Below are 576,716 nucleotides of genomic sequence, written 5' to 3' on the forward strand. Positions count from 1 at the left end.
ATAATCATAGCCACAGGGGTTGGCGCTTCTGTAAACGTATGCTAATGCGACCAAAGCCATTGGGCTTATATATCTATTCCACGCCAAGGAAATGTAAACTCATAAATGCAAGTATTTAAGGGGAGGCTTAAGTTTATACTGTTAAAGTAAAGATGACCAACTGAAAACATTAGACAGTAACTCGTATGATTATTAAGGGATTTAATTGTTATTTGTTAGTTATTCTTATGTCTTTATTTATATACAATTTGAAATGCAAACAAGCTAACAGTTCTAACTGTCTTAACAGATATGAACAGCACGCAATATACTGATTTCTTTTGCGTTGTAATTTCTAACTCGTGGCGATGCTACAGAATAGTTATGTATGAGTACGTCGCGATTCATCTATTAATCCTAATTCCTCCAGATGCAAATCATCATAATATCCATAGAAAAAGACATATGCATTTTATTAACAATGTTCAATACAATAATGTTTTCAGGGTGTTGTTACGGCTGCCACGTTTTTGTAGTGCATCCACAATGTTTGCAGCGGCATGGACAGATGACTTCTATGCCATCAGACGCAAACGGATCGCATCTCTTTTATACCGATTGCGTGGCAGCAGTAACAGCATTCTGTGGGCATTGTGTAATAAACACGATAGCCCGATCCTGTCATTGTGGATCAAAATGATTATAGGGGCCATAAAATTATTTTTGTATTTTTTTTCTACTAACATAATTTAAGTCAATTGTTACTAACAAAAATAGATCTTTGTAATCTATAATAAAGAAATATTATTATTATTAACACAAAAATAAAAATTTTAAAATCAAATTTTACTCTTCCAATAAAAACAATTAATTATGCTAATTAAAAAGCAATCACGTTAAAAAAGCGGTGTGTGTACATCTGGTAAAAAAAAATATCGGCTTTACTCGCGCATGTAACTTTAAAGTTGCCCAGCTAGTTACGAACTCGATGGAAATCCTTATTCATGAGCACGTCTGTTGCCCATGAAAATGAAGTTAAATACTAAAGTCGATATCAATAATTATAATTCAATATAAGAGTAACAATAGACCAACTATCACGTCAAGAATATTAGCCATAGAGTATCCTTTAAATCATGTTATAAGGATCGTTGATACTATTTGTGAATTTGGCTTATAAACTATTAGATTTTACCTGTGACCTCGACTGCTTAACCAATGTCTTTCTTCGTCCCAAATAATAGGTTAATACAACTATAATATACATAAATAAATAATAGGTTACAGCATCAAAAGGTAACAAACTCACTTTCACAGTTATAAGTATTTTATAGTAAAATAACTGAGGATTTAAAATATGTATTATAACGGATTTAAATTTACACTTTCATATGAATATTTAATGTATAATTCAAATAAAATTTTCCATTTGGCAATATTTCATAAAAGTACCTGAGAAGTGAATTTCTGAGGTATTTATGTGTATTGTTATAAAAATAGGCAAAGTTGACTGTGAAACAATCGTAAATCAGTTGGCACGTGGTGCCAACATTTGATGGCAAGGACTTTGCTAAGTATAATAAATATTTTCAAGTTACAAAATTTGTTTTAATTATGTATAGGTAGTTCTTCTACAAGATCAAATATTGAATATTTTATTCCTTCGAGTGATGATCTTGTACAAAAAAGCATAGTATAGAACCCTCTGCTATATCAAATGAAAAGAAAGGAAAATATTTTCTTGAGCAAAAATCTAAAATGAGTATTTTTTATTTATCTGAAAACCTCTTTGAGTATTTCAGTAAATTACTGAAATAAATACAACGTAGAAATTATTAAAAAAAAAATTAAATATAGAATGCTGACTAGTTGTAAAAAAAAACTTTCTAAATAAAGTACAATTCCATTTAAAACTTATACCCCGGCAAACTATTAGACATTCGGGACTCTAAAATATTCAAAGCTCAAGGATTTACATACATATTTACATAGTGAGACGTCCTCCTTCACGTGTTATGTTAGCACCATGAGATATTAAACCCAATAGGTCTACACTTAATCCAGGGACGAATAACTTTGTTAAGCCACACTTGGCTCTTGAACACCAACGTTTAAAGCATGAGTTGTATATATATTTATACTTGTATACATACTCGTAATGTCGATAATATGTATGTTGGTTTTACTGATTACAAACTACTTAAAAAAAAAAGAATTAATCAACTTTTTGTTCAATAACTTATTTTGTTTATTTCTGTTTAATCGATAGAATTACTTTCGTATTAATCCTTTTTTATTGAATATATTTTATTTATTTATGTTTAAATTTTTTCCGTGTAGTCGCCTTTTTCTTTCCTGTGGATGTCGTAAGAAGCGACTAAAGGAGGCGACGGATGGACAGCAGCGTCCCTCTTAAAACATCTCTAAAGCCTAACTGCAGTTGCCAATCCACCTGCCAAGCGTGTGAACTCCCTCCTCCTCCTCCCAAAGTAAAGACGTATGTTTAGCAGTGGACAATTAAAAGCTGATAAGACTTATAAAAAAAGGAATTTCTCATAACACTTTTCATATCTTTAAAATTAAACACAAATTTTCTCTAACTCTTTTGTTCTAACTCGTTGTAAAACTTAGAGTTGTACTAACATAAATATTTATTATAATTCTTTAAAAAATTTCACAGTGATAATATCAGTAGGAAATAAAAAAGAATGTAAAGTAAATAAAAAGAAGCTAGTTAATAATGTGCTTTTGTATTTGTTATACATTACAGATAATAGATAAAGTGGCATCATATTTCAAGGAAGGAAGATGGTGCGGTCGAAACCGTCAATCAACCGTAAAATTAACAGCTTTCAGATAGAGCCAGATTAACAATATAGCTGGAAATTTCAGCGTAATATTAAAGATCCAAGACACGGAACTCTGTATTTTGTTCATTCGAACGACCCAATGTTAGAACGTCCCTCTGATTGTGTGAAATACAGTTTATTAAATTCCTAAGTAAAATGAATGGCCTTTTGCTTGTCACGAATTCTGAACAGACAATGCACTGTAGAATTTCTTTTGCCATTTCATCTTAGCAGTATAAATTCTAATAAAATATAAATTATAAATAAAAAAAAATTAAAAAAGAAATCTATCAAGCCCTGCGTTGCAAAATGTTGTACTGTAGACAAAAATAGAATATATATATATATATATATATATATATATATATATATATATATATATATATATATATATATATATATATAAATGAGGAAAATCAGTTGTGTTTGCATAGCTGTGATTCTTCGAATCTGTGAAAACAATGACAAGTTATAGATTGACGAAACAGTATAAAAAAAAAAAAAAAAAAAATATATAAACAATGCAAAAGTGAATAGATCTTAGTATCAGTGAAAGATCTAGACTAATCAGTTACAATCAAATAAAACAAATTATTCTATGAGAGAGGAGTTAAGAATTGGCGTACATATAATGAAGCAGTTCTAAAAACAGTTCGTCCACTTTCAGAAAAATCTATAAAAGGTTAAAGACCATTGACTCCCGATTCTGTCTGCCTATCCCACATGATACCAGAGTCATGATATATATAGATATATATCTTATCCCTGATTCTGAATTAGATAATTCTAGGTAGTGTCTATTTATATCTGTGTGTCATGTATTTTCAAATTCCAGATTCTCTAATTGTCATTTTAAAACAGCATAGAGAATCTATGTATTAAGTACAAACAACAATTTATTAAACAGTAATCATTACACTTTTTAAATTAAATGAACAATACAGAATAGATGTTATACACGTATAATAGTTAATACGACAACATTACAGATATAAAGAAATAAGATATTGTAAACGATTAAGTCGATACTAAATCGTTTTGTCCTTGAACATTCCATCAATGGTAAGTTTTTCCTTTGTTTGACATAAATTAGTTCAATAAGTATTCTTAATTCTTAAAAACTTAAATTATCAACTTTGAAATCATTAATTAGATCCAAGCTTTACATTCTGTTTACATTGACACAATGTAAAAACAATGCGACCATAAACAACACATCCACAATCCCGTTACTACGTGGGCGTACTTTCACCGGAAAATGTTAAATATGGTTGCTTTAATATTATGCCAACAAAACAACAACCTACGTTTATTTTAGGCGAAGCGTCTCAGGTAATCGTAACTTTAAAAGGGATATTTGGGACACACATTTATTGTATTTTTAATCCAACTGCCAAAGAAAAGAGAATAATGTTTTTTAGGTATATGTATGTATGAATCTCTGCTATTAGCTAATATCGTTACATTCTTTTATTCGTCTTATGCTTTGGAGATAAGTCTGTATATATAGTTATATATGTAAGTTTTTTAATGATACTTAAAATGGCAAACTTAATAACGACTAGCCCGATGGAAAGTGGTAACCGTCATCGTATAATATGATGCAATATAACTGAAAAGAAAACTTAAATATTATTTCATTCATTCCAAATCGACTCATAAGTAGGTAAGTTATATGATTAGAAAACTTTTATATTATATGAAAACTTATCAAATTACATCTATCGGTATTATGTCAAGAACAGAAAGTAAAGACAGAAACTAAACCGCGACGCTGAAATGAGTTTTATTGCTCTCACCGACAGCAAGCTGAAATAAACTTTACCAATTATAAAGAACCATTTGGTACTTTCTTTTTAAATCATACCCTATTTTGACATTGAGAACTATTTTGCGCTTTAATCATCATCATATTTTATCAGATAGCAGATTTGTTACATGCGAATTTTAGTTCTTGCCCAACCGTGAAATATTTTTCTCCGAATCGGTACCATTTCCAGGACTTGTACCCCATCATAAAGTCGTGTAGTTTTTCAGTACGTTTTGCCATTTACCAAAATTAACGACGAAAAAAGGCTTTCCCTGCCTTTCTACTTTTTTCTCGCCTTCTCTTATCCCATCCTCTGTTACCTCTGTACCTTCATTCACAAATTTTACATTTACTATATACCTTTACAAGCATTATCTAAAATTAAAAAATTACCCAAATAGCCCATTTTAATTTTGTCCAAAAATTTCTCCAACAATTTCATTTATATTCTTTTCATTTTCTTTTTTTTATAATTTCGCGAAAAGAACTTTTTTATCCAAAATCAATGTAACAATCGGTCAGTATCATATCTGCGAAACGAATTTAAACTGTAATCAAATTTTGAAAAAATTGCAACTTCTCTGTACTCCAAACACAGAGTAATTTAAACAGAAATTTCTTCTTTTAAAATCAGCTTATTTAATAATATTTTACCTCGGTTGTTAGGATATTTAAGGCATAGAATACTTACAAGTAATCATCTAAAAGCTAATGTCTCCACAAAAACTGATTGTTCAACTCAGATTGTAATTATTGACTCGTTTTTCCATAAATACTGCTGGAAATACCATTTCGATTAGTCATATTTGCTGTAACTTATATATTTTTGGTGGCCAAAAAAAGAGAATAAGTATTTGGATGACCTTTAGCTTCGACAAGATGTCGTAACCATCAAAATCGATCTTTTCAACATTAGGTTTGGTAATCATGTAATAAGCCGTCTTGACGATATCAATTCCTCATCTCGGTTGCGATTTGATGCCACTGAACTTCTTTTTGTACGGTGCCATAAAAAGTCGATGTTATGGGCACTATCCGTATTCTGAAGTTGAATATTGGTCGAACCATTCATCAGATAAAATCCGATATCTTCAATAACATCTTGGAAATTTCAGCTGACAAGATTCACTACTACAAAGTCACCCAATTTAATTTCTGAATACTTTTATTTTAATGGACGACCTTAATGGATGACGGGTATATTACCCAGATCCCGGGTTCGAGGTCAATCTAGAGGACAATCTTTTCTAAATTATCTTAGACATATGTATTTGAAGTATGTAGAGTAGTGACCGCAGATATTAGTTTTTTTTTTTTATATCACTGAGGTGGCAAACAAGCATATGGCCCACCTGATGGTAAGTGATATGTCTGATCTCATATCACTAAGTAATGTAGTTGGAGGACTAAATAATTAGTGAAAGTTTGTATTTTATTTAACTGTCATTCTTTAAATTTATTATTATAAAATACTAGGCTTCGATAAGAGGCTTTCTTGAAATAGATCAGTTCATCAACAGCTGGATCTTAATGTTAATTTTTAATGCCATTTTTTTTTCAATTAGAAATAATATGATTTGGAAATTTCTAACATAATTCATAATAGGTATAAAACCGACCGACCAAATCAAAATATTGTGCAATTTTATGTCAATTTAACTTTGCCGACTAATGCATTTCATGGTCAACTCTATTCCACAAACATTGCAAACCGTGCGTAACAATGCTGTTTATATGTTTTTAATATCAATGACACCTCTTTATTGCAATGAGATAAATAATGAAAGAGATAATAAACCACATATCCGGATTATCAGTAACCATACATAATCGCGTAAAATATTACCTTGTAAATAAGCGCCCAATTTCTATAATGTAACTATTGCATAACATTATACAAACGAAAACAAAAATATAATATTGGCTACAAAATTTTTAAATTGCGTCAAGTTCTGGTCATAGAAATATTATACCCTGGGGGGAAAGGGATTGTTAGTAATGGAGACTGAGAATCCCATTGCTAGCAATATACCCAACCAGATCGACCTCCTCGCGGTTCTCCCTGAAAACTATCATGGTTAATTCTTGATGAATTCATCATGATGGGCTAACTGGCCTGTTTTCATTCTCATCTATCACCCTTCACTGGTGCTCCGCCAGCGTATCCCGTTAGCGCAGGCGGGGTTACCATACCATTTTCACCCATCAAAAAAAAATTATACCCTAAATCTACATAGTATAACTTCTCAAAAATGTATATCACCCTACTACGATACTTTCGCATTCTTGTTTCTATTCTAATGAACAACAAGTTTTGTTTACCTGTTTTGTAATATACTAAAATGCCTATAATCTCGTGACTATACCAACTTAATTTTAATAAAGTTATTAATATAGAATAAAGATATTAATTTTTTCAAATCCATTCTACTGTTTTAACGTCATTTCAACCTGTTATGTTAATTACATTAGTAGAATTTTGCATAGATCTAGAAATTATTATAATATACTTACATCGTAAACAAAGTAAAATCACTGTATCGATTACACACTAGCAAAATGATGCTTGCAAAAATTATACTGAATACGATTCTGACGTAATCAAAGATTCATAGGTCCTCAATCACGAATGCTGAATGAGGGTTGGAGTATGACACATCACGTTCCGAATGATAGATGAAGATGTCTGGACATACCGATTACTCATGTTCGCCGCCGTATCTCGAGATCCGTGTGTAATTCATGGTTATATCCGTAAGTTATGTCCGACTGTAGTACTTCACTATTCTGATAGTTATCGATACGAAATCGAGAAAGTTCTATGACATTTTTTTTTTCCGGTTCTGGTAATATTTTAATAGATAGATAGATAGATAGATAGATAAAAACTTTATTTGAGCCATTTAACACACGTAAATTTGATTATTTACATTTTTCAAATATAAAACAACATATATACATATAAACATATATGTATATATATATATATATATATATATATATATATATATATATATATATATATATATATATAAACATAATATAACATCTATACTAATAATACATTATACACTAATGACTACGAACAAACAACTTTAAAAAACCATTTCTGCATATCAGCCTCTTGTAAAACTTTACACTATTATGATTAATATTTCACAAAATATTATATATGAAATTATTTTTCACATAAAATAGTTATAACTCAATTTTTTTAATTGTGTACATTTTTAGTTGCAAAATTATTTTCACAAATGCTCAAAGAATATATACGACGACTGAAACGATTCAACAAACAAACTTCTCTTTATGGAATTTCTGAAAGTCTATAAGAGTTATAATAACGTTTCGTACGACGCGTTTGCACAAAATGAACAGTAGCAAGAATAATGTGGCAAAATTTCGCTTCTGTACAGACACTGCACCCTAATTGAGTAATCAAACAGGCTAATTAACTCGTATGTGTCCTTTGTAACACAACGTTGTCTTAAAATATACAGAGAATATTTACTTATAAAATATTAAGTTGAAGGAAGTTTGAAAGTAGCTACGCTGACAGAGATATTGCGAGGGAATCGTTTATCACAATAAGGCCAAGTCATACAAAATGAATAGAGTAACGTTTTAAAGAAAGTTATGAATGAAAAAGACGACAGCCATAACAGTCGTAAGAGAAATATTAAGACAAAAGAAAATATAAATAGACTACGTGCAAGATGAATTGTGCAGTAAAAAGCAAATGTAGAAGTAAATAAAGTAGTGAGAAATACATATGGTATAGTGTGAATTGAAATTTAAATATTATGAAGAGCGGGAATAAACGAAAATTCAAAGAAAAGAATAATATTTATTTATTTACAATTTTTACGCCATTAAAAAAAAAATACAGTAAAATTTAATAGATAGAATAGAAGAGATAAAAAGGTGACCTCATCCCTAAGTAATCTCTTTCAGACAACCTTTGGGTAGAGGACATTGAAAAAAAGGAAAAGGGTAAGTAGCGCACTATTATATAGATACTAATATATGTATGTTGTGTAAAAGAGAGAGGAGGACATGTAAAAATGTGGTAAGAAGTGAATACTTATAGTACGATTAAAACATATTACCATCTGTACAATGGGGAATGCTTCAAGGAATTATACAACCTGATTGCCTTCATTATTTATTTACCACCGTACTTCTTGCCATAGAGCTGGAGTTTACCCACATTTTTTGAGTACGTAATATACTACCACTATCCGTACATCTCGTTCATTTCTACCTTGTACATCTGGGTTGTGCAATAAGCTCCCTTTTGCACATTTCCCCTTACCAATATATATGTTTTTTTTTTTCGTTTCAAAGAATTTGCCTACTAACATTTAAATGACCAGCAACACACAAGCAACTCTCCTCATGTTACAAGTATTCATGGGCGATGGTAACCGCACCCTATAAATACCGTTTGCTAGTTTGACTCCCTAACAATAAAATGAAAATTAACCAAAAGTTTTTCAAATAAAATCACTTAATAAAAACTACATGCACATCACTAAATTCGAGAACAAAATTCCAAATAGGTACGTAGTATAGGCATTCATAACCTATCATAGGTTATGAATAATTCAAAATTGGATAATTTGTGTTGTTGTTGAAACCTCGAACGGCGAGTTACTAGTGTTGTGAATCGTCAAAACGATGCAAAGATAACATTGAATTACAATCGACATTCATTCGAATGTTGCTATGTAAATTAGGTATTAGAATAGATTTGTACTAGTGTAAAGTTTGAAATCATCTATTTGTAGGAGCTGATTGCTTCTCAGAATGTTATTCTACTATTATGTAACTCGATTATATTATATTTCATTATTTTAGTTTTACTCATTAATATTCCTCTATTGGGCGTGGGTTTTATTAGCTAGATATTCGATAGAAGATATTAACGCACTAGCGAGATAGCTAGGTATAAAATTAGAATAGCTAGCCGAGGAATCGCCTACTGAAATATATTAAGAATAGATTATTATATATATATATATATAATATATATATATATTGGAAATATTTTCTATTTTTTTTTATTAATAAAATACAGTCTATGTTACTCGCTAATAATGTAACTTGCAATAAATGAAATATTTTTTTTAAATCGGTTAAGTTATATTTAAATTTGTCCAATACAAACAAAAAATCAAATCTTTCCTCTTTATAATATAATCAATTTCAAATCTGAAATTTGGAGAAAAAATATAAAATACTCTGTTTGTACAATTCATTACAATTCTGTCGTGTATTTTCAAGAGGCGAACGTCAATACTTTGTCAGCTGTTAACGCCGAAAATTTCTTAGCGTTCTCAGAGCACTTCTGTTCTTAACCTTCTTCCAAACGAAAGTTAATAAAATTTACAAATCAAAAATCTGATTCGCTCACTCAAAGGGATGAGAATTGTTTCACTCGGGGCGCCGAGATTTGATTTCCAACAGGGTGATTTCAGTGAAGTAGACTAAAATGAAAACGTAATTTATCTTGCTTCAGTCGACGCCTGCTTGACAGGAAACACTTTTGCGGATTTTTATGAATTCCCGCAACTTATACAGTGCCCGTGGCAACGAGGATTTGGTAGTCTTAAATACAGAAATGAATTTTATCGTATAAGTGTGTTACAGATTAGTTTATGTAATTATTCTACTGACAGAACACTCAACAACATCATATAATTTAATTGATACATTTGTAAGGAGAATCTTTGAATAAAAAAGTGAATTTGTTTGTTTGTTACAACTACGTTTCTAAACAGCTCGATCAATGGTCATGGAAATTGATATAAGATGAAAAAGGACAAACTGTTATTTATATCGGTTAAGCAAAATAACCTAATCACACAACGATGTCGCGGGTGAAACTAATAACACATTTTAGGAAATTTGATAAGCTGATACTTCTTTATATACCACTGAGGTGGCATACAAGCATACGGCTCACCTAATAGTTAACGATTACCATAATCCGCTGCTGCATTTCACACGCATTGCCGACCCTGAAGAAACCTCTTTAATCCTTTTTTTAAGAACCTTATTCTGTAGCCTCTTAGAAAAACCTAACTCTAAGATATGGGAGTGAACTTCCTGTTGATGACGAACTGTAAGATGTTAGAAAGTGGTTATTGGCATCATATTGAACAATTCCTTTGAACACAGTCCGTTGTACAACCTGCGGTTGAAGTAGTAAAATAAAATTGACATATCGCGTTCTTTTAAGTATTTCCCAAGATTCTATAAAACAAAGAAACTTCACTCAAGTCCCCGTGACTTACGGTTCACCCAGTTACGGATAAGTTCAGGAATCCTTAAAAAGTTGGTTTCTCTAACGAAATATTTTAAAACTCATGTATATCGGAAAACTTAGCTTGTATTACAGTTATAAATAATAAAAAATGTTCTACTGCGTTTTAGAGAGTTTACATTTCTTTCGTCTTTTTAAATTCCACCCCTTCTATTTTTGTTGGGCAAATATTTTTTACTACACGTAATATCGAAGAAGCTTATGAATCTATAGAGTGTTAGTTGCCAAGGATTACATGCTTCACAACACAGTCGCATTTGGTCATGTAAGTGGTAGGTCATATATACACAATTCGTCACAAACTTCGTCACAAACGCATTTCGTCATAGTCGCAGTTCGTCGCAAACGCAACATATAATAATAATAGTCATAAATATAATATTATCATCTTGAAGATTATAAATGCCTTTAAATAACATGCGAATTATCTGCAAAGTGGTGACCATCACTTATTATTGCTCTACTATTCGTATATCGAGTACATTGCTGAGTTTTGAAGCGTGTTTCAATGAATTAGGAGTTATTTTGCGATAGTTCATATCAATGATTAGTTAATTAAAATAATTTTGTTTTATTTGCAATCAACTGCAAAATTTATGACCGTTATATTGATTGCGATATCTAAACGAGGCAACTTCAAGCTATTAATCTTATTAGTTTTTAAAATATGCATTATTCTTTTCTATTACAGATACGCGATATAATCGTACAATATGACAAATCTGCAATCAACAAAATTATATTAATACTATAGCATATTAATCTTGTGGTTCTTTATTTTTTATTACAAGTGGATTTTTTAAAATAAATTAATACTCTAAGCAAATAAAAGTAATAGAGGTTAAAATCTTATATAATTAAATTAAATTTTAATAATACTTAATGCAATATCAGTGATTTGATTTCTATTCTTACCATTAATTTATTAATTTAAATTAGCAGAAAAAAAAATCATTGAAAGTGAGAACCGTTCGTGTGAATGACACAGATATTACCATCTGACGAGGAGCAAAACTCCGAAGTTTTAGATAAATCCAGATTTATTTATATATAAATCAATTTAAAATACAGTCCGAATTGAATATTCAATAATAACTTGAAGCTATAAGACGAAAACACCGCTCAGAGCCCGAGTCTGCAAATGATAGCTTCGGTGATCGCGAAGTCGAAAGTTTTTAAGGGCAGCTGTACTTACTTATCGTTCGTCGATGAATCGGATTTGTGTTCAATACGCTTCTGTATCAATATATGAGTATATAATGAAGACGAAGAAAAAGACTTCGTATTTTCATAAGCTATTTACCATCTTAATATAAAAAAGACTTAAACTTGTTATAGACAAAACAGTAGACTCTGTTATGTCCATGGTACTGCTCATGTCTATAGGCGACGGTTATCACTTTCCATAAGGTGGGCCGTCAGCTTGTTTGCCATTCTAAGTTGTATAAAAAAAAATTAATAAAAAGACAAGTGTTCAATACATGTTTAGATGTACCACATAAGAGTGTTTATCTTTCAATATTCATTCATAAATTTTATGTTGTTAAAAATAAAAGGTATTTAATACGTTTTATACGACCGGAGTTCAGGGCCCCAGAGAGAGAAACCAGCGTACTATGCGGACAGTGTCCAAGAACGTCGCTTCTTGTATTTTTCCCGATATTATTATATTTATTTTAATATTTATTTTTATTTCTATAGACAAAAATTATGAATAAAAGTTCTTATTTTTATTAAAATTGTACTTAATCCTAAGTGATTAATATAACAAAAACTTTGTTAAACAGTGTTTTAATATTTTTTTATAATTAGACTCTAGAAATGGTATTTTTTAGTGCTATATTGAAGTCTATGTGTGCAATAAAAATAAAATCAATCTCATTATAAAACTATACGAAAATACGAGTATTGTGTTGCATTATATACAAATTATTATTAATTCTGTTTCACTAAATTAACTTCAATATTGTCACATAATATAAATAAAAAAAAAAAAACAAAAAAAAACAAAACTTCCAATTCGTTAGAATTCTTACTTGCACGTTTCTTGAGAAATATTATTTTAACTATAAAATTTACTTTAAAATTTAATTTATAAAATTATACATAAATACAAAATTTACTTCTACAAATAAACCAGAGGGAAACTTTGTACAAAAGTCGTTTGCTTGGGTACCTCTGTCCCATTCGAGTTTCAACCGTGAAGCAGTTGTGTTTGCATGGCTGTGTTTCAGTTTGAAGGGTGGGAATATGACTATGGATGAGAGTTTGTGACGAATATGGCGTGAATTTACTGGGTACAGAGGAATAACACCTGATTCCTCAGGGATGGCAACACATGGGGGGTATCATGGGCGAAACAGTATACTCTGTTATGTCCGTGGTACTGCTCGTCGTCGTCTACGTGTCTATAGACGACGGTTACCACTTTCCATCAGGTGGACCGTCAGCTTGTTTGCCATTCTAAGTTGTATAAAAAAAAATTGTATGTGATTATAGAATGTTTAGACATGAACACTACCCAAAATATACTTTGACATGACGAAATAATGGTCGAATTTACAATGACGCTATCTTTGAAATTGTTTATTAATATTGCCTCCTACAAACAAGGAGAGATAACTTCTCACTTAACATCCCATAATTTGAAGAGCCGTTATGAACTATAAAGTCTGATTTAGATTGTCAAGCTGATATTCACCGCGATTGAAACTAATTTCTCGTTTGTAAATTAACTTACAACAATTGCTAATTAATATTAAACTAATTTTAATAGTTTTTTTTAATGGTTGATAATGGAATGGTAACCCCGTCTGCGCTATCGGGATATGCTGGCGGGGCACCAGTGAGGGATGATAGGTGAGGATGAAAAGGCAGATCAATTAGCCCATCGTAACAAATTGCACTAGAATTAACCACGATAGTTTCCAGAGAGAACCGCGTAAAGGTCCACCTGATAGGATGTATTGCTAGCAATGAGTCTATTAGACCCCATTACTAACAATCCCCTTCCCCCTAATTTTAATATTTCAACATGTGAGAAAAGTGTAAAAAACATAGCTGAAAAAATAAAGTGATTATCATTGCAGGGTGTCGGTGGATGAAGGTGGCTAAGGACCGTTCCTTATGGCTATCTAAGGAAGAGACCTATTCTCAGCAGTGGGCAGATAATGGCTGAGATAATCATGATGATGAATCGGTGGTGATGTTAGTAGAACTAATATTGAATGACTATGAAGATTAATACGGGATATATATATATATATAAATATAGTTTAATTTAAGTGCATTATGAGTTTATTATTACATGTTATTAAATGTCTTTAGGATATTTTTTGTATGGGATTCTTCAAAAAAGTGTATATTAAGGTATCTTCAGGGTTAGCAACGCGCACGTGATACTTCTAGTGTTACAAGCGTCCATAGGCTACAGTGATTGTTTACCATCAGACGGGCTGTATGCTTGTTATCCACCTTTGTGGTATAAAAAAGCTAGTTCTACATATGAAACTGTTGCTTATAATATCGTAACACTAATCTCATGCCAATAACTGCATAATGTACATCGGGCTTTACAAATTGATGACACAAAACCCTTAAGATCGATAGTAATTAGTCAAGCGACCACAAATCGCTAGGGCAATTAGCTGACACTAAGAATTGTTTCCACTAACCCTTGTCACGATTGCATTATACTAAATACTTATTGTTAACCGACTGCCAATATAGACTTATAGTAGAACTATAGAGACATAAATCATATAAACAAATAGGCTCAGATTATATAGATAGAGCATCGAGTCTTAAAAACAAATCAACTTTTTGTCAGCTAATTGTCAAATTAGTTGACTCGTTTTTTTATAAGTGTCCTATATATTTACGCACGTTATGTATCTTGACGTATCTATATTTAATTATTTAATAAATAAAATAAGTTCATATGTATTAAAAAACTGCAAAATTATAAAGTAAATAAAGATGTTATAAAAAACACTGATAACTATTTATCACGCAAAATTGTACGAAAAAGTTGACACGCTTTTCTCGAAGCATTTGTATAGAGACACTATCTATATAATGTAAATACATAGATATAAGAATAAAATAAATAAGTGAACGGGGTACAAAAATAGTTATGCATAAAACACTAACTGTATCCCACGCCTTTGCTTGCATTCTTAATAAAGTATATTCTACACATTATTCAAAGAATGTTGTACATTTATGTACCAACTTTTCCATGATTCCATTATTCAGAAATAAACTCTCTTCGAAAGTCTTCATCTCGAATTTTGTATCATCATCATCTCAGGCGTTATCCGGTCACTAAACATGCTAAACATAGGTCTTCCCCAAAAACCACCATAAAGAACTTACTTCTCAACTACCTGCATCCACCTCCAGCAATGTATTTGAGGTCGTCACGCGATAGTAGGAGGGTAGTCCTACACTATGTTTGCCCATACGGGGTCGTCGATCAAAAACCATTTTTTGTATCACTATTCTAAATTAATTATGATCGACATTAATTGTCCACTGCCGAACATAATCCTACCCCATATATTACCATACCATAATCATCTACTTGATTCCTTGATGTATAAATAATTTAAGATCCTATCTATTAATAACCAATACACATACTTATAAATCAAGTAACGCGCATGCATCCATGGGTTACCGTAACTCAATTTACCATCAGACGGGCCGTATGCTTGTTTGCCACCAAAGTGTTATAAAAGGGAGAGGGAAACTTTGTACAAAAGTCGATTGCTTGAATACCTCTGTCCCATTCGTGTTTCTACAGTGAAGCAGTTGTGTTTGCATGGCTGTGTTTCGGTTTGAAGGGTGGGATATGACGTGAATTTACAGGGTACAGAGGAATAACACCTGAGTCCTCAGGAATGGCAACGCATGGGGGGTATCATGGGCGAAACAGTATACCCTGTTAAATCCACGGTACTGCTCATGTCTATATGCGACAGTTACCACTTTCCATCAGGTGGGCCGTCAGCTTGTTTGCCATTCTAAGTTGTATAAAAAAAAAATATTAACGTATTTAAGCGTTTTGTTCCCGCAATAAAATTTAAGTAAATATTTCTGTATAATGTACATCGGTATAAAGAGTGGGTGTTTCTGATGTACCGGACGCCGGCATAGCGGTGGTAAATCAAAATAATAGCTCCTTTCTCTCTTTGGGGATTAAAACGTGATTGATATAAGATATGAATATTCATGAGATGTAAAATTTGAGGAAGAACTCGTTACAATTTGGTTTAATAACCGAAAATATTGGTTTAATATAAGGGATTGGGTTTTACTCCACGTATCAAAGCTCATCGAGAGATGTATGTACAATAGAAATAGCCTCCGGTGATCGGTTCTCTTTGCTTAAGAGCTTGTTTAGGGAATCTTGTATGAAGACTAGCCATTATGCGCGACTTTACATACATGGTGTCATGTTTGATAAATTGAAATCCTCGAAAATTCTTTCTTTGTGAATACTTAAGTTATAAAATATGTATAATATAATATGTGTAATAGAATGTTTCAATATTCAAGATTCTTTCTAGACTTAGTAGTTTTATCTGTGTCTATCTAATTAATAAACGATATATATATATATATATATATATATATATATATATATATATATATATATATATATATATATATATATATATATATATATATATATATATAAACACAAAAAACTTCAATTTTGATAAAATTTCTATGGTACAAATTTGTAAGTATATTCCTTTTAGATAAAAAAATATTTTCAAACATCACTAAAAGACTAAATGCAGATAAGGCCACACCTTCTATTCCTGCTGAGTGTCATAAGAGGCGACTAAGGCAACTTAATGGTAAAGTGATGGGTAGCAGCATTTTCCTTAAAACATCACTAAAAGACTAAATGCAGTTAAGCTAGCCAAGTATGGCAACTAGTGGTAAAACTCTCCTCATGGGGTAAGCATATGTTCAGCAGGACGGTTAACAGCTAATATAAAAATAAAAAAATACAACCGAATTGAAGATCTCCATCTTTCTGAGGCCAGTTGAAAGTATGTAAGTATTATGTATTTAGTTCTCAATGTACCTTTATACAGTTTAAATTCAAATCACCATCTGAAAGGTGTGTTCTATTTATAAAATACAACTTGTTCCCCAAAGGAATATAAATTGAAAAACAACAAAAAATTCCAAAAAGAACCTCAGTTCGTGGAACTATTATTCGAACTGGTAACAGTGCAACTTGTTACAAAAAGAATAACTTGTTCCCATGTTTTTCTTTACTAGTTTTATCCGCGTGACAGAGGACAAATAGTTTTCTATTATTTATTTATTTAATAAATCACCAACATAAGATACAACGAAGCATTTCAATACTGTACCGTGTAGTCCTGGCATAAAATGGGCCACACTTTCCATTCTCGTGGGTGTTAATAGAGGCTAATGGAACTTGTTAGCCGAGGGATGGACAACAGCGTCTCTCTAGGGGGAAAAGGATTGTTAGCAATGGAGTTTGACAGCTCCATTGCTAGCAATATGCCCTAACAGGTCGACCTCCACGTGGTTCCTCCTGGAAACCATCGTGAACAACTCTTGTTGAATTCGTCACGACGGGCTAACTGACCTACTTTATCCTCACCTATCATCCTTCACTGGTGTCACGCCGGTGTATACCGATAGCGCGGGTAGGGTTACCATTCCATTATCACCCATAAAAAAAAAGCAGCGTCTCTCTTAAAATATCATCCAAGCTTAGCTGCGGTCATCAACCTGCCTGTCAAGTATGGTAACTTCTGGTAAACCCTCCAATAAGGAACCTATGTTTAGCAGTGGACATTTAACGGCTGATATAACAATAATAATTTCAATAAAATATACTGTATTATATATTGGGGCAAACTTGTATTACATTTAGATGCCATCGCACCATGCTTTGTGTTAATGAATTTAATAAATGTAAATGAACATAAAGGAACATTAATGAAACTAACAAACGATAATAATTATAATCGTCATTAAATTATTAAAATTTAAGTAAATTTAATTGAATCAAAATTCTCATAATACGTAAAATATTAACCAGTGTGGTTTAATTTCATCTGTCGTTTTATAAAATATTTCAAAATTGAGAAAATTATACATTTCTCTTCTTAAATGTCTACTCATATTTATTAATATAACGTCAGTGTATTGCATACTAGTCATTGTCATCATATCCACCGTAAACTTTTTTTTTTATACAACTTAGAATGGCAAACAAGCTGACGGCCCACCTGATGGAAAGTGGTGACCGTCGCCTATAGAGATGAGCAGTACCATGGACATAACAGAGTATACTGTTTCGCCCATGATACCCCCCCATGCGTTGCCATTCCTGAGGACTCAGGTGTTATTCCTCTGTACCCAGTAAATTCACGCCATATCCCACCCTTCAAACCGAAACACAGCCATGCAAACACAACTGTCCACTGCTTAACATAGGCATCCCCCATAAGGGGAATTTTGCCAGTAGTTGCCATGCTTGGCAAGCAGATTGGCTACCGCAGTTAGGCTTTGGTGATATATTAGAAAGGATGCTGCTGCCCATCCCTCGACTATTAAAATAAATCCCATAGTAGTGAAACCTTTTAAATATGAATGAAACAAGATTTTTAAATTCGAGACGGCAAAAGAGATTTCAACACATATTACGCTCATGAAAGTTATGTAGATACTGAAATATTTATTTCAAATTTACTCAAAAGGAAATAGGTGCGGAAGGAAAATGATCACGACGTCGTACATTTTAGTGGCGACAGTTCTAGGTGGGTACCAGCTATGTTATAAAGAAGCTACATTATATCTGTACTATTTATTCCATCCTTTGTAAATATAAAGTCTTCAAAAGGATCCAAACCAGATCTCACGTGGAAAAAAGATCAAAGTGTCTGGCCACAGCCTTACGAAGGATGTAAAACTAACATACTAGAAGTATAACTACATGAAGTACATATATAAAATATTATACGTATATCTAACATAAACATTTATATTAGTGATTCTAATAATAATAATTATAATTAGAATAATATAGCTGTTTGTATTAATCTGTATATTTTCCATGTATAATATGTATAACTTATAAAAAAATTAAGTACTTCTATCAGTTGTTTAGTATCCAAAGAATAATGTTTAATTTTGGACTAGATATGACTATACATGTCTAATATGTAATAATATATATCCAATGGTATTTAACTATTTACTACCTTTTACCCGCGACTTCATCCACGTGACCAAGAAAAATTCACTGACAGAGGTAAAAGTCTAGCAGTTCCTTCAAAAAAAGATTAAAATCATTCTATCTTTCCAATTTAATTTAAATATAAAAATGATTAGAAGACTGTCATCATTGTGTTCTCTTGTATCTGATATTTATATGTTGTATTTAACGTGTGTATGTATGTGTGTATATGTATGTGTATATATATATGTGTGTGTATGTATGTATGTATATATATGTATGTATGTGTGTATATATATAATTACTTATAATTTATGTAAATATTTATTAAAATTTCTGTTTTAAAATAATACAGTAGCATTATAAAAATAATAAAGATTAAAATAATCTCTTTTAAAGAGATAAGTTTGCCTTTGCTGACATTGTTATTAACTTATTGTTGTTACTGTATGTTTTAGTGCAATAAAGAATATATCATAATAATAAAAAGTGGCCATTGTCTTTCTTCGTTTCATATAGAATGTTGATTTCATAGTTATAGATTAAAAAAAGTGCTAAGAGTTAACAAAAAAAAAAAAACCACTTATTTTAATTTAAAGAATCAAAACTAAACCGATTTTCATCAAATCCAATGGAACCATTCTGATCCAATGCAAATAAAATGGTGCTAATATTTTCGATGTTACCCTTTATTACATTATAATCTCTCATATCCAAATCAAAAGACATAGATTAAAATAATACAGTAGCATTATAAAAATAATAAAGAATAAAATAAACAGTAAAAACAGTTGTTTCTTACCAGTGGTCCAATGGACACGTTTAGACAATGTAACACGAAATTGTAATCATTATAAGATATCCAAAGACGTTCAACTACTGGCCATTCTATACATTTTGATTTACATTCATAGATTAAAATAATACAATAGCATTATAAATAATAAAAAAATAATAAATATTAAAATAAACAGTATAAAGAACTGTTTCTTACCAGTGGTCCAATGGACACGTTTAGATAATGTAACGCGAAATTGTAATCATTATAAGATATCCAAAGACGATATCCAAAATGTATAGAATGGCCAGTAGACGTTCAACTACTGGCCATTCTATACATTTTGATTTACGATCACAGATTAAAATAATACTGACGGCTAATAATAATTACGCCACACACTACGTCATACTTAAAATAATTATTATATTTTTAATAACATTTATTCAATGACCACTATATCTAAGTACTTACTGTTATTGTATTTTAAAACTACTATTGGTGTTGTTAATAAATTGGCACCATTATTACTGTCTTAAATGCCAAGTTGGCTGCAAATGAGGCGAACTTCTAATCTTCTGATGCGGTGACTGTAAGCGAGGTAAGAGCCTAGAGCTCTTAAATAAATGAGTACGAACTATGTTTAAACTGAAAATTAGGTCGCTGTATACATGAGTATAGTATAATTTTATTCAGTCACTTTGGAAATGCTTGACTCGTATCTAATATTAGATTTAGTATGCTAATCCTATAATTATCCTTATCTTTATTTTTTATAAAGACACTGCTCTGATCTGCTCTTCAATTTGTTTTTACGTAACAAATGTAACACAATGAATATGTATGTATATGAAAAAATCCTAATTCTAACAATTAGCAACAAACGATGTCAAAATCAAGAAGAATTTTAAAGATTCAACTGCATTTTTTTTAAATATGAAAAATATGTCTAAATTAATTATTGAGCTACATATTAACATTCAATATATTTGATTCAAATACATTGGATTAGCGAGGGATGGGTAGCAGCGTCCCTCTTAAAACATCTCGAAAAGCCTATCTGCGGTTGACAACTCGCCTGCCAAGCGTGGCAACTACTGGTAAAAATTCCCTTATGGGGAAGGCTTATGTTCAGCAATGGATAGTTAACGACTGAAATAATAATAAAAATATTTGATTCGGTATTGATATTTCCCAGTACCCATATTTATAGGGGGGAAGAGATTGTTAGTAACGCAGACTATCAGTCCTATTACTAATAATATACCCTGTCTGGTCGACCTACACGTGTTCTCACTGGAAACCATCGTGCTGAAATCCAGAGGTATTCATCACGATGGGCTAATTGACCTGCCTTTTCATCTTCACCTATCATCTCTCACTGGTATCCCATTAGTGTATACCGTTAGCACAGACGGGGTTGCCATTCCATTATCATTAATTAAAAAAATATGTACCCATGTTTATAAAATACGGAAAATCGTGGATCAATTTTTAAACGTTTTCTAGTATTTTGAAGACGAATGAATTATCATTGTTTTTGAAATTTAAATTGTGAAATTAATTTATTAACATTCAAAATACTTGAAAATGTACCAAATATACGTTCTCTTAGCAATTACAAAGGCCAGCGTCTGTTATGATTATCCCACCTCATTTGCATGCGGTCTTCATTCGGTCTCTGCGGACGGGCACCTATATTATTATGCTAACAGGATTAACCGGCATGTCCTTTAATAGTAAGTGCTCAATTATAGGGGAGCATTTATTTAATGTTCTTATCTCTGCTCAATAATAATCAGTCTCGAAACTTTGTGTTCATTTATTTCAAACTAGCTTTTGTTCGCTTCAACGTATCCATGGATTTCAGATGTAGATAAAATAATGAAATGGATTATTTCTTGATGGCGTATCAAAATAAAACATACTAGATTTTAAGTTAGACTCCACATGAACATCACTGCGAAAACTACATTTAATTTCATATAATAGTTTTCCAGATGCCCAAATAAACATACAGACAGATAGATAAACAAACATTTCTAAAAATTATTGTGTTGGCTTCTATTGCTCTTATTAAAACTCTTTACATATTTATTTTTTTATATTTTCCATGTGCACTCTATATTGCCCAGTTTCATTTTTATTATATTAGTAAGATGTCCTTTACATTTTTGTGTCAAATAACGAAAACCTCGAGTACAAACACTATTTTACATTCATCATCATCATATCAGTTTTTAACTGTCCACTACTGAATATAAGCCTCCCCCTAGGGAGTATTTGCCAGTAGTTGCCACGCTTGGCAGGCAGATTGACAACCACAGTTAGATATCGAAGATGTTTAAAGAGGGAAACTGCTGCCCATCCCTCGCTGTCCCGTAGTACTTACAACACCCAGAGGAAAGAAAGGGGTGGTCTATTCTATGCTGTGACCACACGGGACAAGTTTACATTAATTACATTAATAACTAATTCAATTTATTAAAAATTCAATTACACGACAGAACTTAAAACTGAACCTACACCACCTGCATTTGTCAAAACAATATCATCACGAACTCGCTATCACTATCTAATACTCTATAAATAGGATTACATCTGGTTCAGAATAATAATTGCTTCTGGGACTCTGAATACCTAATTGTTAGTATGTTAATGCTAGATTAGTTTGAAAACACTAATATCGTAGTCTAGAGGTAAGCTGGGTTTATGATAGTGATGTGTCAAATCAGGCTGTCTCGAGTACTGACTCTTAACTAGGTTCTCAGATACTCAATATACAGAATTCGAATTATTGGTATTCGAATACAGATTTCGGGTACTTACGATACTCGAATACTACTCATGTGTTTATCGTAAGTTTTACTACTTTTTTTTATAAAATTAATATTTTTTCTTTTATTAATATTTTCCTTAATTATTATACTTAAAATTATCAAATGACTAATTATTTATTATCTTCATTAAACTTTAATTTAGTTTAATGAAGATAATTCTCTTCATTAGTAAGAAATATTACTCGAGTCTGATTAAGTACTCGAATATCCGTATATATATATAACTAAGTATATGTCCAAGTCCTTAAATATAAGTCAAGATTCGATTCTTTTTTTAAGAATTTCAAAATAATTAGATTCTTATTCGGTGCATCACTAGTTTATAGATGTTTCTAGGTGGGTACTTCTATAATTCAAGTAAGAGGATTAGCAATATTGCATTAAATTACAGAACACCAATCTGATAAAGACTCCATTTGCAAATACCAGTACGTTCGAACACTAACTTAGGCACTATGTAAATCAGGACCCGGAACACTAAATAGGATTTCTCAATATAAATTTCTTTTAATTTAATAAAATTAAACTGGTTATGCAAATTGTATATTTATCTTTATACTTTAAACTTTGCCTCTGTCAAGATTCTTAAACTTTAAACCTTAAACTTTTTACCTTTCCTTTAAGTCTTAACGTGTACTATACATATACATACGAGTAAAAGTGACCAAGAAATGCAAATACTAAAAATAGATAGATAGATACTCTTTATTACTTCCTCCATAAGATTACAATAGTAAACTTATTACAAATACAAACAAATAAATACAAACAAGATAGGCAGATATTACAATAAAATAATAATAATAAAGGTTTATTCAAATTTTTATATTAGTACAAACGTACTACCGATTAGCTAATCTCCTTATATTTTTATCTGTCCTAATCCATAACATACCAGACTTTAATAAAAAATCATTAGTCTTTGACTGTTCATTGCTGGATATAAGCCTTGCACTTGAGGGATTTTGCCAATAGTTGCCACGCTTGGCAGGCAGATTGGCATCTGCACTTAGGCTTTAGAGATTTTTAAGCTGCATGCTGCTACCCATCCCTCACCCTCCCTTAGTCACCACTTAGAACTTGTGTGTATATTCTCATTCTATTTCTGTTCTATTTTCTATTTATTACATATATATGTATTTTTCTACTCTCTAATTTTTCTCATTAAATTCAGGTATAAATATTACGTATATTTATACCTTACGCATATTTTTGTCATAATTGCTCGACTACTTTCATAATCATCACGGTCCCTTAATCACGAGTAGTCCACTAATATATTCGTACACGTAAATCAATCTACAAATATCTCCACGTTTTGTAACATTTACCTACTTACCTACATAACTTACATTTAATTGTATCTTACCAATATTATAAAGTGAAAGTTCAACTCATACAGACAAAGCCATGAGTTACAACTAGTTTGTAATAAAAATTAAGTTACTTAGCAATATTTTTTGTATGCACGCTTCGTATTATTGAACCCGACCAAGTATTATATCAGAAAAGTGAATTTTCTTGTTCTACGACCACCGATATGTTTCGTGCTAAAATGTTGAACATTCGAGTGTTACGGTTTTCCTTAATATTATATTTTACTATTATAAGTAATGTTTCTTATTTCAATTTATAAGAAATAAAAGCCAGAGGGAGACTTTGTACAAAAGTCGTTTGCTTGGGCACGTCTATCCCATTCGTGTTTCTACCGTGAAGCAGTTATGTTTGCATGACTGTGTTTCAGTTTGAAGGGTGGGATATGGCAGTAATTTTACAGGGTACAGAGGAATAACACCTAAGTCCTCAGGAATGGCAACGCATGAGGGTTATCATGGACGAAACAATATACTCTGTTATGTCCATGGTACTGCTGATGTCTATAGGCGACGGTTACAACTTTCAATGAGGTGAGCCGTTAGCTTGTTTGCCATTCTATGTTGCATAAAAAAAACTACTTAACCGATTTTAAAGAGCAACCCTTTATAGAAAGTTATTCTATCATTAAGTAATAGAGGCTATATATTATTTTCCAAAATTATAACATTTCACTATACGTACATATATATCCGTGTGAAGTTAGGCCGGATCACCATTATATTATATAATTAGTAAATAAGGACTTCAATTTAACAAATTAATTTTCAATATCTACATACACAAAGTTTAATTATGCAACAAATTTAACACCGAGCTATTAATCCTCAGAAAGCCAAAACTATTCCAATGCATAATATCGGGGAATCATTTAAATTCATTAATTAAAAATGAAATTTTAATGAATACTTCACGAGCAGAAAATAAGCGTTGAATATTTAATAGATTAATAACTGTAACGTTGTCAATCGTCGTATTTTCCAAGTTCATTGACGTTTTTACTGCACTGATGAATTATTGAAATTTTAATATTTAAATAGATTAAAACAAAGTTGCTGACAACGACTATCAGTTTCTCTGTATAAATCATGTAGACAACGTATGTAGCAACGAATTTTGATACGGATTTCACTGTCATCCATTTAGATGTTTTACAGTTATTACGAGTACATTATACTGATCGACTCATATATCAACGCATGACCGAAGTCACTGAATCTAGAATTTTGGAATTTTGCGTAGGAAAACACTGAGAAAGGAATTTTGGAAATCCAACTCCTAAGATATTTTTTTTTAAATCGAATAAGTATTTTTGAGTTTGACCATTACAAACAATAAATTAAATCTTTTTCTTTATAATATTAGTTTAGATAAACAAATAAATATGTTGTTGTTCTTTTTTTTTCTTTTAAAATTTCTTTGAAATTAATTCTAAGAAATCTTTAAAACAACAAATTTATAATAAACATTGAAACTGTATTTCGGGGAATAATTAAAATTTTATTGGTAGAAAATTTTACGAGTTGTAACAAATTCGAAACAATATAGATACCGAGAGGAAACATTTTTAATCAGGGAAATTATAAAGGGAAGTCAGAAACAAGTTTTTATGATTAAACCGCTCTGCGGACCGCCTACAGGTGGACACGATTCCGCGGCTAACCATCAGATTTTGCATATAATTTGACGAAATTCCGTCGAAAAGTTTATTGCCTCCGCAGACTGCTCCCGTTAAACTTGTTCATTTTCGGGATACCGCAAAATAAAGTTTCCGAGGAAATATTGTATTTCGAAGTTACGATCCAGTTCAAAACTTGCCATAAAAGTTGGATGAGGCGAAAATTGTGTACGGATTTTTTGCCCTCTCTAAATGTTGTCACCCACAATTTTTTGTGGCTTTTCAAAATTAAATAATAGGCTGACGGTTCTTCAAAAATTAGACTACTAAAAAGTAAAGCTTTTACGGCGTAAGTAAAGATGGGCAGCAGCGTCCATCTTAAAATATTACTAAAGCCGCAGTTACGATTGCCAACCCACCTGCTAAACGTGGCGAATACTGGCAAAACCCCCCAAGGGTAAGGCATATGTTCAGCAGTGGACAGTTAACGGCTGATGTCAAGTAAAAATTTTCTTTATATTTATTCGTAGCAATTTATTAAATAGATAAATTCACAGGATTTATTAATAATAATATTATAAATTGGAAATAAATATCATAGTTTTGCTAGCAAGGACGTTGTCGTTTCCTAGTTCTATGTGTATTCCCAAAAACTCCTTGTTATTATTTCTGCCACGACTTTTTTTATATACTATTGATATATGATTTTCATGTTTATATCCTTTAATAGAGAGATTCAATGTGACATTCAAGTAGTATAAATAATTTGTTTTCGGCTAGTTCAAATCATCAACTGTATTGTGAGTCGTCCAAGTTTTCTTTTCAATAAAGTATTTTGAACTAAGCTTTTATACATAGTACTATTGCAATACCATAAAAGTGCTCAATCTTCCGTACTAAAAGTATGATTTGGACTATAAATAAAAATAGCTCCAGTATACCAATAGGAATGTAACACTTCTGTAAACTTATAGCACTACTTTATGATCAGGACTAAAGATATAACTGCCCAATGAATCTCAAAACCCTAAGTTTTATCTGCTATATACTATATATCTAATTTAATATTGTACTACATCGAATCTTGCACATAAATATTTCCAGTTATTATAAAGCCTCTTTTACTAAAGAATTTGTCTCCTATGAACGATCACACTTCAGCTTACGTTATATGATGACGTATGAGAACGTCACAACTGTTTGTCAATATTGAAAAAAACAATTGGACATTTTATAATGTTTCTATTGGTATTATAAAAAGTGTTCTGTTTATTTGTTGTTCACTAAAACGTTAATCATAGAATATTTTGTATATAAATCTACCAATAAAAACTCTGCACCTACTTCTACATTCTGAATGCATACAGCTTCAGAATTTTTCATATACAATATTGTTTTGTTTTTTTAAATTTTAATGACAACTTAATAATATTATTGCAGGATTAACATTTTAGGTTGCTAGAAGAAAACTTTTTAAATAATCAATCAGAAAAATTTTAAATTATTAAACTGTTTTTGAAAATTGAGAAATAATTGAGCAATGCCACACTTCGGCAAGCTAAAGTTGTAAACGCTTTTAATGTTAATATTGCCATGCATATTATCATTTCGTCATTATGTCCACTATATCAATAAACAAATTGACAAGTTACAAAACATCTCGTAACAAAACTTCTTACAAAGAAGAATGTTATTAGACCTCCGTTTTGACGTGCCCATGCATAAGATAGTGCTGGCGGAACTCCAACAAATTGGACCACATGTTACATAGAGAAATATGAAATCACAAGACATCTTCCGGGAGCGGAACCTGGAGTAGTTTGAAATATTGAACTGTTTTCATTATCATGACAACAGGTTTTCCCTAAAGACTATATCTTTATTTTCTTGAAATAGGATGTAATAAAGTTTCTTAAATGTCGACAATACGTTAGTAATACTCTTCATTTTGTAGTTGTTCATAGATGACGGTAACAGTTTACCATCAGACGTGCCGTATGTTTATAAGTTAATATAGTAAATTAAACGCCTAATTCATAAAGTTTCAGCCAATTCAACTAATAGGTTATTTTATAGCATTATATATATGATTCTTTAAATTCATATGACTTTTTAATAATGAACCGATTGAAATAAAATAAACACTAAATGTTAAGTGGGGCAAACTGCAACGCAGTAGTGGAAACAGTATTCAAATCTATTAAGCCGTTTCTAAGATTAGCGTGCACAAACGTACAGGCAAACAGACAAAAATACTAAAATTCATTGTTTTGGATCCTATTACGTTCATAAAATTCCCCTATAACAATTTTTCTTATATTTCTTCCATGTACAAACAGTAACCAGTTACAATTTTATTATAAGATTTCATTACTGACACTATGAGAATCCACATTAAAGATAGAGCATCGTACCAGACAGCTAAGCTTCAAATGCTTTTAGTAGTCTTCATACAGCTTCTAAGTTTCATGTCACCCACTTCGTTTTAAATCTAGGTCCTTCTTTCTCTAATCTATTTAAACACATACTTAATTTTTTTCTTTCCTTTCATCGCTGCACTCCTTTTATTTAAAAAGATCTCTTAAAAGTTGTTATTAGTTATAGTTTTTTTAGTATATAGTTTTTATTACACGTACCTCTCAAATTATTTTGACTATGTTTACTTCCGTGTGGGATTTTATCTATTTTTTTTTTATACAACTTAGAATGGCAAACAAGCTGACGGCCCACCTGATGGAAAGTGGTAACCGTCACCTATAGACATGAGCAGTACCGTGGACATAACAGAGTATACTGTTTCGCCCATGATACCCCCTATGCGTTGCCATTCCTGAGGACTCAGGTGTCTATTATTCTATGTCTATCTATTTTCTGATGATTGATACTACCATTTTTTTAGTTTAAAATGAGAACAAAATTTACTTTTTTTTTTTAATTCAATTCGTCTAATACTCACTACACTCACCTTATAATATGTAAATCAATATAATATTATAAAACGACATTTCCGAAGAACATCAAGCTTATCCCCAAGATAATATTATCATAAGAGTTACACACGCTGTACGGTGCGCCGTAACAAAGTTTCAAGATTTTATCTCTTGAAATCGTTGTCGATGTTTCGTCTCCTTGGGACAATACTGTTCCGGTTAACTCACGAGCGAAACTTGGAACGTGTTTATGGTGCAATTGTGTAAACGGGCCACATTCGGAAAATAAACGACTTGTGTATTTTTATAGAAAGCACGGCAAAACATTTTCAACCACTGGCAAAATAAAAGTTGTCTAGTTTAAAGAATGTGTTCCTACATTGGTGGAAAAGTTTATGTTTTCAGTAATGTTTTTAGTGTAAATGCAATGGGATCAATTATGACGGTAAAATTACAAGGTCATTATATCGTCACCATACCAGCTGTTATTTGCATTAAATGTCAAATGTTTGGCTGGAAATTTAACATTCGAGTTTTCTTTATTATCCTTTATCCTTCATATGTGTAACCGGGACATATTGAGAAAGAAGGGATTATTAATAATAAGAATTAGTTCAATTAGTTCCATTCTTATAAATATACCCTGTCGGCTCAACCTTTTTTTTTTATACAACTTAGAATGGCAAACAAGCTGACGGGCCACCTGATGGAAAGTGGTAACCGTCGCCTATAGACATGAGCAGTACCATGGACATAATAGAGTATACTGTTTCGCCCATGATACCCATTCCTGAGGATTCAGGTGTTATTCCTCCGTACCCAGTAAATTCACGCCATATCCCACCCTTCAAACCGAAACACAGCCATGCAAACTCAACTGATTCACGGTTGAAACACGAATGGGACAGAGGTACCCAAGCAATCGACTTTTGTACAAAGTCTCCCTCTGGTAGTCGACCTCTACGTGGTCCCTCAGAATTACTTAATTAATTATTAATATAAATATCTCTTGTTAAAATTATATGTCACTTAGTTACGATTCCTAAAGTTCATCCATTAAAAATCGATTGAGGTAACTCACAATAGGATTCAATGAGTTTTTAATAAATGTCACAACTGTAAAATAATTTCTTTCCGATTCCCATTGAATGGAAAGTAGGTAATTAATAAAAAATGTAAAGTGATGAATAAAATGTCGTCATCAATCATCCAAACGAGAGCTAAATTCCAGCGAACGATGTATCAACCGAATCGTTTTCACAACGCCATCACGGTGAAGTATTGGGTAGAAACAGATTTAATGTCGTTGAAAGGGTAATTTTCAACGGGAATGGAATATCCAATAGTTGTCATCAATCATTATTCGTAAATGTAATGGAACTAAATATTATGCTTAGTTCACGGATCATCTTTGCTAATAGTTTATAAAGTAATTTACTAATTATTTAATAATTTACTAGTTTATAAAGTAGCCATGTGGTCTAGGCATAAAATGGGCCACCCCTTTCTTTCGCATAAATTGTCAGGATAATTGATAAATAGTCAAGAAATGGGCAGGAGCTTCTCTCTTAAAACACCACCAAAGCTTAACTGCGTTTGCCAACCTGCCTGCTAAGCGTGACAAGCAATGGCAAAACCCCCCTAAGGGAAAGGCCTATGTTCAGCTGTAGACAGTCTACGGCTGATATGATGATGATCAATACTATTAATGTGAAAGGGATTTGTACAAAAGTCGATTGCTTGGGTACCTCTGTCCCATTCGTGTTTCAACCGTAAAGCAGTTGTGTTTGCATAGCTGTGTTTCGGTTTGAAGGGTGGGATATGGCGTGAATTTACTGGGTACAGAGGAATAACACCTGAGTCCTCGGGAATGGCAACGCATGGGGGGTACATGGGCGAAACAGTATACTCTGTTATGTCCATTGTACTGCTCATGTCAATAGGCGACGGTTACCACTTTCCATCAGGTGGGCCGTCAGCTTGTTTGCCATTCTAAGTTGTATAAAAAAAAGTGAGTTCGTTTATTCGTTTGTTATTAGGGGCCTTAACGAATCAAGCATTTATCTTAAAAGTTAGTATATACATTACATACTACCTATATGGAATGGAGAACAACATAAGTTAGTTTTTGTCCCGGTCAATTAATATCTCCCAGTCAACCGGTCGCGTTTAAAAACTAATACATAATTATAATAAGTACCATCAATAATATATTTAGGTGTTTAATTAAATGTAACCTATAACGTTTAAGCTTTGTATTGCGACTATAGTGGTGTACTAGTCTAATATACCGCTTCACCTTCCTATGGTAAAGGATTCGATCTCTGTTCATTTGACAAGTCGGAGTATTAGAAAAAAGTATTTGTGACATTTTTTTTACAAAAATCTACTTCTTATAATAATAATAAATTTTGTATACTTTATACTTAGACTTCATATAATGTCATATGATTAAGCAATATGAGAAATATAAAGGACTTTAGAATGTTACTGCATCGAATTTATGACCATATTTCCCAACTCGGATAACCTTTCATACATTTGAATTAAATACACCTAGACCTATATGTATAATTAAATATGTATTGCAATATACTTTATACAAAGATTTTTACACGATTTTTCTGTATAGATAATATAAAATAATAAACTGATTGCTTGGTTGGCTGACCAACTAATCAATATGATTGAAACGGTACTGTCTAGAAATTTGCGCAGTATACACAAGGGTTCCTTATATAATGTAAGTGAGTACTAAGAACGAACTCCCTTGAGAACGAAAGATATCGAGGTCAACACAAAACCGCGGAAGAAATCCGTTTTTATTACGCCTTTTCAACCGACTTCAAAACGAAGTAGACTCTCAATTCGGTTGTATTTTTTTATGTTTGTTACCTCATAACTCCGTCAGTTGTAAACCGATTGAGAAAATTATTTTTTTATCTAAATAAATATACTTACTGATTGTTCCCATAGAAACTTTATCGAAATCAGTTTAATAGTTTAGTTTTTATACCAAAATAACTAGGTTTGTCACAATTGTAGCAGATAATTTTTGTGGAACACAATTTTTTAGATTATAGAACATTTATACTAAATCAATTGTAAAGATTTTTTTATGTTACTTATAATAACAAACAAGCTAACAGTCCAACTGATTAAAAATCGTACCTATTATATACAAACATGAACAGCACCTTGGGCATTACAGAATGACATTTCTTGGGACTATGGTCTTATGCTTTTCACCCTTTAAACCTAATCACAGCGATACAAATACTTTGCAACACAAACACGAGTGGAACAGAAGTAGCCAAGCAGATGACTTTTAGTTAAGTTTAACCTTTTTTGTTGTTGGCACATATTTTAAATACACTATCGGGACTTAACACAATGCAATTACGTCGACAATAATAATTAGGTATGTAGGTAATATTTACTTTCAATTGCATTGCATTTAGTTCCAATTGTGTATCTAATACAAATGACTTTTTTACAAAGTCTTGTTCTAAAAATAAATTCCTGAAAATTATTCAAATTAACTAAAAAAAAAACACAATACAGTTTGTGACGGTTCGCCTATAGTACAATAGGTTTAATACCAAAAGTACATAAAAGAAACAGGGATTCCTATAGGTGACCGCTGCGAAAGCTGAGCTATTTAATATAAACAAACTTTAAAGTCAAGGTTCACAATAGCGTACAGAGAAGACGTTACCATATATGAAATATTGACACAGAAGGGAAACTCCTTTGATGTGTTTCCAAAGTGTAGTGGATGTCACAAGAAAATTAAATAAATTAAACAAAAATATATTATATTTTATATATAACCAAATTATAGTTTACCTTTTTATCATCAGGTGTAAAAAAGATACATACAACACAGTTTAATAAGGTTTATGAGAGTCTTTAAAGTTTTATAAATTCGATAATCAATTTAATATAAAATACCAAAATACGTTAACATATAATTAAATTGAATTTAAAGAAAAGTTCAGTTCGAGTAATGGGCTGGATCTGATTATTGAAATATCTACCCTTCGGTGACATAATCTGTGACGTTATTAGAGAAAGGAGAGAAAAAAAAAAAAAAAAAAGGGACGGCAAATGGCGCGGGAGTCGTGTTTTAGGGATTGCGCAATAAAATAAAAAAATAACTGGGATATAGATGTAGGAGGGACTGGATCGATGAAGGGGTTTGAGATCTTAGTGTATCACTATCGATTAAGTGTGTGAAATTAATCAATAGAAGACTGGAGAATCCGGTGAGCTTGTTCCATTTATTACTACGTAGTTAGATTTTTGACTGTGATCACAGGCAAAGTCTATACTTAATGTTTTTCCCAACAACTATTAAAATACGTATTTAGTCGAGTCCATATACCTTTAGGTAATGCGTACATCGTTAAATGCAATCACATTTGAACAAAGTTTACATCAATATAATTTACGTACTTACGTTATTCTACTCATATACAAAATCCAATTATATGGTTGTTTGATAGAACTTCATCAATTTGATTCAATGTTCTAATTGTCCAGTTTTAGAAAATACTTATTGAATCAACTATTGAACTATTACAATACTAACTAGTTTCATATCTAGTTATTATAAAGTATATATTTATTGAGGATAATAGACTAAAGTGACTACGGTCTGGTCTCATTGCTGGGGAAACAACCATTGATGAGAGAGAGGGGTTATTGGGTGACGACTCTGTGAATGCAAGTGCGGTGTGGGCTACCTCCATTGTTTGGAGTGACTGTTTTATGTGTATTGTGGGGCCGTTCCTTGTGTCAGTCGGTAGAAATTGCCTGTGTTCAGTCGTGGGTTGGTGATGGTTGAGACGATGATGATGATGAAATATTTGTATTTATTACACTACTACAGTGTTGGTTTAGAATATCTATTCATACTTAACGCTTCATGGGGAAGTGTTTTCATACCATTACTCGGTCGACCAGACTAATGATTCTTAGTCTATATTTGATTATCCATGACTACATGTGGGGATTTGTTTTACACCAGATGTACAAAGAGACAGCTTAACTGTTGTAAGTGATTTTATGTGGATGTAATACTTTTAATACATTATTGTGTTAGTAGATAAATTCATGTGACTGTGGGGTGTTTATGGTAAACAAGCCTGTATTGTGTAAATAGATAATTTGTCTTGATTTATTATAAACTTTAATATTGATTTTATTGTAGTGAGCAAGCTGACAATAACAACTCTTTGTATATTACTGCTTTTAATAATATTTAATTATATTGATATTATAGGTGTGGATTTATTTCCTAATGGTAATAAAAGTACTAAAAGATTCTCTGACTATAGTTACTCTTAACTAGGTATGAGGTTCAGTATAAAATTGGTACTGTATGACACTTGTGAAGCTATGTATTTTACTCATATTTAGAAAGGAAGTTGTCCTGGCGATAAGGTTTGTATGTGTGTTGTTTGTTCATGTTATATTGACTAGACAAGTTCGGACAGGGTTAATATTAGTGAATATTTACTGGATTTATATTTAATATACATGTTTTGAATATTTTATGGGAATAGTATGGAGATATACAAGTAGTAAAATATAATATTAGTATTTTATAAATTTAATTATTGAGTTATATGTTTATGTCGGACTGTATCCAAGGAGATATTATCCTATTAATATCAAGTTAGGACAATTACTTTAAATATTAATAAAGCAAACACTAACACTGATTATTCACTTCTTTAATAAATTTACATTAGAGGTTAGAAATCAAATAGATAGCATATTGGGAAAATCTTCACCACACATATATTTGAGGAATGTTCTTGATAATTAGTACTGTATGTATATATTATTGCAAGTACAATTGCAATAAGAATGTTAAACTTCTAATCTTCTGTTCATTCTTGAATTTGAGAGTAAGCTTGGCTACTGATATGAATATAAAACTGCAGCTTTACTGGATACTATTAATTATTACTGGTGTAAACCTTGATTATTTATATCACTGATAATTTAGTTATATATTACGGTTGATATATGATGATTTTATATTTAATTATATTAAACAAATACAAATAAACAAACTTGCTAGTATTTGTTACGTTGACAGTTGTGATAGATAATCAAATTTTCAATTCAATACATCAATACGTCATTCAATACGTCATTAATGTGACAGATGTCAAACAAAAGGAAATTATACACGTTATGATTCTATATCTAAGTCTATAGAAAATTTATATAATTTTCTGTTATTTTATAATAACTGTAGGGGAAATATTGGAATTATTTATATGAGAAATTACACTTAAATGATATGATAATTATTTAAAGACCTAATTTCTTAGGGATTTAATCATGATGATTTAAACACTAAAACACTTGTTTATCTGAGAAATCCTCTTAGTAAATAGGTTTACTAAGACACTAAAAGGAAGTAGATATAGTATAACTATAGTACAGCTACAATAATTGTATGGGACTTACTGTCCTTTCTATACAAATATATATTTAATCTATATCTTTCACATTATAATTATGCAATATATTGCCTCTACTACTACAACATACACAAATAGGACTTATTGTCCTTCCTATATACCTATATATAATAATTGACCTGGCACTTTAATGTGTAATTTATCAGCACTTATGACAACAACCAATTATGACTTATAGTCCTCTCTATAAAGCTACATAATTATTTAATCTGATTATTTCACAATGTGATTAATCAAACCTCTACAAATATTACAAAAGATCTCTATTACTCTCAACACAATAATAGCTTGTTGGACTTAGTGTCCTTAAACTTATAGAAAACCCAACTGGTTATTTCACGAGACGTTGTTAACTTGTGATTAATCAGTGTCTTTTAAAGGACTTATAGTTCCTTTAGATATATCTCTCTGAATAAATAATTGGTTAATTCACAATGTGGTTAATCAACAATAATATTATATATAATTGACTGGACTTATAGTTCATTCAATAGCACTCATTACTTTTAGTAGCTCTCGACCTATGGGTTGGACTACTCGATCTTAGGCTCCGGCCTAATCAACAGATTTAACTTGAACCTTGAGTATTCTTGGCATTAAGTAAATAATATTAAATTGACAATGCTATGTTATGATATAGCAATTATCAACATTATATGGCTTGGCCAATTCCAGGGTGTGGAAGGTATCCCCTATCACACAAATCTTCATCTCTATCGGACTGTCTTCACAGGTGATCTCTAATGTCACATCATAGGGCCGAAGGGTTATGTCCCAACAAAGTAAGTTCTGGTGTCTGGGTGATCTCGCTTCTTGGTCTGATCTCTTGTGGAGCCGAAGGGAAACCCCCATTGAGTAAGCTCGTAACAGGGTGACGCTGGGAAACAGTTTCGTACTGTTAGTGGGTGATCTCTATGTCGCCATATAGGACTGAAAGGGTCATCGTCCATGAGTAAGCTCTCGTGTCGGAGTGATCCTGGGATTTCAGTTCCGATCCGTTTGCCTCTGGCAAACACTAATTTATACTGGAAGCATCGTGGGGCTGGTGGAGCCACTGTAATGTTGAAGTAAATGTACTTATGTTTGGTTTGGAACTGAGAATACTCATTCCCTTATTACCATCGAGAGTGCATTAATAAATACCCTTCCCTACCTTTTAGGAGGAAGAGTTATAGATAGTTGGAAAGTCTTCCACTGGTCCGGGCGTGTGAGGGGCCCGACCGCTCCCCCATTTTTTTTTTATTATTACAGTTATTCTGTAATTTACTATTAAATTAACATAACTTCCTAGTTACATGAATTATGAGTATAATTCATTAATTATTCTTAATCCTTAAAGATTTATCAATCATCTTCATTATTTAACTCCTATCATATACCAATTAAAGAACCTTTTGGTTATTACACACACAACGGGTCCTACATTACTAGACGATCACACATTTATTTATTTGGCCAGATGATCAAGTGTTCTACTATAAGATCTGTTCAATATTAAGTGTTTATTGTAAGGGTTTATATGATTCATAGGATGTTTGGGGTGTATAAGGCAATATAGGTATGGGGTTATATTGAGGGTGTTAGGCCATTCTTTAGGGTAAGTTTTCATTAGATTTTCATAGATTTCATTAGGTAAAGCCTTCGTAGGCTTTTCTTAGGCTTTGTAGGTTTTCCATGTGTAGGTTAGTTTAGAGGGTAGTTATTATAAGGGGTGCACAAAGGGGGGGGACCATCACAAGTTCATCAATAAAAAAGAATAGAACTAGTCTGGAATTAAAAAGTGGTAATAGCTGCAACTTACTCTCAGATTTCTTCCAGCAACATATTTATTCTCATTCTTCGAAAGAAAGTATTTTGACAAACAGGAATGTTTGTGCCAATTCGAACTTACCAGAAGGAATTCCTCATAAAACAGATCAACGTTAATATGGAATCGAATTCCAATATGCCAAGTTCTCAACTTACGTATATCTCTTTACAAAATCTGTTTCACATCTGCTGAGATATTCAAATGCTTCCTTGGATGCGGAAAGTGTACTTTTGAAGTCGTAACGTTATTGAAAATATGGCGTTATACTTATATGTACATATAAGTAATATATGCATATGGCAATACTGCAGAAGACAGAAATTATGAATAGATCAAATTACGGCCCGGTTATATCTCTTGGTTTATACTAGTTTCATAAGTTTCTATAGAATTTTATTATCACAGAAACACTAGCGAAAATTAGTAACAAATTGAAACATTCGATCTATTAATTGAATTATTTGTTACAAATTACAACTATTGAACGCTGTATGGTCACGGTATAGAATAGTCCACTCCGTACTGTCGTAAGAGGTGACTAAGGGACTGTAATAGTAGAGAAATGGGCAGCAGCATCTCTTTTAAAACAGCACCAAAGCCTTACTACGGTTGCCAACCCGTTTGCCAAGAGAGGCAATTATTGGCAATATCCCAAGGGGAATTTAGGGGGCCCATAAGGATGGGGGAGGCCTATCTCTAGCAGTTAACAGTCAAACGCTAATATAATACTATTAAAAATCAGTATACTTGTTATTTGGTTAAAACTACTTTGTTTAACTCCGCCACCGCCAGCACGTATATAATAACCGTAAGAGATAGTAATTAATGGTTGATAATGCAATGGTAATCGGCCTGCGCTAGCGGTATTCGCTGGAGACTCCCACCAGCATGAATATGAACGATAAAGAACAGTTGGACCATCATGATTCATTCATCAAGATTTTAAGAGAGAACCTCGTGGAGATCAACCTGACATGGTATATTACTAAAAATGAGTCTGCCAGACTTCATTATTAACAATCCCTTTCCCCCAGTGAGAAGTGATAAATATAGATGAAATCTTAAATGCCTGGTAACAGAATGGTAACGCAGTCTATGTTATCGATGTATGCAGATAATATGAAAGCAGATCTGTTGGCTCATTGTGATTTATTTATTGTAAATTAACCACAGGGGAACACCGCAAGGAGGTCGACTGAACAGTTTGTTGCTAAGCCATAACCAAATAAACCACAAATTCTCTTGTGACATTTAACTATTTTCTTTTTTGATCTAATGTAATCATTGATTAAATTTTACTTTATAAGATTTTAAATTGCTTAATATTAAAGTGTTAAAAGAATAATCCGGTGTGGTCCCGGCATAGAATAGGCCACCCCTTCCTTACCTGTGGGTATCGTAAGAGGCGATTAAGAGAGAGCGAGGGATGAGCAGCAGCGACCTTTTTAAAACATCTCCAAAGCCTAACTGCAGTTGCCAATCCGTGTGCTAAACGTGGCAACTACTTGCAAAAAAGATTTAACAATATTCTTTTTTGATCTAATATAATCATTGATTAAATTTTACTTTATAAGATTTTAAATTGCTTAATGTTAACGTGTTAAATGAATAATCTCGTGCAGTCCCAGCATAGAATAGGCCACCCCTTCCTTTCCCATAGGTGTCGTAAGAGGCGATTAAAAGAAGTCGAGGGATGAGCAGCAGCGAACTTTTTAAAACATCTCCAAAGACTAACTGCAGTTGCCAATCCGTGTGCCAAGCATTACAACTACTTGCAACAAGAGGGAAACTTATGTTCAGCAGTGGACAAATAACGGCTGATATGATGATGATGATGATAATGGATTATATATATCACTAGCTTTTCATCCGCTAATTCATGCATTTGTATTTCAGAAGTAAAGAAGTCAATGAATTATACCACTTCTAGATAGTGTATCAAGAAAAAATATATTTATAAAAAAATTAATTAAACCTTCAGGAATACAACTGTGAAAACCGTATTTAATTTGATGTAATAGTTTTTGCGTGATGCTAAAACAAACATACAAACAGACAAAAAATCCTAAAAATTATTGTTTTGACTTTATTACTCTTATTAAGAATCGTATATTATATTTAAAAAATATGTTTATCTTTTATTCGATGTCTATATATACATAAATAGTGGGTAATTAAAAACTCACTATGTTTTTGTCGTTTCCAACAAATGTTTCGACTTCATGCGTAAGTCTTCTTCGGGGTGCGTTAGGCTCTTTGCGTCACAGCATCTCGACTTGCACTCAATGCGACGTTATGACACAAAATGTATATAAACATCTCTTATATCAGTGTTTCCCAACCTTTTTTGTGCCATGTCCCAGAACATTTTTAAAATTTTTATACAAATTTTTTCCGAGAAAGTTTACTTGACGATTAGAGTCTAATCGCCATTTTGGTAACGTCAAACAAAATTATACCTACTAAATATTTACAGCATTTTCTTTTAATTTACTTTTTTTTGTTAAATTTGGCACCGATATCTACTCGTAGCATTTAAATGGCTCGGAGCAAGAAGATTAAAATCGCTTCGAGTCCATTTTTTAATGTCCCCCCCCCCCTTAACTATCAAATTGCCCCCCTCTGGGGCATAAGCCCCACATTGGAACACACCGCCTTATATACATTTTTCTCATATATTTTCCTTATACAGATATCGTATAGTTACAGTTTTATTATATTGGTAAGATGAATAATTTTTGGTCGGCAATAAATGTGCAAATATAAAATGGCATCTAACCTCCATCTACATATCAGATAGGCGACAAACAAGCGCGCTATTCACCATTTTGGTGCAGGCCAGGCAAGCGATTCTTAATGGCCCGATAAAATCTTTTATTTATGTCCGAGCCCGTAACGTTTGGACCACAGAAACAAAATATTATCTGGAATGGCCGTTCTTAACCCTTCTTTGCATAATTGTTTTTTATTGATGAAATAATTCAAAGTGATAAAATTCATGTTCAAAATTGAAGGAAAAATGGTTAAAAAATATGACAGCTATATTTTTTTTCTGTATTGGCCATTAAAAAGGTATCCAGACATGGTCAATTGAAAGTGAACTTGTTCTTTTATATAATTTTTTGGTATTCAATGTTATGATGGAGATTTCCACCATTATGCAAAGAAGGGTTAATAATTATACTAGCTTTATCTCGAAACTTTACCCGAGTAAACCTTATTCATACTTCTTTACTGTAACTTTATCATTAAATTGGTTCATAATTGGCAATAATGCGTATATTTCACACACAAAAAATCCAGGGGGGAGAAGGGATTATTAGTAATGGGCCCCATTGCTAGCAATAGATCCTGTCAAGTTGACTTCCACGTGGTTCCCCCTGGAAACCATCGTTATTGATTTATTGTTAGATTCGTCACGGTAGGCTGACTTGCTTCACCCTCACCTATCATCACTTACTGGTGTCCCGCCAGCATATGCCGATAGCGCAAGTAGGGTAATCATTCCATTATCATCCATTATATAAAAACACAAAAAAATCCATGGCTCAATAATGAACACGTCACTTTACGTAAATGAAGTCCCCAATTCGGTTTCCGACCGAGCTATTTTTAGAAAACGTTTACCCCCAGATGTTCATGGCCTGACTCCTCATAACATAAAGTATACTAGCTGAATTTGATGTGACTGTGACAATTGCCGTATGGTCCTTGAATAGAATATTCCACCCCTTCCTTTCCCGTGTGTACCGTATGAATCGACTAGGGAAACTCAATGGTCGAGGAATGGGCAGCAGTGTCCCTCTTAAAACATCACTAATGCCTCGAGTTGCTAATACGCTTACCAAGCGTAGTAACTACTTGCAAATCCCTACAAGAGGAAGGCCTAAGTTCAGCAGGTGAACAGTTAACGGCTATATCATATCATCATCATTCTTCAGAAAAGACAGTAAATAATATATAGTTATAAATTATTTGTATGTCTATTCTATTTATGTTAGTTCTGTGGTTTAAAAACCTACATCAGCAGTTTAGCTACAATACGCGACGGTGCCGCAATATTTTTCTTGAATCTAGTAGAAACTTAATGTTCAATAACTTTGCAAAAGCCTAGGCTGATGGGTAAACAATTAGTTTGTTTGTTTAGGACGTTGTGTCTTTATTGTTTCACATCCTAATTTGGGGTCGGAACTATGTGTTTACTTAAAAGAGTATCATATCCATACATAGAACAAATAAGATTTAGAGTCGTCAATTTATATAAATAAACATCAAATAATTGTTTATGATTACAATAAAGGTTTGAACATTTGTTACTTCATAACGATCGTCATAAAATTTTGCATATACGTTTTATTTGTGATAGAGGTATCTACTCAATAGGCTTATTTTTATCTTAGATAATGAGTTATGCGCGAATAGTTCACGCGAATGAAGTCGCAGGCATAATTAATAGTTACCAAACTATATAATAGCTGTAACATCAATGATTTCATACTAATTATCCGTCACCTTTCCCTAATATGTTTTAGCGTCCATATCCATTTTAAATTATCCATTTTTCCCCTAACATTATTATATATACCTATCACTTGTACTTAAAACCTAAACTTGAAAGAAAAACAAATTCAGATAACTCTGTATGTATACGGGTATATGGCCGCCCATAAGCACCTGTAACATCAAAGAAATTGCAAGTATGTTTCCGGCCTTTTAACAAGAAATATGCTCTTTTCTTGAAGGTTTCATTGTCTTTTCGGAAATATTGCGATTTGCTTCGACACTTTGGTTGTACGTGGAAGAAAATGACTACAGAAACGCACAGTGAAGGACCATCACTCGTCCAAATGTATGGGATAAAACTTTAGCAAGTTGTACGGTGATGAAATTCAGCAATTGATGTTGATCTGAATAATTCCTCTGAATTTTGCATTTAGTTCTACACATTCTTAAGTGAATGTTTTATTGGTCGTATGCACGAACTGTTGTGCTTCCCAATTGATCCCTTGATGCCTATACAAACAATGCTATTGTGGCCAAACTGTTTGACTCAAACAATTGAATATTGTTACAAATTTATAGGTTTAACCAAAATAATACAAACACATAATTACACTTACGCGGAATTTGTATAATAACAAAGGCAAGCATGTAACGTGAGTGACAGATGAGTAAAAAAATTTAAAAATAAATAAAAGTATAATTTATTTGCATTACTTACAGCACACAAATAATAACAGATGTAGATACATACGCAAAAAGTAAATAAAAGAGTACACATTAAAAAAAAAAAAAAGAAAATACATAAAAGAAGTAACATAATTTTTCATTTCGTGAGTGTGCTACAGTAACACAAAATGATCACAACTCGGTTTATTGCGTTGGCCTCAAAAGAGCAAAACACTGATATTCCATCGTGGCCAAAAGCTTTTAAAGATTTTTAACGAGGATGATTGCAAAAATAAAATGGAATTTTATACAAAGCACGAGTGTCGAATAAATTAATTAGTAATATAATTAACAATTAGCTAGCTTATCTAATCCTCAAATTACAAACTAATTTTATAGAAAGTTAGTCGAATCATTATATGCCTAAAAGAATTTGGTTTCAGTTTGAATCTAACAATTACAGGGTATGATAGCTCATATAATCACTCCTAACTAATATTATAAATATACTTAATTTATTTTTAATAACTTAATATTTTTTAATAAAATTTATAAGACAGACGATATCCTTAATTAACACTCGGAATAAATTTTACATTAATTCAACATACAAAACCGTGGGATATCAATAGTATTTTTTTAATACAATACACAAGTACAACGGTAAATTTTCTTAAAAGTTAGATACAGCTGTTATACATAAATAATAAAACCTGAAGGAAACCACTTATTGGTTTAATACAATAAAGTAAACAGTAAAAATAAACTCGTAATTTCATACAACGCTCTCACGTCAAAAATATCAGACATTCAATATCAGCTAATATATTCTTCGAAATTTATTTCTCGGTGCTCTAAGATAATAACGGAATTTTGTTTATTTGTTTAAAGTTCTTTATTGTACACTAAGTAAAAGAAATACTCAACAGCTCAACTAATAAATATGAAATGTATATACACATGAAGTACATAGGTCACTAGTTACCCCAGTTAATTAACATATCCTGGTCACGCGAAAGACGTTCCGGGTAAAATGTCGTACATAAATAAATGTAAATAGTTGAAATATAGAAACAGTGGAGGGAAAAGGATAGTTAATAATGAGGTCTAATGAACCCATTGCTAGCAATATACCCTATCAGGTCGACCTCCATGCGGTTCCACCTGGAAACCATCGTAGTTAATTCTAGTGAAATTCGTCACGATGGGCTAACTGACCTGCTTTCATCGTCGCCTATCATCACTCACTGGTGCCCCGTCAGTGTATACCGATAGCGCAGGCGGGGTTACCATTTCATTATCACCCATTAAAAAAAAATATAGAAACAATAGGTATACAATACATAGTTATTAAATAAAAACAGTATACAAATAAAAAATAAATAAATTTGTTATAATAAATTATCTATAAATATTTTTAGCGCAATACTGGCAACACATTCTCATTAAATAGTTTTAAACTAGAAATAAATACGATTATCCTTCCAGTTCCTATTTCTATACGAAGCAAACAAACCACGTAAAACAAAATACGGGCCGTTTACTAAAAACTGCTATATTAAATTACTTGTTGGCTGGAGTACACAGTGCCGTTTATCTCAGCAACAATATTAACGGTGTACTAAAACATAGTGAACGATTTTAACAACAAAAAGCTATACACAGCCGTCTAGAATTTTCGAACGGGGCGCTTTGTGAAAATTTAAAAGTTTTATAACTTTTTAACCGCATGATTGCTTCGCCACAACGAGTTTTTTAAATAAAGTAACTACCTAATATCCGTGAACTTTTCTCGGGTTTAAAAAACGCCTAAAGTTTTTTATGATGACACGCCCAATGACGGCAAGCAATCTTAGCATAAATTTATAATAGGATTTCCTTGTTGTTACATATTTCTCTTTAGTTTAATTTTCTTACTAGAAGCAAGCAAAATTACAGCCAAAATACAATTATCTCATATTAATTTATGTATTTTTATTGCAATGTAAACATTATTAAATAGACACCTACCAATATTTAAAAATTAATTACATCAGCCTATACCTAGTACTCGCCGTGTCGGCCCTGGCATAGAATAGGCCACCCTTTGACGTGGGTGTCATATGAATCAACTAAAGGAGCTTATGGTGGTGGGATGGGCAGTAGCGTCCCTCTTAAAAGATCTGTAAAAGCCTAACTGCAGTTGCCAACCCGCCTAGCCAAGCTTGGTAACTACTGGCAAAACTCCCCTTATGGGGAAGACTTATGTTCAACAGTGAACAATTAACGGCTGAAATAATAATAATACCTAGTAATATTTAATTTTTTTTCTAAAACCGTTAAATACGTGTGTAGTATTATTTATAATTATGTGATTTTAATACGTGCCTTTAAGAATATAGAGAAACTTTTATAGAAAGTGTATTCTGATTTATGGCTTTAATCTCCTCTTAATACAAATATTTCAATTATTATTTCAGGTTTCTTTTATATATATAAATATGTTCTATCAATTCTTTAGTATTCATTTATTTAAATAAATAATTAATAATATAATAGATAACTGGCAGTATTTATTTATTTAAATTAATATTAAGGCGAAATAACACGTAACATAATTATACTGGAGATAATAATTCCTGTTTGCATTTAATTTGTTAAGCCTTGAATATATAAAACATTTAGAACAATATATTCAAATATATCTTCGTATAGTCCAAGTATACGACATATTTATACTTCACTTAAACTTTAATAGGACATCTCGATGAAATAAATTTGAAATGGTTGGCAATAACACTTACGCTACCGAGTTCAACACGGGTATTATGAAATAGAACCTTATATATAATTAAAACGAATTTCAAAAGAATGAGGTTCTCAATTATTCTGTTTGTATTATATTACCTGTTACCCGTAACATCCACGTGATCGGCATATGTTGATTCCTCGGAGTAAAAAGTAGCCTATGTCCTTTTAGTTCACGGTCCAATTATTGGATAAGCCGTAAGAACGCCAAAAGATAGCAAATAATGTCACTTTCGCATTTATAATTTTAGTAAAAATTTTATCATAACTATATTATCCTTATGATATAATATAAACTCTAGACATATATACTGATATAATATAATTTCAATGTCATATACAACATCATAACCTTCAAGAAAAGAGCATATTTCATTTTAAAAGACCGGGTGATCATAGGCGGCGGTGATCACTTACCATCAGATGAGCCGCATGCTTGTTTGCCCCCTGTGTTATAAAAAATAATAATTTTGTGAAAAGTAGCAGTTTTACCAGAGGGAGACTTTGTATAAAAGTCGAGTGCTTGGGTACCTCTGTCCCATTCGTGTTTCTACCGTGAAGCAGTTGTGTTTACATGGCTGTGTTTCGGTTTAGAGGATGGTATATGGCGTAAATTTCCAAAGTACAGAGGAATAACACCTGAGTCCTCAGGAATGGCAACGCATGGGGGGTATCATGGGCGAAACAGTATACTATGTTATGTCCATGGTACTGCTCATGTCTATAGGAGACGGTTACCACTTTCCATCAGGTGGGTTGTTTGCCATTCTAAGTTGTATAAAAAAAAAGTTTTTCACCGAGTAAAGAAAAACCACAGCCCTAATCTGCACAGTTTACTTAAAAATACGCGTTTCCAAAAGTCTTTATCAATCATTAGTTTTATTACAATTAAAATCACTGCATAAATAATAACAATAAAAAAATATAATATTTTTTTATTCAAATAAACTCAATTTTAAACATTTTTTTAATCCTTTCGGCTAAGTAATATAAGCGGGAACTCAGCTGTGTCTCTTTTCAAATAAAAGTTGATTTTTACAAATTATAAATTTCTATAAAAACAAACTACCAAAAAGTACGTGCAATAATTTCGGTGCCCACATATTACAACGTTTTTTCTCAGAACTAATAAATATACTTGCTCACTTTCAGGTTTATCTTGAAAGCCACTACAAAAGTGGTTTACACGAAGAAGCTTTAAAAACAAAATGAGATTTAATGCTCTGACGAACACAAACTCCCATTCTGTGATGGTACCCTATTTATTACACCAAAAAGAAATTTGTAATAGTCAGATAAACATGTCTGGCTATTACAGACTATTTTTATATGATCTCAGTGATCGAGTTTTTAAAGGCATTGTAGAAATAAAAAAAATCTTGCACTTAGAAATAATTAGTTTATTTGGAAATTTAATGATTTACATATGTAGCCATTACAACATGAAAAATGGAAGAAATCGACAAGGTATTGCAATAGCACAAATACAAAAATGGATTTTTTTAGTATTGCCATTAAAAAAATTATATAAAGTGCCAAACAATAATTTTATTTATTACTTAATGTTTAATAAATATTCAGTTACAACTAATATTAGTACCATACATAATTCATCAGTACCAAATATGTTTCATTTTCTATAATACTAAGTATTATGACTAACAATTTGACTATCCATCTGATGGAAAGTGATAACTGATGCCTATGGACATTAACTCATAAACACCATAATTCTATGGTGTATTGACACTGTGATACTCATGGTACCACACATGCTTCGCTATTCCTGAGGACTATGGTGTTATGCTTCTGTACATTGCAAATTCACTGCCATCCCAAACTAATGCATAGCCATGCAAACAGGTGCTTCATGACAGAAACACGTGTGAGACAGAGGTACTCTTGCAAACAACGTTTATATAAAATCTCTCCATAGTATGTATTTTATATTTCTATGACAAAGTAAGAGTAAAATGTATCTTAACCTTCAGGGTGTCGTTAAAGTTAACTAGGAGAACATAACAATGCAAGTTATTGTATGCATGTAATGCATGTTAATGCATTTTGTAAAATTTCTTAAACGGTTTTTACGCTTGCATTGTATAATAATGAAATTTTAACATTGTCATTTACCTTAGTCACATAACTCCTCTATATAATTCAACTTTGTGGGGTCATATATTCAAATTTATGCAAAAAGCCCAATTCCAAAGGAAATATTCCATTTACGAGCACACTTAGGACGAAAGCCATGTTTACCGGTTGTTGTTTACAGTTTTCAGTTACAGTAATTCATGCCACCTATTTAGTGTTTCTAGATATTGATTTACTAATAATTATGTATTTAAAATCTATTTATATTATTTGTTTTTAACACATAAACAATCATTATCATAACAGCCTTTAACTGTCTACTATTGAGCATAAGCTTCCCCCTTGGAGAATTTGCCAGTAGTTGCCACGCTTGGCAGTTGGCAACATTAGTTAGACTTTGGAGATGTTTTAAGAGGAACGCTGCAGCCTATATCTCGCCTTTAGTCATCTCTTACGATACCCATAGGAAAGAAAAAGGTGGCCTATTCTATACTGAAATCACACGACAAATACGTAAACAGTGTATTACATAAACTACGATAAAATAATAATAAGAATAAATATAATTGCAAAAGAAGCAAAACTATATTCACCCCAGTAGCTATTATATGATAATAGCAGACTATATTCTCCACTAGAAGGTGAGATTAGTCATTGAATTAAGGTAAGGTAAAAGAAATTGCTCAATTTGACTCAGATATCGTAATCGAACATTTGAAAACTTCAACAGGAATGGAACATATAAATTTACACAGATGCACTGCTGTAAATAGCTACTTAAATATTAACTAACAGTCATTACAGTATATTATTTATTGTCAGAGAAGTCAAGGCATTATCTAATTGTTTTCTGTCAGGTAGGTCGTGAGCCTGTTCCTATTTTAAATCATATAAAGAAACAAAAAAAAAATTGTTTCTATGAATAGTGCTCTCACAAATCACATTTATCAACTGTAATTGGATTCTGTAAGACCTACACTACAATAAATTATCATGAACACCTAATCAAAATTCTTCATTTGAATAGCACAATATCCAAGATTTATAACATCCCTTCGCCGCCCAACGTAGGCTCTCACCAAGGCATATTTCAGTGCTAAATAACAAAATTTCTTCAGGAAATCTTCTTACGAAATTCCTTTTCGGGGAGATTCAATCAAGGTGCCTTACAAAGGGTGGTATCTTTTATCCTTGTACTTGTCTAATATCCGATTACTTAAGTAAAAGGATATTTTAAGCGCCAGATTGCTTAGGTTCGGTAAATTTAGTTAGTCTGTCAATGTATAATTATATAATATCAGTAATTATTTATTCAGTTAAATAAATAAATAATTACTGAAATTTCTTAAAAAATATTGAAATAAGTATTTTAAAATTACTGTTGTTATTGCATAACATAGTAATATAATATACTATTTTTATTCCTTCAAAGTATAAAATAGGCTACCCCTTCTTTTTCCCGTGAGTGTCATAAGAGGCGACTAACTTAATGTAACTTAATGGTCAAGGGTTGAGTTACCAAACGTGGCAACTACTGGCAATTCTCCTTATTAGGGAAGTCTGTATTTAGCAGTTTATTAATGACCGATATGATGCTGATGATAGAGTAAAAAGAAACCGTTATGATGTTACGTTATTCAGTCGGTCATAAGTCTGAAGCTATACTATATTTCAGCAATTACTATCGATTAAAAACTAGGATAATTAATATATATGTTATCTGTACTGGGTTATTATAGTATTTTGTTATACTCTAGTAGATCTTAGACACTGCTAAGTCAACTTTATTGAGAGAAAAAATATATTAAAATATATTCATTTAGAACTGTTCATTTAGAATATATATATATATATATATATATATATATATATTCTATTTTTTATAGCTTAAGATAATTAAGATACATTATAGCTACTACTCACAATAATTATTCTAACTAGAATCTATATTCATCAATTTTAATAAACAACACACTTACTCATCAATCAAAATGCATTAATAAAATAATTATTCTAATAGCTTGATTATCGATGTCGATAATCGATCAATATCTGACATTTAATTCTTCGCCTTGCTACTCTGGTGGGTAAACTAAACAACGTGACGTCAGATGCGAACACGTGAGCATAAAATTATAGTAATAGATACATGATCACGACTATAGCCCGAAGGGTTAGTCAGAGATATCTATGAATCATATCTATCGAGTTTTTCTCAAACAACAACATAACAGAATTAATAGATACAAATTATAACAGATTAAAAAGACACAAGATTAGATTTAGCAACAATTGATGTAAAAACTGTAGTACTGAAGGTGTTCTTTATGAACTAAAGGACTTGTTTACCATAACATTAACCGCTTGATTACCACTCTCCGAAGAATCTGGACATATCACAAAGCGCCATCTAGTTTCATGCGCTTGTACTATGATTTTATAAATTCTTACAAAATATATAGAAAACAAACCAATTCAAATATTCAATTCAATTTAATATACTGATATTAAATGGTACATAACTTAGATTATATATTTACGAATTAATTAATGTTTATGTAGTTTAAAAACAATGTACTTAATTTTAATTACATATTATTTTTATCTTTAACTGTACTATTTTGACCCTCTAGCAATCTATAGTTCTTGACTGTAAAAAATATCTCTATGAAATGTCCATCATTGTATATTAAACCTTTTTAATATGTCCAATGTAAAATATATACAGTAAAGATTTTACAATATAATACAATACCATCTCAGTGTGGTGGCGAAGCAAAAATAGAACGTGATGTTACTTCCCTATTCCTACTATATCGGGAAAGACGAATAAAATACAATACATAAATACAAGTAATACAAATTTCAAAACTTACATGACTGTGTTTCGGTTTGAAGAGTGAATTATAACAGTAAAATTACAGTGGACGAAGGGACAATATTTTAGTCCTCGGTCACGATTGTGTGATGGGATGGTGACAATGGGCAACACAGTGTATACTACAATGACCACAGAGCACCACGAGTTGTAAGTAGCTAATGTTTATAGACAATGGTTACCACTTCCCATCAGGTGATCCGTGAGTTTGTTTACCATTCCAAGTATCATAAAAAGAATAAATCTAACTCACCTGGCTAACATGGTATAATAGTTGGCTACAATCTTTCCCTAATAGGAGAGAGCCGCCCAGCGGCACGTTTAATGGCTTGTTAAAGTCAAAGTAATTTATAAACACCCGCTTTTCGCCCTCATTTTCCATAATTATATCTTCAGCCCATTTACCCATATTTTATGCCCCTACAAAGCTTATCTACTCGACAATAGTTCATAGTTTTATATCTCACTTTGTATTTTACGTTTGAATAAATAAATACACTACAGCCTATAAATATTAAGTAGCTTCAAAAGGGATCTCGAGATATACCTAAAGTTTATTTAAACAGCACTACGGAAGGCTCCTTTATTAGTGAAACAGATTATAGTCTCCGCTATTGTGTCGACGCTATTAACCGTGGGTAACTTTGCATTGTCTTTAGTTGAACAATCTTATCTTTATTTACATACCTACAACATATGAAGTCCTTTGAAAACTCAAGAAATATAAACCTGAATATCTGATGAACGAAGTGGTGTTACTTGTTTGTCACACGCATGTTCTTGAAAGGGAGTTCTCAGAGGCGATATAAGACGAGCAAATGACGTTTTACGATTCCACGCAAGACCTCACATTTTACGCAAGCTTATGTTTGCACATGAGTAAGTTTGTTTTAATTAGACTTTCCCTTTGATAGATTTAAGACGTTGAAATTTCACGTTGTTTATTTTTAGCGGTATCATTGAGAACACTATGTACTTACATCTTCTAATTACGTAATTAGTATTTTATCCATACACCAGTAAATTTCTTTGTATTTGATTCACTTTGATAGATTTAAGAGGTGGAAATCTTACTGTACTTATTTTCATAGCGACTTCATTAAGGTCATTAAGCTACGCTACTAATAAATTTAATAATTAATTTGACCTGTCTCTAATTTTAATCACCTGTCTCGTATAATGTATTTAAGTTTAATTTTGGCACTAAAATATATTTTGTTCTTTTACTTTGCTACGAAAATTAAATTAAATATCGAAATATGTATAATAAGTATGACAATGTTGAGCTCTCTCAAGGTTTCAACGTTCTTGAATCAAAATATACTCAACACCAAAAATATTTTATGTGTCATCTAGTAAGTAAATAAATATCACACTGGCTACTAATGCTAATCAACAGCTATGCACAAATAACTGTTTCAACATATATAAAATAATAGTTACTAGGTATGATATAATAATATCTATGTATTTTAGTTACAATATCTACACGTATATACTGGTCCAATAATTAATATGTTAAAAATCTGTTATTCAGGAAATAGATTTTTTTTTATACAACTTAGAATGGCAAACAAGCTGACGGCCCACCTGATGGAAAGTGGTAACCGTCGCCTATAGACATGAGCAGTACCATGGACATAACAGAGTATACAGTTTTGCCCATGATATCCCCATGCGTTGCCATTCCTGAGGGTTAGGGTGTTATTCCTCTGTACCCCGTAAAATCACGCCATATCCCACCCTTCAAACCGAAACATAGCCATGCAAACACAAGTGGTTCACGGTTGAAATACAAATGGGACAGAGGTACCCAAGCAATCGACTTTTGTACAAAGTCTCCCTCTGGTTTTGGATTGGATTGGACTGGATTGGATAACAGACTGTTATCATATTCGAAAATAGATATACAACCGATATGGGTGACATCGAAATAGGTGATGACCTTTTTTCCGTCATCAATATCCAAAGAAACCCAATATCGATATGCGCATTACCCTTGAGTAATATTATAGTTACGTCTCCACGTAGAACCACTTTTAATTATATTGAAATTTCAACAGCAAAAGAAGTGATACAATTATAGTGTTATAATTAATTATTATCCTTTCTAATATTTTAAATGTGAAAGTGAGACTTAACCAATCACTATAAAATTTGGTATATACATACTATATTAGATGGAGAAGGCCACATTTTATTCTGGTCAATAAACACATTCCCTTCACGCGTACAAAGTCGCAGGTAAAAGCTAGTTGCTGGCGACAGAACTCCTTTTATATGTTTACCTTTTAAATTTTGTATTTTTTATAGGAATATGTTTTTTTGTTACTTCATTTATTTTATTGACATTTGTATACCTTTGAAAAAAAAACTGGTAAATCTGCAACTATATTTATTAAATGCCGCCGCCCTTCCCTTCTACCAGCGCATACTTAATACTAGTATTTTATATAAAAGTAAAATAAGGACTATATAAATTCTATATTTGTATTATTTTATACTATGATTATTTTTACCAGATGGAGCAAAAGTCCTTTGCTTGAGCACCTTTCTTGTTCCCATTCATGCTTCTACCGTAAAGTGGTTGTGTTTGCATGGCTGTGTTTCGGTTTGAAGGGTGGGATATGGCGTGAATTTACAGGGTACAGAGGAATAACACCTGAGTCCTCAGGAATTGCAATACTTGGGAGGTATCATGGGCGAAACAGTATAATCTGTTATGTCCCTGGTACTGCTCATGTCTATAGGCGATGGTTACCACTTTCCATCAGGTGGTCCGTCAACTTGTTTGTCATTCTAAGTTGCATAAAAAAATTGATTTTTTTTTGTACGAGGACTCTTTTCAATTATTACTATAAAAATATCTTTACCGAGTGAAGCTCAGACAACATTAACTCGTTTCTCTTCCATTTTTATTACAACAAAGCAAAATTACTGTATATTTTTGCTGTAGTGCTAGTATTTATCTTTTTCTTTATAGTTTGTGTATGTACTTTGTACCCAACGCAATTGTATTATTGTCAGTTGAGTAATATTGGTTGAAACACTCCGCTTAACAAGGAACAATGGCATCGATCGTCTAACCTCCCTATTTGCCAACCAACACAATTGTACCAAACGGCCCGCCAAAATCCCAAAATCAAGAACATCTTCCGATCCAATTTCGGCAAATGCGTAGCCTCTTTATAAGTGCGAGGGTACGTAATTGAGACATCGCAACCAACGCCAGATGTCGTTGCCGCGTAAACAAAGCATTTTATTGGCCCGGCGTTCAACGGGTTGAAACTATTGCCTCTTATTATTGAAGCTAATCCGATATTGTTTTCAGCGCTAACTAGTTAAAGTCGAGTTCATTGAGCGGAACAACAGGAAGGGTAATTAATAAAACGTGTAAAAGTATAATAAAAATAATGTAATTAAAACTTAAAATTAAGATAGTGTCACAAAATAAACCGACTTCAATTGAATGACAAAACCAGTTATTTTGAATTATAAACTAAACTACGGACCCAATTTTGATAAAATTTTGACGAGACTAATCTGTAAGTATATGCTTTTAGATAAAAAAGAATTTTCCAAATCGGTTTAAAACTGACTATAACAAACATAAAAAAAAATACAATCAAAGTGAGAACCTCCTTTCTATTGAAGTCTGTTGAAAAGAAAGCTATATTTAACATATTTGGAAAATATGAAATATTTATATATAAGTAGATTTTAAATTTAAGCTATTTGCTTAAATTAAAAATCTACTGAAATACATACAAATAATTGGAGGGTAATGCACCCAACTCAATCCCAACCCAATCAAGTTCCTATATGAACTTTTCCTACCTGTCTGTCTCTATATTTGTTTTTCTTTTATACAACTTAGAATGGCAAATAAGATGACGGCCCACCTGATGGAAAGTGGTAACCGTTGCCTATAGGCATGAGCAGTACCATGGACATAACAGAGTATACTGTTTCGCCCATGATACCTCCCATGCGGTGCCATTCTGGTATTATGCAAAAACTACTACACAAAATTGGACGCAGTTCCGACAGTTGTATTCCTAAGGGTTTAACTTAAAATCTAGTACATATTTTATCATGAGATGTCATAAATCTCGCAGTGATATATTTTATTAGTTTTCCTATTTCTAACATCTACAAGTACGAAATAGTGGACAAAAACTAGTATTCGATATAAAAATAAATCACAAATATCAACTACCAGAGGGAGACTTTGTACAAAAGTCGATTGATTGGGTACCTCTGTCCCATTCGTGTTTCAACCGTGAAGCAGTTGTGTTTGCATGACTGTGTTTCGGTTTGAAGGGTGGGATATGGCGTAAATTTACTGGATACAGAGGAATAACATCTGAGTCCTCAGGAATGGCAACGCATGGGGGGTATCATGGGCGTAACAGTATACTCTGTTATGCTCATGGTACTGCTCATGTCTATAGGCGACGGTTACCACTTTCCATCAGGTGGGCCATCAGCTTGTTTGTCATTCTAAGTTGTATAAAAAAAAAACTTAATTTACCTGGCAACTTGTGAAAGATTTACCACAACAATACCTAATAATATAAGAATACTCTGTGTCATCAACATTGTTAGCTAGCACAATCATCATCATTTCAGCCATTAACTGTCCACTGCTGAACATAAGTCTACCCTATAAAGGGAATTTTGCCAATAGTTGCCACACTTTGCAAAGATAATTTAAGAGTCGCTGCTTCCCATCTCTCTACCGTTATGTTCCATTAGTCGCCTCTTACGACACACACAGGAAAAGAAGGGGTGGCTTATTCTATGCCGGAACCAAGCGAGCACAACACTGGATTTGAAGTATTTTTAGATATTGTCTTTTTAATAGACTAAATATTGCAATTTATTGTTTATCACTATTACGTACAATATATTATTAATTTATGTTGTTACTAATTAGTATCCATTTTACTACGAAATGTTTCTAACGAAATTGTTTATTTAATACTTAATTACTTTACCATTACTTAACGTCTTGACCAGATACAATTTTAGTTATTCCTCTTCATGCTAAGGTTTCCTGGAAGAAATCGCTATTTAGCTATAAAGCCGCCCATTGTTGTCTCTTTATCTAGCTTTTATGTAATTAAGTATTAATTTTATTTCTGCTTATATTGTTAATCTTTATAGTTCTTTGAAGGGAACAATAAAGAGTTTTCATTCATTCATATTTAAGCTAAAATGAATTACATAAATCCCACTTATATATGCCTCTCAAAAGTACCAAATATTATTTCAAAATGACACTTAAAAAAGAAAAAATAAAGCTTAAAATACCCGTATATAATAAAAACCTCGGCGATATTTATAAACATATTTGCGTAGAGTTTTAGGTTGTATATTTAGATAAAGGAAGTCACGTTTGGCAGGCGGGTTGGTAACAGCAGTGAGGCTTTGGTGATTTTATGAAACAATGAAAGAGAAACGCTGCTACCCATCTCTCGACCATGAAATTTCCTTAATCATTTCTTACGCCATCGAAAATCGGCTCCTTTGTCAAAATTATTAGCGTATATCGCAGTATCGTTTATATGATTACTAACTTTTACCCGCGACTTCGTCCGCGTCACTAGGATATGTTTAGTAACCAGGATAAAAAAGTAGCCTATATCCTTATTTGTTCCATTTAGTACGTATGTACCAAATTTCATAGTGATTTTTTAGTCATTAAGACGCTTTAAAGTAATAAACAAACTCACTTTCACAAAGAATATTAGTGTAATATATATTTTTTAAATATTTATTTTATTTAATAATTAACTTTTATTAGACTTTAGAGTTTGGGCCCGTGGGACCTCGAAACACTAAGTCTTTTTAAAGAGATATCACGTCAGCTGGTAAAAACCTCTTGTGACCAGAAGGCTTTACTTTGGTCATCATATCTCCAAGACCTTTCAGCGTGGAAACGCAGGAAGTCTCCTAGGTACCCTACCAGTTAGCAGTAACCTCAAAGAAACTTTTAACTTTAATTTTTTTTTTTACAACTTAGAATGGCAAACAAGCTGACGGTCCACCTGATGGAAAGTGGTAACCGTCGCCTATAGACATGAGCAGTAGCATGGACATAACAGAGTATACTGTTTCGCCCATGATATCCCCCATGCGTTGCCATTCCTGAGGACTCAGGTGTTATTCCTCTGTACCCAGTAAATTCACGCCATATCCCATCCTTCAAACCGAAACACAGCCATGCAAACACAACTGCTTCACGGTGGAAACACGAATGGGACAGAAGTACCCAAGCAATCGACTTTTGTACAAAGTCTCCCTCTGGTAAATTAATTAATGTTTTAAGATCTTGCTACCTAATTATATTTTACTGATCAACTTTTAATTTATTTTTCTGTTATTTAGAAGAAAATTGCTCTATATTAGAATGCACATTGTACCTTTACAAATATTATGTTCACAGTCACATCAGCAGATCTGATTATGTACTGCGGGTAAATGCCTTTAAGAGGATAAAGTTGAACGCGCCGAAAACTTTTCAGATTCCCAAAGCGACTTAGTATGTTTCTTTCAATTTCCCCACGGCAATAGAATGTCCCCTCGAAAAAAATTCTCGGTTCTAGACAATATGACAGTGAGGACAAATCACAAACTTTTCTTTTTAAACCACTTCCAAAAGAAGAAGGTTTTTATACAATGCGTCTGATTCTTTTTTTAAAAATGTTACGCCGCCGTTTCTTTTTTTATGATTCTACGAATGGCCAACGAGCTGACAGCTCACCTGATGGCAAGTAGTAATCATCGCTATAGATACAGTAGTCTACATAGAGATGTATAGACATCACATAGAATATAATAGAAAATATTATGATTCCCATGGCACCCATCATAAGTTGCCATTCTTAAGGAAAATGGTGTGACTTATATTGAACTGTGTTACTCTGAACCGGTTTTCACAATTCTTTTTACTGTTAATAGAGTTTTATATAGCTAAAAATTATTTGTTTTGCGACGCAAAATCTATATGTAAATACACAATATTTACAATACAGGATATCTATAAAACATCTTGTTAATTATCTTTACGATTAAAATTGCTTTTTGCAATGCAATATTTAAGAAAAAAATAATAGAAAAGAGAAGGTAAGAAATAAAAATGTCTTTTTATTAAAATTAAATTAAAGCATTTTGAATTTTTTCATGATTCTATCGCCCATTCGAAACATAATTTCAGCCAAAAAGAATGGGCGACAAACTCAGCTGTTGATTATTACAAAAAGTTGAAAAGATATACTCGTACTTGTTGAAAAGATTTTCACAGTTAAGAATACGTAATTATTATCGATTCAAATTACATTTGCATAGAATGACAAAACGTGCAATAAATTCATAAAAAAATACGATTTAAAAGTCCATGTAAAAAAGTCTATTTGAATAAAAATAATTTTGAATTTGAAAGTAATGAAGTTGGCCTCGCGTCTTCACCCATGGTCGTATCATAAGGTTTAATATTTTTAAATTTTACTGTTTCAACTAACAAGCGATTATTTCCGCATTATTATATTAATATAGAGACTACTCTCCGTATTTGTGTTTGCATGGCTGTTTTTCGGTTTGAAGGGTGGGATATGGCGTGAATTTACTGGATACAGAGAAATAACACCTAAGTCCTCAGGAATGGTAACACATGGGGGGTATCATGTTCATGTTCGCTGTTATGTCCATGGTACTGCTCATGTCCATAGGCGACGGTTACCACTTTCCAACAGATGGGCCGTCAGCTTGTTTGCCATTTTAAGTTGTATAAAAAAAAAAAACTCGTATTTATAAACGAAAATCGGGATAAATAATGTTAATAATAATAAAAATAACTATAATTAATAAGAAGTAAGAATTTATTTTTTTCTTACAAATATAGAATTTTATATTATTACATCTTCATAAAAATATAAGTTCTTCTGATAAGAAGAAATACTTCAGATAAGAAGAGTCCTTAGGGTTATTCAACCTTTAAAGTAACATCAGAAAAAAAATTATTATAGTCAATTTTTCACTCACTTCTCACTCAATTGTTTATTTTATTTAGTTTACTTATTTTTTACCTATGCATATATCAACATCATCAGCTCAGCCATTATCTGGCCACTGCTGAACATAAGCCTCCCCCATAGACTGCCATAAGGAACGGTCCTGAGCCATCTGCATCTGCTGCTGAATCTATTTGTGATCATCACTCCATCTAGTGGAGAGTTGTCCTACACTGCGTTTGCCTGTACGAGGTCGCCACTCGAGAACCTTTCTTTCCCATTGGTTGTCACATAGCAATTGTCGTATAATACTAATAAATAATAATAAAAAGGGTAGATCTGAATTTCGTTTAAAAAAAATCAGAAGTGACGCTGATCAGTAAATCTAATATTATTTATCGTTTTTTATTTATTTTTATTTATTTATTGTAATAAGACAGGCAAAGAAGTTTCATATTGCTTTTCCAAATTGAGCTTGCTAATCCGTTTTCTACATAATATTATAACAATGCATGAGACGCTAAAATATTGGTAGTCTGATATTTAGTGATAAAGGCACGACATAGGTAAATAGCAGCAAATCCGACGACAGTTGCATTGGGCACGAGCCAGATGCCTTCATATACAAAACGTTTTATTGGTAGTACGACTCCCAAAGCATTCAGCACTGGAAATAATATACTCGTACATTTGTTTATTGTAACTCAAACAAGAAATTGTACTACATTTTTATTTCGTTTTTTTTTTTTTGTTGTGGTTAGGGAGGCAAACAAGCAGACAGTCCATCCGATAAAAAGCGTCTACCGTCACCCATGAACACCTACAATACGAAAGGAGTTACTTGTAGATAAGTAAATATTTTTACTTTTATGAAGTAGTCTTGTCAAATAACACCACCAATATTCGTAGGAAAAATATCAAAGACTGCAACTGGTCTTATTGTGATTAGCCAATTTTTTATTTATACTCGTATGTCTACATAGTACTCAGTCACCTATATATTTTTTTTATAATCCATCCTTTATTTACACTATCTTTTTATCTGCTGTTTCGTATGCGTACACGTGGATTTAAGATAAAATAAAACAAATGAAATACCACTTCACGATCCAAACCACTTCTAGATAGCGAATCGACATAAATTATATATTTTACTTTCACGTTATACTTAATTTTAAGTTAATTTTTTGTTAAATAGAAACACAAAATTTCTTCCCCATCGTATGCCCTACCCCTCATATCCTACAGCCTAAATGGTTGAGTATAACGCGGTTTCAGAGATGTTTTCTCCCTCGAACACTCAGGTTATGGAATGATCTCCTTGCCGAGGTTTTCTCAACAAACTACAGCATGGGGATTTGAAGAACAAGTAAAGAGGTTTCTTCAGGGTCGGCAACGCGTAATACCCCTGGTATTGCAGGCATTCATAGGCTTTGGTAACCACTTGCCATCAGGTCGACCGTATGCTCGATTGCCACCTCAGTAGTATAAAAAAAATCCAATTTAATGCAGTAGTTTTTGGATTATGTCCGAATAAATATAAAGACAAACAAAATTTCCAAGTTAATATTTGGGCTTCTATTGCTTATATTAAAACCCCTCGCATCAATTCTACAATCATTATTTAATTACAATTTTACCTATATTTAGATTTAGACTAGAACTTGAATAAGGTATCTCGTGAACACTTCAAAATTTTCAAACATTTTCATGTCAACCAGGGATGCCATTAATTTCTAACGTCCCTCATATTTTTTAAACGTTTTATTTGACTTGGTAATAAACTTTAATTAAAACTTCAAATTTTTCATGTCTTCATAAATCACTTTAATTTTTTATTACACAGAAACTGATTTACTACCACGTAGGATACTGGATGTACCTCGTGGCTTTGTCTGCGTGAATTTATACTATTATATGATTAGCCACGATTTATACATTTATTATATTAATATGTATAATGCACCACCATTTACATTCTCAGCTTAGCGTAACGGTTGACTGGTAGAGACATTAACATATGCAAAAATATAAATAAATAAATAAAATTATAATAAAAAATATACAATGTTATAATATCAGTTTGGACATGTTCCATCTGTACACCAAATTCAATCTATTGAAATCTATTCATCTGCTTAAGCGTGATAACGCAATTGAACAATAAAAATCTATATTTCCAAAAATATTTTTTTACATTTACCTATTTATTCTGTATTGACTACATTTATGATATTAATAAAATATAATATTTTCTGTTGTCTGTACGCATTTGTCCGAGACGTGTCTACGCAGACTATTTTATATTATTTTATGTAAATTTCCAACCTCTCGGACCCAGGGGAAATCTATACGAACGCCATAGATACCTACATTCGACGGTGTAAACAATAAAATCAGATATAATAACATATTGACTAATGAAATATTAATAAATATATTTTAGCATTCTCCAACGATTTTTAGAATTAATTATTTAATTATTTATTTTAAACCGATTTCGAAATGAAGGTGGTTCCCGATTTGGTTATATTTTTTTATAATTGTAACCTCATAACTCTGTCAGTTATACATCGGTTTGATTTTTTTTATCTAGAAGAACATATTTACAGATTGTTCAGTAGTTTAGTTTATTAATAAAATTTTTAACTAATTTTGGCCACAGTTAAAGTTTTTTTTTTCTGTGGTAGTCAATCTTAAATTGTTATGATATTTAGAATGACTAACAAGCTAATAATTCACCTGACAGAAAGCAGTAACAGTCGCCTATAGACATGAACGTCACAGAACACACTGTGATTCCCATGGTACTTCCTTATGCGATTCCGTTTCAGATAAGTCGTATTAACTCATTTTTTTAATCAACTCTAGATCCTTTACAAAATATATTTGTTCTGATAGATCCGGTTACAGTTTTAAAATTAGTAGCAATTTATAAAACTTCGATTAATGTGTAAGTATTATTCTTATTGTAAATTGGGTCCTTCAAAAAAGGCATAAAGAGGTTTCTTCAGGGTCCGCAACGTACATGTAATTCTCTTGGTATTGCAGGCGTTATCGTAGGAGCATAGGCTACGGTAACAGCTTACCATCAGCTGGGATATCATGGGCGCAACAGTGTACTCTGTTATGTCCATGGTACTGCTCATGTCTCTATGCGACGGTTACCACTTTCCATCAGGTGGGCCATCAGCATGTTTGCCATTCTAAGTAGTATAAAAAAATAAAGGTAGACCGTATGTTTGTTTGTCCCTTAGGGGTTAAAAAAAACAACATATAGTTAATCGCAATTTTTTTTCCTTTATCGTTATCATAATATTAATTATAAGTAATGTTTATAAATATCTACAACAAAATTATCTTATTAATACCTAATTAACTAAAATGAAATGAAGAAAAAATAACGTATTATCTAAAAATCTTGTTATATAACTCTCCACCAAAACCGACGATATTTCAAAATGAATTAACAACGTCTGTAATAAGTATTTCAACTCGCAATTTCAGTGAAATTACTCAGTTGTGGTAAAATAGCTACGCCGCTCGGCGGTTCTCGCCCCTGGGTAATTTTAATTCCATCTCCTGACTCTAATTAAAATATAACAATCAAACGCCCCTTTGTCTACACTCAAGTCTTTTGATACTCACAACAATTCGTGATTGTTTCGTAGGTATCTACTCGCTTTGACATCTTTAAAAAATCAATTATTCTAAATTTAAACTTATCATCGTCGTTTCAACATTTTAATTTTAAACTAAATTATATCGAAAAATAATAAAACATTATTAAATTAATATTTGAAATTGAGTATTTAAAAAATAAGTTTAATAATCGGGATTTAATTTTTTTTTTTTTTTTGCAGATAAATATGTCACGATACATAACTGCTATTTTATTAAAAAAATGTGTGAAAACCGACGTTTCGACATGGATCAATGTTCTATCACATTTCTATGGTATTTCTGCCGTAGATTTTCTTTAGCAGTTGATTATTTGATATGTAATATTTTATTTATTTATTTTATTATATATATTTGAAGGGTAAGATCTGGCAGTGAATTTACAGGGTACATTTTTAGGGTACAGAGAAACAACAGCTTAGTCCTCAGAAATGGCCACGCATAAAGGATAACATAAGCGAAACAGTAGTATATTATATCCATACTGCTCATGTCTATAGGCGATTCCATCAGGTGGGCCGTCAGCTTGTTTGCTGTTCTATGTTACATAACAAAAAAAATACAAACGTACAATTAAAACATATTTCATTTTATTCAACGCAAGCTGTTACCCACAGCTTCACAACCATAATTAGATATTCCGTTATTATAATTTCAAAATACAGCAAATGTTCAACATTTGATATAATTTTATTATTTTATCGACTTCAAAAAAGGCGGTAGGTATTCGGAGCACATGTCTTATACGACTTTGAATGATAAACATGCTTTTTAAACTGTGCTATACAAATATATATATGCATATCTCTTTATCTATATTCTGCATCAGTTTTGCCCAAATTTCTGGACTGATTTATATAATTATTTCTTCATTTAAAAGATCTTATGTATTACCATGGCATAATTTGATTATTCTAATAAAATAAAATAGTATATAATACTCAATTAATAGAACCAGCATGCAGCCAGCTTTAATAAAAATAGATTGTCTACGTACATTCATAGTACAGGCACAGATAAAGAATAATAACCTTTACCTCAATCTACACGAATATGTAACGTCTCAAAAACATTTAAGTATAACCACGTGTATCCCAAGGCTTCATTCTCATTAATCAGTAAATACAATATCGTGTGTACTAAGTTAGGATATAATCTACTCGTGTACCAAATTTCATTCAAAACCGTTTAATAGTTTTTGCGTGAAAGAATAACAAACATTTATCTATCCATCCATTGTTACGAACTTAAGCATTTATTGGTAGGATTTGATCAACGGAAATCACTTCCGGATGAAGTGGAAACAGTTGTCGGAAATAGCAAATATAGTAAGTTCATTATATTCCCGCTATTCGGTTAAATATATATGCCTCCGGAAATATTATTACTGCAATACACCTAGTAATTATACCTAATTAATTATTATTATTTGCCTACAACCAGTCCCTTATATCAACGCCTGCTTGAAGCAATCTTGTGTGTTTGCTATTACCATAACACAGGCGTTACCTATGTAAATTACGTACAAACATTGCTAAATTAACATACAAATATCACGTCATTAATAACCGAAATACGAGAGGCAATAGTCTCTGAAATTCGTTACACCGATTTCAAAAGGATATTGGCAATAAATAATGTACATATCGTACGTAATAAAACAAAGGCAAATTTCTTTTTTACTGGTCATTAAAATTAATTGGTATACATTTTATTATTATTTATGTCAACTTTAGTCACGTTTTGAATTTGGAGATACCAGATTAATTTTAAACTCAGTAGGTTATTCATAAGAGTCGTTTACGTCTGTATCGCGAATAGTTATAATTCATATCTAATTAGAGCTTTTCAGTCTATATTCGTATTTATTTACACTTTTGGACACATTAAAATATATCTACAAGGACCTGTCACTTCTTATTATACCATTTATTTCTTTATTCTTAAAGGAAATCTAAAAGTAAAGAGCATCTCAATTTGCCTCTTCTTTAATATATTTAATATCTTTGCTAATTCTGAAACCATATTGATAATACTTTTTTGAATTCTATAGCTTTACTTCTACGCTGATTACATATCAATTTAGTCGGATTTTATTTCATAAAATAATAGAGACTCCATTCCTATTTTTTATAAAAGATACTCGTAAATTCGACTATGGAATAGTCTATCAACTTCTATACAAACTGTACAGTACCTACCAAGTTTTAAAAGGAAAATTAAGGACTTATATGTGAACAAGTTGTCATATTTGTAATTTATGTTTGACTTAAATTCCTTTTATTTTTATAACTACATATGTATTTATGTATTTGTATAAATATATAAATTTCTATGTACATGTATCTATATATTTATATGTATATATGGATTTAAATAATTATTAGTAACGTAAATATACATTTATATTATTGTACGTATGCATATCTCTACACGTATTTAAAAAACGAACAGAATTTCGTGCTTTCAATCAAACTATTTATAATTACTCTTCTCAATCCAAAGATTGCCTGGAAGAGAACGCTCTTAGCGATAAGGCCGCCCATTGTTTTCTTAGTGTAATATTTTCTTGTAATTGTTTGTATTTATAATAAATTTACTATTGTAATCTTATGGAGGAAACAATAAATAGTATCTATCTATCTAAATTATTCCAAGCTTAAAAACATTCAGTTGCTGCAAATCCAAAACTGAACTTTAAAGGTCATTCAAGAATATGCCTGAGGTTTTGTAATTAACTATTTCAAAGCTGTATTTAAGCTGTATCAATCTATCAAACGTACGAAGTTAAAAAAATATTAATATTGATGGAACGTATGAAGTTAAAAAAAATATTAATATTGCACAAAAATAAATATAAATTCTACTAAAAACGAAGCCAAATGGCGTAGCTAGCTATATACAATTCCATAATTGTTCCCACATTATTACATGGCAGCAAGACTTGGATATGTAGGTAAAGAGATTGAAATTAGAATAAATGCGGTCGAAATGCAAGCTTTGCGCAAAATTTGCGGAGTAAGGCTAACAGACCGCGTTTGTAATACAGTAGTGCAAGGGACTCGAGGTAAAAAATAGATTCATAATAGTATTATGTGAAAGTATATTATACTACTAATACTTGGATAGTAATACTTGGATGTCATGCTTAAACAACAAAACGAATTTCAATTAAATTGGTTATAAAAACAAACTATATGCTCGATTAACACATAGAATATTGTTTATCCTTATTTACGGAAGGAAACGAGAGAGACACAGCTAGTCTGTAATAAACGTAGGTAGCATCTTAAAAGACGATTAAGGCTACATTTACACTGTAATGCCGGTTTCAGTTCATTCTCGATCCTATCTCAATTTGGTAAAGTAAAAACACTTCGAAATTTTTCGTAAGTATCGTAACTCACCATGTGGTCCTGCCATAAAATGGGCCACCCATTCCTTTCCCGTGGGGGTTGTAAGAGATCTCTAAGGGAACTTATTGGTCAATGGATGGGTACCACCGACCCTCTTAAAATATCACCAAGACTTAACTACGGTTTCTGCAAGCCTGCCAAGCGTGGCAACTACTGGCAAAATCTCTCTCTCTCTCTTTTATGGGGGAGGCCTATGTTTAGCAGTGGACAGTTAATGGCTGATATGATGATGATAATGATAACAGAACTGAACTAGACTGTAGTATAAATACACATACATACATAAATATTCCTTACGTGATAATATTTTTCCAAAGCAAGATTGGATCGAAAAAAAAACTGTAAAGGGGATAATATAACTCTGGCTTTAGGCTTCCATAAACGTAAAATTCCTATATAGACTCTCATTAGTGAAACCGAACGCAAAGAACATATTGTTATTATAGAAAACATTCAGCTCTCAAAAGTCCTTATGAGCAGTCTTTTCGCCTCAAATATTTACATACGCAGAAACAAAGCTAAAACGGCACGGGTCCGACGTAAAGATAATAAAATATGTCGGAATATCACCCAACTCTAGTGATACACGTATATTTCCCACGAGATAGTACCCACATGTAATTTACATAAAGTGCCTAATGCTATATTGTCCATAACGTAAAACTGGGGGTTTACGACTCAAACTCAGATTGCAAATATACAATGATGTACACTTTTTATATTTAAATACGTCATCGGTTTCACAAATATAAGGGGTGAAAAAGTACTTAAAAATGGGACAACGGATTAAGGGGTATCATGGGAGTGACAGTTTGCTCTGTAATATTCGAAGTGCTGTTCCTGTCTATATCTATGTATGTCGTTACTGTCAACATTTTTTTTGCCATTCCAAATTTAATTAAAAAAAAACATATACTCATGAATTTCTTATATGGGATAACTAGAAGTATTTATAGATACATTATGATAGTATATACATTTATAGAATACGTAGATAATTATGTAGATACATTTATAGAACAATAAATAAATAGCTCATTAATTTTTGTTACGATTTTAAAAGCACGATATTTAAAATACTAATATTTATTGTTGTCAAATTACGTATACGGAGACTCTGTCTTAATTTGACTAGATTACTAATTTATTATTAGATAAAATCTGTATTAAATTTAATTTAAATGTATTAAGCAATTTTCATTAAAGAGCATCCACAAATCTTTATAAACGTTCAGATTTATAATATTATTATGATAATATTTTGGAATATTTATAATATACATAAATAATCTGGAAATGAAATATAAGACATCATTTTTCTTGCCCGATATTAAAAGGTTTCATTTCATTTAAACAAAAGTTGAGTTTAATCCAGACATTTACTTTTATTAAAGTCTATAGACCACGCAGCTAAATGAGTAAAGTGGCTTTATTCTATTTTTTGTTAATGTCGTACACGACGCAAAGTAAACACGCTAACTGTTCATACGTTCTCCAACCAACCCAGAAACATAGAGCTCAGAAAACAATGCGCACTTTATATAAATAAGATTCACATACATACACACAAAGAATCGACATCAATTGTGTCAAAACCAGTTATTTTGATTTAAGAACTAAACTACAGAACCGATTTGACAAAATGTTTATGAAACTAATCTGTAAGTAACTGCGCAGAGATGTTGCATCTCTGTGCATCTTTTACCGAATTTATCATGGGGAGTGTTCTGAGGAATTGTTCGGATTGATACCTGCTGCTGATTTTCATCACCGTACAACCCGCCACAAACTAAAGTTTCATCCCAATCATCTGGTCGAGTGGCGGTCTTCCACCGTGCGTTTTTCAAGGCACTTTCTTTCACGCACAACCATTTTTTGGAATCAACTTCCAGCAGCAGTATTTCCGAACCGATACGACAACATAACCTTCAAGAAAAGAGTATATTCCTTTTTAAAAACCGGCAGCACACCTGCAATGCCACTGGTGTTGTGGGTGATTATGGGCGGCGGTAGTCACTTACCATCAGGTGAGCCGCATGCTCGTTTGCCCCCTGTGTTGTAAAAAAAGAAATACTTTTAGATAAAATATAATTTCCAAAACCGGTTTATAACTTTCAGAGTTATAAGGTAACAAACATAAAAAAAAGACAACGAAAATATTATTTGAAACGAAATAAAAATAAAACAAAAGAATTGTAACAAAAAACCAAAGACATACATGGTGCATAACGTAAATGTAATTTTCATTGATGTTTCTTGGGACAATAAGTGTCATATATAGATTATTTGTACATGTAGTAACTGTGGTTGCAATAAATATGAAATACAATAACAATAATAGAACGGAATATCATTACAACTGACCACTGAAGTGTGATCAGGGTTTAAAATATTTTTCATCTTATTCTGCGTAAGTACGTCCTTATATATATATATATATATATATATATATATATATATATATATATATATATATATATATATATATATATATATATATATATATATATATATATATATATATATATGTGTGTGTGTGTGTGTGTGTGTGTGTGTGTGTGTGTGTGTGTGTGTGTGTGTGTGTGTGTACACACTACAAAAATATAAAAAATAAATTAAAAATAAGTTTTGGTTATTTATTATTAAACTAAAAAACTTGTAATAGTTTTTAAACAATTTAAAATAGCAAAAAAGACATATCATATTGATTGTCATATACCTGTAATGTCTATTTTTACCTGTAGATATCTCTTTAAAAATAGATTTATAAGATCTTTTAGGATCATCCTTACTAATGCTGTAAATGTAAAAGTGAGCTTGTTATATTGTTACCTCTTGTTGGCTTAACGGCTTAACCAATCACCATGAAGTTTGCTGTAGTTCACGTGCTATTTGGGAAAGAGGTAACAGCTACTTTTTATACCCTTCAATAAACATATTATACGAACGAAGCCGTGAGTAAAAACTAATTGTGGCATCCTTACTAATATTATACGTGAAAGTAAGTCTGTCTGTTTTCTTCTTACGCCTTCACGGTTGAACCAATCACTATGAATTTCAGTATACACATACTATATGGAATGAAGAAAACTATAGGCTACTTTTCAGTAAACATACCGATCACGCAAACAAAGCTGCGGGTAAAAGCTAGTAAATATATAAAAAAATAAGATCATACAGCTGCTCTACTTAATCCGACCATGTGCGCGTTCACAGTTAACTGAAACTTAATTAAGCAACGTAAATAACGTCTCTCGAGTATGAAAATAATTTAACACCTCCAAGTTTTAACGTAGACATGCGAATTTTATAGTGACTCTTTAAATTAATTATGAAAACGTAAAATTTGGGGCCCCATGACCGTTTATTGCTTCCGACGCAAGCTAATATTATTTTACAGACGGTGCGAATCTTTAACAATAAGTACATGATATAATTAATTTTAATAAATTTAGAAATTATTAATTAAAATAATGTATATGGCAATAGTAATTAAATGGTGCCTTGCGCTCAAATACATTGTGTACATTTAGTCTTTTTTTTATACAACTTACAATGGCAAAGAGTATACTGTTTCGCCTATGATACCCCCCTACGCACTGCAATTCCTGAGGACTCCGGTGTTATTCCTCTGTACCCTGTCAATTCACTGCCATATCCTACCCTCCAAACCGAAACACAGCTATACAAACACAACTGCTTCACGATTAAAACACGAATGCTACAGAGGTACCCAAGCAAACGACTTTTGTACAAAGTCTCCCTCTTGTTTATCTCAAAAGAAGCGATTTAAATCAAGTTTTATCCATGAGTTCTAAATGTTATTACAATATAATACTATAATAATATTTAGAAATCAATCAATAGGTCATGCTTCATCAGCCAAAAAGTGTATACGCACTTCCTAGCTGATGTTTCTCTTTATACATAAGATTTGACTTATTTTATTTTAATTTAACAAATTTAATAAAATTTATAATTCAATTTAATATTATGATAGTTTATTCAGCTATATTTTTCCTTCTAATATTATAAAATGCTAATAAAATAAAGCATAGTGAAACTAATGTCGTATAATTTTATATTAACTTATAATACATAACAAAGATTTTATTTAATTTGATCGTAAACACACTTGGATGAAAGACGGGATGTTTCGTAAACATTGAGAACAAACAAACAAAAGTTTAGAATGCGGAACCAGTATATTTTGCTTTGCAACACGCAACTTTTTATTCCGCAAAGAAAAACGGTGACTTCGATTCTTAGAAAATTGAGCCAATACGGTAGTAAACTCTATTAAATATTGTAAAAATTTTGAAAATTTTAATTCAGTAATGGCAACATACGTGATTAAACTTTTAACTTAACTACAAAGAAAGTAATATGGCCACAAAAAAATATAAACGAACTACATGTTTGTAGAATTTCCAAAGTAGCTTAAAATACCGATCGAGCAAATTTCCCCTTGCCATGATCGACGAAATATGGGCATATCAACTAAAGCCTCTGCCTACCTGATCTGCGATTATACATGTGAACATATTTTTTATATTAGTTGTCATTGAAATACAACTGTTCTCCAAAAACGTTTAATTTTTTTAGTAATAGTGTCCCCAGCTCCCATTGGCAACTTCTACACGGTTCTCTCTGGAAACCATCGCAATTAATTATTGATTAATGCGTTAAGATGGAACAGCTGACCTGCTTTCATACACACCTATCAACTTATTCCCCACCAACATATACCAGTAATACAGACAGTGTAACTACTCCATTATTATCTATTCAAAAACAATTTTTAAATTTATACATATACATATTCATCTACTAACTACTGAGTGAGCAATGCAATCGAATCTAATTCAATTTATTGTCATATCATGCAGCTACTTAAATAATTATACTTGGAAAACGTTGTGTGCCCATGACTCTTTCTTGTCAAAGGTTTAACGAATACGTACCAATCTTTATTTACTGTTTATGTAATGACTTCCCCAAAGACACGACTGATAATCAAAAATTCTCAAACGTTACCTTGTATTCGTATTCGAGTCGTCTTACGAATTTTCTTTTATTAATTTACCTGTGGTTCGAAGAAAGCTTAATTTCCCTAAAGATTTATTTTTAGGTAAGCCTTTAAACCTCAACGAGATACAAAATCAAAATGTAGGTAATTGGTTTATTCAATACTATACAAAAGCGTAATTTAAACGTAACTCAGTAAAAATAAAATCATTATTAAACATTTATTTATTTATTATAACTGTAATTGGACACTTAGCAACTTATTTATATAATAATCATATTTCAATACAACTAAATTATTATTGAATAATAATAGTTTATTGGAATATCATTTTTGTAATTTGATAATTCTTTTAATTCTAACAAAAAAAAAGAATTAAATGAGTCATAATTATCTAATATAAATATTTTTTATTAATTTGTTACATTATCATTATCAGTTATAAATAATTGATTCTTTCTCGCAGTCAAATGTTACCTTGAATAACATTAGTACAGTACATTTTAGTAATAAATTTTCTATGATCTTATGACCAGTAACTCGGAGTGTGTATTTTCTAGAAGTAGTTACACATCCGGTGTACCTCGGTTGATACAATTATACATACATATATAAAAAATAAATGTTTTTTTATCATAAAAACGCACAGTAACAAAGCGAGTTACACTACGTTAATGGATACAATGTTTAATCATATTGTATGCATCGTACTTAATGCATTTATAATTCTAATGTGTGCCCGCTACTTTGTCATTCATAAAATAATACTAATATTCTGTGAAAGTGGGATTGCTTATTTGTTACCTATTGACATCTCAACGGCTCAAATTTAACACGTATTATTGGGTATAGAGAAAGAAATAGACTTACAAATAATTTCATTTATTTTTAATTCCAAAATGTTTTTGATCCACGTTTTTATAAAAATATTTTGAAAATTCAATTTTTCTGATAGGACACTCTCATAAAAGGATAATTTCGATTACAATCCTAAACTGTATAAATATACAAATATATAAAAAAATACATAATATATAAACACAAGTTTTAGTGATGTCCATGGCATTGTTTATGGGTATAGGTCAATTACTTTCCATCAGTTGGGCAGCTTGTTTTCCATAACCGGTCGTAAAATAACTCGACTGATAGTCAAATTATACACTAAAATGATGTAAATACACATATGCCACTATATATCATACAGGTTTACCTTGATGACGCGGAAACATGAAATAAACATAAACAATTTTTAATCCCAATATAGTAACTTAATGTATTAAAATATATATAGCTATGAGTTTTATGTACAATAAAGTATATCTACAAATATTATAAAACAGAGTCTCTGTCCGTATTTATCTATTTCTCCTCTTATTTCTACTTTCAATAAAGTTCTTCTACTTGTACTTCATTGTTATTAAGATATTTTTTATGCAATATTTCTTTGTACAATTCAAACCCGTACGAATTCCGAATGAATTGCAAAAAAATTTAATGAGAATTTAAAAATATTTTATTCGGCAATATATAGACATATATTATTAATATGATAAAAATGAAAAATGTGATTGTTACAAGAAATTGTTACTACGCAACTAGATTTAATATTTTTAAATAATAATATTTGAACAACCTATAAATATAATTAATTAATAAAAAAAAACTCATAACATTGTCACAAATTAAAATTATATTGGTCTTTGGATGAGTGTACTCATATATACGAGTATAATCCGCTTATGTTTTAAATGTAATCTATTCCAATTTTTATATCCCCACCGTATAAACCGGTAAATTTAATACATGAATCGAATTACGTTAATACTTTTCAGTATATTTCCAAAATTTAATAAAGGATTTCTACTCACTGTGGCTCTTTGGCGGCAGTGGGAAAAAGGTATTTATTCCATCAACTCTTGTATAAAGTCCCTTTATGTAGTAAGTATATTGATTGTCCAACATTAAAAAAAAAACCTATTACCTTCTTTACTAAAATTTATCCATCAATCTTGTATATAAAACTTATTAATAAGTATAGATTTAAACTGTTATTAGGTCTTAAAATGTGTATATAAAATAAATCACATTTGAATGTGATCTCGTTTGTTACCTTCTAGCACTTCAACGGCTTCTCCGATCGCTATTAAATTTGGTATACACGTACTTATTGTATGAGCCGGAGAAGGATATAGGCTATTTTATATCCCGGTCATACGGACGAAGTCGTGGACAGAAGTTTGTATTGGTATAAATGTAAAAACCAGCTTTGCTTGCAACTTCATCTGAGTAAAAAGAGCCCAATATAATCTGTATACCAAAAGTCGATTGCTTGAGTACCTCTGTCCCATTCATGTTTCAACCGTGAAGCAGTTGAGTTTGCATGGCTGTGTTTCGGTTTGAAGGGTGGGATATGGCGTGAACTTACTGGGTACGGAGGAATAACACCTGAGTCCTCAGGAATGGCAACGCATGGGGGGTATTATGGGCGAAACAGTATACTGTTTTATCCATGGTACTGCTTATGTCTATAGGCGACGATTATCACTTTCCATTAGGTGGGCCGTCAGCTTGTTTGCCATTCTAAGTTGTATAAAAAAAAATTTTTTCATTCAAATCCATCCAACCGCTTAAGCGTGATTGAGGTTGCCTGTAGACGATTCCTTTTAGCGATATCTTTTTCGAAGCTGGATGGATCTTTTAAAATGTTCTCTTTTTATTATTTTTAGTATGCAATAAAGAGTTTTATTTATTATAACTAATTATTTCCTCGGCTTCGCATGATTAGGATGATAATTAAATTATGTTCCACAAGAAAACTGACTTCAATTGTGGCAAAATCAGTTATTTTAATTTAAAAACTAAACTACTGAACCGATTTTGATAAAATTCATATGAAACCAATCTGTAAGTATACCCTTTCAGATAAAAATTGAATTTTTCAAATCCTTTAACAACGGACGGAGTATTGAGGTAAAAAACATATTAAAAACCCAGAAGAAGTTTCTCACTTCTATTTGAAGTCTATTGAAAATGGCCTATGTCCTTTATCTTCATCCTCAATGCGTCTTGTATACCAAATCTCATAATGACTGAGCTGTTACATCACAATAGATATACTTGTTAAATGACCAAAACAAGAATTCGAAAAATTCCGAAATTCAGACCGGATTTTAGTCCTGTGACCGCCGAACTACTGCCTTTAATTAAATAAACGTTATTCAACTAACCTGATAAATAAATAGTCATAATTTATCTAAAGAAACTGCCGAATATATGTAATTGCATCACTTCATCACTGCACCAATTCGGCTAATTATTTGTGTAAAATTATCAGGATAAGATTAAATTTAACATAAAAAAAGAAAAATCGCACTAGCCTTATTACAATCTCTTTTTCTTAAGCAGCTGCTTCTTAAGCTACGTATGCTTAAAACTGTAAAAGCAATCTGCTTGCTAAACGTGGCAACTACCGATAAAAATTCCTAAGGGGAATTTTAAGTTCAGCAGTGGACAGTTAAAAGCTGATATAATGATGATAATGATGCTATTTAGATACCATACCATGCCATATCAGCCGTTAACTGTCCACTGCCGAACACAGACCTCCCTCATAAAGGGGTATTGCCAGTAGTTGCCATGCTGAGTACACGGGTTGGCAACCATATTTAGGCTTTGATAATGTTTAGAAGGACACTGCTGCTTACCCATGCAAAGCCGATACGGACAATTACAAACAATTATTTTGATAAAAACCATAAATTACAACTCGAATGATGACACATTCATAAATTAGTATCAAATAGCTCTCTTATCAATATTAAACGAGTATGTATTTCCTAGAGAATCGAACCAATTTAACGACATAAAATCCAACCGTATAAGGGGTTCCTGCTATAATTTCACTTATAAAATATATTCCATATAATCTTATATGAAAGTAACATCTTCCTGTATTCATTAAATTTCATTTACGATAATAATAAAAGCAGTGAAAATCATCATTTTTATAGGGTTCCCTATTAAAATCACTCTTTTGTAATTTGTATTTTTATATTTTTATATTATTCCTTTATATTGTATATTTTTTTTATTAAAATATCAATACAACTTTCAATACGAACGGTGTTTCATTTTTACTAACATATTACAATACTTACAAAAGAGTTTTTCAATTTAAGTAAATATTTTTATGTGATGCGTTATATTTTTAATTTTACACTGGTTTCAATTATTAATTATAAAGGTTTTCCTCCCATGTTGGCCCCCTATATATATTGTCGTCTTTTAATTCAATTATTTATTGTAGAATAAAATCTAAAATTAGTTTAAATATGTTTATAAAATAATTATTGTTTTACCTAAAAATTTTAATGAACGAAGCTGTTAGTTAATCGATTCGGTAATTTGTAGGCATAGATTACATATCATTTGTATATGAGTTTAGATAAAGGTGTCCACGAACGAACGGTACACGATAGCAAACGAGTATGCGGCTAACCTAACGGTTTTTTTTTCTCTCTAACTACACTGGGTTGGCTGAAAGAGATCTCTTTCAGAGATAAGCTCTTCCTTGCTAACAAGTTGTTAATTAAACTAATCGCTATATGTGTATGTATTGTTCAAGTGCAATAAAGAATATATATGTGATTACTGGTCTTTCAAAAAGATGTTATAATATAATAATAATGTTATAATTATAATCAAATAGACCGTGTTCTGTCTGACAGAGGAGTCGACAGTCTCCTAAACCGGCGTGCATGTCTAATACGAATTATGGAAGTGCAGAAAGTAAAAGAGAATTGTAAAGATAGCGGTCTTTGGCGCTCGGTTCTTTCTACCTACACCGCAAGTTCTATTGTCATAGATAAATAGATATAGGTCTAAAAGAAAGATAAAGCCTAAATTTTTATGCAATGGCTAATAAACCGACGGCATACTTAAAGAAAAGTAGTAACTATAATGTACAGACATGAACAGCATCGTGAAAATCACTGAATACTCTCAAATTGCTATGATACCCCTAATGTATTGCCAATACAAGATCTAACACCGAATTTTGAATGAATCTAAATATTCAAATATAACTGCTAAATTAATATATACTTTCTCATAGTAATTGAACAAAAAATATACGAAATCAAAAAAAAAATTTAATCAGTAAGGAACCCATATATATTGCGAGATCACAATCGACCATTTTTTGTTTACCACTTCCTATTACAGTAGTTGTTTAAAACAAGGAAATTACATACCTTTGTACTTCTTCGTTCGTGACACCAAGTAGGTACCTAAATGCTATATTTGTACATGAGACATGTTTATTTTCCTGATTGCTACATCCCATTATTTCGCATCGTTACAAAGGAATATAGTTTATAGCAGGTATCAAATTTATATAGATATAAAAAGACTGCTATATAGATATGATGGCCGTGTGGTCCTAACATAAAATAGGCTACCCCTTCCATTCCCGTGGTCGTCAAAAGAGGCGACTAACGGAAGACCAGGGATGGGCAGTAGCGTCCCTCTTAAAATTTCTCTAAAGCCTAACAGCAGTTGTCAATGCGCCTGCCAAGCATAACGACTAATGGAAAACCCCCCAAGGGGAGGCTTTTGTTCAGCAGTGGACAGTTAAAAAAAGATATGGCAATAATAATAATATAATAATGATATACATTATCGTCATATCATCCTTTAACTATTTTATTTTTTAATAATTAACGGTGAAGTTTTTTAAATTTTATAGTTTCGAAATAACCGCAATTTATTATTCTTTTTGTTCATTCATTTCTTGTATTTAAGAATTTATGTAGTTTTTTGTCATGAATATCGTCAGAAAAATTATTTTTATAATTAATGATAAAAAAAAATGCATAAATAAGAGTATTATATGCGGCGAGCGAATAATTATATACCATATGTATGGCAAGAACATGGAATGCTATGTGGTTTTATTTAGTAAGAAGAGTCCATATGTACCCACTCACTTTGCGAACCAAATAGATTACAATTCACACAGGTGAAGCTAAGGGATACAGCTAATATAAAACACTGATATCAAGTTCCATTAAAAGCTGGGCAGACTAGGGGCATTTTAACTTCGAACAAAGTTTCTCCTTTATGTCTACCTCATCTTCCCAGGCTTTTAAGCTCTACATGAAACAATTATTCATAAATTTTAGCCCGGTTATAATCAAAACTCATCAAAATTGCAGATATGAAATTTTGTCGGCCAAAGAAATATCCGTCATCTGCACAGCCGTTTATCCTGATTTACTTAAAAAAATCTTTAATTAATCATTGCTAATAAAGATAACGTTACAAGTCATCCGTGAATGACTTAATAGTTTGAGAGCGACTTATCTGTGTTTAATTAATTAAAAATAACATGTGCTGTGACCTTTTGACATTAAAGAAATGATAATTAACCTTGTCGAAGTCAATTACATCAATATACGTAAGAGATGTGTCCGACAAAACAAAAAGACTATAACAATCTGTATGTAGTACCAGTACTACATACATACTGAAATTCATGGGGCTCTACCATGAAACGTAATTCTGGAGTTACGGACTCGAATACTGCGCATACAACAAAATACGTTCATTTAGATACCGGGCTCGTACAGATAGAATGATACTTTATTTCTCATAAATCCTATCATAATCAATTTCCATTGTTTATACATTTTACCCAACCAATCGGGTTATTCCCGTTTTGATAGCATTTCTTTTGTCATTTAAAAATTAAGTATCATTACATTCGACTCCGAAATTTCGGAAACAAATCATAGGAAGTCGATTGATCATCGCATGACGAGAGGTAGTAAACAAACATTCTTGGTTTGTAGAAAAAGCTTATCTGAGTTTGACATTTGTGTAAAATAAAACATTTCCTTAGATATTACAGGTCAATAGGCAGTATCGAGTCCCTTAATTTAAAGCGAGAGTTTGCTTCTCTTTGCACCTTTTGCTATCTGTGTAATGAATTTTGTACTAAAGAACTTTTTGACATGATACCTACAACCACCATTTACTGTCGTACATTGTTTACTGTAGTATTTTGTTCATAGCAGTAGAATTCACAAAAATCCGAGAAAAAGATGACTGCGTAAAATAGACAGAACGAAACACTGTTTTGTGCAAAATATCGAATACATAGGCCCAAAGACTTGATTCTCAAAGTTTCGTGACTATTCTATAAATCGCACTGCGCTTTTATATATGACTATATTTTTTAGATAGAACACTCACTATTTTCTCAATCTAAGTGACAAAGCTTTGCTCTATTTATTTCGCACGGCAACGTAAAGCGATTTCGAGGAATAAACCAGTGAGACACTACGAGACTTGATTTAGTATCCAAACAGAAGGCAAACATCGTAAATTGTCAAATCAAAGGGAGAAAAATATAGGTTTTTTTTTCCGAACGCTTGTTTTTTTACTCGTTTATCAAGAAATATGGTAAATAAGAAATAAAATAATAAATAGTATTCCTGTCTTTGATGGATTTTGTGTTACAGAATAATTTTAAATATTCTAGTTTTATGGTAGTGGCAATTATTTTTTTTATATTATTACTCTTATTTTATGTAATAAATTTATAAATGAAAACCTTTTATACTATTTTCACAGGCTTTGTAAACTTAAATGACCTCACTGGTTTCTATATAAAAAGGTATCTACTACTACTACTTTATATTATTCTCAATTTCGTGTATAATATAGTATATATCATATATGTGTAAGTATATTTGTTATTCATATATATTTATTCGTTTATATATGTAATTTTAGTATGTAGGTATATCAATAATTACTAGTACCGCATTCGACTATTCTGACACGTCCCTATGGTTGACTGGGAGAGAATGCTTTTAGCATTAAGTCCGCCATGTACACATATTTGTACTAATGAATAAATAAATAAATATATAAATAAATAAATATATACATTCACTTATAGTATAGATATTAGATTATAGCAAAAATGTACACCGGCGGACATATCCCTTAAGGGTATTACTTCCAGTCAACGTTGAGAACCCGAAAGGAGAAAGTATCTATAGGGTTTATATATAAAGCATAACATATATGGTGCAAAAAACTTACGATAAATAATAAATTATTAGTAGCTATATAATTAATAACAGAGTATAGATAAATAAAATTATAAATATATATTTTTTTTATACCACTGAGGTGGCAAACAAACATACGGCCCACCTGATGGTAAGTGGTTACCGTAGCCTATGAACACCTGCAATACCAGAGGTATTACGCGTGCGTTGCCAACCCTGAAAAAACCTCTTTACTACCCTTTTGAAGAACCCCATGCTGTAGTCTATTGGGAAAACCTCGGCAGGGAGCTCATTCCACAACCTGAGTGTTCGTGGGAGGAAACATCTCTGAAACCGCGCAACCGACCATTGAGGCTGTAGAACATGAGGATGAACTCCCTGTCGATGGCGAGCCGTACGATGATAGAAAGTGGCTGTGGGCATATATATAACAAAACTGTCAATTGCAATGTGAAATCTTTTTGTTTAAGTTATTTTATATATTTGAACGTATTTTGACTATTTTATAATATATTTAATAATATAAGAAATACTCTCTTAATTATTTTGGTAACAAATCTAAATATGCAATCAATTTTATATTTATACTATTATCTATTGGACATCAGTAGTTTTCAGGTCGGGTCAGTTATTCTTTTGTTTGCATTTCCATTAGTTTCTATTGAAACGAGACGAACATGCGCGGACAAAATATCCCTGACCTACGCACGTAATAATAAAACTTATTTTGCAAGTGATTAAAACCGGTTTCCTCCACAATCATACATCAAGTTACTCATACAATATCCTTACCATAGCAACAAACAAAGGTTATGTTACATCTAGCTGTACGCATGATTTATTCCGCCTAATAATCGAAATTAATTTAATTCTTAGAAACTTAATTTAATATTGACTAGATGGTACTCCACATAGCTCCATCTAGGGAATTTTTTTCATAAACCTGACCGTCCAATTGAAGATAACTACATTTTACGTGACCACATACATTAAAGTTAAATTGTAGAGGCATCCAGATAGTCTCGACCAATTCTGATAAAATATATACATTTTTAATTGGTCTAATAGATATATATATATATATATATATATATATATATATATATATATATATATATATATATATATATATATATATATATATATATATATATATATTTCCGAACCGATACGACAACATCTCTCCATATTCCTTTTTCTCACACCTGCAATTATTTTTTGGGTGACCATGGGCGACGTAAAAAGCACACAAGCCGCATGCTCGTTTAATGTGTTGTAAAAAAAAAAAAAAAAAAACTTTAATTATAAAAATTACAGGTTTGGTTTCTGATACTTCTTTCTAGTCTCTTTTGTTTTTACCAAATTATTATAAAGATTTTTTATTTATTTTTTTATCATAGTTATTTATATCTTTTTTAAACAGTAAATCCACGATATTTATTGTTCGACCTTTTTATTATTAGGGTTTTATTAAAATAGGTTAGTAAATATAAATATCCACAGATGTTAATTTATTCTTAATAATCTGTATTTATATGCTAGTTCAAATTTTAATTAAATTTAATATCCACATACGTGAATCATAGAGCATAATATAGAGACGGGAGTTAACACGATTATTTAGTAAACTTATATACGTAAACTATGATAATTTACCTAGGTTATCTCGACTCGAACGATAACATTGATTCTCGTCTCTTCTAAATCATAAACCATGCAACGCGAAAGCCTAAATGTTAACACAGTATAGAGACACGGACGAAGAAAAATCCGATCACATAAATATCACACGAGAGTAGACAAGTTTGAATCTCCGTAGTTTAGTAGTACAAGTTTTATGATCTTGACCCTGAGCAAAGCACTTTTCCATCCTCGGTCACGGATCAAGGGGACATCACAAGGTTACCCTTATAACAAATACAGACGATTTATTAACTCTTTTTATTTTATTTGGATACTTTCCAGTAAATCACTATACGAATATTTATTAAGTCACTACCTGTATCTTCTTAATGGGAACGAGTAGCCCTGTTGCTAGCAATATACTCTGTCAGGTCGACCTCCGCGAGGTACTCTTGTGGTGGTTAATTCCCAGTTAAATTGGTTACGACTTCACTGTAACCCCGTCAGCGTAAACACATAACGCAGGTGAAATTATCATTACACTTTCATTCATTAGTAAAAATTTATTATTGAGAAAAATTTTTCTATTTACATTTCTACACTAATATTATAAAGAGGAAAGATTTGTATTTTTGTATGTATGTATGTTTGTAATGAATAAACTCAAAAACTAATTTGCCGATTTCAAAAATTCTTTCACCATTAGAAAGCTACATTAACCCTGAGTAACATAGACTACATTTAATGCTAGAAAAGGTTAGGGATCCCTACTAAAACTTTAGTAACGTAACCTAAGGTGTAAAAAATGTTATTAAATATCTTTCGTCTCGTGCGCTGCGGAAACTATTGGTGATAGAACAAAAGTATGTTATGTATGAATAAAATATCAATAACTACAAAAAACTCCGCGATACTATATGTCCAACTATTATCGTTATGTCACAATAACCACTTTTTAAAATGTTGTAAAAATGTCCACCCGTGCGAAGCCGAGACTGGCCGCTAGTATATTTATATATCATTATAAAGTGACTTAGTAAATATTTTTCCTATTATATGAGTTATTTCCAACAATGCCACCCTCTATCAACTTATACTTTCTATACTTTTTGATTCGTTAGAAAATCCGATTTCTCCGAAATATATGGTAGTAGAAAGTATTTTGTAAAACTCTTTCTGAAGTCATCAACTATTTTGGTGACTCGAAACCTAAAAAAGAACTCTGAAATTAGACAAAAAATGCACCTGTTGAAATTCACCCATTTACATACATACAAGTATGTCTGTCACGTCTGTATCTCATTTATTATACACAAAATCAAATAAAACATTACCTAGTGATAAGATTAACCTTCAAATATAAATTCTTCATATTGTTGCAACACCCAACTATTTACATTATAATGAACAGATGATGTTAACCAAATACAGAACTAATAAGGCCCTTTATTATCAATTAACACATTTAATGTATACGTATTTACATGTTTACTTCCTTGTACGGTAAACGAAACATGTTTTTTATAAGAAATACAAAAAAAAAATGTTACTTTTTGTGTAGTTTTAGGTACATAATTCATATGTAACCTCTACTCATATACTACCACAGTACTCTACTAATATAATTACAATAATTTTAATAATAAAATAATGGTTATTTAAAAAAAAGCCGGTCAAGTACGAGCTGAACTCGCACAACGAGGTTTCAGACTTTGTACAAAAGTCGATTGATTGGGTACCTCTGCCCCATTCGTGTTTCAACCGTGAAGCAGTTGTGTTTGCATGGCTGTGTTTCGGTTTGAAGGGTGGGATATGGCGTGAATTTACTGGGTACAGAGGAATAACACCTGAATCCTCAGGAATAGCAATGCATGGAGGTATCATGGGCGAAACAGTATACTCTGTTATTTCCATGGTACTGCTCATGTCTATAGGCGACGGTTACCACTTTCCATCAGGTGGGCCATCAGCTTGTTTGCCATTCTAAGTTGTATAAAAAAAAAAGTAAAAATCATAAAGTTCAATTTTTTTTTTGTGGAACAACTATAAATTTACGGTTTTCGGATTTGAATCGATTTAGAAACATGACATTTTTACTGCTTTAAACGATTGAAGACCTGAAAATATGATATTATATTCAACTTAATACTTTCACGTATTCCTAAGAAAAAATGTCTTGAGAGACGGACGGACGGACAACGAAGTGATCCTATAAGGGTACTATTTTTTCCTTTGGAAGTACAGAACCCTAAAAAAATATTGTAAACAAGTCATCTGTAGTAGTAACATTCCATTTTCATAAATTAAAAAGACTCGAATAATAATACCAAAATAATTTGATATTATTTACATTTTATTTTGGTATTGGTTGCCATGTGGTCCCGGCATAGAATAGGTCACATTTTCCTTTCCCGTGGGTGTCGTAAGAGGCGACTAAAGGGCTCTCCTTTTTATTATGCGTGATTCCTTTATAACTTCTATATTTATTTTGTCTTGTAATTCATTCTTGTTATATTTTTAATGCATAAACACTCATTTTATTTTTGTTATTCCTGCATATTTTTAATGCGTAAACACTCATTTTATTTATTAAATAATACGTCGAGATACATTTTATGCGTAAGTTAATTAGTAATTTTATACAATATTGATGCTCTCCTTTTTATTATGCGTGTTTCCTTTATAACTTCTATGTTTATTTTGTCTTGTAATTCATTCTTGTTATATTTTTAATGCATAAACACTCATTTTATTTTTGTTATTCCTGCATATTTTTAATGCGTAAACACTCATTTTATTTATTAAATAATACGTCGAGATACATTTTATGCGTAAGTTAATTAGTAATTTTATACAATATTGATAATAAAAACGAGTCAGCTAATTTGACAATAAGCTAAAGGAAATCAATGGTCAAGGGATGGGCAGCAGCGTCCCTCTTAAAACATCTCTAAAAGCCTAACTGCGGTTGCCAACCTGCCTGTCAAACGTGGCAACTACTTGCAAAACTCTCTTTATGGGGAAGTTAATGGCTGTAATAATAATAATGATAAGAAATGTGATGACAAACCGGCAAATTAGCCGAGAATGAAGTACAATAAAAATAACTTTTATTATTAAGTGAACAATTTATTATACCATAATCAGCTATTTACATACATTAACAGATGTCCCTTAACTCTTTTATGTAAGAATTATTGTGTCCTGAGCCGACGTAGGGCATTTCTACGCAAACAAAAATTTTCTTATAAGTACTTTTAACTCATGTTCATAATTTTTAGTCCGATAATTCTTAGTGTAATTTTTAGTTAAAATCTAATTAAAATAAACCTAAAATTGTAAGTCACAGGAACCACACATATTGTATACAAATAAAAAATATTGTCCACAAACAAAATGTTCATCGTCTGCGTAGGTCTTTAGAAAGAATTATATGTTGCAAATATCATAGACCATATAATTATAATAATCATAATTCTAGAATAAATTTATAATAGAAGTAATTAACAGAAAAAAGAAAGATATGATATTACTAAAATTGATTGATGATTGAATGATTAATTGAAGAGCCCAAGTATGATATTATAACTGAATAGGAAATACTAAGACAATACTATTAAGTATGGAAATTGAGACCCACTCACCTCAGGAGATGATTATGTACAAGCAGATTCCTCAGACCCCTATAGACTTGTTTTGTAGGAACACCATGAGGAAATCAAGTCTATAAGATAGTCCCGAAGCCAAAAACGCATTATCGTATTTCAACACGATCGTCTTAAATCCTCTTAAACTATACATTTGACATAGACTTTATACCATAGAGTCATACAAAAATCCTATAAATTTTTTTACTAAAAGTTTTCATACATATTTTGAACCTCACAATTCCAAGTAATAAAAAAATACCCAAACTCTTTACTGCCAATTACAGGCCTATAAAAGAAAAGACATTCGTTATGAATGCAGTTATTGCGTACTATAAATGCATTATGCAAGGTAGCTCAACTGATTATATAACAATAACTCGTTTCGCAAATTACCTAATTTATTTCATACAATTCACTTAAAATCCAGACTATCTGTAACAAATATGAGTACATACGCGAGTGTAAATTATAGGGTTGCCAACTTTTTTAAACATATTCATTTAATTTTAAATAGTTAATTTTAATTTAATCCTGTCGTGACCACGACGTGCAATCCACGTCGAAATGTCGGCAATAAAGAAGCTGTTATGTAGGTACTATTTACCTGTACAGACTTTTACATCGCATTAAATCCCGCATATGTATTTAAAATATGTTCGTTTAAGTTTTTAAGTAATGAATGGTGTCTAAAGAAAAAATATAATAATTTATTGTAACTAACAACACATAAATATCATATACAAATTATATTCCCGAAACTACTTGAAGATTTCTCATGAATAGTCAAGGATCTTCTTTTGGTTATATATATTGCTATATTTTACCAGATTTATGCTTTTACCAGAGGAAGACTTTGTACAAAAGTCATTTGCTTGGGCACCTCTTTCCTATTCATATTTCTACCGTGAAACAATTGTGTTTGCATGGCTATGTTTCGATTTGAAGAGTAGGATATGGCAGTGAATTTACAGGGTACAGAGGAATAACACCTGAGTTCTCAGGAATGGCAACGCATGGGGGGTATCATAGGCGAAACAGTATACTCTGTTATGTCCATGGTACTGCTCATGATTAATACATGTTGGCGACGGTTACCACTTTCCATCATGTGGGCCGTCAGCTTGTTTGCCATTATAAGTTGCATAAAAAAATTGCATAACATACAAATAATTAAATTACACTTTTTGGAAGTCGATAAAAGTAACAAGATACACGTATAGCATAACCTTATACATATCACATATTTATTTAAATATAAATAGATACAAACATGTATACAAATATGCACTTGACCATTATAAGGATGATTGTATGCACTTGCATATAATTTTCATAAGAATTCATATTAATTTATGAATCATAGTCATAAGCCATGAGTATGAATCATTTTGACTGATTAGTATAGGAATATCTAAGTTATGATCAAATGACATCAAAACTCATGGACCCGTGAACACTATCTTCAACCTCGTTAAGTTCTAAATCCTTTAATAGGTATTATATTAAAATATTATATATTTAGTTGTATTAATAAAATTAATCGTTTTATAGAAATAAGAGACTGCAAAACTTCTTATGCGTCGTTATACATCTACATAGTAAAAAAATACTATATATGATAAATAATATCTTTGCTTATTAACTTATTTGCTTATTAATTTATTATTGGGGTAACTATATAAAATTACGTAAACGTAACCCACGTACCCCAGAATAAAAATATATATACTGTACTCTACTGTACTATATCAATAGAAAGAAAAATATTCTATGAGTATCAAATATAGCATTTATATACATAGTAGTACGATTGGCAATCCTATGACAGATTACTGGCATGTCCTAGAATAAAATTACCATATATTGTATTATATCAGTACCGATTTTTTTTTTATTGTTAGGGAAGCAAACGAAGAGACTTTTCACCTGATGGAACGCGGCCACCATCACCCATAAACACTTGCAACACGAGAAGAGTGGCTTGTGCAATTGTGCTTGCGCCTTTTAAATATTTGTAAGCACGTTTTTTTTAAATGTCCCATATTATATTGTAAAAAGCAATCTGAAGACGGGAGCTCATTCCACAACCTAGATGTACAAGGTAGAAATAACAATATATCTAGACAATGGTACTGTCCCATGCACCCAATAAATAAATGTGTAAGAGCTAGAGCTACGGTGGCAAGAAGTACGGTAGTAAAAGGGTAATGAAGGCATCAGATCATATAATTACTTAGAACATTCCCCATTGTAAAGACGATAAAAAATGGATAATGAAGCAGCATCCCATCTCACACTTTTTGGACTTTATATAACAGAAGTCTATACTGAAAAGTGAAATACTCTTTCGCTTTGATCAGGACCCTAAATTTCTTAGAAGCCAGTTTAGCTTTTTCTTCCAAATGACCTCTGAATTGAATGTCGCTCAAAATATCAAATCCAAAGACCCCAATGCTTTTAGAGTCTCTAATGAAGTACCCAGGAACTTCAACAAATTAGGTGCCTAAACAAACGGGGACTTCTCAGGATACCACTGAAGTTCAATGTCCATATTCGCCTTAAATATGAAGCTACTGTTGGTATCAAACAGCATTTATGCCGTGGTCCTGGGTGTTGTAAGAGGCGACTAAGGAACTTAACAGTCGAGGAATGGTCTGCAGAGTGCTTCTTCAAATATTAACACATGCCAACCTGCAGTTTTCAAACCGCCTGCCAAACATAGTAACTACTAGCAAAATCCTCCCAATGATAAACTGCCATAAATAATGGTCCTGTTCCTTATAACAGTCTATAGGGGAGGCCTACGTTCAGCAGTGGATAGATAACGGCTTTTTTTACAACACAGGGGACAAACGAACATGTGGCTCGCCTGATGGTAAGTGACTACCGCCGTCCATAATCACCCACAACACCAGCGTCATTGCAGGTGTGCTGCTGGCCATTTAAAAAGGAATATACTCTTTTCTTGAAGGTTATGTACGACAACATAATCGGTTCGGAAATACTGTTGCTGGAAGTTGATTCCAAAGAGTGGTTGTGCGTGGGAGAAAGTGCCTTGAAAAACGCACGGTGGAGGACCGTCACTCGTCCAGATGGTTGGAATAACGGCTAATATGATGATGATAATGATGAAAGTATTTATATACGTAGTATTACAATTGGCAACCCTACAACGTGGACTACAATCTTCCTGATACCGGTTGAAGACAAACTCTATCCGCGTTGCAACCGTCCGTCGCCTTGCCCTGTCAAGATTTTACAATAAATTGATCGAACTGAATGGATAATAAAAAAAATACTTCTTAATGTTTTGCCATTGCCAACAAGGTATTTACTACTGAAAAATATCGACATAATATTACATATAGACATATATAATGAAAAAAAAATTCCCGAGTGTGCTGTTTGCTTCAATTTGAGATATTTTATATTTTTTTATAGCATTGAGGTGGCAAACAAGCAAACTGCCTACCTGTTGATAAGCGGTTACCATAGCCTATGAACGCCTGCAATACCAGAAATATGACATATTTTTATATTTTATTTTATTTTTTATTATTGATACAAAATAGTTGTTCAACCAAATTTAAAAAGGAAGTAGGTTTTATTTCACTTGTATCTTTTTTTATTTATTATCTCATAAACCCGTAATTTAAACTAATGAGGAAAATTCTTTTTTTTTTTGGAACCATAGATATTTTATCAAATCCAATTAAATACTTTTTTTTTGTGGAACACCATATTACATCATATACCAATAAATAACTGTCGACCTAATAGATGACAGCAGGAGTGAAAAAAAAAACGTTTTTCAGGCCAAGTAAGTATTATATATTTATATTTTAGAATTTATTGGATACAGAGGAATAACATCTGAGTCCTCAGGAATGGCAACGCATGGGGGTATCATGGGCGAAACAGTATACTCTGTTATGTCCATGGTACTGCTCATGTCTATAGGCGACGGTTACCACTTTCCATTAGGTGGCCTATCAGCTTGTTTGCCATTCTAAGTTGAATAAAAAAAATTCTACTATCAGGTGCCAGGCATATCGAGTACCAAGCATCTTACTATTCAGATTGAAAAGCAAACATTAAACATACAAATAAATAATTAGGCAATTTTAAAAAACCATTAACATTGTTTTCAACATTCAAAAAATATATAAACAGTAACATTGTGTAGTACTAGACTATTTTCCTTTATAAGAAAAATCTCTTGCCAATTAAGACGGTAATGGGATGTTAATAGTTGCTTAATGAACAGAATTTTCCCTTATTGAAAATATTTAACCACTGTCTAACTTTATCAACTAATCTTTTAAATTAATTCTATGCACTACTGGACTAATTAAAACTTTAATTACAGAACAACGCTGAACATAATATGGCATGAATGGCTCGACTAGTTTCATTGCGCCTTTGATACCAACTGCACGCATGCGCGGCTTCACTGTAAACTCACGTGCAGTGTAACCGATTCGTGTATAAACATAAACATCGAACGTAACAAATTTAAATTTGTAATAATAAACAATTGTTATTTTATCTTTAAATAAAAATTAATTCTTTTTCTATAATTATTTTAATCTTTAATCTGTTTTTATATAAAATAAAATAAATTTAAAAAAAGAGAACTTACTTTATTCTTAATTTGAAATACATTTTGTGATGTGATAAAAATGTCGAGCATCCCATTAGTACGTCGTGCGATTGCTGGTGCTTCCCTTGCACACACCTCATCCTCTCTAGCAGAACAGAACAACCCTCTAGTGGTCAATCAGCATGAGAATCAATGGACACCAGCTGCTTTGGAGCGAGCTGGTTCTACCCTAAAGGCTCTCAACCGTATGGCCAAACGTCCACCTGTTCACATTTTATTTGAAGATGTGGGCTACACTGTCAGCTCACATAAAGGTATGTGTGTACTGTAATTTGTACTATTATAATATTACTCTAAAATTTAGCAATAAATCAAGCCTACGGCCCGTCTGAATAATAGTTATCGCAGCATTACACTTATAACGCTGTTATACTGTGTACCTGGAAAAACCTTTAAAAGGCTTTTGTGAAAACTTCTACTATATTTGTAATCGTTAGGGAAAACCTTACAAAAAAAGTTAATTTGCAACCTGAATGTTCGCAGAAGTATATACATTCGACAACTATCTGTGACTATAAAATTTTTTGACTTTGTAGGTTAGTGACAGCTGCAATTAAATATTGTAACTTTCTAATTAAACAACTGAAATAAATAAATATATAAAAATGTGTTTCACAAAAAAAAAACAACTTCAATTCTGTCGAAACAATTATTTTGATTACAAAACTAAACTATTAAACCGACTTTAATAATTTTTTTATGGGACCAATCTGTAAATAGAGCCTTTCAGATAAAATAAATCTAAAGCGGTTTATAAATAAGGGAGTTACGAGGTAACAATCATAAAAAAAACTTATATAAAACTAAGTAACTCTGTTCCTATATTTTTTTTTATTTGAATTATTATAAATCTATATTTTATTATTAATATTCAACACTTAATAACAAATTACAAATTATAGTTACTTTTTTTACTAATCATTATCAGTTAAATACTATATTTGTTATTTACTCTTTCACGTCACATCATACCTCATTTTTCTCACGCAGATCTGTGGGTTTTAAAATGCTCGCAAAAAATATTATCAACCTGTTACTGTTTTACTTACGTATTTTTATATTAATCTTAATAACAAAGATGATAACATAATAAAAATAACTGTTTATGTATTCTTGTCAGCAAAATTGAATATAAATATTACATAACTTATTGCCTGCAACTTTGTACGCATAGATTTCAAAAGAAGGAAAACTAATGAATTAGACTACTTCTAGTTGGCGTATCAAGACAAAACATGCCAGACTTTAAGTTAGATCTTCAGGAATATAACTGTGGAAATATCAACTAATTTAGTATTGTAGATTTCACCTGATGACGTAACAAACACACAGTGAGACAAAATTTCTAATAATTATTATAAAATCAATTTAATTTTAAAATTGAATTATTATAAAAATGCATCTATTGGTTTAGTTTGGTTAAGACCCCTCATTTTTATTTTTTTAAATACTTTCCATATACAAACATTGTCCAGTTACAATTTTATTATATTGGTAAAATGTGACAATGATTTGATAATTTTTCAATCATCATGGAATTGGTCGTACTTATTGTATTTGGCATGAAGAAAAACAAACTATTTTATCCCAAACAATCAGAATCATCATCATCAACATATGAACTAAATTCGATTCCCCTCCATAACTTTTCATGGAGGGACGCTGCTGCTCATCCCTCAACCATTAAGTTCCCGGAAATTAATGGAGCATGGCAACTACTAGTAAAATTCAATGGTAAACGACCTCTATTTTTCAAAGACAATCAAAATATAATTGTGGAATAAATTGAAATTGGACTCTTTTTTTTTTTATTAAATATTTTTTTTCTAAGTATTTTTCATCTCTAAAAATATTTTGAAGCTTTTACTTATATATATATATATATATATATATATATATATATATATATATATATATATATAAGCATTAAAAAAAATAAAGTTAGTTATATATCAATTTTATTTCACGATTATTTTATATCTAAGAGTACATTACGTTTATCTCATTTGTATTAATTGAAAAATGCATTTAAATTAAGATTAATTCGTGTACTGAACTGATTTTTCTGACCATTAAAACTGTGACGTCATCATTGAAATATGTTGATGACCGTCATTACAATCAAATTAAGCGACACATCACTAATCACTTACCAGATGACCCTGATTAGTATTTAACATTGACCCATGTCTCTACATGGCTACAATTTTATAAAAAAAAAACTTTATCGGTTTAATATTTCATGTTTTTAACATAAATAATTGGAAAAAGAAATAAAAAAAATTATAAAAAAAATATTTTCCTTTTTTTTTTCAAAAATATGTGTAATAAAATTCTAAAATAATACTAATCCTTATTAATGTAGGTATGTTGTATTATAAAAGTGAAAGTAAGTTTGTTTGTTCGTTTGTTACCTTATAGTGCCTTAACGATTTAACCAATCACTATTAAATATATTAATACGTGCATACTATATAGGATGGAGAGGAATAAAGGGTACTTTGATCATGGTCAGTAAACAAACTAGTAATTAATAATTACAACCATAGTAGTTTTAAATTACTCTCCCTGTAAATTATTGATGCCCAACCATAGTAGTTTTAAATTACTCTTCGAATTACAGAACTATAAATTATCTTCAAACTCGTTCATTTAAGTGAATGTGTTATCTTCTAGTGTCGAAAATTACTAAATCACTAAGATTTGTTGTATACGAAAACCTCTGCGTTGCTTACTGAATGACTGCTTTACGTGCTTTTTAAAGCACGTAACATTGTTAATTGAATTCAGTCGATTGAAGTCGGTGTTACCCAAAAAAAAACGACTTTAGTTGTTATTTGATTAAATTTTTTTTTATTCCACTAATATTATTATGTGTATTACTGCCAACACTCAAAAACTGACCACCACTATTACCATCAGAAGTTCCACAACCCTTAATATTAATTGTCAATCTTCGACTGCCATTTCGTCCAAGCACGCTTTTCGACACGTGTTTCACTTCTAAACGAGGCATCTTCAAGTATATTACTCATAATAGATCGCTGCTCAGTAGTAACCTAGTATTCAGCATCCAAACTGCGAATATATAATATGAACTTCCACAAAATAATACCCAGTTCGTTAAAATATTTTCTGAATAAAGTTACCTGATTTACGAGGTAGTAGTAGACTATATTCTTTTTTTTTTTAAAGACCTGTGTCGTTAATGAATCTCATGACATTATAAAAAGTTAATTGAATTTCTATGTCCCTAATAAAGCGTTATTCTATCCCATGTCGTACTCGAAACTTGTAGGACTAAAACAGATCGTGACCCTGAAAACGAACTTTTGACTTTTAGTAGGCAAGTACTTCACATATAACTAATGAATAAAGTTCCACAACGAACCTTCACGTATTGTTTGAGTTTCACTTTCTAAGCGTTGTGGTCACTGTAACACGTCTCGCGTTATTAATGTACGGCTGAATTGGGTGTTTTAATGAAAATAAACATTTTGCAGTTTCACAATTCATTATTTCATCCGTTAATTGTCCACTGACGAAGATAAGCCAATTTATGGAAATTTATATTGTTCACATTGACTTCGATTGTATGCAGTTATCTATTGTTGCCATTTAAATTTCGAATAGTCTTTTCTTGGATCTATAATTTTTTTTTTTATTTTGCTCTTTATTGAAACTAATATCGGCGATTCTGAAGTGTAATTTCTTAAACTTTTTTAATTTAATATTTTCATTTGATAGATGCTAACTAAATTTATAATAATTTGAACTTAAATTTAATTTATTTTGTTTATTTTTTTATGCAACGTAGAATATAAACAAACTGACGGTCCACCTGATGGAAAGTGGTAACCGTCACCTATAAACATGAGCAGTACCATGAACATAACAGAGTGTGTGTACTGTGGCGCCAATGATACTTCCCATGCGTTGCAATTCCTGAAAGCGAAGGTGTTATTCTTCTGTACTCTGTAAATTCAATGCCATATTCCATCCGTCAAGCTGCAATAAAGTCATGCAAACACGGTTTTATGATTGAAACACGAATGGGACAAAGATACCCAAGCAAACAACTCTTGTACAAAGTCTCCCTCTGGTGAATTCCCTCTGATGAGTTCACATTAGTTCTTAAAGATTTCGCTGTAATATCAAATTAAAATTTATAAATAAGTTTAAAGATAACGGTGCTTTAGAATCAACCTCAGTGGGGTTCATTATCATAAAGTAACCTATACGTAAACTGTATTTATTAAGCAGAGAGGTAAATACAGTTTTTTTTACCTCAACTTGTGTCAGAAATGGCACTGGTTACCTTACTCTCGAAACCGAAATATAAACAACGCATAATTATTACTATTTCATAATAATAAAAAAAAAAAAAACAAGTTAATGTTATTTACCTCAAGTTACACAAAAGTCCAACAGTGAAGAGTTAAGAAATGGAATTTACACTGCATTATAATTTTTAAGTCTTGATCATTAGGGTGCTCATTGGCTTTGGGTATGACATAGATTAAGATCGAAGTTTTTTTCTTGTATTTGTCAACAAACCTTTATAAATTTTTATTGGTGTTACACAATCTGGCCTTACCCTTCAAATTGAAGTACATACTAACGCATTTATAATGCTTTTTCATAACAGAAAGATAACATAATTATACTTATATACAAATTATACAAAATTCTAATACCAAAAGACAATTGGAAAGAGAGATAAGGATTATTATTCAGTAGAGAAATAACAATTTTCTTTAATCTATTTAATTATTATTACGAACTTCCTTTACTTGCATACCTACTTGTTCAACAATTAAGTCTGTCACCTTAAGATTATCATGAAAAGATTGCTTTCAACAATAAGACCGCCTTATTGTGCTAATACAAGTATACCTATATATATTTATTGCTTATTTTATTCCGTATATTGTACAATGTACAAAAGTATATTCAAACATTTATTAAACAACTTAAAAATCTATGATAATTAGATTAAATTTATAATTCTTTTAAGACTATTTTTTACAAAACTATAAGCCAGGTGCCGAATTGCATGTAGGTACTTGCAATGGCCATTCACATGGACTTTTTGGTCATATTCTCAGATGCATCTGGTTGTGAATTGTCGGTAAATAGTTTTGTCAAAACTTTTACCCCTTATATAAAATTACACTATTTTCAGTCTTTTTCATATGAGTTTGTAATAATTTTTTTACAATTCTTTTCATAAAATTAAAAGTAAACAATATATCTTAAATCATAATTGCTTTATCTAGTTCATCTGATAAGCCTCCTACATAAAATAATTAATAAAATTTAATTAAGAATAAGTTTTTAACAGCGAACATAATTTCTTAAATAATCAAATTTAATTTTCCATATTTTGTGATTTTTTTACTTTTTGTTTGTTATGAAATTTATATATAGATAGTATATATTTATATACTTTATATTTTACTAATTAAATAGATAATCAAAACCATTTTTATATACACTATAAATATTTTTTAGAAAAATATACTTCAGCTAATATAAAATATTAGTTGATATGGTTTACGGGTATATATACGATATATATATATATGATATACGCATCCTCAATTGACGGGAGCTGGTTCCGGCACGTATTTTATCGTAAATCCGTTGTAAATCACCGGTCCAGTAAACCGACATAACGCTTTGTCTAGATTATCGATTTTTTAATATGCTAATTATTTTAATTTTAGTATATTTTTTTATTTGACTATTTACATATAGGTCAGTAAAATATCACGCCTTTTATTTTCACTGATTTAAAAAAAAATATATGTTTTGTAAATATTTTTTAGAAATAAATCTATAAAAAAAACTTAACGAAAAATACCTGTCTAAAGAAAAGCGTAAATATGGAAAATCCAATATTTCTACAATTAATTTAAAACACAGGTGGTGCACGGTGGATTGCGGGCGCCCGCATTCGCATCCTCAATTGACGGGAGCCGGTTCCGGCACGTAATTCATCGTAAATCTATTGTAAATCACCGGTCCGGTAAACCGACATAACGCTTTGTCTAGATTTTCCTCCATTATCGCAAACCTTTCGTATTGATTTCCCACTATTGCTTGTTTATTCATATATTTTCAGCTATTATTTACTACGGTTGTAAACACAAACATATAAACATTCTTTACTGTTCTGTCTTCAGAATCTATATCATTATTGTTAATATACACCCATATTCTTTACCCATGTTCCAATAATAATATGTCAGGCAAACAATACTTATAGACTGACATTTGATTTTTCTTTAACAAAACAAGGTGCTTTGTTTTCTCGGTATTGAAAGTATTTCGATTCGTTATTTTCCAAATCAGATATTTTTTAGGAGTACTATCCTTAATTTTGATATTTGCCAATACGATTTGATAATCACTTTTTCTTAATATTAATAAATAAATGTCATAGTTGTTTTATCTCTCTAGTTATAATTACAACTAATAAAAGAAATAGCTATACATCATCAAGCAAGCTGAGTTGACTTCCCATCAAGTGGGCCGTCAGCTTGTTTGCTATTTTAAATTGCAAAAATAAAATATTAACAGAATTAATCTATAAAATATTACATAATAACTTACAAATAAAAATTTCGTAACAGCAAACAGAATATAGATATTATTATATTAAAACCTGGTGCACATCGAATACACGGACGCTTGCATTCACGGCGTCCATCCGAGCGGACGTTTTCCGGCGTTTACGTGATTCGGTCCATTGTGGCACAGCGCGCCCACATTGGTATGCATGTTTCTTTGTCAAAATTCCTTGCAAAACATTTTGCAAATACATACAAAATTTATTAGGATAAAAGCACTGGGAATAAAGAAGAAGCTTGGCCAACGTGGTTATTGTATTATAATATAAATCCCTTCACAGGTAAAAACTACATATTAGCAAGTAACATAGGCTGTACTTAATTTAAAAATAATTTAAGTTTGTGTTCCACAAAGAACCGAGTTCAATCAAATTGCGAAACCAGTTATTTTGATTTAAAAACTAAATTACTAAAGCGATTTTGACAAAATTTCTATCAACAACAAAAACAACAAAGTCTCTCTCTCCCTTCTTTTTGAAATCGGTTGAAAAAGTCGTGCTAAGCGGGACAGATCGCTTGTAATTTATAATACTTATATACGGTTTGCAAAAATAAATAGGATTAGATTAAAAAAAATGCATCAGATCTCTCTGTGGAACGAAAATACGTGATAGTAAGACAATATGTGAAGCTAATAAAATATTATCGCTTCCTAGTTTATATATTTATGAAATATGTGTATTTGTTCATAATAACATAAATGTCTTTAGCAAAAACTTGATAAAGTAACTAATAATGACTAATATGTTAAAAGTAATGTTAATGTTAGTAGTAAAGTATTGTTATGTTATGTTGTAAAAGTATATAATGTTACTAAAAGTAAAAGAAACACAAATATACACAAAATACAAAAATTCAAAACAAAACTTAAGTGTTTATGCCAATAATGCATATTGCATGGTGATCTTTATTTATAATAAATTGCAAAATGCTTTTAAAAGTCTCAATAAAGGACACTTCAAGAAACGTCTATTTTCATGGATTATAAAAAAATCTTATTCTGTTAATGAATTTCTAAATGATAAAAGTAGGCTACCATTCCATTTTAATACCACATATGATTGTGACCTAATTCTATTAAATTTTATTTATAACAATATAAATACTGGCATTTATTAAAATGTTAACTAATTTTAGAGTCATATAATTGAAAATTGGAAATGACTGAAAAATTATGATGTGCCCGTGCTGATTGTAATAATTTATATACTTTTAAATATTTGTACGCTGGAAACAGTAGAATATGATAGGAATTTACTTACTACTATCATCTTGTTGTACCATATCCAAATTTATTTATTATTATTATTTGGTAATAATAATAATTAATAAATTTATTATTATTACCAAAATTAGTACAGAATTGGTAACGTAAACGCGTAATGTAATAAAACAAAACTAGAGAAACCATTTCTTTCTGTCAGTTACGCCCATCAAGTTACAAATGATCCTTCTTCATAGCCATCTCTGTGGTTGTCTACGAACTGCACAATTACCTACGCGCGACGCATTGTTGTAACTTCCCCCCATTAACCAAAACTCTCTGTTCCTAACATTCAGTACGAGTTAATGCAAGTTATCCAATGAATTAAGAAATTTCAAATTAAAATAACAGTTAACTAAACTCACATTTGCTAAATTGAATGGTTTTAAAACTTGAAAAAGAAAATATTTTTATGATAAAAGTCATCAAAGCTGCATGGTTTACATTAAGCGAAGATATAACTTTAAGAGCCCAAAAAAAAAACAAAAAAAAATAATTTTAAAACAACTTAAAAATTGTATGTTTTATAAAATACAAGAATTAATGCATATATGCAATAAATTTATTTAGGTAAATTCTGATAATTTACCTGAATTATCTCGATGTTTCAACCTGGTTAAACCAGCCATAGTCACGAATAGACTGAGATAGTACTGTCATGTTTCCGCTTCATAAACAGAAATATTTTCTTCTACCCACTCATTGTCCCACATCACACTATTTATATCACTTTACTAGTGATCGAGTTATTTCCCATCTCATACGAGTATAAATCATATAATATGCAACGCAAAAATTTCAAGTAAACAAAAAAATTTTCGAAATCAGATAAAATAAGAAAATATCTTCATACAACTAATACGATATCCACAGTCTTACTTCCAAGCAATAAATAAGAACGTTTGTAAAGATATTTCCATCAATCGATCATAATTAAACTGTTAATTAGATCTGAATGGAATTTGGTACATAAATGAAATATTCCTGGACAAACGGGAATCATTCTACCAGAAAATCTGAACATTTTCACAAAGTAACGCGGGTTGAAAACAGAAAAAAAACTGTCTCCTATATTAACACGGCGCATCTAGCTGTTGTACAACTTCACAGATATACGTATGCGTGACAAGAAATTTGTTGTCGTTTTTTAAATTTTTGATTCACGAAATTTCTTTCCTAATATATAAGTAATTTTTTAGTTTTATTTTCACACCGTGTAGTTTACTTTCATTCTAATTCACATGGATAATGCCTCGGGTAAGAACTTATTGTGCATAAATCTCCAATGTATGAACGTATGAACAACGTATGAACTCAGTATGAATTGGGGAAGAAAATTTGTATAGGGCTGAATAATTGATAATGTAATCCAATACGAATTTCCATTTGTCCTCCAATTTGTAGTGTGTAAAATATTATTTAAATAAAAAAGATGAAAAATCGCCAACGTCACCAGCGATGCACCTCGTTAGATATGAAAAATTAATAAAATCCAAACTGCAACTTGCCGCCGGATGCACCAAACGAAACCCAACATACACAGATGTAAAGTGTACATAGAACAAAAAAACAAATATGCAAACAATTGCAAATTATGAATCTATTAGAATTTAATAAATTTCTTTTTTAAAGCCTTTATTATAGCAAGTACCTATCATATTAAATTGTTGTTTATTATTATTTTATTGTTTTATAAAATCAAGATAATTTTTAGCTATATTTAGAAAAAATGGTTCTAGACAATTTTGTCAATTGTGCCTAAGAAATATTATAACCACTATATAGTACTATTATAACTACTACCTAACTAACTCTTGGGGGGGAAAGAGATTGTTAGTAATGGAGACTGAGAATTCCATTGCTAGCAATATACCCAACCAGGTCGACCTCCTAGCGGTTCTCCCTGGAAACTATCATGGTTAATTCCTGATGAATTCATCATGATGGGCTAACTGACCTGTTTTCATTCTCATCTGTCACCCTTCACTAGTACTCCGCCAGCGTATCCCGTTAGCGCAGACGGGGTTACCATACCATTTTCACCCATCAAAAAAAAAACTAATTGACTTGTTGTACAATCTCAATTCGCAAGTTTATTTTTAAAATGTCAAATGACTACTTCATACATTTAAATAGTAAAGTACCTACCATTACTATAAAAATATGTAACTATATTTCTTGGTATGAATCATGACCTTGTTTTGTAACAGCATTATTTTATAACAAAACCTCATCTGTCACAATTTGTCTCATAACTCTTAGCAGTACATTTACCGCTAAATATAATTTACACTATACTCTTTAAAATAAAATACAGAGATTCTCTGTTTAAAAATCTATTTAATACGTACATGTTATTTTTAAAAGCAATATTCTTTTTTATATACCTAGAGAATAGTTTTATTATCGAATATGATAAACAAACAGTAAGTTACCGTTAGATGATTATATAGAAACATACAGCAAACAACTTAAATTTTTTAAAGAAAATATCATAGGAGAGGAATCTTGTTTTCTATCGAAAAACTGCAAGATGCTCGATATTATTTATAAAAACTAAAATGTCCTACAAAACTATTTTAACTATTATAGTATTTTGTCACTGCCTTTCGAATTGAGAAATTAGCGTAAAATAAAAGATCAAAACACTTCAACAGTTAAAACAGGAAGAGTTTATAAGAGTTTTGACGTTTTTGGGAATAAGGAGTAATACAATATCATTGTATAAGTACTATTCATCATCATCATCATCATCATATCAACCGTTAACTGCTGAACATACGCCTCCCCCATAGGGGGGGTTTGTCAGTAGTTGCCACGTTTGGCAGGCAGGTTGGTAACCGCAGATAGATATTGGTAATGTTTTAAAAGAGACGCTGCTGCCTATCCCTCAACCATTTAAGTTCCCTTAGTTGCCTTTTACGACACCCATAGGAAAGTAAGGGGTAGTCCATTCTATGCTGCGACCACACGGAAATCTAGATAGATAGATAGATAGATAATTTATTTGCATTACTTACAGCACACAAATTACAACATACATATACAAAAAAAAGCGAGATAACATAAATGATAAATAAAAATACATAAAGCTAAATACAATTTTCGTTTGTGACTGTGTCATAGCAATACAAAATATAATATGATTTAAATAAGAATCAATTCAGTAAACAATTATATAAATTATACTAACATGTCATCGATATATAACAATGTGAAATTGTTTTTGTAATTTACATAAACCATTTCATGGTCAATCAGCACCATTTGATTTTACATGAGTGTTCACTGTAAATAATATTAAAAGTTTTCGCTTCCCAAAACTTCAAAAGGATATTTGACTTCAATTTGCCGTCATTAGCATATTTGCATGACTGTATTTCGGTTTAAAGGGTGGGATATGGCGTGAATTTACTGGGTACAGAGGAATAACACCTGAGTCCTCAGGAATGGCAACGCATGGGGGGTATCATGGACGAAACAGTATACTCTGTTATGTCCATGGTACTGCTCATATCTATAGGCGACGGTTACCACTTTCTATCAGATGGGCCGTCAGCTTGTTTGCCATTCTAAGTTGTATAAAAAAAAAAGTAAAAAATATTAAATTCGGTTCTTTCTCTGACCTGTATTCAATTTAGTTGTTATTTTTTTTAATAATATACATACTAATTAAATTACAAATTTAGATTATTTTTAGGTTAACATTGAATCAATCACTCGGCAATTCGATAACGAAATTTCAAATTGGGATCATATTAAAATTACATCGAGTTGACGTCAAATATAATCTAAGGTATTCTAAACAGCAATTAAAATTAAAATCATCGTAGTTCGTGGTTCAAAATTAGTTTCACCACAATAATTACGCTTCCAAATAATGTTAAGTTTCTCAGATAGTACATAGTTTAAGTGATCATGATAGGTTAGTCTTGGCCTACGCGGATGTTTGCATCCTTCGACTTACGCATTTCCATTGTCCCTATACGTATTTCATCTTTTAATCAGCTCAATCCAATGACCTGTACCATAAAAGGGTAAAGGAACTCTTAGTTGGTTGATCTCCAATATGGAGATCCATGTGGAGGTGAAATCATCCACCATGGTGATTAATTCTTGGTAAATATATATGTAACTATGGACTAAGTGGTTTGCTTTCATCCTCAATTGATTCCCAACTAATGTATATCCATAGCGCAGGCGGGGATACTATCTCTTCTATTTTCACCCATTAATATATAAAACTATTTGATTCATGTTCATTTCCCTTCCATTTACTCTATGATCGGGTTAAAGCCCGTATCCATATCGATATGCAATTTGGCAGTTTCGTTATAGTGCAGACGAAAATGCGATATTCCAACGTCGAGAGAGGTAGAATCGTACGCGTCCAATATATTCTGAGAACGTGAGGCAAGTTTCTGTTCCTACAATTTTTCACGTTTATTTTCCATATCATCATACCCCTTTATTCCCTGTTGAAATAAAACTTCTAGCCAATCCGGTATATAGGAATGGAATATGGTATTGATTGCTGTGATGCTGGTCACAAAACTTGAATCTTAATTAGTATTTTATGGGTATATTTAAATTAAATACTTAGTCAATTTTCATATGGCGAGAGAGTTTTTTTTATGGGTTATATTAGAATGGTAACCCCACCCACACCATCGGTATACACCGGCGGGGCACTAGTGAAAGATGATAGGTGAGGATGAAGCTGATCAGTTAGCCCATCGTGACGAATTCAACAAGAATTGTTCACGATGGTTGCCAGGGGGAACCACGTGGAGGTCGACATATTGCTAGTAATGGAGCTGTCAAACTCCATTGCTAACAATCCCTTTCCCCCCTGGCAAGAGAGTTACATTAAGACGTTCCCGATTTAAAAAAAAAAGCCCCTAAAGAGGTTAAATCATTATATTATTTTTTTCAAAGCCACATTTGGTTATACGAATTCGCGAATTATATATATATATATATATATATATATATATATAATATGTTCGTAAAAATTACTGCTTCTTAATTAGATATTATTATAATTTCCACAATTGTATTCATTAAAATCGAAATTAAAATTACAAAATTACATGCAAAAGCTTTATGTATGTATCAACTTATTTATATGTACAATTTAATCTAATGTAAACAATGACAAATAATTTCATTAGTAAAGAACCATAATTGCTATAAAATATTAAAGAAATTCTTAACACAGATTCAAATGTATTTATATAATTTGACGAAACAAACTGTTTTTACGAATATAAAAAATATAATGTTAACCTTGGTCGAAAATTTTTCTTAAGAGTTTTTGTTTTCCACAAAAACAAGATAATTATTAAGTAAGATAGAAATAAAGATAAAGTTTTATTACTTAATACTATGTGTTTTTTTATGCCAACAAGTATTTGCAAGGGACATATGAAATCTTGTTTCCGTCAAGGTTACTCTGATTTTGGGGATCAAACGAAAAAATCATTAGTACTGTACAAACAAAGTTACATTATGATAAAAAAATATATATAAATAAATAAATATTAAAAAAAACGTTTTACAAAATATCGCAGTGCTGATTCGTTAATAAAATTATGCGATCTTTTCGTAGTAAAGTAGTGATTGATTCGATCGGTATATATGTAAAGGTACTTAAAAACTAAAGTCTTATTGTTTTAATTTACAAAGTTCTCAATTCGACAGTTTTTTTTTTTTTTTTTTTTTTTGTATAAGTATTACAATACAATGTATTATATCCACACGATACCTTTCCCAATTCTGTGTCGATTTTGATAAATGTTTTTTCCCCAATCAATTTCTATACAAATTTTATCCCAATTAATCCGTAAATTAAACTGCACTTGTTTGCCTATCAAACTACTGAATCTATTTCCCATAGTTTAAAAAATATATTGTGCATATATGCAAAAACATTACGTTGTCTAATTAATAGTTAGGTAAAAACATTTACCACATAATTAAACCCTGTACATGTGTCATTATATGTACATATACACGGGTAACATGTGTGTAAATCTGTTTTAATAACATGTTCTGCTAACAGCAATTAGTTTCCATTATCCGTGCTAACCGGTGGTCATCAAATGATAGTCAATTACTAGATAAGGTCATTCCAGTCATGGTATACAGTAAAAGAATTAATAAAATAATTTCTAGTAATATTATAAACGTGACAATGATTACGGCTCAACGCATCGTTATGACATTAAACATATTTGAAATATAGAATTATGGAATGTAGAAAAATGGAGAATAAATTACTTTTTATCTTGTTCAATCAACACTTTCCGGTCACGCAGACGGAACCACAAGTAAAAACTAGTAAATAGAAGCTACCGAAAGTGTAATGGACATTTGTCACAATGGCATTTAGTCTTAAACTAAGTAGAGCTTGCAAGCTCTACTTTGTCTTTACACAATATATATCACTTAGTATGTACATATGAGTCGGTGCTCACAGTACACTGAGACACTTTCAACCGTGTGCATCAAGACTTATTAACTGTTAAATCAATTGTCAACGGTTAAGTTAGTGGTTAAGATCAAAATTTTAAATTTTCAACATTTCACTTTTACAGTAAACATTTTATTTAACAGATAACTATAAATTTTACTATAATAACATTATCTGTTAAATTAACCTCAAACATAAACATAAATCTATTATTTGCGATTTTTAAAAGAGTTTTTAAAAAAAATATTAACTGTAATTATTATTATGAGTAATAATTAATTTTTCGTCGAGTTTACATTATTATATCTGAATATTTTTTAATAAATTTTTATGCAACTTAGAATAGCAAACAAACGGCCCACCTGATAGAAAGTGATAACCGTCGCTTAGACATGAGCAGTACCATAGACATAACAGAGTATACTGTTTCGCCCATGATAGCCCCCATACATTGCCATTCATGAGGACTAAGGTGTTAGCCATCCCACCTTTCAAATCGAAACACAGCAATGCAAACGTAATGTTTCACGATAGAAACACGAAGAAACAGAAGTGCCCAAGCAAACGACTTTTGTACAAAGTCTCTCTCTGGTAAATAATTGTTACAAAGTTTGGTTCCTCTATGTTAAAATTATTGGATATGAATCTGTAACAAAAAAAATTGTGATTATTATTATTATACATAATTATTTAAGAAATTTTAAGAAATTATATTTAAGCCACCGTAACATAACATGATACGAGTGCTTACTTTATCTACCTCAACAACATTTTGATATAATACCATGACTATTTTGTTTATTATTATTATAAATACAATTATAAACCAGTATCGTAAGAATAAATTATTCTTATGCTAGTATGTACTATAAAATAACGCGGAAATACAATTTTTTTTTTCAATTTGTTGTCAGTGTTACCGTAATAAAATTATATTTCATGCACTAAATAATTTGCTTGTACGTCCTTCATCCTGCCTAAAACTTTAACTTTTCGATGATGCACTTAAAAAAGGTCATAATTATTATAGATTAGACACACTCAGCTGTTTGAATACCGACTCATATGTCATATAAAAACAGCAGTTTTTTTTTTTTTTATATATATAATACAGAGGGCAAACGAACATGCGGTTGCTTGATGGTATGTAACTACCACTGCTAAATGTGTAAATAGACATATCGAATGAAAACATATTTACATTTGAAGAAGTTTCGGAACCGGTCACATGTATTAATAATAAAAATATTATGAATAATACTCGTATTGTATAATCGATAAAAAATATTTCTCTATTCTCCTATATATCCTCTCATTTCCTATATTATAACATAGAACGGTAAATTAAAAGAGTTCTACAACATACTATAAATGTCATTTAAAAGGTATTAATATTTAACCGTCGGCCATAGTCATTTCAATCAGGTGTCCCTGAAAAGTACACGCTGTAGGCAGCTGTAACCTTGAAAAAGTGACGCAGTCCTGATTTAGACGGCTGATTTAAATCATCTATGCGTGACGATGTAATGAAGGTAGATACCTACGTGGTGAGATGATATCAATGAATTGTAACCAAATTGCGTTGTGGCTCCAACTAAATATAGTTATATATTTATAACAGAAATAACCGAATTGAAATTATATCAATTTCATAATCAACTTAAATAAATTAAATTTACTACTACGAATTCTTAAATAATAGATAAAATATAGCATATATAACTTTCACTTTGAATTTCATAAATCATAAGTTACGAGTGCAAACTGCATTGGTATAAATAACCAATAGAATCAAAAGTATTACATTATGTAGCTTTTCAAACAAATTCTATTTAAATCGATTCATATATTTAAACATGATTGAAAAACCAAACATCTTTTGAAACTTTATACTACATATTAAAATAAAAATGTAAAAGTAAAAACTAACTTAACCTAACAAATGTAAATAATAAACATAGATGCAAGTTATAAATATAAAATAAATGCTACTAACAAATATATTTTTATTTCCCGATATACGAGTATATTGTTCCTATAGTAATACAGCCGTGTAAGTCCACAGCTGTATAGGTCTCGGCATAAAATAGGCCAACCCTTCTATTCGCGTGGGGATCGTAAGAGGCGACTAAGAAGGACGTGAGATGGGCAGTAGCATCACTCTTAAAATATCATCAAAAGCCAAATTGCGTTTGCCAACCTGCCAAACGTAGCAAATACTGGCAAAACCCCCTTTATGGAGGAGGCAGTTCAACAGTGGACAGTTAACGGTTGGTACAATACAATAATAATAATACATTTTTTTCAAGATCGAAATATTCGTTTAAAATAATAAAACTTTATAATATCATTTTAATGAAATTCAATCTTGTCTATAAAAAGTTAAATTTGATCTGAAATTAAAAGAAAAAATAGTTTATGAGAATAAAAGATAATTACAACGAAGACTAGTTATTTATAAATAATATTAAAATATTATAAAATAAAAATAATTTACTTAATAGAACTTAGAACTTCTTCACATATACTTTTATATAAGATAATATTATAATTTCGGTAAAATACCCATATAATATTTTAATTTTAAAAGAGTTTATAAAATTGCACCTTAGAACCGAGCCCGACATATTATACTCTTTTATTATAATACAAAATATTTATTATGTCATCTACTAATACTATAAATGTAAAAGTTAATTTATTTTATTACGAACGAAGTCGCGAGCAAAAGCTAGTCTTTAATATACTATTATAAAGAGGAAAAATTTGATTGTTTGTAATGAATAAACTCAAAAGCTACTCAACCGATTTTACACATTCTTTCACCTATAAAAATACGTTATCGGCGAGTAATATATACTATAATATATATTATTTAGGAAAATTCTAAAAGATTTTTAAAAGACGGCGCCAGAAAATATTAACCCTTATACTTAATCTATATTTAATTATCATTTCAGAGAACCGAGTTACACGCAATTCAAATTAGTATCAATTATAAAGTTATTAGAGAAGTATATAACAGTTCTACAGGAAAATGTATTAATTAATTTAAAATTATAAATTACATTTAAATAGTGTCAATAAATTTCGGTCGCTTAACATGATAAACAATTAGACCACTAATAACTGTTTGTGATACCAGGAACACAGAAACAATATAGAAGTAGGTTGATAAATATAAAGCAATAAAATACGAATTAAAATACTCTGTATCCTTAGCTTGGTCTAATAAAGACACGAAACAATTTTGTTTATTCGTTCAAACAGTTCCTTTGTTGAATGATGAACGCAAATGAAACGGATGAATGAAAAATTATAGGAAAGTAATGAATGAATGAATTCGTTCCTGATGTAAATACAAAAGAAACCAATTGAGATACTCTCTACTTAGTAGAGACGATAAAAGATAGATAGAATGTACAAATCAATCATTTATTCAATAATAAAAAATAAGTACTTATAACAATACCTTTTGTAGAATATGACAAATGTTTTTTTTCTAATTATATTAATAATTAATAGCTTTAAATATATTACACTACACAGCATGATTTTTCTCTACAAAGACAGGTTCAGTCATTGCAAAATGAACTCTGTCAATTACAAGAATAATTATAAAAGCCTGTACCAAATTGGCGATGTAATCGCGTAATATGGTCATAAAAAAATACAGACTGATTGAGAATTTCCTCCTTTATTTAAATCGCTAAATAAATAGCTAAAACGATAGTGATTTAAGTAAACTGCATAGAGCGTAATAAACTTTATAAGCTAAGCCAGCGATACTGATGATGGGTCATACATATCACGCGAAGGTTGAAATACCAACGCGAGTACTATGTAGAAAATTGATACCTTGACCTGGTAATAAGATTATACGGCGACCATTTTAGATAAATACAATAACAACAAGATAACATAATATGTTTTATGATTTACCTAAACTGGAAGGTTTATAAAGCGACAGTTGGTTTATAAAATAAATAAATAGATTTACGATTGCAGTGTCTAATTCAGTAGAATCCTTTTCCATTTATTTTTAAATTGTATTGACTTTTGAATCAGTGAGTAAATTAGTCTGCAGAATTTATTTTATATATTTATAGATATCAAACCAAAAAATTCGATTCGAGTTACCAACTTTTCGGTATTTTGCAAGCTCACTTCTTACACAATCAAATTGGGATCAAATCAAAAATACATCAAATAAACGCCAAAATAAAGTGGACGTTGCCCATAGTATATATATTTTCCATTAGAACCTAATTCGATATCAAATTTCAGCGCATAAATGTCGAAAAAAATTTAAACTAAGGACAAAGTGTCCTGACAGAGTTATAAATTTGTCCTTAAAATTTCACATTAATAACTCTATAAACATTATTATAAATAATAGACAGTACATAAAATTAATGCCGTAAAAACTCTTCGAATAAAAATAATTTGTTATGAGAAATCCCGAAAATTCGTTTCACTATCGCTTTTTCTATTGTTCTAGACGTTTCTGTTTTATAGTTAGGATCATGTACAGAACAAGGGTTAACATATCTGGCCGTCTCGGAGCTATTGTTCTAATTTAAAAACATTCATATTGTCCGCTAACCTTTACCAGCTTTTCCTCTGGAAATATAAAACATACCTAATTAAAAGCAAATAGTTGCTACTCAATTTATCTTAATCTTGTTCATATGCACAAAATGACAGGGGTTCAATATCACCAGGGGGAATTTGGAGTTACACTGACCATACCTGAATATATTTATTCATAAGTACAGTTAAGTGATATTTCAATATTTAATAAGATTTACAATTGACATCTAAACGAGTAGATTATATTCCGCTAAAAATTACTTCAATGATACTTTATAAATATATTAACTTTTACCGGCAACTTGTCTGCGTAATCGGGATGTTTACTGACCAAGATAAAAAAATAGCTATATATATATATATATATATATATATATATATATATATATATATATATATATATATATATATATATAAGTAAATAAATATATTTCAAATTCAACCTTATATTTACATATTATATTTTACAATAATAACACCACAGCTTTTTTAATTTAAAATATAAATAAATCATAAATTCAATTCATTATTTGTTTTTATAAATTATCGCAATCAAATAGTAATAGAGTTACCAAATATCTGAGAAATGTTGAATACTGCTGGAATTTTCTCTCTGATCCCGTGTACAGTAATTAAACTTCATCGTATCGAATTTTTCAAATACCTACTAGTCTAAAAAGAAAATCATCCACATTTCTCTCTTTCCTGTACATTTCTTTTATAAACAAAATAAAAATATTGGATATTAACTGTACACGGCACTTTAATTTATAATGTAGGTAGTATTTATTTTTAAGTGAAACAGTTGAATTTAATTAACATGAATACATTAACAGGAATTATTCATGAAAACAACAAACTTGTTATGTAATAATGAGTAGAGATCTTTCGCTTAATAAGTTCTCAGCGCAATATATATAATAACTCTGTACTTAATTTTAAATAAAATTTATTCACTACATTTTACATTTCATCTAGATCTTGATTAACTGTAATTTATCTAGCGGAAATGTGGTAACAACCTAGGACGTGTTTAATTAAAATTTTCCTATTATACCGAATACCAGAGAGAGACTTTGTACAAAAGTCGTTTGCTTGGATACCTCTGTCTCACTCGTGTTTCTATCATGAAGCAGTTACGTTTGCGTGGCTGTGTTTCGATTTGAAGGGTGGGAAATGGCAGTGAATTTACAGAGTACAGAGAAATGGCAGGAATGGCAACGCATGGAGGGTATCATGGGCGAAAGAGTATACTCTGTTATGTGCATGGTACTGCTTATGTCTATAGGCGGCGGTTACCATATTTCATCAGGTGAGCCGTCAGTTTGTTTGCCATTCTAAGTCGCATAAAAATATACTCTTTTGAATTTAAAATACAATTAGAAGTAGGAATTCGTACTGTTACGTATTACTTACGCATTACTTAAGATTGAATAAATACTATTAAGTAGGAAGCATGAAATTCAATACCGTTAATGCATAATTTAAAAACGGCTAATAATGGCTAACATTGATAGTATAGAAAAGAAATGTAATTTAAAAAAAAATAACGTTACAAAAAATACGAGACAGAAAATCTGGCAACTAGTTCATTCGGTAATTAAAATTTATATAGGTATCTATAGATTCATTTACTACTTGCTTAGAAGATAAATCTTACACTATTGATACTAAACAACTGATATAAATACATACTTTTTCATACTACTGTTATGTTTGTATTGTACGGATATCGAACCCGTAACGTCGAAAAATGTGCCATTTAAACCGCTACACCCACAAAGTCGTCGTAAACCCATCGAAATAAAGTCCATTTTCAATTACTTACTCAAGTTTTTTTGCTTCTCTTCGACAGGAAGTAATTGAAATTGGAAATCACTTCGATGTCACCTTCCGAGTGATCTTTGAATGGCGCAGCTAAGCCAATTTAGAAAAGTTTGTTTCGTAGCCTCCACTCGATTTTACTCAAAGGATCGTCATTCGAAAACTCTCATTTTTTATTTATTTACCTACTTTCTTATGCAACTTATAATAGCAAACAAGCTAACGATCTACCTGAATGGAAGAGGTAACAGCACTATAAACATCACAGAATGTAATGCCACCCTTCATGAGTCGCCATTCCTGAGGATCTGGTTTATTTCTGCATACTCAGTTATTTTACTGTCATAGCCTATTCTTCACGAATACACCACTATCTGAACAGGAACCGTTGTCATTGTATGGCAGAAAGACGAGTGATTTTGTGAGAAAAAGTACGCGAAGACATCTGATTTTACTTTGCGTCTTTTACTTAACTTCTTTTGTTCAAATTAGTTTACCTGATATATATATATATATATATATATATATATATATATATATATATATATATATATATATATATATATATATATATATATATTGCTAATAATAGAACTATTAGACTTCATTATTAACAATCCCTTTCCTATCTCAAAGTATAAGTAGATCCCAAGCAGGCTAGCAACTATTGAACAAAATCTTCCTTTGATAAAATTACTCTTCTAATGCGATAGAATTCTGGAAACAAGAAACCATTTCCTATAAATGCTCATTTCTAAAAATAGCTAATTACTACCTTGTCTCCTTTCCCTTGTTACATATAAAATATGTGAGTATAACTGTTACAAAGAACGGATATGTTATCGCGAAGGGTGAGCATGTGTCTTCGGCAGACACGACCGGTAATGTCCGTCGTATATCTCTCAGATCGCATCGACTATTGCACAGAATATGCCAAGGAATTAGATTTTATAGAAATTTTGGCAGATTTTTCTATTTTGGGAGAATTCCAAATTTTGCAGTTTCACAAATCGTGTGTTGCCAGGTCTGAATCTATTTAGATAATTATTTGTTAATTAATGAACATAAAAAAAATTTTCTTCAGCACACTTTAAAACATTTTCAATCGACTTCAAAAAAAGGAGGTTCCCAATTCGGTTGTATCTTTTTCTTTGTTTGTTACCTCATAACTCTCCGTCAGTTAATAACCAATTTGGAAAAATCTTTTTTATTTGAAAAAATATACTTATAGATTAGTTCCATAGAAATTTTCCATAAATGGTGTTTGCATAATTGAAATAGTATTTTTTTTTATAATCAATATTAATATTTATGATAATGATTTCCAGTCTCAGTTTAATAATTCTACGACAATAAAAAACCGTCTTTTTCTTTGCGGAGCAAAAAACTGCTTGTTGTTCATCATAATCTATATATAAACATGCAATATTCATAACATAATGAATCTTAAAGGGAAAAGGATTATTAGTAATGTAGACTACCAGTCCCATTGATAGCGATATGCCCTATCAGGTCGACCTTCACGTGGTTCCCATTGGAAACCACCGTGCTGAATTCCAAGTCTATTCATTACGATAGGCTAACTGACCTGCCTTTTCATTCTCACTTATCATCCTTTATTGGTGCTCCGCCAGCGTATACCATAAGCGTAGGGAGGGCTACCATTCCATTATCATCTATTAAAAAAAATACATAAAGAATCTATAAAACAATGAAATTTGTAAGATTTACATCTGGTTGTTCATTGCTGCTATAAAGACAGAGGTAAATGTATTGTCTTATTATTTATTCACTAACACAAACGACGTTGCTACCTTTAACTTTTCAACAAAAATGAAATCAAACAAATCTTAAATACTTTTAAAATAATTTCACCTTTTGAAATAAGACTTCATATTTCCTTTACAATTACTAAAGTCTAAAATAGTTAAGAATACTAAAATAAGTAGAATTTAGCTTAACGCTTTAGCAAAGGCGTAGGAACTTTAGTCATTTTGATGTATTTGTTCCTTATGTTTTAGATTTTATAAAAGACATATATTTTTTCTCATCTCTTATAAAACATAAAATATGTAGAGCAAAAGAAAAAGTGTTTGTTTCTACCAAAGATGACATCGACTCAAGTTTAAATATCTTAAATCTATCGAAATTTTTCATTACTGAATCAAGTTTTAACGGTTAAACTAATTTAAAATTTAGTACACAAGTGGCCCACGTACTAGACTAACTCCTATGCTATTTTCTATCCAAATTCAGGTAGGCAACGCCGCCAGAATATATAAAAATAAATGTAAAAATATTTGTATGATTAAATATTACATATTATAGAATTAATCTTATTTATTAACAATAGTAACGCATGAACGCCACAATGCAGTATATGATATGCATAGTGCTGTTCATGTCTATAAAGAACGGTTACCACTTTCTATCAGATGAGCCGTCAGCTTGTTTGCTATTCTTTGTTACATAAAAAAGTCTTAAATCTTAAATATGCCATTTTTATAGGTACCCAATTTCTTTTAAATCTGTCGAGCTCTTTAAGTATTATCATTCATAATATCTAATACATCGTTGTAACATTTCATATTTATAATACTATAGAAGAATATTCATTCATGAGCTAGAACCTCAAAATACCTAGTTTAGATGTAGATTGCCTGCTAGGATAAAATCTAGGAATACTTTAGAATAGGTATTCTACCTCCATATTATATCCCAGAATACATAACAGTACAAGATATTACGCCCGATATTCTTTACATAATGTGATGAGTTTCCAGATAATAAATGCTTTACAAGTGGTTGAATTTTACAGTCTAGGCTATTCTTAACGTGTACAAGATAAAACTTATAAAATCAAAAGTGCTTTAATAGTTTCAAAGTATGAAATTAATCTTAGTTTAATCCTATATATCCTATAGATTAAAAATACAAAGTGTAAATACGTAATAGAAAGATACTCTTTATTCTCTTCTCCAAAAGATAACAATAGTAAATTTATTCTATATACAAACGATTACAAAAAATGATCATAGAGAGAAAACAATGAGCAACCTTATCGCTAATAGCACAGATAATATAATACTATTAGCGATCTCTTCCAAGGAACCCTTGGATGGAATGGAGTAATTATAAATTTTACTAATACTTTTACCTATAAAATAAAATTAAAAGTGCCTAATTAACTTCAAACTAATTTCACTGTGAGCCTATATATCCCACATTATCCTTAGGAACAATCTAATAAATGACACAGTATATTAAATGATATTCACGTCGTTGTTTACCTCTATATGCGGCGGTTATTTCCATTTGATGTGCCGTCAACTTGTTTGTCACTCACAGTAATAAATAGCCATCAACTTGTTATAGTAATAAATAAGAAAAACGAAGAAACAAAAAATATAAAATCTTTGCGTGTATTATTCATTAATCTGTGGTACTTCTTGTTAATTTAGTTCCACTCTACAAACCGTCACTACGTTTAAAGCATTCATCACACAAAACGGTGCGACGCGATGCGAATAACCTTATAACCTATTCATTCTCGTAGGGTCGTCAGATTTTTATCGTTGAAGAATATTCACCGGTTTTGAAAGGGCAGGCGTTATAGTCTTTCTGCTACGTTGAATCGAGAAATGTTTCACTGAACAAGGTGTTATCTTGCGGAAGACCATGTCACTAGTTATTTGATAGAATTATTTTATTTAATTCCACTATTATTAGTATGTATGTGACAGCCAACGCTCAAAATTTGACCACCCCTATTACAACCAATAATAATAATAATATAATAAGTAATGGTGGCGGTCAATCTCCATACTGTTGGCCGTCACATACATACTAATAATAGCGGAATTAAATAAAATAATTCTAATCAAAGCATCTGTGAAATCTAAAAGTGTACACGAATATGCTGACAAATTATGCTTTACGAATATGTCGGTATATCACATACCTAATGGAACTAGATGACTCCGTTACATAATAGTTTTTATGACTAGGTAGTAAAATAAAAATGAATCTCCTATAAACTTAATGAAACGGGGAAACTCTTGAATTCTTTAATGCCTGAAGGATTAAGTAAATTGACGTGTGATTTGATTTTGCATTAAATGAAAAAAGATAGCAACATCCGACATCTTGTTCTTTCTCATTTTTACGCTGACAAAAACATATCTATCGATTGAAATAGATCGAACGAACGAGATTAAAATATTAATTTACAATAATTTCTGTCTACATCACCTTTCATTTTAAAGCACGTCTAATTATTATTAGAAACATAGTCTTAAGTGTAGTTATTACCTTATTACGTTTCGGGAACTAATAGAACATAGAACTTAGCACTAAATAAAAGTCGAAGTAGAATAAGGTGCTAAACTTTTAAATACAACGGCGCCACGTCGGTTCGTAAAGACTAAAGGTAACATATATTACACCGTTGGTTTTACTTGAGAAAAATATTTTAAAAGTTCACCCTCTCGCTTAGACAGTTGCGAAATTGAAAAGATAATGTCGGCTGAGTAGGTACTCAACTATACAACTTCACCTTTTAAAATACGAATTTAGAATAAGTTTAAATATTTTTATGATGATATAAGTACTTTAAAAGTGCAGTATCTAATGAAAACATACGATGAACTAATGTATCTTAAAGTTCTTGAAACATATTATCTGTTTACCACATAGTAAAGCATAGAACACTTTAAATACAGTTTGTATAAAATATACGATATATTTAATTAAACAAATATTGTTGAATAATAACTATCATGAGTCATACTGAATTAAGCATATCATTGTCAATGGAGTATTTAATTAATTGAAACAACAATTCCGAAGTACGTAAATAAAGCAAATGCAAATAATTATAATACGTACGTATGTACGTAATAAATATATTTAATCACTTTCATAGTATTTGTACCAGGGATTCTACCACTTTTATCAACTTTACCCCATCTAGAGGTTAAATGTCTTTAATAGACAATTATATTAGATATATAGATAAGGCAAATATGTATATTAAAGTCCAACGTTTTTGAAATATTTATATAAATTATTTAAAACCTTATTTTACTTTTTAGAGAACAACTTAACTAATTAAAGTTAAATATTCTTATATACATGTAATATAAATCAATATATACATATATAAAAATAATATCTTACTAATCGTATCTCACTGATATGGTAAATTTGTAATATTAGACAATGTCTGTACATAAGAGATATTAAATAAATAATTTACTTGATCTCAATTGTTAATAAGAACAATAGAAACCAAAACAAGTTAAAGTTATTTTAATAATTTTTGCCTATCTATCTGTTACAAGAACTAATGTACTAAATTGAATACGGTTTACACAAGAAGGTACATATTTTCAAAATCCATCCGCACAAAGTTGCGGGCAACAACTAGTTATTTAATATATCTTTTATATCCATACATATAACATTTGAAAGAGTTTCTTTTTCAATGAACTTGAAAAGATTGTACAGTCAACGCCCCCCAAATGAGAATAATTTATTTCCTAAGCTAAGAAAGGATACATTACGAAAATACCATCACAACACTATATTGCTTTTATTTTGTACTAGGAAAACATATTTTTCTAAGAGTTAATATTTTTTTAGGACTAACAAATTCATATGTACCGAACTCTTATGCCTTATGAGAGATTTTACCTGACTCGTCGTATTCTACCATTAATATAATGGATTGTTTTCAAATTAATTGTTTAAAATTATGCTCATGACCACTTTCTGTGGACATACTGCTCGCCACCGACAGGAAGTTCAGAAATTCTTCCTCGGCGCGGTTTCAGAAATGCTTCCTCTTACGAACACTCAAGTTATGGAATAAGCTCCATTTTGAGGTTTCCCCAATAAACTATAGCATAGAAGTCTTCAAAAAAGGGTTAAAGGGGATTCTTCAGGATCAGGTAACGCATCAGTTGCAAGGGTGCATAGGCTACTAATAATTAACCACGATATTTTCCAGGTGGGACTGCGTGAAAGTCAACCTAATAGGTAATGAACTGTCGTTGCTTATTTATCTCTCTAATATTATTACTTTTTTTTATTCAACTTAGAATGGCAAACAAGCTGACGGCCCACCTGATGGAAAGTGGTAACCGTCGCCTATAGACATGAGCAGTACCATAGACATAACAGAGTATACTGTTTCGCCCATGATACCCCCCATGCGTTTCCATTCCTGAGAACTCAGGTGTTATTCCTCTGTACCCAGTAAATTCACGCCATATCCCACCCTTCAAACCGAAACACAGCCATGCAAACACTACTGCTTCACGGTTAAAACACGAATGGGACAGAGGTACCCAAGCAATCGACTTTTGTACAAATTTGTACACTGAATTTCGGCGTAGTGTATCCACTTATACTCGCATGGTTTGAATGCGGATATAAAAAAAAATGCAAACACTCCACAATTGCGGATGCAGTCAAACAGCTACATCATCACCGTTTAATAATAGTACTTATCAATATTTATATTATATCAAATGTAAATAAAATTAAATGTTAATTGTATGACCAAAAAAAACATTTCAATAAATACGTACGATACTTCTCAGAAGGATTGACAGTTCTATTACGAAACAGTGAATTTTAAAATTAGTGGAAAATCGTTAACAAATTCTAATTAATATGCACATAACGTATAATGATAAATACGTTATATATCATTATATACGTATTAATTAGAATTTGTTTGTATTTATTATGTAAATTCTATTATAGCCGTGATTTTATTTCTTTTAGTGATGACTAACACTTTCCATCAGGTATATTTATTATGTATGTATATATATATGTGTGTGTATGTATATATGTGTGTGTATGTGTGTGTATATGTGTGTGTGTATATATATATGTGTGTGTGTATATATGTATATATATTGTTATAGTAAGTAGTTTAATAAATTATATATATTTGATATTTTTGTGCATTACATGTTTTTGTATTTTATGCACGAAAATTATTAATTCACTCTTGCGCCACTTGCCCTTTTCTATCTGTTCTCCTTTAACTAAAGGTTATCTGTAAGAGATTTCCCTAGCGATAAGACCGCCTTTTGTACCTTTATGTGTATATTTCAATCTGTATTTATTTTACTGTATTTCATTTGAATTATTCACTTGTCATTGTATATTTTTATTTATGGTGCAATAAAGAGTTAAATAAATAAATAAATATTCTAATTCATATAGACATTTTTTTTTCCTTGTTTCCACGTATATCTCAATTCGATATGGTACAACAAACAACAATGGTTAGATTTTTAGAGTAACAAATAGTAAACAAGGGCTGGAATAGCCCTTGTGAATTCTGTCAGAGAACATATAAAGAGATCAGTACCTTTATTCGAAATTTTATTTAACAAAATAAGTGCTTTAATGAAAGGTGCGTCATGGAGCAAGTAAAATAACACGAGTATATTTGTCTAACACAAAAAAGTTTATGTCTGCCCAAATGACAGAATTTTCAATATTCCCCTTAAAACTTTAAAGACGTATATGACGATCATTAAGTCCCTCCTCGCCTCCAGTGTATTGTATCAATCTACTAGATGTAATAAGTAGTCAATTAAAATAATAATAAAGCGGTTAAAACAATTGTTCTTTGACGTGTAGTTAGCTTATACATCTAGTCTATTAAGCCCTAATAAGCCTTTACATTCTGTGTTTATTTCACAAGAACATGTACAGAAAATAAATGACAGAATGCCAACGTTTTAGCTGTCACGATTACAACAGAAGCACTACGGAAGACAATGTTAGGAACTAAATACACCTTATTATGTAATCTGTCACTCAAAGTTAAGACAAAAGTAGCATGCACCTTAAGGTTTCGTGCCTATAAAGTAAAACGGCTATTATTCTATTCTACCTACATCCATTTATGTGCATTTATTTATTAATTTAGCTCTTTATTACACCAAAAACATAAAAATATACAATAACAATTGAAGAATTTAAGTGAAATACAGTGACATAAATTACAGATTAAAATATATACATAAAGGTACAAAAGGCGGTCTTATCACTAGGGCAATCTCTTACAGACATCCTTTGGTTAAAGAAAAACAGATAGAAATGGGTAGATGATGCACAGTTGAATTAATAATTTTTACGTGCATAAAATACATAAACCTATATTGTACAAAAATATCAAAGTCTCATGTTTCATCATAAATTACAATCTTGTACTATTTGACTCTAACGACTTCCTGCGAACCTTTGAAGACAGTCGATCCATTGTCGCCCAACTCTACCTTTTCCTGCTTACTTTCTTCTTCATTGATTATCAGTCGCTGCTATTTTTACTACTAGTTTTTCAGATTTTTCGGACTATATAGTACACTTTAATACACATATTATAGTACCCTCGAATTGTCATACGAATATCTACTTTCCGAATTCTATAACGAAATGAAACTTCGAGCATGGTTCTCTCCATAGCTCGCTGAGTAACTGTACGTATATAAGCTACATATGTGATCACATTTTAATTCCGGTACCCCGACATAATGTAGTGTCTTTATTGGATTTGTCACTACTGAGTCTAGAGCTTTCTGCAAGGAATTAATATAGCTGCTTATCATTATACAAGTCAGGTAACTAGAACTACATTTTTCATGCTAGCCTTGATTTCCACTGGTGTGTTACCTTATATTGTTTTAAATCTGATATCAGAATTTACAAGTAGTTTCTTCTTCTACTTGTTATTTTCTAAGTTTTAAATATAATCTGCAATGGAACACGATTTCCTATAATAAAATAAGTACTAGCTACTTATAAAAACGAACAATGGGTTGTTTTAGAACATTTATTTGAATATCCTCTCCTAAATTCTCAAAGGAAATCACTGAGAATCAAGAGCATTCAAAGGGTTTAGATGAAGAACATGGGGCAGATATAATGAACTGGAAATTTTAGTAATTTGTGCAAACACACCACCAATTATAAGTATTTACTGGCACAACTGTGCGCATTTGGAATGAATTGTTCTTTTAAAACAAGTACCGTCTTATAACTGTGGACTTTGTTACAAAGTTTCTCGTCTTCAATTAATATAAATTATGAATAAACCCGAATGTTCCGCCGCAGACCCGAACTTCTGTATCAATAAATTGTCCCTTACAAAGCGAGTTGTCTTTTGTAGAATCATTTACACGCGAATTATTTAATGTATACGCAAAATGACGCGCGTAGAATTAACATTAACTGTATAAATACAATCGAGTTTCCTCTAATTGTTTAGCTTTATTCGCTATTTTCCAATACAAATAAATCGCTTTTCATCATATACTTATTCAATTTTTATTTCTTACATCTGGTGAATGCGTAATAAATATTTAATATCGAATTTCTTATCAAATGCCTATATTATGAAAATCTTTAGGCGGTAATACACAAAATTACAAACAATGCTTTCTCAATAATATATTGATACTATGATGATGATGATGATTGCGTCATCACCATCATCATATCAGCCGGTATCTGTCCACTGCTGAACATAGGCCTTCCCTTGCTCTATTGGATACATAGAGTATATATATTTCGGAATAGAATGCAAGCTTAGGGGACATAAAGATCGACGCCCTAAGACTGCTACTAAAATAGACTCTCATAAGAAATGATCTTAAACCACCTGACTTCCTGCAATGCATTTGAGGTCGTTCTAGACTGCGTTTGTCCGTACAGGGGCGCCACTTAAGAATCTTTCTTTCCCATCGATTGGTAGTTCTTCGAATTTATATAATAATACCAATGTTATATCAAAAAGATGCCAACGTTTTCAATTTCTTCCTGTTGTCTTTTTTATTATTAACGGTACATTAAACAGAGTTCCAATATACCAATGCAACAGTAACTGTGACATTTTTGAATTAACAAGGGTCATCGGAATGTAGGCAATCAATAAAGGGCCCTCTTTTTGCCGCGCAATCATTCCTACTCTCCTTGGGCACCGTTCGACTGATATATTCAATCTAATTTAATGTAACCCTTAACCTTATTGCTTTGCATTCTATCCCTCAAAGTTGACAGTTGTTAAGTAATTGAATATTATATATTTTATTTATTTATTTATATACTTTTGTGCATTCACTTTTTATATATAATAAAAATTTATACAGGCGGACTTATCCCTTAATGGGATTTACATTATTATCAAAATATTTTTCACAATACAAATAATGTTAAGAGTAAATATGAATGAACTTTTTAAGCCTTTATCCTGTCCCAATGCTGGACAAAGACCTTTCCATATTCAGAACCCGATAGATATAATAAGATAATTACATGCGTCTATATGTATACATATTTGTATATTGTACATATAAAAGAAATTGTAGTTAAACGATGTCTGTACTGATATTAATATTTATTCCATAATATTATTTAATATTTAAGAAAAAATATATTAAAGGTTAAAAAGAACGATAGAAGCCAAAATTGTAATTTTGAAAATTTTCTCTGTCTGTCTGTTTGTTTGTTCCAACGTGATGCAAAAACTACAGCACTAAATTCAGTTTTTTCAGTCGCGCTCCTAATGCATGTTTTATCTTATATGCTGTCTAAAAGTGGTCTATTTAATTGATATTCCTATAAATTCTTCCGTACGAATTAGCAGGTAAAAGATATAAAAATAATATCTAAAGGAATCATAGATAAAATTGTATTCTACAAAAAAAAAACTACTACAAAAAACTTTTGACAAAACCAATAATTTTGGTTTTAAAACTAACCTACTGAACCGATTTTAATAAAAATTCTATAAAAGAAAAAAAAAGTTCTACAAATCAATTTATAACTAGCTGAGTTATGGAGTAACAAACATAAAAAAAAAAACAAATTGAGAGCCTTCTCCTTTTAAAAATTGGTTGAAAATCAATAGTCTCTATCTGTGATGATAAGTACAAGTATAGAATAGTCCGATTTCTTTAATTATTACTACAGTTTTCTTTTTTTTCTCTAATAGAAAATTACGCGTTTAACACAATTCGTGCAATAGGAATTGATGGTAAGGCTGGTGATGTATGAACAATCCTTAGACTATATAGATAGAGTGTCTCCATAGAAATGCTTTCAGAAAAACGGGTCAACTTTTTCATACAATTTTGCATGATAAATAGTTATGAGTGATTCCTTTACAACTTTTATAGTAATCTTGTCTTATAATTTCTACATCCTTTTAATGCGTAAACACTAATTTTAATTACTAAATAATACGTCAAGATACGTTTTATGCATAAGTATATATAGAACAATAATAAAAAAAAACGAGTCAGCTAATTTGACAATTAGCTAACAAAAAGTTTTGACTTGTTTTTGAGTCTCGATACTCTATCTATAAAATCTAAGGAGCAATCATATAAACCTTAAAATATTACTACTTTCATTACTAAATTTCTAGAATTGTTTCACTGGCACAGATAGCTCTTCTGCCAATATGCCGTTGCTTAGTTTTTTTTTTGTTTTTTATCGTACTTTATTCTAACGAACAACATAGGAAATTGCTTTCGAAGCTTTTACTCGGTACGCGAACAAATAAATACAACTGTAACTTTGCTTGCTCAATTTTCACTACTATTAGACAGCAAATCGATTGATAAATTGTATTTGCATAGTGCATGTGCCAATAAACGTACAATTCAACGCTGCTTTACCTTCTGATGGTGGCAGGTTCGATCCCCACGAAATACAAACTTGTGTATACATGCGTACGATTGCTTGTATAGGTCTGGATGTTTTCTATATATAACAGGTATTTATTTAAAAAATATTTAAGTATGTCTATTGTTTAGGCCGTTTGGTCCCGGTATATAATAGGCCACCCCTTCCTTTCCCGTGGGTGTCATAAGAGGCGACTAAGTGAGGACAAGGGATAGGCAGCAGCGTCCCTCTTAAAAATATCTAAAGCCTAACTGCGGTTTTTTTATGGGTGAAAATGGTATGGTAACCCCGCCTGCGCTAACGGGATACGCTGGCGGAGCACCAGTGAAGGGTGATAGATGAGAATGAAAACAGGCCAGTTAGCCCATCATGATGAATTCATCAGGAATTAACCATGATAGTTTCCAGGGAGAACCGCGAGGAGGTCGACCTGGTTGGGTATATTGCTAGCAATAGGATTCTCAGGCTCCATTACTAACAATCCCTTTCCCCCCGCCTAGCTGCGGTTGTTAATCCGCCTGCCAAGTGTGGCAACTACTGGCAAAATTCCCCTTATGAGGAAGACTTATGTTCAGCAGTGGACGGTTAAAGGCTGATATGATGATGATGATGTCTATTGTTTAGTATCCATAGTATCTCTATGCTGATTTAGTTTAGAGCTAAATACGCTGTGCGATATATCTAGCTGTATTTATTTTAATTAACCTTTTTTCGCTACTTCGTATGGATTTTCTAAGTAGTAAAACGAATGAAATAAACTACTTTTGGATGGCATCTCAAGATAAAACATAATACCAAATTTTAAGTTAGACCTTGAAAAACACAACTGTGAAAACCGCGTTCAATTTGATGCAGTATACGTAAAACGTAATTCTGGAACAAACATACAGACAACAAGGCAAATTTCTAAAAATTATTGTTTTAGCTTCCATTGTTTTTATTAAGATACCTCATATGTTTTTTTCCTTAATATCTTTCATGTATAGATATCATCTAATCCTTACTAATATTATAAATGTGAAAGTGAGTTTGTTTGTTTGTAACCTTATAGTGCCTTAACAGCTTAACCGATCATTATGAAATTTGGTATACACGTACTATATGCGATAGAGAAGGCTACATTTGACAGATACAGATACAGGCTACTTTTGACCCAATCAGTGTACATATCCCGATAACGCGGACAAAGCCACGGGTAAAAACTAGTATTATTATATTAGTAAGATTTAGTTCAAGACAACCAAGTGACGTGGGTATTACACTAGCTATTCACGCTTCAGGGAGCGAGCTAAACGGCTATGTCCGCCCGCTAGTTAATATTTGATGACATAAACAAGAACATTTCGCATTAGCATTCTGGCGGAACGCAAAGTTCACATTATTTTATTTTGCTGTTTTAAAAAGGTAAGGTTTACCATGAAATGAAATTCCGAATTTTCGGACTCAATTTCGCGTTTTTGTTCATATCGAAATCGGCCCAGTAAATGGAGCTTAACATTTCATTCGTCATAAATTCTAGCATAAAAATCCAAAGGAACAATATTTTAGATAGATAGATAATTTATTTACATTACTTACAGCACACAAATTATAATATATACAAACATACACATAATACACAGCAAAAGAGATAAAAGTATGAAAATAAAAAAGCAACAAATAAAAAACAATTTTAACATTTTTAAACGGTATGTGTTATGCAATTTTAATAACAAATTTGTGTTTCGTTCGGCCCCGAAATTTCGAAAAACATTTCATGGTAGGCCCTCGGGTTATCAGTTTGATGATATCTCCTTTTTTATACATACACTAGTCTTTACCTGCGACGTCGTCCGCGTAACCGGAATGTGTTCACTGATCGGGACAAAAAAGCAGAAAAGTTTTACTCCGCCGCCGTTTTTCGTAGAGTTTTTGAAGAGAACCTTTTCTTTTTATATAATAAAAGGATTTACTTTCAAGGTGATCTATTACGGTTAAAATTTAAGCCGGTCCTTTATTAAATTATCCATTCTTAAATTGCCTCTCTCGTTATGAAAAGCGTTTGTACATTTTAAGTCGTCAAGCTTAAAGATTTAGGCTATACTTTAAAATGTTATAGATTGAGCTCCCTCTTAAAGTTTTTCCAAAAGACAGGTACAGCATAAGGTTGTTCAAAAAAAGGGATAAAAAGGTTTCTTCAGGGTCGGCAACGTGTACGTTGTTACATGTTAATAGGCTATGGTAATCCCTTACCATCAGGTGAGCCGTGTGTTTAGTGGTATAATCTTATATATAAAATTCTCGTGTCACGGTGTTTGTACCAAACTCCTTCGAAACGGCTTTGCCGATTTTTATGAAATTTTGTGTGCATATTGGGTAGGTCTGAGAATCGGCCAATATCTATTTTTCATACCCGTCAATGATAAGGGTGACCCACCCCAAAATATTTATTTTTTTATTTTTTTGTCAATTTTTTTTATTTTTATTTCATTATAATTTAGCATTAAAAAATACATACAACTTTAAATTTTCATCGTTTTACGATCAACCCCTGTATTTTAATCGCGATTTTTATATTTCGCAATAAGTGGTAAAACAACGTTTATGAGGTCAGCTAGTTTTTTTATAAAATTGTAACTAGACAATGTCTGTACATAGAAGATATTTAAGAAAGATTAATATTAAAGGGACTTAATATATTTTTTTGTACAGAAACCATAATAATAATTTTTAGAATTTTTGTCACTCTGTTTCTCTGTTCGTTTGTTACGCGAACACGTAAAAAATACTGCACCAATTTGAATGCGGTTTTCACAGTTGTGTCCCTAACAGTTTTACTTACTATCGGGTGTAAATATTATCGTGATACGTTTTCTAGAAATGGTTTCCTAATTTATAAATCCACGCGTACGAAATTGCGGGCCAAAGCTAGTATGTAATATAAGTATTATAAGTACAGATTAAAAAATATTACGCCGAAGGAAAAGTGCAGCAAAATAAGCCTGGTGCAATGGCGAAACTCGAAAGCTAATTATAGTGCATTATATTACGTAAGTTAGCAAGCTTTCTATTACAAGTTACGAACCAGTTCTAGTACTTAAGAAATGAGGATAAGGTGAAGTACAAGATCAAAATAAATTAAACAAATATGTGTTTAAATTAAATTCAAAAAGAATTTTCGACTGCAGTATTTTTTGTTTATTGTATTCATTTATTTATATCTCATTGCATTGCGGTAATATTTTTTACATATGTTACCCAATATCTAAGCCAATTCTAAACCACAGATAATATAATCTATAGTAGTATATATATGTAGTTTTTTTTTTTAATGGGTGAAGATGGAATGGTAACCCCACCTGCGCTATCAAGCGGTTAGCCCATCGTGCCCAGTCAGCCCATCGTGATGGATACGCCTGGCATTCAGCACGATGGTTTCCAGGGAGGACCACGGGGAGGTCGACCCGAGATGGTATATTACTAGCAATGGGACTGGTAGTCCCCACTACTAACAATCCCCCCTCTGTTTATGTAGTTTATCAATAGATGGCTCTGTATAATACGCTAGTAGTTTTATTATTTACTGTACTAGTCTGAACAGAAATTACATTATTTTTTTTTTAAAAAAACATATCCACTTCAGCCATATCAACAGATAGAAGTACCTAAGTTCACCTCAGACTGTAACCTCATTCGCAGTGCCACATACTAGTCGCCTTACCAGATTGCGTTTACAACATGGTCCTTAAACACCAAACCTAGCTTTCCACTGTAAATACAAAGATCAATATTACGGACGGGCACGATAAAAGATTAATTTCCGCCATCTTTGTCTATTTGACAGCGACAAATTTATGCGAGTCTCATATGTATACATAATTATAATACAATATATATGTACGTCTAATAAAATAATGTAATGAGGCTATAATTTGAAGATTATTTAGTCATTTTAGTGTAGGATTCAGGAAGAAATAGTTGCAGGAACAATTATACCATTTTTTGCGTGAAGAAATCAGTTTTGGAACGCTACTCCGTTCAGGAAAAAGTAAATAAGTACTGTTGGACTCCTATTGAATAAAACAGCACTACATTCTGCCTGTTCATCGTAGTTTTGGCAAAAGAATAAATCCTTATTCTTATAGTTCCGGGACACGAATTTACATTTTATCGCAACTTCGGCCCATTTAAATTGATTCTTCTTCCACAGCCAGAGAGAGACTTCCTCCTCTGCCTCCTTGACTCAATAGAACAACTAATATTTTTTGTATTGCAATATTTAAATACCTACCTACATATCGTTGTTGATTGCACCGCGTCGTGGTCACGGCAGAGTGAGTAGGTAGAATTTACGTGAAACAGTGTCATGTACTCGCGAAAATCCTTACTAAGATTATAAATGTGAAAGTATGATTGTTTATTTCTTTACCTCCATAAGAACTCAACCATTCACAATGAAATTTGGTTTATATGCACTACTTGATAAGATAGTAAATTTATATATTTGTAAAAACGTAGAAGATTAAAATTAATTATATCTTAGTAAATATATATATATATATATATATATATATATATATATATATATATATATATATATATATATATATATATATATATACACATATATATTAAAGTGTATTTACAAAGGCATGTACCTAAATATTTTACTAATAATAATAAAAATATTGTACATATTATATCATATTCAAGTACTAAGGATTCAACAGTTCTAATGTTCATTTTGACATCTTCCACTATACTTGCCATGAAAACTATCAACTCCAAGCGAGCAGTCTTTGTTAGAAACTCGTGTCGCTACCGCCTTCACTTTACGTACAATATTATTTCTCTTTACCTAGGAAAATATTGCAAAGTGGTTTCTCCCACATGCCGCGAGCCTAAACAGGCATTCTTATTTCCCCGGATTTAGTCAGGATGAAATCCAATATACCTATTATGTCCATTGTCATGATCATTATAGGATCAGTATAAATAAGACAGCATTCACTTAATTGACGACCTCCTTAGCAATAGGCACTGTGTTTTGCATAAATAAAGTACTGGGTTCGTTGATTCGTTAAACCAATTTGGAAAAATAACTTTTTTAAAACTAAGTATTCTGAATTGTACACCTGTATCCTGCCATAGTAACAATTTATGTACCTACGTCTAAGTATGAATTAACCAGTCACAATTATATCACCATCTGATTATGAATATAATAAACTTTTTAAATTTTTAAGCAAGTTTAGTCGGACTTTACTCGATTACGTATTCAATTCTCAACCGATTATCCTAATTCTTTTTGAAATTGATAGGATTTACCTACATGTTAGTCTCATATTTATTTTTTAATGACTAAAGCGGCCATTATTCTTTGCGAAGTTATGAAATCTTACATTCTAATCCTAATACGTACTTATTATAAACGTGAATCTAAAGATAAATGAATAGATGTTTATTACATTTTCATTTTCACCCAAAAACTTCTAAACAAATTTGAATCAAATTAGGTACACACGGGCGAAACTGCAAGATACTAGTTTAATATATGTTTAATGTTATATATCTACAAAATATCTTTTCGTTCATCGGTGTTATTTGTGTGTGTTTGTATATATGTGTGCGTGCACGCTTGCGAGTGATTGAGTAGTGCGTGTGTATGTACGTGTTTTGTAAGCGTATGTGTGTGTGTGTGTGTGTGTGCTTGTGCGTATGCGTGTGCGTGTGCGTGTGTTATATTTAATAAGTATACCTATAAATGTAGCGTTTATCTTTTACAGAAATCCTATTGGAATACTAAACGACAATACTTAATGTCCTCTTTTGTTATAAAACTTTTATGCTAAGGTCGTACCAAAATACAATAGGACCGCTTTGAGGAGACTTAGGCATATTTTTGTCTAACAGTGCTCCAGCAATTTATCTCAAAAGTTACTATAAATAACGACGTGAAATTCGCCAAAAGATACGATAATATCTGTTCAGTAAATTGAATAGAGTAACTATGCATTGATAATATATTGAACTTTCCAATATACATTGTGCCTCCCTTATACTCTTCAACGCCGGTGCCATTTCTGTGGGCATGTGTTATTTATGTCTCCTATATTAATACTTTTACTAGCAAATCACCGTATTTTTACGACTTCAGTACTAAATCCTTTTAGAAAAGTGCTAAAAATATAAAATAAAAATTATACAGTATAGAATGGTAATCAAGCTGACAGCTCACCTGATGGAAAGTGGTAACCGCCGTAATAGACATGAAAAAATACGATGAACATAACAATAATAGTAATAATTAAAAGCGCGAACGGTATAAAGTTGATCCGAGAAATTACATATAGCAGCTAGTCATTCAATCTTAAATATTCACTAATATATCAGATAAATACTAGTCATATATTGGTCATACGTTTATTCGATAATTTAAATTTCCGATTTATCCTCCGAGCATAGAAAACATCATTCACACATCAAAATAATCCGCGTAAAGGTGGTAAGCTCGCTCCTCGAATACAAATATGCTCGGTATGTCGAGTGTTACAACGACAATAAGCATATATTTCGTTAGAAATTACATTCATGTGCATATTTTTAATAATAAACTTATATTTATTATAAAAAAATATTATTTCATTCACGTTTCACATAAACAATAATTATAAATATAATGATGTCATCGAGTTATTAAAATCGTGAATGTGTCAAATGGTGTCTCATTATATACAATTCCACATGTTATTTAGCTACTACTGGAGGTGGAAAATCACGTTTATTATTCGAGTTGATATAGCAATTCATTACGCGGTGGCCATCAGTAAATTGCCTTTAATTTATTTCTTAGTTATTGAATAGCAGTTTACACCTTTGTCACATACCTTTGATTATGTTATTGTGTTTCCTACAAGTTGTGTCTGCTACTTATCCGTGTGATAATGGAAATTAATTTTATTTGTAAAAACATAGAATGTAATTATTACATATTAATGGGGCAGATTCTGAAACGCTATTTCTATTGATCCCAATATCTACTATTTTAAGTGGTTCTCTCAAAACATAACTATTTATGTTTATAGTAAATAATCCCTGAAATAAAAATATTTATAATAAAATTTCTATCCAATTAACAAAGGTCTCTGACTGCAACCACGCGACATACAGTAAAAGGTCAAGCTGTATCTGACAACTCCACTAAGCTCCACTTTTTTGAGATTATAACTACTTCATTTTCGTGGTTTTCTATGATTATATAATAACCAAAAATACAGATGATATCAATTTTATTGTTAAAAATCGTTCGTAAGTACATATTATATTTTAATGTAATAACTACCAATTTAATTTACGTGTAATTTGGTCGAGAGAGCTCTACTAGTTTCGAGACCATTTGAGACCCTTAATCTTAAGCAACTGTGACACGAGCGCAAGGTTAACTACGCGCCTTGGCCCGCTGAGCACGAGCTGTAGGCGTATTATTTTAATATATGCCCTTAAAGTTAACCCTACGTTCGGATACAATTCTAAAATTACTCTTTTGGGTTCCTGAGGTTGATTTTTACAAAAAAAAAATGTACAGACTCTAGCTTGAGGGCCTGGTGATTTCGTGGCACTTATAATATACTACTCTTTTTGCAATTTGAACATAGTGTGCGCTATGCCTGCGACTTCGTTCGTATAACAGAGACAAAAGTAACCTATTTCCTTCTCCGTGTTATATGTAATAAAAAAAATCATGACGATTGCATAAGGCTTAGAGGTAACAAACAAACAAGTTTATTTTCATATTTATTATATTAATAAGAATCTATAAACTAGCTATGCGTCCTTTATCCACGTAAACTTACCCTGCAAACAAGGTGCGTTGCTCGACATAATAAATGACCGTGTGTTGTCATCGCCTTACGATACCCGACCTGCTTTTCCATCTGTGTAATCAGATCCAGCGTGTCCGTGTAATTTTACATAATCCAAAGGTTCTACGTTTGCTTAAACTCGTTTATTAGCTTAGAATCTAATCAAGGTATCTGCCATATTGCAATATTTTTTTCTAACAAATTACGACTTTTTTCGTGTCAATTTCGTATTGTATCAATTTGCTGAAAAAAAATATTGGAAATTTGGATAGAAATTAAAAATCTCATTTAAGAACTATTGTGTACATAATAGACTTCAAAAATATAATAAAAAATTACCAGAAATCGACGAAATTATCTAACCCCTGTATAAGTAATCAGAACAGTATTGTATAACTCTTCAAATTTGGTGATTGTGTCGCCTGGATTTTGGAGAATTATAAAAGTAATGAAATTAAAGGAATAAAAGTGTATAACAAAAACATATTATATTGAAAAAATAGCTTGGAAAAATTACTTCGAACATAATATTGGAGGAACCAACGACTCCAACAAAATGTGGTCACATAAATAAAAAAATTTTAGGTCTGTGACGCAATGATAAACAAAAATGTAACCCCGGGTTCGATTCTCAATAGACCTCAGTGACAGCTTAAATAGTCCTAGTTATCCCTTTGGATATGAAAGAACAAATTGTTTCACCAAAAAAAAACTGACTTCACTTGTGACAAAACTACTTATTTTGATCTAAAAACTAAACTACTAAACTGTTTTTGATAAAATTTCTATTACCGATCGTATACCGTATATTTTTTTTATCTAAAAAATATCTGAATTATAAAATAATAATAGTAAGTATTTTTCGAATAAAAAAAACTAACGAAGTTTATAACAAACATAAAAAAGGCAACCGAATTCAGAGCCTACTTCTTTTTGAATTCGGTTGAAAATCGTAAAGATCGCTTTACAGGTACCTAACGATAATTTTATAAAAAAAATACCTTACTGCTAAATTCATTTTTTGCTTTATCAAAAGAATAATTCAATAATTGAATAAATATATACAAAACCTATCATAAATGATAAATTTTATGATAAATTGCTTATATAACGAGCTGTGACGATAATGAACCACGTGTATAATGAGTTCCAATTATGATAAACTGTGTATGTGATAAGCTGAAACTGTTTAATTCTCGCTATTGTTACTAACTAAATGCATCTCTATCTTGAAGTATATAATCCAAAACATCCTATGAGTGACATTATAAACAACACACATGGTTTTCCGTATAGATATTAATTAAAAAAAAATTGCATGCACGACCGCATATGCAACAAATAAAAAAAAACAAATAAACAAAATAATCAAAATCTGACAATAAGTTTGTGAGATTTGACGTTTGAGATTTGTTTTAGTTATTAAAGTGTTTTGTCTTTTTTCTTTTGCGCTAATTATTCGATTTGAAAGACAGAGACAAAATACTGTTATTATTTTTTATGAATAAAGGGAATAAATATATAAAAATCCCGCGTGACGATGACGTTCGTGGTAGTCTCTGAAATAATTCAAACTAATTTAATGATTTTTTATAAATGCGTATTGTTGCTCCCACTTGAAATAATAGATGTTTATTACCCCGATAAGGAAAATACAAACCAATATTTGGCGGTAGGGAACAAAACAATGTTTCTTTTTTATGGGTGAGAATGGAGTGATATTCCCGCCTACGCTGGCGGGGCACAAGTTAGCCATGATAAGTGGGGATGAAAGCAAGTCCCTACCATGATGAGTTTAATAAGAATTAGCCACGATGATTTCCAGAGGGAACCGCCTGGAAGTCGATTTCATAGAGTATTAATTGCTAGCTTTTATATCCCCGTTACTAAAAATCCCTTTCCCGCCACAACAGTATTTACAAGATCAGCTATTATTTCATTTAATTACCGTGATACAATACTTAGTAGTTAAATCAGTATAATGGTCGGGTTAATAATTTAATTGAATAATTAACGTTATCTATATTAACTGATGTAAGCGTGTATGAATGATATAATTATACTCTACAATTACCTAGCATGCAACAAAGCTATATTTTATATAAAGCTACTTTTTCTATATTGAGATGAAACTTCATAAACGCGTATATTAAAAAAACCGGTCAAGTGCGAGTTGAACTCACACACCGAGGGTTCCGTACATTAATATATAAATATGACATAAATTTGCCTTTATTGCATTTCTCATACAAAATAAAGGCCTAATAGTTATTATTATTGATTTTATAATTCGTATTTTTATTTTAGTCCATAATTGAAGTTAAAAACTGCACCGCATAACAAAGTTTGTTTTTGGAGGTTTTTTGATAATTTCTCAAAAATGGTGCTATCTTTTCAGATATACCTTTACTTTATAAAATGTAATTATTTCAGATTTTCCTCTTCAGAATCTTTGCTGATAAAGGGAGAATATTTTTTTGTCACACTTTTGATCATAAGTAAAAAAAATAACGCAGCATGGTACTGCTCATGTCTGTAAGCGACGGTTACCACTTACCATCAGGTGGGCCGTCAGCTTGTTTACCATTCCAAGTTGCATAAAAAAATATATAACGCTGTAACAAATACACGGACGGACGAATAAAGTCGCACTATAAGGGATAAGATCTTTTGTACCTTTTTAATATGGAACCCTAAAAAAGCAGCAGAATATGAATACACAAATTTTATGTATGTAACATTACAACTTCCTCGTACTATTGACAATTTTCGCGGCACAATGGTAAGCAATTGTTTTGTAGAAATCTCGATTTCGATTCTCAATCGGTTCAATGTAAAATATAATTCAGGCCAAATTCAGCTGACTATATACAATTCCTTAGTTACTTTACATTAATATATTCGTATGGTAACGAAAGTTGGATATGTAAGAAATATTATACAAGTACAATAAATAAAAAGACTCAAATGAAGATGGGCAGGGCACATTATCAGAGGAGATGACAAATAGAGTAAGAAAGTGACAAGATGGTATCCCAGGGAAGGCAAAAGGAAAAGAGGCAGACCCTGCGTAAGATGGGATGATGACATCAGGGAAGTGACTGGAAAAATGTGGGACAGAGTGGCTCAGGACAGACGAAAGTAGAAACGGATGGAGGAGGCCTTTGCCAAATGGCAAACAAATCTTCAAAAAATAAGCAAGAAACAATTATTAGAATAAGTTATTTTGTTTTAAGTTTTTTAAATTTTATGTTTATTTTAATGTCAGTACTATAGTAGTAGTTAATCTGAATAAAGGCTATATTATTATTATTATTATTATTATACAATAAATGCGTTTATATAATATTTAAAACAAAACAAAAAAGTTCAGTTGTTGGACACAATTTCATCTATTAAGTGAACCCATATGTATGTGTCAAAGAGAAAACACCTAAAAATATCTTAAAGATAAACAATTTTCTTTAAAAAAATATTTAGAAGAATACCCTATAGTGGGGTCTAAAAACGATAAAACCAATTAACGACTTAATTGTTAATTAATGTGCATTGTTTGAACTACAAAGTAGAGCTGTAAACATGCACCATGTAGCAAAGTGGTTTCCCTTTTTTTAGCTAATACCTAATACAATTACTAAGCTTCTAGATCTCGTACCTTAAGTTGGAGTGTCTTAATATAAACGCTTTGCCAAAAACGAAGTAACTTTATTTTTAACAAAGCGTTTGTATTGAGACTATACATATGTACGTAAAAAAGTTACTAAAATCCACAGTTATTATTCAGGTATAAAGGAAGAACTTTATTTATTTATACTTGTTTTCATGTGTACATATTGTATTTGTATCTACCTACTACGCCTCACAACTTTTGAGTTTACCATTGTATGAATTGCTATAAATTATTTCATGCCAGGGATCCCGATGACTTGTGATACGGGTTCTTCGAATATCCAGTTCAGACACCAGTTCTCCACAACTTTGTAGTATTTACGGTATTATTTTAAGTGTTCCATTGTACTCAGAAAGTTGTGAGATAAATTAATTAATTAATAAAAATAAATTTAACACTTTATAATAATTATAATACAGTTAATAAAAATAAAACATAATTTTACATATACATATATTTGAAAGAATGGGATAAATAATAGAAAATAATGTTTCATAATCATACTTATCGTCATATATTACGTTGATTAATATATGAGTATAGATTATAAGTACTTTATTGTTATTGAATAATTGGAAACTTGATTAATCCATTTAACATATAATTAAAATTATATTACATGAAAAAAATTGTTTCCAATTCAAACTTAAGTTTCAATATATATTCGAAATACAAATAATTAATATTCTTTATCTTGTTTAATTAAAATATAACTCTGATTCTGTGAAGTAACGTTTGGCTGACTAAATTTAGACTCAGTTTTGACATTCAATGCTCTGTCTAAGCTAAGCTTTGTCGAGGCGAATTGACAGTAAGAAAGCACCTCGCTAACGCTCACGTAACTGTTTGCGGATGATTATCTATCCACAAATGAACGTGCCTTTATCCCAGACAGTGTCCTGCAAATGCTAAGTCTGTTTAAAGCCTTTCCAACTAAAGAGAAGGATCCATTCTATTTTCATCCATTAAAAAACACTACGTTTAATTACAAACCCTGTTTAAAATGGATTTTTAAACGTCAGATGTTTTCAATTTGACTATACGAGTATTAGAAGAATATATATGTTTGTGTAGATATATATGAATTAATTTTAAACCATGTTTTCTTTTTTAAAGAAAAAAGGATTTTACTCTTGTATTGCGTATGTCTTTTGCCAGAAAAATATTAGTTTTGTCAGAAAAATATTAAATTATGGAAACAGCGTTTATAAAAAGTTCACATACAGCATGTTGTATTTCCTCATCCAATTTTTTTAACACATTTATCATGATTCCTACAAAAGTTAATTCTGCTTTTTTACTAATACGGCCTTTTCTCATGTATATGTGTAAGGAATCGTCAAAAGCATTCTTTGGACTATTCTCTATTATGGTGTATAAAAAACTTATGCGAAGAATATTGTTAATTCTATGTCAGAATGACATGATAAATGACTAAGCAGTTTTTGTCATTATTTCCTTATAATACAGTCTGACTCTAGAAAATGAATATCTACTTATGTAAGACGTACACACGTTGAAACTGTCACGTGTATGTATAAATATAAATACGTAAAACAGTATAAAGGTCTTGTATTCATAAAATACATTAACGAAGATACATCAAGTGACCATTAAAATGCATGATTCTCTTTTTTTTTTAATTTAAATTCCATCTAGTCTACCTACACCTGGTGACAAATGCTGATGAGCTAATTCAAACTAATATTTTTTTTTTCAATTTGTATTTGTAAATAATTTTTTCAAGAAACTAATCTTAAATAAAGTACGATATTAAAAATTTTGAACACTAAATCAGAGATTACAATTTTAGCAAAATAAATATAAGATTAATACAAGAATTTAGGTACATTTTAATTGGAAAAAGACTCATTAAACTGTCTAAGATATCGCATACAATAATAACAACAACAAGCAATTAAAGAGTTTGTTCAGGAATAAAAACTAATCAGTGATTTATGTCACTTGTTCTTTAAATTCAAATCACAAACTCTATTACACTGATCCTGTGATAAAACTTATGGTGGATGTAATTTTTTTTATATACTACTTATAGGATTATGTTATTATCCATTACGTTAACTTTAGATAAAGTGAAAATTCAGGTGAAATGAAAGTGAAAATAAAGTAAATTGCGATTAGGAAATGAAATACGAAATTTTAGGATTAGCGAAGAAAGTGACAAAATAGTGTAATAGTTAAAATAAATTTGTAGAAGATGTTAGTTTTTATGAAAAATATAATTAGTTTTTATAATAATTCTGTAAAGTCAAACTCGAGTTTCACTAGCGGATTCGCGAGTGAATTTTCCATTACGTTAACATTAAATAAAATGAAAATGCAGATGAAATGAAAGTAAAAATAAAGTGTATTGCTATTACGAAATGAAATACGAAATTTTAGGATTAGCTTTGCTAATTATTTAGCTTTGTTTTTGTCATTGACATTTTTCGTCACAATTATACTGGACAATTGAACTTGTTAACGTTTCTCCTGAATAGCAACAGTTAAGAGTTATATATAAAGACTATTGCGTCATTATTACCGTAACCTATAATTTCAGGCACGCAATTATATTATTAATGATGATGGGTACAATCAGTGTAAAGAATACAATGTTTCATTATGATAATTTAATGAAATAATCTGTTTTATGAAATGTACTTACTCGATACCTACTCTATTTTATCCTTTGAAAATAGAATATCAATACTAGCTGTGCGGGAGGAAAGGGATTGTTAATAATGGAGACTGAGAATCCCATTGCTAGCAATATACCCAACCAGGTCGACCTCCTCGCGGTTCTCCCTGGAAACTATCATGATTAATTCCTGATGAATTCATCATGATGGGCTAACTGGCCTGTTTTCATTCTCATCGATCACCCTTCACTGGCGCCCCGCCAGCGTATCCCGTTAGCGCAGGCGGGGTTACCGTACCATTTTCACCCATCAAAAAAAAATACTAGCTGTGCAGAAGGAAAAAATTGTTAATAATAAGGAGGTTAATTCTTATTGCTATCAATATACCCTGTCAGGTCGACCTCGCGGTCCCCTCTGGATATCATCATGATTAATTTATCGTTTAATTCGTCATGTTAGGCTAATTGACCTGCCTTTTCATCCTCACTAATTATCCGCCACTGGTGCCCTGCCAACGTATATCGATAGCGCAGGCGGGTTACCATTCCATTATTATCCATTAAAAAAAAACTAGCTGTGCGGACAATTTTGTTTGCGTTATTATACAATGCGGGAGCATATTGATTAGTCAGGAAAAAGTTTCTTTAATATTTTTTTTTGTTCCAAACATAGTGTATGCCAAATTTCATATCGACTATTGAGACGTCAAATCGTAATTAAACATATTCACTTCTATAATATGAAAATAGACAAGATTTATAATATCAATAAGGATTAATCCGTTATGTCTCCGTACCTTATAATTTTACTGCCATAAACCACCCTTCGAAACGAAAACACACCAATGCAAAAACAGACGGTTTGGCAGCTTTAATAAGTGGGACAAAGCTACACAAGCAGATTACACTCGTGTTAATTCCATATAAATTTTATGACGATTGAAGTTGCTATGCTTTTGTAGAGTAATACCTTAAGTTATATTCTATCCTAAAGTAATTTTTAACAGCGAATACGCAAAACGAGCGTGTTACTGTTACGAGAAAACGTTTTGAACTAAAAAGATATTTAGGTTAATTAAGAAAGAACAACTAAATTACCCTCTATAATTTATATTATTCTCTATCTTTATTAGTCAAAAACAGACTCATTTAACTTTTAAACTTTCACGTTGCACGATTTATGGTTTATAAAAGAAAAGAATTAACACGATCATTTATGTAAACTATAATAATTTCCCGTCGTAGTTACCGTGTCTTTAAATGCATCGAATAAAGACACAGTCAGTGTTTTTTTTTTTAACGGATGATAATGAAATAGTAACCCAACCCCACCTGCGCTAACAGTATACGCTGGTGGGGCACCAGTGAGGAGTAATAAGTAAGGATGAAACAGCAGATCAGATAATGATAACACCTGATGAGTTGAATACACCTGGAATTCAGCACAATAGCAGACCACTTGGAGGTCGACCTGACAGGATACATTGCTGGCAATAGGACTGGCAGTTCGCATTACTAACAATCCCTTCTCCCCCCACACAGTCAGTGTTATATGCAGAAACTCTCAACGAGTACGTTAAAGAAAAACTTCTGCCTCGGAAACAACTAGACTGACGTAAGCATGACAGCGCTACGTCAGTCCGGTAACCATAGTCGGTATAATCTGGTCGAAATGTAGAGATAACTTGAGTAAATTATTATCATAATTTACCTTTGGATTTAATATATTTTTAGCATCTATGTTAAACTTCAAATGTTCTGTTCAAACTTCTGTTTGAAATTCTTCCGAAATTCCATGTAATTTCTCATAAATAAGATCACCGTGCAGTCGTTTTGTAATACTTATTTAATAAACTTCCATTAATAATTAATACACGATTAATAGAGTATTTATGCGAACATTCAAGTCAAGGTATCCTAGGTTAAGCTAATAGGCGATATACATAACATTATAATAAATATGACATATTAAATATCTTTAAATCTATATAATACATTACATTTAGTTCTTTTAATTACGCGTCCAGCTGTCAAGTTACCTATTATGGATGTTGCTAGATTTTTATCATTTTTCGATTTGTATTTCTTTAGAAAAATGCTCACTTGTAGGACACTGTCTTAAATGGGTACTAATAATTTCGATTTTTCTATGGAGAATATTATTTATGTATTTAAACTTTATTAACCAATACATTATCCTAACGAGTATAATATACAATTTAATTCTAGCTCATATGTATCTAGATAGAGTGTCGAGAGTTATAAAACTTACCAAAACATGTTTAAAGAATTAATGTTGAGGTTGACGCGTTATTTTTTCCTATTATACCAAAACATAAAAATATTTATAACATAATAAATATAAATGATCGCCATGTTGTCCCAGCATAGAATGGGTCACCCCTTCCTTTTCCGTGGATATCGTAAGAGGCGACTAAGAGAAATTAAAGATCGAGGTATGGGCAGCAGCGTCCCTCTCAAAACATCACCAAAGCATAACTACAGATGGCAGCCCGCTTGTCAAGCGTGGCAAATATTGGCAAACCCCTCCAATTTATGGTGACGACTATACATATTCAGCAATGAACAGATAATGGCCAATATGATAATGATGATGATATAATGTTAGTTGATGAAATAAAAATAAAATATATTAATTATTAAGTAATTATATAATATTAAGTATCTCCATAGATTTTTTTCTACTTAATTTAACCTACCCTTCAAAAATAAGCATAATATTGTCTGATATACAAATTGGGACTCTGTAATTAGCTAATATATGGTGTAAATATAATATTTTTCATTGTTCTAGATATGAGCTGTTGATTCCAGATGTATTATTAAAATAAAAATATATCATGTAATCTAAGATTAATTTATTAAATTCTCTTTTTTACAGGAGAACAAAGGATTCTTCACAATGTGTCCGGAGAGTTCCGTTCTGGGGAACTTACCTGCATATTGGGACCTTCAGGGGCCGGCAAATCCACATTACTCAACATACTGGCAGGATACACGTAAGTTATAATATACACTAATATTAATGACCTAAAAAAAATAGGTTCTCAATTCAAATATATTGCGTAATGCGTTGTACTATTATGTATGTATTTGTCAATTACAAATCTATTTTATTTTTCCAACCGATAGGATTTTCTCCCGTGTTAGTCCCACATTAATTTAATCATTATTAAAGGCTTTATTGACTAACAACACCTTCAATTGTTTTAATGAACCAATATATAACCGTTATAGCTTCAAATATTGGCCACCTGTAGCAATATATAACCCGAAGGACAGACAATGGACGGGAATAAAGCTTCTCGAGTAGCTATCCCTTACGGGCTAATGTAGTGCAAAGCGATCTCCGCCCACTAGATGGAATGATGATAGTATCCGATAGATGTGACCGTGCAATTCTTTTGGAAGATATAATATTCCGCTATTGACAAAGAATGACTGATATCATAATGATAATGAATATAACTTCTATTATATTTTTTTATATATTCTTTATTGCACTTAAACAATACATTCGACGATTAGTTTAACACTTGTTAGTAAGTGAGGACTTATCTCTGAAAGAGATCTCTTCCAGCCAACCCAATGTAGTTAGAGAGAAAATAATTTAATTTGGGTAATCGAGTGCAGGAAAGGTACCGGTGAAAATAATGTAAATATAACAAACACAAATTGTGAATTAATATATAAATAAATAGATAAATAAATAAATAAGTAAATAGATAAATATATATACATATGTATAAGTGCATAGAATTATCATGTATAATTGGTTAAAAGATGTGATTTCAAAAAATATTGATATTAAAAATGCAGAGACTTTATAGAAATACTATATAATAAAAATATATTTCATCATATCATATTAGCTCTTAACTGACTACTGCTGAACATAAACCTTCCCTATAAGGGGAGTTTTGCCAGTAGTTGCCACGCTTGACAGGCAGGATGGCAACCGCAGTTAGGATTTTGATGTTATTTTGAGAGAGACGTCCATCCCTCGGCCATTAAGTTCATTTAGTCGCCTCTTACGACAGCCACGGGAAAGGATGGGGTAGCCTATTCTATGCCGGGACCATATGGTGAAAAATATGTTTGATAGCAACACATTATAAGAATTGATAATAAGTTACTATTAAACATATTTTCATTTAAATCAAACCTTTTTAATTTTCGTAATAAAATAAAAATACGATAAGGAATCTAAAATTATAACATACCCTGTTCTTTGCCTTTACGCATCAAATACTGTAAATCATTAAAGTCTACTTATAAAAGACTTAGACAAAAATTTAAAAATAGTAAAATATCTTTTCTTTGATCCTGGTATTAGCTAATCAATATTATATTAAGTAAAAGTACATATACAATATATCGACAACTGTAACTATTCATTTCTTTGCAGATCAAACGGCGTTAATGGCCGCATCACCGTGAACGGTCATACGCGTGATATGAGAGTGTTTAAGAAACTCAGTAGCTACATAATGCAGGATGACCTGTTGCAGCCGAGGTTGACCGTCCAGGAGTCTATGAGAATAGCAGCCGACTTAAAACTCGGCAAAGAACTCGGCAAAGCAGAGAAGGAACTTATTGTGAGTACATGTTTTTTCCGTTAAATGTTCTGACTCTTAATCTTACACGAGTTTCTGTCGCCAAGTAGCTGACGCAGCTGTGCTTGTACAATAGTGCAAAAAGTAATTAAGTTGTAAAAACTAAAAAAACGCGACAGAATGTTCCCACTGACAAAAAACACGACCAGATGTAATATATATCGTTGGAAACACAGATGTAAATTCAAATAGATATAGTAACTGCGTGTTTGTATTTTATGTATATTTTTTTAACCTAAACAGATTTAAAAGACACTTGGACTGCAGCAAAATATTGATTCGAAATAAAAAAAAAATAGAAAATTAACAACAACTGGCATAAATTATATTCTGAAAGATTTTGGTATATAAGCAGATTTGCTACTAACGTAGCTCTTGTAATGCAAGTAATATTCCATATAAGTAATGGAGCATCTAATCTTCATATACATTGTTGCGTCATCTGTCTTTATCTATGTCGGTCGGAAAGATTTTTTAAGACTTCAGTTATAACGGTTAGTCTTTTCTAACAATCCTCCCCCCCCTCCTATGACTTATAATTGGGCCATTAAGGTGCCAAGTAACTTAACAGACGAACACACTTTCACATTTATAATATTAAGATTTCTACCATTCCTGGAGCTCATTATATTCCTATCTATATATATCCAATGTCTGTAGTTTTACAAGATCAACAGCAACAACCTACATAAAGTTGAGCATTGGAAATACTAAGAAGTTCGCTGCGGTCTTTGAATATTAATTTACAAGAAAGACACAGGTTCCCTGAAAGACAATTGGGTCACAAGATACACCGGAGAAACTATTATTTAATTTTGATCATGAATCGTTAGCGATATGTAAAACTAAATATTTATCCATACTATAAAATTTATTAAGACAAAAATTTCATGAATCAAATATTTAAAGACTACTCTACAGATTAGTACGGGAGACTTATATTTTTTGTCATTTTTCGACTTATTTTTGTTTAGTGGGAATGTTCAGTTCGCTGGTAGAACACTCCTTCCAAAAGATACTAACGATTTCACATATATAAGTCGCCGTGTGATCCCGAGAAAGAATAGGTCACCCCTTCCTATCCCGTGGGTATCGTAAGAGCCGACTAAAGGAGCGCGAGGGATGGACAGCAGCGTCCCTCTTAAAACATCTCTAAAGCCTGACTGCGGTTGCCAGTCCGCCTGCCAATCGCGGCAACTACTGACAAAACCCCCCAAGGGGGAGGCCTATGTTCAGCAGTGAACAATTAACGGCTGATGTGACGATGATAATATAAAATACAAATTTTAAATAACATAGATAATTTAATACTATGTTCATAATAATCAATAAGTAGTTTATAAATATTTTTTTATACGAGTTTAATTTTCATTTATAAGGAAAATGTGAACATATAAGTACATGATCGTATATATTTATGCATATGTTCCTTGACGCTAATCTGCAAAACCGCTCAACCGATTTTAATCATATTTTGTAAGTATGTATTATTTGTTCCGACTTAAGACATAAGATGTTTTCATGTCGATAAAGGCCCAGTAGGTAGCGGAAGGGGGCAAACTATGTTTACCGAGTCTCAGTAATATCTTTATATAAAAAAGCGTGGAGCTACAGACAAACTACAAAGCAGTTTTGCGGCACTATGAATATGTATAACCTATATATCTGCTTAGTTAAAATAAAAAAATGTACACAATATATCTTATACAAGCCGAGAATAAATTAGCATAATTGTATCCATTCTTACTATACCCAACTACCTTTATTATATTTTTCGCATTACTAATTTACATGATTGCATAATGTCACTGTCATTGACATACTAAAATGACATAGTTCTATTATTAACTTGTTAACCTGAAAACAAGAATAACCGTTGTAGAATTGACAAATGCTTCTAACTAGCTAGTTGCTTAGTATTATTTTGTTTAATTCCGCTACCATTAGTATGCAATTCAACAATTGGTGATTAATCTTCCGCGCCAAATCTTTGTTGTCGAAAGAATACTAAAAAAAAAATATGCTCACGACTAATGAGGTAGTCATAGGCAATTTGTCAACAGTTGTCGCTGTGATGAATGGAACACACGCCATGATAATATTTCGCCGAACATATTAAATGCAGTGTAGCACTGTGCATACTAAATACTAACAACAACGGAATTAAACAAAATAATACTAAAAAATTAACCAGTGATATGGAAGTCCTTAAAATAACATTACTTTTAATAAAATATTTAAAATTTAAGGCTTTTAAACATTAAGAACAAATTATAATATGCTTATTTTCCTTATTATATTAAATTAAATTTTGGATATTGTAAATATTAAATATTGTAGGAAAATAATGAAATAATTAAATACATACTATATCACTGACCAGCAATCCAACCCAGTTTCGCATGGGTTGCTATAATTTTCAAAAATAGTGTATAACCTATCTTACTCGCTGATAATGTAGCTTTTTCTAAGTGAAAGTATTTTTAGAATCGGTTGAGTAGTTTTGAGTTTATCCATTAAAAACAAACAATCAATTTTTTAAATTAGATAAGATCGTAAAGTAAATCCTAAGGTTGTCTTGAAAAGATTACTTTCAATGTTATGATCGCCTTATTATACTTCTACGATTATATTATTACATTTATTAGTTGTCTTGCTTTATTATCTATATTATATAATATAATATACACTCATTCATTCATTTTTCACTTTATATTTTTAACACAGATTGTATAGATATAGGCTTCATAAAATTTGAATAAATGTTTTCCCAATAGTTCTGTTATAGTTTTTGTTTATCTTTCATCAAAATACCTCTTTTAAGTCAAAGTAGACATCAACGTTATTTCTAAGCGACTGTGTGTATATTACAGGAAATATACGTTAATTAATTAAATGTAGAACCTTTTTATTATTTTATTTGATTCGAAGATTTTAAATTTTGTTATACTTTTTAATCGACTTTTTATATCGAATAAATTGAAAAAATCTCACAGGAACGAAAGACAACGGATTTTCGTGGTTCTAGACACAGGAAATAATTAGTAAACAGAATTAATTCTAATATTATTTACTATTGATTTTTATTAAAGATTGCCTGGTAAAGATCGTATCGAACGGTAAAGCCACCCATTGTTTGTGATTATTATTATTTTTAAATAATAATGAAAACAAAGAACAAACACACCTTTGACGACAGTTATATCCTGTTACAATGGATCATACGAATAATTGACAATGTGCCAATTGGTGTGTGAATGACCTTCTGCTACTTACTATCCTTCATTACGCACATTTTAAAGCACTGCCAAATTGGAAAATATTTTACATAGGAATTAATTTGTTTTTTTATTTCTTACACATAGAAACTATTTTCTCACGACCTAGTGAAATAAAAAAAATTATATAGAGATAACAGACTTTCAAGATTCAAGATTTTTTATTTGTGAATCATGAGTATAAACAAATAAACAATACAATTTTGTTCAACATATTTAGCCTATACGGTATACAAAAATATGTAGTTATACAGACAGTTTAAAATTACATATACAAGTCAATTTCATATAATTATTATATTCAAACTTGTTTAAAATGATATCTTCCTAATTATTATTTTATTGTACTAAATGTGTCTATTCTAATAGACACACTTTATAGAAGTTCTAAAACTACAAGCTCTTTTAAAATCATCTATTTTTTTATTAATGTCCCCTCAGTTGAAAATAGTAAATATAATGGTGAAACTTTATGCATTTAAACATTCTGACACTTCCTTAAGGTTGACTGGGAGAATGCTCTCCCTCCTTTTAACATTAAGTCCGCCTTGTAATAAAGAATAAATTATACATTTTTTGAATTGTAACAAGCTACAAAACGTGTGCTATGTCAATATGTAGAAGTAGGAACATTATATATCTCGACAAATTATTTATACACGTATCGTAAGTGACAAAAACACTAAAAGCAATGCCTAATATTAGCACGTCGAAACCCAAAGCTTATATCAGATAAATCTGTGATGTTCTTTTGTTAAAACCTTTGAATGTAATAAGTACTTGCATAGAAATCAACTTTCTGAAAATAAATTAAACCTTATTTTATATCTTATATATCTATATAACTTATAGATTTATAAATAAGTGCCTAATTAGGAATTATGCCACTGTTTTGGGTTAATTGTCTTGATCTCTTTTTTAGAGATAAGTTCATTTTTGCCCATATTATTTTTAATGATTATTTAAAAATAGTAATTTAATGAGTCCAATAGAGAATATATAGTATTAATACACATAACTGTGTCACTTTACAGCTGTTGTTGTAAATTACATTCTATACAGTGTAACGGGTTTTGTCTGCAAAATAGCTTTATGACTATGTGAGGATTTTTTATATAACATAACAATAATTCACATCAATTAAAAAAAATAAATTATGTTGTTTTAATTCGTTTATTTTGATACTTAGTTATATACACGGAAGTATTTATCCAAGTTGTGACGTCCTACGATGTCCAATCATGGCCGATCACGTTTCGTATCTTGTAACTCGTAGGTAAAAAATAGCAAAATTGTTTTACCTTTAAAACATTTTGAATTTATCACAAAAAAAATTGTATACTAATGATTTAGATTGACTTCTTACGATTGGATAGAACATTTGAAAAAAATATGTGTATAACTAATAACGTAGCTTTCTCTGAGTGAAAGAATTTTTAAAATCGTTTAAGTAGTTTTTGAGTTTATTCATTACAAATAAACAGTCAAATAATATTCATATTTTATTATTATATATAATTAATATTTTATTGTTAACAATTGTCAATACAGTCGTAACGAAATCGGATTTTTTATATATATTATAAAAATCGGATTTTTTCAAACTCTGTAGCAAATAACTGTCTTTTACGAAACAATATGTATTACATTTAAATCTCTATCAAATTCAAATCATCTTTATTCAAATAAACTTGGTTACATACATTTTAGATTTGCCATTTTTTTTAAACCTAATCTGCAGGGTTCGTAAAGTTGTTATCTGCTGAGAAGTGTCCCCAAGAAATACGAGTATGACGTTAGTTTTTTGTCTGAAGTTACATGGCTATTAAAAAGCCTATGCATGATCGACTAACACTATACACGTTTGTAATCCAAATAATCGTTATTTTGTAATATATTTTGTTCAATAAGTGTATCGTTTACTATTACAATTACTTTTTAAAACATTTTAATTTATGTATTAAGTAGACGTTGCAATCAAAGTGTATTTCATTGTTAAAAGTTTCGTAAGTACACTTTATATTTTAATTAGACATATAATTACGTATTCTGAATAAACATACAAATGAGTTAATCCCGTTACTTCCATAATTGAAACATATTCTGTCTATCAACATGAATGCACAATTGAGGTATTTTTTTATCTTAATAAATATCCTTACTTTTACAGATAGAAACGTTCCACATATACATGTAGAGACTTCATTTTTTTTTTACTGTTTCACTCTAATTGGACTCAATTAAGTCTTACTACCGCGTACTTTATCTGCAACGACCCTTTCAGATACAGCTACTCAAATAGATTGCAAGATAACGTCCCTTTTAAATCTGATTAGCTCACGTAACGTGTTTTGCCTTCCTACGTGTGTATTTCAGATTTAAGAGAAATAAAAACGTACAATTATCTTAATTGCGACTATCAATTCGCAATCCAAGACCCTCAATATAATAATTTTAGATAGATATATGAATGTAACGTAGTCATCCAGTAAAGGCTTGAGATAATAATGGACATAATGTCCTCGAACAAAGTTTTTTTTTTTTGTGTAAACCATGAATCCAATACCAAGTCGCGTGTACATTGTAATACAGTATCAAAAATAACCGGTACTTTAACTCAGGCATTTCCCAAATAATTATATGACAATTCTGAACCCACTATATATATATACTATAGATGTATGTATATAGCATGTAATCTTAGAGGTTTTATTATGACCTAATTAAGGTTTGCGCTGAGAATTGTCGTTAGAGGTAATAGCTTCTGTGGAACAAGCAAATATAAAGGGAAATTTTATCAACGGACAATGTCCTTCCCCTGTGTAGGATATAAATAAATCTGTATACTTGGGAAACGTATATGAAAATTACATGGAGAATGAATAGGGAAGTCACTCACTTGCACAGGCAAGTGTACGAAAAATAAAATAGTACCCCCACTTACGCTGTTGGTAAATACAGGCGGACAGAGAGGAATGATAGGTAAGAATGAAGTCAGGTCAATTGAATCATCTTAACCAATATTAAGAGGGGAAAGTGATTAGTAATGGGGACTAGTGGCCCCATTGCCAGCAATCTGCTCAATCAGGTCGCAGTCTCCATCGAAACCATCGTGTTAAATTTATAACCTGAACCTGGCTTCCTCATCGCCTATCATTCACAGCGTATACCAATATCTTAGTCAAGGTTACCATTCCTTTTTCATCCATCAAAAACTAGTATGCAGAATTCATCTCAGTGTATTAGGTATTCACAAATCACCAGCCGAACCACATGTCGATTGAACTATCGAAATTCAATAAACGTCGATGCATTTGAATCACAATAACATTGTTATTGATGAGTCATTACATTAATAAATCAGCACCCATACATACATACAGAGTACAAAACGTAAATTTGTCATACAATTATATACCCAAATGTTTTTGTTAACTTTTAATTGCGTATTAATCGATAGAATACGAGTATAAATTAAAACGATTACACAAATAATAATATTTAGAGGGTGTCACAGAGTATTCTGTGAGACATCACATATGTCATAGATATATGATGCTGTTCATGTCTATTCGTGAAACTTACTTATTTAGGTGAGCCGTCCATTGTGTATTTAATACTAGCTACATCCCGCAGCTTTATCCGCGTTAATCACTATATAAATTATTCATATGCTAATTTAAAATATACTACTCATATACTATTGCTACTCATGTACAGAATTCCATTCGAATCCGTTTAGTAATTTTTGTATGAAAGAGTAACAAAAATCCATCCATCCATTCATACAAATATTCGCACTCATATTATTATTATTTTTATTTATCAGTCGTTAACTGTTAACTGCTGAACATAACCCTTCACCATAAGAGGGATTTTGTCAGAAGTTGCCTCGTTTGGCAAGCAGATTGGATCTCTAGTACTTATTTCACCTTTACTACTTATTACCTATAAAGAAAAATTAGTAAAACTAATTATCTGGCACTATTTCATATATGTTAATGAACTTCCCAGTAAAATACAAATGTAATTAAATTTTTCCCAACGTATTTCTCGTAGTGTTTGATAGTAGGATTTATTTTGAATTAACATCCATATTAGAAAATTAATTTTAACCCTAATGTGTTAAAGCTGATTATAGATATATTTTATACAAAAAGATAATTCTATGCCTTCATATTCTTTAATTTCCGTAGTCACAAGAATTCTCATGTGATTTTAGTATCTAGAAAGACTTATATTGCAGTAGATGACGCAAATGCTTATTGTGATTACTCAATATATATTTTTTCATATACTTGTACATTACATAATGTATTCAACCTACTCGTATATTAAATATAAATATAAATATGTCACTATTAACTAAGTATCGTATTATTTATTTACAACAATCCTTGTTACGCAAATTTTTTATTTATTTTTTATCCTCTTACAATTTTTGACATAATTTTATGTAAAACACCAAATACATAGAATGTTATCCATATTGGAAGTGGGCTCATTTGAGATAAGAGAGAAAAACTGGCACGCTAAGTGCTCGTAATTACGACGTCTATAAAATCCATGTGTGAGGACAAAATAAAATAGTTATTATCTCATCATCTTCTACTTAATTAATTTTAAGACTTGGAAATGATATTTCCAAATTAGTATAATAGTCATAAAATTTTTACAATATTAAAATAAATAATTAAATAATAAATGTAATATAAAATATAATATACAAACATTAAAAACAATTTATTTAACTTAATGTTAGAGTTAATGAAATTTATAACGTTACTAGCCATATAATCGATAAAATTTCCCATCGGCAGTCTCCATATTAGAAACTTTCATTCCATGATATAGATAAGATCGTAATATCTTAAATCGCCGTGTGGTCCCGTCATAGAAAAGGCCAACCCGTCTTTTTTTGTAGCTGTCGTAAAAAGCGACTGAGGGAACTTAATAGTCGAGGGATAGGCAACAACATCTATCTTAAAACATCGACTATTCCTAACTGCGGTCGCCAACCAGCTCACCAAACATAACAACTACTGGAAAACCCTTGTTTGTTACCTGTTAGTACCTCAACGATTAACCGAACGAAAAACCGCTCCTTATGGTAGTTTCCATAGACATCCTCCCTCTTGGGAGGCCTAGGTTTATTTTATGCAACTTTGAATGACAAACATGCTGACGGCCCACCTGATAGAAAGTGGTAACCGTCGCCTATAGACATAAGTAGTACCATGGACATAACAGAGTATATTGTTTTGGTCATGATACTCCCCATACGTTGCCATTCAGGTCAAGACTCAGATGTTACTCCTCTGTACCCTGTAAATTCACTGTCATGTCCTACCCTTCAAACTGAAACACAGCCATGCAAACACAACTGATTCACGGTAGAAACACGAATGTGCCAATAATATCCGAGCTAAAGACTTTTGTACAAAATCTTCCTCTGGTAAAAGTGGGCAATGGTTCAACAGTGGGCAATTAACGGCTAATATAATAACAATAAAATCTTAAACCCCCATATACAATGTAACGTCAGTAGTATTATCTAATAGAGACAGATGCTGACATAACGACAGTTCAAGGGGAATGCATACGCGATACTTAGCCGTAAACGCAACAACTAATCTAAAATTTAAATTACATCCTTCAATAATAACTAATTGCACTACTGAGATAACTATCACGTCAATGTTGCTCTGTATTTATTAGCAATTATCACAAATAATAACAAACTCTTATATAACAATATATGAACTGTTTTTCTTTTAATTAATACAATGTTACAGTTGTTTATCACATTTTATTGATATAACTCTCATTTATTATACTTTTATTAAAAATCTATTAAATTTCAGTGTAAAAACATATCAAAGTGTGATAAAATCATAGTTCGATTTTTAATAATAATTGAATAATTTGTAATATTTCTAAATGATTATTTGAAAACTGATATTGTACATTTACTTCGTTAGTCATAGAATAAGATCCACTTGAACCTATCACAAAAAATTTTACACATATCTACTTCATATTTTGCTTCGGAAATTTTCTAAAATAACTTTACTATCAACATTTATTTTTTCAGTGACAGCTTTATGAAAATCCTATTAGATAATTAACATTTGTGTACGCTAACAGAGCTATTTTTGAATAATCGATCAAAAATATTAAAAACTCTAAAATTATGTATATTCAAAAACTGTCAAATAATTCCTACGTTGCCATTCTTCCATAAACGTTTGTATGAATGCTCCTAAAAATTTAGTACAATTATCAGAGATGACAAAATACCTTCAATAAACTAACTACATTTCACAGATAGTAATAAAATTTATAAGGATATGACTACGAAAATTAGGTAACGTACAATGAAAGCAATGTATACCACGCGCTGAATATCGACTAAAATGTGACTTATCCCATACTAAATTATAGTCGTAAAGATATTTAATTCATTTTATATATGTTTATTTTACAGATTATAGAGATTCTTCAGACCCTCGGCTTATGGGATCACAGGCATACAAGATCAGAATGCCTGTCTGGGGGACAGTCGAAACGCCTATCAGTTGCATTGGAGCTTGTCAACAATCCACCTATCATATTTCTTGATGAACCAACTACGTAAGTATTTTTGTATATATATAAATAATATTAGTAAGACGAAATCATATGAAATACTGTTTTCATCTGAGCGTACAGAGTCAAATTAAATCAACTAAACTCAACATGTATTCCAGAAAATTAAAGGTCAAAAACGTCAACCCTTCAGAAGACATTTCAAAAGAGATTCCCCCGTAAACGCTCAAAGTATGGAATGAACTCCCTGCCGTAGTTTTTCCTAAAATGTGACATTCTTCAAAAAGGGCATATTAAGGTTTCTTCAAAGTTGCAATCTAACACGTGAGACTCATGGTGTTACAGACATCCACAGACTACGGTAACCGTTTACTATCAAACAGACTGTATACTTGTTTATCATCTTCTTGATATAAAATACTAATGCTTATCATTAACTAAATACCTACGCAAATGCTCAAAATTAAAATAACAAATCGATGGATATTTCTTGAAATCGTAATATGATTCTATCTATATATATATTGATGCTTTTCAAAAATTTTTTATTTACATTATGTTTATAATTAAGCTTAGTGTTGGTAGCTAAATATGAAGCTTTATTTTTTTACATTTTTCCTTCACCTTGTTTACGAAACTAACTGGGCAAGCTAGTTTGACAACATTTTTAATTGATCAGGCAACATAAGGTATCCCGCACTCTATCCAGAGTTTAAAAACTCTGATATACCAAAATGGAAAAAAAAATGTATACTAGTTATTAAATGAAGACTACGGCTGTATAGATAAGTACCTAAGCCTTTCCTATTGATAGGAAAAACAGAACCAAAAAAAATTATAATACTTTTTTTTATATAAAAGAGATGCGAGTATCTTTTTTGAAACAGCCATATTTGAACTACAAAGAGAGAATGAAAACAGCTCGAAACGGTCAAAGTTTGACCTATTACTTACACTGTGCTAACTACTTATACACAATGGACTTATTTTTTTATAAGACTTACAGTGGCAGACAAATGAAAGTTCACCTTATGTCTAGTAGTAACTATTCCCTATAGTCATTGACCTCATAATGCCCATGAGCATCACAGAATATACTGCGATAACTATGGTTTATGTTATACCTCCGCACCCTGTAATTTCCTAATGAGAGTCGGGTTTAATTTTCAATCCAGATAATTCAATGTTAGAAAATTATTATCGCTATTTATTTACCACCTGAGTGTATAATTATCCCCAGAAAACCAAGCTTATATTAATATATCATTACAGTACACGTAAATAAAAAGATCGTATTACCAAAACTAGGTAGTAATATAATCTAAGAGTAAAAAAAAACAATTAGTGACGGACGCAATAACTGCGATAATCCCAGTTATCTACAAAAGAAAAACCATGGTTCAACATGAGTAATTGCTATAATTTATTTCGTCCTTCTTAGCTCTCTAATATAAATAGACGTCTCTTAAGTAAGAAAAAACGAAAAACCAAGAATACTTTTATCAGCTGATAATACAAATTACGACGACTTTTTTTAATGAATATAAATAGAATAGTGGACCTGTTTGTACTATCGATATACGCTGACGGGGCACCAGTGTGGGATGAATGGGGAGGACGAAAACAAATCAGTTGATCCATCGTTACGAATTCAACGATAATAACCACGATGATTTCCATGGGGAACCGTGTGGAGATCTATAACCAGCAATATGGCATATATTGGTAATGGAGCCGTTAGATCCCATTACTAACGATCCCGTTCCAACCTTTCCTCCCAGAATAGATGTGTTATAATGTTGATGAACAATTTAGATCCAAATATCTTTACTAAATTTATAATATTACTTAATAATATTAATAGATTAGGACAAAAAAAAATAAGATGATGCCATAAATCCAGAATGAAACGTAATATCTCGTCCTTTATGCATATCCTCATACCCTGCCAGCCTTCACTATAAACGACCTTTATCTCAAGTAACATATAGTATCATCGTCCTTTATTATGGTTTCTGTTGAAATACTAGGATATATAGGGTGCCTAAGATAAGATCAAAGGGCCTTTAATATCAAGACGACTGTCTGTTTCCAGAATGTGTCTTTGAGATGTTCTCAAAGTCACACCGAAATTTGGCAACGTTTACATTATTTGTGAATTTTCAAAAGCAATTTTCAATATTTCTTTATGGTATATGCGTCTCTAGAACCGATGTGTAAGCATTAAACGCCGTATGAAAGTTAATGAAATAACGTATATACGTAATGGCTTGTACAGACGAGAGACATTTTGTCCCTAGACAACATTTTTCCTTTATGTTCACCTCTATAGCCCCGCCTTTTAAATCTGATGAGAAACTTCTCTCAACACACATTTTAGTCCGGTGATGATTAATTTAATAATACACATACGTGCTTACACTAAGAGAAAGATTATCTTAAAGATAGTAAAATTTTAAACTTCACTCTGCTGATCCTGTAAAGACCTGGAGTACTCGTAAACATAAATACATAAGTATTTTTGTCAATTTTGACATATACTCACAACTCCCCAATGAAGTTGTCAAAGGAATTTGTCGCCTGTTACAGTTGTGTTAAACATAACACTCGACATGCCCATATTTCGTCGAACATACCATAATCCAACGTAGCTCTTGGCGAACCTACCACTGCTATTCGCACTAGTATTTATTTTTGACGCTATTAAATAAAAACTAGTACATATCAGACTACAGATCATAAAAGTTTGAAATATTACACATAGTTTTCATATATAATGTAGATACCCAGTAAGAAAGGGATTTCGGAATGCCCACGGGAATGGCAGATAACAATGGATGTAACGGGTTACGCTGGGAAGCCTCAGGGCTTTCTTATAGCATAAAATATCTCATCAAACACATAAATGTAAAAAGGGCCAAATCTTATGTAGATAACACAGATAATATAATACTGTATAGGCAGTAAATAAACCTACATTGAAATAAATCGCATATCTACGAAAATATAACGTTAGAAGTACCTACAAGGAACAGCAGTTCCATCATACAATATTAGTACTAACAGTAGGGACTTTTAAGCAATTTCTTAAAAAACTTTACAAGTTCGTCTGTATTTATCAAATCATGGCTGTGCATTACTATGTTGTAATTATATTTACATTATACATGCATTGTATTTTAAGCGCTTTTTCAGGAAAAACCGCCTAAAAGTACTACATGTATTTTAGTATTGCAAAAGTAAAAAATTGTCGATGTAACTTAACAGGCGTTTACTAATTGGATCGACGAGTAAGTTGTTTGAATAGAAATTATCAAAGAAAAGCACAGTAGCACAGTATATGTGTAGTATGACTCACGAGTTAAATACTAGAATTTAAAGCTAGATTTACATTTTAAAATATCTTAATGTAATATTAGACTAAATATTAAAAATATTGAAATACTCGTATGAATTTGTGGGTAGAAAAACATAAAAAGTCATGACCTGTATATTCCTGATACTCAAATGAACTGGGATTGCCAATGCCGAGCAACTATTTCGACTAATTAATCAAAAAGGAGAAACATCTGAAAAAAAAGATAAACAGAAAAAATATATAATAATTGTGTTGGGAAGTTTTTATATTTCAACATTTTTTTTAATTGACTATGACCAGATTTCAGTTTGTAACCAGTCCCTACACTGGTTACAAACTGAAATCTAGTAAGGCCAAATACGTACTATTGAAATGGTCACGCACTGCACGTTGCATGTTATCGCACTGCACGTTGGATGTTCTAAATATTCCTTCAGGCGTAGATATACCTGAGGTCCAGTGAAATAAGTTCAAGAAAATTACATCTATACAATGGGAAGTAATTGACTTAATCACGCCCGTCGTAACATTTTATTGATCGTAAAGCTGGGCCGTGTTTAGAAAATTGAAACATGCCTCGACCTCAGGCCGGAATCGGAGTCGCAAACCGAAAATCCAATTGCAATAAAAACGCTAGAGAGTCGACTCGTAGCTGACTGGTTGATCCTTCGGGGAGTTCTGCAGCACGTACGAGTATGTAACCTAAAGCTTACGGACTTGATAAAACTACGTAGTACTGCACAGACTTTCAATAGATGTGTCATTATCTATCATAACGCCTCAAATCAGACCTCTTACACAGGGCCGGGCTTAGCCTACCTGGTACCCCTGGCCAAGATTTAAACGCCCGGAATTAACACGATCATTTGGATAAACTATAATAATTTACTTAAGTTATCTCAACGTTTCGACCAAATTACACACTCGTATAATTTGTTATTATACGTTGTTGTCGAAATGTTGTTACACGGCTGTAGTCACGAATAGCCTGATATAATACAAGTTACAAGTTAAGTCCCTATATTGAAGATTTCTACACAGAAAACTAACCATATCATATGTCTCAAAGGTAAATTATCACACTTTACCCAAACGATTGCGTTAATTCCCATATGTTATAAACTATAAAGCATGCAATACAAAAGTCTTAAAGAGGTGCTCCGGAGAAAACTTTTGTCAACGCATGCCGCCTTCCCAGATGACGAAAAACTTAAGAGGAGAGATTTTTCGTAGTCAGGCAAGACGCCCTTTTCGATCTCGGCATCCCTGAGCCCGCCCTAACAGGCCTCTAAAGCCAATACTACATTTACGGGAGAGATATGAAAAATGCTATGCTCGGAATGTACCAAAGAGTTCGAACCGATAATCAATTCGAAAAAAGATTCATGAGTGGTCCACCTATAAGTTAAGGTAGATAAATATATGACGATTACTGATGAAATAAGGTGATAACCTTAAAACAACGCAGAAGAAACCAAAGTAACGATGACTAGAATACAGTATTGTAAAAAATAGCCATTTTCCATTTTAACATCTGTCTCATTTTCTACTTATTCCTTCAAGCAGTATTCTCAGAAATGTTTCTTGAGAATAATCTCGACGATGCATTTTTAATAAAACCACAATTCCTTTCTACATTAAGAGTCAAAGTAAAATTGAAATAAGTACTTAGGTACGTACGACAAGAATTATATATTCTATACTTAATTTATAAAATTTATATTTTATGGATATTTGTTAAAAATCTATCTGAACTAGCTTTCACCATATAACCGGGATATGTTCACTAACAAGGATTAAAAGAAGCTTATATTCTTCTCCAGTGTTTATAATACGTGTATACTAAATTCAAAAGTATCATTAAGCCATTAAGACTCCAAAAGGTAACAAACAAACTTACTTTAACGTTTATCATATTAGTAAGGATGCAATATAAAATGCAGACATATCTCTATACTGTTAACACTGCGTAAGTAATAATACTAAAGTTAATAGTATTAATAAGAAAGTTTATAGGTTGGCAGTATAATTTAATTATTCGCCATCAACCCTTACAGATGTTAATAATAATAGTAACAATAAAATAAATATATACCTAATCACATAAACAAATATATAGCGTCAGATTACTATCTGCTATCAAATTTTAATGGAGCCTTTGACCAATCCGCGTAACATCACAACTGCTTTCACCAGAATCAATGGGGATTATTTCGACTGATTGAAACTAAAGTTGCCTTCCCTGTTATTAACCAAATATCAACCTTATCTCGTTCAAAATACAGAAGTGACAACTGAAAGTTTTGTTGGAAACATTTTTGATTTATTAGTTCTGTGTAGCACGAAAGTAAAGAGAATAGGATCATTTTAATATCGATTGACAATAATTTCATGTTCCTCGAATTATCAAATAACTTAGCAGTTATCTCTTAGAAGGCCATTCCGATATTGGACATTTGCACCCTATAGAATCCCTCCATAATGGAGGGATTATATAGGGTGAAAATGGAAGCTCCATTAAAAACAATTACATAACTTTGACAAATCGTATGCTTGAGTACATTTGTACTAATCGTATTTTGCTGCTAAGCAAGCTCTCATGGTGCGATTTGATTGAAAAATATGATAGTTAAATTACAAGATTCGGAGACAACACATAACATCATAGTCCCTACGAATGAAAATCATCTAAAAATATAAGGTATTCTGTAATATTTATGGATGGGTGGGTGTTCATATTCTTAGGACGTTTATAACTTCCAGAAGAATTGTTCTAGAAGCTTCTCAAAACTTCTTCTAAAAACGCATTTTCAAATAGAAGTGTTCTCTCGAGTTATAAAGATTTGGTGAATAAACGAACTTCTATCTACACGACTCGGCAATTATTTAGCCCATACGTAACAATATAGCGAGACGATGACAACTTTTGATTTTGTTAATAAAATTTTATACTTTCCATAATTGCATAAAAAAATTAATATAATTAAAAATCTACTTATTTAACAACCTATAATATCCATTAAGTATACTTATTTTAAAATATAATGTACAAGTTTTTTTATATATATATATATATATATATAATCTCTTCTAGAATTATATCAAACCATTTCTTCTTTTTTAATGGATGATAATAAAATGGTAAACCCGTCCGCGATAACGGTATACGCTGGCGGAACACCAGCAAGGGATGATAGATGAGGATGAAAAGGCAGGTGAGTTAGGCCATCGTAATGAATACATTTGAAATTCAGCACGATGGTTTCCAGAAGGGACCACGGGGAGGTAGACTTGATAGGGTATATTGTTAGCAATAGAAGTGGTAGTAGTTATTAACAAAACCTATCAAACTGTTTAGGTAGCTATAAGAGTGAAGGCATAATTCATTTCATTTAAAACAATAAAACTCTCGTCGTAATAACTTATCCCGATAAGACAAAAAAGAAGACTAATAAAAATATAGAACGTTGGAAACATCGCAGAACCAAACTTAACAACGTTTGGCAACAATAATAAAACCTAACAACGCACGTTCGCACTTCGAAAAATAATCAAATATATTCCGAATTGAACGTTCTAGTATATTAGGCAGTGTAGATACGAGCTAACTCTATACGTGACGGTTGGATTGAGGGTAAATGACACAAATTCCCTTAACTCCACTTCGAAAATGGAGAAAACCAATATTTACTTAAGTATTTCTGTTTCGGTACGTATGTGGTGGATATATTACTGAAGGTCGTGAACTTAAAATGCCAGGTCATTTATTATTTTTAAGCGAATTTGAAAATATAGATTTTACATTTTTATATATAATTATATTAAGTGAAATCTTTACCAATTTTAAATTACTTTTTATACAATCAATAGAGCTTCTTCTATATCTATCTTGTATAAATTTTGTCAATCGATTTCAAAAAAGGATGAATTTCTCAATTGTATTTTATTAATGTTTTTTGTTATCTCATAAAAAAATTCTATCTATCTATCTATTTAAGAGCTGCGCTCTTGTCGGTAGAGCTCTTGCCACTCACTACGATTTTCAGCGAGTCTCTTCGCCTCTTGATACGACACGACACCAACTCCTTCCTTGATCTTTTAAAAAATTTAAAAGACAAAAATATAAACCGAACCTCCGTCGTTTATAAAACGATTAAGATTTTTTATCTAAAAGAATATACTTCATATTGGTCGAATGGAAATTTAGCAAAATCAATTCAGCAATTTAGTTAATTCAAAATGACTGGTTTTGCCATAAAGTTCATGTTTTATAAAACACACTCTTTAATTATAATATTTGAAGTACGCACGCATTTTACGCACTTACTTCATTATACTAATAAAACTCACATATTTATGTAAATTTATAGTTCTGTCTCTGTAAATAGTCTTTCTAAATAATAGCTAATATAAATAAAACAAAGTCGCTGTCCACACCTGTCCGTTTCTCCGCTATTTAACAGATTTTAAAACGATTTTTTTCTGTCATTTAACGGAAAATTCGCAGATACAATATAACCAAACTTATAAGCGCGCAAAGCTGTTATATAAAAATAAAATTGTAACCTTTCTTTCTACTTAAAAAAACTGTTGTTTTTGTCCTTTGGTAATCTTTTTTTATATTTTTATAAGTGACACGCATTTTATTGAGAGATTACTTTTAACTTTTATTTAAAATTAATAATAATAACAAAAGTGGAACGGAGCTCTAGTTAATAATAATTTAATTTTTATTGTTTCAAAATGCCTCGATAATAACAAAACCTGCCTCCGGCTTTTCTATTTACTCATGTGGTTGTGGGTACAACTGCAGTAACGAATTCTAAATGTACACACCGTGGATACAACTACACAGGTACGTTCGTGGTAATTGCGGTTTGCATCTCTTCGTAAGCAAATTCAATTATTCAGGACATTATTTCATGAAGAATACGATATTTTAATGCTGTATTGTATAAAATAAAATTACAAAACCAACATAATAAACCAACTGTGTAAATAATAAACCGCCGTTGGTTTCGGCATAGAATAGACTTCCCCTTCCTCACTCATGGGAGTCATAAGAGGCGACTAAAGAATCTTAATAGTTGAGGGATGGGCAGCAGCGTCCCTCTTAAAACTTCACCAGAAGCTTAAGTATGATTTATATACTTATGGAGGATAATGGAATGATAGTGACGGATGATAGATGAAGATGAAAATGCAGGTCAGTTAGGCCATCGTGATGAATACACTTGGAATTCAGCGCGATGGTTTCCAGGGAGAACCACGTGGAGGTCGACCTGACTAAGTGCATTGCGAGCAATGCGACTGGTAGTTTGCATTACTAACAATCTCTCCCCCTCCCGCTTAACTACGGTTATCAATCTGCCTGCCAAGCGTGACAACTACTGGGAAACCCCCCCCCCCCATATGGGGGAGGCCTATGTTCAGCAGTGGACAGTTAAGGGCTGATATGGTGAGGGTGAGGATGATGATGATGATGATGAGTAAACTAAAGTACACATCCCGGAGTTTCTTTCTCACGTAATGTAATAAATTAATCATATGTGTAAATCTGCGAAATTGTCTATCCTTGTACCAAATTTCAGTTAAATTTGTAAATATTTCAGCGTGCCTAATTGAGTTGTTATACAATTAATACAACTATGAAAACCGCATCCAATTTGGTGCAGTAGTTTTTGCGTGATACCGAAACATACACACAAATATACAGATACGAGTATAGACAACATTTGCAATAATTATTATTTTGACTATTACTCTTATCACCTTAGAGTCTAAGGCTTAGACCCCTTCTATCATATTTTCTTAAATGTCTTCCATGTACAGACATTGTCTAGTTACAATATTATTATATTAATAAGGTTATGTATTGTACGACAATTATAAGAAAAAATATTACAATATTCTGTGATATCAGAGGGAGACTTTGTACAAAAGTCGATTGCTTGGGTACCTCTGTCCCATTCGTGTTTCTACCGTGAAGCAGTTGTGTTTGCATGGCTGTGTTTTGGTTTGAAGAGTGGGATATGGCTTGAATTTACAGGGTACAGAGGAATAACATCTGAGTCCTCAGGAATGGCAACGCATGGGGGGTATCATGGGCGAAACAGTATACTCTGTTATCTCCATGGTACTGCTCATGTCTATAGGCGACGATTACCACTATCCATCAGATGAGCCGTCAGCTTGTTTGCCATTCTAAGTTGTATAAAAAAAATACACTTCATCTTTCAGTGACTTCAAATCACGCCCATCCTAACAAAATGCTAATGTTGTTTGTAGAGGACCCAGAATAGGTAATATAAGACGGTCTGTACTTTTTCCTATATCAAAAGGAAAATTTAATAAAAATGAAGCATTTCTTGTGAAAATATATAACCAAACTCCCATTCTAATTCTGTTTTCACGTAACTAAATAATATGAAATATTTAATAAAGTTTATTTTGAAACTTAATAATACATAATCTAGTTATTATTTATTAATATGATATTTAGGAGTGATACGCCCACTCAAAAACTATAATAATAACACACCCAAAGAAATCCTACGTTTATTTTGGATGTTTAGGCAGGATTTGACTAAAAATAGAGTACAATCCACAGAATACATAAATTAAATCGTGGATCATGCCACAATTTAGGGATACAATTTGTTTTGTATAATACACATGTAGCTTAGGTCCTGATTGGTTTATTCCTAGTTCTAACACTAATATTTTCTTTAGCCTTTTAAAATAACATAAATATTTCAATACTAAAAACTATATTTTGTTTAATACCGTTATAATTCTATGAAATTAAATTATTTTAGTAATACATTTGTATTACCGCAAAATAACATTTCTGTGAAATATTTTATAATATAATATTGTTTTTTTAGTTTACGTTCATTTTATTATACAAATCCAAATATCCAAATATAAAGAAAGGAGGTTATGAAACGAGTTTTTTTAATACGTGCTTTGTTTTTTTAATTAAATTTTTAATGATAATATTGTTAATATAAATAAATATAACGACAATTGGTGTTAGTCACTAATTACACAGATTATTTATTAATTGTTTAGATTTGTACAATTTTAATATCCCGTCATTTTCGAAAATCTATCTCGAATCTAAATATTATTGATCTAAGCTGAATTAAAAAAACATTGTTATATAATATATTATGTTCACTCCTAAAAGAACAATCCTAAATCTTCGAGCTTTGATTTAAAAAAAAGAGTTGTTAGTCAAATATCGCCATCTGTCACTGAGATGTTTTGCAACTTTCCAGACTTGCAGGAGCAAGTCTGTTAATAAAATATGAACTGTTTTCAACCGACATCAAATAATTCCAATTGTAAACCGTATAAATATGATATAAATTTGATGGATTTTGTAAAAGTTAAATACCGTATAGATTTCGTTTTGACTAAATATTGTTTTAGTTTAAAAAAAATTCTGGATACACAGAGGCATTTAACATTAATCGTCAAGAATGGCAAAGCATAAGGGGTCTATGAGCATCACAATGTATTGTGTAATTTCTGTGGTACTGTTCATATCTATAGAAGATGCTTACCATTTTCCATCAGAAATTATACTAAATAAAAGCAATATCTCGCGTTTTTTTTTTTTTTTATTTATTTTATATTCTATGAAATCCCCAAAATACCTGAATTATAATTTCGTGCTAGATCTGTCAAAGATTATTTCGCGGTCTAGATTAAATTAACCCAGTAAGATATTAATTAATTATTAAATAGGAGAAGTACATAAAATAATATGATCACGATTATGATTTAATGGGGGGAAATGTTTGACATCTGTCAACTGTCACCGTTATAGTGAATTTAACACTATATGTTAGTGAACATATTATATCTGCCAATGTATGATTTAATAATAATAACTTTTTTTTAATAATTTACAGAGGTTTAGACATCGTATCCATTCGCCAGTTGGTGGTCCTTCTAAGACTTCTCTCGCGACAAGGGCGCACCATCGTTTGCACTATACATCAACCGTCCGCCTCGCTGTTTTCACTTTTCGACCGAGTTTACATACTCGCAAGAGGCCTCTGTTGTTATCAGGTATATAAAACTTTATAAATTTATTTTTAAAATTACCTATTTTCAGGAACACAGGGAGATTTTGTACAACAGTACATCTTCTTGACTATCTCTGTTCCACTTATTTTTCTGCAGTGGATTAATTGTTATTCGGCTGAGACTTGGTTTGAAAGGTGGGATATGGCAGTGAAATTACAGAGTACGGAATCGTAAGACAAAATCTTCAGGAATGGAGCTCAGGAATCCGCATGAAGGGTACCACTGTAACATTCTTTTATAAACTAGCTAACAGCCCACCTAATGGTAAATGGTAACCGTCGCCTATAGACAATAACTACAGCATAGACATTACAAAATATACTGTAGTACTTATTGTACCCGTGATGAGTTTGTTTGCCTTCCTGAAGATTATAGTGTTATACGTCCATATCCTGTAATTTCAATTAAATATTTAAACCAATTTACGACTTTTGAATACTGCATAATTACTGTAAATACGCTTTATGTTTATATTAATAGCAAAAAAGTAACCTATGTCCTTTCCCATTCCACATACCAAATTCCAAAGTGATTGTTAAACTGTTGAGGCGCTAAGAGGTAACAAACAAACTCATTTTCTTATTTATAAAATTAGACTGTGTTTCGGTTTGAAGGGTGGGATATGGCGTGAATTTACAGGGTACAGAGGAATAACACCTGAGTCCTCAAGAATGGCAACGCATGGGGGGTATCATGGGCGAAACAGTATACTCTGATATGTCCATGGTACTGCTCATGTCTATAGGTGACGGTTACCACTTTCCATCATGTGGACCATCAGCTTGTTTTCCATTCTAAGTTGTATCAAAAAAATAGTCAAAATACAAACAGTAAGGATGCAAACGTTTTTAATGATATCATTAATAATTATAACAATGTAATGTAGATAGTTGCCGCATAGAATGTAGTGGTCCTGACATAGAATAAGCCATCTTTTTACCCATGGGTGTTATAGAGACGATTAAGGGAACTTAATATCGTCTAATCGAGAGATGGGCAGTAGCGTCCCTCTTAAAACATCGGCATAAATCAAACTGCAGTTACCAATACGCCTGCCAAGCACGGCAATTACTGGCAAAATGCTCCCAAAGGTAAACTGTCAAAGGGAACTCTCTCATTCCTTATAGCAGTCTATGGGGAGGCCTATATTCAGCAACGAAGAGACAACGGCTGAAATCATGAACGCAGATAATAAGTACCCACATTTATATCCATTGGAGAAAGATGGATGGCAATTGAGTGGCAAAAATATTGATCAGAAATAACATTATGTACCGATATTCACATCGCCTAATGATCTCGATACTCTAAAGGGGTAGAGAAACAAAAACCCGTAAAAAGTAATTTGTGCCTCGTAGTTATGGTGGTCTTTATCGCAAATATCATCAGTATATCGAATAATTCATCGGAATCATAACAACGTGCCTACGTCGGAATATCGGAGTGGAATGTGGCGGAAATTCCGCTACGTGCCGGTGGCGATAAAATCCAAATATTACCGAATACGGACCGCGGAATACGATGTTTTTTTTTTTTCAATTAAACTTAAATGTGTTTCACTGAAATGACCTCGGATCACGAACATTATTATTTTATCTGTACGCTACGTACACAAAATATCGATATTTCCCTTTTATTGTCACTCGTATTTTGTGTGGACGCGGCACACAATTCGAATTTATGAGCACTTTCATACGTACCGTGATAAAATTCAATGATCGTGTTACCTAAATAAATAGAATAAAAAAGCAAACATTAATACAAACATAATGTAATAATAATTAAAATTTATGTAATCTAGATTAAATGATAAGGTTTATGACATACTAGCTTTTACCTACGACTTCGTCCACGTGACCGATGTAAAAGGTAGCCTATATTCTTGTCTATCCCATATAGTATAACTAGTAACGCTTTGAGATAACAAACAAACGAACTAAGTCACTTTCACATTTATAATATTAGTAAGGATTAGTAATTATTGCATTTTCATTATTATAGTATTATATGATAATTGAATATTTGTAATAATATCATGTCTCTTTTACTGTTTGTCTGTGTGTATGTTTGCTCCGGCATAACGCAAAAACTACTAAACCAAATTGAATGCGACACTTACAGTTGTTGTTGTACAAATTGCACGCGCAAACGAAGTAGCAAATAAACAGCTAGACCACAACATACGACGTATGAAAAAGTTGCATAAAGACATGAGAGGTGGTCAGAATCGTTCTTTGTAGGAAACTGTAATGCTCACCCCCAGGTTATAATAATATTATATAAATATCTTTACTAATATTATAAATGTAAAAATGTCTTTGTTTGTTGCCTTATAGTACCTTGACAGCTTAACTATTCACTTTAAAATTTGATATACACATACTACTCGTATATGGAATGGAGAAGGATAGAGGCTACCATTTATCCCGATCAATAAACATATCTTGGCCACGCGGACATGTACAAGTTAGTCTAAAATAAATCGGTATTCCTATAAAAAATTTTAGTCCTCCGGAATTGCAATGTATGGGACATCACAATTTTTCTTAATTGTACTCTTCATGCTCTATAGGCAATAATTACCACTTTCCACCAGGTAGGCCGTCAGCCTATTTACCATTATAAATTGATTAAAAAAGTGTAAATTTATATTATATTTATATAAAGATAAGTATATTGTATTGAATAATACAATTGGATATTGTATTGGATAATACTCCTGTCTAATCATTTATAAAATCAATTTAAAAAAATCCTTATTCCCCTAATCGCTATTATGTTTAGTAATAATATTTATTTAATCAAACAACATAAGGCCCATTTTGTTAGTTATAATTGACTTAACCTATGTTATAAGCGGTCATGACGCTCTTGCATTGATAACATTCTAGGATAGGACAGTCCATTTTACCAGCAATTGTCTTTAGAACACTGTTTGTTTATAAAGTAATTAGATTTCAATTGAATTGGGTTTAAGTACCTATTCTAAAAAAATAATTATAACATCAAAAAAATTTACCTACGTATCTATACAATATTTTCTTTCTCTTAAACTGTATACAACTATTAAAACATTCTACCTGGAAAGTACCTATGCCAGTTTGAGTGCATTCAACTATCATTTTATTAGTGCATACATTTCATAACAATTGCAAATTTTAATTAAAAATCCAGCTCTCTCCGTCCATCTAAATTCATACTAACTAATATTTGCAATTTGAATACAGTTAGGTTTTAGTCTGAAAGCAATGACCACAATTATACTTCAGTATTGCACACAGACTGCATATAACCAGCTGAAACTAAGTAGTTCAGTACTTTTTAATTAAATTATTTTAATACGCATTAACATTTACTATATAAATTTAGAGACTCATTCATTTTTAGGTTCTAATAAAATATTTAAACATACCTTTTACCTCCTTTACTTAATTAAATATGTTAATATTTACTTAAGTTATCGAGTTAAACATTTAAACAATACTACTTCCAAACTTAATAATATTAAGAATAAATACGTACTAAATTCCATGATGCAAGTTTCTCACTAACAAATTAAAAGTACTGACAAATCGAACTCTTAGATTCTGCGCATATGTCAAAACAAAGTTCGAAAACTGTTAACTTCGCGCATAAAACAAAAAGTTAGGTAACATGACTTTTCGTTTTTTTATACAACTTTGAATAGCAAACTGGTAGCGCATTTCATGGAAAATAGTGACGGTGGAATAGACATTATATGGATGGACATCATAAAATAAACTAACGCCTACCAAGGTTTAAAGGATAATAATGTTATGGTATAGGCACCAGTAAGAGATATTTGGTGAGAATGAAAAGGCAGGTCAGTTAGCCCATCGTGACGAATTCAACGATAAATTAATCAAGATGGTTTCCAGGAGAAACCGCGTGGATGTCGACCTGATAAAGTATATCGATGAGAATGGGGACTAGCATTCCCATTATTAACTATCCCTTCCCCCCAGACCAAGGTGTTACGACTTTATACCCTGTAATTTCACCGCTATATCCCCCCTTCCTTACTTGTAAGTGTTATGAGAAATGACTAAAGTGAGAAAGGTTAAGAAGAAGTAAGATGTGGAAACTTAAATATCAAGGGTTAACCTCTTAAAACACTACCAAAAGTCTAACTGCAATTGTCAAGCGTCGCAACTACTGGAATACAGCTATGCAAGTACAACTACATGACTACAAAAACATGTGTGTGACAGACATACTCATGCAGACGTCTTTTATACAGTCTTCTATACTTTCATTTACATATTTCACGCAATATGTAACGATGCACGAAATTTTAATGATATCAACTATACCGTCACTAAAGTAAATGTGTTGTAAAAGTTTACGCAAATACAAAGTGCATTCAACTCCAAGCTACCTATAATTTTAAGGTAATTTACAGAGTAGCGGTTATTCACTCCATCCACGACCGCTGAATAACCTGACACTCGCATAAATATAATTTATTCTTACTTAATACAGTGCAACTTTTGCCGGTTTTCGAGTCTGTAGGTACACACGTAATATGTACCTAAGTGCTTACTAGCTTGAACTCAACTGCTTTATTTTACACGTTCTTTATTCCTCTGCAAAGTACACAGCAAGAGTTTAGATGCTTTATATTTACTTTTTGAACTGTTTTAATTTTTCTTCTCTATATAAACGCTGAATTCAAGGTATTATGTAGTTTATTAACTACTAGTGATCCAGCCCGACTTCGCATGGAAAATAGGATTGTCGAAAATATTGTATAGTCCGTATTACTTACTGATAATGTAACTTTTTATTGGTGAAAGAATTTTTAAAACCGGTTAAGTAGTTTTTGAGTTTATCCATTACAAACAAATAACCTAACACTTTTCTCTTTATAAATTTTTTATACATATTAAGTAATAACTTTCCAGTTAATTTTTTTTTATACTTATAAAATATCGATCATTTTAAGAAATATCGAAGATACTAGTTATATCCCGCGACTTCGCCAATGGTCGAATCGTAATAACTTTCCTCAAGAAATGAGCTATCAAAAAGAATATTTCAAATTCGACTGGCGCTTCCAAAGATTAACGCGTTCATACAAACACACTCCTCCGCTTTATATAGTAGTATAGAAAGCGCTGGCGGAGCACCAGTGAAAGGTGATAGATAAGAATGAAAACAGGTCAGTTAGCCCATCATGATAAATTCATCAGAAATTAACCATGATAGTTTCCAGGGGGACCCGCGAGGAGGTCGACCTGGTTGAGTATATTACTAGCAATGAGATTCTCAGTCTCCATTACTAACAAACCCTTTTATTTCCCCCATTTATCGACTGTTGTCGTTGTAGTGAACGCAATATTCAAAATACCCACATTTCACCGACCATATAAAAATTCAACGCAAGAGATGAGCTTACCACCATCACTCGGATTAATTTGGTTTAACGGCTTAATTATATGTATATAATTTTGAGGTAAAATTAAATATTTCCTGAAACAATTTTTTAATAAAATTATAGGTAGCATAGCTTTAATCTGTAATTTTGCTTCCATGAATTATGCAAAATAAAACTGTTCTTTATTTTAATCGGGGATGATACTAAATTTCGTTTAATACCGTTTAATCGTTTGGACGTGATTGAGTCGAAAATCCATTACAAACTTGCACATTTATAATATTAAGCACCCGTCCAGAGATCCCGAGGTCGAATCCCAGCGTAAACCTATAAATTTTCAATTACATCATTTAAAAATGATCTTGTTTCATGGTTCGGAGGGCACGTAAAGCCTTTGTCCGGTAAGCTACGTCAGAGATATTCTTGTGTAAATTCCAATTCAAATCATCTTTATTCAAATAAACTTGTTGTTAAGCACTTTTAAATCCTCATTTTTTTATGAATCCAGTTTTCGAAAAGTTGTTATCTGTTGAGAAGAGCCCGTAAGAAACGCAACAGTTACTCTTATACTGTTAACATTATGTGTATTTATTTAAATGTACAATTTGTGCGAATAATAATGTAATATAAATGCGAAACAGTATACTATTATGTCCATGGTACTGCTCATGTCTATAGGCGACGATTACCACTTTCCATCCGGTGGGCCGTCAGCTTGTTTGCCATTCTAAGTTGCATAAAAAAAATTCAAAAAATACATGGACGTTATAAATACCGTGCACATTTGTCATTCAAGTAATTGTGTAGTGTGTAATAGGCTTTGTTCAATAAGTGTACTTTAAAACAGTTTTAAACTTATTGTAGACCCTTCGGTATCTTACTATAACGATAGCAGTCTAGAATCTTTTGACATAAGGATGTGTCTCGCACATGATTAGTTATTAATTGTAGTGTAGGATAATCCACTGCTGTTAGAATAGAATAGAAACATTTATTGCCATACAATTACAATATAAAATACAAATAATATATACAAAAAGTGTCCCACACCCGGCAAAAGGAGCCGGCTCAGGGGATGCTGTGAGTGTCCCAGCGCAATGTGAACAGCTGCACAGCGCTGGTTTTCAGCCCATCCCTCTCTTAACAAAACAACCAAAATGCAGGGTACCACTGTAAATTACTTCTTGCAAGAATTATTTCTCAATAATAAATAAAAAAATACTAATTAGTGTTAGTATTTTTTTTAATGGGTGATGATAGAATGGTCTCATCTATCATTTATCATCACCCAGTAAATGAAATGAGGATGAAAGCATATCTGTCTGACTAATCGTGATCAATTCATAAAGACATTTATGAATTCATGTTATGTCCATGGTACTGCTCATGTCTGTAGGCGACGGTTATCACTTTCTATCAGGTGGGCCGTCAGCTTGTTTGCCAGACTAAGTTGTATAAAAAAAAATTTAACCACGATGGTTTCCATGGTGCACGACGTGGAGGTCAGTCACTCAGTGGGATCGCTAAACGGTTGCTAACAATATCATCCCTCGATCCTAGATATTTGATAGAGCAATGCTAACTAACCAACTAACAAAATCGGTTTCGAATTCAGAAATGCGAGTATAGCCCCGCGTTTAACTGCGTCATTGAGCTCATCAGACATAAAACTTTTGTGGCGACTATTTTGACGAGACAGAAACTCAAATGAGACCGTCTTTGATCCTTCCATTAATTGTACAGATTATAAGCAAAGTTGAAATTTAGATATTTACATTACAACACGTCGGCATTTTGCGAGATAATGAGTGTTTGTTTGGATGCGGGCTAATTTTAAACAACAAAGTTTAATTCCGTCATGTCTTAAACTCGAGAAATTCCACTGTTAACATGAAAATATTCTCTGCTTTTTCTCTTTATAAATATTTGCCGTTACCAGTCTTTCCACGACAATTCTTTTAGTTCATAGTGATAATAAAAATAGTCTCGCTTTGTATCTCGCTAAAAAAGCACTTAAATAAAATCATAATCCCACATTCTCTGTTTCATTAAAACCTCCGACGGTTCTTGTTTTTGAATACCCAGGTAAAAAACATAATAGAACAGCTGAGAACCCACTTGATGGAAAGCGATAACCGCCACCAATAAACATGAATGAGTAGCCCATAGTGCGCCCCATGCGTTGCAATTCCTAAGAATTATATTGTTACGCCTTATTACTTGTAATTTCTTGGTCATATCCTACCCTTCAAAAATGTAAGGAGAGCTCTATTAAAAAATGACAATAAAAATGTAAAATTATTAAAGATCAAACCTAAGCCACGAAATACAAGACACACAGAGAAATATGCAAAAAAAGACGGTAGCCGCTATTCATCAGGTGGACTGTCTGCACGTTGCCTCCCTAACAATAAAAAAAAAATTAACACAACTTGCCTTTTCTATCATTTGGCTTCGAAATTTCCAATTTATAATTTTGACTTCAATTGTGACAAAACCAATTATTTTGATTACAAAACTAAACTATACTGAAACTAAACTGATTTTAATAAAATTTCCATGGAAAAAATCTAAGTATATCTTTTCAGATAAAATAGAATTTTTCGAAACGGTTACTAACTACTAACGAAGTTGAGAATGAATTAACATGAAGAATGAGTTAACAAACGCAGAAAAACACAAACGAAATGAGAACCTCCATCTTTTGAAGTTGGTAGAAAAAAAAACTAATATTCTGTATTAAACAATAAATGTAACTGTTAATAATTTCTCGACACAAATTTCAACTAAACCGCGGGTAAACCGAGTTATGTAGTGACTGAAGTAAAAGTTTTCCGTTTCATCCTCTCTAAATATCTCGAGAGCTCGTAGTGCTTCTTAGTGCGATCGTCTTTCAAACTTCACCTCTAAAACTTTTCTAACTATTTACATATTTCTTCGGAGGATTTTTTTCTTATTTACAACTTGTTACTATAAATGTAACATACCAAACTTTTACTACATTTTAAGCTCAAATTGAAGAGAAAATGTTTTTAAGTCTTATTATTTATGTATATATTTACGTGCTGTGATGGTCCCCCCCTTTGTGCACCCCTTATAATAATAACCCTCTAAACTAACCTACACATGGAAACCTACAAAGCCTAAGAAAAGCCTACGAAGGCTTTACCTAATGAAATCCCATGAAAATCTAATGAAAACCTACCCTAAAGAATGACCTAACATCCTCAATATAATCCCATACCTATATTGCCTTATACACCCCAAACATCCTATGAATCATATAAACCCTTACAATAAACACTTAATATTGAACAGATCTTATAGTAGAACACTTGATCATCTGGCCAGATAAATAAATGTGTGATCGTCTAGTAATGTAGGACCCGTTGTGTGTGTAATAACCAAAAGGTTCTTTAATTGGTATATGATAGGAGTTAAATAATAAAGATGATTGATAAATCTTTAAGGATTAAGAATAATTAATGAATTATACTCATAATTCATGTAACTAGGAAGTTATGTTAATTTAATAGTAAATTACAGAATAACTGTAATAATAAAAAAATGGGGGAGCGGTCGGGCCCCTCACACGCCCGGACCAGTGGAAGACTTTCCAACTATCTATAACTCTTCCTCCAAAAAGGTAGGGAAGGGTATTACTATTTATTAATGCACTCTGATGGTAATAAGGGAATGAGTATTCTCAGTTCCAAACCAAACATAAGTACATTTACTTCAACATTACAGTGGCTCCACCAGCCCCACGATGCTTCCAGTATAAATTAGTGCTTGCCAGAGGCAAACGGATCGGAACTGAAATCCCAGGATCACTCCGACACGAGAGCTTACTCATGGGCGATGACCCTTTCAGTCCTATATGGCGACATAGAGATCACCCACTAACAGTACGAAACTGTTTCCCAGCGTCACCCTGTTACGAGCTTACTCAATGGGGGTTTCCCTTCGGCTCCACAAGAGATCAGACCAAGAAGCGAGATCACCCAGACACCAGAACTTACTTTGTTGGGACATAACCCTTCGGCCCTATAATGTGACATTAGAGATCACCTGTGAAGACAGTCCGATAGAGATGAAGATTTGTGTGATAGGGGATACCTTCCACACCCTGGAATTGGCCAAGCCATATAATGTTGATAATTGCTATATCATAACATAGCATTGTCAATTTAATATTATTTACTTAATACCAAGAATACTCAAGGTTCAAGTTAAATCTGTTGATTAGGCCGGAGCCTAAGAACGAGTAGTCCAACACATAGGTCGAGAGCTACTAAAAGTAATGAGTGCTATTGAATGAACTATAAGTCCAGTTAATTATATATAATATTATTGTTGATTAACCACATTGTGAATTAACCAATTATTTATTCAGAGAGATATATCTAAAGGAACTATAAGTCCTTTAAAAGACACTGATTAATCACAAGTTAACAACGTCTCGTGAAATAACCAGTTGGGTTTTCTATAAGTTTGAGGACACTAAGTCCAACAAGCTATTATTGTGTTGAGAGTAATAGAGATTTTTTTGTAATATTTGTAGAGGTTTGATTAATCACATTGTGAAATAATCAGATTAAATAATTATGTAGCTTTATAGAGAGGACTATAAGTCCTAATTGGTTGTTGTCATAAATACTGATAAATTACACATTAAAGTGCCAGGTCAATTATTATATATAGGTATATAGGAAGGACAATAAGTCCTATTTGTGTATGTTGTAGTAGTAGAGGCAATATATTGCATAATTATAATGTGAAAGATATAGATTAAATATATATTTGTATAGAAAGGACAGTAAGTCCCATACAATTATTGTAGCTGTACTATAGTTATACTATATCTACTTCCATTTAGTGTCTTAGTAAACCTATTTACTAAGAGGATTTCTCAGATAAACAAGTGTTTTAGTGTTTAAATCATCATGATTAAATCCCTAAGAAATTAGGTCTTTAAATAATTATCATATCATTTTAAGTGAAATTTCTCATATAAATAATTCCAATATTTCCCCTACAGGTATTATAAAATAACAGAAAATTATATAAATTTTCTATAGACTTAGATATAGAATCATAACGTGTATAATCTCCTTTTGTTTGACATCTGTCACATTAATGACGTATTGAATGACGTATTGATGTATTGAATTGAATTTTGATTATCTATCACAACTGTCAACGTAACAAATACTAGCAAGTTTGTTTATTTGTATTTGTTTAATATAACTAAATATAAAATCATCATATATCAACCGTAATATACAACTAAATTATCAGTGACATAAATAATCATGGTTTACACCAGAAATAATTAATAGTATCCAGTAATGCTACAGTTTTATATTCATATCAGTAGCCAAGCTTACTTTCAAATTCAAGAATGAACAGAAGATTAGAAGTTTAACATTCTTATTGCAATTGTACTTGCAATAATATATACATACAGTACTAATTATCAAGAACATTCCTCAAATACATGTGTGGTGAAGATTTTCCCAATATGCTATCTATTTGATTCCTAACCTCTAATGTAAATTTATTAAAGAAGTGAATAATCAGTGTTAGTGTTTGCTTTATTAATATTTAAAGTAATTGTCCTAACTTGATATCAATAGGATAATATCTCCTTGGATACAGTCCGACATAAACATATAACTCAATAATTAAATTTATAAAATACTAATATTATATTTTACTACTTGTATATCTCCATACTATTCCCATAAAATATTCCAAACATGTATATTAAATATAAATCCAGTAAATATTCACTAATATTAACCCTGTCTGAACTTGTCTAGTCTATATAACATGAACAAACAACACACATACAAACCTTATCGCCGGGACAACTTCCTTTCTAAATATAAGTAAAATACATAGCTTCACAAGTATCATACAGTACCAATTTTATACTGAACCTCATACCTAGTTAAGAGTAACTATAGTCAGAGAATCTTTTAGTACTTTTATTACCATTAGGAAATAAATCCACACCTATAATATCAGCATAATTAAATATTATTAGTAATCAGTAATACACACAGAATTGTTATTATCAGCTTGTTTACTACAACAAAATCAATATTAAAGTTTATAATAAATCAAGACAAAATATCTATTTAAACAATACAGGCTTGTTTACCATAAACATCCCACCGTTACATGAATTTATCTACTAACACATTAATGTATTAAAAGTAATACATTCACATAAAATCACCTGCAACAGCTAAGCTGTTTCTCTGTACATCTGGTGTAAAACAAATTCCCACATGTAATCATGGGTAATTAAAAGTATACAAAAGAATCATTAGTACAGTTGACCGAGCAATGGTATGAAAACACTTTACCATGAGACGTTAAGCATGAGCAGGTGTTCCAAATCAACACTGTAATAGTGTAATAAATACAACTATTCCATCATCATCATCGTCTCAACCATCACCAATCCACGACTGAACACAGGCAATTCCCCATAGACTGCCAATAGGAACGGCCCCAAACTCCTGCACCCACCGAGTCCCCATAATACACATAAAACAGTCACTCCAACCAATGGAGGCAGCCCTCACCACACTTGCATATACAGAGTCGCCACTCAATAACCCCTCTGTCTCATCAATGGTTGTTTCCCCAGCAATGAGACCAGACCACAGCCACCTCAGTCTATTTATCCTCAATAAATAAATAATTTATAGTAACTAGATATGAATTTAGTTAGTATTATAATAGTTTTATAGTTGATTCAATAAGTATTTGCCAAAACTGGACAATTAGAATATTGAGTCAAATCGATGAATTTCTATCAAACAGCCATATAATTGAATTTTGTATATGAGTAGAATAACGTAAGTATGTATTATTATTACGTAAATTATATTGATGTAGATCTTTGTTCAAATGTGATTGCATTTAACTATATACGCATTACCTAAAGGTATATGGACTCGATTAAATACGTATTTTAATAGTTGTTGGGAAAAATATTAAGTATAAACTTTGCCTGTGATCACAGTCAAAAATCTAACTACGTAGTAATAAATGGAACAAGCTCACCGGATTCTCCAGTCTTCCATTGACTCTTTTCACACACTTAATCGATAGTGATACACTAAGATCTTAAACCCCTTCATAGATCCAGTCACTCCTAGCTCTATATCCCAGTTATCTTTTTTATTTTATTGCGCAGTTCCTAAAACACGACTCCCCGCCATTTTTTTTTCTTTTTTTTTTTTCTTTTTTTTATTGCGCAATTCCTAAAAAGCGACTCCCGCGCGCCCGCCGATCTGCCGTCCCTTTCTTTTTTTTTTTTTCTTTTCTTTCTCTTCATCTAGTAACGTCATAGATTATCTCACCGAAGGGTAGATATTTCAATAATCAGATTTAGCCCATTATTCGAACTGAACTTTTCTTCAAATTCAATTTAATTATATGTTAATGTATTTTGGTATTTTCTATTAAATTGATTATCGAATTTATAAAACTTTAAAGACTCTCATAAACCTTATTAAACTGTGATGTATGCATCCTTTTTACACCTGATGATAAAAGGTAAACTATAATTTGGTTATATATAAGATATAATATATTTTTGTTTAATTTATTTAATTTTCTTGGGACATCCACTACACTTTGAAAACACATCAAAGGAGTTTCCCTTCTGTGTCAATATTTCATATATGGTAACGTCTTCTCTGTACGCTATTGTGAACCTTGACTTTAAAGTTTGTTTATATTAAATAGCTCAGCTTTCGCAGCGGTCACCCATAGGAACCCCTGTTTCTTTTCTATGTACTTATGGTATTAAACCTATTGTACTATAGGCGAACCGTCACATCCGGCCCCCTAATTATCAAGGAGTTTACCGGATTGATAATTACAACAAGATAAGTTTATTGTTACAATTTTTTTTTCCACCCCTAAAAATGTACTTCACATATGTGTATATAATTTAACTTTACAGAGCTTAAGATCATCATTTAAATTTTTCATTGATTCATCGATACTAGCATAACACTCTGACATTCTTAAGACTCAAAACAATAAAAGTATCAAAAGGATCTTTAAACCCGAAGTTATGTGTTGTTGAATGTTATGTGTATGAATAGCCTTAAAATTTCTACTCAATATATTAATAATTAAGCATAATATTTATTTATGAATAGATTTGTAAATAATTATTTATAATTAATTTGCATACGCTGTAATGATAGAGTGAATCCATTAAATTTTATAATTAAAATTTTTATACTCGTTTATTTATATGTATTAAATTCAATGCATGTAATTACAATATCATAAACAGCATAAATGAATACAATCCTAAATGTGTGTAAAGGAATCTATAAAACCTAAATATATGAAAAGCCTAAGTATGTGAGGAGTCTAAATGTATAAAACCTAAATATGTGAAGAGCTTCAAGTAAAGAACCTAATAGATACGTTATTTGTATCAGTAAATTTAGATAAAGTATCTATTTAAAAGATACGAGTTAAAACATCTAAATGGAAGTTCATAATTAAAAGCCTAAATGTATGAGTGTAATGTATCAACAAAGCGAAAGAGCCTAAATAGAAAACCTAAAGCGAAATGAAGTGAAAAAATCTAAGCATTAAAATGTAAAAAAATTTAAAAAAAGGAATCCTAAAATAATTGTCTAAGTGTAAACAAATGATTAGATAAAATCCCAAGTTAATTAAATATTAAAATGAAGATGTTCAAATAAATTTGTTAAAATAAATTTAAACAATACGAATAAAACTTTATGAAGCGTCTAAGTAACCACAAATACATATTTCATCTAAGAAATAACCTAGTGTTCATTGAATAAAAAAAATACTAGTCCGTAACAAAATTCAAATAAATTTAATTTTTATTTATTAATCATAGAAGTAAAGCTTATATAAATAATAAATTAATCACCACCGGCCCCCCTGTCTGACAAATTTTGCACGGCCCCCCAATTTTAAGACTCCTATAAATATGTTGCATAAAATAATACAAACGGCCCCCATAGTTTAAAACTCTTATTATAAGAAATTCCTTTAATATACTTAAATTACCAATGACTATTTCTTAATACTCTCAGAAATAACATGATCAATAAGTTTTATAATAAAATATTATGTAACCACATTAGATAGGTAGATAGACACCCCCCATTGCCTCCTCCAAAAGATCACAACAGCAAACCCAACATAAATACAACCAACTATATTAGATACATCAATTAATTTATTTTGTACAATAAATTATTATTTCAAAAGATACAGATGTCTTGTGTTATGTGCAACTACAAAGAACTAAATAACTAAGTGTGCGCAAAATCTAAGTATGTAAAATACTTAGGCATGTAAAGAGTGTACTTGAATAAATAACCTACAAAATCTCCCTCTGATATAAGTATAAGGGGTTTTTTTTTTTATATAATAAAGTGTCTAAGTCAAAATAAGTAAATAATCAAATAAAATCTGAACTATAATTGTAAAGTGAAATAAAGAAATTATGTGAAGAAAACTAAATAAAATATTTATAATAGCATCCTAATAAATTGTTGGAATTAAATTTAACAATATGAAAATACCTAATTAAATTTTCAAATTTAGGTAATCAAATAAAGTAACTAAAGGCCCTAACTAACCTTAATGATCTTTTATGAAACGTCTAACTTTCAATTTGAAACCCCTATAAAACATTGTATAAGCTATTTAAACATCCTAAATTAAAATCAAATCATAATTATATAATATTTGATTTTTTTTTATATATATATAAAATCAATGTCACTGCATCATAAAAGTTTATGAAATAAAAATCAATTGGATATTTCCTCAGAAATAAATAATGTCATTAATTCATCTTAATTTATTTCTTTAATAATAAAATGAGATTAATAAATTTTATGTATAAGTCATTATAGCATAATTATTGTTTATAAAATTAATATAATGTTAAATTAATAGTTCAGTAACAATTGAGAATTAATGAAGCAAAAGAATAATAAATGTGTCCTATAGCATAAAATTAGATCAGTGTGAACTGAGTATAACGTAGCAAGCTATCTTTGCTGCTATTGTTATGTACCTATTAGTGTAGTTCTTAATATAATTTATTCAACTGATATAGAGTAAATGAGAAAAAAAAAACCAAATTATGTAATTTGTTGTACAATTGACTTCAATAGGTAACGATTGAATGAATTTGATAAATTAAATCCTAATAACATAAAATAACAGTAAAATAGGCTATTTACCTATAGACATAGAGATAATGAAATTAGGTCCAAATCCTAGATCTATGACGGTATAATTATTTAGTCATAATCATCAAAGTTGGTTTTGAGTTATACTATTAGCAGATATTACTGTTTAACTTTATACTCCTTCATTTTTTAATAACCAATCCCTGAAGTCACAAGCTCCAATTGTGACCAAGTGCTCTTATTGATCTGATATGTGTAAATAGCCATGAACCAATTAAATCCTGGTCACGGCACCAATTGTGATGGTCCCCCCCTTTGTGCACTCCTTATAATAATAACCCTCTAAACTAACCTACACATGGAAACCTACAAAGCCTAAGAAAAGCCTACGAAGGCTTTACCTAATGAAATCCCATGAAAATCTAATGAAAACCTACCCTAAAGAATGACCTAACATCCTCAATATAATCCCATACCTATATTGCCTTATACACCCCAAACATCCTATGAATCATATAAACCCTTACAATAAACACTTAATATTGAACAGATCTTATAGTAGAACACTTGATCATCTGGCCAGATAAATAAATGTGTGATCGTCTAGTAATGTAGGACCCGTTGTGTGTGTAATAACCAAAAGGTTCTTTAATTGGTATATGATAGGAGTTAAATAATAAAGATGATTGATAAATCTTTAAGGATTAAGAATAATTAATGAATTATACTCATAATTCATGTAACTAGGAAGTTATGTTAATTTAATAGTAAATTACAGAATAACTGTAATAATAAAAAAATGGGGGAGCGGTCGGGCCCCTCACACGCCCGGACCAGTGGAAGACTTTCCAACTATCTATAACTCTTCCTCCAAAAAGGTAGGGAAGGGTATTACTATTTATTAATGCACTCTGATGGTAATAAGGGAATGAGTATTCTCAGTTCCAAACCAAACATAAGTACATTTACTTCAACATTACAGTGGCTCCACCAGCCCCACGATGCTTCCAGTATAAATTAGTGCTTGCCAGAGGCAAACGGATCGGAACTGAAATCCCAGGATCACTCCGACACGAGAGCTTACTCATGGGCGATGACCCTTTCAGTCCTATATGGCGACATAGAGATCACCCACTAACAGTACGAAACTGTTTCCCAGCGTCACCCTGTTACGAGCTTACTCAATGGGGTTTCCCTTCGGCTCCACAAGAGATCAGACCAAGAAGCGAGATCACCCAGACACCAGAACTTACTTTGTTGGGACATAACCCTTCGGCCCTATAATGTGACATTAGAGATCACCTGTGAAGACAGTCCGATAGAGATGAAGATTTGTGTGATAGGGGATACCTTCCACACCCTGGAATTGGCCAAGCCATATAATGTTGATAATTGCTATATCATAACATAGCATTGTCAATTTAATATTATTTACTTAATACCAAGAATACTCAAGGTTCAAGTTAAATCTGTTGATTAGGCCGGAGCCTAAGAACGAGTAGTCCAACACATAGGTCGAGAGCTACTAAAAGTAATGAGTGCTATTGAATGAACTATAAGTCCAGTTAATTATATATAATATTATTGTTGATTAACCACATTGTGAATTAACCAATTATTTATTCAGAGAGATATATCTAAAGGAACTATAAGTCCTTTAAAAGACACTGATTAATCACAAGTTAACAACGTCTCGTGAAATAACCAGTTGGGTTTTCTATAAGTTTGAGGACACTAAGTCCAACAAGCTATTATTGTGTTGAGAGTAATAGAGATTTTTTTGTAATATTTGTAGAGGTTTGATTAATCACATTGTGAAATAATCAGATTAAATAATTATGTAGCTTTATAGAGAGGACTATAAGTCCTAATTGGTTGTTGTCATAAATACTGATAAATTACACATTAAAGTGCCAGGTCAATTATTATATATAGGTATATAGGAAGGACAATAAGTCCTATTTGTGTATGTTGTAGTAGTAGAGGCAATATATTGCATAATTATAATGTGAAAGATATAGATTAAATATATATTTGTATAGAAAGGACAGTAAGTCCCATACAATTATTGTAGCTGTACTATAGTTATACTATATCTACTTCCATTTAGTGTCTTAGTAAACCTATTTACTAAGAGGATTTCTCAGATAAACAAGTGTTTTAGTGTTTAAATCATCATGATTAAATCCCTAAGAAATTAGGTCTTTAAATAATTATCATATCATTTTAAGTGAAATTTCTCATATAAATAATTCCAATATTTCCCCTACAGGTATTATAAAATAACAGAAAATTATATAAATTTTCTATAGACTTAGATATAGAATCATAACGTGTATAATCTCCTTTTGTTTGACATCTGTCACATTAATGACGTATTGAATGACGTATTGATGTATTGAATTGAATTTTGATTATCTATCACAACTGTCAACGTAACAAATACTAGCAAGTTTGTTTATTTGTATTTGTTTAATATAACTAAATATAAAATCATCATATATCAACCGTAATATACAACTAAATTATCAGTGACATAAATAATCATGGTTTACACCAGAAATAATTAATAGTATCCAGTAATGCTACAGTTTTATATTCATATCAGTAGCCAAGCTTACTTTCAAATTCAAGAATGAACAGAAGATTAGAAGTTTAACATTCTTATTGCAATTGTACTTGCAATAATATATACATACAGTACTAATTATCAAGAACATTCCTCAAATACATGTGTGGTGAAGATTTTCCCAATATGCTATCTATTTGATTCCTAACCTCTAATGTAAATTTATTAAAGAAGTGAATAATCAGTGTTAGTGTTTGCTTTATTAATATTTAAAGTAATTGTCCTAACTTGATATCAATAGGATAATATCTCCTTGGATACAGTCCGACATAAACATATAACTCAATAATTAAATTTATAAAATACTAATATTATATTTTACTACTTGTATATCTCCATACTATTCCCATAAAATATTCCAAACATGTATATTAAATATAAATCCAGTAAATATTCACTAATATTAACCCTGTCTGAACTTGTCTAGTCTATATAACATGAACAAACAACACACATACAAACCTTATCGCCGGGACAACTTCCTTTCTAAATATAAGTAAAATACATAGCTTCACAAGTATCATACAGTACCAATTTTATACTGAACCTCATACCTAGTTAAGAGTAACTATAGTCAGAGAATCTTTTAGTACTTTTATTACCATTAGGAAATAAATCCACACCTATAATATCAGCATAATTAAATATTATTAGTAATCAGTAATACACACAGAATTGTTATTATCAGCTTGTTTACTACAACAAAATCAATATTAAAGTTTATAATAAATCAAGACAAAATATCTATTTAAACAATACAGGCTTGTTTACCATAAACATCCCACCGTTACATGAATTTATCTACTAACACATTAATGTATTAAAAGTAATACATTCACATAAAATCACCTGCAACAGCTAAGCTGTTTCTCTGTACATCTGGTGTAAAACAAATTCCCACATGTAATCATGGGTAATTAAAAGTATACAAAAGAATCATTAGTACAGTTGACCGAGCAATGGTATGAAAACACTTTACCATGAGACGTTAAGCATGAGCAGGTGTTCCAAATCAACACTGTAATAGTGTAATAAATACAACTATTCCATCATCATCATCGTCTCAACCATCACCAATCCACGACTGAACACAGGCAATTCCCCATAGACTGCCAATAGGAACGGCCCCAAACTCCTGCACCCACCGAGTCCCCATAATACACATAAAACAGTCACTCCAACCAATGGAGGCAGCCCTCACCACACTTGCATATACAGAGTCGCCACTCAATAACCCCTCTGTCTCATCAATGGTTGTTTCCCCAGCAATGAGACCAGACCACAGCCACCTCAGTCTATTTATCCTCAATAAATAAATAATTTATAGTAACTAGATATGAATTTAGTTAGTATTATAATAGTTTTATAGTTGATTCAATAAGTATTTGCCAAAACTGGACAATTAGAATATTGAGTCAAATCGATGAATTTCTATCAAACAGCCATATAATTGAATTTTGTATATGAGTAGAATAACGTAAGTATGTATTATTATTACGTAAATTATATTGATGTAGATCTTTGTTCAAATGTGATTGCATTTAACTATATACGCATTACCTAAAGGTATATGGACTCGATTAAATACGTATTTTAATAGTTGTTGGGAAAAATATTAAGTATAAACTTTGCCTGTGATCACAGTCAAAAATCTAACTACGTAGTAATAAATGGAACAAGCTCACCGGATTCTTTTTTTTTTTTCTTTTTTTTTTTTTTTTTTTTTTTTTGCGCAATTCCTAAAAAGCGACTCCCGCGCGCCCGCCGATCTGCCGTCCCTTTCTTTTTTTTTTTTTGTTTTCTTTCTCTTCATCTAGTAACGTCATAGATTATCTCACCGAAGGGTAGATATTTCAATAATCAGATTTAGCCCATTATTCGAACTGAACTTTTCTTCAAATTCAATTTAATTATATGTTAATGTATTTTGGTATTTTCTATTAAATTGATTATCGAATTTATAAAACTTTAAAGACTCTCATAAACCTTATTAAACTGTGATGTATGCATCCTTTTTACACCTGATGATAAAAGGTAAACTATAATTTGGTTATATATAAGATATAATATATTTTTGTTTAATTTATTTAATTTTCTTGGGACATCCACTACACTTTGAAAACACATCAAAGGAGTTTCCCTTCTGTGTCAATATTTCATATATGGTAACGTCTTCTCTGTACGCTATTGTGAACCTTGACTTTAAAGTTTGTTTATATTAAATAGCTCAGCTTTCGCAGCGGTCACCCATAGGAACCCCTGTTTCTTTTCTATGTACTTATGGTATTAAACCTATTGTACTATAGGCGAACCGTCACAGTGCGTCCAGTGTAGTGGTACTACGACTGGTTAGATCACTAGCTTCAGCATGGCGTAGAAGGTATGAGTTCAACCATCATTTTAAAATTTTTAATTACTTAATATTTATTTATTTCTTATTGCATTCCATAATATAATTAGTAGATAACTTTTCAATTATGGACCTTGTTGGGCTCAGCAAGTAGGAGGACAACACTTTTTTCACTTTGGAAATAGTCTAAGGATCTGTTACAATATTATCCAGTCATTGAAATTGTATCACGATAGGTACGTATTTTCTTATTATTATTATTCATTATTTAAGTATTGGTGTGTATCTATTCATATCGTAATTGTTATTAGTATTATATAGTTATTTAATATATTCTGTAGTTTATAATTATCCCCCCAATGGTAAACCGTTATAAGGAATGGTACCGTTCCTTATAACAGTCTATGGAGGAGACCTATGTTCAGCAGTGAACAGCTAACAGCTGATATAATGATGATGATCATGATAATAGTTATTGAAATATAATTTTTCTATATTGGCCGTGTGGTCCCGGCATAGAACAGACCACCCTTCCTTTCCCGTGGGTATCGTAAGAATCAACTAAGGGAGGGCGAGGGATGGGCAGCAGCGTCCCTCTTAAAACATCTCTAAAGCCTAACTGCGGTTGCCAATCCGCCTGCCAAGCGTGGCGACTACTGGCAAAATCCCCCAAAGGGGAGGCTTATGTTCAGCATCGGACGGTTAAGGGCTGATATGATGCATAATATATCTTTATGTATTAACCTAAATTAAACCAAATATAAATAAGTATACATATAACACCATTATCATATGTATATATAAAGGTATTTTTTTGCATTACCTAACTCTATTAATACCACGCATATGATATAATTTTGTAATTCTTGATTGAACCCTTAAGGCATCAAAACATAACAAACGCACTTTCACATATATAAGGAGTTGATATATAAGTAATATAAAATTTAAACAAATATGAAACTATTAAATAGCTAATATTATATATACAATAAACGTATTAAATCATACTGCATAAACCCTTATAATTGGTTTTAAATAAATAATATACCTAATAACCTTTTATGTCGTGCCTGTCGTTATTCTGGGTGGGATTAGAATGATTATCCTTGAAGTTATGACAGCCTATTATTGAGCCATCATTTCACGGTGAAACGGTTAATATTAACGGCTCTGTTAGCAGCTATTAAACGTTGATACCTCATCCTATAGACAGTTTAATAAGTTTATAATATTATTTACTTCATTTCCAGACTATTTTCCTTTTTATACATAAGATAGTATTATATATAAGATAGTACTTTTTATACATAAGTTTATTTATAGTATAGACTTAATTAACAAGACTAGTTGTTGTCGTAAGGCATTCAAATAATTGAATATAGGAAAAATTACTTTTTTAATTATTAGATTTCATATGGTTCTAGCACAAAATAGGCCACCCACTCTCGTGGGTGTCGTAAGAAGCGACTAAGGGAGAGCGAGGGATGGGCAGCAGCGTCTCTCTTAAACATCTCTCAAGCCTAACTGCGGTTGCCAACCCCCCGTCAAACGTAGTAACTACTGGCAAAACCCCCCAAGGGGAAGGCTTATGTTCAGCAGTGGACAGTTAAAGGTTGAGATGACGATGATGATTAGCTCTAGAAAGATAACTTACCTCGTCCGCGTACACGTATTTGTTCAAATTTATAATAAAAAAAACTTATCAATCACAATCAATATTTAAGAGATTATATACACATTTTAGTACTTACGAATATAACTACAAAGTTTTTTGATCGCGGTTGACAATATAAATAATCCCGAATCCGTATAAAGTCCAGATAATCGAGTCTCCACGTAATAAAATTCTTGTTAAATGTTTTTTTAAAAGGATGTAAATAAAAATGCTGGGTTTGGTAAATGGTATAAAACGATAAGGCAACAGTGGAAGACGAAACGATGAGGATGTAGTTACGTCAGTACTCGTGGTGAATGTAAAAGGAAATATTCCGGATGGTTTCCAACAAGAACCGGGTGAAGGTCGACCTGACAACATGCAATCCTATGTTCCTACTTATTTATTTTATCCATACCACTAGTACACGTGTACGAGTGTCACAAAATTCTAGATCACTGTCCGTTTATATATGAAAGCCTCTGAGTAGGCTTACCAAAACATTAGGTTTTTCTTTAAATAACTGATAATGGAATGGTAATCTCGCCTACGCTGATGGGGAACCAGTAAAAGATGATAGGTGAGGATGAAAGCAAGTCAATTAGCCCATCCTGACGAACTGCACAAGAATTAGCCATAATGGTGTCCAGGAGGAACTGTATAGAGATCGACCTGATAAGACATGTTGTCCCAAATTATTGGTTTACTTGTTTACCAAACTATGAATCAATTAACAATAATTTTAAAATGAAACATTAATTTGAAAGTTCAAAGGTCAGCCTAAATCCCTAAATGTTTGGCTTCGATCTTGATATCTTCGAACTAATCTATCTATACCATTACGTATTTAGACAAGTCAAAGGTTTTCGAGAGACTTAAAATCACTTGCTAACTTTATACACGGAGGCCCAAGTGGAATTTAAAATTCTCAGTTTATTTCGAATCCTCCGACTGCCGGGACTAGTGTAATAGCATAGTGGATCTTAATACTGCGACTACTCAGTATTACCTACTCTAGGGAATAGAAATCTAAATAACCTGTTTTATTATACTTGGCTTATTTAATAAAGTGTCCTTTTTTCAAAATTCGTTATCCTGCTAATAAAAACTGCAATAAATATGACTATACTCGTAATCTAATAGTGTAAACACAGGCAGTTGATAAACTACCCGAGTCTCATCGAGCATGTTAAAATCTACTTGCACGGACGAGTCTACCGCTATCTTTCAAGTTAATGTTCCTAATAATATAAATATATTGTATATATTGGCCATTAACAGATATATATAATATCGAAAAGGAGAAACCACTCGCAATGAATATAAATATCCGACTGATATAGGCGATACAGTAGTCGTCAATGTCCAAAAGAACTTAATATGTAGATATCTGATATCAGCTAGTTGTAGTTGTCTCTAGTTGTAACTTCTATTCTTTATATACTATATGAAAACGCTTAAATGGCTGAATAGATTTAAATGATAAAGTTTGCATATAGATTGATTTATCAATTTATTATGATATCCTACTTATTAATTCCGGTCTGTTAACTGCGTTTCCCGATACCAAAGTAATAATTGGAAATATAAATTAGTACAAAGTTTTTAGTATTAATCAGATTATAACTTAAGATATATATGTATACCTAAATAATATTTCATTGCTAAAGATATCCTCTACTGATTACTCAATAATTTTTCTATAGGGCGCCGCTCCACTTCTGGTACCCTACCTGGCAGAAACAGGCCACATTTGTCCCACTACTCATAATCCGGCTGACTACGTACTGGAGACACTGCTTGGAGAAGACGAGGCACCAGCCCAGCTGTCAGAACTGTGCCAGAACGGGAAACTATGTCGGAAACAAGATCGAATGACAACTCGCGGTGGAAAGTGAGTATACCTTATTTCATGACACTTAGAATGACAAGCAAGCTGGCGGCCCATCTGATGTAAAGTGGTACCCATCGCCTATAGATATGTACAACAACAAAATCGACATGGAAAAATAAAAATATAATAGCATGATAATGTATGCTTAAAGTACCACTCATGCGTTGCTATTCCTGTGAACTAAGATGTTATTCTCTCTCTGTGCCCTGTAATTTCACTGGCATATTCACCTATAGACCCTCCCTTCAAATTAATACAGTCAGCTCGCAATATCACCTGTTAGGTCGATTACCTCTTAATACCCCCTGGAAATCATCATGTTGAGGGGAATGGGATTGTTAATAATGAGATCTAACTGACCCATTGCTAGCAATACTCCCTATCAGGTCGCCTTCCACGCGGTTCCACCTGGAAACCATCGTGGTTAATTCTAATGGAATTCGTGACGATGGGTTAACTGACCTGCTTTCATCGTCACTTATCAACCCTCACTGATGCCCTACCACTGTATACCAATAGCGCGGGCGGGGATACCATTCCATTATCACCTATTAAAAAACTATCGTGTTGAATTCCAGATATATTCATCACGACGAACTGACCTGCATTTACATTTTCACTTGTCATCCTTTACTGGTGGCCAGCGTATACCGTTAGCACAAGCAAGATTACCAGTCCATTATCATCTCTTAAAATACCTTAGTCCGAAAGGTTCATGGCTACTATATGGGACAGTGCTGGTAGAAAGCCGGTCTAATTCCTTGCTATCAAGTATATTGAAGCCTAAATCAATCATACTCGTATATGGTAAAAAAACACCTTAGTCCTCAGAAATAACGACGCATGATGAGCTGATACAAATCTTTTACATTATGATTAATATAAACAATCTATGCTGCGGTTCACATAATTTATATAGCCTGTGCACCATTCCAAGCATCATAAAATAAAATTCTCACACTAAAAATATTACATAATAAATGCACACACTTTACAAAATTATGCAGTGAAAATAAATGTTATAAGAATTAAAATTCGCTCAGGTTTTAGCTGAGCAAACTTTTAGCTGCCCAGAGTTACTTGCTTTAAATTTTCACTTAATGTTCCAGGAAGCCCGTATTACACTCCGACGAGTCCATACAAAGGATATTCGTTGAACACGTTGCTAAAGAGCAGATGCAAAAAATGGAATTTCCCACTACCTTCCTTAATCAGTTTCTTATTTTAACTAAAAGAATGTTCATACAAACGAAGAGGAATTCGGTGAGTTATATATTTATTATGTTTTTGTTTCTCAATACAACATAAAGGCAAACAAAGATAGCTAAACCACACAGCTAATTCTTCGATATTATAATTCAAAATGTTATTGTAAATAAGGCTTTCAAACTTATTATATATACTAACTAACCAGGACCGCAGATACTGTGCTTAATCTATGAAGCTGACCCAACAAATATCGTTTTGTCAAAAGCTATTTGATGTGTTCAGCATCATTACTTGATTGGAATGTTTGAATTGGATACTAGAAACAGTTTGTAGGGAAAAAAGTAAAATTATTTCGTTTTTCGAAGAATTTTTCTCTACACAAAAACCTTCCTCGAACTTCAGCGTATACGAAAAAGAAGTTTAGGGTATTTCTCTGATTTGGTGCAAATTTAACGAAATCAAGAGAAAAAAATAAATAGTTTCTTTTCGATATTCATATGAAAATACATAAAAAGTATACTCTATTCATACAATCCGTATGAAATTATACCCTATATTTATGAAGATATCGATCGATGAAGTTTTTACTGTGGTAGGTAATGAGAACATGGTTTCATCACAAATCAAAAGTCGGTGTTTTTATGGGATACAATTTTTAATTATGGATTACATGTCTTTCGGGATCATTTTTAAATCTCTCATGTTTTTTTTTCTTTTATGTAGTCTCTCTTGAGCTAGTTTTTCTTTAGGTGGCATTTTAGTTTTCGTTATAGCCATATTGGCACCTGAATTAGAAACAGGTTCGTTACTATTTATTATAACCCTGTATATTATTAACACAATTTGAATGAAAAACAAATATAACCACTTGGTTTAAAGTAACTATTTTATCCTAAAAATGGTTCTATTGCTACTGTGTAACTGAAGGAAATCGATGGTAATGAAACTGAGAGTAATTAATTATTTTAACTCTTTTTTAAATTATTCATCCTACAGTCACGAATTAAATATACATTAAATTAGAAGATACAAATTACGCTTACGTCACTATTTAAACAAATTTAAAACAATGGAAATTACATACATCAACCATCCACTGAATGTAATGAAAACATATCGGACCACAATGAATTTATTATATTGTAAATAATTTATAGATATTTGACGACAGATTTGTCTACTGCTGCTTCAACTACTTAGTTTGAGACATGATGATGTTGTTATTATTATTTATAATACTGTATATCCCTAGAATTGGTTGAGAAAAAATATTAAATCTACCTTTAGCGTCATACATACATATATACCTATACTATAAATTGTTAATAGATATTAAATACCTAAACAAATAACCAAAATACGGAATTTCATTAATTCTTATTCTTCGAAATCGACTAATATCTTTACCTATTACACTATAATACTAAAATAAAATTAGTATACCTATACGTGAGAAATAATTTAGATAACAAAAAATATTACGATATAAGTAAATAGGTACTAATACTATGTAATTGCTATTTTTTATTTATAAATGTATGAGTATAATACATAATATGTATACTGTATTAACGAAATCTATTCTTTAGTGTTAGTATTTCTTAGTAGGGCCTCGAATAAAATATTTTTTCTTGGGTAAAATTTTTATATTACCAAAGACGCGGGATAAAGCTAGTCACCTACAAGAATAAAAGTATTTACGTACATTGCAGCGAAAACTACCTACCTATAAGTTTTTAAAAATATTTATAGGAATAAATGAATAGTATCTATGTATTGAACAAACATATTGTATGATCTATCATTTTCAATAAGTTTCTTTAAATTTAGTGTAATATATGTATTTATTGATATATGTTTTAATATAGGATGTAGCCGTCACTTTCGCGGCGGCTCCGAGTCTGAGACCGGAATCTCGCGCCACTTGTGGCGCGTCTCTTATAAAAAAATATAGGATGTAAAAATAATTATATCTTATCATTCCAGGTAACTCTGTGGATCCAACTGATGCATCATTTAATAACGGCACTTCTTCTCGGCAGTATATTCTACCATGTGGGGAATGATGCAAATGCGCCAATAGTCAATTTCAAATTCTGTTTGAGCTGCCTTGTATTTTTCATGTATACCTACATCATGCTGCCTGTTTTATTGTGTAAGTTTTTTATACAACTTAGAATAGCAACCTATTAGAGTTGGCCTTAGTATCTGGCGCCCCTGATCTTTAAAAACTCTTTTTCTTCTTGCAACACAACCCCGTGTTTCAGTCAATGACACCAACAGAGAGTTCGATGCGACCCCTTCATTTTTACGTAGCTCCTGGATGTCGACGTTTCCGCACGCCATTCGACGTATTACCTGCATTTTATAACCAAGCCACTCCAGAAATTATAAATTACGTGTGATTGTAATGCGAGATGCATTGAAGACACATCAGATACAGCGGCATCCAAATTAATCACGATGATGATGATATCAGCCGTTAACTGTCTACTGCTGAACATAGGCCTCCCCCTATTGAGAAGTTTTGCCAGTAGTTGCCATATTTGGCAACCGCAGCCAGACTGGTTATTTTTTTATGCAACTTAAAATGGCAAACAAGCTAACAACCCACCTGATGGATAATAGTAACCGTCGCTTATAGACATGAACAGTATCATGAACATGTCAGAGTGTACTATTTCGCCCATGATACCACCAATGCGTTGGCATTCCTGATAACTAAGGTATTATACCTATGTACCCTGTAAATTTACTCCTATATATACATACCCATCCTTCAAATCAAAACACAGCCATACAAATATAACTGCTTCACGGTAGGACCACAAATGACACAAAGGTACCCAAGCAAACGACTTTTGTACAAAGTCTTCCTTTGGTGATGCTTTAAAAGGGATAATGTTGCCCATCTCTCAACCATTAAGTTCCCTCTGTCGCTTCTTACGATACCTATGTTAAAGCAAGGGATGGCTTATTTTATACTGGGATCATACGGCCATCATAATTAATATTATGATTCATATGGCTTTTTTAACTCCCGACAAAGCAATTTACTTTCACTGTACTTAAAATGTTTCTATTGCATAGATGTGTAATTGTCTACTTCCAGTTCCGATGGAGGTGCGTTTGTTACGGCGGGAATACTTCAACCGATGGTACAGCCTGAAAGCGTACTACGCAGCGCTTACCTTTTCAACATTACCTGTCATGGTGAGCTATAAATTATAAATAAATCAAAACGCATTGATAATGTAACCCTCGTAATGTATTCTTTTCAAACAAACAAGCTGACGGTTCACCTTTTAAATTTTTTAAAAGTGTCGTGGTCATGGCCGTAGCTAGGAGAAAGGGAGTCATTGAGGAGCAATGCCCTACCTTAAACTAAAAGGCCCCAAGAAAATTAGACAGATTCGTTTTTTCAAAGTCACTTAATTATGGTTTTTGCCCTACCAAAAAGTTCTTTTGTCCTAACTTAAAGCTGAGTACAGCTACAGTCCTGGACGTGATCCAATGTCGTACTATACTACGTCGAGTTATAATCACAAAAAATTTCATTTTCAACGATCTCCCCGGTGATAGACAATACCGCTAACATACCGCATTGATTCGAGGGGCGGCGATAGGCTCACCCATCGCCATGTTGGATCATATAGAGTTGTACCTAGGACAGTTTTCGTGAAAAATATTTTTTCTGTAATTTGACGTATTGGAAATAAACAAAATTTTTACATATTTTGAATGTTGTATGTTATTTTAGTATCTATCAGTAAAATATCATTAATAAATAATTTATACTTACATGTGTTTAAGAAGTTTGAAAAAATCGTAAATAAGGCCAAGGTACATAACAACGTACTCTATGTACCTCGGCTAGTACCATGTTGTACCTAGAACACGTTAAGGATTTGAGGATAAAACATAGGTATTTAAGAAAACTGTTAATTTTTCTTATAAAAATTGTTTCATTAGGCCTTGTAAAATATGTAAATTGAAAATTCTTAAAGGAATAAACATCTAACTTTTTGTTACTCGTTTAATCATAACTTTTAGCACATGATAGGCATTAAGACTATAAGGTACATAGACGTAGATAAATTAAAATATAAAATTTTTAAACGTTTTAGTTTTTTATTTAATGACATTTATCGAGTACATATTTATATCCTCTCTATCAGGCTATTTCTAGTTTTTGAAAGACTTATTTATCGATCCCACCAGTATTTTTCCCAAAAAATGCACCAAAGGCAAAATAATATAACAGGAACATTTGAAACGCGCTAAGTGGCTTAGGCAAAATTACGTTTACCACTACATTAACAGTCGGTAGATATCTTTGACTGGGGTGGAAAGAATTGTTAGTAATTAAAACTATCAATCTTATTGCTAGCATTATTACCTGTCAGATCGACCTCCTCGCGGCCCCCACTGGAAGCCAAAGTGCTTAATTCCAGGAGTATTCATCACAATGGACTAACTGATCTGCATTTTCATTCCTACTATTCATCTTTCACTGGTTCTTTCGCCAACGTATACTGGCAACACAGGGGTTGTATTCCCAAAAATGAGATCTCCATTAGGAAATATATTTATATATATAATATGTAGTTGTTGTGAACATATCTTAATATATTTTATATCTTTATTTCAGATAATTTTATGTTTGCTATTCGTTACCATTTGCTACATAATGTCTGGCCAGCTATTGGAGTGGAACAGATTCGTGTTGTTCTTTATAATTGGAATAATGACAGCAATATGCTCTGAAGGACTCGGCCTTGCTGTCGGCTCTGCATTTAGTGTGACTGTAAGTAATAGCATAGAACATAGACTAGGTACAATAGTATTGTAATAGTTTGACCTAGTCCTACATTTCTTTAGTCACGGAATAAAATTCCCATCAAAAATTAACGATTACTTGACGTTTCGTTGATGATGATGATGATTATTATTATGATAATGAATTGTCATTAAAGACCCACTATAGGTAGATAAATGGATGAATTAATACAATATTATTTCTTGAAATCTTTATTATATTGTTTCAGAACGGCTCTATAGTCGGTCCAGCGACGGCAGCACCACTTCTAGCATTATGCTGTTATGGCATGGGCTTTGGTCCATACATAGAGACCTCTATGAAATTTCTCATGTCTGCATCCTATCTCAGATATGGCTTATCAGGTTTTTCGATAGCACTGTACCAAAACAGAGGGCCAATGGAGTGCAATGTTGAGTTTTGTCTATACAATAATCCTAAACTCATCCTTCGCGATGTCGGAATGGCGAATGACAACTATGGCTTTCAAATATTAGGATTATTAGTATTCACAGCGATACATAGATCGTTAGCGTATTTCGCTTTACGGCATCGACTTACAGCTGAAGCCTCGAATAAATTTATAGCGTACATAAGTAAATTTTTAAAACATAGATAATGATTGTAATAGCATGCTGTTAGTGTTTGTTATTGATAAATTATATTTAAGTAGATCTAATTCAAAAGTTTATTGTCATAAAATACCAATGATACATAATTACCAGAGGGAGACTTTGTACAAAGGTTGTTTGTTTGGGCACTTCTGCCTCATTCGTGTTTCTACCGTGAAACAGGTGTGTTTGCATGGCTGTGTTTCGGTTTGAAGGGTGAGATATGGCAGTGAATTTACAGGGTACATAGAAATAACACCTGAGTCCTCAGAAATGGCAATGCATGGGGAGTATTATGGGCGAAACAGTATATGTTATGTCCATAGTACTGCTCATTCCTATAGGCGACGATTACCACTTTCCATCAGGTGGTCCGTCAGTTTATTTGCCATTCTAAGTTGCATAAAAAAATAGTTTTATTTTTTATGCGTTAATGTTTTTCGAATTTATGGTAAGCAATGTTAAAATGTTGAATACTTATTTTTAAATTGAAGAAATTACTATGTACTTAATAAACTATTACTGAAACCTATTTTACTGTTTCGAGGAAGTAGCAAACATGCCGACAGCCCGCCTGATGAAACGTGGTCCCATCATTTGTAAACAATATATTAGCACCATAAATCACGGTCATACAAGTAAATAAATGATACATATCATGTGTACCATTCCTGAGGGCTAAACTTGATTATATCAGAAATCTCTCTGGATAATCAGGACTTTCTTGCCATTTAGACTAAAACTAGCAACGCATATATTGTTACTTTATCTCAGGAAGAAATAAGACGACGGCACGTCACTTACCAGAACTCTATGGATTTTAGATTATATAGATAGAGCATCGAACCTCAAAAACGCGTCAGTTAATTAGCTGTATCTATATTTAATTATTTAATAAATAAAATGAGTTTGTGCGCATTAAAAAATTGCAAAATTTATAAGATAAAATAAATATAGAATTTATAAAGGAATCACTCATTATCACACAAAATTGTAGGAAAATATTGACCCGCTTTGCTAGAAACATTTATATGGAGACACTCCATCTACATAATCTAAGCCTATAGCCTATGTATATTGGTTATGGTTAAAAATATCATATTTTTATTGGATACATTTTTAATTTAGAAAAAGTTTTAGTTTGTATTCTGTAACGGCCATTAGATACAGATCACAAGTTTTATTATAAGTAAATAATTACAGTTATTCTCCAAAATTAAATTTGTACTATTTTTAGAATTCGTATTCTTACTAAAAATACGAGTTCTACAAATTCAATGCACGCCTTAGGGAGTCAGAGGATACTAGGAAATTTTATATGTTATTTATCTTTTTTTAGTTTACTATAACAGACAGGGTTTTTGAAAAATTTAAGTACAGAATCAAATTGTTTTTATTGGACGATTAGTTCGCGCTTAGTCTTACCTCACATATGAAAAGTAAGAGCAAGACTTAAAAATGGAACAAGTTTACACCTAAGATAACTAGAATTACATAAAAAAAAATCAGAAAACCGAAAAATATATGCAAAAAAATTACCATATGAATTAAACATTTTACACAATTAAAAACGACCTTCCAATCTAATGCAAGAGTCTGACCCTTGTAGCCGTTTATTTACTATTTTTAGGTAGATCTAATTCGAAACATTATTGTCATAAAATAGTTTTTATTTTTTCTTATAAGTTGAAGGGTCAGACACATCCCTGATTAAACTATATTCTGAACAAGATACAAAAAATATTCGATTATTAGACAACAATATTTACATATTTAAACATCACGAATTAAACGACCGCTTCATAGGAACCCATTAATTTCTCTTAGACTGTATAATGTGTAAATATGTAGCTATGAATTATAAAACAATTAACGATCACGGATTTCGCGGAAAAATACCAACTTAAATCGCACACGCAAACTGATATAATGCCGCATTGTTTTAATTGAAATAGTTCCGCGTAATGCTCGTTGTGCCAACAAAATAGTGATATACTGGATTAGCCTTTTTTGGTATTCGAATATTTTGGCTCTGGTTATAATATAATCGAATCCTGGCTCGATTTTGATGACTTGAAACACATAGATATAGGAACGTATTTCACTAAACTTGAATATTTTTTCAAGACTTCTGAAGCTTAATTTTAAAGAAGATAATAGACGTTCCGTTATTCAATAATTTTGTCTTTGGTAATTAAGGAAAAAATAATGAAACCATGAAACAAAAACTTAAAATAAATATGTAACTAGCATTCAAATATCGCTAACAATCCGCATATTCAGTATTCTAGCACTTGAGTAAGTAGCAAGTAGGTATTCGAGTCAGCCGGCCTCGGCACATCACTATACACAACTGGCATTAATTCCTCAAATTAATTATATTAATTATACCAAAGTTCATGTCACATGTCACATCATATTGATGAAATGAACGATTTCTCTGTTTCCCTCAGTCTTCGTACATAAATGTGATTGATACAGACGGCTGAAGTAGGTAAATATGAAGCAGTATGAATCGTTTGTTTAAAAAAATTTTTTTTCATGCGTATAAATAGACTATATATCTTATACCCTATGACCGTAATAAGTCATTAATTATTGAGATAACTGGATAATCGCTTATGTTAATAATCTTCACTGTTACTATGAGGGTAATTAATTAAGTACCTACAATTGACAACCTATATAATTATTATGTGATATATACAACTATAGGTGTATTAGATAAAGTAGCATAGGAATCTATGGTAAGTAACACCTGTTGGAATTTGTACTTTATATTGCAAAACCACCTTTTAATTTCACAATATATTTATTTTAATTATATTTTTACACAAACACTTGCACATTGGACGATTGTTGTAACGGAAGAGAGCGAAGGCAATTTTAGAGTTGCCATAGTATAATATTAAATTTAGTGTTTCCAACAACACCTACATTTTCGTTAACGCATAGAATAGAAGTTAAAACCATCTAACTCAAATCAAATATTTCGGAATAGATTCAAATAGACTTGTTCACAAGCTCTTTTGCAGTGCAGCATACATCAAACAGAAAGATAGCAACACTCCTAAGTCTTGTTCTTATAAGAACACTTAGAAGATCCGAAGGGACTTACGTTTTCGTTACCGCACGCATGTGAAAGAACGAGGTAGATAACTCCATGTTTTATAACATGTAAGAAATGGCGAATATGTTGAAAATTGCTTGATTTAATATCGATTTTTATTAACCCTGTTGTTGCTACCTTTGCTGATGTTTGTACTTCACGAACATTTGTGTAAACATGAGTTATATTGAGTAAAATGAATATCAGGTAAAATTCTTATTTCATATAAAACATTACTTCGGCATTTAATACAATAGTCTGTTTCGATCATTACATACTTATAATATGATACCAAGAGATATATTGAATCTACCTAACACCATACCTTTGTACGTAACGCCAGAACAAACATACAGACAGACAACATTTCTAAAAATTTATGTTTTGGCTATTATTATATATTATATTATTATGACTTATATATTTTTTTTCTTAAATATCACCCATATACAGACATCACCATCATAACATCAGCCATTATCCGTCTACTACTCCCCCATTGACTGCTATAAAGAACGGTCCTGAACCGTCTGCATCCACTGACTACCTGCAATGCATTTGAGATCGTCACTCCATACACTGCATTTACCTCTACAGGGTCGCCGCTCAAGAATCTTTCTTCCCCCTCGATACCGACATCGCCTAGTTACATTATTAAAATATTTTTTATATAAGCACATAAAAGAAGTGATACTAGCCTATATAGGAAATAATTATATATCTATATTCCAATTTGTATTAATATTTAAACTATGTCCTTAGCAGTTTGGAGATTAAGTGAAAATTAATAGTTACCTTAACTTCGAGTGCAAGCGAGTTGTGTATTAATAAAATAGTTTAAATTGTTCCAAACTTCTAATGTAATTAAATTTATGACAAACTAAATAATGTTTAAGTACATTCCCTATCAACGTTCCTCTATTGCTAAACAATGTGGCTATGTACATACATACGTCTATTTCTTAGCTTAATTCTAAACCACGCAACGAAATATGACACGGATTTCATTATAATTTAAACTTTTTTAAGTAGATAAATTGTAATTATTATTATTATTCTTTGTAATTATAAGGGTAATATATATGTATGTGTGTGTATATATATATATTCTTGTAAATTGTATACGTACAAAGTCCGAGTCGCTAGTAAAACAAAATATTTAAAGTAGGTAAGTACTTATTATCTAAAAACGAATGCATTATTTTCTATTGTAGATTAGATATACCTACCTACTAATCTATCTATCCTATAGAGAAATTATCGATTTATCAACACATTCAGCGCACAGCAAAGACTATGATATGATCTCGTTTGTACCATAGCTAATATTTAAAAAAAGAATTTTAAAATAAAAAAAATATAATACAGTAATGTCATACAATATGGTACATACGAGGTGTTGGGGAGTATGACGGATTTCCCAGTATTATGCTGAATACTAAATAAATAATTGTCTTTTAATAATAAATTGCTTTCGTATATTTGATAGAAAATTATAAAAAAAAGAAACAGAAGAACATCAATCAGATAAAATAAAAATATATGACTATTAAAATAAAGAAGGTTGCAATCTTCAACACAAGAGATAAGGAAGATTGTAGTAACAGTGGTTAACAGTTCATTTGCTAAAAAAAAACCGTGGTAGGTCCTACAAGAGACGCCCTTTGAATAGCAAATGCCTGGAGAATACGTCACAATAATCCAAATCTACAATCCCCCATATCCAGCCAGCGCAAACTAAAAACGCGAGCAGGAATACCGCACAATTTTTAATAATTACTAATATCATTATCTAAGTGTATACCTACATAAATATATATTTATCAAAATAGTGACGACTCTTTTGTTTCATATGACAATATTAATAATATGTTTTAATTAACGATATACCTATTTTAAATACTTTTACATATTGCATTGAAAGCGAATTCTTTAAAATTTTTGTCTCAATTTGAAAATGGACAGTAATAACCGTAGAAAGTAGAACACTTTTCTCTTTTAAGTTAATCGCATTTAGGACCATATTGGGGTCGATTCTGAGTCGCAATTTCTCTAAAACCTATCTCTAAAATAAAAATTTCAATTTAACACCACAGCAAAATCTTTATTCTAAGACCAATATAAACTATATTTTTAATATATTTAAATCTATATTGTTATAAATTCATTTTGTGATACTTAACAGTAATTTAGCGAAAAAATAATTGGGTACAAGATAAGTTTAGAGAAATGATTCCAGTGTTCCTGTGATCGCTCAGGATGATGTGGTTTTTATTGAAAATTTATATAAAAATAACTAATTTATACCGTGTGTTAAAACTAGGTTATAGATATTGTTAATTCTGTGATAATTGTTTGATAGAATTTTCCAGAAACCGGATATATTTTTGTTAAATCAATTATCTAGTAGGTACTTAATTAAAATATTTGTATATGTATAAATATTTTAATTAAATTTTACTTGCGTACATAAGAACTTCAAAATATTTATTTAATATGTATCATTATGTAAAATTTTTATTATTGATTATTGCAAACAGCCTTGATTTTATACTTTAAATATAAAGATAATTATGTACATTGAAGAAAATACTTAATATCTAAGTGACAAGACACTTTATTTACGTTATTACATTAGTTACGAATACAATTCTAAAACTTATTTTTGATAGATGTATAAAGATCTTACCAAATATATTTTTAGATGTATATTTTAAGAAATGGTGTATTTGGGTCTATTAAGTGTGCAATAAATATATATATATATAATTATAATAACAGCGTGTTTGATTAACCTTAATTAATTAAGTATAACTACCACAATTTTTACAGTACTTGGTCTTATAGACTGCACGAATTTAATAATTTAGTAAAGCATATTTATATTTAAATTGGTTCCAGTAATGGATAGTGGGGTCGATTCTGAGCGCCATTGCTCTAAACCAAATATTTTTATATGATATTTTCGCAAAAAATACTGTTTTATAGATTATTATAAACTAATTAAACTAACCTATTCATTGAACCTAAAACCTTCTACAAACCCATTTTAACTATTACACTGTTTTGTCACTTTCTTTCAAATATGGAATTTAGCACAAGAGAAAGAGACAAATCAGTTCAATAGCTAAAACAGATTTATCAGAGGATTGACATTTTTATGAATAAGGAGGTAGTTTTGTATTTTTTTTTTTTTTGTAATAGGAATTTAGTTTTTTGATCCTTAGTACTAATATCTTTATAGTGTTATATCAAATTAAAATTAGGTAAAGAAATAACGTCTCAGAATCGATCATAGTATTTACGTACCTAATTTTGATTGCCCACCTAAGTTACAACGGATCGCACGATTCCGTGACGTATGTAAGCATGTACTCGTATTTTTTATCCATAACCGCGTTGCTGAAATATGTATAAATACAAATAAAATCCTTATTTATATAAAATCAATATTTATATACAACCAACTTTAAAAAGTAGGAGGTTCTCAATTCGTATGTTTTTTTATGTTTCTTGCCTCATAACTGTGTCAGTTATAAATCAACTTGGGCCATTTTTTATCTGAAATTATATACTTACAGAATGGTCCCGTAGAAATTTTAACACGTTCAGTCTTTAAACTAAAATAACTGGTTTTGTTACAACTCAAGTCTGTTTTTGTGGAACACGATCTTGTATAGATATAAATATATACAAAAGTTTCAAGTTTACTAGAGAAGAATTGATTTTTGTTTATAGATATAGGTATAAAGGAAACACCGAAAAATAAACCTCATGTCAATGACCGACCGAGTTTGTATATTATTAATTGCAGCACTTATAATGGACACATTACGAAGATGATGAGGATCATGTAAGTACATACATAACTAAAAGTATGAACAGTTTGAAAACTGTCTGTGGTATGATAAGCGATACGACCGAATCAAAATCAGCCCCCTCCTGGACAAGTGACGAACGAATCTGTCGATAGATACGTTATCGCTATCAAATACATGAGATTGAACATGACAGTAACGTCAGACGTGTTCTCCCTCATGTGTGCGATAACAAACACATGTATACCGCCAGATTTGCTAAGAGGGGGGGGGGGGCACAAAATAAAGCATAAACATTCTTAACGACCTTGGAGATGTAGCCATTTAACATACCACATTCTTTCTGAACTCGCAGTTAAATCACCGCATAATAGATGCATTTTTAATCATAAATGTAACTTTATATTCATCTGGATGTTTTCTACGATAATATGTATATATACACAAAAAAGTAATATTCCTATTAGTTGCCTATTGCCCATAGTACAAGCTCTGCTTAGTTTGGTACCAGATGGAACTGCATAATATATCCAGGAGGGGGGGAAGGAAATGTTAGTAATGTGGACTACCAGTCCCCTGTCAGGTCGATCTCCACGTAGTCCCCCTGCGTGGGCCTCGCCAGCGTATATCGTTAGCGCAGGCGGGGCCATTCCATTATCATCCATTGAAAAAAATATATGTACAGCAGTATTTATTATTACTATTATACTGTACCGATCTCATATAATATTTCCCCAAAAGGATGGAAAGGTGACGAGGAGCTCTGGATATATCAAATCAACAACATTCTTAATAGTTCTAACGTAACATCCTTACTAACATTATGTGATTGTTTGTTACTTCATAACGCTTAAACGACTTCACCAATCGCTGTGAAATTTGGTCAACACAGTATGTGTTGACCATGGGATGGAGAAGGATATAGGCTATTGTTTACCTCGGTCAATGAACATATATCGATCAAGCAAACGAAGTCAACACATACTAGATGGGGGAAAGGGATTGTTAGTAATGGAGACTGAGAATCCCATTGCTAGCAATATACCCAACCAGGTCGACCTCCTCGCGGTTCTCCCTGGAAACTATCATGGTTAATTCCTGATGAATTCATCATGATGGGCTAACTGGCCTGTCTTCATTCTCATCTATCACCCTTCACTGGTGCTCCGCCAGCGTATCCCGTTAGCGCAGGCGGGGTTACCATACCATTTTCACCCATCAAAAAAAAATACATACATAGACTTTTTATCTCGGCCAATGAACATATCTCAATCACGCACGCGAAATCGCGTGTAAAAGCTAATAACAAATCAAAACAAAAATATGTAATTAACTATGTCACATTAAGGGTCAATATTTAGCCACATACGCCGAGTCCCCTGATTATATCGCAATCAATTTGCTTAATAATTGCTATTTTTGACACGTTACTACTAGTTTTACAGAGTAATTTTAAGAAACTAAAATTAGAATTGCAAATACTAACTGCTGCAATCCTATTTTTTTTTTATATAACATACATAAGGGGCATACGATCATACAGCTCACCTGATGGTCTTGAGCACCCGCAACACCAAAGGCATTACAAATTTTCTGCCGGACTTTTAAAAATATGCTTTTTTCTTGAATATTACGATGTAGTATCTTTTCAGAAAATCTGCTGCCGGAAATATTGATTCTAAAGCGTGATTGTGCATGGAAGAAAGTGCCTTGAATAATTTTATACATCTTTCTATTCTTAACTATCCTTAATCTATGAAAATTGCTATTTGATGGCTTGAGTAACTCATCTACTCAATTATATGTCTATCAAATCTTTTGTCAGTTAACAATTGCAGATTTATAATAGCCTACCGGAATGACTAAATATTTTTATGATGTCTTAATATCGTGATTTTAATCAGTAAATATTTAGAAAAGATTGTATTAAAACCTAAAAAGATGTTAGAATAGAATAAAAATAATACTTAGAATAGATTAAAAACTTGGGGAACTTCCTGCTAAAACATGGAGTTTGAGGTCGGCTGGTGACAAGTTTTAAAGTCCGAATTGAAAAAAAAAAAATGATAAAATAACTCAAGTTTGATTACAATAATTATAATACAAAGTACAAAAGGCGGTCTTATCACGGAACAATAGATACAACGTACTAATTTAGCAGGTCTAAGAAATACCTATATTAAATTAGTACAGATTATAGGTAAAATACCTACCTCACTTAGGTTTGAATTTATTTATTTAAATTAAAAAAAATATATCATTAACATTTTTAGAATACTTAGTAATCAACATGCCGTAGATGTTAGAATAATAATAATAGAAATAGACTACTAGAAATATTTTTTTAAAAATAAAGCATTGCCATGCATAAACATAAACACCCAACTGTAGTGCTATATGAGGTGATCAGAGGTATTAGTTGATATAGGCATTGGTTGATATTGCCATTGCGGAAACAGCGGCACTCAATTTGCTAACTAAAAGATTACCTACTAAAATAATCACTGAATAAACTTTAATATTTGATGTTAGCAAATACTAATTCACACTACCTGTTAATTATAAATTTAAATAATAGAAATCAATTATATTGTACTTAATTACAAAGGAATAATTGATAAAAAAAAATCGCTAATAATTATGATAATCACTTACTTTATTGATAGGCAAAATATTTGTAGATAATAATAACAAATCTAGGATAGGTTTATAATGATAAAACTGGAAAGTACAATTCTATTACCAAATGATCAATGTATATCTTAAACTATAAATGCATAATAAATTATGACATACATGGAAATGTGCAAAATAATAATTATATCAAAGAATATTGTATACCTACATAACAGAAGTCATGTTACATAGATAAAAACAAAAGCATCACTGTATGAGATAATTATGACCCTTAACCTACAGCAATACGTTTAACAAACATAGCAATAATTAACATTTTTGTAAACAATAACCCAGCAGATAGAAAACAATCATATACCTATGTTGTAGTTATTATTATTAAACAGGAACTTAAAGATTACTCGGTCAATCCTTGCAGACTTCCAGAGCATCTCTCTTCTCTTCGGCAAGCTCTTTACCAGTTATATCTAACATTTCACGAGCAAAATCAGAGATAGTCAGTCCCTCTACAATCTTCCATTTCCCATTAGTAACTGTCACAGGGAATGAGAAGACCACATCACGAGGAGTGCCATAGGACCCATCTGAGATTACACCCATGCTCACCCAACGGTCCCCAGTGCCCAAAAACCAATCCCTCATATGGTCTGATGCAGCTTTAGCTGCTGAAAGAGCAGATGACATTTTCCTAGCAGCAATAACAGCTGCACCACGCTTCTGTACAGTGGTCACAAAAGTGGTCTTTAAATATTCATCATCATTAACAGCTGCTGGTACAGGCTTGTTGATACCGCCAACATTGACAAGAGCATTTGAGGCATCAGGGAATTGTGTGGAGGAATGGTTACCCCAAATAATAACATTCTTAACATCACGAACTGGGACTCCTAACTTGTCTGCCAGTTGTGCTTGTGCTCTATTATGATCCAAACGTGTCATAGCTGTGAAGTTTTCTCTGGGGATGGACGGTGCATATTTTGAGCAAATTAGTGCATTTGTGTTTGCAGGGTTACCTACAACAAGTATTTTAACATCCTTTCTGGCTACTTTGTCGAGGGCCTGCCCCTGCTCTTTGAAAATACGAACATTTGCTGATAGAAGATCCTTCCTCTCCATTCCCTCTTTCCTGGGCATGGATCCAACTAGGAATGCTGCGGCAACATCTTTAAATGCTTCTTCTGGGTTTGCTGTTGGTAAGACACCAGCAAGAAGTGGTAATGCGCAATCTGCTAGTTCCATAACAACACCATTGAGGACTCCCATCATAGGAGCTATATCTAAAAGGTGTAGGTAGACAGGCTGGTTGGGTCCAAACACTGCACCAGATGCAATCTGATACAGCAGAGAATATGCTATTTGACCTGCTGCTCCGGTCACCGCAACTTTGATTGGTGCAGCCTGAAATAAAATAGAGCATTGCATTAAGAACAATAAATATTGCCCAATGGTTGACTGGTAGAAAACACCATTCAGTGTTAAGTCCACCACATCTACAGTTTCATGGTGCATTTAAATTTAAATAAATATCTAAAAATAAATTGTTTATCATCAATTATATCATAGTGAATATAAAAAATAATATGATCACAACTGTACTACATTAGAACAATTATACTACATTAGAAGTATATATTTATATATTTAACATAAATACTATGTAGTGTTGTCTTTGAAAATACCAAACTAGTTTTGAACTTAATTGATGAGTGATTGAGAAAAATAGTATAGAGAGGGTAGTTCACCTTAAACATAAGTGAAGGTAATGTAATTTCAATGCAATTTTTATATAAGGATATTCATTATAAAACAAATACCAAAGTACATAAATTTTATATTACTTTAAATAAAAAAAAAATTATTAACTGAATCATAAATCATTATGAAATTATGAAATGACATGTTTTGTAAACATCTCAAAAAATTATATTGCAATTGATAGAATTTTGCATTTTACAAATATAATTAATACTAAATATATCAATAATTACCATGACTACAGGTTCCTTGACAATAATTTCTGTTTCCTCAACAATTCTTGGAGCACTACCGCAACAAAAACATGACATATTGATTGGAAAGTATTTATCAATATAAGTACCTACCACTCAATTACAAAGTAAGTATATTGCGATGACGATAACAAATTACCTATCTAAAGACCTTCAGATAAATATTCAGATAAATTATTACTCACATATCTAAATGCTTAACATATTTCCATCTTCAAATATTATTCTTAAGTATTCCCGAATAAGAACGACATCGCAGATAAATATTAGATACTTTTTTTAATAATTTTACAGAATTGATAAGTTTTTAAAGTCAAGTGAATGTCATATAAAGTAAAACTAGTAAAGATTAATACTTACCATATTCTATTAAAATAATGCACTCGTTTTAATAAAAGATAAGTACTGATTAATTATTAGTCTTCCGCTTATCAAAAATAGATCGTCTTTCCACTAGTCTGTGCCGTAAAAATTAGACCGGCGACTGGTAAATATTAAATATAATAATTGTGTAAGTTATGTAATCTGAACAAAGTTCCGAGCAAAGCAACCAAAATAGCTGTCTATTCGTTCAGTTAGTACATAACAAACAAAAGATAATTAATCAGTCAGTAGAATACAATTATATCAAAATCTATTCATCAATCGCTAATCTTCACAACGGTCAACAAAACAGTGATGACGTTTAAGAAGTAATCACTATGTTATGTATCGGCACTGCCTTTATTTGTCGAAATAAAAAATAAATAAACTTAGGTAACCATATAGGAGAATTAACACCATAATGTTCGTAATGGTACTAGTGGTATATAATACATCAAAACAGGGTGAATACGAACAATTTGTAACTTCATGTAACTTTTTTTTCTAATTAACCTATCTGTTCAATACATATAATACGTACAAACATTAATCCGACAAAAATCCGAAATCACATTTTTTTTTATCTTTGACTACTTATTATTATTTAAAGCGCATGCATTTCGTGAATAGAAATGAGAGTAAGGTCATTAGATAAATTAGCCAAAATTCTTACTTTTATTATTTAAATATTAATAATATAACTAAGACTCTTACTTAATAATCTTATATCAAATATATGCTTCTTATACCTCCATGACAATAAAGAAAAACATAATTAAGCTAAGCGTATCTTTTTGTTCAGGTAACAATGTATAAAATTAAGAAGAATTATTTAAATGAAGAAAGTTACACAAAAAATCATTTTGTCACTTGTTTAACAACATCAATTGGCAAATCAAGTGGCATTTTATTAAGTTGGGAAAAATAGTTTTTAACTTTAATCGACGAAATATTTTCACTCTGTAAGCATTTTTATTAACCCCTTTAGGTTGTACACGTTTCACTTCACCCTCTTGATACTTCTATTACCTCCTTTCTTCGTTTCAATTAACCACTTTAGCAACAATCACCACATTGTTTACGATATTTTATATGTAACTGGTTATAAATTTATTTATTTATTTTAAACAATAATTATAAGTTTCTAACAATAATTAAGACATAGATATCTTTTAGACATTTATGATCATAAATATATTGTAAAAAGCAGACATAACTGAAATAAAAAAAAAATCAAAACATTTGAACTTTTTTACTTTCCCACCACAACTTTCAGAATATATTTTACATTACTAAAATATTATTTGTACTACGTGTAAAACATAATAGACAAAGGAAAAAAGTTGAAGTTTTCCTAAGTTTTATATTATTCCAGGAATTCTATTAACTCTGTTTTAAGATATATATTTTTCAATCTGTAATCTTAATATAGACATGTATCATAAAGGATCTACTTATATTGAGAAACTTTCAAATTTAATGAACTGGTTGCATTTATTTAATCAAAAGCTATTTATACGATGTGAGTTCAGCCTGGTTTAATGACCAATCGAATGACGACGAAGATGACATAAAGTCAACGTGACAGCTTTGGAGTTGATTCTGAGGCGCTATTTCTCTACATCTGTCAAAAATATTAAAATTTCAATTTAATATTACTGCGAAATTTTTATTCTAAATATTAATATGCACTAAATCTATAGTAATAAGAATTCTTTTAAAAAATTAATTTATAAACAAACTTTAAGATAAAAGACGTAAAATAGATATACTTATAAGATAAAAATTCAGTGTGATTACTTATTATTACAGTGTGGAAAGTAAATATTTTCGTTTTAAAAATTAGATGGTATCATTTACGTCTTGCATAATGATTGTATAATTATTACGAGTAAATAATTTTTAATATAATGGCTATAAAAAGGGCTATAATTACATTATATTTAATTATTTCTTTTTAAACGATACTTTTTTTAGAATTATTTTTTTAAAGGTGATTTTATTTACTTTTTAAAACATCTTAATAAAAATCATCATCTAGTAATAATACTAGCAATACTATTAAATATTTATATATTCTCATCTTTCCATTTTTCTCGTAAATCTGATATGACATTAGAAGCGAGATCTTTTGTTTTTAATTTTTATTGCTATGTAATTTTAATTTTTTGTCTAATTAAATTGTATTAAAAATAATAATCTTTTTTAATCTATTTATTAGATTGTCACCTGCCCCATCTGATGTTGTAAATCTGTCTTCAAATTTATAACAATTTTAAATGACTGTATCTTTATTAACACATTGTGACGTGGATTATCTATATTTTGTGTATTTTACAGTTTATATAATTTACATATTTGTCAATTGTAGTCCTTTTTCTTTGCATCTATTAACGAAAAGTTTTCGGTTTATTTTCTTTCATGTGTAAACACAATTTTTTATTAATTTTAGTATGTACTTAATAAGACCTTTATTAAAATATATACTTTGCGCACTGTAATATAAATACGCTTTGTAAAAACCCGTGACAGAAAAAGATAGTAACATTAATTTAACTGTAGGAGCGACAAAAAAGAAATATCATACTCGTGCTTTCAACTCGTTGTCTGCTTTAATATTGTATGTCTGTCCTTAGATTATGAAGCGTGTTATACTAAGTCAATGTTGATACCTTAGATTATATCGTTTGTACGGTAAATTTTAGTTTAATAAATAATAATTCTTTATAACAACAAATTGTTCAGTATAAAATCGACGCCAATTGATTACTCTGGGTGTCTTAGAGAACTTATCTTCCAGTTCAGTAAAACCTAAGAGTAGGATGAAAAAAAAAATAATTATGACATAATAAGCAAGATAACCTTAAAATCTCTTTCTTTTTGAAATAATGTTTAAAGATTGAGGAACATAATATTATAAAATATAGTACATATAATATCTACTTGTCTTGAATGTGTAATTGTTAATGTATTAGTAATTAAATATTTCGAACCATGTCGCTGCTTAGATCTACTAAGTTTGTGCGGTATTTTACTGGTGCGGCGAGAACTCTCATACTGAACAGCGCCAAGACTGCAGAAGCCAACATTTTAATTAACTCTAAAGCTTTAATTGGCGCCAACAAGTAAGTTATATTTTTTTATAATGTTTTCAGGAGCAATTGTACTCACGGGTAATGTGGGTAATCCACGCTGGTAAATCTCATGAACATTTTTTAATATCTGTTTTTTGTAAAAACAACATTCTTTTTTTCTAATTACACGTATTAACTATATATGTTTAATTAATCGGGAGATTCTTTATATTTCCATTGACATTTAAAATTTCTTATCAATTTCTACTATTTAACACATACACGTTTACTTGATAACTTGTAATGAATCTCATTATTAAATCAATCTTTTATTTAAACTGTAACTTAAACTACTCAGAACTATCCTCTTACTTATAATCTTACTAATTATTGTGCATCTTTTATACAAGAATTGAATATTATTGGTTACATTTGGTAAATGAATAGGTCATATTGTAACTTAGGTTAGTACATAGGATACTTTGTTTATTTACACCAGCAAAGACATAGGACATTAATATATAGGATAATTTGGATAGAATTATTTTCATCTTTTCAATTGAAATTACAGTGTCTTAATAAGAGATTATTCAACATCCAAGAAAACCGAAAGCCTCGAGCCCCTTCTACAAAAGTTGGATTCAGAAGTACGGAGATTTGGACGAATCACTAAGAAGGATATTGATGAAGTATTTGATGAAATTCGCTCCAAAAATGACATTACAAGTTCACAATCACTGTTGGTCATCAGATGCTGTGGTTAGACTATATAATTTTACGTTCTTTGATCCCTTACATCAATCATAAATAATCATGTAAATCAATCCTATGCAGGAGGATATGATTGATTTACATGATTATTATCCATAATCCTTAAATTCTTGACAACCATACATCAATCTTAGTACAATTCATGTAGACAAACAAAGAAGTAAACCCTTTTAATAAAAAAAATAACTCATATTTCATAATTAATGAAAATAATTATTAAAATATTATTTGTATTTTTTTAAACTAATTATCATTTTTATACATAATATACATGTGAAATGAGAAATTAATGTGTATTCAATATATCATTGTGTTTTTGTTGTTTCTGACAATTATTTCGACTTAATCTGGAAGTTTTCTTCAGGGGTATTTGACACTGTGTCACAGTGTCTCGCCTCACATAATGCAAGTAACACAGTGAGTTCATTAATACTCTGTTACACATGTATATAGTTATCCAATAAAAATGAAGTATATTATTACATAAAAAAAAATAGTTTAATCATATAGATATTAGATTAGTCTATATAAATTATTGTAAAGCTTAATCTATATACATAATTGTTCAGGTGAATTGGTGCCAGAAGAATTGCCAGAACAAAGAACACTACTTGTACAGAAAATATGGAATGTTCTAACAGAGAGAGGCATTCCTATGGACATTTCACATTACAATGCATTGCTTAGGGTATATATTGAGAATGAACATCAATTTTCACCTGCTAAGTTTTTAGAAGAATTGGAGAAAAAAGGGTTACAACCAAACAGGTTGGTATCAGTAATCCTTTTAATATAATAAATGTGAAAATTTGTGATGATGGAGGGATGGATGCTTGTTTGTTTGTTAGTTACTCTTTTAAATAAGCAAGTTATTCATATGTATTTAATTTGGCCATTTCTATTATAGAGTGACATATCAAAGACTTATGTGGCGCTACTGTCAAGAAGGTGATGTTGAAGGTGCAACTAAAGTTTTAGAGAAAATGAGGGAGCTCAACTTTCCTGTCTCTGAGCCAGTATTAAATGCTTTAGTTATGGGCCATGCCTTCCATGGGGACACAGATGGTGCAAAAGCTGTTCTCGAGACAATGGCTGGTGCTGGTCTTGAACCAACAAATCGTACATATACCCTATTAGCCTGCGGCTATGCTAAAAAAGGTGACATTGAGGGTGTTAAAAGCACTATTGAAGCAGCTACACAAAAAGATACACTTCTACTTGACAAGGTAAATGAAATCTTAGTTGCTCCAGATAAACACTTTGATACCTGTGAATTATAAACTCTCTGTTAACCAAGAATACTGAATTTACAAGAACTTATAATAAACATAAACATTTATAAGCACCTTATCATGAACCCAGCCATTCATTGTTCGTTGTCGCACATAATAATTTATATAATTTATAATAATAATTTATCTTTTTATTTTATATTTTTAAAATAATCAATACAATAAATTCAAGAGCACATAACTATATTCATTATTAATTTGATTTATTAATATATTTTAATTCTAATTCACACATTAAATTGTCAGAAAATTGCAAAATTTGGATTGTTTTCTGAAATTTTATATCATCATTATCATATCAGCTGTTAACTGTCCACTATTGAACATAGGCCTCCTCTATTGGGAGGGTTTTATATAATAATACAAGGCACCAACATAATTCACAATAAGATTTTAAATTATTCTATTACAGGATATTTTAGATATTGTAGAGTATCTGGCAATTGGAGGCCATGAAGACAAGGTTGAACAGGTATTCCCATATTTGCAAAAAGCAATTGGATATAATCAAGATGTCTGCAATCTTATACTAAAATTACTCAACAAAGGACATGAAGAAACAGCCAAAAAGATAATGAAGACTATGCCAAAAACAGCCAATGTAGAGGATACACCATTCAAAGGAGCTTTCTATGTGAAACAATTATTGAAAATTAATAAAACCGCCGATTCTATCATTAAATCATGCAGAGAGTTAAAAGAAGAAGGCCTAGTACCTAATGCCATTTTTATTGCAACAGAAAATGCACTTCAAAATGGACAGATTGAATTAGCACAAAGTTTATTCAAAGAGTTACAAAAGGACGGTATAGAATTGCGTCAGCATTATTATTGGCCATTGTTAGTCCAGAAAGGTAAAGAACAAGACGAGGAGGGACTTTTACAAATACTTCGCAATATGTCTGCTGCTGGTGTTTCACCAGTAGGCGAAACACTTCGGGATTATGTCATACCATACCTGATAGAAAAGGATACACCTCAAAATGTAATATTAAAACTTCAAATTTGTAATGTGCCTCTTATTGCTAGCGCTAGGAATGTAATGGTAGCACTCTTGGAATTAGGCCATACGAAAAAAGCAGCAGAAATTGCTCTTCAGTACCATCCAAGAGGTCAGTACACCTTGATTGCTCGTCCACTTCTCAATGCATTGTCTAAAACTAAGGATATAGAGTCTTTTGCTAGCATATTGCATGTCGTTAGCAGTAGACCTCAAATATCTCAAGTTGATGAAGATACTAATGAAGATTTACAAAAAGACGACAATCAGAACAACATAAATGTTGGTCGAATTGTAAATTCAGCTGTAAGGATATTGTCCAAACCAGATCTTTGTGAGAACTTACTGTCGAATATGTACTCTAAAGGGCTTGGCATTAATACTGAGTCGGCCGAAGCTATAGCACAGTATCTTGGTGAAAATATGACGACCAAATTATCAGAGTTATTGTCACAACTCACATCATCAGATTTAGAATTAGCTCCTGTCCAGAGCATACGAAGAGAATCAACTGGCCCTCCATCAGCAGCACAATTGGAAAAAATTCTTAAGCAAAACAAAAACAAGGGAAACAATGTTAATCGAATCCAAAAACAATTGTTAACTGCATATATAAAGGAGAATAATACAACTAAAGTAAATAGTTTCTTACAAGAGTTAAAAGGGTCTGACTTTGAACTCACTCCAGCAACACTTGCCCAACTTTATGAATACTATAGTCAGAATGATGAAATCGATAGAGCTAATGAATGTAAAGCCGAGATTTTAGCAAAATATCCTGATTTTACATTAAATAAATTTAAATTAATACAAATGGCTTTTGCTTTGGTTAGAACTAATAGGTATGATGAAGCTGTTCAATTCCTTAAGGATAACAAGCAGGCTGATGACATTGATACAGGATTTATGTATAATTCTAAAGTTTGGCAATTACTGAATAGTCTAGCTGAAAAAAAGGATTCCGAGAAAGTAAGTGTAAATATACACTAATGTTATTTTGAATATTAATGTTGCTTTTATTTTAAACTTTGTAAATACTCTTTACTTTTTTAGGTCATAGAACTAACAAAATTATTAATAGAGAACAACTACATTGAGCCCTCTAATGTGATATTAGGTCCCTTGATAAAGGTGCACCTACTGAAGGATGATATTGACAGTGCATTAAAAGAATTTGAGAATTGTTGCAATCAGTACAGAAGTACCCCATGGAAAGGGGAGTTGATGAAAGCACTTATAATGAAAGAAGATGCATCCAAGCTTCAGTGGCTAGCGGACCTTAGCACTCAGGTAATTTTGTTGCAATCATTCATCATTTTAGCTGTTTATCTTTTACTACTAAATATGGTCCTTTTAGATAGACTATGTACTACCTATAAGGAATTGCTAGCAATGTACCCTATCAGGTCGACCTCCACATTCCCTCTGGTAACCACTGATTATGAGTAATTCTTGAGAAATTTATCATGATGGGCTAACTGGCCTGGTCATTGTCACCTATCTTCTCACATTGAGGCCACCCTAGCGTACACTTATAACGCAGATGGGGATACTATCCATTTATCATCAATTAAAAAAGAACCACTGTCCATATATTTCTTTCAACATTTGAGGTGATCAATCAATTTTGTAGGATGTCAAATGGGTGACCAATTTGTTAACCATTTAAAGTAGACTTTAGGATATGGTTAAAAACCAAATATCCCATGGAGATTTGTGGATTGAACGGAACACCCAGTATGCCTTTTGGGGTCTAGCAACCCTGTTGCTAGCAATGTACCCTATCAGATCGATATCGTGGTTAATTTTTGTGGAATTCAATCAAGACTGGCTAACTGACCTGCATTCATTCTAACCTATCATCTATCACTAGTACTCCGCCAGTGTATACTCATATAGCGCAGGCCATTACCATTCCATTATCAAACTTTTCATAAACCTATTTTAGCTGTGGAAATGTTTTGTCACTTGAGTTTAAACTGAATTTGTTTACGTTATAGTTCCTTAACGACTTAAAAGATCACTATGAAATTTGGCATACACATACCATACGGGATGGAGAAGTTTTTAGGCTACTATTTATTCTAGTCAGTGGACATCCGGCCACGCGAATGTAGTCGCGGGTAAAAACTAATAGGTTATAAACATGTACATCCTATATCATCATATTAGCCGTTAACTAACCACTACTAAACATAAGCCTCCCCATAAGGGGGGTTTTATTAGTAGTTGCCACGCTTGGCAGGCGGGTTGGTAGGCTTTGGTGATGTTCTAAGAGGGGCCCTGCTGCCTATACCTCGACCATTAAATTTCCTTAGTCGCCTCTTACGACACCAACGTGAAAGAAAGAGATGGCCAATTATTTGCCGGGACCACTGACATCCTGTATGTATACGTAGCACAAACATCTCGTCGTTCATAGTTGACTTCACGGTTAAAGTACTTTTTTACGGATTAATATGTTGTTTGTTTTAATACATAATGAATTTAATTATCTATGAATTATGCTATGAATTATAGATCCACGGTGAAGTGAACATCCTGCATGACTTAGTGCTCGCATTTGTGGAATGCGGTCGATTACGGCAAGCTCGCCGTATCCTGGAAACACCGGGTATGCAGACCCGCCAGCGACGACTCGACGACGCCTGTCAAAGATATGTTGAGGTAAACATTGATGCTCCTTTCCACTTTGAGTTTGCTGGAAGAAAACACTTGTAGAAGCTCACCTTTGTACATTTGCTTGCCTCTGTAATATTTTTATATGTGTGTAATATAAATAAATATAAAAATATAAATAAATAATCTATTCACTGCAAAGCTGTTTTAAGATGCATTGGAATCTAGCAACTATAAAAATATAGTTTTTTCTATCCATCTGAAGGTCTTGTAATTAATAATTACAAATTGTAATCATACCTAGCAAAATGTTTTTCACTTGGATTGTTCACTTTTTTGATTATACATTTCTTTTGCATAATTTTTACTTTTTTATATTTTTAACTAACTTCAAAAAGAAGGTTTTTTTTAATTTGGTTGTATTTTTTTTTAATGTTTGTTACATCATAACTCCATCAGCTGTTTGACCGATTGGGTTTTTTTTTTTTATCTAACAGGATATATTTACATAAAAATTTTATCAAAATTGATTTAGTGGTTTTTAGATCAAATTAATTGGTTTTGTCACAATTGAAGGCGGCTTTTTTTGTAGGACACAATCTTTAATGAATTTTCTTATTTTGGGTTGGATCAATGAATTATTATATTCTTCAAAACTCTCTAAGGAATTCGTACATAACTCTTTACTAATTTATCTGCTCAATATTACCTTTTAGACATTATAATAAATTATTATTATTACAGGAAGGCAAATCTGAATACTTGGAAGGTCTTCTCGAAGCCACAAAGGAACTGTCTTACATTGACCGTTCAAATATCTTCTATCACCTTCTTGTAACTTACTGCAAAGCCAATCAGACTGACAAAGCAGTTGGTCTATGGACTATTTTGCAAGAAGAAGGTGAAATACCAAGCGACCAATTCCTCTCGTATCTTAGTAAACATCTCAAATCTAAGAATAGGGAAGTTCCATTCGTGGTCCCTAATGAAACTCCGACCAAACAGAAAACATCTGAAGTTACCAAACCTAAACAGACTGGCCCAACTAAAAATGAACTAACAAACACGATTGAGACACTGGTTCAAGAAGGCAAAACCGATCAAGCTTTGGACGTGGCTATAAAATCATTTGAACATGGAATTATTCCCAAATCAAGTGTTCTGAAATATACACTAAAAAAACTGGCTGAGGAATCTAATGTGGAAAAAATACAGCAATTGGGCAAATATGTAAGTGATAATTTGAGACGCCGTATAACCTATGATGATAAACTTACTTTGGCTATTTTCAACCGAGGAGATGGAGCCAATCACATGGACAGTATACTAACATCTTTAGAAAATGCCACCACAGATGAAGATATAGAAAATATTCTAACAAAATTCCCGAGAAGCAATGCATTAGCATCTATTATGGAGAACAAAGAGGTTTTAAGCAAATGTTAGTCTGCTTTTTTATTTTCATAGACATAACAGGAATTAGTATAAGAAAAGAGGGTAGTATAGTTGTCAGGAAGAGAATATGGGCTGAGAAAGAGCAGGGAGGGGGGATAATATCGAAACTTCCATATTACAAATATATATTGATGTTTGAAAATAAAACAGCTCATATTACTTGCTGATAATATAACTTTCTCTAAGCGAATGAATTTATAAAATCTCTTAAGAATTTTTGTAATTTAATAGAAAAAAATTTGCATGCCAATGGCATATGCATTGGCAGTCCAAGTAATGAAAAGTTGTAACTAATCGCCTGTATTATATAAACATACGTAAATGAACAATCAAACCTCATTATCCTATACTGTTATTATATTATAATGTAGTCGATTCTAAGGCACTATCTCTTTAAATCTCTTAACCAGATATTTTAAATTGATAGTTTCGGAAAAATACTGTTTTATGGATTATCATAGACTGATTAATAATAATTATGACTTAAAAGTTTTTGAAATTTAAAGATATCAATTTTAATTTTATAATTAGGTTTAAAGAAATGGTAGCTCAGAATCTATCACAATATCTGATATTTTTTAATTAAAATCAAGGTATGTATTGTTCAGCAATGTTGCAATTTTTGTTCTACAGGTCACACAGTAGCAGAAATTCTTGCATCGAAAGGTCACACGAACCCCGCCAATCTGTTGTGGATGGAATATGTGCTGTCAGATAAAGAGCAAGAGGCAGATACGTTATGGAAGAAATCACTCATCAATGCTAACAGCATTTTATTTAGGAGACTATTACAAGAGAGCCATCAGAGAAACGAGCCACGGTATATTGAAAAACTGATAAGTGCTTTGCAGTCAAATAATCAGACATCTTTGGGTTCATTAGGTAACGCTTTTTCGCGATTGATAAACATGCATGTAGTAAATAATAATTTACAAGAAGCAGAAAATGTTTTAAAAAGGGCAATTGATTGTGGTTTGAAGAAAGAACATTTTAATAAAAATTGTATAGAAAGATTGCAATCGGCGTTTACCACGGCAGGCAAAGAATTTAAGTTTACGCTTTAAATACTTGTGCTGTATTACATATTTGTATTACATATTATACTTTATATTATCTTGTGTATGTTTATATTAATATATCAATATATTATCTCTATTTTAGTCAGAGAAAATATGAAAGGTCTTAACTTGACATGCCACAAAAATTATAAATACCAAATCTTAACTGAACTAGTTGTAAATTACAAACAGTGTAGTTTTAATATTATTTAGTAATTAATGTTTAATAAATTATTAGTTCCCAACAGATTGTTTAATTTTACCCGACCGCAAAAAAGCATTTTCGTAGACACCTGTATGCTATTCTTAATAATATCGCAATGCGCACCAGATCCAAGTAATCTAAGATTAGTCAAGGGAATTGAAAAGACTACCAGACCTAAATCGTAATAAAATAGCTTTATATAATCCATCAATTCTGGGGGGCGGGGGAGAAATTAATGGGTTTTCCTTTCCCTTTCACCTGAAAACCATCCTGGTTAATTTTTGTTGAATGGGTAACGATGGGTCAATTTTATTCGGCATAGATACCATTCAATCGTCATTCATTAAAAAAAATTAATAGGCCACACACACTAATAGCGTAATCACAGAACTAGTAATTACTTGGCCTTAATAATACTAAATAAGAAGGAAAGAAAGAAGAATTTATTCATAAAATCGTGCGATTGACATATCTCTAGCATAAATGAAATCACTCTCAGTAGCATAATTGGAAAAACTAAGTATTAAAATATAATTAAAAGAAAGTTTGCATCAGCGGATTAAAAAGCGAATTTTGTTATGATTTATGTACAGTGCGGTTTTTAACGTGGTTTTTTAATGTTAGTTTAATTTTATTTAACACCAAAAACTAGTTCGTAATACGATACCAACCTCATTATTTTCTCATAATATTAGAAGCAAACATAGGTATCTGGCCTAATTTTCAATATTTGGTGCTATTTTGCTATTTCTGAATTTGGGTCAGCCCGAAATTTACTTCAACATAGCAATATAGGAATAGAGATATACAAAATATCGATATTATTATTAAAAATATTATCGATATTAAAATCCACTGTAATTTGATATCAAACTTATTAGTCGAATTATTTAATATTAAGATGTAGATCAAAATTATCAACAACAGTTAATGAACAAAAATAAAAAAATTATGTAATCTTATTGGTTTAATACAGTTATCTATTTAATCACTTAATGTAAATGAATTTAATCACTTAAATAAAAAAATATATCAATTTCAAATAAGTTAAATTTTAAATCAAGAGTCCTAACTAGACTTTTCTTATTATCTTGACGGTATTATGCAGTTTGGATTTAAATCATACTTAATGAAACCATGAATTATTAGACGAATTGATGACTTCAGATGAATTATTTTTATTCAATACCTATTGTGTTAATATTTATTATAATTATGTAATCACTATATACTTGTTTATATCGGATTAATTGGATAATATTTTAGTAAAATTACGATTTATCAAAAAAACTAGTAAGAAACAAAATTTTAAATTTTACCATCAGATCAATGCGTACTTTGTCTAATTTAAGTTTATTTTACAGGAAGCCTACCTAGCTCCCTAAAAAAAGGCTCATATATACTATCGGAAACTTTTTTGCGCATAGCTGAAAGCTCCGCTTGGTAGGTACTAGTATCCGCTGAGGTGGATATTAGAGAATTGTGGGGTAGACACTGTCTCACCTAAATACGCCTGTGAATATATACTATTCGATACTGATTCGCAAGAAACAAATTGTTATTATGCATAGGGAATATGGATTGAAGCTTAAGCTGTATATATATATATCATATTATTAATAAAAGGTTCACATATCAGCAAAGCCAGTTTTATATTCAGCAAGTTTTTCACGGCGCTTCATTGAAAGAAGGAAAAGAAAACAAGATCATCATTCAACTTACTGACTTGCCCTGGAGAAATTTGATTTTGATTCCGCCCATTTTGATGCCAACAAAAAGGTCGAAAGATCCTTCGATTCATCAGGGATCTGCTGTTTCTCCAACTTTAAATTTAATGTGATGCTTTACTAATCCTATGACGTCTCTGTTAAACATTGGCTCCCTACTTGGATATAAAAGGTCGGTTCTATCATTAAGTCAACATGAAGATATTCAAATCATTTATTCGTACAGAAGATTTCTGGCTTTTAAGAAATTAAAGGGAACAGGAAATGTAACAGATTTAAGATAAGAGAGAGTATTTTTTTTTTATGGATGATAATGGAATTGTGACCCCACCCGCGCTATCGGTATACACCGGCGGGGCACCAGTGAAGGATGATAGGTGAAGATGAAGTAGGTCAGTTAGCCCATCGTGACAAATTCAACAAGAATTGTTCACGATGGTTTCCAGGGGGAACCACGTGGAGGTCGACCTAATAAGGCATATTGCTAGCAATGGGGCTGTCAAATTTCATTACTAACAATCCCTTTCCCCCCAAGAGAGAGTATTAGTACATATATTTGTAGTAAAAGTAATTTTGTTTCAACAGAACATTAACAAAACAAGTTGCTAGGTAATGTACAGATAAAGAAGAACACTATTATCGTTACACAAAGATCTCTTCTTAAGACTGACTACCTATGTAACTTATATTTTTTTTAACTAATATCGATATCAAAATATCGATATTTGTACTTGATATCAATATTTGACATGCTTAATTTTGGCGGGAAAATAAGCGTCATTTTGTAATTGTATATTTTTTTGATTGTGCAAATTGACACGAACTTTTATATTAAAGAATATTTTTAATTAAATTTTGTGAAAATGTTTTATCCAGTAGATTCATTGAAAAGAGGGGGCAGGTTTTATTTATGCTGGGTAGCAGACTCATGGCCATTACGGTTTGCTACGATAACACAAAGGCAATTATGGTCCCAAGATATTCGGAAAATATGGTATTTATTTTCAAAACTAATTATTAAGTATATTTTTAGTGATACTTTGAAATTTACAAATAAATTTGATACATTTCAGTGACGATTTGTTGGAAGTAATGACCAACGAATCCGGCCGTCCAGTCAACAGGTTTTCTCTCAGGCTAAGCTCACAATTAATGCGAGGTTTAGTGAGACTCTACCAAAGAAAAGTCTCAGTTTTCTTAGGTATATGCATTGTCAATCATTGTTACGTAAGTATATAAATATGAATATTAAATTCATATTAAATTTTGTACTAATTTCAGGAGACTTGTGCATGATCAACGCCAATGTTATTAAAAATATTAATAAAAAGTAAGTATTATATAGGTCGTTAACAAAAGGTAAGAGCAATAAATATAATTAAATTTCTACAATAGAAGACATACACATCTTACTGTACTTTAAGGCTGAAATGCCAGTCTCGGTTCAATCTCAGACAGATCTTTCTCTGGTAAAATATTACTATGTAATAATGTATGTATTTATACAGTCCAATCCAATCCCGTGGGGGGAAAGGGATTGTTAGTAATGGAGACTGAGAATCCCATTGCTATGAACTGACTGAGAATCGCTGCTTTTGGAAATGATGGTATAAGGCAGGGGGAAGCACAAAAGATCTCAATGGGTCGACGTGCAACAGCTTAGCTGACCCCATATGCGAATATATAAGATAAGATAAGATCCCATTGCTAGCAATATACCCAACCAGGTCGACTTCCTCGCGGTTCTCCCTGGAAACTATCATGGTTAATTCCTGATGAATTTATCATGATAGGCTAACTGGCCTGTTTTCATTCTCATCTATTACCCTTCACTGGTGCTCCGCCAGCGTATCCGGTTAGCGTAGGCGGTATTACCATACCATTTTCACCTATCAAAAAAAATCCAATCCCATTCCTTTTACTATCAATTTCAAGCTGTTTCTATTGATCATACTAAGAGTAATCCCGAGACTGCCATTATAATGTGTATCCAGCCTAAAGTTAATATTTTAAATTGGGCCAACTGAGAATTCAACCCAAGACTTTCTTTATATAAAGCAACACACACACACAAACTTATACACACACAAAATTATAATTATTATCTTAATGAAATTTTGAATCATAAAAAGAAAAAACTTCAATCAAAATAATATCAATATGGAACTATCAAATAAATACCCTATTTAATGCAAAAAGAATATTTAAAATTAGTTTTAATTTGGTAAAGATATTGCTTTAGTATACACATACAAAACAACACAGGAGAAAAGGGCACCACTTTACCAGGAAAATTATTTAAAAAGATCTTAGTATGTTGTTGTGACTTTATAATTTTTTTTTTTTTATGTACATAGATGGAATGTACATGTTTTGGAGTTGGAAGAACATCCACGTTTACAAATGCTACCACCACTTCAACCTCCAACAGTGGAAGTACCTGATGAGCCTGAAAATGAACAGAGAATTGCAGAATTAATCCAAGTAATTTTTTATCTAATTTAAAATTATTATCATCATCATCATTTCAACTGTTTTTTTTTTATGGTTTTTCGGTACAGTATTTAAGGCATCCCGTCCTCACTATTGGATACGGGTGACGGAATGCCTATACAAGACGGTACATGGTGGACGCAGTTTAGACGCAATATTTGAGGAGCATTAGGAAGATACATATCAACCGTTAACTGGCCACTGCTAAACAGGCCTCCTCCATAAGGGGAAATTTTGCCAGTTGACAGGCAGGTTGACAACCGCAGTTAGGCTTTGGTGGCTTGGCATTATGTTTTTGAAAATGGTTAAAAATAGCTTTTATTTCATTACAGAACAGTGGCAACATTGTGCCGAATATCCAAGATATAACATTAAAGGAATCTACTATTCCTGAATTCCAACTGCCACCAAATGTAAGTATGTATTAAATATGTTAGATGCTGCCATTTTGAGTAAGTTTCATATTCCTCTGGATATTCCTAGAAGATGTTTCTTTGTGCCTGTTTTATGTTTGTTTGTAATGTATAAACTCAAAAACTAATAAACTAGTAACATAAGCTATATATTATTAAAATAAAACTGAGATTGCTACAAATATTACAATAATGTAACCCAAATATTAAATAATAATTTATTTCACTCTCTACTCGTACGAAGCCGGGGCGGATCGCATGTTTTGATTACGTCAGAAGACAAACGTAAGTTATATATCGTTATTTTAAGGACGGTTTCGGAGAAGAGAACCCCGATCGGACCCTTCAAATGGTAGCAGAGCGCAGTGTGGAAGTGATGTTGCATGAAGACCGGTCGGCCGCGCAGCACAGCGCTCTAGGGGCTCAGGGGATGTTTGGGCTCGATTCCACCTACGTGGGTGACACGCGACCCTCGCACGACCCTCAAATGGAGATGATATCGGAGTACGACCTCTCTATGTATAGAAAGTGTATGTATTATGTGTTTTGTTCCATGAACATTTTGTATATTATCAGTTTGTATAGGTATTAATTGAACTAAAGTAACACTGCAAATGGGCCGGTCACATAGCTTGAAGAACCGATGAAGAAGAAAGATTCTTGAGCAGCGATCCCGTTCGGCAAACGCAGTGTAGAACGACCTCCCACTAAGTAATCCCTGTAAGGCATTTGAGGTCGTCACTCGATGGAGTGAGGGAGTCGAGGGAGGCAGTAGTTGCATGTGGTTTAGGATCGTTCTTTATGGTTGACTAGAGGGGGGGGGGGGGGCTTATGTTCAGCCGTGGACAGATAATAGCTGATATGATGAATACAAAATGTTATTATAATATTTTTTTTATGGATAATGCTTATAATAATGGTATTCACTGGCAGATCACCAGTGAGAGATGATAGGTGAGGATGAAGACAAATTAGATGGCCCATACAGCGAATTCGTAATTCCTTATATTGTATAATGCAAATAAAGTATACTCATTCGTTCATTCGTAAGGGATTAATTGATGGTTTCCAGAGGAGATCGCGTGGCGATTGTCCTTACTTTCTGATTACTAGTGATCTACCACCAACTTCCTTTACTGACAATCTCCTCGTGGTGTAGCGATAGGTTCATTGATTTTAGTAAATATAGTCCCGGGTTCAATTAACGGTCACAATTTACTTTTTTATTTACTTTTCTAAGTCGGTTAGGGTATATAGGCGTCGGCAGAGTATTCGTATTGAGGATATTTACTCTCCTTGGTGCAACACGACTCTGGCGTTCCTCAGGGTGGCATATTATCTCCTCTTCTTTTCGCATTATTTATCAATTCCATCACACATAATCTTCGATCTTCCTATCATGTCTATGCAGACGATCTTCAAATTTGCTCTCAAGCCAGTTTTAGTAACATCACTGATGAATTTTTGTATCATTAATGAAGATCTTTCCCGTATATCAGACTGGAGCAAACGTAAGCTTTGCTCCACAGTAAATCCATCTAAAACACAATGTATTATTATCGGTAGCTCTCATTATATATCTAAATTAAATTTAATTAATCTTCCACTAGTAGTTTTTAATGGTCAAGTATTTAAATATAGTACTAATGTTAAAAGTGTGTGCTTCCCGTCAGATGCTTGCCTGACTATGCATTGCAACCAATTAGCAATTGCATGGTTCTTATTATTATTAATAAATAAATTATTTTACAGCAATTGCAGATGAAATTTTGCCGGCGGATTTATTTGAAAAAGGTAAATTTTAAATAATATTACTTAGTATTCTTTGTTTATAGTTTTGAACGCCAGTGAAATAATTATTCGACAGTGATATTAATATCTTATGTATAATATAGAGAAATACATAGGCTACTTTTTTATCCTGGTTAGTGAATAAAGTCACGGGGATAAAGTCCCAGCTAAAAGATAGTACTGAATAAGAATTCGGTACTAACTTTTACACACAACGAGTACAAATTGGACTTATGTATTTACATAAGTCCAATTCGTACTTGTAATTTTTTTTTGTATTAATCTTTTGATAATTACTATATTCACACAGACATCCCAGAAATTCCCGATATCCCGATTCCTGAAGTTCCAATTCCAGAAATACCTGCTCCTGGACCTCAACCAGATAAGTCTGTTATCTTTTACTAATAATATTTTTAAAAGATAAAATTATTTTCATTGGCATAGTGGACGAAATTGTAATTTTTTTTTATAATCATGAAGTTACAATTTCATTGTAAATTTTTTTTTTTTTTATTAATTTGAATTTTAACTAAGATATCGAATTGTAAAGGATGATAGGGATGATAGGTATAACATGATTTGCCTTAGAATATTCAAATTGTGCTGAGTAATGGTAGTAGGTATATAATAATTATGACAGGTATATGATAATATTTTTATCATTTGGTGGCGGCAAATGTATAAATCCGCTGAGTTATTGATACTGAATGGGTAATTAGCTATAATAAAATCATATTTACTTTTCCAGTCAGTTGCAAATGCCGCAAGATGTATCCCCAGTAATAGAACAAGGGAAAGACGTTGCAGCAAAAGAGGCCGCTATAGAAAATCAATTATTTGACATTCAATTAGAAGTACGTATCCATTAAATCATCATAATCATCATATTAGCCTTTAACTGTCCACTGTTGAATATAATCCTCCCCCTTGGGGGGGTTTTTCCAGCAGTTGCCACGTTTGGCAGGCAGATTGGCAACCGCAGTCAGGCTTTAGAGATATTTAAGAGGGACGCTGCTGCCCATCCTTCGCCCTCTTTTAGTCGGCTCTTACGACACTGGGAAAGAAAGAGATGGCCTATTCTATGCCGGGACCACACGGTCAAGACATTTAATATTATGATTAAAATATAAAAGAATCAACGAAATCGATTTCCAATGAGTGAATATATGTATATAGAATATAGAATATATATATATATATATATATATATATATATATATATATATATATATAAAGCATGTCTATAGGCGACGGTTATCATTCTCCATCAGGTGGGCCGTCAGCTTGTTTGCCATTCTAAGTTGTATAAAACAAACAAGAATATAGTTGAATTAATTTCATTTATTTGACGTAGTTTTTTTTTTATTATTTTATACTAAACAATTAGATGTCCGCCCGATTTGTCAGTTATTTTGTATTTTGATTTAAACTGTTCCTTATACCTATTCGTGATTTATGAATTTTCTAATTTTATATCACACTAACTCATTGCCACATATTGAGTTAGTGTAATGGATAGAGCAGAAACAATGTTGATACTCATATATATTTTCTCTGCAATAGGAATTAGAAGACATCGGCCCTCCGGTTAAACGAAGGCGTGTGAGGAAGCTAATAATCGACAAGAAAATAAAAATTAGCGCCGACATTCTACACGCGAGAATAGGCAATACAAACTTGGAGTTGCGATGCGAAGTATTTATTTGGCTTTATTATATTATCATTTTAAATATAATTTACACAATTTTTGAATAAAATTTTATTTACAATATAATATGTAATAAATCTGAAGAGACAGAAAGTCAAGTCATCTTTAAAACGGCGCATATGTGCTTTAGACATGCTTTGCTAATAGTTGAAAATGCCGCTTTTGATACTTGAGTGGGCATCAGACAATTCTGTTATGGGCACGGTCCACTTGTCCCCCCCCCCCTCCTCCTTAAATATACCTATGCTTTTGTTTCACTCGTGTTTCTGCCGAATATTGCTGTTTGTATGCTGCTTCGCTTTGAAGGGATGTCGGGTATGCTACACAAATTACAGTTAGTTTTCAGGAATAGGTTTTTAATATGGAGATGGACTGAAAAAACAATATATCATCATTCCTGTTCATCCCTAGAATGCTGTAAGAGGATATTTTTTTAATGGTTGATAATGTAATGGTAACCCCGCTTGCGCTATCGGTATACACTGGCGGGGTACTAGTGAGGGATGATAACTGAGGATGAAACAGGTCAGTTAACTTATTATGACCAATTCCACAAGAATTAACCGCGATGATTTCTAGGGAGAATCGTATGGAGGACAATCTAATAGGGTACATTGCTAGCAATAAGGCGGTTAGAGCGCATTTTTTTATGGGTGAAAATGGTATGGTAACCCCGCCTGCGCTAACGGGATACACTGGCGGAGCACCAGCGAAGGGTGATAGATGTGAATGAAAACAGGCCAGTTAGCCCATCATGATAAATTCATCAGGAATTAACCATGATAGTTACCAGGGGGAACCGCGAGGAGGTCGACCTGGTTGGGTACATTGCCAACGATGGGATTCTCAGTCTCCATTACTAACAATCCCTTTCCCCCGGTTAGAGCGCATTACCCCACTGTAAGAGGACACTTCCAGTGGCGTAACAATAGTGTGGCAGGGCTGGCAAAATATCACGGGCCTCCGGCTCAAGAGGCCGCGAGCTCAGAAGTTTTTTTTTTTTTACATTGTACCTGAGTACTTTATTTTACTTGAAAAGTATTTTTTTTTACTGATAGGGCCTCATCAAAAGAATTTGTCACAGGCCCCAAATGGTATAGTTACGCCACTGGACACAGCCACTATCTATCCACTGCTGAACATAGGCCTTCCCCATAGACTCCTATAAGAGGGTACTATGGGAGTAAAATATAGATATACCAAAGAAAACTGGAACTTATAAACCGCCTACGCATTTTATTCACTAATATTAAAATCCTGAGAAGAGCGTTGACCGCGAGACATAGACGTTGGAAGTAGGAAGTTATTAACCCCTTATAAATTAAAAAAATAAGATTTTATAAACTTAAAATAAAACAATCTTTAGTCATTTAGATACTTTTTAATAATGTAAAAAGTCATTATCTATCGATGTAGAGTTATTTAAAAGTAAATACGTTCTACGTATATACACTATACATTGTGAATTTTGAAAATGTAAAATTTAATTTGATTATTTGCTGTGATATCTCTATATTATGTATTTATACATATGAACGTGCTGCCATTTTTCTTTATAACACGTAACTGATTTCCGTTTACAAATAAAATCCACTACGTGTACAATTTTACTAAAATATAATCGTTTATGTGGGTAGTGGGTACATCGTGCGACTATGAATAGTATGTAGGTAGATTTTGTTCCACGTTCCAAAAAAAAATACGGACTATAAATCGTGATTAAATTAATATTGATAAGTAATTTCATTATTCTTTTTTAAAACGAATATAACGCATCGATAGCTGACAAGATGTTTCATAGACACATTAGATTTAAAATGTTTGAATTTAGAACGCGGAAAAGTGTAAACAAATAGTTTTGCTCCGCAAAGTAAAACCTACTTCAATCGTGACAAAATATATAACCAACACTGGAGTAATTACTTTATCGAAAGGAATTATCAAAATCGGCTCACACTTGGTGAAGATGCCGCGTAATATAAATAAAATACAGACGAGTTGAGAGGTTCTTTTTGGAAATCACTAAGAAAATTGTGGGTTTTATATTATTATTTAAATATATTTAAACTACCTTACGTTATTTTCAGGATAGTTCAGATGATATAGTGGATTTGAGACTGCCTGCTGCCGTGTACTTTCGACGGCCGTGTCACGCTGGATCGAAAGTTCACCCGAACATTGCAACAGTGTTGATGCGACTCTTCGAACGGAATTTGGGAGTTATCGCTAATCCAACGCTTACCGACAGAGAAATGGAGGTAATTTGTACTTTTAAATACAAATAAAGGATGTAGATTTGGCTCACTGATTGTAACAGAATCCAAGTGGACTATATTTGTAACTTATTAGGCGCAAATGTACTCTCTACGCGTAAATGTAACTCTATTCTGAAGATTCCTAGAAGAGAAGAAAGAAGAGAAGTTAACGGACCACCTTAAGTTGTCATTGTTTCTTGTTACGTTGTTTGTTACAATAACCACTTCTTTTATTTTACGTTTTGTTTACTTTGTTTTATAACATCGTGGATGTAGTGTAGGATTTTTTCGTGCAGTTCGAGTGAAGGATGTTTAGTCTACATCTAAACATCTCTCCATTGCTGGACGAGTCTCGTTCCAGCAGTAGGGTCTTAATAGATTCATATCTTGGATTATATGTATAGATAGAGTGTCTTCATATAAATGCTTCGTGAAAAGCGGGTCAACTTTTTCATACAATTTTACGTGATAAATAGTTATGTGATTCCTTTATAATTTCTATATTTATATTGTCTTAAAATTAGTGCATCTTTTTAATGCGTAAATATCCATTTTATTTATTAAATAATACGTCAAGATATATTGTATGCATATAGAATACTGATAAAAAAACGAGTCAAACAAAAACTTGACCCGTTTTTGAGACTCGATGCTCTATCTATATAATTCAAGATTTATATATTAAATATATATAAATCATATTCGTTTACAGGAAGCAATGGCCCATCAACATATCAGGCCACGTACAAAGTCTATTCTCCAACCAATTGTGGAGGAAAATCCTATTGATATAGAGAAGCATCAACCGATGGTTACAGAGTCAGCACCAGAAATAGAAGCCTCCAAAGACGTCAACAACTTACTTACAGAGTTTCAAGAAATACAACAACAGATTGACGTGTCTGACTTACCTACCCAAAAGTTGCAGTCACCTCAAAGCGCTAAACGTAAAAGCGATCAAGAAAAACCCGTAAGTTTTATGTTTACATATATCATCATCATCATACCAGGCGTTAATTATCTACTTTTTTTTAATGGATGATAATGGAATAGTGGTAGATGAGAATGAAAACAGGCCAGTTAACCCATCATGATGAATTCATCAGGAATTAACCATGATAGTTTCCAGGGAGAAACGTGAGGAGGTCGACCTGGTTGGGTATATTGCTAGCAATGGGATTCTCAGTCTCCATTACTAACAATCCCTTTCCCGCCAGACAAGTGGACTACACCCTGTCAGGTCAATCTCCACGTGGCTCCCTCTGAAAATCGTCGTACAGAACTGATCTGCCTTTTCATTCTCACCTATCATCCTCTCATTGATGCCCCCGCGTATATCGTTAGCGCAGGCATTTATCATGCACTTTTGACAACAAAATTTACATACATACATATTAATTTACAGACAAAAAGACACCGTTCCTTTGGATATATAACATTCCGACAGCACCAGGAACCCGCTACCTTGCCATTTATTACTGGTAAATTAATAATACCTACTTAATGTTTGAATGTGGATGACGTGGATGAAGCGAGACATATATAGATAGTAGGAGCATAAAATGGCTTTGGATCCTTTATTGATATAATACAACTGGCGTGAAGAGACATGGGTATTTCATTATAATATTAGCCGTCGATTGCTATGGGGGGGGGGGGGGGGGGGATTAGCTATTATTTCCCACATTTGGCTTTGGTGATGTTTAACCCTTTGAGTGCCGACGAGTGCCATCGCGCTCGTGCGCTTTGCAACTAAAAGTGCCACGAGCGTCATAGCGCTCTTGAAATCAGTCGCTGTTTAGCTTGCTGTAAAAAAAATATTAAAATTGGATAATTTTTGGAGGCGATAGTTTTTTTAGAGATAAGGGTACATGACATCAACACGACAAAGGTTTCTTTGGTATTTTTAAGTAGATATGAGTAAAAATCAATGGCACTAAAAGTGGTTAAAGAGAAACACTACTGCCTATTCCTTGGTCATTAAGCTTCCTTGGTCGTCTCTTACAACACTTACGGAAAAACAAGGAGTGGCCCATTCTACATCAGGACCACACGGCGAATGGACATTTACATAGTATAATATATACATATATATATCTTTATTATTATTATACTTGTATAAATTTTAGTGACTGATGCCGACAAAGAAAATATATCAAAAATATCATTGGAAAACGTGGACAGATCCCTGATAGTACCGGAAGAGCAGAGTAGTGTTGAGAAAAATCTGATGACAATGCTAGAAGAAGCTGGCTTAGTTGACGTCACCACGGCTAGAGTTGTAGAACAGACACAGGAGATTGCGAAATCTCTAGAGAAGTCTACACGAAAACATGGAAGCGATACGTCGGAGACGCCGCTAGGCAGTCTAGACAGAACCAAGGTCTCTCTTGGAGATTCTGACCGAACTACAGACTCTAAGCGATTTATACAGTAAGTTTTAATTCTTTTATGTTTGGGCATTTACGAGTGTTACGTTCACTACCTTCGCAACAATAAATAACGACTAATGTCTTTGACTACCCTATCAGGAATAAGTCGTGTGAGCACATTTATTTTTGAATAAAAATTTTTATTTAGACATGTTTGGATAAATAAGTTTTTTTTGGATTAATCGAGCGAGCAGAGAAGGAGGGCTTATCTCCTTTGTTTGTAATATACCCTGTCAGGTTAACCAGCTCGCGGTTCTACCTGAAAACCATGGGCTAATTGACCTGGTTTCATCCTCATCTATCACCATTCACTGGGTCAGTGTATTTTTTTTATTAATTTATTTATTTAAGGTAAACAAACAGCTAAAATAATACATAATTATATACTTAAATAGTAATTTGGTAGCCATTAGAATTTTCACAAAATAAAATACAAGTAAACGAAACACAAAATTAGACAATACTAAATTAAACAAAATTTAACAAATATAAACAAAATTAAACAAACAAATACTATTGAAAACCACAGCAACATTGTATACCGATTCATTATAATCCATTAAAAAACATAAATCAACCAAGCTAGAATTAAATTTACAACCACTAATATCTATTAATGCACGGGGGCAAACCCGATGACTACAACTAGTACTAAATATAATTCACAAATTAATTTATTTATTCGTGTTTTGATACTAATTTACTAGGCCAATTTAATTAAAGCTTGGCAGAAATAACTTAAATATGGCTTTAACATATTTATTTTAGCGACCAATGGGGAACAACGGGAACAATGGTGAAAATTTTGAATTATAAGAAGATGGAGAAGAGGCCGTTGACAGTCCGCTATCTCATCTCGAAGGGCCCGGTGCTAGCTGGCTACAAGTGTATCATTGCTGCTCGTTGTTTTACTTCAATACTCAGTAAGTTACTATAAATTCTTTGTTTTATGACTAAAGAATCGATTTAGATGAAAATTGAACTAATATACTATACTAGCTAGCTATAATATTAGCTTTATAAGGGCAGGAAGATTTTATACTACCTTTTTCCTTCAACTTGGTACACATGGATTTTGGAAGTACTTCTAAGTAGCGTCTCAAGATGAAACATAAACCAGCATTTAAGTTAGGAATACTACTGTGAAAATAGTATCCAATTTGGTGTAGTAATTCTTTGCGTGATGCCAAAATCGTGGCTTCTATTCGTTTTATTAAGACCATACCAATTTTTCGTAACGATCTTCTAAGTAACCTATTTTTTTACAGAACTGAAACAACATGGGTTTATTTGCGTAAGTAAAGATCCTGAAACATTGGAAGTTACCGATATATTCTTGGGTCCAAAATTTGATAAGTTGCCATAGGCAACTTTCTAATTTTACTGCATAATACCCTAATTATTACGATTGTATCTTTATTTGCGATAATTTACTCATAGTAGTATGCATTGACGTTTTATATTTTTCTATTCAATTTTATTGTCATTTCGAAGAATTAAACATGTTATTTAGTATGTAAAGGTTGTAGTTTTATTAAATTAAACCCAATATTATTGATATGATCAATTTATTTCATAATTTGTATATAATGATATGATTTCTGTACAATTTACATATGTCATCAACTAGATTCAAGTCAACTAGATAATTTTATGAGTATCTTACTTTTAGGTAGGTAGTGGCTTAATAATTTACAATAAACGCAGATAAAGCTGTACAATAAACAGTTGACTTAATTATTTAGTTGCTCTACTTAATTTTTACAAAATAGTCATATACACTATAGAATTGGAATATTAATTAATAACCTAACAGTTACTTATGCTTAGGCAATATCTTTTTACACATTATGAAGCTTATAAAATAGAACAAAAAACATTAAGGAGTTTTAATCGGAGCTTGCCTCCCTTGGTATAAGCATATCACTATGTTTTTTTTATACAAAATCAGTCTCCTACTATTTGTTAGCGAGCTTTATCGCGACAAAAGCGTTACGCTACTACAAATCAACTAATGATTGATACCATTTTAAATTTCATTAACACCGGCAGTCATGCGATGGACGTTCAGTACTGGACATTTGGACAAAGTTCAACAATAGTATAGTTATGTATAAATTAAAGTCGCACACGTATAGGTTTGACGTGTGAATAAATTCTTTAAACTAACTAACTCTAAGCTATTTATTATACTCCTCCAAATCAAAGCACACTTGAGTGTTTCACAGCCTTACTACAGTCGTTCCAAGCTCTCACTCAATTAATTAATTTGTTACAGTCTGTCCTTATAGGCTTAGGAATGACAATAATTAGGTTAAATAGCTACCATTATTCGTCCAACACCATCTCACTTTGTATTCTATTTTATAATAAGCATTTTCTCAATATAGAACCTCACATACAATAAAATAACTAATAAATTCATTAGGTATGTAATATTTGACACTTAATAATTGTATTTCATTTAATGTAAACGTAATTTACACATGAAAAATATATTCCACTAGTACATTGTTTAAGAATAATATGGTGAATTAAATGTTTACTCATAAATTAATTATCGAAATATTTAACTGGAAAAAATCCAGTGTACTCAACGAACACAAGATACTTGTAAATTGATAGAATTTTAAATATGAAACAGTAGAATATTATATTAAAATCTATCACAGATCACTCGCTACATTCCGAGTGTGCCTTTATAATGGAATGGTTGGTCTGTCTGTAAAATTAACGCTACATTACCGCACACATGAAAATGCTTCGAGACGATCCTGCATTTAGGCGGTAGAAATGAAAGGATTAATTTGATTTAAATGAAAAAAAAAAGCATGGCTCTGTGAACCTGTAAGCGAAATTTATAATAAATATTTTCAATTGACTGGCCAATATTACTTAGTAACATAGTCTATTAAAAATCCTCTCATTTTTAATGCAATTAGGATAAAACCACTTCACGGAGCCAGCGAGTCGCTATCATAGTCTTTGACGTCTAGATCGTTGTCGGTCGACAGAACCTCACCGTAATTCATGCTCTCGAAATACTGCTGCGGCTTGCCGTTCCACAGCGAGTCTTCGCCGTGCGAGTTGATCGACTTGAGTGTTTTGTCGATCGAGTCGGCGTTCTCGTAGAGTATCGACTTGGTAAGTTCGAGCGCCAAGTTCTGGGGCGTCTCGTACGCGAGTTGGTAGTCGAGCAGCAGATCGGCGGGAAGCGGCCGCGAGCGGACCGCGTGCGTGTGCAGTCGAGAGAACAACGGCGCCAGACGTTCCGTGCGAGCCACGTACTCGGCCACCAACGGCGCCCGGGGGTCACTGTGGGGGTCACCGCGGCACTGCGCCTGGCCAGATTTCTGCCAAAATTCCCAACAATCATAACCTCTCGTTTCCACCTGCATACACGTTGTAATGCATGTGTAATTAACCTACACATGTAAAAGTAAATTATACATGTGTCAAGTCGTATATCTATATAACCATATTGTATTTTTTGGTGGAAACGCGGTGTTATGTAGCTCTAGCCCACCGCTACGATTGATTCACATGTGATCAACATGCTACCTTTAATATATAAACGTCTCATCAACAGTGAATTGGAAATTTCTCCAAAGACATGTTGATGGCATATGGCGTAGCACCGGACTTAAACACTCGATAAATACTTGTGATAGTGCACGGGCGCCCACATATTACACAAACTACTATATTTATTGAGTGTTAATTAATGCAGACATTTATATTTTAAGCTTAAATTTATTAAAGATATAAGCTTCAGATATAAATATGGAATATATTACTGGACTTTAGTTCTAATATTAGGTAGGTTTCAAAAGTGATAATAACTTATTGCTCTTTTATTAAGTTTATCGTTAGAATAAAGCGGAATTATTCTACTATCCGCTATATACAAGCGTTATCAATTTAGAGCACTACTGTTTCTAACCAGTTTATAGTATCACTTTATTTTTTTTTTGTATTTAATCTCAATTACCCATTTGTGATTAAAATATGTGTATATGTGCATCAAACATTGTTAGGGCCTACAGGTGGGTCAAATGTTCCAACAGTGCGCATAGCCATGTGGGAGTCTCAAATTTTACTTTGTGTTTAGCCAATTCAGTTGCCATTATGCCACTATGTCAAAATACAAAAATAATAATAAACATAAAATAACAAATAAACAAAATTAACAAAACTCTTCACACCATTGTGACATCTAACTAATGTGATGACTAATCTAGTGACAAAGTGTGATTAATGTATGGTATTTTTGTTTTCCACTTACCAAAAACAATGTGGCCTTAATGTTCTCTTATGTCACTGAATGTGTAAAACAATTCTAGAAGTTGAAATGGAATTGATACAGGTTAATAAATTTGTATTAATTAAAACCCATGCCAAACAAAGTCATCGTGCGGGAGATGAGTGTAAGACATTGGGGCAAGATTACTACGTTTATACATTTTTCCATATTCATTTTCCACTAATCCCTTGCACGAAAACTTTTACAAATAACAAATATTAGTATGGGTATTCTGTGATAGCCATAAAAATCTTTACAATTACATATCTTATTCATTAACAATTGTGAAAAATATAATTTTACTGTCAATTAAACATGATTCATTCACAGATTAGGCATTCACAATTTTATAGACAATCTAAAATACATTTACTGAAGATAATCATATTAGGTGTTATTGTTATGTGGCAAATTATCTAGAATATTCGAGCAGACTATTATCAGTTACCAATACAATATCGACCGTACACTATAGATATGATTTTTAGGCCATCACTGTGTCTGTATGATCATTAGTAACAACGTGGATAACAGATAATTAGTATGAGAACATGCTTTCCTACGCTACGCACCGGTACGATCTACAACGGAACAAAACAAAAACTACAACTCAACTCCGATTAAACCAACGCAAGTTATCGCAACAGGAACGGAACTGAAGCGAAACGGAAAGTACATGAAAACAAAACTTACGATCGACATAATGGCATGGTACTACGCGTCGGCGGCGGGCGGCGACGGGGACGATCGGGCCGCGCGCTTGGGGACCAACAACCAACAAAACATGAGAACGGTCACGGCGGTTCGTTAAGTCACTGGGTGCACTCTCACACGGTGGGTTTAGCACTCGGGCACTGTTAGCGGCTACGAGCCGGAATCTTTATTAAAGAACCATGAATTCCAGAAGGAGCGGACGCGCACCTTGTTGTCGTGTGGCGGGGAGCGGCGCACGGGCACCGCCGACTTGGGCGCCGACGTGGAGCTGCGGCTGCGCGCCGACGCCGCCGACCGCGCCGAGCGCACCGAGTGCGCCGAGTGCGCCGACGGCGGGCGCGGCGGCGCGGCGCCGGCGGCGGCGGCGGCGGCGGCGGCGGCGGCGGGCGGCGGGCGCGGCGCGGCGCCCTTGTGCGCGGTGTGCAGCGGGATGCGGCTGGGCCGCGCGGGCGGGCGGCGCGGCGTGTCGCAGTCGTCGTCGGCCGCCTCGGGGATGTGCAGCGGCTCCATGTCGCGCATGCTGCTGTGCGCGTCGCGGCTGCGCTCCAAGCTCTCGCTCGCGCTCCGCTGTTTGCCCTCGAGCTGTCTCACTCGCGCGCGGGCGCCCTCTAGCTCTATATTTTTCTCTTCGAGCTGCAACAGTTTAAAGATATTTTTATAGTAATTATCTTAAATGTTTTTTCGTTTATACAGCTTGGCTATTAAATTACTTGCAACGGTTTGTATAAAATTTGGTTGAGATAGAATGAGTTGAATGATTGAAGGGACATCAAGAATTTAACGAGCATCACTACATATTTAGAAAACGATTCTCACACAAAAAAAAAAAAAGAAATTTATATATTATAGTTTGCAAATTCGAATCTACTAATGTTATTGGCAATACTAAGAAGAAGAGAATAAACAAAAATCCCTAGTTTTAGTTAGTTAAAAAAGTTTAATTGACAAGCACACAAAACTAATGAGTATAGCATGCAAAAAAAGAAAATAAAGAGGAGTGAAGAATATTCATATATAAGCAGATGCCACTGCATCCACTTTATTATTTATTTATCATTAAAAATTCAATGGAAAAGATGTTGGTAATTACCTATAATAGTGATAAAGAAGTCGGCTTAGTGCGGCCAACCGTTAAGAGTAGAAGATACTTTTATATGATTGATCGCATTCATGCACCATAGGGTTCGTAAGTTTTAGAATCTCAGGATGGTGATCACATGTCGTGCTATTATATTTGTGATATCATAATAATGTACTCGTGACAATTACCCTAAATTTAAGGTCCTCGTTGAGGTCTCGCGCACGCTCCAGTCTCTCCAGCAACAGTGATCGCCGCGCAGCCGCACGTTTTAACCGCTCGAGTAACACCTGCAAATTACACATATACAAATATATTAGCTTATATACTATGTACCAAGACCATAATCATATTACGTTCAATTCGAATTTTGAAGTGCTTCGATAAATAACCTTATGCCTCTTCGGTGGTATTTTTATACATAGTGAAAGTGAGAATAAAAAAGTTTGCGATTGAACATATTTTTTATAGCCATACACCAATGCAAAACTGAAACAACGATTCTGAGATAAAACAAAATTCATTTTTGGCATGGATCTCTGAAATTTCTTTACAGATAAAAGAAATTTCGGAGATCCACGCTTCGTTTTCTCAGGAGAAAACAAAGAAAAATTATATGTATATGTGATTTTTTTCACATACAACAGCTTTACCACTGGCAACGTTAAAGGCATCATTTGGACGCTGTCGGCTTTTACCAGGCTTTAAATATCTTCCAGCCAGTTATCAGTAATGGTACTTGCAAATTTCATCTTTTAAACTAGAACACAGTAAGCAAAAAAAAGTTTTGGCAAAAAATACAATTAAATAAAGGTATCATATAGTTTATGGGCATCGAAGATTTAGTAGAATAACGCAACGGCAAAATCAAGCCAGGAAGTAAACATAAATTAGTATGCTCAAAACTACGACTTACTAGCATTTTTTCTTCATTAAAAATAAGATAACCCTGGGTGAGAAATGTGCAGCAATTAGAATGTAGTAACAATAACGGTTACAATTAAGTAATTGCATCAGATATAACTGTTGAAAGTTAAAATTAATGAATCGTTGTGTCAAGCAGTACATAAAGCTAATTTTGTGTACATAATGGATACGGAAATTTGTATGTATCTTACTAAACCTTTTGAATACGGCGAATGGTTTCAAAGCAATTAAGCGAACAGAGAGAACAGTGGCGTAAGGAAATAGGCTCGCGATCAACAGAGGTCAATCGCATTATGCCTGTTATTAGGTAAGTTAGCTCTGTAATAGCCGATAAGCCGCTCTGTTCTTTTAGTATCAAAGTACTTTTTTATTACGACTGGCGAACAAGTTGTCATCTCACCTGATCGAAAGTGATGACCTTCGTTTAGACAAATAAAACCATAAAGGTCATGGAACGTTCTGTGTTTATAGAACTTTGTTATTGCCATATTGTTAGTCAGTTTAAAACTGGCTCGTAATGTTCGTTCGATGAATTAACTATCACCGATAAAAAAAATGCGTTCCCTCAGAGACGCCATAAGTAGTTGTTTTTAGACGAGCATCTAGTGTAGCAGTAAGTAAATTGTTAAGAAGACTCACTCTGGTATAGTCAGAAGATATTGGATTAAACTCTGACCATTTTGAAATTTTTTTTCACATTTCAGTACTAGTTATCCTGTAACACATTACGAGCAATTATAGTTTGATAGTCCTTTATATTACATTTGTTAAAATTATTATTTTACATAACAATGTTACTAATATAATAAAATTGTAACTAGACAATGTCTGTACATTTATATGGAAAATATTTAAGAAAAAATTATATAAGCGGTCTTAAAGAGATAAAAAAAGCCAAAATAATGTTTTTTTTAGAAATTTTGTCTGTCAGTCTGCATGTTTGTTCCGGCATCGCGAAAAAACTACTGAAGCAAATTAAATTCCGTTCACAGTTGTGATCTTGAAGGTGTAATTTAAAATCTGGTACATATTTTATCTTAATATACTATTCCATTAATATATATTCCACCTAGAAATGGTCTGTTGCATTGGTTTTCCTTCTGTAATCCACGCGTACAAAGTAGCGGGCAAAAAGCTAAACATAAATATGTCTGTTACAGTTAAAACTACTTTTGGGAGTTTTGTCTGTAATACATAAACCGCTTCTATGATTTACAAACGTAATGTCTTAAATATTCATATTTTTAAAAGTGTTGAGAGACCGTTCACCCGAGCGGAGTCTCATGAAGAAATTGAATTTTAAATTCTGGCAACTAAAAACTAAAACCGGTATTTATTTAATCTGATGTCCAAATCAAACTCTGAATCATTTGATCGTTAGCAAAACACAATTCGATTATCTCACATTATACCATTGAAAATTACGTGTTAAAAAGGGAGGTGCAATAGATTAAGATTTATGTACCTTCTTATTTAGAATATTCGAAATATTATGCATATAGATATAATCCTTTTAGATGTATTAGGTATCATTTAGATATACCCATTATTTTTTCATTTTAATTTTTTTTTTTAATCTCTACTTATTCACAATTTCTATCAAACATTCAAAGGCTGACTAGAAAAAATCTCTTATGGTTTAAGCCTGCTATTGTAATCTTTATTTTTTATAGAATTTTGTATACTATAATTTAAGACTTTACACAATAAAGTGTTACAAACAAACAAACGAAAGAAATGTAAATCGCAAACTTGACATTAGCTTTATATTCACAGCTTGCTCGGGTGGTTGGCCTTTCATGAACGTGTGTCAAGGTTCGATTCCGCAAATTGGAACTAGACGGCATTTATTGAAATTGAAACGATGTCTAGTTCGCTTGCAAAAATACTAAATTATGTAGGTAATATTTATTCAGAATATCTTCGAACACATCGAACACACTCTTAATTTTTATTTACCCATATCTATAAATAAATATGATACTGATTAAGCATATATTTATAACAAAATATAGATTTAGTTCTACAAAAAAAAAAAAAAAACAAATCGTGACATTTACAACGAACCAACTTGAGTGTCAATCTCAATGAATGCAAAAAAAACAAACAAAAAAACATCGCGTAACACACATATAAAATATTCAGACCTATTCAAAACATTGTCCTTTATGAAGTCGCTTTCAAAAACAAAACTGCTGTATTTGTAATTTATTCTACAATCAATTTGATACGTGACTGTAGTCACATACCTATTTGAAATATAACCGAAACCTGCATTCATAAAAAATAACGATTTAAAAACGCTTGTAAACAAGTCTTAGAATAAAGATGAATTTGAATATAGAATTATAAATTCAAATTTACTTCGAGATTTAGAATGTGTAACATATTGAGTTCCCATTATTATTAAATAAATAATTGATTGCAATAAAAGCATATAAAACATAATTATTGTAATATGCATTTTTATAATGAAACCTTGACGTTGTATCGTTATTATATTAAACAGAGAGAGTGCAATAGCCTTCCGTAGCAATGTATTAGTGGTATTAGGTACATTATATGTAGTTAAAAACGATAATTCATAAGGAAACCGATCGTTACTTACGATCAGTTAGCCAGAATAGGCCAAGGTTTATGACGCACAATTATAAATATGATATTAGTATTGTTTAAAAGAATCTTAGGCAATTTATCCTAACTGTGTCATGTTTAAGGTCGTTAAAAGCAATGTGGTAAATTATATTTTCATATGTTACTAATTTGTGGGTTTTCAGCTTTCTTTATACAGTCCGGTAATAATAAAAGATGTCTTAAGTATTTTTACATATTTTTTTTGTTTCAAACCCTTTGTTGTATCCCTTATAAAAGTACCTGATATCTTCAGATATATACAAAAGTTTATATACCTATAAGAGTATCTATAAGAGTAATTTAGAAAAGAGACAAACATTATAAATATTAAAAATAAAAAAATTGCGTTATTTAACTTTCCAGATCCTTCGTGCAAAATGTTGCAATTCTATTCTAGTTCAGCCTTAGAATTTTTATATTACAATATATATGATCGTCAATAAAAAATTTCGTTAAAAGTACGTATAGTTTGTTTCAATGGATCGTTTCTAAATTAAATTTCATTTAGAGAGATGTTATTAATTAGTGATTAATTAAAATAATCAATTACTCATTTTTTATTTGTATCACTGTTCATCGGCAGACCTATCCTATGGTGGGTTGAATTAACGTTTGTTTACATTTTCGTTAAATTCACTTGAAGCAGTCTATAAATTGGCTGATAATGATTAAGTTATCTAAGCCTGGTTAGTGGCACAGGCATCGCGGATTGTGCTTAATGTGGTGCTTGACTGGCCTCCGACACACTCCATTAGCTTTATTTACTGTTCCGCGTAATTTTACCGAAATCGTGGTTACGTCAGTAGGCACAAACCCCTCGTTAGTGCAACTATTTTGCGTTCAAGTCGCACGTACTGCGTTACCTCACTTATTCTGCAATTAACTACCTCAGAATACAAAAAAAAATGGTCAAAACTATTTAGTAAATTGCTCTTATGTAATATTTTAGGGTAATGGCACAGCGTAATGAATAGTCCTATATATGTGTACATAATTACCATTTATGCCTTCTATTCTATTTTTTTTTTTCGAAAACATAATCATACATTATTAACGTGTTTTTAGAATTTATAGCTCTAGTATTGGAGTATGATAATGACGGTAATTTGATACACATATACACGTGTGAAATATTGTTGATAAATCTAATTATGAGAATTAAGTCGTAATAGTTTTCTGAGATAGCTTTATTAAAAACATACTTAGACAGGGCGAAATAGAAATCGTTAAACTAAAAATATCTCATGCTATAAAATACATTATCAGGGCAGAAATTTCTCAAATAAAAAATTTCAAAACGAAGAATCAGATACACGCGATGTTTGTACCGACAATGAGCTGTAACTGTTTATATACAACAATTTTCATTTTTTTACAACATAATTACATTTCTATTTTGCCAAAGGTTGACTGGAAGAAAATGCAATATAACATTAAGCCTACTTTATGTACCAAAATTTTTTGTAATGTAGTTAATAAAAAATAAATAAAGAAATGAGCACAGTTTTTTTTTACCATTTATCGACTCATTATTCTTTGGGAAAAATTCTCTTTCATTAGTACAACACTCCCTCAAAAGTAAGCTAATGATTTCGATTATACCCTGTATATAGAGTTTTCACTTACATGTAATATTTGGTACTCACCTACTAAGGTACTAGAACAATAGTTGATGTTATTCTAATTATAGAATGACCTCCTAATCGAAAGTATACAATAGTGAAACCGTAGCCAAACACTCGAAAGTTGAAATGCGAGATAACTGCATTTGTTTTATTACGCTGCCCACGTAAATTGCCCTATTGCAACTCTCGCACTGTTTATCGACTGATAGTAAGTACGTGGGATCTCTAAAATAGATAATACACTAGAACCTGTCTTTGAACATCGACGGATTTTCTTTCAAAGACAACTACTGTAAACTCGAAAAGTCCTACGAGCTTAACAGGGTGCATTTTTTATTGTACATAGAATGCAAAAGACTAACTGCTAGAAAGTGATAACCGTACTTACAAAGATGAACAGCACCATGGGCATCAAGTAATACTTATAGTATCTTACGTTGTTATTCCAAAAGACTATGAGGTATTCAGTTAAATTAGGTGGGTCGATAGCTTGTTTGTCATTTTATGTTGCATAAAAATCTTCATTAGCAAAACTATATTTGGTCTTTACGTTCCTTACATAAATTGCCCTATTACAATTCTCCCATAAACACTGATAGTACGTTTGAACTACACACAATACAAAACTGATTGTGTTCGCTGTAGGTGAGGAGTTCCTTGAAGTTTCAAGGAGAATCACGGCGAACTTCATGAATAACGCATTACGCTTTTAAGTTGCCTATGTGAATTGTGTTATGCAAACTCTCTTTTAAAGCCTGAATAAAATTGTACTTGCGTAATGTGCTATCCAATTCTGTATTCGAAATATTTTTACAATCAAAAAAGTATGCTGAATTATTTCTCATCACAGATTTTAATGGACTTATGACACACAGAACAGAGCGTAAGGCTCTAATATCTAATTTGAAAAGTGGTAAATGTGAACCCTGGACTGATGTCCAGGCTGGAATGGTAATCCATTCCACCAGACGTGGAGGTTCTCAATTTATTTTTATGTTTTGTATATTACGTGATATTGCAATAGATAATACTTGTATATTTCCATGTTGGTCCTGTATTAATCTTGCTATGGTTATGCCGCTGACTGGAAGTGATTTTTTACGCAGCAAAACCACTTCCAGTCGATATCACTTTCGAGGTTCACCAATGGCTGAGACAACCTTACATCATGCACGTAAGTTTTCTGAAAGCACATTCCACTTATAGACAATACACACCTGATTCTGTACGGTGGAGGTGAGCAGCTGTCTTTGAAGTTCGACGGGATTGCTCTCGAGGAGAATCGCCGCGAACTTCTTTGAGTCCGGCGTGGCGACGCGAGGGGCTCGGGAGGGTGTGTCGAGCGCGGAATCGAGGCGGCCGAGGGGCGAGCTGGTGGCCAGCGCCGCGGCCGGCGGGCTGGCCGCCGCCTCCGCCTCCAGCTGCGCCGCGCGGGCCAGCAGCGCGTCGCGCTCGCATCGCAACCGCTGCAGGTCACCGCACTCGCCGCATTCACCTAAGATGATCAATTATGACCACGATTTAACAAACTTATACGTTTATATGCGATGGTTAGCAATTTCCATCAGGTGGACAGCCAGTTTGTTTGCCATTCTAAGTTGCACAAAAAGAAACTTAACAGCTTAGATGATGCAACTTAGAATGACAAACAAGCTGATGGCCCACCTGATGGAAAATGGTAACCGTCGCCTATGGTCATGAGCAGTACCATGTACATAACAGATTTTACTGTTTCACTTATGATATCCCCATGCGTTGCCATTCCTGAGAACTTAGGTGTTATTCCCTGTACCCTGTAAATTCACTGCCATATTCAACCCTTTTAACTGAAACAGTCATGCAAAAACAATTGCTTCACGGTAGAAACACGAATGGGACGGAGGTGCCCAAGCAAAACGACTTTTGTACAAAGTCTGCCTCTGGTAAAAGATGATTAATTAGGAATAGAATTTAACATACTTTATAATACATTTGGAGAATACTTAATTGCAATTCGAATACTCCAAAATGTAAGAGTAATAGTAGTTTTTTGTATATTCAATATGTGCAATGTAGCATTGAAATTACAAAACACTTATTATTACAAGAATACATCTAAGAACTCAAATATAACGCATAACCATGAGCATCAGTGTATTTTATTACGACCATGTTGTTGTTCATGCCTATAAGAAGTTTCATCAGATGGGCCGTAAACTTGTTTACCGTTCCAAGTTGCATAAAAAGTTGAACCTCAGCCAAAACCTCAGAAGTTTTCCAATTTATGTTTGGATCATTTAAATGGTTGTCACTTGTTTCGTGCTCTGTAGAGGAATCTGCTAAAGCTGTCCGGTAAATGACGTTGAAAACTTCATTTACAACAAAGGTGGTTATAAACTTGACTTACACTCTCCCACGAATAGTATGTACTAATATATTCTACAAAATAGCTAACAGTGACTCACATTGACATCAATAAAGCAAATATTTATTTGTATAGATGAGGTATATAACAAATAAATACTTAGCAAATAGAAATAGCAATAAACAAAAGTTTATAGCTATCAAACCAAAATTATTTTAGTCACAGTGAGCTATTTTTAGTATTGATTTTATTTGTTGATTGTCTAAACTATTACCTCGGGGTCACGTAGTACATACACACGATATTCCATTGTATATATTTTATTTATAAGAAAAATATAATAGTTACGTGCGAACGTGGTAATTTACGTTCGCCGTGTGGTCCCGGCATAGAATGGGCCACCCCATCCTTATCCATGTGTATCGTAAGAAGCGACTCAAGGAACTTAATAAGTGAAGGATGGACAGCGGCGTCCCTCTTAAAACAACACTAAAACCAACCCCCTTACCAAACGTGGCAACTACTAACAAAACCCCCTCATGGGCGAGGCTTAGGTACAGCAGTGCACAGTAACGGCTGATATCATAATCATCATTTACCATAATATACACATAAATGTATGCGTTATTAATTACCTTCATAAAAATTCGATTTATTTATTGATATATGTAACTACAACTGTTTCACCTGTGTCAACTATAGATACAATCATAAGAGATAAAAAAAATTAAAAAGTATAATGCTGCACACTGCGATGTCGAATTTTTATATTTACCATATAATTACATGGTAAACATATTTATAGCAAAAAAAGTAAAATTATGGTCTTTTGAATTAATAATTATTTTAAATTACTAGCTTGCAATATCGTTCAAAAGAGAAATTTTTATATTTTCCCATGGAGTTGATTGACCATACACCACAGTGAAAAGTATCCTAAATTTTGATCTAGGCAAGCTATTACCATACTAAATTTTATTAAAATCCGTCTAGTAGTTTTTACTTAATACTTACATACAGTGTTAATTAAGAAAGATTTTTACAAGATCAAGAGAATAAATTATAGGTTATAGAGTTATAACACTATAGTTCTCAGGAAAGGTGACGAACAAAGGGTACAATGGTCATTACAGTTCTGTAATATTTACGGGGCCGTTCAATGGGCGGGCCGTCAGTTTGTTTGTTATTCTAAGTTGCACAAACAACTTAGTGGTAACTATAGAGGAAGTAGTAATAGACCATAAAAGTTAGACAGTTCAGCATTATTACCTGATAATGCACGTGCAAAGGACTCCTCCGCTGTATCTCCCGAATGTCTTTCATCCAGCTCTCCCCGCAGTAACTCGGCTTCGTCGCGTAACCGTACGCCTTTGCGTTGTATGACATCCAAAAGCGGCCAGAGCTCATCCTCAAGAGGCCGCGTTCTGGACGCCGACGCCGAGGCCGAAGCCGAGGATGAGTGGGCGTCTTTTCCACAAGACGTTTCTGTGCTAAAGCCGGAGTCCTGCACAGATGGCTGAGGCTTTGTCCGCGTAGTGTCCCCACTTCCTCCGGCGAGTTTCCGGCGTACTCGCACGCCTGGCTCCCAGTCACGGCGCGTGCCACTCGCGGGCGTTGACGGCGCCATCTTCGAGCGCAGGTTTGGGAATGTCTCGATGACGAGGTCGCGAAACTCGAGCAATGCGCCGACCTCATTCTGGAGTTCCTACCCGTGATAAGTAAATCTTAATATCTATAAATACATAATATTTAATTACATAGACTGACATTTAAATCATGAACTTTCTTATTTCGATTTCACATTAAGTAATATATAGCCGTTATTCATTACGCCGTTAGAAGAAGGGACAATCTTAAATGTGTTGAAGGAATTGAAGTCAGTAGGTAATTCAGGATCTTTCTTAGTAACATACTTTAAGAAGTTTCTGTGTTCATCAAAAGATTATGGTATACTGAAATCATTATGATCATAGTAATCAAGGAATACGAACCTGTAGAGCGACGAGGGACTTAGCCTGCTCCGATATGAGGTAATGGAAGGGTCCGGGCGGCGAGCGCAATTGGATGCACTCCATGCCAGAGCCGCCCGAGCCCCCACTGGCACTGTCTGCACCGCCCGTCTGTAAAGAAAAGAAGACCAATATCATCCACTGCTATTAACAAAATATTAAATGTCAATTTGAATTAGTTTTATACACCTGGAAATGGCAAACAAACTGACGACCTACCAGAACGAAATCTGGTAAGGGTCACCTATAGATTTAGAATAAAATCTAGAACACGATCAATTAATGTGCCAAATTTCGTTCAAATCCATTCAGTCGTTTGGCGTGATTCATTAACAATCATCCAAACATCTTTACTAACTCCCATTTGTAATAGGAAATATACCGTTACCGGAAGTAGGAAAGTGAAGCTAAGTATCTATTGAGCACGGTCCATAATCTAATTTTTTAAGGCGGCTGCAAATGTATAAACAGTCATGAAGTTCAATTTGCTAGATTCAATACAAAATTACTGTTTACATTGCTGTCAGTTCAAAGTGCGGAACGCCCCGTTACGTAAATAGTAAAAGGCAGTGTTGTTTGACCACTGAAAATTGAATACATAATTTATTTACACTAGAACTTTTAGAATAAAAATACCTAGGTTTTACTTCGTCGCATAATAAAAAAAAAATGACGCAGAATTTGAAAATAAAGATGTCAGTCGAATTTGAACAACATAGTTTTGGATAGCATTGTAATGTATTCATAACATACATTGCATACTAGTGGTCCGGCCCGACCTTGCACGGATAAATAGAAATGTTGGGAATAATAGATAGTGTATGTTACTCACTGATAATGTAGCTAAAGGTGTAAGAATTTGAAAAATTGGTCGAGTACTTTTGGAGTTTATCCAATATAAACAAACAATTAAATGTTTTCTCTCTATAATATTAGTATAGATGTGAATAATGTGTTCGATTATGGTGAAATAAAACATATTAGAAAATAATCGAGTACGTGAGTTGATTTCAATACAAAAAAAGAAAATAGACATGAATTTATGTTTATCACTAAATTAGATACAAGCAGATCCAAAGAGGAAAACAAAAATAATGTCGTTGTACAGCGTAAAATTGAGGTATGGTTGAGTGCGCGCGTCCGGGCGGCCTCACTTCCTTCGCGACCATTGTAGTGCTGTTGCATTATAACAAATCTATTGCTAAATACTTTTAAAAGCGTACAATAGTTTTATAAATCATAAATGAAATATTTAATATATACATTGAAATATTAGGTATGTTTTATAAGGCATAAAATCTTGCAAGTTTTTTGTAATGTCAGAATTTGCGAGATGGTTTTTGATCCCACTAGATCCAGGTTCTTCTAAGCACAAATATAAAATAATCTGAGACTATAATATGGCAAACCTGATACCTGCACACACTGTGCAGCTGTGTTTGGTCAGGAGGCTCAATGTTTTTATTTCTTTTGGAGTGGTCAACATAACATGTTTTTCAACATAGATGTATATGCAAATGTCATACAAATGTAATAATTTAAATGTATAACTTACATTGTTTGAATTGTTTGAAATTGTATGAATCTTTCTATCGACGAGGTACAAAGTCAGGTTACAATGATAATTTTTTTAAATGGTTTAAATTGGCAAACAAGCTGACAGCCCACTTGATGGAAAGTAGTAAACACCATCTATATAACACATCCTACACAATAACACTGTGCCTATAGATATGAAATAAAACACAGAGTTCTCATGCGTTACCATGAATGAAGAGTAGGGTGTTATGCCTTTGTAATTCCGTACCCAGTTATTTCACTGCCATATTGAAACATACATTTGACTAAATAATAAATTTCAAATAATTGCTCTAGTGTTAGTCTGAAACGTTTTAAAAATAACATTTCACATTGAGATATTACAATAAACGCCATCTGGTCCGAACGCAACAGTTAATTTCACTTGTAAATTGGAAATCACTGGTTACCGGCACGATTGAGCTATAACGTTTACATTGGCCGCATTAAAATTGTTAGTTGTTTTGCTGGCGGTTTCTCAAATAACTGGCAGTTTAAGTCGATCGTTTGTTTGAAATAAAGTTCTCGTTTCGAATAAGGATAATATTGCTATAATAAAACTTAAAAGATCGACTTTCAGTTTCGACTTTGAGTTTAACAAGGTGAAGTTACCTAAAGTTTTATGTACCTCTAGAACTTGAATAAGGTGTCTTTATTTTAGAAGAGAATAAACGTGTAATTATTTGCATGAATAATTTATAAACAAATTATATATGTATAATTAAATGCAAGTTTAAATTTTTTATGACTTAATTGTATATAAATGGTAAAGATTGTAGAGTATTTAAATAAATTAGGTAGACTGAAAACTGTAATCTGTTTTGTATAATACGTTAGTTATTTCTCATTGTACGTCATCAAATAACATTATTATCTAGGTAGGTAGTTCAGTTTAAAAAAACATACTTTAAAATACAAATACAAACCGAGAGCATCGAGTTATTACAGATAAAATCTATTAATGATAATATAAAATATAAATAATGCTGTGTCTGCTGTGATTTAGTCATTGTGTGCTGTGTTTGTGAGCTGTGTGATTTTTTAGGAAGTAGGCAAAAATACTTTTTACCCCAGTCCAATTCTGTTCCCGTGGTATAATCAGACGAGATATAATCAAATATTAAACAAAGATAACCTACAAACACATTCATTTTTCAAAGAATACCTGAATATAATTTAATGTGAGAATTATTAATCACCGAAACAGCCTTCCAATTCGAAACATTCGTGCAAAACAAATAAAATTCTATCTAACATTTCTTCAATTAGTATAATATTTATCAGTTTTTATTTTAACCATTAAATGGCTTAATTCAGAGCTATTCTAATCGATGTATCTTTGTTTATTTATACCACTGAGGTGACAAACAAGCATACGGCCCACCTGATGGTAAGCGGTTACTGTAGCCTATGAACTCCTGCAATACCAGGGGTATTATGCGCGCCTATTATTATTATTAATTATGATTAATTTCCTTAATCATAAATAGATACATTCTTCAATCGACTTCAAAAAGAAGGAGTATTCTCAATACAGTTGTATTTTTTTTTTGTTTGATACCTCATAACTTCCTTCCACACCTAGACGTCTTTGTCTGAACCAGTCCAGGGTACTGAAGCTTCCCAGCTGTAAAACCCATTTTATGGGTAACTCATTTGCATATCGTGCTGTACAGCTGTGGAATAAACTTCCCGTGAATATTCAGAATAGCCCGTCTAGCAGTTCCTTCAAAAAAAGATTAAAATCATTTTATCTTTCCAATTTAATTTAAATATAAAAATGATTAGAAAACTGTCATCATTGTGTTCTCTTGTATCTGATATTTATATGTTGTATTTAACGTGTGTATGTATGTGTGTATATGTATGTGTATGTGTATATGTATATATATGTGTATGTGTATGTATGTATATATGTGAATGCATGTGTGTATATATATAATTATTTATAATTTATGTAAATATTTATTTAAATTTCTGTCTTGCACTACTACTGCCCACTCACTACTTCCTATGCCACTGCGTTAGGTTGACTGGAAGAAATCTCTTTTAGAGATAAGTTCGCCTTTGCTAACATTGTTATTAACTTATTGTTGTTACTGTATGTTTTTGTGCAATAAAGAATATATATATATATATATATATATATATATATATATATATATATATATATATATATATATATATATATATATAACTCCGTTACTTTTAACCCGATTTGGAAAAATCTTTTTTTTTTATCTAAATACTTACAAATTGGTTCTATAGAAATTTTATCAAAATCGGTTAAGTTACTTTTTAGATCAAAATAACTGATTTTGTCACAACTGAAATCGGTTTTTTTTTGTGGGACACAACCTTTAATTATAACTGTAAAAATACCATTTTGCCAATACTTCAGAGTTTAGATGTCGCAATAGATATGCAATGCGGAAGTGAGTTATATCAGAGGAGATCTAGACTAGCTAAACTGAATTGATTATACTTTAGATTATCTAAAGGAGAAGTGAAAAGTCATTGAAATAGACAGGTTTATTTAGAATCAGGAAGTAGATGAAACAAGAAAAATGAGATTAGATAACGTACAAGTAAATTCTTCGTATAGTGACGTTGAAAAAATACAATTTGCCATCACTGTATTTAAACTTAGAATGTTCCTGAAGAGGCCTGAATAGAGGAAGTGCCAGAAAGGAAAATTCTAAATAAAACACTTAGCTACTACGTTAATAGTAGGTTAATATCTGTCGTATGGGGAGTCCATTACTCAACAGTATGACGTCATTAATCTATGATCACAATAGAAGTCCTTCGGATCATCTTTATTACGAATACCCGTTGTATTACTGCATTGCATTATAGTGTACGGTTCTCTTTTCCTAAGAGGATAATGCAGTCCCTATTACCACGTTCGTTAGGCGGCTTAGCTCAGCGAGAGTTTTCTTCTCTTGCACAGAATGCGCTTAATTCCTTTATATATATATATATATATATATATATATATATATATATATATATAAATATATATATATATATATATATATATATATATATATATATATATATATGTGTATATATGTATATAATCACGGAATGATTTGTTATTATAATAGTAATATGTAACAAAATATATGCTGAATAAATGGGCAAAAGTTACTGGCAAAAATTGGGACGGTCGCAAAAAATTCATAACTTTGCAGCATCTAGGAATGGACGGATACTCCGAATGCAGGCGACTACTCCACATCGCATTAGACAAGTTCAATTTCGTGAATTTATAATCAACATTCCCTAGTTGGAGATGCACTACAAATAGAATTAGACATATAAATGACACTTACATGCACACTTATAAATATGTCTTGCGTGCGACACATTGATGTTTGACTTTCGTACACTGATTGATAATAACTCGAACTCATAGGAATTAATTAAATCAAAAGCGAACGAAAAATTATAGACATTTTAACATAAATATATTAGAAGTATTTATTTCACTCTATCACGACGTCACAATTAAATAAATTTAATAGATATCATAATAACGTAATGAACTTTTTAAATTCAAAGTGGATACGTATTTCTCGCACAAAGGAAAATCAACGAATGAGTAATGTTATCAGATTGACTCACTTTGACACCTTACAGGGGCATATGGAGGATGTACTGTAGTACGCATTATTATCTATGCGAGGTATTTATAAAACAAGATACAGTTGATAATCTACAGCCGCTATGAGTCGACGGTCTTTTTAGAAAATATGTAATATTTATTATACGAATTTTTTTTCTTTTTTTTTAATTTTATATTCTTTTTTTATATATTATGTGTAAATATTGTGTGTAGTTTTGTTGTTATAATTCTTAATATTTTTTTTTTAACTCCTGTGTGGGTGTAGTCGCATATTTCTGTAGAATAAAGTTTCTTTCTTTCTTTCTTTCTTTCTTTAATACTCGTAAATTGTCCCCATATTAAACTACGCAAGAAAATTAATTACATGAAGACATTTAAATTAAATCATTCGTGTATGCGGACGATACATGTTTTATAATCGCTACAGTAATAGGATTTGCATCGTTGGGATTTTTAAAAATATATTATTTGATTATGGTTTCATACCAAATCTTAAGGTATTATTAAACCGCTACTCCAACAACTAGACCAAAAAATGTACGTTAAAACAGGTATAAACCACGACAAGCTTGTTTTGAATTAATCAAGTAATTTGATTTTGTATTCACCATATTGGAATACAAATGACGTTATAAGTAAATGAAGAAGATGCATCGGATGACCCACGCGGAGACTGTTTCTTACTCTTGGGAAATACCAAAACTTTCAAAATGAATACGTGACACGATGAACGTAGTCTTAATACAAAATTTCAAGTTCACCGGCTGACCAATCACAAAATTTCCAGAACTATAAAAATTCAGAGGGGTCTATCATGACAAGTAAAAGTTTTGGGTCTAAATATCATATGTACGATAAAAATAATTCATGCCAAAACTCGAAATTTTGACAGCAGATTGCGTTTAAGTAATCAAAAGAGGTTGAATGCGGACGGAAGAATGCACAATATTTATAGACGGGTAATAGTTAGTCACGTATGTTCATTATTATTATTGTACAATTCTATTCACTACATCGGTGGGACTCCAATATTATAGTTATCGAGAACGAGAAAGTGACTTGAACATAGATAATGAATACAGAAAGTGAAGGAAGTAATCAATTCGTAAATGTGTCCCTTAATTTCAGCTGCATATTTCATCACAAGCATTGATATTTCTACTCGCGATACCAGTTGTTCTTTAATAGCGAAAGTATATTTCTGTTAGGTTATTATATTGACTATTTCCCTTTTAATCTCCAGATTGTCTATAAATTTTAATTGTTAGGAAGCAGTATTATTTATAAGTATATGTACTATTTACATAAATAACAGAAAATGAAAAATGTATTATAAAGAAATAAATGGAAATAAAAAAGTAGTTCGTAGGCATCCTCGCCTATGAAATTGGCTGTGCTCTGAACGAAGGCCAATTTGAAGTATTGGAAGATGTGTAATATACTTGAAGGCAAAATATCGAAAGAAATGCTGTCAAAATAATACAATATCGAATATTCAGATACCTTATATATGGTTTGCGATAAATAAAATATCATCTCTATGGATCTGATTTCAATATGAACGTGTTACATCCCTACGCACTAAATTTTAGTATAAAATTTTGGAATTAGGTTTCATAGTAGATCCAGTAGTTCATGTCTGAAGAAGATCGGTTTCAGATACTTTGAATTTAATAGAAAAGAGAAGATAATCAAAATATATTAAGAATAATAAGACGAAGGCGAATATATTTCTATTATCGGCCATAATTGTCGACTTAATAAATCATTTATTTAAGTAATAAACATTATTGTGCGCTATGTTTATGTAATTAGTGCGTATAAGAATTTTCATTTGAGTAATTTCTACATTGCAATTTTTTAACAACATTGACTATAAGATAAAAACATCAATGTAATAATATATCACTTAGTACAAATAAACGAATGGAATTACTTCAGTGTTCATTCATTTATTCATACTTTCTGTTAAATGCGTTAATTGTAAGAATTTTGATATATGACACACAGAATACGATCAACAAGGAAGTGGTGACACATTTCTAATTCCTATTTTGTAACACAGATATTATTTAGTAATAAAACTTTATTTATTAATGATTATGAAATATGTAACATTAATGTTGGAAGTAAATCTATGTAACTTCCTGGACTAATGTTGTTATATTTTATAATTTTTCCATTTTTTTGTGAGGTTTGGAATTATGTAAGTTTATACCAGACAAAAGATAGACGTGATTGTGAAAATAAAGATCTATCGATGAAATGGATGACAATAATGTAAATATTAGTATAAAGTCAGGAAATAAATTATTAGCATTAATATATGAATTTATGAATAAAACAGGTTTATATATCATTCCGATGAAGTACTGCAAACTGTAAACAATGTCATTTTTATATGCAAAAATAACCCACACAATCTTTGACGGAACGGAATGCACAGTACAATTGAAAAAATGGATCGTATATTTTCTTTTATTAATTGGTCATTACGAACATAACTGCAACAAGCAAATCCGGATTTACATATTAATAGAAATTTACATAACCCAGATACAAGTACCACGTAATGAACTAATTTACACATCCAGCTCTTAGTTAAAAAAAAAAGATATATATTAAATTACAGGTTTTCAATTCACTGTTAACCTAAACTAGTTATGTCGACAATGGTGTACGAGAAAGCGTGCTGCGTCCGTAATTACCGGGTACCAGTGGCAGTTCACTGTTGACAAACCATGGCAAAAAGCAAAACTTTTTATCCACTGCAGACACGACGACGTTTCGATGGCGATTTCTCAGTTTCACTTTCTTTGATATTGCAAGGCCGTTTAAAAAACTGGGTTCTAGAGACATATTTGCCCTAGATATCTCGATGGAAATTATAGGAAATTAAATTTAGTTCTATTTTTCTTGTCGTTGGAACGTCGATTATTCACTTATACACGAAGGTTTGTTCACACGAATGAGAAAACTTTACGTTCAAAACAAGTATCAGAAATACAAGTCTTTCTTGACTTTGAAGTTTATTGTATAAACTAATTTGAGAAACCATATATTCGTATACGCAAATCTTGTTTGCAAATGCGATACGATTTTATGTCATGGAGGGGAGAGATTAATTTACAAGTGCTATTAAACTACTTTACCAGAGTTTAACTACACTATGTATAACACCATTCCAATCACCTACGTAGGTTCATTGCAGATACAGATACAACCTAGATAATAAACAAATAGTAATATATACGATAGATTTGGAACCTTGTGTGCGAAAGATACTTAACATATGTAGAGCATACGAATGTCGGTGAGTTGGTTTTTTTTAGTAGTATACTAAAAATCAATAAGTTTCAAATCCTTTCGAAAGCAAAAAATATTTTTTTATGCAAATACTCTCTATACATATATAAGTTTACGTATTCTTTCACTGGTGAGTGACCACCATTATATAAGTATAGGAGACGAATATGTAAATAAGATATCCAAAGATTTCGTAATAATCACCATGCACAATAGACTACAAAATACCACATTCTATCATTATCTGAACCACAGAATAGTTGATTTGTTGAATAGTGTGTGCAACGTGGAGTCGTATAATTTATGGATGTGTAAAAAATCCACACGCTATGGCAAATCTCAAATTTTGTATAAATATACAGAAATGATCAAGGCATTCATAAAACCAAATACTCTGATGCCACAGTTTTGAGTTGCCGTTTCGCTTATATGTATATGAATTACCATTATTATATAAGTACAAGACACGGATATGTAAATGAGATATCGTAAGATCTGATAATGACGCTGCACAATACAACAGTACAAAATACCACATTTTATCATTAGTTGAAATAGTTTAAGTAGCTTTGATGTGGGCCAAAGTGGCAAAACACAAACCACACACTGGCGAATCTTTACGTACCTAGATCAAACTTTGCCTATTGCATAAGAAAATTTAATTTAAATATCAACTGTTCCGTGTCTACCATCTACCAACAACAGTGATATAAAAATATAAAAAAAAAACTCTAAGATGTTTTATTTCTATATAAGTAAGCGACCGCTATCATACATACAGGACACGGATATGTAAATGAGATATAGAAAGATTTCACAATGATAAAGCTGCAATAGAACAGTACAAAATATTTCACTTTATCATTAACTGAAATACTCGTGCGTTATAAACGATCCACTAATGCGATACGACATTAAGCCACTCACATGATTAGGTGGAACTACCGGATCTGCCGATTGTTTATTTTCACTCGAGACGTAACAATATGTAAATTACGGTGCATAGAATTATGTGTACTTACATATTTGTACAACAGTTCGTAATGACGCTTTCATAAACATGTCTCTCGGTGGTGTTGTAGAAATGTTTTTTAAATTGTATCTTCACGTTATAGTTTTGGTGGTTGAGTTTTTTACGAGAAAGTTTATTTACCACCATCTCGTCTATATTGTCATCGCTAAAATGTACAAGACTAGCAGATAAACGAGTCCTTTGACAACTCAAATAACTATATAATACAATGTAACAACATACAGTTGATACATCCTGTTTAGAAAGGAAAGCTACTAGTTTTCTGCTACCTTTTTTGTTGCTTTTGGGGTATCGCCCGTACACCTTTCGGGTTCATGAATGTGATACGCTCGCTTAAAATCTGTTGTGAAGCTGAAATTTGTGTTTGTGTTTAAAATAGCTTGAGCAATCTTCGACATCATCATAAGGTCCCTTTTTAGGATAATGGTATATATAATTAAGATCCCTAACCTCTAATATGATACATACAGAAGAAAAATCTTCCATAATTCAATATTTTATTGTTAAACAAAAAAAAAATCAGTGACATGTTATATTCTTACTCTATCATAGCCAATGTTGGTTTAATTACTATTCTATTATTTGTTTATTAAATTATAAAATCACTAGTTTTTAACCGGTGACCAAGATAAAAAATAAACTATGTCCTTCTCCATCCCATACAATATAGAATCTGTATACCAAATTCAATACTGATTGGTTAAGCGATTATTGCTCCAAAAGGTAATAAACATTGTTTATACTTGATAAGTTATTAAGAAATTTTTTTATAATATGCACTTATCAATAGGCAATGTTGTTAAATAATAAGAGGGACCCTGAGAATTGGTACTATGTATTGCCCATAGTGCTGTTCGTATTATTATACGATAATTTGTTGTGAGTATATCAATTTCCATTTAATGTCTATCTTATAATCGCCCAAAATGAATGTATTTATTGGTTGCGTTAAATGCGCACCTAGACAAGATGGCTGATTGATATATCACGTATCATAATCAAGCAAGTATGAACAGTGAAGGACACAAGATTACACGCATGTAGCGACTGTTGTTTTTGTACGAATATTTTTAATTTTTAACTTAGGGCGCGAGTTCTATTGGTGTTTTAAAAGTTGCGAGTTTAGAAAAAGAACGCTTCGTGACACTTTTGTAACTTTTTTACTATTATGAAAAGAACACAATGTCAGCACCAAAAGTCAATTGATACATCTAGATTTCTAAAATGCCTGAATACCAATCTAAGTAGCTGAACAAAATGAGCATCAGAATAGGTAACTGTAAAAGATAAATTAGAAGATTTTGATTGGATCGTGTTAACCGATTTTTGGCGCTGACCGTATTTATACATACAGATTGCAACAGAAGCTTAGTCATCGTACCATCCATACAGCATTTCGTATATGGAAACGCGGAGGTCAGTCACAAATATTGCATAAGACCATCTCGGGTATAATCAGACAGTGACGAGTAACGTTGAAACAATCAAGCCAGAATGGAATTAATGTTCCCTAAATTTTGTATATCAATTTTGGATTCTATATTCGACTTAATAAAGCTTAAAGTTCAATAATGAGATATAAGTGTTAAATAATTATACCAAATGCTTGATCTTCAAATTAAAAAAAAAAAATCAGATAATACCCTGATAGTACGTACAATATACATTGATACAATTTAGAATGTATTAGAAACATTTAGAACAAAATTACGACTGAAGTAGCAGTATTTTTTTTTTATTTTGGAATCTCATATCATGGAAAAAGTTTTAGACATTCTTGATTATATTGTACATTACTTAAACAAGTTAATAGCAGTTGAAATAAACATTTGGAATGAATTTCTATTGGGAATCCTTAAAGATATTAGATTAAAAACAAAAGCGAAATTTAAAATACATTCAAATGTAATATATATTGTATACGTTTTATATAATAATTTATCATCATTTTACACGCGTGCGCATAATTTATCAATATGCTATGAAATAAACTGATTGATTTATTATTAGTATAATACAGTACCATTTCTCTTCTAGACTTATTCTTTAACTATAAATGTGAAAGCCGACCGTTTGCAACCAGATTCTTTGAGACAGTCCTTTTTCTAGCACCCACTTCTCGCATACATCTTCGCCATGAACTTATAAAGAATCTGGCAATACTAGTTGAAAAACTTGCCAGGGCCGTATTAGTCGGCGGGTAATAAGGTTTCGTAGTATAACGACGATGGATGCACTTAAATTGTAGACAAGCGAGTTCAAATAATATTTTTACTTAAAAAAAGATATAATTAAGTAGTAAATGAAACACATTCTACTTTCTAATGATTTAAAAAAATACTTCATTTATTTAATTTGGCTATATTTTCTCTCACCGTAAATAGAATTTGGTGAGTTTTTTTTAAATATAAACATTACTCCGGCTTTAAATCTGTATGTAGAGATTTTTGTTTTTGTAAAAAATCTAAAATTATTATTTTTTAAATTATAATTATTTAACAAGACAGATGACAGATTAGCATTTTAATCAAATTGATGTCTAAAAATGAGCAATTGATTTATAATGTTAAATTAGTGTCACCAGAGAGAGACTTTGTTCAAAAGTCGATTGCTTGGGTACCTCTGTCCCATTCGTGTTTCAACCGTGAAACAGCTGTTTACATGGCTGTGTTTCGGTTTGAAGGGTGGTATATGGCGTGAATTTACTGGGTACAGAGGAATAACATCTGAGTTCTCAGGAATGGCAACGCATGGGGGGTATCATGGGTGAAACAGTATACTCTGTTATGTCCATGGTACTACTCATATCTATAGGCGACGGTTACCACTTTCCATCAGGTGGACCGTCAGCTTGTTTGCCATTCTAAGTCATATAAAAAAAATGAATAAACTATTATAATAGTAGTTACCGTTAGATACACGAGGTTAGTGTTGGTCCAAACTAATTTTGTCGAGAAGAAAGCCGGTTTTTTTTTGGGAATAAATGTTACGTTATTTTACTTTTAAATTTTAATTATTCAGCGAGGCAAATGCTTTTGTCTGTTCAGCTTATTTATTAGTTGGCAAGACTGAAAAAAAAATACCAATTGATGATAGATGATTTAACCGGTGCACAAACGAGCAAAGCAAACTATTATAATAGTAGGCACCGTTAGATTCATGGGTACTTATCTTTTTATGATTTCATACCTAGTTATTACTTAAGTAACTGTTCGTGGTCGATTAAAACAATATTACAAATGTTATTACTGTAACGAAATGCCATGTAACTGAGAATTAGGACAAGGATATGTATATGTGGAAACTGTATTACAAAACTATTTTTGCCAATTGTAAGAAATTTTCGAAAATACATTTTTAATCAGATTAATGAAAAATATAATTATTATTTAGGTTTTTTTGTTTATGAGTGGCTAAGCGCGGAAAAGAGAGTCCAATCTACATTATACATTACATTAGGTTTCTTTGGGATTAAAGTAATGTTTTCTTTACTATTACTGTTTTATCTATTTCGTTTAGTTTTAAATCGAAATTTCTAACACGTAGATATTCTATTAAAATTATAAACGCGAATATTTGTATGGATGGTGAATTAAATTTTGTACACAGGTAGGTTATATCTCAGAATATAGGATATTTTATATGCCGATTTACGCGAGCGATTCCACGGGACAACTGGTCATATAACTATAAAAAAATAACTGTATAAAATTAGATGCAGCTATTTTTTAATAACACCATATCTCTTTCAGGGAACATTGATATTAATTGGCTACAACTATATCAATAATATCTATATACAGTGTCTCCTTACAAACACTTTTTGACGAAACAGCCTGTTTTTCACAATAGCTCACCTCTAAGCAGTTTCAAGTAACCATTCAACAATTAAAAAGTTAAAAATAAGTTACAAAGGTTATAAAAGTTACAAAAACTTTATAACTAATTACTACCTCCTAGAAACGATTATTTAATTTAATTATATTTCCTGTTTTATCAATATTTTACTTTTAAATTTTTGTACTAATAATAGAATTTTTTTTTATACAACTTAGAATGGCAAACAAGCCGAGGGCCCACCTGATGGAAAGTGGTAACCGTCGCCTATAGACATGAGCAGTACCATAGACATAACAGAGTATACTGTTTCGCCCATAATAACCCCCATGCGTTGCCATTCTTGAGGACTCAGGTGTTATTCCTCTATATCCAGTTAATTCACGCCATATTTCACGCCACCCTTCAAACCTCTTTATTAGTTATTCCTCTGTACCTTGTAAATTCACGCCATATCCCACCCTTCAAACCGAAACGCAGCCATACAAACCCAACTGCTTCACGGTTGAAACACGAATGGGACAGAGGTACCCAAGTAATCGACTTTTGTACAAAGTCTCCCTCTGGTAAGATTGAATATTAGAACAAGTTAACAGTTAGCTGACCATTTCTTGAGACGGTTTTTGGCAATATATCGAGATGTATTATATATCATTATATATTTTAAGGCCACAACAATAGGTATGACTATACCTACTATAAAGTAATTCTATGTATTTTTAATAAATCAACTAAGAGTGTCGGCTACTGGGCAGGACGAGACAACAAGAACGAACAATGATACGTATTACGTGAATTATGACAAAATGGAATTAATTGAATGCGTTTCGAACATATTTCATGATACACTGTTATTACGACGGCGAAATAATTACCGGAATAAATAATTGTTTAGGTTTCACTGTACAATTTTTTTTACAAAATGTTAATAAATGTTTATCAATTTTCAGTACAAGTACGCGCTGCTTGGGTTTTTTTTTGTAATCATGTAATGATTATTAAGTAAACTTATCTCGATTTATAAATCGGGACAGAAGGAGCTGCATGAAACAGAATAACTTATCCAAAGAAAGTTAAAAAAAAATGAAAATTTTTAACGTAAGTAATAAGCTATTACATAATAGGAGTTCAGTTCACTCCTGATGAAGTTTCCATAAGGAGTTAATATTTCTATCCGGAAATTATAAGATAGCATGTATGCGCTAAGTACAATGAAATGCGTGCATTCTGTTGCTCGAATGTGAATTCCGCTAAGGAAATCCAATTAGACACCATACATATACACATAAAACCGCATGTTTTGTATGAAAGATTAAAAAAATATATATTATGATATATATTCACAAGAAGATGTAATCAGTAACTTTCACAGATGCTTTTGTTAGATGATGAAAATAAAAAATAAAAAGCCAAAAACTTTAACAATATGAACAAACTAAGTAATATTATATGAAACTCACTATTTTTTATAATTACAACTATGTGTGTGTGTGTAACTGCAAAGTCGTACGTACAGAACGCGGCACATTAGTACAATTATAATTCGAATGATAAAAGAAAAAAATACATTTAATATCTGTTTCTACAGGATTTAGTAATAAATAAACTTTGACAAGAGATAAATGTATCAAATTATAATATTTTTGGAAAGCGACTTGCCTATCTAAAATATAGTCGGTGTGTAATTGTGCATGAAGAAGAGATACGCAGTGTTGTGAGTGGAGGTGGAAACACTTAATTACATGTAGATTCAACTGCGAATTTCACTTTGTGATTTCAAAATGAATTGTTGAACTAGTTTTCAATAACTAATGTTAATAACACGTCAATCATATTTATTCACAAAAAAATACAATTTTAAATTGCAATATCAAAGAACAATTTACATAACATACAACGCAATAAATATGTAAAAAGAAATCTATAAAGAAGACACTTAGTACAGTATTTCGTTTGAATTGAAATATTGCGAAAGTACAATTAAATAAAAATGGAGTCACCTTTTCAATGTAACTGGCAGTACCAATGCAAACGAGATAAGATTGTACGAAACTATTTGGTTTTTGACAACAGACAATATAAATTGTATAAAAGAAAATAACATATGAAGTAATAACTGTATACAATGATACAAAAGAATAAGTATTGTCACGATTTCGTAATACATTTTAGAGGCACGTCACTCAGACATGTCTTCCGACCTCACTATAAGACTAGTGACCTCACTCAACTTACGAGTATATACACGCCTATAATAGTAACGCCTGGATAATTCTTTTGCATTAAAATCGTCCTATTTACATACATACATACATACATACATACATACATACATACATATACTTTTCGCTACTTTGTTCACTACTTGATGATATACTTCTGTCACACGTCAAAATCTAATCCACAAAAACATTACTGACGTCTAATCTCAATAAATTTAAAGGAATGCATACCGGTTTGTCATTATTAATATTTTTGAATAATTTAAAAAAAGTGTATTTATTTTGTTAATATAATAAAATTGGAACTAAACGATGTCTGTACATGGAAGATATTTAAGAAAAAAATATATGAGGATTCTGAGTGATAGCAATAGAGATAAAATTTTTGGAAAATTTATCTGGGTGTATGTTTATTTTTACACCAAAACTACTGCACCAAATTGGATTGGGATTCACTGTTGTGTTTCTGAAGTAATCGATTTAATTGGGTTTTCTAGTTTTTCTATTGAATGCCACGTGTACGAAGTAGTGGGCAAAAAGCTTGTAGTGAAATAAAACATAAACTAAAAAATTTTAGCTACATCTTATTTGGCTTTAAATTTCCAAATATTTTTTTAACTTTAACATACAACATTTTAGAGCTAATTTCTCATTGCACACCTAACGTTTTGCTAAAAGAGAATACTTTACATAATTATTATTCAGAAATTATGAGAATAATTTATTTGCCTTCGCTTTCTATTTATTGCTCTAAAATGTTAGTCATAAGTTGGACATAAATCTACCAGATTAAGTTTTTTAAGTTTCTAAACGTTTTTCAACCATAAATCCCAAAACTTTAGTAATAAATAAGAATGTCACATTTAGTTCGGTAACAGGCCATTTTTAGCAAACAAATTATTCAATTACGTTGCAGGTCTTACGGTTACTTAAAAATATCTAATTACTAATAAAATAAAATTGTAACTTAACGATGTCTGTATATGAGAGATATTTAAGAAAAATTCATATAAGAGGTCTTACTATGAACAATAGAAGCCAAAACAAAAATTTTTTGAAAATTTGTTTGTCTGCCTGCATATTTTGGCATCACGTAAAAACTACAGCAGCAAATTGAATGCGTTTTACTGTTATGATCTTGAAAGGTCTAACTTAAGAACTAGTGTATAATTTATCTTAATACGCTACCTAAAAGTTGTTTATTTCATTGGTTTTCCTACTTCTGAAAGCCACGCATACAAAGTAACGGGCATAAAATTAGACGATGGGAATGTTGATTTTTCTATTACACGTAAGTGCCTACATTAATGTTCTAATAAAGGTAAAGATTGTGCAAAAAATGAACATCGCAGTAAAGGTTTACTTACATTCAACGTTGCAATGGTTTTCTTGGTTAAATAACGTTATATTTTATAGTGTAAGTTATACAACTGTTTAATTGACTAAATCGTTAATATCTTTTTGTTAATTGTATAATAGTACAGATTTTTTTATGTCAGCACATTAGATAAAAACAATATTATGAAATTATTTAAAGACATTACTTGAGCGCTTTAAATAGTCAAATGAACTAATTTAACTATTATAATTTTATGAAACATCGTAACATAAGGAAGGTATCAAAGAATTGATCATATTATAATGATTCTTAATATTTTTTTTTATACGAGTACATATTTATACTGTGTTAATGGTAACATAGCATCTAATGCAAACAAAACTCTTTTAATTGTATGTAATTCTTTCAAAAGTATAGAGTACAGTCTTGATAGAGTACATTAGATATTCCATGTGTAATTACCTAATAAATCCTTGAAGAGCATAATACTAATCGATACTAATGATTTACGTAATTGGAGCTGATTTTTTGTTGTTTAAGCATTACCTAAATGAAACTAATTGAAACACAAAAACAAACGCATACGCCAGCAATTGATAAACTTTAAGAAGTAGGTACTTGATTTTATAACCTTTTTGATGAGTATAATTTACACTATGTCCAGTTCTCTTAAGCAATAGTTGCTTACTTTATTAAAATATATACAAGTATTTCTCATCTTTCGTCTTTTGGCAACATTCGTTTCATGTGAACTCGTCTGACTCTATACTCCTGACCCTTGACTTGAGTCCTGACTTCTTACAGGTAGTTGCGGTTTCGATCCTACACAATACAAACTTGCACTCATGACTGTATATAATCCTAGTTTCTATATATTATGTATTTTAAAAAAAGTATCAATTGTCTAGTCCCTATTACCCACAGTACAAGCTTTACTTAGTAATTCATCTATTTCATCTTCTTTAACTGCTCCATTGCTATTTTGCTGAGAACCATTATTATTATCTACAAATGTAACCAAATAGATTAGTTTTATTACAACCGAATCACCGTTTGTTATACTAGTTGGTAGACATGTATTGGTTGATACAATTACAAAATGTCGTCATCGCGCTTACAAAAAATAGGAAACGAATTACATTCGACCATGTGAACGGCAAAAAACTAATAGAACCTCTGGACTGGACGAGTGCAAAAACCAAATTGCTACACAATTTTAGCTATTAGAATAGAGGTTATGATTATAGGTTGCACGATATAGATAACCAAGTATTACCTTATTAAGATAATTAATATAGATATACAATAGTTCCGCGGTAGACGAAGTAATTGCTAACACACAACCGGAGATTGTTGAAGGCAAGATTTCAGAAATGGACAGACGACATCTTCAAAATGGCGGTGAAACAGTAACTAGACCGAGTGGAACCGGTACACGACCGTGAGAAGTAAATTATGTTTGATTTAATACAACGTAATAAACATATACTTTCTTAGATTTTCTAATGGAAATACATCAATAGTTTTGTGTTTGAAATTAAATAAGTTTTTTTTTTATTGATAAACAGACAATAGTTCAAGAACGAAAAAAGAGCAAAAAGCGTATCTATTAGGATATAACAAATTTGTGAGACTGAGACGAAACTACCAGCCAAACATAATAATTGTAAAAGTCATATACGGAGAGAAATCGAAATCATTTGCCAATGCTTTTAAGTGATTGTTCAATCCACCAGTGAATCTGAACTTTCTGAACTTTTTCAAACGCACATGAGTCGACAAAAGATAAAAAAAAAATCAGACACTCCAGTACTTGAAAGCTGCATACGCCGTCTACTTATTAAAAGGAAACAATTTTTTCCAATTTCACTCTGTAAGTATATTAAAGGTGATATGCAAATTATATTATATATTACGGTTGGCAACCGTAGTTAGGCTTTGGCAATGTTTTAAAAGAGACGCTGCTCTCTTTCCTGAGCCATTAATTTCCCTTAGTCGCCTCTTACGACACTCACGAGAAAGAAAGGGGTGGACCATTTTATGCCGGGACCTCACGACTTGGAAACTTCAAATATAATTGTATTATTACTTTAATTATTTGGAGGGAACAATAAAGATTATATAACCTATATATCATAGTTCACTTCACAAATTGACATACATAAATAAAACCAGAACTAACTATAATTTTACTAAATTATAAGTAGTAATAATTTTCGTTAATCGTGATAAATGATCTCGGTATATCGTTGGTAAACAACGGTCCATAGAAGCTGAATAACAAGCTGCTAATTGTAATATAACAAGAGTGGTTGTTTTGACATCAGCGCAATATATAAAAAAAGTTGATTCCGAGTGTATGCTGATCTCGACAGATCGACTGGAAGTAAAAAACGTAATGGCACACGTGTAAATAACTACTATGACACACCTTGTAAAGATATTAAAATTGAGCATTACTTATGGGTATTAATATCTATGTATATGGTTTAAAATTATATTAGATGAAGGATCTTTTGACTAACCATACGTAGCGTTAAACATTGAATAGTAAATATTGACACTAATAAAAAATTTCAAGCAAATATGAATATAAATGTATAAAAAATATACCTAATAATATTTCACTCAGTTACGGCGCCTGGATCGAGTTGACACTTTGTATCTATGAAAATTTAAAAAAAAAATTCCTAAGTTTCAGTCAGTTTCTCATTTTGTATGCAAATAATATAAAACCGGTTATAAAACAGTTAAGAGAAATTTATACCTTAATACGATAGGAGTAATCTAATACGGTACAAGACATTTTCTTGTCGAGTGAAAGCAATTAGTTGATGTCACGTTAATGAGACAGCTTTGTACCGATAACTTTATCTACATAAAATTATTATTGTAAACTTGTACCTGGACGTATCATAAATAATGACATTAACCAGTTTGATAATAATATTTTAATTGATTCATTATTAACTTTAAACAAATTCATTAAAAAAGAGCATCAACATCGCTTACTTAATCTTGTTTAACGCATGAAGAAGATAAGCCTTAGAACACAGGATAATCCATCTTTTAAAGGGCGATACAGTGGTTTCGCTAATAGATTCGCAAGAATTGCACATATTCATTAACATAATCCGTATATTAGTTAGTGTCTTGACTTTGAAAGTAATTGTTTAAGAATTAATTTGTAATCATGGAAAATTTTCGTAATGATAATAATCTTGGCGGGGAAATGAAAAACATATTTAAAGTGGAATGCGCACGAGTGATACAAAATTATACAGGTAGGTGTACACGTTCGCAACTGGCGCAGGCGCACGCACACGGAAAGACCCGCATATTTATATTGAAATTACTGGCCCCTGCCCACACCGCCATGCGTGAAACAATACAGATACTGCTCGTAATAAAAAAAAATAACGCTTCAATGAACTTACTTCCTATGCAAGGTTCCTGAAAACATAGACGTATTGGAACAAAACATATAAAGATAAATCTAATGAAAATATATTACAGTAGGATTGTTTATTACTCGTATTTTGATAATTACCGAAACAAATGGCCTTAGAGAACAAAGTTGTTAACATAATATACCTGCAATTATCAAACAATCAATACTTAATTACATTGGTAAACATGTTTTGAATATTCACATTTGCGGAAAAATATTGTCGAAGTTTAAGATGTAATAAGATAATATTTTCTTCCTGTAATAAGATTCTTCATCATTTTTTCTAAAATATATCTTATGTATAGACATCGTCTGATTATAATTTTATTAAGATATGTAAATAAAAGTACACTGTTTTATGTAAATGACAAAGAAGAGATCCCTGACACAGCCAACGCTAGTTTGGATATCACTTGTAATAAGCATATTATTTAGAAAAATAAACTTATTATTGTGTTAAATCATAAATAGGTTATCACACACATACACAACACTTAAAGTAATGGGTCACGTTGTTCTATTGTAAATAATTTACACGTGCATTAAAACATGTGCCTAATATAAACACTAAGCAATCTAATTACATACCTAACTTATTGACAGTATTTGATATCAATTATAAATAAAGGCTATAGATTATCACAGAGTTTACTGTGGATTAGGGGCAGAAATACGAGTGAGACAGTTCCATTATAGAAAATGTAATCAAACTAGGTGCAAATACTAATCATAAAATTGTTTATATTTTCACTGGGCTAAAAATAGTGAGTGTATTACAAAACGGACGTAGCTATTGAATTTAAAATAACTGGGTTAAGTACGTGATTAGTACAAATATTTAGATTTTATGCATATTATATAAACATTAAAGTATGCATATAAACTTCTGGCTTATACAGAATTACTGCGGCATTCGAATATTCGGAAGAGGAACTTGGTAAAACTAACATAGAGTTGTGACACAGCTAATCAAAATAGCAACATTATCTGAAAACAAATATGTAATAGGTACTAATAGCCTAGTCAATGAGGTAAGAATAAGCTAATTATCTTCTTCTTAAAAAAATGACCCGTGTTCAGCAGTAAGACTTAGGTTGAAATGACAACGATAGTGATAATAACAATGGCGATAAATAGTATAATAATCCATTAAATACCTATTAGTAAGTACATACTTATCCCAACATCACCAAAGAATATATAATAGACAAGCATTAACACTTTTTAAATTACAAGTGAAAACTATTTAAGTTTTAATTAATATAGACAACGTATAATTAAAAACGTTGGTTGTCAAATTTAAAAATAGCGATTTCAATGTCTACACATTCACTACGTAGATTATTAATTATTTGTAATTAAGAACAAAATCAGAAACATAATTAAATTGGTAGGGACTATTAATTCGGTAAAATTAAAAAATATCACTTTCAAAACTTCTATCGAACAAGAAATAGAAAGCATTGAAACCAACAAAATGTGACCACACAACAGCATTAAGGTGAAATTAAACTAAAAGAATTCCGAGCACATAATAAGAGATAGAACACAATGGAAGTTTAAACTAAAAGATAAAGTTTAAGAGTCTGTTCTATAAAAGGATTTCAATCTAGACCAAATTAGAAAGATGTTCCTCCCGTTTCAACTTGAACAAACCTCTTTTAATTTAATTAAAAGAAGATTTGTCAAAAACAATTCAGAATTTGCTAAGATATCACGTAAACATATTAGGCAATAACTTTGCAAAACAGTCTTTAAAATGATTGGAAACTTCCTCAATTAGAAATTCATTTAAAAACTGTTCACCGGTACAGTCGAGATAAAGATTTTAGAACGCTCCTACTTTTTAAATATAAATTAGAGGATAAGAAAAAAAAAACACTTTTCACTTTTTTGGTGTAACTTCACCTTAAAGGTGAACATTTGGTGAATAACATCAGCTCATTGTTTCAGGCGTCGGCGTGGCGTGGGTGACCGATTGTTGCACCCACAAAGCATTGCGTTGATAAATTGCACCGTGCGAAACGAATTAATCCCAATTAAGCATAAACAATACGGCGGAAATAGAGAGCCCGTACGGAGGTGAATATGAAGGGTCATAACTGCCATAAATACGTTATTTATTTCCTCTATTACACAAATCGTAATGCGTGGGATTTGGGATGTTAAACAACAAAATTTAAAGATAGGTTTACCTCATAGTACAGACTGATGGTATATACCGTGTATTTGAAATAAATAATACTACTGATTCAATCTACGCCAGTGCAACCCCTTCGGATATTGAGTTACAAACCGCTAAAGCCTTACAAGCTATCCAATCGTGTTTTCGAAAGATCAGGTGCACTATTGAAGCGCCAAGAACACTATGACGAACGATAAGTACATTAAGGAACGTTATATTTCAATCAGTAAATTTTATCGCATACAAATGTAGTTCAGAATTGATACAGTACATATACAGAATAAACAATACATTGAACAAAAAAATACAGACCATTTTAGAAGGAAGCGTGTTGTACTACATTGCATTAAATGATATGCTAGAGAAATTTACTTATGTTACAAGTAGATTTATTATAAGTGTCAAATTAATATATGACGATGTTATAAAATGCAATCATAGTAATATAATGAAAAAGCTAAGCAAATAAAATCGTGAGGTGAGTTAGTCCCAGTACAGGATGGAGAGTTGTCAATCTTTTAATGATTAATGTAAGAGTAGCCTATATCAAATCAACTATAATTTAAATGAGAATTTACGTCTGAATTCTATACGAATCACCTATTTCCACAGCCAATAGATGAAAATAAAAATGTTTCGCTTTGTTATGATATAATAATACTCATATTAAAGAAAATTATAACGTCGGGACTTTCTATTATCCGTAACTGGTTTTGTTGCTCCGCACTTCCACGTGAGGTGTCTAGGCACTGATCGATTAAATGGAAGTTGCCTATAAACGCCTAAACACGTGTCACAGAATGTGACTAAACTCACTAAGAATATTGAAATATTTTTTTTTTTTTTTTTATAAAACTTAGAATGGCAAACAAGCTGACGGCCCACCTGATGGAAAGTGGTAACCGTCGCCTATAGACATGAGCAGTACCATGGACATAACAGAGTATACTGTTTCGCCCATGATACCCCCCATGCGTTGCCATTATTATTAAGCTATTATTAGTGGAAATGGCATGTTATCCTAGAGTAATGGACTATGCTAAACGAACGTATTTACAGACACTATAAAGGATACAAAATAATCATTCAACCCATCATTAACAGAATCTTACAGCTGTTTTACTAAAACAGTTGTAAGTTGTACAGCATGCTATTATCGTTACAAAAGAGTCATACATAAGACCAATTTTTCAACTATTGTTACGCAAAAATAATTTGTCTCATGCACTATTATTATACAAGACCGAATTAACAATTAACCAACCGTGTTGCTTTTACATGTCTATTGAATGGCTACGAGTTTTTGTTAAACTGTCCGTGGCGTTTGGACTCTACGATTAAAGTTACATGCGTTATGACAAAATTATAACTTTTGTTGCTGCGTACCGTAAATTCAACCATTCACGGAACGTTTATTTTAAATCGGCTCAATTACGCTATAATTCGAGGTCTTGTGCGTATTTGGGCTACGGACACTAACATCCGGCGGCTCGTACACAGAGCTGGTGTAACATATTTTTTTTTTACTTTAATTACAATTGTTATAGGCATGTGCGTGTTAGTAATAAGACAAGGTATTAATGAGGCAGTATATAGATTTATTACGTTTTTTATTGTAGTTATTAACAAAGATTAGTTATGTAACATTCAAAATGTTATATGTTAATGATAGTTCCAATTGTTTATTTCCAATTTCATACATGCAAGTTACTTAGTTTACATAATTTAGACATAATTTTAATTGAATGTATTATTATATATAGCAAATTACTATTGTATTAAAATAAATTATTTTCTAATAGGTCATAGCTGAAATGAATGAATACCAATTTAAATGTAGGTTACATATTAAATAATAAGTAAGTATTATTCTCATTTTCGTGTCTAATATGGTATAACTTATATACGTGTAAGAATATTTGTTTTTTATATATATTTATTTGTGTATCCACTAGTTACCACCAATTAATACTAGTACCGCATATTAATATTTCCCTAAGGTTGACTGAGAAAAAATGCTTTTAGCATTAACTCATATATGTGTACTAAAGAATAAATAAATAAATTATCACAGTCGTATATGCTCTCGTAAACTTTTGATGGAACAAACTATTATTTTGTAACTACATACTTCTCATTTGTAAAATTCCTAAATTAGCAATCCATTTTACAATCATTCGTTAAAGTTACTGCACACAGATTGTTTAAAATTGTTAAAATATCGTTAATCGATACCGATAGATAAATATAACTCAGCTGTAAATGTTTCTTGATTGACTATTAATGCATCTTATAAGAAAGAAATTACGAGTATCAATCATTGTTAACGTAACTCTACTACTTTACGCTTTATGTTTATTCTACGAAGTGGACCGGATGTCCAGACAATAAATGGGTAATAACTGTATCTAGCAAACACGATCGTCTGCCTTTTATATAAGAAAATAAATAAAATAACAGAGAAATTACGGAAACAATATTAAATTTATCAGGAATCAGGAAGTGCGAGATTTCAATTTCATCATCGTTTATCTAATGAAATTTCTTATTGAATCAAATCTGTCTTATAATATATCGCAACCATTTTAGCTTTTTAATTTACTGGGACAATAACCGTATCTAACAAACATGATCGTCTGCCTTTTTTTATATAAGAAAATAAATAAAACAACGGAGAAATTACGGAAACAATATTGTATTTATTTAGGAAATGCGAGATTTTAATTTCATCATAGTTTATCTGATGTAATTTCTTATTCAATCAAATCTGTCTTATAATATATCGCAACCATTTTAACTTTTGAATTTACAGAAACAATTACATTAAACATTATCTCAGACGTGAACTCAAGTTTCATTGACATTATCCAACAGTGAGATATTAAAACAGGTTAACTTCTTACCGACAAAATACTGTAGGCAATCCAAGCATTATATCGTTGTTTATACACCTTATGAGAAACGGTAGAAAATGGCAAATTCATAAAAGGTAATAAACATAATTACATACATAAAATAAATATACTATCATTAAAGTCTTCAAAAAATATTCCATGTGTAGAATCGTTCCCATATTGTGAATGTACTATTATAAAGTAAGTATTTATTATTATTATTACTGGATGTCTTTCATATTCAATTCGACAATCTTGTTGCTTCCTAGAAATATTCTAAACTGGCAAATTCGAGTAATTTCAATTCATATCTCTTAAATAACAAAGACAGACACTTGTTTCCGGTACTTGTACGAAGACATTTAAACACAAATGGCTGGACCGATTATAATAAATGAGACAGCTCATAAAACCTATTATTATGTATGAATAGAACATTGTAAAAGTTTAACACATAAGCATTGTAACTATAAACGTAGTATTTTCTGTCAGTTACTTATCCGTCATCTAGAGACAATGTTCACAAAACTATCAGTCATGAATTATCATTCCATGATCTGTTAAATTATGACCATGCAATAAACACAAAAAATTTAACAGGAACCTTAAGAATTTGTAAATTAAAATTAGTATAAAAGAAAATAAAAGCAGGTTTTATTTTTTATGAAGACATACAACAAGCGCGATGTTACGGTGACCGCGATGCGCGCGCGCAGAACAACCGCTAATCTTGTCGCTCACAACGCTTTACGGATATTTAGTGCACAGAACGCTGCACATGCACATTTGGTTATATTACTCATACTGTTATTATGTAAGACGGTAACTACAGTTAATCATGCGCAGATAAGCTTATATTACTGTATAACAGCAATTAAAAATAATGTATATTCATAATTTATTAAAATATATAAAGAATCAACTCTTTAATAATATACATTATAATTTCTCAAATGTAATTTTCGATGAACCTTAGAGAGGTCTATAGTTGAATTTCGTCATATCTATTGTTATTTCTATGACATCTGTATATCAGAGCATAATAAACTGCTGCAGTTTAAATTCGATTATGATGGGATTTTACAGGAAAATTTACAATGGTAACTCTCACAAAAAATTATAAAGAAACATTATGCAAGATGATCATCATAACAATGATGACTTGATTTCAACGATAACACCTTTCTCTTGTCATATGAATAAAATGAGATGTGATGTTACACATGGATGATCACGTAGGTTCAAAAAACCTATTCCCAGAAATGTTCTATTTTAAAATGAATGCAATTTACGCTTTTATTGCTGTCTGTAGTCACATATTGTTTGGTATCGCAAATGACATCCTTGGGATTACCATTCTCGTGAAATATTCAATGATGCCCATTGACTTTATAAGCAAACAAATTGTGGGTGTCTCTATGTTACTAATATTATTTATGGAGTGACGTCATCTATAATTTCATATATATTTATGCAATAAAAAAAAGAGTTGCAATATTTTTCAATTGTAACAAAATTGTTATTTGACATATACGGGAGTAAACCCTATATCAATTGTAAAGATAATTATCAAAATCATTTCAGAAGTGGAAAATATCGGGTAATCGCGTACAGGTAAATTGAGAATAGCCTCTTTCTTTCGAAAGTACTTACAGAAACAGTGTTTTAGTTTTAACAGGACTACTATTTAACGCTTCATTCCGTATAGTTAATTAGGACCATATTTGAATTCAATTTCCCTCGTATAAGGAAGAAAGACGCTGAGCATAATTAACGTGTACTATTATCGTGACAGTGGATCAACATTAATTTGCGTATAATAACCCGGAATCATGTGAAAAATTCAGGTGGCCTTACCCTGTGATGATAATCAAACTAGTTTAGATTACGTAGAATACACTCCGAATAATCGACTAGAAAATGGATCTTAATTTTTATTTTCTGCTAGTTTGGTACCTACTCTAATGAGCTCGTTGAACTCTGCTGATTTTTTATATGATGCATTCAAATTGTACGGACATTAAGAATGAACGATGTTAAATTACAACATATAAATACTAGTGCAAGTATTCATAAGTACAGCAAGAAATAATGTCAAGTCAACATCCGGCTTATAGCCAACTACTGTTTTAAGTGGTTTTGTTTCCAATTTCAAGGTTATTATTCTATAACGCCTCTTCCAAGATAATCAGAATCTTGAGTAATTGTTGGTTTGTTAGGAATATTAATTAAAGAAAACTTGGCTGCGAACAACGTAACAGTGTTACTCAACAGGCTGATAGCAATCGTTCGCAATGCATCTGCTGTAAAACTTGGGTTTAATACGACGCTAACGGTCGGTTGGCTGAGATATGAAACGATTGATATAACTGATGGTCTGATTAATGTCTTGGCACGCCTCGAGGGCACATTAAGTTAATACTAAATTAAATAGATAACGAATAAAATACACGCCCAAATAAATAAAGATTTATGGTAACAAACTGATATATACCTGTACAATATGGAAAATTATTTTAATTGAAAAAGTAAAATCGTGGTTAGATTCTATATAATGGATACTACGAGACAGGATAAAATGTATTTGATTACTGTAATATAATTAAAACTATAATGTAGTTGAAGTTTGCATATCAAGTTTTATAATTCAATTAGCTGTGAAGGGAAAATAGAAATAAGCAATAAGTCAATAATTTTTATATAAACTTATAAAAAAAATTTAAAAATATTTAATAATATAACTCGTGTATTTTTTATTAGAATATATCAAGTATATGACACATAACTTGATCCTTCTATTGTAATTATTCGCGTACAACGTAGAAACACACACATTAGAGGTGTTTGTTAAATTGGAGTCATATTTACGAAATATCCCCTAGAGGCCTAGAGATTGTTAACGATACGAATCTAATAATAACAGTAAAAAAAATTTCGATTACCAGGCAAAATCAGGTTAAGTATAATTGTAGAATAATTTTTTAGACATCGTCAAGGAAATTTAGATCATATCCGTTTCCAAATGCGATATCAAAGATTAATAATGAAACCTATAGTAAACATTAATTTAATACTGAATTATCAATTGGTCGTTGTTCCGTTTAATTAACCACCAATTGTAAATTACAGGGCTCTTAAAAATTAAGCCATTATCTGTCAGTTTTCAAATTGTTAACGTTAGCATCGATCTTGGTTTATTTAATTAATTACATATATTCTATCTTATATAATATGTTTAAAAGGAATTGTCTCTGGTTAAAGCACAGTTGAAACTGATGAGTCTAGAAAAAAATCTACAGTATTTTATATAAACTAAGCAAGCAGTAGAAAGAACTTTTGGATATTTGTAGGTGAAGTGGGAACAAGAAATATAAAACGATCCTATTAATATAATAAATGCGAAAGTTTGTAACGATGAATAGATGGATGGAGGATTTACTTTTTCAAGCAAAAATGACTGAACGGTTTTAAATGAAATTTAGTACACGGATAGGTTACATCCTAACTTAATACATATAATAGTTTATGTACTGAATCAGGCGGGTGAAGCCGCGGGGTTTATTTGTTTATTTATTCATTAAAATAATTATAACATTATGCCAGTAAACACCAAATCAATATTATAATTCTAGTGCTTACATAAAAAAAAAATATATTAATGGTACATAATCGGATTTCAGATATTTGGTTGAGATAATACATTTTAATCTTTCTCTATTACATTAAAAAGAGCCATTGTTCTTCTAATGTAATAGAGATTGTTAAAATATATTATCTCAACCAACAAAGATTTCAAATTTTGCGAATAATAAATTTAATTACATGCAGTAATTAAATATGCTAAAACGCAATTAACATACTTCAATTAATTTCGTTAACACTGGAAAAACAGGAGATTAAGGTAATATATAGAATTAGCTGCGATTATTATCTATCAAATGTATTTACATACTCGACGAAAACAAATTCATCAAACTGTAACGTATGATTCATTTTCTAATGGAATGTAGTAGAAACCGAGGACAATGAGAAACATCTGAAGAAATTTAATATTAATATGTTGATGTTGACAACGTTTATCTTTCATATTTCAAACTTGACTTCAGACTTGGGTCTCAGGTTTCGGATGATTCTCTTTCCTCATGGTGTCTTAAATTATATTTATTGACAATCCGTTTGTCAAATTTCTTACAAATCCTGAACGGAATTAAGCGTGATTAAGCAACAAGCATACAAATATCTTTAAAAACTTTCATATGTATAATAATTTAGTAATTTACGATTTTGTAATTTTTTTTTTTAAATTTTAATTGTATCAATCAAAGGAGTGGTCATATTTGCAAAATATATATCCGGGCATATACATTATGGCATTACTTTATGACAGTCTATGGGGGTGGTCTATGTTCAGCAGGGTACGGATGGCTAAGATGATGATACTGATATCATAATACAAATATTTAGGTTAGCAAATGGTTGTGTACTTTCGGTTAATACTAACCCAACTAATCATTAAATGTTGTTAATAAAATAGCGTACTCGTAAATGGATGAATCATTTATGTGCCTTCTTACACGTCATACTTAATAACTGTCTGATTTGAAGACAGCTGTTCAAAGTGCCCGAGTTCAAGAGGATAACCCAATGTCAGTTTTAATAAACAGTTTCGCCTTATTACTATACAGTTAGAGCCAATGAATTTGTTCAATCCAATTGAAGATAAAGAATAAGTAACTCGGTCATTGGAAGCATTTATCTTATGTTCAATTGCGCAGCCTTTTATTTTGCCATCAGTCTCATGTTAAAATACTACTTGAAATAGGATGTAATAAATAATAACAGTACAAGCAGAACCAAAACTTCGTTGTAATATTTTTAAATAAATGTTTTACATAATTTACCTGTCCACTCAGGTAAATATCCAGTAGGTTAACTTTTATTTATGTCAGGCATGCCACGTTATTACTTCGGCCTGAAAGACAAGTACAGTTCAGGGCAAAAAACTTGAACAACATAATAGAAAAAAATACTACATAGTAGCTACTTTTGCAAGTGTTATTGCACAAGTCACAGGTAAGGAGAAGGTTGTTACAACATTTTTGTTCGAATTGTTTTTAGGATATAGATCCTGTGCTATCTTTGATACAAAAGACATAACTTATTCCTCAGGAAAGGTTACGATTACGATTGATGTGTTTTATACGCAGTATAAACAATTCTCTAAATCTATTTATTTATTAAAAAGGACGTCATTAGCAATTTGTTTACAAAATCCAGTTGTACACAAGACTTTTCCAATCGAAATTCCGTAGATAACGGAATACTAGTGGGCAATAGGTAATACCAGTGGCATGCTTACAGATACCTTCATAGAGTCAATGGGCCGGTACTGAACTAGCCTTTTCCGTTTAGTATCCGTGTCACTAGTCTTATCCTACGCTTCATGTAAATACAGCTCTTCATTATTAAGTGGCAATACTTCCTGCGATAGACAACCGTTTAATGCCATAGCACGATGATATAGAGCCTATAATCACATCAATCCATATACAAGTTTAGTACCATGAAGTACATCTTCAATTTGCATCTTTGCATAAGGAGTAGTGCCCGTGACTTCGTCGGCATTTCAGACCGGTATGATCTTAGTACTAAACCAGTACTAAGTAATATAATAAAATATAAATAACGAATGTATATTTTCATGTTTATAGATTTAATAGTTTTCACATAAAACTGCTATAAAAAAAATAAACGATGAAAATTATAAAAAAAAAGTATTGGCTGATTTTACAATTTATATTGTTTATATATTAGAATGATGATAAGTATAACAAAATAAAAACTTAAATTGGCTTTCTACTTTTATATTATAATAAATAAAAAAATATATTAATATTTTTAGTGTTTTCTTATATATGTAGTCACTTGCCAAAAAAAAGCTATAATATCATTATGCATACTAATTTCAAACAAAATAGTATCCTTATATGGCGCGAGAAAACTTTCTATTCGGCATGTAATGTCGCTATGAAATTATAATCGTTAGCTCAGTAAAATTACTACTAATACTTTCTCACATCTTTATTGCTGACAATTCTGTAAAAAACAAAATACGTATTTGACAAATGGTGGACTTATTTAGCTTCAAGCGCTCGAAGTGTTGGGGATACTTGGTGAAATATTGTTCTAACTTAGATGAAGTACACAATACATCTAGAGAGTGATTGTGGGCGAACAATACCGTGAATCATCGCAGCTGTGAATGAAGTCTGTATTAGACAGTGGGTCGGTGCTCTCAAAACCAAAAATAGACACACCGTTGTGTGTAATTTTACTATTGCATACGTTTACGCTAATAAGGAAATAGCATTCTAACTTAGAATACAGCATGTTAAACATCAGCAATATGTATTTTCAGAAGAGAACATTCTTGGTCGTTACTACTAACCATGGGATTTTTTCTTAAACAATAATAAACTACGGATACAATCAGGTTTAAGATTAATAACACTAGTACGGAAATACGGGTATAATTATCAATACCATTGTTCTGGTAAATCTCTATATATATTTCACGTTTCATTCAAATAACCACTTTTACGAGATAACGTTATTTAGAACGAAAACATTCAGGTGAAGAAAGTTTATGTAGACAGTTTATGTTAATTTGCGCTGCCTGCATTTATTCGATAAGATAAAAGATCTAAAAGCATACTATATAAAGTAATGTTGGTGAAACAGCAATCTTATAAACAAGGAAATGGGCGCTGGCAATGTGGGTCGGCTTTAAAGTTTTTACCATAACTCTTTCACCTCCCACAATCGCGTTACAGCGATTATAAACGAACGACTAAGAAACACGTGGGTTGTATTTTTAAAGATCGGTTTAAATGAGACTTTGTGAAGTAAACTAAAGGTAGGATGCATTGCGACATTCCAGGAAGACTGCGATATGTATCATATCTTAACTTAGTGACATTTCAAAGAGTGACAATCGATTGTTTCAGAGTGGGACACTTTCACTTAGGAACCCAAGCTCACGCCTCTAATTTAAAAACCCATGTGATCCAGTTCGCTATTGCAGTGGCGGATTATAATCAGACCGCGCAATAAATTCATTCAAATGCATGACACGTTTCATAAAGGTTACAGACTACGCTGTAGTGTTAAGCAACACTTTCTATTCATATTTTTTTTCTATCTGCTCATGTTTCTATTATTTAAAACGATTTCTATAATGCTATTAACAATATTATGTAACAATTAAATCTTTATTTTTGTGATGAATTCACATTATAAATTAAGTTACTAGATAATGAAATTATATAATAAATAACAGTCTATATGGTAGTAACGTCTTGTAATCTAATGGAATAGATAGTTGTAACAGAATTTTAGTAATGGAAAAAGTTTTATGAAAGTTTATTACAACCTGTCAGGTTTACCGAAATTGAATGTCCATTTCTCCTTAATTCCAAAAATAATAGTATTGGTAAAATATAATATAATGCTAAAATGTACGTCCAATTTCGGAGAATATCTACCAATTCCAATGTCAAATTATTAGACTGTAAAATAAGCGGGGCCAATACAATTGACAGAAATAACTTAATTGGGGTTTCTCATAATCGAATGCCAGCCCAAATATCAGAATTTTTCAAAATGTTTGAATTGTTTTAAAATAGCTTGCTGTATAAAGAAGGCGGCCTAGAAATTCTTGACTCTTCACTTGACCTCTTGACAGAGGCTACTGTCCTCAGGTGATTATTAATAATACCTAGTACATGTCATTATCGTTTAATTAAAGCTAATAAAGCTTTAATGAATATTGTTTTCATAGCTCATATATACATAATTCGTAAGAACTCAGAACAGACATAACAATCTCAGTTTAACACTGATATTGATACAGAGACTGGCTCCGACTATGCACTAATAAATGTGCATAGCGTAATCCGATAAGCCGGTATCGGGTATCCTCATACAGTACAAACTTACAGCTTACTTAAGCGCAACCAAGTACCTGGACTTATTAGCCCTGACGCGACAGGCTCTTGTTACTTGTGGTCTGATTAATTCATCTCTACATAAATATAACTAAACATAAATCGAATGAGTCGTTTAATACAGACTGTCTATGTTTTTTATAAATAAGGAATTTTTGTAATTAATTCAATAATAATATAATCAAAACCAACATGCTTCATAAAAACTTTATGTATGGGCACATATAAGTTCCAAAGACGTTTGCATTTAACATGTAAATCATTGTAATTATTATAAGAACTAAATGGTGGATAGAATTTCTTTCATTCTAATTGGCAAAATCGTTGCAAAATATACAGTATCACTTCCAAAATAGTATTTAACATTTAAAATATTTTTTAACAGTTGTGTTACAATGAATGGTAAAATGCATAGAAAGCTGTAAGCAGAATTATAGAGATATTATACATTTGATAATAAGTAAGGACAATGCAGGATTAATTGGGTGTCAAATGACTTTCAAAACAAACAATAGCAAAGTGGGCGTTGCGATTGTATCATATTTTGTATTAATTTCCACGCAACAAGAAGATTAGTTGAGCGGAGATTTAGTAGAAAGTTTGGATGTATTCTATAAAAGGATATATGTATATATTTTATTGTTTTTAATATTAAAGATACTGCGAATTAAAATTAAACCAAGTAAGCAAGATAATTTCATGCGAATTATATAATTCAATCGCAGTGTCAAGAAGTCAAGCGCTGAACGTTACTGAGAAATCGCCATAAAGTTCAAACTGGATTACGAAATGAAAATTCAATTTAACAGTTCACATAATTTTGTTGTGGAAGGCGGAAACAACAGCGGAAGTGGCGTCATGGTCTACGGCGTGCGCGCATAGTACAACGTGGCGTCAACACTTCGTGTCCGGGGAACGGACAGGGGACAATACTGGGCAGATTTCATGGTGTACGCCGATCCGACCGAGTGGCCGAGTAACAAAAACTGCTGATCAAAACGCGGTAAGCAATGTATATTCAGACATTTCTTTATAACGACTTCCTAAATACGTACACATTCATTAGAATGCGTTTATAAAGTGTAGTACAAATAACGAAGATACTCGTATTTCCAATTAGCAATACTGACGTGATAAGGTATCATCGTCAAACGTGCTTTTTATCTACAATGTAAGAGTAGACGTAATTATTTGCAGATTTTATCAAGTAGGTGGTCGGTATTTCAGGTTATTACACCGATAATATTTGCACAACTGGAACGGGTTAGAAACGCAATACTTTCAGTGTCTCCTATATCGAACAATATCGAAAATATCATGTGACATTTCAAGGCGATTACACTTTTGATATCGTTGAGATAAAATCAACAATCACAAATATTGACTAACAGTTACAGATACTTTGTGATAACAAAATGCGATTAGCCACTAGAATTTTTGAACTAGAATAGTTGTAGAATCAGAGATATAGATATATGTCATGTAAATGCTTCGACATATATGAAAACGAAGTGTGTCAATACAAACTGTTTGCCTTAACGTTACGATACCTTTTTTATTGATAGCAAAGCTCTTCCTGCAATGAATATGTAGGTAAAGTAACGTTTACTTTTGACATGAATTTGATGTGATTTTGATTTGATCCCAATTCAATTGCGCACAGGTTTTTGCAACAAATTTTTGTAGCGTCAACGGCAACCAGTTACAAAAGTTTATAAGAAACACTAAATTGAGTGTCATTATTTACAGCTTATTTTAATATTTTTACATTAGTTATACGCAAAGTTAAAATATTGCATAAGCATTAAATCGACAATCTACGTATATTTATCAGAAGTTTCCCATTATTATAAGTGGAATTATTATTATTATTTATATATTGTTATTTTCAAACAATACCGTATTATTACATTAACAAAGGGCGGAAGCCTTTGACAGGAAAGACAAAGACGTATACATTTAACTCAAAATGACTGCCAATTTTCTGGCATTCCAAGTAAATATATTATAACGATGTTACGTTGGATTATATCACTTAAATGTAATTTTATTGCTATTAGTTATATTGCCGTTAATGTTATCATGAATTGTGTACAGAATACCTAAGTACAATTATATACCCACGGAACACGATACTAAGCACCTATTTAAGTTTTTATTACCAAATTACAGACGTTACAATATCTGAGTAAATAATTTTTGCGACATCTCTGTCTTAACTCAACCACATGTAAATAGAAACGGTCCACTTAGTATTTGCTGGTACCTAGCCTTGTTAAAGCTACTTTGACCGTCATGCTAGATAAACATTGTTGCAAAAAATAATAAAACGATCGGTCACTGTGTTTACTTAACTACACATCGGTAATATTGAATTTTCCTTAACTGATTTAAAATGTAAGAGAAATATATATTCATATTTGGTGTCGGTATAGTGTGGTACGATTTCAGAGGATTTTCCTCCCACTCATGCTCAGGCTGTGGAATGAGATTTTTGTCGAGGTATAAATAGATATAAAATCATTGCAGACATTTTATAATAAATAGACTATTACACATATATAAACATAAAGCGGTCAATCTTTTCACCGAAGCGAATACTACTATTATTTTAATATTGCAATAATTATATATTTTAATATTATACTACTGAAAATATAGTAATACTAAATATATTTATTTATTAGAGTACTAAAATTTGTTGAGTACTAAAGGTTGTACAGATTCGGTTGTTTATTTTTAATGTTTGTTATTATGAAAATTCTTTTTTTTTTTTCTGAAAGAGTATATTTTGAGATTGGTCTCATAGAAATTTTATCGGTCCAATAGTTTAGTTTATAAATCAAAATAACTGGTTTTGTCACAATCAAAGTCAGTTTTTTTGTGGAACAACTTTTACATACACCTATATAGCACAAGATAATATTGAAACTTATTATGTATATTTGAAACTCATATAATTGTAAAACATCTGTTAAAATATGAATAAATAAGAAATAGTATTAGCTCGAACGAATCAAATAAGATGCAAGATAGAACTAACAGAATTGCAAACCTATAAAAAAGACGTCATATACAGTATATGATTGCTATGTATATACATCATAGTAAATTTAGTAATTATTTCAACTATTATAAAAGAAACATGGAAAGCTGGACATAGAAATGCGATTGATTCGAGAGTGGCATCTGATGCTCGCAGTATTGAATCCAAATAAATCTTTACTCGCTCCACATATCACAAACGAGGCGAGACACGCGAACCACAATAATATCATGCGATATCAATTGAAATCAATTTAAACGTAATATGTGACTTTTAAAGGTATATTGCACAATTATTGTGCTTTCACTGTGAAGTTATATAGGAGAGGACATATTTGGAAACCAATATTTTGAATTTACATTAAACATTTTTCTCCTCATAAAAGATTGTTACTGCTACCGTAACAAAACAATATGAAATCAATCTGAACCAAAACAAAAAACTTTCGTTCCCAAAAAAACAAAATCACAATCCAAGCGAATTAAGAATTTCTTAAGTAAGTTTAAGCTTTTTTTTGTGTTAGATAGTAACTTGTAATTATATTAACTTTAGAATATAGTAGGGTATGTAAATATAAACACTAAACAAATATCCTGATTGATTCCCTGCCATCACTCCGTCACCTAACAATAAATATCAGTTACAGTGACAGATAGCCCCGTGAATTGAATGACATTGGTCATTTCCGTTCGGTAATTTTATTTTGAAGAGTGTTTGAAATATTTGAATGTACTGATGTAACTAAAAGCGATATTTTATATAAACAAATTTCTGGATCGTATTATATGGTATTGGATTAATCGAATAAATGTGTATGTAAAAGAAACAAAGAAGATTATGATACAATTCAAGTTTGACATAACTGAAATGATTCAGCACTTCTAATAAGTATTCATATTTTATTTTTTACTGATTTAAAATAAAAATAAATAAAATAAATATAACACTGGAAAATAACTAAAGTTTAAATTTAGGATTTTAAAATTTTCCATTTAGATGTAAAACGGCTTTTAAGAAAAATAAATTAGGAAAAATAACTTTACATTGCACAGATGCTACCTATGCGAGAACAATAACACTAATAACGTGATAATGACGTGTATTGCAGGGCAGGGTAGGGAAGCCGGGCCACTAACACATTTATGAGCCGTGGGCGGTAATTGAATTACTACACTGACGCCACGGACGCTCAATAGTGCGCCTCTTGTAAACAAGGGCTAGCCGTTGCCCTTTGGGCATTCAGCTGTTCGTTTTTACTACAATAACTTTTATTCTTCACTTAAACAGCGAAGAATCATTTCCAACTAATTTAATAGTAGATTAGATTGAATAATAAGTTTAAAATGAGTACTCACAAACATTAAGTATAAGATAAAGAACAACATTTCTGCATTCGATGCTTACCTGTAAAAGAAAACGAAAAATTAGTATGAAAGTAACAGAAACAAAACAATAACAGGTTTCTATTTTAACTATAAATAAATGTACGTGTAAATGCTGTCTTCTAAAACAGTTCCACTTTCACCTACCGCAGATAATTTGATTAAATAAAAATAGATATCTTCTGGTAAATGAAAGATAGAATTGTTATAGAACTAAAATGATTAAATTATAAGCTAGTGTTAGTAACGCGTAATAAGAGGAAAGCCAAAACTGTTTAATATGTAAGCAAACTGGCATTTGAGATGCGTTTACTGGATTTTTGACCAAGTTGCTAAACAGTGGGATATCTTGCATCATTGCTATATTATTGATACTTAATTGTACTTTATATAATAATACCATGCACATTTCCGGCTATTATTTTAATAATAATAATCTAATACTGTGATGTAATCATAAAAACACTTTAGCAGCTCAGGTATGTGTGACCATTCGTGTTAATTCACCTGCTTCCATTAACGCCACGGACATTGCATTGCAAAGTCATTTAACGGTTATTGCGTGGTTTTAATTACGGAAAAAAATATTTTTTAGGATTTTAAAGGTGTAACACATTAAATATATGTCTCCGTCTAACAGTTTCTTAAAAAAAAAAAAAACAGTCAGCGCAGCAGCTTTCTCAACAAATGTCTTATTCGGTGAAGTTTACCAATTTTCCACAATGAGACCATAGACTAGTCATAAAATCCAAGAGAATATATTGTATTCTATTCTTTCAGGTTTAACATGTTCTGATAGACGGCCTTTTAATAGTAACAATGTCGATACATTTTGTTCGATGTTCGACGTATTGTTCATAAACAAACCCAAACAAACTGATGTTTTGAATGAAAACAATTTACAATACCGTGTAATAACAAATGCAAAGTGACCGCATTATTAACAAGTCAATTGGAATTTACACTATATATACAAGCGTTTGGAAATAGATGAAGAAAGTCAACATGTACAAATATAGCATAATTTTGTTAATACTACCAAATTATATAGATTAAAGATATTATAATTTAAGCGCATATAAATATTAAATAATTATATTGAGAAATACAAAAATGAAAAAAAAATACAATAGCATTCAAAACTGATTGAAGTCGCTAAAGTACCCTCGATACAATTAAATATGTATATTCTGTATTTACTTCAGTCTGCTAGAGATTTCACTAGCCGTTTACCATAACGTGTTCGTGTAATTGTTACTTATACGGGGAATGCAAACACGCCCCCATTTCTTCAATGCTGTTAAGATAAAGGCGATTCGATATAGTCAAGTAATTTCAACTTCAACTTGTAACTTTTCTGTATAATTTATGTTATTCTACTAGTAAATATTAAATGATATTACGTTTATTTTCTATATTATTCCTCTTTCTTTGCCATTTGTCAAGAGGTGCCAAAGAGAACCGAGTGCTAAAACATTATTTATTTGATTCACTTGTATTTTAATTTTTTGTGCATAAGTTTTGTATTTTTTAACGCTTTCCCAATTTATATGCCTTATTATTGTATTGTATTATTATAATTAACAGCAGTGCAGTGTCTATTTTTTTCACGTCTATATTATTTTATATTATAATAGAACCAAAAACTTAATGAACATTTATTGTATATATAATATTATAATTTTAGACTCATGGTTTACTTGTTTAATGAACGTTGCTTAAAAAACATTATAACGGTGGAATCTGCATCTTTTACTCCAGTGGATGATTCTCTAAGTGCTGAGCATTCTAAGGTCCTAATCAATGCTGCGTCCGTTCTGCTTGAGCAGTATCCTCGTCTAGCGCAATGGAACGTGACCCGTTTGAATGTCCAATTGAAACACCCTTCACGGAGGAAATAATTACTTAAGGTGCAATACTGAATTACGTAAAACGAACAATTCGTAGGCGTCGTTGTCTCTGTCGTTGTTGCGATCAGTTATTCAAATGACGATTTTATTATTTGTGTTTGGTTATAATAAGTCATAACAGTGAAAGCCCTTGTTTATCTTACAGAACAAAAGATAAACAACGCTACCTTTGTAAATTTGTGTGCCTGCAAAGAGCATGATTGGTAATAGCTTAAGATCTTAGAGTTTCGTAACGAAAGAGTGCAAGAGCCGGGAACGCGCATCTGACAGAAATAGGGCCAACTAGCATAGAGGGTACATAAAAATGAGTGTTCAATAACTTAAAATTAATTCTGCAATTCTAAACTTGAATTATGTTTATAAATAGCAATACTTTAGCAGTATACCTACATATATAAATATGTATATATCGCTCAACTAAGTGCTACTAACTGCTTTTGAAAACGAACGGTTGAATTGTGCTATTTTATACGTTTTATAAAATGCTAGGTCGATGTCCGTTCGAGACGAATGCACCGTAGATGGACAAACGACCGCAGCACTTCGCATGCGGTTATCGACAGAATTAGTCTAGAAAATGACAGTAGTATAACGTGATTTAGTACATTCTTAGAAACCCAGTAGGAAACTTATAGGAAAAAACTTTACCAAAACACTTTCAAATTTGACAATTGTGGAGAACTCTCTACCTCTACGTGACTTATTCATGCGATAATGTTGGATAACGTAAAAAATAATAATAAAGATTGTTGACCCAGAAAAAGATCTGAATGTAAAGAAATAATAAAACAAAATATTTAATCCGATTATTTGATTTGCAACATTGAATCAACGAGTACCTTATCGAGACCATATCGGCTACCGAGACGAAAAAGGCGCGGTCCGATGGTGATCTCGAGATAACAGATAGAAAGCGCCGTCGAAACAACACCAACCGCGTTACGCGCTCTGAGCAAATTCAATTCGGCATCTCAGCCCGTATTACGAATAAGGTAGGCTGTATAAACATGTACTTATTTTGTTCGTTGCTAATTTAATATTAAGTTACAGTAATTATCACAATTGAGAATTAGTATATAGTTATAATAACGCGTAGGTACTTTCTGTTACAAATTAGCTTTACGACGTCTACTTCGTACACGTGATTTTATAAGTAGAAAAACCAATGAAGTAGACCTTTACTCGATGGCACATCAAGATAAAACACACCACGTTTTAAGTCCGACCTTCAGGAACATAACTGCGACAACTACATCCAATTTAGTGCAGTGGTTTTTGCGTGATACCGTAACAAATACATAAAAAAGACAAAATTTCTAAAAATTATTGTATTGATTTTTTCTTAAATATATTCCATGGAACGACATGATCTATTTATATATCTATTATATTAATAAAGTCAGTCATATTTTTAGTCGTTACAATAATAACATCATAGGTATCAATAATATCCTATTATTATCATGTTGTTTATGAATATTATTTCTGGATTAGTAAACGCAGCACAGAGGCAAAGGCTGCACAGAATATGCAGTTGTTGTCTCTACAAAAGCAATTCGAAATCAGTGCCCCAATGTCAGACAGTGCAAGGTCGCCATTCACGATTACCGCCTCTGCGAAAACATTTTGAGCAAACAAATCTGGAATTAAAACGTGTTAGCGTTCCACGCAGTTGCATATTAGGCTTGAAGAACCTAATGCGGAGATTTATTGTTACATGTAATTCACTTTTAAGTATTGACATTAAATTCACGTCACTAAATAAGAATTGTCTATCCTTAATGGAGAATTTGATATTATCTATTGGCGGATATCGTATGTATGTTATATGAATAAAAATTCCAATTTAAGGATCAAGTAATTATTGAAACTGTCTGATATTTCTAAAATATATTTGCTAGCAACATTATAACTATAGCTATTGACACCAATGTAATAATTATTCTAAACATTATACAAATCTCTAAGTATTTTAAATCGAAGTAGTTTGGCTGGCTGTGAACAATCGATCACGTTTCGCGATTAGTCCCTTATCGCGATCTCGTAGGCACGAGCTGGCTTCCACGTGCCAGTGATTACCAATGGGTTTTATGTACTGTTGCATAAACTTTATAGTTAACTATGTAATACAGTTATGTTTTATTGAGTGCACGGTTTTCTATGACTTTAATAACTACGAATTTAACGACTAAGAATTTATTTTCTCAGTTTTTTTAAATATTTACACAAAATTAAACAAGACACGCAAAGTATTTATATGAGTATAACATGATTAACAGAAAAATCAAATACAGTCGAGCTCAAAAATGTATCGAGCGCTTATTCAAAGGACCTTTTTATTCCTTGTTCCAATCATCCGAGAGTAATCTAATCCATAATTTGTCAAAGCACAATTATATTGTCGTTCTTAGTTGCTTCGTTCAATTAGTTCAGAAATTAACAATCTAAGTCATCGTCTCTGATATTAAATCTTATATTAAATAACGAAATATTGACAGCAGTACCTAATTATAAAAGCTATAATTAAATTTTTATTCTTTATCATCATCATCATCATCATCATCTCAGACGTTAACTGTCCACTGCTGAACATCATAGACTGCCCTTTTATTTACCATTTCAGCATTAGAGAACGGGTAAGCAACCGCAGTTAGGCTTCGGTGATATTTTAGGAGGGACGCTGTTGCATGGGCAACAGCCTTTGACCATTAAGTTATTTCAGTCGCCTCTTAAAACACCCACGAGAGAGAAAAACATTATTTAAATTTGAATTGCTGAAATGTTCATATATATCTAATATTCAGTGAAATATGTAAGTTATATGCTCACGATTAAATGACCACATATCAAATTACATTTTGTTGACTGTTACCGTTATGATAAAAGTAACAACCGACTTGCTCAATCGTCTTCATTATTTTAGCTATTCATTAACTGTTATCCATTTGGACAATATCGAATATGTTTAAATCCATAATCACCCTCTTGGAAATTATGTACCTATTTTTTAACAATGTTGCCCATCACTGGATAATTAATTAATAATTTTGTACTTTAAGATTACATTGGTGTGAGTAAATTCCGACTCAATATTCTCAATCCTGTGAATGTAACTGTTTATTGACCCATTAGGGAACGATGCTCTCAAATCTTTCCGACAACTATACAAAAAACGCAACTGGGTCAGTTGAAAACCATACATTTAGAACTGTTAACTGTAACATCAGTGTGGCGTAGAAAATTACAATAATCAATCAGTATAAGTCAAGGCAAATGTTCCGCTGTAGCAAGATTCACAATCACGACCCATTTGGCAAATACAATTATTCACAATCGTATAGTCACGCTTAATAATCAACAAAGAATGGCCACCATGAAATAGGTTGGATCAAGATGTCATCATCATCATCATATCAGCCATTAACTGTCCACTGTTGAATATAAGTCCCCCTTGGAGGATTTCGCCAGTAGTTACCACGCTTGGCAAGCGGATTGGCTACCGCAGTTAGGCTTTGGAGATGTTTTAAGAGGGTTGCTGTTAATCATCCCTCGCCCTCCCTTAGTCGCCTCTTACGACACATACAGGAAAGGAAGGGGTGGCTTATTCTATGCCGAGACCACACGTGATGAAGATGTGTTTCCACATATTTAGTATTTTTATTGATTAGATGTTATTTGTTGATAGTACTTGATGATCTTAAATCGATAGATGGTTATAATGAGTGCCAATTGTTGAAATGTTAGGTTTTATATTCTTATCTTTATAGTTCTTGACAGATAACTTGAGCACTTACGAGTACTTTCGACGAGCAGGCGAGATTTTTTTATGAAGTAACGTTATGTTAACGGGGTCATCGTTCAAGTTATGTATGTATTTGTACATGCCGGGATCTACGATACGATAAGTCGGATCGCACGAGCTGTTTAATTTTTTATATGATACTTGCGGCTCATAATGGAAAATGGAGTATTTGTGTTATTATTTTTTTTATTTCTTAGCATATAAAATTATGTATAATATATAAGAGTATCTATATTGAGAATAAGATAAGATATTCTTTCTCGATTCATCTTTTTTCACAACTGATATACATATTTGAACTCATTCGCCGGAAATTGTTTATTTCGTTACGGCGACCAGGTGTCATCCAAGAGGATGTAAAGGAAAAGGCGGAGCCACCTGCCTACTGTGATGACTGGTTAATTTTAAATTCTTTAAAGCAACATTGATTTCTCAGATCCCTTTACAGAGCTCATGACGGATTTTATAATAAATAAATAACAAATATTATTTTTTAATATATCGACCATTACAATTTATTCACTTAAATCCGATCACGATGTTTTTTCAGTCAATCACAAACAATTTAATCATACCTAATATGGGAACGCAGATCCTGTTTAACAATGGTAATTAAACAGTTGATTATGACTTCAACCACACTTCATCGTCACAACATTCCGATATTACTATTGTTTCGCGGGAGAACGTAAATCTCACACATATTTCACCACGAAGTATAATCTCAACTCCTAAGCAACCATCAACTCCCATCCACCACTCCATCGTGGGCAGTAGCATCATGTTGCAGGGGATAGGGCGGAGGATTGCCACTAGATTGACAATCTTCGGAACTATATCGGTTTACTTTAGTTCTACAGATATTCGCATTTCAGGTTTGATTATACAGTAAAACTCAAATCGAAGTTCCTTTCAATAACTTGCCGAAGGATTTGGAGACTCATGTCTAAGTACATCTCTCTTATATTTAGTTATATAAATATACATAATGATTAAATAGCTCAAATATAAGCATTGTTGAAAACGTCAGTAACGATTGCGCCATAGTTGCGTTATAGAATGATAACTGATTGTCAGACTTCTTTTATCTTCACTTTATATAGATATAATATATACAGTTTATAGTATGGGTATAGAAAAGAATGTAAACTGTCAGATAATATCTAATCAACCATCACAAAGATTTGAGTGTTTTTGAGGAAATTAATCAGATCAATTTAAGAAACCGCACCTTTAAAAATAATTGATAAAGACTGAGCATACCTAAATAAACATTCAAAAAGTGGCTTGTCATGATAAGCGAAATGTTATATACTGGAACAATACTTGACAACATTTGTGTTCGCTTGTGACTCGTTGATTAATCATCCATATTTATTCTTACTCTAATTAATATTATAAATATGAAAGAATTAATAACATATCATCTATAATGGACGCTAATCTATACGACAATTTGACATTCTATCTCGGTATGAATTGCAGAGAACATTAATATTGTATCTAACCTCGGTTCTATATAAGGGAGATAGACATTTTAAATTAGATAAACATATCTAATTACAAGTTATCTGAATATTTATCAATAAAAAAAAAAACTAAAAAAAATTATAAGCATGAGTACACATATAATACATATATAAGCATGCATTCATGCATATGTACATAAAATATTCCACGTGTAATATTTTATGTACATATGCATTTTGATATATGATTAATCTTTTAATTAGTATTAAAAGATTTTTTATCAACCAGTAGAAAAACTACATTCAGATAAATAAATTAATACGTACATGAATAAATTTTTTTAACCGTATTACTTTTTCTATTTAATCGCTAATGAAATATACAATAGGTACATAAATTATACTTGATGATCGATAGAGGAAGACAGTTATTATTTGTCATACATAAAAATGTAAATTTTATTTTCTTTTCATTTTAAATCATGCTCACACTATTTCCAATTACATCAAAGATATTCTATAGAAAAATATAAATGTTCAAAAAATTGCGATCAGAACCTGTTTTGTGTTACTATGTGTAAGTGCAGTATTTCCTTCTTTTGCATTTAATATCTACGCCCCCACTGCGCGCCCACTAACATTTGGTACCGACCGTTTAATTGGCAGAAATCAATTCATCCATTTCCCTATTTAAAAGCAACTCAGTTATAGAAGTTTAGCATATATAAAATATTTTGATGATTGCACACGTAATGTTCTTTTCTGCAAATATACCATGTACAATCAGTCTTTTTCAAGAGGCCACTGCGTATTTACGAAATTATGTTACTGCAAGGTTATAAAACAACAAAGTCATATTTTCGTTATTGCTTCGTATATTTCCATGTACTATCATTAAATCTAAATATATAATCATATACCTGTCAGAAAAAAAACTTTCAACATGTATATCTTATTTTCAGTAGATAATACAATCTTTCATAACATAATATGTGACCAAAAATATACGTGTTACCACTACTTCTACTATTTATTATATATATAAATATTATATAGACAGTAATATTTTTTATATTTTTCTTGGGTTTCAGTAAACACTGAACTAGACTAGTATTAGCTTGTGTATTTCTGAAACTACATCAATTAAATAATTTCGCAATCTGTCCAGGTACAAGCGTTGGCGTTTCATTTTGTTTTCCAGCAGATGATATTTTAGATATGCATGTTTCGTATTGCCAAGAGACTGTCTTGTTGAATACTAAAATTTTTAAGTAGCGAGAACCATCAAATCAGATATATTTTTAATAGAGTTTAAATATGTAAGCAATGGTGTTGAACAATCTACTTAGTGGCGGAGTGTGGGATAAAAATCATACAATTGAAGTGACACAGCTGTAAGTACCGGAATCGTAAAAAGTTAATTAGATTTGGCAATATTACTTGGAGTGCAGCTTGTGGTATACATAATAATATTGCTCTGCAGGTGACTTTTTTATTCACCAACCTAGATTTTTTATGATACCTATTACAATTTGACTTACGCAATTCGTCACAGAATTACAGTATTTGTGAATAAAGAAATATATTTGACGACGGTAGAAAAGATAAAAATAGGTTTAAAATAAACAGAAGACAAAATAACAGGTGTCATCCTATCGAAATAGCTATAGTAAAGGCTCTTACACATAAACACGAAACGACGTCGCGTCGTGTTACGATGCAGCATCGTATCATGATGCGACGTCGTATCGTGAAAATGTACGATGAATAACGTAAATTCACGACACGATATCGCAACGTGCCACGACGCACGATACGACGCCGACGGTACCACACGGTCCATACGGAGGCGCGGGTTTTATTAGCTCGAGTTGAGTTTTTTAACGCCTGCACCAGATTAATTTATTTCTTTAAGATTTTTTACGAACTTTGTACAGGCGGCACAGTAATGCACCGTGAGTTTCTATGATATGATATCGTGCAGTCGTGGCACGTTACTCATCATAGATTTCTATGATACGACGTCGCATCGTGAAATGATGCTATTTTTGTGTAAGAGTCCTAAGAAGTCAAGGATGCAGTGTTTTAAAAATAAAGAATATAAAACGTTAATTTACGGTACAACTTATCTCGAATAATAAACAAGTATGGGACATCTTTGAAACGGGTTTCTGTGACACCTGTCGATAAACTACACGAATATTTTTTACAGTTTATACTTAACTAGTTTGTTCTGTTTAAGTATTTGTAATTTTATTATTTTTATGTCACTGTATTCTCAAGAAATGTATACATATTTAACTTCTTTTTTTTTAATAGAATGAGGTCACGACCAACCATATCTCAATAGTTTATAGTGACACCCGAAAAAGATAAATAATAAAAGAACACTTCATTTTAGTGATAACAGATGATATCCTGGATGACTCTTCTTGCATTGTAATCATGTTTATAGTGCATGCGTATAAATAGGACTATTTAGCTTGCATTATCCAAATGAAGGCAAAGATTTTGCCTTCCTTCTTCTACTTATGACTGTTCAGAACATAAATACTGCAATACTTAGAATGATAAAGCACATCTCGCTATCGTTGTTTCAACTCGGTATATCCTTCTGTCGTATGGGATCCAATTGATAACACAAGTAATTTTAGCAGATTGAACCAGATGGTAGCAATTCAGAAGTGGAGTTCCACTTCATAATTGCCACCATCTGGTTCACATCCACCAATTTGTTTGAAAGTAAATTTTTATTGCAATCTACAGATTTCATCAAGTTATTATGCTGCACTGTGTGCTAAATTTTAGCACGTTTTGAGGGTGGACCTTTGATGATCAAAGACAAAGTTTGTGCATTGTATGAAATGAAAAATGCATGTATCTATTAATTTACGTCTTCAATGCAACGTTTTACTAAAATAGTTCTCCTTAGTAGTATTGTGGGATTTTCCTGTTTCAATCAACCATGCTTAAACCATAAATAATTTTTGCCATCAAGCTACAATGAAACCATATAATAAGACAAGTGATGGATTTCTGAAGGATAAAGAGGCAGAGGACAACCAACGACAACCTGGTTATGAACCATCCGACAAAATCTGCTGACGATGAGTGTTTAACTCATAAGCAGACATGACCATGTCATTGTGCCAACCGAGATGACGCAAAACCGTGCTTCACGCCGAAACACGGTGGAAGTTAAGGTGTAATCTTTGTTACTAACCAATAAGCAAATTGCTATAATACAACTGTAATTTCTATAATAGATGCTAAAAGTTAATAAATTTAAGATAGGACGACGTCCGTCGGGTCATTACTTGAGAACAAATGGAGTGATCTGAATATTTCTTTTGTATGCTCTTTTCGTAATAATCCTTTTATAATTTTTATGGAAAGCAGAATAAAAACTTATTTGGGCAACAACGTTTGTCTCTGACTAGCATTATGCAGAATGAAACCGAAATATTTATCATACTTTTAAAAAATGTCCCAGAAGTAAACAATATTTACATTGTTGTACCCGTCTATATTGTAAAAAATTCAAGTCAAATACTAACTTTACAGTTTGGTTGTCAAGTTAGTATTTGGCTTAAAATTACCAATTAACAGTATGTGGCTTAAAATTTTAGTCGTTGTCATAGAAAGGTCTAACCTTCATCAATCACTTCATTAGGAAAATACCGAAAAGTATGAAAACAAGTAAATTACGTACCATATTTTAGGAAAAAAATCTTATTAGTACCGTCAGTAAATATGCTACTTTTTGTGATACATTAATTGTAACAACTAAACAATGAGTCAGCAATGTACTTAACTATAAACGGAATTAACTACTTTATTGTAAATATAACATTTCGTTCCTATGAAATAAATACAGTGATCGTAAGTATGGTATCAAAACTATTGTTTGTTTGTACAGAACATGAGTCGCTGTTGGTCTAATATGTATAATCTTTGTTTGTTTGGGTCGGTCGATACACCGAAGTATTTCTTTATCTCCTCCGCTTTGAATATGATAACTTATGTAAATATTATTGCACCATTCCAAACATAGTGTTATTCACGTCTTTGGATCGCAAACAGTAGTTGTAAGATCTTCCATAATAGACTCGAGCGTTTTTTTTTTAGTAGTAACTTCCTTCGTCTACATCGTCTGTAGTTTGAATACTATGCATCGACCAATAATATTAGTTAATTTGAATTTGTGATCTTAATTTAGCAATTTAGGACTTCCTTCAATCCATGAAATATTTATAATTTTTAATACAAAATATAATCGATCAGTATATCAATTTATACGTGCGTTATTTTACGTAATCTTTAAACAGTATTTTCAAATAAGACGTAGGTAGGTATCTTTTAAGTTTTATTTTTGTTGTATTAATAAGTTATTTATTAAATACAATATTGGTTGAATGACGTAATCGCGTATTCTGGTTTTACACCACAGTCATATGCATTATCATTTCAATTGCTTAATGCTTATCCCTTCACAATTTGCCTTGGAAACGTTCAGTCTGAGGCACGACTGACGTGCATTTACGTTTAGTTATGACAGGACAATGTCTACAACAAGGTTCAACATAGGTATAAGGGTGTTATTACACTATCAAATATTTCTTATACAACAATGTCTAAATAAATTTACCAAAGGAGTTAGTATCTTCAATCTTAGCAAATTATAATACAATATCATATACTTGAGAAACGATCTAATAAGATCACATTTCATTTCCATCCTGTATTTCGATAGCGTAATAACCACATAGTAAGTGTATTCATAAATCGGATGTGGAAAGCAAACCTGTGGTGCAAGTACCGTCGCAGCCTCCGTCGCCGCCGTTTTGCCGGTATTTGGGGAAACTAGGGCCAACCACGAATTCCTGCATGACGCCCTTTCTGGCGTTCCACCACACAATCCTCCATCAGTCACCGTCTCTCTTGATATTATGCTTTGAGCTGCAGCTGTACACTAGGGTCACACGATAGGGGCCCGGCGGTTCACTGGGCCGTATCCGACACACGCACACACTCTGTTGGTACCGCTCCCTACTCTACATATCGATACAGTCACACCATAGTTTCTTCAGGCGACATGACAACAGAATTTAATGTTTTGAAAACAATGCCAATGAAATTAAACTACACAAGGCAAATTAAACGACAGATTTACCGTTAATATTAAACTCGTTTAACACTTTGTGATAAACCAATCCAATTATATGTATCCTCAATTTCTTATAAATTGATAGTTGTTGTGTCCAATCAATGAAACCGACTATTCGAGATTCGACAACGGGCTTAGTAGCGAGATAAATTCACGTGACGGTCTGTATCTGTTGAACGCTTTTACAATACTGACTGAAGGCAGCTGTGCGGGACTGGGAAAAAAAGAGAAAGAACTATAAATTGACGTTTGGAGTCACAAGTCCGTAAACCGGCACATTTATCACACGCCAGAATGCTACTCTACACGTTTTGAAATAAAGTTCAAATTCATATAGCTAACAGTGTCATTAAAACACAGCTGAGTCAGTTTCCTAGAACGTTGTATGTGAAAATTCGAGACGGATGGAACAGTACCAACATTGAGAGTGACAGAGAGAGTGACACAGTCCGACTGACGGCGACGTAGACCGAACGTAGACCGACCGCCAAGGCCGGCTCACGTCACGTTTCGCGAAGACTAGACATGCCTCCAAATACCATTTACGTATACATGTGTACGACTATAGTTTATTGCACTTTGCTTATTGTTCACTAACCGTAGTACAAAGGAACAATTAATTCTTAAAAAAAAAAAAACATAAAAAAAAAACTGATTCCAAATAGGGAATTTTATCCAAAAGCATCTATTGCCTTTGTAGGAGATATTAAGATAAATGATGATAATATAATTATCAAATAAATATGGTATTCCAATTCCTGGTATAACTGGATTATAAATTATATTTAAATAATATCTTATATTTAATTTATATATAAATGGTACTATTGACAGTTTCAATATAATTGTTTATTATAAAGATCGTGTGGCGTCGGCATAGAATTGGCAACCCCTTCAATTCCCGAGAATGCCGTAAAAGGCGACTGAGGAAATTTATTAGTCAAGAGATGGGCAACAGCGTTCCTCTTAAAACATCGCCAAAATCTAACTACGGTTGCCAATTCGCCTGCCAAGCGCGGCAACTACTAACAAAATCCCCCAAGGGGGAGTCCTTTGTTCAGCAGTGTACAGTTAAGTATTATATTGATGATTTATTATATTATATTTCAGTGGAAATTGTCACTGATAAACATGTTAAGGCATTATTAATACGATTAAGAGAAACTAGTAGTAAATATGTTCGTATAACGAAATGCATAATTTTGTATAAATTCGCATAATTCTGTCGTATGTATGTAGAACAGTATGTCGGTTGCAGTGTGTCAATCTACAGACAGATATATTTGGTGTTTTCACTCGCAGCATCAGTCGCCACTGAAGCGTGACATGCAAACTGTATTGTAATTTCAAGCGACCGTACAATAGCATCTCTAAGAGAAATGTCTCCCCAAATTAAAGTTCAATGACGCCGTAAAAGTTGTTATGAAAGCATATATATTCTGAGGTTATATTTTCCTTAGTTGGTCGGTAATTGTGAATTTTAATAAATACAAAAGTTATTTGGCAGTATTAGATTCTTCAGAAATGCTATGATAAAATACCTTCAAGGTTTTGTAATATATAATAAATGATTATAAGCCTACTTTGTAGTATAAAAAATGGTTTAATACAATATCTAACGACTAAAGTTACCTTCATAATGAAAATAATAGCAAATAAAATGTAAAATTTCTAATGTGCTGATTTTTAGATAACCCCGAACGTACCTTACTACGTACGTCCTTTGTGGTATTAAACTGTCAGATACCTCGCACGTGGAGATTGTTACAATATACTCTGATACTGAGGTAGAGAATATATTCATGTATTGACAATACAGCTTTTGTTAAAGTATTCTAGGAATTTCTATAAAGCGCGGTAATAATGATTAAAATGATAAAACACAGATTCTATAAATTCACAGAAGAAAATAAACAAAGAGGTAACCGTACAGATAAGATTTATATTCACAAGGCATCCAATGACGTTTTAGATAGCAAAATAACAGAGGAAGCTGAAACATCAACTTTCTTGCTATTTTTAGTAGAATAAAAGAAACCGAAGTCTATACATATTTTTTCTTATCAACAAATTGACATGTCAGTTGGTCGTTAACAAAATAATAATAATAATCTTGTATAACAAATTTAGTTATAATAAATTAGCAAAGGAGAAAATATAATGGTATTGTCATTTAAATTTAATAATATGTATATTACAAGGAATGAGCTATGTAAAATAACAAATTAAATAATGATATTTATAATCAATAAGGATGTTATAAAAATAATATATGATTTGTCACAATTACTTTTAATACTCTATTAAGAAGATAATGATAATGCAAAACTATAAAATTTGTGCATGTATGTTAAGGAAAGAAAGAGATTCTCTTGATTTTATTACAATTTTAACTTACAGATTACAAATAGACGAGTATTATAAACAATTATTATTTGCAAAATGCCAATTATGTATTTGGAAACCTGTTTGGGAGTTAAGATACTGGTCGCGGAAATAATCAATACCAGTAGGTGAGGCAAGCGGGTGAACAACCCGAGCGTAGTTTGTATTCTTCTTCTTTCGAAAGTCTAGCCGGAATCTAGATTTCCGATTTTATGTTGACTATAATTGACGAAAATTGAATTGAATAATATGAAATAAAAATTAATTTCAAAATCAATTTGCTTGTATATTGATTGTGACTATTTTTAACGAGGGAAGTTTTCTCTATTCAACTGGTATATCCAACAGTAAAAGTTTTTTAGTATTTCATTACATTAATTAAAATTATATTTAATTGGGAATATTGTTTTCAACATAGTGGTAAACCTCACCAGTAGCAATTGCAAAATACTTTTATTTTCTTCGTACTTAAATAACACAAACGAATACATACAATTTTATCGCGCAATTAATTGCTCTATTACTTCTGCAAACAAAATCCCTGATATGGTATCTTTAGAAATTAGTACCGTATTTTAATGGTAATAGAAAACAAAATATAAAATCTAATCAAAGGTACGTAAAACACGATTTTTATTGACACGCCGTGGCGCCCGATGGCTACTTTCTTTTCGCTCAGGCAGAGGTGACTCGTCCAGTTTGTTAACATATTGTAAATGTCAATGAATGCCGTCCGACCGGTCGATGGAAAAAAAGAATCAGTCAAGCCACAATCAACTTCTCCTAGTTAGGGTTCCTTACTATGTAAATATCGTCATAATCATAATAGAATACTGACGGATATGTATATTTAATATTTAACAGATCCGTCAGCATTCTACGACTATGACGATATGATCACTAAATAACTATACTAGTGAATATATAAGACGATTACGAATTTAATACTTTAAAATTTTAATTAAAGAAAGATAATTGAAACTTTAATGGGTAGTCTGCTTCAAAGATTCTAATCACCTTATTCTGACTTTATTTTATGTAATTTTAGATTATTCTTAGTTTTTCAACGGAATTTTGTAAAAATCAGTTCAGTAATTTAGTCTTTAAATCAAAATAACTGGTTATGCCGCAATTGAAGTGGATTTTACCATATTGTAGAACACAATGTTAATCAATTTTATTATTAACTTATTATGACAACCGCTATAGCGCGGCGTCAAATTTATAAATAGAAAATCGATCACGTCACTTTAGTAAATTATCTGATGTAATTGAGAAAGAAGTCATGGAGTTAAAAAAATACAATAATTATTAAAGGATCTCAAACAATTTATTTAGAATTAAGAATATTGGACCTTTGACTACATAACCCTAAAATACAATTTACTATAATAGTTGCCTAGCGTTATTTTGAAAGCTGCACATTATACTTCACTTTTGCACATCTTGTCTACTTAACCTTTGAGAATAATTTTAATTGTCAGTAATGAATTCGTTAACAATAGCTAGTCATAAAGACACGTTTCGAAATTTCCGAATGCTAGGATAGATACTCAAATGCCTTAACTTAAGGCTCTAGCACGCGTTTGTGTTTTCTACGTGACGGGTGGAAGGCCAACGATGCAGCCGAGTAACTTTGATAAACTTCTGACAAACAACTAATTTGTACTCATAAATATTTGAGACTCGACAGAGTACCTTCGACAGTTACAAGCAGCATATTTTAAAATATACACAGTATAGAATATTTTTCATACCACAAAAAAATTTATGATATGGGCTTGGCCATACACAGCTAGTTTAAGTGACACAGTAAACTTTAAATGCGAGCAACATCATCTTGTCATCGTGAAATTATTCCAAGACGCGCTATATAAAGAATACTATGCTACAAAGAATTACAGCACACTTGTGTAAAGCAAAGATGCAGAAAGATCAGAGAAAGATGCATGAAGTTTAAGGATATTCACCATACACCACCTTATGGTACTATTTAATATTACAAATAGTTTCTGTTACTCTTTATTCATGTATTTTCCCTTAGGGATAAAAAGGAACCACAAAACACCATTTACTTATGCCTTGAGTAATGATATGTTTTTATACGATTGTATTATTACATTGATCGAAGTATCTCATGCTTGCTTAATTCCGGATACTCTTGATTTGATTTCTCAAAAGAATATTTTCAATAATGTACATATGTATAAAACATATATTGTGTTGCTATTGAAAAGCAATCCGAACGGCATATACATAACTCATAATATAAATAAAATAAAAAAGCAAATCGAAGATGGTTATGTGTTAATTTGCTCTATTTGATGATTATAAATTCCAAAACCATATTTCGTAACGATGGTACAAAAATGAATTGCATAAGTATGGTTTTATTTGCTCATATTTCTTTTGGATTCGGAATGTTAATTAGAATAAGTTGTAATTACATACTGACACATTTGGTGCATATAACTCGGACCGTGCATATATAAACGGATTCCACCAACCCACTTAAATGATGCGTGACGAGCATTTTAAAACAAGGCGCTTGGTTTATTCGCATCTTAGAAAGGAGTGTTGCATGACTGCGCGCACGTTCGCGAGATATAATTTTGTAAAATAATTTAAATCCCGCTAAGTGTGCAGTAGAATGGTCTAGGCACGATAGGAATTCAATCAAACCGCAGTGTATCAATCACATCGCATGGCAGTGTGCACCGACACCATTACCATTCTAATGGAGTCAATGAGCAGAATTGACAATGCTGTACACAAACGGCGGGCGAGTGACCCCACGTACCTAACGATGTGGCGATGCACACGACGCACGACGAGTTTATTTGTGATGCAAAACTGCGAACATCCTATCGTCACGAAGCTATTGCTTACCGTGAGAGTTTCGTAATACAAATATTTTAAAACAAGTATGGTTTTTACACAAAGTCCTATTAGTGCGAGAAGGAAAATTCGAAACAAAATCCTATAAACTCATAGTTAATGTAATAGTAAACTTTTATGATATTTATGCTACTGTTGTCCCTATAAATGTTAATAACATTATGGATAAATTACTCGTATTGCCGATATAGTTATTATCAATTGTAACATTTTTATTTTTTGTATATATCTTACTATAGATAAAAAAATTATGTAAAACTAAGAGCTTGTATTAGGGGTTAGTGATGATATAATCGTTATTGATAGTTTATTATTATTATATTCAAGGTACACATAATATGCAAAATGAATAATACCAAGGAAGTCAATAGATTTAAATAACACATCACGATTCAACATTCACACTTCACGCTCGCCGACATCATCCATAATGTAGCAAAGTTCCTGCGAGGACGTTTAAAGCGTTGTTTAGCTACTTTTACTATCCTTATAGTTTGTAATGGGACAAAATTAAACGATCCTCAGAATTATGACTTTGATGCACAACATTGTTTATTAACGAGTGCCAGACCAGACCGCGGGCTCTTTGAATAAAAACAGGAAACGAGCTAATAAAATGAAACACACGGGTGCTTTACCTCGAGGGTGTAAACTGTTTATGTAAAGATATTTGTACTTAAGATATATAAAGTAGACATTGCAAGATTCATATTTATTAATTTTTCTCTACTGAAATAAATTATCAAATCATTGTACTGCAGTAAGCAAAGCGTGGAGCATGGAGGATTTAGGATTAGGATTTTTTATTTCCTAAATTAAAAAGTATATAATTGTATATTCTAGGATTAGCAAATAACACTAAAAAATTACACATGTCACATTATTTTCAGTACCCACAGCTTTAGCATGTTATATTCCCATTGACTATTAGTGTCATCTAATTTAATAACATCAAATAACATTAAAATAGTCAATTTCGGATAAAGTGCTCTTCCTAAAATGAAATCAAACGGTACGTGAACTTTTATACGTATTCTTTAACAATTTACGTTGTTATTGGCGAACCTCCCTATTACCTTCATACTTTGACGTAAACCGTCTTTAACAATTTCTTGTATCACTTTTTAGCGTCATTAAAGTTCACTAAATATTACAAAGAAAATCGATCACCTACATTATGCAAGTTTACTTAGTAATTATATCACTATTAACAAATAAAAGCATAATCATTGCCTCTGATAATTAGAAGCAACTATACCTTTTCGATCATCGACAATGACAGTATAATAACTAGTCGAGGAAGTAATCATATGATTCTGTAACATTCTTACGATTAGTAAGACAAATTTATTTGGATCTATATTAATTTCATAGTAGAATGATTGACTGACTATAAGCGGTGACGTAATGTAATTATTTACAAAGTTTGATTAGTTTAAATGTAATAGCGATGACAGATCGAATTGATGTAGGCTGAATAGTTATTAATCAAAATTATTCCCATTTTGTGTTGTGTTAACAAAGAACCATAATATGGATAAGTATGATCGGATTATATCACCGACAGTATATCAATTAAGTATTGTGTAATTTAGAACAGAAATTTAATGAGAACAGAACAACAGAAGCGGCGCATCTTTTGTGGAATTAGAATCGTCACGTTATGCTCGTTTGCGTAACATGAGGTACAAGTGTGAGAATTGTTTTTAAAGTTTTACAGTGTGCACATTTTTTGCAGCAGGTGTGAGAAAAGAGTTAAACATGCAGACAACAGGCCCGTTGCACAATAATATAGATGCAATACAGTTTCATGCGTCATTAACACGAGTAAATATTGACACAATTGCAAATGATTATTTCGTCACGAAACAAAAAGGTAACAGGCGTTGAATGCTTTCTGTCTAGGAACCCCACAACGTTCACAGTTGGCGTGCAATCTGTATCTAGGTGTTGTTGATGAGATTTTAACGCAGCGTGGAGATGTTAAATAATGCACTGAATGAATTATTCAGAGCGAGGTAACGACAACTGTTCGCTGTTCGCACAGTTTGCCGGCTAATGTTTAACATGATTAAACAGGAGATATAAAGATGGCACGACGGTGCCTACATACGTACGATGCAACAGCATACCGGACTTGAGGGTAATAGATACATATATTTCTCTACTCTTATCAAGATTCTAATTTTATATTATATGTATATGAATATATTTATCGTGAAATTTGTTGAGAAGAGGAAACGATTGACATCACGGAATTTTTACTATTAGGTACTTGATTGACTATAGACAAAAAACTATGAATATCCCAGAATATCTGACGATATTAAGTAATATGCTTCCAAACCTAGTTATTTTACTGCCATATCTCACTTTTGAAACCGAAACGCAGCAATACAAACTAGTTGACAATACAAGCACAAGTGAGACGCATGCATATTACTTTTGTACAAAGTCTCTCTCTAGTTAAGACTTGGATTACTTTTAGTCAGTGTATAATCTAATAAATAAAAAATAAAAATGGCATATTTAGGATTACAGAACATTGCCCCCTATGCTATCCGCCGATCCCTTAAGGTGCTGACATAAATTAACATATATTACTCTCCGTTTTGTTTTGTTTGATTATGTATATAAGATCAAATAATGGAGCTAATTCTGAACAATCATTCTATATCTTTAAAACTATATTTTCAATTCGATATTATAGTATATCGAAATCTTCACTAGCAGGAAGCAAATTTATTACAATTTTTATATTGCAATAGCAGTATGCGGATGTATTTAGAATTTAAGACCTAAAAGTAATTCTAACTAATAAGTTAGAATTACTTTTAAGCCTTAAATTCTAAATACATCCGCTAAACTATCAATTTAATATTTTAATTTGAGAGACAGATTTAGACGGGGTTATCAATTATTGTTAATTAAGTTCTAGTAAATTAATAATCAAGTAGTTTTGTCAGGTAACACATTAATTTAATATAATAACGTGGTAGCCTGTAACGGACGACATTACTGTACTTGTCCATCAGTGGACATTTGCACAGCGTTATGCTCCAGTTTCGAATAATTGCATTTACACTTGTTATGCGAAACGAAGCAATAAACTAACTTCATCGGTTGCAAGCTATTACCAAACGTCCAACACAAATTATCCATGAAAATCTACTACGTATTTCATATATTGTTATGTTTCGTATGACATGAAGTAATTATATTAATATAAAAATTTCAAATTGAAATGACCTTTATTCAAATGGACTTGTTTACAAACACTTTTAAATCGTTATTTTTTAAATCTACTGCAGGATTCGATAAATTGTTATCTGTTGAGAAAAGCCCGCAATAAACTCATCAGTTCCTTTTTAAAATCTCTGTTAACATTATGTGTATTTATTTAAATGTACTGTGTTTAAAATTAAATGGTCGTTAGCGCGTCACTTCTCCTCAAAATTTTATCCTAATAATTATTAGGATATAATTTTTATATTCTATTAATATTTCTATATAAATTTGCGATAATGATTTAATACGAAAATTGATATTGTCTATTTTTATCAAGAAAAATTTTTAAGTATAAGAAGTCTGAAACCAGCGTGTATGAAATATTTAATTGTAAACATTCGTGTTGTTTACATATATTTTAAATACACTATGGGGATAAGTCCTGATGGTGTATTTAGAATAGAGTATAAGATTTTTTTTGCAAGTAAATAGTATCTACATACTTGCTTTTTTATTGGCGACGTTTTAAAAAGTTCCTATCGCATTATTTAAAATATATATGAAATAAATTATTAAAATTTATGAATCAAATGTGTTTAAGAGAAGCCTTTGGTTCTCTTTGCAAACCGTAGGGGGTCCGGTGTGAAGATAAGTGGATTTATGTAAGCCGTACTTATATGTAATCGATGAACTTCAAAAACACTTATCACTCTAAACTTTCACTAATGACTGTATGTTTACCGTATGCTTGACCTTAAGTCAAGTAGCGACAGTGAAAGAAATCTAACTAAATTTAATTCACATGAAAAGGTTTACTGGAAGAAATCTCTTATTAGAGATAAGATCGCCTTTGTACATTACGTTTAAAATTAATTGTTATTAACATTATGTTTGTGTGCAATAAAGAGTAAAGAATATATTATAATAGAAATGTATACATAGTAATAATAATAACTAATAATAATTTCTAAATACATTAAATGAATAACGCAACTCACGAGAAAAATCATAGCAATTTTATTGCATGGTAGCGAAGTGATTATGATTATCCAATTAATAAAGACCTATATCAGCTATATCTCTTAATTCAAATTGATTTTTAAAGTTGAGCCCAACTTAAGTATATACAAATTCTAAGGAGCTAATTATTTATTCGATTATAAAACTTCTTTAAAACCGTCCTGCTGTTGTCTCGTGATTACATCAATTTTATAACTGACTTAGGTTTCATGGCTTTTAAACTGACCTCCTTAACAAATAACTGTAACTACGGAAATAATAAAATTTTGCTCCGCAAAAAAAAAAAAAATCACTTCCATCGTGGTAAAATGAATTTAGAACTAAGATTATATCCATATGAATTTTGTCACTCCTGTGTTCTAATTCACGAGAGTTAACTCAATTGATGCAAAAAAAAAATTGGCGAAGATATCACATAACGTATACTCAAATAAAATAGGCAAATTGAGAATCTCCACAAATTTAAAATTGTCTGTATTAAAAATTACAAAACACCATTTTGTTAGTATCAAAATAAAGTATACTTCAAAATAAAAATGCACTGTGCAAGTGAGGCGATTTTCGGTCATTTTGGAAGCTTTGACGAAAGATTTAATAGTAGTAGCGATCATAGCTTGAAATAGAAATTTGTATAATAAAAAGTAAGCAATATTACTCTTGCTTTGAATGTCATTGGATACCAAGCTATTAGTATACAAGTTGAAATTGTAGCATGACATGGTATGTCAGGGTGTGGTGTATCGTTATACAGTGAGTAGATTAGCATCAATCATGTTTATGAGTACACTAGTGTGTTATTATATTATACGGTCTAATAGAATTAATTTCAACTTCAGTATTATGTTTAACTATCTAAAACAGAGTGTTGTGGTTTCTGACTTCGGTCGCTATTGATTCGAAACCTTAATTATTATTGATTCGAAATAATATGCTTAAACACAATTACTAAACAAAATTAAACCGTGACACAGCGATGGGTTCGCTCCCTGTAATGTTGAACTGTAATACGCTCTACTTTGGATCTACGTTCGTCACAAGTTCACAAATACCTCTGAGACTTGTGTGACGGGGACTACAGTCGAATGTGAATAAGCATTAATTTAATATAAATATAAATTTATTGAAAGTTCATTTACATATGTTACCTCATCTTTTCCCGTGGGTATCGTAAAAGGCGACTAGGGGAGCTATATTCAAGGGATGGGCATGGGATAGCAGCGTCCATTTTAAAACATCACCAAAACCTTACTGCGTTTACCAACCCGCTTGCCAAGGGCGGCAACTCTGCCAAGCCCCCCCCCCCCAATATGGGGGAGGAGTCCAGCAGTGGACAGTTAAACAGCTGATATGATGATGATGATATGTTCAATAACATCATATTTTCAAATCATGCACGTTTAAGAAGACTGCAAGGTCCCTTGTCTTCTAAGTAACCTTTAGTCTTTGACCAACAAAAAACATATAATTATAGATACGACGAAGCCATCATAAAACTTGAACATCGCGTGATATTTGAGCAATTATTGTACCCTTTTACTATTTGCAGCTATGATGGATAAACTGTCGTCCGTTTAGAGAAAAACAGGAGGTTAACAGTAAAATACAAAACCTATAACTGATTGGACTATAATCATTAATCTTTGTGTTATAAACGTGAAAATGAATTTGTTTATTTATTATTATAATTCATAATAAAAAAGCTATAAATGTTGTGACAAAATCAATATAATCACACAAAACAGTAAATGTCGATTGTAAAATTTTTTTATGTAACTTGTAACGGCAATAAAACTGATAACCTATCTGATGGAAATTGGTAATTTTGATCTATAGACACAGAATTATAAAAATTGCCTTAGAATTTTCTAAAGCTATCGCATAATATACCAAAATTCAAGCATATTATAAACTTCCTTTTTAATAAAAGATTCGCATATTTATTCGTTCCGAACTATCAACGAAGTGATAATTCTCGGAAAGTTGAAAGCAGCCCGTGCCTCGCAGCAAAAGTGGCAACCACTAGATAATCAATACTTGAAGAAAACAGTCGTAGCAGGTTATCTGATGGCAATGTGAATTATGGCGCATCGGTGCCTGCCGGAGACGTCACCACCCACGGAATATTACGATATTTTCGTGTTGCCAACACGAATATACTCATAAAAAGATATGTGGCCAATTGCAATATTTTGTATTTCGAATTTATACTTTAACAGCATTTAACTGTGTGGGCGACACTGAAATTATAAGGTACTGCTCAGAATAAGAGGATAATTAAAAAAAAAAAAATATATATATATATATATATATTCAATTCTATTTATTTATTGCATTTTACAATATTATTATATAAGATGAAGAGATATAATATTAATTTATTACAAATGTGACTTTTTATCCCAATTGAAACAGACATAGTTGCAGCTTATTTTTTATTCCTTTTTTTTTAATATATATATATATATATAATATATAATATATATATGTAATACTACTTGTAATATAAGCTGCAACTATGTCTGTTTCAATTGGGATAAAAAGTAGCTTATTAGTTGCTCTGAGATGGCCTATCTGTGTACCCAATTTTCAAATTAATATTATATCTCTTCATCTTATATAATAATATTGTAAAATGCAATAAATAAATAGAATTGAATTGAAATAAGGATGATTTAAATATATTTCCAATCACATTATAATAACTTTTAAAAAACTAGTAACTAACTATTTGTAGTTAACATAATTCTATGTCTAACTAAAAATAAATATAAAAAAAAAAATCTTACATAATAATCAAAATAGCCAATCGCCGCCGACAAATCATAATAAAGGTAAGCTATGGATAGATCTTGTCGTTGGGAGCATTTTTATAAAATTGGATTATCATTTGTTTTTCTTTCCGTTTAAAAATGCGCGACCATTGTTTTCTATCTACGATTTTTACTATACCCGGTCTAAAAAGAAAGCTGCTAAAATGTTCAATTAGTATGAGTGATGAAGCTCCATATCCTAAGTGATATTATACTCGTATGTGGACGTCATCACCCGCATGTCGGAACATATCACTTGAAAGCGATAAATAACACTAATATTGGTATTAACTACATAATCAAATCGCATAACAACAATATACGACATCAATTTTGTACTACATTATGAATTAGCATTAAACATATGTAAAAACAGTTATGAAATATGTGTAAAAAGGTTTTTTAAGTCACAAATGCGTATAACCTTCATTACCTAATTCAACACACGAGTCGAGTTCACTTTTTCATCTTGCATTAGATGGAATGCATTGGAAATTTATATACTTAGTATTATCTTAAATATATATTCTTCGTTTATTGAGGTTCGTTATATTGAGTTATGAGTATACATTCGGAACTCAGTATAACGAACCAATTGGTTTAAGTTACAAAATTATTTTTCTACTCAAAAAACAAACGATTAATTCGTTTATATGCTAAAAACTTGAGCATTTGTCTATGCCAACAGGAACCCCTGAATTATCGCATACATAATAAAAAATGTGCCCTGCCTATGTGTATAAATGCAGGTAAAAATATAACTTATTGAAGATTTTCAAATTGTTCTTATCGTTTGTGGCTAATATATATATATTTGTATTTCATAGGATTTACTCCCGTTGCTTCCATAGTATTTTGTGGCGATTGAAATTGTTGGTTTGTATATAAACAAATGATTACTTGTTGCCAAACAAAATCTAGATATAGACACATAGTTCTGCATTTTAAATTCTAGTATTTCCAATCTAATGTGTAAACAAAACCTTGTTACGTGCGTTTTGCCCTGACAGCAATTTTATTTTTTATTACGTAGCAAAAAGTACTAGTTTTCTGTTCCCATGTACAGCATGTACTTATTAGTCATCGACTGCTTCCAATACTACCAGCTCAATAATTATAGGTCAAACAACTTTGAAAGAGCATGGTAATTGCTTCCTTATAATGTAGCTAAGGTATCGTTCCATTGTTGACTTTTTCTATTGGAGCACGTGCGAATAGGTTCTGAGGCCTCGGGCCGAGGACGAAGCTGGCACTCGACCGTGAAGCCACAATGTTTGCCCTTCCAAAACACTATCTTACATACTTCTTTGTACTTATTGCCATGACTGGACTAAAGTATAAAACTCGTTCCTACAAAAGGTATTAAAAGTTAAAATAAGTATTAAGGTGAATTAAAACCAATAGAGCGAATAATTCTTGTGCTTCCCTGGTCCAATTTTTATCTAGTTGAACATCCAATATTAGTTTAACATTAATAGCTGAATTGCATTCATGGATTATTTTTCATACACTATTTTTCTTACGTTGATCAGTCTTTATTTTTTATTATTAGGAATGTAAACCATCAGATAGTCCATCTGATAGAATACAGTAACATGAGAGGTGTTGCTTATGTGTCACGTCTTTTGAAATGCCCCATATTATATTGTAAGGGGAAAACTGAAAACGGGAGTTTGTTCTTAAGTCGAACTCCATTCCTACTTTAATACTGCACTGCATTTTATCAAAATAACACCATTGCCGTTTTGGTATGAAACAATAAAACATTACAACATGCCATCTATTTTCAAAGACGTGACAAGTGATATTTTATTTGTCTGATTTATCTACGTCGTTGCAGAAATACATAGATGCAATAAGTTCAGTAAATCAATTTGTTAATTAAAAAAATACCACAGACTTTATACACTAATTCTAAGAATGTTCTTGAAGAATGAGGATAATTTGCCTATCTATTATTTTCAGTCAGACTAAAAGCTTAGCGTGCAAAAACTGGGTGTATCACTATTGAATATTATTAAGGTTGACGGTCAAAAACTAGTCTGTCGTGCCTTAGGGCATATACAGGCGTCAAATCATGCATAGACAAAAATATTGATACAGTCGTCTGAAGCGATACGTCCATCCGGCATTTCACTTTCTTTCGTTCCGTAGCAATAGGATGGGCGTGACAAACGCCCGCGGCCTCCGTCTTTACCGACGGCTTGTCGATTGCATACTTTCCCTGTTTTTATGGGAATCTTGCGGGGCGTCAGTGATATAACAATACCGTGAAAGCAAATACAATACAGCTTTAGTTAAAATATATGAGCACTTTATGATCACACATCTATATATAAACTTTCGAAAAGGATAGATTTGTCTCACTCGATTAGATAAAACGACCATGAACTACCATCGCGTACAATGGAATTTTCAAAACCGCATCTAGCGAGGCGTTATTGTCTCCTATTTTATTCGAGTTCAGCTCCCGAGCCCGAACAATGATTTGCGTAAGCTGTAGGTGCTGTAATGACATTATTGTCAGTCACAATAACTTCACAAGCTACAACATATAAGAAACTGCTTGCGAAAGAAATAAATTTGAATTACTATAATAATATGTGCAGATAAGCTAGCTAAGCTATAATTATAAAGGAGTAACAGATAAACATTTGAGACATTTAAAATAAACGTGTAGCTTGATATAAATCTCAGGTAGGTCAACTTTGATATTGTTAGATCTTACTGTTCATGATATGATAGCATATTAAACAAAATAGAATAAAAAATAACTTAAATAATAGAAAAGAAAAAAAAATATTTATAATCATATTACAATTTAACAAAATTAAAAGCTTACATCATTTAAACCTATGTTAGATTCTTCTTTGTGAAGAGTCGATAAGTTAATAAAAAAATAACATAGAGAAAACTAAAAATATATATATTTGCTAGTTCTTCCATATCTATTAAGGTGACATTAAAAACGAAGATTACGGACCTGCCCGTTAAAAATTATATTACCTAATTACAGTAGACTACGAACGTTTGAAACTCAAAATAACCTCAAGTAATACTGTATAAATCCTTTTTGGTAGATATATACATGCACATAAAGAATTTAATTCATCTGTAAAGTATTTTACAGTGTTGTTATTAAAAACAGGCAGCCTACACGAACAATACCGTATAATATATTTAAAACAAAACAACGCAATGACTACATGCCATTTACGGTTCGGATATAAAAAATATAAGCTAATTCTTTTTGTACAAAACTATTTACAACTTAAAAATCTTTGTATGAAGCTTAAACACTATAGACTTGACTTTCATTAACAATGACGTGTTGCCTACACAGTTTAATCAGCAAGGATGAACATAAATCATTCTGACAGTGCTTTCAAGAATTACACCTAAGCTTCGACCTTATCTGTGGAGTGGGTGTTCGTTTGGTATTAGCATTGACATACATTGCGTTTGCAATTGCAGTGACATTCTTGCCATTTCGACTGAGAGAACAATTATAATGTGGATTACGAAAATATGAGATTTGTCTCGTGATTATTATCAGTAAGACAACGCGAACTTATCTATATGAACTGTGAGCCATTTTGTATTGTTACTTCACATACGCACAGTTCATAAGCTCTGTGTATTCTAATTAATTGGATTATATGTCTTTAATGATATAAATAAATATATAGCTTGCAATTGCAAGCCATATATTTATTTTCTTCTTATCGTGTTTTCTCTTTACACATAATTATGTGTGAAAAGAAAACATAAATTTTCTATTACTTGGTAAAAGATTTTTTTTTTCAGGTAATGCAATATTAAGCAATAATTTGCATTAAGTTGAAATGCATGTGAACACTTTTACATCTATGCTATCGACTATTTAACCATTCAAGACATATATAACTATTAGATATATATATATACAAATGAACATAAACACAATACAAAAGTGTATAACCAGTGCAATATTGAAACAGCTTGTGATTCTGACGTCAGTGGGTAGACGTAGGTAGTGCGTGTGCAATTACACATGAAATACGCATAAGTGTACATCAAATACGATACTACAATCAGTCTAAAATATTATCAAATACCTATGTATTTGATATATACGTTTCTATAAATGTACGAACTTTTGTAAAGAGTTCCTTACACATGACATTATTATTTTTTATAATATAATATATTACAAATTAATTACAACCTTTTTATTCATTATAACATCATTTGACAATGTTCTAAAATTGATTTGCATTAGATTTTATCTTAACATATAAACTATTAAATGAGCGTTTAGACTAATACTTCAATTAGGATTTCATTTTGCTTTATAGACCAATATTCGAGAGACACAAAGAGTGTATTAAAATTATGTTTGTACATATCAAGTATCTTGTTATTAGAACACTGCATTGTATTTGTTATTTTTACTTTGAAAACAGTTTACTCACAAATGTGAAAATTTTTCTATCATTCAATAATGCAAAATAATTTTCATATTTTATTAATAGGTACTTTTTTCCAAGAGTTTTCAAGAAGCCATATAAACAAACCCGAATCATTTATAAGACATTTAATATAACGAATTATATAATAGACATAGTCGATTATATTACATAGGTTAAATTTTATATAAATTATAACAAACCGTGTAAAAGCAAAACAAAAAAAACAACAAACTTGCATTTTAACACAGCATCTCCTTGAATAATAAAAATTCAAGTTTTTGAAAAATTCTTCGGGAACGAAAGAAATTGAGTGGCGCGTGATGCAAATTGACGAAGTTTCTTTCTAGCACACAATTAATGCATATATTCATTATAACTGTATCCGATTATACCTACATGGTACTATAGGTCAAGATTTTAACGTTCATTATAAACAAGGTTGCCCACTAAATCCAATGTTAAGAGTTCCATATTAAAAATTACCTAATAAATGTACAATTCAGATGCAAAATAGACATATTCTTTGACGTAACTATACATACATTAGACTACCTACACATCTAAGACTTAGATGTGTAGGTAAACGTCCGTTTTTGTCTAAACGCAAAGACACGTAACATTAACATCATCTTAATAAAAATAAACACCTTAATCCCATAACTGTAGTGATTGGTGTCGGAGAAATATTTTTATTAGGGATGAGTTAATGGTACAGTATTGATATCTATATATTGAGTTTATTTATTTATTTATTTATTTTTTCAAGTTACATCAACAGTGTAAATACAGACATTAATTTTAATTGATATACAGGGCTTGCATCTTGCATTTACACCAATTACAGATGTACACAACATTTTCTTAAGTCATCATTACATATTAACAAAACTGACACTAACAAAACAATAAAAAAACATACAAGTAACAAACATAAGAATACTTAAAATATATAATTATTAAAATTATGGTTTCCTCTAGACATTGATCACGAAAAAAAAGATCATCACACCACCATACCAGTCGGATATCTACGTTAATTTGGATTGAGTGCTACATTTCAATACTGTATATTAGTTAACCAATATAGATATATTAACTACAATATACAAATATTATGTATTAGTCAACACTAGTTTTTACCTCCTCACAAAACTCATACGAATGAAGTTGTAGGCAAAAACTAGTATACCATAATACGTAATAGACATAATATAATCGTGTAATAATATAATTTTTCGCATTTATATTATGTCAAATGCTTTCTGAAATAAATGCATGTGATATACAGAGACAGCCACAAGTGACATCTCATAAGTTCCGTCATTTCCTTTTGTGTGCGAAACCCCAATGAATGAAGAGTTATATGTATATATATTTATAAAATGTCACAGGTGTGATCAACACAATTGTCACACGGTCACATAACAATAGTGAGTGGAGACGTACTAATTTGGCTATTGTACAAAGAGACACGCGTTTTTGCAAAGAGAAATTCGACAATGCACTTATAAAGAAAGTTTTTGTGAACTCGACTTAACGTCGTTAAACAAACGAGTTTTCACACTCATCTATACATGTATTACAGTGGTAGATATTGTTTCGCAGATTGTAAACGTTTACTTTCAAGCAGTCCTGAACATGACATCCGCGTACTAGACAACGTTATGACAGTCCTGTCCAACAATGTTCAAACCAGACAAGTAAATTTTGTTGCGTAAAAAAACAAAGACAAAACAAAGCATACCGATGAGAGATAACGTGACTCGTAGACACATCGATAGAAAACATTTAAATTTAGAACACGATGTGTCAAAAATTAGATTTATTTCGCAACAAACAGTATTTGCTCTGCAAGGAAAAACGACAGCTTTACAATTTACATTACATTTAATTTAGATCAATACACAAGTAAACCCTATCAATTATAAAATCATCAAAAGCGGTTCGTAAATGGCCACGAATTAAGAATCTCATACCTCAACATCTACATTTTGATTATTGAACAGATTGCAAAAAGGCAATTTTGGTAAATTTTAAGCCAATTTCAAAACTTATTTATCAATCAATATGGTTTGTCACCGAATCACATAATAATTTTCGCAAAATTAAAATCGATATTTTAATCTTATCTAGTTTAATTACAGTTGTATAGATACCGATTACGGTTGATACATAATTATTATAAACCGTAAGTATGCATTTTGCTACCAATTTCTGATAATTAGTTGATACATAAATAATTAACATATTTTAGATAAATAATGAAATAAGCAAAAAACGGTTGCAGCAGTTTTATTATTAATAATTTAATATTACTTATTAATATCAAAGCTTTTTAACATAAATGTCCAGTAGTGTAGTAGCCCCGATCTTTAAACTATGGTACAATTTGTCGTGAACTCATTATACTCTATTTAGATATATTTTCGCTTAACTCTATTTTTATGTAATCCTAATCCTACTATTATAAATGCGAAAGTTTGTGAATATGTTTGGGTAAATGTTTGTTATTCCTTCACGTAAAAACTATTGAACGAATTCGAATGAAATTTGGTACACATATGTGTACCAAATCTATATAGATTATATCCTAATTTAGCATATAGAATATTTTATTCAAGCGCACAAAGCCGCGGAATACAGCTAGTATTGTAAAAGAGAAAAATTGTAAAGATGTGTGTATATTTTGATATTTGTTGCTCCATTGCGAACAAACAACTGAAGGGATTTAAATTTTGTACACGGGTATATACCCGTAGGATATCGTAACTAAACCCTCTAAATTGACGGAGGCCTATATTCAGCAATGGACAATTAACGAGTTATATGATAACATCAAAAGTTAGCATAGGATTATTTCTATTCACGTGAGCAGAAAACAACTGGAACAACAAGTTCAGTAAATCTAGTCATGCCGAGCGTTATTTCTCACAATGATTTTAGTCGACAATTTATTCTGGTTACCCCTTTAAGAATTGCATATTTTTTTAATAACAAATAAAGATCAATTTATAGTGCACTCATGTAGACCTATCTCTCAATGGAATTTCTCCCAGCAAACTTATTTCTGCTAAAATCGGACAGCGATATAATTCTCTCGTATAAAAATACCAAATTATATGCACAAATTTAAATTACCGAAGCAATATCCGCATCAAATCGATTCCGATTCCTGACTGTTACATTATTCGGACGGATTAAATTCGAAACATGTATAATAACATCATACATAATATGCAAAATACTACACCGGAAGGCGAAGAAAGTGGCATGGTGACCCGGTTTTACACGTTTCAAGCGAGAGTAATTGGATATGTCTGGTGGACCCGGGCGAGTATGACTGACCTTTGGGCTACCGACCTACCGCACAGATATTTGCACGTAAGTTGTGACGTGATAAACATTTATTTATAATTAGAGACTCGGCAATCTCTATACATTGAAAATGATTAAGGAAATATTATTGAAATGAGAAAAACAATAAACATAAAAATTATTGCGGAAGGCTTCAAAATTTTTCTATATTGTATTTTTCTATACTTTATACTTCAAATGTAAAAGTGGTACGATTTAAAATTCCCCAAGGATCACAGTTGAAAATTTATAATGCAATAAATGCGTTTATTATATTCGGAACCTTATTTTCATTTATCGGCAAGAGTTTATTTAATTAATGTTTTTTAAAAAATGCGTAAAAAGATAATTGTAAATACTCTGAAGGGGTACTTTCAAAGGGAAAACTGAATTCATTTGGCACCAATTTTAGCAAACGTTATTTTTTTTTTAAATGAAATTTTAATTTACTTGTACTATGTTAAAAGAAATATCATACCTATTTGTATTCATATCTATGAAAAGTTACATAATCGAAAATATGTCGTAACATTTTTTTTTTTTAATATTGTATCAAAATCAGAGAATCCCATTATTATGGTTGGTACAGGTATGGTTATATAGAAGTGAATCTGTGTCTATATCTCTTATAAGTAAAATAAAGAAATTAGAGCAGCAAATTAGCAATTGCGTATACATTAGGCGTAGTCGCTAACACAACTACTTCATTAGTTTAATAAACGACCGCCAGTCACGAAATGTACTTCAACGGGTCAGACAATTGTTGTAAAGCTGATATAATTATTGGTCTTGTTACAAACAAGAGAAGTGAAGGTCCGGTAATAACAGAAATATTATAACGCGGTAAACTAAAATATGCTCGGTTACGCGACTGGATAATACATAACGCACCTGTCAAATTTGGCGGTTATTTGCCGAACTATATGACGAAAACCAATTTAACAACGATCTAATTTCGTAATCGGAACTGACAATGTACAATTGTGTAAATGTGGTAATGATACCACGAGAGCAATACGAAATCGCAGATCTATGAAATGTATGAGACTTAGGGTGTCGAAAGTGTGCAAGCGTATATGGCAACGTATCTCTTTATCATGAAATTATGAGTCATGACTTGATTAGAGCAGTAATAGACTATATTGTACGTATGAATCAGTCCTAGATACTTCTAATCTATCAATTTTAAATGATTCATAAGAATGATGTGGTACTGAGATACAAAGATTAAATTCGTGAGAACTTGCCTTTAAACCAAATAAGTATCCGAATAATAGAGAAGGCAAGTGACGTCACCAACGTCTATTCAGCTTTCCGGTTATACAATGAGGTTATAATTTTATTCATAAAATATCTTCGAAGGTCTTACGATGTCTCTTTGTCAAAGGCTCCATAATTACCCATTATACAAAACTTACGTCTTTAATGACTTAACTTCTCATTTCGCCATCTGCATCTCCATCAACACCTATTAAGGGCATTGTTGGTCGTGTTTTAAGTTACATTGCAATAAACGAACAATTAGCTAACACTCAATGGCAATTTACTCACATATACCTATTGCGTCTGTCGGCATAAACGTTTTAAATGTCCGAATCGTGTAATAGTGGTGCGGATGGCGATCAAACTGCGGCGCACGCGCATGTCACGCAACTACTTTCGCCGATTAAAAACCGGCGACGTCCGAGATTTTACGCGACAAACGTTTAACTCGAATCTATTATGAAAGTGTCTGATCCGTTCAAATTATATTTCAAACGTATTTATATTTTTTTATAAAAGTTTCTGTGCCCGTATAGACAAATGCAAATGTGTATGTGGAATGTGAAAGGAAAAAAAATAGATGTATGTAGATGCTTGTAATAAAATTCATGTACTCAGAAGTTTTATTATCGTATATTTACTAGACAACAAACATCAATCAGGAAAATTTTAAAAATAAATCAATATTCATAAAAGTAAATAGAACATAAAAAATTAGCAAAACGAAATTTCCGTATGAAATACTTTAGAAGAATTAATGCTTGTTTTATTGCACAAAATCGAAAACGATTTCCCATTACAATTGAACGCTTTCGATCACTATTTCGATCTGTATCGTCACATGACGATATCCCATCACATAAACATCGCGTAACATTCGATAAAGATACTTCGCATAACATAATATTTCGTTACGCTCTTTCACTAGAGTGGACCAAAGCATTATTAATGTAGTCACTACCCACTACATGTACCGAACGAGATACCACTTACCGAATAGACATATCCGAGTTCAGTATCCCTAATATGGTAAGGTCTGATTGATGGCAGCGGCAAACTCGTGAACTATGGATAAGATGGGTTACCGATAATTTCACTTTCTCCGATAAGCTTGGGCATAAAAAAGCGATCAATAAATCAACGCTAACGAGAAATACCTACGTAGCTGCAGGGAGTAATGTTATAATTTGGTGTGTGTGTGTGTAGTAGTATATGCACAAAAGTTCGGGTGGATTATTAAGTTTAATAAGCGCTCAAGTGAAATTGAACTGGATGATTGAAAGGAAATCGATAGTGATTTAGTTATGGCATTTTTCTATACACACATATAGACTAAAATATACGAAAGTACGATTTGAAAGCGATAATTCGGTAAGAATCAATTATGGTAGACCTCGAGACAATAGGATTTGGTAATATAGATACATCCATAACGACGAGGTAGTCTGATATTATCAGATAAATTCATGTAATGCTAGTGGTCAAATCGTGAACATTAATGCACGCTCGTGTGGACGTTATTAAGCTACGTTTGTTATAAGGAGAATTATATAACATAGCGAAAGTTTTGGCAGATAATAAATTTGATTTAACTTTTTTGATCACACAACTAGTGTTAGTTGTGATTTAAATAAATGAAGATCGTGTTTAACAAAAAGCAGTGTTAAGCAAATTATAAATCAAGAATAAAGTGCCTACTTGTTAACACCAATACAACTTACAAATAAAAAATTACAAAAGCTTTAAACTAGCTAAACGATAAATAAAAAATTCTGAAGAATTTGGGGCGGGTCTGAAATAAGTGCATTACAAATTGGACAGTAGAGAGTAGCCGCGAGCACTAAAAATACAAAAATTTCATTGTTACATTATTCTGTCACCTATAATCTGCGTGTCGATTTTACTAATTTTTTCAACTTTTTCTTTATACTTTCTGTTGAGGCATCACTTTCCATCAATTACACGGCAGAAACGTTGGCACCCTGTAACAGATCGATAATGAAACTCGTTTACTTAATTTTTAGATGGTTTTAAATTATCAATCAGTCACAGGGTGCCACCAATTTCTATTATTTTGTTTTTAAAATATTTTCTAATAGCTACTGGTTTGATCAGACAAATACATATACTTTATTATTTTATATTATGTACCTCTTAAATACAAATGCATTGTTTGTTATGTCTTGCAATATCAGTTTAGAGATTAATATAAATTATAGATTTAATATTTAAATTGTTTTACAAGAAAAAATCAGCTGGTAACCTTTATAAAATTTTAAACTGAAGAGAGTATAGATTACGAATATCAGTGGTATCTATAACAAGACTATATTAAATTTTTTTATTTAGAAGACAGATATTTTGAATTAAACAATATTATTAAACTCATATAAGCTTTTTAGTAATTGTTGACATTGACTCAACGCGTCAACTTCAGTTTTTACTATAGCTATCAGGTAATGCGCACCTAATTCGCATGTTAAAAAAGGGTTGGTCTCTCGCTCAGGGATTAGTGTGTTAGGCGTGTCTAGGTTGAAATAACACAAAATTTTAATAGTATCGTTCTTGAACATATTTAGGTTAAAGATACACCATACCGTTTAAAACATTAGGTTAATTACAATAAACACGAACAAATTTATTCCCATTTAAGATGCAAACACTAAAACTGGCCTAAAAATATAATAAATGGAAGAACCACATAGTGGATATTCAAAAATACGAGAGAAAGGTTTCCATAAATTGGTCCAAATTTGAACATGACAGATTAATATTCTGTTAATATTATTTGTCACGACAAAATCAAAAGCCCATTTTTAAATGCGACTTAATTACGTAATATCTAGTATGACAATTCTCAAACTTTATATTTAATCTGGAGACAAAGTTTTGAACACTTCATTAGCTGTCGGTCGTTTTGAGATAACAAATTCTTAATTTAATAATGCAGCAAGACATCTAGAACATTTTGAACGTCTCCGGATATCTTGGCCGATGTAAATTGAGAAACCTTATATTTTGGACTTGTGGGTATCAGACAACAAGCTGAATATAAGTTATTAATATAACTCAATGGTATAGTACAAATATAATCTGGCTGTTCAGAAAACGAGTGTTATGTTTTTAGCGTCCATGTATATATGTTGGGTTTTTTATTCCAGCATAACTTCGAAATGCATAAATGGATTTGGATGTATGGGGTATGATTAGAATCCTTAAATCATCCCAAATATCACTGGTTTTTTTTTTTAATAGTTCAGTTATCAGAACAGTCGTATTTGTATAGAGCAAAATGTATTAACTTGTATGCCTTGTGCCTGTCATAGAACAAGCCATTCCTTCCTTTCCTATTAGTGTCGTAAGACGTGAACTAAGGGAGCTTAATTAATAGTCGAGAAATGGGCAGCAGCGCTCGTCTTAAAACATCAAAGTCTAACTGCCATTGCCAATCCACCTGCCAAGCGTGACAACTACTCAGTTTTTTTTTACTTATAAAAATGGAACGGTAACCCTCCTGTGCTATTAGTATACACTAGCGGAGTACCAATGAGTGATAATAGGTGAACACAGGTAAATTAGGCCATTCAAAATATTACATTCAACTGAAATTAACTACAATGTTTCTAAAAGAGAACCGCGTGAAAGTCGACTTGACAGGGTATATTACTAGAAATGGGGCTGTTAGTCACCATTACTACGAATCCCTCTCCCCCAGACTTTCCAGTCAGGTCAGTTGACAGAATGTGGTGAATTAGAAGATTAAAAATACAGCTAAATAATGCAGTTATAATATATATGTATATAACAGATAGGATATGATGTAGCAACTAACACCGGGGATTGAAAACGATACCGGACGTTCGATCAGACCGCGCGATAGCAAAACCACTATGGGTGCGCCTCGATAGGTATTATTTACCCCGGTGTGTGTGGTTATAAATACAGACCACTTATATTTTGTTGTTTCAATTAAAAACATTATATAAGTCTAACAGATTAATACAAATTCCTTATGATAGAACAATAACTGGTTTTGCTTTTCTCCTTATAATTAATAATGCTATAAATTGTGAAAGTGAGTTTATTTGTTTGTTACCTGTTAGCGTTTTAACGGCTTAACCAATTACTATAAAATTTGATGTAGAGGTGCTATATGGGATGAAGAAGGTTATAGATTTTCTATCCCGGTCAGTAAACATATTCCAGTCTCATGACCGGGACTCCTCTTTCGTCCTCATGGACGAAGTCACGGATAAAAGCTAGTGATGTTATAATTATTAAATTAATAGATAATAGTTTAAATACACAATTGGGACTTAACGTGATGAAAAAACCTTTGCAAGTAAATAGTACCTACATACCTGCTTCTTTATTGTCGACATTTCAAATATGCGTAAACGCGAAAGTTAAATTTTTTTTTATACAACTTAGAATGGCAAACAAGCTGACGGCCCACCTGATGGAAAGTGGTAATCGTCGCCTACAAACATGAGCAGTACCATGGACATAACAGAGTATACTGTTTCGCCCATGATACTCCCCATGCGTTGCCATTCCTGAGGACTCAGGTGTTATTCCTCTGTACCCAGTAAATTCACGCCCTATCCCACCCTTCAAACCGAGACACAGCCATGCAAACACAACTGCTTCACGGTTGAAACACGAATGGAACAGAGGTACTCAAGCAATCAACTTTTGTACAAAGTCTCCCTCTGGTAAATCTTTCCCTCTGATAATACTTACAAATTGGTGCTATAGAATATTTTTTATCAAAATCAGTTCAATAGTTTAGTTTGTAATCAAAATAACTGACTTTGCCACAATTGAAATCAGTAAATTTTTTTGTGAAACACAATTTAATTACAAAGGAATGTTCTGTAGATGAAGTTGAGCAGAGTCTGTATAAAAATCGTTTGCTTGAGTTCCTTTTTCCCATTCGTGTTTCTGCCGTGAAGCAGTTTTGTTTGCATGATTGTTTCGATTTGAAAGGTGGGAAATGGCAATGAAATTACAGAGTACAGAGCCATAACATACCTTAGTCCTCAGGAATGAGGTGTATCATGAGTGATACACTATAGATACTATGTCATGTCCACGGTACTATTCATGTCTATAACCAATGGTTATCACTTTCCATCAGGTGCGCCGTCAGCTTGTTTGCCATTATAAAAAAAAAGTGAAACTGAATATTTTCCTCAAAGAAAAATAATAGTACTATCTTATTGGTATGTATGCGTTTTTTACCTTCAATATGTATCGAAGAATTTTTATTTATTATTTTTTTTTTTAATTATTTACTTATTATTTATTACTATATTTTGTATTATTATTAGTAAATATCATAGGATATATATATTTTTTAAATTAAAGATTCCTATGAAAAGTATAATAATGTAACCCAAGGTATTAAAAATTTGCTTATTAAAATACAAAATACTAATTTGTCTTGTTATTTACCCGAGCGAAGCCACGGTGAATGGCTGGTTCATTATAAATATCGTATCCAAGAGCAACCGGAAATATCACTCAATATTCGATACTCGCTATAACTCGATACCACTATTATAAGGCTGTAACATCTCGAACTCGATTACAATCTCGCGAACATATTTATTACAGCATAAATCGTTTACGGCATGATCGGCATGAAGTTAAGATCATAGTAGCATCGGATGACCGGAGATAATGTAGATAAATGAGATATCATTCTAGTTATTGCATAAGGTAATTGTTTAAAACCCCTTGTGGTGAAACTTCTGTCTTTCGTAATTTTTAAGCGACTTCCAATAGAAGTAGATTCTCAATTAGTCTATTTTTTTATGTTACGCAATAATTTACCCAATTCTCTATAAAATTTGAGAATTGTAATATATGAGTAGCTTGGCTATGTCACAATATGCAATTGCATACAAATACACCCCAATTTTTCACTTCTATGTTTGAAATCATATAATCTAACTTATATAAATAGTTACATAAATGGATTATTAGATGCTGTTTTAAACATGTTATCAAGAAGAATCTTTCACATATAAATGTATGTAGCTGTACATTGACCTTTATCCTTATGCGTTTACTTAAACACAACAATTAATGTTTTCTACGCCTTAAATAGTGTAAAGTTTAAATGGTGTGGGACGAGTTAAATGTGAGAGCGCTTGAATATCTCTATATTTAGATTTAAGGAAGTTCAACTTCAAAGTGGAATGAAAAACAAATTTAAATATCGTAAATATGGCAATGATTAATAGAAATAGCTGTTTCTAACATACTGTTACGATCTATAAAATTAATTATAAAAAACACAATTTATGAGATAAAATCCACCTATATAAAATGTTTCTGATAAGTGACGATATGTATATTAGTTTCTTCCATTATAGACAAAAGCTGTTTCCTACAGATTCACATGAAGCCGATGTGCTTCGTTTTTATAAGAATTAAGAGAAACAATCTCATAAATAAATAATGATAAATAAAAAAAAAATAATAATAATAAAGCCAGTAATAATTAAGTTATCAACTACCGATTAGACAGTTAATTTCTCTTTTTTACTTATAAGATTATATTGTATTTCATCAATCTCCTATAAAATTGTTTGGTTTAGCAATTTATTTATTTTCTTTTTAAATCATTATTAAACTAATGATATGATCTCTTTTCCATTTTATCATAATATCATTACATATGACCACCATAAAAAACAATCATAATGAATTCTCACAGTACACTCTATTGTACATTTTCTAGCAAAACTATTAACTAATTTTAAAATATCGTGAAAAGAGATTCCTTATGTTGCACACGTCCATAGGCTATAGTGACCGCTTACCATCAGAAGGGCTGTATACTTGTATGCTATCTTAGTTGTATAAAACAAAACGATAATAATAAAAACCTATAAAATTTTATATTATATTATATTATTGTTACGATACATGGGGGATACATTAATCCCCTCAAATATATGAAATCATAGCAATTTAAGACTTTATGACGTTACTGAAACACTTTTAATTCGAAAATGATAGTTGATCTTTTGCGAATCAAAATCTTAAATTATCAGGAATTTATTTTTGGGATAGCCTTCTAATAATAATTTGCATAATAAATTGTATCAAGTGAAAGTTTTTTGAAGCGTGATTGTGTATTATTTTTTATTTCAATATACAGAACAATTATTACGAAAGTACAACATGCGCTTGACTGATTTTTTTTTTGGTGATTAGCATTCATTATTCATTTGATAATAAAAATAATCGAACAGAACAAACCGAATATAGTTATGTAACAAAAAAAAAACCATTCAAACAACATAAAAGAGGCTGATGCCATTAAAATATAATTATTACTAGCTATCCTAGAAATATACAAATTTGATAGTATAACAGTAATATTTTTTTATTATTATTATAAATGTAAAATGAGTTTGGTTGTTTGTTAACTATTGGTGCTTAATGGTTAGACTTGTCGTCATAAAATTTGGTATTATACCATATTCAAGTAGTATTTCAGATGGAAGGACAGGCCATTTTTTATGCCGGTTAATTAACATACCTATCCTGTGGACGAAGTCACGGGTAAAGACTAGAGTTGTTAATATTACGTAAGTAAATACCAGTGACGAGTAACCTTCACTGAGTTGCAACGAAGGGTTTCAAATCGTGTGTAATCTACTAACATACTAATCTTATTGAATAACTACTCGGCAGATATAATGTACAATTTAATGAATTTATGGGGTCCATGATTATACATACTTTGCTTTACTATATCGCTGGCTTGACTGCAATTTTACTGATTTATTCATATTATACTGTACACAAAAATTATATCATGCGGATTCCAGATTCCATTATTACCTTAAACTTTTAGGAATGATAAAGGTCACGATTGTATCACATAAAGCATATAGTATATAAATATTGCATATTAAAAATAATCATTCGACTGTAATCGGAGAAAGTTCTAATTACCTATATGCAACGAATAATGTAGTCACAGAGACACGCAATATGAATCATGAGCAAGCTTTCATTTGTGCATTTGATACGGAGGCGTAATGAGGGTATAGGTGGCAATATAAGCAGAATAGTTTATACATATTACTGGAATAAAACAATAGACTTTATGTTATTAGCATAAAGACTAAATTAGAAAGCACTGCATTGACATAATGGCATAACCGAAAGTGTTCGGTACACAGGCATGATTACCCTACAATCGATATAAAATGTAACAGGTAAGCTGACAAATTTGCGGTTAGAAAACGATACTCACTATTAGAAAGAAACGGTGAAACGTTGAATAGCGCCACGTTTTGTTATTTTATTTCACCCCAGTTATAATGACATGCTATCAAAAGTAATTTATTTAACATTTTATTGTTCATCACGTATAATGCGATACTTTTATCGAGAGCCAATTAATATACAAAAACATTTTCACCATGAAACTTAAATAAAGGATCTTATGCATATATTATAAATAAAAGAGAAGACTACGTATAATAAAAGACTACGGTTTTAGTTCCCTCTAAGATTTCTAAAGTATAGGTTTATTTTAAATGGGGACGGGACGATTGCTTGAGCACACCCACGTCCCGAAGATTGCGTTGAGAAGGAGCACCGGGGGGTGTCAGCCGGTAAGAGTCTGGCAGTACCCACATATCTCCCCCGAGATATGTGGTTCTGCATGAGCATTTCCCCTCGACAAAAAAAAAAAAACATTTTAAATATTCATTCAGAAATATTGAAAATTTTTTTATAAATCAAGTCAGAATTTCTGATATAAACACTAACATTCAAAATCACTCGTTAAGCACGTACCTAAAAAGTTATTTTTGTATGGTTAAGTATTTCTAGACCGATTGGAACGCTTTTATTTAAAACCAAACGCATTTAATATTGTGTTTATAATTCAAAATCAATTTTTAAGGAACATAATCCTATTTTTTCCTCCCCATTAACGCTCTAGGTCTGTGTGTAATAGTGACGACGTTACAAATCATATATCGAATTCGAATTACATTTTTATATTTAATTATACTATCAACTTTGATGATATTGAGATTTATGAGAGAGATACATCTTGATACCAAATATCACTTACAGCACGTACAATAATCATCTAATAGCAATTTCCAAATTGCGCAAATCGAACATTAAGGTTTAATGGAAAACTCTCAGATTCTCATAGAGCTACCGGTATCGATGTAACACAAAATTAGTTGATGCAATCGAAATGAGGTAAAAAATGGACTGGATTGAGTGAGCAAGTGATGTAAGCTGGGTGAATAATGGTATGTCACTGTATACAGAATAATAATTACATTAATTTTATTATCTTTGGTCCTAAAGCTCTGCTCTATTAATATCTAACATTATTCACAACTATATGACATTTTATATTTATGATTTAAAGATGTTTCAAACGCAAGTTTTAATCATACGGCTTATAAAATAATTACAATCCTTAATAGTATTAAAAATGTAAAAACGAGTTTGTTTGTTACCTTATAGTGCCTTAACGGCTTAACCAATCAGTATGAAATTTGATAGGGCCAAATATAGGATTACACATTTTACTATATGGGATGAAGAATGGTGTAGGCTACTTTTTTATACCGGTCAGTAAACATCCCAGATACGCGAACGAAGTCACGGGTAACAACTACTATCTTAGACAACCTAGAAATTAGTGAGATTAATTAAGCGACTTACAAAAAAATACCTCCCTTAATTCGTGTGAATTTTTAGAGCTATATTATTATATTACACACCAATTCTAAAAACATTTTTTTATTTTTTTGCAGATTTATGATATACCCATTTAGGTCCCGTGTTGGTCTCATATTAATTTTGTGACGACTGAAGCTGTCAGTTTACTTTGCGGAGTAAAAACAGTTCGTTACTAAGCAAAATCTACTTTAAAACACCTGATTCCACGTTCTAAATTCGAATAATTACTTTCATTGTAATGCAACTACGAAATATATCGTTGTTCATCGGTTTGTTCACTATTTAAGTCACTTTATATGTAGTACTTCTTGTTTTGCGCTACATATGTCGCTCGGATATACATAAATATTCCGTATATTTGATAATGTAATAAGCCTGTTATCATTTATATTAAAAACATAACTGATCCCGCTTTCGATATACATATATATATATATATATATATATATATATATATATATATAATGAATAAATAAATATCTACGTTGCGGTACTTTAGCGCGGCATCGCTTTTAAAGCGAACATTGTAAACTCTTGTAACTTTCCAATAATTACAAAGGCGAAACTTGTTCTACAAAATTTTAATCTTTTTAATAGAGGTTCGGGGGGGGGGGGGAGTGGTTGTTAATAATGGGCTAGCAGATTCTCATTACTAGCAGTATAAGCTGTCAGGTCGACCTTCACGTGGGGAACCAAGCTGAGTTCCACGTGTATTCATCACGATTTGCTGACTTGCCTTTTAATTCTTACCTATCATATCTTACCGGTATCCTGCCAACGTGCACCGTTAGCGCAGGCGGGGTTACCAATCCATTATCATATATTAAAAAAAAAATCTCTCGAATCCTTTTTTATTAACCTGTATTTGTGAATGATTATAGAGATAACGTAGAAAAATTTGCAACGAATGCATTAGATACTATCAAAATTAAAACATATTAAAACGATGGCACATAGTTTTGGAAAATCAATAGAAAATATAAATTTCATAATAACTAATCAATAATAGAATGTGATTAATTTAATATTCAAAAATGTGATTAACTTAATATTCAAAAATGTGATTAACTTAATATTCAAAAATGTGATTAACTTAATATTCAAAAATGTGATTAACTTAATATTGTGAGCAGGTACTATCGTCTCGTGTTATATCTTATAGAAGCTGATGGATAACATCGTTTACTTAAATCATTTTGAAATACGCTGTAAATTCCCGCCTGCCGACGAGCTGAAGAGATTTAATTAAAATCGGTCTACGATAATGACATGAAAAATTATATACTTATATACTTTTTCTTTCTTTCTGGCTTTCTTCTTTTCTTTACATACACGCGCACGTACGCATGCACACACACACATTGACACATGCTGACACACACACACACACACACTCACGTACTCACACATACACATACACGACATAATTATTACCCAAAAAGCTTGCATACAATATATTTATATTTTATACGAACTAATAGGTAAATAGTGTTTCATTGCTAGCAACATACCCTGTTAGGTCGACTTCAACGTAGTTCCCCGTGGAATCCCTCTTGCTGAATTCCTAGTGTAATTATCTACAATATATATATATATATATATATATATATATAATATTTAATATATCCATGAAAAAATCAAAACCGCGTGCCTAATAAGAAATCAATAGGTAAACCAGAATATGCGGAACTCGAACATACTCTTAGCACAGATAATGTAATGATTAGCTTACCCAGTGCAATGTTCTGCCTAAGTGCGTCACTATACGTTATCTACGGCAATACATTAGTTGAACACGAACCGTTTTCCGCACTTTCTTTTTTAGGATAGAAACTTTTTTCATCGTCAACAGCCAGTGTTGCCACACAATTAGACACAGTTTTAGAAAATTATCTAAAACTTAAATTATAGTAGAGGCCACGAGGCAATGTTTCGCAAGTCTAAACTGTACTACCTGCCTGACAAAACCGAATATTGCCAACTAGGTAGATAGGTTTTACCACAAACACGCGATCAAGTCTAGCTGTAGGTACCTATGAGTATTATGTTATACACGAATATTATTTGTTGATTACATTTAAGATAACGTATTATACTAATCATGATGATGCGTATTTAAATAATTTTATAACAGAAACTTTAATGTTTTTTAACAGACAGGATTTATAAAATTAAAAATATATTAAATTCTATTATCATATCTATTTATATTATCCATTCATTATACACATAGATATAAAATTGTGATAATATTGTAGTAGTTAATAAGAATTTACATAGAGTTGTAAGCTCAAGTCAAGTAACCAATAACAGAAACATGGTATCACTAGGTACAGCTCGTTATCCATATAACTATAGTTATTGAGAAACGTTCACGCAAGCACCAGTCCGCCCCTGGTACCCTGGTACCGACTGTCAGCTGCGACATGAACATGCGACCTTTAGAGCTATAAAGAATATTTTATATCTGATCTACATCTATTATATGTATTCAAATGTTCTACTTTGCAGATTTGAAGCATTATAGTAATTAAATGAAAATATAAGTACAGGCATCAAAGCAGCTATTAATAACATAATACAATTGCACGAAAGTGACGTCCCTTGTTTTCAAGAGTTTATAAGACGCTTTTATCAAATATGACACGCTTATACATTCATCACGTATTCTTTTGAGATGACTTACTAGACGATTGCTTTACGTGCTCTTCGAAGCACGAAGCAAGTGAGAATAATTTTTAAATAATCCAAAACATGAAAATTCATAGGTTTATACTAGGATTAAATCAGTCGAGCGTTATCAGACTAAGCTGTCACCGCTTCTGATTAACTGCATAGAGAGGTTAACTAGCAGACTCCATCTATAATCTGTGTATCACGTATAAGCAAGTGGAAGCGTGGGATTTAATTACTTGAGCTCCGTACTTCGTGCAAATTAAATTGTGTCAAATGCTTGCCCCACAAAGCATTGTCTCATCGTGGGACCAAGAAAACTATTATTGTTCATCGGTAAAGCGAACTGCTGGCAAAATAGAAAATGTCTAACAATGCCATATTACTTCTTTCACGCGCCGAACCACTCGCAACAAGACAAAGAATGATAGTTATGTTCATAACTAGCATGCTATACGCAATTTTAACTCCCTAGTTAACTATACTTTCACGGCACGTGCCAGGACTTTATAATCATAATTCGTAACTGTTAACTATAATTTCAATTATCGCGTTGCATTGCAGGCACGTTTCGGCCGGCAGCGAGATTAGAGAGACAATCGGAAATCTAAAGTTTCACTTAGCTTTACTCGGTTCACGACAAATTGGATTCGTATGTGCGTGCCCACACATAAATAATTGCACATCGTCCAGATTCAAAAGTAAACATTGCCGCCGATGACTGTAAAGATAAATTTTACTTAATCTTAATCTCTGGGTACAAAGACGGCGTGATGAAATGTTAAAAACCGCACACAAATATGCATCTGCATCAAAACAGTCACACGAGTTTACTTGTCCTTAATTCTCAAATCCGTTTTGTAAAACTTACGTTTCCTAATACTTCACTGTAACCTTAATGTTTATGTTTCGTTCAAATCGTTTTATGGGTTGCAGACAAAATAATGTTGACCACGTTTCTGGAAGCAATCATGCAATTACTCGTAAGTGAAGCGCGACCAACAATACAGATGAAATGGGCAAAATTCACTAATTCAGCATAAGCAATATAATTAAATTGATATTTCTTTTAGAGTAAAATAGAGAAATCAGTCGATGTCGAAGTCATGTTATGTAAACGATGGCAGAGTAACGGCAAAGTTATTGCAAACAATCTGGCATGAACAGATCGCAGAATTTGTCATAGCTAACCACACGTAAATCATGTCAGTTAATAATAATTAAAATAAACTACCGATTTCTCCGTTTCTTGCTATTATAATTATTTTGAAATTACGAGTACATTCACAAAGCAGAAAAAAAGAGATATTTTTACATTTTATCTTGGGACAAAATTTACTTTTCTGTTTATCTGGTCTTTCTAGACCTTTCAGTTATCTATGCCGAAATCTTCTCAGTAGATATAAATAAAACCAATTCTGTAATAATAGAACTTCTATATTTGCTTGCTGTAGCGTACACGTGTAGTACAAGGACACAGCTTACACAAACCTTAATAGTACATTATTAAGAATAGATGGACAATTTGAAGAAAAATATTTTGAATAATAAAAGTACAATACAAAACTATCGAAAAAATTCATTGATTGCGCTTTATAAGTAGCTGACTTTGCCCGTGTAAATTAGTATAAACTTTATCTATTAAAAAAATACATCGAATACTTTATACTGTAAAGTAGTAAGCCCGCCTGCGCTATCGCTGCAGTGAGAGATATTAGATAAGGATGAAAGCAAATAAGTTCGCCTATCGTGACAAATTCAATAAGAATTAACAATGACGGTTACCAGGGGGAACCATGTGGAGGTGTATACATTATGTTAGGATATAACAAACTCATGTACCAAATTACATTAAAATCTATTCAGCCATTTATGTGTGATTCAGTACCAACATTTTTACAAACTTTCACATTTATAATATTAGTAGGATGTCTTTCACCTATTCAGTAGAATAATGAAAAGGTATATTGTATATGAATTGCATGTTGTGTATATCCATTTCTGTGAGTGTCGTAAGATGTGACTAAGGGAACTTATTGGTCAAGAGATGGGCAGCAGCATTCCTCTCAAAACATCACCAAAGCCTAACTTCAGATGCCAACCTGCCTGTCAATCGTGACAACTATTTTTTTAATGGATGATAATGGAATAGTGACCCCGCCTGCGCTATTGGTATACACTGACGGGACACCAGTGAGGGATGATAAGTGAGGATAAAGCAGATCAGTTAGCCCACCTTAATGAATCTAATAAATCAATCATGATGATTTCCAAGGGGGACCATGAAGATGTCAAACTGACAGGGCATGACAACTACTGGCCAAACTATATGAGGGAACTGCCTATATGAGGGAGTTCAATGTTCAGCAATGGACAGTTAACAGATGAAATGATGATAGCATTTCTTCAGTACTATGTTAAAATTATCACTAGGTAATATTAATATGGCACTGAAAATTTAAATATAAATGTAGTAATTTTAGTGGGGGATGTACACTGTAACAGTACGTAAATTACAGCTGGGGTATACAATTGATAGGAGAATCAATATAACAATAGATAAAAGTCTGACTCATGAGTGAAATGTCTGATTATTATAGTATGACAAGAGCTCACATTATCATTAACCAAATCATAATGATCAAACATTATTATAATAATGATAGTTTCAATAATTGTTTTCAATATTATTTGTCATTATTCATTATACAACTTTATAAAGAATGCTGATTAATTTAGTCCATAAAATAATAAAAGCGAAGGATTGTTAGTAATAGAGACTGGTGGTCCCATTGCTAGCTATATAATCTGTCATGTTGACCTCTAAGCAATTGTTAGGGAAACCTATTATAGTCAGTTCCTAGTGAACTTGTTATGACAGGCAAACTGACTTTATATTATTATTTCATTCTTCACTAGGGATACAAGGGTGGGGACCCTTGTATCCCTTTAAGATAAGCAAGTACATCATATCTTCTTAATTGATGACAAAAAAACATGAACTAAAACAACTAACTAAAATAAAAAATAGAATATTAAAATGTACTCCACCCTGTTCATTTTTCTGTAGTTTTACAATGCTCTAGTAGTTTCAACTTGATAAGTGCTTATATTCCTACCAAGATATTAGAAAAAAGTTAGTCAAGACACTAATATACTACATTTTTTTAATTTGCACAATTTCCTTAGGGTAATATCACAAAGAAAATATAATAAATAGGTTATCAATTAAAAATTGAAACACTTTATGTAAAGTATATGATGTGTATATAATATATATTGTATGCATATGAAGTTTTATTAATATGAGCATTTTTTTTTATTAAATATACTTCTTGAATTAAATAGCTACCATTGTTTACTTTTCTACTTTACTCAAAAATAGCCTGGAAGTGATTGCTTTAGCGAGAAGACTGCCATTTTTATTGTATAAGTATAATATAGATATTTTCTTATATTATTCTTCATCTGGTGCAATAAAGAATAAAATAAATAAATATCTATGTTTTTTAACAAACTAAATATGTACTTCATTTAAATGCAACTAACAAAAAAGTTCTAGATTAAATAGACTTACTAGAATTCACAATTCTAAAAAAACATTGATGGACTATTTTCATTATACTACTTAAAGGAAACGCAGATTAAAGTAAATTGAGAACTATCTACAAAAATATGTCAACTGAAGTCTAGTTAGTCTAACAAATCTGTCCTACTTACTTGGACTGCTTTCACAATTATGACATCCTTTTAATGTTGTTACATATCTACTTAGATATTCTATAATTTATTAAATTTTCTACATTAATAACAAATACTTCTAAATTAATTTACAAAACAAAACTGTCAGTACAGAGGATATTCGAGTGTGTCTGCCTACGTCGCAAGAGCTTTGTCTGAAGATAGACAAGTGTACTTCAAATATACACCATAAATAACTAATTATGATAAATTCTAAAATGTAAACAATGTAATGACCTGTTTTATATAGAAAATTTTTCATTGTTTTAAAAGGTAAAAGTGCAATAACATCAATAAAACTCACCACATTGTTGTAATTGAAGGCTGCAGCTCCAGGTGGGAAATACTCTTCATTTATCTTATCCCCCATGGTGATTTATTAAACACTAATTAAAGTTCTAGATACACGCACAATCATTACAAACACTCAATTTGATAGCATTTTATTAAACACAAAACGTTTTTATTGAAATTCCGTAAATTCAAAGGCCGTTGGGAGCGTCCTAACCAGCATTTTAAGATCCTTTCAAATTTAGGCCAGCGAGGAACACAAATTTACGGAATAACCATGATTTATATCTATAACACGATAATAGATAAAAAAAATACACAAATTAAATAGTACTGACAAATATTAATTAATATAACACGTAGAAATTATTTTATTTAGCTTGACAATTTACCTTGACACAAATAAATATGTCAAAGCAGCCATCTTGAATCAATGTTGCCAAGTCTCACTCCAGTCCAGTGTTGTAAACTTGAAAAAACATACAATGAGGTATGTTCGCCTACCCGAGATTTTCCCCTCTGCATGATCTTTTTTTTTAATGGGCGATAATGGAAGGTAATCTCTACCGCGATATCGATATACGCTAGCGGGGCACCAGTGAGCGATGATAGGTGACGATGAAAACAGATCATTTAGCTCATCGTGGCGAATTCTACTAGATTTCTTTATGATAAATAGAGTCCGTGTTATTTATTATGAATATATTTAAAAAAAAATAAGATTACGAATTGTCCAAAAGAAAAATAGGCAGAATTTTATTTAGATATAGAATGACATCTATCGTAAGTGTAACTAGCCAGTAACAGAAAAGTAACCATAGTTTCATTTACATAGGTTGATATGCTACAAAGCCTGACAGAATTAACCACAATAGAAACTATTGTGGTTAATTCAGGGAAAACCGCGTAAAGGTCGACCTGATATTGCTAGTAATGCATCACACAAACCCCAGTACTAACAAACATATATATTTGTCTAGTAATATACATATGTATAAAGTACGTTGTACTAAATCTACGATCTGCCATCTTTTAAAATCAGCAGAAAAAATGGAACCCCAAGTGCTTTCATTCTATATCCCTAAAGCTCTAAAATTATAATTTCAATTTAATATTACAATATTTATATTATAAAAATTAATACAAATTACATTTCTAATTGATTTCAGTAAAAAATATTATAAAAATTCATGATTGATTGTAAAATAATAATTTCACCGAACGAAATTAAAATATTAGGCTAAAAGATACATTTAGAGCACATTTATTCCTTTTTAAAAGGCCGGCAACACGGAATTCTTTCGGTGTTGTGAGTGCTCATGAAATGAAATGAAATGAAATGAAATGAAATTTATTTGCTAGAAACATTGTAGAAAAGGTGTTGCATTTGTGAAGTTTATAAGATGTCCATTATGTTTCGCCACATCAAATGGCATGCAAATATTAATTATTGAATTTATCCATTTTCTATTTTATACAGGTACATCATATATTTAATTCTCAATTATATATACAATAAATCACTATTAGTACGAAGTGTCACTTTGGTCATGCATTACAAACAGTCAATAAAGCTACTACAAATAATAAAATGATAAAAATGTCAAATAAAATTAAAATTACAATTTAAATTTCAACTAAGTCAATGTCACAGCATTTGTATTTTACAAAAACTCATTAATATTGTAAAAATTATTTTCTATTAACCATGTTTTCAATTTTAATTTAAAATAATTTAATGGCAATTCTCTTATTTTTTTTGGTATCCTATTATAAATTCGAATAGCCATTACACCGCAATTTTGTTGATGCAGCGTTGACTTACAGGTGGGTAGTTTCAGTTGTGTGGGGTCTCTGGGTGTGAATTTATTATATTCTGTCATTGTTGTAAATAAATACAAATGTTTTTTTACAAATATTCCCACCTCATAGATATACATTGAGGTAAGTGTCAAAAGCTTTAATTTTTTAAATAGAGGTTTACAAGATTCTGTTGGACCAACACCACAAATCGCTCTTATACATTTCTTTTGCGCGATAAAAACTTTTCTTACTAATACCGAATTTCCCCATAGTAGAAGTCCGTATCTCAATATCGATCCTACATAACCGTGGTAAGCGGTAAGGACTGTGGTTTCATTGGCTTCTCTTTTTAACCTTCTTAGAGCATACACAAAACTGTTTATACGCTTCCTTACATTATTTGTATGTCCTTTCCAATTACAATTTTGGTCCAATGTAAAGCCTAGAAACTTTATTTCTTTACATTCGGTTACAATTTCATTATCACATTTTATAAAAATGTTTATTGGTTTCATGGAATAATTCAAGAATTGCATATACTTAGTCTTAGATATATTGACACTTAAATCGTTGTATTGCAACCAGTTTACTATGTCTCTTATTGTGTTCTTTATAGTAATTTCATAGTCAGATTTTATTCTTTCATTTTCAGGAATAATAACTGATAAATCGTCGGCAAATAAAACACATTGATATTTAGTTATATCTGGCAAGTCATTTATATATAGGAGGAATAATAGAGGTCCTAGTATACTTCCTTGTGGGACTCCCGATAGGTTACAATGATAATTAGACTTAAAAGACTTGTTTGTGTTTGTATTATCAATTTTATTTATAAGTACACATTGTTTTCTGTTTGAGATGAAGCTTGATATCCATTTCAGAGTAGGACCTCTAATCCCATATCTTTCGCACTTATTTAATAATATAGTATGATTTAAATTGTCAAAGACCTTAGTCATGTCAAAAAATATTCCTGTTACTCTCTTTTTATTGTCAATATAATGTGTCAAATTACGAATAACAGAAAATGCAGCTAATGTTGTCGATTTATTTGTTTGGAATCCATTTTGTTCCTTTTTAATTATATTAAATTTATTAATAAAATTATTCAGTCTAATATGCATCAATCTTTCAAATACCTTTGAAAATACTGAGTTTAATGTAATGGGTCTATAATTGTTTAATTTGGTTTTATCGTCTTTTTTATGTAGTGGGATTACTATTGAATGTTTCAATCGATTTGGAAATATACCTTGCATGAAAGACAAGTTCACAATATACGTTAACACTGGAGCAATCTCGTTTGCAACTCTTTTTAATACTCTTTTTAATATGAAATGGTACTATAATATTTAATATGATATGGTAGTATAATGGTAATCATGGGTACATTCATTTACTATTATTTGAATCACATTCTCGTTTGCCCCTTGTGTTATAATAAAAGTTTAGATAATTGGAATCCATTTCTCGACAAAACCCACTCCACTATCAAATTATGATTAAAGTTAAGATATGAAATTACCCTATATATCTCTACATAGTATGAAACAAAATTGCTTTTCGCCATTTATACGCTTGGATTTTTTAAAATACGTAATGGATATTAATATTAATTCGGTTATATATATAATATATCATTATGTACTCTGTATATATGCTCTACTACCCGTACGAAGTCGGGGCGATCGTTAGTATGAAATAAAATAATAAAACATTGACTTTATTTTTGTAAATGTTCACAACTTCTGTCTGAATACTGAAGTCATTTTGACATTGACGAATTTGACAATGACGTTTATTTATTTACATTTTCAAGTTAAACATTTTGATTTTTATTTGAGTGTTGATCGTGAAAAAATAGAAATTTAATTTTACTTAATAGCGGTGGCATGCATAATTTAGAATCGGATAGTGAAGACGAACTTCCTCCTGGTTGGGAAGAAAAGTCTACCGAAGATGGAAACGTGTATTTCATCAGGTACACTTATATATATACAATTATTATCTAGGAAGTTACAATATTTATGAATCTTGCATTTTATTTAGATATGTTCTTATTTCATTACAGCACTTGCACTAATAAAATACAGTGGACTCATCCTCGTACAGGAAAAAAGAAAGTTATACCTAAGGAGCTGCCTTTTGGCTGGACCAAAACAGTAGATGAATCTGGTAAAACGCTTTATGTGCAGAAAGAGACTGGGGACAAAACATACATTGACCCTAGACTGGCCTTTGCTAAGGAAGAGAAGAAACATGTCCATGATTTTCGACAAAAGTATGATGGATCATCTACAGCTTTCCAGGTTAGATTGTATTATTACATTATATTGTTGCACTAGCTTTTACCTGTCACTTTATCCATATATACTGGAATATGTTTACTGATGATATAAAAGTAGCCTTTGTTTTTTTCCATGTCATAATCTCATAGTAATTTGTTAATGTTTTAAGAGGTAATAAACAAACAAATTTATTTTCACATTTATATTATTAGTAAGGAGAATTTGCTACTGCTGGGTATAAATATTTCCATCAGAGCATCATGGTAACTTTTAAGTTTTAATTCCAAATTTTTCTTTGCATTGGTGTAGTGTGTTTTCTAATTTGATATATTTTGCTTATTTGATTTTACTCTAATTATAGTTTTAGACTAGCAATTTTTTTAAATTATTATCACAAAAATACAGAGTTACAGAAATTATGTTACATTAGCATTAATTGTACCTGGTTTTAAGACATTTTTTAAAAATAATACCTATGTTATTCACTGATGATGAGCTTTCTATAGGTGAAAGAATTTTTAAGTTGGTTGACTTGAGTTTAACCGTTACAAACAAACAATAAAATCTTTTCTCTTTTTAATATTATTATGGATCACAGCTAAATACTTTTAATAATGTCAAATTTTATTCTAAAACAATTAAAATGATGATGACAACCTTCAATATGTGTTTTTCTCTAAAATATAATCTTGACGACTTAAAAAGATATGGGAAAAAGCATCTTATAAGTTAATATAGCGAGGTAAAGCACTGACTTTGGTCCAAGTTACTCATAGCTATTATAAAAAAGTACCTACCAGCTCTGTTTGGATTATAATATATATATTTTTTTTATTTATTAGTGAAACTCTACTAACTAGTCCTTTTATGTTATGCTTTCAATTTGAAATATTTGATGGGTATAATGTAGGTTTTTAACTTTCTGGTTCCCTTATTATTATTAACTTATCTTTATATATATTTCTATATATACATATATATATATATATATATATATATATATATATATATATATATATATATATATTTCTATATTGTCATGTTTGTTTAATTACACATTACTTAATATTTTGTATTTTCAGATATTACATGGAGTGGATTTATCAGGGAAATGTGCATTAATAACAGGTTCAAATTCTGGTATTGGTTTTGAAACTGCAAAATCTTTAGTAAGACATGGTTGCACTGTTATATTTGCAAACCGAAATATGGAATCTACACAAACTGCTATAGAGGAAATAGTAAAAGAAACTAAGGCATCAGAGGATAATTTAAAAACTGTTCATTTAGATTTAGCATCATTGCACAGTGTGAAGAAGTGTGCTCTTGCTGTCAAAACTATTACCAGGTAGGAGATTTATTACTAAAATGTACTAATATATAACTAAACAGAACATCATCTGGTGTTAGGTCCATCAAATGTAACATATATTTATACTGTGCATTAAAGTTTAAATAAATAAGTACATATATAATGGTATGATATCCACATAATATGCTTTACTTAGTCTTATATGATAACACCCAGAGATGTCTGTTATTGTAAATCTTATGGCTGTGTGGTCCAGCATAGAATAGGCCACCTCTTCCTTTTCCATGGGTGTCGTACGAGATGACTGAGGGAGAGGGATGAGCAACAGTGCCCCTCTTAAAGCATGGCAAGTACTGGCAAGATCCACCCCCAAAACAAAAATAGGGAGAGGCAGTAGACAGTTAAAAGCTGATATGATGAAATAATTTATAATTTGTTTCAGTTGTCTTGATATTTTGATACTGAATGCTGGAGTGTTTGGACTTCCATATATAGAGACCGAGAATGAATTGGAAACAACATTCCAAGTAAACCATCTGGGTCACTTGTATTTGACTCTGTTGCTTGAACCGGTTTTGAAACATGACAGTAGAGTAGTTTTTGTATCTTCTGAATCACACAGGTTGGTAAAGTTTAGTTTTATATTCAAGTTTATAATTTTTAACTAGTTTTACTATTAGGAGATTTTTACAAAAGTCTGAATAGGGTGATAAAGAAAAATTTATATAAGTCTAGATTAACTGTATCAAAGACGTAGTACTTGCATCCTTCTAGTTTCACGTTATATATCTTATTCCCATAGAACTGATTTTTGTTCTGTTTAAAATGGTTTAAAATGGTACCAAGGTACATATTTTATGGTATCCATGATTCAATTTATGTCTACAGAGAATGGTTGTCAATATTTGAGCCATTAAGTTATTAGCCATTCTAAAATAAAAAATGGATATTAGTAAACAATTCAGAACTTTTTCAGATTTGCAAGTTTAAAAAATGTATTCACACAACAAAACATTTCAATGACCAGAGACCAGTATAGTTCTATGATGGCATATAATAATTCCAAATTATTTAATATTTTAACAGCAAAGGTAAGTAACAATTATCTTATATATTAGTATAATATTAGAAATGATTGATCTAGAGGGTGTCTCTGGATCCTGGAAATGAAGAGTTATGAAGTAAGTCAATAGATTTTTTTTAATGGATGATAATGGAATGGTAACCCCGCTTGCACTGACGGTTTACTCTGGCGGGGTACCAGTGAGGGATGATAAGTGAGAATGAAAGGGCAGGTTGGTTAGCACATCGTGATGAATACACTTGGAATTCAGCATGGTGGTTTCCTGGGGGACTACACGGAGGTCGACCTGATAAGGTATATTGTTAGCAAATGGGACTGGTAATCCACATTACTAAAGCTTGAATGCTAATGCACCTAGAAAATGATATGGCTTATAAAATATGCGCTGTATGGTCTCGACATAGAATAGGCCACCCTTTCCTTTCCCGTGGGTGTCGTAAGAGGCGACTAAGAGAACTTAATGGTCGAGGGATGGGCGGCAGTATTCCTCTTTAAATATTACTAAAGCCTAACGTTGTTGCCAACCAGCTTGCCAAGTGTGACAACTATTAGCAAAAACCCCTATATGGCCTATGTTTAGCAGTGGACGGTTAACTATACTCACTACATAGTTACTCATATGTTATGAATTTTAGCTATTAAGAGAAAATACTATTATATAAAATTTACAATTGTTATTTATTAATGTTTCAACCGTGAAGCAGTTGTGTTTGCATGACTGTGTTTCGGTTTGAAGGGTGGGATATGGCGTGAATTTACTGGGTACAGAGGAATAACACCTGAGTCCTCAGGAATGGCAACGCATGGGGGGTATCATGGGCGAAACAGTATACTCTGTTATGTCCATGGTACTGCTCATGTCTATAGGCGACGGTTACCACTTTCCATCAGGTGGGCCGTCAGCTTGATTGCCATTCTAAGTTGTATAAAAAAAAATATTAATGGTCTTTACATTTAAATTTCAGGTCCTCAGTGAAGAATGGCGCAGTAAAAATATACGTGTAAACTCCCTTCATCCAGGCAATATGGTGTTTACGAACCTCAGCAAGTCTTGGTGGTTGTACAGATTAGTCTTCTTTCTTATTCGCCCCTTTACTAAATCTTTAGTGAGTTTTTATATATTATTTATTTCTGTGATTTCGTCTTTGAAGCTGGCGCACGATACATATGTATAGGGAGGAAAGGGATTGATAGTAATGGAGACTGAGAATCCCATTGCTAGCAATATACCCAACCAGGTCGACCTCCTCGCGGTCTCCTCGCGGTGCAGTATATGTCTTCTATACACTAAACCATAGTGTATAGAAGACATATACTGTACTAGTTTTACTCTGTGGCTTCGCCCATGGTTGTATTGTTAATACAGAATAGTCTATAGGCATTTCTAAAAAATATGAATTATTAGATGTAAAAAAGAATGTTTCAAATCTGACTGCTAGTTCCAGAGATTTGCGCATTTAAACAAGTAAATTCTTCCACTTTATTGTATTAGAAAAAAAAAATTGATTATATTTTTCTAAATGGTAAAAAATAGAAAGGTATTCCCGTCTGTGCTATTGATTTACAGACCAGCGAAGGTGAGAATGAAATTGGTCCATTGTGACAAATTCAGTAAGAATGAATCGACATGATGCTGTATATTGCTAGCAATATGTCGTTAATTTCCATTACTAACAATCCGTAGGGACTCTATTTCCAATTACATTAATTTGTAACTTGTTAATAGTCATAATTCCGTAGTAAATGTAATTTTGATAAAACCTTTTTACGGCGTTTCACTGTCAGTAGGCGTAACCTGTATTTAGTAGTGGATAAGAATGATCGAAATAACGATGCTTTAACCGACTTCAAAAAGGAGGTTTTCAATTTGGCCGTTTTTTTATTCTTGTTACCTCATAATTCCATCAGTAGTAAACCCATTTAAAAAAATATTTTTTATTATCTGAAAGGATATACTTACAGATCGGTTCCATAGAAAGTTTATCTAGAGCGATTGATTTAGTAATTTTATTTTTATATTACTATGATGGAAAACAAGCATACGGCCCGTCTGATGGTATACGAAGTTACCGTAGGCTATAGATGTCTGTAACATCGGGGATATCACGCGCGCGTTACCGATCCTTAAGAAACCTTAGCTTAGTTTTAAATCAAAATAACTGGTTTTGCCACAATTGAAGGCTGATTTTTTGGGATACACAATCTTTTATTTCTTAATTACAGCAACAGGCGGCCGCCACGTCGGTGTACGTAGCAACATCGGCCGATCTCGACGGCGTCACAGGACTATACTTCAACAACTGCTTCTATTGCGAGGAGTCGACCCTAGCTCGGGATAAGGACATAGCCAACGAAGTGTTCGCTATGTCGCTCAAGATGATCGACGACCGAATGGGTTCGGAAGGTATTGAGAAGTACATAGATAGATATTGCGTCGCAAATATTCAGTCTGAGAGGTGAGGTTTTTCTAATTGTAATGGGTTGTTAATCTGTGGTCAACAATGAACTGTAGTAACGTCGCACTGCTGGGTATGCTTTTATCCACATAAGAAAAAGATATAATTATTAGATAGTATTTTAGTTATTTGCATAGATTAGATATTTATATTGAAATTTGTGAGAAATCAATGATATGATTATTATTATTTTATATTCTCATTTTAACGAAAGACCGGAATATTTATATCATATTCCATGTATCATTTTATATCAATCTTCAAGAGTGTAAAGGCAACGGAATATGAAATTATTGCCATATTACAAATAAAACATAATATTAATTTGTTAAATTATAAAAAAGATATATACAATAAATACATGTCTTGTATTTACAGCTTATTATTTTAATTTCTGATAATGATATTATTATAACATGTGTCTAGTGATATATAATAGAATAATATAATATATATGTCGTATATTATTAAAGTCGATCTTGACAAAATTTATAGACTACCATATTTATACAAATTTATTAAAATGATGGGAGCCTTTCATATATATATATATATATGTATATATATATATATATATATCATATATGTATATATATATATATATATATATATATATATATATATATATATATATATATATATATATATATATATATATATATATATATATATATATATATATATATATATATATATATACTTTATTGGTTTAATGTAAAAATTTTCTTTTTCCTAATAAATATTATAGTGATATTCTTTAAACACAATATTTTGGATAATTTGGCTGGGATAATGATATGCAAAATACTGCAGCACGGTAAAGGAAATCTAAAAATTATTAAAAAAAATAGAATATTTGAAAAATATTTTAATGTGGATTATCTATAATTAAAGGACTACCTAACTATAATCACAGTGTGTAAGTATAGGTACATACTAAACATTATATTGTACCTCACAAAACATATTACACGTCAAACTTTAGAAAGATAATCTATATAATAATAATTAAATAGCATATTTAAAGCTTATAGGTGCATCTTACAATTGTCTGGCGCTCACATGAGGACCGGGGGGGGGGGGGGAGGATTGTTAGTAATGGGAACATTAGTCTTCATCGCTAGTAACATTCCCCGACAGGTTCATCTCTACGATTTCTCCTAGAAACCATCGTGGTTTTTTTATGGGTGAAAATGGTATGGTAACCCTGCTTGCGCTAACGGGATACACTGACGGAGCACCAGTGAGGGGTGATAGATGAGAATGAAAATAGGCCAGTTAGCCCAGCATGATGAATTCATCAGGAATTAACCATGATAGTTTCTAGGGGGAACCGCGAGGAGGTCGACCTGGTTGGGTATAATGCTAGCAATAGGATTCTCAGTCTCCATTACTAATAATCCCTTTCCCCCCAACCATCGTGGTTAATTATTGCTGAATTCGCCATAATGGGCCAACTGACCTGGCTTCATCCTCAACTAGTGCTCCGCCTTTGTATACCTTTAGCATAAGCGTGTTCACCATTCCGTCTTTATTTACTTAAAAGCAACTTCAGGGTAAAGAGCGGAGAGAAAGTTTTTAGACACAGGAGGTAGTTAGCAAGCTAAAACCTGTCCATGAAGAAAAGCTTACATACATATAACATTACGTACATGTCATTCACACGCATGTACGATCTGAATGGCAGAGGTAACGCTTTAGAAAGTGAATCCTATCCAATGATCTCTTTCTAAAGTCCAACGTTTAATATTTACAAAGGGATAATGTGCCCTTTTTTAAAAAATCACGTTAATTTGAACAAACGATTAAATTGACATTTAATATCAATTTATACAACTCTACAAAATAGCTTTGATTAGTGGCTGAATAGATTTCTTTAGCATTTAATAAGAGCATAATTATTGCTTACTGAAATTTTAAATTTTAGAAATTAACTGATAAATAATTAAGACGTTGCCGCACTCTTAAAGGAGTGACATATCTTCAGCGCGTCAAGATTGCAATCTGCCTACAGGTATATGAGAGTACTGATTCTCAGGTACATGGTGCAAATATTTATCTAATGTTTGATACACGTCTATTGCATCCAATTAAAGAACATGCTATTTGAAAATATTTTTATGTGCCCTGTACTTTTTAGAGAGTATTCCAATTTCATAAGTATATCAGTGGGTTTAGGTTAGATTTGTTAAACTTTTACACCTTTTAAATACGTACTATATATATATTTTTTAAAGAGCTTTGTCGTTTTTTAACGTACTCGGATTTTCTCAGAAAAGATAATATGAAACGGAACCAAGTTGAATGAACCAAGTGACGAAACTTGATTCAAAATGAATGTTCATAGACGAACTGAATAGGTCTTCTTAGATATCGCTGGTGGTTGTGCCCTTGGCAATATAAATGCTAGCAGTCCACACACTGAAACAATAAATCGTATTTTTTTATGCAACTTAGAATGGCAAACATGCTGATGGAAAGATGTAACCGTCGCCTATAAACATGAACAGTACCATGGACATAACAGAGTATACTGTTTCGCCCATGATACTCCTCGTGTATTGTCATTCATGAGGACTCAGGTGTTATTCTTCTGCACCCTGTAAACTCACTGTCATATCCAATGCTTCAAACCGAAACACATCGTATTAATCAAATAATGTTGGAATATAATCAAATATTTATGAAAATATATTATTTTACTGCTTAGAGCATATTATTTATCAACTATATAGAATTTTAATCATAATTTTATGATGCTATTAACGCACTTTTGGTGTTATCAGTGTAATAGTTTGTGATACTTTGTTTACCTAGACTAGGAACAGCTTAAGGCTGGCGGGTAATTACCTTTGCGGAGATAAAATAAATAATAATATATAATAATATTAGTAGTGTGACACTTGTAAATACGTAGGTATTTACAAAAAAAAAACACTTAAAAAAATGTTTTTGTTAATACCTGTTAACAAAAGACACGAAAAAAAAAACAAAAAAAAAATATTTTGTGCTGGTATCGAATTGACAATCATTAGAAGACGAGTTTTATCTATCTTCATTCAAGTTTCTTAAGGTATAGGCAGGGAGGACTTAGTGTTAAAAGTTTCCCTTGGTAAGTGCATTTTTTCATTTTCGTCTGACATGTTTTTTGTATGTCCGAACAACACAGTTTTTTAAACAGATTCTTTTAAATTAATTCGCTCTCTTATTACCGTATTATTATTATAATTACTTACATATCAGTAATCCACCAAACGAATAGAAAGTTGCTTCACAAGCTGCATTAATCATGAGTCCCGCAACGTTTGTTCCAATCACTGAGCCCGATCGCCCTAACATCATTGTTAAACTTACAGCCATTCCTCTGCAATGGAAAAAATATGTAAAAATGTGTTCTACCCTTAAATGTAAAGGTTATCTAACTTAATAGTTTACTACTAAACTACTTGAGAAAATAGTCTTAGTTCGAGCGCTAGGTTTCGCGTAAATAAAACTAGTGACGGACTAAGCCTGTCAGAGACCCGGAGCGGCGAATTTAAACGAGGCCCACAATTTAAGAAGTTAATTTAATTTTACAAGTCTTTTATTTTGCTCACAATTCTATGTATAAGTTTATTTAATTAAAATCTTGCAAGTCAGTCAATTTATATTAGACTTAAAAAAAACATACATATCCATATTGGATATGGATGAGGAAACTAGAGGCATTTGGAAATCCACTAAAGGCCTGGGGCGGGCCCCCTACCCCCACTCCCCGTTAGTCTACCATTGAACGAAATTATTTAATCTTTGAATTGAAGATTATTACTCCTATTTTACTTAACTGTTATAAAAAAATATTATGTTTTATTTAGATAAATATTACATTAGTGTGTGTGTGTGTGTAATCTTTATGTTTTATTGCAATTTCATTAATATACACGTGGAGGTAATAAAACACTTTATAGGTAATTTGCGGCCTTACTTACGTGAATTAGAATAAAATGTAGGTAAAGAAAACTTCACTTCCGTCTAAACTCATACATCTAAACATATTTATAAATATTTGCATACAACTAACATTATAAATGTAAAAAAAAGTTTGTTACTTGACCATGCTTGAACAGCCAGTGGCGTAACAATTGTGTGGCAGGACTTGCAAAATGCCACGGGCCCCCGACCTAAAAGGGCCCCGGCTCAGAATTTTTTTTTAACTTGTACCTGAGTATTTTATTTTACTTGATAATAAATGATAGGGCCCTGTCAAAAGAATTTGTCACAGGCCCCAAATGGTATAGTTACGCCATTGTGAACGGCTGAAAGATTTTTAATGAAATTTGTTATTCAAATACTAGATGGGATACTTTTTATTCTAAGTTATTCAGATGATTTCTCAGATTATAGCATTAAGGGTTGGCAAAAGTTTAGAATGTAAGAAAAGTGTTTACCTTAAATGGGTAGGGAATATTTGTACCGTAAAAGCATTTACGGGTCCCAACCCTAGACCGGTCAAAGTGAGCGACGACAGAAGAGTAGCAAACACAAATTGCTCTGTGACGAAGTTAATCAGTATACAGAACGTCCCGATTATAAAGTACACGGCAATTAATAACGTTTTCTTGCCTATGAATTTCACTAGGACACTAACAAAAACCGCAATCAAAGCACAACTTGTACTAGATATAGAGTTAATTATAAAAGTTATAGGTTCAATCGTATCGTCGCAGACAGTGTCGTCGGTGGCCTGAAATATAAAAAAAAAATATTTATTAGTTTAAACTTTATATACTGAATTTTATTGAGAAGTGATACAAAAGGCGGCCTTGTCGCTAATTTGGAAGTATTGCTTATTTCTTCCGGACAACCTTATATTATATAATATTAGTCCTTCAAGATTTGAACATTGATAAATGGTTTCCCCATTTAAAAGTAACAACTGTATTTGAATTTATAATGATATATTAATGTACCTATGTATTCATTACTCCCACCCTGTACATACTCGCGTATATTCATACACAAGTAAAATTCACGCAAAAAGAACCAATCTCTTATATCATAAAAATTTTTAGCGGAAATTTACTTTATCAGGAACACTTGTGTACTGTTTCAAACTCTAATAGCTTTAGTAGTGCTATACTGATATGCCAATTAGTAGTTCATTATATATACGTACGTTATTAGAAGTACGTTTCCTACTGTAATGTAATCCTAGATGGAGTAGTGAGAGGCAATTGTCGACCGTTAGTATCAGTAATATCTATATTTCATCGAGCATACTCGTATTTAAACTTAACTTAGGAGTAAGTCTTGTTTCAATCACTTTATTCATCATCATCATATCAACTGTTATTTGTCCGCTGCTGAACATAGTTTTCCCCCATAAACTGCCATAAAAAAGAGGTAGTTTTTTATGTCAGTCTACAATTGGCTCCCCAAATTATAGACTGACATATGGAACGATCTCGTTTCTCATTTGCCATTAGTTTTCACGGGTTGGCAGCCGCAGTTTGGCTTTTGCCAATTACTTTATTACGCTCTCAATATTAACAAATTTATCATGTAGTAGATACTCAGTTCAATACTAACTGCCTCGACCCGCTGAGCGATAACACCGCACGCGGTCAGCTGATTACCACCGCTGCCGCTGAATACTCGGTTTAATACATCTGGTACCCACATGTATAGACCGTTTAGACTGTAACAAATATTACTATTATTAAATTGTCTGGACGTAATAAAATAATAATACAGTCTAGTTTTAAACCAAGCTGATATTTTGGGAAGACAACTGATACTAATTGACGACGTCACTTGGTTTAATTTGGTTAACGGTATTTTGTGTTACTGGAGAGTAGATGATTGTAAATTTAAATTGACACAGCTTTTAGTAAAAACTTTGTAGATTATATGTACCATGTAAGTGAGGTGAAGTAGATTCGAAATCATGAATTTGGAGTCTGTAGTAGTATACGGCCACTACACTGTCAATATAATAGATTATGAACAAAACAATCAGGATTGCGCGTATGTGCTCCTTAATACTTCAAATGATATACAATTAATGTTACCTATTATACAGGTTAAAACTATTAGCACCCTTTAAAATGAGTATTCTACTAGCGAAAATAATATTTTATTTAAATAAGGAATATAGTTTGAAAAATGTAAATCATATTCGAATTTTGATCTTTCTGGATAAAACTGTACGCGCCTTGTGGTGTTTGGTATTATTATTATTTATTGATATTTAAAACGACAAATAAGCTGACGGACCAACTCTACCTGATTGAAAATGGTAACTGGTAATTTACTTACGATGCCATTATACCGAAGAGCAGGAATCCATTAAGTACCAACCACTTAAAATATGGGGGTTTTAATAATGGCAATGTTTGCACCTTGAGTGAGTTTAAAAAACTGGTTTTTTCCTTATTAACGGTGGGCATATTTAGTCTTTTCACCTGAAATTCGAAAAAATAAAATAAGATTAATTTGACCGTGAAAATTACCATGTGATCCCGGCATAGAATGGCCACCCCTTCCTTTCCCGTGGGTATCGTAAAAGGCGACTAAGGGGCTTTAATTGTTGAGAAGTAGGTAGCAGTGTCCCTCTTAAAACATCACCAAAACCTAATTGCGGTTGCACAAACCCCTATCAAGCGTGCTAACTATTGGCAAAACCCCTCAAGGGGGAGGTCTATATTCAGCAGCGAACAGTTGACTACTAATATGTTTATTACTCAGAATACTAAAGGTAGTACAAATATTCTGTGATGTCTAAAGTATTAACATGCACGTATTAACTACTCGACTATACCTTAAGGTCTTCTAAATAGATAGGTATAGAACAGTGAAAAAGTTATAAATAGCTAGGCAACTTAAAAAAATTTGTAACTGCAATGATGGAATACTTACGAAAATACTCCTTTTCATAATCGCTATATAAAATGTGATTACGGAAATCAGGTGCATTACACGAGTACAAGAGAAGAAAAACTCGAAATAAAACCCTATACCAAACCAGCTAACCAGCATGGTAGCAGTAGGCTATATAATGTCCTACACTATGAAATTAAGAGAAAAGATTGATATTCTTTACCATAAAAATAAATAATTTGTTCCTTATATTTATACCTTCAAAGACCTGACACATTTCTATTTGCAAAACTAGTTACTTAAAAATAGTTTTTTGAGACTGTACATGCATAATATTCGTGTTTAGAAATGGCAGCGTTATACTGCAGTCTCTTCTAGAGAGATAGATTTTTTTGTTAAAAAAGGTTAATGAACATATGCTATTATAAATATATAAGGTATCTTTTATGCTATTTATAAAAAAAGTAACACAAAATCTACTATTTCGATTACTAAGTGAACTTAAACAATGCACTTAAGAATAAATTGTCAGTAGAAAATATTGCCAAGTCATTATAATTATTACAGAAATAAAGATGTTTATAATTGATACGGTCATTATAAATGTTGATAGGTGATTAGATAATAGTTTGTGATAGTTGTTGAATAGGTGTTTCCATAGACACTAACTAAAATAATTGATTTGTTAGTTTTATATGAGATATTTCAAGTGTTAGTAGTGAATGAGCTGCACTGGGAGACTTATCATTTTTTTGTATTTTATATTTTTCATCGAATTAATATTTCCTGAAACTAAATGTGTAGTGTGTATATCTATTGGTAATTATTTTTGTACGCTTCAGTTTTACAAAACTTATTCGTGTAAAACATTATCTACTTTAAAAGATGTATGTTTTCCCTATTAAAGTTCTTTAAAAAATAACTCATAATTAAGATGGCTTTATAATTCTCAGTTCACGTTTTTTACTTTTACTTTTTTCTGTTCATATATTTTTATGTATTAGGATTTTTATATTTTTTGCCTTCGACTGCCGTGGAAACTATAAGCATCTATTTAAACTCGCAACCAAACAAGGCTTAGATTAACAAACGAATTAGAATTTGATTTCGCAATAATAATAATAAATTATATCACAATGGCATTTCTTTTATACATTTTAGAAAATATAATATTATATAGATTGCCATTGGAAGTATCTGTACTAGGATACCCTTTGTTATGGTAATCTTTAAGTATTGTTCTTTTAATGGTCTTTTCCAATTCAAATGTTTTCGTGTAAAATTGTGAAATATATAGATACATACTTACTGGATATGTATCAGGCGATTTTCCTTTATTTTCCGCATACATAATTTGCAATACTTTCAAGGCCTCGTCATGTTTTCCTTGGGACACAAGATACTTGGGACTCTCCGGCCCGAAACTCAACAAGAACGTGCTTAAGAAGAAAAAGCACGCGTAAGCTATACACAAAAGTCTCCAGGATCTGAATTCGTATGCTCCAAAGTCCACTCTGAAATCAAGAGGCAAAATACCCCAAGCCAAGACTGAAAATAGAATTGTTCACAAATTAATGTTACTCGAATAGGTATTGTTTCTGGGTTAGAACTCGTATATGCGTCGATCATTATATCATCTGAGAGAGTTACGCGCCTGATCACACAGGCGTAATTTGCTAGACATTTAGCCAAGTCAAGTGTTATAAGTCAAGCATTATTTCTTATGTATTGTTTTTATTTAGGTAAAGAATGACGATAAACAATGTAGGTATGTCGGGTGCCACGCTGGGCACAACAACAAAATGCGATAGCTAAATTCCTCTGACTACTCCGTTTGTATGTTTTGTAATATTTGAAATATCACTTATAAATATTATCATAACCCTATATAAATTTTATTTATTGTTTATTTCTGTTATTACTGTACTTACGTGGTACTAAACCAGATCCCATGATCTGTAACGCGTTTGTGACTGATAGCGTGACATCTCTATATTTCAGTGGTATTATTTCTCCGATAAAAGTGTAAGGGACTGCTGCTGGGCATGCTAAGCTAGCAAATAACAACATTGGTTTACATTATCAAATAAAAAATATTTAATTAGAAGCTAAATAAAGATTTTAATATCTCGTTATACGCAAAAAAGGTGACGGCCCATTTGAGGTGTAAGTTACCGTCGTATATACACATGAACGATACCAAGGACATCAAACAGTATTGAGTCACAATAGTTTTTAAATGGCCCAGAAATAAATTAGAAAAGTTCAGAGAAACTCTCAGATTGGATTTTGGGATCGACAATAGAAATGCAGTCGATAACTGTGTTAAATGATCTCTAAAACTAGGACTGTAACCATGAAGAAAATCTTACCAGATTGCACTGAGAGTTTTGCATATAGTAAAACTGATCATTTCAGGCATAAACGCGGAAAGTACGCTGAAGCCGCCGACGCCTAGTGAACTATATATGATCATTTTCTTTCGGCCTCGTGTGTCTACTAAGTAACCCCACGGAAATGAAGTCAAAACAACGCCTGTAAAGAAAAACATGATTGCAAAGTAGTGTTTTTTGGGTTCCATAGTTAAATAAAAGGAAACATTATAATTTTCGATAAATGTCCGAATTACCTATGTTGAATATTATTTGCGTGAAGTTTTCCTCGGGCTTAAAGATGTTGTAAAGGTCTACTTAAATGTATATTATTGAATGTTAGTTTTAATTTCTTAGGCATGGGAGAATATTTTTTAATTTTACCTTTTATAATAGCTATATTTTTTATACTAAGGATGTTTATCATCCATCATAAGGGTCGAAAAATTTATATACTGATTTTTTATTTGCGAAGATATGCTGCAGATGCTGATAGGAAATTAATAACAAATTGTGTTAAAAGTAATTTTGCTTGTATATTTTATCAGAATATGAAACAGTTTGACCTTTCAGCTTTATTGTATGATGTCGCGTTGAACGAAGAGGCAATTAGATTAGAAAATTCGCATTAATGATATAAATTCCAAATTATCTAATATATCTTAAGCTCTTTTAATATTAAGTCGATCAGCTTCTCAAGAAATTCTGCTGATTGTTTATTTTAGTATGGTATATCCTCTCTTAAATTATGGTATAATCATTTGGGGGAATTCAGTTGACACTCCGTATTTATCTTGCAGAATAGATGCGTTCGCATTATCTTTAATAAAAAAAGATACAATGCCTATCTTTCGAAAGTACAAACTTATTATTCTATGTACGAGTAGTATATACATTTTAAACTTGTGCATATTTGTACACAAGAACATACAGTACTTCACTCCGAAGGCACTGGTTTAGTCTTAAATTGTTGTTGCGACACGGTTTGTTTTTACTTTTAATCCAGTTATATGTATATGTAGTGGAAGTGCGTATTATGTACCATACGTGTATATAAATACATACTTAAATAATTAATAGCTTAGAAAATTAAAGAAAATGGCAAAACGTTAAAATACCTAGTAGTTTATTGAGAAATGTTTTTCTAATATGAACGAGTATTTTATGAATCATAGAAAAAGGAAATTAAATTAAATTGTATATCGTAATATAATTATATTCATACACATAGTAGTAATTACCACAGTACGCCAATAAAAAAAATATTCTATTTAAGATTATTTATATTGGGTACGGTTTTTTTTACAAAATATCTTTCATTTTGGTATTAACCTAATTACATTGTTTTTTTTTATACAAAAAATAAATTCGGTTACAAGTGGATGACGATTCAGACACAGTAACTAAATACATAATAAAAATAGACCACAAAGTCGCCTACAATAATTAGATGCTGAGTTAGTGTGACGTCTTTTTTTTTTATAAATTAAATACTCCTCAAGATAAAGATGTAGAACACAAATAATACCCGTCTATAACGGTATTATTTTTCTAAGGAATTATGTACTTAAAAAAATATTTGTAATATATTTTATAAGCACTTGCTGCTATCTAATTGGTACATAGACTATAATTTTCAAAAATGACACTTCAACAATGCTACCAAGATATGAAACCATGAGGTTATGAATGACTGATGTAACTCGATTGCCTGATAGATAGTGATCAGGGTCATATAGTCTGAAGCTCATTAATATATTGGTATTTATTAACAGTATCGATACCATTGTTCCGAGATCGGTATTATATTCCTTGGTCACGCCAGTTCTAAGAACATCAATTGCATTTGCAAATACGTCAATAGAATACAATTGATACTGAGTAAATAATTTTATTGCGTGTTTGTACAACCCTAGACAGGGCAATGCAATATGGAATATGGATGAGTAAATAGATAAATAGTAGGGCGAATTATGTATTCCATTGATACTATATCATGGGAACTGGAACATGCTACTTATAGTTATGAGTTCCATAGACAGTCAAGCATGCATCTGTTACAGGTTTTAGGACAAACAAAACGCAGCTATTCCGTCATTGTCCTGCAATAGATGGTTCCTTGACCATCAACAGAACCCTAGGATGTGTAGCAGTTATCACTTTTGTGTAGCTGGATGTATTTGTTAAATATTAATAATGGCATTTCAAGACTTTCTCTGGCAAAAAGCTTCTGATCAAAGTGATAACTGCTAGTAGGTCATATCTATTTATGAGAAGAATTTGGTGCGTTATTGAGTTTATAAAGAGGGAAGGGAATAAGTAACAAATATTTTTTCAATGAAGTTAGCGTTAATGTACATAAAAGGAACATATTTTTATATTAATTATAGTGATTTCTTATGGCGAAATGATTACAGGATTACACCATATGGTAAAAATAAAATCTGGCTATATCTTTCAAATGAAGAAGTTTATCATATATTTCGCTCACCTAAATATGGGATTGAAGAAATTATTCCTCGCTGAGAATCTGACATATTTAAGTCACATTTAGCAGCAGGTAGCAGGTACGAGTATCCAACTGGCTCTATGATGGCGGAGATTAGAAACAACGCCAACGTCAAACAGTATTTTACATTGTACCAACCAAAACCTGGAAATAATGAGACAAAAATGAATTTTATACATTATCCGATCTAAAATAAACAGGTGGCTGTGTAATCGGTAGTATTATGGATGGGTTAACATCCATAATACTACCTTTAAATATATTAAATAAATAAATGAATAAATGAATGAATATATATATGGTATATACGGAATTAATAGAGTGGTCAACTAGATGAAAGCTATGATATGAAAATAAAACATGCTTTTTCGATACTATACATATGTATCATTTGTTTATGTTTTATTTTCACATCATAGCTTTCATCTAGTTGACCACTCTATTAATTCTGTTAGGCCGTTTATTTTACTCACTCCATGTTAATACTTAATGTGTATATATATTTGAGGCTATTAGAGCAGGCATTCTGCCATCCGTATTAAATAGTAAGGATAAGAATCCTGAACAAATGCACCTCCTAATATAAATAAAAGACTGCAATTTACAGTTTGATATTTCATTCATCAATTAAGATTTTTTGTGGTACAAAATCTTAAATTATACAAGTAATGTGAAGTGATAAAAAGTTATGTAGATAGGCTTTATGTGGGTGGGTCTCTGATAAGATAAATTAATATTATGTGTTATAAAGATGATAATTAAATTTATTATATTAGATTAGTTGTCTATAGATTTAATTCGATTAAACTTATTTTGAACTCTGTTACTTTCATAATTTCTAACTATTAAAGCGTATGAAGCGTACGAGAAAAATTGCAGGATTTTGTTATTTGTGAACTTACTTTCTATAAAAAAATCTGGAATTTTAAGCAACTTTCATCAGTAATGATTACTCGTATGTACACATATTGCCGTGCCGCGTGTATCGTGTGGCCTCGGCATAGAGTGGACCATCCCTTCCTTTCCCATGGGTTCTTGTTTCATATTCTACTTTATTAAAATTTGGAAAAGTGTGTAGTTTACAGTGCACTGTATTTTGTAGTTTCTTTTTATTATAGAGGAGCAAATAAGATAAGGATGTACTTGTATTTTAATGGTAATACGTAATCATCATCTGCAGGGTGAACAGTACCATGATCATTGCAAAACATTTATAAAAGAAGCATTATACAAAGTTTTCAAAGACGACAATATCGTGGGACATTTTCGCTGGCGTGGAGTTATGCTAAAATTAGCTCGATGAAATATACGAATATGGGGCCATTTTCGCTATTTATTAGTTAGACCAATTTATAAAATAAACTTTTATTAATTGGCTTGGATCTGGTTTTCTTACTATACAATATATAGTAATTGTCAGGAGCCTTTTAAAATAAATACAGTAAAGCCAGGTTGCTAAAAATACATATTCTTAACAACCTGATTATACTGTTATTCACCGTAATTTTACATGTCATAATTAGTGTGGTGTATTTTAGTGACGTTATTAATTCGACAGCGAAAACCTCTCTTGTAGGCTTCACTTAATATTTATAAATAAATAAAAATGGTCACGATTATAATCTTTAATGAGGTAGTTAAAGGTAGACATTTGTAGTTGCTGTTGTAGCAAATATAACACTTGACAAGCGCACATTTCGCGATGCATATTAGAATCTACAATACACAAAGTTTTTGGTGACAGTTTGATTCGAACTCATGAACTTTACAGTCAAGTGTACTATTGATGTACACTGCGAAAAATATTGAAATAATGATATGTCCATTGATGACGATAGGTGTGGTTTTGAGAGTAGTTCTGTGGCTTAACTTAGAGCAAAGAATGTGGATTAACAGAAGGCGACCCACATCAAAGCAGGAAACGATACGAGATATTTCACATTGTCAATTGTCACACGTAAACGTTCTTAAGTAGGTACTTGATAATTATGATTTAATGCATGCATAAGAAACATAATATTAATAAACGTGTAATAAAGATAAGGGGCATTACGTGCTACGTTGGTTTGGGCACAGATAAAAAGAAACTGATACGGAAGTGGAAGTTTGAAACAACTGAATAAAGTTTAGACGATCTGATCTGACTGACCTAATAATAACTTTGTATAATACTTGAAGGTTCAGTCACGATTCACTGGAATAGGTATGATGGTGTGAAAAGGTACGTAAAGCAAGATAAGTCAAAATTGACACACACATTTCACAGGCAAAATTGTATTATTATGTCTCTGTCTACCCCATTTAAAGCTTGACTTGAAGATCGATAGAATAATTGACAAATAGCTATTTTTAATTTCTGCATCGTCTTAAATACGTAATTGCTAAATTGAAATTTTGCGTACGGAACATGCTCTGTGTAGACGAATTAAATATAATGATCATGCGTATCTTCAAAGACTGTGAGTAGAGTTGAGAGATAATTTTTTTTTTTATAATGGGTGATAACAGAATGGTAACTTCGCCTGCGCTATCGGTATACGAGTACGCTGGTGGGGCATCAGAGTGGTGATAGGTGCGGATGACACCTGGTCAGTTGGCACATCTAACTAACTACGATGGTTTACAGGGGAACCGCGTCGGTGTCGACCTGATAGGGTATATTACTAGCAAGGGGACAGTTAGACCACAATACTATCAATCCCTTTCCCCTGATAAAAATAATTAAAAAGTGATACTTAATAAATATGGAAGATTTGAAATTAAAGTATTTTTTTTTAATATGCACATATAAGTAATTTAGGTTTAAAAATTATTACACTTAAAATTATTGCACTTTTAAAGATGGTGCAATCATATAAGATGCAAGTTAGTTCATGAGGAAAACGGGTTTATTGATTCCAGATGCTACCAGTTTTATGGTAAGCTCTCTCTTAGTATAGAATGGTCTAAATCCGAATATGATGACAAGCTATTAGATACGCAAAATTATCTGGAGCCATATATTAATTAGTTCTCTTTATTGCCACTTCATCTGTACATAACGCTATATCAATGTCATTGTCATGAACTGATAATGTGAAATCTATGTATATAGCTAAAGCTAGTTAATGGAAAAGTAGCAATTTTATTAAATTAGGTACTCACCAGCGACTGATAGCGCTTGGTCCAGATCAGCTGCATGTTTATCATTAACGTCTACATTTTGTGATAACGTATTAACCTTTTCCATTTTAAAAACAACAATAATTGAATAAAATAAGCAATTACTAGCAAAACACTGCAACTATTTCATTTATGAATACGCGTAGAAATAACTGTCCATTTAATGTAAAAGACTTTTATTATTTTTGGCAATGTATTATCAACTGGTGCAAGACACAACCGTTTCATTCGAGTGACACACTATGAAAGCACAATAATTACAAGAACCTCTTCTGTTGGTACAGGACGGTAGCAATTGTGGTCGTCTACACGATCTCGATTGAGGAACTTGTCGCATTATTATTTAAATCGCATTGCGTTATTTTCGTTTTGCCATAAATTTATTTAAATGCATAAATTGCAACTTCGGAGTATGTAAAATATATTTTAGAATTGCTATAAAATAAGAATATATGATTTTTAAATGTTCCCATATCTCTTAAAACATCCACAGCGTTTATTAATGTTGATTAATTTTATTGGTTTATTTTTCTTTATTTGCAAATTCTCTTTCAGCCAGAATTGTTGCCTTGCTAATTCGTCAATTTCTTCTTTTAAACTTTTAATTACATTTTGCAGAGGAACCAATTGTAGTTCATATAATATTGCTAAAGTCTTTTGCAAGGATTCAATGTCTGCGAATAGAAACAGTTATGTTTTTAATCAATATAAGACATCATTAAAATTTAATAAGAGGATATTTTATTTGTATCCGTCGTTACGATGTTCATTCATGATAATCTTTGAAAGCTTAATGGGTTTTAATTAAATTTTGTAAATGTGTATTATTTACTCTAAGAGATAGGATAGTTTTTATATCGATAAAAATGGGCCCTTTATTCCGCCACTTAAAGCTTGAAATATAAAAACAATACCTTATTACGCGTTCTACACGTGTTTTTGTTACTACTTAAGTAAGTGTATTTATATGGTTGTATTACGGTGTAAGGGATGGGATATGGTAGTGTAATTACAGGGTAAGAAGACATAATAGCGATATCTCAGTCTATTCTGTGATATTCATTGTTTTGTTCAAGTATATATAAGTTACCGCTTTTCATCAATCCTTTTTTTTTTCATAAATTTCATGAAAAATTATGAAAATCACGAATCTTATGAAAAATATAAGATCGTTATGTTGTGCTGTTACTGGACATACATCAGATGGCCAGACGCTTGCTTGCCATTTAAAATTGCTTAAAAAAATTAATACGGGTAAAGTCACGAGTTGCTAGTAAATACTATATAAATTAAGAGGTGGATACTGAATTACATTTACGTAGAACCGGAGCTGCTATCATTAATTAACGTATATGTAATAGGTTGACACAAATTATTTGGAAATTACGTTTTTAATTGGTTTAATTTATTTTTAATTGTAATAAATACTTTCATCGGTGACTCGTGTTTATACTTAGCACTTCTATAAGAATAAAGTTGCATAAAAAAAAACAAAAAAAAAAACTTCTTAGTAAGCGTTCATTTAAATGTATAGTAATGTTTATAACATTTTTAACATACACGGTTTAAAGATAAAAAACCGGTCAAATATGAGTTGAATTCAATAATCGAGGGTTCCGTACATAAAATGTTTCTAAAAAGTTTGTAGTCTTTAGATAAAAAAATATTTGAATAAGTTGTACACTCCGAAAATACACCAAAATAACAAAAGAAATAAAACCACTTATTCACTAGAAGAAAAATGTGTTAAAAATTCGCAATTATTTAGACCAGACCAAAAAAGCTAACAAGATTTTTAAAGATATATTGTCAGGATATTTATATTTCTGATATAAAAACATATCGCAACGTACATTTTTAAAAACCTCATCTATTAACTAAATAAACACTAAAAAATTATGTATATATATATATATATATATATATATATATATATATATATGATATAAAATGACCTCCTTTTTTATTTTTATATGATTATATGAAATAGACATCTAATAATTATTATTATAGTTATTTCCATTAAAAATTGTGTATATAAGTTGTAACTACGGCTTGAAAACAAACCGCAAAGTTAAGTTTGATTTTGAGGTTCTTTATGTTTTTTTTTTTAAATTGTGATAATTAGAAGTATCATTTATTTTTCCTGTAATATCTACGTATATCATTATAAACTATAATTATTTTAGGTTTTTATCTGACAATTTTAGAAGGTAAAAGGGGGAGGGGGATTTTTTTTTCTTACATTTTAAATTATAACTAAAAAATTATACAGCATAAAAATAAATTAAAATCAGTTGTGAAATGTCCAAATGAAGCCCTTTTATATAATATTCCATTTAGACTAGTAAGCCAATATGAAATTTTGACTATCCCTTTTGGATCCCGTCGCAAAAAAAAAAAATTTTTTTTCAATTATTTCTATTGCAATATGTGCGAGCCAACAATATATAAAAGTATTCCAATTTGAAATCGATAGCATTAGTAGTTGTTTACAGCGCTGTGATACACGAACGGACAGACAAATCGCACCATAAGGGCTCCTTCGTACCTTTTTGGTATAGAACCCTGAAAAGGCAATATAAGTAAGTTAAGTAATCTAATCTAAGTAACAATAAAATAAAATAATATATCATCATAATAAATTATTAAACAGTTATTAAGGTTAAAATTATCTAGTATCTAGTAGGATTATAATGATTATTTTTGTATGACTTAACATCATGGGCGTATTTAAGGGCATCGATCCCCAGGATTCGATATAAACTTTATAAAGACGTGTCTGAGAGTACATATACGGCTATGTTAAGGAACCAGGCCTGTATGTATATATAATAAGTGGTAACCAATCACTAAAAAAATTGTAAACATCACAGAATTTATTGTAATATACTGGTCTAATTATGAATATATTAAAAGTCTGTTATCCAAAAAATAATATTGGATAACAGACTTTTAACATACCTATATGAAAATAGATATCCGACCGATATGGGCAATATCGAAATGGGTAATGACCTTTTTTCGTCATCGTCATGTCCAGAGGAATCCAATATATACTCGTAGACATCGGATTGGTATCTAGTATATAACCTAATATAATATACTAATTGTAAGGTTTATGCAGTGCCAGGGGTTGCTATTCCTAATGAGTAAGGTATTATGTTTCCGCGACCTGTAATTTTATTGTAGAAACCCTCCCATATAAAAATATCTGCGCAAACACATTGGGCTTGAAGTATTATTAGAGAGATGATATTATAAATGTTTAAATTAACAATACTGTAATGGTACTAAACTGTTAAGGAAAAATTAGGAAATATATCACTAAATTTAAAGAGTTGGGTTCTTTGTGACCTTGACGTGGTGTGGTCGTGTTTGCTCTCTGGGTTACTTAGTAGTTTTCTGGATTTGCTTTTAAATTAAAACAGTTCTATAGAATCTAATGGAATCCCAATAGGTTTTGATATGTTTTCGGTTTATTTATGAAAACTGTTATACTGTTGCTAACTTGTATCGTATTTATAGAACATCTTCATTATATTAGCCATTGTCTGTCCACTGTTGAACATAGGCCCTCCCCCTTGGAAGGGTTTTTCCAGTAGTTGACAGACGAGTTGGCAATCGCAGTTATGCTTTTCATGATGTTTTAAAAAGGATACTGCTGTCCATCCTTCAACCATCATATTTCGTTAGTTGCCTCTTATAATTCCCACGGGAAAGAAAGGGGTGGCCCATTCTATGTCTTTTTATACTATTTATAAAACACACATACACACAATATTATAATAGAATATCATAAAAAATTAGTTGTAGACTCTTACATTTTAACATGTATTTGTTTAATGCTATTACTTACTATTATTTAATTCCATAGCCGATACATCCTGTGTTTGTTTTGTAAACGTAGATTTATTTTTTTGTGTTAAATGTGGTTGATCTTTCCTTAATTGTATGAACATATAGTTTTCGGAATCTATTGGAATTTTTATTTCTTTGCTATCAGGTTTTATCTTAGATTTTATTATGGTAATACTATCATCAGATTTTCTTACTAGTGGTCTTGATGCATCTAAAGTTTTTATTGTTTTATTACCGTTTTTACCTGGATATGATTGAAAAGCAAGGTTAAGACAGATTCCAGGCGATTCGTTTTGTATTTCTTCCTTTATATGGGATGCCGACAAAGATGATATAAAACATTTATTTATGATATTTTCTGATTTTACATCATCTGCTATAAAAGATGTTTGTTCTTTTATTTGTGATTCTTTATAACTGTTAACTGTTACTATAGCTGTTGAAATTGTAGGATTAACACACTCTTGTTTAAAATCAGATAAAATAGATTTATCATCAATTTTTGGTTCTTCTGATATTTTTTTTGATGTTTCATATTTAATAATTTTACTGTCTTTGTTAGAGATTTCTACGTTACTTTTATCATTTTTCTGTGTGTTTATATCTCTTTTATATGTATTTATTGCAGAATTTGATTCTTCACAATTTTCTTTGTTATTAGTATCCAAAGTGTCAAGTAATTCATTTCTAATTGATTCATTAAAATTAGTAGTTATTTTATTAATATTATTTAAAGAGGTATTTTTAGTTTTTGCCAGTATATTATCATTTGTATCATTGTTTTTAACAATATATTTGTTATTGGTATCTACGACATGTTTCTTAAAATCGTAATTTAATGAATCTTTCGAAGGTAATTTTGAGATTCTTATTGCAGTGGTTTTTTCCGTTGTTATATTTTCGTTGGCTTCAGTTAGTCTTTTTCTTGCATTTTTTTGATCAGAATTTTTCACATTTGATAATGTATTACTTAGTATAGTATTTTCATTGATAGTAGTTGTATAATTAGTAGAGATTGATTGTGTGTTAGAAATTGCACCAACAGATATTTCTAATGTGATATTAGGTTCTGATTTGATATTACTTGTATATAAGGAAGTAATTTTATTTATATAATTTATTTCTTGACTATTATACTTAGTTACTATTGAATTTCGATGCACTATAATACTTTCTAATGATTTTGAACCCTTTAAAGGTAATTTGTCATTTGTTAACGTCTCATTGCTAATTTTATTATTTAGGTTTATTTTTTTGGACGCATCTATATTTATTATGTTTTTAATTTGTTTTTCTACCTCTTTATTATTTATTTGAATACTATAATTATCTCGTACTTGATCTGTAATATTAGATAAAATTTCTGGATTATCAATTTTTATATCCATAGAAATGTAGGAATTATTATTTTTATTTACAAACAAATTATTCCCAGTAATATCATAATTATCAGTTTGGTCATCTGTAGTAGTTTTACCGGATTTTAAAGGTGATATAATATTTTCAAATTGTTCCAGTGGTTTAGTAGTAGGAACTTCATATAAATGTTCTGTTTTTGTCTGATAAATATCACTTTGATTGACTTCATTAAGTACGGAAATAAAATGATTGGTATTCGATAATGTATTATCGGGTATAGTATTTTCATTGATAGTAGTTGTATGGTTAGTAGGAATTAAATTCGTACTATAAATTTCACTGAAAGATTTTTTTAACGTAATATCAGACTCCGCTTTGATATTATTTATATATAAAGAACTATTTTTATTTGTATCATCAATTTCTTGAACTTTACGTTTACTTATAGTTGTTTTCTGTTGTTTTGTAACAAATTCTGATGATTGTAAATCTTTTGAATGTGTTTTGTTGTTTATTAATGATTTTTTGATGTCATTATATTTTTTGTTTATTTCTTTGGCTATATCTGTATCAATAGGTTTGTTATAAATATTTTCAACTTTTTTACTATCTATTTGAATACTGTATTTATCTTGTATTTGGTCTGTAATTTTAGATGAAATCTTTTGACTCTCATCTGTAGAAACATAAGAATTATTATTATTTACAATGGATTTATTCTGAGTAATGTTATAATTATTGGTTTGGTCATTTGTAATAATTTTATCCGATTTTAAAAAAGATTTATTATTATCAAGTTCTGTTAGTAGTCCATATAAAGTTTTTGAAATAAATTTGGTTGTAGTATATTTATATAAATGTTCTGTTTTTATCTGATCAGTATCATGTTGATTGACTTCAATAATCGCAGACACGGAATAGTTTATATCTGATAATATATTTTCTAATATTGTATTGTTGTTGACTGTATAATCAGGAAGAATTGATTTCTTGCTAGAAGAATTTTTTAGCAAAATAACAGATTCCGATTTGATATTATTTGTATATAAAGAATTCATTTTATTTGTATTATCTATTTTTGAAATTTCACATTTACTTGCAGTTATATTTCTTTTTTCTGTAGCAATTTGTGATAATTTTGAATCTTTCAAATGTATTTTGTCATTTATGAACGCTTCATTGCTATTGTTATTATTGTTTATTTCTCTAGTAGAATTTGTGATATTCTCATAGACCTTATCTAAATCTTTACTATTTGTTTGAAAATTATAATTGTCTTGTACATTGTCTGTAAAATTAGATGAAATCATTTTACTTCCACTTTTTCTATTTATAGAAATATAGGAATTGTTATCATTTGCAATTACTTCATTCTGAGTAATTTTATTGTCAGTTTGATTATCTGTAATAATTTTATCGGATTTAAGATCTAAAGTCAGTAACATAATATTTTCAGGTTCTACTAATGGTTCATATAGAGTTTTGGAAATAAGTTCAGTAGTAGTATCTTCATATAAATGTTCTTTTTCTGGCTGATCGATGTAATTTTGATTAACTTTACTGACTGTGGAAATGACTATTTGTTGTGTTTTATTTTCATTTTGATAAGGTTTAATAAATTCAATTGAATTTCCCTCAATTTCTTTTTGTACTTTATTATTTAATGTCGTTGGGTCTTTGAATCGCTCGTTGGTGTGGCTTATTATTGATGCTTTCTTATTAATGTACTTTTTTGTTGTTTTCGATGGTATAAAATAGGTCTCATAAAATTCATTAAACGATTTTCTTGATTTATCTCCATTAATTCTATTCTTTTCATTAATGTATTTTTCGGTTAATATTTCACTTGAGGATAGGGTAGGTGGGTAAGTTATAATAGAATCGGAATATTTTGAATCTAAGGAATTATTCAAAAACTGTGCCTGATACAAACTTAAGATGCTCAAGACACTAGATTTATTTTGAACTCTGTCCGATGATTTTTCAATGGACAATCTATCAATAATTGAATTTTGTCCATCATTTTTCTTAATTTTGAGTATATTATAGTTCTTTGAATTATCAAATAATATTTGTTCTTTGTCAGGTTCATACGAATATTTATCTTCATCAAATGGGGGATCCAAACATCCTCCTTAAAAGGTTAAATTAATAAATAAATTTATTCAAATTGAAAGAAGATGTAAATAAATGTTGCAATCAAAATATTACATATATTTGTACCTGGTTTACATTTCCCAAAATAGTCGTGCTGTGTTTTCTTATTAGGCTGCTTGGGGTTACTATTTAACTGATCATTGTTTTTTGCTACGAGAATGCTATTGTTTATTACTCCAGCAGATCTACTTGTTATATCTTCGCCATAAAGCTTACTTTTGGATATTTTTTTTATATAAGGAGAGTCGTCTTGGTCGCACCCATTTTTAAAGCATCCTCCTACATGGGAAATAATAAACAAACATTCATTAGGTTACAAGAAATGTCAAATTTAAAATGTGAATTTTTACAATTATTATTAACTTACCAAAGAATCTTCGCGTTGCTTTTCTTGAATATTTCTTATTTATAACAGCTTCCATGAGCATATCAAAAGACATTATGGTCTGATCACTACTAATAAGGCGAATTCTTTCTGGAACATTTAATTTGGGCACTGACAGAATACCTTTTTGTACAGCAGCCTCATTTTTCTTTCGAATCCTAATTTTAAAATTTAGGGGAGTAATCTTAGATGTACTTGTTATTTCTAATCCATTATCTTGTGGAGTTGCTTCTACTTTAAATGCTAGGCTTTGGGCAATTTTATCAACTTCAGGTCTGTTGTCCATGGATACTATAATATTGTAAAACGCTTACTTTTAGTTTGTCCCATAATTATTCAATATAGATAAATAAATAAAAATACACACCTGCACAAAAAAATCAAATAAAATAGATTTAGAAGACTTTTTAATTTTTTTACTGAAACTGTACTATTGATTTCTTGATGTCATTATTACAAAACAATATGTAATCATTAAAATTAATAAAATCTTCATAATAATAAATCTTCATTCAGGATAAATTCCTAACTAGTTTTTTAAGAATAGTCACGGACTATTCTCCCCCCCCCCTTCTTATTATATATATGCCTATAGTAATAATGCTATGAACAAAAAGAGGACTTAACAGAATTCAACTAATCATATTATTAGGTTTCGAATTGCACCAATCGAATTATTCCGAAATAATCAAAATCGCTCCACGTACAGTTTCTTCTTTCAAGATCCTTTTAACATGGGCTCTGATATAGGTATGTTTCATTGTTCATTCACAAACATATATATATTTTATAAGTTCATAACTGTTATCACAGGTGGAGTAGTCGGAAGCATTTTATTAATCGCTGATAGGGAAGACGAAGAACTGTGACCGAATAGTTCAACTCTGCAATTTGGTCTTATTTTTTACCTAAGAATCTGTATTCGATTCAATATGGCAAGGGCAATTTTATTGTCGTATCTTAAACGTGAAGTTAGATGAATTCAATTGGCACACAAAATTTCATTAATATTTAATTTAAAATAAATAGAAATTACATAAACAATTGTTATTTATTAAAAACTATCGAATACACGACACGATTGGATTTTGTCTGTCTTCTCGGTAAATTACTTTTGACTATTTGATTATCATAAGTTGATATAGTTTTATAAATTAATGAATCCCTGTATTTTTTCTCTGTTTTAGTAAACCCTAATGATGAACATTTCTTTATCATATCATTGAGCATTATTTTTAAAGGCATAATTTCTTTTTCCATTATTTGTAGAAAATTAGCAATTCGAACTTCAGGTAAAATTCTTTTATTTTTAGTATATAATAACGTATTTTCAAACAGATTATTGCTGTTGATAAAACTATTTGAATATGTATTAGATACATTATACTCATTGCTGATTACTTCTGTGAAACCTTTGTTTGGTGATTCTTGTACACGAAAAATAATATAATTTGAAGTTCTACTTCTTACAGTGCATAATATGTTATCTTTTGTATTGATAGAATATATAGGGCTTAAACTAAGTTTAGCCTTAGACTCTTTACTTTTATTACTTTCTTCTGACGTCACATTATCTAGAGCATACGAACAAAAAGCCGTTTTGGTTCTTTTATTATGTATCAAATGAATTAAGTCTGTATTAGTGGTTTTATCAATTAATTCAACAGCAGTGCGGCAAAAATTATCAATAACAGTTACAGTTTGCGAACTTTCATCTTTCAATTCTAAAATAAAAAAAGTAAATAAATAGAAATAAAATTGTTTTTGACTAAATTAAAAGAGCTATAATTTATTCAATATATTAATTTAATGTTAGCTATAACCTTCTATTTTGTTCTGCTCCTTAGTAAAAATTTCTTGCTCATCAATGTCTGATGATTTCATCTCTAACGTTTGCAAATTATTTATTAATACTGTGTATTGTTCTAGGTTTAAAGAGTTATTTGATTTATTTGTTAGAACTACATCACATTTCTTTATGTTTGTTGATATTTTGTCCAATATGTTGGTATCACTTATTCTAGTAATATCTCCAGATCCTATTTCCATATTTGTTAATGACGATGGTAGTAATAAATCGACACAGGAGTGATAAGTTCGTTTCGAATCTTCTAATTTATTTATTAAGATTTGTTTATTTTTCAATATCACTTTGTAATTCATTGGTATTGTACACTCTATAGAGCTGCTACCATGTTTCCATTGTATTCTGTCCAAGTTTTGTATACATGATAGTTCTGGTACGATCTCTAAACAGCATTTGGAATCATTACTTTTACATAGATTTTTTAAAAGTGACGTAAATCGTACACGAAGGCATGCAGGTTCCATTATGTTATGTAATGTTGTTCCACTATGTTAACTAATTCGATTCTGAAAAAAAAAATAAAAAAAAAATATGTGGAGTCTGATTACATTATCGAATTTCCTTAAATCATAATTATGGTGTTTTATTTATTTTAAAGATTTTTATTCCGTATTATTGCATCCAGTTATTCAATTACACTATAAAGTTAGTACTCAGTAAAAAGTTGGTATTAGCTATACTTTTAGAATGCCAAACTACCAGCTAACTAGCTGTGATAATACAAAAACAGAATGTTTAAGTAAACACTACATTATATCACTTTGTATCAATTCAAGTACCTATTTATGTCACTTTTTGTGTGTGCACGTTACGCAAAACGTTTACTAAATTTTTATCAATTTTATTGATTTATATTTTAATCAAAAGGATTTGTAAGTACACTTACACCGGTCTTGTTATATTATTTTTTCTCTATAATGAAGTTTTTTCGTGTAAGAATTTAATTAACTGCAAGAGAAGCACTTTATCTGTATGGCTGTTGAGTTTAGTTTGTAATTAGGGTGTTAATCTATTTAATACAAACACCGACTGCAGGATTACTAATCATGTTACTACATATTACGTAACTTCATATAATACACATGTAGATATATATCTCAATGATAGGATCATTGAAATTTCTGAATTAAAGATTATTTTTAGACTTATGACATATTGAAATATGGATATGTACGTGATCTCTTTTATTAATTAAATCATGTTTAAGTAATATAAATATAATTACATATATATGAATTAAGAATATACAAAGAATAATTAACTTACCTTCTTATATTACATATAATTTGTTAATCAACACATAATTTAAATATAAAAAATAAAGACACTAAAATTTTGTATCAAGACCCGCCATTGCAATTGTTTTGACGCATCAAAATGGAAAAACTCGAGATCTTTCATAATTTTTTTTAATGATTTTCAACCAGTAACAATACATTACAATAAGTAAATATAATAGGAATGACCTTAGTAGTACTTATTGCTAAGGTTAGTCCTATTATATTTAAATGGTCTATGGTAAAAATTATTAGAACTTTACAAATACGTTATACTTAGTCTATGATTAGAACAAACTATATACAAATAAAGATTTTGACAAAGAACAATTATTAGAATGTACCTATACGTAAGGCGCTTAGTTTATTAAGTATAGAAAATATATATATATATATATATATAGTAGGTAACTACTATACTATCAGAAAGTCACAATGTGTAGATATCTTCTTTGTCACTACCTAGACATTTTATTTCAATATTTGGTTTCCCTTATTCCTTTCGAAAAATTCCTTCTAAGCCAAATAATAATACCTGATTTAATATGTTGACTATGCTACTCATTACATGGACTTTGACTGCCAAAATACCAATGTAATACAAACAGAAATGTGATTGATAAATGATGATCATGTAAGTTGATGGATGACTCTATTAGCATTGATGAAATAAACTATGATAATGAAGTCACCATAAAATATACGAGTACTTCTATGTTAAATTCACTTAAGAAATTAGTTTCATTCCTTATGTATGAAATCATAACTATTAAAAAACTATAGGGTTATCTTAAATTAGTCGTATATCAGTAGTCTTATTTAAAAATTGAAAGACGCAGAAATCTGTTTTGGTTTCATGAAACTTGTATATGCAATAAGAAATTAGAGGTTGCAAATTACTATGGAACTGTTGAAGAACTTAACAATAAGAAACTTGTTTCATGCCAGCAGTTTTGCGATATACCTATTTAAAGAAGTAAGACTTAGGTTTTATGATGAAAACACAAAATGGATTATTTGTTTTTATTCTCAAAACTCTTTCTACTTTACAATACTTACATCATGCACAAATTTTATATTTTTATACAAATTTTGTTTTAATAAAAGATATGCAAGAAAGTTATTGCTCCTAATATTATTGACTAGAACACTCGAAAATTATTTACAAATAACATTTTTGTAAGTCTTACAAAACGTCTTTTACAGAGGAAATTAATGCAATCACAGTTATGTCGTCGTTTAAAAATATCCAAATACTTTTTTGTATCTTCACTTATTACTATCTTTTAAACAAACCTATAGTAATTCCAGTATAATATTCATTATATACAATAATTCCTTCATCAATTGTGTGTTAATAAACTATAATTTTATCATTACATTATAATACCTACCTATATACTTAATTACTAACTATAGTTTTATAGATGATGTTTCTTTATCATCTGAATTAAGTATTTACAAACACATCTTAATAATGTTTTATTACAGTGGACATTATATACATTATGGACAAGTTGAGCGTATTGTCTTAATAACACGCTTGTTTGTCTATGACTAGAATCTGAGATCATTTTGAAAGCCAATTTTTTTTCTTTTATATTTATATTATAACACCAATAATTGTAATTCATTACATAATATACAGTACCTACCTACAGAAAGGTACTTACATTATTTTAATTATTAAAAAATACGACGAAAATACAATTAATGTTTTGTTTTACAAAGACTAACTTAATTTTTACAAAATTAGTACGGGGCCGACATGGAAATAAACACGATTACAAATAGATAGAAAATCATTTTAAAATTGGCAAATATAATAATAAAAACTACCATTTTAATTTGATAGGAAGTTGCAACGTTCAGATTCTTCAAGTTGTTACTACCTCTTAAGTATTCTAAGATTAAAACTAAAAGACGTTATATATTCAATACTGTATTGCATAAATGTCCCACCTATGTTGCGTGCGTGGCACTTACATTCCTAAACCTATCAATTTTGAACATTCCATCGTGCTCTGATTTGTTTCATCAACAAACATTCCACGTGCAATCCACATTAGTCCCGTTGCTCCAAACGCAATAATAATTTATACTAAGTAATGTCAACTTAGAAAAACACTGAGAACATTGGTAAGAAAGTGGTAAATGACCCTTATACTCGAATGGAATCATTGATGTTAAATTGTTTAATTGTACCCCTTATACGTCTGTTCCTATGCATGAGAGTGTTATGGACTTCATCCGTCAAAATAAAAATACAAATACAGCTACTTAATGGCCAAATACATATGAATGAGCGTAGACAATAGAATATGAGGCTTTTCAAAAACAAGCTTTAAAACATTTAAAAGGCCGACATCGCACAAGCAACTTCTTTCGTGTTGCAGGTGTCCATAGACAACAGAATCCGCTTTTCATTAGGTGGCCAGCCTTGCTTCCTTAACAATAAAAAAATGTAGAAAGAGATTAGGCAGACTAAGTATAGATCTAGTTTCAGCTTGATAGAAGTACTAAATTGAAAGTATACCAAATTATTATTTTTGTAATCCGACATATTAGTAAAATATATATAAATATATAACTTGAATACTTTTTTTCTATGTTTATGAATGGTGTGATTCCCTCAATTTTCAGTTTTTCGAGTATATATTTAATAATACTACAAAAAACCACAAAAAAACCGTGTTGCTGTGAATATTGTTCAGTCTTACGAATGTTGTAGTTAAGTTTATGGTAATAAAGCCTATTCCAATATGTTTGTGTTTGAACTTAAATGACTAAATGTGGATTACACAGTGGACCATCTTATAACCTACACACAAACACACACCAATACCACAAAATACTTCTTTGATATTACATGCTCCAGAGATCGCATCTAAGTTTATTATGAAACATATTATTTTTCTTATATAGTTACTGAACTAACAAAATGTTGATTTTCTATAGTGCTCTTTCGTGACACTAACTAATGAATAAGAACTAAGTTCTTATTAACATAATCCTTCTTTCTTAAATTTTTGTATAATAAACATTTTCTTTCTTTTCTCACATTTTCGCATGGCATTTATATACATGTATTTTTTCCACTTTACTTTTTTATATTAATAATATTTAAATTAATGTAATTTTGCAACTATGTATCTATCTACTATGTATCTATTCTTGTAACATCGAAGAAATATTTCTACTTCCAAGTCTCGCGTTCTTTGTAAATTATATTTAATATGTGTATTAAAATGTATGAGTATATCTACAATTTCGTTCATACTATGAGACAAATGAAATATTACAGGTAGCTATAAAATACTTAAGTACCTATGTATTGACAATTTTAAAAACAGAAAAAATAAATATTAAGTACGTGATTACTTGTGTATTAAAAGCTCATAGAAAATAATATTTTACAGTATGAAATTGTTATTAGAAACTGTATTCTAAAGGATAATAGTTAGAGAATTAGAATAGTTGATGAAGTGCTTAAAAAAATTATAAAAGAATAAATTAATTAAATATTTGTAATTCATTGGGTTAATTTAAATCGAAGGAAGAACACGATTTTAATAGATATAGGTAGCATTGTCATACCTATATGTATAATATATATTATTACTACTATTGAAACTAAATCATTAGTACTAAATCACTATTATCTATTTATCAAGATCCATTAATAAAATTATTTATGTATGTATTTTTATAATAAAAATAATTGGACAAAAATAATAATAAGAGGCAATACTGTGAGATTAGCATCGATTTAAGTCATTACTGACGTTCACTTTTACATTGATAATTCGTATTGAAAATTTAGCTGCGTCACTAGCGGATGTTTTCGGAAATTTTTCTTTCCATACATACCTATTCATTAACGTAAATATGATCGTAAAATAAATCCTTGTACAACTCGCACTCATTTTGACAGATAAAACATGTTTAAATAAAATCAAATTAGAATGTCAGTTATTACAGTATATTTATCAATATATTTGAAGACTTTTTTAAAAAAGCCTTCGAAAAATTTACTTAATAAAGTTAAAAAAAATATTTTATTACCTATTGAGAGCAATATGCATAATTAACTGTCAGTTACGATTTATTTTGTTCTCTTTCTTCTACAATACAATATTTTAGAATTATAATAAGCGTGTATTGTGTACAAACTCATTAGTTGTGGAAGAATTTAGTAACTAATAGTAGGTAATTATTATAGTTTTTGAAGTTTACAATCTGTACTTCAAGTAGAATGGAAATAAAATTCTTCAGAACTAGTTTCGGTAGTCCGGAATTTTTGAACTTGAAGTTGTACTAATTTTCGAATAGCTAAATAGGCTCTTACACAATACGCTACTAATCATAACATTTCACGTCACTTCAACCTGATTAAATTACTTTCTTACATAAAACTAGTTTTAGTAAAAAATTGTGCGATGTATGAGTATATGAGTAGTGAACCAATCATATTCTAGTTTTGCAATGAAAATTAGGATGCAATCATATACGTATACTAGTATGTATATGATCATTTGGCATATGAATTTATCTAAACAAAATTGTGATATTCTACTTTCATGAAATTATGATTGCAGTACTTCCGAATACTTATCTAAAGTTGTATCTAAATATAATCGTATCTTATACATAATGTGTCTTAAATATGTCATGTACCTTATTGAAATTCGTATCTGGGTTTATTAAACTATATTTGGTACCACAATACTTAAAACTGTAGCAGGTACCTACAAGCTCTACTTAATTTGGGACTAGACAACGCTGCGTAATTTGTCCAATTGTATTTATATGTATTCATTTCAATATATTTGAGTATTCCGGTTTCAACAAAATTGACTTTTTTATAATAGTTTTGTCTCAAATAGGTACATTTTAGTTGCAGTTTTTATAAAAATCAAAAGTCTCGAAAGTAGGTTAGTTATAGCAAATTTAGTTAACTTTATCAATATGATCGCAAACACTGATAAGATAATTGATCAATCTAACTGTTCTCAACCTCATTTACATAATTATGTTCGAAGTACATATATTAAACTACATATAAAAATAATATATTAAACATTAATGACTAGGATTCAATACTATATTACAAATGACTAGATCCACTCATCCGTTGAAGCAATGACTAGAATATATTATATTTCTAATTTCTAATGGACCCTTTGCACATTGAGCAAAGATAACAAATATTTATTTTTTAAGAAAATTACAAAACTCCCTAAACATGCGTTATGCTTTGAACCAAGTGTAAAGAGGTCCTAAAATTATAATGTAAGTAAAGCGACATTATAGGATTCTATTAAACTTTCTTAGATAATTTCTTTCATTATTTCTACTCTATATATACATTTATACAATGGGTTTTTCTAGCTGCACTAATCTAATGTCTTACCTATATCTACAAATATTTAAGTGAGAGATTGTTTTATTGCAGTTATAAAGTCTCAACGTAGACATTACGTTGTGGATTTTATAACTAATAAAACATGTCATGTAGTTATCTACAACATATTACCGTCATGCTGCATAGGCTGATATTTTATTGAAAATATAGATAACTAACTTTTACATCCCGAGTTTAGAACTGTTATGCAACGATGATGAAAATGCCACATCTCAAGTATCTACAGTATGTAAGCAATATGTTTTGTTTATTACAAAGTTCTTTCATCTCATTTTATCTTTTTAGGATTTTATTAAACTAATAGTGTTTCCCTTGAGTTTAAAGTGCATCGATACAAAATATCATCATATCAGTTAAACCTTGAAATTTAAGCAAAAAAGAAAGAGCAACTTTCTCAATTAATAAGTTTTGCGAAAGAAATAAAAATCGACACCTAAAAATAATGATTGGACAAATATAAATTAAAACATCGAGTAGGATAATTATATAATAGATGAAATAAATTCTGTCATGAACTAAACTAAATTATATTTAGGTATCTAAATGCTGCTATCAATTAAATACAATGTTTTGTTTCTTTTTTGATAATGTAACACAAACATGTGAAGCATTTTAGGTAGGTGCCTACTATTAATCAATTTTAAAACTTATTAACGATATATATGTGGCTTATATTAATTAAAAAAATTAGAATTGTAATGTTTAAATTGGTACATACTGATTGTAAAATTGATTTGATTGCTTTTATAAAGCGCTGCTTCTTTTTACAATCGCTTAAGAATGTTTTGGTAAAAATGCAAAGTAAATAGATGAAATTATCTCTCTGAACTACTTCAGATTTCATTCCATTCTTAGTTAGAGCCGTCAATATATCCAGCCTCATTATAGTAATTTTTAGGGCATTCTGAATTAGTAAGTTAATAGAAACTTTATAAACTCAAAAATACTCATGTAGTTGTGAGTTTCAATGTAGTAGATAGTTTATTAGCTATCTAAGGAATTCAAAAGAAGAAAGTAAGCTACTGCCTGAATTACATTTCAAAATAATATTTTCTCGGTGAAATATGAGCAACTTCGTGGTCTTCAACCTGAGACTAGTATTATAAGTCGTAATAAATATTTATTTATTATATTTAATTGTAATTTTATATATTTATTATTCTTCTCTATAGATTGAGAACACTTGCACTTTTGCAGAGATTTTGTCATATTCATTTTATGCCCTAACCGATTTCATCGATATTCTCATTCTATAGATGAATACAAATTCTATCAAGTGCCAACAAAACTGGCATTTACATGCTAAATAAAATAATTAAATTTTGCACCCACGATCCTACTGATTATGTTTATAATCTTGTATATTAAATCTTTTAGATTCTTAGTATCTTTGTCACAATTGGTTTCCAAAATTTAAAAAGCTATTTGGAATCCATTATAGGGCACACATGTAGATCAGACACATAGATAATTATTTCAAAATTATAGAACAGAGAGCACATCATAGACACCAGCAACTACTATGATCTCTCAATCAGTAGAACTGTGGGCACAGATATTAATAAATTATGCTTATATTATTATTATTTAGATCGTTACCCTTGTCACATTTCGTTTCAAAACTTCAACATGATAGTGTCGTCTTGAAAGACGCCCTTACCGCAGGCATCTGTGTGGAATGCGCTTATGGGCGTAGGCGTGGCTCAGGTGCACAGTCCAGAATTGTCTACTAGAGATCGTGCCAACACATCAGCGGCTGCTATATCACTCACTTTACCTTCGAAGTGTCCTCTTACATGGAACATGAACTCCGCCTTGCCGGCGAACTCCTGTCTGCACATGAGACATAGATGATGCGCGTGTGTGTGCTGTCTCTCCGGGGCGTAGTGTGTGTGACCGTGGGTGAAGTATGCCCCTCCGCCGCCGCCACCTCCCCCTTCGTTGACGACAGCAGCGGTGGACACTGATGCGGTAGCGATGCCATGCCCATTTAGTATTTGTTGATTTTGATTGTGGTGATGTAACAACTGTAGTTTCTCCTGATTCGATAGATGGACCTTCTCTTGTTGCTGTAAATAATTAAAGGTGATTTAAGTTCTATTATAAAATACTAGCGACCTGCCCCGGCTTTGTATAGTACATTAATGTGTCTCTCATTGTATTTATTTTTTATTGGGCTAACTTAAATGTCGCAATGTAGTGCTTAGATATGTTTTTGCTCACAGCTGAAAGCTCCTGATCCTGGGGTGGCCATTAAACAATTTTGACACTGGCAGCACTCACCTGATGTTGCGTCGCCTGCTGCATCTTGTCTTGAAGCAATTTATTGTCAGGTAGATGCGATTTAGCGTGTGCACTCCACTCGTCTCTTGTAGCGAACAATCGCCCGCATAGTTCACATGACCATGACACCACCATGCCAGCGGTGGCGGCCGCTACAGCAGCCGATGCAGCGCTCGTGTGGACCAGGTTTGTGTTCTTAAATCATACAGGAAAACTGTATGTTAAATTCACTTCTATGTTTTAGTTAAAAACGTACCAACCAGAAATCTAGTGATCCATTGTTCTCCTTGGGACTTCGAGTGGGTTTTTTTTTTCAAAATAAACACGTTGTTTATTTTATACGAAATGTTTCAAATTTATTTTCATATTAACTAATAATAATTAATTATTATTAACAGACACCTTCTTAGAAAAAAATATTCAGTTTTATAAATTCTTACACTAGGTTTCTGATTAGGTACGGTTAGGAAGTAAACTGCTAACGATGAATATCGATAGATGAATGTTTTTAAAGAAGAAAAATAAATTAGGATATACCTACTTTGGTATCGGAAGATAAAATTTAATCTAATGTGATAAATTAATAAATAGAACCGATCGTAGTTTAGTAGCTCGTAATTCACAAAACCATATAGGAAGAAAAACGAATATGAAATGTAAAAAGATAATAATTCTTCATTGGATCTCAAATGGAATAAACGGCTAAAGAAACCGTTATATTCATAAAAACTAAAACCTCTAACAAATCTATTTTAACTATTACACTGTTTTGTCACTTTAAAAAAAATTATAAATAAAAATAATTAAAAAAATAATTAAATAATTCTAAATTTTAATATTTTCTAAATTAGGTATTTAACTCAGAAGAAACACACAACATTTTGGTATTGCAGGCTACGGTAACCGCTTACCATCAGGTGGGCCGTATGCTTGTTTGCCACCTCAGTGGTATAAAAAAAACAACAGTTTAATATCTAAAATAGGTTTATGAAAGGTTTGACGTTTTTATGAATAAGGGAGTTAGTATCTTTGCTCTTCGAAAAACCTTACCAAAAAAATGAGCTTAAGAAAATGACACAATAGTCACTACGTTACAAATGAGAAACACGACGACGACACTACACGACCATGCCATAAATTCTCAGTGGAATTACCGTAAAGCTGTGTCCAGGTACCTGGCACACCTGGATCGGCTGTTGGTGAGAATGTTGTTGTTGTTGTTGCTGCTGTTGTTGTTGCTGAGCAGCGGCTGCTATTTCAGCCTGGCTCGGTTTTGTATCCTCCTGCTTTGTTAGTTGTGGCTTTACATCGTCCAGTTTTAACGCTGAAAATGATGGGTTGTCATCAAGATCTGAAACATGCGCTTTGTTACATCTTGATGTCTGGTAAATTAATAATGTCATATAGAGAGAATGTTTATAATAAAAAAATCTTCACATGTGGTTATTTGTATTGTGGTTGTTTATGTTTCAATAAAAAAAAAAAAACTTTATTAAATAGTCCAATTTTAGAAGTTTATAAACATTGGCGTTGCTAGGATTTATCTTAAACGGCACAGTAATTCAGCTGATTAATCATCTCAAGTTTTCGATTTCAATAAACCTGATGAGAAAACTATAAACTTTTTTTGGAAAAAGATTAATTCGTTTTTTCTCGGAAATCTTTCCAAAAAAATTATCAATATTCTAAGGCATCTTTTTGATGAATGTAAGGTCGCATTGCTCTTTAGCTACACCAATGGTAACTTTTATTTCAAATTTATATTTTTAGATTAGACACTTGTCAATAATTGTTATAAAAAATTTATTAAAATAAAAATATTAAATCAGTCAGTGAAGCTGACTGAAAAAAAACGACACTGGCTTTGGTATGCTATCAAAGGTACGTGTTCAAACTCTGTCCGATTATACAGTATTAGCGTATGATTTTCACATTTTAATAATATTTCTATAAAAGATTCACAGCTTAATCCAACTACGAATGGGAACATAGATAATATGTAACACTCACGTGGTATTGATATAGTGCGTTTCCCTAGTGGCGCGATATTAGAAGGGGTGATGTGTTTTAATTTGTTCATGTGGAGTACGAGCTTATCTCGACGGGCGAATGCTTTATTGCATACCTCGCACACGTAGGGCTTTTCTCCTGTATAAATAAAATGTAATATTAATATTGACTATGTTGTATATTAGGTACTTACAAGTAAATATTTGTAATGCAACTGCAAACATTTGTATGTAATTTTTTACTAGCTGGAGACTGTACAAAAGTCGTTTGCTTGGGTACCTCTGTCCCATTCGTGTTACTGCTGTGAAGCAGTTGTTTTCATGGTTGTGTTTCGGTTTGAAGGGTGGAATATGACAGTAAATTTACAGGGTACCGAGGCATAACGCCTTCGTTCTCAGGAGTCACAACGCAGAGGGGTATCACGGACGAAACAGTATACTCTGTTATGTTCATGGTATTGTTCATGTCCATTTTCATTAGGTGACCCGTCATTTTGTTTACTATTCTAAGTTGCAAAAAAAAATTAATGCAATATTTGATTCTGATACAGACATTCAGAGTGGAAAATAAGTTTATATGTCTTACAGCTCAGAAGATATTTGATATATCTAGTGCTTATTTGTTCAACTACGAAGCAAAAATATTATGTTCCGTTCCGTCACACTTTATTATCAGCATCAGAATATTGTAAGCGGCAAATAGAGGAATAGCAACGATCACTACAAGAGAATGAATATTCGGAATAAAATCTCGTGGCAATCGTAGGCTATATCTTGATTTTTTGAGACAGGTAGGTTACCTTTTTACATAAAAATGTCATATGACGTGAGATTAAGGGTTACTAAGGTAAAGTATACTAAGGTTTCTTCAGGATCGGCAACGCGAACGTGACACCCCCGGTGTTGCAGGCCTCCATAGACTACAGTGACCGTTTACCATCAGACAGGTTTTATGCTTGTTTGCCACCATTGTGGTATAAAATAATATAACAAAAAAGTATGACAAATGGTAATACGAACAAATGGTTACGATAAAGTTTTATTGGGATTGAAGGTTATAAATACATAAAAACATCAGCACTACCCACCTGTATGTATCCTCATGTGTATAGTTAATTTGTCTTTCCTTGCTAAACCTTTCCCACAAACAGTGCATTCAAAAGCTTTGCTTCCTGAAACAATGTTATTTTCAATTAAAATGTAATTGTTTTGCGCAAAAGAGAAAAAAATTCAATTGTAGCAAAACGAGTTATTTTGATTTTAAACTAAACTACTACATCGATTTTGTTAAAAAATTAATCTTTTGACAAAAGTAAAGAATTTTTCAAATCGGTTTAGTACTGACGGTGTTATGAGGTAATAAACATAAAATGAATTTACCCAAATTAAGAATCTCCTTTTTGAAGTCGTTTGAAAAGACGAATTATATAATTATCCACAGTTATGTTTTATTTGGAAATATATGAACTGTTTTAATATTATGATCGTCTCTAACAAGTTTTATCGACTTGTCATTTTCAAATATATAAATTTACTACGGGGTTTTTAGAGACTGTTTGGAATAGATGAATTCAAAATTCACTAAACTCCATCTAATATTTTAAATTAAGATTTTTTCTATAAGAAAAAGCGATTGCAAACGTAATAAACATAATACTAAATAGATAAGGAGTAACTGATAAGGAGTAATGATATCGTGTGACGCAAATCGAATTTATAACCTTTCTTTTTGATGCCGGAAAACAATATTTTCTATTCATTCATTTATTTTAAGGTTATTTGGTAAAGATATTTTAGCCGCCATTTGTGCTTTGATGCGGACTGTAATGAATATTTTTGAATTACTAATTAACCGATGCAATATAGAGTAAATAAATAAATTAATGAATATGTATTTTATACCTTCGTTAGTTGAACTCGTCGGTTTAATAGCCGGATGTTTTCTCACCGCTGTGCCTTGCAATGCTTTAAGCCTGGTTCCAGGATGCATGGAACCACCTTCGGCGTATGGTTCCGTGAATGGAATCAAATTTGGTCTCGGAATATTATTGGTTACTTCCGGTGACCTAATAACAATGAATTTATTATCTTCATGGCCTTTCTTTTATCAGTTTGATTGCTTTCTGATATTTTTGTATGTAAAATGGATTAGAGAATTTACTTATATGTGATAAGTTTGTTTTGATGTCTCATAAAGATAAAAAAATACGCATATACTTAATTTTTGGCATTAGACTATTATTACTATTATATGTAGTTATTTATAACTACTTTTAAACAAAGGATATTGTTAAAACTTATGCACATTTTTAATAATTTTTAATTTCTGTGCATGTAGTGCAGTTAAATTGATGCAAAAAAAAACAAGAAATGGGTTTGTTAGAAACTTGGTTCATTTTTATTCTGTATTATTTTCATTACCAAAAAAATAATATAAAATTTGTAAATATACATTTATAATTCTATTTATTAAATTCTTAGATATTTGATTATTTCATAAAATAGTATGTACTGGTAATATACATTTTAAAGTAGACGATATTTTTTAGATCTATATTTTAAAAAATATTATATATTATTATATTTAATTAAACATAGTACTAAGTATATACTTACCAATTACCAAGGCTTTGTAATACCCGTACTCCTCCTTCGAATCCCATGCCGACATCATCAGGTACGGTGAACGTGCTGTCTGGTCCGCCTGTACTGGAGCTCACTTGAGGTACCTTGATGGGTGAATTGATAGTCGCATAATGGTGTTGCGTAGAGCTAACTGTTGGTGGCGATGGATGGCCGGGGTGAGCATTGCCGGTTTGCGCCTGTTGTTTGTAAATAGCAATCTAAGTTTTTGTTCCAAAAAATAAATTTCAGTTATGACAACATTAATATAGGACTAAAAAGAAATAAACTTTATCAATTGTGAAAGGAATTATTGATATAAATTTAGATTTTACGATTTAAACACAAATGTATAGACGACTTAAGAATTATTTTCTCTTTTTGAAGTCAATCAAATACTAGGTGTATTCTGCAAAGATTCCTCGTGAATTAGGAAACAAGTATTAGAATTAATATTACATACACATTTACAGATATTTCTTTAATATTTAGAATTTTTTAAATACCTATGGTTTATACGTATATCAAAAGTAATTCAAACCTGTTCAGTTAATTAAACGTAACTAAGTCATGTTCATCATCAGAACAGACAATATCAACATATTAGTAATGCCAACTTTAATTTTCATAAATAATATTAAAATATCCTATAAATATTAAGATTTTTTATTTTTTTCTTGAGTTAACTAAGTGTTAACGTGATAGCATAAATAAATGCCACAAAATAGTAATTCTAATCCAAGGCCAGGTAATTTAACACGTAATTTGCAACTAGGGGTAGAATCCTGAATACACAGACTCGAACCGATTCAGAGAAGTTCTGTTTCTATTCGCAAAATGACGCATTCGAAAATCCAATCTATACAAAGTAACTCGCATAAAAACAATTTTAAAAAATCTAATCGATTAAAACTGCTCATCAGTACTTCTTGTATTTAAGTGTATTTTGTTAATGTTGTTGATGCTATTATTTAAAATTTAAATTATGGAACACAAATTTGATTTAGGAATCAATTCAGATTACTTACTTGCATTTCTTGATGATGTCTGTTATTTGAGTTGATATTTTGTTGTTGTTGATGTTGCTGCTGTTGCTGCTGCTGCTGCTGTTGTTGTTGTTGCTGCTGCTGCTGTTGTTGTTGTTGTTGCTGCTGCTGCTGCTGCTGTTGTTGCTGTTGTTGTTGCTGTTGCTGCTGTTGTTGTTGTTGCTGCTGCTGTTGTTGTTGCTCACGGCGAGCCGCAGCCGCTGCCTGAGCCATGTGTTGTTGTACAGCTACATGCGCTTCCAGGTAGGCAGTTTTTTGTGCCTCCGTCATTTTATCCATGTTCACCGTTCCATCCTGTAAATTAGAATTTACATTTACTTATGTTGTATATGTGATGTATATTAGGCATATATAGGTATTTTGGTTTTATTCCATCGTGACACGTATTTATGTTTGTATGAATAATAATAATAATAAAACTTTATTAACAAATACAGGGTTGCACTGTTACATATTTTTTGTCCTAGCTTATAAATTAGGGTAACCTGTGCCTTGTACTTTTTTTATCTATATTTAATTTCTATTTTTGATTAAGATATATCTATTTAATTTTATAAACTATTGTCAGATACTATCATATATTTGACAATAAGTCATATTACTATAAAGAAGGAAAATTCGAAATGAAATGCTATACTAAACCAGAAATATAGAGTGATTTTAGCCTACTGTTATGGTAATAGTAGACTAAGATCCCTCACTTATAAGAGTTCTCTGCACTGACGTTACATTACTGGGTAATTGTCAATATCAGTGCCCAGTAATAAGACGTCAATTGTACAGTATGATAGTATGACAATGTGTATGATTACTGTTTAAAATATTTTCGTAAAATACTTAGTACGTAAGTCCCTTCGTTCCGTAAAGAAAGTATGAAACAACTTTTTTCGTTTCTGTAATTGCATAAGCATATCCCGTCAAGTAAGGGCGGAATTACATCGCCTTCAATGAGTGTCTTTGATGCGACCGGAGGGCTTGAGGGAGGGTCGCGCGAGGGTGGCCACCCCCGACAGTGCATTCACCCCGGAGAAAGTGAGAGCCCCCTTGGTCCCGACTTTCATTCCGCGACACGTAGACACCCTATGCTTAATTGCTCAAAATCGGCAGGCGGTGGGTTCAATGAACCCCGTGTCCGTCGTAGGGAAACGGACATTTCCAAATCAGATTTCCCTATAAGTATTGTTTGGGAAAGGTCAACGACTGGTACTTACGATTTGGGGGAATTTTAGTTATTTTTCCGTTTATATTTTTTTTTTCAAATCTTACTATACAGCTATCAAATGACAGAGCATATCATGCCCAAATATTTTCAAAATTTATGTTTATTATATATTAAATCACTGAATTATTATTTTTCAGGTTCGTTTTTATGACATTGTCGTTAATTAATTTAAATAATTAATTTAATTATGAAAACATCGTTATTTTAAAAAAAACAAAAATAGTATGCGATTATCATAGTTGTATATTTTTCGATTAAAAAGAATTATTGTTTGAAAATTGGTTTTTAATTGGAGATAATATCGTGTTACTATATAAAAATTCTGCAGTCAAATCTCCTCTTTTTGTAATTGACAAAAACTATCGCTCTTAATACTTACTATTTCAAATAAACGACCAAAAGTAACTTGCCTGAAATATCTATTATATGTGGCATGTCAAGCAGATAAGTTACTTTAAAGACAATTAAAAAATTGTTATTAATCGCACATTATAAAAAAAAAAAAACTTGGCAAGAAATCGGCAAGAATATACTATACGAATAATCTACTAATAATTCTTGTTCGTTACTGTGTTTTGAAATTTTTTTTAAGTCGATTTTTCGTTCATGTAAATACTTTGTAAATTAATTGTGTTTATTTTTGAAATATTGAACAACTAATTTAAAACATGTTATTTGAATTTATTCACCAGTACCATCATCCTGCGTATTACGTGTCTTACATCGTATCGGCATTTCAAATGCTTGGTATAACACTCTCATTTCCCTTTGCCATTGTTAGGGGACAAAGATAAGGGACATAATAGAACGGGGAAATCCTCGGAGGGGTCTTATCATGCACTGATTAAAAACAAACTCACCTAAACTGGGGTTTGCATAAGTTGGGGTAACAATAATAGGGTAAAAATGTATATTGACGCCACATAAGCAGTTTAAGATGTAGAAACAAAATGTAGAAACAAGATTGTTTCTAAATTTGTGATAAAATAAAATTGGGAGTAAACGTTATTCATTAAAAAAAAATCATTATTAAAAGAAATATCGTAATATTAAAACAAAATTAATGATGTTACACAAAAAAAAAATCAATTCACTTGAGAACATCTTTGTTTTTGAGACCGGTAAAAATTATGTATTTTAAAAGTAAAATTAAATTAATATCTTTACTTTGTACATTCCCGCCATTTAATAACGAGTATCCCGGAGGACATAATTAATACATGCTCATTCAGCAGGCACAATGAATTTCAGTAAAAACTGGGGTATCTAATTATAAAATAAATATCTTGTTAATAAATTGTTTCAAATAAACGAATGTTAGCGCAGATAATAAGATTTTATACTCGTAGTTATATGGCGATTTTGCGACATATTTGGCAATGTTGAAGAAATATATATATAGACTTGTATGAGATATAATTTGTATCAAAGTCTGATAAACCGTATCTCTACATCTGGTATTAATTTAATGTAAAAAAAAATATCCAAGAACAACATATATTTATTTAATAAACTGCTCAAACTTACGCCAAGATCCCACAGTTGATTATAATAAGAATTCAATAACATCTTTTTCTTAATTTCACCGTTATTATCCGTATTTTAATCACTTTGAAACATCATTATAAGAGTTCTTATGGTTGTTATATTTTTTAATTAGAAATCACAAAAACTTTATTCACGTTACTAGGCGCACATAACTCGAGAAGAGATGAACGCAGAGTCAAGGGCAACGCACGTCTTAAGGCGGGTAGGCGTTTACCCGCTGGCGGCCCTATGCACTCAGTGCAAGCCAACCGCCGAGTCGCCTCAAGTCCTTTGCATCGATCGCACTTTTTCCTAACGCACCTGAATAGGCAATGGGGTGGAAGGAGGAAGTTGTATTAGGGAAATAATTTTATTGTTGTACTTATTTAGTATTCTAATGCGCATGTCTAAATGTAGAAATTAATTTTCCAGAAAATAAATTTTAGAATAATAAAATATTGTATAAATAAACTTGGATATTAAGTAGCGCCATTGAGATAAAGTGAGCAGAGATTATTCCGTAGATATGAGACATAATACCTAAATGTATTTTAATAAAGCATAGAAAACGCCCAGACTGACACAAGAAAATACGTTTATGAATACAATAAATATTATTTTGCTAGGTTCGAATCCATTTACTTAGAGTACAGGATATATTATATACTGATTCATATGGAAGAAGAAGAAGAAGAAGAAAAATATTTTATTCAGTGCAATGTAAAAAATACAATATAAACAACAAACGAGAAAAAAAAATGAGCAAATAAAATGTACATATAATTAAACTTAATTTACCATAATTAAAAATAAACATAAAATAATCATTTTTACATCCAAAAATGCACTGAAATGGCTCCACTCAGCTTTAATGTATGTCCTAGGTGAACATACAGCTGGTTTTCAGTGGCACCAAAAATATATATATAAAAGGGGGGGAGAGAGAGGGCACTATTTATAATATTCATGATAATAATTAAAACAAAATTACAACTAATAAATACAAACCAATTACATATACTAGAAAGAACAAAATAGAATAAAATAACATTAATAAATATAAACATTAAACATATATATACAACTACTTTGCCGTAAGATTTATAGGTTAAATAGTACATAGATAATTCTTGTATAGTTTTTTAAAGGTGAATAATGATTTGGCGTTCCTAACTGGCGGTGGAAGATTGTTCCAGCATTTCGTAGCAGCGTATATGGGTAAAATTACGGGATACAGCTACTCATAAAACGGCTAAAGTAAGTATTACACAGAGGAAATATTTGATTTTTTTGCTGATAAATTCGAAAAATACTTAAATTAAAAAAATAATCTATAGAATGTTATATTGGGGCCGATTCTGAGGCGTCATTGCTCTACATCTATCTAATAATATAAAGTAATTTGTTAATTTCCCGAAGTTACTATTTTATGCATCATCATAAACCAAAAATCGGTTGAAAATTATAATAATTGTAACTTAAATCTGTCAGAGAATTAGTTTATATTGGTCCTTATTATAAAGATTTTGAAGTGATATCAAATTGATATTTTAATTTTAGAGATAGTTTTAGATAATGGCGCTAAATAAGGCACTTCAGAATCGACCCTATTAACAGCGAGTAACAAGGACTATATTTTAATTAAAAAAATATATACGAACCCTGATCGGGCTGTTAGTATAATAATTAGATTATTATATTTTATTATAATTGGCCGAATTAATAAGGAGATTTGTAGATAAACTTGATCCCTCTCTTGTATAAAGACGCATAGATTCTACCCGTCATCGTTTCTACGCCGCAGAACGTAGAGGCCGTCTCTTAGTTGGTCTGTCATGTTTATGATTAACTTCTGCGTAGGTAAAATATGCTTAGGGCTCTAGGTGGTGTAGACATATACTAAAAATGATTTTTTTCACAATTTCCACAGGAACAAACAAACAAAAGTATTTTGATTGATTTTATCTTGTAAATTAATTAAAACCAGCCAAAATTTTGTACCCCGTTTTCAATAAAAACCTTTTCTTTTACCTATGGAATAGGACAAATATTTTCACTTCTATAAATATAAAAATAATAGCTCTACGTGGGACCTTGCACGTTTTACGACAAGCGAGTTCCGAAACACGGACTCATTATTTGGAAGTCTGTTTCGTTTTACGCTGAATCGAATTAAATTTGCTATGGGTGTTATATATAACATTACGGTACTTAAATAAATGTATAAATAGGCTAAAAATTTGACGTGAATAAAGTTGTAGGTGAAAGCGTATAAACTTTATCTATTTGGTCAGTAATAGTCAGCGGAATTTAAGGACCTTACAATAGAAAAGGGGACTTTTCCCCCGTACAAATCATCTTTATATTTGTCTCGCTTCGCAAGTATTTAAGTTCGGAGAGAGAGATAATTCGGCGTAAATTTTAGCCTAATCATAATAAAACCCCTACATTTAACGCTCATGTGTACAGAAAGTACATACCTACACGGCTTACAGAAAGGATTTTTTTTTTCCGTAAATACAAAGTTTATCGGTTGCACAGGTTTTAATTGGAATTTAGGATTATATTAATTAAATTATTGATAGCATGATATAATAAATAGTTATGAAAAATTAAGCTGTAACAATGACAGTGAATTAATAAAAGTTTTTTTTTTTCAAAGTTTTTATTATGTGTTTATTATTTTGTGGCTCTATTGACATATAATTATTTTTGTAGTAATTAGTAAAATACTTTTTATGTTACTCCTGGCAGCTGTTTAGCTCAGCCATCAGTTCATGCGACGTGGGGAAGGTTTCAGTGCAAGTGGTGCTTTAGCGGGGTCGTTTCGTCCCCCGCGTGGGGGCGGGAGGCCGTAGTAGGAACATCCTTCACCTCCGAGCTAGGTCAGGGTTAACAGTACTGGGGGTACTGTGTACCGGGGGTGACGGTGAGCCACCTTCGACCTTGGATGCGTGTGCTAATGTGACGTTGCACCGAGCTAGCTTTACAAATGATGCGCTCATACGTCTATATGTAATGTGATTCGAGCTATTGAAAATCTCTTTGTATTTTAAACTTTCTTATAAAGGCATTACAATACGAAATCTGAAAAACGAACTTTATCTTTCAGATTTCGTTTTAAAAAGGTAGCTATTCAATTATTTTTAATTAGAAAACGAAGAAATATATGTCGCGGCTTATGTTTTATTTTTATGTACATAGTCGTATACCAATTTCGTCGAGATTTTTTTATCTAGATGAAGCGAGTAACATTTTCGCTATTTGCTAAATCATTTTACGTGTATGTTAATACTGTAACATATTATGTATACAGAGTTCATAAAATCAATTATCATGCCACGATGGAAGATTTCCGTACTCGAAAATTAAACGAGCGTCATAAAAACAAGCGGTCTGCGGACATGCGTAGCTAATATCCCGATTCCAATAGCCGTATTGCGCATCCTGAATCGATGACAACCTTATAACTCAAGCATTAAGGCAAATAATTCATTATCCAGACGCGCCGCCGTTTGAAGATGAAATATAAACGTTCGACATTAACTCGTGATCCGTTTTTCTTGGGTTCGAAATCGTGTGAACGGTGCTATTGTATTTGAATGTTGTTGTTTAGTGTTTTCAACTTTATAATGACGAAGTAAGGTTGAGATTCGTATGTGGATAGTGTGGGTGGTGGGTGGTAGTGAGTGGGTCGATATGTTCCAGGCGCGCAACGATCAATAGAGGAGAGGGGAGACTTTGTGAGACACTGTGCACGGTCCGCCAAGCGGCGCCGCGTGCCGACACACTCCCATGATATATTTCATGTTTAAGTGCTTTTATTTGCTAAAATGAGGGTCTTTGATTTTAATACTCAGATTTACTGCAAGTATAATTAGTTATTTAAAACTAGTTGTCTAATGCGGCTTTGCCCGCGTAAATTAGAATAAGGAGTAGTCTTGATCTAGAGTAGGACCTATCAGTATACCAGATCTCATTCAACTCCATTCAGCCATTACAGCATGATAAAGTAATACCCACAATACCATATATACTGACACTTGCATTTGGGTGCAATATTGTTCTTTATTGTCCACAAATATAATGATAATAGCATTTAATTTTTAAAGCCATGTACAAAGGCGAGCTTATCTCTAATAAGAGATTTTTTTTCATCAAACCTTAATTAGGTATTAATGAAATAAGTGATACTTAGTAACTTGTATTTGGATTTACTAATAAAAATAATAAAAAAATAAAGCTAGTCAGGTTTAGTTAAGAAACATGGACGACATCAATTATAAAATAGTAGGTAGATATCTAAGTTTAACATTTTTATAAAGGTATCGTAGTAGGTATAGGGCAATAATTATTTAATTACTAATAGGTTATATATAAATCATAGAGCAAATTAAAAAGTTATTAATTAACAACATGAAAAAAAAGAAATATAACTACTTAACATACTGGATATTTGTAACAATTTATATACTAGGATAACGCCAAAATGTAGCCCCGCTGAGTGAATAAGACTGTGAGACGACGAGTAATGGCATACATCCATTCAAGGATTTATCAGAAGCTTGCAGTTTTCTAGTCTTAATAACGATTTAGACTCGCGATAATAGAGTCATTAGCTTTATCTACACATTATTAATTATATGAGTTTTTTTCATTAACATCATAATCATCATATCAGCCGTTTTTTTTTAATGGATAATGGAATGGTAACCCCTTCTGCGCTATCGGTATACACTGGCTGGTCACCAGTGAGGGATGATAGATGAAGATAAAGCAGGTCAGTCAGCCCATCGTGACAAATCTAACAATAAATCAATCTCGATGGTTTCTAGTGGGAACCACGAGGTTTTTTTTTTGATGGGCGAAAATGGTATGGTAACCCCTCTTGTGCTAACGGGATACGCTGGCGGAGCATCAGTGAAGGGTGATAGATGAAAATGAAAACAGGCTAGTTAGCCCATCATGATAATTTCATCAGGAATTAATCGTGATAGTTTCCAGGGGGAACCGCGAGGAGGTCGACCTGGTTGGGCATATTGCTAGCAATGGGATTCTCAGTCTCCATTACTAACAATCCCTTTCCCCCACCACGAGGAGGTTAACCTGATAAAGTATATTGCTAGCAATGGAACTACTAATCCCCATTACTAACAATCCCTTCTTGCCCCCATATCAGCCGTTATATACCCACTGCTGACGCATACGCTTCCCATATAGGTAGTCTGTCATAACGAACGGGGCCGTTCCTTATGGTAGTATCCATTTACCATTGGGAGATTTTCCCAGTAGTTGTCATGCTTGGCAGGTGGTTTAGCTTTTGGTAATGATTTAAGAGGGACGTCACATCCCATCTCATGGCCATTAAGCTCCCTTAGTCGCTTCTTACGATACTCACGGGAAAAGAAGAGATAATTCATTCTATGCCGGGACCACATGGAAGCGTTTTTTACATATTTTTATATTTATATATAATCATTATTTGTTATTAACTTTTATTCGTGATATTGTCAGCATCCACGCGACCGGATTGCGTCGATGGAATGGTAATATATATATATATATATATATATATATATATATATATATAAGTCTATATCCTTTCTCATCTTAAATACCTAAATGTCTTGTGTATTATATTATTCGTGTTTTTCGTATATCAAAACTCATAACGATAAATTTCGTAAATAATAAACAAACAAATGAACATTTAAATTATTACTAATTATTTTTGGTATTTATACTATTACTGTAGTACTGAGACAGTACCTATCTTTACAGATTAAAAATTCTTATTTGGTCAATGATTGTTCTGTTATAATATCATTGTATTGAGTATCGTTACTAAGTGACTTTAATCTATACTTATAATAAATCTGTAGAGAGATCAATTCTGTACATGAAATATATTTCCAAAATAACTATCAGCGGGTGATTAGTGATCGATACTGATGCCAAAAATGCAATCAGTAAAATTTTTGTCTGTCTGTCTGTTGTCTGTCTGTCTGTATGTTCGTTATAGAAACAAAAACTACTAGACGGATTTTAACGAAACTTGGTACAATTATTCTTCATACTCCTGGGCAGGTTATAGTATATTTTTCATCACGCTACGATCAATAGGAGCAGAGCAATGAAGGGAAATGTTAAAAATGTTCACCCGTGCGATGCCGGGACGGGCCGCTAGTCAGTAATAAATAGAAAAGTTGCCACAATCATAATCGAATGGTTATCTCACCGATTATATTTCGGTAAGCTTCACATATCTATTGATCGAGTCAAGATAACAAAATATTATCCAAGGGTATATAATTTAACATCAACTAAACAGTTACAATTTTTACATGTATTAAAATAATATATTTATTAAAAGAAGAAAAGTTTATATATTATGGATAATGGATACCAGAGAAAATGATTTTTTTTATTAGAGAATATGGTTCTTTTATTATAAAATACTTACATAAGAGTTGCATTAGGATGTATTAAGCTTTTGGTGACATATTTACTTTTAGAATCTTTTATTTTATTATTTGTATTTTTTATAAATATTTGGTTTTTAAAATGTTCTTATTTGTAATTTTCTAAATTCCGTGTCTTTATCATTTAGCATCTCATCACAGTTTATCGCTCTTTAATATAAACCTACATAGAAACCTTCAGTAAAAAATCTACAAATGACAGTTTATAAAAATAAAATTCTTAATAAGAACATCGAAGAATTGGTTTCTTTGCTTGCCTAAAGGTATGCGAATTGAGAAACAACAACAATAGAATATAGAGCAATACTAGAGTTTTTTACTAATTCTTCTCTGTTTGAACTAGTTACTAATATGCAGGTTAAAAATATTGTGTATAAGTAAAAAAAATGCTTTACGAGTATATAAATAAATTATATTTTAATTTTTAATGAAACGAAATAATCACAATGATTAGATATTAGATATTATATGAATAGATATTTATCTAAGTTGCATAAAATATATTTTATAAGTTAAATATGGATATTAGATTTGAATAAGCGTATTTCATAATACTGCAATCACAGTATATTATACTCGTTTAAGCTTTTGAACTGAAAATGTATATTTTAGATTTATATTCTCTCGTTTAACTCTGGCAAGAGTCTGCAAGCATTTATTATTCTCTTGGCAAACTTGTTTAAAATAACTAAGACATTTAACTGTTCGTTAAACTGGTGTAGAGACGAAATAGGTTATATGATTATCAAATATCGTATATTTATATAATATATATCATACAAGTAAGTTAAATGGAGACTCGGATTAATTTGGATTGATAATGGTGTTTTACATGTTTTGTTTAATACAGTATAATCTTGTATACCTAGAGATCTCGAGACTCAATCACCTTAGATCATGAACATTCATATTGAAATAATTTATATACCAGATACAACAGTAATAAAATTGCAGGCACACACTATAATAATATATGGAACTTGTTAGTTTATTATGCTTCTAACAAAACATTACAAAGGAGTAACTATTTTAATCAAATAAAAGCTCGTAACTAATAATTATAATGAATAATTAACAAATACACACACATATTTAAACACACATATAGGCGCGTGCGCGCGCGCGTTTGTACTCACACTAATATATAATATGCCACAAGGAGATTTTGTACAAAAGTCGTTTGATTGGGTACCTCTGTCCCATTCATGTTTCTACCGTGAAGCAGTTGTATTTGCATAGCTGTGTTTCGGATTGAAGGACAGTATAATATGGCTGTGAAATTACAGAGGAATAATACCTGTGTCCTCAGGAATAGCAACGCACGAGGGCGAAACAGTATACTCTGTTATGTCAATGGTACTACTAATTTTTATAGGCGACGTTTACTATCTCGATCAGGTAGGCTGTCATCTTGTTTGCCATTCTAATGGCATAAAAAAAAACATGCGCACACACGCACACGCATATTCACACAAGTCAAATTGAAAACCTCTTAATTTTGTCAATTAAAAAGATTGAAATTCAACAAACCTGAAAGTTTATAGTAGATGTGACGATCCTCATGCTCTCGGCGTAGTTTCGAAGTACAGAGTCGGTGCTGAGGCAGCTCTGGCGCCACTCGTACAGCTGTTCCAGTCGAGTGACGCATCTCTCGCAGATCTTCTTCGGTAAGAAGTCGTCCTTCGAGATCTGCTGGAGAAGAATGAAACTGGTTAGACTATCACCAGTAAGTATACGGTTTTAGGCTAATTTTCTATTCATTTATAAGGCGCATATGGAAATAGAATGGTCATCTCGTCTGCGTTGTCATGTTACTAATGAATTAGTACCCCGCCAGCGTACTTTTAATCATATTCTTACAATCATTCTTCAGAATGATTGTAAGACTGAAGTTAAATTAATTTAGATGGTTTCCAAAATCGCGAAGATGCGGATCTAATAGGATCTATTACTAATGGAGCCGTTTTGCCCCTGTTTTTAATAAAAGAAGGGGTCCTTTCCAATTATAAGGGTTGAACTGTCACAATTATTCGTACCAATTTATGTATATCCAGTTCTCGTGGTTAAATTAAAATCATGTTCATCATCATATCAATCATTAACTTTCCGCTGCTGAATATAAGCCTCTTGCCAGTAGTTACCACGCTTGGTAGGTAGGTTGGCAACCGCAGTTAGGCTTTTGGTTATATTTTAAGAGAGACTCTGCTGCCTATCCCGTGGGTGTCGTAAGAGGCGACTAAGGCAACTTAATTTAGTTCCGTTAGTTGTCTCTTACGACATCCACAAAAAAAGAAGGGATGGCCCATTATATTCCGGTACCATAAGGAAATCTAGACATAAACATCGCAAGGATATAAAAAATTACAAGAAATAAATAGTACCATCAGTCTTATTTCCGAACTGAATGTTATGCCTCTTTTTTATCAAAATTCCACTGGGTATAGAAAGTTCTCGTCGCTTGATTGATATGGTAGAATGTACCAATATCTTATTAATCACATAATATTACTATTTGGGATTAGAATGAGACGACACAGTAATCTTTTCAGATAAAAATAAAACTCTAGCTCTAATATTTAATTAAAATGTAGTAAAAATAATATTCGTATTTCAATAATTCATTTTAAATCACAATCAGAAGAAGAAATAGTTTAATTTAAAAAATCAAAATTATAAATCCATAATATAATATGTTAAGTTTTATATTTACGTAGTATATAATTTATTACTTTTAACATTTACTTAGAAGTAGGTTACAACTAAGTTGCATGTTTATTTTTAATGTAAATAATGTAATTAGAAAGATAAAGGCTCGTATTAAACGAATCACGGCCACTTTGCTTTATTTAATGTACGGACAAAGAGCCTATTGTTCTATGAATATCATGCATGTAGGTTTTGTTACAGAAATAGACCCCAACAAAAGCAAGTGACTTACATGCATATAGTTAGTATACTGTCCTTTATTATTGTTAGTATTTATCAGAGAAGTCAAGGGTTTCCGAAATGTTGCATGCATAATGTGACAGGTTATGAAAATACACGTAAATGAAATAAAACGAGGCGGATTTTTTGCACTCCTTTACAATATTTACTCTGAGACTGTGTAGTGTACTCATTGGATAGGCATGATAAAAGAGCTGTATGGTTTGAATAATTATTTAAATATTAAATAATATATTATTTTATTATTTAATAATTTAGACACTAATTTTAATGTCTAAATTATTTACCCACACTAATGTTTTATATTATTCTCCGCCTAATTACGCTTCTGTTTTTCCAAAGGTTGACTGTGAGAGAATGCTATTATAGTATTAAGGTCGTCTTTTGTATTAAACATTTTTATATAATCAATAAAGAAGAAATAAATAATAAACTTTAAAGTAGATGACGTAAAGTTTGAATTGAGTAAAGTTTTATTTAAATCAGAAACATTGCTCACATTATTTCGTGCAATAATTACGAAGTAAGACAAAGAGATTATTTATAGTGTACTCTGATTGTACGGTGCGAATATTTTATTATTTAACATTTCAAAGTCTGGCAGTGTTTTTGATACTACAATACTCTCTGCTCAGCAGGCGCTTTTATACATTTATCAAGGGATGACACGATGATGAAAGGAGCAAAATACGAGTATAATACAATTTTCAATTGACTTAAAAAAGAAGGATATTTTCAATTCTGTTGTTTTTTTTTTTTTGTTACCTTATAATTCCGTCAATTGTAAAACAATATGGAAAATATGGTTTTTATCTGAAACCATATATTTACAGATTGGGCTCATAGGAATTTAATCAAAACTGGTTATGTCACAATTGACGTCGGTTTTTTTATTGAACACGATCTTAATTTTATGATTTTTTTTTTATTTTTTGCGATAATTTAGTGGACGTGCAAAAAAGTCTAAAACCGTCTTTATATAATTGCATTTTGCTTTCTTAACCTCATAATGATAAAACCATACAATATTATAGAGTAAATAATTAATGGATAAATTATTGTATATGATTAAATTTGATTATCGATTATTGAGAAGATATAACGATGAAATTTAAATCGATATTATAATTTTTAAGAAGCAGCCTTGTTGTCCACATTGCACAATATAATTAAAAAAATGGACACTGAATTTGTACCATAGTACATTTTTTAATTTTTACTTTTGTAGTTATTACCATTATTTTGTTTGGGGTTGCACGACAAAACGTCACGTGGCCTCAAACGCCTCTGTTTCCCATGTTTTCCCGGGTAATCTCACGTTGACCCACTTCAGTGCCGTGGGCTATGGGGTCAATGATCTACGCACGGTTCTTTGCACTTTACACAAATGCAATACACAAAGACTCAATAGACAATAATTGCAATAATACATTGTACTCAACTCCTTTATTTACATTGTTGTGGTATTGGAATTGACATTTATAATATATAAAATGAAATTAATTTTTTATAGTTCTTATTTGTATTTTTATTAGAAGTTTTAATATTAAATATGATAAAAAACCATAATTTTTATTATAAATTGTATTACAGTATTGTATTAGGCTCATCAATTCAATATATGTTTTAGTAAACAAGCCATATTTTGAAGAAAAAATATTTACGTTAATTTTTGTAATCTATTTAGCAGTGTTATTAATATTTTCTTAGAATTCTAATAGTATTGGATGTGATGGTGAGAATAATGAACAATTGAAATATGATCCACTGTTATCATTATATTTCAAAGGAAGTTAAGAAACAAATCCTTCTTAATGTACATTGTTTAATTTGCTACGTAATTTTCGGTGGAGGTTAGAATTAGTAAAAGATAAAATTATAATAAATTGTGTTGATTATTATTAGGTAAAAATGTAACAATAATATAAAAAAAAAGTAGTATAAAGAGAAATGTCAAAAAAAAAAAATCAACAGGTATCGTGATTTAGGCCTCATTATCAATTCCTTGTTGTTGTCGTAGCACGAGCGCGCAGGCGTCTACGGGCTACGAAACGCGTCAGCAACCGCACACAATTATTGCAATTTTCTCAATTTCTTCTTGTTATGTTGTTATGTTTACCTTAAGATTTGCACACACTGTATTTAACACAATATAAATTAGCACTAATGAACACAAAGTTGTATTGGGGAGCTAAGATAAAGTGAGTAAGTTAAATTGAAAGACAAATGGGAGTCGATAGTTAACAAAGCACTCACCATAGTCGGCAGACACGTTCTAAGCTTGAAAAGTATCTGCCTCTGCTCCGACTCTTTGTCGAATATGTGGAGCCGAGGACCACTCTTCAAGGAGCACAGCCGACAGAGGTCGGTGAACGCCGTGAAGTTGAGGTCCTCCGGCTCAGTCATGGCGAAGCACCTGATGAGGAGGTCAAGGAGGCAAGAGTTGTCCATGTATACGGCGGTGGTTCTCGGGTGGCGGGAGACAGGGTCAACGCATGTCGCGGGTGCAACCGTCGGGGAGGCGTCGCGCCGGCACTGCGTCCGGGGGGCACTGGGGCCCGGCAGCGCGCGCCACCCGACGCCCCTGCACCCTCGCCCCCTCGCCCCCTCGCCGCGCCGCACGCAGCCCCCGTCGCCCACCGACGCCCGGGTGGCTCCAGCCGGAAAATGCGTGGTTTTCCTTGATTGCCAATGCAATTGATTATGATGTCTTTATGTATTTTCGCGTCGATATCTCACGGTAATAACTGTATATGTTAACTTAATGTCATGTATTTTTATAGGATCGATATTGTCGTACATTAAAGAGACATATTATTGACTATTAGAAGAAATCTAGTTGGTTTAGAACTTAGATTATAAGTACGCTATACTCTATGTATATAAAATTTAACGTCTTAAAAATTAATAGAAAATATATATACATATATATTAACTGCGTAGAGTACGTATTTCAAGCTTTGGTAGAGTTCAGCAATAGAGTTCGGTCGTGATATATCCTTCTGTACGAAACGAAAAGTACATTAATATATGTATAAATACAAATAACGGCAAGTATATAAATAAAACCTTTCCAATTACATTAACGACCTCCCTAGTAACTTCGGCATACGACCTAGAAATGTCACACGTACATTCTAGAATAACTATCAAACAGCGCATCCAATCAATAGGTACTTTAATATATTCTAAATATAATTAAATATAATATAATTGAAATGTCCGACATCTCATCGGATTCTGAAGCCGAATATCACGCTTACTCTGAACGGACACTAGCAGTGATCAAACCAGAAGCATTTGAAGACGCTGATGATATTGAGAATCATATACGCAATAATGGATTCAGTATACTAGCGGTTAGAGCTATTAATATAATGTTCTAAATATTAATCTTCATACTAAGTCCTTTCTAGGTTGAATAGATCTCTAACATATACACATCTTTTCTTTCATAATGATCCATTTGGTCATGATAGAACCCTAATTTTTTATTTTCCCATTGCATTACTATTTTATTATTCTTTATATATATTTAAATCATTTTTTTTATCGGATTCTGCACCGAATTCGTTAATACTTTTTGCAATCAATAGACTATTGTCGTGTTGCTCTTATACTAATTTTGTCCAGTCTGAAGACGTTTATTGTAGTAAAATAGTTTATGGAATCATTAGAAATATTAGAAAGCAAGAAATAATGAAAAATACGTATTTTACGGCTACGGTAACCACTTATCATCAATTGGGCCGTATGCTTGTTTGCCACCTCAGTGGTATAAAAAAATATTATTTTTGAAATTCACAGATCTGATTAAAGAAGTTTGGTAATTAGAATATTAGAATATGTATCAAAATTATTTATTATTATCATTTTCTAATAGATTTGAATCAAAATAGGTTTAAGGAAATGGCAGTTCAGAATAAGTTTCATTATCTCATTTTTAGACGGTATTATATAACGCAATATTGTTGATATTCCAAAATGTTTATGGTGGGACCAACTTGGAAATGTTATTTTAAAATTTACCTTTAAAATTAGCTACTTTTCATGACTCAGTCCTAGACCAAACCCTTTATTTTTTATACCCATGAGAATATAAGGAAATCCCCTCATACTTACGTTATATAATGATCCCTCACTAACGTTATATAATGACACAAATTATATTTCTATGTATTTATATTTATATATATAACAAATGTATAGTCACTAGTTTTTTAGTTTTTTATCATACGATAATATTTTTTTATACGTAGTATGATTATAAAATAATCTACATACTGATGATAGTCCACAACAGAAAGATTTTTATTGAAATAACATTACATAATATAAAGAAATTGATAAATATTTATAGTGACGGAGAAGGGATTGTCAGTAATGGAGATTAGCGAGGCCATTGCTAGCAATGCACCATATCAAGTCAACCTCCTCGCGGTTCCTTTTAGAAACCATCGTGATGGATTCATTGTTGAATTCATTCATATGATATCAACGAAACGAATTCCTATCATATGATAGGGGATGATGAATTCTTGCTTACCAGTCCATTATCATCATATAAAAAAATATACTATAATTTGAATAGGTTTCTGTATTATTTGTCTCGAGTTACTTTTTGTCTGTTTTATTTTGAAATAACTATGATCAAAATACATGTTAAAATTGTTAACTAATTTAGTATTTTAGTAACATTAGTATGTAGTAACATTATTATTGTAAAAGTGAGTTTGTTTGTCACCTTTTGGCACTCTAATGGATCTGACAATAGTTATTATATTGAAACACGTACATGGGATGGAATTCTCATCCTCCTTATACTTTTCCAACCATATGCAAGCTAGACCGTTTTAAACAAAATGTTAATAGGCTACTCGTGAGCCAACGAGCTCCATATTAGATTATGTCGTCACTTTCTATCAAATGAGATCGAGATGAATCTAGAATTCTTCAACAGTAAAAAATGGAGAAGAACAAAAGCTATTTTTTATCTTGGTCTAACAATACCAGAGGGTGACTTTATACATGTCGTCTGCTTGGGTATCTTTGTTTGTCCTACTTGTGTTTCTGCCATGAAACAGTTGTGTATGCATGGCTGTGTTTCGGTTTGAAGAGTGGAATATGATAATGAAATTACAGAGTACAGAGGCACAACACATTATTTTTCAGGAATGACAATGCATGAAGGGTATCATGGGCGACACAGTATAATACTCTGTAATATCTATGACACTGTTCATGTGTACAGGCGACGGTTACCTCTTTCCATGATTCTAGGTTGCACAAAAAAATTTCTCGGACTCGAACAATATTCAAATATGCAGACGAGGTCGCGGGTAAAGACTAGTAAATTATAAATGGGAATGTTGATTCATATAGTGTGACATACCTACCTGTATTGATACTTGTAACTTGCCTGATTCACTCACAACTATAGATAAGCAAAGTCGAGACATCTCCCCATAACACGAGCGGGCCCACATAAATTTTATGGTTTCATATAACTTTATTAGAACAGTAAGCTGTCGTTTGCTCGTTTATTTATTGTAGTATTTATCCTGTATAACAATGTGACATCTTTACACGCAACACATGCGTGGCGAAACACCATGGATGATTTTAATATTGGCTTTGAACTGACTTTAGAAATGAGTGATTTCACTTGATATATCTATTAATTTTGAATCGATTTTGATGTTCTTTTTTATAGTAGAAAGTTTACGATTGGATATGAGTAGGTTTAATTCAATTTATTTCTACCAAAATTAGAGTAATTTTTTTATAGAACAAAGTGTTACTTAGAACTAATCATCTTTGAACTTTAGTATTGAGTGGTTTCGCTTGCAATCAGTCGTAATGGGATAGGAGCCCATCGTTATAAGAAGCGGGTAAAGTGTGAGCGTAATCAATGCTCTGAGGATTCCGTACCGCTGCAATTCGATTAAAACATAATCCTCTTGACGTTCCCTTTTAGATTTTTCATCCTCTTTAGACGTTCATGCGTAATATTTTAAGTTTTATTTATTTATTTACATACTTTTGTACATTGACTTTTAATATAGATATTAGACTGTAACAAAAATGTACACACACGGACTACAGTTTTATTTGTATATTTATTTTTATTACTAGTTTACGAGAATTGTAAATATGCGTTCATTGCCTAAAAAGACACGCGAGAACATCTACTTATTTTTTTATAATTAAATAAAAAAAAATGATTTTATTCCGGTTTAAGGATGGTGGTTGACTGTGGTGACATTATACACATTCATATCGATAAACAAGTAAATATTTCATAGATATTGAAAATATTTATAATTTCTGTTTCAATAAAATTTAAATAAAATAACCATGCTTGCTGATATTATCACCGAAACACTTATTAATGGAAAATAATCGATTTTTCAACCGCCTCCAGAAAGAAGGAGTACCTCCTAACTCCGTCAGTTATAAACTAATTTCAAAATGTATTTTATATCTGAAAGAATGTGCTTACTCGCATAGAATTTTTATCAAAATTGGTTCAATAGTTTAGTTTTTAAATTAAAATCACTGGTTTTGCCATATTTGAAGTCTGTTTTCTTTTTTGTGGAACGCAATCTTAAATTATTATTTGTACTAATACTTATTACATATCAGGGGAAAGTTTGTTTGTATGATCTTTATTGTACTATTTGCTTATAATATATAGATAGCAGGTTATAAAGAAACTGGCAAGATATACATCGTATTAAGTTCTATTGAAAAATCTATAGATACTGAGGCGCGCGTCAACTGGGTAATAGATGTTATTTTACAAATACCATGTTCTGTTCCGCAAATTTTCACAAAACTGTAGCTTCAATATGGCAAGATTTGCTCTTGCCAAAATTTTTCAATCAATTTATAAAAAGAATTTTCCGAAGTAAACTACTAAATTGACTTATTGAAAAATGTTTTTACACGATAAAAGATTTTGTAAGTCCGAATGGTAGATTAGACTAAGAATGCACTTTATGTAATAATATTAATAATATGACATGTACAATTTTAATGCTTTATAACTATAATATCTATTATTTTTAAATGTTGATATAATTAACTAATTAAATGTAACAATTAATATGTATTTAGAATAATTAATTGGACATACGTAATTGATAAATTTTTACTTTAAAATGTTAGCCACTAAAAACTAACTAACATGTGCTAAGACAAAATTTGCATGCCTTTAGATAAGGCGAAATGTGTAGCTCAGTTACCATTTAAGACCTTTGTATCACATTTCGAGTAAATAAATTATTATTATTATCATAGAATTACGAAAATAATCTCTGAATTGACATCATAATACATAAAACTCAAATGATTTTAAAACCTTCTTTTTCGAATTAAAAATACAAGAACAAATATTAATAGCTTGTTAACCATTCTAAGAATCATAAAAAAATATCAGAACATTGAATATCTTACTTTTATCTATATATTTAAAAAGAGATAACACAAAATGCGATGGAGCACGCGTTCAGTCCAGTAGTGTCCGGTCGCGAGAGGGTTGATATGCAAAATCGAGCTAACGGGAGCGCGCAAGGGGTGCGCATTCATTATTACGCGTCACATGCAACGCTTGTTATGATAGGGTTGGCGATTATTCATTAGGGAATTTGTTTTAAACAATAATTTTAAAATAAAAATAAAAATATTACGTTTTTATAATATATTGAAAGTATACAGCTCGTTTAATGGATCGCGGCTACCACACACCGCAATATCAGTCAATGTCATTTACGCATAGCCGACTTATATTTTACACAGTATCCAGGAATTACACTGCCAATTCATTTTAATTTTGCTTAACAGAAATAGGTACTACGAAAGTACCTACTCATATTGATAACTTCCTATAATTTCTCTTTCTCTCCTGGTCTATATTTTTGACAGTTGTTTCTTTCAACATAACAGTAGTTCATTGAAAATGGCTTTATAAACATTATCGTTCAAAATACTTTATTTTTTTAAATTTTCATTTTATTTTACGAACCTAACTGTCGACGCACAAGCGTACCTATCAGAAAATATACCTGCCTATATTTATTTCATAGTAGCTATATATGTATGTATGTTTACAGTTACATTATTTAAAAGATAAAGCAGTATTTTCTGAAAAAAATTGTCAAATGAAAACTATTTTAGTTTTACATAATATCATAAAGCTAGGTCGATTAATTTCCAAATTTCAATAGCTTATTATAAATTAATCTATTTATAACTTCAATTGTATGTTCCATGCTTGCTAGATATAGTTAAGTATCATAGAAATATTTAACACTTGTCTATATGTACTGAATGTAAAATACAAATATCTAAACGCGTGACAACCCTACATCTAATAGAAATACTTGAGCACCCCTACTCTCAGCGGTCACTGCTGTTATCTATAGAAACCATAAAAAAAAGTAATTACGCATTCCTATTGACGTTTCGGGGGCTGCGCTGCTAGAGACAGGAATGTTTTATGAAATTAATATTCCTTATATACTATTTTTTTTTTAATGGTAACCCCACCCGCGCTATCGGTATACACCGGCAGGGAGTGAAGGATGATAGGTGAGGATAAAGGTCAGTTAGCCCATCGTGACGAATTCAATAAGAATTGTTCACGATGGTTACCAAGGGGAACCACGTGGAGGTCGACATTATAGGGCATATTGCTAGCAATGGAGCTATCAAACTCCATTGCTAACAATCCCTTCTCCACCCCTTATATACCTATTTTTTTTTATGGATGAAAATGGAATGGCAGCTCCACCTGCGCTACCGGTATACGCTGGTGGAGCACCAGTGAAGGGTAATCGATGAGAATGAAAACAGGCCAGTTAGCCCATCATGATGAATTCATCAGGAATTAACCATGATAGTTTCCAAGGAGAACCACGAGGAGGTCGACCTGGTTAGGTATATTGCTACCAATGGGATTCTCAGTCTCCATTACTAACAATCCCATCCCCCCCCCCCTATATACCTATTAGGTAAATAAGTTTTTATATGGACACGAGAACGTGGCGTCGATAGTTTCTATTGACATTTTGTTAACTTTTATATCTGTTGCATAGAAGGTAATTTAATAGTAGATTTTGATCCATAAAATACCACTTATTTTGATTTAAACACTAAACTATTGAATCGACTTTTTTGATAATTTCTATGGGACTAATTTGACTTACATCCTTTTAGATAAAAAACGAATTTTCAAAATTAGTTTATAAATGATGGAGTTTTGAAGTGACAAACATACATAATTGAGAACCTCCTGCTTTCTTTAAGTTGAAAATAGAAATGAAGCTGATATTATGAAGAAATAGCTTATTGCTTAATCCCAGTAGACAAATCTATATCTATACTTATAATAAATCTGTAGAGAGGTCAATTCTGTATATGAAATGTATTTCCAAAATGACTATCAGGGGGTGATTAGTGATCGATACTGATGCCAAAAATGTAATCAGTAAAATTTTTGTCTGTCTGTTTCTCTGTCTGTATGTTCGTTATAGAAACAAAAACTACTCGACGGATTTTAACGAAACTTGGTACAATTATTCTTCATACTTCTGGGCAGGTTATAGTGTACTTTTCATCACGCTACGATCAATAGGAGCAGAGCAGTGAAGGGAAATGTGTCTGTTACATCAAAAAAACCGTGAGGAAGGACATAGGCTACTTATTTTACGAAAAACATCGGAAACGCGGACGAAGTCGCGGGAAACAGCTAGTAGTAAATAAATTTTTCGATAGATATTTTTTCAGTAGGCCTCGCGTGAGAAAGAACAAGACGCCTTGCTGTCTCGTTTTATATCATGCCTGGCTTAGCGATAACATATCTATTGATTAGCATTGTTTTAATCTTTTTTTATGTCATCATCATCATATCAGCTTCTAACCGTCTAGTGCTGAATATAGGCCTTGGAGGGTTTTGCCAATAGTCGCTACGCTTGGCAGGCAGGTGGGCAACCGCAGTTAGGCTTTGGAGATGTACGAGGGACGCTGCTGCCCATCCCTCGCGCTCTCTTAGTCGCCTCTTACGATCCAGTATATCTATACTGGACAGGAAGGGGTGGCCTATTCTATGCCGGGACCACACAGCGTATGGTAGGGTAGGTGATAGTAGCAGGCTTAATTTTTTTTTGTTCTTTTTGCCAATTCTAATACGCTTTGGTTTCTTTAGAAAAGGATTTTATTATCCACTAGCGGCCCGTCTCGGCGTCGCACGGGTGGACATTTTTACTTTTTAAAAAGTAGCCATTAAGGCTGCACCCGCGACCGAAGCTTAAAAATAGAGTAACTTCTTCCCTTTTCCCAACATTTCCCTTCACTGCTCTGCTCCTATTGATTGCAGCGTGATGAAAAGTATACTATAACCTGCCTAGGAGTATGAACAATAATTGTACCAAGTTTCGTTAAAATCCGTCGAATAGTTTTTGTTTGTATAAGGAACATACAGACAAACAGACAAAAATTTTACTGATTGCATTCTTGGCATCAGTATCGATCACTAATCATGCCCTGATAGTTATTTTGGAAATTTATTTCATGTACAGAATTGACCTCTCTACAGATTTATTATAGGTATAGATTAAGCAGATTATTCTTATGTCTACTAACGCCGGTTTCCAATTTCCATTGAGGAGCACATCAGCTTGTGACTCTAAATAGTGGATGCCTATAAAAAATATAAGTACAATGATGTTTCTTTTTCATGGATGATGATGGAATGGTAACCTCGCCTGCGCTAACGATGAACGCTCGCAGGGCATCAGTGAGGGATGATATTCGAGGATGAAAAGGCAGGTCAGTTAGCCCATCATGATGAATACACCTGGGATTCAGCTTAATGGTTTCTTTTTATACAACTTAGGATGGCAAACAAGCTGACAGCCCACCTGATGGAAAGTGGTAACCGTCGCCTATACACATGAGCAGTACCATTGACATAACAGAGTATATTGTTTCGCCCATGATACCCCCATGCGTTGTCATTCCTGAGGACTCAGGTGTTATTCCTCTGTACCCAGTAAATTCACGACTTCAAACCGAAACACAGCCATGCAAACACAACTGCTTCACGGTTGAAACACGAATGGGACAGATTACCCAAGCAATCGACTTTTGTACATAGTCTCCCGTATATTGCTAGCAGTGGGATTGGTAGTCTGCATTACTAACAATCTTTCCCCCCCTCCCTCTCATGCAATGATGTTATAAACTCCAATTCAATTTCAAGAAACGCCAAGTTCAGCTAACACCGGAGCAGGCTGCAGAACTATACAGAGGCCACTACGGCCGTCCTCACTTTCCGCACTTGGTGGCTCACATGTCAAGTGGACCGATCATCGCGTTGGTGCTTGCAACGAAAAATTGCATACAGAAATGGCGCAACCTTATGGGACCCGCAAGGTGAATATCCGATATCTGTATATTGAGTTTCTCTGAACATTACTGATCACCCATTGCTATATCGCCCATACCAGTCGGACGTCTATAACATTAGGAGCGGGTTCTTATTTTCGATATTATTTATTGGATAACTGATATCTATCTGTTATTAGGCTAATATACATATATGTATATTGTAACTACAATATATGGATATTGCTAGATATTACACCCTTTTTTTATACAACTTAGAATGGCAAACAAGCTGACGGTCCACCTGATGAAAAGTGGTAACCGTCGTCTATAGACATGAGCAGTGCCATGGACATAACAGATTATAGTGTTTCGCCCATGATACCCCTCATGCGTTGCCATTCCTGAGGACTCAGGTGTTATTCCTCTATACCCTGTAAATTCACGCCGTATCCCACCTTTCAAATCGAAACACAGCCATGCAAACACAACTGCTTCACGGTTGAAACACGAATATTAAAATATCAGTACTTAATTATATTACTGACTTATATTTGAAAACATATAGCAATATACCCTGACAGGTTGACTTACACACAATCTCCCTGGAAATCGTCGTGTATAATTTCAGGTCAATTCGTCTCGATGGACTAACTGACCTGCATTTTCATCCTCACCAATCCATCACTGGTGCCCCGTCCGTGTATACCGGTAGCGCAGGCGGGGTTACCATTCCAGTATCACTTATTAAAAAAAAACCTTATTACATAATGGTTGTGGTACTAACAGTAATCCAACGATGATGATCTCTAGTGATTTAGCGCAGGGGTTCGACTAATGGTCCGGCCAATTTAGGAAACGATTTTTCTAAATTAACTTAGATTTAGATGTTCTGAGTTGTGCCTTCAGATGTTCGTTGCTTGCTTTTTATTAATATGCAATCGACGTTATTGATCAATGTTTTACATCTGCTGTGTAGTGATAAAACATCTGTCCCATACTTGTTTCAACCGTAAAGCAGTTGAGTTTGTATGGCTGTGTTTCGGTTTTAAGGTTGGGATATGGCACCGCATGGGGGTATCATGGGCGAAACAGTATACTCTGTTATGCCCATAGTACTGCTCATGTCTATAGGCAACGGTTACCACTTTCCATCAGGTAGTCCGTCAGCTTGTTTGCCATTCTAAGTTGTGTAAAAAAAAGAGCAGGGTCCTATTGAAATAATTTCCTATGTGCAGAGTGATCGAGGCACAGGCGTATTGGCCAGACAGCCTACGCGCTTGTTACGGACGTCGCACCAAGTATGGGGACTATTTTAATGGGTTGCACGGAAGTGAAAACTATGCAGAGGCGCTCAGGGAGATACACTTCTTTTTTCCTACAAGTACGTAAATGATGATTATCAGTATATTATTAATAGAGAACGACATTTAAAAGCGGAGTCATCTTCCATGAAATTATTTGGAAAATTGTTATCGATAGTAAAGAATTTCGTAATAATTAACGCACGTAACGGCATTGGTGTTGCGAAGGGATAGCAATAAGATCTAACAGCTATATCGTTGATAGTATATCCTATCAGGTCCACACGTCGTATACGCGATTCTCTTTGGAAATCATTGTGGTTAATTTTTATTGATTTCATTACTCTGAGATAACTAGAAGCAAGCCTTTCATCCTCTCCTATCATCGTTCACTGGTACTCCGCCACCGTATACCGTTAGCTCTGGCGAGATTACCATTCCATTATCACCCATTTTAAAAAAGCCATGGTGTTGCAAACATCTATGGGATATTGCCCATACAGGCGGGGATGAATATCAAGTGACATTGGTTGACAACGTCGTAGTTTATAAAAATACTGGGTGATTTTGGATTCAGTAATGTCATTTGTTACAGTGGTGGTGGGACCGATACTTCGTAATTGGCAAATTAGCGACTACATACAAAAAAATCTAACAGCGACGCTGTTACCGGCGTTGACCGCGCTTGCTCACGAGCGTCCCGCCGAGCCGATACTTTGGTTAGCTGATTATTTACAAAGACACAACCCTAACGAGCCAGAGTTGGTGCTAAAGCCTCCAGAGCAAAGAGAAGACAGATGTTGTCACACCCCTGCGCCATCAGAAGAATCCGCAGCAACAAAATAAATTTATTTATTTATAAATATTTATTAGAATAGGAAATCTGTCATCTGGTGTAATTCTGTCACACTCCTGATGCATTTGCTAAGCAGATGGGAAGTAACAGGGTACAAAGTACCATAGGGAGACTTTGTACACAAATCGATTTATATGGATACCTCTATCCCATTCGTGTTTCAACCGGGAAGCAATTGTGTCTGCATGGCTGTGTTTCGGTTTGAAGGGTGGGCAGTGATTTTACAGGGTACAGAGGCATAACACCTTAGTTCTCAGGAATGGCAACGCATGGGAGGTGTCATGGGCGAAACAATATACTCTGTTATGTCTATGGTACTGCTCATGTCTATAGGTGACGGTTACCACTTTCCAATTGGTAGGCCGTCAGCTTGTTTGCCATTCTAAATTGCATAAAAAAAAACACAGGCATAACACTTCAATCTTAACAGTGAAAATGCATGCTGAGTTCTAGATATTATAGATGTAGCAGTATGTTTACTGTGATGTAAATAGGCAACGGTTAGCATTTTCCGTCATGTGGGTCGTCAGCTTGTTTGGCTATGTGGCATAAAAATATTTTAGTCATAATTATCGCTGGAGATATCTGAAAGTACAATAAAAATTAAAAAAACCGGCCAGTATTTTTAATAACTCTTTATTCTTTTTAAAAATAGTATAAAAAATGAGTGCTTATTCTAAAATAATATTATTACTATCTCTAGGATACTTTGGAAAATATACTTATTATGAAATAATAATCGCTGCATAACCCATTCTTCTCACAGAAGTTTTTTGTGGCCTCTTCATGAGCTTAGGTTAGCACATTATCACATATCTCCACTATGGCGTGACACTAAATAAAAATATACATTTTTATTAACATTGTAGGTTGATTATCTTTACGAATCTAATAAGGTAAAAAAAATATGTATTAGCGCATCACTTGAATGAATGAATGAATGAGTATACTTTATTTGCATTATACAATATAGGAAATAAACAAGACAATTTACAAACATAACGATACAATTGTATAAGTACAGTAAGGCGGTCTTGTTGCTGAGAGCAATCTTTGATAATGCACTTGATAATGCCTTAGTAGATTTTAAAACATCTCTAAAAGTCTAACTGTCCAACCCACCTGTCAAGCGTAACAACTGCTGACAAAACTTCCCTTATGGGGAAGGTGCAGTAGTGGACCTCTACACTGTTCCCCATCTTGTTGAATTCATAATGATGAGTCAATTTTACATTAATTCTCACTTATCATCTCTCACTTGTGACCTGCTTAGCCAGCGTATATCTATAACGCAGGCAGAGTTACCATTTCATTAAAAAAATTATCCTATAAAGGGGTTGTGGAATGTGGGATGGAAGTTAATTAATAAATAAAATTATTAATTGAATATCAATATTACCTTCAAACCTTTTAAATTTTTTGATGGTAAAGGACGAAACATTGCAAAGTGTCAATTCCTGGCACACTTGTTCCGCATCGAGCTTGTTCAGCAACTCGTCAATATAACGGTCAATATAGTTGTGTACATACTTCTTACATTCGTGCCGAAACAACCACGGTGTGTCTTTGCATATGTCCTCAACTAGTTTGTTTATTTCATTCTGTCCTCAAATAAAATGTTTTTGATGTAAAAAATATTATAAAGTGACTTATTGACGTTATAGAAATATCGATATTGAGAAATTTTGATATTCTGTTTGCGATGATATTGCTTTATCATTATTAATACACTAACAGTATCAACAAAATATCGATATTAAAGACTAAAATATTGATATATAGAAATTTCGATATTCTGTTTCCGATAGTATCCGATTACCATTCTTATTACGCTAACGATATCAACGAAATATCGTTATTGATAAATTTTAATATTCTGTTTATGATAATATCGAGTTATCATTATTATTACGCTATCGATATCAACAAAACATTTATATTAAGGACAAAAATATCGATATAGAGAAATTTTGATATTCTCTTTTTGATAATATCGAGTTATCATTATTATTACACTATCGATATCAACAAAACATCGATAATAAGGACTAAAATATTCATATCGAAAATTTTCGATAGTTAGTTCTTGATAAAATCGAAGTATCATTATTATTACGCTAACGATATCAACAAATATCAATATGAAGGCTAAAAATTTCAATTATATATTCTGTTTTTGATAATATCAAATTATCAGTATTAATATTTGAATTATCACTACTAACCATATTAAACTTACTTTCGACATTTTGTCGATATCACTCATTCCTAATGATATTATTAATTACGCATTAATGAAGCGGCAGGCAGATTAAGAGAAACAGAGGCCGTATTTCGGTGTACACAGTCGGATATCAATAGAGCAATATACGTCATACCTGATCTTTATTTTTAATTTCCATTTTAATGTCCTCTATCACAGCCTTGCACATTTCACAGGTGCTATTGGAATGTACTAATTGTGTTGACATATCCAATCTTTCGTACAAATCTGTTACGAGATAAAAGGCATTATATTATTATTGATTAGGCTCACTTTCGGTGAGTGTTAGGAAGGAAATATACCTTACCTTCAACAATATCAATGGATATAACTTGACACAAACTCAATTTGTTGCATACTTGTCCTGGATCCAATTTATTCAGAAGCATGTCAATCACACGGTCACCATATTTCTCTACGAACTTGTGACACTCGTGTCGAACCGGTTTAGGTACTTTATTGCATATATAGTGAACGAGATTCTTGATTTGCTCCTGTTTTTATAAAAAATAACATTGAGGTATTAGTATCATCACTGACGATTGTGACCACATGAGGATGTCGCTTTTATCACCACGGCTCTCCAAAACTTGCGGTCTTTAGCTAATCGTATACTCTTTTGAGTATACTTCATGCGGCAAGTTTCTTTGTTTAGCATGAAAGTAGAGGCATATGAAAATATGGATAATGTAAGCAATAATAAAATGATATTGAGCCCAAACGAGTGGAGACATTGGCAGAGGTCGTCGTGGACCATAGTATCTCAATATATACGACAACGCCCCCTTGTGGGCGTTTGAGATTTTTATGGGAGCGATAGAAGATGCAGAGAAAATTTTAGACTTGAGATTTTAATTGTGGCAATAGCTATTTTAAGTCCGCAATAGATGATAAGTGAAATTAATATGGGAAACAAAACATATTGGTAAAGTGGGCAGTGGGAAAGATAAGGTTGAGAAACTATTCCCTAGACGGATGTATGTCGAATGTATGTGATATGTGGAAAAAGGATCAAATGCATGAATACATTAATTTATTGTTTTTGGTATTCCATTGTTTCTGCTTACGAACGAAGCCGGGCGTGACAATGTAAATAACAACATACCTGATTCTTGCCTCTAATTTCTCTTTTGATCTCCTTCATCACTAACTTACACACCTTACAGCCATCTTTTGAGTTTTCCAACTGTATTGGCACATCAGGTATTGTGTTCATATTTACTATAAGAAAAAAGTATAGATAGGTTCTTAATGTCTACTACTAAATACAGTAAAGTCAAAATTGTAAGTACGACGAACTTACTTTCAAGGACATCAATGATTATAACTTGGCATAGATTCAACTTATGGCACACTTGTCCTGGATCCAACTTCTTTACAAGCATATCAATGACACGGTCTGCATACTTGTCCACGAATTTGTGGCACTCATGTCGAACTAATTTAGGTACATTTTTGCATATACCATGAACTAGATTCTTGATTTCATCCTATATTTGTGTAAAATAGACCTCAATTATTACAAAAGTACTGCAGGTAAAAATTTTTTTATGAAATTCTTTTTTTTTTATTTTTATTTATACAACTTGAAACCTGATGGAAAATGGTAACCGTCGCCTATAGAAAAGTATATGATAAAAAAATGATACCACCCATGCGTTGCCATTCCTCATTCAGTAAATTGCCTTTGAGCTATGCAAACACAACTGCTTTTTTTCACTTTTTCGTCCATTACGATTACCTCATTCTTGCCTTTGATTTCTTTTTTCACTTCGTCCATTACGATCTTGCACACTTTACACGCGCCTTTTGAACTTTCTGTTTGTGTTGATATGTCAATTGGTTCATTTATATTTGCTATAGGACAAAGCAACAGAAACATTACTAGCGTTTACTTACTTATTATTTACACATGCATTATGAGTATACTAACTTTTATCCGCGATTTCGTCCGTGTGACAAGTGAAAGTAACTTATATCCTTCTCCTCCCCATACTGTACGTGTAAACCAAATTTCAAAGTGACTGGTTAAGTCGTTAAGGTGACAAACAAACAAACTTATTTTCACATTTATAATATTAGTAAGTATAAGTAAAATTATTATGAACTCACTTTCAACGGTATCAATGACTACAACTCGGCACAGACTCAACTTGTGGCATATTTGTCCTGGATCTATTTTTTTCAGAAGCATATCGATCACGCGGTCACCATATTTGTTCACGAATTTGTGGCACTCGTGTCGTACCAACCTTGTTACTTTCTTGCATATCTTATGAACCAGATTCTTGATTTGTTCCTGTTTTATATAAAATAGTATTTTATATAATTCAACAATATAATTTCTGCTAAACAGTCCTCTCCCTTTAATAAGATTTAAGGAACGGTCTTGAGCTATCTGACTGCTCTAACTGTAAGCAGTGCAAATATTTGAAATTGTCGCTTATTTATTGGAGATTGCGGAGTCGTTTAATATTTATTCTATTTTTAAAGAAAAGAGATATGAAAAATTCATTATAAGTGATTTGAAATTACACATTATTCTTTAAAATAAAATTGTAACTGGCAACACAGACTGGTATGTGTTACCAGTTATAACCATTTTTAAATAACAAGTCATAACAAAATATAGTCAGTCTTTGATATATATAGTTTTATGGAAATTCTAGTTAATATAGTTAAGGACATACCCGTCTCTTGCCTTTGATCTCCTTTTTTAGCTCATCTACCACAACCTTGCAAACTTCACACGTAGCTTTTGACTTTTCTAATCGTGTTGATGTATCGGATAGTTCTTTCACATCTATTACAGGTTCTTCTATAGTACAAAAAATTATATTACATTAAGTTAGAATAAATAATCTACATTTTGATATGAATGCAAGTATATGCACCAGTTTGTCCGTTTTGATTGAAATTTAATAGAAATGAATAATTTTAGAAAACAAAATAAATAGGCTCACGACTGTAACCCCTAATGGGGTAATAAGAGACATTATTCGATTGTTACAATTGTGGTGAATATTATATTCGATACTGTTACTATTTAATTTTTAATGTTTTAATTTTTAAATGAATAATGGTTAAACTTTCATTCCTCAACAAAAGTAGAAGCTTCATGATCTGATATTACCTTCCATATTATGGGTTACGACACTCGTCCTCAGTGCCTGACACGCGTGTTGAGGATCTCTCTTCTGGTTGATCACATCAATCACCTTATCACCATGCATATCCACGAATGTGTTGCATTCTGAACGAATCGACTGATGTAGACAGTTGCATATTCCATTGACAACCAATTCGATTTTGTTCCGCTGTTTGTTGAATTAAAAATATGGTTACTTTTGATGATTTATACGAGAATGAATTCGTATAATACGAATATAAAAATGAAGTTAACGCATTTTCTATTATAAGTTTACGAAAAAAAAGCTACATCAATATGAATACTAAGTAAACAATCGATTCTTTTTTTTTTGTAAACATATAGATACGTAACAGATAATACTTATATAAATAATAAAATATCCACGCTTCTAAACAAGTTTTTTAGTTGGTGCTTTTGTTCAGGTATCGCATTCTCGCTATTTGACACGGGCAGTGCGATGCCTGCTAGAGAGTAGAGTAGGGTAGAATACAAGTTATATATGTATATAGTGCATGCAAGCAAAATACTACTATTAAAATAAGAGCGTGGTCGGCTATCGATTGATCAACCCTAATCATATACCAGTCGCCCCGAGCGGCAACACGATCGCACAACCGGGGGTCGATCCGTATTGCAAACATACTCATAATAAAATGTATCACAGAGGTAGATAGATATATTGTCAAATAAATGCCTGTCGTTTAGGTATAAAGCTATTACCAAAATCAGTCAAATAGTCCATTTCCATAAAACTTACGATTTCAATCAACGGTTACCATCTATCAGGTGGGCGGTTAGCCCGTTTGCCAAAGTTGTACAAAAAATTCAAATAAAACGCCACATAATTTTCCCAACTTTATTTATAGAAACATTTTACAAATCAAGTTATCACAGGCTAGCGTGTGTTAACTATGGAATTACATGCAAACAGAATGAGCTACATTTTACACGTTTAGCATGTTTAAATATTACGTAAAATATAAATGTTCGAATACGTGCACAAAAAACCCTTAACGCAATATTTGGAGACTATTTATTGCAAACGCATAAGTACAGTTACCAACATTTTTCATTCAATATTTTACCTTTTTTTATATAAAAATTATAAGCATTTTCTTAATGATTTACATATTTAAGACACGCTTCTTAATTCTTAACCGCGACTATCAAGGTTTACAACTCTCTTTTCCATATGAAAATAGTTACATTATTAAATGAAATGAAACTTACATACTAGAGAGATTTGGTAAATAGTTACAAACGAAATTATAGTTAAAATAGAGATTATAATATCGAATATGGTGTTGTTAATTCCCCAACGATGTAATTCTGAAATAAAAAAATATATAGATAAAATTTGCAGTTCAATTTACATTTGCACCATACCTTATTTTATTTAAACAAAATGAAATGGCAACTAATCGTCTAATATATAATAATAATAGTCTTTTTACAAAATAATAGAATTTACAGGTCAATGCTAATTAAACAGGAATAACACCTAAAATGAATCCTCAAGGATGGCAAAAGGTGGTTTTACCCACCACAACCTACCTCAAAGCTCTAAGGGGGGGGGGGGGGGGGGGGCATGGGGGATATTGTGGGCGAAACAGTATACTCTGTTATGTCCATGGTACTGCTAGTCTATAGGCGACGGTTACCACTTTCCATCAGGTGGGCTGTCTGTTTGCCATTCTAAGTTGTATAAAAAAGTCACATGTACAGACTAGACATTTATAAACCTGAGCATTTTGTATCAACCGTTAAGTATTCACTGCTGAACATAGCCTCATAAGAAGGGTTTTGACAGTATTTGTTAAACTTGACAGGCGGGTTGGCAACCGCAGTTAGGCTTTGGTGGTATATTAAGAGGGACGCTACTGCCTAACCCTCGACCATTAAGTTCTCTTAGCGCATTTTACAACCCCTACGGGGAAAGAAGGGGTGGCCCATTCTATGTCGGGGTCACACGGCAATAAAAAAAAGTGGACACTTACAGTTAATTCTTATCTCCCTTGTCCTTATACATGTGGACGTAGGCGGCGTTGCGCTCGCTACACAAGCCGATCTTCTGGCAGACTCCCTTCGTGCCAAACTCTTCGATTAGATGAATCACACTGTCGCCGTATATCTCCATCATGGTGTGACACTGCGCATTTTATGGCACAGGTTAAACATGTTTATTAATGACAAAATATAGTTGCGAGCAATAAAATGAGATTTAATGGGATTGGTAATAGGTTTTTTTTTACTAAAAGAAAATATGGAAATGGCATTTGAAATGAGGTAATCCATCAAAAATCTATACGGTTGTATACAGTGTGGTTTTGGAGGAGTTTCCTCCCGCGAACTCGCAGGCAGTGGAACGAGTTCCCTACCGAGGCATTCCCGGGAGACCTTTCCTCTACTGCCTTTGGTATTGCAGTCATACGAAGGCTCGAGTGATTGATACAGTCGAGAGGATCAGCTGGCCTAACGGCAAGGGGCAGCTAATAACAGTCTATGTAACCTTTACTGGAGTGGAGACTCTTTCTGGGGTAGCGTAATATGGGAAGCGATTTCGTTAAACGCGCCGATTTGTGCTGAATTGTTGATTTTATTCTATACATATAGATACATCTGTAACTATGCAATGCTATATAGCAAAAAATCCGCTTTTTCAACCGACTTCAAAAAGAAGGAGGTTTTCAAATCGGTTGTATTTTTTTTATATTTATTATCTCAGAACTCCTTCATTTCTAAACGGATTTGAAACATTCTTGATTTTTATCCTTACAAATAAACAATTTTCAGTTTAGTGCTATAGAAATTTTATCAAAATTGGTTCTGAAAATTAAAATAATCAACTTCAATTATAGCTACACCAGTTGTCACTATAATTAAAATAGATTTTTTTGTGGAACACAATTTTTTATTATAATTTGAGTTGAGACAGCGCCAACCAGCAGGGGCCAGCTGTGGGTAGCTAAAATTAGTACTAATTTTATTGCTCGCAAATATATTTAAAACAATTTGGCGGGAAGCTTCGAGAAGCTTAATTCTTATAGGTTAGTATTTGGCGATATGGCATATGCATAGTATAATTATAATTTTTTTCTTATATGTAAGCATATATTTCTTAAAATTAATTTCAACCGATAAAAACATAACATACTATTTCGTGTTTTGAAATTAAACATTAATTTAAATTAATAAAAATTTAAACATAAAATTATAATTATTAAATAATAGTTACGAAACAAAAAATAATATTATGGTTTATAAATTCAAAAATTGTTATGTTTTTAAAATCAGTATTTTATCTTGCCAATGCTTTGTCCTGTGAAGCGTTAGCAAGATTTTATATGGAGCAATTTTGAGCAAGGAACATGCCACGTCATGCCTCAGCATTGTTGCGTGCGTGTTTATTAAAAATATATGTAAAAATTCGAATACAATATTAGGTTTATATTTGTAAAGGAGATGTTAGCTATAAGGGCACAGGGAGACCTAAAAATATAAGGATGGACTGCGTGAAAGATGATATGATGAGAATGGGAGTGATTGTGGAATAGAGAGGAATGTAAGAGAAATACATAAACGCCGATCTCAAATAATATTTGGGATAAGGGTAGTAAAATGATGATTTGTAAAGGAGATGCGAGGAAAAGTTTTCATAGGAAATCAAGTTAGACATCCTGAATAACCATAGCCTATTATTAAATTTTGTGTATAAAAGAAAAAAGAAATATGCTCCCATCAAGTTACGTAGTAACTTTTATTTTATTAAATCTAGGCTTCGGATTATAGAGAGGATGCCTATAACCTATATATAACAAAGATTTACAATCTCTAATTATAAATAGAAGTCCATAATACTAGAGCATTTAAAAATTGTTATTTTTCCTTTCAGCATTATTTGTTAAATTAGATAGATACATCTGTTATGGCATAACAAAAGTAATTAACTTTATGCCATAGTATAAGATTTAGGTATGTACTATAAAGGGGTTAAGGAAAAGTTGGTAAATACATAAAGATTATTATCCTAATATCATGCCATATTACGAACTTATAGTTTTGTAATATTTGTATTATAATTAGTATATGTTGGGATTCAGAATTTAATGATTATATATGATAGCTTTAAAAATTAAATAATAATTTAATTAGAATAAAGCCAATTATAAATATAATAATTTAAAGACTAAAGCGACATTGATCCAATAGCAATCTACAAAAAAAAAAAAAAAAAAAACAAATGTTTAAATGAACCAGCAAAAGAAAATAGAAAAACATACCTTACTAACTTGGATTAAACCTGTTTTTACTACGTAACTTTTAAGTTTAAACCGCCATAATAATTATTTATATTCCTAATTTTTTAATGGGATAATAATGGAATGATAATCCCGCCGACGCTATTGGTCAACGTTGGCAGGGTACCAAAGAGGAATGTTTAGTTAGGATAAAGTAAAAAAAAAAAAATCAAAATAACCCACAAACATCCTACTGCTGGGTATATCTTTCTCTGTATAAGCGCAAAAACCAATTATTTACAAATTATGTACAGGTGAAGTTTTAATAATTTTATCAGTACAATGATTTCGTTTCTACTCCATTTAAAAAAAATACAATTTTGGAATTATTATTCCATTTATGAATCGAAAATTTGAAATAAACCGACAGAATCGTAGGTGTAATTAAAAGAATATTTAGGACACTCGGATGTAGCACTAAGTATCTAGCCCCCTTTCACCTAGAGAAATGGCAAATAAATAGGTAAATAAATAGATACGTTTTCGGTAGCGTATGCATTAGAAAGAACTAGACGTTGATCGGACGTTACCGTATTATTCTATCCATACATGTAAAAGTGATAACTAATGTAAAAGCTCTGCTTAATTTGGATCATGGGTGATGTACAATATGTGCAACAGTATTTATTAATTTATTTATTAACACCCTAGAGAAATGACTTATGAATCTAGTCACCTCTCAGGGGTGACAAGTGTTTTAAATTTAAAGGAACCCAACTCACCCTAGCGTAGTATTTAGCGGGCAGTAGATTGCACGATTTCTCAACGACATGCAGTATGTCGTGGTCGACTTTGTCGTTGCTGAGTACTTTGTTCACCGCCATTACGACCACTTCGCAGACGGCGCAGTCCAGGATCTCTTCTGTTAGAAAAGTTTTCGTGTGAGACATGTTTATATTATAAATGATTTTTATGTATATAATGTAAATAAAGTAAATTAAATTAATTTAATCATATTTAATTATTGAACTTATTAATAAAGTTTAAGAGAGTATAAAATTCTTTGGATCACTCTCTTGTAGTTGCGTCATATTGTCTGAGACTAACGATTGTGTCCCACAAACAAAAGATTTCAATTGTGACAAAACCAGTTATTTTTATTTAAAATTAAAAGAATTGAGTCTCCTTTTTGAAAATTTATTGTTTTTAGCCTTTTTAAAAATATCGATGTATTTATTGGTGTGGGATATGGTATTACAGTACCACATCTTTGGCCTCAGGAGTATTACATTTTATTCTGTGATGTTTTTGGTGTAAATTATACTCAAGCGACTGTTATATAGCTATCTATTAAGTGTTTTGTGTTAGATTGCTTGCTATTCTAAGTTGCATAAATACACCATCCATAGATTGAATTAAAAAGAAAAAAAAAATACATTCTAAATATAATTAATAGGTAAATTTCATGTAATGGAAAAGACGACTAATTAAAAAAAAAAATCATGAACAAAAAAAGGTTCGTCCCCTTAACAAAAAAAAATATTTTACACACTGCATATAAAACCTTACGATTTTACAGAATAGAGATGCACTGCAAATAAAAAAAACAAATCATAGATAAAATAGGCCTATAAAATTTTTTAAATTTTAGATTAGCCATTATGTTACAATGTGATTGATACCCTTAACAGCGTTGATACCGGTGGGGCTGCACAGCTTCAGTTCCTGGCAGACGAGCGCGGGATCGAGCTTCTGTTCCAGCATGCTGATGACCAGATCTGAGTATTTCTCCACGAAGTTATCGCACTCGCTGCGTACTGACTTAGGCAGGCGCTTGCATATGCCGAGAACGATATTCTTGATTTCATCCTATAAAAATTGATATACAAAATAAAACAATTATTTATTTAAATAACAATTTTAAGAAACAACTGAATGCTTATTGACTGTAAATGTAAACTTTCTATTTAAATTAAACACAAAATATTTATTTAACGTAAAAACATTATAAACACATATTTCTGTTAAAAAAAAAAAAAACAGTATTAGTAGTACCTCCCATTTGTTTAAAATATCGTATACTTAAACTGCATTAATAGTTAATTTAATCTACCAGAGGGAGACTTTGTACAAAAGTCGATTGCTTGGGTACCATTCGTGTTTTAATCGTAAAGTAGTTGTGTTTACATGGCTGTGTTTCGGTTTGAAGGGTGGGATATGGCGTGAATTTACCGGGTACAGAGGAATAACACTTGAGCCCTCAGGAATGGCAACGCATGGGAGGTGTCATGGGCGAAACAATATACTCTGTTATGTCCATGGTACTGTTACATGTCTATAGGCGACGGTTACCACTTTCTATCAGGTGGGCCGTCAGCTTGTTTGCCATTCTAAGTTGTATAAAAAAAAAATATTTATTTATACTTTTGCACACATTATAATATGTCTACAGGGCGGACTTAATGCCTGATGGCATTCTCTACCAGTCAAATGTTATATCAAGGCTTACATTTAAAGGTGCAGTATATATATTATGAGTATAGTCTCTACTATCATTCCTCTACGTCATCACATTTTGCAACACGTCACCAAATCAATTCTGAGTAAAATACTTATTATATTTATTTCCTATACATATGGAAATTGTATGCTTCTAATGAGAAAAACTATTAAAGCTCATTAAAGAATAACAAATTTAAACTTATATAATTTAAATTAGTAGAGTTAGTTTTGATGTGTTTTTTTTTTTAAATAAACTATCAACGACAATTGGTCTCTTAATATGTAAAATTGCATACATACCTCATTGTGTTTATCCTTGATTTCATCGTCGATCTCCTTCAACACAAATTCACAAATGACACAAAGGCTTTTCTGGGATACAGGAGGCTGTTTCGGTTGACCATTTACCGTGTTATCTGGGATCTCGTTTGTTTCTGTACATATAAAATAAAAAATGTGCTATTAGTTTAAGTTTGTGACAATTACTAATCTTTAAACGTAAAGTTATTCGCATATACATACATATTCAAATACAGTAATGTTCATGTCTTGCATTATTCGATTTGTCAAGTTATTTTTTATCAGATAGAACAATAAAACTAGTAATGGAGTTTGGAGAAGTTGGTTCATTCTTTACCTTCTCTATTTACACACATTTTGGAACATGACAGATTTGATCACGTTATGGATTTATCTCGTTTAAAAATTCAATATAAGAAAAACAATATGCAGAGTACTAGATAGAATTAAAATCATATTTCACTGGATTGGTTTTGCAAACACAAAATACTATATTACTATATCATAACATACTAGATACTACAGAATCTAGTATGTGGTAGATGCAGGTTACTTTAGAGCATATCCTCTGGCAATTTATGGGGGACTTTTGTATTAAACATTGGACAATAATTCGTTACTTTATTATAAATGTGAAAGTGAGTTTGTTTATTACGTGTTAGCACCTTAAGAGTTAAATCAATAGTAATTAAATTGGGTATACATTGTATAGGGGACGGAGAAAGAGATGACATTTATTTCAATCAATGAATATATTCCGCTCATGCGGATAAAGTCGCGGGTAAAAATTAATGGTTGAATAATGTCAACTAACCGATATCGCTGTTCTCCAACATATGTTTTGGTAACAATGACTTCCTTCTGTGGTTATTCCTGTCGGCCATCTTGTGCGGCTTCTCGTGGTAATAGTCGATGCTCTGCTTGGTAATATGCAGAGGGTCATACGCGTCGGTGAATTTACAGGGTACACAGGAATAACACCTGAGTCCTCAAGAATGGACCAACATTTCGACCAATTGGGGGTATGTGTCCACGAAACGGTGCATTGAGTTATATCATGTCTATAGAAAGATGTGTAAGGTTTTCCATGACGATGTTGGCCGGAATTAATTGTTTGTCATTCAAGTTGTAAAAAAAAAGAATAATGTCAACTAACCGATATCGCTTTCTTAATTTTTTGGTCATTACTTTTTTTTATATATTATCTTGTGTGTATTCATGAAAATAGTCGATGCTCTACATACTTATTTTATAAGTCAGAGAGATTTATTATAACTTTTTGATGAATTAAAAATATCTAGATTCAAAAGAAAAAAAAAAAAACAATGACTAAAATATATATACATTTATTAAAAATGTAATATTTTGCATTGAGTTTGGATACAGCTTAGAATAATTGTGCAAGGTTTTCTAGTGCGTGAAAACTATAATGTCAAACATTCAAGTACATTTAAATACATAATCACTGTTAGCTCATTTACTTTTTTTTTTAGAGAATAAATTTGTTATTATACAATACCTCAGTGTGGTTGTTCTTCAACATAGTTTCAAGTTGTTCCACCGCGAACAAGCAGAGCGGGCAGTTGGACTTGTCAGAGTTGATGGACACACGGCGAACTTCTTGGGTTTGCGGACACAGACCCATGGCTGGGCACACCTATATATATAATATTATTTTTACTAGTTTCCACAACACAATATATTATAACAAGGTGATCAGTTGTTATCAGTACGATAAAAAAAGGTATATTTTTTTTAATAAACAACATGTTTCGAGATACTATGGTCTCTTTGTTCCACAAAATCATTGTTATTCATTTATTAATTTATAATGTAGTGGCATTTTTGAGTATAATAGGCGACTACAAGTGATTACATTAGTTTAAATATAAATTACATATATACGTATATACAAATAAATTTATAATTATGTTTGGACAACATGCATAGATGTATTAAGACGGAGGGTTGGGTGGACTGTGTCCACTCTAGAATAAGAAGCATAGCTTTCAGCTATAGACAGAAACATGTCTAAGGGATCATATGTGCCTTTATTATATAGCTACGTCCCCTGGAGTGGGCAGAGGGATTTTAAATAATGGTGTCTAGCAACCCTCATTGCTAGCAATATACCTAGTCAGGTCTACCTCCACGCGGTTCCCTCTGGAAACCATCGTGGTTAATTTTTAAATTAGTTACGTCACCTAACTTACCTGCTGTCATTCTCATCTATCATCCTTCATTGGTGGCCCGCCAATGTATACTGATAGTACAAGCAGGGCTGCCATTCCATTATCATCCATTAAAAAAAGGTCCCTCGGAAAATAGTCTTAAATACGCTAATTACAACATATGCAGTGTTGTCTGTACCTATATGGTATACTCACACTAGCAGGGTCAATTTCTTGGACGAGCAGAGCGATAACGGCCGGCCCGTACTGCGTCACGAATTGTTTGCACTCCCCTTCTACAGAGTTTGGTAAGCGGTCGCACGCTTTCTCCACGGCGTCTCTGATAGCGTCCTGCAAAAATGTTTGCCAATATAATTAATATGTTGTAACCAGAGGGAGACTGTACAAAAGTCGATTGCTTGGGCACCTCTGTCCCAATCGTGTTTCTACCGTGAAGCAGCTGTGTTTGCATGGCTGTGTTTCGGTTTGAAGGGTGGAATATGGCGTGAATTTATCTGGGTACAGAGGAATAACACCTGAGTCCTCAGGAATGGCAACGCATGGGGGGTATCATGGGTGAAACAGTATACTCTGTTATGTCCATGGTACTGTTCATGTCTATAGGTGACGGTTACCACTTTCCATCAGGTGGTTTGTCCTTGTTTGTCATTCTAGCATTTTCTCTGTTTACAAACACAACAAAAAAAAATACAGTTGCTAAAGTGAAACTTACATACATTCAGAAATTGGAATAGTAAATATAAAATACTATAAAACAATATGAACAAAGCTGGTTATATTTGTTCTCAATTTTTTTTATAAAACCACAGTTCTAAATCAACAAAGTTTAAAAAAAAAAAAACTATCAAAATAATTTAACAGCCTATTGATATTAAAAATAAAAATAAAATCTAATGTCCGGCACATTTCTGAAGATCTAATTTATAATCTGGTGTATGCTTTATCTCGATATGCCATTTAAATATTATCCATTTCGTTGGTTTTAGTATTAACGGACGCTGAGTTAGCACACCACCTCAGTTTTAGTATCGCTAAAGAAGATAATGCAAGAAGTACTCGCAGAATGAGCAGGCGGCTTTGCCTTGTGGTTGTTGTATGAACATGCGCTCAATGGGCAGCGGGGCGATGTCCGACTCGGCTCCCATGATACGAACGTTGGCTTGCTTTGGTACGGCCACCCTTCCGATCTAAACACGTTCATAGCAAAAGTATATTATTACATATGTTTTTACTGATTGTAGATATTTATTTAACACATAAACATAGTTTTCAGAATCCGATGTATATACAAGACGTGAGTGTCAAGCCGATAAAGCAAGTATGTAAGAATTAAAGCAATTTACGTCCTACTTCGTGGAGAGAATATAGTCAAGATAAATACATTAAAACCGAATGGAACACAGTTATGAGATTCCAGCTACTATTACATATAATACCATACATACTATTATTATATTAGTCGTTTTAATAAAATGTATTGGGATTGACTCGCTTTATTCATATGACGACCAAACATTTTTAAAAAGGTAACAGCACATAGCGTTTTCAACGACAGATTATGTAAAATCATCATCTCAGCCATTATCTGTCTACTGCTGATCATAGACCTACTCCTTACGCCATAAGGAACGGTCCTGAGCCACCTGCATTCACTGACTCCCTGTAATGCATTTAAGGTTGTCACTCCATCTTTTTAATACTTTAATTTTTTAATAGACGACAAATAAATAACAAATGAAAAACAAAATCTCTTCAACAAGACATACCGTCTCAGTGCTATAGCTATTCGCTTCATCAGTGCCAATTAATTTGTTGGCTTTGATTGCAATCTCTTGAGGCAACAATGGTGAGATTGGCTCATCGGCTCGCTTGCCACAGATGCCCATCATGGTGCAAATCTGGTCAGGTTGTAGGTCGGACACCAAAAACTTGTATATGACAGGGTAGTATTCCTCGGCTATGTGGAGACACTCATCCTTAAATTTGCCAGTTTGCTTGCAGAGGCCTGTTAATAGAGTAGTAAGTTAATTAAGTAACAAATAATAAGAGGCAATACAATACTTTCAAGAGTCGTTAGCAAATCGATGCTGTGAAACGTGACAGTAGAAAATATATTCTAAATAGCGATCCGCGAAAGATAAATTAATATTTTATATTAGCTTTAACAGACAAAATGTAATATTTTGGGTTGTTTTATTGTGATTTTTGTAGAAAAGTTGATTTTTTTTTTTTTTAAGATTATGTAGCCTATGTTATTGGAAATGTATGAAAAGATTGATGAATGTACAGGAAGAAGCGAAAGAGGGGTTTGTTTGAATCGTTAAGCATTTGGCGTTCCATTGTTTCTAAGTTGTATAAAAAATTTTTTTTTTATTCCCAAAAGGGTGACAGGCGTGACAGATGCATTTATGTATGTATGTATGTATGTTATTGAATAATAACGTAACTTACTCTTCTTCCTACCCTTATACCAATTATTATATGGGGTCGGCGTAAAGCTTACTATAGATGAAAGAATTTTTAAAATTTGTCGAGTAGTTTTATTTTACATAGAAAATATTTTCGGGGACAAAATATCAATTGTTCGAGCATGCAACTAACTGTTCCACATATTGAGAATGTCTTTAAAATACGTCGTGAATGAAATAACATATACATTGTGTTTTTAATATTTTAAATGTATCAATGTGTTACAAAATAAATTTTGAAGATCTGTCAAATGGGATTTTGGGATATGACAATGAATATTAGTAAGAGATACAGAGATAATCAAAATCGGTGTACCTTTGACGATAATATTATCAATGCCAGTATTATGAATTGTGCATTTCAATAATCGATCAGTTTTTGTTCTGCTTTGTCAAATTGGTTATGGATTTTCTACACTAGCCTAGATATTAATTCTACACTAGAAATTAATTATCAATTAAGATTAAAAACCGTTGCAATGTTAGCAATAATCTTTTAGCTAAAGTGCCTGTATTCTGTTTAAATCTAATCTATAGACGACGGTTAAACCACTGAGAATGTAAATAAATTATTATATTTATAATTTTCCACCAGGTGGGCCGATTAAATCGGCAATTTTATTTATTTGTTTGAATAAAAATTATTTATTATTAAGTTGTATTAAAATGAAAAAGAAGTATTTTTTTGCATGATGCCAGAACAAATATACAGACACATAGACAATACTTATAAAATATTGTTTTGGCATCTATTGGTCTTATTAAAATTCCTATATAATAATATTAATCTATCTTAAAAATCTATGTGCAAACGTCGTTCAATTATACTTTGGTAATATTAGTAAGCTACTAACCAGTTATGACTCTGTAGAACTCTGATTCCGTTGTATTAGCGACTAATACATCTCGGAGATGAGTGATTACTTGTTCGCAAAACTCGCAAGGGACATCACTGAAAAAAAAGTTAACGGATAGAGTTAGTGAGGTAATACCGCTATATCCCATCACTAATATCCCACTCCCATCCCCCTTTTATTTTAATTTTGTTCGCTTGTATAAGTAAACAAAATTAAATTACTGCCACAGTCCTTTCTCCCACAGATTGTCACAAGGATTTTATATTACACTAGATTTTTGCCCTCTCCTTAGTAGGCGTAGATTTCAGAATTAGGAAAATTTATAAAATGGACTACTTCTAGATACTTATATGGGCCAGTTTTTAAGTTGAATCTTTGGAAATACAACTGTGAGAACCTCATGCAATTATGTGCAGCAGCTTTTGCGTGATGCCGGAACAAACATACAAATTTTCGAAAAAATATCGTTTTGACTTCTATTAGTCTTATTAAGATCTCTCATACCATTTTTTTTTTCTCAAATATCTACCGTGTACAGACACTATAAAGTTACAATTTTTATAGTAATATTATACTTACTCAGAAGCCTTCACTTCGCCGACGACCAGTTCAGGGAAGTCGAACTCATCGTGGGTGTGGAATCTGTAAGTACATTGTCCGCTCATGTGGCACACGCTCTGGGGTGTGAGATCCGCTTTCACTGCTTTCAAGATGTCCTCGTAGTATTTGAATACTAGCATTGAGCACGAGTCTGATAGGGAGTCCATCTTACGACACACCTGTATAAATAAAATATAAAATATATATTATATATAAAGAATATATTATTAGTTTTATAATTGCTTGTGTATTTATATTGTTGATTTTATTACTTATTTCACTATTTCAATTTTATATTCCTTTTTATATTAATACCCGCCCACTATGTACTTTTTTATTATAACACATTGTGATTTGTTAATCTTTGTCGGGTGTCCACGATACAGGTTCGCCTAGTGTGGGGCCCATTGTATCTTGTATTTGTAACTTTGTGTTTTTTGTCAAATATTAATAAATAAAATAAAAAAAAAAAATTAATAAAATAGAATATAATGGAAATATTATACATTTTTAATCTTACAAGGTGTTAGTATAGACTATACAATAACATGACACGCCATTCTAAAAACCAAAGAAACAATATGTAAAAATGTGTGAGTAAAAATATTTATAAGGTTTCAATTATTATTATTAATTATTTACAAATAACGAGAACCAATAACAATATTACCTGCAGAAGACCGATAAGGAAATCTTCGTAAGTGGTGGCATCGAATCGTTTTCTTAACACGCTGGCAGTCGTCTGGCAGTTGTAGCAGCTCACCCGCTGAGCTTTTTGCGTGTTCTGTAACGATGGACAATCATTAGGAGCTAAAAATTTTCGCTTACCAAAATGACACAACGTTGTATTTATCTGTCAATATTAAAAAACAATTTAACATTTTTCAATGTTTCTGATTGATTTTATATCATCATTATCATCTCAGCCATTACCTGTTCACTGTTGTATTTAGGTCTTTCCTATAGACTGCCATAAGGAATGATCCTGAGTCACCTGCACCCACTGATTCCCTGCAATGAGTTCGAGGCCAACACTCTATCTAGTGGCGATCGTCCTAAACTGCGTTTGCTCGTACGGGGTCCCCACTTAACCTTCTTCGCCATCGATTAATTATTTAAAAAGAATAATGCAGTTTATTAATTATTCTCTATGCGTATAACCACTAAAAACTGTATCTACAACTTTTCAAATACATTTTTGCTATCAAAATAAATTCTGATTATTTAAAAAGCAGTTTGCTAGCGAACTAAAACGTTAATCATAGAATAGATAGATAGATAAACACATTATGTAAACCGTTTGAATACATTGCATATAAATCTAACAATACATTTTTTCCATTAAAATCCAAATTTTCAGTTCATCTTCATACGAATATAATTGCATTTGGAAAGTTTCTAATGTATGATTAGTAATTATTAATGTTGTATAAATACATTACACATATGTATTTATATATAGTGTAAACGTGGTATAATGATCTGTTTGCTTATCTATGAGACGTTGTAGATTTTTTCTTACTTCAACGTATGTTTATACACTATTATCATAATGTTGGACAATGACCTCTATCATTAAAATATTTTGATACCACGATTACTATATACATGTACTATACATACAAAGTCAATGTAATTGTAATGTACATATAGAGTACCTAAGATTGTTAAAATTAAAAAATATTCAGTAATAAATCACGGTATACTTTTGCTAAAACTTAAAAAGTAGCCACGTGCCTATATGCCACCTAAATTTAATATAAACAATATTTAGATTTACCTTTCATTAAAATTAAAACTATCTTTTAGAAACACATAATAGAGAGTCATAACACCTCAGGAATGGCAATTTTAAAATACGAGTGAAAAATTAAGACAAATTAAGTTTGTTGTAGATTTTTTTTTTTATGCAGCTTAGAATGGCAAACAAGCTGATTGTCCACCTGATGGAAAGTGGTAACCGTCGCCTGTAGACATGAGCAGTACCATGGACGTAACAGAGTATACTGTTTCGCCCATGATACCCTCCATGCGTTGCCATTCCTGAGGACTCAGGTGTCATTCCTCTGTACCCAGTAAATTCACGCCATATCCCACCCTTTAAACCAAAACACAGCCATGCAAACACAACTGCTTCACGGTTGAAACACGAATGGGATAGAGGTACTTAAGCAATCGATTTTTGTAAAAAGTTTCATGTCTATATAGACATATCACCTGCGTAATTTATGACAAACTTTAGATTGTACAATATATTGTTACTTCTAAAAATAATAATATTATTAAAGTGGAGGGGTCAACGTGACATTGGAGGGGTCAACGGGTATACGCGATCATATCGTATTATTACAGTTGCAAATAAAAAAAGCTTTTTGATAAGTAGAAATATAAATGATCATTACCCTGAGTGTATCAGACCACTGGTAAAATTATCCTATTATTAAAATGATCAATGTGTTTAATCAATTGTACTACTAATATATTATAAAATAGCAGTCCGTGGTCATGTGGTCCCGGCATAGAATAGGCCACCCCTTCCTATCCCGTGGGTGTCATAAGAACCGACTAAGGGAGGGCGAGGGATGGGCAGCAGCGTCCCTCTTAAAACATTTCTAAAGCTGGACTGCGGTTGCCAATCCGCCTGCCAAGCGTGGTAAATATTGGCAAAACCTCCCAAAGGGGAGGTTTATGTTCAGCAGTGGACAGTTAAAGGCTGATACGATGTTAGTAATGCGGAATACCAATCCCACTGCCAACAATATACCCTGCCAGTACGACCTCCACATAGTACCCCTGGAAAACATTGTGCTGAATTCCAGATGTATCCATAACGATGGGTTAATTGTCCTGCCTTTTCATTCTCACCTATCATCTCTGACTGGTGCCCCGCCAACGTATACCGTTAGCGCAGGCGGGGTTACCATATGATTATCACCCATTAAAAAAATCTAGTGGTCCAGCCCAGCTTCGTTTGAGATACATAGAAAGTTTAAAAATAAATTGCTTTTTTTATCTTGATTACATTATTGTAATTTTCATAGAAATCTCTAATACTTTTTAAATATATATTGCCTACATTGATACAAAGAGCTTCTTATAGGTGAAAGAATGTTTAAAATTTGTAAAATATTTCTTGTGTTTATTCATTACAAACAAAGACACAAAAAAATCTTTTCTCTTTATAATATTAGTATAGATAAGATTAAGACTATCGACAAAGCCAGACTCTACGTATCAAAGTATAATTAACTCAAGTAGGTATAATGTCTTTGTATAACAATTTATCATAATTATTAATATTATTTTTATACATAATAATTATAATTCATTTAATATGTATCAGTAAAAGAATTGATGAGGTATAACAATTTATCATAATTATTAATATTATTTTTATACATAATAATTATAAAAGTATCAGTAAAAAATTGATGAGGTAAAAGACCAATTTAAAAAATAATGCATATGGAGTACTATGGGCATAAATGTATTTAGTAACGCACATTGTACTGTAAGATCCGATCCAATAGTATGTAGACTGCTACAGTGCCGGTCTCGGTTCGCTTTAAGTATGATCAAAACATTTCGAGATTGATCGGAACGAGACTAGATTGTAGTGTGAATACATTGTTTCATACGTAATAATATTTTACAAGACCGAGAACGGACCGAAAGTGAACTGAGACTGGTACTTTTTTTTGTGCTATGTATTGGATTTGAGTTCCCAAGCACTTGCGTTTGCGCTTTGAGACTGGTACTATAGTGAGCATCTGGCCTATATGTTTATTAAGCGACTTCAAAAAGAAGGAGGTTCTCCATTAGATTGTATTTTTGTGTCTTATTACGTCATAATTCCGTTAGTTATTATGTTTTTATCTAAAATAATATACTTAAGAATGATCTCATATAAATTTTATCAAAATCGGTTCAGTATTTTAATTTTGAAATCAAAATAATGAGTTTTGCCATAATTTAAGACGGTTTTTTAATACCTTAAATTATACACGATGGTTACTACTTTCATCAGACAGACCGTCAGCTTGTTTACTATTACAAGTTGCAAAATGGGATAACTAAGCTATCTACTGTTAACACTGCAGTAATAAAATTTAATTTTTTTATTTGCAAAAGATACTTTCTTAATTATAGAGTGCTATCATACCTACTTGTACAACAATTAGTCCATTACCCTAAGGTTGTCTTGAAAGGATTGCTCTCAGCAATAAGACCGCCTTGCTGTACTTATACAATTGTATCGTTATGTGTGTAAATTGTCTTGTTTATTTCCTATACTGAATAATGCAAATAATGTATACAATATTTAAACAATATATACCATATCGAAGGCAACAAAAATTTCCAAACGCACGGAACCTAATAAGTTAATATTATTATCCTGTCTTCTCATTTAAGAGTTTTCTCTTATCGGTGCAACTAATTTATGAATTCTTTTCCAGCCAGCTCTATACCAAGTTATATCTGTGACCTCCTATACGACATATTTATTATTATTCAATAATGTAATAATAAAATACAATGTATTTATAATCGCGCCACTCTAAAATATACAACAAAATCACTACCCATTGGCTGACCGGATTTTGATAAAGTGCCGATATAAAATCAGTGTTAGTACCCACTAAGCGGAGATAACATTAACTACATACATATATATATATAAAAAAAATAGGTACTAACATTATAAATAAAAATCAATCGATCGTTAAGAAATTTGACAAAAACGTAGTATTTCTGATAAAGTATAGTACATTCCAATCATGCGGACAAAGTCGCGGGTAATACTAGTTATTACAATGCAAAATAGCAAAATAATAATCTGCGAAAATAGAATATTTACAGAGCTATGAGATAATGTAGGTCATTTACAGGTTATCATTCGTATAAAACATAAAATGTGTTTAGAGAGTTTAACAATAATTAAATACCATATAGTGTCATACTAAGCAGAGTTTGTACTCAAACTAGACAACTGAAACATATGCTTATTTCCCTTTAAATACAGATATATTATTATAAAAATGTTAAACAGATATACTCATGAATACAAATATATTGTATGGGGATCGAAATTACAATCACCATTAGATTGGTTATTTGATTACCATTAGTACGTGTGCAACACTCGAAGATTGTACACATACTAATGGTAACGGAATTAAACCAAATATTTATAATTAAAATAACTAGTGATATGGAATTTCGTAAAATAATACCTAAATCAGTAAAATATTTTCCGTAAGATCAGTAAGATATTTCCGTAGTAGTGAATCAAATAGCATTAGGAATCAATTATCGATACCGGTTCAAAAAAAGACGAACTATTGATTAATTGCCATATCCTATCCTTCAAACCGAAACACAGCTATGCAAACGCAACTGCTTTAGGGTAGAAACACGAATAGAACAAAGGCACCCAAATAGACGATTTATGTATAAAGTCCCAATATGGTAAAAAGAGCTTAGGTTTTAAAAATAATACGTACATATCTTTCGAGAAGATGATCGATCTTCGCGTTGTTGCAGAGTCCGGCGACCGAGCAGACGGCCTGGGGGTTCATTTGTGAGGAGAGGGTCTCCACCAGCTCCGGTACGAAGTCATCGGCCAACTTGATGCATTCCTTCGCCACAACCTTGATGGGGATCAGCTTGCACGAACCCTCGAACACTTCCTTTAGTTCCTCCTAGAAAATAAAGAAGCACATTTTAAAATTCTTACTAATATTAGAATTGGGGGGGGGGGGGGGGGGGGGGGGTAATATCTATATATTTTTTCTCACACATGCTTGGAAATGTGAGCATTATTTTGACAATCTTCTTCAAGATAAATAAAAATTGCCGTACTGGCCAGATACATACGGGCAGCGGCTGACAAAATTTGTATGAAAATCCATATCTGTCGTGTTTTACGGCCATATAAATTACTATGTAAACTCATATCTGTCCTGTAATTTAAAAATGGAATGATCTTTAACTTCGAAACATGGCTACCAAGGAGGTAACTAATAAAAGGTTTTATTTAAATTTCGAACTGGCTTGCAAATAGAAAGCTGTTTATTGAAACAAAAAAAAAACAAAGGAACATTATGGCGCGTGAAAAATTATTATTGTTCCTTATTCGTCATTGAACTAAAAAAGTAAAATTGTGTTTTTGATTTCCGCGCATTGTTTAAGAAAAGTACTATACAAGCCATGGCCACAACTAGGCATTGATGGACTCACGCCTGTGTTTCCATCAATGCCTAATATGTGTGCCTCGGTTACGCCTCGGCCCACATTTGCACGTTCGTCCATCAATGCCTCAGTTGCTGGCCGCTGCAGTAATGTACTATAGTTACAATATCTACACACTGGGCCAATAACGAATAAAATATGTTAAAAGTGTGTTATCGAAAAAAATTATATTGGATAACTAACTTTTAATATATTCAAAAATAAATATCCGACCGATATAGGCGATATCGAAATGGGTGATAACCTTTTTTCTGCCATTAATGCCCAGAAGAACTCAATATATAGATATCGGATCAGTATCCATATTACCCATGCCTAATAAACTAGCTTTAGTTTGCTACTTCGTACGCGTAAATATATAAAAACAAAAATAGGAAACAAAATTAAAGAAAGCATTCCTAGATGGCGCGTCAAGATAAAACATGTATCAGATTTTAATCAAGAGCAATAACTGTAAAAACAGCATCTAATTTGGTGCAGTAGTTTTTGGATGAAAGAAATATTATTACTTAAGTAAACCTAGATTTAAGCATTTTAGAATAGTAATTTTTTTCATTACCGCCCATTCGGGAAGCAATTTCAGTCAAGAAGAACGGACAACAAACTCAAGTATCGCTTTTTTTTTCAAAAAGTTAAACTACATAAATAATGAATTTGTTTAAATATAAACTACTAAGCAGTATTAGACCATAAACTTTATCAAACTATTTGCAGTGACCAGAGCAGACCAGTACCTACAGGTAGCACCCATTCACGAGTCTGACGTGTGAGACAGTCATCATTGCGCTCAGCCATATTTTAGGGAACTCAATAACCCGGCCTACCGGCCATCACCGGTCTGTATATTTTAGTGAGCATGACTTAGTCAAGGCCCCCAACCACGTCATATAAATGATGTCGGAACATAAATACGAGTACATACAGAAAAACAGAGCACGTATGGGGGCGAACAATACATCCCGATCCCACACAGACAGTACTTCAAAAAAATATTCAATATAAACCTATCCATGGCTATTGATTATTGAATCATATAAGTTTTATACCATTCGCAATAAAATTAAAGAGAAATTATCCCAGTGCCTTAAATTCCTTAACAAAGTAGACCTAATCACGTGGCATCGTTAAGGCTTATCGGTCAACGATCCAGAGCTACGAACTATGAGCAAGGTGATTTCGTGAGAACAAAGACCCTCACTGATAATATACGGAACTTACTCGTTTAAAGTTTCTTAATTGTTGTTGCATTGTCTACAGAGATTTAGACAATACAATGAGTATAGAAGGAAGCGGATGCACAAAGATAAACATTTTTTTTTCGTAAATTACTTTTTTTTTATATAACATAAAATGACTAAAAACTGACTAGTCGCTATCTGATGGGAAATGGTGTCCGCTGCTTATAGAAATGAACAATACTATGAATATCACACAATGCATTGCAAAGCCAAAAGTACACTGTAACCCGTACCATACCATTTTTCAAATAAACACAGCCATATGAGATTTTCGTCATTTTTAGATTGCTAAAGTTATAATATTCTTATTTCAAATATTATAGACTACACTTTAAGAGCATTCTTAGCTTTAACTTATCTAAATGGTGTTTTGTTAGTAATGCAGATTGTCAATCTCATTGCTAGCAATATACTCGGTCAGGTAGACCTCCATGTGTTCCCCCTTGGATACCATTGAGCTACATTCTAGGTGTATTCATGGCGATGAGCTAACTGACCTGCATTTTCATTCTTACCTATCATCTTTCACTTGTGCTCCGCTAGTGTATCCTGTTAGCACGCACAGGTGGGATTACCATTCCATTATCATCCATTAAAAAAAATTACCAAAGTGTGGCAATGTCACGATTAACTATCGATTTTCAAAAACAATTTAACATTTTTCAAATTGTGCATGCCTGAGTGCTTACCTAAAATATTCTCCGCTAGCAAACTAAAACGTTAATCATGCAAAATAATTTTTGTTGAGCTATCAGTACATATTTTGATAGCAACAACGTATTTGAAATATTGTAGGTGTAGTTTTTAATGGTAGATTTATATAAAATGTATTATTTATAAATAATCATTCAGAAACATTGAAAAATGTTCAATTGTTTTTGAAAATTGACAGATAATCGTTACGTTGACATACTTCGGTAAGCAAAAGTATAAAGGCTATTAAGTTATAAGTTGCCTTAAGTAGACAATATGAGTCAGATTGTTACTGTCATGGAATTCTAGTTACAAAAATATTTATTTAATCAGTATTAGTCACCAACAAAGAACAATTTAAACAACGCTGCTTGCCTACATATTGACTAGTTCGAAGTGATAGGAAGTGAAATATCAATATGTTACCTCTTTAATGGATGAATCAATAAGTATGAAATTTGGTATACGCATTATATTTAGGACGGCGTAGAACATGGGAAAACGATCCATTTTATGGCAATCAATCGATATATTTTAATCACGTGTTTCGTCTACGTGATCGGAGTAAAAATTAGGTTTAAAAAAAAAATAACCTGCGTTTCGTTGCTCAACAGCTGATCACGGGCTTGTTGCACCATGTCGGTACAAATCTTACAGATGCTGTCGTTGTCCTCGGGGAAGGTCATCTGGGCCCATACCTTCGTGGCGCAGTGGTGGGTCGCACCGCATTCCCGGCCCGTACTGTATACGAAAATAGAATATATTAGTAGAGACACATTAAAGAAATATGCACTAGACAAAAGCAGTCCCATGCAGACGACTTTTACACATTTTGTTTTAATATAAGTTCATATGCGATATCGAGCCCTTAAGGCTTAGGCGACACTTTGCCTGCCTTTGTGTGTTCTACTGTTTTTATTGATTTATTCGCATTATGAGCATCATGTGCACACAGCCTTATTTATTAACGTACCGTTCGCCATCGACAGAGAATTCATCAACATACGCTAGAAACTAAATAATCGCTTACAGTGCACTTTTAGAGGAATTTTCTCCTGTGAACGCTCTGGCTGTGGAATGAGCTCATTGTCAAGGTTTTTCCTAGAGACTATAGTATGAGGTTCTTCAAAAAGGTGCATAATGGTTTCTTTATTTATTTATTTTATTTATTTATTTATTTAACACTTTATTGCACCAACATAACATGATTTGTTAAAACAATTTTCAATACGTATAGTGTAGTACAAAAGGCGGTCTTATTGCTAAGCAATCTCTTCCAGACAACCTTTGGGTAGAAAGAATTAAAGCATAAGTAGGTAGGTGGAGCGTTAAAAAAGATAGATTTGTAAAAATATCTGTGACAGGATAGTCATATACATATACATACATAAATAAACACATACAACCAAACATATACATATATATACATTATATATATATATATATATATATATATATATATATATTTTTACTTTACGCACATGATACCCTTAGTATTACAGGCGTCCATAGGCTACAGTAATGTTTCACTTTTAGACGAGCTGTAAGCTTGTTTGCCACCTTCGTGGTGTAAAGAAAAATGTAATATTACAGATAATATTAAGAAATCATTCACCTTTTCACTAACAACTACAATTTGCTCTGGCTCAGTATCTATATTTTTTATAACTATATTGCAGATCATCTATTTGTTATTTTGAGTAGATGTAAAAATCTTTCGCTTGCACAATACCTTGTGCAATATACAAAGCAATAATTATACGCAGCAAAATGGAATCAACCACGGTACGGATGTATTGACACAATGTCTTGTAATTTAAACTCGATTCTGTGACCTGACGCGTCCTACATAAATATTATTGTGAACGATTTGCGTTGGCACTAACAAAATGTTGACACAGCCGGATTAATACTAATCAAATTGTACAATCGAAAGAGAGAACTGTGGCCCAGTGTTATACTACTCAGTATTATAGACCGCAAAGTTCGTAATTTTGAAATTGGTCAATACCAAAAATATTATGTCAATATAAATTCAAACTCTCTGGTGATGGAACCACCGATATTAAGCGTACAGTGAGGGACTAACTAGGGAGAAGAAAGGCCATCCTGGGTCTCTCCTGGAAGGCTTTTAAACGTTTCAATTTTCCTGATTTATATCCATGTTCCATGTATGTTTAAGTCTAATGTAAATTTGACTTATAAAATTTTAAATTAATAAACATAAATTACTTATAAAAATAAACGTTACATTCTGTTTGGAGGGTGGGGAGATGGTTAGATATTTTTCCAAAAGAAACATAATATGTGAATACATGACTAAATGTTTTTAACTTTCCGTACTTACTACTTAAAAACATTTTAAAGAAAAATAAAGTGTGCAATAAAGTGAAATAAAACTATACAATAGGAGAGTTAATAAGCAAATGTTGATATCAAAATGAGGAAAATTGTGTCTATTTTCCTTAATTCGATAAAATATAATAATAGTGTATTAATATAATATTCATAATTATTATATATTATGTCTTGTATAAAAGTTTCAGTACATTACCTGAAGTTGCTACACCAGTAAGATGGTCCCCAGGTACATTGGGAACTGCCTAGTAATTTATCTGCAAACATAATGTATTGTTAATTATAAAGGTAAGCGTACAAAAACACTAGATATTTATATATAAATAGTTAAAAGTTTTGTAAGCTTACATTATATTAAAACTAAACTAACGATACTTGAATGAAAAATGTGCATATTGTTAGCACGTCATGCAAGAGCTTTACGACCATGTTATTTTAGACATAGTAGATTTAAATAAATACAAAATTTATTAACTGAGATTTAAAAAAACTGATGAATTTTTTGCGGATTCTTCTCAGCAGTCCGATATATATATATATATATATATATATATATATATATATATATATATATATATATATATATATATATATATATCGTTTTTCTGCTGAGCCCAGCAGTAGATTCATAAAATATAAAAATTTAAAAGACCTTGTAAACAAATATATTTGAATAGAGATGATTTAAAATTAATAATTTAATGAATAATTAGCTTACCCGTATGTTTTTTATCCGTATGATCAGTAGGCTTCTTTTTCTGCAAAACAAAATACTAATAAGTCAATTACATAATTTTGATATCCTGGATGGATATAATACCATATAATCTAAAGCATGGGTCCCATGTCATAAGAGGATATTAACCTACTATTTCTATGCTGGCCAAATGGCTTGGTATAGGATTTCATTTCGAGTTATCCTTCTTTTTCAGATATTCCAGATAGAAAAAGGTGTGTGTGGTTTTTTAATCTTCAAAATGAGTTTATTTTTTGCTATAGTAAACATTTGGTCGCTACGAATTAATAAAATGGTAACCAAGTATTGTTGAAATTATAATAAAAATACATTTTGAATGAAATTGGAAACAAATAGAAACATTCGATCAACTAATGGATATTTTATTGATACTGCTATTAAGCATCAGCAGACTGCCCTACGATCGGGTCAAGTATTAATTTGTTTATATTTTTATTAAGTTTTATTGAAACATACCATACTTTTAAATATGTCTAGAGATCGTTACTCACGTTCAAAGCCAATGTATTGTCGATCTTCATGTTATTGCACATTCCGATGACTTGGCACAAGGTCGAAGGAGTGGTGTCCGATAAGAGAACATGGATTATATATTTTTGTAGGGAAGACGTGTTCTCTTTGCAGATCTTGGCGATTGTTGGGTCCGGGATATCGTGGCATGTCGATGATAGTCGGATTGCTAGGTAATCCTGGTGAAAAAAGATTTTTGCTTGGATTTTGTATGTACAGTGAAAACATGTTTGTTTTAATAAGTGAAACTGGAATTATAACCCCGTCTATGCTATCGATATATACTAGTGGTGCACTAGTTATTGATGAGTTAGAATAAAAGCATAGTTAGAATAAAAGTAATTTATTAATATTTATTTCACGATATTGTTTATAAAATGAGACACAAAAAGGACAATAATACGAATGTCGATCCAGATTTAGACATTTTAATGAACAGCGTATTGACTCTAGTTGCACAGTTAATTGGACTATAATTAAAGTATTCAAGCTTTATATCCTCCACGTGCTACTGTAATCGACTCCACAATCGTCTTTCATGTTAGTTTAAACACTAGATGAGGCCTATATTGGATATAATAATGTTAAAAATTGATTGAAAAGCCAAATGAGAGTTCCATTTACGCCAGAGACCGGCACATCCTTTTTCCGTGGCGTAAATGGAAATGTACTCAGTTTGGAAATAGGAAGTTCGATTCGTATCGTTTGTTTTTTAACTTAGTTGATGAATTTTTGTTAAGAAAATAAAAATAGAATGAAGTGAGTACAACAAATAAATGAAGCGTCTAAGCAAATACGATGCTATTGACATTGGCGACTTAGTTGCTTTTCAATGTCGCGATGTCAATGTAAAAGTGTTTTTGGTAAATAAATATTCATTTCATTAAAAAAAAAAGCTTTGATTGCACTTAGAAAGTCTGGTTAACATATTATGCTTACTATTGCTACATTCTACCGTAGCAACAGTTTTGTATGTTATTAGAAGTTAGATACACTGATATAATTGACTCTTCTCTTTTTAAGGGCGTGATATTAAATTGTTACTAATATTATAAATGTGAAAGTGACTTTATTTGTTAGTCTCTTAGCACCTTAACCAATCACTATGTAACTTGATGTACACTAAATTGTACATGTACACGTACTATATGGAATGCAGAAGTATATACGCTTTTTATCTCAATCAGTAACAATATCCCTGACATATGGACAAATAAATACGCGGGTAAAAGCTACTGTTTAATAATACTAAAACAATCGTGCCTGCTTAGACTCCAAGTAATTAAATAAAATTGAAAAATTCATCGTCGAATCTGGAACGAATATGTGTTTTGCAAACTATAACAATATAGAAATATGACATCAAAACCGCTGATAAATAAGACGATAATCATTGTGGCGAAGATGTGACCTATAGGGTAAATTTTGATGTAGAATAGAATTCCCAATAGAATTGGGATTAGCGAAATAACATAAAATGTAATTTCCATTTGATTCTTATTTGAATTGCTGTACTATTTGTTACATACGAATAAGTATAGGTAATGATTCCTTTTTACATTTATTTTTGAATTATTCTTTTTTATTATTATAGACATTATATAATTTGCAATATATTTTTTGTAAAGCTACAGCTCGTCAACAAATAATTTACATGCTTATATGGGCAAAACATGATAGTTCGAACATGTTTTGCCCATAAAGTCATTAAAATACCCAGTATGTATCTGTACTGCACACACATGTTTATGCAAATAAATTTATCTTTATCTTTATTTTTTTAAAAATGATAGATAAAGAATCACCCTATCAGTCCAAGAGTTCATGCCATAATAATGACGATGAATTTGCCAATTAAACACACACTGACCGTTAAGTCTACCTCATTGATCATATCCTTGATGTCCTTCAGTTCACTGAAGAGTTTGATGAATCTGTCGGATATTTCATTCTTGTGAATCTCGACATCCTGTGTCTCCCACACGGTGGCGATGCAGTGTCCCACGGCGCCGCAGTCAGCCGCGCGACTGTATCAATAATGAGTCATATGATGGCGCGAATCATTCAAATTGCACTCGTCATTAAGTTTCAAATTCCAATATAACGTGGATATAAAACTAACATTAAAATATATTAATCATTGACTTATCTTTAAAATTGGAACATAGCATATAATCCAGCTATTTGCCAGCATTGCGTAAGTAGAGATGCGTAATAATAATAATGTAGACCTCACTAAATTTATTTAAAATCACGTATTTTTATGATGAATTTAAATTAAGAGCAATATCCACACAGTAGCAATTACTTTATACTAGCAGCCCGTCCCGGCTTCGCATGGGTAGACATTTTTACAACATTTTAAAAAGTGGTTATTGTGACATAACGATAATAGTTGGACATATAGTATCACGAAGTTTTTTGTAGTTATTGATATTTTCTTCAATATTGTAGAACACACTTTTGTTCTATTACCAATAGTTTCCGCAACGTACGAGATGAAAGATATTTTATAGCATATTTTTACACCTTGAGTTAGGTTACTAAAGTTTTAGTAAGGATCCCTAATCTTTTCTAGCAATAAATATAGCCTATGTTACTCAGGGTGAATGTAGCTTTCTAACGGTGAAAGAATTTTTGAAATCGGCAAAGTAGTTTTAGAGTTTATTCTTTATAAACATACACACAAAAATAAAAATCTTCCCTCTTTATAATATTAGTGTAGATAGTGTAGAAGTATTAGATTATAAAGAAACAACCCTGGAAAAGGAACAAGCCGACTGTAGACGTTATACACTGGTGACAGTTTTGGAGGGAACAGTTTTTTTTAAACCACAGATTAATAACTTTTATTGCTGTCTATTACAATTTTTCTTAAATTATTTATGTTATTTTTCATAAAAGGATTTTGGCTACGTGATAATCAAACTTGGAATATGTATTATAAGGAAGGGAATAAACGTCTGTAGGTACATTAGACATATCCTAAAAACAATCAGATTTGAACAAATTTTGAAAAGTTATATCCAAAATTGTCTCGACTGAAAATCGAACCTTGGGCCTCATTTCAACAAATCAAAGATATTTTAAATTGTAGTTTTCTTTTAGTATTTAAATTTTATACAAAATTTTTTATAAATTATAATGATTATGATAAAATAATATTATCATAATAATTATAACCGATTTATTATTACGTCACCGTTCTACAGGGTGTATTTTTCTTTGTGCTATTCGCGGCCATTTCGATGAATCGGATTACTTGCTTTATTACTCACGCGTTACACAATATTGAAGATACCACGAACGGCTATTCTATTACTGTTACATATATAGCTTTGTTATTAGTAGGTATACCATCTACTAATAACAAAACTAGATATGTACTTACTATGTATGTATCAAATATACCTAAAACTTATTGTTGATAATGACTGGAAATGTTTTGATATATAGACTGAGAAATAATTTTAAAATTACTTTTCGATATTACCATTTTGGCTCCTTGTTTTTCATTATTCAGAGAGAGAATTGTCTATTTTTATATAATAAAAATAGACAATTCTCTCTGCATACATTTTTCTTTTCTAATAATCACTTTATATATTCGACGATTTACAAAACTTATACTGTCTAAATTATATAAAGAAATATAATATTTACTTCGTATAATATTTTTTTCTTCTTATACGAATATTTAAGTAACATGTAACTTATTATTATTTAGTGATCCCATATAAATAAATAAATTAAACCCGGTAAGTAATCGTACGGAGGAAGACAACCGAAACAATGTTTGCTGGGTTAGGTATATTATATAGTTATCAAAAGTAATACAAAGAAAAAAAAATTATTTGGCATGGATAAATAAAAAAAAAATACGTAACCGATTTAAAAAATTCTATCACATATAGAAAGCTACATAATCAGTAATTAACATGGACTGTATTTTGTTTCCAAAAAAAATAGAGATCATCTATCTATCTACCCGTGCAAAGCCGGGGCATGTGTGCTAGTAGTAATGTAGAGATGCAGTCTCGTACTTACCTTAAACTTTGACACCAATAATCAGGTCCTTTCGAGCATTCTTTTGATACTTGTCGCGCAAACGACAGATCTGTGAAATAAAAATTATGTTAGTTTTTTCTATTAATAAATACGCACTTTATTTATATTTAAAGTTCGTCTGCTAGTCTAGTTATTTTGTGTTAATGTCAAGAACTTCTATGTATAGTGGTTATTAGAATAGAATAGAATAGAAAATCATTTATTCAAATAAACTTACATTGAAGCACTTTTGAATAGTCATAACATTTTTTTTAATCTACAGCTCGTTCGGAAAGCTGTCTCATCACAAGAAGAACGAGCAAGAAACTTGCGTGTTGCTCTTTTAAATAATTTTATTATTACTTTACATTTTTAAGTTTAAGTGTGTGAATACAAACCACCAATTAGCACTAATTCAATTAAATACTCAAAAAGAAAAAATATTGAATACATAACCAACTGGTTAAACAATTAATAAGAGGAAATCAGTCATAGTGATTAGAGCAGACCAGTCCCTACAAGCAGCACCCGTTCACGAGTATGACGGATGAGCCAGCCATCACTGCGCTCGACCATATTTTAGGGAGCCCAATGACCCGGCCCACCACGCCGCCACAAGTCTGGACATTTTAGTGAGCATGACTACTCAAAACACTAGACCACGTCAAAGCTACTCACAATTGCCATTTGATAGTTATAGTATTCACATTTTACATAAGAATGCATGCGGCAATTAATACAAAAACCGCTACGCTTTCATTCTATTGTTTTTCAACTTTCAAATATGTACAGACATTAAAAGTAGGGAAATAATACAAAACCGTGACAAAAACACTAGACAATATGATCTTTAAAACCTTGACTTTAACAAAACTTTGTTTTTATTATATGTAAATTTAAACCAAAATTATGAGTAACAATGAAAAATATGGATGGGTAATATTTGTTTACAGATAATATATATATATATATATATATATATATATATATATATATATATATATATATATATTATATTCAGTAAGTCTATTAGTCAAGTACTAAAACCCTTAATAAAAGCTTTGTTTAGTTTGAGACTAGATGGCGTTGTGTAATATGCCCACTGACATTTATTATTATAATATATTATGATTATGAAAGTAAGTTAATTTGTTATATCTGGGCGCTTTATCAATTCATTATTGAGGGAAGGGATTGTTAGTAATGCGGACTACCAGTCCCGTTGCTAGCATTATAGCCTGTCAGGTCGACCGTTACATGGTCCCCCCTAGAAACCATCGTGCTGAATTCCAGGTGTATTTTTTTTGATGGGTGAAAATGGTATGGTAACCCCGCCTGCGCTAACGGGATACGCTGGTGGAGTGGCCAGTGAAGGGATTACCCTTCACTGTTGCTCCGCCAGTGTATCCCTGTTTTCATTCTCATCTATTAAGATGAGAATGAAAACAGGCCAGTTAGCCCATCATGATGAATTCATTAGGAATTAACCATGATAGTTTCCAGGGAGAACCGCGAGGAGGTCGACCTGGTTGGGTATATTGCTAGCAATGGAATTCTCAGTCTCCATTACTAACAATCCCTTTCCCCCCATCCAGGTGAGCTAACTGACCTGCCTTTTCATTCTTAGCTATCATCCCTTACTGGTGCCCTACTAGTGTATACCGTTAGCACAAGCGAAGATACCATTCCATTATTAACCATTAAAAAAAGTTATGAAGTTTGGTACACATAGTTGGTTTACATAGTATTTGGAATAGAAAAAGACAAAGGACAATGTATCTTACTTAGTGAAGATATTTCAGTCACTAAGGATAAAAGCAGATAAACTAATAAATTGATATTTACATTAAATAACTTGAATGAAACAATTTTACATACTGTCTTTTATTAACCCCTTTGTTAATATAAAAAAGAGGCCAGTATGTGTTGAATACTGTAAATATGGAAAGGTCAATGTAATGACTGCGACTTTAGTATATATTATCAGTAAACATCATCAGAAATGTAAACACAGTTGGTCATATCAATAAAGTTGTGATGTGTAGCTAGTCATTCTAAAGAAATGTTATTTTTCCATTTAAGTACATTCAAAACTTATTCTTACAGAAGTGTGGCAATGTCACAATTTTCCAAAACAATTTAAGAATTTTTAATGTTTCCGATTTATTAAAAAGTTCTCTGCTAGTGAATTAAAATGCTAAAAATCATGCAATAATATTCTTAATAAGCAGTCACTGAAAATTTGGATTTTAATGGCAAAAAGAGATTTGATGAATTTTGATGCAAAATATGAAGCAGGTGCAAAGTTTTTAGTGATAGTTTAAAAACTTGATTCATCATCATCATCTCATCCATTACCCATTCACTGCTGAATATATACCTCCCCCATAGACTAAAATAGATTAAAGACAATGTATTCTATGATTAACGCTTTACTTCACTAGAAGGGCACTTTTTAAAAGATCAATAATAAAACATTGAAAAATGATAGATAATTGCAAAGTAAACACAATTCGGTAAGCAAAAGTTATGAACACTTCATAAGTTTAAATATTCTATATATAGGCCCATATATTGTCACAATTAAAACAAACCAAAGAGTTGGTCATCCTTTCATTTAAGTATATTATACATATATACATAGTTGTATAATAAAATATATATAAATAATTATATCACGGTTAAAATTATTAGATTGAATACTGTTGTAGCATTAATATTTTACCATATTGAATTTGTAATAATAATATGATCCATATTTATTGTTTTACATGCAGGAAATATGAGCATAAATTTGTTGTCTGCTACCTAATAGTGAGTGACTCACAGTTACAAACAACTTCTTATCATGGGTTGAATATAAAATGTAATTGTAAAATAAATTTTCATAATAATTATAATTATGTATGTACAACAATATACAAATAAAAATAATAACTAATAAATAAAATAGAGTTTGTTACTTGAAAAGCCAGTCATATTTTTTATTTGTTTTATTTGAAAGTACCTATGATTGGATACAAAACACATTTAATTAAGAGAATTTATATTGAATAATTACTTAAGTCTATTTTGTTGATAAGTAATGCAAGCAAATATATTTTCCTGTATAGGGAAGTGATTAATATATTGTGATATTTTTTATATATTAGCATTAGGCAGGTGCATTTTTATTATATAAATATGTCAAATTCTTTAAAAAACTTCTTAATTTTATACATGTCATCATCATTGCCTTAGCTATATCCCATTACAGGTATGGCAATTTTACCTAACAATACTTTTATCAATTGTCATCATGTACACTTTAAAATAAATATAAATTACATTATTTACAAAATAGAAATATATAATATTAATTTTCAAGGGTATAGTGTACTTTAGTTCATTTGCTTGTTTTTGTGTAAAAATATCCACTTCTTTTAATGAATAAACTAAAAATCTCGTCTAGGCTTTAGGTTGATGCTGCAGGGATACAAATGAGTTATGTTAGGTGAGAATGAAGTCTGGTCAGATGGGCTCGTGAAGAATTAAATAGGAATTGACCACAATAGTTAACATGGGACTATATTCTGAGCAATGGGGCCATTAGTACTCGCCCCACCTTAGTATTCTATTTTACCTACGTGTTTTTCTAGTATTACTAGGTAATGCGATAATGATCAAGCAAATTAAACAGATCGTCCATCTACTTACAAGATTACTTAAATTGAATTATTTCAACATCTAAACAACACCGGTGTCGATTGTTCCAGATGGCTAATGAGAAGCGAATACAAATGTATTTAATGGTTTCCAATACACGAAATCTTATTAAAGAAACAATACAAGGACGTAATTAAAAATGTTTGTTGACAACATGCAACAAGACATACCTGTACAACAAAAGAGCGTGATAGAAATTAGACAAACAGCTAAAGTGTTTGTCATTTTTACAGTTCACAATTTATCTTCTTCGGTCCGAATCCAGTCTCCGCGATTAAAAGACTAAACAAATACCCGACAATTTCACTTTGTTTGAAATTTATTGCGTATCGATTCTTAAACAAGTGTCAAGTCACGACTGTTCGTTCGAAACTTCGTAACGAAACTTCGAATGACACAAGACCACAGCATAAAAATAACGAAAATGACTAATAAGGGCATAGATTAACACATTGCTGTCGTTTGTATGTCAGTTATTGACAATTCGATAATTTGAGACGAGTAAAATTTTTTATACTTAAATTAATTGATAACAATTGTGATATTGATTTATTAAATATTATTATTTATTTTTTAGATAGGAATTCGTGTTTTTTTTTCATTTAATAGTTTATAGTTCATCGGCCATAGAGTACCTTTCATATATTTTAGTTTAACTACTTGACAATAGATGGCAGTTTAAGGACATAGTTTTAATATAGCTTTTTAACAACAGATAGCAGTAGTTATATTTACTTTAAATTTCCACTAACAAAAAATATTTCTAAATGAATTTGAAAACACCATACCTCATAAATAAAGGGCTAGTTTAAAGTGTCGTTAGTACGTCACCATATACTAATTGATTTTATTCTCACTCCTATTTCTTGCCACTTCCATTCTAATATTTGATTATTGGTAGATATCTATTTGCAAGTCAAAATAGTCTTAACTAGTAGCAATCAATAAAGTTTTATTTTTTTAAGTTATTAGTACTTATAATGAACAGTTACTTAAATTGTGTTATTCTTCATCTATCTATTGAGGATAGAATTGTCTTTATCTCAACTATCACGTTCTTAAATATTCGGTTCAAAATATGGCAAAATCAAGAGATTTTAACCACAACAGTAACAAACATAATACATCCCTATTAACAAAGCACTAGATATATTTGGATAAGTCAAGAAGACAGAAATCCAAAGGTTACGTTGGAGGATAAAGAAAGGTGGATCTGGATAGTTTCATTTATTAAAGACGGTTTAATATGAATCAGTTTTATTAAGTACCGTGTCCAAGATACTATGACTGCTCTTTCAAGTCAAATAATCTTATGCATTAGTGATGTAACATCGATTTAAGAATGTTTACAAAGATTCGTTTACATTGTGCTCTTATGACGATTTTCATAACATACCTACAGGTACTAGTCTAAACTTGAATTATTTACAAGTCTCAATGTACTAAGAAACTACTGTAGAAAGTAACCTTTTAAACATTTTCCTTATTCCGGTAACGAACTACACATACGAAATAGGATTCTAAAAAACCGCATTGTACACTCATTATGTTATGCACATAGTTGTAATTCATTGGAATAAAAATTGATAAAAAAATATTTAAGTTTTGTTGAAATTATCACATAAACACTTCTAAATGAAATTAATGACAAATCAGAATATTCGATCAATTAATCGATCTTTTATTTATACTTGGCATTGATTGTTCTGTATATTTTCATTAAGTTCTATTAAAATAGATTATAGTGATTTGAAAACCTTTCAGGAAAATGCATAGTAAGCTAGCAAGACAAATTCACTGTAACAGCAACCCCTCACGTACTGCAAGTGTTCATGGATGACAGCGGGCCCGATTGCTAGTAATATATCTTATCAGGTTGATCTCTACTTGCAAAAAATCGTGGTTAATTCCTGCTGAATTCATCATGATGGCCGGTATACGTAGCGTAAGCGGGATTGCCATTCAATTGTCATCCTGAGGTGCATTTTTCCAAACCTATTTTTTAACCTCATATTTTAATTTTTTAAGTTTCTTGGGTTATCATAAATTAAAATTGCAATAAATTTGACTTATTTTTATTTATTTACATTTTATTTTATCGCCAACCAATCTCTTCCAGACAACCTTTATATATATAAATAATACACATATAATACACATATATACATACATATAAAAAAATATATACATAAACATACACATACTTAATACCTCATATTGAACAAGAGCGAATGAAAGAGAAAGATGAAGAGAGAATACAAGAAAATAGTATTTAAAGGGAGAGATAGTAGGAAACTAGCGAGAGATAGCTAGCGAATAGAGGCAGTTAGTGAATTTCACAGGCGAATTGTCTGTACAGTAAATCTATTAGAATATAAGTTATTATTGGTCCTCACAATAAAGATTTCAGTGTGATATCAAATAGAAATTATAATTTTAAATATATATTTAGACAAAATGGCGCCTCACCATTGACCCTAGTATCCATTGTCTTTTTGGTGGACCGTCGGTTCGTTTGTCTTCCTGGCAATAAAAATACCTATATAAAACCTAATATACCTATCGTCAGACTCGACATCTCATAAGGCGTCCATCGAACGAGCGCACCGGGGATGGCGAAACAAAATTGGTATTTCTGTTTCACGTCGGTTTTTCCTTAGACACAATTAGGAGGTTTCCTCTGGGAGAGCAGTCCCGTAATAAAATTAAGAACGCCTCGGGCGGACGGTCGCGGTAAGTCGGAGTCTTCGGTGGGCATAAAACAAATCCGCTCGTACCGTAAGGACTCCGCCTTACGAATCCGTGGAGAATATGGTAGTTTTTTTTTTTTATTTTAATAAGCACCATCCATTCATTATCAACCATTAACTGTCCATTGCTAAACATGGGCCTCCACCTGTTCCGGGGTTTTGCCAGTAGTTATTTTTTTTCTATACAACTTAGAATGCCAAACAAGCTGACGGTCCACCTGATGTAAAGTGGTAACCGTCGCCTATAGACATGAGCAGTACCATGGACATAACAGAGTATACTGTTTCGCCCATGACACCTCCCATGCGTTGCCATTCCTGAGGACTCAGGTGTTATTCCTCTGTACCCAGTAAATTCACGCCATATCCCACCCTTCAAACCAAAACACAGCCATGCAAATACAACTGCTTCACGGTTGAAACATGAATGGGACAGAGGTACCCAAGCAAACGACTTCTGTACAAAGTCTCCCTCTGGTATCACGCTTAACAGGCGGATTGGCAACCACCGTTAGGCTTTGTAGATGATTAAAGAGACGCTGCTGCTTATCCCTCGATTATTAAGCTCCCTTAGTCGCCTCCTACGACACCCATGGGAAAGAAAGTGGTGGCCCATTCTATGCTGGGACCACACAACACTCCATTCATATCAGCCGTTGACTGTCCACTGCTGAATATAGGCCTCCCCTTATTGGGGGTTTTCCCAGTAGTTGACACGTTTGGCAGACGAATTGGCACCGCAGTTATGCTTTAGTAATATTTTAAGAGATAGGGACGATGCTACACTACCAGACGACACCAACGGGAAAGAAAGATTCTATGCAAGGTCCAGATATGAAATTTTATTATGAATTGTATGTATCTAAAAAGAAAACTGGTAAATACCTTTTCGGAATAATAACATTAAAAGCGCCTTGGGCAGCGGTGATATATATATATCATTTATTATTTTTTATTACAATACTTATATAGTATATTTTTTATAGACAGTAACATCTGGTACAGAACCTAAAATAATCAGATTTACCTGTAAGTTTCTAATAAACAAAAACATATCGAAGTAGCAGTCAATAAAAAGTCTCCTAGACTTTGTATTGTTATAAATTCACTTTACCTCACTTGTTTTTTTTGCTACCCTGTAACTATACTTGCACAGCAGTCTTTCGATTTAAACGGTGATATATGATAATGAAATTATAAGTACACAGGCATGACGTCATATTATTTATTGTACAATTAATACTTTATTGTAATGTTGGTTACTATTTTAGGTAAGTTTATAGCTGACGGATTGTTTAACAGGAGAAAATGAAATAGTAACCCCGCCTGCGCTATCGGTTTACGCTAGCGGGGCACCACTAAAGGATGACAGGTGAGGATCAAAGCAGTTCAGTTAGCCCATAGTGATGAATTCCACAAGAATTAACCAAGATGGTTTCCAGAGGGAACGGCGTGGAGTTCGATCAGATAGGGTATATTGCTAGCAATGTAACTGTTACCTACCCATTACTAACAATCCCTTCCCCCCTATGGCTGACGGTTACCATTTTCCATTAGGCAAGTTCTCGGCTTATTTCTCTTTCCGAGACAAATAAAAAATATCTTTATACTACAAAACATTGGCGACTCTACAAAGTTGTTGTTCCCACGTGTGCTATGTTCACATATTCTGAATAACACTTCAATACGGCGTGTTGTAACGCATTGGACACTCTGTTCTTGCTATAACCAGTGACGTGACCTGGCTACTGACACGTTGCGATCGAACGTGTTGATTTTAAATCTATATTCCTGTGCTTATAGTAATATTAACTGTACTCTTAATTGTGAACCACCTAACAGGTAATTAAGTGATATAGTTAAAGCAAATTTCCATAGCTCATATTAATATATTTCAATAATTATTAATAGCTTAAATTTTTTTAAAGCTGGCGTAATTTCAGCTTGTACCTTTTACGTCATGCTAGAGTCAGAGTCATTGCTCTTACTAGTTGAGTTTTCGCTTCATTAGATCTCCGACTGACAATGAACAATTATTAAGAACAGTTTAAATTTCGATAAACAGTCAAGAAAATATACGTATCTATCTACTATTCCCTCTCGCCAGATTTCTCAGGAGATATACTTGCTATACCTATAGCCTATAATGGCCATAGATATAGACTACAAACAAGCGTATAGTATGTAAGGCAGTTAATTTAAGGGTGCTTGATTGAAAAAAAATTTTAAGTTATAATTTTTTATTATTACAGCATTTATTGTAGATAATTATTTATATCGCGTTTTAAATTCAGGGTGGTCCGACTAGTTTCGTATTTAATGGGAGCCCTTATTTATGTGCGTGGTTCACGGCAGTTATAGTTCAACTACAGCATTTATGTAAAAGGGCAGTACCAGACCAAAATAAATAAGTTTAAAAATGTTTAAATATAAATTATACTAAGTTCAAAGTTTTATGTGTACATTGCTTTTATATAATTACCTCTGAATATAACCAAAATATATAAGTGAAATTTTTTTTAATATAAATTACACTAAGTTCAAAGTTTTATGTTTACATTGCTCTTTTATTATATAATTTTCTTTTCGTACATTTTCTTCTCCTCTAGACTTTCTATAACTCCTAAAGATACCTACTTAGTACTTATCTACTTGACTCTGGAGATTCTAATAATTAAAGTAAGTTTTATGTGACATGTCTAAATTTATATTACAATGGTAATTTCCACTCTTTCCTCGTTGTATTTCTGAAGATTGAAACTCCTTATATAGCGGCGATAATACTTAGGTATATTTAAAGCTAATTCAAAAGGTGTACTAAACCAACTCAATGATAGAATTCCCATAACTGAAAAATTTGCCCAAAGAGTATATTTTTTGTACAAACTATCCGGTGATATAAACGATTTAGTTTAAGATTTAAAAAAGATATGACTTGTACTAAAGACAAGTTGGCAAATTTTACGAATACCTACTATCACTGTGTTGGCCTAGCACATCCACGACTAAACCTGTATCATCATCATCACCACCAACGTCATCATCATCATTTCAATTATTATTCGTCCACTGTTAGACATAAGCCTCTCCCATAGAATACAATAAAGAACGATCCTGCGCCACCTGCATCTACTAACTTCCAGCAATGCATTTCAGGTTTCAGGTCGTAACCTGTATACAAATAATTTATTCATAATTTACAAAATTATAAGTAAATCCAGTTTCATTTAATTATGGCATTTCCATTATAAATTTAGCATATTTAATTATATTTTATTCGAATAAATAGCAAATATTCTATATGGGTACGGGTTACCACTATCAAAAACATGTTTTGATTAAAAATTTTTATTCTTCGCTATTTCCAAATTGACAAGAGCAGGCTAGTAGAGTAGAAAATACTAATAGCGAAGGTTAGTCAAACGGGATATGTTGCTTATGTAGCTTTTACAGCCATATACACGTATTTTATATATATTACCGCCATTGCCACTCACTACTTAGAGAAAGGTACACAGAAAGAATACAAAATAACACTACACTCAAAACATGCTTCACACATTTGTTTTTAAAATAAAAATACCAAAAATACTTTACAATAACTGTATTGATATAATAATGTAGATACACAATAATGTAATCTAAGACTCCGGAGAGAGCCTGGAGATTTGTAGTACAGGTTTCGACCTAGTTCAGATTCCAGACTCTCACGAGAATTAATATTTTTAGGTAAAAACTCTAAAAAGCTATGCACTGTAAAGTATTTCTTGTGAATGGTAAATAAAGATTTATTATTATTATATGTTGTTTAGAATTCTATTTTTTACTCTTTAAATAAACGTCTCAGAAACAACAGGATATAAAAAAGTTCTCTATGGTTTGGTTCCTTTGAAGAAAGATTGACTGATTGGCAATCTTATGCTTTATTGTGTTGTTTGTAAAAGTTTTAACATAAAAAATCATTTAATCCCATTAGGATTCACTACTTTTACATTATATCTACTGAAATAACAATTTCTACACAAAACCGATTTTCAGTTAAAGGATTATAGAATTCAGTCTAGTAGGTAATTTAGGAGAAATATCTGTCGACAACATAAAAAATATTAGGATAGACATCAAACTTACTGCCTTCTTTTTTGAAGTAGGTAAAAAATATCAAAGTTCCATAGTACAGTACGTTCACAGTTTGTTATCTAATCAGCTAGGTATCTACTTTTTATATCCGAATTGAATTCTACGGTAGTGTTTAAGTACCTATCGCCGGTTTGGGGAGGTACCTAAGATTTCTTTATCCGCTGTTAGATTATTAAAATACTGTTTGCATATAACATCGCAATGATTTATTAACTTTTAAAGCCGATTCATCAATTTTCAAGTGCTTTAAATTTTGCTACCACTCTTAGAACAAAAAATAAGCCATAAAAGTCAGCCAATTTATCCATGTATTTTGGGACACACAGTAATATTATATTTACATAAATTGTATTCCTTGTTTTATTAAAATAAACAACAAATGCCGAAATATATTTAAATCTAAGTTCTCATTTATCTGACAGAGTAAGAATCATCTACGTCATCATATCCAGCCTTTAACTGTCCACTGCTGAATATAAGCCACCCCCTTGGGGGATTTTGGCAGTAGTTGTCACGATTGGATTGGGGATTGGCAACCGCAGTCTGTCTTTAGAGTTTTTTATGAGAGACACTGCTGCCCATCCCTCGCCTCTCTTAGTCGACACTTATGACACCCACGGGAAAGGAAAGGGTGGCCTAGAGAGAGATTTTGTACAAAAGTCGATTGCTTGGTTACCTCTGTCCCATTCGTGATTCTACTGTGAAGCAGTTGTGTTTGCATGGCTGTGTTTCGGTTTGAAGTTTCGGTTTACAGGGTACAGAAGAATAACACCTGAGTCCTCAGGAATGGCAACGCATGGGGGGTATCATGGGCGAAACAGTATACTTTGTTATATCCATGCTACTGTTCATTATCTATAGACGACGGTTACCACTTTCCATCAGGTGGGCCGTCAGCTTGTTTGCCATTTTAAGTTGTATAAAAAAAAATATATGCCGGGCCCACACGGCCAAGTCCAAAGTAAGAATATAATGTGACAAATCACTCCAATTATGTATTTGTTAAAATAGCTCCAATGGTACAGGTTAATTATTAAAACAATATTATTTTATCTTTAATGATAACACTGGAATCAATATATCAATTCTAATATTGATCGTGTGTTGAACTGATTTTTAAATTACTTCACAGAACACACGTCTAATGTCTAATTACATACAATACGCTTTCCAAAAAGAACTCTTCAGTTCAGCACACAATACTCGCTACATAGTAACTAGCAAAGCACCTGTAGTCCACAAAATATACGAGTCAGTGGCCAGAGGCAGCGTAGTAACGGAGTCGCGAAGTTCGCCGCAGTTAGGAAAGATTTGTCGGACGCCCGCCAACTAATGCCATACTTGTGCTCTTGTAAGTAAAAATTATGATTATCGCCCGGAGAGAGCTGAGCCCTTGATCCCTAACTAACGGCGCAGCGGCCTGGAGACACGGGACTTTCCTTTTCTTCTCAACTATAACTCTTTTTTATTGCCACCCGCAGTTGCACCGCCACTGGATTACCGGCGGACCTAACTGATCACCGGACTACCTCTTGAACGTTATTTACAAATCGATTTTGTGATTTAAAGAAGCATTCGACACTGTGTACTTATTTATATATACGATATAGCTTTTACTCACGAGTTCGTCCGTGTAACTAGGATATATATAAGTGGGATAAATAGAAGCCTATGTCCTTCTCCATCCTAAATAGTACTAACTATATAATAAATAAATATAATATAGCAAACTAACTCTTACCCGCGGCTTCGGCTGAGTGACCGAGATATGTTTACAGATCGGAATAAAAAGTAGTCTATGTCTTTCTCCACCCATATAGTGTGTGTATATTAAATTTCATAATAATTGGATAAAACGCTAAGAGGCAATAAACAAGCTCACTTTCATATTTATGATATTAGGAAGGATTTCATGACGATCGGTTGAGCCGTTAAGGAGCTAAGAGTTAACAAACAAACTCACTTTCACATTTATAGTATTAAATGTTTGTCATATAAAAGTTGATTTGCCACTACAAATGCTACTTCAATGGTGACCATGTTAATGTTATAATCATATTGTAAATTAGCATAGATGTACAGCAATGATTTTTTTATACTACTGTGGTAACAAACAAGCATACGGCTCATTGTATAATAATAAATATTTGCCATGCAGGTATAATGGGGGTAGTTAAAACGGTAAATAATGTAAATATGAACATTTATTAAACGAAACGATGATTCGACGAAATATGAACAAAAATTTTGATCATTTGAACAATAATGATCAGTTCAGATTTAGAAATTTATTTTAAAAGATTACGTCCCTCGAGGAAAGTTATTTTATTTTATGCAGTCTAACACTGCAATACTACTTGTACTTAACATTTTCATCTTTATATATAGATATTAGATAAAATTATAATGGTTTACTGAGAAATTAAAACATTATTCCGATTGCATCTCTTTAAAAGTTTTGTATGTCTGAATGGCGATAGTTTAGTTGCTGTTGCAAAACAGAGATATAAATTAAAAGATATCATAAAACATACAACTCAACTGCAATACAATACATAAATGAGAGGACCGAGAGGGGTCGTGGAGGCTGCGACGCCGACGGTCGATTAAGGAAGCGAGTGCAGCGTTGCCTTGACGACGCCGCCATCTTGTACCCCCCTCCCGCCCCTCCCTACACCCCCTGAATCAACCCCCACTGTAAACAACCCGCTCTGTATCGTTGCACTGAAATACTCGATATGTTTAAAAGGTTCTCCCGGGTCGTCTGTTGAATCACTGTTGCTAGTATATTGCCAATTTATTGTGGATGAGTGTGGTAACGGCCTTTTATTGTATTTCGTTAGGGGTATCTAATGTTATTAAACAGAAGTTACATAGAGACTCACGCCGACAGCTTGGTTCTCAAACTAGCAAGATTAGTGACTTTGATTTGTGACTTTACGTCGATAAGTTTGTATGAAAACCTGAATTTCTTGAGTCTGAATTTTTATACAAATTTATCGACGAAAATGTACATCTTTTTTACAACATACACTATAGCATTTAAATAATACGAGAAATTAGACGTTACATAAATCATTGCGCACTATTAAGACCTGTCAATTTAGAAAAGTTCATTTCATATTTACAGACCTTGAAATTAGAATTTAATTTATGCCAAACCACGTAGTTATCTACTGGCTTACAGTTGTCGCACAATCGATATTTAACTGCATTAGACAAGTCCTTTTCGTCTCCATAAAAGAATAAAAACTTGTAGTTAGCCTGGCTTTATTCAGAATTGAACAGGATTTTAGGTTCGGTTTATTAAAAGTATTGTAAACCATATGGATGATCAAATATACTTAGTAGGTGAAGTTAGATCATTGTAATATGAGTGTTTTATTCAAAGATATAATTATTTATCAAGTAGTCCCTTCAACTTGCAAGAAACTTTGACCATTATTAGAGTATTTAAATTGCTTGCATATTATTGAAATATATTTTTACTATAAAAAATTAAAACAGAACAACGGAATTAAACAAAATAATTCTAATCAAATATCACTGATTATTATTTATTAGTATGGAGTTCCGCAAGATAACACCTAGTTCAATAAAATATTTATAAAAAAATCTAACATCAGCTATTACCTTTTAATCATTATGAATATATACGTAGATTTTTCCTAAAGAGTTCAGTCTTTCAAAAAGAGCGTATTAAGTCTTATTTTTGACTTAACAATCGAGATATGAACAGTAGCCTCCCTTCAAGTATTAAAACATCATCAAAGCCTAATTGCGGTTGCCAATCTGCCTGCCAAGCGTGGTAATCACTGGCAAAACTCTCATTTTGGGGGAGACCTGTATTCAGTAGTGGACAGTGGACGGCTAATAAATGAATATATGAAGGTTCCATCAGAATGCAACACGCATGTGATACCCTTAGTGTTGTAGGCATCTATAGGCTACAGTGATCGTTTACCTGTTTTAGTTTTTGGCTGTATGCTTGTTTTCTACTTCCGTGATGCAAATATACGCAAATACGCAATGTAGGACGACCCTCCACTAGATGGAATGACGTCTTCCAATACACTGAAAGGAGTCAGTGAGTGCAGGTGGCTTAGAGCCGTTTCTCATGACAGTTTATGGGGGAGGCATGGAGGATTCAGCAGTGGACAGATAACAGCTGGTATACTAATGATTATAAATACATAGTATAATAAATATAAAGGGAAAAAAGATGTGAAAACTCAATACTGATGGGGATAGTAGGGATAATACATAAAAAAATTAATGGACTAACGGAAACTAGTCGGCTTAAAAATTATAAAAATGTGCGTAGTTGGCTGCAAATTAAAGGGGCTACTATCAGTTAAATAATTCTATCTGAAGAATGAAGTAACAAAACATAATTTGTTAGGGAATCAATTAATAATTCGTTATTGATGTTTTAATGTATCCATAAAGACTTATTGTTATGCCAACGATATTTGTCAGTAAGTCGGCATTCTAGTTCCTAAATGAAATGAAACAGGGTTTTATAAAACTGCACTGACATATCTGCAGTTTATAGTCGATATTTGACAAAGTGAACATGTTTTTAAGTGACCCTTATGATATACGCATTAGCTGTACGCTATTGGTTTATGTTTATTATCTATTATATTTAATACTAGCGACCCGCCCCGGCTTCGCGCGGGTACACATTACATCACGTCACATTAGAAATCTCTAAATTTATTAGTGTTTCTGTACAATATTATGCATGTATTATACATATAAACCTTCCTCTTGAATCACTCTATGTATTAAAAAAACTGCTTCAAAATCTGTTGTATAGTTTTAAATATTTAAGCATACATAGGGACGGACAGACAGCGACAGCGAATTTGTTTTATACTATGTAGTGATATATTATTCTATAGATATATTATATCTAATACCTAATATATATCTAATAAACTACAGAGAAGTCAAGACCTGCCTTGATGGCGCTGCCTACATACGAAAAATGTAATATAGTTTTTAAGTAAATCGTTACACTATAATTCAATTTAAATCTTATCAAAATATCTCATTTATGTATGGTACTTGTACTTGTGTATTTACGTTTCTGAATGGTGACCAATTTGCCGTAGAAGCCACGAAGACAAACGGTGCCCATTATTCAAGATTAGAGACATCTATCCATCTACATTCAACACTTCTGATCAATTAGGTATTACTAATAATTCAATAAATTATAATTTATATGTAACATAACTGAATGAATATACAAATGTAATCATTGAAGAGTTTATTGCTCAAAACAGCACTTCAAGCTTAAGACGCGGCTCACGTAATGCAACACCAGAGGAATTGCCATTAGACAAAATTATTTAGATTTTTTATTTAAATTTTTTATGTTATTTTTTACTATAGATAGAAAATTTTTATTGTTTCCTCCAAAAGATTACAATAGTAAACTTATTATATATACAAACAATTACAAGAAACAATCATAGTGAGAAAACAATGGTCGACCTTATCGTTAAAAGCAATCTCTTTCAGGCAACCTTTGGACGGAGAGGAGTAATATGTATATTATATATGTTAATATACTATATTTTCTTTATATTTTGTTATATTCTGTATATTGTAATGCTTGTCAGATATTTTATCATAATGTTTAATGCAACTATAGGAATGATTAAAAAAAAAATACAATAGGTATTTTTGTAAAATATTGATATAAAAAAAATTAAGGTAATTAGATAAAAATATTAGGGTAATAAAATACTATTAAGGTAATAGGTAAAAAGAATGGTATATTAATTTCTTAATATTTTTACATAGTAACTGTGTTATGTACATTCTCCGTTCCACATGTTAATTCCCATTAAATTCATACTATTAAAATAGGAGGCAATCTGTACTCTGTTTTAATGTATTATGTAGAATTATAAAGGCATAGAAGCCCGCTTACTTCTTATGATTTATTCATGAGGGAATAACAACGTTAAATTTGAACATGCCTGGTGTACAGGGGCGTTTTAGTATAAAATGTCAAGTGTTTTATTAAGTACTCGTAATTTGTTTCGTACGCGATCTATTAGTAGCATTTGAAAATAAAGTCAACATGTTTCTATAATAGCATTAAATGTTATACTGATAAATTGGTATTAAAATATAACACGTATACATTGGGGATTATAATTATATAATATGTGAAAATACCTATAAAACTCAATTGAAATACTGAATTACTAATTGATTTACCAGAGGGAGACTTTGTACAAAAGTCAATTGCTTGGGTACCTCTGTCCCATTCGTGTTTCAACCGTGAAGCAATTGTGTTTGCATGGTTGTGTTTTGGTTTGAAGGGTGGGATATGACGTGAATTTACTGGGTACAGAGGAATAACACCTCACCTCATATCATGGGCGAAACAGTATACTCTGTTATGTCCATGGTACTGCCCATGTATATAGGCGACCGTTAGCTTGTTTGCCATTCTAAGTTGTATTAAAAAAAAACTGAAGTAACACAAAAATAAGGTCTTGATAAATTACGTTAAGTAAGTTAAATTAGAAGGTATTTCGGGAAAATAACATTATGCTAGTACGGAATCATAGGTGTTTTGTACTCTTATACCCCGGTGCGTATAACTACCGTACCTAATTCAGTACGAATTAATTATATATATTTTTATATAAACAATGAAAATAAATTTCAGATAAATAAAGAATTTTTTAAATCAGTTTATAACTGGCGGAGTTTTTATAAGTTTATAAAACTTAAAAAAATGTAACAGTGTTCTCTATTGAGAAACTCCTCCTTCTTTGTAGTTGATTAAAAATCAACTCATTCATCATCTATCATCTTCTCCTATACTTATAATTAATCTGTAGAGAGGTCAATTCTGTATATGAAATATATTTCCAAAATAACTATCAGGGGGTGATTAGTGATACTGATGCCAAAAATGCAATCAGTAAAATTTTTGTCTGTCTCTCTGTATGTTCGTTATAGAAACAAAAACTACTCGACGGATTTTAACAAAACTTGGTACAATTATTCTTCATACTCTTGGGCAGATTATAGTATACTTTTCATCACGCTACGATCAATAGGAGCAGAACAGTGAAGGGAAATGTGTCTGTTACATCAAAACCACTGAACCGTGAGGAAGCACATAGGCTACTTATTTTACGAAAAACGATGGAAACGCGGACGAAGTCGGGGGTAACAGCTAGTAAATAATATATATGACACTAAAAATTTTATTTTGCTTATAAAGTATAATAAGGACAATTGTGTTAAAAAATGTGATAAAGATATGACTTACCTGTATTCCAAATTTTTATTCATATCTATTTTTATATATTAAATAGTTTTTGTATATGAAAAAAATAAGAAATATTCATCCATCATCCATCTATCGTTACAAACTTCCGTATAATTTCTTATGCTGTACACATCTTGTATATCGGGCACGAAATAATCAGTTTCAGCACTTGTATACTTCTTTTAATCGTATTTATTTATTTCTACTATTACCTAATGTGGTTATTAATTCATTTATCAGATAGTATAAAAGTCAAAAGTATAAGTCGAACCTGAAGTCGAAACTTCAAATCGAGCGAGTGCAATACGAATAACAGCAACGACAGAAGTTTGTTTGCGCTGCGTCGGTCGGCTCTAGTAACCTACCGATTACGTACACATAATATTTCCACAAAAGGAAAACTTCTTTGAAGTCAGGAACAAAGCCAATCCACCGCGGTTATCCGTGATATTTTCAAGCAAAGTCGTACCTTATTCGCAAACATCGAATCCCGTATACAATACAGTGCGAAACGAAATTCGAAGGATAGATAATTTCGGAGAGAAGGAAATAAGGCGAAGGGAAAAAATATAAATTGAATAGTCGAATACACGCATCCCGGCATTACCATAAAGGCAACAGGGATCAAGCGGGATTCCTCTACGAACTTTTTTATTTTCCTTCCACCTTTAAATCTCCGAGGGAAAGCTCCGAGAATCTGCAAATGTTGATTTGATGATGTCATGTCGGCACACGCGTTGTATACGACGTCGTCGCGTTATGTCGCCTGCGACAAAGTTATTGGTGACAATGGTGGCCTGGTTTTATCGTTATGAGTTGGTTTGGTGTCCCCGTCGTATATGTTATGAGCCCTTTTGATTACTTGTGGTTTATTGCAGACCTGATTTACTGTTATAATTATTCAACTATTTATATATAACTATTTATTACATTACTAATTAATACTAAAAATATAAAACTTAAATATATAGGTTATAATATCATTATTAATCATACTTAATCTGCGGCTCAAAATTGACTTTTATTTACTACTTAAGACTTCATTCTAATATTTTATATATATATACACACACACACACACACAAGGACACACAAACATATATATATATATATATATATATATATATATATATATATATATATATATATATATATATATATATATATATATATATATATATATATATATAATTTTCAAAAATTAAGGGAACATATGTATCTATAGATAATTTATTAAAAATCAATAATTTCATTTGTTTTTCACTTTTTACTCAATATTTTTGTTTTTTAAAAATTCATTATCTAAAAAAAAAATCGAAACAAATCAAGAAAATTTTATGCAGATAAAGAAACACCCCATACTTGCTGTCACCAGTAGTTCCAGAGATATTAGCAGTTGAATGGAAAAGGATACTATTGCATTCAAAGTTCGATATCCAGTGAGACAAATGGTCTTAATTGAGCCATCCAAAGCGATTTTTGAAGCTGAATAAACACGCTAAGAGACCTATATAATGGAGCATCAAAAAATTTTTCCATGCCCATAGAGTAAAAAACGAAACCTAGAAAATTTAGAAAAAAATTATTTTCAGCTTTGTTTAAAATCTTCCAACCGGGCTCAAAAAATTTTTTCACCGAAAAATGTTAGAGTTTTCAAGCTTCAAAACCAGTTTTTTTAAATTTCCTGTACGATTATTTTTCACTGAAACACAAAAATGAAAATCACCCAAAAATTTCATAAAAATTTTATGTTTTTTTTTGCTGGAGTGTATATAATTTATATACACATGAAAACTTAAATTTTCATCAATACATGCAGCTTAACTATAAGATGCAGGAACGGGAAAACTTCTTCTTTGTTCCAATAAATACTGTATCTATAGAGTAAGTTTTTATTAGAGATATTTATATTTAGTAAAATTTCAACAAACTACTTTCAATATTATTTAAGTTTATCTCTTTCTAATAGTGATTAACCATGCAATGGTTAACGACATACAATGTAATCAACGATAACAAGTGAACTGATAGTTTCACCATCTTGTACATGTCCACCCTCCTTTCCATTGGGTGTCTTAACCCAGGTGACTTATACTTAATGATCGCGGATGGGCAGTAGCGTTCCTTTAAAATCATCACCAAAGCCTAACTGCGGTTGCCAACCCGTCTGCCAAGTATGGCAACTACTGGCAATACCTTCCAATAGGGGACCAATACCTTCCAATCTGAAACTACAATCCAGAACATTAAGTTATATAAATTACAAAAGTTTCTTTTCTATGCTGCTCGTTTACATCAATATCAAGTGCATTATCGTTGTGGTGCAAAGAGCTTAATCATGTATTTTTCTTTATTATTTTACAAAATAAATAGGTAGCGTATATAGTGTACTCGTAACTAGGTATCCATCTATTTAATTTTTGTAGTATTGTATAAAAACTGCTAAAAAAATTGAAACCCAGGGTAGTATCATTGTCATCATCATATCAACCGTTAACTGTCCACTGCTGTTAGGGGTTTGTCAGAAGTTGCTAAAGCAGGTTTGAAAACTACAGTTAGGCTTTGGTGATATTTTAAGAGGGACACTGTTCCCCAACCCTCTACATTTAAATAGTACTCGACCATAGCAGTAGCTTACACTATTGAAAATAGCATAATGAGAAAAATTTTGAGTTACCTATATTATATATAGAATGGAGACGAAATGGTTAGCGGAAGCTAACTTACATAGAGGGAGCACCAGTGAAGTTACAGTACATTTTCAGCAAAGAAATGGGTCGAAACTAGACGAAGAATGGTCGAACTAAAACGTCATTTCATCCTGTATAACTGGACTAGATTATTATAACTATAATGCTATTAAAATATCGCAAAGTCGCGGGCGCATCTCGTAGCATAATAATCGTATTATAAGACGACACTATCATATCCAAAACAATTGACTCTCGTTTGAGTATATAACAGTAGATTTGGGGAGCTAACGAGCAATAGCAAAAGGTTGGCACGGCTGAAGGGCGGATTATGGTATTCATCCATTGTGGTCATTAAGACACGTCGCCCCCCGCCCCCCAACCCGGGGCCGTTGGTCCCGCTTTTTAATTCAACTTTCCTCCTCCTTCGCCAATTTGCATGATTACTTTCGTTTTTATTATGCCTCTCAGGCGGTGACTCTGGCGACACTCCGCTTAAGATATTGGTTTTCGGATCTACAATATCGTATAGGTATACGATGGGTGAAATATTAAAAAAAAAAAACAAGAAATTATAAAATGTTTCATTGAGTGAAATAATCAAGTCTGACTGCAGAATAATTTGATCCGTTATAACAAAAAATGGTTATATATAAGTGATGAGTATACGAATAAAATGTTAAGAATTACTTAATTACTCGATAAATAAAGGATTGATTGCACTATTTGTATTGTAATAAATAATGTTTAAACTAAACTATAAATTACATAATGAAGTTATTTACATGCGCATTTAAAATTATCTACTTACTAGATTTTAGTGTTTTTCCCAAAAAAACATTATTCTTTTTTTTTAGGTTGTTGATTAAGTTTGTAATGAATGAAATGAAGCTTTATTAATAAATTAATAACGTTCTCTGTATTATCTTATTGGAAGAGACAAGTACACCTACATATTTAGCGTGTAGGCGTCCACCCACTTCAATATATCGCCCCTTCTTCTCGTATTCATGAACATATTATTATAAATAGACACTGAGAAAATTAATGTTAATTATTATTCCTTCATAGAGAATATACGAATATAAAGTGCTTTCATCTACAGCACTAACAATATATTTGCGCGTTGCTACGGTGGCAGCAACACTGCAGGCAACAATTTTGAAACAATTACCTTGAGCTCGATATCGTAAGATTAAGAAAGTCCACGGTCGGAATTAGGGTTTGGAGCGAATGGGGACGAAGCTCCTTAACAGCCCGACTCCACAAATTGCGGACCTTAACGAGGGCATAAAACTCAAGGCGCACTCCGGAGACGCCACAGATTGTACTCAGACTTAGTTCAGGATTAATGGTGTAGAAAACAGATTATCATTGGCTGGATTTCCATTAGTGTAGACCCCTGCCACCGGCGCGTGAAAACTCCACAGATAACAGCCACTCCGTGTTATTATTTTCCACATAACAAAGCAGCGCCTCTCCCAATTTAATTCTATTACGTTCTGTCGCTTTTGAACGACAGAACAATAAAGTTGTTTGAGGCGCCGACGCGCGGATCCGACGCTCGTTACGACTATACGCGAGTAGTTCCATGCGACTGCCTCCAGCCTTATTGAAATACGCTGATTTGATTTCTGTTCTGTTTTTCTTTTTTTTTAATTTTGCTATTTCTATTTTCACTTTGTTTTGTTTAATACTATAAGTTAGATATTTAGGAACATTTAATGGAATATACAGATTAATCAAATATATAGCTAGATAAAGATATTTTATCTGTTTAATTTCATAATTAGATATCAGTTAGTACTAGAATAACTTCCTCTATATTTGGTCTTTTATTCACCAGGAATTTGATCTTACCCCAAGCTCTTTCCAATCATTTCCAACTGTCTGGTTTTTGTGTCTGATAAAATATACATTCAATGATTTCAAATTTTTTACTATCAGAGTAGTACAGTACTTTGACTTCGGCTTCTCGGTACTTTCCGCTCCACCTAATATAACATTCTTGAGAAGCTTATAGTGATTCTTATAGTGATTGATTATTTTGGAAGTTGATTGGTTTGGCAAGTAAATTCAAGCTGCTACTGGGCAATATGTTTCAGTTGAGTCAGGAAGTTGAATCAGGTTTTTTTTTCGAACACATATTTCGAAGGCATCTACTAATTGGCGGCTTTAAATGCTCACTCAGCACTGTACAAATATCAGTATTGGTTATTTTGATTTAATTACTAAACTATTAAACTGATTTTGATACATACAGTTATATACCATGCCATGATGACGATGATAGTACTTTACCATATCAGCCGTTAACTGTCCACTGCTGAACATAAGCCTCTCCCATAAGGGGGGTTTTGGCAGGAATTGCCATGTTTAGCAGGCGGGTTGGCAACTATAGTTAGGCCTTTGTTGATACTCGTATTTTAAGACGGACGCTGCTGCCCATCCTTCAACCGTTAAATTTTCTTAGTCGCCTTTTGCGACACCCACGGGTAAGGAAGGGGTGGCTCATTCTACGCCGGGACCACACGGCAATGTAATGTTATATACGTAATGATACAATATTATATAAAATCGTAACCTCACAGTTGAAGGTCTGAAGTGCAAAGACAATTATTTTGTAAGGTTTAGTTGCGACAATAACTTATATGCAGTAAATATGGGTATTTTTATAGGGAGCTGAAACGTACCATAAGCGTCAAATATAGTAAATTCGGCTATATTCATAATGCAGTTCATATCTATAAACGACAGTTACGAGGGACGTCAGCTTGTTTGCCATTCCAAGAAATATAAAAAATACATCGCAATAGCAAAACGCTCCCTTTAAAAACATTACACGTAGGCACCATCGCGTCGTTTTAATGAATACAAATTACATTTGCAAATGTGCTTAATCCATAAATTAGTTACGCGTCCCCCCTATCCCTATTCGTATTGCCTGCGCAACCCTTTTCATACCTCGTGGTTGCCGACGGTGTTGGGTTGCTCTCTTGAATAGATACACATATTTGTTTAATACTAGCTTTTGCCCGTAACTTTGTATGTGTGGATTTTGGAAATAGGTAGGTACTGTCAGATGTTGTATTAAGATAAAACATATACCAGTTTTTTTAAGTTAGACCTAAAGAAACACAACTGTGAAAACTGCATTCAATTTGATGCAGTAATTTTTGTCTGATTTGGAATCAAATATACAGACAAACTGACAAACAGACGAAAATCTTCACAAAATATCGTTTTAGCTTGTATGGATCTTATTAAGACCCCTATGTATATATATAATATGAAATATATATATTAAATGTCTTCTATGTATATACATTGTCTACTTATTAATATAATAATATTAGTAAGATTAATGAAAAAATAGAAATAGGTACATTTAGATATCGTGCATAAGAATAAGTCATCATCATCATTAACCTTTAATTGTCCACTGAACATCGGCCTCCCGAAGGAAAGGGGGGGGGGGTGCTAATAATCGCCACGCTTGGCAAGCGAGTTGACAACCGCAGTTATGCTTGGGTGATCTTTTAAGAGAGATGCTGCTGTCTATCCCTGTGCATTAAGTTTTCGTAGTCACCTTTTACGATTTCTACCAGAAAAAAAGGGGTAGCCCATTCTAGACTGGGACCATACACCAATAAGAATGAGTAAGTAAGTTATTAATTAAAATACAACATATTATATAGACAAATATTTGAAAATCATATCGAAACAAAATTGATATTATTTATCTCTATATTCAGTATAAAAGAAAATCACTTCCCGCCGTCTGTACGCTTAGACCTCTTAAACTATCGAAACACAACGAAGTTTAATATGGTTTTTATTAGAAGATAAAGTTTATTAGAAGATTAGAAGGTTTTAAAACGTATAATTTAATTATATTTTGTCGCGGACTAATGAATAAAACGCATCTATGAATGATGAAATGTTTTAAAATATTTGAATTTAGAACAGTATGACTACAAAAAAATTTTTTACGCAACATGCAATTCTTTATTTAAATAAAAACGGCAGCTTCGGTTTTTACAAACTTAAAATGGATCTAGCGCCATAATTATGGGATTAATAAGGGCGCAAATATCATCAATATTGGTTCATAAATAGCAAAAATATAGCGGAATATATGTACAAAAATACAAATAAATTAGTTACCTCCTTCCTTTTCAAGTCGGTTGAAAAAGATTATAATTTAACCGAACTCAAAATTTCCTTTACTTAGACACAATTTATATTTTTGATCATAATTCTCAATCATACTAAATCTCTAAGCCCATTACTACTTTGATAATATATAATACAGAATTCCCTTATATAATTTTCATAGGCGGAAAATTTACAAACAGTATTAGACTGGAAAACGTAAATTTCCACGAAATATAAGCATATAGCCGTATATAGTTGAGAATATAGGTATAATAACCAGAATTGGGCTTCTTTACGCCTCATCTAGCCCTCGTTATGCCTCGATCGTAAATCTTCATTCCCCCTGCCCTCCCCGTTCCCTTACACCCCCACTCTTGATTTCAGCTTCCACTCGAACCTCCGGTACTATCATAATGTGTGGTGCCATGGTAAATATGTGGACTATCTACATGCTTTGTGATATACATATATATATACATATATATTTGATATCTTTATTAATCAATTTAGTTTAGTTTAGTGTAATTACTTTTTGAACCAGCACAATAAAACCATAATTTCGGAAATTATCAAATTAAAATAATAGATTAAGTAATGCCTTAAAAATTTTTTTGAATGAACACCGATGTTAAATTTTTTTTATACTATTTACCTCAATAAACCATTTTTCAGACTGATTTATTGTGCTTTACACTATTTAGTAAATAAAAAATATCATCATCATTATATACTCAACTGTCCATTGCTGAACATAAGTCTCCCCCTTGGAGGTTTTTGCCAGTAGTTGTCATGCTTGGCAGGCGGATTGGCAACCGCAGTTAGGTTTTAGAGATGTTTTAAGAGGGACGCTGCTGTCAATCCATTGCCCTTCCTTATTCGGCTTTTACGACACTCACGGAAAATGAAGGGGTAGCCTATGCTACGCTGGAACCACACAGCCAAAATAAAAAATATACGAGTCTACTATATGGATTAATAGCGTTTTTGATAAATGAATACAGACAATAAGAATACAATCTAATTTTTTTAGTAACTTCCGTAAATTATACACAAAAATCTTATAAATTGTGGAAACAGATTCAAAAGAATTGCTCAATTCAAGTCCTGTCCTTAGAAATTCACTGTCGCAAGTTTATCTTACTTTACATAACTGTTCATAATAGCTTTGATACAAGGAAAGCCTGTTTACTTATAAATTTAATAGAGTTAATTCATTTATTTTAGATACTGTGGTATTTATGTAGGTAGAGATGGTACCATAATTGTAAAAGAATAATTTAATACAAAATATTATTTCGATTACTAAATAAGTGTACTTAAGAATAAAATATTTTATTAGTAGAATATTATTATAATATTTTTTTTTATACAACTTAGAATGGCAAACAAGCTGACGGCCTACTTGATGGAAAGTGGTAACCGTCGACTATAGACATGAGCAGTACCATGGACATAACAGAGTATACTGTTATGTCCATGGACATTCCTGAGGACTCAGGTGTTATTTCTCTGTACCCTGTAAATTCACGCCATATCCCACCCTTCAAACCGAAATACAGCCATAAAAACACAACTGCTTCACGGTAGAAACACGAATGGGACAGAGGTACGCAAGCAATCGACTTTTGTACAAACTCTCCCTCTGGTAGAATAAAGATATAGTATAATAATAAAGATCAATATAAATATTGATAAGTAATTGTTTAAATTATAATTTATAGCAAAGTTATCGAATAGGTGGTTCCATAGGTTCTAACTAAAATAACTGGCTTGATTTTGCATGAGATCTCACTACTTTATTTAGTGAAAGAACTGCGTTGCAAGACTTGGTATTTTTTTAATTTTTTAAAGGGTTAAAATAGTTTGTCTACCCAAACTGATTGGATTGAAAATCAAATTTACTTACTTGAACATTTATTCATTTATTCATTTATTTATTGCTATTACATGTTGTAATAATATTGGTCTTAATTTACTAAAAGTATAGAATCAAACATGAACCCTGGAAGGGCACAGCAATCACATTAATAAATATTATATAAACTACATAATTAAATTTTTACATTATATATATGTATCGTCGATTAGTATATAAAATAAAAAAAAATCATCATTAAATTAAAACAAACATTGTACCATTACATTAAAAAAAAACCTAAAATTTTATACGTGTACCTATAATTCCATTTATATATGTACACCTTTATTTGCGATTTAACGCTATCACTTTTTGTAATCTGTTTTCTACATAATAGTTTTGGCATATTTTTTTTTAGAAATTGGTCATCTGCACATATAATAACAAACAAAATATGTATATTAAACAATAACACATAAATGGTTAATATAAAAGTCTTTTGTATTCTACAAGAGTTTTTTTCCTTTTTTATAATTAAAAAAATAAGTGGTTGTTATTTACTTATTGATTACAAGTAAACGATGTAAGAATAGAGAAAATTTTCGCTATTCCAAATGTTCATCCATAAAGGATGTAATGTATAACTTTAGGTATATAACATTAACGATAACAGTAAATTTTGTTGGGTTAATTTTATCGATAGTCCTCTGCAAAAGGTAAATAAACATAAATTCGTGGTCGACACAGGAATATAAATAGGTATATAACTATAGTTATATACTTATATATGTATATATGAGAAGTAAATTTGCTTCAGATTTAGAAAGAAATTATATATTTGGGTTTCTATATAATTTAATTCTTGAATTTTTTTCTTAATAAAATATAATCATTCTAGACTTCACAGATATAGATAGAGATAGAACATGTAAGTAGTTAAATTTATTTTAAATGTAATTATGTTACAGTGAAACTTTGCCATGATCGTACAATAGCTAAGCTCCTTTCCAAAGTAAACCCATTCAAAAATACTATTTGTAATATTGTTTTCAATACATTTTATATACGAAATTCCAAACGATGTTTTAACTGAAACAAATCAGAATTTATTAAGCCCGATTTAAGGCCAAAAATTATAAACGCACATACGTCGTCTATTTATATCTAAATCTCTGCCAGAACCCTTAATACGCTTGTTGCTTAATATGTAATAACTTAGATACATATTACAAATTATCTTATACTCAATCTACTATATTTCTTTGAGTGACGAGAATGTACTTAACAGACATATTGTTAAAATATGGAAATCATATTCCAATCATGTTTCAGGAATATTTAGAAACGGTATATTATAAAAGTGCAGGAACCAAAATATACAGGGATAGAGGTCTTTGGCACTCAGTTCTCTCTGCCTTCTCCGCAAGTGACTTGGCGTGAAAAAAGATACATAGATGTATTCTAAGAATTAATAGATATGTTCCAAAATTTATTGTTTAGGATGTCAAGGGTTTTAAAGCGTTTGAAACATTTGAATGTAATATAACCGCTTTCAACACCATGCTGTAGCTCTTGCTATTGCATTGGTAGGCATTTAATTAATTATGTATTTAAATTCTAAGTACATATTATTTTTATTTTTCTAATATTTTTTTATAATTCCATTAATATATCATTTAGTTAATTTCATAATAGAGCTCAGTTGAATATAAGTTAAAGGTTTTATTCGAGAAAATAAATTTATATATTTATATAATTTTGAAGAATAGGGTAAATGTAGACAAAATAAAAGAAGCAAAGTATAAAATACAGAAAAAAAGAGCAACGATTTGTATATTAAATAGAATTCTTTTATTCAAACTACAACAAAATGTAAATAAGCTATTTTTTTATAATAATAGTTTTATAGATGTAACAATATTTATGGACTATTTAAAAAAAAACTCAAAGGAAACTTAACCAAGTTGTGTTTAAAAATTATCATAGAAACACTCTGTAAACTGTAAATGCAAATAGTAATATATCGAAACATTTAATCAATTAATCTATTTTTTATTTGTACTACTATTCTACATCAGCAGACTGTTTTATTGTCAATTATTCATTACAATATATACAGTATACTTTTGTATTAAGTTCTATTGAAACACACTGTAGTTTAAAGCTCATTATATTCACAAATACAGATGTATATGCTATGTACATAAACTACTAGCTACTGAGTAGGATATTATTTTGTAGTCAGCCGGCTTCAGGCACGGAACACAATTAACTTGTAAGATTGTCTGCGGAGGCTGCACTCGCAACCCTCGCCCCCTCATCCATCTACCCTCCCTTCCAAACAAAACATCAATAAACTCACTCGTCCAATTAAACTTAGTCTCTATATAACAACGTTAAGGTCCAATTTCGCGGGTCACACTTTAAGTTTTATGTGCCGCATTTATTTCGTGTAGGTATATCAGTCCAGTTACCCTTGATTGGTTGTCGTTCGTCTAATCCCGTTTTGATCCTTTCCTCCCAAAATCTAGCCCTCTTCGTTTGGTAACTATTGACATGTCGAGCGTATACCTGTCTGTTTGTCTGTATGAGCTATTTAATTATATATAGATCGAAGGATTAGATGTTTGGGCTATAGCATTTGTCTTTATTTGGAAGAAACTTAAATATTGAGGGAAAGGGTAAAAATATGTTCGTAAATAAGAATTAATTTATAGTACGGTACGTAAAGTATACGAAATATTTAAATATATGGAATGACGATTCGAAACTGGAGTGATAGTAGGTTTTGGTTAAATAGTAGTATCTTTAAAAGGAATTATAAATTTAACATACTCTTACTGCTCTTGTTTATATGTGACGGTTACTACTTTCTATCAGGTTGGCCGTCAGTTTGTTTGCCATTTTAAGTTGCATAAAAAAGTACTCATATATTTTTTTACAAAGGAATACCTAATTATACTGCATTATACAAAACAGGGTATAAAAGAAAAGAAATTAAAATATTAAGCAGTAATTTGCCATTATGTGGATAGGTTTTGAAGCATATAGAATTTGAAATAAAGCTTAACTTACTTAACCTTGAACCGAAGAAGCAATGTTACTTAATTCTATCTCACTTGATTATCAATTCACATTAATATTAATGATGTTATGAAGATACCGACTATATTAAAGTCGTGGGACTAAATTTATTTTCATATGTATAAAATAAAACAAAACGAACAAAGAATGAACTTTTTGTTTATTTCTATTAAAACCTTACTCCGAATAGTACTCGTAGAACTAAACAGACAAAAATGTCCGTTTTGTTCTACTGCATGTACTGTGATAGAACTAAATCGTATAACTATATGGATATAATTCTAAATATTTCAGAACACATTGACAAAGTGTATTTTTAAAGATTACCATAGAAGATATCATAATAGTAGCTGGAGAGGATCTATTATTCTGCCCCATTAAACTCGCTAAAAGATGTTTCTGAGTTTATTCAAACTTGGTAATTAATTACTCACTGTTGAACACAATTCCTTAAAAGATGTTTCATTTTCTAGTTGTCAGCTCAAGAGAAGATCCTAGCTATCCTTTAATCTTAAAATTATGACTTCATTAAAGTTATAGACTATATTGCCTAGAACTAGAGTATCCATCACAATTATATTCATAAAATAAATCGTAGGGTTTACCAGTGTACTCAATCTGTAACCAGTCATAGACCTCAAGCACTATAGAGATATTGCTAATTATACTCTAGTACATTATGTTTAGAACTGCAAAGTTAAAATTAAGAAAAAGGCAAACGAGCTGACGGTATACCTGATGGAAAGGGGCTACCGTTGCCTATGAACACCTCCAATATAAAAGGAGTTGCTTGTGTTTGTAGGCAAGTTTTTAGTCCAGCCAATAATCCAAACCTTCCGAGTTAAAAGTACTTTGGAAAACATGAGTAATATTTGAATTTTTCTCAGTAATTAGTAAGATCGTAGAAGTCCCTTCGATTGGAAAATGGTAATAAAATGTTGAATGTATAATTGAAGTGATTTTAATTTAGACTAGATCAATGATATTTCAAAATATCTGGCTTACCTATTTATCAAAGCAAGCTCACCAAATTCATATTATAAATGTTGATACTAGGTTTTGTTAGTTTCGTGTAAATATAATGCGTCGTAGCTGTAGGGTTGATAACACACATATGTATAGTCAACCCTCAACGACTCAAGCGATCCTTGATAAAATAAAAAACATATTTAACACCATAAAGATAACAGTTGTGACGCTCGGCACTGCAGCGCGACCACCGCACACACGTGCTAAGTAAGTAAAAATGAAACCGTGAACAAACAAACTGTTCCTTAATTAAACAGAAAATAATAAAAACCTAGCATTGACTCACTGATAATGACAATGTCGTCAAACACTTGTGTTTTCGACGGCCGTCTATAGACGTCCTTTGACGTCAATGCTCGCGTCTACGACTACAAATGAAAAATTATTACAATCCAAAACCATCGGAAAGTCATTAGAGCGATGGCGTTAGTCTGCGAACGCCAACAAAAGAAGCAAAGTATCAGAAAGCAATACGACTAATCCCACTAATCGGAGGGCAATTGAAAAATAAAAATGTAGATGGCGCAATGATTCCATTTGGAGCCAAAACGATGCGACAAAATAATAAAAAAGGTACGGGTGGAACGGAATGGGCCTGCCCTCGGCGGCCGGCGGCTAATATTGAAAGCAAATCCTCGACTAAATCCTTAAAGCGCCTGGATTCGAGCACCTGGAAACTGTATGTTTGCGCCGCACCACCGTACCACCAACGCCGCCGCCCGCGCTTCGTCGATAATCATTTGCTGGATTATTGTATACTTTCCGCTTAATGTCAACGATTGCTGTGAATCAATTGTTTGCAATTTATTGGCATTCGGATTTTGACTCCGTTTAACGGTCGGATTCTGAGGATTTGGGGGCTTTTTTCAAATGCCCAGCTTAAACAAATCTTCTAAACGGGTTTGTAATACGACTGTAGAAAGTCTTTTTATCTGCTGCAATAATTTTATTAATTTTTCAAACAAAATTTGCAATAGGTATTAGAGATAAAAAACAATTGTTCATACTTTTCAAGTATAAACCAATAACTTTAAACATACATGCACATACATTTTCAATGTCAACAGCTGAGTTTTTTGCTCAGTGGAAATTGCATTCCGAACAGGATGGTACATTAATAAAACATTACTATTCAAGTATTCTTATAATTAAGTTTATTGTAATAAAAAATATTTTTATTTTCAATCTGAGGTACTTACTTAGAAACAATAAAAAAAGTACAGACGTTATATTTTTATTGTTTACAGTAGATAAACGTTAGTCGCTGTAGAGTATTGCATAAAATCTTCATATTGGATTGCAGCGCAAGGCATTGCATTATTGTATCGTTGCGGTAGTATGCGGAGCTACTCGTATACTTACTTATGACGAGGCAATCTATCTCTGCCGAGGCAGCCGTCGTCGCTTTATAGCAGCCTGAAGGAACGCGAAATTTATTTTCGTTTAAATTTAATGCACTTTCCATAAGCTTTCCGTGTCACATCCTAAGAGGTATTCGCATTGAACATTTAAATAGACTCAGTTATTGAATAATCTGATTGGATATAAATATAACAATCGAATCCTTTTACTAAACTTATTATGGAGCAGATAAAGATAGTAGATTGGTGTTGTGATCTATAACACGACATGTAGGTATCTCACAGATTTTCTCGTATTCGTCATTTGATACCAAATACACTTGACGTTAGACACGCCATGTAAGTCCCGGCATAGAATAGACCACGTCTTCCTTTGACATGGGAGTCGTAAGGGAAAACTAAGGGAGCTTATGGTGGAGGAAAGAGCAGCAGCGTCCCACTTAAAACATCACCAAAAGCCAAACTGCAGTTGCCAACCCGCCTGCTAAATGTTGCAACTACTAACAAAACCTCCCCCATAAGGGATTATGGGGGAGGCTATATTCAGCAGTGGACAGTTAACGGCTGATACAACACTTGACTCTTAATGATTTATATTTTTCATACAATATAGAATGGAAATCAAGTTAAGTTAACGGCTCATCTGTTGGAAAGTCTCCTATAGATACGACTAGCTCCATGAACAGAGTGTGACATGAGTGACACAATGTACCACTCATTCCATTCCTGAGAACTTCATATTGAGGATTCCATTCCTGAGAAGTTATTCCTTCGTAACCTATAATTTCACTGCTATACGTCATCGGAAGGGATCGTAACGACGGAACACAGTTCTGCAAGCACAGCAGCTTAGAGTCTAAATCCCAAAAGAGACAATACCTCTGCAGTTTCCAAGACGTCATTCGTACAAAGCCCAAAGTTTTTTTTTTGCAGAAGGCTTACTATCTGGTCATAATGTAATAACAAATACCACATAATTACATCAACAGCTTGGTCCTAAACCTAGCATATCCTGTATAATGATGAACAATTGAATGCATAATACATTAGTATTAATCTAGACACCACAGAACCTATATGTTTTTTAGGAAGAAATATATTCTTACTATAAGAGCAATAGAAGTTAAAGCAGTGATTTTCAGAATTTTTATCTATTTTTTTTATACAACTTAGAATGACAAACAAGCTGACGGCCCACCTGATGGAAAGTGGTAACCGTCGCCTATAGACATGAGCAGTACCACGGACATAACAGAGTATACTGTTTCGCCCATGATACCCCCCATGCGTTGCCATTCCTGAGGACTCAGGTGTTATTCCTCTGTACCCAGTAAATTCACGCCATATCCCACCCTTCAAACCGGAACACAGCCATGCAAACACAACTGCTTCACGGTTGAAACACGAATGGGACAGAGGTACCCAAGCAATCGACTTTTGTACATGAATGTGTGTTTCGGTATCAGGTAAAAACTACTGATCCAAATTGGATGTCGTTTTTATATCTGTGTTCTCGAAGGTCGAACTTAAAATAAGTAGCTACCTCAAATATTTAATAGTTTCTTTAATAATCAGTACACTTTACTCCGACATTCTTCAATCCAATTTTGTTGGTATATTATATTTCTGTATAGATGCAGGTCCGCATCATTCGATTAAAATGTTTGTATGAAATCCCTGCAAAAACATTCAAGTCTTTTTTTTATACAACTTAGAATGGCAAACAAGCTGACGGCCCACCTGATAGAAAGTAGTAACCGTCGCCTATAGACATGAGTAGTACCATGGACATAACAGAGTATACTGTTTCGCCCATGATAACCCCCATGCGTTGCCATTCCTGAGGACTCATATGTTATTCCTCTGTACCCAGTAAATTCACGTTGAATTTGAAAATTTTACTTTATAAATTAGGTGGTTGCATAGATTGGTTTTCCAGAATAAGAACAGTAGGCATTGTACTGACCTAGTAATTATTCTGTGGCAATAGAGTAAATTAAATCTAAGAAATTATATAAATTAAAACACAAAAAATACTCGATGATATTTTTTTATTATGACTAGAGGTTTCTTTAAGTTACAAAACAATCTGTATTCCCTTACGTTTTAATACAAAATAACTCAACAAACGAATACAGTTCACAGATATTTATTTTGATATGTATAAAATGAAAACCTCGATTCGTTTCATAATAATTGGTAATTATTATAATTTTTATAATGATACGTCCAATTTATTTACATATATTATGAATAATTTAGCAATCCAGATCTTACAAGACATGTTGATAAAATTCGTTGGTTGAATCGAAATTTTAGGAACAAGTTGTAAAGAACATTACATTTTGTTAATACGTCAAATACAGCTATGTGTAGTTGAAATTATAAACATCCGTTTAATGAAGTGTTTTATTTAAACTGAATATTTCTCCCAAAAGAATATGGGACGAGAAACGACAAAAATACTTGAAAACCCTATATTAAAACGATGTGTCGAGCTGACAAGCTAGTACTCAATATATTTGTCGCGTTTTCGACCCATTTCTTTAGACAATAAAATGTTCAGTTTAACTGTTAGAACATTCCAGTAAAAGGAACACCTATTAATGCTTTCGATTTCATTCTATATATCTGGATGTAAATAATGATAGCTGTGGTTTGTTGCCAATAAATGCTTTCTTTCGTTCATTCATCCTTCCTATAAATCCACTGTTAAGTAGGCACACTGATATAGGTATTCTTATTTGTGTTTACAAACTAAATGCTCTAATAAGTATTTTAACACTTAGATAGTTACAGTTATATACATTCACGTCTCAGCTTCAGACAATAAATATTTTAAATAAATAGTGAGATCCGATATGTTAATCTCATGTGTAGGCGGTAGTGATATGATTGGACTTGTATTTTTCAATTAACGCTTTTTCAATTAACATGGAGGCTACGGAATTGAGAGATACAGCTTTAAAAATCAGCAACATAATTACTTTTAAGAAGCACCAACCGATTATTATGTGTCATATAATAATTAAATTACATACATAAATTCAAAATTTAAAAAATGCATATGCAATAAATATATATTTTCACTCCGACAATATTACAGGATAGTCAATTGAAGAGGTCTGAATGGTTTGCTGGAAATTATATGTTGATAAAATTTTATATACTCACATTTTTTATAACAAATAAAATACATATTAATAATAAGAATACGTGGATATTACCAATATTAGTACACATTATCATGTTTTTGTTCTAAATTTTTTAATTAATTCCCAGAAATATTGTTCGACAAAATTCCAATGTCGATAAATCTGGCCTAGTAATTTTGAACTAGACCTACAACTATTACTTTTTAATGTTTCTATCAAACCGTACTTGTAATTGATACACCAAAAATATTTCCTCTGAAATTATTCTAATTCATAAGAAGTCCGTATAAAAAATAATTTTAGATAAATAATTAAGATTAATATTGCAACCCTCTGTAATACTGAATTTTTTATATTATTTTAATGATAAATGTAGGAATATAACACAGTATTTACTAGTTATTGTATGCCATATGGTTCCGGCATAGCATGGACCATCCCTTTCTTTCCCGTAGATGTCATAAGAGGTGACTAAGAGAAGATAATAATCGAAGGAAGGATCTTGAAATATCACCAAAGGGCTAACTGTGGTTGCCAACCCGCCTGCCAAGCGTGGCAACTACTGGCTAAACGCTCCTTAAGGGAAAGGCCTATGTTCAGCAGTGGACAATTAACAGCTGATATGATGATTTACTAGTTAGTGTATTTATGTTAGGAATTCAAGTAAATGGTATTTTCCCACTAAAAGAAAATGTAAGTTGATTTTAAACACGGTGAAGGAATCTCCGTTATTTTCCTACTTCTCTTATTCTTGTTTAGTGTAAACATTCTATAGTATTGCTAAGAAAGAACTGTCATTAGTTACTTTAAATTGATTTGACATATAGATTTTATTAATTTATTCATCATTATTATTTGTTGAATTTATTTATTATTTTTTTAATTGTAACTCAATTATATTCATGAATGATTTTTTATAATTTCCCTTTTGATAGTCTATATTAATGTTCGATAATTAATCATTAACGACTGTAATTATTATAAATGATGTAGCAATACGGAATTTGAAAAGCGTAATTTTCAGATTTTAGAATTCTCTTTACTTTTGTATTGTCATATTATAGTTTCAGTAACATTTATTACATAAAAAGGTATACTAAATGAATATAGTATGGTAGTACCAGACCGGAGTAGTAACGTGTTGATGTCAAGTTATAAGAAGATACATTAAAATTCCTGATAAATTGCGTCAAAATAAAAAAAAAAATACTAAAAGTAAACGCATATATAAATTTGATAGTGAGTTTAAATGTTACTTTATTACCTCTTGGTGCTTTAACTGTGTAATCTATTGTCATGAAATAAATTTAAAAATTTAGTATTAAAGTATTTATTTGGTGCATACGTAGTATTTGGAATGAAGAAGGCTCAATTACCATATTCCAATAACAAGGATGAAGTCGTGGGTAAAAACTAGTAATCATTAAAAATCATTTCATAAATTGGCAATGAAATCGTAACAACAGCGTAGCGAAAAAAAATATCTAATTGAAAACCTTCCATATATATATATAGGAATAAATTAAAATAAATTATAATATTGTTTAGCTACTATTTGAATTAATAAACAGTCTACATAAATTTATAGAATTTAAATAAATTTCTAGTTAATTACAGTGGCTGATATTTGATACAAGTGATGAATTGAATTTAGTCAGTAGGTAAGTTATTTAAAATTTGTATGTATGTAGAGATTATTTTATAAAATTACACTGTAAATATAATCGTGTTCTGTTTATAAAATGTGATACACAAATGCATATTTTATGATTTAAGGATGAAAAAAAACTTGTTCGTAATTATCAACTATTCATGTCATTGCTTTTATACAAAACAAAAATAACATTGTTACCTAGACAATAACAGTAACCCGCACATATTAATGGCAATTTATACAATTAAATTTTTCGCCTGATACGAAACAAATAAATAACCTAATTTCCATATTTACAATTTTTGATAATAAGCTACACACTTAAAAATAGAACTTCGTAATCTAAGTACATTGTAAGCTTGTAAAAATTGCACACATCGCTTTGGTATACGTACATACATAACTACATATTTACATTTACATCATCTAGAACGAATCGTTAATTCTTTATTGCCCGAAGTTTCGTAACGAACCTTGACCTATATGAGGAATTTACACGCGGAACACGCCCTATTGTAACACCGCATCATTTAACTCTAACCCATGATATAATGAAAACAATAATCACCTGATTCTGTGAAAACGTTCAGACAGAATCGGTGTTTATTTCCATTTGGGGTGTTGGAACTAGCTGCAAACAAAGTCCATTCAGTCGAACCAGTCCCAGAGATGCCTATAGAGGCCAGTGGTGTGTGCGGAGTCGTTGGGCGGGCGCGCAGGCGGCGACTAGGAGGCGCGCGCGACAGCGAGCAGCGGCGGCGCCGGCGAACGAGCCTCCTCGCGGCCGCGCGCCTCCTCTCAAAGCACTCGGTCTGATACACCCACGCCGCCTGCATACTGGCACGCCGACAGCGGCGCCGACCCTGCCCGTGACACTGGCGACACCGTGCCGTATCCGCCACCAAATCCTGACGAATGTTGCTTGGCTTTCAACCGTAGCGACGCTATAGAGGAAGACATCGCCGGGCACGGTTCTGCGCGGTACATACTATACGGGTTTGGAGGCGCCGTGTACGGACAGGGTGCGACTCCTCCCCCGACTCCAGCCGAACCAGCTACGCCCGCCATTCCACCCCCACCGACACCTCCCATAGACGTGGCAGTATTAAAGCAATTCACTGATCCTTGATGATGACTCGCCGGCACTACTGATCCGAGAGGGTTCACTGGCCACGGAAAACTCTTTGTGCCTAAGGGACTGGGCACTTTCGCGGCCCAATTATTGTATGGATAGCTTGAGTAGAGCGCATCGGTGTCCGGGAACGGTTGCATTAAACCATTAAATTGAGTACTGAATCCATTTTTGAAGTCTGCAGCTGCGGCCGCAGCAGCATTCATTGCGTTCCTTTCACGTTTCCGCCATTTCGCTCTTCGATTTTTAAACCATACCTGTAACAAACAAAAAAGAAATTAATTTAATGTATACAAAATCAAACTGTAATTTCTTATAAGTTTTTTTTCGACATCTACTAAAAATTGACTCACACTCGATGGTAAATAATTACGAAGTCCTACTATATAGATCACAGATCTAACTCAAATTTGCTTCAAACCTGTAGTCCTTATTTTATGGGTTGTCGAGTACTCTACATATCATTACCTATGCAAGCTTCGTCTTTCTATAAGAGCAAAAACCTAGAGAAGTACACTAACTACGCTCGTCCGCACAACGAAATCTACAAACTTTTAACGAGATTCAGAATCAGGACGCGACCTGCGTTGCGTAGCTATTAACTTTACTCATTACAAAGTTGACAGAGAGACGCGGCGCTGTAGGGTGTAGGAGTATTCGAGCCACGTAGTGTTAGCGCAAACGACGGTGCGGCGGTGCCCCGCCCGCGCCCTCAGCCAACGACCCGTCTAATTGCGGCCGCGAAATGAAGATAAACGAGCGTCGCGATTGGGCGGGACTGCTCCGCACCACTCGCCACTCGATCGGTCCGCAATAAATGAGCGACCACCGCTGCCGGTACCAGTGAATTGCCGGTGCTGAGCTGAGCGGAATCGATGTTGTTATTTAACGGAGGCGAGCATTATAGGAGGCACGAGGCCGGAACACGGAGGTGGGGTGATGGTAGTGATAAGTCGCAGTGAGCGTAGATAACGCGCGAGCTGATGTATGGCAGGCGTCCGTCACTGCGCGATCGATCGCTACGACGACACTTCCACGATAAATTGCGCAATCCACGTACCGAGTGCAATAAATATTGTGCCGCCAGCGGTATTTGTCTCACTCACTGTGGCGGGTTCACCCAGCCGAAACGGTAAATAATACCCTCTTTCCTCGGTTAAGTGAACATAAACGGTCGTTTCCACCCCATATACAATCGTTTATTTTTCGAAACATAAATTTCACAAATTCGCATTCATAACGAACGCATGTTTTGTGCTCAGGCAACCTCGGTTTTATTCTATAAACCATATACCTAATACCTTCACATAAAAAACTGTGAGACTCTTCCTATACTTATACGTATATCTGGTTTTAGTATTTTTAAACAGATTTTAAGAGAATCGTTAATAATAATTGTAACCAAAAGTAAAAACCTATGAAACTCAAAGAGTTAATCCGCACAACAATTGGCAAATAACGAAAGCGCAATGGTAAAACAAAACCATACGCCGCTTCCCATGAAAACCGCTAACAAACGGGTGAAAATAACTCCACACTGGGGTGTTCAATAATGACAATGATATTTATTTAGACGCACATATGTGGAAATAATTTCCATTATTTGAATAGCGCGGGCAGAGCGCGGCGGGGCGTAGGAGAGAGCCTAGGAGGGTCGGAGATATTGCGACGCGGGGTTAATCCTTTAAATATATTATTGTTGGATGGTGACCGCGCGCCCTCCGTCACTCGGCTAGGAGGGACCACCGACAATTTTTTAAGGTTCCCAAAATGTTGTTTCTAACAGTATTCAATGTAGCTAGTATAATATTATTGTAATGATTATGGTAATAGTAAGTGCTAACGTTAGGGGTAAATTAATTATACGATGTTTTTTTTCATCTTTGCATAATTTAATTGCGTAGAATTTTTATCATCGGTTTGTTTCATATATCATCGTCATCATCTTAGTCATTAATTGTCCACTGCTAAACATAAACCTCCATAGACTACCACAAGGAACGGTCCTAAGCCGCCTGCATCCACTGTAATGTAATGTATTTGAAGTCGTCACTCCATCTAGTGGGGAGTCGTCGCACACTGCGTTTTCTCGTATGGGGTCGTCACTCAAGAAACTTTCTTCCTCATCGGTTGACGATTCTTCGAGCTATGTGACCAATCCATTGTCACTTTAACTTTCTTATCTTTCGGGCTATGTCGGTAACTTTGGTTCTTTTGCGGATATCCTCGTTGCGGATTCTATCACGCAAAAAACTCCGAGCATATGCCTCTCTATAGCCTACTGAATAATTTGAAGCTTTTACATACAATTCGTTTTATATAATTGTACGTTAATATAAGAATAAACCCAAAAACAATTAAACAATTTGTGTTAGTATTGAAAACACAATTAAATACTAATTGTCATTTATTCTTAGCTGTTCTGATTTATCTAATGCAATCCATTATATTACACGAGTTCAATCATAATTATATTCCCTGTTTATCGCACATATTACCAGTCAATTCGCGTATTATCAGGGTCGAATATAGATAGCTGTATTACCAGCATCCCCTTTATTGTTATCGCTAGATCGAAGCAAATACGATGATGTGATTTCTAGCACTAAATAGCCAGTAAAATTAGACAAAGAAAGGATACGATTGGTATAACATTACATGGTTTGTAGAATAATAACTCTGTGGTAGTAAACTGCCATAGCATAATACTGAATGCTGACCATGTTGGTGACTAATTATTACAAATTTGATATTATTATCTTTTGTAGTAAAAAAAGCTTTTCTATTTTTGTTTCTTTCTTGTTTTACAATGTTATGAAAATTGACTTTATTTATTGCTAAAAAAGAAATTATGACATTTAAATATTTATTGAATTTAATCACAATAACTTCGTCACAAAAATAGCTATGGCTAACCAGGTTTTCAATAATAAAAAACACCTTTAACACTTTTTTTTTTAGCAAAATATAATAGAAAACGACTTATCAAGAGCTATATCTGGAATATAGCTTTATATGAATGTGAGACGTGAAGATTAATCCAAATAAATTAAATTAAAGAAACAAATATAAAAGCAGCCTTTGAAATGTGCTGGCGAAGAGGGATATTTGCAAGAAAGATAGACTTAGTACTGAAAAGGTCCTACTTAGAATTAAGGAAAAGAGACAAATTATGAGTATAAAAACTACTGAGATTAGAAGACAGAAAATGTCTTCTATGCCACTGGGATACTTGATGCCACACCACGAAATTATGAACATCGTAATAGAACAATGGAGGGGAACGGTAAGACCTAGGCATAATTATATCAGGAAGATCAAGGAAAAAGTTAGTGTCGTGGCGTATCAAGATATAAAGAGTCTCGCTGCAAATCATAGTACTCCACCGAAAATAGTGCAGCTCTTAAATAAGAACAAACGAATGAATATTGACGGTGAGCCACGGATTTACCTGTATGAATTATAATAAAAAGTGAGTACTAGATTAATCTAGGATATACTCGTCTCTCTACCAAATATCGGGATCAAATAATTATGATTGTATTTTAAGACAAATGAAAATCTATGTCAAAATACGTGATAAATATTCAAAATCTAGTTAGATTCTCATATAAATTCGCCTGATTGATGATATGTCGCCCCATGCCGAATAATGAAGCTATTTTACGGTCAGCAGAACCGCAGGGTCTCTAAATTGCCTTAAATTTAAATTAAACCGGAATCACAGTTTTATTAGTGTCATCAATCAAACAACGGTTTATCCGAACGGGTACTCTAAGTTTCGTGATATACGAGTATAGTTCGTATTTGCAATGAGGGTAGAGCTAGTTTGGCGGTATGCAATTTGGCCAGCACTATTTCGAAGTCAAATAAACACGCGCTCGTATAAATGGATAGAGAATATAAACTCGGAATTGACACGTGGCGGTAGCAGGGCTGACACTCGGAGATTTCATTTTAGCAGAGAAATGAGAAAAGAAATGGTAATTTTACGACACGCGTCAGAAAGTTTATAAGTTCATTTTACTATTTGCCTGGCTATGCAACGAGAAGGATATATTCAATTTACGACTACGTAGCTACTGGAATATGAAAGGATGGACATTTTAATTTTCTTTTATATGCTATAATAAAATTAGTTTTAAGAATAAGCATTTGAGATAAAGTAGTTGAGATTAAATAGTAATGTAATTCCTATATTAGTATGTTTATATCTGTGTTTTAAAACATGTAGTCAATAATATTATTATATACGAATATCTAATTAATAAAAATAAATAATACGTGAGTATTGTAGCTTATTAAATTATATGAGATCTGAATTCTGTTTATTGTATTTGATGGAAACATTAAAAATGAACACGCACGCACCAAATACCTAAAAGTTAATAGTTTTGACTTAATTTAATATAATATGACATATAATTTTAAATGACTTATTATTCTCAACGGTCACTAACAACTGCCAACCCTAAATATTCTGGTGAGATTATTAAATGCACCCTGCAGAGAAGCGGTAGTTGTTTCTCCATCGGAATCGGAACACTTTACTAATAAGCGCAAACTTTTTAACTTAATTTTAATTTACAATATTACTATTAATAATATGTAAGCGTCACAAAACAGATTAATTATCTATTTTTCAAAACAACACACAGTGTCTTATTTTGATGTAAAAAATTATGTAACCTAAAATTTTAATTCTTAAATTTCTACAAACAATTATTTTAAAAAAAAACCTCAATTTAAAGGTGCATGTATTAATATTATTAAAATAACAAATAAAATCTTTAAGCGTAAACATGGCTAATATTTTATCGTATTGTATCATATTTATGTAATGACTAGTTTCACAAGATTTAATAGATACTAAAATTAATTAACACCGCTTTGTGTATTAATGAAACATTTTGAAAATTTAATAATAGAATCAAATTCTGCGATTCCATATCGCTTTCTAAGTTCATTGTTAATGCACGATTCTACATTATATGCCTTCTTTTGTTCTGAGTATCTACTGTCAATAAATTATTATTAAGTATTTGCTCGTTTCTTCATACGCGTAGATTTTATAAATAGGAAAACCAATTAAATAGACACTACTTCCAGATGACGTATCAAGATAAAACATACACCAAATTTCAAATTAGATCTTCAGGAATAATTATGAAATTACCTCTAATTCGGTGCAGTAGTTGTTGTGTAATGTCGGAACAAAAATACAGACGGACAGACAAAATTTTTGAAAATTACTGCTTAGTTTCTATTGCCTTTATTTAGATCCCTCATATTGTTATGACAAGATTTCTTAAATACCTCCCACGTACAGACACTGTCCAGTAATAATTTTATTATATTATTAACACTGTGGAAATGTAAACGAATAAATTTTATATCTCATTATCAAATACATATAGTATGAAATTCTTGTGTCTAATAAATATAGATCTTCAACTATGATTTGGCCAACATACAGATCAAAACGGCCGCAACGGCTGTACCCCCACGGAGTAAATCCTATTTTGATTTGAAACGATGTAAAATATCTATGATCGCAACACTAAGATGTGTATATCAAAACATATATCAATCAACATAAAACGGATATCATTATTATACACTCATATATGATCTGCTTCAATCTTCATAAAAAAAAAAAACAAGTTTTGTTGAAATTATTACAAAAACACTCTTATACTACTATTGAATATCAGTAAACTGTTATGGTTGGGGGAAAGGGATTGTTAGTAATGGAGACTGAGAATCCCATTGCTAGCAATATACCCAACCAGGTCGACCTCCTCGCGGTTCCCCCTGGAAACTATCATGATTAATTCCTGATGAATTCATTATGATGACCTAACTGGCTTGTTTTCATTCTCATCTATCACCCTTTACTGGTGCTCTGCCAGCGTATCCCGTTAGCGCAGGCGGAGTTACCATACCATTTTCACCCATCAAAAAAAACTGTTATGGTTGGATCAATTTTTTTTATACAACTTAGAAGGGCAAACAACCTAACGGCCCTCCTGATGGAAAGTGGTAACCGTCGCCTAGAGACATGAGCAGTACCATAGACATTTTGTTTACATTTTCATTATGTTCTGATGAAATTGACTCTATCTACTTTAATATTAAGCTATGGTGGAGAGATGAGCAGCAGCGTCCCTCTTAAAACATCACCAAAATCCAAACTGCGGTTGCCAACCCGTCTGCGAAGCGTGGCAACTACTGGCAAAACCCAGGGGATGTGGAAGGGGAGGCTATATTCAGCAGTGACCAGTTAACGATACAACAACTTTAATATTAACATCAAATAGAAACCCGTACACGGAAGGAAAACGTAATGATCCGTTGTACAATCTTAAAATCGCAAATGGATGGTGATATATGTCACGGATTCGATTTTCGAACGGGTCGAACGATCTATCACGGATCACATAGAAAACCCCAAAATATCTGATAAGATCACAAAGTCGTTCAATCAATCGCACGTGTACTGCATTATGGGATGGGATCATTGTCCTCAGGTGCAATGTTACTGAACTCATCGCTGTTTAGCTAGATATGATTTACTTTTAAATAGTTAATGAGGTATGTAAATTGTAGTTTAGGCAACTTTATGAAATTAATTAACATTTTTACTACTTTTTATGATTTAGTAATACCGGACTGACTCCCAGATCTATTCATCTTATATTCTCACCTGAAAGTCGATAATATCGTACCTACATGCGTGGCCAAAGTATTTGAAAGGTAACCATTTCGATTGATCGAAGAGGTAAATTGCTTCATATATGTGCGGCATATATTTTGTTTAGAATTCAATTATTTAAAGTAAGAGCATTTAAAAAATATATTTAGCGATTAATTTTTATTTATATATGTAGGATTGGAATAAAACTACCAGAGAAAACAAGCAAAACTATATATGCCTGTTAACATAATATTAATTGATTTGTTCCTATTGTATATTTTAATACACATAAAACTAATGTTAAGCTTATAGGACTTTAGTATTGACAGTAGACAACTCGTTTAGAATTGGACGCGGTATTACAGCCCAGAGGATTTGTGTCTATCACACTTGACAATTTATTAATGCAAGCAATAAAATACGTTTTATTGTTTGTCATTTTCTATCTCGGTATAATTTTCATCTCTGTTTATCAATTTGTCTGCTTAAAACGCCTATGAGTTAATTCTTTGCCATTTGTCGACTGTTGAAGTCAGTGTATGATGTGAATACTTATTATGAACTCTATGGCACTGTAATAAGGACAAAGTATTGTGACATGTGTATGTTTGTGTCTTTTGTTAATACTACAGAAATCAGTCAACAAGAACGTTAATATTAGCAAGTGGTAATTTTGATCATTCGTACTTTATTGAATATGTTAATCATGTTATACGTTTGTCACATCGATTTGTTTTGTGACTAGAAAATAGCATGTAATCCTCGGATTTAGTGGCTTTTAATTATAGTTATATTGCGTATATAATTATATTAGATTTTGATTCCCATGTTGACATAAAATAGCAAACGTTTTAATGCTTTATATATTATGCTCGGTATTAATGATTGGCGTATTATAATGTAATATGTTGTGAAAACGGTAGTTTTAAACACACTGTAGAGGCTCCTATTTTAATAAATATATATTTATTTAAATTTATGTCACTAGCTCGTTTTAAAGTCTACAATTAATTCCCTATAATTTTACTGAATATGCGTGTCTTGTATGTATATTCATATTTTGCTTTTTTATACAACTTTAAATAGGACACAAGCTGATGGTCTCTCTGATATAAAATAATAATCATTATCTATATAGACATGAACAGCATCGTGTAATATTATAGAAGATGTCCACGGAATACCGTGTCTGTACTTAAATAGTCGACTATTTGTGTAATGGTTCCGTACCCTATAATTTCACTGCCATGTTCATCCTTAGAACAATTTTTATTGTAATTTAGTAATTTCTATTATTTTCCTTTTAACAATGTGATGCAAATTGATTGAATGTTTCGTTACTAATTACATTAAGAGAGAGTGCCATGTAGACCTGGCATAGAATGGGCCATCCCTTCCTTTCCCGTGGGTAAGGTAGGAGGCGACTAAGGAAGCTTAATGGTCGAGGGATAAGCAGCAGCATCCGTCTTAAAACATCAGCAAAGCCAAACTGCGATTTCCAATTTGCCATGCGTGACAACTACTGGCAAAACCCCCAATAGGGAGAGGTCTTCATTCAGGACAGTAGACGACTGATATGAATATGATATAGCACATAAATAAGGTAAAACTTACTAAATAGTTCACTTGCATTGGCACAGACAGGTGCAACAAAAGTTTTTTTTTTACAAGCTTTTACAAGCGCTTTCATCCGCGCGCTTCGACCGTTTTCACGTAAAATAAATAATGTCACGACTACACTGTCGACATTTGGCTTTGATATATGCCCTTTTTATATATACACCAAAATGTTTTCCTAAGTTACATGTGTTCGGATGAATTTTTTGTAACGAAAAAATGGACGCAGTACCTTTATCACTGTCATTCAGACTTCGAATGGAGGAAGCAAGACGATTTGGAAAGTGCTATAAAGCAAATTAAGTGGACATTACAAAATGAACGATGAAATTTTAAAATACTTCTTAAATGTTTTTTTATTTTCTAATTCTTTTTCGACGCACATTGTTATTTAAATATCATAAAATATGTAAAGTCGTAAATAATCATGATGTAAATTTAAAAAAGTAAAATAATAATATATTTCATCATCATCATCTCACCCATTATTTGTCCACTTTAGTTCGTAGACCTCCCTCATAGACCGCCATAAGGAATGGTCCTGAGCCATTTGCATCTATTGACTCCCTGCAATGCATTTGAGCTCCGTCCATCACTGCGTTTGCACGGGGTCGTCAATAGAGAACCTTACTTCCCCACCGGTTTTCGATTTTTTAAACTATATAACCAGCCCATTGCCTCTTCAGCTTACTTTTTCTTCGGGCTATGTTAGTGACTTTGGTTTTTTTGCGGATATCCTCATTTCGAATTTTGTAACGCAAAGAAACTCCGAGCATAGCTCTCTCGTTCAGTAATTTGAAGCTTTACCAATTAATTTCAAGCAGATAAATTTCAGTTACAGAAAGTCATAATACAATAATAAAATGAAACAATAACTGTGTATTTATTGGATTTCCAGTATACAATCGTATGTAGGTCAACTCTAACGAATGCGAATACTAGTTAGTAAAGGAAAAAATACATGTCAATGGTTACAAAATGTTTGATATAATAGTGAAACAATTTATTTGTGTAACATAGCTGTCAAGCGTCACGGTAGATTCGCAGCAAATGAAATATGTCAAGAGCTGTTTCACGGTCGATTGGCCACAATATTAGCGCCCCACTCGCGTCTTACAAAAACTACGCACCGATAAATAACAATTTTTAGAACATACCTAACAAATTCTACAGGGTTTTAGGATAATATTAATTACTGGGGGAGGGAAAGGAATTGTTAGCAATGGAGTTTCACAGCCCCATTGCTAGCAATATGCCACATCAGGTCGACCTCCACGTGGTTCCCCCTGGAAACCATCATGAACAATTCTTATTGAATTCGTCGCGATGGGCTGACTGACCTGCTTCATCCTCACCTATCATCTTTCACTGGTACCCCGCCGGTGTATACCGATAGCGCGAGTGGGGTTACCATTCCATTATCACCCATAAAAAAATATATATTAATTACTAACATAATCTATGGGAAGGTGCCAATTCAATTTATTTAGGTGCCAAATTAATATGCTCAGTCTTTATTTTAATTAGAGCTAATTTACTGCTACTAAGATGCTATCAGAGGAAAACTTTGTACAAAAGCTATTATTCGTTGAGAGTAATAGAGCTTTTGTAATATTTGTAGAGGTTTGATTAATCACATAGTGAAATAATCAGATTAAATAATTATGTTTTATAGCTATAAGTCCTAATTGGTTGTTGTCATAAGTACTGATAAATTACACATTAAAGTGCCAGGTCAATTATTATATATAGGTATATAGGAAGGACAATAAGTCCTATTTGTGTATGTTGTAGTAGTAGAGGCAATATATTGCATAATTATAATGTGAAAGATATAGATTAAATATATATTTGTATAGAAAGGACTCTGTTTCATTCATGAGTTTCTACCGTGAAGTAGTTATGTTTGCATGGCTGTGTTTCAATTTAAACGGTGGGATATGGCAGTGAATTTACAGAGTACAGAGGAATAACACTTGAGTCCTCAGGAATGGCAACGCATGGGGGGTATCATGGGCAAAATAGTATACTCTATTATGTTCATGGTACTGCTCATGTCTATAGGTGACGGTTACCACTTTCCGTCAGGTGGGCCGTCAGCTCGTTTGCCATTCTATGTAAGTTGCATAAAAAATACCTATTGCTCACTAGCTTACTCCGGCGTGAAGCAGCATTGTTATGTTTTGGCATAAAAATATTTGATCTAAGATAAATACTGCAATCTCGATGAAGAATAAACCAGTGTAATTTCTGATACGAGATCTTTAGGAACTGCAATAGATGAGAGGTGCAAGTATTTCATGTTTATATTTATGTATTTATTAAACTTTAATGCTAGTAGATAATGATAAGCAAGTTAAAGTAAGAATGGACTGGTTACTTCGCTCGAAGAATCGACCAGCGATGAGGAAGGAAGGTTCCTCAGTTGACAGCTCCGTACAAGCAAATGCAGTACGACCCTGTACGTTAGTATGATAAAGTGATGACCTCAAATTCATTGTAGAAAGCTGTGGATAGATAATGACTGCTATAATGATGATGATGATGAATACACCTAGATAAAATAAATGACGGATCTAACACCATATGGTGTTTTTTTTTTAATGGATGATAACGGAATGGTAACCCCGCCTGCGCTAACGGTATACGCTGGCGGGGCACCAGTGATAGATGATAGGTGAGGATGAAAAGGCAGGTCAGTTAGCCCATCGTGATGAATACACTTGGAATTCAGCACGATGGTTTCCAGGGGAGACCACGGGGAGGTCGACCTGTTAGGGTATATTATTAGCAATGGAACTGATAATCCGCATTACTAACAATCCCTTCTTCCCCCACCATATGGTGTTATCTACCAGTCGACCGTAGACAGGAATAATAAAAAATATAATTAATAATATTCATGATATTATTCACATCTACAGACGACGATTACCACTTTTTCGGCTTGTTTTCAGGTCTTTGTCAGAAATGCTTGGCATATCAATAGTTTTCTTAATATTTACTCATTTCTAGAGAATTGAGTACACATGTTAGTCGTTTAACATTACGATATTAATATTACGGGTAGGTACATAAAGAGGCAACGTTTTAACGTGCATTGTTTTAAGTTGTGAAGGATAATATAGCAATATAATCCCTCACACAATGGATATAATACCTTTCATCTTCAGAAATTTCAAAGTTTGATTCGGAGAGAATGCTCTATAACATTAAGTCCGCCTTTTGTACCAAAATTTTTTTATAATGTATAGTAACATATGAGAACGGATATGAGAAGTTAATAGATAACATAATACCTATGGCGTGTTTATGTATATTTCTAAATTTTAATTTTAAATCTTTCTAAATGTTTATTTACCCACACAGACCATATAATTGCAAAACAACAATCGTGAAATATTGTTTGATTTGACAAGCATAATTTGCAAGTAAATGCTTAAAAGAAAACACAGATTAAGATCTCATATATTAGAAGAGTTAATTGAGTCAATGAGCAGGCAATGACCCTAATGAGATGGTAACAAAAATAATATGTTCGACGATTTATCGGTGCGCGCGCGCAGAGATTTATAGGGCAACGGGCGCGCCGCTCGGACGAGATAATCCCTTGTCAGGGTTGCCAATATATTTGCTACAAAACGTTTTAACACGAGTATCTATAATTATTATTAACCTTGCATTTTTAGACTGTGCATTTTAAAGTCGTATCAAATATAACGTATAAAAAATAACAGTTTTTTTTATATATTTATACTTATTACACACAAATTTATTATTATTATATGTGTAGTGTAATTAGAAATCGTTCTTTATGGTGAAAATCTTTTTAAAAGTAATCTTTAAAAAGGAAGTTACTTCAAAATTGTAATTTCTAATAGTTGCTAGGGGAAAATAGTAATCAATTTGTTCTGAAATTAAATAATAAGTGTCATATAAGTATACTGTTCAATTATCTGCTTAATGTTTTTGGTATGAAGTGACAATGTATTCTAACTATTGTACTGTCAATTTTATTAATAAATATATAGACTAGATAAGAAATTATTTATCTACTTACATATTCTAATTGTATTGTAGTGGTAAAAAATAAGTGTAAAGTAATGTAGTTATGATCCGCTTTTCGTCGTGGTACGTCATATTGAAGATGAAAAAAGTTAAATCTTAGACAAATATAGGTAATAATTAATTATAATTGTAGTAAACTTTATACTTTTTAATGAAAATAGCTTTAATGGTATCAATAGTTTAGCAGTCAGTAGCATATAAAGTATAAAATAAAGAAGTATCGCACCATCACTTGCTCAAAATCATGAACTACTAGTTACCTTTGACCAAAGACCTCAACTTAACATAAAATCACAATTACATTTCGTACATATGAGAGTTACAACCCTATACGAACACAAATCGGTATGTTTTGAAGAACACACGCGGTCGTTTCAGAGGCAGCTCTTTACAGATCACAAGTAATATCTAACACTTGAACTGAAACAAGAATCGATTTACATCGATTGAGTCAGTCACTTTACAATCACCAAATACTTTATTGTAATGAAGTATTAATTTAAGGTATTAAGAAATTTGTTCATTTTATTACTATTTCTTGTGAGAAGTATGTTAATATTGACATTTATTAATTAATTAGAAGTAATGTATTACATAAATGCAACGCATTTTATATAAATACAAGTTACGTATTCTTGTAAATAGCAAACAAGGTGACAGTTCATCTGATTGAAAGTGGTAAGTAATCTTATGTAGTGGTATAAATAAGATTTTGATAATTAGTAATAATAAGTAAAGTAAGTAATATAACTACTTTAAATACATAATCGGGACTTATAAAAAACCTTTGCAGGTAAACAGTACCTATATACCTGCTTTATTTTTGCTGACGTTTTAAAATTAACTAGTAATATAACTGATACTAGGATGGGCAGTAGTTCCTCTCTTAAAATATTTCCAAATCCTAACTGCGGTTGCCCATCCGTCTGCTAAGCGTGGCAACTACTAGCAAAACCCCCCAAGGGGGAGGATGATGTTTAGCAGTGGACAGTTAAAGGCTGATATGATGATAACTGCTATACAATCAAGTCAATCATTTAGTCCTCAAGCTAGTTTACTTTGTATTATGAGAAACCAGGCAACAATTCAGAATACCCAGACTCGAGCCGTGCATTCTTCATACGCTCATTTGTTGGTATCCATTTGGCAAGTCATACAATACGAATACTCCTGAGCAATTATTATATATAATGTCTTTTAATTTTTTAATACTGCAAAGAAACAGATACAAATAGGACGGTCTATATGAAAGATAAATTTTAAACAGTTGTCATTTTACATTTCACTATACGTTGCTAGTTATAAATAGATCATCATATAGAAAATGAGAAGGTATATGTGTGCCAGATTTGAATTCATTGACACTGTTGACATCGAAGATATTCACCAATACACATGTTGTGAAGATTAGCCGAGCATCATTCAACAAATACCGAAGAAACCGAAAAGCATTCTATGAATCCGTCCCTGTAAATAGTACAGGGCTGCCAGTAACCGCAGAATCTAACGGGTCTTCCAAAACTATTGACAGTGAGTGTGGATGCGATCAGAATTAAGCCGGGGATTATGAAGAGACCGAAATAGACGACTCAAATCCAGGCAGATTAAGGGATTCCGTGTTCCGTCCGACGGCACGGCACAAAAATACCGAAGGCGCGCCGGATGCGATGATTAGTTTAAACATTTAGCTCGTTAATATTGTGATGCACTGCTTCGAATGTCACGTACAAACACGGTGTGAAAGTTCGCGCAAACTGCCCTGCAGCCAGATGGATAATAAAACTTTGTTTTATATAATTATTATAATGTACTATAATTGTAGTACGTTATTATTAACTAGTTTCTGCTCGCGATTTTATAGATAAAAGAACTGTGTGTCGAACAAAATAAAAAATTTGTTTTGTATTGCTTTTAGGATTTTCATATATATATATATATATATATATATATATATACATATAAACATTTGCCAGGAGTACTCTTTGATTTTGACATTCAGTGAAACTACAAAACAAAATATATTTCTACGATTAATGTAAATAAATGAAATAAGGAGGATGTTGACATTTACTATATATTATCATATATAATAAATCTTGATGATCATATATATATAAGAGAGAAGTCTCTGGAATCTCCGAAACGATAAAACTTATGAACCAAAAATTTCAGAAAAATCATCACAAAATTGAGATAAAAGACGCTATAAATAGGAGGCCTATGTCAAACAATAAATAGATGATAATTGTCTGATTATTTAGATTTGAAAAGGTTGACACTTCAATTAATATAAGCTAATATTAGATATTTATATGTTGAAAATGAAAGATTTGTTTTTTTGTTTAAAATGGATAAACTCAAAAAAATTCAATAGCTGCATTATCAGCGAGTAACATAGGCTATATTTTATTTTAAAAGCCCTGCGAAGTTGGAGCGAATCGCTAGTGCTAGTACATAATATAAAATGTTACCTAAATATCTATATTTCCTTTTATAATTCAGTAATAAAATTAACTAATTAATTATCATAAATACAGGTAGTAAGTAATCTTTTACTAACAGGGGCATGATTAGGGACGATAAACAAACACAAACTCTGTACTTATTAACTTAATTCCTACAAAACAAAATTTCAACATGTGGTCTACTGCTATACACAGAATTCCCCATATTTCACAAAGTAGCGATCTTAAACTTTCTATATTTATTCCATCTCACCACCTTCCATCACTCTTCCACCTTTTTTGCCTGTTATTAGGTGCTGGATCTATACAACTAGTTTATATTTACTTTAGGTTTAAGATCTTTCGGACTAAATTGATTACTTCTAATTTAACCAATTAGAACTATAATATTACTGATACTTACCCTAACTCTTGCTTCTGTGAGGTTAGTCCACATGGCTATCTCTTCACGTGTCGACATGTCTGGATAGCGATTTCTTGCAAAAGTCGCCTCTAGCTCTTGCAGCTGTTGACTCGTGAAGTGCGTCCTTTGACGTCGTTGTCTCTTGTTCTTCTTGTCTCCTTTGTCATCCAGGGACGGTTCGTCGGGCCCCACGCCGGGAGTCGTCGATTCCGTCTTTATCGTTGGCTCTGAAGTGAGGGGCCGATTACCTGAAAATGAAAGGTATTATGAAGCTTTTGTTTTATCTAAGTATTAATTATTGCTTTGCCACCTTTATTCTAAACTAAGATGAATGTGACCTTTTGAATGATAACTGTACATGCCTTCCTGATCATAAAAAAGTGGCATACGTTTCTTAAAGCTCTAATCGGGAATTATGAAAAAATTATTTGCGATTAGCAAGCACAATTAGCGAGGGTAACTTCAAGTTAAAAAAACATAAAGATTCTGTGGTGGTAGTAAGTATTTAGAATATTATTTAAACATTAAAAAACTGCAGATTATATTAGTGCAATATTCTTTCAACTAAAATGTTAATGCTCTATAGATGCGCGGACAGAGAAATATTAAGAATGCAATTTGAATATTTTTTCATTAATTATCAAAATAGATTTTCAGAAATAAAAATTTGAAATATTAGACGTTTAATATGTAATTCGATCCCATAATTTCTAGATCATGGATATTCTTTTAATTAAGCTGTTAAAGAATAAAAGAGGACCATATAGCACTATGTTATTTACAAATAATTGCAAGGTTTCATTCGTATTTATAAGACCAGCTCATTTTCTAGTGACCCACGGCAACAAAATCAAAACGTGTACTATATGATAAACAATATATGCTTTAAAAAGATATTATGTAAGTGTAATAACAATAGAGTCATGGCCGCCATTATTCGGTAGCAAGTCAGTTATACGGGGATTAAACGCTGGCGTAGATTATCCATTTACGACAGTGCTGTAAATTCGATGTTCTCAATGAGCCACGTCACTTCACATATAAATGTCACGTGGAACGTCTGTGTTCATTTTAATGATATGATAAAATCTGTGATGATAAAGAAACTGGCTATTTTCTGTTTATATTTTTAACTGTCAACGAATGAAGAGCTATCGAATAAACTCTACAAAGCAGTCTACATGGATACCCGTGTCTCACTGATAAATCTGCAAATTGTGGTTACATGACAGGATTTCATTTTGAAAGATGAGATATGGCAGTAAAATTATTAGACATGGAAACATGATACTGGTCCATAGCAATATTAATAAGAGATAATTAATTCCAATATATTTGGTAAACATCCATGGTAGTTTGCCCATAGGCGACCGTTACTATTTTTCTTTAGGTGGACAGTCAGTTATAAAATCTCTATCGCTCTACCGTTGAATATCCTACGAATTGCTACGAATCATAAAAAATATTGAAAATTTGTAAAGATATTTAGATTTTTGTTACTATTTATGTAAGTGCAAAATACTATACCCTGGATCAATACATAATGTTTATTGTAATTCTCATGGGAATAAAATTTACTCAATGCAAATTCAGCAACTTTTATTTTTCTGTTCTGAATATATTTTATCTATCATGACGGATGGTTTCATATTATACGTGTTTGTTATAATTAATATCATCGAACCTATATCGCGAGGGGACAAGTTCTCTGATAGTGATGTTATTACATCAATTCGTTACGATAACGTTCCGATCGCAATCAAGTTCTATATTGGCTTTGTTACAAATCCTAGTATTGTATCAGCATAGACTCGCTAAGTTTTATAATTTAGTGTTGTTCAACTATTTTTTATTGTTAAATAATAGATAATTAATTAAATAGTATTTAATAATAGATAAGATTACTTATGTTAATTGTTAAAATGAGCGCGTTCACGTTACACCGCTGCGTTGTGAGACGTGCTTATAAAAAAAGGTTACAATCCAATTTGAAACTAGTAGGACAACCCCGAATACGTTAGTAAAACAAATTTAAAGGAATTGTAATTTTTTAAATTATAAATATAATATGAATGTAATAATTAAGTAATTGTATAATGTACTATTAATGCTTACATTTATTGATTTCCTAATAATTTAAATTGAAGAAAATAATGTAAAATATTAAAATATTAAATTAACAGAGTTTTCTAAACAAATTAAAGAAGAAAGTAGTATTTAATTCGATTGTGATTTATAGAAATATTACGCAATGTGTTTGCTAATTATAAATGGGATTTTTTTATCACACGGATTTGTTACAATATCGCTTCTATAGTATGTTAATTGTGGTAACTCATTGTTTAAAACTGAAAAAAAATTATATTATTTAAAAATAAAAACATAAAATAAAATTTACGAAAAAAAATCTGTATCTGCAACAACAGCACTACAAAGTAAAAGATATGTACACATCTATTATTATCTTATGTTTTGTTAACAAACATACTGTATAATATTTTGTAAAAATTGTTTTTTTTTTTTCTTACAAATGATTTGACTTAGCGTTAACCATTTCAAAATAATTCTTACTAGATACGAATAAGACGAAAGGAAGAAAGAGGCAATCATCACCTACCGACGTGAACTAAAGAAAGAAACTTAAGCTTCAGACGACGCTCTTGATATCTAAGATACCACGTTCGCTATATCAGAGATAAATTGCATTGGTAACCCGTCCTACTGAAAAATTATGTCACCAGACTATGGTAATAGGTAAGAAGATAATAACTACCCAGGTGATAGTCACGTAAAATTCTACTACGAATATTTCGAATCCGAGTCCATTTTAAGCAATTACAAAATTCTCAAATCGCCTGTATTTTCAACCGATTTCCAAAAAACTATTCTCAATTCGATTGTATTTTTTAATGTTAGTGACCGTCAGTTTTAAAACGATTTGAAAATGTTTTTTTTTTATCCGAAAGGATATACTTATAGATTGACCCATAAAAATCCCATAAAATATCATAATCGGTTTACTGAATCGATTATGATATTTTATGGAATTTTTATGTTTAATTTTTTAACCAAATTTTTTGGACTTAATTGACTGGTTTTGTTAAAATCGAAGTCGGTTTTTTGTAGGACATTTTTATTATATGTATGTTAAACGATATGTTCGCTAATTATAAAACTTCCCGTATTAGTCCAATATTAATTCTGTCTTGACTACTCTCTGTTTTTTTTTTTTTTGCGGAATTAAATAGTATTTCATGTATAAATTGTTAATGTTATACACTTTTAAGCAGATATCTACCTACCTAATCTATATAAATGGCAAAACCTTTAAAAATAAACAATAGATATTTTTTAAATACCAGAAAAAAAATCTTTATCTAATCAAATGTAAAAACCCTGTACTAGAATATAAAAAAATATATATCTTAATCGTTATTCAAAAATACTTTAATTTGATACTGTATTTACCCACTGTGGATTATCAGATACAGTTTTATTGCCCATAATATATCTTGATTGAACATTTTTAATATGACATATCTATTTTGTGTCGAACATAATCCACGAATTAGCAATTACAATAAATATGTACTCTTATTTCAATTTATATTCCAAATTTTATATTTTTTTAACGAAACATTTCAGATTTATATAAATATCAGACAAGTGTGTACGGATGAATTTATTTTTCAAAATGTATGTAATTAGATAATATAGCAAGCACTGCAAAAATACATTGGCGCAGGAATTCCCAGAGTGGCGTGATGTAAATTTGGAATCGGAACTCACAAAAATATATAAATGAAAATTTTCACAAGAGAGATTTGATGAACTACAAATTAAAAAATAAATGTATAATATAAATAAAACAATAATCATACAATCACACCAATAGCTTGGTCCTCAAGAGTCATGGTCGCAGAATACTGTAAACTCTATTTTGTGTATTGTATTCTTTAGTATTACAAATGATATATTTTTTTGTAATGTATCACTATCATGTATGTTATTAACGTTACAAAATTATATACTTGTCACGTTTTGTGTTAAAAATAAAAAAGATAATACTAACACTATCTAATCTAATGGTATACATACAGTTCTCTCTGTTTATAACATTAGAAACCTGGCGTGAACATAGATATTGTGTTCAGGACATTGATGATAAATCAAGAAATTAATGATTATAGTAATAACGTTATAGTAAGTAGTAATGCCATGCGGTTGTGACAGGCTACTCTTTCCTTTTTCTTGGGTGTCGTAAAATGTGACTAAGAGAACTTAATATTCGAGGGATGGATAGTAGCGTCCCTCTTAAAACATCGCCAAAGCCTGCGGTTGCAGTTGCCAATTCGCCTGCCTGCATCGCAACTTCTTGCAAAACCCTTCTGTTGGAGTAGACCTATATTTAGCAGTGGACAGTAAACGGCTCATTTGATGATGAAGTAGTAATAAACTTAAGTAAAAGTCTATTACAATTACAGATTCTATCAAAAATCTTTTAAAAAATGACATGGAAACGTCTATAGAATTACAACTACCTACATTAACCAGAAAACGATAAACAATTCAATCACATCACTATGACGCTGTAGTGTATAAAGTCCGGGGTGCAATCCTAAATGTGCCACATTTGGGAATTAATTTTTCAAAATTAGCTCGCGTCGAAGCGTTCGAAGTGTCCCAGATGTATGTATCGATCTGATACAACGCAAAACCAGGAAATTAAAGAAATGGTATCACTAAGACATTATCGTAGATAAATAGTTATATCTAATGTATTATAATTTTATTCTGATACAATTTATTACAAAACTTCGATTTCAATACAAATATTCATTCTCAATATAATAATAAGCCCGCCATACCCGGCCTAATCAAAATATTTGCGGAGGATTAGGCGCGTATCGCGTTAATTTCGACAACTTTATTAAAACCATCAATCTGTACGGCTTGGCAATCTCATTGGTGTATAATGAACAAGGTGGGATTATAGTCTCAAAGTTTAGGTAGCGAGCTACCGCGCTATCCTAGCGGCGATTACGATGCGATGGCGATTCCAGGGCTGCCACCTCATATATTAGGTAAGTTCTAATTGTTTAACGAAGCCCTTTTTGTAAAAAAAATACGAACACGATAATATAATAATAATGAAACTTATGTTCTGACAAAAACACTAAAACGTCGATCTGCATTTTTGGATTTTAACATAATTGCTCATATTTGTTTAGATTATAAAAAAGGTGTCTATTTGTAAAACAACTAAAAAATTGTTTAATGAAAAACATGAACTGCCTTTGAACATAATAATAATAAATTTTATTGAAAGTAAAGTCAATTAAAGATATTAATCTGAGCTACGTGTACTACAAACTGATTTGCACTAATCGAAACTTACATACAACTTCACATAATTATTGTCCCCATAATCTCAATGCAGTAATATCGATCAGATTCGCACTAAGCGATCGGGTCTTTGACCTCTATGATAAGGAAACCCTCCAAAAATTAGCTCACGTGCAAGATGTGCTGCAAAGGAATGACTGTAAGGGGATTAACACACCCTAGTGAACAGTGGGCCGTCCGACGTTACAAAAAGATGAACATTTACCAGCATTTTTACTCAATATAAAACTAACCAACCAGTAATCTTACTAGATAGATATTATTTATATAATTTATATCTTACTGGATAGATATTATTTATATATATAATTTATAGCATCATTACTTCTTTTAAATGGATCTCATAATTATCGCATATCGCATAAGAATTCATTTCGCAAATATAGTTTGCCTCTTGAAAACTCTGAGCTTTATATAATCAATAGCAGTTTAGCAGCTCATTGAGCAATGAAAAAATCTATTGTACTACATCGTTGAATATATTAATGTTATTAAGAATAAACGAACGCTCAAATCTGCAATTGCAGAACGTTTACTTGAATCCGAACCAAATTAATGCAGTTCATACAAAAAAGAAAACTCGAAATAGTGTTTTATTTTTTTAGAATCCTAGATTTTACGACAATAATAATGATACATTTGTATGAAGAAACTTGTAACTAAAATATGATAATGACGATTACAAACTACATAGAATGCAAGGAAGAGACTTATTAATGCGGATTACCAGTCCCATTGCTAGTAATATACCCTATTAGGTCGACTTCCACATGATTCCCCTGGAAACCATCGTGCTGAATTCCAGGTGTATTCATCACGATGGACTAACTAACCTGCCTTTTCATTCTCACCTATCATCCCTCACTGGTACCCCGCCAACGTACACTGTTAGTGCAGGCAGGATCACCATTCCATTATCATCCATTAAAAAAACCTACGTGCAGTATGAACATCAAAACAATTTCAAATTTACTTACTGAAATGAACATAAAAAAATTCACTACATAAACGAAAAGCATGAAAAACATTTTCTTTGGCATCCCTATTGAATTTCGATATGAAACGATATGGGCTGATACCAGTTATCAGGGGCGCGCTTTGAACGCTAGCCGACCCATCGATCATGTCATACAACCTTTGCGATCAGCCGACACCGCGACACGTAGGTAAATAATATAGTTAACATATGTTACAGATATCAAACATGTTACACTTCACACTAGAACCGATAAATACAACCTTTCTTAATGGGTTGTTTGCTTTAGTTATATAACCGTTTGACCGGCGATAAGGATATAATTAGAAAAGGGTGTATATTTTGGTACATATATATTAAATATAGTTTTATTTCTAAATAGGCTGATTCTCCACCTAATGTTTTTAAATTTGACGGTATTTTTTGTATGTCATTAAGTGATTATGTCGTTAATTTAGCACGGATTTTGACAATTGATTGAATTTAATGAAATGATGACATTGTTGGTCCTATTTATATTTTAATTATTAAAGATAGAATGGTGTCTATGCTAACGGAATACAATGGCGCGATACTAGCTAGAGGATAAAACGATGAGGATGAAATCAGATCAGTTGACCCAACGTGGAAAATTCACCAGAAAGCAACTACAATATTTTCCGAGAGGATCGTATGGAGATCGACTTGACAGAGTATGTTATTGATAATGGGGACTGACATCTAACTGACAGACTGACTGACTGACTAATTATCCCTTCCCTGTCTATAATGATGTTGTCCCGATTGAAATATCTAGATTTTTTGTTTGGAACACACTTTGTGATATGTGGTTAGTTGGGGCTTGGGCTAATTTGAAAGCTGCGATCATATTATGGGTAAAACAATGTAACCCAAATCTAAAGTTGGTAATTTAATAGTGGGTTAATCGATTTATCGAAGTATTGACAATTTTAAACAATTGCCTATACAGGGTAAGTGATTAATAAACCAGGGTTTCCGACTAAGTATATATACCTATTGCAACTGACCATATATAATCAATTGTATATCCCAGAAATAAGTAATTCTTCATTACCCAAACTATTTATATTTGATCGTCATATTGAATTAAAATTGCCGATACATTCATAAGTATCTTTTGATATTGTTATCATGATACGATGCTTTTGTAAGAATATACAATGTATGTTTTTTTTTCGACTTCGAATAAGGCCTTGAATATACCGTAAGTATATTTACGTCTTGTGAAACAAATATTTTTATCTAATCATCTATTATATGTAGAAACAAACATAGCACCTAAGCGTAGGCTAAGCGCAGACCGCTCCACACTCCACGGCCCTGCGCGACGCGACCCCCGCGGCGCCGCGCTTAAAATCATGTCTGTTTGTGAAAGCATTATAATTCCGTGCAGCAGTATTTGCCATAGAATCCATGAAGCTTACTCGGTTTGCTTTCAGTTTTAAATATGTCACATTGTGTGGTCCTACGATGAATTTAAAAAAGTGCAAGGAATCAGTTCAGTTGTTTAATTTATTCATGTCTAAATATAGGTTGTTAGATGAGTTGAATGTTGAATTTTTAAAATTGTCGATAATAAATCATATATTTTTATCTAGTTAGAACCATTAAATAAAATAAGGTGTTTTTCCTTACTTCCATACTTTTAATTTTTTACTTTGCACACCCTGGGACAACAATATTATAATATATAATCAGGTAGGGATGATCAAGTTATGTACGTAGTAAGGACGACGAATCCCAATAGGTGGTTCGACACGACTCTCAGTAAGTAATTGAATATCGAATTATGTAAATATCTATTACTTATACTATAATAATATCTATTAACTTTTGATATTTAGTTATATTATCTGTTTATCGTTAAATGATTTTTTTAAAGTTTTATTTATGTTTATATTATAAATGATTGGAGAGACCAAAGAAAATTCTTACATTTTTACTTATTCGTTCATCAATTCACTTAGTAAAAGATATTTTATTCTTTGTCTTTTGCGGTTTTAAGTGAAATAGATAACATTCAACTACAAAATATAGAAAAGAAAATATTCAATACTAAGTGAAAAAATTAATTTTCAATGTAATCTAGAAAATTATACATAATATAATGAGTTCATTAGAGGAATGTATATAATCATTGCTAAGCGTAATTAACATTTTAGCTAATAAGTGTGTGATACTGTCAAAATTTCAAGTGAACGACAGGAAGTAAAATATTTAGGAAAAAACATCGATTAAAAATAATATTGCGTGATGAAAGTTTATTTGGTATAAAAAATCTATAAAGTGACTTGCGCAGATAAGCCCATTGAAGTTTTCATTGTACCTAAGTCTATAAAATGTCTCTGTGTAATTTTATGTTTTGCACCATATATGAATAAATTTCTCAAGACTACAGCATTCTTTGAAAAAGAGAGTTTTTTCAAAGTTCGCAACACGTGCGCTATTCCCCTGGTACAACAAGCGTCTGTAGTCTATGGTAATTACTTACTATCAAGTGGATCGTATGCCTATATGCCACCTCTGTAGTATAAAAATAAAATAAAAAAAGTAACTGTAGATGTCCATGTATATTACTTAAATCATCACTTACTGTCATCTGTGTGTTTACGATCGCGCCTCGGCCTCGGGGGTGCATATAATGATTGGTCCACTCCAGATCCAGCAGACGCCAGTGACGAGTGCCCGCTGTCTCGAAATTCTCCTGTTTCTGCCCATACTGTGAAACAAATAGAAATATGTAATTCTACAACTATTATATCATAGGAAAATCAGATATCAATGCACAAAAGAAACGTGAGATGTAGAGCATGAGATTTTGCATGATTTCTTATAACGTAAGAGAAATCACAATCTTTTTAAATTGTCTTAACTGTTAAATACTAGTTTGTAATATCAAAAACGTAAGGTTAAAAAGGTCATAGAATTCAAAAACTTATAGAGCTTTTTTATTAGGTATTATTTAAAACTAGTACCTAATACATATTTGTACAAATACAACAAAAAGGAAATATCATAAATCTGGTCATTTATAGCCATCAGTAAATGTCGTACAAAAAGATAATGTTGCCAAGCCACAGAAAATAATTTTAAAAATATACAAACATCTATTCGCAAGTATAATTAATACACACAAACTAGGTAATCAAGGCACCGGACCAAACATTGTTTATAAATTCGCGGTGTTAAACGCAATTAGAAGTTATTTACTTCAGACAAAGTTTGTAACGCGTAAACGCCGAAATGTTTACGTGCACACATAAATTCAATTAACGTTACTAATAGCGTCATTATTTAACAAGAAAATCTTGACAAAGTAATGTATTCGTTGAGCGACGATGACGCCCCGTCGCTTGCGTCGTAATTAAGTGTCCCCGAACACTTGTTAACAAATTAGTCAGATGAGACGCGACTGTGTGTGCGCGCGCCCTTATTAATAGCACACATGCATGACATCTGCATATTTATTCGGCCTTTAATAAATTATTATTATAACAACTGAAATATATAAAGTATATACAATATAACTACAACTGTTTGAACTTTTACAAGATTTTTATTTAACTTGCTTCGTTCATATCTATGCCTTTCAGGTTCAATTTATAGTCCATTTTTCATACTGGAAAAGCGTCAAGTTAAGCTAAAATTTTATATACGGATGTAGTTACATATATATTGAGTAACAAATATCTAAACATCTAATCATTGAGAAGTGTTCATTGAAAAATTTATACTCTATTTAGGATGTGTTTAGAATTTTCAAATATAGTTTTATCATTGTGGTCAAATCTAAAACCTATATAGTATTGAATTTTATCACCTAACATTATCTGATGTTCTCAATTTTAGTGAGCATATTTGATTATAATAATAAAATACGAAACAAATAAAGAATTTTCTTATACCGTCAAAAAAACATCTTTTAATAATATTCAGGGTCGTCTGAGTATAGTAGTAATAATTGTACACTATAATTTCAGATTAAATTGTTATGAAAAATTCAAAATTTCGTATACACAATGTTTTACAAAAAAACCAAGATAGATAGAGCGCTACCTAAACATCACCCATCTTAGACAAAAAAAGTAAATGTAAAATAAATGGCGCAGCGTGATATCCTTCAATTTACTCACACTATGCATCTCTGTTGCACACCAGCCACGAGCTTAGGAGCAACAGAGAGAGGTGTATAAGATAAATTACGTATACATCACCGAGCGCACTAAGAGCCAGACATATTATCTGCCAAGTTTATTAAAAAATCTTTTAATTTACTCCGAAAACAAATGCACTCAAATTTCCATTGTATTTTTTTTTTTGTTTATATAAAGCAGCTATTTCCATTGTGTCAACCGTTGAGCCGATTGTTTTGGGAAAAGTCACGAACTGTTACAATTGATTGCGTAGAATGCCGATGATAATTGCAATTAAAAAATAACGACGACATTCTTTCGTTTTGTTACACCATCAGAATTTCTAAATGATTCTTAATACTTATATTGTCTTTCGTTCACAGATTTTCAAAATATGATTTTCTATACATTTTATGCGAATACATTTCATTAATAAACGAATTTAGGATTTTAGGATACTTTTTGATAAGTATTATAAGAAATCTCATTTCTGAAAATAGAAAAATATACTCAACTGAGTGCCTATTGTAAGAGGCTACTAAGGGAACTTAAAGGTCGGGGGTGGGCAGCAGCATACCTCTTAAAACATCATCAAAGCCTAACTGCATGCTTCGCAAATAGGTTGGCAACTGCAGTAAGGCTTTCATGATGTTTTAAGAAGAACGCTACTGCCTATCCCTCTACGTCGGGACCACACGGCAAAATCAAATTAATTTGATAATTGTTGGAGTATAAAGTTTATTTCAGTAAAGTTTCAAAAACATTAATTTTATTTATGGGTGGCAACAATTTTTTATTGGATATCTCATTTTTAGAAGGTAGCAACTCTTGTATTTTTTTTTATTAGTATGTGCTCTCTCTTGTCTGTGGTCCTTTTAAGAAAAATATGTAAGAGAAGTGTTAAATGAAAAATAAATATATCAATATATTGTCCGCTGTTTTTATAAAAACACCACATCAAACTTCAATAGAAATTTACATCAATATTTAACCATGAGTTATGTAATAAATATTATCAGATCGATCAATGACATAGACCAACTTTCTACTGGAACTAATTGCTCATGAAACTGCTATTATAGAAAATTTTTATCAAAATCTTTTTAAAATCGACACACTTCAGAGCAATTTTTTTAATAATAAAAAGTCAATTTATCTACGCTCTAAAATGGCAGTAAATCCAGGCATAATTTATATGACTTGTTATATTATAATTAGAAACTTACGACATATGTATTTATATATATTTAGACATATAATTTATTATATTATTTTGATTTATTTATAAAATATACATATCGTTTGTATCATATCATAAATGATCCAATCACTATGAAATTTGATATATACATACGTATTGTATGAAGGATATAGGCTACTTTGAACGTAGTCAGTGACCATATCCTGGAAACGCGGAGGGATTCGCGGGTAAAAGCTAATCATCTATAAAAGTAATCACTATGTATATTCACTAAAAAGAAAATATTTTGATGTTAAACTATTACGATAATATTGAGTTACCTACAACATTTGAAATAGTACACTCAGACAATGTTGTCAAAAAAAAAGAAAGAATGGGTCTAACATGGTAAATAGGCAGGTTTTAACCTGTCATTTAACATATATACACAAAAAGACAAAAATTCAGTGCTTTCTTCTGTTTAAAATCAGTTGAAAATTATTTGTGAATTCATAAAACTTTCACGAATTCAGAAATATTTAATTATTTTGGAAAAAAAAAATAATGGATCATATGGTCCTTAATACATTAAAGAGCGTTTATCCTATAAATTCACTTATTGAGGTATATCAAATACATAAAGTCGCAGGACGAATGCTTATCTATTTAAAGGCAGATATTACGATTGTTTCAAAAAAACAGTGTAACAACATACTCCACATATGTGACGTTATCACTACACATGTAGAACAAACGTCGGGCCATACAAACGTACAGTACAAACGACACTAGTTCAAATAAATTTTATGTTTGCTGCTTTGATAACGACTGATAAGCGTACCTTCATTGTTTTATTGGGGGCTGTAAACTGTGCTCCATGCTCGTTTACAATCATGAACTGTGGATGCTCTCGTATGTATGACCAAAAGGCATAACTGTTATATAAGCAGATACCAAAATATAGAAAGCCAAATGAGCTATAATATTTTGCAAAGACCTAGTCCTATGTTATAGCAACGCAGATTTAAAAGAGTAACTGTTGTGTTTCTTTGCGGGTTCTTTTTAGAAGATAAATTTATGAATCCTGTAGTAGACTCATATAAATATGACTATTTAAATGTGCTTGTAAACAAGTTTAGTTGAATGAAAAATACTTGAATTTCAATTTGGAGAGGTATCATGGGATTGACGCATAAACATAAAAAAAATCTAGTTTTCACATTTCCATGCTTAGTGGTATCCCATACCAAACCCCATACAAGATGTCCCTAATTAAAATTAATAGAAGTTATGTAATTACTGCAGAATAGGGCATGAGTAATACATCGAATTCAGAGACTCCTGCCCACCTTGCACTATTATTTATGTAATTAAAAATTATTATCTTCTCTATAATTACAAACAAGGAACGTATGTAAGTGTATCTTATTAAATTATTTTCGCTCGAAATGTCATTATAACATACATACATACATATCTGTCACGCCTGTCTCCCATTAGGGTAGGCAGAAACAATGGAACGCCAAATGCTTCGATTCAAACAAACCTCTTTCGCTTTTTCCACATTCATCAATCTTTTCATACACGCTCGCCGGTTACGAGTACTTTTAATTTGGCCCTTCTTCAGCACGTCGCCTATTTGGTCGACATACGTTATTATTATATTTATCAAAATCAATAGAAACAATAAAAAGTTACTGCGAAAATAATAAAGCCTCTATTGTTGGCATAACAATCTAATAAGTACTAAATGAACAGTTGCTAAGAGCTTACCTGTCTACTTATTACCAAATCTCATTAGGTTAAGTAAAACAGGTATTCTGTGGTAGAGCGTAGGACAGTTTGGACAGATTATGTGCTAATTTGCCATACCACAAAGGGTATGGCAAATTAGCTTATGATTTTAACGGCATATATAATATAATGAAGCAACAGACGTCAAGAAAATATTTATAATCTATTGTCAGGGAATATGTATTAGGATTTAATTACAGTATATTTGTTAATCCTATTTATAAATGCGAAAGTTTGTAAGGATGGATCATGTTTGTTACTCTTTTCCACTAAAACTACTAAACAAATTTGAATGAAACTTGGTATACGGGTAGGTTATGTTTCAACTTAACAAATAGGATATTGTATGTACTGATTATGCAGGCGAAGTGGCGGGATACAGCTAGTAAAAAATATATTTTGCTTTGCCAAAAAGACTTCAATTGTGAACTCAAATACAACGACATAATGACAATGAATGATATTTCGTAAGCACATTAGATTGAAATTGTTTAAATTTTAAGCATGGGTAATATGGATACCGTCCCAATATCTATATATCGAGTTCTTCTAGACATTGATGGCGGAAAAAATATTATCATCTTTTTTTTTACACCACTAAGGTGGCAAACTAGCATACGGCCCACCTGATGGTAACTGGTTACCGTAGATTATGAACACCTGCAATATCAGAGGTATTACGCGTGCGTTGCCGACCCTGAAGAAACCTCTTTGGATATTGCTCATATCGGATGGATATCTAATTTCGAATTTGTTAAAAGTCTGTTTTCTAATAAAATTTATTGGGTAACCGATTTTGAATATAATATATTCCTTATTAAAACAGTCCAAAGGTTGTCTGGAAGAGATTGCTTAGCGATTGCTTAGGCCGCCTTTTGTATTATTTCCTATTACAGTTAAATGTATGTACTATTTTATGAATGGTGCAATAAAGTGTAGATAAATAAATAAATATTGTAACTAAAATATATAGATATTGCTCTATATTAAACACCATTATTAAATTTAGAAAACGAATTTTTATATCTGAATAATCATGTGCAAGAAGACTGCTTCATAATACTTAAATAGAGTTTTTATGCTCTACCAAGAAAAACAACATCTCCAATTGATGTAAAATTAATATAGGATAATATATTGTGCATATAAAATTAATATACGCACAATCGCGTAACATAAACGCAAAATTACAGAGGAATTAAGAAACTTTTAAAAACCGCTTCGGTCGAGTACTCATTCCATTTTATCTATGGACCACCTTCACGATTATAGCATTGTGTCATAACTATTACAAGACGCTTCATATCTTTTATGACTGTACATTTACACAATTTTATTATAAACACAAACACATCCTCTAGTCTACTAGATAGCGCACTCGGCGCACGCAATATCAGACAGATGAGCAAACCAATTTAAAGTACATAAAATTGTAAATTACGATTTCGTTTTATATATTAACTTTATAATAAAAGAAAGAAAATACATTTTAAAAGTACTTGTAAGACGCGAAAAAATTTAAAAGTCTTAGAATGCGTGTAATAAACGAGTAATTTATGTGTACAACCCCTATCGAATATATAACGAGAGACGCGACATTTTTATATTCATTTTCCATGGGACAGTAACTATTTTGCGTTTTAGTACTTTTTTATAGTGCACTGAAAAAGTAATTTTAATAGTTCCTTGATTTTATTTGTTCTTTTAAATATTTTCATACAAAATCATCTAATTAATTTAGTATCAAAATCAGATACTTTAGAACAATGATGGTATGATATAAGCTAGCGTATACTCGTATGATAGATAGCGTATAAGCGTATAAGTCGCTTATATACGCTTGCTTCTATTTACTATAAAAGATATTAATATAATGTGACAAAACAATTACGTTTACGTAGTACTTTATTATAATTAGTTACTCAATTTGAGTATTTTAAAAGACAAACAAATAACATAATTTACAGTAATATATAGATCTCGTTAAAAATTAACATAAGTTTTAAAAACAATATGCAGTAATAAATAGTCAATTGAAAATTCATCCTCATGTCCTACAGCCTCAATGGTCGCGTACTGCGCGGTTTCAGAGATGTTTCCTCCCACGAACACTCAGGTTGTGGAATGAACTCCCTGCCGAGGTTTTCCCAAGAGACTACAGCATGGGGTTCTTCAAAAGGGGGGTAAAGACTTCAGGGTCGGCAACGCACGCGTAATGCCTCTGGTATTGCAGGTGTTCATAGGCTACGGTAACCACTTACCATCAGGTGGGCCGTATGCTTGTTTGCCATCTCAGTGGTATAAAAAAAAAATGTATCTCGGTTAATTAATGTCTCGGCCACGCGGAGAAAGTCAGGTGTGTAATTAGTCATTAATATTATGTCTCTGTCGTTACTGTCTTTTATCTCTTGATGCAAGTAGTTTATTTAAATGTCTGTCTACAGATATACCTACTTGGTAGGTATAAATTACGCATTGTAAAGTTATTGCGGATATGTATATATAAACGCACATAATTTTAACATTTTAGCTTGTTAAACTTATATAAAGACGTTTATTTATTTATTTATTCATTAGTGCATGTATGTGTACAAGGCGGACTTAATGCTAAAAGCATTCTCTCGCAACCAACCTTAGGAAAGTATTAGAATACTATATATATATATATATATATATATATATATATATATATATATATTATACACAAAGATAAGAATAATCAAATTTCTAAGATTTATCTTTAAGTTAAAATATTAAATAAAAATAGTATTTGCTAAAAAAACTAGCTCTTTACTAAGAATACTAGCTTTTTACCTACTATGTACGCATGGATTTCAGAAGTAGGAAATCCAGTAACATAGACCACTTCTAGACAGCGTATCAAGGTAATGTTTTACCTTGATATTATAACGGACTTTAAAACAGACCTTGAGAAATACTGCTGTGAAAACCGTATCCAATTTAATGCAGTAACTTTTGCATAATGCTGGAACAAACATACAGACAGACAGACGACATTTCTAAAATTATTGTTACAACATCTATTAACCTTATTAAGAATCCATAGATATTTTTTTTAAATCCCTCATATCATTATCTGGTTACAATTTTATTATATTAATAATATTTAGTACAATATAAAGCCGACTATACCTGTACTGTAATAGTGATTTGTCACACGAAGTTACAAATACTCTCTTGATATGTTTAAAGACATAGATTCACAGATATAACGCTTAGTCATATCTCTAAAGAAAACATGCACTTTACGTTACGAGATACTAAAAGCTACAAATTGGGCACTTTATAATAGGCACGATATACGTTTTTACCGTCACCGTGTAATAGGAGAGAAAAATGTATGCAGTTTTAAAAAGCCACTTTTATTTTGCGCAACGATACCGTGGACGTTCACGAAAATTTAATAGCATTAGTTATATGTATTAAGCAAAATTTGACATGTATTAAATGCCAATTTGGTACATATTTAGTTATATATATCTACTATTTTTTTTTTCTATACCTAATGGTGTATTTAATAAGTTCATTAGAAAAATTTGGTAATAATTTAAACGAGTCACAAAATTACATTTCAATTTTGCCAAAGATTGACCGGGAGACAATACTACAATATTTAGTATTAAGTCCGCCATTTGTACAAATTTTTTTGTAATGTGGTTAATAAAGAATAAATAAATAAATAGCCAAACAAAAAATTCATTTGTTTACTCTCCATAAATTCTGATTATTTTTATTCATATAAAATACGACAAAAATACAAAGATGAATGCTATGTAATTATTTTACCATATCAGACATTTACTATACTTCCTATTATCATACTTATTTATTGTCCAAGTGGCACTTAAAAGCGTGCCTTTCGAGTATCTATATTTCAGTGTTCAGTGTTAATATTTTCTCTTCTTGACAGTAATTATATATATATATATATATATATATATATATATATATATATATATATATATATATATATATATATATATATATATTATATCCATTGTTTCTGCCTATCCTAATGGCAGACAGGCGTGACAGATATGTATGTAGGTATGTATGTATATATTTAATATGCGATATCGAATCGTACAAATTAAAGCACTTAATGGAATTCTAAAATAATCTATGCCGCAATTATCAAGACCACCAGAGAGTTGTCTGCTTAATAACATAATCCTGATAACGTTACCGGAAGCCTCGACGGCCGAGTGTCAGTTTCCGTTTGTGTCAGATGCAACTATAAGGAGGCCCATTCAAAGCAGGTGGTAATGCTGACCTGACAGTCCACGTCAGGTCAGTCCCGGCTAATATATTCATTCAACGATTAGTAATGTAAACAAGAAGCAACTAGGACAAGTAAGCATGAAATTCCATGTTTACAGTACTTTAAAAACATATGCAGCTTTGAGAAAGAATTTTATTTTGATTAAATGACAGTTTAGATTCATTATTAACAAAGGGAGGTTTGAAATTTAGCTACATTATACATCCGAATTTATTAAAGAGATAGGTGAAATATAAATTCAATCTCATATAGACTATCATTAACATTTTTTTTTAAATACTAACCCCCTTATTTATAAAGATTAGAAGTTCGTACAAACCTATTTTATCTTATGAAGTGTTTTGTCACCTTTTTTTCAAACTAAGAACTTAATGCGAAAAAAAAAAGAAGAGACAAAACACTTCAATAATTAAAATAGGTTTGTGAGACGTTTGAAGTTTTTATGAATAAGAGGGTAATATTATATCTACTCTTATAAACGCAGGAGCTTATAAGAATGTATGAAAGGATATTAGTTACTTTTTCTTTAAAAACTAAAAAAATAAATTTATTACAATGAGATTCAGCATACGGATAGGTTCTAATGTAATGTATAGAATACAACGATAAACTTACTTGCGGACGAAGCCGCAGAATACGTTAAGTAACTTTATTAGAATTTGTTGCTATAAATGCCTTAACAGTTAACCAATCGTTATTAAATTCACTACATACATACTATATGGGATGGAAAATGTTATACTTAAGCTGCTTTTAATTCTGGTTCAATAAACATTTCTTGTATACGCGGACAAAGTCGTAGAAACTAGTAAGCAAACACACTGTATTTATGGCTTGAATACCCACTTCAGCTGTTATTTTTTTTATTTCAATCTTATCTACTGAATAATTTCCCATTACTTACCTACATATAACATTTCATAGAGTTATACAAAGTAGCACTTACAACTTGAGGAATTATAATTAGTACAGGAATTCCTCGATGGTTTGTTATTTATGTTGGTTAAGTCAAGAAAAATAGTACACTTAAGAACATCAGGAACTATAATTAGATTATAGATAACTGTCAAGGAAGTGACGTCACTGTTGACAAGATGTGTCATTGTGAGTCAGTGAGTCCACTGAAATTTATTTATATTTATATTTTTGCGAATGTGAATACATATCATCCGAAAGTGTCTAATTGTTTATACAGTATGTTGAACATAACATAGTTTTAGGGAATGCCCTAAAACTGTTCTTAGTGTCATTAATAGGATTTCGAAAAAGTTATTTTTTCTAGAAAACTTTTATCTTATTTATATAAAGTATTTAATATTTTTACCAACGGCACTAAACAGATCAAGGTATGTACATACTATTGTTATGTAATACATTTGGTACAATAAGAGTTTTTCTCTTTTCCAGTATTTTTATTCATTATTTTGATAACTGGTAACTTTAATTATTTTTTTTCAAAAAAAAAGTATTTTTTTTTCCCTATTAACTAATACTAACAATAACTTTAAGGAATGGGTTACGTTAATTAACATAATGTATTTACTTTGCTTATCCACAAAGATGGTTATTTTAGTACTTCCTCTTAAAATTTCTTGAAGATAATTGAAAAACACTGGGGCCGATTCTGATGTGCCATGTCTCTAAACCATATATTTTAATGAGATAGTTTAACAAAATTACCGTTTTATTGGTCATGATAAACTAAAATTACAATAATTTTGCCTTAAATCCATTAGAAAATGAATCAAATTCAAATTTTAATTTTAGAGATAGATTTAGAAAATTGACGTCTCAGAACCGATTATAGTTTTATATTGGTTTTATTTAAATTTGCGAATGTATCTATGAATACTGTATGCATACGTGGAAGGTAGTAAAAAATAGTATTTAACAAAATAATAGTATTTTTACCAGAGGGAGACTTTGTACAAAAGTCGATTGCTTGGGTACCTCTGTCCCATTCGTGTTTCTACCGTGAAGCAGTTATGTTTGCATGGCTGTGTTTCGGTTTGAAGGGCGTGAGTATGGCGTGAATTTACAGGGTACAGAGGAATAACACCTGAGTCCTCAGGAATGGCAACGTATGGGGGGGTAATATGGGAGAAACCTATACTCTGTAATGTCCATGGTACTGCTCATGTCTATAGGCGACGGTTACCACTTTCCATCAGGTGGGCTGTCAGCTTGTTTGCCATTCTAAGTTGAATAAAAAAAAAGTATACATTACGTATCATACAAATTCTTGGAAACGAATAATTCGTTAGTTACTCTCTAAACTTAACCAAGGCTAAAGATTGTTGACAAAGTATAACGGTAGGAATAATAACAAAAAATTAAAGATACCTATTATACTAAATAAAAAAAAGAACATAAGGCCCTTTTTAAAATGACACCAATTATGTTAAACAATTAACTTTTCGATGTCATTTGCACTCTTTATACTCAATAAATTATGTTACTGTAAACAAATCCACTATTTATATTTCCATTCAGTAGGAATAAGTATTTAGAATATTTACATTGTATAAAAAATATACCTACTTACTGTTATATAAACATTATTGGTCAATCAAATAAAATATGGCGGGTAAGCAAACGTGTTATGCCATATACCTACAACTATACAATTAGGTACACCGAAATTGATTAGATTACTGCGATAAGGGAATTGTTAACCGTGGGCTGGTTTTGCTACTGTGTATACTACCGAAACCAATATCTACGGCCAATCGCATCGCTATTCATGAATTATCACTCAAATTAATGGCGTGTAAGTTATAAATGGCCGTTGGATTAGGGACGATCCGTTTTATTCCTATTTTACCTACCGTAAAGAACCTTCATTGAAAACGTACACAAATTCACGGGAGCATCGGCTAATTTCGATTGGTGTTGTCTCTTTCGCACACACAGCGAGAGAGTACGCCTGTTCCCCTCTAACGACCCTCCTCTCTTACGCGATTCATCATCATTTCGCGGTTTGCTGGTTTTCCATTCACGTCGCGGTATCGGCGTTTGCTGTGAACGTCCAATGTTGATTTATTTTAGGTACAGAATTGAATATTACCTGTTAGGTACCTAGTTAATGCCACACTAAATGTTGGCAATTTATTTAGGTTTTTATATCAGAATTCTCAATAGAGCCTAATAAATATAAAGACTAATAAAACGATGTCTTTTATACTTTAATATATATCTATACCATTGTCTATGAAAAAATGGAAATAGTGTAGATAATTTGAAGTCCCTAAACATCCCCAATTAGTATTCCAAATAGCCGCCGACACGACATATCGTACACGTACATAAATGTAAAGAGTGGACTGCTCCCGAGGCACGAACGCCGCATAACTTTCGCACAACTGAATACAACACTAGTATGTTCAATCTTAAAATAAGGGATGTAAGTACCAAAGTTGTCTACAACCACTGCGAGACTTCACCCCAGACGCTGTTTCTATTTCACCCAAGCAATAACCGTCTTACCGCGCTTGTAAGTAGGTTCAAAATGATGAAGTCACGCCAACCGTCCGTGGAGTGCGGGACTTTGAGGCTTATGGTAATTGTAATAAAGCGGAGTGCAGCAGTTATGGGACGTGAGAGGTTCTAGACCAAATCCCAAGTAAGCTGTAACTTCCTTTTGGATTTTCGGAAGCCATTTATCAGTCTGATGTGGGCGTCTGGAAATTTTTCATGTTTCGTTATTGTAGCGGAGCGACATGACACGTACGCTTTGAGGATTCCTCTCGTTTTGTTTATTGGCCACGTAGACTTAGATTCAAGGTCGCTGCTCTCTCTAGATTTTCTATTAAGGGAATGTTACTTTTTTTTATAAACTAACAGAGAAATAATTGTATTTAAAGTATATAAAGTTCCGTTAGTTCGCCAAAGTTAACATTATTCGAATTAAAAATATTGATAGCAATATCTATACATATATAAAGACTTCGAACCTATTAAAACATCAGCAAAGCTTAATTGCGATTGCCAACAAGCCTGCCAAGCGTGGCAACTATTGGTAAACCCTAAGAAGGAGGTCTATGTTCAGCAGTAAACACTTAACAGCTAATATGATAATAATGATATACCAACATACGAGTATTTATTTCAAATCTGAATTCCAAAGAAGACTAACAAAGTTTTATAGTCAACAATGATGTATCTGAGATCTATTAGCACTATTATCTGCAGGATTTAAGGTTGAAGATCTAGAAAGGATGTAATTACAAGGGGAAACCTAGACTGACTTATCATTAATAGCTTATATAATCTATTATGGACAAATCAAAAGATTTCAGTCCAACATGCATATAACGAGACTATAATAAATGTAAAGCAAAACATGCACCAAGACTCTACCTAGTTAACAGTTTGACGTATGATAGATGATTAAGTGATAGTCAATATCTAATACCTATCTTACTTAGACCAATCAGGTCTATAATGCTGTACATATCTATAGGCGACGGTTACCGCTTTCTATCAGGTGTGCTGTCAACTTGTTTGCCGTTCTAAGTAAAAAAACCTTCTTAATTAACACCCTTCGATTAATATTGTTGTGCTTATAATAAGTAATGAAACCATTGATGCAAGAGAAGTATATCTTCTAAATCCTTAAGATGCAAGGTGAAATTGAATAAACTGAAATTGAATGAATAATCACTAATTTCTTACAATTAATGTTAAGGGGTTGCTCTGTGTATTGTTTCATATTTCATATTATTTGATAGTTCTTACTATAGAAAATCAACTTCAGTTCCTAAATAAAACTTATGGGTCCTATTTAATCCACAACCCATGACAATCCTTACCATACCTATTCGAAAAAAAAAATGTCACAAGTCAAAAGTATACGTATCCACATGAAGGAATTCATTAAGTTTATAAACAATGAAGAAAGATAGATAAACACATTATTTGAATCACCTATGACACACGTAAATTAACAAAATTCTTACAATTAAACTATTTAAAAATAATTATTATATGCAACAAAAGAGTAAATAAATAATTACAAAAGAAAAAAAAAACAACAATAAAATACATATTTTCGCCAAGCGTGTTGCAGTGACACAAATAGTCACAGCATAATAATAGCCAATAGATGAGCCGTGTGGGTCCTTGCATAGAATGGGACACCGCTTCCTTTCCCGTGAGTGTCGTAAGAGGCGAGTAACGGAACTTAACAGTCAAAGGATAGACAGCCGTGTCCCTCTTTAAACAGTACCAAAGCCTAACTGCGGTTGCCAATCCGCCTACCAAGCGTGGGAACTACGAGTATATGTATACGAGTACTCGTATATGCAAAACCCTTATAGAGATCATGTATTAAGCAGAGAACAGAAAATAGCTGATATCATCATGATGATGACATTTTCTAAAAAAAGACTACATCTGATGTAACTTAAGTATTTTGAACACCCATATAAATCTCAATTCTTCTTTCGATGAAACTTTTTAGACGAAAGTTTTGCAGTAGGTCATCGACTTTCTAGTTCATTTGATACATTTAACTAGTCACGTTTTTTTGACACTACTCACAGTGTGTTACTATTATTTAAAGATTTTTTTATTATTATTATTATGACTAATAACCATTATTTGACCTGATAATAATATCATCGATATTTCAATATGAAAAATTTACTAGTAAAGTATTAAGATAAATTACTGTCATATCACTTCCTTCAAACTTGAACACAGGAAGCAAACAATTTGATCTTTTATTTACATTATTGTTTGTTAATATACGTATGACTAATACTCATACTTAGTTACCCCTCGTTAAGAAGTATTTTTAGTACAGTTACGGAAGTTCTGTAGCTTCTTTACATGCAAAATAAGTAAAAAGAAGTACCACGTAGCCTTGTAGGCCACCCCTTCCTGTTCCATGCGTGTCGTAAAAGGCGACTGAGGAAGCTTATGATGGAAGGATGGGCAGCAACGTTCCTCTTAAAACATCGCCAAAAGCCAAACCGCCAAATGCAGTTGGCAACCCGCCTGCCAAAAGCGGCAATAATTGGCAAAACCTCCCTTATGGAGGAAACTATGTTCAGCAGTGGATAGTTGACGGCTGATACAATAAGGTACCACGCAATCACACCAATCGACTATGACTTTTCCAGATCTCTTAGATGTTTATCGCCCGGTTCCTTACAATATAGATATGTATATAATATATAAATAAATAGGGGATATTTTAAGAAGACAGTCAATGAAATCCCTGAGGTACGACCCAGAATACGCACAGCCGAGCTAAATCAGATAAAAATTTCTTTCCCAAAAATTAGTCCAATTAGAACTCGACTCTAGGACGACATTTGCGTAAAGCAATGTACTCGGCACTGCAGCACGGAGGTTGTCGGTAAATATACCTATCTAGAATAGATAGAGTTGACTAGAAATCATTGTTAGTCTCCATCTAAATAATAGTGTTTATGGATCAATGGTGGGCGAAATAGTGCGTCCCCAAACGCGCATTATGGGCCAGATAAATCAGCGTAACCCTTCCACCGCCGCAAGCAAATTACCGACCACCTGAGACTTGTAAAAATGCCCCGCAAAATTATTACTACACGCAGACTATGGCCGCTCTAGCTTAGGGGAGAGCTCGGTGAATTAATATCCACACTCTTAAGAAACTTCGGTGATAAATTCAATTCGAAATGGAAAAAAAATAATTAAAAATAGTAAATAAATAAAATAAACAATTGGTAATCCAAGACTTCCACATATCACCGAGATTATTTTTTTAGTTTTGGAGATATATTTTATTTTCATAAAAAAACTATATATAAATAAGAATTAAAAAAAAATACAACGTACACTAATGACTTTAGAACAATAAAAATCACGTATCGTATAATTGTATATTTCACACCTAACAAGAAAAGTATCAAAAATAACATAGATATATCAAAAATTGTATAAAAATACAAATTTTACATATTTGAACTTTTATTAAATTTTTTAACCAAAAAGCCGTCTGACCAAGTTGCCACAACAATAGTCATTAGTTGATTTTTCATACCAAAAATCATAATTAAAAAAAAATATTTACTTGTAGTATTGAAACGTGAACTACAAATTTTAAACCAAAAAGATAAGAATCAAGTCAAATCATACACTTACATGCAAGTTACATACGTCACATAATATTATATATAAAATTAAGATCGTAATGTTCCGCCGTTATTGGGCATACAAATATTATAAGAATAAATTAGAAATATAAATTATTTGGTTAAAATAACTTAAGGTAAAAACGCAGACTTCAATTGTAGCAAAACCAGCTATTTTAACTTAAAAACTAAACTACTGAATCTATAAATATACCTTTCCAGATAAAAAACGAATTTTCCAATTCGATTAATAACTGACGAAATTATGAGGTAATAAAATAAAAAAATACTACAATATTAAGAACATCTTTTTGAAATTAGTTGATAATAAAATCTACCAAGAACCCGTGGCACTGCCTGCACTGTTTAAAATCAAAATCCTACTAATGTTATAATAATTCACCGTGTAGGTTCCGGCATAGAATAGGCCACCCCTTCTTTTCCCGTGCATGTCGTAAGAGGCGACTAAGGGAAATTATGGTCGAGGCATGGGCAGCAGTGTCCTTCTTAAAACATCACCATAGGCCTAACTGCGGTGGCCAACCCACCTGTCAAGCGTGCCAACTATTAACAAAACTCCGCCAATTATGAGAAAGGTCTGTGTTTAGCAATGGGTAAATTTGGCAAAAATGTCTGATTTGGTAATGTAATAAAAGTAAAATTTCTAAAGACATTTGTATGTCTGTAGTAAATCATAGTTAAACAACTGAAAGGGTTTGAATATAACTAATAAACAACTAAACTTTTCGAGCCAAAAAAGCGTCGAAATACGGGTAAATCTTTAGGTATACTCATATGAGTATATTGAATATAGGTATGATATATACCACAACATACAGTCACTTCACAAACTTTCAAATTATTAGCAAAACACCCACTTACGTTCTAATATACAAAATCAACCATTTCCATACAAACTGATAGTTTGAATTGACTTTCATTTTATCATAATACAAATGACGTTGCGGACCCCAACCGCAATATTAAAAGAGATCTAAGAAAATGAGTTGGGGATACGTGCAATTGGCCACCAAAAGACTATTCCGTGCTCCGTCGAGGGTGAAAGTGTTCAGAAGGCAATCACAGGTCCCATATGGGCACAAATTACTTTTCCTATTCTGTGTGCAGATCCACTACGATGACAAGTAGAATGGGGTGCTGTGATTCGACGCATGCGGTTTGCGGTTATTGTAACATAATGGGGGTATCATAAACAAACTGGTATCTCCAATGGGAGTTACAGAGATTGTAAATTATGGTAATTATTACACATTTCTTTGTAAATGTTATAGATTTATTGTCTATAATTTTAAAAGGAATAAGAAAGGAGAATTCAGAAAAGAATAACTAAAATATAAATAAGTTATATCAGTATGACGACCACAGTAGTAACATGACTGAAATAGTTAATGTTCTAGGATTAACATTTATCTTGAATCTTATATATAAAATTCTCGTGTCACGGTGTTTGTTACCAAACTCCTCCGAAACGGCTTAACCGATTATTATGAAATTTTGTGTGCATATCGGGTAGGTCTGAGAATCGGCCAACATCTATTTTTCATACCCTTTAATGATAAGGGTGACACACCCCTAAATTTTTTTTTTTATTTTTTTGTCAATTTTTTTATTTTTATTTTATAATGATTTAGCATTGAAAAATACATACAAATTCAAATTTTCACGCTTTTACGATCAACTCCTGTTTTTTAATCGTGATTTTTATATGCCGCAATAGGTTTGCAAGATGACAATCGAATATAATGATTGTAGTACGATAAATTTTCATGTATAGTTCTAGAAATAATGTATATGGCAAAACAACGTTTGCCGAGTCAGCTAGTAATATTATAAAGAGTAAAGACTTGATTGTTCCTTTATTAGTTTATAATGGATAAACACAAAAGCTCTATTATCAGCGATACATACGTAGGCTATTTATGTATTATTTTCTAAAATTCTATCTAGCCGTACGAAGCCAGATTGGATCACTAGATTTTTTAAAAATTTTACCATGTTCAAATAAGTTTTATTTGGATAAAGACAAAATACTCGTACTTACAATATAAATATGTTCACTACTGTAATCCAAGATAGGATATGTAGGTATAGTGAATGTGCCCATACTTCGGCGAGTTCGTCGTATCTTACCGTCTGGTTTGTCAATGTCATTTTACCATTACTATAGTGTAGAGTTAGGTAGAAAGAAATTCTAAGAGATAAATATTAATTAACACCTTTTTTTATAAGGACAAGAACGCTTTCGTCAGAAATATAAGTCATTTCAATATATATATAAAATTTTTACAACACAATTTAATAAATGCCTTGTTACATATTTTTAACGTGATATTATACGTTTAAAAATAAAAGTTGAACAAATTTTTAAATTAAATAATAATAAACATTCAGTACAAAATAAAACAAATAATATCAAACCATAATTTCCACTTGCTCTCTCTATTCTACTGTACTGTAGGGGATTAGGGTCGTAAACGATGCCATTCTGTACGTTTTCAATTTGCATAAATATTAGTGGAAGCAGTAAGTCATAAATATATTAGTGCGGTGATACAGATTTTATGGTGATTACAAAATTATAGTCGTGATCCGTTTGAGGGTGGCGAGAATATATTGTAGATGGTGCCGCAATATGCTACCCTTGTCACGTGATATATGAAACGATATTTGGCCGGAACGCGTATTTTTAGACTTGTTATAAAGTCACAAAGTATATATCTACAGATACTCGTGTATAAATTCAATACAAAATGAAACAAGCTACCTACCTACGCTCCGGGGGTTTGAGCGGCCCGGCGTCATTAAGAATAATGTGAAGTCATAATAATATAATTATGAGATAGGGTCCCCGAAACGTGGTGTCTCATAAAGCGGCGTCATCCGCCATTGTTAGTTGTTCATATATCACGTGATATGTCACCGTGTTTTATACAGATGCCACGCATTTTAGATATTAGATTCAAATTTCGCGAATTCATATATACATTTTATACTAAGTAGAATTTACAAACTCATGTTTATTTTTGTAGTACAGTCAATATACCTACGTTTATTTCATTTCCTATTTAAGAGCTGCGCTCTTGTCGGTAGAGTTGTTGGCACACACTACGATTTTCAGCGAGTCTCTTTACCTCTTGATACGACACGACACCAACTTTTTCATACCTATGCATATTAAATTTAATATTGCTATAAGAACTATTGAAACAGTAGCTATTACAATAGGATATGTTCACATGCGCAAGTATTTTAATATGTAATTTTTATATACAAAACAACAGATTTTAATTTTAACAATATGAACCTGGCGCCATTTCAATTAAAAATTAAATAATGCAAATAGATACAGATGACAAGGAAAAATCAAAAACAAAAAATATAAAAGCAATGACCCAAACAAAAATAAATACCGACTTCAAAAATTGATATTATAATTATTCCTTTTGTTAAGTCGACATTTTTTCTATAGACGCTAAATTTTTCATTTCTGTTCACATAAAGATTATTCCAACTTCCCTAAATGTAATAAATTATATAAATACAATACAATATTTTGTGTAATTCCAAACCTTTATCAGAGTGGGGCAAAGTCATTGTATTCATGTTTACAATGTACAATATTGTGGTGTTGGTATTTGGCCATCATAGACCATTATGTCGCTATTTGTTCTAGATCTTTTGTGAGGGTAACTGAGAACGTTCAGACAACAATTTGTCATAAAATAAAAAGATTTATTGCCCGATGTGTGTACAATGTGTGCACATACTCTTTAACAACCGTTATTCTTCCCTTTTATAGCGACAAATAAAATGAAAATAAACGAAAAGTAATATCGCAAGGAAGATGGGGGACGTTATTTTGGAAACTTATTACGTACCTGCTTGTAATAAAATGGTTACAATAATCATTTTTATTACTGACGGTAATTTACAGTATTTGGTCTATAATATAATTCGGTTGATAATGGTGTGGCGGGTCAGCCGATATATTGTGAACTAACCGTTTCAAAATCAGAAGAAATTTTCTAAAAAAATATTGTTTTCACTTCTATTGCTCTTGTTAAGACCTCTTTTATATTTTTTCTTAAATGTCTCCCATATACAGACATTGTCCAGTTACAATTTTATTATATTGCTTGTTAGATGATACACTCTATTTATCAAATCAACCCTTACGCTACGTATAAGTACTCCAAAGAAATATACCTATATCTACAAAAATCCCATTTCTGCAAAGATTATACAACCCTACCTTTATGGATAAGACAATAAGGAAACAACCCTATTACCCGAAATGGAATATTGAGAGTGAAAGTGCAAAAAGGGTACAGTGGTCCAACTGACCATCTAACGGGCACGGTGACAGATGGGCCGTCCGCACTGTAAGGGTTGTGCCACCATCTGTCATATGTTATCAATCATCCTTGTTGTAAATATTGTCTATTTGTACCATTGACTTATTGTTTGTCAATACAAATTTGGTATCACGCTGTGTTTTGTCATTTACTTGACTTTCGCTTATTGAGTAGAGATAAAGATTGATTTCCTGTTGCTTAATATTGATATTATTATTATTATTTGTAAACATATTGTGGGAAAAGGATTTACTGTTATTATGTTTAATCTCTTTCTTTGTCGTATCTTTATATGGGATTTTAGCATAAATTATGGACGTTCATAATTTTAGCTTGACAACGATTTGGCAACGTCGCAATTATGTGTCAATTTTCAAAAATAGTTTCATAATTTGTCTATGTCTGTGTTTGATTACTTAAAAAATAAGTGGCGAATTTAAACGTACATAGAACACGTTACATATAAATCCACCACTAAAAACTTTGCACCTACCTACTTCATATCTTGCTTTGAAATTTTTCAAAGCAAGATATGAAGATCAAAAATTAATTTTCTATGACAGTTTTATAAGAATATTATTGAATAATTAACGTTTTAGTTCGCTATCGGAGTACTTTTTAAATAATCAATCAGAAACATTGAAAAGTGTTTAATTGATTTTGAAAATTGACAGGTAATGGCGACGTTGCCATACTTTGTTATGAACGCTCTGAATCAAATGAAGACAGACTAATTCGCATCCATGGATACTACCTATATTATTACAATAATCGAATAATTTTAGATTCACTGAGTAACTAGTCAATAACAGGTATTTTCTGTACTTTGGATACTAAAGAAAGTAAGTTGTTTTTGTGTAAGATTAACTATTAATGTAGTTGCTTGATACCTGCTTCATGCTTTTTTTTTTATTATTTTTCTCATAGTATAAAGATTTTGTTTCACAAAAAAAGACTTGCGTATCGACTGAAATCGTATGACACCAATACGAAAATGAACCCTTTCGATTAAAAAAAAATTATTATAATCGATATCAAAATTCAAAATATCGCGTACAATACAATTAATATAACTGAATTATGAATTTCCTAACTTTTGGAAGTTATAAACCTAATACTGTGTTGCGGATTTCGTCGATATTGATTTATATGTACATAGATACTGTCCAACAGTATTTTATTTATTAATCATTTAATACAATTATTAGGTAGTAGATATCATATCAATGATATCAAGCTGAGTGTGCATGAATTGTAGAATTTCAATTATTTTTATTACCTAATATCATTGCAAAGTACGGGATTTCTGTATATTTAAATGTCAATTGAGAATAGCAAACAAGTTTACGTTTTTTTATACCACGAAGGTGGCAAACAACTCCTCTTAGAAATCGGTTGGAAATACATATGTATATATAAAATTTTTACAAGAGATCGTGACCTTCCGATACAAGGAAGGTTTCACAAAAGTGAAACCGCCTTCAAAAAAAAAACATCAATGTCAATATCTCCTGAATTTATAAGTTCGTTGCGAGGGCGTGACCACGACAGATGTCGCATCGACCGCCCTGCTAAAAAACCGTCTATAGTAGGCGTGGTGGCAATAAATTTTGTCAAAATATGCTCGACGCTCGATACAAACACTTCCCATAACACTCCCTATTAGAATAACAGAACAAATCGTTTTAATTTGTTAACAGGCGTTCGGAATGGGTGTCACATGTCTCGGTGAGCGCGAGGTATGCCCTCACATAACTGAATTTATTTCGTCTCGCCTTCACTAATTGCTGATGACAAAGTTTAACAGCTCGTGCACATGTTAATAGTTTTCTTTACTGAAAAAAAAAAATATTACCTACGTTAGTGACAACCCTATGTTTGTGAACTGTCTTGAAGTTTTAATTATGTCAAGAATAATATTATGGAACACAGCTAAAAGTAACCTACACGCTACCAACTTAAGAATATCAACAAAATAATGGTAGGTAATATCTATCAAAAACTATAACGCTACCAACCTAAGAATATTAACAAAAAAATGGTAGGCAATATCTATCAAAAACTATAACGCTACCAACCTAAGAATATTAACAAAATAATGGTAGGCAATATCTATCAAAAACTATAACGCTACCAACCTAAGAATATCAACAAAATAATGGTAGGCAATATCTATCAAAAACTATAACGCTACCAACCTAAGAATATTAACAAAATAATGGTAGGCAATATCTATCAAAAACTATAACGCTACCAACCTAAGAATATTAACAAAATAATGGTAGGCAATATCTATCAAAAACTATATATTGATACACAGATAAATTAGAAAAGACTGTTTACTATAAACTTTTTTTATGCTACTTAGAATGGCAAACAAGCTGACGGCACACCTAATGGAAAATGCTAAACGTCGCCTGTACAGCACCATGGACATAACAGAGTATACCGTATCGGCCATGATGCGCCCCAAGCGTTGCCATTCTTCAGGATCCAGGTGTTATTCCTCTGTACCCAGTAAATTTACGCTATATCCCACCCTGCAAACCGAAACACAGCCATGCAAACACAACTGCTTCATGGTTGAAACACGAATGGGACAGAGGTACCCAAACAATAGACTTTTGTACAAAGTCTCCCTCTGGAGACAGCACGTCTAAAGGAAAATGGTAAAGGTCGCCTATACAGCACCATGGACATAACAGAGTATACCGTATCGGCCATGATACGCCCCAAGCGTTGCCATTCTTGGGGACTCAGATGTGATTCCTCTGTACTCTGTAAATTCACTGCCATATCCCACCCTTCAAATCTTCAAACTTAAATATAACTTAAGTATTATTTTTTTTGATAGGTGAAATGGTATGGTAACCCCGCCGGCGCTAACGGTACACGCTGACGGGGCACCAGTGAAGGGTGATCGACGAAAATGAAAACAGCTCAGTTAGCCCATCATGATGAATTCATCATGATAGTTTCCGGGGGGAACCGCGTGGAGGTCGACCTGGTTAGGTATATTGCTAGCAATGGGATTCTTAGTCTCCATTACTAACAATCCCTTTCCCCCATAACTTAAGTATTACCGCCAAATGTATTTCCACCTTCATTACAAGTATTCGTGTAATAAATATAATAAAACATGCTTATACCATAAATACTTAATATCTAGTATCTGGACACACCTAGATTGCCTGGTAACTATAACCTATTGACGTCCACTTAAAATCTAATCGGTAAGATTAAATGATAAATAAACTTTAACGGCAAATACCTATTTTGTAATCTATAATTGATTTAAACTAGTAATAACTAGTTTCAATCAATTAATTAACAAGAATACTTATCTAATAAGTATAGTGTTTTTATTAAATAATTTAATTTAATAAAAATATTAGTTGGTATCGTGTCGTATTAAGAGGTGAAGAGACTCGCTGAAAATCGTAGTGAATGGCAAGAGCTCCACCGGCAAGAACGTAGCTCTTAAATAGGATAGATAAGTAGAATAATAAATAAAAGTACGGAAAAAAGTATATAATACTTTCCGACATAAGCCATAAGGTTAAAGTCAGTTATTCAATTGCAAGCTACATGTAAAGGTATTCTCTTCTCCAAATATAAAAATATTTACATTTAGTTAAAAAAAAAAAGATTTTAATACTATTATTATTTTTCTACTATAACGCCTTGACCAGACACAACTTTAATTATTCCTCCTCACTCTAAGGCCGCCTGGAAGAGGTCCCTATTTAGCCATAAGGCTGCCCATTATTGCTTTTATGTAATTAAGTTTTTTTAATTAAGTAAATTTTTGTTTACATTATTTATTTATTGTTAATCTTTGTAATCTGTAACATTCTTTGAAGGGAACAGTAAAGAGTTTTTATTCATTCATTCCTTTATTAGTACATTCTTACTCATACGAGGGTCATTTGAAAAGTTCTTAGCCTAACATAGTTAAAGTCATTGGTTTTTTTTTGTAACTACCCTCATTTTGTAGTTACATTATTTAGCAACAAGTATGCACAGTTTAGTTTATTCACAGTAACTCATTGTTCGTTTACACGTGATACCGTAAGTCAAGTCAGAGCTATTTTTTAAAATGGATAAAATTTAACATCGTGCAGTGATAAAATACCTGAATTTGAAAGGTTTAACTCCAAAAGCTATACATGAAGACATGTCTGCTACTTTGGGTGAGTCCGCTCAAAATCGTGTGGTTTCATTAAGTATGTTAGGCTAAGAACTTTTCAAATGACCCTCGTATTATCGAATTTATAGGAGTACACTTATTATATAATGCTAAATATAGGTGATATTGCTCTATTACCAAGAACAATAACCACGTTAACAGATAATATAATTATGCCTTAACATACCTATAACACGTCGTAATAAACCCAATATCGAAAATCTACTAATATGAATACTTATTATAAATCTGAAAATTTGTACACATGTTTGTATGTTTGTTACTAAATTACGCTTCATTAAGCCTGATAGAGTAAAAACATACAAATATCGAAATATCTTTACAAATTTTTACATATATTATACTAGCTATATTCAGCGATATTTCCTTTGTAAATAATTTAAAGTATTCTATGTGTTAAATTAGGATATAACCTACCCGTATGCCAAATTTCATTCGAATTCGTAATCCTTTTAAGAGTGATGGATTAACAAACAAACAAACGTCTTTACAAACATTTGTATTTATAGTTGAAACACTCTTAAATGTATATAACTAAACCTCTTTTCTAGTAAAATAATTAAATAATTAAGATGTCAATAGAAAAAGTTGAAGATCACAGAGTACCTAGTGAATTGAATTCTTTTTAAATAACATATTTATCAATAGGTAACGGAATATTCTAATAATTTATTATTCTCTGTGCGAATTGTAAACTGTAAACATGCAAAAGTCCATCTGGAACTTTGCTAATGTAAAAAAAAAATAATAATTTATCACCGCATGTATCAAAGACAAGCGACAACGGTGCCCCGTGTTGGCATCGTGTTGCAGGGGCTGGTATTTTTTTTTGTTATAAAAAAAATAGTTTATAGTGACGTCGGTGAACGAGCAGACAGTCTGGCACCACGTTTTTTTTATTGTTTTTTTTTTCCTGTTAATAAATTATATTTATTTAACGAGCTTAGCAGCGAAGTAAAATATTCAATGTTTTTTTTTAATATTTGTTATTAATTTAAAATTTTGTTATTTTGTTGTTAAGCGTGGCGGAGCTAGTTATTTTGTTTTAAAAGGTAAACTACTGAGCCCATTTTAATAAAATTCCTGTAAACCTAATCTAAAAGTGTGTAAATAATTTTACAGATAAAAATAAGAATTCTCCAAATCTAGTAGTAATAGTAGAAACAATATTATAATAAAACAATAATATTATAAAAATATAATAAAACTAATATGTAATAAAACTCACTTCCAAACCTGCGAGCAAGATTTATTATATATTAATTTATTTTATGATTAAAACCAAATATAAAAAAATACTAAGAATGTTTTTTTGCATACGGGCAATACTTTTTCCTATTTAATTTTTTCACGTTATAGTACTTGTAAAGCTAGATGTTACTTATTATTAGCAATTAAGAAACTACAACAATTTTTGTATATTTCTGATATAGTACCTATTAGATAAATGATCTATTATTGTGTTATAAATTAGAAGCACTCATTGAGTATTTATTACGGGACCTGCTTGCCTATATTACTAGCCACTTTAAATAAATTACGCTCGTATCATCATGTAATTCGTGTTTGATATATTATCCGCTAACTATCCATCATGGATTTAAACATTGTCTTAGATTGTTTTCTTTGAGCACAGAAGTTACACGTTAGGTCATTCCGGAAACAATCAACTCCGACAAGTAACTCACCATCCGGGATAAAGCCGAGATGTAAACAGAGTCCTGTACTAACAGCGCGTGCGCCGGTTAGATTTAGGTATACATCCAGATAATGATAATCTCGGCCGTCTGAACAAAACAAATATTTGAAGTGTCTTAGGGCGACGCATCTCGCGCGTACAACGTCTGCTAACAACACTTGGCATGCGCGTGCGCCGCATCGTAAATATGTAAGGTGTAATTTATTAATGGTAACTATTATCAAGTGCTTGTGCATTTCTAGTTATTTTTTTTTAAATGTAGATATAATATACATTTACAATTATATAATCACTAATTCCTGGACCAGAGTTTTTTTAGAATTAAAATGGTAACCCTACCTACGCTGTCGGTTTACGCCAGCGGGACACCTACTAGAGACGAAAGATAAGTGACAATGATATCAGGTCAATTGGTTCATAATCATTATGGTCTCCAGAAGAACCATAGCGATCAACCTAACTGGATTATTGCTAACAAGCGAACCACTAAACTCTGTTACTAACTCCTTCGCTAGACCCCTTATAATATGAGTTATTATTTATGAAATATTGGGTACAAATTAGACTTTGTCATATTAAGATGCTTTTTTATTGATGGACACAGAACAGTAACTAAAAAAAATCTGAAATCCCCACAAAATATTGAAACCAACTATGAATGGCACACAGATAAAAGAACTGGCATACAAGTAATTTTCTGAATAAAATATCTATTTCAGTTTTATAAAGATTAATATAATGTAATTTCTTTTTATTTCATAACATAATATTTAACAAAAATAAATTATACTGCTTAACCCAAATTAATATTATAATCCGGCAAAACACAAAATGGTCTATTACGTGAACACACACAAAGCTTACCGATTCTTTGTCTGGCAAACTTCCCAGGCCAATAATCAATGTTTGTACATCTATACTCCAATAAAATCACGTTACGCTTGTTCGACATTGAGACATAAGCAAATTTATTACGCATTCCATACCATTCTACTCGGCCACATTCTATAATGAAAACAATGAATTTTGTTTGCCCAGTTGCCCAATTTATAACTACCTACAAGCCGTTTGATCTCTTTACAGAGTGAAATCTAAGCCGCACGTGAAACTAACCCCTTTATTCATAAAAACTAAAACCTTCTTTAGCTACAAACCTGTTTTAACTATTACACTGTTTTGTTACTTTTATTCAAATTAGGAGTTTTCCAAATTCCTAATTTCCAAAATTCCACAAATGAAGGAGACAAAACAATTAAATAGCTAAAACAGATTAACTATTAATTATTAGAGGTTTAACATTTGTATAAATAAGAAGGTAGAATCAATCCATGCTATAGCATATATAAGGATAGATCTGATTTCATGAATGAGAATATAAAAAAAAACAATACATTGAACTTATCACAATAACAATTTATTCTCCTATCACTAGATTAACTTTTTATATTAAACTCGTCAATGTTTTCGTTTTCTGAATTAACTTAGTCTTGTCGTTAGTTCTTGTCATTATTCAATTAATACGAGATTATTTTCCAGAGAGAGGTGAGCCCTTAGAAAAGATCCATACATACGTACTCTTAAACATGTACTTTGTGCATAGCTCAAAGTTATGAAACCGACTTGGAAAATTCCTTTTTTATCTGAAATGATAGGTACCTATACCTACAAATTAATCCCATATAAAGTTTACCAAAATTAGTTCAATACTTTAGTTATTAGATCAAAATAACTGGTTTTGTCACAATTGAAGTCAGTTGTTTAACCGACTTAAAAAAGAAGGTCCTCGTCAGGTTTAATTGTGTTTTTTTAAACCAAACTGTCACAATAATTTTCTCTGTTAACTATTTGTCTGTCTGCCTGTCTGTATGTATGCCATACGACAGGTATGATAGATAAAATCTTATACAGATTTTAGTAAATAATAGAAAGGATATATAATAAAGAATGAAATGTATACCTACTGCTGTAATATTGACTAACTATGTATTAACTGTCCAAGTAAAGATTTCATTAAGTATAAATTAAACCTATAAGTCTTAATGAAATACTAGCTAGCTAATATTTTTAATAAATCAATAAATAATATTCAATATTAACCTAATGTTATAATAATCACTCAATGTTATAACAATCAGCCATTATACGTCCACTGCTGGACATAGACCTCCTCTATAGACTGACACGAGGAACAGTCCTGAGCCAACTGCACCAACTGAGTCCTTGCAATGCATTTGAGGTCGTCACTTCATCTAATGGGAGAGGAGTGGGAGTGGGAGTCGTGCTCTTAATGTTATAATATGTATTAGGTACATATTAAATACGATAATGTCCATTTTAATCATAGCTATATATTATCTGTGCGTATATCTATGAATATGTTTGCCTTTATGCATGTTATTACAGATAACGCAATTCTATATTTAAAGACTTGAATAAAAATACCTTTCAATTCAAATAAAAAATATCACACCTTCTACACAGATATAGCAAGTGAAAACTCTTTTGTAAGCGTCAAATCCCTCATAATTAGTTTCCCATATTTTCTGCGAAAAAATAATGAGATCCGCACTCGATTTAGCGCCGGGCGATGAAAAAACGGGGCAAACGACAAAATCAACGAACGGTAAGGCTTTACCAAGATTCCGCAAAACCTGCTCAATTTAAAATTAAAGCCACGAAACGTGTTTTTCGTCTATTTTATAAAAATCTCGGGATATGAGAACAATCTTCGATGGATAAGCTCGGAAGAGCCAATATCCTACGCAGCACAACGTCATTTTGTAGGGTTCTATAAAATACGGAACTGATACATGCTTTCAAACAAATTTGACTTATTTTCTCTCTTTTGACAGTTATATTATCGAGTCATGTATATAAATATTACTAAACAAATTACTGGATATGATAACATAATCTGACCTTCTTGATAAATTTCAACTTCTTCGATCATTGTCTAAAGCAGACCTTCTAACGCAGATTTAAAACAGGCCATCGTCTGAATCTATCGTTTCGTGCGTCTTATGTTTAAATGAGCAATTTTGAAAAACAATCATGCTAGGATCGTTATTGTTGAATATAATAAAATAATATAAAAAAAATGCTTATAGGATTGATAGAAGTTGGACTTTAAACATCATAATTAGTGATGTCTGTGTAAAAGGCAACCCCCTATAATATATAGATAAAAAGCAAGTAAAGTACATGCTTCGAAGGTTCCAAACCTTTGCTAATATAGCAAAACTTTTTATTTACTTACAGGATGAAATCTAAAGCCTATATTAGCACAGTCTAAGGAGTCTGTAGTTCTTTATACTGTGCTATTAGTATAATTTGATGTTACTATTCGATTAGTGAAATTATACATTTTTCCCAAAAAAATAAATCTTAAAATGACAAAAAGTTCCTTCCTAACTAGCACCGTGTGCTCGAACTGTAATGTTAGTATGAGAAACTTTAAATGTTTTGTTATTTTTAGATGCATGTTTCCTTTGTAAGAAATGTTTAAATTTTCTAAAAAACAAAAAGATATTTAATAATTTCGATTTCATATATTCAGATTGTATATGAAGAAATGGTAACAAAGGAGATTGTTAGATTATGTATTTTGTTTTTGTATTTTTTTTTTATTTGTGCTTTTTTTTATTTTTATTCTTTTGTCTCTTTTGCTGTGTATTACGTGTATGGTTTTTTTTTATTGTAATTTGTGTGCTGTAAGTAATGTAAATAAATTGTCTATCTATCTATCTATCTATATCTGCTATATATTTTTGCTAATCTAATCAAATAGATTACTAATAATTTGCAGGTGTCTATAATGGAAATCTAATATTGTATTACAATATAATATTACCTGCAAGCTTTTATAGAAGAACCATAGTTGTTGTTCAGGCATATTTTATTATCAGATTTATAAGTTGAATTAGTAAAAAAACTTATATATATATATATATATATATATATATATATATATACAAAGCGGAAAGATTAACTCTCAGTAATATGTATAAAAGATATGTCTATCTATCTATCCTATTTAAGAGCTGCGCTCTTGTCGGTGGAGCTCTTGCCAATCACTACGATGATTAAAAGATATGTAGTAAATTAAAAACTGTATTAATTTTAATAAAATAAAATTTTCATAAAATTAAGACACGGGCACATATATATAATATATCAATAAATAAAAATTGTAAAAATAAATCAAATATGAGTAATTTTTCAATTACAAAACAGATGAGATGTCGACAATAGAGTAATGAACTAGTACAATAGAGCTTTAATAAATAAAATGCATTTTAATCCCCCATTTAAATTCAATGGCAACTCGGCAAGTGCAAACGTAATCATCGCAATATAATGCTTCACCGACTACGAGGGGTGTTTTTTTTATTGTGTGAATGAAATAGATTGAAATATTTTTTAATGAAACGTGTTTGGAGTGAAAGAGACGGAAGATCAAGTTCATCGGGATTGACTTTAAATGATTGGCTCAGTTGCGCTTTTTGTCTATCGGTGATGGATTGCAAATGATCGTTTACTATGCTAAAACCATATGTAAATATGCTCTCTTTATAATTTGTTTTTATTTTTATTGTTTCAAAATAAAAAGAATTTATTTTATACAATATCCTTGCAATATTATAAAATTGTAACTAGACAATGTTTGTGCATGGGATATTTTTGAGAAAAATTGATATTGATAATTGTATTAATAAGAGCAATAGAAACATTTTTTTTTAATTTATCTATCTGTCTGTATGTTTCTTTCGATATTACGCAAAAACTACTGCACCAAATTGAATGTGGTTTTTATATTTGTGTTCCTGAATATTTAACTTAAAATCTAGTATATGTTTTATCTTGACACGTGATCTATTTCATTAATTTTAATACTTCTAAAATCCATACGTACGAAGTAGCTGACAAAAAGATAAATCTTCATATAAGTATAGTATTTATTAGAGTTGTAAATATTACAAAATAAAAATTCTATATTTGTTGTCTATAAATTCCTAACTTATTAAGTTGATAGAGAAAGAAATTTATTAATAATAATACATAATATGTGAAGGCTTAATAGTGAAATAAACATATGACTTTGATATACTGTGTCATAAAATTGTTCATATAGTTTTATATGTGTATTAATCTAATCAAATAGACAAAGCTGTGTCAATGTAATATAGATATGATGAATTGTTAATTTACATATTAATTACTTGTTCTTCAAAATATAAATCATATAGTTTTATCTCTTCATGTTTTTAGGAAATGATTGCCACTTTCTATAAAATGTTTATATGAATATTGTTATAAAGAAAAGTTAATTTACAATACTTGATCTACTAGTGTCTGTCATCTGACCAGTAGCCCAATCTTCGAGAAAACAAATCATTTTTTAATGTTAATAATAATAATTTATTTGCCAGAAACATAGATGTTACAATTTGTTTTTTAATGTCCAATATAGTTCGCCATTTATATATAGCTGTAGTTGAGACGTTATTATACCGACATTAGATTAAATAACAATTGGCTTGTCACAATGTTGTGTTTATAACACAGGTAACTACCGCCACCTATGAGCACCTGCAACACCAGAGGATATGTAAGTGTATACTTTTTATGGAGTAGGTATTTGCCAACTGTATTTTTTCAAACAGTTATAAATAGGTATATTAATCTCAACCAGCCAATCAGCATCCTCTTTTATATATATATATAGATTAAGTATCAGTACGTATTGCATATTCATATTTTAACTCTATCACTGGATTATCTTTGAATACAATAGTATTACATTCTCGTACCAATAAAGGAAACTTATTTAAAACTTACTTCGACGATTTAATCTATAAATCCATATGCATAAGTCTATATAATATATATAGCTATAAATAAAAAAAAACAGAAATTTATCAATTCAAGAACCAAAATCATAAATATTGTCTTTTTCCCGAGTATTTTATATTTATAACTACAATGTTTATCCACGCACAAAACTTTTTTAAATATATAATTTTATTTTTATTTTATAATCTTTATATTGCATTTTTTAAGTAATAAAATATAACCAAAACACCGAGACAAAATAATAGTAAAAAAAAAACAAAATTGCATTAACAATAAAAAAAAGCATCTAAAAAGTCAAGTAGAGAATCTTTCACTGCACGACAGCATCATCGTACAAGTCCCTCGGGGCATGACTAATTGCGTAACTAAACATCCAGGGGGCACGTAATCCGATATTGATGTGTTTGTAAAAACTATCCGATTAGATCAGGGGGACACCCGTACTTTTACAGCGATCTGTTTGCAATTTGTCTAGATATTTTTTAAAAGTTACATAAAAAAATGTTTTATTATTATATTAAACATTAATATTATGTGTATTTTAAAAGTTTCGTATAAAATATTTGATTGTCAAGATGATGATAATTAGATTTTATTAATATTGCCTAATTGAACAGTTGGACGTTTCTTACATATTATGTCTACCATTTCTGGTGCCCATCCTTTGATATGTAAGTATATTCTACAAGCTCCGCTTAATTTAAGTCTAAGTAAAGCTGTCATTGACCTAGGCATATTTATTTTATTATATTTTTAATTTTTTTTAAATTTTAATTTGTCAATCTGGATGTTTATAACTATGTTTTATAATATTTGTAACTCAAAAAAAATTGCATGCCTACAGCAATTTTTTTTATATTACTGCGATAGCAAACAAGCATCCAATTCAAGTTATGGTAAACGTTTACCGTAACCTGCAAAAGCAAGGCCGTTACGCGCGTATTACCGACCTTAAAAAAATATGATCCTTTTTTGAAGAACCTCATGTTATATGTATATTAATTAGTCAATATCTCTTCCAAATTCTACTTATAGTACAGTTTTTAAATAACATAATAATCACGACTATAATTCTTGACGAGGTAGCCAAAAATATTGTGTAATCTGGCCCTTAATTTCATATCCCCAAGCATATTGAAATCCAACGCAGTGGGGGTGAGAATACCGTCGTTTCAAGCTTGATTGGAAATTTAAATTAACATAAGAAAAATGTTTGTATTAGAAAAGAAAAATAGTTTTGTTTTGGTACATTAATTACGTTTCACTTCAGGAACTTTGTAGCCGTTTTTCCTGCTTTATAATCTATATCTGATCTATTTACTTACCGCAGCCTTGCCGGTGTGAATTAACTACTTTATGTATTTATTTAAAATAGGTTTATGTGCTAAGTTTCATTTAAATCTATATTTAAGGGTGACGACATAACAAATATTCAAACTTTCACATTTATAATATTAGAAATAGTATATACTTCGTGTATATAAAGAAATATATATGTATATATTCTTTTATATTCTTTTATAATTTAGTATGGCACAAAATTTGTCTTATCATTTATAAATTGGCATTAAACTATGAATATTCTAACGAATAAAAAGGAGTCTATTTACAGCTTCTTCTAAGTTCACAAATAATATAAAAATTGAGATCATCACTCGTGCAAAAAGCAGGGGGATAGGTGAACAATAGTTAATAATCTATACAAAATGTCGCCCACATCTCGTCACGGTGGCATGACGCGATTGCCCGTGACGCGCTCCAGTCGTCGCGTCATAAATAAATTCCAATGACGTTTTTGTAACACGTGCTTCTATTGTCAAACATTGGTGGCGAAAAATACTTGTAATTCGCATTATAATATGAAACTTAATTTAGATGGTCTTATAATATAAAAATAGTAAATTACCAGGTGTAGCCTCTTTTTATTAGGCGAGGTAGTAATTTTACTGCTCTACCTAGACAATGTACCTACTATGGAATAAATAGAATAATACATTTTATGTCTGTATATGTATGCCTTCATCATCATTATACCAGCCATTAACTGTCCTGTGCTGAACATAGGCCTCCCCCATTAAGGGGGTTTTGCCAATAGATGTCATGCTTAGCAGGCGAGTTAGCAACTACAGTTAGGCTTTGGTGATGTTATAAGAAGGGCATTATTGCCCATCCCTCGACCATTAAATTCGCTTAACCGGCTCTTACAATACCCACAGAAAAGGAAGGAGTTTCCCATCCTACTTCAGGATCAAGTGGATTATTTATACTGATATAACTTCACCATGTTTTTTTTTTTATTATTTAAATATCATGCTACAAGTAAATACTTTTGAGAATATTTCCTTTAGTAAATTTACATATAATAATCAATTAACATAGACTGTAAAATCGGATTAGCCGAAAAAATCGCTAGTTTTTTACCAAGGTATATAAAAATGCTGATATTAACTATTTCTATTTACGGAATGAAATCAAATTATGACTATGTTATATAAATGTAAGGGCATATAATAAACCTGTATTATTATTTGCATTAAAGTTCTGTCAAGCGCTCGGCACGCACGAAACCAGAATAAACAAAACAGCAACTTTCGAATAATCCATTTACGAATTCAATTGAATCCGCGAAGGCGATACGCGTATTTGTAATAAAAGCGAAAAAAATCTTATTTATTTACCCGTTGTAGATCCGCATCCTATCTTCGGCGACACGAGAAGCTACATATCTTCATAAAATAAAACGGGACGAGGAATAACAGAGACGCGCGGCGGCACCGACGACGGTACTGAACGCAAGAAGTCGCGTATTTTATTCACTAGCCGAATGGAGTTTAAAAAGGATTTATTCGCCAATATAAAAGAGAACGTTTGCTACCATAAAAATGGATCAGTTTATTCACGATTTTATAGATTTCTCTGGAATCAATTGTGATTATAATAGGGGCTTAGTAGACGCACACTTATTCCAGTCTCGACATACGTCAAAAGATTTCTTACTATTTTTTACTAGGTGATTGGTGCTTAGGAGCCAGTAATAGCTAATGCAATTTCTTGGATTTTATCTTAAACCTCATAATAAAAAATTAAATAATAACAGATTTTTTTATCAATATACCTAGTTTAATAATTAAATTGAGATACGACTTACGGAACGATTAGTCATCGATTATCTTACCGTCATGATTGAGAACTGTTTATCATCACGGCAAATTCTTAAAAGATAAGCAGAGACAAAATTGATATCGATTATTTACAGTGACAATATACAGTATAGATATACTATGTTATAACATACATGTATGTTAGTGTTCCTTTTTTAAACGATATATTAGACAGATATTTATAAAAATATAGACATTGATGACCATCCATTACGATACCGCCCATATCAGTCGGATATTTAGATATATTCATTACGAGTAGATTCTTCTTTGCGATAATATATATTCTACAACCGATATTTAATATATATGTCTTTGAGCCAATATAGTATAGATATTGTAACTACAATATATAGATATTGACAGTAATACGAGTATATATATATATATATATATATATATATATATATATATAGATTCTAGATAGATAATATTTAGATATTTCCCACCATATATAACGGAATAAATATTGCAGTACTCACATTTTAGTTTCTCCAGCGGCTCGTGATGTAGCGGTGGGGCGTGGTGTAACGGCGCATGCTGGGCCTCATGGTGCAGTGGCGCCATCAGACTCGAGATGGCGGAGCCGACCGACGCCGCCACCGACTCGTGAAGGTGACCGCCACCGTGGAGGTCTAACTCCGAGAGACAGAGTCCATTTTCGCTTAGCGGCTCCATGCCGGCCGCTAGCGCCTCTTTATACACCCGGAGGTGAATGATGATGCTTTGTGATGACTTTGGGGGAATGTCGCGCGGGCGACTGCGTGTGCACGTTAGACTCACGCGCAGACCGTCATCTTCGACCTGGAAAATATGGAATTGTCAATAATCCGCTAAGAACTTTTTATACTCGTATAGGACTGTAATATAGAAATATTGTAAATATTTAACCACTCTAGCCAAGTAGCTTAGTAAAAGATTTATCTAAGTTGATTTATGAATTATATTGTTGGTATATAATATTGGTTTATGGAGAAGTGGGTCTGTTTATTACACCTTCGCACCTTAACAACCGACCAACCGTCATTAAAATTTGTATACAAATAGAATTTGCGATGAAGAAAGGTTTACTCTACTTTTAACCTGATTAATTTATAATAATGCCACAGAAATAAATAGTATTGTTACAGAAGTAATATTGTCTGTATGTAATGCATAATTTTACAAATATTATGCGAAACTGATAAAATTTTATATGAACTATGAGCATAATTTGTACTTTCGTAGCCTCGAAAATGTCTTAATGTTTCTAAAGGCTACTGCTCATACGCCTACGCCGATAAGGCAAACTAAAATCGTATGTAAAAGCTAGTAATAATTAAATAAAAATCTAAGAAATATTTTTTACAAACTTCGATGAACGGATGTCGTTAGAGAATGATTTATTTTTACTTCAGTATGCTATTTTTCTCAAATATAATAATCCTCTATCAAATAAACAAGATCACTTTAATATATCTATCAGTTACTCAACTAACACTTTTTTAACTGTCTTTAAAGAAGATAATCAATTTTCTATCTACAACCGCCGGTATTTAAAGAAATTTCAAATCTCAAAAAATATAACAAATGTGCCAAAATGTTTGGTAAGACAATCCTATTTTTTCAATGATACACTTTTATAAAAGTAAACGTTGTCAACATATCCTGTTTTTTGTCTATATGTTACAGAATTACTTTGCCAATTGAAAAACAAACGATGATTTTCAAATCAATGTGCATTACTCCTCATACAAATTTTATCATGATCACAATTATTTATGCAATGAAATCATTAAATTAATGAGAATCGTGATGTAATTAAAGTCTCTCTATACTTTTTTATATTCGCAACTGCAAAATAGCCCTAATATTACCACATCACATTATAAACATATACATTTACCTAATATTTGTCACAAATATCATAAGATATATGATAAGCTTCCTAGTAATCAAAACAATATCTAAACAACTACTTCTAACTACACCTAATAATCTGATTGTCCGAAATAATATTAGATAACTCATATATTTGGATGAAATGCAAGAAAACCTCATGCGATAAGGCCGTATAGATTATGCTTAAATATAGAAACAGATGGCGCTAAATATCCTGGATAGCCAATAAACGCTGGCTCGAGGATACCAGATTTTTTATTTTTACCCAATCGATCAAAAGTTTTTCTCCAAATTGTTACGACTTCGTTCACTCTTGTCCAATCACTAACTTGTGCTGGTATCCACTATGTTTTGCCATGTAACCACTACGAAAAATAAAAGTATAACTGAATTGAGAAGCTTTTTTTTTATACAACTTAGAATGGCAAACAAGCTGACGATCCACCTGATGGAAAGTGGTAACCGTCGCCTATAGACATGAGCAGTACCATGGACATAACAGAGTATACTATTTCGCCCATGATACCCCCCATGCGTTGCCGCTCCTGAGGACTCAGGTCTTATTCCTCTGTACCCAGTAAATTCACGCCTCTGACTATTTCACCTTGTGTTATCATCATTGATATATTTTGTTGAGATTATATACTGCTATACTGAGAAAAAAAATTACCCAAATTTCCCGACAGCCATTGCAATATTCTCCAAAAATATCTTTAAAATTTTATTTCTCCAAAATTCTGCAAACAGAATTTTATTTTACAAAAATTAAAAAAAGAAATGCCCAGTCAAGCAACGCTGCCTTAGCAGATATCGTGACTAGACATTGCTAGTTAATATGTAAAACCTCATAAGTGACATGTCCGAAGTAGATACACAAGATTATGTAAAGTCGAGTATACGAGTATGTTATCTATGAGAAAGCTGACCTTGGCGCTAACCGAGATTAAGGCTGGACTGGAGATAGCCAAATTCTAAGCAACTGGACTTTACACCATGAAACAATACAGTGACATTGAAATGGGGATCAATCAATAGATGTATAAAAGAATGAAATAAATAATAGAAGTATAAGAAGGTCAATGACACCGAATTTAAGATATAAAGAAACAGGTATTTACATATTAAAGTCAGATTATTAATTATTAGGTAAATAGATGTATTCCAAGTAAGTCAACATGAATTAATAATCTACAATAAGGCTATATTGTAGATTCATTCAGATCATAAGGATTGGACAGATAATAGCTGAGATGATAATAATAATAATAAACTCTTTATTGCGCATAAAAGAGATTTATACGAGAAGTATTTATACAGAATGTGCATATACAAAAGGCGCTTATCGCTAAAAGCAATCTCATACAGATAACCTGGCATAAATAGTAATTAATGATGATGCTGCAGGTCTACCATTATACTAAATTTAATTCAAGTCTGTTTAAGCGTGATTGAGTAATAAACATCCTCAAAATGTTTACATTTATAGTATAAGTAGGATGAATTCAGACAAAATATTAATCATAACGGTAAAAAATACTATCATCACAAGACGAAAATATTAAGACAACTTTCATTCACAAACTAAAAAGCTCTACACTCGTTCGTTGTCCGTGGAAGTTCCTAGGGAAAATAAATCAATTCCAAGCATCAACATGATTTAAGGTCGAGCACACATGACAGTGTTTGAACGATAAAAACAACAAGCGTCATAAAAAAACGGAGATATATAACTTTACTGCTTTCATATTTCAAATAGCCGTGTCAGTGCTGGAGTATCGTTTCATTGTGCACATAAAATACCGGTAGGAAAAAGGTATACATGTGATTTATTGGTTTAATTGCCTTTTCCACATGCGAGCAACTAGGTGCAGCCGAGAATTCAATATTCAGCTAAAATAAAAAGAGGATTCGCCGTAGTCGCGCCGATACGCGAATGTGCTCACTTTTGCACCTTTCCGTTCGATGAAATCGTAATAGATAGAAATTGTGTACTTATATACGCCTATATGTTTAAACTTATTTATGAAAATTTTATAATCCCAATGTTTAAATGGGTCCCGATGTATTTATTTTACTACATGGAATAAAAAGTCCTAGTTATTCCTAATATATAATACTAAGTGTATGATAAACTTTTTAAGAATTTATTGAATGGCAATTGGCAAGGCAATAGACGATAACGAATTTACCAAAAAAAATTCCTATATAGTATAGATAATATATACTCTAAAATAGCAAAGCATTAAGAGTACTGTGGGCATTAGTTATTCTCATACTCATATCAGCCGTTAACTGTCCATTGTTGAACATCGACCTCGCCCATAGACTGCCATAAGGAACAGCCCCGAGCTACCTACATCCATTGACATTACAGTATATTACATTTATTTACGTATCTGTATTTTATACTAGCGCCAGTGTACAGTAATTTAAACTAAATAACAATTTTTAAATATAGAACACGCACTTTAATTAATTTTAATTTAATTAGTGCTGTGATTTCTCAGGGTAATAAAAGTGAAGTAAGATGTTGATCCAGAATATAATTCACTAAGTATTTTCATCAACGTATTTCACGTTATCCATATAAAGTGTTTGAAGGATAATGTCCTTGTACCATAAGATCAGAGCTATAATCCAAAAGATCCAGTGGCATACGAAACGTCACATGAATCAGTCAAAGAAAAATAACAACAAACGAAAAGTAAACAATACTGCACATAACGAGATATTAATCTTGAGCCGCGGTGAGTAATTGAGCAAAGCCAAAGCAGCAATCGAGTCGGGTGAGCCTCTCTCATCCCTTTAAACCGACGTAAAGCCTTTTTTAAGCCGAAAGATTTAAGTTGGCGAAAGTGCCGTGCTCTATTAAAACGCCATCTCATTCGAATTTTACTCGATTCCTCCGATCGAATCGAGGAATCGAATGCGATCAAATGACGATTGTCGCATTGTCTACAGTTTGTTTTTTCCGAATTGACATATTTAGTAAACAATCTTGGTATATCCTCTTATCGAATTATCAGTACATTAAATGAACAAACAGCTGCAATAAAAATGTTGTTATGTTAAATTACCTGTGGAGTGTTATTCATTATCTATCTTATTTTTAATTTACTAATTTGAATAAAAAGTCGTGCCAAGGTAGTTTACTAAATATGCCATGTAAGAAAAAAGATTAGATATACGTTGGCTCACATTTGTTTACATAAAGCAAACGTAGCTTGTTTTATTTATTAATGTTTTCTAATATTTTAACATATTATATCATTGCTGTTTTTCAGTTTTCATACAGTCAATGTCGATTCCATAGCATAGTCTCTTAATGTACGAAACATGAAAAAGATACGATTTTTTAACTGACCAATTTAGACAATAAATTTATTAAAATTCAATCAAAAGATTTTTAGAATTTTAGTTTCTGTCTATAATAATATTTTTGCTAGATAGCTTGACGTAACTCGCAACTATGTCTGTCTAAATTAAGATAAAAATCGTCCTATATGGCTACATGGTTTATCTATGAACCAAGTTTCATTCAAATCTGTTTAGCGTACTGATTATTCGAACGTCTTTATTCACATTTATAATAAAATTAGAGATATTGGTGTAACATTTATTACAAGACATAAAAAAAGGGTAATTATGTAAATTAATATTTATCACTCAATTAAAAAAAATACCAAAGCTATATCACTAAAAGATATTCCATATCTAAGTATATTCATATCACTTTTGCAATTATAGTGTAAAAATATGATTAGATATAAACAGGGACAAATGTACCTACTTACCTAATACTTTGTAATCACATACCTACATAGAATTATTTAATATTATTCGATATCATATATATATATATATATATATATATATATATATATATATATATATATATATATATATATATATATATCCCTTCGATCAAAAATACCAAATGGATGTCTTGTCTTAAAATAAAAAACAGTCGAGCGAATAACGCGTCATTAATAAAGTTTGTATTTTTAATATTTTAAAACTATATTATGCATCACACATGCATTACGTTTCTCCTAGATGTTACTAAAATAAAGTTTATGTTATTAATTTTGTACATACTTTGAACACTATTTGTTATTATCATCTTATTGTATATATATATATATATATACGAGTATAGCGTCATATTCAAAAGAACATAGCATATAGCTGAGTGACACCATTTTAATGCTTTTTCATTTTTGTTTATTGTTAAATATTTTTTTATTATTATATGTGAAATTAAGCACTAAATAAATTTTTCTTTCTTTCTTTCTATTAGTTATCTTATGTCAAAATGGTAACAGTTAATTAATTAAACTATAACATAATTTTAACTTAACACCATAACTTTAACAATAACTACAATAAAGAATTAAGATACGATTCTTAAAAGTTTTGTCACTTATCAACACGTCACTCGACTAAAGGTATGGTAATGATTTTGATTGCACTTAATGTTAATAACTAATTATCTTATATTATATAGATTATATAGATTATATCAGAGTGTCTCTATACAAATGCTTCGAGAAAAGCGAGTTCAACTTTTTCATACAATTGTTTATATGATAAATAATTATGAGCGATTCTTTATAACTTCCTCTATATTTATTATGTCTTATAAATTCTGCACCTTTTTAATGCGCAAAAACTCATTTTATTTATTAAATAATTAAATATAGATATGCCATTACATTGTGTGGGTAAGTAGGTATATAAAACATTAAAAAAACTCATCTAATTTAAAAATTTGATGACAAAAAGTTGACCCGTTTTTAAGGCTCGATTATATGTTAACTATACATAGATGACATTAACATCAAATTTAGAAAACACTCAGATCACTTTACTATGAACAGTGCTATCATTGAAACTGATAAAATCACTTCAGTGTTATAAAAAATTCTTCATATTCAAGTGGTAAACAAAAGACTAAATACATCTGTACAATTATGATGCAATCGACACCTTATCGATTAAATCTTTGAACATGCCGCCTTTAAAAACAACACTTCAAAATTACATGAAGTGCTAGATCGAGTTAACTATGCATGTAAAACACACCGTTTGACAGGCAACATCGGTAAATGTTGACACGATCTATTTGTATCGTGTCTATCTGCTGATAACACGATTTTATGGCATTGTCGATAGTCCGATATGTCATGTTGTAGCTAGGAAACGTAACGTACCGTGAACGACATCCACCTAGTGTTGTGGGAATTGTTTTGTATTTTAACGCGGTGCGTCGAGGTTCGGACTCGGGTTACAAACAACGTCATATACAGACATTTATCTACGCGTTATCAATTTAACACTGATAAAATTATCACACTACAGATAGGTAACGCGCGACCATATTTTTTTTTTTTTGTAAATATCCTTTTTGGTCGAGTTCAGTGCACGGTTGAATGTAGAATAAATTGTAATTTACCTGTATTACTATTAAAAAGTAATATATATATATATATATATATATATATATATATATATATATATATATATATATATATATATATATATATATATATATATATATATATATATATATCTACGAGTAATTGAGAATAGATAGATTACATAGGTAGATACATACTTTTTTTTATGAGCATAAATTTCCGGGAGGAAAGGGATTGTTAGTAATGAAATCTAACAGTCCCATTACTAACAACATACCTTCATGGTCGACTTCCACGCGGTTCCCCCTGAATACCATTGTGGTTAATTTTCGATGAATTGATCACGATAGGCCAATTGACATTTTTCATCATCATCTATCATTCTTCACTGGTGCCCCGCCAACGTATATTGTTAGCGTAGGCGGGGTTACCATTTCATTGTCGTCCATTAAAAAAGAATATAAACTCCCCAATGAAAAAGACCAAAAATATGTGGCCCCCAGTGCGAAAAGCAAAGAATGGCACATGTTGGAAGGCATTGAGGATGCCCTATATCCGACAATCAATAGATATAGGCTAAAATTATAATGAATGATGATATAAAAATTGGTAAAAAATCATACGTTCTTTGGGGAAACGCTAAAAAAATATATAATATTTAACCACAAAGACAGACAAGGCATATAATTAATGTAAGATAAGATGGCGATTTTAATCTATGAATCGTCCTACAATCTAACATAGTTTATGAACTAAGATAAATTCTAGAATCTCCAATAACACTATTCTATTCAAATTTATGACTTTATCTATAACTATGGTCTAACTGAATATAGTCAAGCGAGACTTTCTACAAAAGTCGATTGCTTGAGTGCCTCTGTCCCATTCGTGTTTCAACCGTGAAGTAGTTGTGTTTGCATGGCTGTGTTTCGGTTTGAAGGGTGGGATATAGTGTGAATTTACTGGGTACAGAGAAATAACACCTGAGTCCTCAGGAGTGGCAACGCATGGGGGGTATCATGGGCGAAACAGTATACTCTGTTATGTCATGGTACTGCTCATGTCTATAGGCGACGGTTACCACTTCCCATCAGGTGGGCCGTCAGCTTGTTTGCCATTCTATAAATAAAAAATATATATATAAAATATCTAATTGGTTTTGCCACAATTGAAGTCGGTTTTTTCGTAGGACACAATCTTTAATTATATGTAAAAAATATATACCTAAAGCGTCAGTGAATGCAAAAGAATCAGAACCGTACTTTATTCAAGATTCCTTAATTAATTATTACCGTTATCTAAGTTTCATTTGATGAGTCTAATACAAATTAATATAATTTTCTTTATTAATAACACAACATCTTAACTTTCATATCAGCTAATTATCATCATTGGTACCTACACTAGCCATAAAGATAATTTAAAAACAATATAACATAAAGATATGTTGTAGTTTGTACATACATTTCATGCTATAGATATATAATTTTATCAATGATAACAAGGGACGGACTATGTTAGATAAGTTTGATAGAGCCAGAGAATATTAATAAAAATTCAGTGTCCCCACATTAAAACATTATACTGTACTGTGTCCCGACATAGAATAGGCCACCCCTTCCTATCCCGTGGGTGTCGTAAGAACCGACTAAGGGAAGGTGAGGGATGGGCAGCTATGTCCCTCTTAAAACTAAAGGCCTTGACTGCGGTTGCCAATCCGCCTGCCAAGCGTTGCAACTACTGGCAAGACCCTCCAAGGAGGAGGCTTATATTCAGCAGTGAACAGTTAAAAGCTGATATGATGATGATGACATCTTGATCAAACCTTTTTCATGGTGACCATTCTTTATCGATTATTAAGCGTGACTATATGATTGTGAATAATTGTATTTGCCAAATGGGTCGTGATTAAGAATCTTGCTACAGCGGAACATTTGCCTTAACTTATACTGATTGATTATTGTAATCTGTGATGATGATTGTACTGTGCATACTATAAAACTTTAAATTAATAAATTATATGATAATATCTATAAATTTATGAGCATTAAAATAATATTGAAAATTTATTAAAGCAAAGATAAAATTTAATATGTTTGTGATTGGAAAAAAATCGCTATTGGGCCCCGAAAATCCTATTAAATAATACTGAACCGTCTCTTTCACCTCGCGAATAATAATTTGGGGTCCACTCGGCCCATCAATCTTTTATCCTACTTCAAAAAAAGTGAATTTGTTGCATAAAATGTTGAAAGTTTGAGACTTTTGTAAGGAAAGTGTTAAGGGTTCCTACAATTATTGATCGATACGGTTCTCCTTTTATCTTATTTATTTTAAAAACACATTATTGCTGTTGTTAAAATTGATAATATTTTGCGTTGCTTTTTGTTATATTGATCAATAAAAAGAATTTCGAAAACGGAACTGGGAATAATGTCTATATATATATATATATTATGAATGGCAAAGAAGCTTCCAACCCAACTGACAAAAAGTAGTAACCGTCGCCTACAGATATAATTAGCACCATGGACGTCTCTGAATATACTGCGATACTTATGGTACCCATAGAACGTTACACGTGTTGCTATTTCTATGTACTGTTAACTATGGGTACGGAGCAATAACACCTGAGTCCTCAGGAATGGCAACGCATGGGGGGTATCAGTACAGTACGAAACAGTATATACTCTGTTATGTCCATGGTACTGCTCATGTTTATAGGCGACGGTTACCACTTTCCATCAGGTGGGCCGTCAGCTTGTTTGCCATTCTAAGTTGCATAAAAAAATTTTTAAACAGTACTATTTGAGTACTGATGAAACGAATATTAAAACATTATAGATATATATATTAAAACTAAAATAGCGCCTTTTAAAGGATGAATGACTTTGAAATATTTTTTTGTTTAATTGGGTCGGGTTTGTTGAGTCTAAGTCATTCAAAATAAAATTATTCTAAAACAATAAGAGTTGAACCTCTTAAAACAGTCACAAAAATACTAAACAAACTACAATACAAACATCTACATTGTTAGAGTATTTTAAAATAGATAATTCAAGTAAACAGTAACCTATGCCTTCTTGAAATGTTAAGATTTATATTAATTTCTTTTTGAACTACAAAATACACATATGAAAATAATTGCATGTATTATTTTATTTTTTGATGAGCAAACTTTACGAATATAGTATATATAAATAACATAAGTATGCACTGAAATATATTAACAAAGGATTTCCATATACTTAATTAATATTAATAATTAATTATATGAGGTTATAGCTTTAAAGACAAGATCAGTTATTTTTTTATCCAACTCCAAAAAAAGGTTAGCTTGTTCAAATTTCAACTGTATTTTTGTTCTTTTTTAAAGGCTTTTCGATTTTACTTCCCGAGCATACAACCTACTCCAATTCTATTATAGTCTACTACAACTATCTACTCTATTACAACTATCCAATTACTTATCTTATTCGAAATGTTTATGACACCAATAAGTTAACTACACAAAGATAATCCATAAAATAGGTCTGTTAATATATCTAAGTTACTGATAATAACCTACCTACCTCAATTCGGTAAGTTTTAGAAGAAACAATTTTTTTATATTATCAGATTTCAATACTCGTTGCTTATGAGCAGATAACTATAACCGTTCTTTATTACGTAAAAATTACGTTTCCAAATCTGTACTAGGGCCCGCATTATGACCATGTTTCTTCGGACATTACCTCATTTACCCGAACAAAACTTACGCACTGTGCATTGTTTTACACAAGTACATTATTATTTATTTGCTTCACAAATTCGTTATTTATAATTAAAATTCAAAGTACAGTCAATTAAAGACCTGTACATAATAATACGAGTAGATATACAAAATAATTACAAAAGCCTTCTGAAGAGGTGGTTTAGTAATTGGAAAATCGCTATTGTTACATGATATAATAGACTTTCTATCTACCAACCACTATATAATTTTTGTTTTAATTTTATACCTAATAATCTGTTTATTTATTTTATATGTTGCTTATTTACCAAATTAATTATTCATAAGTAGATCTAATAACACAAATTTATGAATTTATTTTATTTTTCATTGTATTTGTTTTTTTTTATATATTTATTTTTGTAGATAAAATGAGGTAGTAATATTCAATTGTATTTTTTATACCTACTTACATGTCTTCCATTATTTACAAAGACTGTTGTTGTAGATAATTTTGTTACTTTACCTTGCAACACCAATACATGGTAACTACTCTTAATATACAGGTACTTTCCCATTTTAGGTCTGGAACGGGACAATATCTTTGGATGTATAAAATACTCACTGATTCAAATTATTACAGCCGACTTTGGATATCGTTTATGGGAGATTTAAGTTCGTTGATTCCTTAGAATGTTGCTTTTCACAGCGTGTGTACACGAAATCCGATGATATCCGTCATAATCTGGTACAAGCCACGGGATTAGGTGTTACGTCCACCCGCGGCCGGCCGTCACCCACTAACGTAAACACCAGAAAACAAACCGAATCCAAATCCGAATCCGATAAATCAAAGCGCACGATCGCGGCGACGTCGCTTATCCGCTAAATCCTGTCGGGATCGCGTAAAAAATACTAGTATTAAAAACAGTCTTAAGTGGGCTTACGCTCGCGGCGCGGTGCGGCCCGCGCTGGCTCTAATCTCGGCCACTTCCCGAAGCAATTTGAACCTAACTCCACCACTCTATACATCATCCGGCGACCGCCCGCCCACCGCGCCAACTCGCGACGCGCGTTTTCATACCTTCGTCTCTCTCACACACACTATGTAAGTAACTGTCTCTCTCACTCTAACTGAAATCTCGCCACAGTGAAAATTCAGTGCGTGCGGCCGCGGGTAGCGGAGCGGGGGACGCAGTCAGCTGGCCGAACTTGTGCGAATAAAATCGACTTTTTATCGGCTCGATGACGCTTCGTGACGTCACTGTTTACTTCAGCCGGCTGAATGTGGACAGTAGATCTTGTACGGACTATCGTGACGTGACATAAATTGATCACGCCTCTTTTTGTTGGAAGAAATTTCAGTTCATTATTGCATGTTAATTGATAGTGGATATATGTATTTAAACGTATAACGTTTTTGTCATAATATCGAATGTAAATAATGCAATAAAAGAAGTAATTGCAAAATATTTCCATTTACTTTTTATCTCTATCTATATACTATAAATTTATAATAGATACCGTAGTACTTATACAAGTCAGTATCTACAGAGTACAGTCTTCTAGGATATTATATTATTCTAACTCATTTAAATTATGCAATATGTTTTCCTTATGGCAGAGAAAATAATTGCAGTTTAAATCGCGTACCGTGCAATAGAGTCACCCGCAATAAATAAAAGCCGCTCCCGGTTCGCAACGTAAACAGATCGGGCGCATTAACCGCGCGTCGGCGTACATAAAGAGAGCGGTATAAATATAAAGTTCCCACTCGCCGCCGCGCAAACTTAGCTAAACAACGCCATAATTGCCTTCATTACTTAAATTACTGAAATTATTTATTCAAAAAGCTGGCAACATTTAGGCGCTGGTGGCCCCGCCTTGGCGATGGTGGGGCCAATGGGCGCGCGGTGCGGTGACGGGCGGGGCGCGCCGCAATATGGCGGCCCCGGCGGCAACGCAACCTTCCCGTATACGCTCGCGGCACAGCTTTCGTACGTTCTTCACGTTTAATTTTTTTATGTAATGTAGTGTTCAATACATTTAACTTTGTTAATGAGTGCAAGTGTGGCAACTAGTATTGCTAATAACAGGTTGTGCAACCATAGTCCGCCCACCGACGGAACTTATTTGCCCGACGGTAAAATGCCGTCGGAAAAGCAATTTTCTATTTCACCAGGTTGAGTTATCAGTACCATGTATTGTGACTAATGAGTGAATTGAAAGTTCTGATGATAGGTAGGTTTAAACATGATATACGGATTTCTGTATTTTTACTTCCAAACTTTATAACAATATTTCTGCACTTTAAATTTATTTTTCATAACAATAAAGTAAATACAAAATAAATGTATTCAATAATAAAACAAATTTTCTTGTCATCTTATATAGATACTACATTTTAAAAATCTTCACTTTGGCATTAAACCTTTTGATTACATATAATTGATTGCCTTTTAACAAATATTCCAAGTTTGTCCTAAAAAAATTAAAGGCATGTGAACCCTACTTTAATAAAAGTACTTATAATCTCATTTTTAGGTACTCTAAGAAGAACGTCTTCAATAAAAATATTAGGTGAAGTAAAGCTTTATGCTTTATGTATAGGACCTCAGCTAAGATCTTGATTATTCTATAGGGAATTTAACGAGACTGAAAATATCTATCTCTGAATTATGTGAATACCTGTAACTATATGTATATAAACATTGAAAAATATACATGTATTTAATGTAAACATTTCTTAATAATAATTTAAACTTTATTAAGTAAAATGTTTTTAAGTCTATAATATTTTTTAAAAATATATATAAATATTGGTATTAGTCGGTAAAACAGAGTCTATCTACTTGATAACATTAAAAACAATATATAAAATAAATATATAGTTACCAGATTTTAATTGATCATTTATTTCTAATTTACCTATTTGCAATTTCTTATTAGTATCTATAAAATTTATTATATATTGTCTAAATAAATTTTGCCAAGTTTTAAACATGGTTTAGGTAATAGATAGGAAATAGTGCCTGGATAAATATTTTCGGAAATTCTGAGTAAATAGTAGATAATGCAATGTCAGTAAACTTTGCTAGAAACCCTTTAAAAAAGGCATACCTGTTTAATGGATAAAAAGTAATGAGTTCTATGCAGAAACGCCATTCTCTTATTTTCTACAAATTTAAAAAAAAAGTAAGATTACACCAAGATGGCAGTATCATAAATATTAATAATTAAATTGATTCAAACTATTTTTAATTAACTTAAAAACTTATTAATTAAATTTTTAGCGTATGGTAGAATAATTACAATGGTCAATTTGAGGAGTAGTTTCAGGAAATAGTGTTTAATATTTCAAAATCGATCCTTTATTAGCAACAATTAACGATAAAAAACAAATGACTTCATGAAATTGCATAGATATAGGTAGAAGTGGCATTTACTACTATCATGCACCAAACTCGAACAAGACCTATACCTATCTAAGCTAGAAATAAATGAGTATAATCCACATACAATTCAGAACATATTATTTATACATAATCACTCTCAGCCATTAATTGTTCACTTCCGAATATACATACCTACATAGAGTCATATACCTCCTCTATACCGCATAATGTCATGAGGTACGGTTTACCATTTGATAATGGTGATATCAGCCATTACTGTCCACTGCTGTACACTATAGGCCACTACGAGCCTAGGCCTCCACCTACGAGTATTAGGGGTTTTTTGGTTTCGATTGTCAATCCGCCTGCCGAACGTGGCAACAACTGGCAAAACCCCCCAAGAGAGAGGCTTATGTTCAGCAATGGAAGGCTGATATGATAATGATGATGATTAATATCTTAAACTTAATTACCTATGAAATAGAATCATCATACTACTATATGGTGAATGAAGCATGACAGATTTTAGGGGATTGGAGTTCGAGACAGGCAACGTTGAAAAATTGTGACTATTTTATACAAGAGCTATCAAAGACTATTCATGTTTTCCGATATCTAGCGTCTGTTCTTGTTTGTAGGTACCTACTCTATAATTCTTGTTCAAAATCTTAACGGTACTAAAATTTTTTTATCCTTTATTCCTTTAGTGGAACCTAACCCGAATGGATTATACAAAATTTTACTTAATTTTTAATAATGATGTGTAAAACTACGGAAATAAATTTACAACATATACTAGGTATACTCGTAGAATATTCTACTATTTGAGGGACAAACCCATCGAGATGAATATAAACACTAAACCGGCTTTGAATGAATAGGATACATATTTAAATAGGCAAAAAATGGTAAATGTATCAAGTGATAACTTAAATTTAATTTCCTTTACCAAAATATTACACAGTATTATTATATCTACTTGTACAACAATTAGTCTATTACTCTAAGGTTGTCTTGAAAAGATTGCTTTCAGCAATGAGACCGCTTTACTGTACTTATACAATTTTATCTTTATATTTATTAATCGTCTTGCTTATTTCCTATATTGTATAACGTAAATAAAGTATACGTATTCATTAAAAAAAATATATATTAAAAAAAAAAGAAAACAATCGATTTTTAATTTTACTTAATAAAAAGATAGCATAACCAAAATAGATCCTATTTGAATACTTTTTTATATATAAAAAATAGAAGTCAATGACTTCGAACGCACCAAATGTGATCCAAACATATGCTACATTCCCAACGTTTTAATAACTTATCAAGCGTCTGAGACAATATAATATAATCGTGGCTTTTTGTTAACCAGCCACAATAACTTGGCTCATTTATTAATCGATTGTCACAAATGTCTCAACAATTTTTAACTAATTTTAAAAAAGGACAAGGTTCTCAATTCGATCGTTTTTTTTTTAAGTTTGTTATTTTATAACTTTGTCAGTTACAAATCGATTTGGAAAATCCTTTTTTTTTTTTCGAACTTTTAGATTAGTTTCATAGAAATTTTGTCAAAATCAATTTAGTAGTTTCAATCAATATAATTAATTGGTTTTGCCACAATTGAAGTCTGTTTTTTGTGTATGAAACATTATCTCAAAATTAAAATTTATTATTATTTTTTATAAAATAAAAATATATATTACCTATTAATGTTATTTTTTTAGTTACATAGGTTTTTTATCTGTAATCGTGTGACATTAAGTTCCTATAACGTTTTTAAAATAAAGCCATCATCGTCAAAACCTTTATGAACAAAGAACGTAGAACAAGGACACTCTTGCCATCAGATCAAACGGCATCATCCTTTTACAATTAGGAGAATTATTTTAAAATCTGTATGGTCATGTAATATGTAATTTAAGAATACAGTTTTAGAAGAATTTTATTACGCAACATCCAGGTTCTAGAAGAAAATTCCTGACGAGATTACAGTATGGAATGTAGATACATAGAATTATACAGTATGTCAATTTACGAAATCCAATCCTTAAAACTAGTGCTAATATTCATTACTATAGACTCAGTTTTTTTTTCTTTTCCTAGCAAAAAGTGATATTTCAAAAACTAATCAAGAAAGAGCAACCTGTATCAGTACCAACAGCATTACACGGTACAAGATATGTAACATACCTATATTTTAATTCTATTAATGAATACTAACACTAGTTTTAAGGATTTGGTTTCGTAAATGAACACAGTGTATACAACTACATTCCATATTTATAACGTTTAGGAATTTTCTTTTGCAACCTGAATGTTGCGTGAGGATATTCTTTTGAAACCGTACTATTATAATTTTTTTTATTTATGATTATTTTTAAATTCGTTAATTTCCCGTTATACCAGTATATGTATATAGACATCGTATATATTATTGTTTATATTATTAGTGTTTTTAGTATTCCAAGCATAGATTACCATAACCGTTTATCATTAGACCAGCAGGCTTATATGCTTATTTGTGTCAATATAATATGAGCATGCAATTTTGTAAGTTTTTTTAATGAGCGAAATATTATACATAAATTAAGGCTCTAGATCAGGGGTGGCCGAATCGATCTCGACTATTAGTGTAGTCAATCGTGACAAAGTAAAAATATATTTTACTAATCTAGCGAAAGATGCTCAGACGCTATGCTCACACTAATATAAATAAGTAGTTACTAAGAATAATTTTCAGTTTTATGTTTTGCTTCTTAATAATTGTGATCTAACTTGCTTCATTTAAGATTTCAAGAAACATGTAATTGGTAGATCGCACAGGGTTTCGTCAGTAAAAAGTAGATCTTGGGTCTATTCGAGTCGGCCGCTCTTGCTCTAGAAATATAATAATAATAATTTTACTGTAACTTATTAATTTATTGCCAATGGATATAAATAATAACGACATAACATAATAAATATTGTGCACGACGCACCTTTTTAGTTTCTTTTTTAAGTTTATTAAAAAGATGTTCTTTTTATAATTTGAAGTCTGTGTCAGTTTCGGTTTTGTTTTCGCCTTCGCTTTTTTACTCCGTTGGTTTGATATGTATATTTTTTATATTATTATATTATCTTTCTAAAACACCGTGTTTCCATACCAGCATACAGTCCTTTCGCCCACATTTTTGGTCCTTCTCCCTTATTTTATTATATTCAGTGAATCAATATTCGAAATTTTCAAAAAAAATGGAAACACGGTCGGGTCGTAAACTGAGTTCGGCAAATACTCGTACGGCAATAGCGTTGCCCCTACCACCGTCGGGAGAGGAAACGCACCCTGATGCCACCGCCTCGGCGTCGGTGTCCACCGTACCACCGATCGCAGTTAGTGCTCACAGCACATCGACCTGCAGCCGCTCATCAGCTACGGTTCGTGCTAAGAAGCTTGCAGCGGAAGCGCTACTCGCACAACGGCTCGCCAAGATCGAGTTGGAGGCAGCCGAAGCACGTCGCCGCGTTGAGTTGGAGGTGGCGAGAAAGAAATATAATGCAGAAATTGCAGAAATTGAAGCAGCCAGCTGTCGGGGCAGCCGATCTAGTGATCATGCTAGTATTGGTCGTAGCTGCAATGAAGATGTGGATAAATGGTTAGATGGTCACGATTATTCTACACCTTTAAAATTTTCTAATAATCCACAGGTAAATACACACCCCCCTGCTGTTAATTTAATCGAACCAATCTCTGCGTTGGTGTCTGCAGTAGGTAAATTAACAGATAAAATTGTTGCTCCTCCGAAAGGGATTAATACGAAGCTTCCCTATTTTGACGGAAACTTTCATTTAAACGTGTCTTCCAGGACACACAATCATTTTATTCTCCTATAGAAAACTTGGCTCGCATAGGCCACGCATTGCGAGGTATGGCAAAAGAAACCGTTGATAAGCTCTTGGTTACCGCCCTTGGCCCAGAAGTTGTAATGAGTGCACTTGAGGTTCGATTTGGACGACCAGAGTTAATTATTTTACAAGAACTTCATTCGGTAAGGTCTTTGTCGAGATTGACTAACGATAGGGACTTTAGTATTTGCCAGTAAAGTTCGTAATTGCACTGAGACATTACGCCTATTAGATGGTAATGACTATTTAAAATCACCAGAATTGTTCAATGCAGTGCTCTCAAAATTACCTATTGTGTTAAAAAGTAGGTGGTATGACTTTGCTGTTACCCATGAATATAGTGGTCAAAGCAAACTAGAGATGCTTGCAGAATTTTTAAATCGAGAGGTAGAGGTACAAGCTAAATTCGGTATTGTTGATATTTTCAATTTTAATATGACTTTTAATTTCGACAGGCATAAGAAATTAGAACGAGTAAATGCCACAGAGGTGTGTGATAGTTTGGAACACGACACGCAAGCTTCCGAGACCGATTTCTGTGTCGAAACATCTCTTCTTACAACGACTGAAAACTCATCAAAAATTTCATCAAAACAGTCTTGTTTATATTGTCGAGCATTTCATTCATTAATCAATTGTAATAAATTTTTGGCACTGACAATTGATGACAAATGGCATTTTGTTAAGAAAAATAAATTATGCCACAAATGTTTAAAAAGAGGATTACATAATTATAATACCTGTCGTATCAAAGGTGTTTGTACTATAGTCGGTTGCTCTCGTAAACATCATAAAATACTTCATAATTCTAATTTTACACATTCCATAGCTAGCACACAGGAGTCCGGAGAGTCAAGTTCGCATGCTGTAGACAATAATGCGGACCAGCCGCGTTCAGAATTGGTGACTCAGACGTCTTCAGGTAGTACCACTGTTTCTCGTAAACCATTATTAAAGGTCGTCGCCGTCACAGTATCGGGTCCATCTGGTTCTGTTGATACTTTCGCATTACTTGATGACGGGTCTACGGCTACCTTTATTGATGCTGAAATATCTTCTCAGATAGGAGTAACGGGTCAAATGGGACAAATAGACTTACAGTGTGTGGGTGGTTTATCAAAGGAATCGGAAGTTCAATACGTTGATTTTCAAATTAAAGGGCGGAAATCAATAAAAACTTTTGATGTCAAACAAGCTAGATCTATTAGTAATTTAGGTTTAGCAGATCGTTATGTTAATAAAAATGAGATTAATACTTTTTCGTACTTATCAGATATAGCTGACGAGTTATGTTATGATGCAAAACCTACCATTATAATTGGTATTGATAATTGGCATCTATCTGTACCTATTGCGACTAGACAGGGAACTAGGTCTCAACCAGTTGCTATTTTAACAGCTTTGGGTTGGGTTCTTTTCGGTTTTGTGTCAAGTAAAACGAATGTTGTTCATTTCGTAAATAATGTGTGTGATTGCAACGCAGGTAGTGATGCGTCTATAGAAAATATATTTAAAATGCAATATCGTCTCGACTGTATAGATATTATGAGACATGAAAAGCGTGAGGGTTGATTCGAGGTTGGCCTTTTTGTGGAAAGCTAATAATTAATGATGCAGCCGCTAAATCACAAGGAGTTAGTTTATACGATTTACTTTTAACCGGACCAGATCTTTTGCAATCTCTGCTTAATATATTAATGCGTTTTCGTGAGGAGAGTGTCGCGATTAATGGTGACATTAAAGAAATGTTTCCTCAGGTTAAAATTTGTAACGCAGACCGAGATGCACAACGTTTTCCAAGGCGCGATAGTCCTAATGAACCTTTGAAATTATTTCGTATGTCTTTAATGATTTTTGGCGCTGCATCAAGCCCGTCCACACAGCTTTGTTTATTAAAATAAGAATGCTGATGATATTCAACAGCAGTTTCCTGAAAAGGTCCATGTAATCGTTCATGACCATTACATGGACGATTGCATAAGTAGTGTAGAGTCTGTGGAAAGAGCTGCTCGTGCAATCTCTGCTTAATATATTAATGCGTTTTCGTGAGGAGAGTGTCGCGATTAATGGTGACATTAAAGAAATGTTTCCTCAGGTTAAAATTCGTAACGCAGACCGAGATGCACAGCGTTTTCCAAGGCGCGATAGTCCTAATGAACCTTTGAAATTATTTCGTATTTCTTTAATGATTTTTGGCGCTGCATCAAGCCCGTCTACAGCTTTGTTCATTAAAATAAGAATGCTGATGATATTCAACATGAAAAGGCCCATGTAATCGTTCATGATCATGGACATTTGATCACGGACACATGGACGTTTGCATAAGTAGTGTAGAGTCTGTGGAAAGAGCTGCTCGTTTGGTAGCAGATATTGTTGATATACATCAGAAAGCAGGATTTGAGATGCGTAACTGGATATCTAATGAACCAAGGGCGCTATCACTAATACCTAAGAGTTTGTGTCATAGTCAGTCATTAGATACACTTCAAGTAGATAAAGGTGATGTTAGTACACCCGTACGCACACTTGGTTTATTATGGTACCCAGGCACTGATTTAATCGCTGTTAATACCGGTCTTCAAAAAGATTTTGTAATGCCTACTAAACTCACCAAACCACAGGTTCTTACTTATATTATACGGGTCCACTAGTTTTATTAACACTAATACTCGTCAGAGGTCGCGTTCTTTTAGAGCGCGAACTCCATGTTTTTTTTTTTATGATGTCAGTAAAGTAGCTTATTTAGTAGTAGCTTACTGGCGCTTTATTCATTCTAATAATCATCGAAGCTCATAATTAACTTAACCTCATTTGCATCAAGTCAATCAGATCACTTCATCCAGTTCGCAGTTGTCACTCTCAGCTGATCTATTACGTTAATGGATTAGATTCATTCATCTTTATATGTTCATGGATTAGATTAGTACGTTCAACAGCAACTGCGCATAAATTCATTTTTATATTGCGATTGCGTAGTTTACGAAAACGAGAAGTTGATATTTCTAAATTAATTAAATTAAATTATTGTATTTGTTCTTTTTTAGATAATTCTATTAATGTAACGGCACTTAACTTCGTGTAGACAGTCTAATATTTCAAATATTCTAACGGCGGAAGCTTTAAATCTCGCTGAGTCACATACTACGTCGTAGCCAAGAAGACGATTTTCAAGAAGAGATTGCATACATTGCTAATAATCGGCCACTTAACCTCAGAGTCGTCTCCGCAAGCTGTCACCACAAATTGGTCCTGACAAACTTATACATCTCTGGTCGTATTACAGCGGTTTTAGATGTCAATGAAGAAGATAAGTTTTCTATTGTTTTAGATGGAAACATCCAAGTATTCTCCTTTTAATTCATTATTATCACGTTTGAACTCCTCATGGAAATACGGAAACCATTATTAACGAACTTCGACAAAAATACTGGATTCTTGGATTACGTAATGCTGTGCGATCAATTGCTCACAGCTGGCAGCTCCTTACCAGCGACGCTGCAATCGAGATCTAATTCACGCAATAACTGGAGAATTGCTGTATGACTAAGTGACATGTTTTGGAGCCGGTGGGTAAGAGAATATCTCCCCGGTTTACTGCCCCGTCGTTCAAGTTCCAGCTCTTCAGCACCAAGTATTTCTATCAAAGATGTTGTTCTTATAGCTGATGGAGATTTACCCCGAGGTACATGGCCGCGAGGTCACGTGGTTGCTCTGTTTCTTGGAAGAGACAATTTTGTTCGTGTGGCTGATGTTCAAATGGTATCAGGAACGTTAAGGCGTCCTTTAAAAAGTTAGTGTCGATAGTTAGAACTGAATAATTACTTTTGTTTAGTTTTCGACTAATAATTTCTGTAAATAAGTAATCTTTTTTTTTTTAGTCCTAGACGATGTGCACGACGCACCTTTTTAGTTTCTTTTTTAAGTTTATTAAAAAGATGTTCTTTTTATAATTTGAAGTCTGTGTCAAACTTCGCTTTTTTACTCCGTTGGTTTGATATGTATATTTTTTATATTATTATATTATCTTTCTAAAACACCGTGTTTCCATACCAGCATACAGTCCTTTCGCCCAAATATGTATTTTTATTCTTCTCCTAATAATCCCCTATACAAACTTGCAATCTGTCTACCACAATTAAAAAAAAACTATTGAACTAGTACCTACAGGATGAAATCAAAATCATTGTTATTGTTTTTAGTTCAACCGAAAGTCTTAAATTTTTAAATCTAATATTTAATTACGATATAAAATGTAATGAGCTCCTCAGACCGAGACTTTTTTTCACTCCAAAGTTGAGTGCATTAAGTACATCGATAAATAGCCGGTTGCTGTGTTCATACGCCATCTGCAAACAGTGGGAGGCTCCGTGGAGATTATAGGCAGATTAGTGTAAGAACATAATCCGACCATCAACGGATGAACTTGACCGTGACGTGTCCACATGCCACCACGCCACGTTGTGATTGTATATGTAAAATATTTCAGTGACCTTGTAATGATATGAGTATGTTAAATCAGGACAGGTCTTAAAACAAATCAAATTATCAAAGCTTCAAATAAAAAAAGAAGTTCCAAATTTAATTTTTCTATCTTTTTTTATTACAAGTTCAATTATTTTATATTTTTATACCGTACGAGGTATATCTAGTTGAGTTTTTGAGTAAATATTTAGTGAGTACTATATATTTTATTATAATCTGGCAATACCATTGTTTGGTGATTGCATATTAGATTTCAATGTACCCAGCGTTTCCTGCGTATATCCGAGACAGATTCGGCCGTCAGCTCTATTTTTTTTTTATACAACTTGGAATGGCAAACAAGCTGACGGTCCACCTGATGGAAAGTTGTAACCGTCGCTTATAGACATGAGCTTATATCATGGATATAACAGAGTATACTTTGTCGCCCATTATACCCCCCATGCGTTGCCATTCCTGAGTACTCAGATATTATTCCTCTGTACCCAGTAAATTCACGCCATATCCCACCCTTCAAACCAAAACACAGCCACGCAAACACAACTGCTTTACGGTTGAAACACGAATGGGACAGAGGTACCCAAGCAATCGACTTTTGTACAATGTCTCCCTCTGGTAGACTTTGTACAAATTCTATTTGTTGCAAGCAAGTATATTTTTATTTTAATGTAATAACTACCGGTTTAACTTACGTGTCTTTGGTTGGTTACGTTTATTTGGTCGAGAAAACTCGACTAGTGTCGGAACCATTCAAGACCCTTATTATTATTATATTAAAATAAAATGTGCACTTATGAAACTTTTAACAATAAAGTAAATTTCTCTTCTCTTTCGTGTCTAATGTATAACTTATTAGTAAAAAAAAATTATTAGTACACTATCTAATGGAGAGACAAAGAGAAATCTAAAGGATTGAAGACTACCTCAGTAACTTCATTTGATTCAGTATTTATTCCGTTGAGAATACTTTCACCTTTGTACAGTAATAGAAAATATCTCTCTCTCTCTCTCTCTCTCTCTCTCTCTCTCTCTCTCTCTCTCTATTTTTTTATATATAATAAAAGTAAAAAAATTAAAACTTAAAAATAATATGCTAATAAAAATAAAGTAACTGTAGTTTAATCATCCGTTACCACTCCTGAAAAATACATTACAACATATCTTTTAGGCAAGTATTACGACATAATATTCTAGTGAAAATGGTTGTCGTGATGTGTGATAAATAAGCAAAAATCATGTTTAATACATGTAAAAAATTTGTATATGACAGGTGGCTTCAAATATTTCAAACGAGACTCTTTGCGCACACATCTTTATTAATAGTCATATTATATGGTTGAACGGTGAAATTCAACTTCTTTAGGGTTAAAATTGTTCCAAAGTTGGGGATAAACATCTTGTGAACGTAAAATTTTTGTACAGAGATTCCTTACCATAGTTTAATATAGATATCCACTACGACACATTTAAAATTCCCTCAAGATCTGATAATAACGGGTACCATAGGAACGAAGTTACAATATTTTCAAGTGATCTCCAAATATAGGTTCATAACTCGTCTGAAGTTTAAGTTCAGTTCAATTCTGAACTTATTTTCACAATTATTTTTGTAATCGATAGGCTTTACTTCCATCTTGATTTCATATTTTTTTGTGGTAAACAAAACTATTGTTTTTCAAACAGAAATAGACAAAATATTTTAATGGACGGTACAAAATATTTTGTCATTAATGGATGTATATGTGCGTGTGTATGTACTACCCCATGCATTTTGCCCCATGCATTTTATTGCCATTCCTGAGAACTCAGATGTTATTCCTTTGTACCCAGTAAACTTACGCCATATCCCACCCTTCAAACCGAAACACAGCCATGCAAACACAACTGCTTCACGGTAGAAACACGAATAGGACAGAGGTACCCAAGCAATCGACTTTTGTACAGTCTCCCTCTGGTGAATTGATGATTAAACTCCAACACACTACTGGTAATAAAATTTTTTTATATATCATGTTATTTATAATAATTAATACTAATAATTAACTAAACTAAAAAATTAAAACGTCCATTCTGTAACTTAAATCCACTATGTGTGTGTGTGTGTGTGTGTGTGCATGTGCCTGATTGCGAGCAGTTGTGGGTAGGTATGTATGTAGCGTGTGTATGTTTTCACGATTGAAATAACTTTTTTTACGAAGCAAAATGTACTTGTTATTGTGGTTATATTTTTACACTTATAGGTACATATACCTATAATACAAACGCAAACGTCAGTAGGTACCTACACATAATATCGCGCGATTAGTTACCCTTCAACGGCCTACATCTCATAATTTATTCCCTTTGAATATTCAAAGCGTTAGCTCCTCAATAGGTACTGTTTAATTTTCTAATATAACAGCAATAGGAACTCGCAAGATAATATTTTGTTAAAATCACACCGACTGTTACATCTCGGTAGTATTGACTACGCTATTTGAAATTGGTGGATAATTTTAATAATTCATTCTTTCACAATTCTCCATAGAATGTTGTTTATCTGTATACTAATGACTAATATAATAACTAATAATAATGTTTAATAATAATAATAATGTTTATTTATTTATCTCACAACTTCTTTGAGTACAAAGAAACACTTAAAATAATACCACAGATACATCAAAATTATAGAGAACTGGTGCCTGAACTGGGTATCCGAAGAACCCGTATCACAAGTCACCATTACCCCTCCCTGGCATGTAACAGTTTATGGTAATACATACAATGGAGAACTCAAAAGTTGTTAGGCTTAGTAGAGACAAATACAATAAGTACACATGAAAACACGTATACACACATAGTTATATGATATTTAAATGTTTAAATAACAGTCAATCATAACTGGATATACATTACTAAGCAAAGGCAAAGCAATAATGTACACTAAAACAGAAAAAAAAAGAAAAAATTGAATAACAATAATAATTAAAGAATAAATATTTTAGGAGGATGCATGGTAATGAAGTAAAACAATATTATTATTTACAATCTCTAAGATTCTGTAGGAAACAACTAAAGGAACAATGTACACTATACTGGCAGAAGAGAAGGAAAACACGAAATGAAATCATATATCAAAGGGAGACTTTGTACAAAAGTCGTTTGCTTGGGCACCTCTGTCCCATTCGTGTTTCTACCGTGAAGCAGTTGTGTCTGCATGGCTGTGTTTCAGTTTGAAGGGTGGGATATGGCAGTGAACACCTGAGTCTTCAGGAATGGTAAAGCATGGGGGGTGTCATAGGCGAAACAGTCTATTCTGTTATGTCCATGGTACTGCTCATGTCTGTAGTCGACGGTTACCACTTTCCATCAGATGGGCCGTCAACTTGTTTGCCATTCTAAGTTGCATAAAAAAAATATACCAAAACGCCTGGCCAGTGATAGCACAAGTGGTAAGCTAATCTTCTCCGCTGATAGGATGAAAAACGTGCGTAATAGGAAATATCATTAACATTAAATAATTTAAGACTAATTTCAACTAACTAACTAAAGTTTCATCCCAATCATCTGGACGAGTGACGGTCTTCCACCGTGCGTGTTTCAAGGCACTTTCTTCCACGCACAACCATTGTTTGGAATCAACTTCCAGCAGCAGTATTTCCGAACCGATACTACAACATAACCTTCAAGAAAAGAGTATATTCCTTTTTAAAAGGCCGGCAGCACACCTGCAATGTTGCTGGTGTTGTGGATGATCATGGGCGGCGGTTGTCATTTACCATCAGGTGAGCCGCATGCTCGTTTGCCCCCTGTGTTGTAAAAAAAAACAAAAAATACAAGTATCCAATTCGACAGTAGTTTTGTTAACAGTTCAAGTCATGATAGTATTTGGATAATTCCTTTTTTATCAAAATCTCGTGTTTTTAATCATTACTAGTAATTTTTTCTAGATTAAAGATCAAGATCAATCTGTTTTCTTAAGGAACAAGAGGTACGCGCCACCTGCTTTTATACTACGTTAACGACACTTAGTACATAGCGACATAAATTGTATATTTTTACAAAACTGATAAAATTGTACTTATGTCCTATAATTAAGTACTTACACATACAAGTAAAATGCGAACGCGAGCCTAACTATCACAGACGCTCATGACTAAGGATCACGAATTGATTTCGAAAATGATCGAGCTTTTCGATCTAATTACACGTAAGTTAAACCAGTAGTTATTACATTAAAACATAATTAACTATCTAGGTTCTACCGTTGCGTACAAATTTTATTGATATCTATTCAACAATTTAAGCGTGACTGAGTAACAAACTTTCACGTTTAAGTAAATATATTAGTAAGACTTACACCAAGTCCTAAATAAAGAGGGAGGTAATAAATTATTGTATTATAATTAATACTTACATATAGTACATATTTGTATTTAGTAAACTACGTCAAGGCTGAGAGGGAAACCCCAAATTTTGTTTGAATATTATTTGTACTGAAGAGAGAGTAAAAGAGTACTTGTAACAATTGTCAACAGATAAGTTTTTAAAAAGAGTAAGAGATTTTCAACAGGTGCTATTTCTGTCTAACTTCGACAAATCCTTTCAATTTCGAGCCCTTAGAAAAACCTATCAACTTTTTTGAAGAAACCTAACCTAACCTAATCAAACAAATTAATCGAAATTAGACAGAAAACGCACTTAGTAAAAGTCACACACCTGAGTACTAAAAAATACAGCAAAATATTTTATTATTAGTATTCATTAAACTACAAAATATATTATATTAACAAACCTTGTCAATATAATATTACTTAGCAATAATCATGCTATAGCCACCGTGTATTTCTTGGCATAAAATGAGCTACCCCTTCATTTCCCGTGGGGGTTGTAAGAGACGACTAAGAGAGCTTATGGAGGAGGCAGCAGCATCCTTTTTAAAACATCACCACAAAGCAAATTACGGTTGCCAACTCACATGCCAAGCGTTACACCTACTAGCAAAACCCCCCTTATGGGGAGGCTATGTTCAGCAGTAGACAGTTAATGGCTGTTAACGTGTTCTAAAGTTTTTGATTAACGCAAAATAGTAATATGTAATTATGTATTAATTATGTAAATAAATTAATTTGTATATAATTATATTTTTTTATCAGTAGCAATGAAACAATGTTTCTTTATCACTAAGTATTAAGATCTTATAATTCATGTTGTTAACAAACTGCGTAATTGTTAATTACAACTTTTTAATAATTTATATCGATAATAACTTAATGTAAAATGTGATTTAGATTTTTTATATATAATGCCTAATTATCATAAAATTCTAATTACCTATAATAACAACAAGTTGAATTTATAATCTTATTAATATAATAAAACTGCAAATAGGCGATGTCTGTACATAGGAGATATTTAAGAAAAACTAATATGAAGGGTCTTATTAAGACTAATAGATGTCAAAACAATATTTTGTTAGTAATTTTGTCTGTCTGTCTGTCTGTATGTTTGTTCCGGTATCACGCGAAAAGTACTGCATCAAACTATATTTGGTATTCAGTTGTGTTCCTGACGATCTAACTTAAAATCTGGTCTTTACTCGTAATGTATATTGATACCCCGTCTACAAGCGATCTGTTTTAATAGCTTTCTCACTTTTAAAGTCCACGCGTACAAAATAGTGGGCAAAGTATATAGCAACATATAAACATTATTTTTTTAAAACTTATGTTCATTTTTTAATAGTTATAAATACAATAAAAGATAAACTACAGTTTTTAAGTCTGAAGTCATTTTACGACCGAATACATCAAGGTTGCAATGCATTTTGTGTGCAACTGTTTTACGACAGATCTGTTTATTCAAGAAATTTCTACTGAATTCTACCATCACTAATAAACTTTAGCTATAAGCAGCCACCAATCTACCAAATTAACATGGCGCCAAATGGTATTAATACCTATATTTAAAATTATTTCGAATTAAGAAGCAATCAGTGTATTCCTCTAACACAATTTGTTGCTGCATTGATTTTGTTACAGATAATAATTTTTTTTAAAATAAAAACCATTATATACAGAATATACTATTCTTCTTGAGTCAAATGTTTAAAAAAAAAATTGAAATGTCTCAAATTCACCAAACCCCATGGAAACATTACACCGAACACAGGCCGCCGAGCCCCGTTATTAATCATTTCAGTGCTTTAATGAAGCGAAATTATGCAGATTCAAGGCGATCACAATGGGCACGATCTTTACTGGAGCCGTAAGATAAAGACTTTCAACTAATTCTGGCAGCCGAACGGGTGCCCTATTCAAACTCTTTGTTTTATTAAGATAAACAACATTTAGTTAATTGATGTAGATAATATACTGTATACTTAACATTATGTAGAGTGACGCTAAATCATGATTAGAAACCTTTTAAAAAAGTATTTTACCACTAATTATTTTTTTTTTATAGAAACATGGTTTTAAAATGATAAAGATTTGGACATTGTATACTAACTTAATAGTAGGACTCACTATGGTTATGGTAGATTCAATAGTGTCCCGATTATATCTAAATAGATAAATAAATTATTCCATACGGGGTTGTAGATCGACATGTTCTCGGACTTATTTTCCAGAACATTATTAACCATCTTTTCGTGAGGCTATTAGATTAGCACAAAATCATCCATAACTTAATAATGACGTAGGTACCAAGTAACCAAGGAGATGTAACACATACAATTATTACAGCTTATTATTTTGTTTAGAAGTAACAGCATAAGAGCGTTCATAACTTTAGCTGACAGAAACGTGGCAACATCGCATTTATCTGTCAAAAACAATTGAACACTTTTCAATGTTTCTAATTTATTATTTAAAAAGTTCTTTGCTAGCGAACTTAAACTTTAGTAATAGAATATGTTGTATATAAATGTAATAATAAATCATTGCATCTACTCCATATTTTGCTTTGGAATTTTTCTAATGTATTTTTGCCTTTAAAATCTACATTTTCAATGACAACTTCTATTATAATGATGATAAAAATATTATTGCATGATTAACGTTTAGTTCACTAGCAGACTTTTTTTTAAATACTCAGAAACATTGAGAATTGTTTATAAAAAAATGACAGAAATTTGTGACGTTGCCAAACTTCAATAAACCAAAATTTGAAGACTCTCAATACTTTTAGTAATTATTAAGCAATAATATTAAGAAATACTATCAGTAATAGACATTTCACCCTCTTTATTTGAGGTAAACTCATAATCTCTATGAATAGTGATAAACTTTGTGTATAAAGGTATTATGTTGCATAAAACTTTTAAAGATTGTCTACGCACATGCGACAAAGTATCTAAATAAATAGATCAAAACTTGGAATTTCAACGTTAAATATTCAGCGACCAGATTAAGAATAAATTAGTAAATTTTACTTTCCAAACTAAACCTAATTAAAATCATTCCAATTATTTAAAAATTAATCAATACGACTTTTTTCATGTCAATTAAATTAATTAATTGTCAATAAAATATTCATACTCAATATTTATATAGTAGAAATATTTCTCCTCCAATATTTATTTAGTTCAGGTTTTTTCAATTACACTAAACAAAAGTTGCAGTAGTTGGAGAGTATCTATTTAGGAAAGTGTACAAATGAAGGGATATACCAAATGAGCGAACGTCTAATATGACTCCATCTTTACAAACAACACAGATTGTTTTCCTCCTCAATTTTTTATGATAAAAAAGGAAATAAGAGCATTATCCTGCTAAGGTAATGGTTTGGAAGTGCTCGCAGCAATTAAGGATGTCGTAAGCCAGTAAAAACAAGCGACGAACAAACAGTAGGTGGAAGGACCTAAATTAATTTAGCCAAAGATGCGTATTACTCGGCTCGCTCTTGGGAACTTCGCAAATTGAGATCTTATCTTTTAATGCGGTCTCGAACTCTCGACGCGACCCATCGGCCATTTGTTGATTTATTTAACAAATTGTACTTTGTCAGTAATGAGCGGTTCGCGTCGGAGTTCCAAAGACGTATATTTTGGAGGACTTCTATTTATACAGTTACAACTATATATGTACTTATAGGACATTTTAAATTAAACATTTTTTGTATTCGTTTTTTTATTCCTTTAAATATGATATCATCGTCTTCATGAAATATCCCTTAAAACCCCCCGATTGCGACGGCATGGTTACAGCTAAATTAATTCTAGTTTTCCCTCTCTTACATAGATGTATTTCTAGTTATATCTTACTGCCATCGTATGGTACCAGCATAGAATGGGCCACCCCTTCCTTCCCCTTCCTTTCCTATAAGAGGCGACTAAGGAAACTTAACGTTCAAAGGATGGGCAGCAGCGTCACTCTATACCGTTAGCTTAGAGGCGCGGCCGCCGCTAAGACTGACTCTTGGAGCGTCTATGCGACGCACTGGCTCGCGCGCTTACGCCGGTTATTCAAATGTAACTCCGTTTCGATAATAAACGTATGTTGTGAAATTTATAGTGTTTCTATTCGATGCACACACACTATAACTCTTAAAACATCACTTGCTAAGCTTGGCAACTATTTGGCAAAACTCCCAAAAACGGGGAGATCTATCATCAGAAGTGGACAGTTAACAGCTGATACGACATCCCGACAATCAAAAGAATCATGAGGCGCTCAGGATTTTTTTTTAATTTTTTGTTTCACAAAATTTAATTTCAATTATCGAATGAATGAAAATGAGTAATTTTTTATTTTTTTTTATACCACTGAGGTGGCAAACAAGCATACGGCCCACCTGATGGTAAGTGGTTACCGTAGCCTATGAACACCTGCAATACCAGAGGTATTACGCGCGGACTATGTGAAATTTCCACTTAATATGTAGGTATTTATAGAAAGACCTTGTAGGTATATATGGTCGTTTAGTCCCGGTATAGAATAAGCCACCCCTTCCTTTCCCGTGGGTGTCGTAAGAATTAAAAGGAAGGGTAAGGGATGAGCAGCAGTGTCCCTCTTAAAACATCTCTAAAGCCTAACTGCGGTCGCCAAACCGGTTGCCAAGCATGGCAACTACTGGCAAAACCCCCCAAGGGCCAGGCTTATATTCAGCAATGGACAGTTAAAAGCTGATATGATAATATGATGAGATATATATGTACATATAAATTTGACATTATACGACGTCTATGCAAATAACAAAGATTGTGCCCCACAAAAAACAATCGACTTCAATTGTGACAATCAATTGTTCAATCAAGTGATCAATTGTTTTGATCTAAAAACCAAAACTACTTAACCGCAATCTGCAAGTATATCCTTTTATTATTCAGATAAAAAAAGAATTTTCGAAACCGTTTTAAAAATGACTGAGTTAGGTATATGGTAAGAAACATTAAAAAATACGACCGAATTTAGAACCTCCTTATTTTTAAAGTCTATCAAAAACACATTTCATTCTGAGTCAGCAGATTTGTAACAATCTGTGGTTTAATAATGACAACATAAAATGATAGATAGGCAAACAAACAGAACTAGTCATTTCATATTTACAGTATCATCATTTATTATCTTGCCATCATCTTGCAACGAAGAAGATGTACCGTCACAATCCAGAACAGGGGTAGCCAACTAATAGTCACGATCGACTGGCCGATCGCCACTATTAGCCCAGTCGATCGTAGCATGGCAAAAATATAATATTTTACTAATCTAGCGGAAGATACTCAGACTCAATGCTCACAAATAAGTAATTGCTAAAAATAATTTTCAGTTTTATGTTTTGCTTCTTAATAATTATGATCTAACTTGCTTCATTTAAGATTTCAAGAAGTATGTAATTGTTAGATCGCACAAGGTTTCGTCAGTAAAAAGTAGATTTTGTGTCTAATCAAGTCGGCCAACCCTGATCTAAAACATACACAAATTAACAAGAATCTAATCCAGGCGGCGAAATCAAAGTTCATTACAAAATAATCCATCCTCCTGTACTTTGTTAATTATCATTAATCTCAAGTACATAGTCACTATCTTAATTACTGTCTAGAATCAATAAAGCGGGGGAATTCGCGTCTTGAGCTAATGGAATAGTCAGGGATTGAATTCCACGCGTCGTAAAGCTAATGCGATAGTTCTCCGAGTTGTTACTTCCACTACATATAATTACAATTGGAAATTATGGCGTACACTATCAAAGTGTTTTATAAGGGTCCGTAAACTTAATGTATACAGTTGGCACTAATTAATTGGATATCCAATGTAATTGAAACGAATTAATGAACTAGACAAGCAAACCTCGGATTGATTTAGTATTAAAGTTGAGTAAAATTTTTAAAAACTTAAAATTGATTATTGCATTATAATTATTTCGTTTAATTCCGTTATCATTAGTATGTACGTAACTGCGAACACTCGAGTGAATGGTAACATAATTGAACAAAATAATTCTAATCGAATGACATAATTCAGTAAAATATTTGCAAACCTAAAAGTCTTATCTGAGTGAGTTTTATTTTAATCATCTGTATGTCACGAAAAATAAAATAATATAAAGTTTAAAATACATTTAAGTTCTCTAGACCTGATTTACGAACTTAAGATTTCCTAAACGTAGTGCAGGGTACAGAAATTACTAAATACGAAAACAAAAACCTTAGTCCTCACGAATGTCAATATAGATTAACATACAACATACTGAATAATTTGCTCACTGATAATAATACTTAATCTTTCCCTGATGTAAAAGTAGTAGCACGCTGATTTTAATCCTGTTATCCTTATTATTATAAATATTAAAATTTGTTTGTTAATTAGTTACCACTTGGCGTTTTAACGGCTCAAAGAATCGCTACTAAATTTAGCACACACATACCTACCATTTTAAATGGAGAAAAACATAAGCTGCTTTTTATTCCAAGCAATCAACATAATGCCGATCGTACTGAAAAAATTGCAGGTAGAAGCTAGTAAGGTGATATTTTTCAATCTACTTGATAGTCTTTATATATACAACTTGAAATGTCAAATAAGCAACACTTACTTGACACTTACTTTGTCATGCCCGTGCTACAGTTAATGTATACTGGCGACGGTTAGCACTTTCCATCAGGTTACATAATCAAAAAAGATAGCCCATCAGATGAAAAATGATAGCCGCAGCCTATAGACTTGAGCAGCACCATGAACCTCACAGACTACAGTATGACACTCATATACTTTTCCATACTAAAGAACTAAGGTATTACGCAACTATATTTTACTGCCAATTTTAGCCCCTAATAGTACTTTGAGCTAAAAACAGACATACATACGATTAGAATACACAGGTAATTTTTTTATAATCTCCCTCTTAAAGGATGATAGTTAATGTAATTGCGGTAGGTAAATAATAGAACTGTCCTTCTCAGGCAAGCCATGCGCTTGAATATAACGCTTGAATATAATAGTACAACATATTTCTTATCTTTTACTAAATATTTTGCACTGCCTCCATTAACTTTATGATCATAAATTTTGATCATGATAACAGCGATTAAAATCGGTGGCACGTCTTTGCCTAAATGATAAAAGCTAAACCAGTAGTCACTTTAAACTGTCAGTGTTGTCAAAAATTACCCTTTTTGGTACATATAATTCTGTGTAATTAATGTTAGGATGTTTTTTTTTTTTTTACAACACAGGGGGCAAACGAGCATGCGGCTCACCTGATGGTAAGTGACTACCGCTGCCCATGATCACCCACAACACCAGCGGCATTGCAGGTGTGCTGCCGGCCTTTTAAAAAGGAATATACTCTTTTCTTGAAGGTTATGTTGTCGTATCGGTTCGGAAATACTGCTGCTGGAAGTTGATTCCAAAGAATGGTCATAATGGAATTTCATAATTTAATACAATTTAATACATATGTAGTTGTGTTATACACACTACAGTTGCTAGGATAAGTTAAAAACATCATCTAGAACATCTAACCATAGCGTCCTTTGATCTGATATCATAACTTTATTCTCAGAAATGATAACATGTCTACTACAAGCAAATCCATGTTATTTTGTGGTATCTATTTGTAAGTTCTTACATAGTTCAACTGACTACTCGTAGTATTGCCAGATTTAACAAATGTGTCGAAACACTGTAGTATTTCAGCAACTCCGTTGCTCTAAACACAATATTTATTTCTTGCATTGCATAATCGCATTTTAGCAACTCTTATCTAAATAATGCGTGTTTTTGCAACCCCATTGGCAGCTACATTTTTTTCTATATACCTATCGCACTAATCAGAATCTTCAAAATAAAATCAGAATTTGACATCGATCAATGTATATTTCAGTAATCATGCATATTTATAGAAGCCGGTGATCATTTCTAAGAAAATAAAAAAGGAAAAAAATCAACTATACGCATATAACTGTACGCATCATCACGGAAACAGGAAACTTCAAATATCGTTAAACTAATCCCAACAGACCGCGTAAAATCAATCTCAACCGCAAACGCCGCGAAATTAGCGTATAATATTTCCTGTTCGTATTATATAAATGACCCATTTTTCCTATAAAGTATCGGCGCATTTGCGAATTGTACGCGTCGCGGCGATCTCCTGGGGAGGTCGCGTGGCTGTCACGTGACGATCACGTGCCTATCTCAGAGTATTACAATCCCTCTTTATAATATTTATTCTGCCACTATCCTCTAGGTCAAAGCTTGTCATCCGACCGACGACAGACGCAACGCCGCGTGCAAATTCAGTTTAGATTTCATCAGCGTCACCCCTCCTTGTTGCGAACAAAACAAATAGACATAGTTCCCAGATTGCATTATTATTTAATTGTTCTGAGTGATACTTCGTTTTGTATGCATTGAAAGAGAATTTTAAAGTGTTGGTCCTGTATAAATTCTATACACAATTAGCTATACATATTATTTCCTTGTTATTCGGAATAAAAAAAAAAACATTTAATTTGATTTGATAAAATATAGTAAAACAATTTTCTAATTGTGAATTAATTAGATGCTTTTAAGATTTTAATAGACTTAAAAAAGAAAACAAAAAATAATATCTCTTGCTTCAGGCAGACAGTTTTGTAATAGAATCACTTCGGTCATCGCCCGTATAGAAAGAACAAGACAGCGCAAGTCACCATCTCATTCTATCTGATGAGCTTGCTAGCAATAACGATTCTATCAATAGAATCATTTGTACTTTGTCTAGGGAAAAGGTTAATCAATCAATCAATTTATACTGAGCCGCAAATAATATCTACGACTATACCTGCTAGTAACTGAACGAATTCCCAGTCAATGTATTGATTCTAGAATTACAAAATGAGACAATATATAATAATTTATTAACGGAATACATTATTCAAATAAAAAAAAATATTTAAAAGTAAATATAGTCAAGATAAATCATCATCATCATCATGATATCAGCCCCCATTGACGTCAGAAAGAACGGCATCGATTCACCTGCATTCACTTTTTCACTTCACTTCACTTGGAAGGCAAGTTGGCAGCTGCAGTTAGACTTTTGGTGATATTTTATAAGGGACGCTGCTGCCCATACTTATCCATTAAGTTACCTTAGTCGCCTCTTACGACAACCACGGAAAAGGAAGGAGTGGCCCATTTTACGCTGTTCCAGCATGAGCACACGACACAAGAGAAATTTATGTACAAAATTAAATAATATTGTAGGCAAATTAAAGAATTAAGTAAGGATCAGACGAGCTAAGGTAATAATAGGCACATAACTCGAAAAACTGGCAACAATTGAGGAAGAAAAGTTCTCGAGTGGCGATTCTGTAAAAAAAAACGCACTATGATGCTATAACTTTAAACGGAGCGTCGACCTTAAATGTGTTACAGAGAATCAATTAAAGCTAATGTTTGGTGGCTCAAAACCATCTCTTGTACTAGACTACTATTCACCAGTGAACAATTAACAGCTGAAATGATGATGATGATAACCGAAAGCTGATTCGTAATGTTTACTTCAACACGGCACGATAAAACGTATTAAAAGCAAAACCGACCTAGCTAGCACGGACATACATCAGCCACCATTCTAATGGTAATTCGGGATATACGCGCGCCGATATTGTGCCCGTCCCTTCTGCCATAACAAATGTTTATTTTATACACAACGCCACTAACAATAGTGGGCAAATACCTAAACACCGTAAATGGCGGCGCGATGCGATTTAGATGATAATGCTCTACCAGAAATAATAATGGCCGGCCGCCTGTAATTTTGTTGTTTATTTTGTGAGTGTTTGATCAAACGTTTGCGATATTGGTTAGAAATTAAGTGAAACTATTTGTTTGTTGTCTTTTTTCTTAATCTTGTTAGTAAAGTAAATGAAAGAAATATCTAAATAAAGATTATTATTACTTGTTTTACTGTTATATTAGTCTCTTTTCTTATTTATTAGTTAGTTTAGTACCAACTGCAAATATGGTCGGCAACGCACGCGTAATACCTCTAGTATTGCAGGTGTTCATAGGCTACGGTAACCACTTACCATCAGATGGGCCGTACGCTTGTTTGCCACCTCAGTGGTATAAAAAAAAAGTGTTTTAGCGTTTCTCAAATTATTTCTATTTAAACTTGTTTTTACCTACTAATGATAAATAAACGGCTATAACATAATATTTTATTCTGTACGTAAAAATATGATTAGTGGATATAGGAATTAGGAAGTGATAAATAGGTGACTTATCTGTGCATTTGGAAGTACCTAAACGGAAAAAGTTATTTGGATTTCACTTATTCTAAGATCCCATATATTACTATCTCAGATGACTTATTTTATATGCCAAATAGCAGAAGACTGAATATACTTTGATTATTGTATTATTAATTTTTTTTCTATTTCTTTTCTTTTTTTTTAAATCATAGCTGAAAGATAGATCTATGCATTACTTAGGCTGATAGGTGGACAAACGAAAAAAAAACCTTAGTGATTTAGATTATTAAATAAAATAGGTATAAATAAGTAAAAAGGCAATGATATTATATACGCAATGATGGTATGACGTCAATGGCTGTAACGCACACGACCACTCTGAAGCGTAATTAAGCTAGTATACAAAGTTTATGTAGTCACGTGTCTTTTGCAAAATCAAGCGTGAAATGTTTATGTATGTGGCTCAGGTAGGACGTACATGTTTAATTTGATATTATTTAAAGGTGGCGGGCTCTGACAGCCCTAACTCTCATGCATATTCATGTACCGTGATTAATCATGACTCGGTACATAGGTACCTCCGTAGCGTCCTCCCTCCGAAACCTACGCCGCTCGCCCGCCGCGCCTCCGAAAATATGGCTGAGAAAATTTGTTGTGTGAAAATAATTTGTTAAACGTAAATTTCCAACAGTAGATAAATACTTACCAGTAGGTATAGATCATCAGTAACTAGTTGCCCGATCCGGCATTACACGGGTATAAGTACTAATAAAGAAAATGAGATGAAATCTTTCCTATTTTTAATCAAATTTTTTCACTACTTCCTATGCCACTGTGTTAGGTTGACTGGAAGAGATCTCTTTTAGAGATAAGTTCGCCTTTGCTAACATTGTTATTAACTTATTGTTGTTACTGTATGTTTTAGTGCAATAAAGAATATATATATATATATATATATTTCATGAATTATCTTTCAAATAAGCCTTCTCATAACAATTAAAAATCATCATGATCATCATTTCAGCCATTATCCCTTCACTGCTGGACATAGGCTTCCTTCGTAGATTGCCATAAGGTACAGTGCTGAGCCATGTGCATCCACTGACTCTGTAATGTATTTGAGGTCGTCACTCCATCTAGTCCTAGGGGGGTCGACTTCACTGCATTTGTGGGCAAACAATTAGAAATACAACAAAAAAAGATAACTAAACAAGTGACATCGTACATCGTACAATATTCATTTAAAAATTCATTTTTATTATATATATTTAGAAGATATAATAAAGTGGCATCGACAGCATAATATAAATTTGTGTTGTAGCATTTTTATTATTATTAATATATCAGCCGTTAACTATCCACCGCTAGACATAGACCTCTCTTATAGGGGGGTTTAGCCAATAGTTGGCACGCTTGACGTGCGGATCGGCAACCACAGATAGACTTCGGTGAGGTTTTAAGAGGGATACTGCTGCTTACCCCTCGACCATTAAATTCCTTTAGTCGCCTCTTTCGACACCCGCGGAAAAGAAAGGGGTGGCCCATTCTATGCCGGGACCACAAGCAAGCTATAGCGTCTATATACATTATGTCTAAATAAAACAACTAATAGGTGTTACGTATATTATGCACTGGACAGCACAAATTTTAATGATTTTTTTATTATACAACTTAAAATGGCAAACAAGCAGACGGCCCACCTGATGGAAGGTGGTAACCGTCACCTGTAGACATGAGCAGTACCATGGACATAACAGAGTATACTGTTTCATCCATGATACCCCCATGCGTTGCCATTCCTGAGGACTCAGATGTTATTCCTCTGTACCCTGTAAATTCACGCCATATCCCACCCTTCAAACCGAAACACAGCTATGCAAACACAACTCCTTCACGGTAGAAACACTAATGGGACAGAGGTACCCAAACAATCGACTTTTG

General features: G+C 31.9%; 13 protein-coding genes and 2 long non-coding RNA genes across 25 annotated transcripts; 8 read left to right on the forward strand and 7 right to left on the reverse strand.

Moving 5' to 3' along the window:
• The first annotated feature begins 87,887 nt into the window (after positions 1–87,887).
• Positions 87,888–196,730, forward strand: LOC113512403 (ATP-binding cassette subfamily G member 4-like). Its single transcript, XM_026896283.3, has 11 exons — positions 87,888–88,398; positions 137,705–137,822; positions 139,232–139,421; positions 149,205–149,350; positions 160,586–160,745; positions 184,733–184,920; positions 186,030–186,183; positions 188,116–188,284; positions 189,242–189,342; positions 190,781–190,936; positions 191,178–196,730. The coding sequence occupies exons 1-11, from the start codon at positions 88,164–88,166 to the stop codon at positions 191,565–191,567; spliced, it is 2,007 nt and encodes a 668-aa protein (XP_026752084.1). The 5' UTR covers positions 87,888–88,163; the 3' UTR covers positions 191,568–196,730.
• A 4,391-nt stretch (positions 196,731–201,121) lies between these two features.
• LOC113512300 (malate dehydrogenase, cytoplasmic) lies at positions 201,122–203,823 on the reverse strand. Of its 2 annotated transcripts, none has more exons than XM_026896092.3 (2): positions 203,493–203,823; positions 201,122–202,521 (listed from the first exon to the last, which is right to left on the reverse strand). In XM_026896092.3, the coding sequence occupies exons 1-2, from the start codon at positions 203,493–203,495 to the stop codon at positions 201,529–201,531; spliced, it is 996 nt and encodes a 331-aa protein (XP_026751893.1). In that variant the 5' UTR covers positions 203,496–203,823; the 3' UTR covers positions 201,122–201,528. The 2 variants fall into 2 exon arrangements, with proteins under 2 accessions (XP_026751893.1, XP_031770761.1); XM_031914901.2 differs by lacking the exon at positions 203,493–203,823 and adding an exon at positions 203,112–203,268.
• Positions 203,824–206,326: 2,503 nt separating this feature from the next.
• LOC113512322 (leucine-rich PPR motif-containing protein, mitochondrial) lies at positions 206,327–215,009 on the forward strand. Its single transcript, XM_026896131.3, has 9 exons — positions 206,327–206,620; positions 207,141–207,328; positions 207,910–208,108; positions 208,248–208,566; positions 209,045–210,601; positions 210,686–210,922; positions 212,153–212,299; positions 212,996–213,692; positions 214,340–215,009. Exons 1-9 carry the CDS (start codon positions 206,490–206,492, stop codon positions 214,768–214,770), a joined length of 3,906 nt encoding a protein of 1,301 aa, XP_026751932.2. The 5' UTR covers positions 206,327–206,489; the 3' UTR covers positions 214,771–215,009.
• Positions 215,010–217,454: 2,445 nt separating this feature from the next.
• Positions 217,455–229,271, forward strand: LOC116413624 (uncharacterized). The gene is made up of 16 exons (XM_052900210.1): positions 217,455–217,690; positions 217,770–217,897; positions 217,978–218,026; positions 219,054–219,180; positions 219,522–219,602; positions 219,913–220,132; positions 221,355–221,396; positions 221,704–221,782; positions 222,145–222,250; positions 222,960–223,091; positions 225,192–225,362; positions 226,072–226,329; positions 226,765–226,840; positions 227,489–227,792; positions 228,560–228,714; positions 229,060–229,271. Exons 1-16 carry the CDS (start codon positions 217,560–217,562, stop codon positions 229,155–229,157), a joined length of 2,157 nt encoding a protein of 718 aa, XP_052756170.1. The 5' UTR covers positions 217,455–217,559; the 3' UTR covers positions 229,158–229,271.
• A 71-nt stretch (positions 229,272–229,342) lies between these two features.
• Positions 229,343–331,959, reverse strand: LOC113512561 (nucleolar and coiled-body phosphoprotein 1). Of its 5 annotated transcripts, none has more exons than XM_031906905.2 (7): positions 331,552–331,959; positions 243,408–243,536; positions 242,686–243,121; positions 240,290–240,567; positions 234,078–234,176; positions 233,016–233,441; positions 229,343–231,144 (listed from the first exon to the last, which is right to left on the reverse strand). In XM_031906905.2, the coding sequence occupies exons 1-7, from the start codon at positions 331,615–331,617 to the stop codon at positions 230,746–230,748; spliced, it is 1,833 nt and encodes a 610-aa protein (XP_031762765.2). In that variant the 5' UTR covers positions 331,618–331,959; the 3' UTR covers positions 229,343–230,745. The 5 variants fall into 5 exon arrangements, 4 of the variants coding, with proteins under 4 accessions (XP_031762765.2, XP_031762766.2, XP_031762764.2 ...); XM_031906906.2 differs by lacking the exon at positions 331,552–331,959 and adding an exon at positions 293,321–293,882; XM_031906904.2 differs by lacking the exon at positions 331,552–331,959 and adding an exon at positions 248,342–248,598 and having other exon boundaries at positions 242,686–243,112.
• LOC128201886 (uncharacterized) lies at positions 288,420–301,697 on the forward strand. The gene is made up of 6 exons (XR_008253494.1): positions 288,420–288,519; positions 289,685–289,910; positions 291,283–291,719; positions 294,544–294,753; positions 300,708–300,793; positions 300,872–301,697. It is a non-coding gene; the product is annotated as an uncharacterized LOC128201886 (long non-coding RNA).
• A 3,173-nt stretch (positions 331,960–335,132) lies between the features above and the next one.
• On the forward strand, positions 335,133–340,855 carry LOC113512408 (WW domain-containing oxidoreductase). The gene is made up of 7 exons (XM_026896290.3): positions 335,133–335,325; positions 335,416–335,653; positions 336,715–336,980; positions 337,387–337,566; positions 337,921–338,035; positions 338,994–339,134; positions 340,252–340,855. The coding sequence occupies exons 1-7, from the start codon at positions 335,237–335,239 to the stop codon at positions 340,486–340,488; spliced, it is 1,266 nt and encodes a 421-aa protein (XP_026752091.2). The 5' UTR covers positions 335,133–335,236; the 3' UTR covers positions 340,489–340,855.
• Positions 340,856–341,270: 415 nt separating this feature from the next.
• LOC113512382 (synaptic vesicle glycoprotein 2B-like) lies at positions 341,271–355,641 on the reverse strand. The gene is made up of 10 exons (XM_026896253.3): positions 355,368–355,641; positions 352,206–352,367; positions 349,715–349,877; positions 349,274–349,395; positions 348,652–348,890; positions 346,782–346,927; positions 346,053–346,161; positions 344,912–345,207; positions 343,721–343,848; positions 341,271–342,905 (listed from the first exon to the last, which is right to left on the reverse strand). Exons 1-10 carry the CDS (start codon positions 355,450–355,452, stop codon positions 342,826–342,828), a joined length of 1,530 nt encoding a protein of 509 aa, XP_026752054.2. The 5' UTR covers positions 355,453–355,641; the 3' UTR covers positions 341,271–342,825.
• Positions 355,642–355,705: 64 nt separating this feature from the next.
• LOC116412649 (MATH and LRR domain-containing protein PFE0570w-like) lies at positions 355,706–366,455 on the reverse strand. Its single transcript, XM_052900224.1, has 7 exons — positions 366,281–366,455; positions 363,130–363,438; positions 362,829–363,041; positions 361,706–362,739; positions 360,584–360,588; positions 359,245–359,933; positions 355,706–356,059 (listed from the first exon to the last, which is right to left on the reverse strand). Exons 2-7 carry the CDS (start codon positions 363,431–363,433, stop codon positions 355,845–355,847), a joined length of 2,460 nt encoding a protein of 819 aa, XP_052756184.1. The 5' UTR covers positions 363,434–363,438; positions 366,281–366,455; the 3' UTR covers positions 355,706–355,844.
• Positions 366,456–370,523: 4,068 nt separating this feature from the next.
• On the reverse strand, positions 370,524–394,415 carry LOC113512563 (uncharacterized). 5 transcript variants are annotated; one of them, XM_052900083.1, is made up of 10 exons: positions 394,110–394,415; positions 390,438–390,596; positions 379,659–379,970; positions 378,625–378,830; positions 377,911–378,074; positions 377,097–377,180; positions 376,010–376,147; positions 375,154–375,350; positions 374,000–374,194; positions 370,524–373,785 (listed from the first exon to the last, which is right to left on the reverse strand). In XM_052900083.1, exons 1-10 carry the CDS (start codon positions 394,302–394,304, stop codon positions 373,420–373,422), a joined length of 2,016 nt encoding a protein of 671 aa, XP_052756043.1. In that variant the 5' UTR covers positions 394,305–394,415; the 3' UTR covers positions 370,524–373,419. The 5 variants fall into 5 exon arrangements, with proteins under 5 accessions (XP_052756043.1, XP_031762912.2, XP_052756044.1 ...); XM_031907052.2 differs by having other exon boundaries at positions 375,154–375,323; positions 390,438–390,599; XM_052900084.1 differs by having other exon boundaries at positions 375,175–375,350; positions 390,438–390,599.
• A 548-nt stretch (positions 394,416–394,963) lies between these two features.
• Positions 394,964–406,008, forward strand: LOC113512564 (nucleoside diphosphate kinase homolog 5-like). The gene is made up of 4 exons (XM_026896465.3): positions 394,964–395,212; positions 403,117–403,289; positions 404,480–404,625; positions 405,141–406,008. Exons 1-4 carry the CDS (start codon positions 395,072–395,074, stop codon positions 405,389–405,391), a joined length of 711 nt encoding a protein of 236 aa, XP_026752266.2. The 5' UTR covers positions 394,964–395,071; the 3' UTR covers positions 405,392–406,008.
• A 13-nt stretch (positions 406,009–406,021) lies between these two features.
• Positions 406,022–443,936, reverse strand: LOC113512453 (uncharacterized). The gene is given in 31 exon segments (XM_052900225.1): positions 406,022–406,235; positions 406,801–407,002; positions 407,780–407,892; positions 407,972–408,158; positions 408,770–408,885; positions 408,968–409,154; positions 409,406–409,521; positions 409,777–409,963; positions 410,355–410,482; positions 410,798–410,981; positions 412,818–412,964; positions 415,836–415,975; positions 416,736–416,922; positions 417,856–417,989; positions 418,670–418,811; positions 419,375–419,512; positions 420,243–420,377; positions 421,063–421,084; positions 421,086–421,234; positions 421,814–422,052; positions 423,370–423,467; positions 423,952–424,151; positions 424,643–424,756; positions 429,477–429,674; positions 432,749–432,896; positions 434,710–434,770; positions 435,232–435,271; positions 435,762–435,959; positions 437,651–437,807; positions 439,828–439,897; positions 443,703–443,936. Coding segments are annotated over 31 exon segments (4,218 nt in total). The 5' UTR covers positions 443,758–443,936; the 3' UTR covers positions 406,022–406,209.
• Positions 443,937–444,775: 839 nt separating this feature from the next.
• LOC128201859 (uncharacterized) lies at positions 444,776–445,610 on the forward strand. The gene is made up of 2 exons (XR_008253478.1): positions 444,776–444,934; positions 445,297–445,610. It is a non-coding gene; the product is annotated as an uncharacterized LOC128201859 (long non-coding RNA).
• Positions 445,611–473,942: 28,332 nt separating this feature from the next.
• Positions 473,943–549,360, reverse strand: LOC113512395 (pituitary homeobox homolog Ptx1). The gene is made up of 5 exons (XM_026896275.3): positions 548,971–549,360; positions 537,815–538,136; positions 502,096–502,221; positions 493,100–493,347; positions 473,943–478,106 (listed from the first exon to the last, which is right to left on the reverse strand). The coding sequence occupies exons 2-5, from the start codon at positions 538,008–538,010 to the stop codon at positions 477,516–477,518; spliced, it is 1,161 nt and encodes a 386-aa protein (XP_026752076.1). The 5' UTR covers positions 538,011–538,136; positions 548,971–549,360; the 3' UTR covers positions 473,943–477,515.
• A 4,650-nt stretch (positions 549,361–554,010) lies between these two features.
• On the forward strand, positions 554,011–559,582 carry LOC128201858 (uncharacterized). 2 transcript variants are annotated; one of them, XM_052900086.1, is made up of 3 exons: positions 554,011–555,375; positions 556,455–557,563; positions 557,891–559,582. In XM_052900086.1, the coding sequence occupies exons 1-2, from the start codon at positions 555,069–555,071 to the stop codon at positions 557,195–557,197; spliced, it is 1,050 nt and encodes a 349-aa protein (XP_052756046.1). In that variant the 5' UTR covers positions 554,011–555,068; the 3' UTR covers positions 557,198–557,563; positions 557,891–559,582. The 2 variants fall into 2 exon arrangements, with proteins under 2 accessions (XP_052756046.1, XP_052756047.1); XM_052900087.1 differs by having other exon boundaries at positions 554,017–555,375; positions 556,455–556,547; positions 558,670–559,582.
• The last annotated feature ends 17,134 nt before the right edge of the window (positions 559,583–576,716 follow it).

This window comes from Galleria mellonella, unplaced genomic scaffold (assembly GCF_026898425.1).
Source record: "Galleria mellonella isolate WM207_F2 unplaced genomic scaffold, CSIRO_AGI_GalMel_v1 utg64, whole genome shotgun sequence".
Taxonomy (NCBI): Eukaryota; Metazoa; Arthropoda; class Insecta; order Lepidoptera; family Pyralidae; genus Galleria; species Galleria mellonella.

What these genes read in the sequence shown, in the direction of transcription:
- LOC116412649 (XM_052900224.1), bottom strand. Translation starts at nt 363,433, where the DNA reads ATGGACAACAGACCTGAAGTTGATAAAATTGCCCAAAGCCTAGCATTT. An exon ending in AGCAACGCGAAGATTCTTTG is followed by an intron (nt 363,042 to 363,129) that starts GTAAGTTAATAA and finishes TTTCCCATGTAG; the next exon opens with GAGGATGCTTTAAAAATGGG. An exon ending in TTTTGGGAAATGTAAACCAG is followed by an intron (nt 362,740 to 362,828) that starts GTACAAATATAT and finishes TAACCTTTTAAG; the next exon opens with GAGGATGTTTGGATCCCCCA.
- LOC116413624 (XM_052900210.1), top strand. Translation starts at nt 217,560, where the DNA reads ATGTTTTATCCAGTAGATTCATTGAAAAGAGGGGGCAGGTTTTATTTA. An exon ending in TACCTTGCCATTTATTACTG is followed by an intron (nt 226,841 to 227,488) that starts GTAAATTAATAA and finishes TATAAATTTTAG; the next exon opens with TGACTGATGCCGACAAAGAA. An exon ending in TTGTTTTACTTCAATACTCA is followed by an intron (nt 228,715 to 229,059) that starts GTAAGTTACTAT and finishes ATTTTTTTACAG; the next exon opens with AACTGAAACAACATGGGTTT.
- LOC113512564 (XM_026896465.3), top strand. Translation starts at nt 395,072, where the DNA reads ATGTCCGACATCTCATCGGATTCTGAAGCCGAATATCACGCTTACTCT. An exon ending in ATGGATTCAGTATACTAGCG is followed by an intron (nt 395,213 to 403,116) that starts GTTAGAGCTATT and finishes TTCAATTTCAAG; the next exon opens with AAACGCCAAGTTCAGCTAAC. An exon ending in ACACTTCTTTTTTCCTACAA is followed by an intron (nt 404,626 to 405,140) that starts GTACGTAAATGA and finishes CATTTGTTACAG; the next exon opens with TGGTGGTGGGACCGATACTT.
- LOC113512563 (XM_052900082.1), bottom strand. Translation starts at nt 394,304, where the DNA reads ATGGACAACTCTTGCCTCCTTGACCTCCTCATCAGGTGCTTCGCCATG. An exon ending in CATCTACTATAAACTTTCAG is followed by an intron (nt 379,971 to 390,437) that starts GTTTGTTGAATT and finishes TCTAATTTACAG; the next exon opens with GATGGAACGGTGAACATGGA. An exon ending in ACACATGAGGATACATACAG is followed by an intron (nt 376,148 to 377,096) that starts GTGGGTAGTGCT and finishes TTATTTATACAG; the next exon opens with GAGAAAAGCCCTACGTGTGC.
- LOC113512395 (XM_026896275.3), bottom strand. Translation starts at nt 538,010, where the DNA reads ATGGAGCCGCTAAGCGAAAATGGACTCTGTCTCTCGGAGTTAGACCTC. An exon ending in GCCGCTGGAGAAACTAAAAT is followed by an intron (nt 502,222 to 537,814) that starts GTGAGTACTGCA and finishes TTTGTTTCACAG; the next exon opens with TATGGGCAGAAACAGGAGAA. An exon ending in TCGTAAACACACAGATGACA is followed by an intron (nt 493,348 to 502,095) that starts GTAAGTGATGAT and finishes TTTCATTTTCAG; the next exon opens with GTAATCGGCCCCTCACTTCA.
- LOC113512408 (XM_026896290.3), top strand. Translation starts at nt 335,237, where the DNA reads ATGCATAATTTAGAATCGGATAGTGAAGACGAACTTCCTCCTGGTTGG. An exon ending in GGAAACGTGTATTTCATCAG is followed by an intron (nt 335,326 to 335,415) that starts GTACACTTATAT and finishes ATTTCATTACAG; the next exon opens with CACTTGCACTAATAAAATAC. An exon ending in TTAATATTTTAACAGCAAAG is followed by an intron (nt 338,036 to 338,993) that starts GTAAGTAACAAT and finishes TTTAAATTTCAG; the next exon opens with GTCCTCAGTGAAGAATGGCG.
- LOC113512300 (XM_031914901.2), bottom strand. Translation starts at nt 203,189, where the DNA reads ATGTCATGTTTTTGTTGCGGTAGTGCTCCAAGAATTGTTGAGGAAACA. An exon ending in TCAAGGAACCTGTAGTCATG is followed by an intron (nt 202,522 to 203,111) that starts GTAATTATTGAT and finishes ATTTTATTTCAG; the next exon opens with GCTGCACCAATCAAAGTTGC.
- LOC113512382 (XM_026896253.3), bottom strand. Translation starts at nt 355,452, where the DNA reads ATGGAAAAGGTTAATACGTTATCACAAAATGTAGACGTTAATGATAAA. An exon ending in TTCTTCAATCCCATATTTAG is followed by an intron (nt 349,878 to 352,205) that starts GTGAGCGAAATA and finishes TTTTCTTTACAG; the next exon opens with GCGTTGTTTTGACTTCATTT. An exon ending in AAAACTCTCAGTGCAATCTG is followed by an intron (nt 349,396 to 349,714) that starts GTAAGATTTTCT and finishes GTTATTTGCTAG; the next exon opens with CTTAGCATGCCCAGCAGCAG.
- LOC113512561 (XM_031906903.2), bottom strand. Translation starts at nt 248,422, where the DNA reads ATGAGTTCGAGTTATTATCAATCAGTGTACGAAAGTCAAACATCAATG. An exon ending in CCTCCACCGTACAGAATCAG is followed by an intron (nt 234,177 to 240,289) that starts GTGTGTATTGTC and finishes TGTAATTTGCAG; the next exon opens with GTGTTACTCGAGCGGTTAAA. An exon ending in ACGAGGACCTTAAATTTAGG is followed by an intron (nt 233,442 to 234,077) that starts GTAATTGTCACG and finishes AAACTGTTGCAG; the next exon opens with CTCGAAGAGAAAAATATAGA.
- LOC113512403 (XM_026896283.3), top strand. Translation starts at nt 88,164, where the DNA reads ATGTCGAGCATCCCATTAGTACGTCGTGCGATTGCTGGTGCTTCCCTT. An exon ending in AAGCAGAGAAGGAACTTATT is followed by an intron (nt 139,422 to 149,204) that starts GTGAGTACATGT and finishes TTTATTTTACAG; the next exon opens with ATTATAGAGATTCTTCAGAC. An exon ending in GCTCTGCATTTAGTGTGACT is followed by an intron (nt 190,937 to 191,177) that starts GTAAGTAATAGC and finishes ATATTGTTTCAG; the next exon opens with AACGGCTCTATAGTCGGTCC.
- LOC113512322 (XM_026896131.3), top strand. Translation starts at nt 206,490, where the DNA reads ATGTCGCTGCTTAGATCTACTAAGTTTGTGCGGTATTTTACTGGTGCG. An exon ending in GTTGGTCATCAGATGCTGTG is followed by an intron (nt 207,329 to 207,909) that starts GTTAGACTATAT and finishes ATAATTGTTCAG; the next exon opens with GTGAATTGGTGCCAGAAGAA. An exon ending in TAGCGGACCTTAGCACTCAG is followed by an intron (nt 210,923 to 212,152) that starts GTAATTTTGTTG and finishes TATGAATTATAG; the next exon opens with ATCCACGGTGAAGTGAACAT.
- LOC128201858 (XM_052900086.1), top strand. Translation starts at nt 555,069, where the DNA reads ATGCCACCGCCTCGGCGTCGGTGTCCACCGTACCACCGATCGCAGTTA. An exon ending in AATGAAGATGTGGATAAATG is followed by an intron (nt 555,376 to 556,454) that starts GTTAGATGGTCA and finishes CACATTCCATAG; the next exon opens with CTAGCACACAGGAGTCCGGA.